The 576716-nt window shown below is 41.5% G+C and overlaps 5 protein-coding genes and 2 pseudogenes across 8 annotated transcripts; 4 read left to right on the forward strand and 3 right to left on the reverse strand.

Moving 5' to 3' along the window:
• Nucleotides 1-14461: 14461 nt before the first annotated feature.
• LOC143723784 (uncharacterized) lies at nt 14462-15737 on the forward strand. The gene is made up of 4 exons (XM_077216564.1): nt 14462-14593; nt 15095-15292; nt 15451-15547; nt 15643-15737. The coding sequence occupies exons 1-4, from the start codon at nt 14588-14590 to the stop codon at nt 15735-15737; spliced, it is 396 nt and encodes a 131-aa protein (XP_077072679.1). The 5' UTR covers nt 14462-14587.
• Nucleotides 15738-62354: 46617 nt separating this feature from the next.
• Nucleotides 62355-340511, forward strand: LOC143723384 (coiled-coil domain-containing protein 148-like). The gene is made up of 15 exons (XM_077215748.1): nt 62355-62395; nt 79281-79335; nt 85739-85860; nt 121461-121564; nt 158612-158706; nt 158997-159142; nt 175780-175875; nt 176549-176736; nt 184926-185064; nt 213439-213645; nt 296773-296913; nt 301943-302061; nt 305829-305946; nt 306083-306217; nt 339047-340511. Exons 2-15 carry the CDS (start codon nt 79281-79283, stop codon nt 339191-339193), a joined length of 1812 nt encoding a protein of 603 aa, XP_077071863.1. The 5' UTR covers nt 62355-62395; the 3' UTR covers nt 339194-340511.
• A 3432-nt stretch (nt 340512-343943) lies between these two features.
• LOC143723386 (uncharacterized) lies at nt 343944-353231 on the forward strand (annotated as a pseudogene).
• Nucleotides 353232-360805: 7574 nt separating this feature from the next.
• On the reverse strand, nt 360806-371154 carry upp2 (uridine phosphorylase 2). 2 transcript variants are annotated; one of them, XM_077215757.1, is made up of 8 exons: nt 371026-371154; nt 370600-370671; nt 369307-369421; nt 367901-368059; nt 367277-367391; nt 366854-367063; nt 363439-363585; nt 360806-361073 (listed from the first exon to the last, which is right to left on the reverse strand). In XM_077215757.1, exons 2-8 carry the CDS (start codon nt 370650-370652, stop codon nt 360931-360933), a joined length of 942 nt encoding a protein of 313 aa, XP_077071872.1. In that variant the 5' UTR covers nt 370653-370671; nt 371026-371154; the 3' UTR covers nt 360806-360930. The 2 variants fall into 2 exon arrangements, with proteins under 2 accessions (XP_077071872.1, XP_077071873.1); XM_077215758.1 differs by having other exon boundaries at nt 369307-369453; nt 371026-371088.
• Nucleotides 371155-408148: 36994 nt separating this feature from the next.
• On the reverse strand, nt 408149-524817 carry myo1b (myosin IB). 3 transcript variants are annotated; one of them, XM_077215737.1, is made up of 32 exons: nt 524579-524747; nt 506140-506280; nt 501536-501651; nt 465518-465612; nt 462997-463101; nt 461306-461352; nt 457218-457281; nt 455049-455147; nt 454554-454657; nt 452399-452546; nt 450897-451015; nt 446111-446197; nt 444251-444316; nt 441793-441897; nt 440060-440122; nt 439494-439694; nt 431987-432213; nt 430295-430495; nt 429399-429492; nt 419328-419477; nt 419130-419198; nt 418275-418361; nt 417967-418053; nt 417090-417176; nt 415692-415778; nt 414115-414189; nt 413422-413556; nt 412819-412925; nt 412578-412710; nt 410457-410609; nt 410258-410388; nt 408155-410182 (listed from the first exon to the last, which is right to left on the reverse strand). In XM_077215737.1, exons 2-32 carry the CDS (start codon nt 506263-506265, stop codon nt 410053-410055), a joined length of 3498 nt encoding a protein of 1165 aa, XP_077071852.1. In that variant the 5' UTR covers nt 506266-506280; nt 524579-524747; the 3' UTR covers nt 408155-410052. The 3 variants fall into 3 exon arrangements, with proteins under 3 accessions (XP_077071850.1, XP_077071851.1, XP_077071852.1); XM_077215735.1 differs by lacking the exons at nt 417090-417176; nt 417967-418053 and having other exon boundaries at nt 408149-410182; nt 524579-524817; XM_077215736.1 differs by lacking the exons at nt 415692-415778; nt 417090-417176; nt 417967-418053 and having other exon boundaries at nt 408149-410182.
• LOC143724091 (5S ribosomal RNA) lies at nt 428911-429027 on the reverse strand (annotated as a pseudogene).
• A 3217-nt stretch (nt 524818-528034) lies between the features above and the next one.
• cunh3orf38 (chromosome unknown C3orf38 homolog) lies at nt 528035-532394 on the forward strand. Its single transcript, XM_077215759.1, has 3 exons — nt 528035-528224; nt 528397-528572; nt 531186-532394. The coding sequence occupies exons 1-3, from the start codon at nt 528098-528100 to the stop codon at nt 531738-531740; spliced, it is 858 nt and encodes a 285-aa protein (XP_077071874.1). The 5' UTR covers nt 528035-528097; the 3' UTR covers nt 531741-532394.
• Nucleotides 532395-576716: the final 44322 nt, after the last annotated feature.

Consider the following 576716-nt stretch of genomic DNA (forward strand, 5'->3'; position numbering starts at 1 on the left):
GCCTAATAAAGTAATTAAAATAAATGTTTTGTTTTATTTGCACTACAAATTTGTATAGGCTATATTTGTTATTTATTTTTTGTATAGTTGTGGCCTGTTGAGGGGCAATAAATATCATAAGTTCCAAAACATCCATTGTGTTATTTGGGCTATCTTAAGCTTTTTCCTCTATTGTGTTATTTGGGCTATCTTAAGCTTTTTCCTCCGCTATCGTCCTGTCAATCATCTCGCTGTCTCACTCTCGCGGCTATGATTAGTTACATTTAATTTACCATCATCAGTAGGCTACCCACCACCATCAGCAGTTTTGCATTACAGTATTTGCAATGACCACCCCTTGTCCAAAACTGAGCGTATTGTCAATAAGAGTTATTATGACTGTTGCGTATTTACACTTGACAGAACATTGGTCTGTGCTTCACGCGCTCTGCGCGGTCTGTGCAGCACTACACAGATTTAACTCTGCACAGCTAAATAAAACCGTCTGGGTGCAGATTAATATTTAATATTTCTGAAATAAATATTTCTGTGAAACGCGTTAAGTTGCACAGCCCTGTACAGTTTAAGAAGCGGTACGCAGAGCCATAGGACTATTATTTTGTTTGAAAGACCTTGGGAATTACTGATGACGTCACATGCTCAGATTTGCTTGACCAATCGGCTGAAAGGGGCGTCTCATGACCGCCGCCCACGTGTGCAAAACAGATTTTGAAGTCATTTATCCGTTTTTTGACCTTTTAATGTAGATCTTCAAACGGAGAAATGAAAAAAGGAATTTCAAAAAAACAAAATCGGACCGTTATTTGAATTTGGTTTAGTCGTTTTTCGATTCAGAAACCAAAAAACGGGAAAACGGCTCTTTTTTAAACCCTCTGGGGTCCTTCATTTCAGGGTCACACTCAGGGTCTTCGGGACCAAATGGTCCTGAAGGGTTTGATTCATATTTATTAAAAGAAAATCATATATTTTTTTAACTTGTTTTTTATAATATTTTTTCTTTTCTTTTTTGGTGTTTTGAGATAATTTAAGATTTATAATTAATATTTATGCAATAAATATGACCCATTTCCCCCCCATTGAATATAATAGAAAATAAAAAAATAAAAAAATATTTTTTTTAATTTTTTTTAAAGCTGTATTTCATTTTAGAGTCAAGCCTAGACCTCATAAAAGCAATTTTTGAAATTAGATGGATGCCATCTGGTGGACAAACTGAGCATTTTAAAAATGCAAAACCCATATGTAATCTGAATTTATTCGTTTGTTTATGTTTAAAAGTGTGTGTGTGTGTGTGTGTTTGTGTGTGTGTTTGTGTGTGTGTGTGTGTGTGTGTGGATGTGTCTGTTTTGCACTCTTGATGTTTTATAGATTCACTTTGACTAGTAATAAATTACTTAAAGATATCTACATATGTATTTTTGGATATCTTTAAAAACGATGAATTAATGATATCTCCAATTTGATTATGACTAGGAAGAACCCAGTTAGAGATATCTCAAATTATAATTTGCACTAGTGACGATTAAATTAGAGATATCTCTAATTGAATTGCCACTAGTGCAAATTATAATTTGAGATATCTCTAATTAGAAATCCAGCGTAAATAAATTTTTTACAGATAGGCCTGTGTCTATTTACAATTTCTACTAGTCAAAACTCATTTGTAGATATCTGAAAATATTTTCCAACTGAAGTCAATGGAAGAATATGACTAGTCATAAAAGCATTGTAGATATCTGTAATGCATATTAACATTGCAGATATCTTCAATGCATATTCTGACTAGTCACAATCACATTGTAGATATCTTAATTGCAATTACAACGAGTCAAAATTGCAGAAGAGATATCTGGAACTGGAATTATGACTAGTCAAAACTGATTTATGACTAGTACGGGAAGGAGTATTTAATGTTAAAACGGCTTGCCATACGCACCACAGACGCGTGACACTAACGTGTGACAGCACAGATGCAACTTCATTAAACTATATGCGACGTTGCCACCAGCCATTTTGTAGTATACAGTTTTTGTATCCATTTAAAAAAAAACAACAACGACTATTTGCCACCACAATAAATTAATATCTCACCCTTGTGTTTTTTCTTATCTTTCTTATCAATCATTGTTAACTTTTTTCTTTCATTTTCTTGTGTTCTGATGACATTGAATATATCATTGATACAAATTGTGTATTGTATACAAAGTTGTGTATATCATTAATGTCATCTCTGAATTGTTTACAAACATAATAAAACATTTAAAAAAACATCAAAGTCACAATTTTATGTAGGATTATTAACAACAACAACTTATAAGTAGAACAGATAAATTAATGAATTATAATCTATAAACATAATATTCTGGAATGTGTCATTCTGAGTTTTAACTTTTGATGGTGGTAAGAATGCGAATACACAACATGAAACTATTCACAATGTTGTTTTCAGGAGAAGGTGACAAGAAATTATTTTAATAGCCTATTATTTTCAAGAAATTAACAATGACAAAATATAAGACAGGAAAATAGTCTTTTAATCACAAAATGCAAAACAATGTAGGCTCATTTTCAAATATTTTAACTAGGGCTGTCAGTACTGATTTTTTTATTTATATATATTTTTGGTAACTAAGATCGATCTAAGTGAACAATATACTTTAGTATGACTTAAATGCATATAACAAATAAGGGACTTAAATAATTGGTTCAAATAAAGTTTATTTTTATACACTAAAACTACATCACACTCAATCTCACAAACCAAACACACTGCCATGCCCACATACACATCAAATGCTCTAACTTCAAAAATATAACTGGTAATATTTGTAATTTATTAGTAGTAGCCTATAGGCCATGAAATTATGCTATATTGTTGAATTATAGATATCAGGGACAACTTGAAGTTCTAGCCTCCCATCTTTAATTTTTTAACTGGCATGATGTTTATTTTTGGGTCTATTCTGTAGATTAAAATTGTGCTTTTATCATTTACTTTGTGTACCCAACTGTCATTTATCAATTTAAAAAAATTGACCAACACCAAGCTACCTGTTTTATTTACATCAATGTTTTCCCCATATTTGATGCTGCCATAAATGTTTTGTTTTTCAACGGTTAACCATTTTAAAAACACAGCTTGAGAGGCAGTTTAATTGAGTGGTGGTGCTGCAAATTCAAGAACCAATCAAAAGCATCAGAACAGCAACAACTTTACTAAAAAACTGTGGCTGGAAACGCCAAAGGAAGACAATGTGCACATGAAATACACACAAAGGGAGCTTTATATTATGAGCATTAACAATAAGCTATGCAGAGTGGGAAATTACGTTTGTATCATTTTATAATACTATGCTGGTTTCTCTTTGTGTAGCATCCCGTTGGAAAATGAAGAACTTCACTGAGGGTCTTAAGATATTTAATTTGCTGTCTTGTACTTGAACAACAATGTAATTGCTAAAAAAATGTGCAGACATAAGGCAACATAGTATGTAATAACTCCTTTAGGATTACATTGAGTAGTAACGCATTAGCATGATCAAAATAATCCAAATCATTGTGCAGAAATATACATTTAAGTACATTGTTGCCAATACAATAACCAAATAAAGGCATAGCCTTAACAAATAGCCTACAGTTAACATAATATCTCATTATTTCGACATAATACAGTATGTCCGCGTATTTAAAAGATTTGCATTTGTAAATCCGGTGACACGTGTGCATTAATTTTTATTAATAAGTCAGTGTCGGCTGCAAAGATGAAGTTGACGATCTCCATCTCCGTAGTCGCGTATAGAGAGAAACACACATAATGGATTACATAATCAGAGAGTAGCCTATTTCTTTTTGTTTTGAATTGTTTCGTTTAAAGACATTTCAAGCACTCTATAGATATATTTCTCATGTCTGTGAGACATACGCTGAGTTTCGGTTAATTTATATTGAGATGCGCAACAGTTTACGTGCAATGCAAGTGACCGCACCCGCGCCTCCATGCCATTATTTATATTGTCTGCTATATTTGCTTCTTATTTATTAAATACAGGCAATTGGTTGATGGAAAAATGTATTAAAATTAAGATACAATTTATACATAACGAAATTCACTTTAAAGAAAAGCTTTCTAAAAAACAAAATTAATGAAGTGGTCAAAACAATGTCTGACCCACTTCATGTCTCCCGCTATATTTCGAATCCTATTTTACTCATGCTGTTCACTTTTCATAATCAACATATATGGGGGAAAAAATAACATTATAATATTTTAACAAATATGAAACTAAATGCGCTTATTTAATGGCGACAACACGTATAGTATATGGGCATTGTCACAAATCAGAATGACACAAACAGGTAAAGTTAACAAGAGGTTTATTTGCATGCACTCGGGGACAGATACGGCAGGTGAGTAGCAGGTTTGAAGTCAGATGAATATGTGGATGGTAGCGTTATGGTTGATTAAGTCTCTTCTCGGATGCAGGTAGTAGACGATCTGGTCGAAGGGTGATGGAGGACTTGCTGAAGAAGGACCGGACTGGAGAAGAGTACTGGATCGAGGTAGCAGACGGGTAAGTATCACAGCAGGTAGGTAAACAGCAGGTTAGAGGGGATTCTTGGTAGAGAGTCAGGTTTGTCGTGTGGATAGACGAGACCAGACAACTGGGAAGGTGAACTGGTGTGCCTTTTGAGCAGTGGGTGAAGTGAATGTGGATTGCAGACAGGTGGTGATGACAGGTGCGGATGATTAGAATTCGGGTGAGGCTGAACGAGTGGGCGTAGTGTAGAAGTCTGGTGCTGAAACTGATGTATCCGTGACAGTACCCCCCCCTCCACGGCCAGCTCCTGATGGCGGAAGGGTCCGACGTCGGGGACGACCACGACCTCTAGGCGCAGGACGATTGGGATGTTCAGAGTGGAACTCCTTTAGGAGAGTGCGGTCCAGAATATCCTCTCGGTGAACCCAGCACCTTTCTTCAGGACCGAATCCCTCCCAATCAACAAGGTATTCCAGGTGGCCGCCCCACGTCGGGAGTCTAGGATGTCGTGGCCCCGGTAGATGTTTTCGTCCTCAGGGTCCACGGGAGGAGGAGGAGGTACGTTCTCAGAACCAGACCCTGGGGAAGAAGGAGTGAGAGGATTAGTGTAGGGTTTGAGTAGGGACAAGTGAAATGAAGGTGAGATACGGTAGTGAGCAGGGAGTGACAACCGGTAGGTGACCTCGTTGATCTGCCTCTGTATGGCGAACGGACAGATATAGCTGGGACTCAGCTTACGACAGGGCTGTCGGAGACGGATGTCCCTGGTGGAGAGCCAGACCATTTGTCCCGGTTGGTATAGGGGCGTAGCAGATCGTCTTGCGCTGGCCTGGCGCTTGTGTCTCTGAACAGCCCTTTGCAGATGGACATGTGCTGAGTCCCAGACCCTCTCGCTCACCTGGAACCAGTGGTGGACTGCTGGAACGTCGGAAGGCTCTCCTGACCAGGGAAACAGGGGCGGCTGGAAGCCGAGTATGCACTGGAAGGACGTGAGTCCTGTGGTGGATTGCTGGAGAGAGTTTTGTGCATACTCGGCCCAGGGAAGGTAACGGCTCCAGCAGTCCTGATGATCGTGACAATATGACCGCAGGTATCTCCCGATATCCTGTATTTTCCGCTCAGTCTGGCCGTTGGACTGTGGATGGTAACCAGAGGTTAAACTGACTGAAACCCCCAAGAGGTTGAAGAAGGCCTTCCAGACACGGGAAATGAACTGAGGTCCACGGTCGGACACAATGTCTTCAGGTATGCCGAAGTGACAGAGTATTTGATTTGTAGAGTGACTCAGCGGTTTCGAAGGCAGTGGGTAGACCAGGCAGAGAGATGAGTTTACAGGCTTTGGAGAATCGATCAATTACAACCAGGATCCATGTATAGGAATCTGAAGAAGGTAAGTCGGTTACGAAGTCCACACCGAGATGAGACAAAGGCCTTGTGGGCACTGGAAGTGGTACTAGTTTTCCCTCCGGTAGGTGACGAGGAGCCTTGGCCATGGCACAGACTGAGCAGCCCCTTACGTACCGGGAGACATCCTGGGTCATATCGGGCCACAAGTAGCGTTGTTGGATGAGCGAGAGGGTTTGTTGGCTGCCTGGGTGTCCAGAGCCCGGAGATGTATGGACTGAGTCCATGAGGGGGAACGTAGGTCCGTCCCTCAGGACCTCCCGGCGGAGCAGGTTCTGATCGTGTAGCATCGGCGATGTGGTCATCAAGGCTCCACTGTATGGGACTGACAACCAAGGCTGGAGGGAGAATGGGTTCCGGGTTGAAGGTGATGGTATCAGGTTGGTATAGGCGGGAAAGAGAGTCGGCCTTGATGTTCTTGTCTCCTGGGCGGTAGGTAACCTTGAAATTGAATCGGGTGAAGAATAGTGACCAGCGGGCTTGACGGGTGTTGAGTCTCTTTGCATTTCGGAGGTATTCTAGACTGCGGTGATCAGTGATGACGTCGAATGGATGTTTTGCTACCTCCAGCCAGTGTCTCCACTCCTCCAGGGCGAGTTTAATAGCCAGCAGTTCTCGGTTGCCGATGTCATAGTTCTGCTCCGCCGGGGACAGCTTTTTGGAGAAGAAGGCACATGGATGGAGTCGGAGTGGTGTCCCCTGCCGCTGTGAGAGAACCGCTCCTACCCCGGTGGTGGAGGCGTCCACATCGACGAGAAACGGTAGATCAGGATTAGGATGGACTAGGGTAGGAGCAGAACTGAAAGAGGCTTTGAGCTTCTCGAAGGCGAGGGTGGCTTCAGTGGTCCAGGACAGGGACTTGGCCCCTTTCTTTAGAAGTGAAGTGATAGGTGCACTGACTTGACTTAATCCTTTGATGAAACGGCGATAAAAGTTGAAGCCCAGGAATCGTTGTAACCCTTTAATGTTGGTGGGTTGTGGCCAGTTGGAGACAGCTTCCACCTTTCTCTGGTCCATGGTGATGCCGTGTGGAGTGATCACATAACCAAGGAAGTGGATGGTTTCCTGATGAAACTCACACTTCTCTTACTTCAGGTAGAGTTGATGATCTCATAGACGCTGGAGAACAGACTGGAAATGGTGGTGGTGCTCGGATAGGTTGGCTGAGTATATGAGAATATCATCGATGTAGATGATGACGAATTGATGTAGGTAGTCACGGAATATCTCGGTCATGCACCCTTGGAAGACCGCGGGAGCGTTGGACAGTCCGAAGGGCATAACCCTATATTCATAGTGGCCTGCTGGGGTTATGAACGCCATCTTCCGCTCACAACCTTTTCTGATTCAAATTAAATTGTAGGCACTGCGAAGGTCAAGTTTTGTGAAGACCCGAGCACCACGGAGTTGTTCCAAAGCGGCTGGGACCAGAGGAAGGGGATAACGGAATTTGACCGTGGAATTGTTGAGTGTCCGGTAATCAATACAGGGGTGCAAGCCTCCGTCCTTTTTCCCAACGGAGAAGAAGCTGGATGCGGCAGGGGACGTGGATGGCCGGATGTAATCTTGACGGAGTGCCTCCTCGATGTACTCCTCCATGGCCTTCTGCTCCGGGATGGACAGTGGATAAATTTTACCACGCGGGAGCACCACCCCAGGCAGCAGGTCGATCGCACAGTCCCATGGCCGATGAGGTGGAAGCTTGGTCGCCAGTTGTTTGTCGAAGAAATCCTGGAACGCCCGGTAAGGGACTGGTACCTCAGGGAGTTTGTCGGTAGGCGGACTTTCGATAGAAGTGGAGCCAATGGAGATATCAGGAGCCGAAGTGGATGATGAACGAGGAAACTTCTTGACGGAGTGCAGGCAGCGATTGAAGCAGTCATCTCCCCATTGCAATATCTCACCTGAGGACCAGTGGATGTTGGGAGAGTTAAGTTCCAGCCATGGGCGTCCCAGGATGATCTCTGCAGTAGAGCCCTCCAGCACCAGAAACTGAATGTCCTCCTCATGTAGACAGCCGATCTTCATGGAAACGAGGGGACTGCTATGACTGATCCGCCCACGACCGAGTGGTTTCCCCAGGATGGATTGTACATGGAGAGTTTGAGGAATGGGTTTCTTACAGGTCTGAAGTCTTTGCAGAGTTGATAGGGAAATGAAGTTGGCCTACGGAACCGGAATCAACTAGCGCTTGCGCTGGAAGAGATCGTTGTTGGTAAGTGAGGATAACTGGAGTGTATTTCATTGGTGAAATGGAACAGTGGAGACGGACTGTAATCACCGCCGGTCGTGGGGGACGAACAGGGCAGGAAATGAGTTGATGACCGGAGGATCCACAGTACAGACACAAACTGCTGGTGATGCGACGTTGGCATTCAGCGACAGACAGATGGGTGGAACTGACGTCCATGGGTTCTGGTGCTGAAGGGCTGAGCGTAGACGCAGGACGAGGAGGAGGCAGTGCAGGGCTGTCGAGCTGGCAGGCAGTGCGGCGTTGATCCACGCGAATGGAGCGCTGGATGAGACTCTCAAGCCCGATGACATCGTCATAAATGGCCAGCTGTAAATGAATCTCCGGATTTAATCCATGGCGGTAAGCTGTTACAAGCGCCGACTCATTCCATCCGCTTGCGGCCGCCAGGCTGCAAAACTGTAAGGCATATGATGAAACAACAGATTTACCTTGTCTTAACCGGAACAGTTGATCCTGCACTGAGAGAGTGTTGGTGGCTTGGGAAAACACTTCCCGGAAGTGTCCTGTGAAGGTGGAGAAAGATCGCGTAACGGGGCCGTAATCCTCCCATAGAGCATGTGGCCAGGGAAGGGCTCGACCAGTGAGGAGGGAAATGACAAACGCCACTTTAGCTCTTTCGGTGGGGAATTGAGATGGATTCATTTCCATAAACAGCTCGCTTGGTATTGTAGTGTTACAAATGTATTAAATAGTTCTGGGTTCCAATACAATAGTATATACACTGAGAAAGCTTAGTAGACAGAATTTAGCATTTGAAGTATAAATGATGATATCAGAATTATCAGTAAGAGATTCATTGCCAGTCCTGATCTCTCTATTGTAAGTCAAGCAATTCAGGTGTCGGACATTAGCTTTTGTCTGTATGCACTTCCTGGCCATTAAGATGGGTGATACAGTCGGGCAGATTACTGAAACTCTCACCTTTTGTTCTAATGGCTCTCGGAGCCACTGTCCCAGTCGGTGAAGAGTCTGGCTGATTGGATTACATTACATTTACATTTACATTTATTCATTTAGCAGACGCTTTTATCCAAAGCGACTTACAAATGAGAAACAATAAAAGCAGTTAAACTAACAGTAGGGCAACAATACGCAAGTGCTATAACCCCTCTCAGTTTAACTTTAGTGCAATTTTTTTTTTTTATAGAATAGAAGAGAAGAGAAGAGAAAGTGTTAGTACTACTGAATCAAGTGCTGTCGAAAAAGATACGTCTTCAGCAGTTTCTTGAAAGTGGCTACTGACTCAGAAGCTCTGGTTGAGTTAGGCAGATCATTCCACCAACAGGGAACAGTCATGGTAAAGGTCCGAGAAAGAGATTTTGTGCCTCTTTGAGATGGTACCACAAGACGACATTCGCTAGCATAGCGCAAGTTTCTGGATGGCACGTAAAGTTTCTGGATGGCACGTAAAGATGGCACGGATTAGGATATTTACATTTGAATCACCCTGTTATGCTGACGAGATTAGGGCTGTGGAACTTCCGGTAAAGTGCTGATTCCTGTACTTCACATTTACATGCTTTGTTCAGATATTCCCCCCTTTTATGTAAATCCCTCCCCCTTTGGAAGGATAAAACACTGTGTTTTTAGATATTGAGTTAGTCTTGGGTAAGATTTTGGACGAAGCAGACTACAGAAAATAAACAATCCTGCTTAAAAGATCCAAATGTCTCCTGGTCTTCGCTTCTGAGTTTTCTACACTTAAAGATGAACAAGGTTTACAACAGTATGGAGTCAGGTTTGTCGTGTGTATAGACGAGACCAGACAACTGGGAAGGTGAACTGGTGTGCCTTTTGAGCAGTGGGTGAAGTGAATGTGGATTGCAGACAGGTGGTGATGACAGGTGCGGATGATTAGAATTCGGGTGAGGCTGAACGAGTGGGCTGAGTGTAGAAGTCTGGCGCTGAAACTGGTGTATCCATGACAGGCATACAGACTCTTTACTTGTACAAATTGCTGCACATTCATTGAATTCTGAATTTTGCACACATAAGTTGAAAGGCATTTGTTTGTGAATAGTAAAACATATCTGCAACATTTATCAAGTTCACGGATAGTTGTGCGTGCATTTATTAATCATTATGATACTAAAATCATAATAAGTATAGGCTATTATATAAACACACACAAAAAAAAAAAATCAGATGAGCCCAGAATGTTTAATTAAACGTTAAGGATTTTCCTCCCATAGAAAACTGTTATAAGGCTTAATGTATAGAATGTCCCCTTATTATGTCAAAATAACAATTTACTATGTCGAAATAACGAGATATTGTGTAGAAATAACAGATATTATGTCGAAATAACGAATTATTATGCCGAAATAACAGGTATTTTGTCGAATAACGAGATGATATTTCGAAATAACGGCTTATTATGCTGAAATAACAGATATTATGTTGAATAACGACTTATTATGTCGAAATAATGAGATATAATGTTGAAATAACGAATCATTCTGTTGAAATAACGAGATATTATTTTGAAATAATCCAGAAATTATTTTTGGGGCTGCTATCGGTGTGCGTTGGTCTTTCTTGGGGGTGCTGAAGCACTCCGAGTCCCTCCCTAGCGCCGCCCATATCAAACATTGAATACACTTATAGTTATTAGCACCAGTGGCCCTTTTTGGGAAATAAGTTAACTAATTACTGTAAAAGCATAGCTTATAACAAGTACATCTACTAATGCAAACTTTGAAATGTTTTAACCCTTTATGACCTGCCATAGAACAATTCCACCAGAGTATATCTTTGTATTTTTACATGCTGTGCTGTCATTCTTTTGAGCATTTTCATATGCCATACATCAAAATAATCCTTACTCTCCCAATTTGAAGGATATGTTTGTAATAAATCAATAGTAACTAGATAAATATCTCAAAAGTGCAATAAACAAAAAGAAAAACTATTTTAAAAATGTTTTCAACATATTTTATTCAATACAAAAAATGGAGAAATGTCAACCTCAAACTTGTCGATGTGAAAAACGTGAATAAAACAATTTAAAACTATACAGAATTGATTTGAACTGTTTACATAAATTAGTTTTTAAGATACACTCATTTTTACACTCATTCAAAAAAAAGGGGGGAAAAATGCCATGTAAAATATTCAATTACATTTGTGGTCAAACAGATAACATTTTGCTTTTGAATATTGATTGAACATTGAATTGGTTAAAATATAAAATAAATAGACCCTGTCAGAACAATTAATAATAAAATAATTATAAAATAAATAAATAAACTGTACTTTATCAGACCTAAACAACATACAGATAGGCACCCCTACATAAACACAGGCAACTCTAGCTGTGATAATTCTTGTGACAGTTCCTGTCTAGAATAACGCAGAGGGGCACTTGGGATGCCTCACACATGAACAGAGTGCATTTCCCACACAGCCTGCATTTATTGCGCCCCTGTGTGGCTTTTTTTGAGCCAACTGTACCAGAAATGGCAACAGGTAAGTGCTGGTATCTCTCCCGTGCTGGTTGTAAGGACACCCCACACAGCTCCGCTGACAACTGTTCTTGGAAGGCCTGGTGTGTCATTGGCTGCTCCTCCTTGCTGCTACACAGTAGCTTGTGCAGCAAGTAGCTGTTAGTGACAGCAATGTCAATGAAATGGTGCAGTACAGTGATGTACCACTTCCTGCTTTTCTTCCACGAGGAATAGTAGCCAATCAACTGATCTGACAGGTCAACTCCCCCCATGAAGCGATTGTAGTCTTTCACAGCCTGAGGAATTGGAACATCCAACTTCCTGTACTCACTGCTTGATTTGCACACTCTTTTCACTGTGTCTCCCAAGTATGCAGTGTTTAGAGTAGTGCACACACTCACCTCTCGTGTGTCCATCCACTTTGTGAAAAGAAGCGATCCCTGTCTGATCCACCTTATTGATCCCCGTGGAGATTTCTTTGACAGTGCATTCACTTTGGTGTATGGGACACCAATTCTTGTCCCTGATGGTTCCACAGGCTCCAAATCCCAGGTCGTAAAGGTGCTGAAAGAGAACTGGGCTGGTATAAAAATTATCACAGTAAATGTGATATCCAGATCCCAAGAACTCCTTCCTGACCAGCGACATCACAGCATCAAATGAAAGTCCCTTCCACTTGCAACATTGGACTTCCCTGTGTAGATATTGAAATCCACTGTGTAGCCTACAATCACACAAAACAAAAAGTTTTATTCCCCACTTTGTTGGCTTATTTTTGATGTACTGTTTCAGGCTGATTCTGGCTTTGGTGGCTACCATGCGCTCATCCACGGAAAGGTTTCTGTCAGGGTGGTAGACAGCTTTGCAGGCGACGCGCAAACTGTCATATAGAGGCCGTATTACCACGGGACCTTTGGCTCCGACTTCTGTAGCCTCTGGTGTTAGCCCTCCGACCATAACCTCTCCCTCTGCAAACTGGCACGGATGGCTCAGAGGTGCAGGGTGGCTCCAATGGCTCTCCAACATTTTCAACACTACAACAAAAAAGGTAAGTAAAACGGTAAGTAAGTTAGATGTTTTTGTATAGAAATGTAATATAGAATATAGCAATATAGAACTGACTAAATGAGTAAATGGTGCGTCATAAGCTCAAGTTCATTCTATGTTTGTTTTGTTTATTCTCTAACTCAAAAGCAAAGTATATTTCGTAAATATATACTTATATGTCCTGGGACGGATCTATTCCGTCACGAAAGTCGGCTTCGTCCCCACTTGAAACGGAATCTGGAGCCGATGAGCAGATGGAGAGTTCATCGTCATCGGACGCAAATAGTATTTCCAAAACCTCCGCGTCCGTGCACTTTCGTTTAGACATAACGACATAACGTTGCGTGCGCGAGCGTTTGTGTGTGTATGTGTGTGTGTGTGAATGTGCTTGTATTTGTGAGTGTCTAAAGGAGAAAGAAATGCTAAAATGAATCAATGGTAAAAAGAAATAACGATAAGAAGGAACATATGGCAAATGGGAGTCGCCGGCGCTCCCGTCGGTCTTAGAGGGTTAAAGGCGACATAAATGGGGACGATGTGTGTATCAGGCGTCTTGTGTGTATCAGGTGTCTTATTAGGCGACGTACAGAGGGACAGCATTATGGAACGCCTAAAGTGTCAAATTTCGCCACTAACCAAACGCATTTCATTCACAAAACGCCGGTGTTTACGGCGTTTAAGACGAAAAGACGCCGCAAAATACGGCGTTCTGTTGTACAAACGTCGCAAATTACGGCGTTAACAAAGCAAAATCGCTGTCATTATCGCGTTTTTTTTTATCCAGCCAATGATGCCGTTTCTGACGCCGCAGGCTATCCATAGTGCGCCGTTATCTGCGGCTTTCTGTCTGACAAAGACGGCGTAGAAAGCGGCGTTTTGTATAATATTATAATCAGCCCCACCCTTTTCATTAAAGTTCAGCCCATCTAATGAAGTAGATGGAAAGACATATAGTAGATTGTCAATCTGAATGGCGATCGTCTTAAGGCTTCTGTTTTTCTAATGTTGTTAGGACTAGTGTTTGGACTGTAATCGTGTCATATTTTTATTTCTTCATTGAAAATATCCCCAGTGTATCCCCTCTTTTCCTTTGTCATATATTGGTATATAGTATGATTTTATACATTAGATTACATTAGATACATTAGATTACCGAGCAATCTTACTACCTTCAGTAGGGCATTGGTCTGCGTGCATGGAGAGCAGTGTCGTTTTGCTCTTAGTGAAAGGGGTTCGACTCCAAGGTCCGACCGTATTTTTATCTCCGCTTCGTTTCTTTTGTATTGGTCTGTTGGTGTATGTCTTTTCAATTTTGGAAGACTACCCAATAGCTGACAACTGATTGAGTAGCAGGCTGTAGGCTACTTATTACGGAAATGACAGCAGCAACTGTTTTGAGTCCGCGTACAGTGGCTGCTGTGGGTCCCTTTATTGCTGATTATAATGATTTAGATGGGCCTAGGTAGATGCTTCACGATATAGTCCATTTCGCTTTTTAAGATCTTTTAGCAGTTCACAGGTACACAGGTAGAGCCTTCCTAAACGATCTAATTATTAAAACAAGAGATGACGCCAGCCCAAGCGAGGACCACCGCTGCTCTTGACCATCATACAAGACTGTAATATATTTCACATATAAATTATTTATTATCACACTGCCATTGCCTTAAAATAGGCCTTTATCACAGTGCTCGTGTCGTCACTTCCAATGGCGGATGGTAGCGTAAAGCGACTTCCGGTTTAGTCTGTAGCAATGGCGGCGCGAAGGTTTTCAATATCACTACGGGATCTTCCCCATATCACCGACGTTTACGCAATTGTGGAAAATCATTCACAAACGAAAATATCCAAACTTGAGAAGGGATATAAATTCTTCTACGAACACTACATCTTCAATTATGAAGGTAAGTTTAATTTGAACGTTTGTTTATTCGCTCGAAGTAGCTAACATGCTACCTAACTTAGCTGGCTGAACCATTAAGTTATTGTCTTTTATTAAATCCGTAACGTATTAAACTTACAAATACGAAATGATAAAACAATTAAAAAATGATTTTTATTTTGATGTGTTATGGTGTTGTGATTATAATGCTGTTTTTGTGCAATAGTATCTGATGTTGTAGATAGTGAGGTGATTATCAGGGCACAGTGTTACCGGTCCATGAAGAAAAGTGCCACACTCTCTTCAGGTTACCTGTTCAGGATGAACTATAGTTAGGTCCAGTTCGAGGACACAAATTTGTTTGTGTTTATAGTTGCTACGGTTGTAGCGTGTTAGACTGCGGTTGCAGTTTGTTTGAAAAGGTGTTCAAATGAAAAATGTTAGACTGCTGTTGCAGTCAATTTATGTTAATGTTTCATTTGTATTCTAATTTTAAACCTTATATAATGTTATATTTATTTAGATTTCATTTAAAGTCGACGAGAATCCTCCTGTCATCAGTACTTTCTGCTGTTCCTGTGTGGCTGGGAAAGAGCTATGCAACCATTTGGTTGGCTTGCTGTTTCAGAGTGCACACTACAGCATGATGAAACTTAAGACGGTACCACCCACTATACCCAGCACAAGCACTCTACAGACTTGGCACAGGCCCAGGACTCGGGTATAGTAAACAGCTATTAACTATTTAATGCATGAATTATGACAACCTCATACAATATTTTTTTCCTATGTGTTTTCAATGCTCCAAGGACATGAAGAAAACAGTTTTGACTTTCTGACAGCAGAAACATAATTTACATAATTTTTTACTTTTTACAGGGAATCCATCCTAAAGCAGTGGATCGATTACTTGTGAGGAAGCCAAAAACCTCTAGCAGAAGTGGTATTAAGTCCACTCTTTACAGGGCCTACACAGGTGATTACATTTATATAATTTTATGTCTAGCAAAAAGATGTACAAATTAAAGTGCTTTGAAAAGTATTTCAAATTTTTTTTTGCTTTGTTTTTAGGTCCTATGCCCAATAATTTGGTGCTCTCTTCTGTGGAGTCTTTAAAAAGTGTCAGGCCTCAGCCACTTATCTGCAAGGTTCGGCATGGCTTGTAAGAGATGAATCTTGTGGAGTCTAAGTTTGGCCTGGTACCCAAAGGTTCTTTGCTGTCCTATCAGTGCCCTGCTCAGTCATCAAGGGATGCTGTCAAACATGCAGAAGCCCCTCCTTTCCCTAAGCTTCCTCTGGATGGGTACAAATTTGAAGGAAGATTTCAATTTGTCCCGTATTTCCATGATATGTTGTTCTTAGAAAGCTTGGCAGTCACTCAAGAATTAAGCACAATAATTGAAAAAGACACACGGGATAAGTCACAGTCTGCTCTATGGAACCAAATGCGTACACAACGCATCACATCGAGTAGATTCCATGAGGTGTGTCATGTCATAGGAGAGTCGACCAGCCAGGCACTAGCTGCCCGAATCATCAAAGGGGTTCGTCAGACTTCTGTAATGAAGCGTGGACTGGATCTTGAGCCTGAAGTTCTATTTCAGTACTCTGGTACGATGAATGTGAATGTTCCCTTTCAGTCGATAACGTCAGACGTAGTCGACGTCGACTGAATTGGGATCTCGCTAGAGAGCCTATCCTCTTCGAGTACTATTGAACGAGCCAATGTAATTGGCGTGCGTGATTCGCATCACACACTCCGCCCCCGCGGCGCGGGTATAAATACGGAAGTGGATGCACGCACTAGTTGCCTTTCGCTTCGGAGCCGATCGTTTGATGTCTCTGAGAGTGCTGTTGTCTACAACGAGCGAGTGTGTCGGTGTTCTTCAGGAAGACTCTCCCAGTGCTGGTGTTCTACAGCGCGAGTGCAGCGGTGATCGCGAGCTTTGAGCTCTCAACTGCTGTTTTAACAGCAACAAATTTCTAAATGTTTGTGTGTGTTGATGGCTGGTTAGAGGGCGGAAAAGTGAGTGCTTCACTGTTTCAGTTCTCTGTTCAGTGTTGCCGCGGTCATTCCCCTGTGTGCTCCGGCACTGGTGACGGTCCTATTTTCTGAAAGAGCAACACGGGTAGGTTTGTGTCTTTTTCAAGATGTCATTCCGCCCGTGCGTTTCTGGGTGCGGTCGTTCCCTGTCTCTCTCTGATGGTCACAACTGTTGTGTCAAGTGTTTGGGCTTACAGCACGCTGAGACAGCTTTTGTGTACAGCTCATGTTTTCACTGTGGGAACATGACTGTCGCAGTGGACTGGAGGATAGTGTTGGATGTCCCGCCCGGTAACCATTCCCTGTGGGCTCCTCGCTCCTCCCTTCCACTGCAACCACTGGAGCCTCCCGTGTTGTCTGCTGGTCCATCTGTAATGGGTGGGCCAGCGGTTTCACTCTGGGCTCCCCTGGAGGACAGGACGCCGATTGCAGCATCGGAGGGTGAGCTGACTTCTAGAGATGATGACTCGGCTGCATTGTCTCCCTCCGGGAGTTCAATGTTGCCCGAGCCGGATCCAGAATTATCAGCTATGCTGAAACGGGCCGCCGAGGCTGCCGGGCTCGAGTGGAACCTCCACCGTGTCTCGTTCAGTCTCGGTTGGAATCTGGAGTTTGGTGTCTTCCAAACCAGCGCGGCCCGCCCCAGTGCCTTTCTTTCCCGAAATGCATGGAGAGCTTATCAGGTGGTGAACAGCATCTTTCTCTGCCAGAAACTGCCTGAATAGCTTTTCCCCCTCATTACCCTTGATGGAGGAACGGTGAAGGGTTGCGAGGTGTCCCTCCATTGGAGCGGTCTGTCGACACAGGTGCACCTGTGTCCGGCGGCCGCTGCCTTTTGGGGGGATCCTCGTCTCCCCCTAAGACCTGTGAGTTTTCGTCCGTTCCGACGGGCAGAGCTTACAAAGCCTGTGGGCAAGCCGCTTCCTCTTGCGTGCCATGGCGTTGCTGCAGGCTAGGTCACCCATGGCATGCACGAGGGTAATCCAGACCGTGCGCTCATAGGTGAGACCCGCAACGCATCCGACCTCACCCTCCGGGGCACGAGTGTCGTAGCGTGCGTGATAGGTCTGGCGGTGTCCACCTTGGTGGTCCAGTAGCGCCTTCGTTGGCTCAGCCTGGTTGGTATTGCGGATGCGGACAAGGTTCGGTTCCTGGTCTCCCCAATTTCCCAGGTTGGGCTTGTCGGCGACGCAGTGGAGAACTGCATCCAACAGTTCTCTGCCGCTCAAGCGCAGACGGACGTCATCCGGCACATCCTGCCCCGGTGGCCAGCTGCTGCCTCCACCCGCCGCCGGTGGCAGCTCCTCCGCCTGCTCGTCGGCGTGGGCTTTCCCCGGCCGCCGCTCCTGCCGGCCCTGCGCAGCAGCCTCCACCCAGGCCTCAGCATGGAGCCGGCCGCAGTAGAGACGCCCAGCCCGCTCCAGGCGCTGCCAAGCCAGGTGGCAAGCGACAGCGAAAGCATTCCGGAGCGGGCTGCCCAGGAATGGATGAGATGCTCTTGGAGTGGCACGATCACTCCCTCCCCCCGGGTGAGGGCCGGGTGGAGCCTTTGTTTGTGTGTGTGTCTGTTCCGCCGCTGGCTCCCAAAAAAAAAAAAGAAAAGCGGAGCAAGCGGCAGCCACACTTCAAAGAGAGAGCAATTTAATCTGTTCCTGGGTCCCAAGAGGGCCAGTCTGACGGGTGTGACCCTTTATAGCCTTACACCCCTCAGCTCCCCCTTGGTCGCCAGCAGGCAGCTTGGTGCGTTCGAGGACCCGGTCATCCGCCTTCTCACGTGCCCCCTGCCGCTAGTGGAGACAGGTAAGTGTTGCACAGCACACTAACACCACTCTCTCTACTTTGTTGCCCCACCTCAGGCTCGGCTACCCCGCTCAAGTCAGTGATGATCATCACATTAGGTGTTGAGCAGACGTGCTCCTGAAAATTCTGTGATATTCATCACACCGAGTGTTGAGCAGTGCTCCTGACTTGTGCGTGCTTATCTTATCCTGCTGGCGAAGGATTTGATATAGCCGCTCCTCCAGCTGGTACGAGGGCCAGTTGTAAACTCGTTCTTCGTGCTACTAGGTGGTGGGTCGTGACCATCTTGGCCCAAGATTGGTCTGCAGCTCCGACCTGAAAGACATGTGCTTCAGATCTCTACCTTCCGCACCACAGGCCATCCTGTGTGTTGCGTGTAAGGGTAGAGTATCAGTACAGTGTCCTTCTCTTCGAGTGCTCCAGAGCCCGTTGGGTCTTCAGGTCAACTGGAAGAGAGTAATCTCGCCCACGGGCTGAGTATGTCTTTTTCAGTTTTGGAGATGGACTCGGTCTAACACGTCTCTCCAATGAGAATGTGTTCAGCTGGTGTTTGAAGTGAGAAAGGGTCCCACTGAAAGAACTTTCAGAGGCTCCTGGGGTATATGGTAGTTGCAGCCATTGGCTTCCTCCATATGTGACCGCTTCAGCGCTAGCTTCATGATCGAGTCCCGAGGTGACCGTGGAAGAGCAGCTCACCCTGTATGACGATAGTTCATCCCGGTCTGCTGCCAAACCCTCTTCAACAGAGGGGCCATGTACAAAGGGCGTGTTTTAACGGGGGCCTGGGCGACCCTCGACTACACGGGCATTCGTGCCTCGAGTTGTTAGACACTGCGACCGTTGCGCAAGCTTCCCCTGCATGTCACAACTCACCCGTCACCTCCTCCTTGGACTCAGAAGCTTCTGAGGACGCTTTGTTCCACTCTTCCCGCTCTACTCAATCGTGTCCGCCATCGGGCCTCACGACAGTTATAGCCAGGGCAAGTGGAGACTCCATCCCCTGGGTCCAGCTGGGTCATGACCATTCCGGGGCCGCTCAGTTGCCCCTCCGGTTTCGTCTTCCTGCCAGTGTTTGTATAAACCGAGCGGACTACCCTTGGACAAACACTGGCTCTCAGCTGCCCCAGGGGCCCGCAGAAATGCGTTTAACCCCAGTGAGCCTACTAAAAGCGACTGCGACTCATGGTCGCCTTGCGCCTGCTCAAGTCAGTGAATTCATCACTCTTCATGTTGAGCAGAAATGCTCCTGAAACTCAGTGAAGTTCTTCACACTCAGGTGTTGAGCAGCAAGGCTCCTGTAGCTCAGTGAGTTCATCACACTCAGGTGTTGAGCAGAAATGCTCCTGTAGCTCAGTGAATTCATCACACGCAGTGCTGAGCAGAAATGCTCCTGTTGCTCAGTGAAGTTCTTCGCACTCAAGCGTTGAGCAGAAATGCTCCTGTAGCTCAGTGAGTTTATCACACTCAGGTGTTGAGCAGGAATGCTCCTGAAGCTCAGTGAACTTATCACACTCAAGTGCTGAGCAGAAAATGCTCCTGAAGCCCAGTGATCTTCACATGTTGTGTTGAGCAATGCTCCTGTCTTTTTGCGCCAATCGCTTGCACCTACGTGCCAAGCCAGGAGAGGAACAGGTCTTCATAGTTGCCCCTTATTGGCCCAACTAGACCTGGTTCCCATCGACAGCCTTCTTGACTTCCCCTGAAAACTCTTTCAGGGACTGGGCACGATGGCACCCGCGTTCTTCCCCCGGAGATTCCGGGCGGTCTTACATCTGAACGCGGAGGTTCAGGTGGCTATCACAGGGACATGTGATAGTTACCATCACTTCTGCGAGCACCCCCTAGAAATGGGTAGCGAGCTTACGCCTTTAGAAGTGGAACCTAGTCGTTGAGTGCGTCTTCTCTCCAGAGGAGATCCTGAAAGCTTTCGATCACTTCAGTGCTCTCTTTCCTGCAAAATGGGTTGGAGTAGGCTGTTTTCCTTCACCCTCAAAATGATGTTGCCTCGGTGTTAAAACGACGCTCATCGTGTTGCAGAAGTGTGCAGAAGCACGTTCTGATCGTCAGGTTCCTGAGGAGCAAGGTCTTGTAAATCCTTGCGTCCCTCTTTATCCTCTTGGGCCTTGTCCCTGGTGCGACTGCACTGCAGAGACCGCCCCTGAACCACTGCAGGCAGTGAGTTAAAAATTCTGTTATATCAGTTCTCCTGCTCGCGTGGTCTCTACTAGAGGGTAGGGACTTGCTGTCTTTCGGTCAACGTATTGTGCCTGGAGTCTAGGCCAGCTAACTCTCACAAGCTGAGACCCCGGCTCGGATTGTGCCCAAGGTTCCTACCTCTCCCGTAATAGGAGCAGGTGGTGAGTCTGCAAGCGCTGCCCTGGAGGAGGCAGATCCAGCCCTGGCTTCTCTGTCCGTTCGCTTGGACGTGTACAGAACGCAAGCCATAGACCTCAGACCAGCTCTACAAATATCTGTTGGAATTCAGCAGAGAGGGAAGGCTGTTTCCATGCAAAGTTGCACTTAGTGCTTGCCTTCATTTTGGTAAAAATCCGAGATGCAACATGTCCACTTAGGTGTTGAGCTCCTCTATGATGAGTGTAAAGTGCTCCGCCTGGGCGTTGACGATATGCTTTGCTAAACAGATTCTAGAGTTGGGGGCTGGACGACACTTAGTTGAACCGCTGCTTCCCGTGGGCTCCCTTCTCATGAAGCCAGTTTCACCGTGAGCCTGGTTCAAGTGTCGGCTTGCTGCGCCATTCCCCTCCTAAGGACTGGATACGTGCGCCTTTCTACTCCAGTTGAGTTCCCTTAAAATTGAACCCTGTGAGTTCCTCCACACCCCTCCGACGTCGGACGTGCGGAACGTCTGGTGTTAGGCCTACCACTCGTAAGCAGTGTGGAACCTCTGTTAGGCTGGGTCCATATGTTGCGGTCCCTACGGCGACCCCATATGTGTATTCTTCCACGATAAGCCACCCCAGTGACATTCCATATGTTAGACTGCCTGGTTTCCGCCCAGTTCATATGTGTATTCTCCACGTTACCTCCCTCTGGGTTGGATGTGGCTCCGCAGCGTCCCTTCCTTCCAATGTACGGGAACGCTTTCCCAGTGGTCTTGTAGGAACAGCAGTGACTTCCCAGGCCTAAGCCCTGTCCTTCCCCGCCTTAAATTTGCGGGGGCATCAGGAGGCTTTTGTTTAGGCACTGGAAGGTGGCAGCTTTAGTGGCGTTTTCAAAGGTTATCCCAATTCAGTCGACGTCGACTACGTCTGACGTTATCGACTGAAAGTGAACGTCCTGGTTGCGTATGCAACCCACCGTTCCCTGAAGGAGGGAACAGAGGACGTAGTCCCCTTGCCACTACCGCTGGACCACCGCTGACCCCGGGTTACTCTCGGCTCCTCAGCGAAAAAGCAACTAGTGTGTGCATCCACTTCCGTATTTATACCCGCGCCGCGGGGGGGGGGCGGAGTGTGTGATGCGAATCACGCACGCCAATTACATTGGCTCGTTCAATAGTACTCGAAGAGGATAGGCTCTCTAGCGAGATCCCAATTCAGTCGACGTCGACTACGTCCTCCGTTCCCTCCTTCAGGGAACGGTGGGTTGCATACTCAACCAGGACGTTTTACAGTGTGGGTTTGTTGTACATCCTGATGCGCCACACCTTGGCACAAGCCCTGATGGCACAGTCTATGACCCTACTGAGAACCCACCCTTTGGACTTGCAGAGGTAAAATGCCCTGACGTTGATGACATTTCTCAGGTGACACACACAAAATTTGTCAACGGTCAAGCAAAGCTAAAGGAAAGCCAAAAATACTACTGGCAAGTTCAGGGACAGCTTGCAGTAGCAGGACTGAGTTGGTGTGATTTTATAACAAATACCAAAACAGATATAACCATTCAGCGCATCTGGAGAGATGAGAGTTTAATTGTCTTGATGAGGGACAAAGTACACATTTTTTTCTTTAATGCATACATAAATGCGTTTTCTAACTCTAGGAGTTGTTAAACTAATACTGGTGTTGATTAATTGTTTGTTTGTTTTTTGTTAAAGGAATAGGTCAACCAAAAATGAAATGTATGCAATTTACTCACCCTAGCGCCATCCTAGATGTACATAATGCACTTTCTCTCCTTCTCTCATATATCTGCGTATGTACATATGTGTGTGTATATATATATATATATATATATATATATACTATATATACATACTAACTCTTAAGAGTGCTGATGTGCTTAAACTAGTGCTGATGTTGATTTTGTTTTCTGTTACGTGAATAGTTTACCCAAAAATTATATGTATGCAACAAATTATGGCATACATTCCATTTTTGGGTAAACAACTATTAAAGATTCTTCAAATGTCTATTTTGGTTAAGTATCTTTTTGTCTTAAATTTTTTATATTGCCTATTCATAAGTTCACTGTAAATTGTCAATGAAAAAATGAGAAATTGTAACTTAACTTTTTAATTGTCACAATGCAGTCAATACTTGTAAATATCACTGTAGTCAATACTTGTACATATCAATGCAATTTTTAAGTTTGCAACTTTTAGGCTAATTTACTAAAAAAAATGTTGCAACATTAAATGCAAGTTTTCACAATTCAATATTTTTGTACAAATTAAACACTAAACTTAAAGTTATGAAATAACAGACATTTGATTGATGTCAACTTAAATCATGTTTCTTTTCTGTATATACATTTTATACAACAGCATCATTTACATCAAGTGGGCCTTGGTAATTAGCCATTAAACAGCAGTTTGCCCATATTTGGTTCACTGTGCCTGTCAGTGTGAGCGGAATGGTAGAGTCCCAGATGTGGTTTTCTTTAATTCGTCGAATTACTCTTTCCACCACAATCCTTAGACGGGCTATTGATTGTGTACGTTTCGTCTCCTCTTTTGTAAATTGGACTGCTCTTTTGAATGGAGGGATAACAAGTCTGGCTCCCACATTTTCAAGCAGTGGCTCTATGGTAAAGCCTTTATCTGCCATACAACAGTCTCCAGGCTCGAGCAGTTCTAAAAGTCCAGACTGTTTTGTTATCTACATGTCTGAGATGGATCCAGTGAACAGCTGTGACACAAAGGTTACGGCCCCACATGGAGCAACACCAACCAAACCTTTGAAGGTAGCGTAGTTTTTGTAATGTGAAAACATCTCTGACTGTAGTGTAAGTGCTGTAGGATTTTCACATCTGATATCAGTACAGTCCAAAATAACACGGACATCTGGGCAGTACTCCTTAAATCTTGTTGGCATGGTTGCTCTGACTTGCTCTTTGGTCATCCAAATATGCAAAGACCCCAAAACAAGGTACAGAAAATTTGCCCAAGTTATGATAACTCGACTGACCGTTGTCGTACTCACATTAAATATATCTGCCAAGACCTTCTCTCGTAGACCTGCAGACACGCGACAGCAATAAAGAAAAAACTCATCAATAAGCTGAAGCCTTCTGTTAGGACTTGGTCCTGGAACCGTCTCTAGACCATGTCTCTGTGCCTTAGACCAATACACAAGGTTCGATGCTGATGGTTCTATTGATGCCCAGAAAATCCGGAAAATCTTCTCTGAGGGAAAGCGCGTGTAAAAACGGAAGTCGTCATCCGAGAGACATAGTCTATTTATTTGAATGCGGGAGACAGTCAAAGCTCGCACTTCAGCCTCCAGCTCTCTAATTCTCTCTGCTGCGGCATCCAAAAGACCTGGGGCCTCATTTATAAACGTTGCGTACGCACAAAAGAAGGCGTACGCCGCTCTCTACGCAATAATTGGTATTTATGAAAAGCAAACTTGACGGGAAAATGTGCGTCCTTCACGCAAGCTCTGACCCAGGCGTACGCACAGAAACAGGTGAAATGAGAAATGGCGACACCGTCGGCAGATGGAAGAAACACGTGAAAGTGTGTGAAACTGTAGACCGTTGTGTAAAATAAATGGCAATACTGCCTCTCATAAATAACACGAAGACTTCACAAAGCAAGTCTTACAATTAACAGCCTACACGAACACCCGTTTGATCGATCTGCAACAGAAATGCAAATTAACACATATTTGCAAAAAGAAAAGTGAAATATGTTCTGCAATAATATTGGCATGTTATACAATTCATCCTCATAAATAAGATGGTAAACAGAACAAAATAATGTACAAAACTGATATTCTCGCCAATGTGTCCGTCTGGCGGAGCAGAGATAGATGCAATCAGATAGTCAGTCAGATAGATAGATAATTATGGATGGATGGATGGATGGATGGATGGATTATTTGTCCACTGGGGAAAGTTGTTTTCATAGTAAAAATTTCTTCATCAGCTACGGAATCATGGTATTCATGCATATGCCTTTAGTTTGTTTTATTTGAGATAAAATAACTTATGACGTATGTCTCAACCATTCAGAAAGCTGCTAGAAATTACATTTGCGCTGAACTATTTCCAATTTCCAAGTAGATTATAACCCACGTCTGTAGCTTGTCAGACGCAATTAAATGGATTGAAATAAAATGCCCCATCACAATGCGTAACGACGCACAATGGCTGATCTTGCGCTCTTAGAAGATGTGGAAAATGGAAGGATTCGGAGTGAACGCATCTTCAGACAGCAAGAAGACTTGCTGGCAAATGAGGCAAATATCCGACCATTTCTTTTTTATTTCGGCCACAGTGCGAGGTTGTGAGGCTACAGAATTTACGGCGTCTGCAACCTTTTGCCACTCAAAGTGCCTTTTTGGCATTAGTAATGCCCACTCTGTGCCCTCCAAACAACATTTTTCTCCTCTTTTCCACCTCGCCAACGATAACTTCTACTTCACATTGAGTGAAGTTACGTTTTTTTGATTTCCTCTCTGTGTTTGCCATGATTTCGCAATCGATGAATATTAACTTGTGGGCGTTTCACGGACTATTTATGGGCAACTATGGGCGTGACATGAAGCCGCAAAAGCTGCGCTACATTTAGAATTGATTGGGATTTATTAAGGAAAAAATGCGTAGGATGTGCGTGCGCACGGTTTTATAAATCCGAATATTTCTGTGCGTACGCACGTCCTATGTTTCATCCGTACGCCACTTCTGACGCAAAACCTACGCAAAGTTTTATAAATGAGGCCCCTGGACACGGAGGTGTTGAGTAGTCATGGTCTGTGGGTGCGACCGGACCATAATAGACTACAGGCTGTTCGTCACTGATCTCTGGTTCACTGCAATGTTGGCGCTTTAACGTTACCTTATCTAGCACATCGGATCGTTTTTGGCGAACACTCCCCCAGTTGTTCCATTCGAACCTGGACGGCATAACTCCACGTTTCAAGCGTTTACGATCGGCTGTTGACGAGTAGTCAGATTCTGTGAAGTGTTTCCCGCATACGTACGTACTCCCCTTTAAAACTGCAAAACTTTTGCCTTCATCCCGACGAATAGCATGAATCCACAATATCTTCGCTTTTTCGTCGTTTGGAAAAGAATGGAAACTGAGATACGGCTGTTTAGTAGAACTATTAGAACATTTAGGAACGCAACAACAATTCCTCGCTGTGCTCGCCGCCATTGCTACAGACTAAACCGGAAGTCGCTTTACGCTACTATCCGCCATTGGAAGTGACGACACGAGCACTGTGATAAAGGCCTATCGACATTAATATTTATTAACAGTGAATAATGTATTTTCTACTACCCTGTTCATTCTGATGACATATAATATAACGATTATTTATGTAATTAACGATTAACGATTTTCTGTCTGATTATTCTTTTCTGTATGATCAGAAATTAGGGAGTAAGTCGCCGGCGCCTCCATGTCATGCAGTAAGCGCACTCCACAATGGTGGAATATGTTGGAATAGATGATTTAATATGAATGATGTGCGTCAAAATCGTGTGGTTATTTGTGATAATCCTAGCCCTTTATTATTATTAAATAATAAATTATTAAACGGACATTGTGACTTACTGACTGTGACTGTATTATGACTGACATTTGATGAATTGCTTTGTTCCTTTTTTCTACGTTTTGGACAAAAGTGTCTTCTAAATATGTAGCCTAAAATGTAATAATAATAATAATAATTATTATTATTATTGTTATTATTATTTTTTGTGTGTATAACTATAAACGAGTTCACTTAAGACATTAATATGTTTATCATAAAATAATTTATGAATCCTTTATTTTTTAAGCAAAAATTATGCAAAAAATGTAGGCCTATTTTATCCAAAACTGTAAAAGGTTAGGTTATAGCCTATAAAAATAATGCATTGATAAATAATTTAATGACAAACATATATATTTGTAAATATTAGTGTCTTAAAAGAGCAAAATTTAGGCTACAGATCTGTGGATGTTCAGGGTTAGTTAACTAAAACTAAAACTATTAAAAAACATTTATGCTAATGACGTAAACCGGAAATAAAGGAAAATATAAGTATTAGTTGAAAAACTTAAACTAAACGAAAATTAGAAATGTTTACTTTCATCAACAAATTGGATTCATTTAGGTTTTTTTCCCCTGCGACCTTCAACCGACGCAATCATCTCCATTCATTAACCGACAATATTATGTTAAATTAAAATTTACAAGTGTCTGTGACCCATTAAAAACACACAAACATTTTTTCCCCAGGGGTTTAGTTTTAGCCTGCATGCACAAATATCTGCATAAAGAACAAAATCATCATCGTATGCACTGTAGCACTTCTGTGAACAAGAAAAAAACAGGATAAAATCATATAAAAGGAATAAATAGCCTATCTATACACAACATTTATTTTGGTTCATGGTGAAAATGATCGCTTTTGAGAAGCAAGTTCATGGAAAGGAAAGCTGTTTGTTGTGAGTGTAGGCTATACACAAAAAATAATAAACCATTCACAGATTCCCATGATCCTTGGCTATAATGATCTGTGCTGAATTGGTCTGGTCTGACTCAGTTCATCATTGATTGGGAGAGAACAGTTCAAACTCACTGGCTGTGTAAAACAGTGGGCGTGGCTCATTATACTATTAGCAAAACTTAAAGGAGCGCTTTGCATGCACAAAAAAAAAACGCTGTGGAATACAGCATAATTGACGTACAACGGCGTAAGAAACGCGCGAAATACGGTTTAAAACGCTGTATTTGACGGCGTTTGGCTGTAAACGCGATTAATCTATAGCGTAATTCTTACCCTCTTGGCTTGCCATAATCAGACGCCTGACCAGGCGTTTATGAACACTTTGGCTTGCCATAGTCACCGGCCTTACGCCCGTTTCACACATACTCCGTTTGCAGTGCGTATGCGGTGCGTGTTGCGGTGCGTATGCGGTACAGGAGCAGCACACGCTATAGTGCTTTCACATATGCTGTGTTTGCAGTGCGCATCCGCTGTTTCCTTTCATACACAGATCCGCCGGTTCTGTGTGGCACACAATCAAAAATGGGTAAGTAATTTTGATTTTAAATCCAACCGTTAACTTTGACATTGTTTAAGACATTGAAACAGTATGAAAATTCATTTTAATCATTGTGATTCTTTGTTTTACGTGTAGTTCGAGTTGTTGACAGAAGAAAAGCTATCGCGCTATATCTGTTGCTAAGAAGGAGAAGAACGAGACGCATTTGGGTTCACTCAGTCAACAGAGGCAGGAGACAGTTTGGTGCTTATTACCATCTTGTCTCAGAACGTTCCGGGTTACTTGACTGTAACCCTGTTCCCTGAAAAAGCGGAACGAGATGCTGCGCTGCTTAGCGCATTGGGAACGTCTTTAATCGTGACCCGCTGTGAATATAGTGTGTAAACACGTCGATAGAATCGACCGGAAGTAATATAGCCTCGGTCGGTGACGTCATCGTCGGGCGCCCGCGTGCACTCGCGCACACTCGCGTGCACCCGCGAGGCTATAAATAGATGAGCCGCAGGTGCATCGTCAGGATATTTTGTCTGAAGAGCAGTCCTGGGACATCATCAGCACGGCAAAGTAGCGCAGCATCTCGTTCCGCTTTTTCAGGGAACAGGGTTACAGTCAAGTAACCCGGAACGTTCCCTTTCAAAGCTACAATCAATGCTGCGCTGCTTAGCGCATTGGGAACGAGAATACCCACGCCACCGTGCTTGAAGGTGTCTGGACTCCTTACGGTTGTGTAGGTGTGCTCACAAGAACGCAAGAAAGCCCTAGACATTAGCTTGTGATGTCGACTCAAGGACATGAGAGCCCGGAGTGGCATGAACATCTAAACTATAAAACCTTATGAATGTGTGCGGAGAGGACCAGCCTGCCGCATCACAAACATGCTGTAAGGGGGCACCCCTTGCCAAAGCAGTAGAGGAGGCGACTCCTCTGGTGGAGTGAGCCCTTAGACCCGTTGGCGAAGCTTGGCCGCGCGCCTCATAGGCAAGAGCAATAGCATCCCTGACCCAATGTGACATGGTCTGTTTAGTAGCGGCAGCACCCCTGTTACTGCCCCCATAACAAACAAATAGTTGCTCTGACTTACGCCACTGGCTAGTACGGTGAACATAGGCCTGAAGAGCACGGACTGGACACAGTCTGTGAGATCTCTCCTGCTCCAGCGTTGTGAACGGTGGAGGGCAGAAGGCCTCAAGAGTGACCGGACGTACAGCTGAAAACGGTACTTTAGGCAGGTAATCAGGATGAGGATGCAAAATCACTTTCACCATTCCTGGGGCAAAGTCTAAGCAGGATGGCGATATTGACAGAGCCTGCATATCCCCGATTCTTTTTAGAGAGGTTATAGCCATAAGAAAAAACATCTTTAGGGTCAGAAGTTTGTCAGACGCTGACTCTAGAGGTTCGAAGGGGGTCTCAACCAGACCCTCTAGGACTATAGCTAAGTCCCATGAAGGGATCTTGGTTCTTACGGGAGGCCTCAGTCGTCTGGCCCCACGAATGAAGCGAGCGAGCAAAGGATGTCTCCCAAGTGGCACCCCGTCAACCAAGGCGTGGCAAGCCGAAAGAGCGGCCACATAAACCCTGAGAGTGGTGGGGCATGTGCCTGTTGATAATTTTTCCTGCAGGAAATCCAGAACTGAAGCAATCTGGCAGTTGACCGGATCTGCATTATGTAAAACACACCACCTTTCAAAAACACCCCATTTGTTGGCATAACTCTTTCTAGTGGAGGAAGCCCTAGCACTTAGAATAGTCTCAATAACGGCAGGCGAAAGCCCAGTGTCCCTCAGTTGGTACCCATCAGGGGCCAAACATGAAGGTTCCACAGGTCGGGCCTGGGATGGAATATTGTGCCCTCTGCCTGGGACAGAAGGTCCCTCCTCTCCGGAATCGCCCATGGCGAGCCGTTGAGGAGAGATATTATCTCCGAGAACCACATTCTGTTCGGCCAACGCGGCGCTATCAATAAGAGGCAAGACCCTTGCTGGCGAACTCTGGCTAGAACTCCCGGGAGCAGAGCCACTGGAGGAAACGCATACAGGCGCATTTTGGGCCATGTGTGCGCCATCGCATCCAGACCCAGGGGGGCTGGGTGACTCAGAGAGAAGTAGAGGGGACATTGCGCTGTCTGATGGGAGGCGAAGAGGTCCACTTCCGCTTTGTAAAATCTGGTCCAGATCTGATCGACTACTTCTGGGTGGAGTTTCCATTCCCCCGTCAGCAGTTTCTGTCTGGACAGTAAATCTGCTCCCACATTCTGGTGCCCAGGGATGTACACTGCCCTGAGTGACAAAAACTTCTCCTGGGCAAGAGGAAAATCTGCGTCGCTATTTTGTTCAGATTGCGTGAGCGCAGACCTCCCTGGTGATTTACATAAGAAACTGCAGCTGTGTTGTCCACCCGCACTAGGCCATGAAAGCCTCTCAACTGAGGGAGAAAGTATTTCAGGGCCAGAAATACAGCCATCAGCTCGAGGTAGTTGATATGCCAATCGAGCTGATGACCCTCCCATTCCCCTTGAGCTGGACGACCACTTAAGACCGCTCCCCAGCCCAACAGGGAGGCGTCTGTCGTTAGCAATCTGCGACGACAAGGCGCCCCTAGAGTGGGACCCAAGGCGAGGAACCGGGGTCTGAGCCACAGAGATAGTGTACGAAGCCCGCGGCGCGTCATTTTTATTTGCCTTTGAGGATTGGCCCTTGGATGAAATCCCCTGGCTTTTAGCCACAACTGAAAGGGTCTCATGTGCAATAGTCCCAAAGGAATCACCGTGGATGCTGAAGCCATGTAACCTAACATCTTTTGGTACTGACGAACAGTACGATCTTGACCTAGCCTGACTTTGCTCATAGTTAACCGAATGGTCTCGATTCGAGCGGGGGACAATTGTGCCCGCATCGTAATCGAATCCCAAACAATTCGAGATAAGTCGTTCTCTGGGCAGGACAAATAACACTTTTCTTGGTGTTGAGTCTCAACCCTAGAGAAACTAGATGAGCCAACACGATGTCTCTGTGTTGAAGCACCATCTCTTGCGATTGTGCTAGTATTAACCAATCGTCGATGTAATTCAAAATGCGAATACCCTGGAGTCGCAATAGAGCCAGTGCTGCATCCATGCATTTTGTGTACGTGCGGGGTGATAAGGCTAGGCCGAATGGAAGAACCCGAAATTGGTATGCTTCGCCCTGAAAGCGAACCTCAGGAACTTCCTGTGTTGTGGCAATATTTGTATGTGAAAATATGCGTCCTTCAGATCGATCGTGACGAACCAATCGTGATGTTGAATTTGCGACACGACCGTCTTGACGGTTAACATCTTGAACTTGAGCGCTTTGACTGTACGGTTTAAGCCTCGAAGATCTAAGATTGGACGCAAACCCCCGTCCTTTTTGGGGACCAGGAAGTATCTGCTGTAATAGCCTGACTCCCTCTCTGGCAGAGGAACATGTTCTATGGCCTCTTTGCTCAGAAGAGTTTGTAGCTCTTGTGATAGTACATGCATCAGCTCCGGTCTTACGGAAGTGGAGACCACGCCGTTGAAACGCGGAGGACGATGAATAAATTGGATTCTGTATCCTATTTGTACTATGCTTAATACCCAAGCAGAAATGCCTGGCAGAAGTTGCCACGCTGCCAGATTCTCTGATAGTGGTATCAGTTTTAATACTTCCTCTTGAGGGGATGTTAGATGTTCCGTGCCCTGGATGAAAGCAGGGAGCAACGGAACATCTAACATTTCGCTGGAAACCGCTGCCCCCCGAAGCACCAAAGGTGGCGGGGATGGAGAGGTTTTGTGAGGGTAACGAGAAGGGGCGGTCAGATATAATACGCGCCCCGTCCCGCGGGGGGCTACCCCCACCAGACTGGGCGCCAGACCATCAGGACTTCTTCTTTCTGTTGATGATAGTCCTGAGGTCTGGCTTGGGAGGTTGCTGAGCCTGACGAGCCTGTCTCCAGTTCTTACTAGGAGGAGCACGGCTCGCCACGCTCTGCTTTTTAACCTCCCTAGGTTTTGAAGGACCAGGGAGAGGTTGGGTGGCCGATGGCCCCTCCCCTTGAGTGCGGCGAGGAAGGAACTGAAAAAACGCCTCCTCATGCTTCTTGACCTCCCTGAACCTGGTTACTACTGAGTTGACCGAGTCGCCAAAGAGGCCAGAGGGAGAAACTGGAGAGTCAAGAAGAAAGACACGATCTTTATCTTTGATGCCTGTGAGGTTGAGCCACAGATGCCTCTCCGTGCTTACTAAAGCGGACATAGAACGGCCGATGGCACGGGCCGTTTGCTTAGTGGCACGAAGAGACAGATCTGTGGCTCGGCGCAGTTCAGAAAACGCTTCCTCGTCTATCGTTGTACCCGCACTCAAGTCCTTCAAGAGGTCAGCCTGGTATGCCTGTAACACAGCCATTGTGTGCAGCGCAGCACCAGCCTGACCTGCAGCTTGGTAAGCTTTACCCACAAGCGAAGATGTTATTCTACACGGCTTTGAGGGGAGGGTAGGTTTTTTAAGCGAAGATGCAGACCCAGGCGAGAGATAGCTGGCGAGCGTCTCTTCAACCTGGGGCATCTCCGCATACCCTCGCGCCTTTGCACCCACGATAGTCGAAAAAGTCAACGTCGAAGGCACGAAGACACGAGAGGTATTTGGTTTTCTCCATGATTTAGATAGCTCATCATGGAGGTCCTCGAAGAAGGGGAGAGACTGATGTTGAGGTCCCTCCCCCCTGCCACCGGACAAAAACCTATCCTCAAGCTTACTGCGTTTGGGGGTCTCTTGTTCACGAGGCCAGTCAAGCTGCAATCTGGCCACCGCGCGAGTAACCACCTCGAGAAGCTCCTCGACAGATTTATCGTCGTGCGAGGAACGCTCAGAAGTTGGCTGCTCGAAGTCCGTAGACCCAAGAGATTCATTATCGTCCCCCGCGTGAGCCGAAGAAGCACCGGGATGCGCTTCGGGATCACGCGAGGGAACGAGTGGATCTGGTGAACAAGCAAGCGAAAGGGACGGACCCGTCTCTTGCTCGTCAGCCAAATCCATTCGGGAGCCCTATGATGATATGCGGTTGCGGACTGAAAGTAGCCAAGACGAGCGCGAAGCATTTTAACAGTGAACAGCTCACAATGCTCGCACTCCCCTGACTCCAATGCAGCGGCTGCATGCTCCTCCCCCAAACACACAAAGCAGTAAGCGTGTGTATCCAGTTCTGACATGGGTCGAGAACATGGAGGGACACAGCGCTTAGCTTGCTGACTCATTTCTCTTTTTGCTTTTTAAACTCTTTAAATGACGTTAAGAGATGAGAAAGAGTGAAAATTCTGCACACTGTCAGGTATAAAGCTAAATAACTCCTAACAAAGATCTGTAGCAGAGAGAAAATAGATGCTTGCACACCAACACAGAGAGGTCTCTGAAGACAAAAGACCTGACAATGCACCTGCGGCTCATCTATTTATAGCCTCGCGGGTGCACGCGAGTGTGCGCGAGTGCACGCGGGCGCGCGACGATGACGTCACCGACCGAGGCTATATTACTTCCGGTCGATTCTATCGACGTGTTTACACACTATATTCACAGCGGGTCACGATTAAAGACGTTCCCAATGCGCTAAGAAGCGCAGCATCGATTGTAGCTTTTGAAAGGGAACTTCGACTTTACAGTGACCGGCACCTAAAGTACTTTCGGATGAGTGCAGAACAGATGGATAATGTTCTTTCTCTGGTTGGAGCAGACATCACAAGGCAAACCACAACTTATCGTGCGTCCATCGAACCCAAGCAGAGGCTTGCTGTTACACTGAGGTCAGGACAGAAAGTACACATTAATTACATGTATAATTATTTTTTAAATTATTTTATTATTCACATTTACAAAATACAACAAAAGTGAAAATTTCTATAGTGTACTTATTAAAAAAAGTATTTTCAAATATATAATATATATTATATAAAGAAAAACATATTCAAATATTTCGATTAAGTACAACATACAGACATTACAACTCAGGCATGCATATGGGGAAACTTTGTACATATTAGTAAAAGAACTTAAACACTTTAGACCTTAAAAAGAACATTCAAGTAATAACTTATTGGCATAATTTAAATGAACAAATATTGCAAACCTAATAATAATTAACAATAAACATATAAGTCTAGTGTACAACTAAAAACTTTAAACAACTAAGGGAACTGATGATAATCAGGAGATGAGTCCTGTTCTGATCCATGCTGATGGTAGGATGTAGTTGGGGGAGGTGTCATATGGTGGGGGTGATGGGTCTGGACTTCATGGCAGGAGGTGTTGGGGTGGATTGGCTGAAATCCTGTTGTTTGTGGGGGCTGGGTACGTGAGAACACGGGGCCGGCTTGTGTGGCTTGATGTCGTTGATTTTCGTCTTCTAATTCCACATTTGCAAGGTAGTTGAGGATATGGATTTGTGCCCTATTTTGGTTTCTTGGATGAAGCCTGTTTAGTTTAGGCACTAAACTGAGGGCAAAATAGTACATCTCATCCTCCTGTCTTGGTACATGAGGTGGAGCTGTAGTTGTAGGTTGAGTGATGATATCAAGAAGCTGTTCTGTTGGACTTGGTGATGCAACTCTTCTCCTTTTTTGTCTCTGTCGACCTTCATTCATTATTGCCTGCACTCTGGGATGGGCAGGGGTGTCAGCTATTTGTGTTGATAATGGAGGAGTAGAGGTGGCTGGGGGTGGTGTGGGGGTTGAAGATATTTGATTTTCCAACGCAGGTGTTGCAGGCCGTTGTAAAACTGTAAGGGGACTGTATGGTCTGCTTAGCTGGCATATCTCTGGATCCACATCCTCCTCAGCCAAACTCATATCCACTGGTTCATCCTCTAGCTGCAAAGTTGTTTTTGAACTGAAATAATAGCAGATGCTATTAATGTACATTTACAATGTAATATAATTACATCAAATTAGTTATGTATTTTGAAAACATACAGTATAACAGTATTAAAAAAATAGTAATACAGATTTCTTTAGACAATTGTTGTTTCCCCTAATTCATTGAGTTATTTTGTCAACATTACGAACATACTAACCTTCTGGCCTGCATATGTGGCAATAGGAAAGACATCACTCGTTCATATTTCCAATCCTTGACAGTGCCACCAGCAGAACCACTAGGCATTTTCTTTTGCTTTTTACTCCTTACAAAGGCATCTCTCAGTAGTCTCCATCTCCGCTTGCATTCAGTCACTGAAAAAAAGTGCATATATATTTTAATACATTATTGTTTCTTTTGTTCACAGATTCCTTGGCACAGGGGAGAGTTTCAGCAGCCTAGCCTTCCAATATAGGCTTGGGATAAGTACCGTGGCTGAATCGGTCCACATGACATGCAGAGCTATTGAGAGGCAAATTATGGCGTCCCAGTTCCCTAAACCAACTGAGGAAATGTGGAAAAATATTGCCACCAAATTTTGGGAGAAATGGAATTTTCCAAATCGTTTAGGTGCAATTGATGGAAAACATGTCACCTTAGTGTCACCAGCAAATTCTGGGAGCTTGTATTTTAATTACAAGGGTACATTCTCTATTGTTCTCTTAGCGCTGGCTGATGCTGAATACCGATTTACTTTTCTACAAGTGGGTGACTTTGGTAGAACAAGTGATGGAGGAGTATATAGTGGTTCAGCACTTGGAAGAGCGATGGAGGCTAGAAAGCTGTCTGTGCCTGCAGACTGCCCTTTGCCAGGGTCTGGGGCACAAGGTCCGATGCCATACACCATGGTGGGAGATGCTGCATTTCCCCTGAAAACATATATGATGAGGCCATTTCCTGGGAAACAAATTCCACAATGGCGCAGAATGTTTAATTACAGATTGTCTCGGGCACGGATGGTTATTGAGTGTGCCTTTGGCATTCTGTCATCCAGATGGAGAGTGCTCCACACAAAGATGAATGTGAAGCCGTCAAATGCTGATTCTGTGGTCACTGCAGCCTGCATCCTCCACAACTACCTCCTGAATCCTTCAGAGAACCAAAGGTGGCTGGAGGAGTCAGAAGAAAGAGGGGAAGTGCTACCATGTGTGAGAAATATGGGTGGCAACAGGGGATGCAGGGAAGCCTATGACGTACGTGAGAGGCTTTGCACATTTTTCAACTCCCCAGAAGGCCGAGTGTCCTGGCAAGAACAGATGATCTAAGATCTTTATTAACCTTCTCCAAGGACCTGAAAACACCACTGTTTTAAATTGTTAAGTAGTTTTTGAGTTGTAAATAGTTTTTTTTGTTGAGAAAATAAAACCTGTCGTAAATTGGATAAAGTAAAAAGCGAATAAATATAATTTAACCACTTCTTACCTCAGTTTTTCTGTAATGAAAGAAGATCCAGGTTTAATTAAAAAATATATAATAAAGGTATAATTTGTATTCGATATCTTTAAATTAGAATGTAAATTTATAAATACAGAATATATAAAAGCATATCTAAATATATATTATCAGACATGTCAATAAACAGCTGTTCTTGCAATTTGCCTTTGTAATTAAAAGATTAAGCTTGTTAACATGTATCAATGCAGATATTATAATAGCCTATATTAATTATTGTTAGTACATGTCACTTATCTACACCAAAACAAGTGTTTTTCCAAAGGCTGGCTGTAGCACCAAAAGTTTTTACATTTTGATTTATAATTACATACTTAAAATTATAACTATATAATTATAACAAACTTAAATTACACTGCTTAACTTCTGTATATTAAAAAATTTAAATATATAATAAGATTTACTTAGGAATTCAGGCATAGGCTACAACTACATATTCAGATGTTCATTTATATATTCAGACTTTCTATATTTCCTGTTCAGACCTTCATACATTAAATTTAATAATTCAATAAATTCGCATGACATGAAGATGAAAGGTAACGACCAACAAAATAGATAAAAAGGGCAACAAAGTACAGTATTCAGTTTAAATATACAACATACAGCAATAATATCTTTGTATTCTCAGTCAACTAAAGCAAGTTTAAATAGCCTACATAGGCCTATGTAAACATCGCACTTGAAACAAACATTTTAAAACTTACCATCGACACCAATAGCCGAGGAAATTGCTTCCCATGGCTTTTCCTTGGCATTCAAATCTTTGTACAGCATATTCTGCGGGTCATAAAGAATGATGTGTTTTTCCACCTCCACGATGAGACGAGTGTCATCCATGTCACCTTTTTGAGTAGGCTACTTTTCTGTCCACCAGCCTATCACGTGATTGCCTGCTGTGATGCGAGTGTTCCCCCCTCCCCCTCCCCAAAATATATATCATGTATTTTTTTGAGGGGAAAAAAATCATATATGATGGCATTTTGCAACTTTTGGGACTATAATCATACTTTTTTGTTTTTCTTGACCCTGTAATTTAGTAACTGTAGAACACATTAACTGTAATTATGCGTATATGATTAAATTAATACAGATTCTTGTCAATCTATGTCTATTTTAATGTGAACAATGCGCTGCCACTTTAATTGAGTGCGGTGCAGCACAGCAAAAATAGACTCGGTGCGGAAACGATCTCTGCACTGCTGTATACGCACCGCACCTGCAACGGCGTGCAGTGTGAAAGCTCTAACCTGTTAACATGGGTGCGTAAAAAAATATGCACCGCATACACACTGCAAACGGAGTATGTGTGAAACGGGCATTACCCGGTAGAACGGACCATAGACATCATATAGATAGACGCCCTATCGACCGCTAATGCCTATTGGCGCGGACGAGCCGTGGGGCCGCCATCTTAAACCGGTCAACCGCTCCGCTCAGTGTAATCTGTTTGGCAGGTGCAATGAGCTGTCAGCGCATTTAATTAATCATATCTCACTGAATACCGAACAGATTTTCACGCGGGTTTTTTTGCTGCAAAGGTCATACAACCAATAGTACGGTAATGTTAAATGTTAAATATTACTTGTGAAACGTAATCCCCTAGTGATGGTCCGCCGATTTGAGCAGGAATATGCTGCACAGTGCACTGGCATCTACTGCTGCTATGCAACGCAAATTAGTCCGGTGGCGTAGTGAAAATACCGTTACCGAGATGATAAAAGCACCAAATTTTGCATGGTGTTTCCTTAGGGTCTATAGTGTAATTTTGGCCTAGGAGCCCTCGGATTTTTTTTTTGGTAACATGTCATATTAGAAGTATATCATTATCAATGAAATATGCTTAAAAACACAGCGATTTTCAAGTTCCTGCACAAGATAAAGTATTCAAATGAATCCCAAAGTTAACATTTTATATGTTTATTTATGTTTATGAACTTTTACATAACAAAAGCTTCAATACATGTTAAAGTATTATCAATATGGTCTTTATTGGCCTTGTAATTGATAATTATGAATCATTACAGTTGCATTTGCAAAGAGGTGAGCAGTCTAGACTTGCTTTGCCACATTTGCAGGTGGAACAATCCCCCTTACAGCAACATTTGATAAGTTCTCTGCAGGCTGTGGGGACTTCTGGAAGTGTCTTCCAAATTGGTTCCCAAGACCCTGATTCCTTGGTCCATCCATAGTCCCTTGGAGAAGGAATACCTTGCTGTGAGAGTGTGCTGGTCGCCCAGATTCCAGTCTGATAAACTGCCCGTCTGATGTGCTGCAGTAGAGTATCTTGGGTGGGTGGCAGTTTCTCCATTGTCCTACTCCCATGGCAGAAGAGTTCTTTCCTCTTCTGGACAATGGAGCTTGAAGAACTGGACTTGTCATACAAGATGACAGTCAGTCTCTCAAGCTTTTGGAACTGCCATGAAGCAGCATCTAATTTTTGGAATGGATTTCTGGCAAGGGAAGCAAATACTTCAGTGGCTTCATCATAGGCATGCCAGGCCTGCCAAACTGACTTCTTACCCTTCCCAGTGAAAGCAGATGTTGTATCACACCCTGAATAGGCATGGAACATCAACAGTGCTTGAGACTTGTCCTTACCCAGACTTTCACATATGCTATTGACATGGTAAAATCTGTACTTTTTGCCCATGCCAAAAGCCACCCAGATGTCAGTCAAAGGTTGAATCACCAGTAAATCATGGAATAAACCTGCAAGAATCACAATGACATCAGTGTCCACAGTACGCACATGGACAGTTTTTGCTCCTTGCTCCAGGGCATGCTGTATATGAACCACAATCCGGGTGTCTGCCTCTTCATGATTGCAACTGCTCATGGTACTGCTGGAACCAAATGAAGATACAGCTTGCCCTGATGTGATATACAGAGATTTGTCTGGGGGCCAGTTGAACTCTTCAGTCTTAGACCACACCTTGACCCCTCTTTTGACGCGTGGACTCCTTCAAACTGTCCGAGATGTATGCATCCCATACAATATCCAACATTTGTGTATCCTGTAGCTGCCTCTGCAGGTAAGGGATGAAAACGTTACTTGCATATTCATTAAATGTGTTCACTGTATTAGTAGACAGACTGTGGACAATGACCGCTCCATCCAAGATTTTGCAGTCAAAGCATGAGGGTGGCTGTGATTGCCCAGGGAGCTCAAGGCATTGAAGTAAGTCAGACTTTGTGCCTGGCAGGTGAATCTTTCCAAAGTCAGAGAGGGAAGGAGGGAAGGACTGTACTTCATGTGCAAAGAATTCATCCAAAAATCACTCTCACGACTTTGCATTGCAATATACAGCTGACCAAATAGTGTCACGTTGTTCTGGAGCATTTTAATCTTCTTCCCATGTGTAGATAATGTCTTGCGTCGAGTTTGCTTGAAGAGTTGCAACGAATTCCTTTTGATTGGATCATGGATGGATTGGCTGCGATCAGTAAGCACCTTTGTGACAAACTGTTGATATTGTTTCTTGCCTGTGTCTTCTAAGATGAACACTGTTTTAGCCACAGATTCATCTGCACAGTTACGGCTGTCAAGAGTGACTAGATCTTTAAAATCATCCAAGAAAGGGTTGCCCATTCTTTTAATAGTTTCAGACAGGTTGGCTACATGTCTCTGAAATGTCTTCTGTGTGGAAAGACACTGTTCATGATGCTGGAAGTTCTTAGGATTATCTATGTCATTTTCAGGAAGAAAGTCCTCTTCAAATTCTTTCAGCAATCTTCCCAACTCTGGTCCACAGATCATCCATCGTCTGAAAGCATTTGGGTTTTCTGTGAGACCAACTGCACCACCGCAACCTTTCACAATCTTATTCTCTTGTTCATGAGCTTGGTCGAAAGGTATTGCAGAGAACTTGTTGTATGTCTTTGAGAGAACCCAGTGTGAATGCTTTTCAAACTCATCCTTGATGGTACTGGGCAAAGACTTCATATCCCTGATGTGGACAGACACCCATCTTGCATATTTTGTATGGTCCAAGGCAAAAAATAGAGGGATGAGTTCTTCTAAAACTTCTACATATAGAAGGAAGTTCTTCTCTCTGTGAGCTCTGACAAAAATGAGAATGAGGGTTTCATATCTTAGTATTGGATCCCAATACATGAAAGTTGGACTCTTCTTCAGCATGTCATATCTCCAAGTGATAAAGGTATCTTCATCTTTGGAGCCAGCAATAAGCCTAAAAGCTTCCTGCTGCAGATTGTGAAGTGACAGTAGAGTGACTTGGTGGGCATGCCTGGTGCGAGTTAGGTGTGCTGCTTTCAGAAATGAGTCAGCCTTTCCAGAAGATGCTACTTCTGCTTCAGTGAGTGCTGTTGTCCAACCAGAGCAATCTAAGAGGTCGCCAAGTGTATTCCAGAGGGGCCATTTCTGTGTGCAATCCACCTAGCATAACTACATGAACTCTTTCACCATGTGTGTCTGGCCATTTCCATTGCACTAACTTTGCCAGAGCGAAAAGAGGCTGGTCAAATGTAGTAACTGGGATTTGTCCAGGATTAAGAAATTCAATAGCTTGTCTAAGAACATTCATGCCATGTTTAATCATGGCTGGAGTGGCAGATTTATCATAAAACAGAGGAAGGAGTGCACATTTTGCTGGGGGGTCTTCCACCAATGGTTGCATAGAAGCATGATATGCAGACCATGCAACTGCATCATCACTGTCTAGTTCTCTCTTCTCTAGAACTGGCAGTGCATGATTGACCCACCTGTTTTCCTCTTCTCTAGCATTATCCAATAAACCCATAGCTGTAACTACATTACACTCTGGCACTGAAACAGAAGTATTTTTCAGAGCTACAGCGGGGACAGTGGCAAAAGTGTCAGGAAGAGCTTTATTTATATTTTCAAAAGGTGGTATCATAATGGGTGGTCTCTGTACACCACAGTCATCCTTAGTTGGAAACTGAAACATGCTGATTCCAGTACCATGAAAGGAGCCTACAGAAGTGGTTGAACTTGGGTCAAGGTTATTAAGGGCACCAACTGTGAAGAGCCCTTTCCGGAGACAAGCTGGAACCACAACACCATCAACTTCAAAGCGTTCACATGTGGCTTTAGCAAGCCAGTCTTCAATTTGAATAACTCTGTCATATGAAATGCTAATACCCATTTGGTTTAATTGCTGGACCAGTTGCTTGCTTCTGGTTTGTACATGTACATTAAGGCCTATGTAAATAGGGAGTGGTGGTTCACGTTCAAGGCTGTGTCTGGTCATCCTAGCAGTGGGTGTTGCCCTTGTTGTGGAAATTTTAATAGTCATTGATCCCAAACAGGTATCATAAGAGAAAGAACCTATTCAATGTATAAAAGTATATGTGTGTACGTGCTTGTGCGTGACTTTTCAGGAACATATGGGACAGGACCTCTGACCTTAGGGACGGTCAGTTTTGGCCAGTTTATTTCAGTACCACTGTCTTTAAGTAGAAACTGAACAGCAGTAAGGACCTTATCTGAGTGGGTGAAAGGTACAGCGGGTGAGGAGGAACCTTGAAAACAGTATAAAGGCTGTCTCATATCTTCCTGTTGTGTGTCACTCTCTTGCACAGCGTACCTTCTGTGTACTAGACTGAACCTATTCTTGCAAGAATAAATACTTTTCTTTTTATTAATTTGACTCTGAGTGTCTCTTACGCAGTGAAGATGTTTAACAGAATTATTGCCACAACAATTTTGGTGTCAGAGTGGGGTTCCTTGGAAGTGCCTTCTGGATCTGAGAGCGGACGGTGTTTGGCCACCTGGACTGAGCAGTTCCAGCTCTACCTCGTAAGCTTGAGAGAGAGGGGCCGACCGCTATCGGGTCCGGGAGGGGCTCCACTGGAATCAAAAGAAAGCGAACCCGTGGCAACCAACATATCTCTGGTAAGAGACGTCTAAAATATTTTCTTTTGGGGAAAAGTATTTTGTTTCAGGGTATGAAATGTGAGTGAACCATATTGGCTGAGGGCTGTTTCTGTGGTACGTAATCTGAGATTAATTGAGATCTATATATAGATCAAGAGGTTTCAAACAGATACGAGAGAAAATTATCTGAGATTAATTGAGGTCTGTAACAGATCAAGAGATTTCAAACAGATAGGTAACCTGAAAATTAGTTGTTCCACGACGGAGCAAATTGTTTTTAGGTACTGAGGCTAATTAGGGGGAACCAGAACAGTTTTTGGTAAACCTTAATTAGGAGGGCACTAATAGTGCAACCCGACCGATTTGGGTTAAAAGAAAAAATCGGGTCTGTTGGGGATGCCTAACAGATCAGGAAAACGCGCGTTGAAGAGAAATCCACAGAGAACAGAGAAGCAGCCAATATGGGGAAGTCCCAAGGTAAGCATGCAAATTTGATACACCGGTTTTTCTATCAAATGAGAAAATTATGGGGGAAAATTTATGTTTTAGATATTGAAAAAACTGAGAAAATACCATTATTTCCCAAGGGAGGGAACACTGAGCACAACTAGACTGAAAGTAGTGCGAGAATCAGTTGAACAGGGCAGTGAGAAACAAAAAAGGTTGTTATGGCTGTGTTCAACATGTGTAAGCAATGTGGACAAACAATGGATTGTTGTCTTAAAGGGGCAGATAAAAAAAGTTGAACTGCCAGGAGAAATAAAGTTTTTACTTCTTCATCCAGTAAATGGAAGCATGACATTAGATGTCTGAGAACTTAAATTTACATGATAAGGATTGAAGTAGCAAGCAGCTATAAGGCTGTCTGTGTGAAATAGAGGGAACTGTAAGTGAGAGACTTGATGGAAGAGGGAAGTGAAAAACAAAAAGGTTGGTGTGTGAGATATGTGTGTGGGGATTGTTAGCAAACAATCATGTACTGGTTAGATAATGAAGGAACTGGCATGTAGAGAAAAGAAAGAATTAGCATGTAGAACAGAGGATAGAGAAGGAACTGGACATGTAGGGAAAGATTGAGAAGGAATATAGTAGAAAACTATATGTGATGAAAATAAAATGTCTGACAGAATTTATGGAAGTCAAATTAACTGTTTAAATGGTATGAAAAATGAGTTTCAGAATAAAAATAGGCATTGAGTATGATTAACGGGGATTAATGTGATATAAAGATAAGGAATGTTTCATTAAGCAAAATGGGGAAAAATTCTATATTTTAATGGTAAAATAATGATTGAAATTAGGTTTAGTTTTAGTTTGATAACCATTGTGTTTTGAACCTAGGGTCCAGCTATGCTGGGGGTACAGCAACAGGGTTTGATTATTCAGCCCGGTTCCCGGATGTTAGATATGTACTTGTTCTGTAATTAGGGTTGTTGATGATAATACCAAATTAGTAAAATGTAAAGACTACTTTGACCAAAAAATCTGGAAATCAATAATGTATAATGTTGGATATTTGTTGATATTAAGTAATTGAAGCAAAAGATATTGTCTGTTTTATAAATGAAATTATGGGTCGGGGATAATTTCCCTGGACAAGTATGACTAAAGTTAAACGAAAACTTTGTGAAAACAACTTAGAATATTTTGAGCATTTCGATGCAGCTTATTAAAATTAATGTGCGCCCAATGATAATGATGAAGATTATGATTTGTCTATTGTGATTAAATCCGCCACTGGTGGACTGTAAAAGAATACAGAGAACTGCTTAATCAGTGGCTCTGTTTACATTCCTGAATGGGACACACACTGCTTCAAGGGTGTGCAGTAAGTTGGAGCCGTTTGCAAGCTCACAGTGATCAAACTATAGTCAAGGACAGGTGTCTGATGCTGTAGTTGAGGCTGACACATGAACCCACTAGATGACAGAAAGTGTTTTAATTGTGGTCAGCAGGACCATCTAACATGTAACTGTAAATGCCCACCGAGAAGGTGTAATAAACAAAGTGTAATTAAGTTATATAAATTTCTGGTGTTAATGTGGGCTTGAAAGTAGATCAGTGTTTAATATGATGATATTAACATTTTCGTCTGAGAAGGAACAAGAGATAAAAACAAGGTCAAAGGATTGAACTCTTAAAGTGAATCCTTTTGAAGAAAAGATCTATAATAGTAATTTTTATAAGTGAATTGATGAATAAAGGTTGAGGTAAAATTACAGATAATGACTCCAACAAATGTGATAAAATATATAAAAGTAACTAAAAGGATGATTGTGTGTTAGTTAAACATTTTAAAAAAGGGTTTAGGTTATATAGAGAGACTAATCTCATGGAAAATGATAACTGCAAAAGATGTATGTGTATCAAAATGTATCATAAGCAGAGTGTGATAGCCTCGTAAAGGTTAGTGTGAATCCCGATTGGAGATTGATAAACTCCTAGGAAAAATTTAAGTCAAATATTAAGCTATGGTAATTGAGATTGAGAAATGTGAAAAGTTATTGAGAACTAGAATAATTATTTTTATGTAAGAACAAATAAGCAGAAGTAGTAGGCTACTGAATTAACAGTTGCTAAATGTAAAATGTGTTGAAAGGCATCTGAGTAAACAAACAGCTTGAAAAGTTGACCATGAAAGAGCTAGAAGCTGATGTTTTGCTTTCAAAAGATAAGTCTGCTATTGGCTGTAATGAAACAGTTCGCTTATCTAAATCTGATGTGTGCTGTGGCTGAAACAGCCAGTGCGACAGAGACTCAATCTGAGTGGAAATTTGTAATGTCTAGATTCCCTGACGTGGGCAAAGGACAACTGTAAAACTATGTTTATTTGAAAACTCATGTAATTTCTGGCAAAGATTACTTAAGCTGGGATAGAGTTAAAAGATGGTAGATAAAGTCTGATGTTAAAAGTTGACGAAAATGCAGTGTACCAGTCTTGAATGCCTCAGAGTCTCTCTCATTCAATGTCAGCTAAAAGCTGTTATCTGAGCCTGTGTCATAAGTGATAATAAGCTATTTATAGTAAAGCACAGTGTTTCAGTTGAAAACCATAGACACAGAGATGTTAAAATAAATCATTACCATTCAGAGGGCAATTTGTATTTAAATGTTAAAAATGTTAAAAGTAAAACTGAATGACTTTAAAGAAGTCTTTAAAATAATGCAGACCTTAAACGATAGAGGTGACATTTTGATTAGCGTATTTCAGGACCAGTAACAACTTTGTCTCATTTAGTCTCCACCATTCAGGACCGATGGCTCCGGCTACAGATGAAGTACACTGAATGTACGGTTGTGATCTAAATTCACTGAGTATAGTCTAAGTAGCTAAGTTGGTGCTTTTAAGATAGTTAATGGATTTAAGTGATTAAATACTGTTGTTATTAACCTGTCTCCCTGTGAACACTAGGCAATCGGAATGGCTCTGGTGACTCTTGAACGTGCCTTTCCTAAGCTCCAGAAAACAGCTGAGTTCTGTTGAAGAAAACTGATTGTATTGGGAAAGAGCGGTCACCAGTGTGTACGTGTGTACGAGTGGCTACTCAATGACGGGATGATCTTCCTGGCCAGGGGACAGCCCAACGCAGGGGGTCACGAACATTGGGCACCTCCGGATGGAGGTGTTATTTGTGAGAAAGGTATGAGAGTTGAGCGCTGATTACTGGAGGCCACCGGGGTCAGCAGAGCATTGAGAGGTGAGATGGGCTGTGAGAAGTTACGGCAGTCTGACCCAGAAATGTGAGTTCCTCTATACCACTCACCAGAAACCGCATTGATTGTATGGCTTGTTTTTCATTGTGACAAGTGTCTGCAACTATGCCAGGGGACGACACCCTGAAGAGAAGAAAATTAAAGATAAATGATTAACGGGAGTGGGCTTTCAAAAGCCAGCTGATTCCATGAGGTGATTGCCATTATTTGCTGCGGAGACAGTAACAAAACTTAATTATATGAGGGACATGATGTTGGTTGCCATATGGGCAAGTAAAATGTATAGAAGAGTTAATTTTGAGCTAATATGTTTATAACATAGTTTTAACTCCTGAAGGTCGTTAGGCATGGTGGTGGCTAAAGATGAAGACAGGCTTTTGTAGATTTGAGAAGAGTCTGGATAACAAAGGTGAATGGTAAAAGGTTAATGTAATAAATTTAATATTATATTTTGTCTAAATTACAGTCTAAGGAGGCTGTTGAAAATATTATTTGTTTAGAGAGAGAGAGACTGTCTGAGTGGAGGCAGGGATGGTAACTGTGTCTGTCTTTCTGTTATCGGCCTGCTAGAGCAAGCTGAAGCAAAATAGTGATAATGAACCAAAATCCAGCTGACTTTTCTAAAATCAAATGAATAATGAACAGACATGCTTTGAAACTGATTAAGAGACCATGTAAAATTAGGTAAAAGCTACAGTAAAATGTGAAGTTTAAAATCTTAATTAAAATGTAAATCTTTTTAGAGATGATATAATGAAAAGCGAACATTAAAAATGAACAGTTAAAATATGTGTCTAATATGAGTGTGTGTGATGGTGACTGCACTCTATGTCTTGTATGTGTCTGAATAGTGTGTATATTGTGTCATTAACCTCTGGAATGAGGGTTTTATCATTACAGATGGGTTAAGGCAAATGACAAGTTTTAAGGAAGCTAATAGTTTTGAGTCAATCTGATGACAAGATGATGCAGAAAATGGGACGAGCTTTAAATGGATTAGTTATCCAGCTCTGTCTGCTACTGGTAATTATGAATCAATCTATGGATTAAAAGCATTTATGTAAATTGGATTTGTGAAGTTGTAGAGAGATGTCCATCATGGGTTGAGATAAACTAAAATGTTATAGATTTGCAGGCAATAACAAAGTGACATATTGGCTAAGTCAATATCAAATTATCCAGAGAGTCCTTCACATTTATGAATATTGTGAACAAAAGGGGGAAAATGTTGTTTGACTGACATTGACCAAGTCTGTACAGCACGACCTGACCTGACAGAAACAATTGAAACAGAATTTTCAGAAACAATGTTTGTAGATGACGGGATTAAGAGACCAAACAACAGGCCTGAAAAGCAGGATACACTGTAAGACTGAGGGCCGTTGCCCTCCAAATACTCTGATAAGAAGATGTGTTTGTGGCTTTAAGTCATATTTTTGTGTTGGGTATGGACCAATCAGACACATACTATTTATTCATTATATACAAAGGTTTATGAAACTCCTCACACAGCCCAAATGAACAAACACAAGTGAAAGAAACAGTGTCATGTTACAGGGCATGATAAGGAGATTTTACGACCTCCGAGGAATGTGGCCACATACTCAAGAGAGAGACTATGAAACAGAAACCCTCTTTAAAACAGACTTTGCTGCGTTAATCATAGACTAACTGATCTATAAATGAACATGCATAAAACTGTGAAAGAAACAGTGTAAATGGTTTACTGTCTCGTGTACTATTAGGTATATATTATGGTATGTATCCTGGTATACAACCAACTAACGATCAATGTAACCTCACCTGTATAATGCCTCCTACCTAAATAATCCTCATTTAATGACTCACACTTTGATGTACATCACCTTCTTCTAGAATGCAGTGTGGATGTGTTATAGCTATTTTAGCATTAATGAAGGTATAATCATATTATGGGACAAAGATCCGTAAATCAACTAAGAGCCACTTTCCCTCTCAGACATGTCCCCTTTCTGATTGGTCGAGTTCAACCCTTAGGGGAGGATCTTCTCCAGGCCTTATTAGAGACAGTCCACATGTGACCTCCCTCTCTTAGTTTTTTCATCCAGCCGCAACACTGTTCTGGTGAGACTGGGGAGCCCCCTCCCCCTCCACGGGGGCCCCAGGGCCCAGCAGGCCTCGATTCCAACCAGATCCGGCCTCATGGAAAAGAGAGAAGACTCTCTCACAAAGAACCAAGGACAATCTCAGGAGTTTCGGAACAAAGACTCCAATCAACAAAGACTCCAACCAACAACGACTCCAATCACCCATCCTTCCGACTTCCTCACTTCTCCTGGGTGCTCGGCGTGGCCTCAACAGAGTCCCAGGCCTTCACCAAACCAGTCATGCGTTCCTGGAGAAAGAGAACGCTCAACCAACTTCCACTTGACACTGCCGGAACCATCAACGACTCCAATTTTCAACAACTTCAAGTATTGTTCCCATTACAAATGCAAGTACTCAATTCAATGAAATGTGAAAATGAAATTCTGATGGTTCTTCTCATAGACCCTCTTCCGGTTTCCAATTTCATCCTATCACTAACCTATTTATGTATTCATGTGTGTATGTTGTTTAGTTTATTTATATTCATATAAATATCTATATTTAGTTAATAAAACTTGTACATAATATGTATTTGGTTCTGTTTTGTTTGCAATACAAGTCACTTTACGATCACGGTTTTTGCTACTGGCTCAAAGTACTGTACAGGCGAAGAAATAATTATTCTTCGGTGGCCATGGAAGATAGCCTTTATTAGAATAAATTAATAATCAAAATAGTTCGTTGGAAGAACTGATTAATTGATTGTAATATTAATTCAGCCACATCAAGTTAATCCAATTAACTGACCCAAATATTTATAATTAATAATAACAAGATATTATTGATTATTAATATTTCCAAAAAGCTGAGTTCCTTACATAATGGTGGAGAATTTTAAGGCATCGTATTAAACATTGTATGCAAGCAGACAGTAATCAATCATATGTTGTCCCATAAGTTTTATTAACATCTCATACATGCACGTACAAGTTTCTGAGTAAATCAGCAAAACTATAGCTTGAATATGCCTTCCTACGAATGGCAGAAAGTTCACAAATGCTATAATGCATATTTAAATCGTACGATAAGAAACTCCTGATATTAGCGAAGAAAGCCTAATTTCAGATATAAATCGAGCATAAGCCTACTCTGACAAAGAAATCTCAGATTAGCCGCGCGCATAAATGGTACCAGAACTAATTAACCTGATATGGACGAAGAAATCTCCATTTTCAGCATTTTTGAATGTGATCTGAGCGATGTTCCTCAATCACCGATTAAGGCCTTATTATGCGTTACGTCATTGTATTCATATTAAACCGCTGAAGCGCTCATATGAAACAATCGCGTCGAATTAGTGGTAAAAATTCTAGCTTAGCTAACTAGTAATTTGCCATTGTCTGTGAAAGAACGGTGCTGTTTTGATTTGTTAAAAAGAGTCACTCACACGCAACGTCGTGTCTAAGCGAGAGACTCAGTGCAAACTGTCAGCACAGCTCGATCGCTGCTCCGAACGATCTGTGTTGTTGGTTGGCATTGCGTCCGGAACGCGAGCAGGCGCTCCTATCTAGTTTTTCTGACAACAGCACCAATCTCACAGACCCTCGTGTAAACAAGCGACGGTTGTAGCCAATAGCTCCCTCAATCCTAACTTACACGCATGACTTACAAGTAAAACCCTCTACCTCGAGTGATAGTTTTAGCACCGCCTAAAAACTTAGACACGTTAGAGCGTAAAGTGTAACCTTAAACCAAAGACTATAGATTTTGCGTGATTTGAACTGAGTGATTTGAACACGAGTAATGAGAGTCAAAACTGAGTCACAAATGACTCTTTGTTTGAAGCGCCCTCGCTGGCGACCCCTGCTGGTCAAAACAGTGGAAGTGTAGCGGAAACTCAAATCAACGGAACACCTTTTACAAACCAACCTTTTGCAAAGGTTTTATCAAAAGGTGTAATCAGGTAATGGCAATCCGAGAGCTACATAATATCGTTTAATATGAGGTGTCTTTCAAGGCATAATATCTTAGTAAACCGTAGGGCTCGTTTTATGAAAGCTTGACTTGAAAGTCAATCAGACCCTTTATCAAATGCGTCATTAAATGTGTACGAATCTATAAAGTGATACGAGATCACATAGAGACCAGATACACAATGGTTCACGAACCGTTGAAATTTAAAACAATTTCGAAACAGCTATGACGCGTAACGAAGCCCAGTTTAATAAAATCACGTGACCTTAGCAGTGATACACTCCGAATGATTTGAGACGAATGATTCACCCTGGTGTCAGAGCTTCACGAAGCACGTCTCATAAGAGGGTTAAACCACCCTCTTCTCTCTCTCTTTCTCTCTCTCGACCCCTTCCTCTTGGTTTCACTTTCAGATTGAGACCCAGATACTTTGGGTTTTTATTTGTGTTTCTTTTATTTTTACTTAAATCTACCCCTATTTTATTTTGTGTATTTACACCTGTTGAGCCTGAATAGTCCTATTCAGTTAAATTGAATTTAATTAAATTGGGAATTTAATTAAATCAATTTGCTTAGTCAAGTTCCCCTCTAGTTACCAGAGCTATGAGAACACACAATGTTTACATACATTTTTTTATTTTTTTTTATTTTATTTCAATTTAGTTATTTACGTTTGTTTCAGCCTGAATTCTTATATTCAGCTAAAGAAAAAAAGAAGGGCTTAACTAAATTTGAAATTTAATTAAATTACTTGATACGCTTCCCTTTCCTTTTAGTTTTCTTAGAGCTATAAGGACGTTCTAACTTTACCTTTACCTTATTTTAGATCACTAGTCACTATCCTCATCTTCTCTCTCTCTATAGGATTACAATATCTAGCGACTGTTGTGTCCATAGCGAGTTACACAGGTCATTAATATCCTACTTCCTGTCTGTGTTTTACCCATCCTCACTCCTTAGCACCAAGCTAAGTACATGAAGTACGGCTAAACACAAACGCACAGTAGGCCCCAGACAGAACTGGAAACACTTCCCATTGTTTCTTCTTCTTTTGGACCTTGAGATGTCTGATGTGTCCCTGGTAGCTTAGTCTAACAGCAGCATAACCCATAAGTGACTCCTGTTTACCTATGTCTCCTAGCTAAACCTAAATAGGTAAAACACTCCTTTCTTCCTCTTCTTTTCTGGTTTCATCCCATTGTTTTATTTTGGTTTTGCTCTATCTGTTACTCTCGTAGCACAACATGTGAGAAGAACCATCAGCATTTTTGAGTAATAGGTTATGACATGTAAGAGCCCAGTCATCAGTCGATGCTGCTTAAAGCACGTCAACTAAGATACTCAAAACTTTTTTTTTTGTTGTTGTGTGTGCTCACCAACACTAAATTTTAGCTGCTCCACATAGCCATTCTCCCACACATATAGCTCACCACCTCTGTAGAAACTTGCATTTGCCTTTGCCATTTCTCTCTCGTGTTCCCACAAGTGTTCCAGTAGGCCTCAGACACCCAGCCCTGCCACCAGGACCACCTGAAGACCCGGCAGAGCAGTGTCATGGACATCCTTCAGCCTGAAGCAGGCAACGACCTGCCACGGCAGAGGAAGGAACAGTTAGGCAACAATGAAAGCAGACGTCTGACACCCAGCCTGAGCCACCAACAGCTGACCAGCATTATCTTCTCCTTGGCCATGCTCCCGCAGGCCTCAAACAGGAGGTAAATGAACTAACGCTGCCAGCCACAGGACTCCACAGAGAACGAACCCTGCTCAACGGGAGAAGGCACAGGACAGATGCAAGGACCCTGACAGAGCAGAGCAACTGAAAGAGATCATCAGTTTTCAGGCGGACGACAGCTCTGAGCACCTGCAAACCGACGGGTAAAGAACCGTTTCACTCAAAGAACTTAAAGAAATGGTTGAACTCAAAGAGAGCTAAAGCCATCAATGTGCAGCGGAAGTCCGAACACTGACTTAGCGATGCTGTAACATTATTGACGCACTCCATGTGGTCCAAAGAGAGCTGCAACAGTCCAACCCACTGCAAATGGACCACACAAGAAAGATGGACCCTGCTGACCTTCACATGAGCAGCGTAAGCTTCCCCAGCCCTGCACAAAGGGGGGGGAGGAGCCAAAGCCCTCGGCTTAACACTTCACCAGACAGTGTCCTGAGAGCCCCTGCAGCTGCAGGAGGAAAAGGTAACTCAGACAATCCCTGAAATGGCACATGAAGTGACACTCAACAATCTCAAGTGAAAGGTCAGAGACATCCCTGCCAATCCACGAGACATTGATTTTCACCTGCAGTCTGCACCTGCAGCCGGTGTGGCACACCGAGACAGACTCCATCTGATCTAGACACATCCAGCCCAGCTGGGCCCTGCCCAAACACCAAGCAGGACAGACCTAGAAGGGCCTGTGCTACCACCACCGACTCCGAACGAGTTTTCTGTGGAACTTACAACGAACCTGTGACGGAGGAGGACACCAGCTTCAAGAAACTTTTCCTCCAAAACCAGTTAGTCACCATATTTTCACCTGCCCCCACGCAATGCCCACTCAACGATGCGTGACCTGATGCAGAAGGCCTCTAACACAGAAGGCCTCCCCAGAAAAGGTTCCTAAGACCCCATTGATTCTGAACTGCAAAGCCAGAAGGCACACAGCATGAAAACAATGCAAGACTCTAATAAAAAGTCCCTGGTCAACATAGGACATAAAACTTTAAAGTAGATGAAAATGTGTGCTCAAAGAGCAGCAAGACTCTGCATTAGTAAAAGTAGAATTTTACTGATATAAAGAAAATCTTGAATGGACGTGTAAGCCTCACCTGCCAACAGACTATGCACGACTCTTTTGAAACAAACATTTGCTACATGCTGGTTGAATTGGCACTGCTACACATTAGTTTCCATGACAATGAAGGGTTACAGGAAACACTAGCTCCAAATAGGGCATACCTTGACGCCATAGTGTAGGAAAACCAACTGAGTTTTAAACTACTGTTAACCTACAGGCGTGCATTTGACCATTGCGGTCCAACTGGAACACAACATGCGATACGCATTTTGATCACTGGTTGCTGGCTTGTCTAAATGCAGATAAAACGATAGCGGGAATTGACATCTCTACTGTAAGTGAAAGAGTCTTAGATTTCCAACTGGTATCAGTAAGTTCAGCATTAAAGCGTAAGTCTGTTTGACAAAGGAATCTCATCTCAGCAGCTTGTAAACTGTACCGCTTTCTATCCTGCTTTGGTTAAAGAAATCCAAATTGCAGTATTGCTAAACCTGTTTCTGACAAAGAAAGCTCAGGACAGTGTTATATATACGTAGACCTGGGTGATGCTCCCCTTTCTACAATGTAAAGGCCTTACAAATTATTGTTAGATTGATGTAATTCACCTACATTTTTAGCTGCATCCACAAGCAGAGAGCTACCTAGTGATCAAAACTGTTCACTCGCTGAAAAGTCAGCATTTATGCATGAGAGGGACGTAACTATATAGGCTTAGACAAGCTTTGACTTACAGCAAATCTATTTCCTTACTCTGTAAACAAATAGAATAAGTTGTGTAAAGTAAAGAGAAGAGTTCCATGCGTAAAATTAGCAAATGCCAAAACACATTAGCATTTTACTGAATGTAACATCAAGTTCTTGAAATACTTATAGTATAGGCGCCCCCTTTTAAACCGTTTAAACATTTATAACTCAGAAAAATGTGTAGACATTCTTCAGGTACTGTTGAATTGTTCTGACATGCACTGGTTCCCATGACAACGGCTTGTCACAGGAAGTGCTAACTCGTGACGTCATTTTGTAAACAAACCAGCCTAGGTGGCTAAGCTAACTTAACCTAGCGTCCATCCAGCTTAGGCTAAGCTAAGCTAACCTAGCATCCATTCCAGCTTAGGCTAAGCTACATAATAACTTCTACAGTTAGCGGTTAGCATCATTTACTTGAAGCCTTAATTACAGCTTTTATGTATACAGCGCAAAGTATTCTAAAATACTTTCTTTAACCCCATTTAGGGTTTCTAATTTTTCTCTTTCCTTACTTTCAATTCTTCTCAGCTGAATTTCACCTTCACTAGTTTAGGCATAGTCCTTGCTGAGCGCTGTAGGCTAAATTTGCAGATGCCCTGTCAATTAAACCCAAGTTTAATTACATGTAAGCTGTGTAGCTAGAGAAGAATTCTTATAGTTATGAGAATTTTCATCAGCATGTTGACTAAACCTTTGGAGGGACACACACGGTGTGGTCTTAAACACGCAACAGCTGTGACCCACTATGGAGTGTTGGTCCAGGCAAATCTAAAGGTTAGTCACTAGTGCTATTGATTACTCTCAATTTCAGATCATTCCGGCTGTTTTGATCACTTACTTAAGTCCTTTTTATTTTTATTTTACTTCGATAATAATAGCAGTCAGCTATTCACTTGTCTATACTGTCATGTATATGATTTATTTCCATTTCTTCTCTTGTTCAAATGTGGTTCCATTTCCCATAGGGCCCAGAAAGGAACCAGAGACACCTTTATTTGTGATTTTGTTTATTTTCAACAAGTGCACTAATTTTTATGACCCTGCAACACAAGTAACTTCAACGATTACTAGGGCATAACTATAGTCCTGAGGATTGATAATAAGCATAATTTGAATAGGAAAGCTGTCCTTTTTCCTCCTATTCTTCACTTCGTCAAGCCGTAGTGAACCACCAGTTAAGTCCAGAGAAATATTTTAGTCATAAGAACCATCTTAAGTCATTTATTTCATCTCGGCTATGCCCTTTCCAGGAAATACTCTCAGAACCACACAAGTCTTAGCCTCCTAACATTCACAGCTAAGATGATAAGGATACAATACACACTTCACTAGCTAGCTACACATGAAATACCTAGCTTTATGCTACATATCTAGCGAACCCATTAAACCGTGGCTCTGAACTTTCTAGGGTCATGCATTAGTCTCTCACCACAGGTGTGCCAAAATGTTGCAGATCCTCTGCTTAACCTGACCTTAACCGGTTAGGAGAACGAAAAGACTGACAAGCCATCGCGAGGAACACTGTTCCACCCATGGCTGCTGACATCCGACGGCACCGGAGCCAACGGAACTGCACCATGAGAGAAGAGGACAAACGACCCATGACCCAAGCCAGAGTTACAGCCACACCGGGGTGATCAAGATTCTCATCTCCTTACCCCACCTTATGGGTATAAAACAGAAGGTAAACAACCTCACATAATAGATCACAGCGTCCCACAAGGAGCGGACCTGTGCCCAAAGCCTTACAGACCAGCTAGACACTGAGGTTCGAACCAGATTCAATGCAGCTGGACTGAGCATGCACAGGACCAGCACAGAACTGTCACCATGGCAACAACCCAGGTACCAGCCAAGCCCCTTGGAGAAGCCATGGAGGACAGCACCCTCAACCTGCAAACACCACAGGAAGACCACGGCTGTCAACGACAGCATCCTCTTCCATACCCTTCACACAGCTGTCAATCTGAGGCTCCGCAAGGACAGCTGGACGCACCTGCCTCAGAGTTACTGGAGCCGCTGACACACGCAAAATAGCTCCCTGCACAGGACTCACCCGAGGAGTCCTGTAAGGTACAAGCTTCCGACTCCTTGCCCACCCCAGCTTAGGCAAGCTTGCGTCGGCACCACCATAAGGACAGAACAACACTTCAATCCTTCAGACCTCTCGTGACTGAGAGGCTAACAACCACCTTCTGACCTCCGGCCACCAGCACCATGTCAGCTTGAAAACCTCTCTATGCTACATAGAGGCCTAACCACTTCCTGCAACCACAAGGAAACACCTGCTGCAGAGACCTGGACTTGGCTACTGTCCACATCACCAGCCGTGGAACGACCACCGCTCCAGAAGACACGAGCAACCAGAGGCCACCATGGCCTTCCAGCCTTCTATGACAAGTGTGTGTCCGATCTCTCTGCACTTCCAACTTCGCTCGTGGTTGTCCTTGAGGGGGGACAACAACGATCGAGAGGGGGGATCTGTAGGGTATGGACCAATCAGACACATACTATTTATTCATTATATACAAAGGTTTATGAAACTCCTCACACAGCCCAAATGAACAAACACAAGTGAAAGAAACAGTGTCATGTTACAGGGCATGATAAGGAGATTTTACGACCTCCGAGGAATGTGGCCACATACTCAAGAGAGAGACTATGAAACAGAAACCCTCTTTAAAACAGACTTTGCTGCGTTAATCATAGACTAACTGATCTATAAATGAACATGCATAAAACTGTGAAAGAAACAGTGTAAATGGTTTACTGTCTCGTGTACTATTAGGTATATATTATGGTATGTATCCTGGTATACAACCAACTAACGATCAATGTAACCTCACCTGTATAATGCCTCCTACCTAAATAATCCTCATTTAATGACTCACACTTTGATGTACATCACCTTCTTCTAGAATGCAGTGTGGATGTGTTATAGCTATTTTAGCATTAATGAAGGTATAATCATATTATGGGACAAAGATCCATAAATCAACTAAGAGCCACTTTCCCTCTCAGACATGTCCCCTTTCTGATTGGTCGAGTTCAACCCTTAGGGGAGGATCTTCTCCAGGCCTTATTAGAGACAGTCCACATGTGACCTCCCTCTCTTAGTTTTTTCATCCAGCCGCAACACTGTTCTGGTGAGACTGGGGAGCCCCCTCCCCCTCCACGGGGGCCCCAGGGCCCAGCAGGCCTCGATTCCAACCAGATCCGGCCTCATGGAAAAGAGAGAAGACTCTCTCACAAAGAACCAAGGACAATCTCAGGAGTTTTGGAACAAAGACTCCAACCAACATAGACTCCAACCAACAACGACTCCAATCACCCATCCTTCCGACTTCCTCACTTCTCCTGGGTGCTCGGCGTGGCCTCAACAGAGTCCCAGGCCTTCACCAAACCAGTCATGCGTTCCTGGAGAAAGAGAACGCTCAACCAACTTCCACTTGACACTGCCGGAACCATCAACGACTCCAATTTTCAACAACTTCAAGAATTGTTCCCATTACAAATGCAAGTATTCAATTCAATGAAATGTGAAAATGAAATTCTGATGGTTCTTCTCATAGACCCTCTTCCGGTTTCCAATTTCATCCTATCACTAACCTATTTATGTATTCATGTGTGTATGTTGTTTAGTTTATTTATATTCATATAAATATCTATATTTAGTTAATAAAACTTGTACATAATATGTATTTGGTTCTGTTTTGTTTGCAATACAAGTCACTTTACGATCACGGTTTTTGCTACTGGCTCAAAGTACTGTACAGGCAAAGAAATAATTATTCTTCGGTGGCCATGGAAGATACCCTTTATTAGAATAAATTAATAATCAAAATAGTTCGTTGGAAGAACTGATTAATTGATTGTAATATTAATTCAGCCACATCAAGTTAATCCAATTAACTGACCCAAATATTTATAATTAATAATAACAAGATATTATTGATTATTAATATTTCCAAAAAGCTGAGTTCCTTACATAAGTTTCAGAGGCAGAGAAAGATGTCTGGAGGAATTTTGGCTTTGGGACAACATTTGGGTTAGTGTTGATGGCAAACTTTATCCAAACACCATTATGTTAGATTGATGCACGAGATGATTCATGCATCAAAAGGGGGGATGGTAACAATTTTGATAACAATTGACAAAATTTGGTTTATTAAGGGACGGTATATGTTGGGAGGACAAGGGGCTTAATAGGGTAAAAGCCTGGCAAGAAGCCATTCTTCTCCCTAACAAAATTGCTGTCTGTAAGTGTGCCGCACACGCTGATAACAAAATTGCAGGACTGTTTCAACAGGAGACGCCAGGGCAGATGCAGCAGCGAAGGCCGTGGCAGCACAGCAGACAAAAGAAACTACGTGTACTTTACTATCTGAAAATAACCTCGACATTTGTTTTTCTTTACAGAGCATGCAGACTTTTGATGCAGGGCAGAATGTGCCCAATAAAATAATGGTTATGGATGAATTTGACAAACTATCCTGGCCTAGATTGTTATTGTGGCAGAAAGAAACAAGGCCACACCTGCGCAGCGCATAACTTAAGATTTTCCTTTTGCAGAATGTCAGGAAGGATTGCAGAAAACAGAACTAATTCTGTTCCAAATGTATAAATATTGTGTTGTGGACATGAGCAAAGTGGGTTGAATGTTTTTCAGGGTAAAAGGACCCCGAGTGCTATTAAGTGAGGAAGAAATTATTTAGTGATAAGATGATTTGTAAAATGAGAAGAAACAGAGTTGAATTGGACAAGTGTTGAGAATAAACTTGAAATTCTTAATGCATATCATCAGCAAGGTGAACAAATGGTGAAAATTCCACAGGTCACACCAATAGGCACGAGCGGCAAGACAAGCGGTCACTAACAAAATACTTAAGGTCTCCATTCACAGGTGAAAGCAGGCAAGAAATGGTTCCCTCCAGTGGGGGTGCGGTCGTGATTTAAGGGAAAACCTTATAAGGATCAGAAAATGGTTGGAGAGTGTGACACCTGGGTCCAAGCCTCTCACCTTAGACAACACCAACAGGCCTCAACCATCATATAGAGCACAAAGTGAGGGGTCAAAGGCTCATGCTAGTAACAGCCTCCCTCACCGGCGATGGAAGACTACGGCAACGACTCGCAAAGAGTCACGCTGGTGAAGACGGAATGTCCATGGGGCAAACGAGATGACCAACACACCTGGAGGAAGATGCACCAACTAATGGTTTGAGTTTAGCAAAAGAATCTGGTTTTGTGATGATTTTGATGATTTTATTTGATTGAATCAAAATATGGCTAGATCAAATGATTTGATTGGTTAAAGATTCATTAGAAAATATTTCAGGTAAATTATAGGGATTATTATTGAAGAAACTTGATGATTAGGCTTTCCATTAAGGGTAAGAAAGGCCGATCATGGGAGAATATGTATGGTAATAAGCTAAAAGATGGTCCGTATTTGAAATATTAGAGTTAATTTTGAACAACTACATTGGTTAAAAGAATGGATAAAAAATATAAAACCTTTTCTGGATAGATTTTATTAAATATGGTGTTAAATAGAGCTTACTAAGTAAAACCATTGGCTGAATCGAGTTAAAAGTTAAGAAAACATGGTTAGGAAAATGGAGGTGATGTATGGAAATGGGCGTGGACTGATGATAAATGGATAAGATTGGTTAATCTTTGGGGGGTTGGGGGTACTGTACAACCAATTTCAGCGATAGGATTATCAATATTGTTATGTTTACCATGCATTATAATGTGTTTCCAGCTCAGTACAGAGACTGGTTAAAGCTGGGAGTCTGTTCAATTGGATGAACAAAATATGATGATACAAGTAGTGGGAGCTACTGTGACATGTGTTAAAGTGTATGTTTCCTTTTCTTTTTCTTTCTTTCTATGAATGTTTTTGATATGAACAGAAGGTTAAAAGCTGTGGTTATCCGCTATGTGATGACGTACAAGGAGAGGGGTCGAAATGAGGGATTTTATTCTACTTTTATTTCTTCGTATTTCTTAGCCTGTTGAAATGCCATGTGGGTTTCAAGATGTGTAATGATAACCAGGGTGTTAAATTGATGTGTTTCCTACTTAAACTATACACTATTTCTTGTTTATACTGAGGTGACTGAGGGTCCGACCTAGGTCGGGAGTGCAATAACAGTGCTTATTCATTCAGCCCGGCCGCAGATAAAGTCTTTACTTGCTTGCTAATACTTAAGGGACTATCCCCACAAAAACAGCCTAAGCTTTTTACTTTTCCAAATGTTATTTCACAAATGTTTAAGAGAGTGGTCAGTTATGTGAAAACCAGAGATGAAGAGTATAAGTGTGATGAAATGACTTAAAATTTTTTCTATTATTTTTATTATTATGATTGGGTAATCTGAATGATAAAAAGGGGGGAATCGTTGTGGAAATTTTAATAGTCATTGATCCCAAACAGGTATTATAAGAGAAAGAACCTATTCAATGTATAAAAGTATATGTGTGTACGTGCTTGTGCGTGACTTTTCAGGAACATATGGGACAGGACCTCTGACCTTAGGGACGGTCAGTTTTGGCCAGTTTATTTCAGTACCAGTTTGTGTCTTTAAGTAGAAACTGAACAGCAGTAAGGACCTTATCTGAGTGGGTGAAAGGTACAGCGGGTGAGGAGGAACCTTGAAAACAGTATAAAGGCTGTCTCATATCTTCCTGTTGTGTGTCACTCTCTTGCACAGCGTAACTTCTGTGTACTAGACTGAACCTATTCTTGCAAGAATAAATACTTTTCTTTTTATTAATTTGACTCTGAGTGTCTCTTACGCAGTGATGATGTTTAACAGAATTTTTGCCACCACACCCTTTTCTTTGTGTTATAAAGAATGCCTTGTCCCATTGTGAGGCAAGCCTGAGACTCACATTTCTCTTGATCTTTCAAGTTGGAGCCATTCATTATCATCGAGATAAGAGACTTTAAGCTTGAAGGAAGTGAGGTTTCTTGACATCTTTCTGGGAAGGAGCCAGTGAATTTGAAGCCTGTATGGTTGAATATGTCTATTCTAATAATCGTCGCAGCTTTTGCCAGGATGAGAGCGTCTTCATCAAAATCTCTCTTCCTCAGAGATGATTTGATGATTCCTTCATCAAATTGTTCTTGTGCATCTGGAAAGCATTGAAGCAAATGATTTTTCAATCTGGTTTTGTTGACTTGCTTACTGACACCCAGTTCCTGAAGTTGATTTACATACAAAGAGTGGAGCTCAGATAGCATAAAGAGAAGGACTTGGCTTTCCCCGTCCAGATTCAACAGCATTCCGCATGTTCTTCTTTTTCGCTTTCATAAGCTTTGAATTGTTAAACTTTAGGTGGCAAGATTTGTGCCAAGAAGCAGAAGGTGAAGCAAAATTGGTAGCAGTTTCATCATTCCCAAAATAGAGTTTAGTTGGAAGATTGTCAATCGCTCTGAATTGCTCGACATTAGCAAGAAATTATCTATAGGCATGAGATTTATCACCACTTGTCCCAGGTGTCTGCAAAGTACATCTCAGGGGTTCAGATGTGTCTTTCTGGCAAATAATACATAGAGCCCAGTTCATCTCCATTTTGAAGTTTCAGAAACTAATGTTATGTAAGCATAAAAGTTATTATTATACCGTTATTTAGAATGTGTCACTTTATGGTTTCCATGGTGACGCTCCATTGCTTGTCACGTGACACACCGCAGCAACAACAGAGAATGAATGATGATCTGCTTTTATGTCATTTTTCCTTTTTTATTCAAAATATTCACACATTTGTTAGATATGGCATGAAATATCTGATATTCCTATTGTCAAATATATGCAAGTGGAAGTGTTTTGTTGTTTAAACACCTTTATAACGATCGCGTTAGTTGAGCTGTATGCGCGATGGGCGTCGTCATCTGGTTTGTGCCACAGACGCAGCTCAGAGAATCGGATCTGTTGGATTTTACAACACGTGAATTCATCCACTTCACCCGAAATACATAAAAGTAAGTGGCTGGTGAACTGGGAGACGAATAGAGTAAACTTTAAAGTCACTTACACAATGTGTATCTGATATGAATAAAACATTTCTAATTATGGGAAGGATTATTATTGCCTCTTCCTTTGACATCAGTGTTTATTTTACAAACTCTAAATGTATTGTTTTTTTTAGTACTTAAATGTCTGAAACCTAAAATAAACATTATGTGGTTGAAAACACTGAAAAGTTGTGATATATGACAGCTCTGAGCGCGCCTGTCTCTGGCTCAGCGCCAGCCAACGCTCGAAAGCACATTTGAATTTAGCAGTGCATGCACTGACCGTTCTAATCACACCGGTGCAGTACGTGCGAAAGGGTTAATGTGATGTGATGCAGTCTAACATAAAACTAATGACCAAACTATGAACTTAGTAGAATAGCTATGAATGACCTAGTTGAATTGAAAAATAAAAGAGAAAACCAAGATCTCTTAACATTTAAGCATTTTTGGTGCCTTTTTTAATAATTCTGCCTATATTATACAGGGCTTTTTGATTTTTTTTTTAGGTATAAGGTGTCTTGGCACTCTTTTTTTACATTTATAATTTGGAAGATCTACTGGCCTGAGCAAAAATTAACAAAAGGAAGCTTATTCAGTGGTCTTAAAAGGCCATCCTGAAAGTTTTACTTGAGATGAAAAAAAAAAAAAAAAAAAACGTTTTTCATGAATAATGTTTTTTAAGTGATTTGACACTAAATTTCAATATTTCAGCTGGGCTCCTAGGCTGAAATCATTCAGGAGGTCCTAAAGAATCTTCATGTAAAATTTGGTGCTTTTATCACCTCGGTAACGGTATTATTTAATATGTGCACTACCCAACTGGACTAAATAGGAGTATGACCGGTTTAAGATGGCGGCCGCATTTCTTGCGCCACAGCGGCCAATAGGGCATCTATGATATCTATGGAACGGACGCTTGGTTGGGTGGTTCTGTTGTGGAATTGGCCAATAGGAAAGAGGAAACCAGTTTCCGTGGTTACACTGAATACACAAGTAACAGTTTTTGCAACAGAACCATTATTAAGGTAATTAATGTTTTAATATGCCTTTATTCTGTGTTAGGGATTTTAGAGGTTTGCTGTTTGAAGATATTGTCTTCTTTTGATTAGTTTTGAAGTATCTCTGCGAAGGTCTGCAAATATTTTAAGATGTTTAATTAGATCTAAGTTACGTAATTTATATGTAGGATATGTCTAACCTGAGTGACTTTACACCGTAGACCTTCATAAGATTAACGTTAACTGTACATTACGGTTAGACTGTATGTATAAAGCTCCCCAAAGAAAACATTTCGCCATTGTAAATTATATTTAGCAAAAGTCACACATTTTGAACCGCTTTCTTACGCTAATCCCATGCCTCCGTTGCTAATTCCAAAACGTAATTTTACAGTTATTAACGGAGGTTTGAGCCACTGACAGCAGACTAATGCAGGGGACACACACTTACGACTTGCTGAAATCTGACGGTTTCCATCGACTGCAGCAGATTTTAAACACAGACTGAACGCGCTGAACACGCGTTTGGGCATGATCAGTCATCAAATTACATTCATAATCGGCCTTAGAGTAAGTGTGTCCCCGCCCGGCTTTATGCCGTTATTAATGCAGTTATTAGAGAGAGAGAGAGAGAGAGAGAGAGAGAGAGAGAGAGAGAGAGAGAGAGAGAGAGAGCGAGAGAGAGAGAGAGAGAGAAATGTTGCAATAATGAGATAGAAAAGCATTTGCGTCAATATTTATTTATTTATTCAATTCGTATCAATTAATTCGTTCATTATTTTTTTCTATTGACATTAGATTAGCTTAAATGAAACACAAAGCTGTTTTAACAAGTAGGCCAATCAATAATTATTTATTTGTTATATTATCTGCAATAATTACGAAAATCTGTGCAGCTATGGCAAGCAGTTTTAACTTTTTCTTTTACTTTCATTTTCAGGATATGAATTCTTTATATCAACAATTCAATTTTCACTAGTTTAAATTTTAGTTATTGATATCAGGAATTAGATTTCTACTAGTAACAATGACAATTTTTGATATCAGAAATTACATTTCCACTAGTAACTGACTATTTCAACTATAAAAATTATAATTCTTGATATCTGTAATTGTATTTTCACTAGTGAAATGTCACCATAGGCTGCCATTCAAAATCAATTGTTGATATAAAGAATTGATTTCTTACTAGTTGAAATTCCAATTTCACATATCAGAAATACAATTCTTACTAGTAAAAACCTTTATTTTTGATATCAAGACTTCAATTGTCACTAGTTGAAATGTCTATTCTTGATATCAACAATTGAATTGCTACTAGAAACAATGTTCATTTTTGATATCAATAATTTCATTTTCACTAGTGACAATGTTAATTTCAGATATCATGAATGTAATTGTTACTAGTAAGAAAGCTATTTTAGATATCTGAAATTATATTGATATCAGAAATACATTTTCAGATATAAAAAATTAACATTTTTACTGGTAGCAATTCAATTGTTGATATCAAGAATATACATTTCAACAAGTGACAATTGAATTATTGATATCAGGAATTCAAATTTTTAGTAGTAACAATGTAATTATTGATATCAAAAATTATATTTCTACTAGTAAGAAATCAATTCTTGATATCAACAATTGATTTTGAATGGCCTATGGAAAGCCCTTCGAGCATTTATTCGATATCCTACTAGTACGCATTTATTTCATCTCACTAGTAAGACTTTTGTTCAAACTTGTTCGACAAAATGGCGAACTAGTAGACCAAAAGTCTCAACTAGTTGGCTTTTTGACGAACTAGTGGCCATCTGGACCGAACTAGTAAAGCACAAAGGCGTACTAGTTAACTAGTGAGCAGCAAAACCTTTAACATGTTAACTAGTCAAACATAAATTTGGCTTACTAGTTAGTGGACGGCAATTTTCTGCACTAGTTAACTAGGGAGCATTTTTGCTCTCACTAGTTAACTAGTAAAGCCCAAAATGTCCACTAGATAACTAGTTGACACGTGTTGGAACTTACTAGTTAACTAGTAAGACAAAAATGGTCATGCTAGTTAACTAGTACGAGCTAAAATGTCTACTAGTTAACTAGTTGACGCTTTTTTAGACCTTACTAGTTAACTAGTAAAAACATTTTAAACCTTACTAGTTAACTAGTGAAAGCCAAAATGCCCACTAGTTAACTAGTGACACTCAAAATGTCTACTAGTAGTACTAGTGAAAGCAAAAATGCTGACTAGTTAACTAGTTGCACAAAATGCTAATAAGGGGGTGGTTAGCGTGCATATTTTAAACCTTCCTATTGGCTGTCCAGCAAGAATTCCCTCCTGCCAAAATTTAACCCTTTAAAGCCTGATTAACTTTTAAGTTTGTTAACTGCCAGCTCATTGATTAATATCTATGCAGAAAAAAGTGTGAAACCCGTGTACTGTCAGATGAATCTTTAATCTTGCTTGATTTATTTTACTTTTTTGCCTTTTTAACAATGAAACACCAAGGGTTCTCTTACGAGAGGTTCTCTCGTATTGCGTGAGTTTAGCTTACGCTACGGGAAAGATTCATCTTCTCGAGATACTGAAGCCAAAAAATTATCCTTAATTTTGTATACCTTGTCAACGCAGTGCCGCAGCTAGCAGACCTAGAGCAGGCCATCTCGCGTGCTCATTGGCTGCCCTGCGGGCAACTGCTGCAGCCTACCAGTGAGCCCGGCGTGACGTCACGCCCAATGAAGGGCGCCCGCGCCTTTATAGCGTCACAGCCCGCCAGATAGGTGTGGCTTAGCGTATAAAATAGGGGCTGTAGGCTGAATTCCCAGATTTTTCGACTCTTCAGCGAGCTCTTCGCACCGCTGGATTTGAGAGAAGCCACCGCCGCCGTCGAACAGCGAACAGCCAGCCTAGGACAGCGCTGAGGAAGCCGGCCGTCTTCGCCACCTTCAGCCATCCGTGCGAGCTACGCTATCCGGCGACGTATCCTTTTTTGCTTATTATTCTAAAAGAGCAGCGAGCGTCCTTTTAAAGATGCCTCGCACTTCCTGTGGCTCGTGTAAAGCCCCGCTCAGCGCCGAAGACCGCCACCTGATCTGCGCTCTCTGCCTGGGCCTGGAACACGCAGAGCTCGCCCTCGCGTCCGGGGGCTGCGAGCTCTGTGAGGAGCTTCCGCTGTCGACCCTGCGGGCTCGACTCGAAGCTTTCAACACCACAGCAGTCACTCCGCCCCCTGTGGGACCACGCAGAAAGAAGCGCCGTTCCCTGAGACAGCCGGAACCGGTGGCCACAGCGACGCGCTCGCCGGAGAACCTCCCTCGAGCCTCGCTCTTGCCTTCCCCACCTCTCCTCACCGACGCGCAGCTGCCGCTTGCGAGCCTCACTGCCGTCGCTTCGGAGGATGAGTCCGAGGGACACGTCACAAGAGACTGCTGCTCTATCCTGGCATCAGGCAGCGAGGAATGGTCGCTTCACTCCGCCTCCTCGTCAAATCAGGAATCCACACGTACCCGCGCTGGACCTGATGCGGAACTTATGCGCCTGCTGACGCAAGCTGTTGACCGTCTCGGGCTCGAGTGGTCACTGCCGAAGGAACCCGCGCCGAACAGGCTCGACGGCTGCTTCCTTCAAAGTCGCCGCCGCGCAGTTTCAGAAACTAGGCCCGCTCCATTCCTGCCGGAACATCATGCGGAGCTGCCGAAGTCATGGAATACACCGTTTTCTGCTAGACTTCAGTCACAGGCCTCCGCGTCGCTCTCCCGAGTGGACGGCGCCGCCAAGAAAGGGTACACAGCGATTCCCCCTGTGGAAGAGGCGGTCGCAGCGCACCTTTGCCCGCCCTCCGCGAGATGGCGGTCACGGTCAGCCCTCCCGTCTAAAGCCTGCAGAGCCACTTCCGCCTTGGTCGGCCGCGCTTATGCCGCCTCCGGCCAGGCCGCGTCTGCTCTACACTCGATGGCTGTGCTTCAGATCCTGCAAGCCGACCTCCTCTGTGAATGGGATGAGAAGGGCCGGGACCCAGCTGCGGTTACGGATTTGAGAAGCGCGACGGATCTCTCTCTCCGCGCCACCAAAGCCGCAGCCCAAGCCATCGGACGAGCCATGGCCGCGTTGACCGTGACGGAGAGGCACCTCTGGTTAACGCTTGCGGATATGAGGGAAACTGAGCGAGCCACCTTTCTGAACGCGCCGCTTTCCCCCACTGGTCTTTTCGGCCCAGCGGTGAACGGGATTGTTGACCGCTTCTCTGTGGTACAAAAGACCACGCAGGCCATGAACCTCTTCCTGCCGCGACGCTCGAGTTCTGCCACAGGCCGCTCTCGCGAGAGACAAAGCCAGCCTCCTGTGCAAACCAGCACCCAGCGTCCAGCACAGCCTCAGCCTCAGCCTTCGCAGCGACGTCAGGGCGGCCGCCCTAGATCGCGCTCAGACAGCCGTCACAGACCGCCGCCCCCCAGAGGGCCTCGGCAAAGAATCACGCTGAAGTCCGAGCACGCGAAGCCCTCCTAACAGCGAGAGAGAAAAGACGCGCGTGTCCCGCTGCGGCCGGACCGCCGTCAAAGTTCATTTCCCTGTCAGTCCCCTTCGAACAGGCTACTGCAGTGGTTCAACTAGCAGCCAACGAGCCGGTTTATTCACCCTCTCGCCTACACACAAACGCCGTTTTCACGGCGACCCAGAGAAATCTCAAAAAGAGTATAATGTCTGGTCCGGCTCACGCCGTCAGTGTTTTAAGTGTAGTGAATGTGCCCACGCCCCAGTGTTCACCCCTACACATAAGCACCCCAAATCCCGTGTCACTCACAGAGCACACTCTCATAAAGCGCAGAAAAGCCGCTCGAGTGTTGAATGTAAGAAATGTGTCCACAGGTCTGTGCCCACTATCTGCCCGCTCTGTTACACGATCAAAGAAGCAGGTTATGAACGTAAGTCTCGTGCCCGCCAGAGAGCGCTCACGCTTGCTAACACAAACCTCCCCCCGGGCCCCGCCTGCGCGTTTAAGTGTTATCACAAAACACAGGGCGTTAATAAAGCGCTCCCCATCTATTATGATCGAGGCGTCAGATACAGTTGTAAGTCTCGTGCCCGCGTGCGCGCGCTCACGCTTACAGAGAGCTCTTCCGCCCAGAGCGCTGCTCGCGCGTCAAAGTGTGGTAAAAGTATGTTCCCCATCCCTTATGATCGGGACATCTCACATAAGTCAGCCGGTTTCGGCTGTCAGCGAGCGGCCATTGCCCAGAACCGAGAGCGCGCGCGCCACGCTCTCGGCTCCGGTTCAGTTTCACAAGCCCGCAAATGGCGGCGGTCTGAATCCGGAGGCCATTCGCCCCCTAGCGGCTCACATAGCTGCGTGGGAAACTATCCCAGGGATTTCAGAATGGGTGTTGAGCACAATAAAGCAGGGCTATACACTTCAATTCATTCGCCGTCCCCCGCGCTTTCAAGCCCGGACCGCGGCGATAGTGAATGCGGAAGTAGCACACCTACTTCACGCAGAAATAGCAAAGCTGCTGTGCAAAGGGGCTATAGAAAAGGTACCGCCTTCTCTGAGCGAGTCAGGCTTTTACAGCCGATATTTTCTCGTACCCAAAAAGGACAGAGCCTTCAGACCTATCCTATATCTGAGATATTTGAACAAAGTGCTTGCAAAAAGACCGTTCAAAATGCTTACGACCAGGAAAATCCTCGCGCATGTTCGCCCGAGGGACTGGTTTATTTCTCTAGATCTGAAGGATGCCTATTTTCAGATTCAGATAGTACCCCGTCACAGGCAATTTTTGAGATTCGCCTTCGACGGTCATGCATATCAATACACCGTCCTGCCGTTCGGCCTGTCCCTGGCACCCCGTACATTTACAAAGTGCATGGACGCGGCGCTCGCCCCCCTGAGAAGTCAGGGGCTGCGCATAATGAACTATCTGGACGATTGGCTGATATTGGCACAGTCAGAGACAGAACTACTATCTCACAGAACAGTGCTTCTCAGTCATCTGGAAAGCTTGGGTCTCACGGTCAACTGGACCAAGAGCTCATTACTGCCCAGCCAGTCAATTTCCTTTTTAGGAATAGAACTGGACTCGGTGACCATGACGGCTCGTTTATCGACACAGCGTGCGCGCCGTGTTCGCCACCTAGCCAGCTTTCTCCCTTTGAAAACATTTCAAAGGATGTTGGGCTGTATGGCATCAGCTGCAGCGGTGCTCCAGCTGGGCCTACTGCGCATGCGCCCGCTCCAACGCTGGTTGAACGCTCGCGCGCCTCGCCGAGCCTGGGTGTCTGGCGGCCACAAAATCAGAGTGACTCAGACCTGCATAACAGCTCTGCAGCCCTGGTTAGTGGCCGACTGGTACCAGCAGGGAGTAATGATGGGAACCATCTCTTATCGGAAGGTCATCTCGACAGACGCGTCCAACTCGGGTTGGGGCGCGCTGTTCGAGGGCAGACCGGCCTTTGGCCAGTGGTCAGACCAGGAGAAGGGTTTTCACATAAACTGTCTGGAAATGATAGCGGTCGAGAACGCGCTGAAGTGCTTCCTCCCGTTCATACAGGATCAGCATTTTCTTGTCCGCTCGGACAACACATCTGTGGTATCCTATGTAAACCGTCAGGGCGGGGTCAGATCCAGAAATCTCTGCAATCTGACGGAACGCCTCCTTATTTGGTCACAGATGAACCTGCGCTCGCTGAGGGCGGCGCATGTGCCTGGCCATTTGAACGACGGCCCAGACAAACTGTCCAGGGATAATGTTCCCCCAGGGGAATGGTCCCTGCACCCCCAAAGGGTCCAGAAACTGTGGCGCCTATTCGGCAGAGCGGAAGTCGACCTGTTTGCGTCAAAAGACAACGCTCAATGCCCGACGTTCTTCTCGAAGGACGAGGACGCGCTGGCCCAGGTTTGGCCCAGCCTCCCGCTATATGCTTTCCCTCCGGTCTCTCTGTTGCCACAGGTGATCAAGAGGATCAGGGAAACGCGCCACTCGGTGCTCCTCATAGCCTCACGTTGGGAGAATCAGACTTGGTTCCCGGAACTGGCACGGCTGTCACATACAGCTCCGTGGCCGATTCCGGTGAGGGCAGATCTCCTCTCTCAGGCTCGCGGCACGATCTGGCATCCCCATCCAGAGCGCTGGTCTCTGCATGCATGGTTGATCAACGGGTACTCGTTGCCCTGCCAGAAGGAGTGATGAACACGATCACGCAGTCTAGAGCCCCTTCCACGAGAAGGCTCTACGCGTCTAAATGGTCGGTGTTCTCTAGATGGTGCACCGACAGAGGTCTGGACCCGCGGACATGCGGGGTGGCGCAGCTGCTCACCTTCCTACAAGAGCTGTTGGATAAGGGAAGGTCCCCATCCACGCTCAAAGTATACGTGGCGGCCGTGGCAGCGTTCGCGGAATCGACGCACGGCCAGTCACTGGGAAGACATGAGTTGGTCATCCGCTTCCTTAGAGGAGCTAGAAGGATGAATCCGCCGCGCCCGCCGTCGGTTCCCATGTGGGATCTTTCATTGGTCCTCGAGGCCCTGAAAGCTTTTCCATTTGAACCACTAGACTCCGTGGGGTTGAAATATCTATCACTAAAAACCGTTTTTCTGACTGCACTGTCGTCAGTAAAACGTGTAGGGGATCTGCACGCGCTGTCTATGAGCGCGTCATGTCTTGAGTTCGGACCAAATGACTCTAAAGTCATCCTCAGACCTAGACATGGTTATGTCCCTAAAGTGATGGGCATTCCATTCAGAGCGCAAGTTATTTCGCTGTCAGCTCTCCCAGCATCTGACAGCGAAAGTGATGTGAATCTCCTCTGCCCTGTCAGAGCGCTGAGATTTTACATTACGCGCTCCGCCTCCTTCAGGCGTTCGGAACAGCTTTTCGTTTCGTTTGGTGGGCGCGCCAAGGGGCTCGCCTCCTCGAAACAGAGCCTGTCCAGATGGATAGTGGACGCTATAGCGGCAGCTTACGCGTCAAAAGGTCTGCAATGCCCTCTGGGCATCAGGGCTCATTCCACGAGAGGCGTGGCCTCGTCGTGGGCATGGTCCAGTGGAATTTCTATCCATGACATATGTGTAGCGGCGGGCTGGAGCTCCCCGTCTACCTTTGTCAGGTTTTATAACCTAGAAGTTCCTGCCTTGCAGGCTAAACTGTTGTCAGTCTGAAAAAGAGGTGTATTCTGCCCAGATCTCCTGCTCAGATCACTTTCATGACTCAGCTCTCCTGGTTGAGCTGCACTAAGTAGGGTATGTGCCATATGACTATACAGACCGGCGCGCTGCTCTGTATTCCCTATGTGTGCTTATGTACAAGTGATGGCCCGCGTGGCTGGCCACCTTATTTTTTCCACTTATGGGGTTCCCCTCAAGCTCGGGGTCTCATGTGGATGCTTGGCGCGCACGGCGTTGACAAAGTGTTCCCGTAGCGTAAGCTAAACTTACGCAATACGAGAGAACCTCTCGTAAGAGAACGATACTCGGTTACTAACGTAACCTCGGTTCTCTCTAGAGAGGGAACGAGTATTGCGTAACCGGCCGTGCTCGCGCCACGAGCGACTTCGCTTCAGTCGTCGAAAAACCAGAGAATTCAGCCTACAGCCCCTATTTTATACGCTAAGCCACGCCTATCTGGCGGGCTGTGACGCTATAAAGGCGCGGGTGCCCTTCATTGGGCGTGACGTCACGCAGGGCTCACTGGTAGGCTGCAGCAGTTGCCCGCAGGGCAGCCAATGAGCATGTGAGATGGCCTGCTCTAGGTCTGCTAGCTGCTGCACTGCGTTGACAAGGTATACAAAATTAAGTATAATTTTTTGGCTTCAGTATCTCGAGAAGATGAATCTTTCCCGTAGCGTAAGCTAAACTTACGCAATACTCGTTCCCTCTCTAGAGAGAACCGTTAGTAACCGTTAGTAACCGAGTTACGTTAGTAACCGAGTATCGTTTTCTATGTTTTTTTCCCTTTTGTATTGTTGGTGAGTAAAACAGAGACGCAGGTTCTCTGCTCCATGGAGTAGGCTATACTGTATATATAGGCTACTGTAAATATTCTCTCTCTCTCTCTCTCTCTCTCTCTCTCTCTACATATATATATATACACAAAAATTTTCCCTGCACGCCTGACAGCAGTGAAGGTAACGCTCCAGTCCTCAGCTGTGTGGGATCACTTTAAACTGAGTGATGACAGCAGTAGTGTGGAAGTTATGGTGTTTATTAAATACGACCACATTACCCCTGTTTTATCTTCATTACACTGGCTCCCAGTATGTTTTAGAATTTACATTAAATTTTTATTGATCACTTTTAAAGCTCTTCAAAGCCTCTCACCTTGTTATATTTCTGACCTTTTACTCCCATACACACCACATACCTTGAGATCCTCGGGCAGAGGTGTGCTGTCTGTTCCAGAGTCTCGACTAAAAACTAAAGAGGACAAAGCGATTGCAGTCGGGGCCCTAAGGCTCTGGAATAGCCTGCCCGAGGAAATCAGGTTGGCTGAGTCAGTGAACTCTTTTAAGTCCCTTCTGAAAAAATACTTTTATAGGAGAGCCTTTCCCGATTTTGTCTGACTTTATTTTATCCCATTTTATTTTATTCTATTTTATATATTTTATATTTATCTTAAACGTGTCTCTTACGTGTTTTTTTGCTTTTATCATGGTCTATTGTTTTTGTTTTTTATAGTTTTTTTACACTTGTTAAAGTACTTTGTTTGTGTCTTTGTTTAGTGACTTGTTTTTGAAAAGTGCTCTACAAAAAAAGATTATTATTATTATTATTATTTCTATTAATATTATTAATAATTTTGCAATTGCTTCATTTCATTACAGATCAAAACAGTCAAATTTCCTACATTTTAAAATTAACAATTAGGCCTAGGCCTAAACTGCAGGCTACCACAAACAAACAATAACATAAACACATTTAAATAATTATATTATATATAAACGTTCTGCAGTATTGAGTGTGGGATCATCTACCTGAATAATGAAGTCGAGGTTAAAGTGCTGCATCATGGTTGATAATTGAATGTGGTACTCAACATCCATCTATCTATTTATTTAGTTTTTAATTAAATTTCAGTGACATGCTATTCCTTTATTTCCCCAAAATGTAGATTATTTGTAATGTATATGATTTGTACTATATTAATGAAAAATATCAATAAAATAGGAATGCAAATGTAAACTGTTTTGCAAATGCAAGTCTTCTATACAAAGATTAATGTCACATTCACTTTAGTTTTTCAGTATGTGTGCATTGAGTTGCTGTACATGTAATATACCAAAGTGCATTCAATCAATTGCTATTTCATAATAATACAAAACAAAATAGCTTAACACACCTTCTGTTACAATTCATAGCTGGCCCCTTAAAGGGTTAGTTCACCCAAAAATGAAAATTATGTCATTAATGACTCACCCTCATGTCGTTCCAAGCCCGTAAGACCTCCGTTCATCTTCGGAACACAGTTTAAGATATTTTAGATTCAGTCCGAGAGCTTTTTGTCCCTCCATTGAAAATCTATGTACGGTATACTGTCCTTGTCCAGAAAGGCAATAAAGACATCATCAAAGCAGTCCATGTGACCTCAGTGGGTTAGTTAGAATTTTTTGAAGCATCGAAAATACATTTTGTTCCAAAAATAACAAAAACGACGACTTTATTCAGCATTGTATTCTCTTCCGGTTCTGTTGTCAATCCGCGTTCATGAGTCCGCTGACGTAAGACGAGCTGACGTGTTATCTGGTGCGCCCGAGCTTCGTTTACAGTCTGAGGGAGACAAAACAATCTTTGCAAACATGTCTAAGGATTTCGACACTGGGGAAGACTTGCATTTTTTTTTAACCAGACATATTTATTTGAACCCGAATACACGGACGCACCAGATAACACGTCAGCAGCGTCTTACGTCAGCAGCGTCACTGGCCTCGTGAACGCGGATAAACCTTTAAGTAACCCTTTAAGGCTCTCCAGCACACAGTTTGAACATTGACCAATCAAAATCCTTGTCCCGCCTTCTCCATTTGCATGCGGCCCACTAGTAGTACTAGTAGTACTAGCGGACCGCATGAAGCACTTTACATGTTAACTAGTAGAGCTAATATGTCCACTAGTTAACAAGTTGATGCATTTTGGACCTTACTAGTCAACTAGTAAGGCGAGAAACGTTGCACTAGTAGCACTAGTTGACGCATGTTTTTTAACCTTACTAGTTAACTAGTAAGGCCAAAAATGTTTTACAAGTTAACTAGTAAGAGCTAAAACATCCACTAGTTAACTAGTGGAGGCCCTTTTAGCCTTACTAGTTAACTAGATACACACATATTGTAGTACTAGTTAACTCATGTGGTCCCAAAAGCGTAACTAGTTAACTAGTAAGGCTGATTTTGTTCTTACTAGTTAACAAGTAGAAGGAATTTTGTCTTACTAGTTCAGTGCAAAGCCGAACTAGTAAGGACTTTGACCGAACTAGTTCAAAATTTTTAACTAGTTAACTAGTGAAGTGCTGTAACTGTCATACATGTTGACTAGTAAAATTGTATTGCTTCACTAGTTAACTAGTCGTGCGCAGTCGTCGACTAGTGCGTATTTTTGTCGAACTAGTTCGGTCAAGTCGTCCACTAGTTCGAAAAATTTCATTTTATTGATATTTTTCATTAATATAATACTAATCATATACATTCCAAATAATCTACATTTTGGGGAAATAAAGGAATAGCATGTCACTGAAATTTAATTAAAAACTAAATAAATAGATAGATGGATGTTGAGTACCACATTAAATTATCAACCATGATGCAGCACTTTAACCTCGACTTCATTATTCAGGTAGATGATCCCACACTCAATACTGCACAACGTTTATATATAATTATTTAAATGTGTTCATTATGTTATTGTTTGTTTGTGGTAGCCTGCAGTTTAGGCCTAGGCCTAATTGTTAATTTTAAAATGTAGAAAATTTGACTGTTTTGATCTGTAATGAAATGAAGCAATTGCTAAATTATTAATAATATTAATAGAATAATAATAATAATAATAATAATAATAATAATAATAATAATAATAATAATCTTTATTCGTAGAGCACTTTTCAAAAACAAGTCACTAAACAAAGACACAAAAACAAAGTACTTTAACAAGTGTAAAAAAACAAACAATAAAACACAAAAACAATAGACCTTACATGATAAAAGCAAGAAAACACGTAAGAGACACGTTTAATATAAATATAAAATATATAAAATAGAATAAAATAAAATGGGATAAAATAAAGTCAGACAAAATCGGGAAAGGCTCTCCTATAAAAGCAGGCTATTCCAGAGCCTTAGGGCCCCGACTGCAAACGCCTTGTCCTCTTTGGTTTTTAGTCGACAATCAGGAACAGACAGCACACCTCTGCCCGAGGATCTCAAGGTATGTGGTGTGTATGGGAGTAAAAGGTCAGAAATATAACAAGGTGAGAGGCTATGAAGAGCTTTAAAAGTGATCAATACAATTTTAAAGTAAATTCTAAAACATACTGGGAGCCAGTGTAATGAAGCTAAAACAGGGGTTATGTGGTCGTATTTAATAAACACCATAACTTCCACACTACTGCTGTCATCACTCAGTTTAAAGTGATCCCACAGAGCTGAGGACTGGAGCGTTACCTTCACTGTTGTCAGGCGTGCAGGGAAAATGTTTGTGTATATATATATATATATATATGTAGAGAGAGAGAGAGAGAGAGAGAGAGAGAGAGAGAGAGAGAGAGAGAGAGAGAGAGAGAGAATATTTACAGTAGCCTTATATATACAGTATAGCCTACTCCATGGAGCAGAGAATCTGCGTCTCTGTTTTACTCACCAACAATACAAAAGGGAAAAAAACATAGAAAACCCTTGGTGTTTCATTGTTAAAAAGGCAAAAAAGTAAAATAAATCAAGCAAGATTAAAGATTCGTCGGACAGGACACGGGTTTCACACTTTTTTCTGCATAGATATTAATCAATGAGCCGGCAGTTAACAAAATTAAAAGTTAATCAGGCTTTAAAGGGTTAAATTTTGGCAGGAGGGAATTCTTGCTGGAAAGCCAATAGGAAGGTTTAAAATATGCACGCTACCACCCCCTTATTAGCATTTTGCTTTCACTAGTACTACTAGTAGACATTTTGAGTGTCACTAGTTAACTAGTGGGCATTTTGGCTTTCACTAGTTAACTAGTAAGGTTTAAAATGTTTTTACTAGTTAACTAGTAAGGTCTAAAAAAGCGTCAACTAGTTAACTAGTAGACATTTTAGCTCGTACTAGTTAACTAGCATGACCATTTTTGTCTTACTAGTTAACTAGTAAGTTCCAACACGTGTCAACTAGTTATCTAGTGGACATTTTGGGCTTTACTAGTTAACTAGTGAGAGCCAAAATGCTCCCTAGTTAACTAGTGCAGAAAATTGCCGTCCACTAACTAGTAAGCCGAATTTATGTTTGACTAGTTAACATGTTAAAGGTTTTGCTGCTCACTAGTTAACTAGTACGCCTTTGTGCTTTACTAGTTCGGTCCAGATGGCCACTAGTTCGTCAAAAAGCCAACTAGTTGAGACTTTTGGTCTACTAGTTCGCCATTTTGTCGAACAAGTTTGAACAAAAGTCTTACTAGTGAGATGAAATAAATGCGTACTTGTAGGATATCGAATAAATGCTCGAAGGGCTTTCCATAGGCCATTCAAAATCAATTGTTGATATCAAGAATTGATTTCTTACTAGTAGAAATATAATTTTTGATATCAATAATTACATTGTTACTACTAAAAATTTGAATTCCTGATATTCCTGGTATTTACAGTAGCCTATATATATACAGTATAGCCTACTCCATGGAGCAGAGAACCTGCGTTTCTGTTTTACTCACCAACAATACAAAAGGAAAAAAAAATTTTGAAAAACCTTGGTGTTTCATTGTTAAAAAGACAAAAAGTAAAATAAATCAAGCAAGACTAAAGATTAATCTGACAGTACACAGGTTTCACACTTTTTTCTGCATAGATATTAATCAATGAGCTGGCAGTTAACAAAATTAAAAGTTAATCTGGCTTTAAAGGGTTCAATTTTGGCAAGAGGGAATTCTTGCTGGACAGCCAATAGGAAGGTTTAAAATATGCCCGCTACCACCCCCTTATTAGCATTTTGTGCAACTAGTTAACTAGTCAGCATTTTTGCTTTCACTAGTACTACTAGTAGACATTTTGAGTGTCACTAGTTAACTAGTAAGGTTTAAAATGTTTTTACTAGTTAACTAGTAAGGTCTAAAAAAAGCATCAACTAGTTAACTAGTAGACATTTTAGCTCGTACTAGTTAACTAGTATGACAATTTTTGTCTTACTAGTTAAATATTAAGTTCCAACGCGTGTCAACTAGTTATCTAGTGGACATTTTGGGCTTTACTAGTTAACTAGTGAGAGCCAAAATGCTCACTAGTTAACTAGTGCAGAAAATTGCCGTCCACTAGTTAACTAGTAAGCCGAATTTATGTTTGACTAGTTAACATGTTAAAGGTTTTGCTGCTCACTAGTTAACTAGTACGCCTTTGTGCTTTAATAGTTCGGTCCAGATGGCCACTAGTTCGTCAAAAAGCCAACTAGTTGAGACTTTTGGTCTACTAGTTCGCCATTTTGTCGAACTAGTTTGAACAAAAGTCTTACTAGTAAGATGAAATAAATGCGTACTAGTAGGATATCAAATAAACGCTCAAAGGGCTTTCCATAAATGGCAGCCTATGGTGACATTTCACTAGTGAAAATACAATTACAGATATCAAGAATTCAATTGTTGATATCAAGAATCCAATTGTTGATATCAATAATTCAATTGTTGATATCAACAATTCAATTGTTGATACCAAAAATGTAATTGTTGATATCAAGAATTCATATCCTGGAAGGAAATTAATAAAAGTTAAAACGGCATGCCATAGTATATGTGTAAATCCACCGCTAGGTGTGGCCGTAAATTTGCCAGCATTGACAATTTAAAGGTGTTGTTGATGTTTGCAGTGCAATATCTGTCATTGTTTTAGGCTCAGTTTAGTTAAATGTTGTTACAATTCAGTTCAATTACTGTATGAATGCTGTAAAGTCCATCAATTGACCCTTCGCAGGGAGCTTGATTGACAGGTGATCTGACCAATCATACTTCGCCATCCGCCATTTTGTCCGACAAAGCAGTCAGGAGAGTTATGCCTGGCTCACACTACAGGAGTTTTAAAATCCTAACCGATTTTGAAATCTGGTTGCACCACACACTTAAGGAGAATCTTTGCAGATTTTCTTCCCTCAAATCTTAAACATGCTCACACTACAAGATTTGAAAATCATGGCGCATCACACACTACAAAATGTTAATAAGATTATCATGCCAGATATGATTCCACCATGATCACGTGATCTCACGCAACAGATCGGAAGCGGAAAAGTGGATGTAAACTAAATATCTGTCCTTCAGATCAAGTCATATTTGAAAAATATGCCGTGACCAACGAAAGCGAAATCTTTAAAAAAAAAAAAAATCATCCTTTTAACATTTAAGGATATTTCTAATGAATGGCGTCATCTCTATGAGGTGACGTGTCAGCTTCAGCGTTGCCTTGCCCATATATAACTAACTGTTATATAACAATGATCTAACAAGCTTGTGTCAGGTTTATGTTCTGTTATACTATGTGGACCCTTATTTTGACACTGTATCTTCTGTTTACTCCACTTTCTTTTGTTTCGGTTTCATTACATGTACTAGTCTTCGTGCCTGCCGACAACAGTGTAACACTTTTATTTAGCAATAAATAAATAAATAAAGATAATAAATAAAGATAATACCGCATATCCTTTTTTACAGTCTATGTGCATATCACGCTGAGTCACTCACAATTACCTCATTCCTTCACCACGACAGCCCTACTTGTTTCTTATTGGCTATTGTGACAGTACTGACGTAATCACAATCTTGCTAATCCCGATAAATATCAAACATGTTTGATATGATCGGGGTGAGCCCGATTTGTGTGAGAGCAGATCGGGAGGTGCAAGATTCGATCTGTGAACGCCTCACATTACCAGATAATCTGCGCCGAACATCGGAACCGATCGAGGTCCTCGACAAGATATTTTCTCCGATTCTCGGGAGGGGGAAATCGGGCATAAATCGGCCTAAAACTCCTGTAGTGTGAGTCAGGCATTAGTAGATTAACATGGGAGGATTTTAACTTGAAAAACTGAATATACTGACGCCTTTCCGCGGTTAAAACAACATTCCTTCTTATGTTCATTCATGTTTATTTGATGCTCTAAATGAACTAGAAGGAAGAGATGATCGGTTCACGAGCAGCTTTAACTGAGGCTCTACAGCGATCTGTCACGACACATTAAAGAGCCACAAAACGGTATTTATTGTTTAAATTTCTTTTTAAAAATGAGCAAATTTGAAAGGTGAGTCTCTGTTTAATATGTTTTAATATCAAAAGTAACCGAAAAGTAACCTGGTCTGCCCTGTCTGTCAGCGTATTGTCAGTTTCCTCTCTGATCCGCGATGCATTTTTCACTGCGTGAGAACATGGTGTGTGCGTGAGAGCGACGTAGCTTGTCGGACATAGCGACAGTAACTAAGGGGGGCGGGTCTTTGCGAAGGGTCAATTATGAAACAATTTACATTCAGCTATAAGCAGCTCTACAGAATTGTCATTATTCAGCTATTCAGTGTTGATTTAATGCAGAAAAACTAAATCGGTTCAATTGCATGATAATATAAATACTATTAATATACGATAATATTACTGAATATTAATTGTCTTTTAAGCCTGTTATATTTATATGCATCACATTTTTTACATTTATACAAAGTTCAACATTTGGTATCATATTTAATGTTAAATCTTTTTCTCCTGAATTATTCACAGATGTGTAGCAGAGATTGTTGTACTTTCTTCACAAACCACTGCTCTGAAGACACAGGTAGGGCAGATGTGATCAGACTTTCAAGGTGCATTGTGTAATATTTCTGAGGATCTATTGACAGAAATGCAATATAAGATCCATAACTATGTTTTCAGTGGTGTATAAACACCTTGCATAATGAACCGTTATTTTTTTATTACCTTAGAATGAGACATTTATATGTACATACACCGCGGGTTCCCTTACATTGAAATGCGCCGACATGTTTCTACAGTAGCCCTAAACGGACAAATGCGTTTCGTGCAAGGAAGCAAGCTTAGTTCAGCGAATAAAACACTGACACAATGATGAACAAGTAACAATAATATTCGCAATAACATAGTTTTACTGAATAATTAAGTAAACATAATTTCTTAATTGATCCTTGTAAAGAAACCTCATTGCTGAACTGGCTACTCTCTGCTGTCTCAGACGATGACATATTTTCCTATTGGCCATTGTAACTTTTGTTTGTTGCAATACGTAACCTCACCACTAGATGTCGCTAAAAATCAAACACTGCACCATTAAAGGGTACATTCACCAAAAAATGTCATTCTTTCATTAATTACTCACCCTCATGTTGGCCAGGTTAGCAGTTTGAGCATGTCAAGTGTACATGCTTGAGCTTCCATTTGCCACAACTTATGTGTGAGTTGATGAATAAAATTTTTTATATGTGAATAAAAGCCTAAATTCAATCAAAAAGATCTTTATTTGTCATCAGATAATGAACACAATTGAAGATCTTACGTGTTTGGAACAACATGAGGGGGAGTAATTAATGACAGAATTTTTCATTTTTGAGTGAACTATCCCTTTAAAGTCGCAATCAAAATTGATGGATTTTTTATAAATGATTTTTCCATCATTGTTTATTTTTAATGTATGTGCCCTCATAATCAAAATACCCCTCCCGGCGTGTTCCTCACAATTTTAATAAAACGTCTATTTGTCCCAGTTTTTGGGGCAAGTGTGTTCACATAGAGCTTTTCATGGGCCAATGTAAATAAATCTAGGTTTAAATTCAAAGAGACAACATAGACGTCATGAGCTGACGTTTTATTGTTATCCAAATTGAGGCGATGTGAACATTATTCAGTGCTAAACGCTCTCATGTAATGTATGTTTCATTCATATTCGTAGCCGGAGAACACCCTTACACAGAACACCCTTACAGTGGCCTCGTCGTGGGCATGGTCCATCGGAATTTCCATTCAAGACATTTGTGAGGCGGCAGGCTGGGCTTCTCCGTCCACATTTGTTAGGTTTCATAACCTGGAAGTTCCCGCCTTGCAGGCTAGACTTCTGTCAGTGTGAGCGGTGTGTATATCCTGCCCAGATTATCATGCGCAGACTACTTTCACGCGATGTTAGCTCTCCTGGTTGAGCTGCACTATACGGTGATTAGTTATATGGACCGGCGACGCCGCTCTGTATACCCTGTCTGTGCTTATAACATGTGCCGGCCCGCATTGCTGGCCACCCGTTTCCCACTTATCTATGTTCCCTGGGAATCCCTGGGACTCATGAAGTGGATGCTGGGCGTGCACGGCATTGACAATGGGTTCCCGTAGCGTAAGCAACTTACGTAATATGAGAGAACCTCTCGTAAGAGAACGTACTCGGTTACATACGTAACCTCGGTTCTCTCTAGAAGAGGGAACGAGTATTGGTTAACCTGACCGTGCAGGCGCCACGAGCGATTTTCGCTTCAGCTGATGAAACCAGTGATGCAACCTTCGAGTCTGACTTCTATACGCTAAACCACCCCCCCCATTCTGGCGGGCTGTGACGCGTAGAGGGCGCGATGTCATGCGCGAGGCTCAGTGGTAGGCTGCAGCAGTTGCCGCAAGGCAGCCTATGAGCACGCTAGATAGCCTGCTCTAGGTCTGCTGGCTTCTGCACTGCGTTGACAATAAATGCAAAATTAAGGATAATTTTTGGCTTCAATATCTCGAGAAAAGATGACTTTACCCATAGCGTAACCAACTTACACAATACTCGTTCCCTCTTCTAGAGAGAACCGAGGTTACATATGTAACCGAGTACGTTTTAAAGCATTGGAATGTACAAAGGAAAAGCACAACGAAATGAACGTGTTGAAGTTTGCTGTACTTTATATAGGCCTACACGAAGTGAATGCCTGCAATCATTCAGTCATTAACGAAATAACCAAAAAAAAACGTTCAAAAAACTTTAAGAAATGCACAATTTTATTTGAAGTTTGGTCTGAAAATATATTTACCTTGAAATAACCCATTAAACCTGCTGAGAAACGAGGAGTGAACCTCTCAGTGAACTAAAATAAGCTGAGCAGTTCCACGCGCATGCCCGGGAAACTCATGAATATTTATGTTGGCTCCGCCCACTGCCTCTACAGATGCACAAGTCTCTTTTGCTCCACATTTAATGAGATATATGGTGCAAAAGGGAGAGCGCGTGAAACTTGTCACTAGAAAGCGAAAAACAGTGTTTGAGACTCGTCGCAGCAGATTCAAGCAGCTGTAGTTATGTACTTGTGTTTGTGCTAGAAAAATATACAAGATATTTGTGAGAAAATATTCTACAAGTGTGCAACTCTCATTGCATGAATTCACAAACTGATTTGCGGATGAGCAAAATTTCTCTGTGACCACATTTTTTGCTGCGGGTGTTTAAATGCGTTTTGCACCATATTCACTGCAGCAACTGTAGCAAGAATGCGAGCGCACGAGTTTATTAATTTGTGATTTGTAGAATAGGATTTGTGCACCTGCAATGAAAAATTTGAGAAGGTGTAACTGTTGTGTTGTGTTTGTGGGAGAGAAAAAAAGTCTACAAGTTTGCAACTCTTAAAACATTTCTCTATGTAACTTCAAATTTACTGATACACATGTGTGGTTATTCTCTACAACTACAAATTTCACTGTCACAGGCGTTCAGTTGTTTTGCACCAAAAATACCTTCATATAGTAAGTTGCACAATCACTATCGTATTCAGATCCTAGTGCTCACAGGTGACCCAGGTTCAAATGTGACCCGCGGTCATTTCCCGATCCATATCTTTCTCCTGTCCCTCTTCACTGTCCTTTCTGAATAAAGGTAAAAGGCTCAAAATATTCAAAAAAAAATTGTGTAATGACAGCACACTTTATTGGATAACAACAACCAACAAAAGACAAATAGAAGATGTTATACAATAACCATATACCAGAGGTGGAAAGTAACAAATTACATTTACTCGCATTACGTAATTGAGTCGTTTTTTTTGTGTACTTCTGCTTTAAGTAGTTTTTAAAAGCTGTAATTTTACTTTTACTTAAGTATGTTTTGTTTGAAGAATTGTACTTTGCTACATTTGAAATCATATCCGTTACTGAGTACAAAATAATAATTAAAGGGAGAAAAAAAAATTCACACTCCGGAAACTAGGCCTACTGCATTGATTGAAGGGCGGGAGAACAAATGCGCAAAAAAGGTGACGCAGACCCAGCTGAAGCTGTAAGTGAAGCGCCCTTGAATTCTTAAGCGAATTATGGCCAGTATGGAAATACTTTGCATGAAGAAAAAAGTGTGGTTTTCCTCGAGGATAGATATACAATTTGCAAAAAATGTGGACACAAAGTGGCTGCAAAAAGATTATATAATCTAAATGACTATAATATAATATATATTTAAAATATAATAACCTATATACAATATTAAATATATATTTTAAAAAAAATTATGCATACATAAAAAAGTGTACTGTTAAGTAAGTTAGTTAGTTCTCCCAAAAATTCTGTCATAATTTACTCACCCTCATGTCGTTTCCAACCTGTCAGACCTTCGTTCATCTTCGGAACACAAATTAAGAAATTTTTGATGAAATCCAAGAGCTTTCTGAGTTCTGACCCCCCTACCATAGACAGCAATGCATTTCAAGGCCCAGAAAGGCAGTAAAGACATGGTTAAAATAGTTCATGTGACTACAGTGGTCCAAACTTAGTGTTATGAAGTGACGAGAATACAATGTGTGCAAACCCCTTCTTCTCTTCCGTGTCAGTCTCCAAAGCTGTTCACGTGAGCACCAAGGAATCAAACTCATAGAGGTCAAATGGATTCAAACTCATAGAGGTCTTTAGAATTGTGTGGAAAAACAGTATGTCCCGCTTTAAATATCTCAGCAAACTCATAGAAAACAAACAAAACAATCCAATGTTTTTATTTAGTACAAGTCAAGTCACCTTTGTTTATACAGGTATAGTGTTTTTTTACAATACAGATTGTTTCAAAGCAGCATTACAGTGATAACAGGAAAATAATGCAACAAGTGGCTAGATTAACAAATAAACACACATCACCTGAACTGAATATTCCAACACAGTTTAGTAGTATTGATTTTATGCAAGTTACGAGCTGCAAGTGTTTTTTTAACAATTTCTTCTTTTCTGTGTCACTCTCTAACACTGTTCACGTTGTAAACACAGTGCAGCACTTCCAGGTTCTAGGTCAGAATGCCAGCTCTGTAGGCCGCTTCCTGCGTCAGCACCACACGCACACACATTTGATTGTTTTGTTTGTTTTCTATGAGTTTGCTGAGATATTTAAAGCAGGTCATACTGTTTTTCCACACAATTCTAAAGACCTCTACGAGTTTGATTCCATTTGCGCTCTAGGTTAGGAGTTTCTCACTCAAGAGTGAGAGTAATACTTTTCTCTCTAACCTTTTTTAATCTGATGGGTACAACAGTTTCTAATGTACTAGAAGATGTGCCCATACTGCTAGTCTTTTCATCAAGTTAATTTGTGTGATTAGGTACACTGAGCAGCTGAGACAGATCAGCTTATTTGTGAATCTATCTTTAGTGGTTGGGATAACTGTGCTACCTGGCCGATAACGCAGAGTGATATGGCAAATGTCAGCAGTAGCCTACTTAGAATACACATTATGATCAGTGACATCCACTGGTCATCACTTTGTGGTAGAATATCTATATCATATATAAGAAAAATTAAAACGTGTTAATTAGACAAAGGTCAGAAAAAAACCTGGTATTACACTTGAATTTTTTTTTGGCTATGGCTATGGCTATATAATTATGGCTAAGCCCCTGCCTGTCACTCACATGAGGCTGCAGCAATAGCAAACGACAACAATCCAATCAATTCCCGCCCCAACATTTTTTCTTGTTAAAGAAGCGTTGCACTCAAATATACATCACGATAGAGAGGAAAAGACTAGAGCAACATCCGTTTCATGCTGATTTTAACATTTTATTCAGAAAATGATCTGTAAGCCTTACCATCTGTCATTCATTCCCCATAGCAACTATGAGGTGTAGGGTTGGGTATCGGATGGGTTTTATCCGATACCAGTACCTACTCGGTATTTTTTAAACGGTTCCGGTGCTTAAACGGTTCTTGAAACGGTACTTAAGAAAACGAAACCGCACACACTTTGTCAAAAAATAATACCCTTTTATTTACAGGGCCAAACTGGACACAAATTTAACTTAAATCTTTAAACAATATAAATACAAGTAACATATGGTGATAATAAATAAACCAATATAAAATAAAAATTCACATTTACATGATATCAAATAAAACAATATTGTATCAAACAATGTAATAATACTGGAGATTAATAGAGATTACTACCAGGGTAATCTAATCTCGACATGGCTACAGGTTCCCATGTTTTGTCTGCTTGAACCAGTCATGTAAGTTATCTGGTCATTGTACTAGTTACGGCAGCGCTTAGCTTGGCGAGTTTGGTATTTCGTTCCCACTGCGTCATAGCTACGCAGCGTTGAGTGAACCTTTGAAAGAGAACATCTCTGGTTACTGGTGTAACCTATGTTCTCTGAAAAGGGAACGAGACGCTGCGTTCGCTGCCAAGCTCCTCGAGCTGCCGACAAGCTTCCTTTTTCGCCTGAGAAATCTGAGGAGCAGATGGTGTGCGCGCTACTATAATATGAGGCGGCGCCCGCACCATGAGCCAATGGATTGGCGTGATTCTTTATGGGCTTCAGACAATCGGCACACCCAGAGGGCGTTCTGACGCGTAATTTTACACGTGAAATGCAGCCAAACCTTGGAGCATTTTGTCTTCGGCATCTTCATTAATCCCCTCGCTATCAGCAGACGTTCCAGGAGTCTCCCGCATATTGATAACGGCTCCCTGATGCTCGCAAATTAGTTAAAATCTCCCGGAATCTAGAGTGAGCGAGCAAGAGGTGCAAATAAGTGTGTCAATTATGAGACTGATTACACCTCTGCTGCCTGCAAAATCACTTCTCTACAGACATTCATGAATCCTACAGTTTAGTTTTGTTCTGTGCACAGACTATAAATATAAATTCAGATATAAACTATGAGCTGATTAATTGATTACAATTTACTAATTAATTACATATGCAATATTTTGTTTATTGTATGTTTTTGAATCACCTAGAAAAGTTGGCTCGAAGAATACAAGTGGGACTGGGAGACTCACAATGCAAACTGATCCAATATGAGCAAATGCAGGCCATGCTAGAGGCAAAACGCCTCTCCTCTCAGCTCTCTCAACAGAAGGTATTGAATGTGTTTTGCTTTTTTGATTGCATACCTGTGTTAATTTCTATGATCCCAAATAGATCAATAATAGAAATGCAATTATAAATGAATGATAAAGCTTTCATGGATTGTGATGTTTCATCATCCTTTATGAGAGTTGTTAAAGTTTCAAGGGGTTTCAAAGACCAGGGGCCGTATGTATAAAGCTACTCAGGGTAAAATTTTAGTCTTAAGTGTCAAATATCTAAGAATGATGTAATTTTACCCTTATTCCTACACTTAAGAATAAGTTTGATTCATAAAGGTTCCTAAGTGTTAAAGGGACATTGTGTAGGAATTTCTCCCATCTAGGGGTGAAATTGTATTTTGCATTCAAACGAATTGTGCTCTCCAGCGCCTCGCTTTTTCAAATGCGTGTTGCATCTATGGTAGCTGTTACAGTATGTGCCAAAAAGCTACGACAGGATGTCTTCTAATAGCACTTTGTCGAGTTTTCCTTCGGGTGAACAGGTTTGTTATTTCAAACAAACTGCAACTTGACACAACGATCAAACGAATGTTACAGTATGAATAATAACAGTGCAATGCAGCCTTTTAAACTTGCCGGCGGCAATGACAAGCGCCTATCACTGCTCTGCTCCTCCGTTTCTGCTGCTTTCAGTTACGTGCCGCTGGCTCTAAACGAAAACGCGTTGTGGAAACGCGTTGGCCTAGTACTTTTTGACCCTCTCTTCTATTATAGTTCCCTTTAAGGAACGTCGAGCTGCGTGAAACGCTGCGGGAACGCCTCTTGCGTTGTGCGTCATGAAGCACGTATGGAATCAGCCCAATGGCGAGACGGAACGTCACGAGTGACGTCATCTACCAGGAAACTATAAAACACACCCCTGAACACAATGGCGACAGCTTCTGTTGTCTTCAGCAAGCGCTCTGTGTGTGAATCTGTCCCTGTGTTTTTGTCTGTTCTTAGTGATTGCTAGGCAGGAGTTTTTCACTTAAAAAACTATATATATATATTCACATATATCAGTATGACGAGCGAGCAGCAATACAGAAAGTGTGTTCCCCCCTGTACTCGTTTTCTCACGGGTGGGGATACACACGATCTGTGTGTTGTTTGTTTGGGAGTGCAGCATGCCCAGTCAGCTCTCGAGGGGGCTGATTGTGAGCATTGCGAGCGTTTTCCATTAAGAACGCTCCGCTCTCGCCGATCACTCTTCGAGGAGAGTTATTCGGTTCGCGCTCCCCACGGCTCGGGTCCCGCTTCTGTCGAGGCAGAGCGGCGGCGCCTGTCGTGGGGATCGCAAATGGATCTGTCAGCGGGGTTTGAGACGGGCTCTGCCTTATCTCAGCCTTTACCTGCCAGTTCCAGTGCCTCAGTTCCGGGTGTGGAAGCACGCATTGCGGTTTCTTCCCCCCAGGCTGAGGCACCAATACTGCAGCTGTCCAGTTCTGAGGAGCTGGATGTTGTCAGTATTGAGACAGGGGATGTTGAGGACTCATCACCTCATTCCCCTGAACACGAGGAGCTTATGGAGGTGCTCACTCGTGCTGTGTCAAAACTAAGCATTGAGTGGCCAGCTGTTAGGCAGGAATATGTTTCTAAAAGCAAGCTTGACAAACGATTTTTGCCTTCCCGCGTTCAGCCTCCATGGCGGTGCCTTCCGTTTCTTCCCGATCTCCACACCGAGGTGTCGAGGTCGTGGAAGAGACCCGCCTCTTATCGTGTGTTTAGCCCCCAGACTTCCTCATATTCTAATATATCGGGGGCTAAGTTATATGGTTATGGGGCGATGCCCAAGGCGGAGGAGACTCTAGCTAGCCATCTTCCTGCTGAGTCTTCCTCATCTCTTAAGGCACCAGCTTTACCCACCAAGCCTCTCAGAAATACTTCGGCTCTGGTGGATAAGGCTTATTCGGCGGCTGGTCAGGCTTCGGGGTGTCTGCACACGATGTCAATATTGCAGGCATACCAAGCCGATCTTTTAAAAGATATGAGTGAGAGTGAGGAGGTCAGCACTGACGTGGTTCGAGAACTGCGTCAGGCTGCAGATTTATCTCTGCGTGCCACCAGGGAATCGGCTAAACTAATGGGCCGTTCTATGGCAGCCCTGGTGGCCGCAGAGAGACACTTGTGGCTTAATCTGTCTGATATGAAGGATAAAGAGAAAGCTTTTCTTTTGGATGCTCCACTTTCTCCATCTGGTTTATTCGGTGACGCGGTAAACACAGTCATAGATAAATTTCAGGAAGAAAAGAAACAAGCTGCAGCTTTTCAAAAATTCCTCCCACTTAAAGTTCATGTCCCAGGGTCTGCTGGGCGAGGGCAGACCAAGCCGTCGACTAGCTCCTCACATAGGGCGCAACAAAGGCAGAGTGTCGCGTCTCGTGGCCCCCCCTTATAAACAGTGGGAACAGACGCGACAGTCTCAGGCGAAGCCTTCTAGTGGTAAGACTGATCTGAGGACAGTCATTATGGCTAGGAAGGCTTCGTCTAATGGTGCGTTCACACCGGACGCAAATAGCGCGTCAGGCACGAGTGATTTCAATGTTAAGTCAATGCAAAGACGCGTTACGCGCGTAAAAAATTCCTGCGGCGCGAATGAGGCGTAGAGCGCGGCGCGGTAGACGCGAATTCGCCTCATTCGCGCGTCAAGTTCGCGCGAATGGCGCGAATTAAGCGTCTGGCGCGTTAAGCGCGTTACGCGCGAATGATTTAGTTAGTGCTATTTGTGCATTCACGCGTTTGACGCGATTTCGCGTCTGCCGCCCGAGTTGAAAAATCTGAACTTCTGCGTCAATTCGCGCCGCGTTAACCAATCAGGAGCCTAGCTGCTTGCTGCTGTCACGTGGTGAAGTATCTGGATGCTTCAATAAATTATTTTGTAATATGACTGTGGTTCTAATGCACAACAAAGCAAATATTTTATCACATAAAACTTGGTTTCAATATATGAGACATTCATTTTGTATTGAATGCTATTTATTCCATATCTAGATTATATGAAATATTATTATAATGTAAAGACAACCAACATACTGCATAAGTTCGTGTCTGGACAGTGTTGTGTGAGAGAGAGAGAAAAATCACAGGACAGATTAATCACTTTTGGAGGCTGGCTCCATTTATCATCAAAACAAAAATAAATGACAGATTAGGTGGATGAGGGCGAGGGTGATCCTCGCTCCAATGCGGGACAACAGGTCATCAAGCTGGGCGCGGGACAGGCGGAAGTACCGCTGAAAGCCGCCGTCATCCAGGCGCAGCTCCTGGAGCGAGCCAATGGTGAAACTCGCCACACTGGGTTCGCCTTCGAAGGGTCTGGTGGACACAAATACGGCGACGATTACCCCTACGCCGCCGTTCTGCTCTCTAGAGCAAATACAGAGCGGTGACTCTCTCGATGAATGCTCGATCAACATAAAAAAGATGGCCGCCAACGGGTTTCGATTCTGACGTAAATTTCGCTTCAAACTTTTGTTTTTACGCGCGTCAGTTTCACTCTTGACACGCGAATTAACACAAAGTGGTCAAGCGTCAAACTAGACGCGGTAGACGCGAATTTGACGCGCTATTCGCATCCGGTGTGAACGCACAGTAAGAAGTCCTGACGCCACTGGTGTCAGGATGCTGAGGGTGGTCCCCACCGTGAGAGGGAGGTGTTCACCGCTTCAGACGGTGCCCGTTCTCTCACGGTGCCCTCAGGGGTCCCTTCTGCCAACCCCGCCTTCGTGTCGGGGCGCAGACGGGCCCAGCGAGCGCTTTCCCGAGGGACGCTCGCCCCCTCTGAGGAGGGGTTTAGAGCAGTCAGACCAGTTGTCCCCTGCTGGTGCGCCGTTACAGGACGCTGTGTCTGCTGCTCAAAATATTCCAGAGGCCAGCCTCGAGAGGCTGGTACCCTTAGTAGATTTTCTGGCAGAGTGGAAAAGTCTTCCAAAAATATCTCAGTGGGTTCTGCATTCGATAGAAAGGGGTTATGCCATTCAGTTCAGATCTCCTCCTCCTCGATTCAACGGGGTGAACAACAAGAGATGACCTTTTCACCTTTCAACAAGAGGTGAAAACGCTCCTTCAAAAGGAGGCTATAGAACGGGTTCCTCCTCCCAGCGAGGAGTCAGGTTATTACAGCCGATATTTCATCGTTCCAAAGAAGGATGGGGGGTTGCGTCCAATTTTAGATCTGCGCCTATTAAATCGTGCTGTAGCCAAGCTCAAATTCAAGATGCTTCTGCTAAAGCAAATCATGTCACAAATCAGGTCCGAGTTCTGGTTTGTCACGATAGATCTGAAGGACGCATACTTCCACATCTCCATCCTTCCGCAACACAGGAAGTTCCTGAGGTTCGCTTTCGGGGGCGAAGCGTACCAATATCGTGTTCTTCCGTTTGGCCTAGCGCTCAATCGCAGAAGCAAGCGGCACGGCATCGAGATGTCGTCCTCGCACACATATCTCCATCACAGATAACATCTTTTCTGGGGGTACTATGGGATTCTGTGGCAATGCGGGCTCGCCTGTCGCCTGCCCGCATCGCTTCGATTCTCTCAGCTGTAAAAAGAGTAAAGCTAGGCCAGTTGCTCAATGTAAAGCAGTTCCAGAGACTGCTGGGTCTGATGGCAGCAGCGTCCAGGGTTATACCCTGCGGCCTGCTGTACATGAGACCATTACAGTTGTGGCTCAGGACCAAGGGGTTCTCCCCGAGGGGAAACCCCCTCCGCGTGATCAAAGTTACACGGAGTTGTCTCCGTGCTCTGATCATGTGGAGGGATCCTTGGTTTCTGTCCCAGGGACCTGTGTTGGGAGCTCTTTGTCGTCGTGTAACGCTAACGACAGATGCTTCCCTCACAGGCTGGGGGGCGATCATGAGTGGTCGCTCAGCCCAGGGTCTGTGGCAGGACCATCATCGATTTTGGCATATAAATTGTCTAGAGATGTTGGCAGGGTTTCAGGCTCTGAAGCACTTCCTGCCAGACCTGAGAGGTCATCATGTTCTTGTCCGGTCCGACAACACATCGGTGGTCTCTTACATAAACCATCAGGGGGGTCTGCGCTCTCGCCCGTTATACAATCTGGCTCGCCGGATCCTTCTATGGTCCCAGGGGAAGCTTCTCTCATTGAGGGCGATTTATCTCCCGGGGTATTTAAATCAGGGAGCGGACATCCTGTCGAGGCAGGAGCCGAGGCCCGGGGAATGGAGACTCCACCCCGAGGTGGTGGAGCTCCTTTGGATGCAGTATGGTCGTGCCGAGGTAGACCTATTTGCGTCCAGGGAGACATCACACTGTCCACTGTGGTTTTCTCTCAGTCATCCAGCCCTGCTGGGGTTGGACGCTATGGTGCAGGCGTGGCCGAGGTCACGCCTGTACGCCTTTCCCCCGATTGCTCTGCTCCCAGGAGTTCTGGAGAGGGTTCGCCGGGACGGGGTCAGTCTATTATTGGTAGCCCCATTTTGGCCGGCCCGAGTATGGTTCACGGACCTAGTGTCTCTTCTAGACGGCTCTCCTCTGGAGATTCCGATCAGGAGGGACCTTCTCTCTCAGGCGAGCGGGTTGATACTTGATACGATTTTCCAGAGTTGTGGAAGCTATGGGCTTGGCCTCTGAGGGGGCCCAGCTCGTAGGGGCTGGTCTCTCAACCGAGGTTGTTGAGACCATCCTTCATTCCAGAGCTCCTTCCACGAGGAGGTTATATGCCTTGAAGTGGAGGCTCTTCACTTCTTGGTGTGGAGAACACCTGTTGGACCCAGTTAACTGCCCAGTGGGTGCAGTGCTTGAGTTCCTGCAGGAGCGTTTCTCCTCAGGGCTATCCCCCTCCACACTAAAGGTGTATGTGGCGGCACTGGCTGCTTACCATGTCCCTTTCAGTGGAGTCTCTCTGGGGAGACACCCATTTATAACTCGCTTTCTTCGTGGTACTTTGAGGCTGAGGCCTGTAGTCCGCATGAGGGTGCCAGCATGGGACTTAGCTATCGCCCTAGAAGGTCTTTCCCTAGCTCCCTTTGAGCCTATTGAAGAAGTTGCTGATAAGTTTATTACTTTGAAGACTATTTTTCTCCTTGCCATTTCTTCTCTTAAGAGAATCGGAGATATTCAGGCTCTCTCGGTTGGTCCTTCGTGTTTGGAGTTTTCACCTGGGATGGTGAAGGCTTTTCTCCACCCCAGGCCAGGTTATGTCCCTAAGGTTCCTACCAATGTGGCCAGACCTATAGTTCTGCAGGCCTTCTGTCCTCCTCCTTTTACATAATCTGATCAGGAAAAACTTAATCTGCTCTGCCCTGTTCGGGCTTTAGATGCTTACGTCCACAGAGCTGCTCTGTGGAGAAAATCAGAACAGCTGTTCGTTTGTTTTGGACCACCTAAGAAGGGGTCCCCAGTGTCTAAGCAGAGGATGAGCAAGTGGGTGGTTGAGGCCATCTCACTTGCCTATGAGTCGGTTGGTCAGCCTTCACCTTTGGCTGTCCGAGCTCACTCTACCAGGAGTATGGCGGCTTCCAAAGCCTTATTGTCAGGAGTCTCCCTCCAGGACGTTTGTGATGCGGCAGGCTGGTCCTCACCGGATACTTTCGTCAGGTTTTATGACCTAGACCTCAGCTCCACCCCTGGGGCGCAGGTGCTTTCGGCTGAATTTAATCTTTGATTCACACAGTCGGTCACTTGCTCTTATGGCGACGTGGGTATTAGCGTTCCCGCAGCGTTTCACGCAGCTACGTATGTAACCCTAGTTCCCTGAAGGAACGAGACGCTGCGTGTCGTTGCCATATTCCTGGCATTCCCTTGATCGACTTGCTTCAGAATTTTTCCAGAAGCTGTCGCCATTGTGTTCAGGGGTGTGCTTTATAGTTTCCTGGTCGATGACGTCCCTCGTGACGTTCCGTCTCACCATTGGGCTGATTCCATACGTGCTTCATGACGCACAACTCAAGAGGCGTTCCCGCAGCGTCTCACGCAGCGTCTCGTTCCTTCAGGGAACTAGTGTTACATACGTAACCCGGTACGTTTTTCAAGATGGCGGAACGAAGCCTCCGTGGACCTACCCGTCACATGTATATAAAAATGGGAAAGAGAATCTGTTTCAAAATTCAAAGTTCAGTTGAAAGATCAACCTGTTACTCAACGTGGCATCTTGTCTACTGTTGCTTCTGTTTATGATCCTCTTGGACTTATTGCACCAGTGGTGTTGAGTGGAAAAGGAATATTGCAGGATGTGTGTAAACGTGGTAGTGGATGGGATGACCCTCTATCGAAGGATCTTGATCTAAGGTGGGAGCGATAGAGACAAGATTTAAACCATCTGCAGAAAAAAGATGTACCGCAAACATATGCACCATCTAGTTTCGGAAAGGGTATTCAAGTTGAATTGAATCACTTCTCTGATGCTAGTGTATGCAGTATGCTTAAGAGAGAACTGGACTATGCTGTTTTCAAGGAGATGTTTTGGACAGATTCGAAAGTAGTATTGGGATATATAATTAATGAGGCACGCCGATTTCATACTTTTGTTGCTAATTGAGTACAAAGAATACACCTCAGTACAACTCCCTAGCAGTGGAAGTATGTTCCAATGGAGGAAAACCCTGCTGATCATGCATCCAGAGGTTTGCCAGCAAAGGTGATACTCACCTCAAACTGGTTCACTGGCCCTAAGTTTTTGTGGGACAAAGAAATGTCTGGACCAGAGGAACATGTTCCTGAACTTCTGCTTGGAGATCCAGAGGTAAAAACATGTTGTACTTTGAATATTGATTGCACAAAAAATCTGAGCTTGATAGATCTTCTGTAAAAGTTTTCTTCTTGGTCAAAAGCAATCAGAGCTGTAGCTCGTCTTTTAAGGAGAGCTAACAAAGACAAATCTAATCATCTCAGTACCGTGTCTGAGCGACAAAAGGCAGAACTTCATATAATCAAATGTCTGCAAGATAGTTCCTACAAGGAATCTGAGAGGGATAAAGAGTGGAAGAAGTATCTCATCTCGCAGTGCATTGTACTCTCTTGACCCCTTTCATGGATAAAGATGGTGTACTCAGGGTAGGAGGTAGACTTTGCTGTTCAACCTTTCCAGACTCCGTAAAACATCCTATAATAATCCCAAGAAATCATCAGATCACAAAAATGGTTGTTGCTCACTTTCACAACGAAGTTGCGCAGCAAGGGAAAGGATTTACTAGAAACTAGATAATATCTAATGGGTTTGGATACTAGGGATCAACAGAATTGTGACATCCTGTATTAGGAGTTGTATTATTTGTAGAAAGCACAGGCTACCTGTTGAAGGACATAGAATGGCTGAACTTCCCAAAGAGAGAGCGGTTCCATCACCTCCGTTTACATACGGGCATGGATTCCTTTGGCCCATTCCTTATCAAGCAGGGCAGAAGTGTTCATAAACGATATGGTTTTCTTTTTACTTGTTTCAGTTCCCGTGCTGTACACATTGAGATGCTTACTCATATGACAGCAGATTCTTTCATCAATGCTCTGCATTGTTTTATTGCCATGAGAGGCACTGTGCAACAGATAAGGTCCGATCAAGGAAGCAATTTCGTGGGAGCAAAAAATGAGTTGAGAGATGCACTTAAAGAAATGGATGTGGAAAGAGTAAAAACCTTCCTATCAGAGAAGCAATGTGACTTCATCATGAATGCACTGCATGCAAGTCATGCTGGCGGTGTGTGGGAACATCAAATTAGGACAGTAAGATCTGTGCTAAACGTTACTCTTGCACTTCATCCGGAAAGGTTAAATGACTCCTCTTTACAAGCTTTTTTGTATGAAGCGATGGCCATTGTGAATAATAGGCCGCTTACTGTTGATTGCCTGACTGATCCTCAAAGTCTAGCACCAATCACTCCAAATCATCTGCTTACGTTAATATCGACTACTGCTTTGCCTCCATCAGAAAATTTCGTCAGGGAGGATGTATTCGCATGGAAAAGATGGAGACATGTAAAGTATTTAGCGGAACAATTTTGGAGTCGCTGGCACAAAGAGTATCTTGTGAATATAGCCGCCCGACAAAAGTGGAACGCGTCAAAGAAAAATCTTCAAGTTGATGATCTTGTTATAGTCAAAGAAGAGGAAATGCCTAGAAACGAATGGAGGCTTGGCAGAATAATGGAAAAATGATTTTTAGCGACGACGGGCTTGTAAGAAGAGCCAAGATTTCTCTAGGCGACCCAAAGATTGATGCAAAAGGTAAGCGTGTTAACAAACCTTCCATAATTGAAAGACCAGTGCAAAAACTCATTTTATTAATGGAGGGATATTAGTTTGTCTTTTTTTTCTCTCATTTGAAAGTTTCTCAATGAGATAAGGAAAGGTTGAGTATCATTTTTAATATTTGTAAACTCATGGTTTAGAATTTTAAAGTTGGTTTAAAGTCAAATTGTATAAAATAAAAAAACAAACATAAAAATAAAAAAGATAAACCCCCCAAAAAATGTGTAAAGATAAAAGGAGAAATAAAGGGAAATTATTAGTGCTTGTATATTTGGTGTGAGATTTGCACTCATAATTTGGTGGGAGTGTTAATAACTTTGTTGTTTGCCTTGAAATATACAAATAATATATTCCTCAAACGATTTATTTATTGTTTATTTTTGTATGGTATTTAATTTTTTATTTTGTTTCATTTGTGTTGTGGTAACAGAGGTCTTTTATTTTGAAATTCACTCACATGAGCGGATATAATGCGCATATGGTCAGAACATTTCAGTATGGAACGAGACCCAGGCATACATGGTTATGGTATCAAAGGTTTACGGTTTGCAAGGAGTTTAAAAGGATTTAGCTCCTGGTTTGAATGGAGAACCAAGGTATGATTAACTTATAGACTTCCTGTTATCTTTATGTCTTTGTTTTGATTTATATTATTTGTATCAAGATTACTTATTGGTTGTTGCTTTGTATAATGTTTAAGTCATTAATTTTACTTTTTTTTTGATGGATGTTTATTTCAAGGTTTATTCATTTTGGTATTTTGTTTTGCTTATGTACAAGCTTTTACGTTGATTCTCAACGAACATGGTGTCCAACGGTGCTATTATCTGTGATAACGGACATTCGAATAAAGTGTGGGAATCATCAGTCAAAGAGTCCAATCTTTCTTGAACCAGGCAGCTACAAACATAAGGTACTGAGAAATATGAGAGAAGTGCAGAGAAACTGTTAAATAGTTTGAGTGTATCCATGGTTCAGCAGAAAACAGAGAGTCAAGAAGTCAGCGAAAGTGCCTTGTTCCAGAGTGGCTTGCACTTACCGATGCAATGTACTGTCAATTATCCATTTTCCGATTTCCCACAGAAACGTGCCGCGAATGTCAGAATCCGAGTGGCGGATGATTTTCACCCGCGGAATCCTGCCGCAAATCCCGCTTATAGCCGAAGTGGAGATCGATGGATCAGTTTGTATGCAGAGCCGAGCCTGCTTGCAGAGCGCCAAGCCGTCAGTTTCAAATAACAAAACTGGCTATTACCACATGCTTCAATGTGTGCTGGAAACAAGCCACAATGCAGCTAGAGATGGATCTCTGTGTTATCCTGATTCGAAAACCGTTGCCACAGATCTAGGCTGAAGACAAGCCACACTGCAGCAGGTCAATTTAGGCTGAAGACCAGGTGGAGTAGACCGAGATCCTCGCGAAAACAAGCAGGTAGGCCTCAGACCAGGTGGAGTAGGCCGAGATCCTCTCGAAAACAAGTAGGTAGGCCTCAGACCAGGTGGAGTAGGCCGAGATCCTCTTGAAAACAAGTAAGTAAGTCTCAGACCAGGTGGGGTAGGCCGAGATCCCTTTCGAAAACAAGTAGGTAGGCCTCAGACCAGTTGGAGTAGGCTGAGATCCTCTTTAAAACAAGCAGGTAGGCCTCAGACCAGGTGGAGTAGGCTGAGATCCTCTCAGAATAGCTGTAGCCAGATAGCATAGGGTTTAGTGTGCGCTGGAAGCAAACCACGATGCAGCTGGAGATAGATGTTGTTGTCTTGCTGTAAATCCTGTTTCAAGAACCCCTGTCACAGATCTAGGCTGAAGACAAGCCACACTGCAGCAGGTCCCTGGGCTGCAGCATGAAGATAGGCCTCAAACCACATAATAGGCCAAGATCTTTTCTTCCTGAAGGAAATGGACCCATCCCCTCTTCCCCCACATTGCCATATTTGACAAAAAACACAACACTTTGTTTTTATTGTGAGTATACACAAAAAAAATAGACACTTAACAGGATCGAATGATGTATAACACTTATATGTAAGATCAAAATCAATAGAGTATTTTGATTCTCTTTTGCACTGATAAGAAAAAAAGTGAGCTGGTATCGCCGCCGATATCGCCGACCCCAGAGGGTTAATTCTGAAAAAACAGAGATTCTAATTATTGGACAAAAAACGTCCTCACATACTAGCCTAGAAAACTGTCTAACCCTTGATAGCTGCACTGTCAAGTCTTCGTCGTCGGTTAGGAACCTAGGTGTGCTCTTTTGATTTCAATCTTTCATTTTAAAGTCACATGTCTAGTATTTATAAAACCGCATCTTTATGCTCTCAATGACAAATGCGGAACAGTTAGATAATATTTTCATGACATCAAGGTTAGATTATTGTAATGCTATTATAGGTGGTTGCCCTGCACGCTTAATAAACAAACTTCAGCTGGTCCAAAACGCAGAAGTATGACCATATTAGTCCGGTTCTGTCAACACTGCATTGGCTCCCTATTAAACATCATATACATTTTTAAATATTGCTGATTACTTGCAAAGCACTAAATGGTTTAGCTCCCCAGTACTTGAGCGAGCTCTTAACGCATTATAGTCCGTCACGTCTATTGTAATCTCAAAATTCCAGTCAGTTGATAATACCTAGAATATCAAAATCAACTTTCTGGCGGTAGATCCTTTTCCTATTTAGCACCAAAACTTTGGAACAGTCTTCCTAACATTGTCCCGGAAGCAGACACACTCTGTCAGTTCAAATCTAGACAAAAAACACATCTCTTTGACCTAGCATACACATAACACATTATAGACTACTATAATTCAATGATAGGCTGCATAGATTAGGTCAACCGGAACCGGGAACACTTCCCATAAATCCATAAACCCCTTGCAACCAGGTGTTTAATCCAATTTAGAGCGGCAAAGCGATTATGCGCATCCCATGCACAGAATGATGCACTTGAAGCAACGCGAAGTCACAGCGTGCAGCACTTCGCATTGAAAAGTTCAAAGCACAAAGCTAAGAGATATTTGATGCTTAGTGTATTATAATCTATGCAACAGTTTATTGAGCCTTTTCTTTTAACAGTTTTAAATTTCATTTACAGTCCGCATGAAGAACAATTCATAGAGCTTTCTTCTCCAGTGCTGTAAACTAACAGACACCTGAGAGAAAGGAATATGATTTAGAAAACGCAACAAACTCCAGCAAGATTAAGTCATTTTATACAAACCATAGACCTTTATCTACAAATATGTATATTAATGGAAAGTAATAATGGGAACATTGAACTTGAAGAGAGTGTCATCGTTCTAATGTCATAACCGAACGCAACGCGCTGTTTGAATGCTGAATGGAGAATGACTGAGGAGATGAGTTTCCATTAACTTTAACTTAACGACTCAAATATAAATTTTAACCTCACATTATGCTATCGAATGACTTTAGAAGTCTTGGAATATAGTGCATGAAAATTTTATGGTGCTTTACAATGTTTTTTATGCCTTTAGTGGGGCTTAACATTAACAGAATAGTATTTGTTTGTATTTATTTATATAGCACATTTAAAAACAGCAAACAGGGCTGACCAAAGTGCTGAACAATACACAAGATAAAGAACAAAGACAAACCACACAATCATGACAGAAGCTCACAATGAATTAAAAGCTAAAGAAAAAAAATAGGTTTTAAGAGAGGATTTAAAAACAGTTACAGATTGAGCAGCTCTGATGTAAACCGGAAGGCTGGTCCACAGCCTAGGGCCAGCAACAGCAAAGGCTCTGTCCCCTCTATTTTTTAACCTAGATCTGGGGACAGACAGAAGTCTCTGATCACCAGACCTCAGGTTTCGTGTGGGGTTGTGTGGACAGAGTAGCTCAGACAAATAGCTCGGTGCCAGATTATTTACGGATTTAAAAACAAATAAAAGAATTTTAAACTCGATTCTAAAATGCACAGGTAGCCAATGCAGAGATTTTAAGATAGGTGAAACATGATCAAATTTGCGTTTTCTTTTGAGGAACTTTGCAGCAGCGTTCTGTACTAATTGGAGACGCGCAATAGACTGTTTGGGTATGCCGAAGTAGAGAGAGTTGCAATAGTCCAACCGCGATGTAATGAGCGCATGGATTGCAATCTCTAGTGTTTTCTCAGAAAGGGAGGATTTAATTTTAGAGAGAAGACGTAACTGAAAAAAGCAAGAACTAATCACCGCATTGATTTGTTTTTCAAATTTCAGGTTTTGATCCCAGAGAACACCTAGGTTCTTAATGCAAGATGACTTTGGATCAAGATAGTCCAGATCAATGTTGCTGCTATTATAGTTGTCATGGGTGCCAAAGACTATAACCTCGGTCTTGGATTCATTCATAAATAAGAAGTTTTGAGAAAACCACATTTTTACTTCCTCTATGCATGCAAAAATACATTTTAGTGCAGTATCTTTGTTGCGTTTCAGAGGGAAATAAATTTGTGTATCATCTGCATAGCAGTGAAATGATACGCCATGCTTTCTGAAAATGGAGCCCTGAAATAGTGGAGTTCTGAAATAGTATGCACAATATCGGACCTCACTGAGAAGCTGCAGCCCTGGCGGGAGGTTTTTTGGTGTGGCGGACCACCACGGCAGAATGAATGTAGCAGAAACACTGTAGTCTCTCTGTTTATCTCGAGGTTAACCCTCTGAGGTCTAGGGTGTTTTTGGGGTCCTTGAGATGTTTTAACATGCCCTGACATTTGTGCTTTTTTCAGTTGCTTATAAACATATTAATTGCAAAGGTGTAATTATACTCTATTTAGCACAAACAGGGCTACCATAATATGTGAGCAAGATGTATGTACATGTTTGTATTTTTGAGAGAATATTGTTTTTGCATGGTTATTGAAAAAACTAAAACTTAAAGTGTCTGAAATAAGGCCACACAACACATACTAAATATGTCCACAAGACTTTTGACTAAATGGGTGTTGTTGCCTAGAATTTTTGCTTCAAAATGATCTGAAAATCATCCTGCCTAATCATTTACACAAAACAATACATTGATTTAAATTTTATAAGACACCTTTTGTTTGGAAAGGCAATGTGCGCTGAGGCGTGTTCACACCTGAGAAGACAAAGGCCGGATAATGTGCCAGCTGCATATTAATGAGCCTTTCACACAGCTGTGTCACTGGGTATCAAAGAATGCGACCTCGGACAAAAGAATATATATATATATATATATATATATATATATATATATATATATATATATATATTACAATTAGAAATTGTAACCAATTACTAATAGGTTACAATTACAACAACAGTTACAATTTTTACAATATTTCAAGTATATTCTTTCTTTGTAAAAAGGTATACATTTTATCATAAGTATTAAAAAAGGTAAGGATTCATTGGTTTGAATATTGGAACAAACACTAACATCTTAGTTGATAATTCAATATACCTACTTTATTTTTGACAAAACATCCCATACTATAGTATATTTAACATATGAGCAGAAATTGGCGAACAAAAGCCTATTTAATGTGACAGTAGTCTTTTTCTTACAGTCAAAACTTTATAATCTATGCAAAACAAATCACGAAATCTTGTCTAAACATTCATATTTAGTCTGTAACATCGTGTTTATGATATTATATTAGCATGTTAATTTGCAGTTTGTTGCTTATACAGACATTTTTTTTCAACATATTTCAGTCTATTTTTACTCATCTTAGTAGGATAGCAATATAGTTTGGATGTGTTCATGTACGTTTACTAATGTAGGTGCGAGAGTGAATGAACGGCACAGAAACACGCGCTGTATAACTAGTAAACAACGCGCTCGCGCCTGTGTCGTTCATTCATCATTTAGCCTACACACAGACACGCAATTCATATTTAAACAGTCTTTTTGCAGTTTACAGACATCGCGATTAGAACAAAGAACTTAAAGGAGAACTCCGGGCAATTTTTAAGTTAATCTTGATCGTTAGACCTTTGTGAGTACTGACTATAGAAAAAAAAACGAACCGGATTGGTGCTTGCTACGCGGAGCTGCAACCGCGAATGCCCAGAGCTCCCACCCAGCTAAAACGGCAGCTATGGGGGCATCGACATAAAGAGCGTTTTTGAGCCTCTTAACAGACACAAAATGCAATTAAAATGTCTGTCCAACATGAACAGGGACCCTACATGTGAACAAGATGCGTTTAGCAACTTAGCCATTGTTTCAACTCACCTAAATAGTCTTTTAGACGGCAAGCTGTAGTCTCGCGCTGCAGTCCCGTGCTGTAGCCGGAAAAGGTAAACAATGTCCAGGTGGGAGGAGCGTTGATCATGTGCGACGAGTCTTCGTACATGGAATGGCATTTTTCTTCAAACGGCCCCGCTGTGTTGAGTGTGTGTAGTCATCCTTGTCAAAGTGTTCACTGCAAATGCGGTAATCTTTAGCGCGTAGTACTTCTATGGGAGTTTGCACATCAAGTTGAAATACAACTAGCCACAAACTGCAGAATCTCAAGGTCATGGAAAGGAAGACGATGAAAATTTAAGCTCTTATATTTTCGCATTCTGTTGTCACAATTCGGAAAGGCACAAACACGAACCATTTCTTCTTCACTTGTAAGCAACTCTGATCATAACTCGTCGCACATGATCAACGCTCCTCCCACCTGGACATTGTTTACCTTTTCCGGCTACAGCAAGGGACTGCAGCGCGAGACTACAGCTTGCCGTCTAAAAGACTATTTAGGTGAGTTGAAACAATGGCTAAGTTGCTAAACGCATATTGTTCACATGTAGGGTCCCTGTTCATGTTGGACAGACATTTTAATTGCATTTTGTGTCTGTTAAGAGGTTCAAAAACGCTCTTTATGTCGATGCCCCCATAGCTGCCGTTTTAGCTGGGTGGGAGCTCTGGGCATTCGCGGTCGCAGCTCCGCGTAGCAAGCACCAATCCGGTTCGTTTTTTTTTTTCTATAGTCAGTACTCACAAAGGTCTAACGATCAAGATTAACTTAAAAATTGCCCGGAGTTCTCCTTTAAGAATAAATGACTTACTACATCAGCTGGATCCGTTGCTCCTCGAAATGAAACTACCAGCACTTCTGGTACATTTTCCAGGGTTATTAGTATTATTCCTCACAGTGCAGGGATACGCTGTGTACACAGCGGTAGTAAGATACTTACTAAACTTGATCTGTTTTATAATCCAGCTGGTGGGCGTTGGCATGTTTGAATGGCTTGCCTTAGCTGGAAAGAAAAAGACTGACATCTCTCTTTTCATACAGATTACATAAACTGAGAATATTTGTTTTTTATATAAATTAATCCATTTAAAAGAAGAGAGTTCAAGCTTCATTATGGAAAAACACTCTTGCCTGTATGACAAGTATTCGCGGAATTACAGTTAATTTTCGTACGCGTTTCAGAAGGGACTCACTGACAGAGAGAAGGCAAAACTAGCATCATGTTTATTTTTCTTTATTTGACTAAAAGCACAATACTTTGTTTATATTGTGAGTATACACAAAAAATACACACTTAACAGGATCGAATGATGTATAACACTAACACATAAGATTAAAATCAACAAAGTATTTTGAGTCTCTTTTGCACTGATAAGAAAAAAAGCGAGACTATCGCGCCGGTGCGATAGCAGACCTCAGAGGGTTAACCGCATTCCGCCGGATCCAGGCAGTATCCGGATCTGATGAAGAACCTGCGCCTGGACACGATGACAACGCAGTCCTGAAGTGTCAACTAGTCTCTCCACTGTGAAGGCCTCCTTCCCTCCCTCCTTCCAAACATAAATACGTCATCAACTAGGCTTTATCGTTATTATCGCGGGAAGATTTATTCTTATCGTGAGAAGAATTTTTACCGGTATATCGCAAACGATAATATATTGCCCATCCCTGACACACAAGCAATATAAACATCACAGACACATGCTATTACAGTTGGCTATTACAGCAGGCAAGTTTCCGAATGCCCTAAGTAAAGTTCTGTCATGAAAACTCTCTGGAGATTGGTATGGTAACAGATTGGCATGGTAATGAATATGACAATGTTAATGTATTTGGTCTAGGTGAAATAGATCTGCTACGCTGCAGAGCAAGTAAAGAGACTTGCTAGTGCCAATCCTTTTTTACAGACATTGCTGTGAGCATGTAAGACATGCTGCTGCTGCACATATAACATACATGATTTAACCCCGCAGCAGATCTATACAGGTGGAGCTGAGCAAGCACTAGCATGACGTGAACTGGTTCTGGCATGGCAGGCATAATGGGAACGGGAACAGGCTCTGGCGTAGAGGGTCAGGCATAGTTCGAATTACAGGGGGTACTGGGGGGTACTATACCCCCCAATGAAGACCCAGTACCTCCCAAAGGGACAGAAATATCAGTTTTTGGGGGGTCAGATACTTTTTCTGATATTGTGAAAAAATATAATTAGAGTTACAATGGGCTACAAGTCAACTCCTATTTTCACTGTTGGAACATTTTAATGTAAAGCGATTTCAGACACCTCTATTGTGGACCGTACCATTTTTAACCACGTGACTAGAAGCAACGGAGATAGAGAACGGTTTGCTGCTGACGTGCATGGATAAATGTAAGTTGCTAGCTGACGTCTAGCTTGTTGATTTTACAACCTTCATTTATTAACGTGTTTTGTTCTTTCATTGCTCATGTCACGTCTTCATACATTGAATTACCGGCTACTTACCTGCTACTTACCCATTGAGGCTAGTTAAGTGGACCTTAGTTACCAAGGTTAGTTAGCAAGGTTGGGTAGCAAGATAATTCTCAATTTAAATTAAGCTTTACATTGTGGTGAGGTAAAATCAGGGGCGGAGCTACAAACAACATTATTAGTGTATTAGAGGCGTGGGCGCGATCGAACTGTGTGTGTGTGTGTCAGAGAGAGAGAGAGAGAGAGAGAGAGAGAGAGAGAGAGAGAGAGGCGCGGGCGCGATCGAACTGTGTGTGTGTGAGAGAGAGAGAGAGAGAGAGAGAGAGAGAGAGAGAGAGAGAGAGAGAGAGAGAGAGAGAGAGAGAGAGAGAGAGAGAGAGAGAGAGAGAGAGAGAGAGAGAGAGAGAGAGGCGCGGGCGCGATCGAACTGTGTGTGTGTGTGTGTGTGTGAGAGAGAGAGAGAGAGAGAGAGAGAGAGAGAGGCGCGGTCGCGATCGAACTGTGTGTGTGTGTTTGTCCTATGACTAAATCTGTTCATATTTCCTCAAAACTCACTAGAAGACATCATTTGAGGGGTCTTTTTTTTTTAAAAATCTCCTGGGGTGCAAACCCCCAAGAATTGCTTTTTCACAAAGTACAATTTAATTATAGACAACACCGATTGTTGATAGTGATTACACAGAGAAAGGGTCCACAATTCACAAATTAAGACCCTCACCATCCAAAAACCCAGCTACATCTCTGATTTGACTCCCCCTCCGTGTAATGTAGTATAGAGAACAAAACACATTCAATGAAAACCGTAGCATTTTAAATTATGAATAATGTCCATGGCCCCCTTCCTGAAACCTCATGCCACCCCTTTACCACCCCAGGTGGTAGTATGGTTTTTCATAGTATGCTCCTTAATCACATTAAAGATTGTGTTGATTTGACACTGACTACCATAGACTACAATGGAAAATTGGTTTCTGTTTATACAGTATATGAGAGGGTTGGGTCTTACCTCCAGGTCTTATGAAATCTAAAAATAAACCAAATCAATATTTCATGAAATAGGCAATAGGCTTCTTGAAAAGGTATTACTTTTACTAGTAATTAGAATGGTATTTCAGTGCACTTAACTTCTAACTTTTGGGAGTTGATCAAAACAGTTATTTTTTGGATATATAATAACAATGAGATATTCTGTAGCCTACTGATTATCAGTTTGTCGCATGTTTAGACCTTGTATGTGTGTTGCACAACACATGTTGCACTTGGTGATCACGGTGGGGATTGATATGGTAGTGGACCATGATGGTTATATAAGAAGTGAAGGGGCAGAACACCCCAGTTATGGTGGGGTAATTCGCACTCTGGGGTCAGGGTACTGTGGGATTGCGGGGCCCTTCGTCCGCAAAACCCACAGTAAAAAATGAGCCGCTTGTTTTTCTTAAAATGAAGAAAAAAAACATGATGCACGTTCTGTCTTCTCTCTCAATGTGAAGTTCATTCTGAAACGTGACAGAAAATTATCTGTAACTCAGCCAATACTTGCCACCCACACATGAAAGTAATGTCTTTACAAAGCTTGAAGTCTCCTTTTTTAAATGAAGTAAATCATATAAAAAACAAATATTCTCGGTTTAAGAAATCCGTATGAAAGCAACGACATGTACAGTTTCTCCAGTCCGAGCTCATTAACTTTAATTTGACCACACCCCCACAAGCGCGAGCTGTTCTCATTCAAATGATCCACGTGAAGGAACGCAGAGCTGTTAACGCCCTCATCAGCTCGAAACAAAGAATCACCGACTCCAGTATTTCTCTACTTTTCATCATTTTGGAAGACTGTTTGTGCTGTGGATTTACCTTGGATTTACCTCAGAAGAAGACGTTTTGTCTATGAGAACAATTTCTAAGGTAAGAGACATAATAGTAAGTGTTTTATTGTTGCATAAACTTTACATTGTAGCTACTAAACTGGTGCCAGTTTAAAATGTTATGAAATGAGATACAAGTATCCTAGTATGAGTGTTTATTCAAATATAGTGAATATTTTAATGTTTAGACCTGTGTTTACTGTTAAATACTGTGTTTGTGGATATCTGCTCAAACGTAGATGTATAATGTAACAATAATGTTTCATAGTTTGGAGCGGCTTGATCGCTGCACGCGCTGAGTTTGGGTCTGAGTCACGCTGTGTGTTTGAAAAGCAAAACCACTGTTGCCAACTAATTTTCAGGGAAAGTTACTGAAGGCAGATCGATTTGTTGCTAAAAGTTGCTAAATGGTGTCATTACGTAATCGCAACGCAAAACTACGCCATTATGAAATACGCAGATATTATTTGAAATGCTAATTTAGATTTGTTTGTAAAATATATATATATATATACACATACATACCGCATATGTAAAAGTAATACAAACAATATTTTGTTTTATGATCAGATTTTTTTATTTTTAAATACAGCATTGATATTGAACAATTACATTTTATGTAGGCTATTTTCTTATTAACCAGTGAAACTACACATGAAATGTGTTTAAATTATTTTACCAAAAATGTGAAATGCATGCTACTGCTGCCTGCAGCCTCTGTGCCTGTCTATATAGACCTTATGTAGCCCCGCCCCTGCGTTCATTGTATTTTGTCTTCCGGTTCTCTTACGAGAGTATCTCTTGTACTGCGTAATATCTTACGCTATGGTGAAATCCTCTTTTACGCGAGATATTGAAGCCAAAAATTATCCTTAATTTTGAATCAATGTAAAACGCGTTGCGACAGCATGCAGATATAGGCAAGGCGGCTCGCGTGCCTATTGGCTGACCTGTGGCAACAGCAGCAGCCTATCGAGAGAGGCCCTGCGTGACGTGATACCCATTGGGGGCGTTTCGCGCCCATTTACGTCACGTCCCGCCAGAATAGGCGTGGCCTTGGCCTATAAATACAGCTCAACAGGCTGATACAAACTGATTTTCATCTCTTCAGCGAAGCAATACTGCATCGCTGGATCCGGAGTGAGAAGCCACACCGTCCGAGAAAAAGCCTTCTGCGGGACGAGCCTTCGAGCCTGAAGCCCTGGCATTCACCTCGCCGCCTTCAGCTACCCTTTCCGGCGTTTATATCCTTTCATTGATAAGTGTGTGTGTTTGCCGCTGCGACTCACAGTCTCTCTCTGTCTATATCGCTCTCCTAAAAGCGCGGCGTCTTTTTAAAGATGCAAAGATCCTGCGGCTCGTGCCGAGCCACACTCAGCGACGGGGACTGCCATTTCATATGCGCTTCCTGTCTGGGTGAGGATAACGTGGCTTTCGTGCTCGCTGACGGCGGATGCCCATGGTGACTCTGAGGAATTCGCCTGGCATCCTTCTCAGAGCTTGCTCTTCCGCCCGCTGTAGTGACGCGCCGTAAAAGCGCCGTACTCAGCGGGTCCCCGAGCCTTCTCCAGCCAGTGAAAGCTCGCCGGTTCGCCCGCCAGCTTCACCAGCTTTACTCGAGTCGCTCACGCCGCTTCCACCGTTAATGACGACAAGATAGCTGCATCTGTAGAGAAGGCCAACTGCTCTATCCTGGTGTCGGACAGTGAGGATTGGGTGAGCTCTGTGGACCTCCCCCCTTCTGCCCGCGAGTCGTCAGGAAAACGGGCCAGCATCAAAACCGCGGCTAGCTTTCTTTACATTATAATAATATAATAATATAATATAATTTCTCAGCTCCTCGTAGTCTGAGTGGCTGAAAATGTCAATATTGCAGCAATGAGCCTGTTGTATAACACGCACGCCTGCAAACAAACGCCGACACACACAAAACTGTGATGACGCTCTCTTAAACCGTGGGCATTCGTCACCGGCGAAATGAGGAAAGATTGTGTTTTTAGTCCCGCCGAGGGGCTGTGATCAGCGCGCCCCCCGCCTCGTACACTGCAACACAGTGTTTGTTTCTCAGCACACCGGAGCTCTCCGGCCGCCGCTATGCCGCGGCCAGAGCCCAGAATTCATTCTACCTCTAGCTATTCATGCAGATGCGTGGGCAAAGCTTCCCGGGGTATCAGAATGGGTACTGAACACTATAAATAGAGGCTATTCGCTGCAGTTCGCTCGACGTCCCCACCGTTACACGGCGCGAGTCGAAACTACCGTGAAAAACGAAGTAACTCATTTACTTTGAGCCGAAATAGCGAAACTACTGAGTAAAGGGGTCATAGAACCTTTATCTCAGGCTCTGAGCGAAGGGGTTGTATACAGCAGATATTTTCTGGTACCGAAAAAAGACGGGGGTCTGAGACCCATTCTAGATCTGTGACAGCTGAACAGAGTGCTTGTGAAGTGCCAGTTCAGAATGCTTACAACCAGGAAAATCCTCGCGCAAGTTCGCCAGGAGGACTGGTTTATGTCAATAGATGTGAAAGACGCCTATTTCCAAATACAAATAGAGTCACGTCACAGGTGATTCTTGAGATTCGCCTTCGAGGGCCAGCAATATCAATACACAGTCCTGCCGTTCGGCCTGTCCCTGGCACCCCGTACGTTTACGATGTGCATGGACGCGGCTCTCGCACCCCTGAGACTTCGGGGCATGCGAGTTTTGAACTACTTGGACGATTGGCTCGAGCATCTTGAGAATCTGGGTCTCACAGTCAATTGGGCGAAGAGTTCGCTGTCTCCCAGTCTGAAAATTTATTTTCTGGGAACAGTGCTGGACTCGCTGTCCATGACAGCACGTCTGTCGCAGTGTTAATTTTGTCAGCAAATTTTGATTTAGTTTTAGTCTTAGTCTTTTGACTAAAATGCCATTTAGTTTTAGTCATATTTTAGTCATCTGAATTGTTTTAGTTTTAGTCTAGTTTTAGTCGACGAAATACAATAACATTTTAGTCGACTAAATCTACAGTAGATTTAGTCGACTAAAATATAATGGGTTTAGTTCAATTGTAATGCATTAATTTAGAATTTCTCTAAAATTTCCAAACCCATATACTCCCGGAGAAAACATCTATTAACCTATTAATATGAATGATTTTTAAGTTTGAACATGCAATACAGATACAGATTTAACTGCTGTTACTTAAAAAATATCTTAAAATGAAATAAAACCCATTTTCCTAAAGTACAACACAGTCTTCTTTACAATGAATGATATATTCATTCCTTATAACTACTTACACATCATTCTTTATTCTTTCAAGCAGACATATTTATTTGTATGAATTAAATATAATTAATCCTTATTAAAGCTATTAACAAACAGTGAATGCTTTTCTCTTTTTCTTTTGTTGCTTGATCAAAATTAAGGACACGGACCGCATTAGGTTTATTGCCACTGTCACTTTAAGACGTCGGATCATGTCCAATGACATGCGGATACAATTGCACTGATACACATCCGACACACTCACAGTTTAAGACATAACCAGCATAGTTTACATGAATACTCTCCAAAAAGGAAATTTAGACATACTGTTGTGTATTTCTCCATTCAGACACGAAAGAGAGCTCAATTCAGTAGCCTACTCACGCGCTGTAGGTGTATAGTGCATGACTGCATGCTTCGGGTTAGGTGTGTGCGCAAAGAAAACCGCACCGAATAGAGCTCTTTTTTGCATCGTCACTCTTATTCAGAGATCTATATGTCTGCTCTACTCATTCTCCCAGACGTTCACATTTTTTAACGTTTTATGACCGCGGGGTAGATCACGTTACAGTAGCCTACAAATGTGCGCATCTACCACACACGCAGGACATCAGTTCTGACGGATCGCTTCCCAAATCGTCACTATCTAACATTTTCGTCTAGTTTTTATTCGTTGACGAAAATGTCAATAGATTTTCGTCATAGTCTTTGTCATTCAAAACTAGGTTTTATTTAGTTATCGTCTCGTTTTCGTCTGTGAAAAAATGTCGTTGACGAATAATTTTCGTCGTTATTTTCGTCAACGAAATTAACACTGGTCTGTCGCCGGAGCGCGGACTAGACATTCAGCGCACAGCAAGATCCTTCCGCCGAGGCTCTATAGTCCCGCTCAAAAGGTTTCAGAAAATGCTGGGCCTCATGGCCTCAGCGTCTTCGGTACTCCAGCTGGGTCTGCTTCGCATGCGCCCACTGCAGTTGTGGCTGAAAGCGCGAGTTCCACTCCGGGCATGGACCTCTGGTCTGTTTTCGCCTCAAGGTCGATCTAAATTGCGTCTCAGCTCTGGAATCTTGGAAAGCAACCGACTGGTATCAGTCAGGTGTGAGTCTGGGGACTTCCTCGAGTGTGAAGGTGGTGTCCACGGACGCATCCACCCTGGGATGGGGAGCGCTGTTCGAGGGCAGACTGTTCTTTGGCCAGTTGTCAGAACGGGAAAAGCTTCTACATATAAACTATCCAGAAACGATGGCAGTCAACAACGTGCTACGGCGCTTCTGTCCCCAGATAAAAGGTCACCACGTCTTGGTCAGGTCGGACAACATGTCAGTGGTGGCATACATAAATCACCAGGAGCCAGTTGCACCAACAGGGCTTTACTAAGCCTGGTCCTAACTGCTAAGTAGGTCTTAGTTAAGACCAGTCTTTAGAGTTGACCTAACGTCGGTTGCACCAACCAAACTTAAGCCTAGGCTTAACTACGCCTGGTTTTAGCAATGCGCGTTCCTGTGAATGGCCACGGTTGCCTAGCAGCATGCGTTGCTGGGGTTACGTTGTAAACTATCTTCCGCTGTTTGGTTAACTTGTAGCCATATCAATGGAGGATCAAGAAAAAGGAAAGGACTTTCAGTTAATAATTGAAACTTTCATTTTTAATGTGACAGTTAAGGGGTTAAAATAGTATTCAGTTAATAGAGCTGTACATTCAGCACGTGACAATTCGCTTCATTCGCGGCAGCATTACGTCTGTCTCCTGCACGCGAGAGGTGAGGTAGAAGAACGTTGGTAATAAATGTAAGTTCATTCTTTATGTGCTTAGGAGTGTGCGTAATGTATCGTCTATGATGATATTGTCATCATTGTTTTAACTATGGACGAGGCACTGCGAGCTGACATCACATTTGTCTCTCGTGCTTGTTTTCACTGCGTGATGTGTCACTGCAGTTATAGGTATGTCCCAAAATAAGTTTTTTTGTCTTATATTTATATCATATGTTATTAAAAGGGCCGTTTTCATGTGCACAATTGCAAATGTGATATTTATTTTATACAACAGTTAAATTAACAATGAGTTAACATTGTGAGTTACTTTTTAGACACAATTGTGAATATTGTTTTTTTCCCCTTTATTTTGCTGACGAGAATTTCAAAATGAAACTGTAGCAGAGTCTCCATGCAACAGACAGGAAGATTTTTTGACCGTTTTTAACAAATCATTTTAACGATTCAATGAACAATCACTTGCTTTTAGTGGTTACTATAGAAACATTATCTGTTGGAAAACGGATAGGCCTATTAACGCTAGTATATGCCTAGATTTTGACTTTACGCCTGCTACTAACTAGGCGTAAGATTTACGCCCGGTCTTAGCGAGAAGAGGACTTAAGCCTGGATGGTGCAACAGTCGTAACTATTAGGTCGGACTTAGAATGCTGAGTTAAGACCTACTTACCTTAAGACCAGGCGTAAACCCTGTTGGTGCAACTGGCCCCAGGGCGGCATCAGGTCCCGAAACCTTTACAGGCTGACGGAACGCCTCCTGGGCTCAGCACAACCTGCTTTCACTGAAAGCATCGCATGTGCCTGGTCGCCTGAATCTGGGACCAGACAGACTGCTGTCCAGAAACAATGTTCCAGCAGGAGAATGGTCGCTGCACCCGCAGACGATCCGACTGCTGTGGGAGACATTCGGCAGAAGCGTCCCAAGAAAACGCTAACTGTCCGAACTTTTTCTCCAAGATCAGGGATGCGCTGGCGCACGTATGGCCCCGCTGCCCCCTCTATGCTTTTCCCCCCGTCTCGCTCCTGCCTCAAGTGTTGGAACGAATCAGGGAAAACGGATGCCCAGTGCTGCTCGTGACTCCGCTCTGGATGAACCAGATTTGGTTCCCAGTCCTGATGCGGCTGACCAGCACTGCCCCGTGGCCTATACCGGTGAGGAGAGACCTTCTCTCTCAGGCAAAGGGCTCGATTTGGCATCCTCGTCCGGATGTATGGTCCGTACATGCATGGGCCATCAACGGGTACCCGCTAACCTCCCGGAGGGAGTGTTAAACACGATCACGCAGGCTAGATCCCCGTCTACTAGACGGCTCTATTCCTTGAAATGGTCGGTGTTCTCTGCCTGGTGTCAAGCTCAGGGCTTTTCACCCGTAGACCGCGGGGGTTACGGAAGTGCTCTCCTTCCTTCAGGAGCTGCTGGATAAGGGCAGAACCGCATCCACACTCAAAGTATACGTGGGGGCCATAGCGGCGTTTGCAAAACCGACGTCTGGCCAGTCACTGGGGAAAAACGACCTGGTCGTGCGATTCCTTAGGGGAGCTCGGAGGCTGAATCCTCCCAGACCCCCCCTCAGTCCCTGTGTGGGACCTTTCTACGGTTTTGGAAGCCATGAAAGGTGCCCCATGAATATTATGTCAATGTAAAACAGCTGTTTTCTATGTGAATATATATAGTAAAAAGCGTAATTTATTCCTGTGATCAAAGCTGAATTTTCAGCATCATTACTCCAGTCTTCAGTGTCACATGATCCTTCAGAAGTCAGTATAATATGATGATGTGATGCTCAAGAAACATTTATGATTATTATCAATGTTGAAAACGTCCCGGGTTACGCATGTAACCCTAGTTCCCTGAAGGAACGAGACGCTGCGTGAAACGCTGCAGGAACACCTCTTGTGTTGTGCGTCATGAAGCACGTATGGAATCAGCCCAATGGCGAGACGGAACGTCACGAGTGACGTCATCGACCAGGAAACTATAAAGCACACCCCTGAACACAATGGCGACAGCTTCTGGAAAAAGTCTGAAGCAAGTCGATCAAGGGAATGCAGGGAGTATGGTAACGACACGCAGCGTCTCGTTCCTTCAGGGAACTAGGGTTACATACGTAACCCGGGACGTTCCCATTCAGGAACGTCGAGTCGCGTGAAACGCTGCGGGAACGCTAATACCCACGTCGCCATAAGAGCAAGTGACCGACTGTGTGAATCAAAGATTAAATTCAGCCGAAAGCACCTGCGCCCCAGGGGTGGAGCTGAGGTCTAGGTCATACAACCTGACGAAAGTATGCGGTGAGGACCTGCCTGCCGCATCACAAACGTCCTGGAGGGAGACTTCTGACAATAATGCTTTGGAAGCCGCCATACTCCTGGTAGAGTGAGCTCGGACAGCCAAAGGTGAAGGCTGACCAACCGACTCATAGACAAGTGAGATGGCCTCAACCACCCACTTGCTCATCCTCTGCTTAGACACTGGGGACCCCTTCTTAGGTGGTCCAAAACAAACGAACAGTTGTTCTGATTTTCTCCACAGGGCAGCTCTGTTGACGTAAGCATCTAAAGCCCGAACAGGGCAGAGCAGATTAAGTTTTTCCTGATCAGATGATGTAAAAGGAGGAGGACAGAAGGCCTGCAGAACTATAGGTCTGGCCACATTGGTAGGAACCTTACGGACATAACCTGGCCTGGGGTGGAGAAAAGCCTTCACCATCACAGGTGAAAACTCCAAACACGAAGGAGCAACCGAGAGAGCCTGAATATCTCCGATTCTCTTAAGAGAAGAAATGGCAAGGAGAAAAATAGTCTTCAAAGTAATAAACTTATCAGCAACTTCTTCAATAGGCTCAAAGGGAGCTAGGGAAAGACCTTCTAGGGCGATAGCTAAGTCCCATGCTGGCACCCTCGTGCGGACTAAAGGCCTCAGCCTCAAAGTACCACGAAGAAAGCGAGTTATAAATGGGTGTCTCCCCAGAGAGACTCCACTGAAAGGGACATGGTAAGCAGCAAGTGCCGCCACATACACCTTTAGTGTGGAGGGGGATAGCCCTGAGGAGAAACGCTCCTGCAGGAACTCCAGCACTGCACCCACTGGGCAGTTAACTGGGTCCAACAGGTGTTCTCCACACCAAGAAGTGAAGAGCCTCCACTTCAAGGCATATAACCTCCTCGTGGAAGGAGCTCTGGAATGAAGGATGGTCTCAATAACCTCGGTTGAGAGACCAGCCCCTACGAGCTGGGCCCCCTCAGAGGCCAAGCCCATAGCTTCCACAACTCTGGGCGGGGGTGAAGTATCAACCCGCTCGCCAGAGAAGCAGCACTGGACTGTTGCTCAGTGATCCAAAGTACTTTTTTCAGATGAAAGCAATTTTTGCATGTCATTCGGATATCAAGGTGCCAGAGTCTGGAGGAAGACTGGGGAGAAGGAAATGCCAAAATGCCTGAAGTCCAGTGCTGCTTCTCTGTAGCCCAGGTCAGGCGTGATTGCGCCATGATTGCGGTTTTGAGTAATGAAACAGGCTGGGAATTTTTAAAAGACTCAGGAATCTTTTGCAGGTGTTTAGAGTTAATTAGTTGATTCAGATGATTAGGTTAATAGCTCGTTTAGAGACCCTTATCATGATATGCTAATTTTTTGAGATTTTTGGGTTTTCATGAGCTGTATGCCAAAATCATCAGTATTAAAACAATAAAAGACCTGAAATATTTCAGTTGGTGTGCAATGAATCTAAAATATATGGAAGTTTAATTTTTATCATTACATTATGGAAAATAATGAACTTTATCACAATATGCTAATTTTTTGAGAATGACCTGTATATATGTATATCTATCTATATATATATATATATATGTGTGTGTGTGTGTGTGTCTGTGTGTGTGTGTGTGTGTGTGTGTGTGTGTGTGAGTGAAAAATCTAAAATGTATTCCCAGAATCGTGCAGCCCTACAGTTTGTCTTGATATCAACATGTTTACAGGTGTTTATTTATTTATTTTTTAGAAAGGGACCAGATGCCACTGGATGAGTCCTGCTGACTTCAACATTCACATGAGTCTCTGTACATGAACATGGTAAAATTAAAAGTCAAACACCTTGGACATGACAGGTATGTAGGCTACTATGTTTCAGGAATGGCACAAGGGTGTGTAACTGTTTAAGTCTTTTTCTTTAGATCAGTATGTTTACTAATGTGCTTTCTGTCCTTTGTTGTGAATCTTTGGATTATGTTGTGTTGTAAATAAATCCAGACAATCTAAAAGCCATTCTTTTTTTAATTTCTCCTCATTCTTTGTGCAAGGCTCCTCATAATGATCAGGCCTGATAGCACCTGATAGGGCCATAAGGGGGGGGGGGTCTTTGTCTTTCTCAGGTGTAAAATGCATTCATATTAATGAGAGATCACGCCCCTTCGCATAAAGCTTTCTTACACAAAACACGTCATACAAATTTTAAATCAATATATTGTCTGATCTAAATGAGTATGCAGGATGATTTTCACATAGTTTTGGAGCAAATATTCTTGGCTATGTGATACAATTTTCAAAAGTCTTGTGAAGAAATAATCACTATGGTTTTTATGACCTTATTTCAGTGACATTTGTTTTTTGTTTTTTCACAAACCACGCATAAACATTATTATCTTAAAACTCCAAACTTTTACATACATGCTGCTGACATATTACTGTAGCAGAGTTTGTGCTGAATACAACGTAATAAGACTTTAGCCATGAAAATGTCACAAGTAACAGAAATAAGCACAAATGTCAGAGCATGTCAGAACACCTCCAGGACCCAGAAAACACCTCAGAGGGTTAATTTAACCCGTTACGAAAAATGTCCTTAAGAGCAAAATCATTGAAAATCACCAGTTGAGAAAGTTCACAAAAGACTGCCACATAATCTCTACACATCGATCACCTTGACGGAGGCGAAGCAAAGAAACTTTGGGGTTAATGATTGGTTGTCTAGTATTCTGTAACAGTCCAGTGAAGGTGAGTTGAACTGAACCCATGTTTCTTGAAAACGTGAACAGATAGAAACTAAATAAAAGACTTTACAAAGCATGACTTGGCTTGACTTGAAATTACATGAACATAAAATTACCCTAATTACCCACCCTCATGTCATTTCAAACCCGTAGGACCTTCGTTCATCTTCGGAAGACAAATTAATATATTTTTGATGAAATCTGATGGCTCAGTGGGGGCTCCGTTGACAGCTATTTAATTAACATTTTGAAGGCCCAGAAAGGTAGGAAAGACATAGTTAAAATAGTCCATGTGACTACAGTGGTTAAACCTTAATTTTATGAAGCGACTAGAATGCATTTTGTGTGCCAAAAAAACTAAATAAAAGACTTTATTCAACAATTTCTTCTTTTCTGTATCAGTCTCCGACGTGTGTCCACAAGAGCAGTACGACGCATGCGTGATACATGTCGTCTTATCGTCTGATTAACCAAACTTTCAAGATGTGGCATGACAATATCGAAATCGACGAAGCACACACTCTCCTATTCAGTAGGCATCGCTTGGCACTGATGACATCTACACCACCAGCTCTCCATTGCTCTGTCTTTCAGAAGCTTGTGGTTATGTTGTAGCCTCTTCTATCTCTTTTATTTTGTTCTTTGTATATTCTGGTTTGAATAAGTAAGGTTGTGCAAAAAAATGCAATTTATCCTTTGTGTTGAAAATCTGCAGACATAGTTATTATATGAACTGTTTTATGTTGAGCGTGCTTCTTCCTCTGCTTGTAAACACAGCCCTGCATTTCCAGGTCATAAGTCAGAACGCCAGCTCCTGCATCATCACCACATGCATGTGAGATACAATGGGAACATGAGGGCTAAGTTTAAACACATGGACTAATCAATAAACAAGGAACACCTGAACAGAACAGGTGTGTCCGACATCGGCTGGATGTAACCGATCGGCGAGAGTTGCCACGTTCAGGCAGGGAGGAGCTCAAAAACGGAGACGTGGAGTGAGACACTTTCTGCTTCCCGTAGTGACCGCTCACGTGGTGCATAAACAGTAAATACAATATTTGTCAAATACACAGATGTTTCAGATATGTTTCCATTTAATAATTTATGTAGCTACTGCTTAATACAGCGTCTTTTTGTACAAGAATAAAGTTCAACATAAGCCTAAGCTATTTAAATACCAATGTAATGGGGTCTACGTTTTTATCAGTTTTATTTTGATAAACATGACAATATAATATTGCGACTACACGAACAGAGATTTTACTGTTATAAAAAGGCTGATTTGTGAGCATTAATAGAACTGAAGGCGTTCGAATAAACACGAAACAGTCGTAATCATTGCCATGCGCTGGATTCGGCCAATCGTGTAAGAGCTGTGTCGTCATCAGAGCTCGTGCAGCCGCTTTGGAGAAGCTGTGCAGAATGAATCAGCTGGCTGCTCTTAAATCGCAGAATGGTACTTTGATGCCATTACGTCATAGTCTTGTGGCGTCGTCACTGTCTCAAGTCGGACAAAAGTTCTAACCGGCATGCACTGCTTCAAGTCAGCCGCAGATTGGACTGCTCAACTCTGCATGAAGTCGAACACGCTAATGATAAAAACAAACCAATGACAACATAGGACTCATGACAAGGGCAGGATCGCATGGGACACATGGCAGGATCAAAAGGGGACAAAACCAAGAACATGACAGCAAGTTAGATAAGCAGGTGAGTGTTTAGCAGATGGATCGTTTGGTAGACTTAACTTGGAGAGAATACAGTCTGTGTGTATCTTGCAGGTGCTGTGACGATGATGATGAAGAGAAGGATTCGTAGCAGGTAGTGTTGTCAAAAGACCCGGTACTTCGGTACCAAGTTGGTACTAAAAAACCACCAGCTTTTAAAAAACGTACCAGCTTTTCTTAAGTACTGGTGGTACTGAAGTACCAGGTTAATCCGGTTCTTGATGCGCTGTCCGAAAGATGCACAGTTGCGTCCTCTTCATAAAAACACTCACATGGCGACCGGTGGCGCTACTACTGTGGTGGCTCTGAATCCACTTGTTGACAAGATAGGAGGAAAGAGCCACATATGGAAATATTTTGGATTAGGCTAATGTCATGTTGCCATAAGAGGCCGTTCACATGCAAATTCATGATTTCAAATGTAGGCGTGCGGCAAGTGTGCTCATAATAGAAGCGACGCGGCGCTGCACGCTCGTTTTTCCAGGCACGCCTCTGTTCATGGTTGCATAGCAACGACAGTCGCCACGACAGAGCTTGTGGAAAGAAGGAGAAAGCGGTGCGAACTGCGATCTCTATGATGTCTAGGAAGTATCAGCAAAGAATTAATTGATTTCTAGCCATTGCATTAGTTTTATTACTAGATATATTTATGGAGATAAGAAATAAAAAGCCGCCCTATACAGCTATAATCAGCTGTTCGGCCGAGCTTTTGATGTTGTTACTATAAGGCTGAAGCTGATCAGTTGGCAAAAAACGCGATATGTAAACGGCCTCTAAAGTGGTATCGGGTGCGGTTGTATCAGGGTAGTTTTACGAGAACGAGCACAGTATTGGACCGACACCCGAGCACTGGTATCAGTATCGGTGCATCCCTATTTATGTCCTTAATATCAGTCCGTCAAAAGCAGTTCTTAAATTAACCCCAAGGAGAATAATAGCTACAATATATAACTATTGTTTATTGTTAGGTCATTTCATCTAATGTTATCTAACAAATGGAATCTTATTGTAAAGTGTTTTTAATACTACAGTTTCCATCTTTGTAACCATGATATACACTTTAATATATGTAAATTTAATCTAAATAAGCATTGGTACCGAAATTGGTACCGAGAACCTTGGATTTTTACTGGTATTGGTACCGAATACTGAAATTTTGGCACTGTGACAACACTAGTAGCAGGTAAGTAGTACAGATTGGAGCCAGGTAAGTTGGTAGGTTGGTAACAACAAGAACAGACGATTTGGGGCGTGAAAGGTGACTGCTTAAGTACTGTGTGTGCGTTGCGTTGCCTTGCGTGCAGGTGCGTTGGATTAATTCTCAGGTAAAGCTGATCGAGTGGGTGGATTTGAAGGGTCTGGTGTTGACAAGGGTGTTGCATCCGTGACAGTGATGATGTACGCTAGAAAATCGATGGTGTTGCGGTGGAACTTTTCTCCAGTTTGAGGTAGAGATGGTGTTCTGTCAGCTTCTGGATGACCTTCATCTCGTGGTGGCGATGTTCGGCCAGGTTCCGAAAGTAGATGAGTATATCATCGATGTAGATGATGGCAAAGCGATGGAGGAACTCTCGGAACACCTCATTCATGAACACCTGAAATACGGAGGGTGAGTTGGACAGGCCATACGGCATGGCAAAATATTCATAGTGGCCCACAGGTGTTAAGAAGGAGGTCTTCCACTAATCACCAGGGGCGTGTCTAGAAGGGTGGTACTGGCCCCCCCTGGAATATGACTGGCCTCCCCTGATGCCCCCCTCCAACATCATTGGGCTAGATTTACTGTCAACCTAAAAAATGCCCAACGCCTTTGGCTCAGAGTGCTGTCAATCACTGCTTGACTTGCGATTCGCAAAGCGGAATCACAGGTCCGCAGTAAGAGAGAGAAACACCTTGACACGTCACTGTTTATGGTGTATATACACACTCATTTACAGTATATATTTTGAAATATCGCACCATAATATCGCACCATACGTTAGTCTGATTACTTTCATGTGTGACTGATCAAGCTATTGTATGTCGCCAATAACGTTAGATTAGCTAACGTAACTTCCGCAGACTGAATAGAGAAGACTTGTCAGTGTTATTCCGCGGCAGCGCACACGACCACATAAATATAAAATATATAAATATTATTTTATCTCTTGTTTTAAAGACTAAAGGCACTCATCTTTTTCCAAAAAAGCCATGGCATGGTAAACAATAAACTTTGAAAACGTTTACACACTCACACAGAAACACACACACACACACACACACACACACACACACACACACACACACACACACACACACACACACACACACACACACACACACACACACACACACACACACACACACACTCAATGTTTGTGTTGAGAAAAACGCATGTTAAATGATTAATAATAATCATTAATCATTAATAAATCATCATAATTAATGCCTAGGTGATGATTTTTATTTATTAGAACAAAACTGTGTGGTCCAATCCATGTAAAATACAAAGTGATTTTAAGGCTCTTGTTCAGTGCCACATTTAATACCATCTATATTAGGGCACTGGGCATTGCAAATCTTTTTTAAAGCCTCTCTTCTGATTAGCCTGGTGTTTTCTTAGTGACACATGGCCAGGCCAACCACAGGTAACTAGGGTCATTCATACTGTTGCCTGCTGTGGCTTGGTGTTGTTCACAAGTAAGGCAAATAAAACACCTGTAATGATGAACATTGCTGAGGGAAATGTTATCCAGCTTTATATGTTCGAGCCGAACTCGGACCCCGAATTGGCGACGACAGGAGACAAACAACCACCTCCTCAAACGTGGATGTTTCCGAATATTTTGTCTTTTTTATTTGGGTCTCCAACAGATATTCCATCAAAGCTTGAGGCATTTAGTTAACCTTCATCCACCTGTGTCTAGTTAGTTCTCATACTTCCTGGTTATAGTAAGAACTCTAGCTGCTGCTTTTTGGTCCAGCTGTAGTTTGTTTATTATGCATAAAGGGCAACCACCCAGTAGAGCATTACAATAATTCAGCCTTGAAGTCATGAACACATGAGCTAACTCTTCCCCATTTTTCATTTAGCCCTTTCACACAGAAATCCCGGTAAATTACCGTAAAAATGCCTGAACGACTTAAAATTCAAACGTGCTGTTCACACACCATTCACACATCAGTTCCAAAATACCCGTAAACTTTGTAATGATGTCATTAACCACAAGTGACCTCTAAAGTTGTTGACAAATCTCTTTATCCGCCCGGACGAGGAGAAGCGCTTTAATTTCGGAATCACTCCAATTTGAAGTCATAATTTTATGAATGGCTCAGAGCAGTTGCTCTTTCAATGGCTTCTGATTGGCCCAAATCACTTCTTACATCAGCGCTTTCTGACCTCGTACGTGCAAAATATGGTATGTACTATTCATTGCGCGTTCACATAGCGCATATAAATCGGTAATTTATTGTTAATGTTACAACTTCCCTTACTGGTAAATTGCCAAAACCAATTTACCAGTATATTTGAAAAGGTCCTGTTCACACATATGTTACCAGTAATCTACCAGTAAAGATGGTATGTGTGAAAGGAGCATATGTTATAATTTTGATATATTTTTAAGATGGAAGCGGATTTACAGATGCTAGAAACGTGGCTTTCAAATGAAAGATTGGTATCAAAGAGCACACCCAGGTTGTAACTGACGACGAAGACTTGACAGGACATTCATCAAGATAGTGTTAGATAGTATTCTACGTTATTACGTCCAGAGGTTTTTGGTCCAATAATTAGAATCTCAGTTTTTTTTTCTGAATTAAGTAGTAGGAAATTACTAGTCATCCCATTTTTTTTTATCTCAGCTATGCATTGCGTTAATTTTGTGAATTGGTTAGTTTTGTCGGGGCGCGAAGAAATATAGAGCTGAGTATCATCAACAGTGAAAGCTAATGCCATACTTCCTCTAGATATCTCCCTAGGGTAGCATGTACAGGGTGAAAAGGGTGAAACTCACATTCATGTCTGCCCCATTAGTCACTATATGCTCACTATCAACTCACCCTTTGCAAATACCATTGAATATCTTGTTTGACATTGAATATCTTGTATGAAATATAAGTTTGTGTGTATCTCAGGTGCAGAAGGTATTGGATGCAGCTCAGGTGAACAAGGAAAGGAGTGTTCTGAGACTGCATAGACAAGTGTGGCTCCAAGAGCATCACAGACTCAACAAAGCCAGGTAGCGTACCTGCGAATTCTAAAACTGTATTTTCAAATCTTTGTTTAAAAACACTAGAAGGGGTTTTTGCCTTTAAAACATTTGTTTGTAAAATAAATAACTGGTTCCAGTATCTTAGTCAGTATCCAACCTTGTTCCTGGAGGCACACATTTTGGATGTCTCTCTTATTTGACCCATTCATCCTCTAATAAAGAGCTGTTGAATCAGGTGGGTTTGATCAAGAAGAATGGGAAATGTGCACTCTTGAGGGCTGTTTACACAGTAACGTTTTAAACTAAAAGCGTTTTGGTCAACAACTGTGTTTTGGAAGCCTGAAAATGAAAACTTTTGAAAACTTAAAAATTGTAAAGGTATATTATTATAATATTTGTAATGACCCACCTTGGCTGGGCCCAACTCCATTTCCCTACTTGTTGTCATGCAAGGTACGGTAATCCCTTAGCATAGATAGACGAAGTATTACTATTGTACCCTAGTTCCTTGGAGCACAACATACACTTCACCTTTCAATAAAAGATAGTGAATTATGAAATTTAATTTTTTTTTTTTAACAAATATAATTCATTGCTAATTATTTATGTATGCCTACCTTATTAGGAGAAATCAGATCAAAGTATTCCCATACAGGGGAAGTCTTTCTATTTCTCTCTGGCTCCATTGAAACCACAATCAAAACTATAAAATAACCAAAACTCACCTCTATCACAACCACATATTTTAAGGGTTCAAGGGTTTATATATTTGTCAGAATGTTACACCAAGATTCAAACCGCTTCCTGAACCAGTCAGGTGGAAGCGAGGCTTCGGACGTCATCAATGATGTAATTGATTTAAAGCAGGGGTAGGCAAGTTCGGTCCTAGAGAGCCGCTGTCCTGCAGAGTTTGGTTCCAACACTGAAAAAAACTCACCTGCCTATAGCCTTAGTAATCCTGAAGACATTGATTAGCTTGTTCAGGTGTGTTTGATTAGGGTTTAAACTAAATTCTGCAGGACAGCGGCTCTCTAGGACCGAACTTGCCTACCCCTGATTTAAAGTGATACAAGCCTCGATACGCGCTTCACTGAAAGCTTCCGTGATTTCTCGACACACGCTCCGAAGCCTCGGCATAGAACGTAACATCACTACTGTTCAAAGTGTGCTTGTGTCTACTCCCCATTCATCATTCATTTTTTATATATGATTTATTTATTGGATTTTTCACAACAACAGAGACAAACACTCAATACCAAAAAAAAAAAAAAGTAATTCGCAGACTATCAGAGGCCAAGGGGTAACATGTGAAAAAGGTGTTATATATCGTGGAGATGGCCCCTCTTTGATAAGGATTAATATTTGATATGGTATCTACAATGGTGGAGGGTTCGGATCAAGGGTAACCCCGGAAAATGCTTACGGACAAAGTCCGGGACTTGCAAATATCTGAAAAAGTGAAACCTTGGTAAGTTAAAAACTTGAGTCAATTGTTCAAAAGAAGCAAATGTTCCGTCAATGTAAAAATGTTTAATGGAACTGATCCCGTGGTCCACCCAGGCCACAAAAGCCTTATCAATGCAAGAGGGGGGAAAGAGGGGGTTAAAGTGCACTGGACATAAAAGAGGTGTTGACTGTAAAGTAAAATGGCGTCTGAGTTGACACCAGATCTTAAGACAATTTTTAACAATAACATTACTGGAGTAGGTTAAAGGTGACAATGAGAGAGGAAGACACAGAAGAGACAAAAGCGAAGAGCTGCCACATGCAGCCTCCTCAATCCTCAACCAGGGTGGAGGCTGATCACTGGAACAGCACCAGAATAACATGTTACGAACATTTGCAGCCCAGCAATAAAACAAGAAGTTAGATAGTGCTAAACCCCCCAGCTCCTTAGTTTTTTGTAAAATGCTTTTCCGTATTCTTGGAGTTTTTCCATTCCAAATAAATTGAGAAATACAGCTATCTAAAGAGTGGAAGAAACGCTTTGTAATAAAAACTGGTATGCATTGAAAAAGAGATCGAAATTTAGGCAGAACATTCATTTTAATAAAAATTTTCCTACCCGCAAGAGAAAGAGGCAATAGAGACCAACGATGAAGATCTTCAGTCAGTCGACCCAACAGAGGAGAGAGATTACATTTAAACAGGTCAGAGTAATTCTTGGTTACACAGATGCCCAAATAATTAAATTGATCTAATGATGTCTTAAATGACAATTTTGAAAGAGGCTAAGCTCTGGCTGCAGAATTTATAGGCATGAGTTCACTCTTATGAAGATTCCATTTATACCCTGAAACTGGCCCAAATTCCTTCAGTAAAGCTAAAACTTGGGGTATAGATCTGTCTGGCTCAGAGACGAAAAGTAAAAGGTCGTCAGCATATAAAGACAGTTTGTGCGCAGAGCCCTCTCTTATAATGCCCATCATCTGACTAGACCTTAGGGCCACTGCCAATGGTTCAATAGCGATGGCGAACAATAAGGGGGAAAGTGGAAAGCCCTGCCGAGTACCACGTCCAAGGGGAAAATAATCAGAATAATCATTGTTTGTGCGGACACGAGCCAAAGGAGAAGCATAAAGAAGTTTAATCCACGAGATCAATTTACAGCCAAATCCGAACCTTTTTAATGTATGGAACAAATAAGGCCACTCCACACAGTCAAATGCCTTCTCTGCGTCCATCGAAATAAACAAATCAGGGGTGGAAGATGTTGAGGGAGAGTACAATATATCAAATAGACGCCTGACATTGTGAAAAGAGTGCCTACCCTTGACAAACCCAGTTTGGTCAGTAGAAATGATTGAAGGCAAAACAGCCTCTGGACGCCTTGCCAGCATCTTAGCTAATAATTTAACATCCGCACATAACAAAGAAATAGGCCGATAGTTACTACAGAAAAGGGGATCCTTGCCTTTCTTCAATAAAAGTGAAATGGTGGCCTGTCTTAGAGTAGGAGGGAGTATGCCGCATTGTAAAGATTCGTTAAACATATTTAGCAGTAGTGGGGAAAGTTTATATGAAAACGCCATCAGGCCCTGGACATATCCCACTCTGCATCAAGTATAACACATCTTTAATTTCATTTACTGTAAAAAGCTCATCCATCCTAGATGATGTCTCGGGGTCAATGGAAGGAATGTTTAGGGGCCTAAGAAAACTGTCCAACTGACCCTTTTTCAGATGAACATTCAGAAGTGTATAACAAAGCATAAAAATTCCTGAATTGGTCATTAATAGTTTGAGGGTCAATAGCTCTGCCATTGACAGTATTAATTTGTAAGATATGTTGAGCCGAGGCAGCTTGTCGGATTTGGTGAACCAATGTCTTGCCTGGCTTATCTCCAGACCCATAATAACTATGACGAGACTTAAGTAATGCTTCTATTGCCCCGTCGGCAGCCAAAATATCAAATTCAGACTTTTTAGTAAGCAATTCTTTGATAAGTCCAGGTTCAGGTGCGTCTTCACATCTGGATTGCAGGTCAGCCAATTCCCTAGAGATAGAGATACTCCTTTCAACAGTGAAATTTTTCCGAAAGGCAGAGTAAGAAATAATCTCTCCAAGTAAATAAGCTTTGCATGCCTCCCAAATTTTTGACGCTGACACTTCTGAATTAACATTAGTGGAAATGAAAAGATCAATGCGACTATCAATGGTTTTTTTAAAGTCCGGGTCAGTAAGTAGAAACGAGTTAAAGGGCCATGGGGATCGCGTAAAGGACACACCAGGAAATGAAATATCCACTGTGTTAGTAGCATGGTCTGAAATAACTATAGGACTGTAGAAACAGTTGTTAACAGAGGAGAGCAGCTTGTTGTCAATGAGAAAGAGGTCGATTCAAGTAAAAGTACCATGTACGGGAGAGAAAAAAAGAAAACTGCTTATCACTGTGATTGAAGAAGCGCCATACATCAGAGACTGCATACTGCTCCATAAACAGCTGAATAACTTTGATGATTTAGATGGAGAGAGGGGCTTATTGGATGAGCAATCGAGTGAGGGATCAAGACAGCAATTAAAGTCTCCACCAAGAATAAGGTGACTAGACATTATATCAGGAATTGAAAAAATAATATTTTATAGAAATCCTCATTATCCCAGTTTGGGCCATACACATTAGCTAACGTCAGAGTAGTGCCAAAAAATTTCTCCGTAACAATAATAAAGCGACCATTGGGATCTGATATGACTTTAGAGACAGACAGAGGTACTGACTTATGCACTAAGATTGCAGTCCCACGGGCCTTACTTGAAAATTAAGAATGGTAGAGTTGGCCTACCCACCCTCTACGAAGTTTAAGATGATCAGATGGTTTAAGGTGGGTTTCCTGCAAAAAAGCAATTTTAGTGTTTAAATGTTTCAAGTGATCAATCACTTTATTGCGTTTCACAGGTGAATTTAGCCCCTTCACATTCCAGCTGGTAAACCTCAAACCACCACTAAATGCCAACTTGCCGTTATAATTTAACATGGAAAGGATATGTTAGAGGTGATATAATCCAACAACTCTGCACCCATGACAGATTCCCAGCAGCACAAGAGAGGGTGAAGGAGGTAGCACACAAAATTAAACAAACATACAAATAAATAAATACAAAATAAGTTGCCGTAAAGAACAAAAACAGCAACGAATACAACTCTGATACAACGATCAGCGAGTATTACTACTTCCCTATAGCAATCGCACTGCCCCCACATATAAGTGCAATTAAAGCTAAAGAGTACAAGTCAAACCTTATCAAACATCATGAGTAAAGCACATTGAAAAAAAACAAAGGCCTGGACTTATAAGACCCGGGAGGCCCATGTGAATAGTCAACAGAAAAGATAACAAAACATCATTCACCTTACAGCAGGTGTACGGTGCACGGATGCATGTTGTAAAAAAAAAATATATACAGGACTTAAAAAAAAAAAAAGTGGGTACCGTAACAAAAGACGAAGAATGCGATGAAAGACAGGAAAAAGGTCTGCACCGCCATAGCAGCCTCGGCCGCAGAGATTCTTATAGTGACATCAGAAAGTGTCAATTGGCTTGCTTACGAGTTCGTGTGGGAGTCCTGGTCAATTTGACCAACGAATTTGACAGCATCTGAAGCGGATTGAAGCCACGTTTTATCCCCATTGGGTAGAGTGATGCGCAGTTGGCCGGGTAGAGGAGCGCTGGCTTGTATCCACGCTTTTATAGTCAAGTCAAGTCAAGTCACCTTTATATATATATCGGTTTTTACAATACAAATTGTTTCAAAGCAGCTTTACAGATATAACAGGAAAGTAAAGTTGTAATAGTATTGTTAAATTCAAAATTAAATGTTAAATGTCCCCAACTAAGCAAGCCAAAAGCCAATGGCAAAAAAAAGGAAAAAAGGCGACAGTAGCAAGGAAACAAAACTCCCATCAGGTGACAGAATGGAGAAAAAACCTTGGGAGAACCCAGGCTCAGTCAGGGGGCCAGTCCTCCTTTGGCCAACAAATGAACAGTGTATGATTATGATTTAGGCGGCATAATAGGTCAGAAATCAGATTGGATCAGAACTTTCACAATATTTATCAAGTTCATCTGGTTAGGGGTCGGAGTCATCACGCCGATATGGAGATGAGTTTGTTGTGATGTCAGTGAGGCCTTCACAGTGTTGATGAGGCTGGCACTTGAGGGATGCGTTGTCGTCGTGTCCATGTGATGGTCCTTCCTCAGATCTGGATATGGCCTGGATCCGGCGGTTTGCGGTAAACCTCGGGATAAACAGAGAGACTAATATTAGCGTAGACGCCATCCTTCTTATGATGTACAAAGTACATCAGGATTTATGGGAAGTGTTCCCGGTTCCGGCTGATCTAAACTATGCAGCTTAACATTGTATTATAGCAATCTATAATGTGTTGTGTATGCTAAGCCAAAGAGATGTGTTTTTAGTCTAGATTTGAACTGACAGACTGTGTCTGCTTCCCGGACCATGTTAGGAAGATTGTTCCATGGCTCGGCCATAGGACCTCTGTACTTGGCACGCTGCTTCAAAACGTTGGGGCTGTAGTCGTCAGACAGACGAATCGTATGGCCTTTATAAAACAGGGCACCCCGTTAGCGAACTTGGAATAGGTGGAAACGCAGAATAACAGGCCGCTGCCTTCCTCCCAGAGCCGGCTTAGGAGCGAGGCTCTGGTGCGCGCAATCTAGCTCAGGGGGTGAAGTGAGGACCTCCATGCCAAGAACATCAAAAAATAGTTGAGAAAAGAACGTGGATGGGCGAGGACCTTCAATCGATTCGGGTAAGCCTATAATCCGAATGTTTTGGTGTCTGCTGCGACCCTCCAAATCAGCTACTTTGAGTTTAAGCAGCTCATTATCTTTCTGCAAATCGGAGTAAGCGCCCTCCAGATGCTGAAGTCGTTGGTCAACAGAAGTGGCGTTAACTTCCAGAGAATCAATGCGTTGCCCGTGATCAGTAATGGTGGAATGAATGCTGTCCAGTGTAGATGCAAGAGACTGGAATGAGGATTTAAAATCAACCGAAAGGGCTTCTCTGTGTTCGTCCAGGAATGAGCTATGTACTAATGTCGGCCAAGGAAATGCTAGCCGTTGAAGAGCATTCCTTATCTTTTAGCCTTAGACATGATAGAGTGGACCAGGCACTTACAACCAGTTTATTAAACTTTTTTGACACTATAAATAAAAATATAACGGTTTGACAAGAAAATTAAAAATGAAACGACAGGAGCAGGCTGAGCGCGTGACTACTCTGCACACCTCATAACCGGAAGTCCCATTCATCATTCATCATCATCATCATCTTTACTGCTGTGCTGCCTGCTATTTCACTCCGTTTCCTCATTTATGAAAATAAAGTGTTTTGGATTTTGAATAGGCTACTTACCGGTCTGTCTAGTGTGTGTGTGTGTGTGTGTGTGTGTGTGTGTGTTCCCTGTCAACCCAGTATTGAGCTTCCAGGCCCCTGCATGTCTATATGATTTTTGGGGGAAGGAGAGGTCTAAAATGTGTGGGGCATGGTCTGAGATAATAATTGCTGAATATTCTGTGTATTTAACTAGAGATAAAAATAAGTGTATTTTAAAAAAAGAATCAATATACGAATAAACATGATTAAAAAAGAAAGCTCTTTTACAGTTGGATTGAGGAAGTGCCAGGGGTATATGCACCTCAACTGATCCATTAGAGATGAAAAGGACTTGGACTTTGTATGAGCTGATGACTTGGGCTGTGGACGGTCTAAATTTGAGCTGATCGTGCAATTAAGATCCCCGCCTAATATAAGGTGGTGAGTGTCCAAATTTGAAAGGTGGAAAAAGAGTGTAGTCAAAAGCAGGGTTATCATAATTAGGAGCATAAATGCTAGCTAATATGACGGGTATTTGATACAGAATTCTAGGTAACAATACATAACATCCACCAGAGTTAGAGATTACATTGTGAGACAAACTTTTTCCGTTTGTGTATTAAAATAGAAATGCCTCTAGATTTGCTGTTAAAATTTGAATGAAAACCTTGACCAATCTACGTAGTCTAACCAGATCAATAAAAAAAAAAAAAAACACAAATCTGATGCTCGTCTTTTTGAACATGACGAGAAGCCAGAACATCAATTTAAACTGATCAAACGCATAGAACTGTCAACTCCTAAAACTTAAATATACACCCAAAACAGCTGGCACAACTTGTACAATGTACAGAAAAGCAATGAGATGAAAAAATAAGTAGATAAAGCAAAAAATTACAAATTTGGTAAATTATATGAGTCGCAGAGAACGTACTCGGTTACTAACGTAACCTTGGTTCTCTCTAGAAGAGGGAACGAGTACTGCGTTATATCTTACGCTTTGTGGAAAACCTCTTTTCCACGAGATATTGAAGCCAAAAATGATCCTTAATTTTGAATCAATGTAAAACGCGTTGCAGCAGCATGCAGACATAGGCAAGACGGCTTGCGTGCCTATTGGCTGACCTGCGGCAACAGCAGCAGCCTATCGAGAGAGGCCCTGCGTGACGCCATATCCAATGGGGGTGCTTCGCGCCCACTACGTCACGTCCCGCCGAAATATGCGTGGCCTTGACCTATAAATATAGCTCGCCAGGCTGATACAAACTGGTTTTCATCGCAGAAGCGAACCAGAGCGTGTTGCAGGCACAGCAAGATACGCAGTAATCGTTCTCTATTCTAGAGAGAACCGAGGTTACGTTAGTAACCGAGTACGTTCTCTTACGAGAGGTTCTCTCACACTGCGTAATATCTTATGCTAGGGGAACACAGTGTAAAACGCCATGCATGCTGGGATCCAACACCAAAGTTCCAAGGGCGGGAACCCGGGGCTCATATAGTGCATAATCACCAGGGACTCACAGAGAGTCTGAGAAGAGAGGCTAGAAGCGCATTGCCAATAAGTAGCATCCTACGGGAGCTAACCGCATCAACAGTGTTCCACACAGTCAGGATGAAAATGCTCGGCCTGAACGGGGTAACAGTATGGGTCTTACTCAATGCCCATGGAGTTGTTATATCGATCAGCGAGCGGTGCTCAAACGGTTTCAGCATTCTGAGCCGGAGCAACGGGGCAGACAGTACTGATTTTTAGACTGACAGTAGTTTAGCCTGTAAGGCGGGAACCTCTAGGTTATAAAACCTTATAAATGGGTAATCCCGCTAGACCAAGCCCACGACGAGGCCACGCCTCTTGTTGAGTGCGCTCTGACACCTAAAGGACACTGCAGGTCTTTGGAAGTGTAGGCCAGTGCTATGGCATCGACTATCCACCTGGATAGGCTCTGTTATGATGCGGCTAGTCCCTTAGAACGTCCGCTGAACAAAACAAAGAGCTGCTCAGTCTGTCTGAAAACAGACGAGCGGGATACATAAGCTCTTAATGCCCTGACAGGGCAAAGGAAGCTCGCGTCCTTCTCCTCGTTGTAAACCGGAAGGGCAGACAGGGAAATAACCTGAGCCCTGAACGGTGTGTTGAGGGATTTAGGCACGTATCCATGTCTTGGTTTGAGTGTGACTTTCGAGTCATTTGGCCCAAATACCATACACGTCGCGCTCACTGAGAGCGCTTGTAAATCCCCTATGCGCTTTCACTGAAGCGAGAGCCATAAGAAACACTGACTTGAACGACAAATGTTTCATGTTTGACAAATGGATTGGCTCGAACGGGGCACCTTTCATGGCTTTCAAAACCGTAGAAAGGTCCCACATGGGGACTGAAGGGGTCTGGGAAGATTCAGCCTCTTAGCTCCCATAAGGAAGCGAATGACCAGATCGTTCTTCCCCAGTGACTGGCAGACGCTGGTTTAATAAACGCAGCTATGGCCGCCAAATAAACCTTGAGCGTGGATGGGGTTCTGCCCTTATCCAGTAGCTCTTGAAGGAAGGAGAGAACTTCCGTGTTCAAAAGACCTTGAAATCGTTTCGACTTCTACGTCGCCCGAAGTATTTGCACAGAGGGTCGCGGCAGAATGTTCACACTACTGGGACTGGGAGTGGCATTAAAGTTGTAAACTCGGTCTATGGACTCAGAAACAAAAAAGCATTTTCTATGCGGTGTTTGTCATAGAAACTTGCGTTATCCACAAATGACTCGTTAGAAAATGCGACTCGACACTGCGCGATTTGCACATCTAAATGTTCGTTCCTTGAACAATAAGACTGCTCTACTCTACGACACTATATTGAACAATTCACTGGATTTATTTTGTATCTATGAGACTTGGCACCAACCAAATGACTTCATAAACTTAAATTTGAGTACTCCACCGGGATATACATATATCCAGAGGCCACGACTAAGTGGTAAAGGTGGCGGTTTTGCTGTTATATACAGAGATTAATTATCTCTTATTGAAATTACTATTCCCTGTGTATCATCATTTGAGTGTGTTGCATTTAAATTGAATGGTACTTCTCCTGTTCTTATTGTATTCATTTATCGACCTCCAAAGCCTAATTCCTTGTTTTTTAATGAGCTCTCAGAGCTACTTACATCTGTTAGCTCTGTCTGTCCATCAATGATTCTTATTGGAGACATTAATATCCATGTGGATAATGTTAATAGTAGTCTAACTGTGGAATACATGGAGGTACATGATTGTTTTAACATGACTCAGCATGTAAAATTTCCCACTCACAACAAGGGTCACACACTTGATCTAGTGTGTTCTGTATGGGTGGACAGCAACCAGCTAGACAGCAGTGACCTGTGTATTAGCGATCATAAGCTTCTTACTTTTAACTTAAATGTCCCATCTTTAAGAAATGCTCAAAAGAGGGTCATTAGTTTTAGAAATATCAAGAATATTAATTTTGACAGTCTTTCTTCCATGATATCAGAGTATTTAACAGTTGAAACCGTTGATCACTACAATTTTATTTTGTCATCTGCTTTTGACATGTTAGCCCCTCGCAGAGAACGTGTTGTTTCATTTGTCAAATCATCCCCTTGGTATACCACTGAGCTCAGGGCTCTTAAGGTAAAAAGCAGACAGCTTGAACGGCAATATAAAAAATCAGGTCTAACTGTCCATAAGCTAATGTATGATGATTTTTTACTTCAATATGCTGAACCACTTAAAACAGCAAGAACAGAGTATTATTCGTCTGTCATTGGGGATGGTGCTGCTAATCCAAACAAGATTTTTAAGACGATTAACAAACTTCTTGCACCAAGTAAGCCATCAATTTGTTCTTCTGTGCAGGAGTGTCACAAATTTCTCACGTTTTTTACGGAAATTTTTTTAACCATCTACAAGTCCATCAGTCTGCTACCTTGCTCTGCAATCCCGAGACATATCCAGTCACTCTTCCTAAATCTGCATTCTCCAATTTTACCATAGTCACTATTGATTGTATTTCAAAATTGGTGATGGCTATGAATACTACTACAAGTACCCTTGACCCTATCCCAACATCTGTTCTTAAGGGGTGTCTTTCTTCAATTAGTCCCTTCATCTCTAGCATTGTGAACACCTCTCTTACAACTGGCATTGTTCCAAAAGCCCTAAAGGTTGCAGCTATTACACCAGTCCTTAAAAAGCCTGGATGTGATAAGTCAGACCTATCAAATGTAAGGAACTTAGCTCAGGTTTGGGGAACAAATATTCAACAATTATTAATTTGGAATCAACAGTGATTGAATACGGGCCTGAACTAGATCATCATACATGAAATTCACCCAAATAGGGATTATATAGCTCACGCGTCTGCTTCAGAGATATATAGTTAATTAACACAACGAATTGTAATTAATTAAGTATATAATTCATATGCAGGAGGGCTATATTAATTTTCAGAATACCTTAATAGAGTTACTGCAACTGTTATCCCAACTAATCAGTTCGTCCACCGAGCTGCTTGTTCGATATTCGTTACCAATTCTCAAAAAGGTTTATCCTTAGTATCAGTTTACTAATCAAATTAGTTAACTTTATCAGTATCAGCTCGTAGCTTTAGATCGTACATTAAAGAGGCTTTGTTCCGTGACCAACAAACAGAGACAATCAAGAGTATAATGGGTTTAATAAAAATGAACTAGACAATATAACTACATTTAAAAATGAATATATCGAACAATAAAAACAAAAACAGTAAGAAAGAAAAGTAGAAGACAGGAAAACAAAGATTGTTACCACAGTTGAACCTTAAGAACCAACAAGGAAAATACACACTTTAACGCGCTGGAATCTGGATTGAATTATACTTGCACTGGACCTTTATGTCGCTGGACAAGCCGGCGTGTGTGGGTGTGGATGTCCTCGTAGTTGGTGAGCTGGAAGCGTCCTTTCGGTGTTTCGAGGGCGTGTTTTGCTCGCGGGAAATTCGAAAGTCTTAAAGGTATGCTGTGGAGGAGTCCTTTCACCCGGAGGATATAGGACTTCTATCAAAACGTAAAATGCTGTGTTCGGTCTGCCGACAAGAACTGAGCATCAAATAAAAGACTGAGTTAAACGTAAAATAAAACCGAAGATAAAATAAGGCGACTAGGTCGCAGGACATACACAGGAAGAGTAGCACAAAGAAGAGAGCGAGTTGAGCCGTGTCGCGGTCTTTTAAAATGAAACTAAACGCCCCTTTCTGTGTAAGCACAGTCCAATAGCAACTCACAGATTTTTGGCGCCCGATATTCCCTTTGTCTTAATCTGATGACCTCATTCGCGTGTTTTATGAGGACGAGCGTTTGGCCTTTCACTTACAAAGATGGGAAAAACATAGTAGAATAATATATTTGGCTCGAGCAAGTTGAGCGATTTCGTTTAATACCAATCACTCTGTGTTTGTTACGCCTACAAGGATATATATAAACTCTTAGACCTTTATAGAAGTCCGCAAGGTTCAACTACATAACTAACAGTCCTAGATAGACAGGATACAGTATAAACTTCAAACATACAGGAATACATCATGTTTACATTTCATAATCACTCATTTCTGGGTTTTAATGTTATAGATGCATATATATGTGTGTGTGTGTGTGTGTGTGTGTGTGTTGTCCATTTGCGCATCTGGCATTCCTTCCTCGCTGGGGGGGGGGGGGGGGGGGGGGTTTGGAGATAACGGTCTTCTTGGATGTTGGCTTGCGAACAAATCAGGATCGCGCGAGGATCTCTGTGGGGACTCATTACGCTGTAAAGGTGTCACAAACTAATCTACCCTCCAGACTGGCTGGCGCTAACGGAAGATTTAGAATTGGAAGAGTCATAGGTTGGGGCTTTAGAAACCCTTGTTAACGTGTGTTTATTGTGTTAAGGAATGCTGACTTCATGATTCTGCGCGCATACTTTACACAAACTACAGGCCTATCTCAAATCTCCCCTTTCTCGTCTTGGGTCCTATACTGTTTAGTGTTTATATGCTTCCTTTGGGGCAAATAATTAGGAAATATGGTCTGGGGTATCATTTTTACGCTGATGATACTCTAATTTACATCAGCTCTTAATCTGATCCTACTGTCACCTCCAAAATTCTTTCGGAATGTGTGCAGGAAATGGAAACGTGGATGCATCATCATTTTTTAAAGCTGAATTCCTCTAAGACAGAGATTCTGCTCACTGGCACACTCGCAGCTACTCACAAAGGGAGACATTTTAATTTGACCATGGACTATAGTGCCTTATCTCCATCTTCTTGTCCTCGTAACCTTGGTGTGATTTTTGACGCCCACCTAACACTAGACTCTCAAGGAAAAAAAAATATTACGAAATCTGCATTCCATCACCTAAGAAACATTGCAAGAATTAGGCCCTAATTTACTCTACCAGATGCTGAAAGGCTTATTCATGCATTTGTTACTTCTAGGATTGATTACTGTAATGCACTTTTTGTTGGTTTACCTGTTAAATCAATAAAACGCCTGCAGTACATCCAGAATTCAGCAGCACGGGTGCTGACATACACTTCACCACGTCAGCACATAACAGGTGTGCTTTATAGTTTGCATTGGCTACCTGTTCGGTCACGTATTGCTTTTAAAACAATCACACTAACGTACAAAGCTATGCACGAAATAGCTCCTTCTTATATCTGTGACTTAGTCAGCCTGTACTCGCTTTCTCGTTCCCTTCGGTTTTCTCTGTCGCTTTCTCTGTCGCGGCACCCAGGTTATGGAATGCACTTCCTCTTACTGTTAGAGATGCTCCTACATTAGCTGGTTTCAAGAAGTTGATGACATGGTGATCCCCGTCGCTGAGTGGGGCTCGGCACGAGCCATAGGAACGAGGCATCTTTAAAAAGACGCTTGCTCTTTTAGATAAGAGAGAAAGAGTGTGATTCGCGGCGGCGAACACACACACGGCAGAGTAAAAGGATATATACGCCAGAAAGCGTAGCAGGTACGGCGGCAAGATGAAGGCCAGCGGATTCAGATGCAAAGGCTCGTCCCGCAGAAGCTTTTTCTCAGAGGGCGCGGCTTCTTCTCAGACGGCGCGGCTTCTTCACTCCGGATCCAGCGATGCATGAGCTTCGCCGAATAGATGAAAAATCACTTTGTATCAGCCTATCGAGCTGTATTTATAGGCCCAGGCGTTTTATATTAATTCAAAATTAAGGATAATTTTTTGGCTTCAATATCTCGTGGAAAATAGTTTTTCCCCAACGTAAGATATTACGCAGTACGAGAGAACCTCTCGTAAGAGTACTACTAATTATTCTTGACTAAAGTACGCTTGTAGTTTTAATAAGGATGAATCAATATTTCATTTATAATTTATGCAGTGTGGACTGTTTTATTATCCTATTCAATTTCTTTATATGTCATACCTGTTAGACAGGACAGGTACAGGTAAATATGATATTTATTATGGGTATAAGTGAGGATTGTTTTAAGTTCACTTAAATTAAAAGTTGTTATATTTTTTTTAAGCCTAACAAATTGATGATTCAAGCTTCCCAATCAACACTTTTTGTTGGGCCAGCACTGCCTTAGCCAGATCTTTACCAGCTGGGTTCAATGGCCAGATTGTAATGTCAGAAATGTGCAAGGAGCCAAGGACCAAAGAGCAAAGAGGAAGTTACATTAACAAACTTTACTAATGGATAAAGGGAGAGCAGTAAAAATAGAACCAAACTGGACCTGTTTGGGAATCAACCGGCAGGAGCCTCTGAACATAGCTGACAGGAACTAACTGAGTAAAATAGAGCAGAGCCTGGCGAACAGGACTGTAACAAAGAGAGAATCAGTGACTGAAAAGCTGACCGGACCAGGCAACCAACAGGAAGCAGACTACATAGAAAATCAGCCTCTGAGATTGGCCCTTCAGGGCACTGTCATCACATAAAAAAACAAAACAATAACAAACACAAGACTGGACAAACAACATGATAAAATCGAGGCTGATCAGATGTAACCGGTGGCTCGCAATGCCATGCGTGATGCGAGGCCTGCGACATCAGTTATGAAACACTTTATTCTGCATTGTTTAGATTTGTGGAGTTAGACACGGGACAGCAGGCAGCAGTTTTGCTGGATCTTTTATTCCTGATGTATAAAAGAATGAATAAACAACATCTTTGAGTGAATATGAGTGAGGTGAGCTGTGAGCTGTGTAGGATTTGAGCTGTGTAGGATTTGAGCTGTGTAGGATTTGAGGGCGAACCAAACACAAATTAATCTTCCAGGTGATTTGTTCAAACATAATTCCACACAAAACTCAACATTCAAGACCCCCAAAACATCAGTCTAATCTAGGGCCATAAATGGAGTGGGCTCCAGCCAAGAACTTTATGACCATGAAAGCCCAACTAAAGGAATAACGTTGTCAGTGTTAGATAGTTTGGAAAAGACTGATTGGTTCAGAGATGGCACGGCTCGGAACCCACCAAGATAACGGCAGAGGTTGTGTGAACCCATGACAAATGATTTAAAACAGACCTCCTCCTTTTTAAGGACCTTGGAACGACCCCAGGGTTGAAATCTCTTAAAACCACAGAGACTGAGACTTTACATATAAAATACATAAAATCATCCCAAAACAACTATTGACGGACTTCTAATCAAACATTGTTCAACTACATAATCCTATATTGTATCTACAACCTCTGTAAGTGTCTATTGTGCTTAGATCACATACAAGTCATTTAATTGTTATAACTATTAGATGTTTCAATGAAAGTGTCTTGTTTCCTATCAGAACGATCATATGTTCTTAATTCAGAAGATGGCTTGATTGAAATCTGTGTAAAATGTTTTGTGTTCTTATAATAGGAATCATGTCTAAACTGTACACTTTTGTACTCTGAGCTGGAGAGTAAAGAGATCACAGATAACGCATGATTTACGATGACAGTAAAAAACAGTGCCTAATTGATAAGAGGCTGGACAAACAGCTGAGTTTAAAATCTTAGGATCCGAACAAAGCCAGAGTTTTAGTTGGGTTGAAAGAGTTTGGTTGAGTTGAATTTGTTCGCTAGAGCAGATTTACAGAAGTCATGGAGAAGCCATGACTGGTAACCGGACAGACGAGTAACCATGTAGACGAGCAGACAAAAGAACCCAGATCAAGATCAGAAGAACATGAGTTAAACAGCTTCATTCAAGCCATCTAACTTCTCTTGTTTCACTTTTCTTTCTGTTTCTTAGCTTTATTTTCTTTTCCGTTGAGAGTCTCGATTCTAAGTTAAGTTTTGCTGCAAAGTTTCGTTTAAACGATTCCACTGCGAAGCCCGCTATCCAACTTAAAAAACGTTCCATCCATCCGCCAACACACCACGTGATTGGCCGCCCAAGACATCTATCCAGGCACGAGGAGACCGCCAGCCAATCAACGAACCCGGGAAACACCTTTTTACGCTGACAAAGGAATCCCCAAAGGAACGCAAAGACAAGCAAGTAGCCTCCAGACTCTTAACTGAACTGGTGCTTTGATATAACATTTAATAACCCCGCTTAAGAAACGATAGAAGGGTTAAAGATAATTGTTATGTGCTTACGAATTTATGTCTTAAACTGCTGATCTAAGTTACCTTGCTTATAGTGTTTCACTATAGTTATTTATATCCGTTTTAGAGCTGATAGTTACGGCCCGTTCAAATGTATGGTCCTCCATTAAAAATAACAGTGCATTATGCAGCCTTTTAAACTTGCCGGGGCAGTGACAAGCACCTCTCACTGCTCTGCTCCTCCGTTTCTGCTGCTTTCAGTTACGTGACGCTGGCTCTGAACAAAAACGCATTGTGGAAACGCGTTGGCCTAGTACTTTTTGACCCTCTCTGCTAAGTCAGATAATTGGCAGAGGTATTTGTACACCATTTAGGACATATTTATGAATAAAAATATTGATTTTAGATAATAAAATATCTAAAAAACTACACATAGTCCCTTTAAGATTCCCTATAAATGAATAAAAAAAATGTATTGAGCTAAATTGACCTGTCTGACATTTACTACAGCTGTGCAATTTTTGTTTGGTAGAAGGGCACGCACGGGCAGTTCTCGACGGAGCTGCCTGTGCAAACTGTGAGCGTTTTTCCTTGAGAACGCTCTGCTGGGCGCATGCGCACGCAGCAACCGGCAGGGAAAAGTTTGGCGTTCTCTGTTTTATGTTTCTATTTTTTATTTTTACTTTTTTGAGTCTTCTTTACGGGAATTATATATCTGTTGAGGAGCCTGTGCAAGGATGGATTTATTCTACTTATTTTTCTTCATTTTCCTGTGGACTTTATGGCATGTTTGTGACTCTAATGACTTCGATGGGCAAAGTCACAAAAAGCGAAGGTGGTGTAAAGTTACGCCTGAGGAAACAGCGTCTGTCCCGGATTCCTCTGCCCTCGGTGATCATGGGGAATGTTCAGTCCTTGAGGAATAAAACGGATGAACTTCAGGGGTATGTTCGATTCCAGAAGGATTTTAAAAATTGTGGTATCTTGGCTTTTACTGAGACATGGCTCAATGACCAGGACCCAGACACAGACCTGTACATGTATGGATTCGGAGCACCGTTTCGTTTGGATTGTGATGCTGAGGTGACGGGGGAAAAACAAGGTGGCGGGGTATGTCTGTATATTAACAAACAATACTGCAGTGCTGTGACTGTTCGAGAGCGGATTTACACTTCGAATATCGAACTTTTAACAGTGTCACTTCGTCCGTTTTATCTGCCTCGTGAGTTTTCCACAGGTTTTTATGACTGTGCATATCCATCCAAAGGCAGATGCTGTTTCTGCCGTTAGTACCATTTTTGAGGTGGTACCAAAACTACAGTCGATATCACCGGAAGCGCAGAGTTTGTTATTGGGTGATTTTAATCATGTGTCACTGAAAAAAGCACTTCCACATTATTATCAATTTGTCACCTGCCCAACCAGACGGAGTAAAAAAGATTTGTGCTACGGAACAGTACAAGATGCCTTTAAATCACTTCCGTTGCCTCCTTTGCGTTCTGCTGATCACAATTGCGTGTTTCTATTGCCCACCTACAAGATTGTTTTAAGGAAGGAGAAGGTGCAAACAAAGGATGTAAAGGCTTGGACTGAGGAATCTGTGCTCTGTTTACAAGAGTGTTATGATTGCACGGACTGGAATATGTTTAGAGAAAGCTGTGGTAATGATTTGGATGAACTCACTGATGTGACCTGTTCCTATGCTTTTTGTAGAGATATGATAATTCCTAGTAAGACAGTCAAAATTTACTCAAACAATAAGCCATGGATGACTAAATCTGTTAAATCCAGTATAGAATATAAGAGACGGGTCTTTAAACTAGATGAATCTACTGATTTACATAAACAGGCTGCCACTAGGGGGATGAAAGTAGAAATCCTAAAGGCAAAAAATAATTATAAAGTATGGTTAGAAAATCTGATGGCTGATAATAAATTGGGTTCGGCCTGGTCCAGTATGAAAGCTATATTAGGGTATGGTAGTTCAAAGCACAATAATCATATCATCTTAGATGGATACAATTCGAAATTGGAATGTGCAAATGCCTTGAATAGTTTTTATAATCGTTTTAATACATCTGCTTTTAGTGAGGAACGACAGGACTTGCATCACAAGCTTGAGGATAACCAGCATTTTTGTTTAGATCAAAAGCAGGTGGAAAGAGCCTTTTCTTCAGTTAGAGTAAATAAGAGTTATGGGCCTGATACTATCTGTGGCCGGATACTCAAGTTTTGTGCAAAAGAGTTGAGCCCTGGATTTCACTTTATTTTTAATGAGTCTTTGAGAGTACAGCATGTCCCAAAGGTGTGGAAGGATGCAATGATTGTCCCAGTTCTGAAAGTTAGTTGTCCAAAGGTATTAAATGACTTAAGACCAGTGGCTCTTACATCTATTTTAATGAAAATTTTTGAAAGATCTGTGAGATCTGAAATATTAAAGACGACTGAGTGTTTATTAGATCCAATGCAGTTTGCGTATAGATCAAAAAGAGGTGTGGATGATGCAACAGTCACCCTTATACATCTGCTTTTGAAACATTTGGAGGGGAAGGGGTCTCATGCAAGGTTTCAATTTGTAGATGTTTCCTCTACGTTTAATACGATTCAACCTCACATCCTAGTAAGTATACTTTTAGAACAGTTCAAACTGAGTAATAATTTAGTCGAATGGATTTCAGATTTTTTAACTGAGAGAACACAAAGATGAAAATAAAGAACACAATCGCTGCACAGGTTACTTCCTCCACTGGTTCACCACAAGGATGTGTACTTTCTCCACTACTGTTTATTCTCTACACAAATGTGCTGTAGTCATTGGGATAATCGTGTTGTGCTGAAGTACGCAGACGTCACTGTAATCGTCAGTCTGCTTCAGAATAATGAGAATAGTCATGGACCTATTATTAATGAGTTTGTTGAGTGGTATGAGGAGTCTCACCTTCATTTAAATGTACTGAAGACTAAGGATATGGTTATTGATTTTAGAAAGAATGCCTAAATGCATGAAGTCACATCCACTAAGGGTGAAACAGTGGAATGTGTGCAGTCTTACAAATACCTTGGGACAATCATTGATTCAAAGTTGAGTTTCGAAGCAAACTGTGAAACGGTGTGTAAAAAGGGGCATCAATGCCTGTTCTTTTTAAGGAAACTGTGTCGATTTCAAATTGAGAAACCACTGTTGAGTATGTTTTATCGTGCTTTTATTGAATCTGTACTTTCTTTTTCTCTGGTATCTTGGTACGGGAATCTAACTTTAAAGAGTCAGAATTCTATCAACCAGATTGTGAAATGGTCCAGGAGGTTAATTGGAGAAACCCCTATTGAATCCAGCCTCGCTTTATACTAGGCAGGTACAGCGCATGGGTATTTCAATTTTGAGTGACCAGTTGCATCCGCTGTATTATGAGTTCCAGTACTTGCAACCCAATCGACGGTTTAGAGTACTGCGGTGTACAACAAAACTATACAAAAATAGCTTTGTTCCAGTAGTGATTATTCACATGAATAGTATTAAGACACATGAAATGTGTTTTTAGTATTTTGTTGTCTGTTTTTTGTATGATGTAATTGTTTATATGTTTGAAAAATAGCCTAAACTTGTTCTCTGGAACTTAATTTACCTACGGGTATAAATAAAGGAACCTGAACCTCTCGTCTGGCCCACTTCAGTCTGGACTCGTGGTTCGGGTCCTGCTCGTGCTGAGGCAGAGCGGCGATGCACATCATGGGGTTCCCAGATGGAGCTCGCCGATCACCTTGAGAGGGCTCTCAGATGGCTGCGGTTACCTTGGCAGCGCGTTAGTGTTGAGGTCCCTCGCGGAAGGTTTGCTAACAGTATTAAAAAAAATTAAATCATGTAATCATGCACAAACTGTTGACTTGACTTTAAGCACATTATTGAGACCATCTCTGAGGAAAGCTAGGGGACATTTTGATACAGCAAGAGAGAAGACATTGATGAAATGCTTTTGTTTATTTGGCAAAAAAGGAGAATGTGTATTGCTATCTCTACAGGGACTTAAGTGCATTTTTAGCACACAAAGATTAAAATTAACTTGCATTTATCAAACTGTCAACGTCAGTAGCTCTTACAAAATGTTTATCTTTTAAAAGAAAAAGAGAGAAACTCTTAAAGCACTATCTTTTAAATAAATCAAAATATGTTACACATAATTGCCTATAATGAGGCTATAACAATAGCAAAGGCATAACCATAAAGTGAAACATAAGTTCAACCTCAACACAAAAACAGTATCAACAATCCTTCTATTCCCTGAGAGTGAGGATACATTTTTTTTTAACTTGAAAATAAAGTGCAGTATTTGGAAACATATGACTGGAGTTCTTGTCTAAACTTGGTGTCACTGTATTTAAATATCATAGGTAACATGAAATCCAAAATGTTCCCACACACCGGACTTATACGACGCTGGCGCATCCTCCAACTCCGGTTAGCCTTTCTATATACTATATGAGCCATTGAGACTCATTTAAACTAATAAACTCATCTATCTTTGACACTTATCTATCTACACTTAAACTCTTAAACTCATAATAAATCAATAAACTCTAAACTTGAACTCTTAGACTCATTTAAACGTATAAACTCTAAACTCATAAACTCATACACTTATAAACTGATACACTTATAAACTCATGAATTCATACACTTATAGACTCTTAAACTCATAAATTAATAAACTCTGAACTATTACTCATTTAAACTTATAAACTCTAAACTCATAAACTTTGACATTATGAACTCATGAATTCATACACTTATGAACTCTTAAACTCATAAATTAATAGACTCTGAACTCGTACTCTTTTAAACTTATAAACTCTAAGCTCATAAACTCGTACACTTATAAACTCATGAATTCATACACTTATGAACTCATGAATTCATACTCTTATGAACTCTTAAAATCATAAATTAATAAACTCTGAACTCTTACTCATTTAAACTTATAAACTCTAAACTCATAAACTTTGACACTTATGAACTCATGAAATCATACACTTATAAACTCATAAACTTATAAACTCATGAATTCATACACTTATGATTTTTCATGAATTCATACAATTATGAACTTTTAAACTCATAAATAGTTCACCATAGCAACCACACAGAAAACCCTAAAATACCCTAGCAACATCATAGCAACCACCCAGAAAACCCTAGCAACTGCCTAGCAACCACCCAAAATAGCCTAGAACATCCTAGCAACACCATAGCAACCACCCAGAACACCCTAGCAACTTCCTAGCAACCACCCAGAACACCCTAGCAACCACCCAACATACCTTAAAACACCATAGCAACCACCCAGAACACCCTAGCAACTGCCTAGCAACCACCCAAAATACCTTAAAACACCCAAGCAACACCATAGCAACCACCCAAAATAGCATAGAACACCCTAGCAACACCATAGTAACCACCCAGAACACCCTAGCAACTTCCTAGCAACCACCCAGAACACCCTTGCAACCACCCAAAATACCTTAAAACACCATATCAACACCATAGCAACCACCCAGAACACCATAGCAACTGCCTAGCAACCACATAGAACACCCTAGCAACCACCCAAAATACCTTAAAACACCCAAGCAACACCATAGCAACCACCCAAAATACCCTAGAACACCCTAGCAACTGCCTAGCAACCACCCAGAACACCCTGGCAACTGCCTAGCAACCACCCAAAATACCTTAAAAAACCCTAGCAACACCCTAGCAACCACCCAAAATAGCATAGAACACACAAGCAACACCATAGCAACCACCCAGAACACCCTAGCAACCACCCAAAATACCTTAAAACACCCTAGCAACACCATAACAGCCACCCAAAATAGCCTAGAACACCCTAACAACACCATAGCAACCATCCAGAACACCCTAGCAACTGCCTAGCAACCACCTAGAAGTCAAGTCAAGTCATCGTCATTTATATAGCGCTTTCAACAACGTAGATTTTTTCAAAGCAGCTTTACAGAGATAAACATATAATTTAAGGTAACAGTGTCATGATCGGTAAAGGAGAACAGGAAGCAAATGCAGTATTCAACAATTTAATAAGGAACAGTAAACAGGCTCAGGATAGACACGGGTGTGGACAGGTAACGCAGGGACTTCGATGGTCAGAGTGCGGTGAATCCTCGTGCAGTGAAGTGCCAAGACAAGACGAAACGATCCAACACCAAGACGACAATCCACAGGAACACGATGACGGGAAAACCAGGAACAAGACTCAACACCGACACCCAGGACATCAAACAACGATCTGACAAAGGGAATGAGATGACGGTGAGTATTTAAACAGTGAGGGAGATTAACAGCAGCTGGTGATGAATGATGATGATCAGCTGGAGCGGATCAAGGAATGACAACACAATCATCTTGGAAACCTGAAATACGGGGTGAATTCTCCTGTACGCAGGAGGTAAACTAATGCGGACTGCCACCGGACTAATGATCTTGGTGACAGTGAACGGGCCAATAAATTTAGGAGCCAGCTTATTAGATACGGAGCGGAGAGGAATGTTCTTGGTAGAAAGCCACATTTTTTGACCGACGACGTATACGGGAGGCTTCGACCGGTGGCGATCGGCCTTAGCCTTGGTGCGCGCCCCCACTTGGAGTAAAGTCTCACGGGCTTTAGTCCAAGTGTGGTGACACCTCTGGATGAAGGCGTGAGCAGAGGGGGCCGCGACCTCCGATTCCAGACTGGGAAAAATTGGTGGCTGGTAACCTACACTACACTCAAACGGAGAGAGGCCCGTGGCCGACACTGGTAAGGTATTGTGGGCGTACTCCACCATGGACAGTTGTTGGCTCCATGAGGAAGGATTCTTGGATACCAAACATCGTAACACTCTCTCCAGATCTTGGTTGGCTCTCTCGGTCTGACCATTGCTCTGAGGGTGAAACCCTGAAGACAGACTAACCGTCGCCCCCAGTAATTTACAAAATTCTTGCCAAAATTTGGACACAAATTGGGGTCCTCTGTCAGAGACAACGTCCATCGGGAGGCCATGTATGCGAAAGACGTGGTCAACGACTGTCAACACTGTCTCCTTAGCTGAGGGTAATTTGGGTAAGGGAATAAAGTGAGCCGCCTTCGAGAACCGGTCCACCACTGTCAAAACGACAGTGTTACCCTGGGAGGGTGGGAGGGCGGTGATAAAATCTAGAGCGATATGGGACCAGGGTCTCGAAGGGACTGGCAGCGGTTGGAGGAGCCCATCTGGGGGTCGATTGGAAGTCTTACCAGTGGCACAAACCGAGCAAGCCAAAACAAAACTGTGAATGTCACGAGCCATAAGTGGCCACCAGAATCATTGCTTAACTAAAAACTTAGTACGATTAACTCCTGGATGACAAGCTATGTAGGAACAATGGCCCCACCGGATAACGTCTGACCTTAATCTCTCCGGCACAAATAACCGACTCAGTGGACATTCGGGCGGAGGCGTTACCCCTTCTAAGGCCTTCTTGACATTCGATTCGATCTCCCATACAAGTGTGGAAACAAATAGGGTCTCCGGTAAAATGCACTCGGGAGTAGACAGGCGTTCGGAGCGATCAAAAATACGAGACAAAGAATCGGGTTTGATGTTTTTAGAACCCGGGCGGTACGAGAGAGAAAAATCAAAACGACCGAAAAAAAGTGCCCACCGAGCCTGCCTGGAGTTCAATCTTTTGGCGGTTCTGATGTACTCTAAGTTCTTGTGGTCGGTCCAGACGATAAAAGGTACCCGAACCCTCTAACCAATGTCGCTATTCTTCCAACGCTAACTTGACTGCCAACAACTCCCTGTTACCAATGTCGTAATTGCGTTCGGCTGGGGATAAACGGTGAGAAAAAAACGCGCAAGGATGCATCTTATCGTCTGTGGGAGAGCGCTGGGACAGAACTGCTCCTACCCCCACCTCTGACGCATCGACGTCCACCACGAACTGCCGTGAATAGTCAGGGGCAACTAGGATGGGAGCTGAAACAAAGCGGCTCTTGAGGTTAGCAAACACAGCCTTGGCTATGTCTGACCACCTGAACGGAGTTCCGGGGGAGGTCAAGGCAGTCAGAGGCGCCGCTAGCTGGCTGAAGTTGCGAATGAACCGCCGATAGAAATTGGCGAATCCCAGAAACCTCTGTAGGGCCTCACGGGAATCGGGACTTGGCCATTCTACCACAGCCTTAACCTTGTCAGGGTCCACACGCATTCCCTCAGACGAGATGATGTGTCCTAGAAAAGGAACAGACTGTGCATGAAATTCGCATTTCACCGCCTTGACAAAAAGCCCATTCTCTAACAACCTCTGAAGCACTTGTCGTACGTGTTGCACGTGTTCCTGGAGAGACGAGGAAAATATCAATATGTCGTCCAGGTAAACATATATGAATTGATCCATCATGTCTCGCAACACGTCATTGACAAGTGCCTGGAAGACTGCTGGGGAGTTGGACAGCCCGAACGGCATGACCAAATATTCAAAGTGACCCCTGGGGGTATTGAACGCAGTCTTCCATTCATCCCCCTCCCTGATGCGGACCAAATGATAAGCATTACGTAAGTCCAATTTCGTGAAGATGGATGCTCCCTGCAACCTCTCGAAGGCTGAAGACATCAACGGCAAAGGATAAGTATTCTTTACCGTGATGTTATTCAACCCTCGGTAATCAATACAAGGTCGCAGAGATCCATCCTTCTTCCCCACAAAAAAGAACCCCGCCCCCGCTGGTGAAGAGGAAGGCCGGATGAATTTGGTTGCCAGAGAATCAGAAATATATTTCTCCATAGGCTCCCTTTCTGGAATAGAAAGCGAGTATAACTTGCCTTTAGGCGGAGACTTACCTGGCATTAACTCTATAGCACAGTCATAGGGACGATGAGGAGGGAGAGAAGCAGCCCTAGACTTACTGAACACTTCCTTCAGGTCATGATACTCCTCAGGCATGTTAGACAGATCCCCTGCTTCCTCCTGAAACACAAAAACAGGCACAGACGGACACGCAGACACAAGACAAGACTTATGACATTCCTTGCTCCACTCCAGTATAGCCTTGTGCTGCCAGTCCACTCGGGGGTTGTGACGGATGAGCCAGGGGTGACCAAGAACGACAGGTGCCAACGGTGAATCCAGAATATAAAAAAGTCTCGGTGTGATTGCCAGAAGTGATGAGGGTGATATCTTCAGTGGTGAATGAGATGGTGGGAAGTTCTTGGCCATTTAGTGCGTGTACAGCAATCTTCTGAGTGAGTGGTCTGAGTGGAATTTGAAACTTGTGTGCAAACATACTGTCCATGAAATTACCTTCAGCCCCAGAGTCCAGAAGTGCCTGACAATCGTGCTGGTGAGTTGACCATCTTAGTCTTACCGGGAGGAGTGTAGATGTGGATGAGGTCTTCTCGGCGGAGATCCCACCTGATAGTAGCCTCATACTTACTATCGGGCTTGGCCTTTTACCGGGCAGCTGTACGCGAAATGTCCCGAACCTCCACAATATTGGCAAAGGCCCTGGGACCTCCGCCTCTCCCTCTCCTCCCGGGAAAGCCGAGCTCGACCCACCTGCATGGGTTCGTGATCGGAGACGGGGCTGACCACGTCCCTGCCGCTGGACGGTTGTCCCTCAATCCCTCCAGGAGGACGGTCAGATTCCACTCTGCCTCCGACTCGGGAAAGTTGCGCATCCACCCGTAGTGCCAGCTCGATGAGACCGTTTAACGACGTGGGTAGGTCCAGGGCGTAGATCTCTCGTTGGACGCGGTCAGCCAACCCATGCAGGAACATGTCCCACTGCGCCTCCTCGTTCCAATGACATTCGGCCGCCAGGGTTCGGAACTCGATGGAAAAGTCAGAGACTGACCTCTCCCCCTGACGAAGGTTGGCCAGCACCCTGGCGGCCTCTCTCCCCGCGACGGCTCTGTCAAAAACTCGTCTCATCTCTGCGGAGAGAGTTTGGAACGAGGCGCAGCAAGGGTCTTGATTCTCCCACACCGCCGTTCCCCATAACGCCGCCTTTCCGGTCAGTAACGTGATGACAAAAGCCACCTTGGCTTGTTCGCTATGGAACGTTCTGGGCTGTAGAGCGAAATGCATGGAACATCTTGTCAGAAATGCACGACAGTAAGTTGACTCACCCGCATAGGGTTCCGAAACCGGTAGGCGTGGCTCAGATGGCGCGGGGAAATCCGGTGATGTGGGGAGAACGGCTGGTGTGGGCGGCGCAGTGGGAGCACGAAGAAGTTGGACCTGCTGGGTGAGCTCGGACACCTGCGTTACCAAAGCTTGAATCGCACGACCCGTGTCGTTGATGTTCCTCTCGTGAGAGTCCAATCTTATGACGCTGTGGTGGACGAACTCATCCAGCGAGGTAGGTCTCTCTCCTGCTGCTTCCCTGGAACGGTCAGATCGTTCTGTCATGATCGGTAAAGGAGAACAGGAAGCAAATGCAGTATTCAACAATTTAATAAGGAACTGTAAACAGGCTCAGGATAGACACGGGTGTGGACAGGTAACGCAGGGACTTCGATGGTCAGAGTGCGGTGAATCCTCGTGCAGTGAAGTGCCAAGACGAGACGAAACGATCCAACACCAAGACGACAATCCATAGGAACACGATGACGGGAAAACCAGGAACAAGACTCAACACCGACACCCAGGACATCAAACAACGATCTGACAAAGGGAATGAGATGATGGTGAGTATTTAAGCAGTGAGGGAGATTAACAGCAGCTGGTGATGAATGATGATGATCAGCTGGAGCGGATCAAGGAATGACAACACAATCACGCCCACTACACACGTGCTTTCATACCACAACATAAACACGAGACGAGAAGGAAACATTGGATCAGTATACCGTGACAAACAGAGATTGGTTTGGTTTTAAAGTGGTTCTTGAAAAATGTTTTTTCCAGCTAAAGTTAGTTTTGATTGATTCACTTCCGTCTAAATGATTATTTGTTATTAAATTAGGGGCCGCTAAGACGACACCGTTCTCTCTAAACAGACTTTAAACCTGAACCTGTGATAGACGCTGATGGCGTTCACATGCGCATTAAGAATTGATTATATAGTTATATCGTTTTAATATATGTGCGCAGGTTTGTAATTCCTTACAAACCATGCCTAAACAAACTACTTGTCTATAAATTTTGATGCAGAATTTTTATTTTATCTTATCACTTTGGGTAGGTACGCGAACCGAAAAATTCCACAACGCTTTATCTGTAGAGTGGTATAGGGATCCTCCATAGGGAGAGGCTAGTTGGCACTTCAGCACTGCATTGTCATCAGGTCCAGGCGAAAGTCCTTCGTCAGATCTGGAAACGGCCTGGATCAGGCAGGCTGCGGGAAAACCTCGGGATAAACAAAGACACTAAAATTAGCGTAGATGCCATTCTTCTTATGATGTAACGAGTACATCAGGATATGAGGGAAGTGTTCCCAGTTCCGGCTGACCTAATCTAAGCAGCCTAACATTGAATTATAGAAGTCTATAGAGTGTTATGTGAATGCTAGGTCAAAGAGATGTGTTTTTAGTCTAGCTTTGAACTGACAGACTGTGTCTGCTTCCCGGACAATGTTAGGAAGATTGTTCCAAAGTTTTGGTGCTAAATAGGAAAAGGATCTACCACCAGCAGTCGATTTATATATTCTAGGTATAATCAACTGGCCGGAGTTTTGAGATCGCAATAGACGTGAAGGACTATAATGCGTTAAGAGCTCGCTCAAGTACTGGGGAGCTACACCATTTAAGTTCAAGTTCAAGTTCATTTATTTGTATAGCACATTTAAACAGCCGCTTAGACAGACCAAAGTGCTTTACAGAACACACAAATAAGAAAAGTAAAAACAGCAAAAACAACCCCTAAAACACATAAAAAGCAGCAGAGCTACGAAAAGCCTTATCAGAGATTCAAATATAAAATCGTAGAGAAAAAAAAAAAAAAAAAAAAAAAAAAAAGATCAATAAGCTAAAGAAAACAGGTAGGTTTTTACCAAAGACTTAAAGATAGAAAGGGTGGGGGCCGTTCGGATCTCTAGAGGCAGGGTGTTCCACAGACGAGGCCCTGCCACTGCAAAGGCACGCTCCCCTCTACGCTTAAGTCTGACCCGAGGGACAACCAGCAGAGCCTGGTCGTGTGACCTTAGGCTTCTGGACGGAGTATAGGGATGAATGAGTTCGGATAGATAGGCTGGAGCTAAGTTGTGTAAAGATTTAAAAACAAATAGGAGGATTTTAAAATCTATTCTCTGCCGGACTGGCAGCCAGTGCAACGATTTAAGAATCGGAGAGATATGGTCGTATTTGCGACAGTTAAGGATAAGTCTGGCCGCTGCAAGCACATTTAGTGCTTTGTAAGTAATCAGCAATATTTTAAAATTTATACGATGTTTAATAGGGAGCCAATGCAGTGTTGACAGAACCGGGCTAATATGGTCGTACTTCCTTGTTCTGGTAAGAACTCTAGCGGCTGCGTTTTGAACTAGCTGTAGTTTGTTTATTAAGCGTGCAGGGCAACCACCCAGTAGAGCATTACAATAATCTAGCCTTGATGTCATGAACGCATGAACTAGTTGTTCAGCATTTGTCAATGAGAGCATATGACGTAATTTAGATATATTTTTAAGATGGAAAAATGTGGTTTTACAGACACTGGACACGTGACTTTCAAATGAAAGATTGGTATCAAAGAGCACACCCAGGTTCCTAACTGACGACGAAGACTTAACAGAGCAGCCATCAAGTGTTAGACGGTATTCTAGGTTATTACGTGTGGAAGTTTTTTGTCCAATAATTAGAATCTCTGTTTTTTCAGAATTTAGTAGTAGGAAATTACTAGTCATCCAATTTTTGATATCAACTATGCATTCTGATAATTTTGTGAATTGGTGAGTTTCGTTAGGTTTGGAAGAAATATAGAGCTGAGTATCATCAGCATAACAGTGAAAGCTAATTCCATGTTTCCTAATGATATGTCCTAAAGGTAGCATGTACACCCTAGCAACCACCCAAAATAGCCTAGAACACCCTAGCAACCACCCAAAATAGCCTAGAACACCCTAGCAACCACCCAGAACACCCTAGCAACTGTCTAGCAACCACCCAGAACACCCTAGCAACACCATAGCAACATCCCAAAATAGCCTAGAACACCCTAGCAACACCATAGCAACCACCCAGAAAACCTTAGCATCCTCCTATCAACCACCCAGAACACCCTAGCAACCACCCAAAATACCTTAGCATCCACCCAGAACACCTTTGCAACTTACTAGAAACACCCTAGCAACTTTAAAATACTTCAAACTATACTTTAAACTTTAAACTACTTTAAACTTCAAACTAATTCAAACTTTACACTAATTTAAACTTTAAACTAATTTATACTTCAAACTACTTTAAAATTCAAACTAATTTAAACTTTAAACTATTTTAAGCTTTAAACTACTTTAAACTTCAAACTACTTTAAACTAATTTAAACTTTCTGGTCAAAACTTTCACGAGCCAACTTAAAGTTTGTCTCGACAAACTTTTTCTTATATCTCCCACTTGACATTTCTATACGTGACGAGACCTGCAGCACTCCATACTCCACTTTTACTGTAGGCTTGTTCGACATGAACCGGCGCTGCACAGATTGATCGGTTTATGACATCAAAGTACCCCGAGAGTGATTGAAAAGCATACAGAGCCGTTGCTCTCGCGGTACTTTGATGTTATTCATCGATCGGTCTGTGCAGCGCCGGGTTAAGTCGAACAAGCCTCATATGTATGTCCATTGTCCACACATCTCTTATTTCGTGTGAAAAGTAAACACACTGTCTGAGGTCACGGGTACGAGGTTACATTGCGCATGCGTCGAACCGTGCGACGCACACACGCACCGAACCAAGACAAGCGAAGCGAACAGTTCGGATGTTTTTTCATGCACCGTGCCACCGCTATTTGCTATATAAGACATTATAATAATCCTCTTCCTGCATGTGGTGTCCAGTGTCTTGTTCAATTCCGTACCGAAGAGGTACCGTGTTGGTGTAATGTCCAGCAGGGTTTTCACAATCCTAACAGTTAGATCATGTACCGCCTTCCAGAAATGTTATAATTTCCTGCATTCCCAGAAAACATGCATAATTGACCCTTTACATGTTTTACAACGATGACATCTGGGGGATGAGTTAGGAAACATTTTACTTAAGCAGAGCGGAGTAAGGTACATCCTGTGCATGAATTTATAATTTTGCAGTGAGGAAAAAACATTCTGGCATATCGTTTCCCACTGGTCTTTATCAAAAGCACGTCCCATATCCTTCTGCCATATGTTCCTAAGTGGGGTCATGGAAGAGCTATAATGGTCCAACAAAGCACTATAAATTACAGAGATTGCTCCTTTTAATGATGTTGATTTTACCAAAATCTCCTCAAGATTTGTTAGCCCCAAAGACAGGCGTTTTTCCCCTTTTAGGGTGTTTAATAGATGGCGAATTTGTAAGTATGTATAAAAGTCCTGTTTCGGAATTTCATACTCTGACATTAAAACAGCAAAGGACTTGAGTGTATCCCTGTCAAACAATTGTTGGAATTGATGTACACCATTTCCTCTCCACTTTGCGAACAAGGAACCACCAATAGATGGTGGCGGTTTAAGGATAAGGGGGAAAGCCTGGAGATTTTGCCAAAATTCCCACAGAACTTATTTATATCTTGCCAAGCCCGAAGAGTGTTGTAAACTAAATGTGTTTTTTTTATTTGATGTAGTGCATTTATGTTGTTAATAAATGGTAGCAAGGTTGTAGAAATAGGAGTACAAAGTTCTTCTTCTATGTCTATCCAGTGTGCATTATTACGTCGTTGCACCCAGCTAATCAGGCCCTTTGTCTGGGCTGCCCAATAGTACATCTGTAAGTCTGGTAAAGCCAGTCCCCCTTTCTCTTTAGATTTTGTTAAAGTTTTAAAAGCTATTCTCAATCCCTTAAGAAGCCTATGGAGGAGTGATCCAGCTCTCAGATTTAATAAAAAATATCATAATTCGTGTTCCGAAGATGAACGAAGGTCTTACGAGGTTGGAACAACATGAGGGTGAGTAAATACGGACAGAATTTTCGTTTTTGGGTGAACTATCCCTTTAAGTGGTTCAATTCAAACCTGGTCATGTGTAGGCTATTTGGCAGAGATTTTGCGGTAGAATTCCTCAGCCTCTTGTGGGGAGGAAAACATCTGGATCTTCCCATTGTGTAGCACTCTCAGCCTGCACGGTTGGAAGTGAAATCCTCGGAAGGTCCCCATGTCAACAAACAGCTTTTTTACAGCGTTGAACTCACCGTCTTCGTTGGATCGTCTCTGCTGTGAAATCCTGGACGAATGCGAGTTTGGATCCGTCGTGTGTAATGTCCCGTTGTCTTGTGGAGCGTAGGACGAATTCTTTATCCTGATAGTTGAGAAAGCGAAGGAGGACGGCTCGGCTCAAATATTTGAATGTTTAGGCTAATGTTATCTTGACCTTGAAATACATTATTAGTAAAAAAGAGAGACATGTCCAATACTATTGCTAGCTTGCTGTTGACATATTCAAAATAGGTCAACAAAATAAAAGTTGAAATTAGAGATGCACCGATTACAATTGTCTAGGCCGATTCTGATTTCCGATTTTTTGGCCTGCCGTTACCGATTTTTGCCGATTCCGATTTCATATTTCTAACCACTTTACAGCAAACACAAATATTTATTTTCTATATTTTCTATAATAGGACATAGAACATTTTTTGAACAAATTAAATAAAATAGAACTATATAAATTATTACTCCTGTTGTGGGAAATTCACATATCTAAGTGCAGTGTTAGGTATGGAAGAACCATTTTCACTTCCAATATTCAACTAAAAAAAATGTGATATAGGCCTATTTACTTATTTAGGAAGCCAAACTTCTGTATGAAAACAGGTTATAAGTCACACACACACACACACACACACACACACACACACACACACACACACACACACACACACACACACACACACACACACACACACACACACACACACACACACACACACACACAAGCACGCACGCGCGCACACACAGGCCTATTGCAATCACAAGTTTAAATGCATACATTTTCTATAAATATTTTCTATAAATAGTCTTCATTTTCTTTTCTGACATATCCTACTCCAGTTCTTGTTAAAACACACCAGACATGCAAATTCTGTGCATTTTGGGCACTTTTTGGGTGAAATCATATTTATTTTTTCCAACAAAAGTGTGCTTTCCCTTTAATTGAGCGTCAGCAGCGCAGCAAAAATAGACTCTGCGCTTCACTGCTGATCACTCGACGCTCCTGCTCGACGCTCACGTGCTGCTCCTGCTCTCGGTGTGAATGCACTCATTGATTAACATGCACGCCGGAAAAAAAAACGGCGCTGGTCACGCTTGCGGTGTGAAACCGCCGTAATTCACAAGGTTTCAAACATGTGCGTTCCGTGTGCACGTGTGATGCTGCGCGATGTTAATCATGCGGCGCCAGAGTGCATTTGACCAGCATAAAATCGGAATATGTCAGACTGACCGGCTGGTCGCCGATCATGGCCGATCACGTGAAAATCGGCCGATTCCGATCACCAGCCGATCAATCGGTGCATCTCTAGTTGAAATAGAACGTTATTATATATACAAGTATATATGGTCGCTGTCGGGCGGAAACCTTGTATCTCCATATTTCGTCATTTTAAATAAATCAATGCTATCGGTCACCCTTTATATCTGTCAGTGGACTCTTCCCCAGAACAAGCCAGACATACTGCCTACACCAATGCCTACACCAACTTTACTCCACAACACCCTGATTACATGGGTGGTGTGACCAATGCACGACGGCTATTCATCAAGGAGCTGCATGGTCGAGGAGCCTCTCCACCAATAAGCCGGTGTGTGGTGGGCGTTTTGGTGCACTATGGCTGCTGTCGCATCATCCAGGTGGATGCTGCACATTGGTGGTGGATGAGGAGATTCCCCCCTTCCATGTAAAGCACTTTGAGTTCAGACAAAAGTGCTATATAAATGCAACGATAAAAAAAAAGAAAAGAAAAAAACCGCAGCCACCACCTGGCCACAGGAGGACATCAGAAGTAGGGCCAATCGAAGAGTGCACCAGGCCCGCGTGCAAGGAGCACAAACTTGTAGTTGTCATTTTTGAGAAATGTAGGCACTGAGATGGCAATTTAAAATGACGCTGTACCCGTGTGATTTTTTTTGTCAGTTTTTTTTTATTCAGTCCCATTCACCACAGTTTCACTACACTACAGTTTAATTTCAGTGTTATAGGTTATATGTGTATTATGTGTGACAAAGTGGCCAATAAACATATTTCAAGTGTTACAGTAAATGTGTTGATCTAAATACCTGCAAAATTGGTTATTTTAACAAAAAGTTTTCTTTATTCTTTTATCACGCTTGCATAGATGGGTCATTTTTGACCCATGTGTGTAAAATTGATGTATTAACACAAAACCTAGGAAATATTAAAATATGAATTTGTGATCACTGAAAACAAGATATTTTGAATATTCATAAATCATAAATAAATAGATCATAGAATATTAAATGCTGTAATAAAATGATTTAAAAAAAAATGCCAAGCCATGCCTGAAATAACATAGGAAATGAATACGGGTCTTTTTAGAACCATGTTGTGCATTAGAGGGGGTTTGCATAGCTTGTGCATCAAAGGGTTAATCCATACAAAGTCCTAGAAAAAAGTGCCACAGACCCTACCAAATGTAACATCCATGGACATTTATACATAATATGTATATTTAATACACAATCTCTTACCGAAGAGAGATCTTGTTTAGTCCTTGTTATCTTAACAAGATAATTGTTATCTTTGTGTTTGTTTGTGTGTGTGTGTGTGTGTGTGTGTGTGTGTGTGTGTGTGTATGTGTGTGTGTGTGTGTGTGTGTGTGTATATATATATGAACCAGCAGTAATATTATCCAATATTACTCTTGATTTCCATGATCTCAGTGCTGACTAATTACTTGATTAGACTGATTGGAAATATAAATATCAAACACCAGGGTCACCAAGAAAACAGCCCAATCAGGCAACCAAATCCAAAACACAATATATCAAAGCAGAAAACCTCAGGCTACAATTGTGGCCTACTACTATTTAAAAATGCTTATTGTTGCAAACTGTTTCCCATATAGTATCTTTAACTCAGGTGCTCTTCGTTTCCGAGTCACACTTGTTCTCTTCCCGGTCAGAAGTGACCGGACACCTAAAAATGAAACTTTCTCCATCCCAGTAAAACCAATGCAATTTATTTTTGTTCAATAATATTTTTTCTTTTTAATTTTGTATTTTGAGAGAATTTGATGTTACTTATTAATATTTATGCAATATTTATGGCCCATGTTTTGCCATTGAAAAAAATAAAATAATTTTATATATATATATATATATATATATATATATATTTTTTTTTTTTTTTTTTAAAGCAGTATTTTAGGTTAAAATAGAGACTTTGCCTTCAAAAAATGTTTTTTGAAGGCAGATTAGCGCCATCTGGTAAGAGTGTGGAGAGAAAGCATAGAACCATGTCGTTACCACTAGATGGCTCTCTATGGAGAGGCATGTGAATTCCCCAGCTGTTTATGGACACATTTACTTATTATTTGTATAGGTGGATTTGAATATACATTTAAACAATCTCAAAGACTATTTCTTATCAAGTTTTAGATTTTTTTTTTTTTTAAATAGTGATTTAATTCAGGTGCTCTTCGTTTCGGAGTCACACGTGTTATCTTCCCGGTCAGATGTGACCGGACATCTAAAAATGAAACTTTCTCCATCCCAGTGAAACCAATGCAATTTATTTTTGTTCAATAATAGGTTTTCTTTTTAATTTTGTATTTTGAGAGAATTTGATGTTACTTATTATTATTTATGCAATATTTATGGTCCATTTTTGCCATTGAAAATAATACAAAAATATTTTTTCCTAATTTTTTCCTAATATTTTTCCTAATATTTTTACATATTTTTTCAATTATAATATTGTCAATATAAAATTGCAGTATTTCAGATTAACACAGAGACCAGACCTTTTAAATCCAATTTTTGAAGTCAGATTAGCGCCCTCTGTTGAGAGAAAATAACATTAAACATGTCATTTCATGGTGTAACCACTAGATGCCTGTATAGCTCTCTATGGACAGGCATGTGAATTCTCTAGTTGTTTTTGGACACAATTACTTACTTTTAAGATGTGGATTTGAATGTATTTTTTTGAAATTCTCAAATAATACTTTTTGCCATGGTTTATAGAAGAAAGAAAAATTGATGTGAAGTGTACATGTTTTTGCATTATTACTACAGTCAAACCTGAATACAGTGAAAGCATTTTGTTACAGGTAACATTACAATTCAATAATTTTTTTTTAAAAAATAAACAGTAATGCTTTTTCACAGCTTATTATTATTATTATTATTTATATTATTATATGTTATTATTATTATTAAACATTAATTTATTATTATTTTTAAACATTATATTAATTATTATTTTAATACTTTTAATAATAATTATACTATATATTATATTATATATATATTAGTTATAATAATTAATTATCTTATGTTTTTCACTATTGATGTTTTTTTCTGCATTGTGGCCCATTTGTAGAGAATTTGTGTTTGTCAGTTTCCCATTCATTTCCTATGGTCGGTCACAATTCATTGGTGTGTATGTGTATAAAAAGTGTGTTTGTGTGTGTGGGTGAGTGTGTCTGTTTTGTACTCTTGGTGTTTTAGAGTGTCACCCCTTCATTCTTGAACACTTTTTTTCTGCATTGTGGCCGATTTGTAGATTGTACACACAAAAATTCTCAGACTTTTTGTGTTTTTGTCAATTTCTCATTCATTTCCTATGGTCGGTCATTTTTGATCGAAGAGTACAAGTGTGAGTATTTTTTTACTACAACTTAGCCTGATCGGATCATGACCTCAATTTTCTTGTGTGATCACATACCTATTGCCATAAAAGTTACCAAGTTTCGTAACATTCCGATGAAGCTGTGATTTTTAAAAATTCAAAACGAAAAATGTTTAGGTCAGAAATGACCGAAGAGCACCTGAGGCTAAGTCACTTTTCAGAACCTGCTTCGACCATCATGTTAAGATGAAGACACATCTCTTCTGCAAAACAGGCATATTCTAATCTTGCTTAGTGCATGTCTACTGGTCTGGAGTAAATGAAGCCAAACAGATATTTTCAATTCATTCCTATGGGAGCCAAGGTACATGCTCAGTGGGGGAAATGTGGGATTGACAGGATTAATTGGGCAACGGAGCTGAGTCCAAAAGTTGAGAATTGCTTAACTTTATGCAAATGTTAAGCAAAAAACACTGGGTGACATGGAATGACTGTACCGAAATCCATGATTTTTAAATACTTTCTACAGACACATGGTAAAGCAAGTTAGCTCCACCAATTTGAGCAGCACTGAGTGGATTTCTCCCACTGCAGTGGACATGCACTGTGACTCTTGCAACTCGTAATTGGTAACTTCATATCTGGCACTTGAAAATCTCATATAAATTGTAATATTGAAAATCTCATATAAATTGTAATCTCTATAACTGTAATGTTTATTGAATGTTTCAGGCACAAGACTGAGAAAGAATTTCAACATTTTCTTCGTGGAGTTGAACTTGAAGAGGAAGCAGACTTAGATATCCTTTCTCAGTTACAGGAATATGGTAAAGTTCCCTTTGGTTTTGTTGGTATATTGAAACACGTGAAATACTGTTACCTACTTATTCATATTGAAATCACCAGATAAATTTGATAAAAAAGATAAATTACCATATTTATTGCCACATCAGATTGGGTTCACATTGGCTAATGTCCTAGCTAGCCAAACTGGTTTTATCAAACTAGACCAGCCTGACCAGACCTAGGACCAGCATTTTACTTTTCTTATTCAGGATATTTGATATTATTTAACTTGCATTATATTACTTGAAGTGCATGTTTTGTGTGTGTCTAGAATTGGAGCTGGAAAAGGAACGTGAAAAGTTTAGATTAACCACAGCAGAACCTGTTTATCACCTAAAAGATGATCTGCAGTACAGACTGACATCACGCTGCTCTACAGCTAATCACATCAGTGAGCTAGAGGAAGTCTTACCACAGGTACCGAATCACAATTAGCAATACACACATTTTTTATTGAGCATACACATCCATTTTGGACAATGGTCTTAATTAACTGTGTGTGTGTGTGTGTGTGTGTGTGTGTGTGTGTGTGTGTGTGTGTGTGTGTGTGTGTGTGTGTGTGTGTGTGTGTGTGTGTGCTGCACCCAATTTCCTCATAATGTTGTGTGTATTCAGGTTTCTGGCCACTTCCCCTAGATTATGAGTACATCCAGCTGTCCCCAAAATTCAAAAGACTAAATACACATACTAAACATTGTTTTTTTCAATAATGTAAAAAACTGGAACCTTTTTGGTGAGGGTTATGTTTAGGTGTGGGGTTAGGGTTAGGTCAGCATAAAAACCATTACGCCTACGGAAAGTCCTCATAATGATATGTTATCATTGTGTTTGTGTGTGGTCCTGGTAAACCCTACGTTATTTGTCCACGAAGATAGTACTACCAGTAATTTTTGACCTTATGGAAATTATTATTTTATTGTCTCCATGAGGAAAACGCTTATAATTTATAAAGAATTCTGTTTTTTTAAAATGTAAAAATGCTGAAAGTTTTCTGTGATGGATATGTTTACGGGTAGAGTTAGGGTTTATAATATACAGTTTGTACAGTATAAATATCATTATACCTATGGAAAGTATAGCCACCACACGCTCTCCACACTCATCCAGCAAACGCTCACGCATGCGCACGAGAGAGAGAGAGAGAGAGAGAGAGAGAGAGAGACAGAGAGAGAGAGAGAGGTGTGAGAGAGAGAGGAGAGAGATTTTTTTTTAGAATTTAAATGCTCTTTATTACAAATCTACATAAAACAATTCACAAGGTATAAATTAAACGCAGAGGATAAAATTACAGAAAATGTGTAAAAAATAATTAATCTTCAATCATAGAACACAATGCTCCTTTACTACACCATTTTAGTTCAAATGAAATCTTTTCTGCACATACTTTGCATCCAAAACAAATATTTCCTTGGAAAAGGTTTCATTAAAAGCATCAAAAAGATTCCCTAACACATCAAATACGGGCTTTAATCTAGAGCACTCCATAAATGCATGAAAAACAGTCTCTCTTTTAAAACAAAAAGGACCTCAGGATTTAAAACAGAAATAGAAGCATTGACAGCTATTGCTCCATGGAGAACTCTCCATTGTATATCTCCTACCCTCTTTGTTAACGGTGGCTTATACAAAACTCTCCATTCAGGCTTAACATTATCATCCAATTTTAAGAAAGAACGCCATGGTGTATCCATTTTGTCATCTAAAATCTTCTTGTTAAAAACCAAAACACAAGCTTTGTACAAAACTTTCCCTGTAACCAAAATTAAATCCAAACACAAAGACTTTCCAGTTTTTAAAAACAAACCCATACATTCATCTAGTTTGGGAGACAAATATATAGTGGGAAAAGGGTCTTCAGTGTTAGGAGTTTCTACTCCTGTACAATAGTCTGTTAATAGTTGTCTCTCTTCCTTTGAAAGAGCAGACTGCCACTTTGCCATCAGTTGAGCAACTATTCGAGTTGAAACAATTCACAGATGAGATGCTGTTTGCTCAATGTTAGTGAAATTTGGTCCAGCCACATTTAGCAAAAGTCTTAAGGTAGTGATCCTGGATTTGCAAAGGATATTATTTAGTCCAGGAAAACTGCTTCCAACAGCAGAAATATCCAATTGAGCTCCATGTATTATGGGTTCGTTTAGCAACCAGAAAAGTGATTTCGTGCCTGGTGTCCTTTGTTGATTAAAAAAAACTCCATACTTTAAAAAGAAGAGAGACAACTATTAACAGACTATTGTACAGGAGTAGAAACTCATAACACTGAAGACCCTGGCCCCAACCATGTCCTATAAAGGGCGTACTTTAATTATTAATAATTTAATTGCATCCTCTCTCTGGCATAAGTTGGCATGTATAGATCCACCTGTGAAAATGTTGACTGAAATTCAAGCCTTACTGGTGGATTTTTTCTGGGATAAATTAAATTATTAATAATTAAAGTACGCCCTTTATAGGACATGGTTGGGGCCAGCCATTTCCATTTGGCTAATCGACTTTTAATTTTTTCAACAATCCCTTCCCAATTTTTCTGGACAGTATCCTCATCTCCTAAAAAGACTCCCAAGTATTTTAAACCTCCTTTACTCCAAAATAAACCATCAGGAATGCTTAGTTCCTCTCAAGTCCATTTTCCACATATTAAAGCTTCACTTTTGTTCCAGTTTATTTTAGCAGAAGATAAAGCTCTAAAATCTTCAAGTAATTTCTTTAACATCTCTATATCTTTTCGACTATTGATTAATACAATCACATCATCAGCATAAGCGGATAAATGAATGTTAGTTAAAACCAGGTATATTTAAACCAGTCAAATTTGCTCTTATCTGCTGCAATAAGGTTCAATGGCTAATAAATAAAGCATTCCTGATAGCGAACATCCTTGCCTGATACCTCTACCAATCTTAAAAGGAGTGCATAAGCCACCTTTCACTTTCAGCACACTCTCAACATCAGTATACAGAATCTTAACCATTTCCACATAATCTTGGCAGAAACCAAAAGCTGCCAAGGTTTTCCATAGGTAATTATGTTCAACTCTATCAAACGCTTTCTCTTGATCCAGAGAAAGCAACGCACAATCTAAATTAAACAACTTGGAGACCTCTAGAATATCCCGCACTAAAGAAATATTATCAAAAATGGACCTACCAGGTATGCAGTAGCTCTGGTCCGGATGAATAACTTGCTCCATTATCTCTGCCATTCTACTTGCCAAACTTTTTGAGAGCCGTTTGTAATCTGTGCAAAGCAGCGACACAGGGCGCCAGTTCTTAATCTCCGTCAGGTCTCCTTTTTTCGGGAGGAGTGTAAGAACTGCTCTACGGCAGCTCAACGGCAGCCGACCTTCCGACAAGCTTTCATTAAGCACCGTGAGCAAATCCTCCCCCAACACTGCCCAGAAAGACTTATAAAAGTCTACTGGAAGACCATCGATGCCAGGAGCCTTCCCGGACTCCATGCCCAGAAGTGCCTTGTACAACTCCTCTAGGCTCATGGCCTTACGGAGTTTCGCATTGGCATCCTCAGACACCTGTGCCAAGTTTTCAAAGAAAAAACATTGTCAGTGTCAGGCTCCGCAACACATTCACAGCTGTACAGCTTTTCATAAAAACAAACTGCTCTCTTTCTAATATCAATGGGGTCAGATGTTAACATACCAGATTCGGAGCGCAGTGTGCGAATTAATCTTTTCTGTCCATTCTTTTTTTCCAAATTAAAGAAAAATTTTGATGGAGCATCCATGGTTAACATTCTGAAAACGAGACCGAACCAGAGCTCCTTACACCTTAACTGCTTAAAGATCCCCAAGTTGAGTTTTTTTCATTGTAAGAGCTTCCAAAACACCCCCCCCCCCCCAGTTGATTCAGCTAACTCCTGTAATTTGACAATTGATGTCTCCAAATTCTTCATAGATTTAGATAACTGTACAGTAATATTTCGAGTATGCTGTTGACAAAATTGTTTCATTTGAACTTTACCAAAATCCCACCACTGCCTCAATGACTGGAATGTATTCTTAGTAGCTCTAAACGTTTCCCAAAAATATTTGAAAATTTCCTTAAAATTTTATAATTTGGCAAAGAACTGTTAAAATGCTATTAAGCACTATTTGGTCTAATGGAGTTCTAAATAAAGGGACAACACACCATGCTTTGATCAGAAAAACTAACAGGGACAATAAAACATTTGCTAAAAATAACACATTGATGTTTAAAACCATAAAATCTATCCAACTTAGCAAAAGAAAAAAACATTGTCACGGGTATGAGACCAAGTATATTGTCTTAGATAACCAATAACATGTCTCCATATATCGCACAACTCATTTGTTTTAATTACTTGAATAAGTCTATTCCGAGATGGCTCATGGGGCTCTATGTGATTCCTATCAATAGTTTGTTCAGTGCAATTAAAATCTCCTCCCAGAAACAAAAACTCTTCACTGTCACAATTTTGCAAAGTTAAATTAAGAGTATTTAAAAACTGCATTCTCTCAACTCCTGAGGTTATGACATAAACACAAATAAAAACAAAAACATTATTTTCAAATAAAGCTCTAACTTTTACAAGTCTGCCCTTTTATAGAAAATAAAACGTCTCGTTTACGTATGTAACCCTAGTTCCCTGATAGGGAACGAGACGCTGCGTCAAGCTGTGGGAACGCCTCTGCGTGTGTGCGTCATGAAGCACGTATGGAATCAGTCCAATGGAGAAACGGAACGTCATAGGCGGGTGACGTCATCGACCAGGAAACTATAAAGCATCCCCAAAACACAAGCGCGACAGCTTCTGATAGGCCTGAAGGAAGCGCTAACGGGCATGCTGGGAGATTGGCAAAACGGCGCAGCGTCTCGTTCCCTATCAGGGAACTAGGGTTACATACGTAACCGAGACGTTCCCTTTCAAGGGAACTCGAGCTGCGTCAAGCTGTGGGAACGCCAATACCCACGTCGCCATAGGAGCAAATGACCGTCATGTGGGAACTAGCGCACAGAGGACGAGAGCACCTGCGCCCCAGGAGTGGAACTTAAGTCCAATTCATACAACCTTAACAAATGTATGCGGTTAGGTCCACCCAGCCGCAGCACAAACATCACTTAGCGATACTCCTGACAACAATGCTTTAGAAGCAGCCATACTCCTAGTAGAGTGGGCTCGTACAGCCAAAGGTGAAGGCTGACCAGCCGACTCATAAGCAAGTGAGATGGCCTCAACCACCCACTTGCTCATTCTCTGTTTAGACAAGGGACACCCTTTCCTGGGTGGTCCAAAGCACACAAATAACTGTTCTGATTTCCTCCACAGGGCAGCTCTGTGGACGTAAGCGTCTAACGCCCTAACCGGGCAGAGAAGGTTAAGTTTCTCCTGATCTGATGACACATAAGGAGGAGGATAGAAAGCCTGCAGCACTGTAGGTCTGACAGCATTACTAGGGACCTTAGGGACATAACCTGGTCTAGGGTATAGAAAAGCCTTAACCATACCAGGCGAAAACTCCAGGCACGAGGGTGCAACGGACAGGGCATGCAAATCTCCGATTGTCTTAAGTGAAGAGATTGCAAGCAGAAAAAGAGTTTTATACATGAGAAATTTCTCAGAAACTTCCTCAATAGGTTCAAGGAAAGGCCCTCTAGTACAATGGCCAAATTCCAAGTTGGCACCCTCGTACGAACTGCAGGCCTCAGCCTCAAAGTGCCACGAAGGAAGCGAGTTATAAGTGGGTGTCTCCCAAGAGAAACTCCACTGAAAGGGACATGGTAAGCAGCTAGTGCCGCCACATACACCTTTAGTGTGGAGGGGGATAACCCTGCAGAGAAACGCTCCTGCAGAAACTCCAGCACTGCACCCACTGGGCCGTTAACTGGGTCCTGCCGGTGTTCTGCACACCAAGAAGTGAAAAGTTTCCACTTCAGGGCATATAACTTCCTCGTGGACGGAGCTCTGGAGTGAAGGATGGTCTCAACAACCTCAGTTGAGAGACCAGATTCTATGAGCTGGGCCCCCTCAGAGGCCAAGCCCACAGTTTCCACAACTCTGGATGGGGGTGAAATATCGTACCGCCCTCCTGGGAGAGTAGATCCCTCCTGATCGGAATCTCCAAGGGAGAGCCGTCCAGAAGAGATATTAGGTCCGCGAACCTTACTCGGGCCGGCCAGAACGGGGCTACTAGAAGTAGGCTGACCCCGTCCCGGCGAACCCTCTCCAGAACTCCTGGTAGCAGAGCAACCGGGGGAAAGGCATACAGACGTGACCTCGGCCACGGCTGTACCAGAGCGTCCAACCCCAGAGGGGCTGGCTGACTGATGGAGAACCACAGATGACAGTGCGTTGTCTCCTTGGAAGCGAATAGGTCCACCTCGGCGCGACCGAAACTCAACCAAAGGAGCTCCACCACCTCGGGGTGGAGCCTCCATTCCCCCGGCCTCGGCCCCTGCCTCGACAGGGACTCTGCTACCACATTCAAACAACCAGGAAGATACATAGCTCTCAGAGACCGTAACTTCCCCTGGGACCACAGGTGGATCTGACGGGCCAACTTGTAGAGTGGACGCGACCGCAGGCCCCCCTGATGATTTATATACGAGACCACCGACATGTTGTCTGACTGAACTAACACATGATGACCTCTGAGGTCTGCTAGGAAGTGTTTCAAAGCTTGGAACACCGCCAACATCTCTAGACAATTTATATGCCATGATAGATGATGGTCCTGCCACAGACCTTGGGCTGGACGACCACTCATGAGGGAGGGAAGCATCCTGTGAGGGAAGCATCCGTCGTTAGCGTTACGCGACGACAAAGAGCCCCCAACACAGGCCCTTTGGATAGGAACCAGGTTTCTTTCCAAATGACCAGAGCACGAAGGCAGCGCCGCGTGACTTTGATCGTGCGGAGGGGATTTCCCCTCGGGAAGAATCCCTTGGTCCGGAGCCACCACTGCAGTGGTCTCATGTACAACAGGCCGCAAGGTATAACGTTGGACGCTGCTGCCATCAGACCCAACAGTCTCTGAAACTGTTTTACAGTGAGTAGCTGGCCTAGCTTTACTTGTTTCATAGCTGAAAGAATCGAACCGATGCGGGTCGGAGAAAGTCACGCCCGCATCGAGATCGAATCCCAAACGACACCCAGAAAAGTGGTCTTCTGAGAAGGAGATAATACACTTTTCTTTGCGTTCAGCCTCAACTCCAACTTTCTCATATGAGCGAGAACAATATCTCGATGCTGAACCGCCATCTGCTCTGTCTGAGCTAAAATCAACCAATCGTCGATGTAATTGAGGATACGAATGCCCTGAAACCTCAGGGGCGCTAAAGCTGCATCCATGCATTTCGTGAAAGTGTGGGGAGATAAAGCTAGGCCAAATGGAAGAACCTTGTACTGGTACGCCTCGCCCCCGAAGGCGAACCTCAGGAACTTCCTGTGCTGTGGAAGGATGGAAATATGGAAGTACGCGTCCTTAAGATCTATCATGACAAACCAGTCCTCGGATCTGATTTGTGACACGATCTGCTTGATAGTGAGCATCTTGAATTTTAGCTTCCCTACCGAGCGATTCAACAGGCGCAGATCTAAAATTGGACGCAACCCCCCATCCTTCTTTGGAACGATGAAATATCGGCGGTAAAAATCTGACTCCAACCTGGGAGGAGGAACCCGTTCTATAGCCCCCTTTTGAAGGAGCGCTTTCACCTCTTGTTCCATTACCAGAGCCTGCTCGGGGCCCACCACTGTGGGCAGAACCCCTCTGAATTTTGGTGGACGACACCTGAATTGGATAGTATAACCCTTTTTTACTGTGTTGCAGAACCCACTGAGATATTTTTGGAAGGCTTTTCCACTCTGCCAGAAATACTACTAAGGGTACCAGTCTCTCGAGACTGGCCTCTGGTGTAACATGAGCAGCAAACACAGCGCCCTGTAACGGCGCACCGGCAGGGAACGACTGGCTTAACTGACTTCCTGAAATCTATCTATGACATTATTTACAGAATCACCAAAAAGACCATGAGGAGAGAGCGGAGCGTCCAAAAGAAAAGCTTTGTCTTTTTCTTTCATACCAGAGAGATTTAACCATTGATGCCTCTCTGCGGCCACCAGGGCTGCCATAGTTCGGCCCATTAGCTTGGTCGACTCCTTGGTGGCGCGCAGAGATAAATCTGCAGCCTGATGCAGTTCGCGAACTACATCAGTGCTGACCTCTTGAGTGTCACTCACATCCTTTAATAAGTCAGCCTGGTATGCCTGCAAGATGGATATCGTGTGCAGGCACGCCGAGGCTTGACCGGCCGCTGAATACGCCTTACCCACTAAAGCTGACATACTTCTAAGAGGCTTAGAGGGTAAAAGTGGTGCTTTAAAAGAAGATGCAGCTTCAGCAGAAAGATGACTAGCAAGCGCCTCTTCTGCTTTGGGCATCGCCCCATAACCATGAGATTTAGCCCCCACAATGTTTGAATAAGTGGAAGTTTGAGGCCTAAAACACGATAAGAGACCGGCTTTTTCCACAATCTCGAAACCTCTGTGTGGAGATCAGGGAAGAAGGGCAAGCACCGGCGTGGAGGTTGAGAACGGGAAGGCAAAAATCTTTCATCTAATTTAGATTTTTCTCTAGACTCCTGCCTAACAGCTGGCCACTCGATGCTAAATTTAGAAACAGCACGAGTGAGCATCTCAATAAGCTCCTCACTTTCGGGAGAGCGAGATGGCGAATCATCGACATCTCCCGCATCCAGACTAACAACATCCAGATCCTCAGAACTGGATAGTTGCAGTACTGGGGCCTCAGTTTGGGGGGAAGAAACCGCAGAGCGTGCTTCCGAACCCGAGACTGTGGCACTGGATCTAACAGGTAAGGGCTGAGATAGGGCAGAGCCCGTCTCAAGCCCCGCTGTTAGATCCATCTGCGATCCCCACGAATGACGTCGCCGCTCAGCCTCGGCATAAGCGGGACCCGATCCGCGGGGATTGCGAACCGAACCACTCTCCTCAAAGAGTGATTGGCGGGAGCGGAGCGTTCTAAGAGGCAAACGCTCGCAATGCTCACAATCAGCCCCCTCGAGAGCTGACTGGGCATGCTGCACTCCCAAACAAACAACACATAAGCTGTGTGTATCCCCGCTCGTTAAATAGCGCGAGCAGGGAGGAACACACATCTTAAATTGTTGTTCGCTCGCCATTGTCTCTCAATATAATATATATATATATATATATTTATAGTTTTTTGAAATAGTGAAACTCCTGCTTAGTGACAGACAAAAACACTTGAGACAGATCCACATATAGCGCTTACTGAAGGCAAAGAAGCTGTCGCGTTTGTGTTTTGGGGGTGCTTTATAGTTTCCTGGTCGATGACGTCACCCGCCTATGACGTTCCGTCTCTCCATTGGACTGATTCCATACGTGCTTCATGACGCACACACGCAGAGGCGTTCCCACAGCTTGACGCAGCTCGAGTTCCCTTGAAAGGGAACAGCACTCCTCCGCTGCTAGCAGTGTTGTGACTTAAAATAGAGATGGCATCCCATTCTCTTTCCCAATCTGCAGTATTCTTGGAATCACTATGAGTTTCTTGAAGAAAAATAATGTCTATTTTTTTCTTTTTAGACATTTCATATAACATTACTCTTTTTTTCACACCTCTTGCTCCATTTACATTGACTGAAGCAACACTAACTTCACCCATTGAAAATAAATAACAAAACAGCAAAACCAAACCACTGATTATCATTAAATTAGCTTTTTGCACCAGCATCATTGTTTATTTCAGTATTGAGTTTTCGCACCAGCTTCTTTAATCTGTAAATTTCTTTGTTGGTAAAAAAACCTTCAGGCATCAGACACCTTGTTTTTTCAATAAACTGTTTAAGGTCAGGAAAATATTCGTTCATTGGTACCCCTCTTCTATTTTTTGTTGCTTTAAGAAACAGTTTTATATCTTCCACATCATAATTGCGTCTCACGCATTCACTCTGTGAAAGAGAGACTACAGTCTGATTCACTGCCACTCTCTGTATCTGCCTGGTCTTCGCCTTCACCTATATCTGTTTTCTTTGCAGGTCTCAAGTCACAAGTATTATCACTTTTCCTTCGTTTTAACGGTACCTTAAACAGTGTATGTTCTGCCTCTATGCCAATGCCATCATTCTCGCATAATTGCTCAATCAAAGGCTGTTTTTCTCCTTCGCACTGTGAGATCTCTGACATCTCTGACAAGGTGTTACTGTCCGAACAAGTGACTATTCGAATTTTCAAGTTGAGTCCGTTCTCAAAAGACCCAGTGGACTCCTCATCATCTACCGTTTTGTTCAACGACCCTTTCGTTAAAATTGTCTCAGGATTAATCTGATTTATCCCTTGCAGCTCTGTTGCGCTCGCCTCGGGTTCAGCTCGTTCTGTCGCGATTGCGTCTGGCTCTGTACTGTCAGTTTCAATGGATTGATTTGTCGCAGGTGGCGGGACAGTTACATTTATATTTTGCTCTGTTACTAATGTTTCTCTTTTATCAGGGCAATCACGAATCAAATGTCCCACTTTACTGCAACCAAAACATTTCATTTTCCCTGTTGTTGCAAACACAACATAGTCAAAGTCGTCTATTCGGAATTTAAACGCAAGGTCTAATTCAACGTTGTCTTTCACGATCATGTAGGCGAAACGCCTAAATGATACTATATGTTTTAACAATGGAGATCCACTGCCGATCGGTATTTTGTTTATTGGAGACACCAATTTTCCATGCCGAGAAAGAGATTGTGTTAATAGCTGGTCACTAATAAACGGAGGAACATTCGATAATGTCACCTTTTTAGATGGCATTGATAAAGGGAGAACAGGTGTAAACAAACCATCAATAATGATCCCCCGCTCAACTAACTCATTTGCTTTGTCTACATTATTTAAAAATATAACATAAGCATTGTTCATTTTTGAGGCTGACAAAATGCACTCATGGCCCACAACTTCACCTATCGCTAAACAACAATCCTCCACACTCACAGCAGCCGCCACCTTCACTGCATGACGCCGCGTGAGTGTGTTCAAAACTCGCGAATCCGGGACCGCCATGCTTCCTCAAGTGCAGGTAGCACACGGCCTGGTTCTCTCGTATTGCGTAAGTTTAGCTTACGCTACGGGAAAGATTCATCTTCTCGAGATATTGAAGCCAAAATATTATCCTTAATTTTGTATTCATTGTCAACGCAGTGCAGCAGCTAGCAGACCTAGAGCAGGCCATCTCGCGTGCTCATTGGCTGCCCTGCGGGCAACTGCTGCAGCCTACCAGTGAGCCCGGCGTGACGTCACACCCAATGAAGGGCGCCTGCAGGATCTAATAGAAGCCACCGCCGCCGTCGAACAGCGAACATCCAGCTTAGGACAGCGCTGAGGAAGCCGGCCGTCTTCGCCACCTTCAGCCATCCGTGCGAGCTACGCTATCCGGCGACGTATCCTTTACCTTGCTAACCTATTCTAAAAGAGCAGCGAGTGTCTTTTTAAAGATGCCTCGCGCTTCCTGCGGCTCGTGTAGAGCCCCGCTCAGCGCCGGAGACCGCCACTTGATCTGCGCTCTCTGCCTGGGCCTGGAACATTTTCGTCCGGGGGCTGCGAGCTCTGTGAAGCGCTTCCGCTGTCGACCCTGCCGGCTCGACTCGAAGTCTTCAACACCGCAGCAATCACTCCGCCCTCTGTGGGACCGCGCAGGAAGAAGCGCCGTTCCCTGAGACAGCCGGAACCTGTGGCCACAGCGACACTCTCACCGGAGAACCTCCCTCGAGCCTCGCTTTCGCCTTCCCCGCCCCTCATCACCGACGCGCAGCTGCCGCTCACGAGCCTCACTGCCGTCGCATCTGATGATGAGGCCGAGGGATACGCCACGAGAGACCGCTGCTCCATCCTGGCATCAGACAGCGAGGAAAGGTCGCTCCACTCCGCCTCCTCGTCGATCCAGGAATCCACCCGTACCCGCACTGGAGCTGATACGGAACTGATGCGCCTGCTCACGCAGGCTGTTGACCGTCTCGGGCTCGAGTGGTCGCTGCCGAAGGAACCCGCGCCGTACAGGCTCGACGGCTGTTTCCTTCAAAGTCGCCGCCGTGCAGCTTCAGCAAGCAGGCCCGCTCCATTCCTGCCGGAACTTCACTCGGAGCTGACGAAGTCATGGAATGCACCATTCTCCTCGAAACTTCAGTCCCAGGCCTCCGTGTCGCTCTCCCAAGTGGACGGCGCCGCCGAGAAAGGGTACACGGCTATTCCCTTTGTGGAAGAGGCGGTCGCAGCGCACCTTTGCCCGCCCTCCGCGAGATGGCGGTCACGGTCAGCCCTCCCTTCAAAAGCCTGCAGAGCCACGTCCGCCTTGGTCGGTCGCGCATATGCCGCCTCCGGCCAGGCCGCGTCTGCTCTCCACTCCATGGCTGTGCTACAGATCCTGCAAGCCGACCTCCTCCATGAATGGGATGAGAAGGGCCGGGATCCAGCTGCGGTTACAGACCTGAGAAGTGCAACGGATCTCTCTCTCCGCGCCACTAAAACCGCAGCTAAAACCATTGGACGAGCCATGGCCGCGTTGACTGTAAAAGAGAGGCACCTCTGGTTGACGCTCGCGGATATGAGGGAAACTGAGCGAGCCACCTTCCTGAACGCGCCGCTCTCCCCCACTGGTCTCTTCGGGCCAGCGGTGAACGGGATCGTTGACCGTTTTTCTGAGGTACAGAAGACCACGCAGGCCATGAACCTCTTCCTGCCGCGACGCTCGAGCTACGCTACAGGCCGCTCTCGCTAGAGACAAAGCCAGCCTCCTGTGCGAGCCAGCGTCCAGCACAGCCTCAGCCTTTGCAGCGACGTCAGGGCGGCCGCCCTAGGTCGTGCTCAGACAGCCGTCACAGACCGCCGCCCCCCAGAGGGCCTCGGCAGAAGATCACGCTGAAGTCTGAGCACGCGAAGCCCTCCTAACAAAGAGAGAGAAAAGACGCACGTGTCCCGCTGCGGCCGGACCACCGTCTAAGTTTATTTCCCTGCCAGTCCCCTTCAAACACGCTACTGCAGTGGTTCATTTAGCAGCCAACGAGCCGGTTTGTTCACCCTCTCGCCTGCACACAAACGCCGTTTTCATGGTGAACCAGAGAAATCTAAAAAAGAGCATTATGTCTGGTCCGGCTCACGCCGTCGGTGTTTTAAGTGTAGTGAAAGTGCCCACGCCCCAGTGTTCACCCCTACACACAAGCACTTCGAATCTCGTGTCACTCACAGAGCACACTCTCATAAAGCGCAGAAAAGCCGCTCGAGTGTTGAATGTAAGAAATGTGTCCACAGGTCTGTGCCCACTATCTGCCTGCCCTGTTACACGATCAAAAAAGCAGGTTATTAATGTAAGTCTCGTGCCCGCCAGAGAGCGTTCACGCTTGCTAACACAAACCTCCCCCCAGGCTCCGCCTGCATGTTAAGTGTTATCACAAAACACAGGGCATTAATAAGACGCTCCCCATCCGTTATGATACACTTGTCAAATACACTTGTAAGTCTCGTTCCCGCGCACACGCCCTCACGCTTGCAGGAAGCTTTTCCGCCCGGAGCGCTGCTCGAGCGTCAAAAAGTGAAAAAAGAATGTTCCCCATCCCTTATGATTGGGACATCTCACATAAATCAGCCAGTTTCAGCTTTCAGCGAGCAGCCATTGCCCAGAACCGAGAGCGCACGCTGCGCTTTCGGCTCCGGTTCAGTTTCACAAGCCCGCAAATGGCGGCGATCTGAACCCGGAGCCCATTCGCCCCCTAGCGGCTCACATAGCTGCGTGGGAAACTATCCCAGGGATTTCAGAATGGGTGCTGAGCACAATAAAGCAGGGCTATACACTTCAATTCATTCGCCGTCCCCCGAGCTTTCAAGCCCGGACCGCGACGATAGTGAATGCGAATTTACGAAGTGCATGGACGCCGCGCTCGCCCCCCTGAGAAGTCAGGGGCTGCGAATAATGAACTATCTGGACGATTGGCTGATATCGGCACAGTCAGAGACAGAACTGCTATCTCACCGAACAGTGCTTCTCAGTCACCTGGAAAGCTAGGGTCTCACGGTCAACTGGACCAAGAGCTCATTTCCTTTTTAGGAATAGAACTGGACTCGGTGACCATGAAAGCTCGTTTATCGACACAGCGCGCGCGCCGTGTTCGCCACCTAGCCGCATCTTTCCAGAAGGGCAGCTTTCTGCGTAGAAAACATTTCAAAGGATGTCGGGCTGTATGGCATCAGCTGCAGCAGTGCTTCAGCTGGGCCTACTGCGCATACGCCCGCTCCAACGCTGGTTGAATGTTCGCGCGTCCCGCCGAGCCTGGGTTTCTGGCGGCCAGAAAATCAGAGTGACTCAGACCTGCATAGCAGCTCTGCAGCCCTGGTTAGTAACCAACTGGTACCAGCAGGAAGTGATGATGGGAACCATCTCTTATCGGAAAGTCATTTCGACAGACGCGTCCAACTCGGGTTGGGGCACGCTGTTCGAGGGCAGATCGGTCTTCGGCCAGTGGTGTTTTCACATAAACAAAAAGAGAAGTGTTTTCACATAAACTGTCTGGAAATGATAGCGGTCGAGAACAAGCTGAAACGCTTCCTCCCGTTCATACAGGACCAACATGTTCTTGTCCGCTCGGACAACATGTCTGTGGTATCCTATGTAAACAGTCAGGGCGGTGTCAGATCCAGAAATCTCTGCAATCTGACGGAATGCCTCCTTATTTGGTCTCAGATGCACCTGCGTTCGCTGAGGGCGGCACAGGTGCCTGGCCATTTGAACGACGGCCCAGACAAACTGTCCAGGGACAATGTTCCCCCAGGGGAATGGTCCCTGCACCCCCAAACGGTCCAGAAGCTTTGGCGCCTATTCGGCAGAGCAGAAGTCAACCTATTTGCGTCAAAAGACAACGCTCAATGCCCGACGTTCTTCTCGAAGGACGAGGACGCGCTGGCCCAGGTTTGGCCCAGCCTCCCGCTATATGCTTTCCCTCCGGTCTCTCTGTTACCACAGGTGATCAGGAGAATCAGGGAAACGCGCCACTCGGTGCTCCTCATAGCCCCGCGTTGGGAGAATCAGATTTGGTTCCCGGAACTAGCACGGCTGTCACTTACAGCTCCGTGGCCGATTCCGGTTAGGGCAGATCTCCTCTATCAGGCTCGCGGCGCGATCTGGCATCCCCATCCAGAGCGCTGGTCTCTGCACGCATGGTTGATCAACGGGTAGTCGTTGCCCTGCCAGAAGGAATGATGAACACGATAACGCAGTCTAGAGCTCCTTCCACGAGAAGGCTCTACGCGTCTAAATGGTTGGTGTTCTCCGGATGGTGCACCGACAGATGTCTGGACCCACAGACATGCGGGAGGCGCATCTGCTCACCTTCCTACAAGAGCTGTTGGATAAGGGGAGGTCCCCATCCACACTCAAAGTATACGTGGCGGCCGTGGCAGCGTTCGCAGAATCGACGCACGGCCAGTCACTGGGAAGACATGAGTTGGTCATCCGCTTCCTTAGAGGAGCTAGAAGGATGAACCCGCCGCGCCCCCCGTCGGTTCCTATGTGGGATCTTTCATTGGTCCTCGAGGCCCTGAAAGCCTTTCCATTTGAACCACTAGACTCCGTTGGGTTGAAATATCTATCACTGAAAACCGTCTTTCTGACTGCACTGTCGTCAGTAAAATTTGTGGGGGACCTGCATGCGCTGTCTGTCAGCGCGTCGTGTCTTGTGTTCTGGCCATATGACTCTAAAGTCATCCTCAGACCTACACATGGCTATGTTCCTAAAGTGATGGGCACTCCATTCAGAGCGCAAGTTATTTCGCTGTCAGCTCTGCCAGCATCTGCCAGCGAAAGTGAGGTTAATCTCCTCTGCCCTGTCAGGGCGCTGAGATTTTACATTACGCGCTCCGCCTCCTTCAGGCGTTCAGAACAGCTTTTTGTTTCGTTTGGTGGGCGCACCAAGGGTCTCGCCTCCTCGAAACAGAGCCTGTCCAGATGGATAGTGGACGCTATAGCAGCTGCTTACGCGTCAAAATGTCTGCAATACCCTCTGGGCATCAGGGCTCATTCCACGAGAGGCGTGGCCTCGTCGTGGGCGTGGTCCAGTGGGATTTCTATCCATGACATATGTGTAGCGGCGGGCTGGAGCTCTCCGTCTACCTTTGTCAGGCTTAATAACCTAGAAGTTCCTGCCTTGCAGGCTAAACTTTTGTCAGTTTGAAGGAGAGGTGTATTCTGCCCAGATCTTCCTGCTCAGATCACTCTCACGTGACTCAGCTCTCCTGATTGAGCTGCACTAGTAGGGTATGTGCCATGTGCCTATACAGACCGGCGCGCTGCTCTGTATTCCCTATGTGTGCTTATGTACAAGTGATGGCCCGCGTGGCTGGCCACCTTATTTTTTCCACTTATGGGGTTCCCCTGAAAGTTCGGGGTCTCATGGTGGATGCTTTGCGCGCACGGCATTGACAAAGTGTTCCCGTAGCGTAAGCTAAACTTACGCAATACGAGAGAACCTCTCTTAAGAGAACGATACTCGGTTACTAAACGTAACCTCGGTTCTCTCTAGAGAGGGAACGAGTATTGCGTAACCAGCCGTGCTTGCGCCACGAGCGACTTCGCTTCAGTCGACGAAAAACCAGGGAAGTCAGCCTACAGCGCCCACTTTTATACGCTAAGCCATGCCCATTCCGGCGGGCTGTGACGCTAATGAAGGCGCGGGCGCCCTTCATTGGGCATGACGTCACGCCGGGCTCACTGGTAGGCTGCAGCAGTTGCCCGCAGGGCAACCAATGAGCACGCGAGATGGCCTGCTCTAGGTCTGCTAGCTGCTGCACTGCGTTGACAATGAATACAAAATTAAGGATAATTTTTTGGCTTCAATATCTCGAGAAGATGAATCTTTCCCGTAGCATAAGCTAAACTTACGCAATACTCGTTCCCTCTCTAGAGAGAACCGAGGTTACGTTTAGTAACCGAGTATCGTTTGTATACATTTCATATATAATATACATCATTTGCTAACTTTGATTAACCCTAACTCGTTGCGTTTTAGGTTCTGTCTGTCAGACAGCAGCAACAGGAGGTGATGAACAGACTGCAATGTGAATGTGAATCTCTACAGCAGGACATCTGTGTTAATGAACTCAAGGTCACTTTAGATTTCTCTTATACTATAGGCCTACACACTTTGCACTGATCATTAAAATGTTGGTAACCTGTAATGTTTTTATGTCAGTCTTAGTATTTTACGGTAGCTTTCCACATCTGTTGTCATTTTCTATGTGGCCTCTAAAAAGCTGATTTTAATGTATATATATATATATATATATGAATATATACATGTGTGTGTGTGTGTATATATATATATATATATATATATATATATACTTCAATTTTGAATTTATATACATTAAATTAATTGCCATTAGTAACATGACTACAATTGACTACTTGCTATTTCTAGACGTGTGGCAAAAGGTCAGGGGGAGGGACATTCTTGAGTCCAACAAGATGTCATCAATATTTTTGGTCCGTTTTCCTGAGACAGACAGACTAATTTTTATACACATATATGCTTATATTTCAGGAATGAGCTAGCATATAGAGATATTATTTCAATATTATTTCAAATATTCGATATTATTTCAAAAAAGACATGGACAACTACAAAGTTTTAATTTGGATTTAACTGTGTCTTCAATGATACATCAATCAGTGAGTTTTGTTGTGGAAATGTATACAAAAATGTGTTCAAGTTGTAATTAAATTGTAGTAAAACATTTTATTAGCCTTGTTGGAAGATAAAACTGTTTGTCCTATAGGAGCAGCTACAGTCTGCAGCAATGAGAAGCCATGTAGCATATTTGGAAAAGGTTCCAGAGAAGATCTTCACTGCAGACTGCCTGTACCCTGATGTCAGATCAGATCTTATTCACAGCTTCCACTCTCTCACTGAAAAATATAAACTTAGACTAGCAATAGTGGAGAGCAGACTGCAAGGCCTGGACAGGTAACATTCTTAATTATCATCTCTTTTATAATCTATATGTAGTGGACATGTTAAAATATATGTACAATATGTAAGGAATAATTGACGACAGGCCGTTGAATTATGTAAGGAATAATTGACGACTTACACTACAGTTACCACACCTCGAAACATTGTTCAGATGATGCATTTAAAGACTTTTTGTCAAGTTTTTTGTCATTAACATGCTCATGTACGTAGGACTAATTTCTAGAGTATTTCTAGAGACTATTTTTAGAGTTAGTAACGGAGGTTTGAGCCACTGACAGCAGACTAATGCTGGGAACACACTTACGACTTGCTGAAACATTCTAAGACTGACTGTTTCCATCGACTGCAGCAGATTTTAAACACCGACTGTGAACAGACTGAACGCGCTGAATGCGTTTGGGCATGATTAGGAGCATAAGTTCAAATTACATTCATAACTGGCCTTAAGTGTGACTGGCCATAACTGGCCTTAAGTGTGACCCTGGCTTTATGCAGTTATTAATAAAGTTATTAGAGAGAGAGAGAGAGAGAGAGAGAGAGAGAGAGAGAGAGAGAGAGAGAGAGAGAGAGAGAGAGAGAGATGTGTTGCAATAATAAGACAAAAAAGCATGTGCGCCAATATTATTATTTATTTATTAATTCAATTTGTTTTAATTAATTTGTTCATTCTTTTTTTCTATTAACGACAGTAGACTAGCCTGATAAATTAAACACAAAGCCCTTTTAACAAGTATCTGTCATGACTGAAGACAGGAAGCAACAGCAAGTAAACTCTTGGCGGGGGACTGGCGGATTAATACAAGAATGAAACACAGCCTTAACTTTAGACACGTGAAAGACGGGATGAATCCTCCTGTACGCTGGAGGCGGGTTGAGGCGGACTGCCACCGGACTAATGATCTTGGTGACAGTGAACTGGCCAATGAATTTGGGAGCAAGTTTATTAGAAACGGAGTGGAGAGGAATGTTCTTGGTTGAAAGCCACACTTTTTGACCAGCGATGTATACAGGAGGCTTAGACTGGTGGCGATTGGCTTTAGCCTTGGTACGCGCCCCCACCTGGAGTAGAGTCTCACTGGCTCTAGTCCAAGTGCGGTAACACCTCTGGACGAAGGCGCGAGCGGAGGGGGCCGCGACCTCGGATTCCAGACTGGGAACAATTGGTGGCTGGTAACCCAAACTACACTCAAACGGAGATAGACCCGTGGACGACACTGGTAACGCGTTGTGGGCGTACTCCACCATAGACAGTTGTTGGCTCCATGAGGAAGGATTCTTGGAAACCAAACATCGCAACACCCTCTCCAAATCTTGGTTGGTTCTCTCGGTTTGGCCATTGCTCTGCGGATGAAACCCTGAGGACAGACTGACAGTCGCTCCCAGCCACTTACAAAATTCTCGCCAAAATTTGGACACAAACTGGGGTCCCCCGTCGGAGATCACGTCTACCAGCAGGCCATGTAAGCGAAAGATGCCCAACCGCACACTTCTTTGGGTTGGCTGTCAGCCCAGCCAGTCTCAGCGCTCTCAGCGTGATCTACGACTGTCAACGCTGTCTCCTTAGCTGAGGGTAATTTGGGCTAGGGAATGAAATGGGCCGCCTTCGAGAACCGGTCCACCACAGTCAAAACAACCGTGTTAGGATCGTGAAGGATCAGGGGCTATAAGGATGGGGACTGAAACAAAGCGGCCTTTCAGTTTGGTAAACACAGCCTCGGCTGTGTCCGACCACCTGAACGTAGTCTTGGGGGAGGTCAAGGCAGTCAGAGTTGCGGCTAGTTGGCTGAAGTTGCGAATAAAATGCCGGTAGAAGTTGGCGAACCCCAGAAACCTCTGTAGGGCCTTATGGGAATCTGGACTTGGCCACTCTACCACAGCCTTAACTTTCTCAGGATCCATACGCACTCCCTCAGATGAAATGATGTTCCCTAGGAAAGGAACAGACTGTGCATGAAAAGCGCATTTTTCCGCCTTGACAAAAAGCCCATTCTCTAGCAACCTCTGAAGCACTCGCCGAACATGCTGCACATGCTGCACTACGCCCTGAGAGACCCTGGGATCTCCGCCTTTCCTTCTCCTCCCAGGAAAGCCGAGGTCGCCCTATCTGCATGGGTTAGTGATCGTAGATGGGGCTGACCGCGTCCCCGCCGCTGAATCGTGGACCTTCAGCTCCTCCAGGAATGCGGTTGGGCAAGACTCATCGCTCCATTCGGGACAGTCAAGCGTCGACTCTCAGGGCTAGCTCAATCAATCCATTGAGCGACGTCGGAAGGTCCAGGGCGTAGTTCTCTCTCTGGACGCGGTCAGCCAGCCCATGCAGGAACATGTCTCACTGCGCCTCCTCATTCCATTGACACTCTGCCGCTAAGGTTCTGAACTCAATGGAAAAGTCAGAAACCGATCTCTCTCCCTGACGAAGGTCCGCAAGTATTCTGGGGGGGCCTCTCTGGTGGTGTGGGGGGAACGGCCGGCGTGGGCGGCGCAGTGGAAGCTCGCAGGAGTTGGAATTGCTGGGTGAGGTCAGACACCTGCACCACCAAAGCCTGGACTGCGTGACCCGTATCGTTAAGATTCTGCTCCTGAGAATGCATTCGACGGATTCTGCCGTGGATAAAATCCTCCAGCGATGCAGACGGATTACTCGCTGCTTCCATCACTGGGTCAGATCGTTCTGTCATGACTGAAGATAGGAAGCAATAGCAAGTAAACTCTTTTATTGAAAGGCAAATGTGGAAGTCCCGAAATAAAGGCAGGTGAGCAAGGGATTTTGTTGGTCAACACAGAACAGACGAGATGAAATGCGTAGGTGAAAAGTGGTGACGGATCCAGACACAGAACATAATCCACAGGAAACAACGACCAGGAACAAGAAGCACGAGGCCGAACAGGAACAGGACCAGACACACTGCACGGAAGACTTCAAACAACGATCTGACAAAGGAGATGAGAAAATGGTGAGTATTTAAAGGTGAGGAGATTAACTCCAGCTGGCATCGTGAGTGAGATCAGCTGTGTCGCTGATCAGGCAATGATGGTCAGTCACACCCACTTTATACACCCACACCCACATAACAACATAAACAGGAGACGAGAAGGAAACAATGCATTCATGAACCGTGACAGTATCAAGTATCAATAATTATTTATTTATTATATTATCTGGAATAATTACGAAAACCCGTGCAGCAGGACTATCAATTTATTTATATATTCAGTTTAATTTTCTATTGATTATAGATAGGTAACCATTCTTATTATGAATTGTATCCTGTATTTTCCGTTATTACAGTTAACTACGCGCAGTGATATGGAACGGTAATGCGGTCAAACCTGCCTGGAACCACTTTAGTTTCCCTGAAAATAATTGCACACCTTAGAACGTTCTCAACCAATCAGAATCAAGCATTCAACAGCCCTGTAGTATAATAGTGTTTTTTTTAACCCCACGAGGGGCAATCCATAAGGTGCGTTGTCATACCGTAATGACAAGATTCCAACTTGTAAAAAGCGTTCACGTCCTTGTGAAAAGTTGGTAAGCTCCCAAAAGGACAAAACAGTGGTGCATGCATTTTTCAAGTCAACAGACTGACTTTTAAATAGTTAATCATTGATAATCTTCTCCTCTGCCACACGTCAAATCTTATTTGTTGTTGTGTATATATAATTATGCCACATTAAGATTTGACACCAAGTTTGACATCAAATGCCATTGATTCTCATGTATACAATGACCAATCACGGCATTAGATTAGCTATGGTCGTGGGAAATGACAAATAATCAAAGGGCCCCTATTATGCTATTTTAAAGTTTCCTAATGTTGATGTGGAGTCTCCTACAACATGTTTATGTGCATCAAATGTAAAAAAAACTTTAATTTCCTCATAATATACATTTGCACATCATCACATTTTCAATGACTCTTAAACGACTAGTCAAATGAATCAATCCCTCTAAATCTCTCCTTTCCGCAAGCTACTCTGTTCTGATTGGCCAGACAGCTCAGTCTGTTGTGATTGGTTTACCGTGTACAGCGCGTCGAAAACAAAAACGCCCATAGCAACGTCAGCTCTGCATGTCCTGAGGCTTCCTACACTGTAAACTAAACACAGTAACGAACAATGACGACGATTTGACCATATTAATGCGAGCACAAGTCCGATGATGAAACATTGGAAGAACTAGTTATTCAACCCAAACCTCCATCGCAAGGACGACTTGAGGAGGATGTTTCTCAGTGATACGCTACTCAGTTTGAGGCACATTATAAGATGCAACTGTAATTCCTCACCATCAGCATTAACAAGTGCATGTCCGTCAGTATTTTTCTAATAAATTGTGGTGAATAGGTGGAAACTGTATCAATAACAGTGCATGTATGCAATGTACATTAGCCAAGCTCTAGAGTGAATGATCTGACATAAACGTTGGTAAAACAAATATTTCCTCAAAGTAGTGAGAAAGACAGACAATCTGCATTAATAGAAAGAGTTTTTGGTAATAGTGGCCCACAGCTGATTAGCCGAAGTATTTCAGTAAGACAGTGATAACATGAGTTAGCCAGTTAGCAGGAGACCTACACAATATAAAACTCAAAAATAAGTATTTTGAACACCATCTTCAAGAGCAAGCAGTTTGCAAATCCTGCATTGAACTCTGAGACATGCCGTCTTCTCGACGTGATGCTATCCAGTTTCCACAGTAATCGGCTGCCGGTTCGAGGTTCAAGTTTTCCCTGGTGTCTGTGCGTGCAATACGTGGGCGGGCAATATACTAATGTTTCATCTTGATGTCACAACAAAACGGCTTATGACTCGTTTGAAAAACGATTCATTTAATTGACTCAGAGTCGACTCTTACTTTTGAAAGACAATAACTTAATATACGGTGCACTTTCAGATTTAAAACTTTGCAGGATGTTTTCATTCACTTAGAGCTATATTACACACTACATGAAAGGTCATTTTCAAAAATCCACAATAGGGGCCCTTTAAATTAATGCCTGTTACTCACAAAACCCTCTCAGAAGAATTTGTATATAGTACACCAGTCATATGATATAACGTACTCGGTTACTAACGTAACCTCGGTTCTCTCTAGAAGAGGGAACGAGTACTGCGTAATATCTTATGCTATGGGCAAATCCTCTTTTCCACGAGATATTGAAGCCAAAAAATAATCCTTAATTTTGAATTAATGTAAAACGCGTTGCAGCAGCATGCAGACATAGACAAGACGGCTTGCGTGCCTATTGTCTGACCTGCGGCAACAGCAGCAGCCTATCAAGAGAGGCCCTGCATGACGCCATATCCAATGGGGGCGCCTCGCGCCCACTACGTCACGTCCCGCCGAAATAGGCGTGGCCTTGACCTATAAACATAGCTCGACAAGCTGATACAAACTGTTTTTTCATCGCCGAAGCGAACCAGAGCATGTTGTAAGCACGGCAAGATACGCAGTACTTGTTCCCTCTTCTAGAGAGAACCGAGGTTACGTTAGTAACCGAGTACGTTCTCTTACGAGAGGTTCTCTCGTACTGCGTAATATCTTAAGCTATGGGGAACACAGTGTAAAACGCCGTGCGTACTGGGATCCAACCCCAAAGTCCCAAGGGCAGTAGCCCGGGGCTCATATAGTGCATAATCACCAAGGACTCACAGAGAGTCAGAGAAGAGAGGTTAGAAGCGTCATTCCTTCAAAAAGCATCCTACGGGAGCTAACCATATTAACAGTGTACCACGCAGTCAGGGTGAAAACGTTCAGCCTGAACTGGGTAGCAGTACGGGTGTTTCAATACCCATGGAGTTGTTCTATCGATCAGTGACCGATGCACAAGCAAACTCAGCATTCTGAGCCGGCGCAGCGGGGCAGACAGTGCTGATTTCTAGACCGACAGAAGCTTAGCCTGTAAGGCGGGAACCTCTAGGTTATAAAACCTTATAAATGTAGACGGCAAGGTCCAGCCTGCCGCCGTACAGATATCCTGCAAGGTAATCCCGCTAGACCATGCCCACGACGAGGCCACGCCTCACGTGGAGTGCGCTCTGACACCCAAATGACACTGCAGGCCCTTAGAAGTGTAAGCCAGCGCTATGGCATCGACTATCCACCTGGATAGGCTCTGTTTCGATGCGGCTAGTCCCTTAGACTTGGTCAAACAGACAGAATCGTCACTACCAGCGTCATTGTATTTGCTAGACATCAAACCCGCTAGATTTAAATAGCCAGTAACAGCCACCGCTGTAGCACCTGTTTTAAAACTACTTGCTTGACTTGCTTGAAGAAAAAAAACGTCAAAAAAAGAAATTGCTGAATCATGGTCAGTGGACGAGAAGAGCAGACGTTCCCCGTTGGTTGCCGAGGAGCGGATACTATAACGATCAGTCATAACCCCACCCACTTAGAAGCGGTACTAACTGCAGTGGAAAAGCAACCGAGCTAAAGCGAACCGATCCGTGCTGCGCCGAGCCGAACCGTACTGAGCCGCACCGAGCCGTACCATGCAGTCGAAAAGCGCCAAAAGACCCCCTTCCTTTTTTTGGTACCAGAAAAGATCTGGGATCTGGCCGCAACTTAGTGGCGGCCGGAGAGCTCCGGTGTGCTGTAAAGTAAACACTGTGCTTGCAGCATCTGAGGCGGGGGGCGCGCTGATCACAGTGGGCGGTCTGGCCGCGCTCGGTTTCTCTATGGCAGTTTGCGAAGATAAAATGAGCGGGGTGAACCCCGTGGGTTTTAACATGTCTGTGAGTGAATGTGTGCGCGGGACAGCGGGCACATTTACTGCACTCAAAACGTCTGCCTGAGCTGACTGAATGTGTGTTGGTTTCGTTTATACAGAAACCGCGGGACATGCATAGTGTAGTGTTTGTGGGCACTGGGTTGTGCGCACATTCACTACATGTAATGCACAATCGAAACATGAGTCGCTGGCCGCGCTCGATTTCTCTAAGGCAGTTTGTGGAGAGAGAGCGAGCGGGACAAAACCCTTGGGGTTCAACATGTCTGTGAGAGAATGTGGGCGCGGTACAGCGGGCACATTTACTGCACTGAAAACACCGTCGGCCTGAGCTGACTAAATGTGTTTGTTGGTTTCGTTTACACAGAAAACGTGGGACATGCATTATGTAGTGTTTGTGGGCACTGAGATGTGGGCACATACACTACATGTAATGCACAATCGACATGAGTCGCTGGCCGTGCTCGATTTCTCTATGGCAGTTTGCGTAGAGAGAGCGAGCGGGACAAAACCCCGTGGGGTTCAACCTGTCTGTGAGAGAACGTGGGTGCGGGACAGCTGGCACATTTACTATACAGAAACACTGTCAGCCTGAGCTGACTAAATGTGTGTTGGTTTCGTTTTTACAGAAACCGTGGGACATGCATTGTGTAGCGTTTGTGGGCACTGAGTTGTGGGCACATTCACTAATTGTAATGCACAATTGACATCATCGGCCGTGGCCGGAATACAGAAAATACACTTCATGTGATTTATCTGGGTCGCTGTGAAAACGGCTTTTGTGTGCAGGCAAGCGGGCCGTGGTACCGGCTTGTTTACTTCAGAATACACTGGAACAGTCGCATTTTCTGGAACTGAACGAGCGAAAATGTTTCGGTGCATTTTTTTATTAGACTCATAACACCATCGGCCATTGTCGGTATACCAGAAATTACATTCTTCATGTGATTTATCTTGGTCGCCGTAAAACGGCTTTTGTGTGCAGGCAAGCGGGCCGTGGTACTGGCTTGTTTACTGCAGAATACACTGGAACAGTCGCATTTTCTGGAACTGAACGAGCGAACATTTACGGTGCGACATTGGGACACATTGGTGTCTCACAGTGGATTCGAACCCGGGTCTCTCACACCAGAGGCATGTGTCTTATCCACTGCGCCACCCTGTTAAAATAACATTGGTTTTTTGGTTCATTGGTTTAAAATAACATTAACAATGTTATTTTAAAGTTAAAATAACATTGGTAAATATGAAGTTAAATTGTGAGTAATATTTTAAAATTGAAATTCACAATTACAAAAATAAAAATAATAAACATTATTCTGGTATTATTATTATTATTTATTTCATTGTATTTATTTATTTTACTCTGAGGCAGAAGTAAGCATCCATAATATGGAAGTATTATCTGGGAAGGTTAATTTTTTTCTTTGTGTCTTTTTGTCTCAGGAATTGTGGCTGGAATCCAGCAGATCATGAGTGTTTCCAGCACATAATGAGCCAGTATTCCCCCAGTCTGAGGAACCAACACTCATTTTACATTGACATGCTGCATAGACTGCTTCCACATATAACCCAACAGGAAATGGTCAGTACTCATACATACTGTAAAATAATAATAGTAATGATAAATATTAGTGTTTCTTTTATTTTAGATAAGAATATAGCATTTAAGCAAAAGGTGGGTTTTTAGTTCTCTTTTGAAATCATAAATAGGTGTCCCAGAGGGAGTGGGGAAGATAATTACATACAGTGGAGAAAATAATTATTTGATCCCCTGATGATTTTGTAAGTTTGCCCAAATAACAAAAAAATTAAGGGTCTATCATTTTTATGGTAGATTTATTTTAACGGATAGAGACAGAATATATATATATATATATAAAAAAAACATAATATAAAGGTTATAAATTGATTAGCATTTGATCAAGTAAAATAAGTATTTGAACCCCTACCAACCAGCAAGAATCCTATATAGCGACAATGAGTATTACATTAAATTAGCTCAAATTATATATATATATATAGGGCATTTAATAATTAATCATGAATGATTAATATATTGCACATTACAGTTAAATTATCGAAGCTGAAAATAGATCGATTGTACAGTATATATGAATGATCACCATAATGGGTTATGGTTCGTCATTAATATATCAATAGTCTTATTACAGATCGATTATATGAGATAACCTTAAATGGAATTAATTTAGTTATCGAACAATCTGTTTGTCCAGCAAACGGCCGTAAGATTAACTCATCAACTTCCCAACAAAAGTTATCAGTTCCTATAAACTCCAAGAAATATTAATTTTCTGGCCGTGAACAATAATTTCCCTGTGTTTATAAAATTAAACTACTCAACGTAGTAAATAATAAAGCTTTTTGTAGCTAAAGGATCGAACATTTCATTGACTTTGTAAAAATGAGCATTTTAGACAGAAAGCAATCAAGAATATGGTTTTAATAAAATGAAACTACGGATACAGAATTCTACATTTAAACCCGGGATACATGAATGTACAGTAAACAGTAAAACTAACGAGACAAACGAATAACAACGGGAGTGAGAGAGAGAGAGATTGAGTGAGAGAGAGAGAGAGAGTGAGAGAGAGCGAGGGAGAGAGAGAGAGAGTAAGAGGATGAGGATGAGGATGAGAAAGTGAAACTAACGGTCAGGATGAGAGAGATCACCGGGGTGATCGCAGCATGGCAAAAATCACAGACAACGTCACAAGAAATCACATCAATCAAATCAAATCAATAACCTATACTTGCGTATGGTTCTCTTTGTGTTGCTGAGGAACGCAGAGTCGTATGCGTGTTTGTCCTTCGGCGCTATAGGCTCGTTCTCTCGTGTCTTCCGGGGCGATTAGACTCGCGGGAAGTTTTAAAGGTTCACCGAACGTGAAGTCACCAAGGAAATAGTTCAGAGTTCATCTCCCTCGGGAGGGAGGGGTGAAAATGAGACTGAAACTTAGTAAAGACAGGAAAAACGGAGATGAGAGCTCACACTCCCATCTTCTTCCGTTGAGCGCAGCTTGCGTGTTTCCTTTAAGAGCCGCAGGGATTTCAAGGAGTCCTTTTAAAGTTGAAGTTGCAGGCTGTTCATTTCACTGACCGTAGGAAAGGTCCGAAGACGAAAATAAAGAAAAGACTTAAAGAAAAGAAAATGGAAACGGAGGAAAACTCCCTAACGGGAGTCATGGGTCTTCTCTCTGGAAACGTAAGTGCTCTCTAGTGCTCAGTGAGAAACTTCTGTGTCAGTCTTTTATGGAGAGGAGGGGTTCACGCCTGTTTCGCATATGTGAACCAATTATCTTAGAGTATCTCGAGCGGGAAAAGTTCTTATTTGTCCTGTCAGGATAGTTTATGATGGTATGAAATTTTGTCATTTCTACCCAGAAAGATTGTACACACAGAACAATACATTTTACTGTAATATCCTATGTATGACTTGTTTGGTCAAAACAAGGCGGTCAAACAGGGACCAAGAATGGCCGGAAAGAGTAGAAGAAACATAAAGTTACATTCATATGCAGAATTACACACATTTAATGTTCACTCACATGACTATAAAGCCATAATACCGGCTACCATGACCTAGGAAAGATCAAATTAATGTTTATACATTTCTTAAGTGGGTATACTTATAGAAAATATAAGATTTCAGAGTCTTCCTCTTTCTTTATCAGAATTCAAGTGGGAGCTGTGATTCCCTTGGAATTTCTTTTGGGGGTCATAAAGTTTTATGACCTAGCAAGAGGGAGAGTTACAGAAGATGATCCTGTTAGGTAATCTTTCTTTAGAAATACACTTAAGATTCGAAGTTACAGACCAGTCTCCAATTACATCTATAGAATAAGACAAAACTAATTACATATGCATGCATACAGGAAGGTCAGATACAATTCTGTGTTATATACATTAAGGACATTTCTATCCTCAGTTGCACACAAAGGACGTTTGTGTGCGGGTATGTGTGGCGTGTGTGTGTGGTTATCCTTAGGGTATACTGTTCATCCGTGGTGTGCCCCATGAGGGTTTAGTTCGCAAATGGTTGTCTTCAAGACAAACGGTAGTTTTGTGTGTAAATCCACTTATAAGTCTACGGAGACATAATAATTGATGAGGGGGGGGAAAACTAGCTCGAGACCCTGAATGGATCAGTTCTTATTCTTTGTGACTGAACACAAATTGCAAGCAGTGTAAGGATTTGAGAACAACGGGGATCTTTTCTTGATTTCGCAATGGGTCATAAATGAAGTTAATCAATGACCTGCTGGGCACCATATCACATGATTCGAGGTTTTATGAATTAAACATATATGTGTTCATATTTGTTCAGTAGTGAAAGGAGAACAATCAGGATTCGGTCAGTCGCTACACCTACCTCCCACAGATTGGTTATGTGCCCATGTGAAACACAGATTAGTCCTGTCACTTTAAGAAAGTACTCCTAATGTCAGATCGTAATGTTTATAAAAGACACCTGTCCACAGATCTTCCATTCCAACCTCTCCACCACCATGGACCAAGACAGAGCTGTCAAAGGACATCAGGGACAAGATTGTAGACTTGCACAAGGCTGGAATAGGCTACAAGACCATCAGCAAGTAGCTTGGTGAGGAGGAGACAACTGTTGGTTTAATTGGTTCCATTATTCTGAAATGGAAGAAATACAAAATATCCATCAAGCGCCCTCGGTCTGGAGCTCCATGCAAGATCTCACCTCATGGAGTAAGGATGATCATGAGAAAGGTTAGGGATCAGCCCAGAACTACACGGGAGGAGCTTGTTAATGATCTCAAGGCAGTTGGGACACCAGTAACCAAGCAAACCATTGGTAACACACTACTAATGGATTGAAATTTTGCAGCACCCGCACATGTACAAGCCCATCTGAAGTTTACTAATGAACATATAATGATTCAGAGAAGGCTCGGGAAAAAGTGCTGTGGTCAGATGAGACCAAAATTCAGCTCTTTGGCATCAACTCAACTCGTCGTGTTTGGAGGAAGAGAAATGCTGACTACGACCCCAAGAACACCATCCCTACAGTCAAGCACGGAAGTGGAAACATTATGCTCTGGGGCTGTTTGTCCCCGAGAGACAGCCAAAACATTCCCGACAAGTCACCACCTCCGAACCACTCTCGCTTATCCAACACCTCTCTTTTAAAGTCCCTTTTGTGTCCTCCTTCCGCAGGTGAATGCTATCAAAGCAGTCATGTGATCCCCATGATGACACACTACACTATTCCCCCTCTACGACACACTACACTATCCCCCTCTTATCCAGAAGAACTCGTCCTCGAGTCAAGGTGATAATCCTTAGTCCAAACCGGTAACTTCCTCTGTCGTGGCGGGCGAGCAGTCTCTGCTGAAGGAGTTGTGATGTTCTGCGCAGAGCCTCCCCATCATACAATGGCTCAACTGCTAGCTCCGGGCTATACTCCAACCTTGCCCTCGCTAAAGGCACTGATGAACCATGTTGAAGATTTCCCTCCTTTGTTCCCACCGAGCAGGATTGTCCCTCTGCTGATGGTGGTCTCTCAAACATGACAGGGGGTACCCGTTGAGGGGTTGATGGGTCAACTAATCGCTGCAATGGTGGTTGTAACGACTCATCGTTTCCTTCCCGCCTCTCTGAAACAGATCGACAAGCATATGGTTTTAAACGATTGTAATGGACGACCATAGTAGCCCCGCCATCAACTGCCTGTAACTGGTACAACACATCAGACAATCGCTCAATTATTTTAAAGGGGCACTTATAACTTCTCTGCAATTTGAAGCATGCCCCTTTTTTCCGAGCCTTATTTTGAACCCAGACTAGTTCCCCCACTGAATAATACTGTACCTGGGCCCGAAAATCAAAATACTTTTTCTGCTGGGCAGAAGCCTGTAACTGATGTTGCTGTACTGCCCCAACAACAGTGGTCAAAATCCCTGCCATACGTTGCACATATTAACTTGGAGACTCGAAAGCCTCTTCCAAGTTCACATTCAACATAATATCCAGCGGTAACACCATCTCCAACTTTATGAGGGGTAAAGCCAGTAGTGGCATGGACGCGACTACGATACGCCATCATCACATAAGGTCACGCATCCCAATTCTGTTGATTCTTATCCACAAAAATTGATAGCATGGACAGCAAGGTCCTATTAAAACGCTCAATGAGCCCATCTGACCGAGGATGGTAGGGAGAAGTACGCATTTTATTTATCTCCAATAATCTGCACAGTTCCTGAAACAGATTCAAAATTTCTGCCTTGATCAAAATGAAGGCTGCGAGGGACACCATAACGGCAAACCCACTCCTCAACTAAAATCTTAGCAACTGATCGTGCTTCCTGATTTGGCAAAGCAAAAGCTTCTGTCCACTTCGAAAAATAGTCTCCCACTAGGGCTGGGACGGTTACCGCATTACCGCAATACCACGGTCACGTGACTCCAACCGCGGGTCTGAGCTTGTCACTGTCATCACCGCAAAAAATAAAAAAAATAAAATAACCTTGGCCTGCACATGTGTGGACGTTGTGTCTAATGACATGGATTCATTGATTCTAATGACATGGATTATGTCTAATGATATAGTGGCTTACATGGATTCAAGGTTTTCTAAACAAAACTTATCATCAAAAGATGGAGCAAATCCGATCTTTCACGAGTTGAGGAGCGCAATGTTCCATGACGCATAATAACATTCCATTCGTCTTAGAGATGCGCGGATGGGCTATTATTATTTTATCCGCAACCGCATCACAAAACTCATCATCTGTCCACCATCCACCCGCACCAACGTTTTTTGAGCAATTTTCGAAACCGAATCCGTGGCTCTGACTGTTTTAAGGTCTATGAGCAATGCGAGGCGCTGCTGTCGCGAGGCTAGAAAGCTCTTGGCTGTTCTAGAAAGATCCAATGCAGCAAAGATATTTAAAGGCTAAAGTCCCTAGTATATTGGCTATGTTGTATCCCCAGAATATCAGCAGTTCATCAGCAGTGAACTCCATCTCCGATCGGCGCACAGGGATAAATATATATAAGTAAATAGCCTATGACGCACATCGGTAAACCTGACCTTACCTGACTAGGCTACTGTAGACTAAAATGTTATCATTTCGTTTTGAATTTTGATTAAAAGTAGACATTTAGGCCCAGCCTACGCCGAGTTTCGGTTCATTTGAGACGAGCTCCAGTTCACCCGCAAGAGATCGCACCCACGCTTCCACGTCCTCCTTATTATATGTCTGCTATTTGCTTCTTATTTCTTAATTCCAGGCAATTAATTAATGAAACAGTGATTAACATTAAGGTACAATTTATACAAAACGAAATTCAATTTAAAGAAAGGCTTTCTACAAAACAAAACTTAATAAAGTGGTCAAAATCATGTCTGACCCATCTTATGATCCTATCTTACTCATGCTGTTGACTCTTCATATTATCGACATAGATTAAATAAAAAAATAACACTATATTATGTAAACATAAATATGGAGTATAATATTTGTAATTAAGACATGTTGCAATAGGTGTTCTTTCATTTCCAATGTGAACATCATAATGTATTCTCCTGAAAATGATGAATTCAATGCGAATGTATCTGAGAATATTCTTAAATAAGGAAATCTATTCAGTGATTGGTTCATGCCAAATTACTGGCTATTTAAAGCGGTTTACCGCCATACCGCGGAAAAATCTTGCTTTTCAACCGCGGTTAGAAAAAATACCGCCCCAATCCTATCTCCCACAACCAAAATATAACGATTCTCATGGGGAGGTGGCCCCAAATATCCAGAGCCACATGCTCATAAGGATGAGATGTGACAGAAGGATGCATCGGGGCCTGTGGGGTTCGAACTAAAAGTTTCCGTGAACCGCAGTCCAAGCACTCACTACACCACCTCCTCACATCAGCAAACCACCCCGGCCAATAAAACCGATCTTTAGTAGTTTCTTACTTCCCCACGCTCCTCTAATGGCTTACTTAGCAGCTGAAACAATTGTCCCAACTAACCATCCTCCCTCTGCAACTTAACCATATCATCCTCCAGCTCTCCAGGTGGTGGCCCTACACTCGATTTAGCCACTTGTACTAGTTTCACCGGAAAGGTTTCCTCAATCACCAACCCCCCAACCTGGTCTGACACCTGACCCAAAATTACAATCAGGCCCGGCACTCTCAATAAAGCATCCACATAAGCATGTTGTTTACCTGCCCTATGCACGATCTTATATTGGAAACTTGCTAACTGTTCTAGCCAACGGGCCAACTGTTCTTCAATCCCTTGAAAATGATGCAACCACCGCTGGGAATTGTGATCTGTACGCAGCACAAACTCTGCCCCCAAAAGATAATGCTTAAAATGTTTGGTAAATATCACCATACTCAACAATTCCATTTTGGTGGTGGCATACTTGCGTTCTTGTTTTGTCAGGGATTGACTTGCATAGGCCACAACACGTTCCATCCCCCCCTCCGCCTGGGATAGTACAGCACCTATCCCAACATCTGAAGCATCGGTATCCAAGATAAATTGTTTCAAGGGGTCCGGATAAGCCAAAACTGGGGCTGATATAAGACACGACTTAAGTGTTAAAAAAGCTTTTTGACAATCTTCACCCGAGTGAAATCTCTTAACTTTTTCCGTCAATTGCCTAGCAAAAATTTTAGCAAAACTCTTCGTTAAGGGTAGACGTGACTGAATTGTCGTGAGCAGATGAAAGCACTCAGGAGAGGTTGGATGAGTTTGTTCAGACGGGATCTTTTTATTTGTCCCAGTTAAGGTCAATGAAAGGCAATACAGAAAAAAAAGAAAAGAAATACTGTTTAGTAAATAAAGTACATTGACATGAGAGTCAAAAAACAAACAAACAAAAAAATATTCAACAATCAAACTTTTACAGCTGTTGGAAAATTGACCTTAACACAAGTCACTATAATTAGAGCAAAGACAGACTTATGTCCTCTCACCCCCGCTCTTTCTCCTTACAGAATGACAATACTAGACTTTATAGGCCTGAGCTCACCCCTGGAATTGGAACATACCAACACATGATTATGGTGCAGGGGTGGCTTAGATGACAAAGACATAAATGCTTAAAAACAGCTGAAATACTACCTCTATAAAACTAGAAAATTACAGAATATTATTTCTACAGTTTCGGCTAACAGTTGACAAACAACAAGTCATATTTAACAGCTACAAATTAATAACTCAAACTCCGGGTTATTTGCTATTGACCTGGAAGACATAGCGTCATTTAAACCCCACAATCGCGGCAAATTTTCCTTTACACAAACAAACCGGAGACGCCAGTATGACAAAGATGGTATGTCACAGCTATGCTTCTCTTAAACTAAATAAACGGATACATACTGAAAACATGTGTTGCGTGATTATTGTAACTGATTATGACTGTAACGTAAATGACATGATTTTCTTTAAAACAGCAAGATATGTATTGATAGAAGTAGCTATAGCATATAAATCACCGCAGTATTAGCTGTTAAAAGTGTGCACACAAAAGCTACGGGATATATGGGATTTTGTAGTGAAAGGCTAGATTAACCGCTGATTTTTAACAGTATAAAGATTAACATAAGACATTAATGTGTTGACAAACACATACAGGTCACATTTGCACTCAAGTCTTTGTGTACTAGAATAGGCAGCATATCGCTGCCGTGACGATAGCTATGCGCCCCGTCACACTCTTCACAAAACGACGGTAGTAAGAGGCCAGTCCCAAAAAACTACAAACCTCTGTCTGATTCCTAGGAACCGGCCACCCCCTCACCGCCTCCACTTTAGAAGGATCAGCCTTAACACCCTCCGCTGAAATTATATGACCCAAATAGGATACCTGTTTTGAAAATAAATTGCATTTGGAGGGTTTCACCTTCAAATTGGCCTCTTATAAATTCATAAAGACTTGCTCCAAGCAACCCAGATGTTCCTGAAATGTTTTACCAAAAACAATAATATCATCAAGGTATACTGAGCACGTAGTCCACTGAAGGTCTGCCAGAACCAAATCCATCAACCTTTGGAAAGTAGAAGGGGAGTTACACAGGCCATAACTAAGAACGTCCTGGTTGCGTTTGCAACCCACCGTTCCCTGAAGGAGGGAACGGAGGACGTAGTCGACGTCGACTGATTTGGGATCATGCCAGGGAGCCTATCATCTTCGAGTACTATTGAACAAGCCAATGCAATTGGTGTGCGTGATTCGGATCACACACTCCGCCCCCGTGGCGCGGGTATAAATACGGAAGTGGATGCACGCACTAGTTGCTTTTTCGCTGAGGAGCCGAGCGTAACCCGGAGTCAGCGGTGGTCCAGCGGTAGTGGCAAGGGGACTACGTCCTCCGTTCCCTCCTTCAGGGAACGGTGGGTTGCACATGCAACCAGGACGCTCCCTTTCAGTCAATAACTTCGGACGTAGTTGACGTTGACTGAATGGGAATAACCTTTGAAAACGCCACTAAAGCTGCCACCTTCCAGTGCCTAGACAAAAGTCTCCTGATGCCCCCGCAATTTTTAAGGCTTAGGCTTAGGGAAGTCACTGCTGTTCCTACAGGACCACTGGGAAAGCGTTCCCGTACATTGGAACGAAGGGACGCTGCGGAAGCCACATGCTATTCTAATCTAAGCCGGTATCTCAGATTGTGCGAGTTAATTGGGCCGAACTCCAGGCACAATACGTTGAGACCATGCGAGCAGGAGAACTGATATAACAGAATTTTTAACTCACTACCTGCAGTGGCTCAGGGGCGGTCTCTGCAGTGCAGTTGCACCAGAGATAAGGCCCAAGAGGTTAAAGAGGGACGCAAGGATTTACATTACCTTGTTCCTCAGGAACCTGACGATCAGGACGTGCTTCTCCATGCTTCTGCATCATGATGAGCGTCGTTTAACACCGAGGCAACATCATTTTGAGGGTGAAGGAAAACAGCCTACTCCAACCCATCTCGCAGGATAGAGAGCACTGATATGATCGAAAGCTTTCAGGATCTCCTCTGGAGAGAAGACGCACTCAACGACTAGGTACTATTTCTAAAGGTGCAAGCACGCTACCCATTTCTAGGGGGTGCTCGCAGAAGTGATGGTAACTATCACATGTCCCTGTGATAGCCACCTGAACCTCCGCGTTCAGACGTAAGCCCGCCTGGAATCTTCAGGGGTAGAACGCGGGTGCCATCGTGCTCCTTCCCTGAAAAAGTGTTCAGGGGAAGTCAGGAAGGCTGTCGATGGGAACCAGGTATGGTTGGGCCAATAAGGGGCAACTATGAAGACCTGTGCCCGGTTGCATAAAGCACCTTAAGTTTTTCCCTTAAGTATGATGCTTAAGGGGCGATTTCCCCTTACCTAAGAGAATAACTTAAGGGTGTTGCATATAATGTCATAAACCGTTCTCTTAGGAAAGGGAAACATTTAAGTGTTTCACGACAGCGATCCTGGATTCACGTTATAAAAGTCTGTTGTTGCCATAGATACGCAAAACACTAACAATAGCAATTTCACAGTTTCATCAAATAAAGTAAGCTAGGATATCGGAGTGGATAAAGAAAAGAGAAAAAGAAAGCCTAATTGGACAGAGGAGGAGAAATGCATTCTTCTTGACAAATATGATAAAAGAAAAACAATTTTGAAAAGCAAACTGAATCCCAATGTAACTGCTGCAAAAAAACAGAAACAATGGGAAGAAATAACGGAAAAAATCATTGCAAGGAATCTTGATGTGAAGAGGACGGTTCAGGAAGTCCTTAAAAACTACGAAAACATCTCTGTGGTCGCAAAAAAGAGCTGAGCGCTTATAAAAGCTTCTTTGCCAACAAAACAGGTAAGATTTGGCAAGACTACGCTTTTAAGATTGTAACAGTTATGCACCGCACCGTGGTGAAGAGTTTGCTTTATTGCTGTACATTGCGCGTCGATCAAATCGGCATTCTTGCAACAATTTTTCATCGTTAAGATGGTCCAAAGGGTTCTCCCTATCCCTAAAAAATCTTCTTTGCATATAATGATCTTCAGCTGGTAAGCCATAAATTCAGCCATGTCGTCTTATTTTTGTCCGCGTTACTCTTAAGGTTACGATTTCCAAACCTTAAATTATACTTAGGGAAATGACCGTTAAGGGGTTTTATGCAACACTTAACCCTTTTTAAGGGATTATTTAAGTGAAAAAACAGCATTTAAGAGAAATTCTAAGTGTTTATGACGTTACACTTAAAGAAACCCTTAAGTAGCACTTAACGTTTTTTTTCTGCAACACCCTTAGGTTTAAGGGAAACATAAGGGTGAACTTAAGAGGAAATACACTTAAGGTGTTTTATGCAACCGGGCACTGCTCCCTCCTGACTTGGCACCATAGGTGCAAGCGACGGGCGCAAAAAGACAGGAGCACTGCTCAACACAACATGTGAAGATCACTGAGCTTCAGGAGTATTTCTGCTCAGCACTTGAGTGTGATAAATTCACTGAACTTCAGGAGCATTTCTGCTCAACACTTGCGTGTGATAAATTCACTGAGTTACAGGAGCATTTCTGCTCAACATTTAAGTGCAAAGAACTTCGCTGAGCTACAGGAGCCTTTCTGCTCAACACTGGGTGTGAAAGAATTCACTGAGCTTCAGGACCACTGCTGCTCAACACCTGAGTGTGATGAATTCACTGAGCTACAGGAGCATTGGTGCTCAACACCTGAGTGCAAAGAACTTCACTGATTTTCAGGAGTATTTCTGCTCAACATGAAGTGTGATGAATTCACTGACTTCAGCAGGCGCCAAGCGACCATGAGTCGTAGTCGCTTTTAGGAGGCTCACTGGGGAAACGCATTTCTGCAGGCCCCCGGGGCAGCTGAGAGCCAAACAAAGCGTCCTCGGAGGCTTCTGACTCCAAGGAGGAGGTGACGGGTGAGTTGTGACATGCAAGGGATGAATGCACATGTAGTCGAGGGTCGCCCAGGCCCCCGTTAAAAAACGCCCAGGCCCCCTTTATGCATGGCCTCTCAGTTGAAGAGGGTTTGGCAGCAGACCGGGATGACTATAGTCACACAGGGTGAGCTGCTCTGCCACGGTCACCTCGGGACTCAATCATGAAGCTAGTGCTGAAGCGGTCATATATGGAGGAAGCCAATGGCTGCATCTACCATATACCCCAGCAGCCTCTGAAATTTCTTTCAGTGGGACCCTTTCTCACTTCAACACCAGCTGAACACACTCTCATTCCGTGGGCGAGATTACTCTCTCCCAGTTGACCTGAAGACCCAACGAGCTCTGGAGCACTCGAAAGGGAAGGACTCTGTACTGATTCTTCAACCCTCACACGCCAGTGGCGGAACAGACACACACACTCACAAACAAAGACTCCACCCAGCCCTCACCCGGGGGGAGGGAGTGATCGTGCCAACTCCAAGAGCATCTCATCCATCCCTGGGCGGCCTGCTCCGGAATCCTTTTGCTGTCGCTTGCCACCCGGCAAGTTGGGCGTCTCTACTGCGGCTGGCTCCATGGTAAACCCTGGGTTGAGGCTGCTGCGAGCAGGCGGAGGAGCTGCCACCGGCAGCGGGTGGAGGCAGCAGCTGGCCACCAGGACAGGATGTGCTGGATGACCTCCGTCTGCGCTTTGAGCGGCAGAGAACTGTTGGATGCAGTTCTCCGCCGCGTCGCCGACCAGCCCAACCTGGGAAATTGGGGAGACCAGGAAGCGAACCTTGTCCGCATCCACCATATCAACCAGGCTGAGCCAAAGATGGCGCTCCTGCACCACTAAGGTGGACATCGCCAGACCGATCACACACACTACGACACTCATGCCCCGGAGGGCGAGGTCGGATGCAGTGCGGTGCTCACCTATGAGCGCACGGTCTGAATTACCCTCGTGCATGAGTGCCCTGGCCTGACAGACTTGAAGCAACGCCATGGCACGCAAGAGGAAGCGGCTTGCCCACAGGCTTTCTAAGCTCTGCCCGTCGGAACAGACGAAAACTCACAGGCCTTAGGGGGAGACGAGGATACCCCCAAAAGGCAGCGGCCGCTGGACACAGGTGCACCTGTGTCGACAGACCGCTCCATTGGAGGAGCCTTGCAACCCTTCACTGCTCCTCCATCAGGGGTAGTGAGGGGGAAAAATTATTCAGGCAGTTTCTGGCAGGGAAAGGTGCCATCCACAACCTGGTAAGCTCTCCATGCATTTCGGGAAAGAAAGGCATTGGGGCGGCGAGCTGAGGACCAGCGCGGCCCACCCCGAGATACCAAACTCCAGATTCCAACCGAGACTGAACGGGACACGGTGGAGGTTCCACTCGAACCTGGCAGCCTCGGCGGCCCGTTTCAGCATGGCTGACATTTCTGGATCAGGCTTGGGCAATGTTACACTCCCAGAGGGAGATAACAAAGCTATGTCGTCATTTCCAGAGGCCAGCTCCCCCTCCGATGCTGCTATCGACATCTTATCCTCAGGGGGAACCCCCATTGAAACAGCTGATCAGCCCATTACAGAGGGACCAGCATGCTCAACAGGAATTCCATCGGCTGCGGTGTGATGGAGGAGGGAGGAGCCCACAGGGAATGGTTACCGGGCGAGACATCCATCACTATCCTCCGATCACCCATCCCACACGGCACCGGGGGGGTGGGGCATGGTAATGGGGACTTGCGCTTCGCGGACAAAGGCAAGTCTTGATCTCAACACCGCGACAGTCATATTCCCGCAATGAGAACATGAGATGTCCACAAAAGCTGCCCCAGCATGCCTAACACATATATATATATATATATATATATATATATATATATATAAATACATAGCTAAAACACATGATGCAACAATTGTGACCGTCAGAGAGGAAAAGGGAACGACCGCATCCAGAAGCGCACAGGTGGAATGACATCTTGAAAAAAATGCAAACCCACCCGTGTTGCTCTTTCAGAAAATAGGAACCTCACCAGTGCCGGAGCACACAGGGGGATGACCGCGGCAACACTGAACAGAGAACTGAAACAGTGAAGCACTCACTTTTCCACCCTCTAACCAGCCGTTAACACACACAAACATTTAGAATTTGTTGCTGTTAAAACAGCAGTTGAGAGCTCAAAGCTCGCGATCACCACTGCACTCGCGCTGTAGAACACCAGCACTGGGAGAGTCTTCCTGAAGAACACTGACACACTCGCTCGTTGTAAACAACAGCACTCTCAAACGACATCAAACGATCGGCTCCGAAGTGAAAGGCAACCAGTGCGTGTATCTAATTCCGTATTTATATATTTTATGTTTCCTATAATCAATACAGAATCGGAGACTGCCATCTTTTTTCCTAACTGGTACTACTGGAGCTGCCCAAGGGCTACAAGAAGGCTGAATGATGCCATTGTCCAAGATTTGCTTTATATGATCCCTCACTTCTTGTTGTAAATGAAGCGGAACCCGACGAGGGGCCATTTTAAGAGGTTTAGCAGCCCCTGTATCAATCTGATGGCAAATAAGATGTGTCCTACCCAAATCGGTGTCCCCCATACTGAACAGTTGGTTGTAACGCTCTAACACTCGACGAATAGCCTGCATTTGTTCTACATTAAACCCTCTAGAGTCTAACCCAAAATAAGAAATCAAAGCATCAGCAGACCAAAAGCTCTTACCCTCACACCCCTCATCTACTTCCTCTGCACCCTCCCCCACTTCTACATTCGTAGACAATACCCCAATTTGCACATAAAGTGTGAGCTTCCTTGGTTACATTAATAACACAAACTGGCATAACGCCCGCGGTGACTACACACACCACATGTGCCACTAACACATCACAATAGCGAGATAGAGAAGAACCAGACTCCAGCATACCTACTATTTTTCCTGGTGGTGCTCCCTCCACTGACCCCAAAATTATCAATTCACTGCGTTGTGGTATCCTAGTATCACCGCGGACTACAACTGGCATGGAAGGGGCTAAAAAATCAGTTTGCAATTGTACAGATTTTTTTACCCCCTTCAAATAGCAGCATAGTTCCTTCAAATCCAGTTTTGCACTGAATTTGACTAAAAAATCCCTCCCCAATAACACTTCACCGGGGCTAATATCTGCCACTACAAAATCAACCACTACTGTCAGAGAATCAAATTGACAAGTGGTTTTCCATAGGCCTATAACTTCCATTCGATCTCTATTAGCAACCTTCAATTTACCCTTATACTCTACTAAATCAACCCCTCCACTTGTTGCCTCTAGCCAAAACTGTTTGGGTACAATCGATACTTGTGCCTCTGTATCCACCAATAAGCGGGTCTACACCCCCCCAACTTTGCCAAGCACATAAACTCCAACTGTTTATGGCTGGGACTGACTTGTTCCCCCAAACCTAGACGCAACAGAGAGAGGGGCGGGCTCCTGGTCTACCGGGCCCGCCCCCTCCCGTTTCCCGACACATATGGGCAATCCCTCTTAAAGTGACGGGTACACTCACATTCCCAACAAGCTTCAGTATTACCTCGGTTTTGCGGGTCCACTCGCTCAATATCAGTTTTTAACGTCCTTGCATCTCGTCTACTTATAGCCTGATCAACCTGATGACTAGGCAGAGAAAACGAATTCATGGTCACTTGATCTTGTAATATTTTCACAGTACTCTGCAACGTCTTCTTGACGAAGCCCTTCCACCATACCCATTAAAGCTTGAATTTGCCCATCTCTTATTGGCCCAACACTATCATTTACCACAAACTTTTGCATTTGGGAGGGCAGTATTACGTTCCAAACTCCTAATTAATTCAGGTTCGGATTTCAGATTAATAGTCCCCTCCAAAGTGGCTGGTTTCACACTAAGCAGATGAATACGTGTATCAGCACAACCTATATATGCAACGAAATGATCTCGAGCCAGTTAATCCCTCGTGGTATTATCTACTGACGGATATGCCATTGAAATTAAACGCCTCAAAGGATTTCCAAACTCGCGCACGGTTTCATTTGGCTGCCTCTTACGCGAGAAGCTCACCCGATTCCAATCGGTGTTTTCAGAAGGCTCTAAACATCTAACCATTGCTGCCTTCAATTGCCCAAAATTTCGCCGAGCCTCATCTGGCAAGCCACAATAAATATCCCGTGCACGACCTGAAAATAACAAGGACATACATTTTAGCTTTAATACATCATCCCAACCATTAATCTCCGCAGCCATTTCGAACACGTAAAGGTTTCAGGCATAAAAACAGGACAAGGTGCAGCATTTATCTCCCCGGAAGCTTCAGCACCTATCACCGGCATGGCATTACTACCGCTGGCTGCCTCCTGTGGCTCTAACATTTTGACGAACCGTAGGCTATCAAAAAAAGAGTTCAATGATATTTAATAAATTGCCGCAATCAACGCTGATCCCACTGCATGCCACCAGTGTAATAAACCTCATAAACAGCCCTACGGTGGTCAAAAACTTATAGCAGCCAGTCGGTTTGACTTAAAGGGGTTTACACTTTATTTGAAATACAAGATACACTCAGAATCACGGGCACAGGTATGATACGCAGAAAGGGAGAGAGAAACACGGGCAGACCCGCCACCCACATCACTCCATATACACACAGTGAGTTTCACGCTTAACCATCACGCAGTATTTCATACTCAATGTAACATTTAACCTGCACAGCACACGGTGACCAAAAGTAGGGCGTGTTTCTCCAGTCCCCGTTCCCCGAACTCCCTCCCTGTCCCGCTGTCCATTACACAATCAAAACAATCCATACATGCATGAATAAATTAAAAGCACTTCCCTCTCTCCGGGCCAAGAAGACCCATCCATGTGGGGTGAACGGTGCAAGCAACAACCAGTATCTGCAGCCGAGGACGCAAATCCACAGGTCTGGGGCGGCGTTAAAGGTGCCTTGTGTAATATCCGCAAAAAAAATCAATTCATACTCCACATTCCATACCAGATGGGGGCAGTCTACCTCCAGAAAGATAATCGATCTACTCTAGAGTAACAAACGAGAAACGGCATAGTCTCTATGCTCCGCCCCTACCTTCACAACGACCCTAGAGCCATAGCTGAAGCCGAGCCAACTCCTAATAGAGGACGTTTGGAGTCCAGAGGAACGTTGGTTGATGTCAAGTGATTTTTAAATGACATCTTCAAGCTACTCCCCTTCACCAGTGAAGGTCCAATAATTTTTTTAATCAGCGTGCAGAGGTCAATAACATAGCTGGAGAACAAATATGTCAGATTTTCCTCAGGAAAGCAATTTAGTAAAAATAATATAGCTCACGTAGTTCTCATTACACCTTTCAATGTAGCCATCGCTAACTTTAGAACTTATATCGAACAGCCTTCGATACATTTCTATGTTATAACTTCCCGAAAAAACTAAACAAACATATAAAACAAACTTCTAGCGAAATACTAACAGCATCTTACTTACCAATCCAAAAGAAATGTTGCAAGTTCGGAGTCAAACCTCATTTCTTTAATTTCCATTAGCTGTCTCCAACGATGGAAAGCAGTGCCAATGTTAACTCTGGTTCTGCTCCTTTTTTTATCCGATTTTATTTGTGATTCTGAGCGTGTTTTTTTTCCCTGCAGCGGGTAGTGATGGTAAGGGTCTCTTGCCAAGGGCTTCAGCCATTCTTCCGCTCTCTTCCCTGAACTGAACTGTAGTAGTGGGGTGTACTTTCCACACGATTGACATCAGGTTCAAATACGCCCACAAGCCGTGCGACTTATTCGTGTATTGCAGTTTGGCTGGTGTTGCCCGCATACCGCCTCCCATGGCCGAAACTGGTATTATGACATCTGTCGGGCCGGGGCTAGTAATTTAGCATGCTAATTCAGGTTGATATCTCTGCAACACTATAACTTTAATTTTTTTAATGACATCATCGCCCTTATTTCTTCTCATTCTTTTGATCCGTGTAACTCATTTTTTGTATATTTTTAACTCAATTCTGACACATGGCACCTTTAAAGGATAATCAAGTCCGTTCTTCGTCCGCGTCATAGAGTTCTCATGCTCGGAGTCTCAGTAGTAGGTGGACGGTAATCGAGCAGAATTCTGAGGTAATTGGTGACACTACGATAATTCTCCTCCCACTAACTCTCCTTTCTCCATCACAGGCAACTAACTAACTAGCTATCTTCATCTCCGGAGGACCTATTGTCCCAGAGAGACAGCCAAAACATTCCCCACAAGTCACCACCTCCGAACCACTCTCGCTTATCCCACACCTCTGTTTTAAAGTCCCTTTTGTGTCCTCCTTCCGCAGGTGAATGCCATCAAAGCAGTCATGTGATCACCCCATGATGACACACTACAGTAACTTTAATTACTGCAATCTTGGTGCAATGTAGGGGTCAAACCCCAAAAAAATGTTGTTTGTAGCAAGATGAGTATCAGGGATATGTTTAATTTTGTTGTTTTTGTTCATGTGATATGGCTTCAATAAAAATGTGTCCCAAATCCGTTTTTTTAGCTCAAAAAGCTAAAAAAAAGCTAGCTTTTTTAGCTTACTAAATCCGATACAGTTCGGATTTTTTGCAATGCGACCGCAATCTGAACAGTCATATCGTAATTCATGTGACTTTTACGTCACTTCAGAGCAAAAGTTATCACAAATCTGCGCTCATGGGAGTCACTTCAAAAATTGTACATACCCAAAGTTATCAAGACAGTTGCGAAAGGTAGTCAGTAAAGGACAGTTATGTGTCAGAGCTCACAAATATTACAGTGACAGCTCTATATACAAGCAAAATACTAGGGCTCGTATAATAAATGTTAAATTCCGCGGCAGATCACACTAGAAATGAACGCATAATAATTTACAATAATGTTCTCTGTGTTTACTTTCGTATGATAGCGTGCAGCGTGGTGGCTTTTTATCGTTCTTCTGCGCATGTGTCTAAGTTCAGAACCATGATCTGTTTGCACTGGAATCTGAAATTGGTCACATTTAGAAAAAAAAATGTGAACAGCTATACAAAAATTTTTATCTGAGCAATAAATCGGAATTGAGCACTTAGCCTTTGTTTCATGTACATATCCTTTCAGTTTAGCATTATTTGTGACCTTAATTACTCCCTGTCAGTTTCCTTAGTTACCGATTAATCGTTAGCCTTAATACTGCAATATGCTTCTACTGCAGTGGCATATAGCCAACAACATTACAGGGTCTGCAAATGCTGCTCAGAATGCCATGTTCCTCACCAAATGAATGAGAGGGGGTTTTAATCTAAATAAATGGATAGTTGGATTGTAAAATGAGTCAATGTGATTGATCATTTATTAAATTACTTATTTAATCAAATATATTGATTGTCACTATGTCACTAATGCCGCCTCAGATGCGTGCTTGTCAGAATGTGTACTCCTGTTGTGGATGCACTTAAAGAACAGCCGGACAGTGAAAGAGTATGTGGAGGGCTTCCTGGATTTATACAACGATGAGCGCTGGGATGATGTGTAAGGGTCCTCCAATTGAATGGGTGTTGATTGTTATCAGCCGATAATCATTTTATAAAGTTTGATTGGTGGCCTCTATAAAGGGGCGATCAGAAGAGCCAATTAGATGACGCAAAATTACATTTTACATTTTCTATGTACAGCTAAAATTGTTTCACTACATTCACTGGTCTGAAAAAAATATATTGTTCCGTCATTAATGAATAATTAGATAGGAACAAATGAGTAATGCACTATCAACATTCTAGTAACTACTAGTAACTTAAAATAAACTTTTAGTTAGATTAACAAATTAGTAAGTAATAGTGCTTAGTAGAATGTGGTAGTTTACTATTAGCTAATGTGATAGATTTTGACCTGTGCACCTGACTTAGGTTGAACCGGTTGTCCTTGTCACCTGAAAATATTATACTCAGTTGAGTTACCTCTGAACACGCGGGATTGACGCCTAAGCGTAGCTATTCTTCCCGCATTAATAAAAATGCCCAAGAATTAAAGTTACCTGACCATAATCTAAACCCGCCTAAGAGTCTAACAAAGAGTCGAATGACGTCTCGCCCCCTATTGACACTATCACCTGGAAAATAAGGTATTTAGTGTCTAACCTGTAACTTGTTCCCATAACTAACTTGCTGCGCAGCAATACATAACCGACAGACTTCAGACAATGTCTTCAAATGTGCTTTAATCACGGCCCGGAAGAGTTCTCGAAGAGAATCCCACCAGCAAAAGGAATACATCAGGTTTTATAGGATAAAGACAGACACAACAAATAAGATCATTGTGACTGACATTTCACCTTCTATCAATATGATTGGTTCACTTTGTAAAGGATGCCCCCACCTTTTTACCCTCTGTTACTGGCATAAGCAAAATGATCTTGAATCATCAAAAAAATTGAAAGGCTTAAGAGTTCAGTTGAATACTCTATATCATGACATAATACAGAAAGTATATTTTTGATTTTGTGAAATATACAGGTAGGTGGAACACCTGCTAGGCATTGCTGCCGGTCACCCACAGGTCAGCTGCAGGGTCATCAGCCAGGAACCACCATTCACCAAAGTTTCACTCCTTTAAACCTGGAACGTCTCCTGGTGGCGGAGCAGTGACAAGGACGTCTCCCTGTCACCCCCTGCAGCTGATAGGTGTTACCCTCTGCGGCTGTTGTCGGGGTTAGTTGTTCATGCCTTGGTAGACCACACCACTATGTCGGGGCGGAGAGATGTAGCAGTAATCTCAACCGGGAAACAGAGCTGCCTGTCGAGATCAACTCTCATATTCCACTCCTGGTCAGGGGAAAACGGCCTAGATGCTTCTCTTGGCCTGAGGTTTCTTCTACCCCCATCTTCCGTGACAAAGCTGATGTGATTGTGGTTCTCTGCTAGTGGTACCCCTTTGCTGCCCTGTCGACGCCCCTCTATCACCTCGGCTAGCTTTTTCAGAACCTGTTTATGGCGCCATCTGTAGCGTCCCTGGGAGAGTGCGATCTTACAGCCTGACAAGATGTGGTGAAGGTTTCGTGGACAGGGAAGTGTGTCGTATATTGCACGGATGATGAAGCTGAGCCTTGCCTGCAGGATTTTCCACACGTCTGCCCAGGTGATGTTTCGGTTGACAACTCCCTCCCAGGTTGTCCACCTTCCCTGTCGGCCCTGTGACACGGCCTTGATCTTGTAGCGCTCTTCCTCCATGCTTGTCACCTCTGCCACCACCATCTCCTTCCTCTCTTTGTGGTTGGCCTTGGACCAGAACCGTGGTGCTTCTCCCCACCCTAGCCCCTAGCCCCTAGCCCCTAGCCCTTGTCATGATCAGCACTTCAGATTTTTCCATAGACACAATTTTCAAAGAACAGAATGTTTTAGTACATTTTGTTTCAAAGTGTTATAATGTTATAATGTAAAAAAAAATTCTTCTGAAGGATTTGGTAATACTTGAGTCATTACTATTGGGCAACTATTTCCTTTACTTTAAAATTAATTATAAATTATTCATTATTCATGTTAATTATGAACCTGGATATAGTAGTTCTTAGTAGTCCTCTTGGAGGTAGGAAAAAAAATAGTAGTTATTGGTTTGCAAATAGTGATCTACCAAATTCAACTAGCACTTTACTTACTAATTCGTAATCAGAGTTTCTTGTAAGTTAATAGTAGTTACTAGAGTGTTAACTTTGTGTTACTCATTTGTTCCTGTGTAGTTATTAATTTATGATGGAACCAATGCTTAATTTGTAAATTAATAATTGCTGGATCAAAAACAGCAATTAAAAGGCGCTGTGACCGACACTGACCATACAACTTAAGTTTTCCCAGAACATATAATGATGTCACTAAACAGTGACGGCACAACTGTAAGAGCATCGTTGACAAGTTTCTGGACGGCCCTAACTTCATCCAAGTGTCTGTCACGTATAGGTATGTTGAGACCAAACATCATTCAGTTAATCAGAGAAATTCTCTCACCGACGACGTTGTTACATTTTCCTTTACAACGATTTCTGATAATGACTGATCTTAAATATTCTATCTTAGTTATTTTGATCTTTTCCCTCTTTTGATCAGAAACAGCATCAGCTTTACTCGTGGATATGGGGGAAAAAAATTGATAGCCTGTCTTTTTGACATTTTGCCAATATTAACTTTTTAACATCAGGTGTGTCGCCAAACTTTATGCTACTCTCCAAACTTTACACTAGCAGCAGTAAGCACCATCCAATGAGAGTGATTTAGAACTTAAGAAAGCTGATCAAAAATATATTTGCTGAGGGCCAAAAGCAAAATATAACCTCCAAATACATCTACATTAACCTGCACTTTCACTGTCTCGCTCGCTCTTTCTTTCACAGTGCGTGCACACAAGCGTTTTCAATTAATTCCCTATGGAAGTTAAACTTGAGTTGAACTGAAAACTGCAGGATCTGTTTCAAATTAAGCACTGGGATGGAACAGTATTCTAGATGCAGTCTACTGTTTCTAAACTGCCGGATGTGCTTGCTAATTTAAAGAGTTAATAAAACTGCATTAAGCCATGAAAGAGATCCTGTTCTCCAAATGCTTTCTGGGCAAAACAAGCAAAGTATACTTTGGGCTTCTCGTTTGCACCTAAATGGTCAAATACACAGAAATGTCTCAAAATTCCCGGCTTAGTGAGTATTCGCTTCAACATAGTTGTTTATGTCTTAAGTGAACATAAACAGTTGGGAAGTAAATTGCATGTAAAACAATATAGTGGATCCATGCATTCAGTCTTAAAGTGACAGTAACCTTAAAAACCTGCTGCCGCCTGTGTCATTAATGTTAATTTGAAACTGTTACTAAAGCAAAACGGTGAACAATTTGCACCCCCTTGCTCTCATCGAATGATTTAGGGCTGCGTTTTAGCTTCATTTTTTATTTATTTTGGCTTCCAACGATTATGAAAACAAGATGCTGCTTTCCGGTCCTTTCCTTCAAAGTGGTCAACAATTACTCTTTCAGCAATTGTTAAAAGTGCATGCTATCACTATTATCTACACTATTTGATGCTCTTGACTGCAAATGACTGCAATGGATTTTACTATGTGCACTTTTTTGAATCAGTGACTGACAGCTGGAGTTTGACATGAGTTCCAAAATGAGTATGAAAGTCTTTCATATCTCTAAATGTTTTTGGTTCCCCTTCAGGGACTACCGCTGCGTGAAATCGCAGTGGGAACGCCCTCAGCGTGACGCGTCTGAAGCATGAATGAAATCAGTCAATGGAGAGAATGAGCGTACGGCGAGTGACGTCATCGACCAGGAAGCTATAAATATCCCCTGAGTACACAACACGCCAGCTTTTAGTTACTTCAGCAGCTCTGTGTGTGTCTGAATCTGTCGATTGTGTTTGTCTGTTTTGTCAGGAGTTTTCACTATATATATTTTATATAAAAAAACCAATATGAGCGAGCAGTATAAGAAGTGTGTTCCCCCCTGTACTCGAAAAAAAGAAAACACATCACGGGTGGGGATTCACACGAGCTAAGTGTGGCTTGTTTGGGAGTGCAGCAATGCCCAGTCGGCTCTCGAGGGAGTCGATTGTCAGCATTGCGAGCGTTTTCCCTTGAGAACTCTGCGCTCGCGGCGATCGCTCTTCGAGGAGAGTGATTTGCTGCGAGCTCCCCGAGGCTCGGGTCCCGCTTCTGTTGAGGCAGAGCGGCGGCGCTTGTCTTGGGGCTCGCAGATGGATCTCGCTGGCGACGTTGAGACGGGCTCCGCCCTATCTCAGCTATCTCCGACGAGATCTAGTGCCTCTCACCCGGCTCTGGAAGCACGCGCTGCGGCGGTTACTTCTGCCCGGGTGGAGGCACATGATGATGTTGAATTGAGATTTTCCAGTTCTGAAGAGCTGGATGTCGAAAGTTTATTATCAGAGAAAACTAGTTTATCACATTATACTGCAAATGAAGAAGGTTTGATGGATGTATTATCTCGGGCTGTTGAAAAGCTAAAAAAAATAAAAAAAATAACAGTATCGAGTGGCCAGCTGATAGACAGGTTTCTAGAATTAAAAGCAATCTAGATGATAGATTTCTGTCTGCACGACCTCAACCTTCTAGCCGGTGCTTACCGTTCTTCCCAGATCTTCATGCTGAGGTTTCAAAGACCTGGGTTAGACCGGTTTCAAGCAGAATTTACACAAATCAGTCCAACGCTTATGGTAACATTGTTGGTGCTAAATCTGCTGGTTATGTGACGATACTGTAGGCGGAGGAGACGCTTGCGAGCTATCTCTCTCCTGCTTCATCGTCTTCACTTAAAGCACCGGCTCTTCCACCAAAAAATAATTAAATAAATAAATATATATACCTCTGTGCTGGTGGGGAAGGCTTACTCGGTGGCTCGGCAGGCGGCTGCATGTTTGCATACGATGACTTTTATGCAGGCTTTTCAGGCCGACCTGCTCAAAGGAAATCTGAGGGGGGTCCCCGCCGAGAGAGACTTGCGTTCACCTCCCTTAAGGGTGCCCTGTCTCTCCCGGCGCCCTCAGGGGCCCGTCCTACTAACCCTGCCGAAACAGGGCGTAGAAGGGTCTGGCGAGTGCTTTCCCGAGGGACGCTCGCCGCCTCTAAGGAGGGTTCTAGTGTGTTCAGACCAGTCGTTCCCTGCCGGTGCGCCGTTACAGGGCACTGTGTCTGTCACGCAGAATGTTCAACCAGAGCAAAGTCTTTCGTCGAGTTCGTCTTCAAAAAGAGCACAGCAGAAGCGGAGTGTCACGTCTCGTGCCCCCCTGCAGAGAAACTGGAGGGACGAGGCGGGGTGCTCTCCGGCGCGGCCTTCTCGGGGCAGGACTGATCTGAGGACAGTCATTGTCGCCAGAAAGGCCGCGTCGAAAAAGTCCTGACGGGCTGAACGTCAGGACTCTGAGGGTGGTCCCCATCGGGAAAAACTTGAGTTCACCGCACAAAAACACGGTGCCCTGTCTTTCTCGATGCCCTCAGGGGTCTGTTCTACTAACCCTGCCTATACAGGGCGTAGAGAGACTCGGCGAGCGATTTCCCGAGGGACGCTCGCCCCCTCCAAGGAGGGTTGTGGAGTGCTCAGACCAGCTGTTTCCTGCCAGTATGTTACAGGGCGCTGTGTCTGTCACTCGGGATGTTCATCCGGAGGCCAGCCTCGAGAGGCTGGTTCCCTTAGTAGAGTTCCTGGCGGAATGGGTCCCCCACCCAGCAGGGAGTTAGGATACTACTTCATCGAAAAAAAAAAATCCTGACGTGCTGAACGTCAGGGTTCTGAGGGTGGTCCCTATCGTGAAAGACCTGAGTTCACTGCACAAGAACACGGTGCCCTGTCTTTTCCGATGCCCTCAGTGGTCTGCTCTACTAACCCTGCCTTCACAGGGCGTAGAGAGACTCGGCGAGCGATTTCCCGAGGGACGCTCGCCCCCTCCGAGGAGGGTTGTGGAGTGCCCAGACCAGCTGTTCCCTGCCAGTACGTTACAGGGTGCTGTGTCTGTCACTGGGGATGTTCAAATCAGATCCGAGGACTGGTTTGTCATGATAGATCTAAAGGACGTTTACTTCCATGTATCTATCCTCCCTCAACACAGGAAGTTCCTGAGGTTCGCTTTCGGGGGCGAAGCGTACCAATATCGGGTTCTTCCGTTCCGCCTAGCACGGCCTATCACCCCGAACATTCACGAAGTGTACGGATGCTGCTATAGCCCCGCTGAGGTTACAGGGCATCCGCTTTCTGTACTATATAGACAATTGCTTGATTCTAGCTCAATCGGAACAACAGGCGGTTCGGCACCGAGATGTCGTTCTTGCTAATATCAAGTGACTGGGGCTGAGGCTCAACGCCAAAAAGAGTGTTCTTTCTCCATTACAGAGAACCACTTTTCTAGGTGTAGTGTGGGATTCAACGACGATGCAGGCACGATTGTCACCTGCTCGTATTGCTTTGATTCTCGCTGCAGTAGATCAGGTCAAGCTAGGCCAGTCATCCACTGTAAAACAGTTCCAGAGACTGCTAGGTCTCATGGCAGCTGCGTCCAACGTGATACCTCTTGGCCTCTTGCACATGAGACTGTTACAGTGGTGGCTCAGGACCAAGGGATTCTCCCCGAGGGGAAATCCGCTTCGCATGATCGTGAGTTTGCGACGGTGTCATCACGCCCTGATCATGTGGAAAGATCCTTGGTTTCTGTCCCAAGGCCCTGTGTTAGGAGCTCCTTGTCGTCGCGTTATGCTAATGACAGATGCCTCTCTCACGGGTGGGCTCAGGGTCTGTGGGAGGACCATCATCGTCTGTGGCACTTAAACTGCCTAGAGATGTTGGCGGTGTTTCAGGCTCTGAAACACTTCCCCCCAGACCTAAGGGGCCACCATGTTCTTGTCCAGACAGACAACACATCGGTGGTTTCTTATATCAACCATCAGTGGGGTTTGCGTTCTTGCCCGCTTTACAAACTGGCACGTCAGATCCTTCTATGGTCCCAGGGGAAAATTCTTTCTCTGAGAGCTTTTATCTCCCGGGGTATTTAAATCAGGGGGCAGACATCCTGTTAAGACAGGGGCCGAGGCCCGGGGAATGGAGTCTTCACCCCGAGGTGGTGGAACTCCTATGGAAACATTTCGGTCTTGCCGAGGTAGACCTATTTGCTTCTCGAGAAACATCACACTGCCCGCTGTGGTTCTCTCTCAGCCATCCAGCCCCGCTGGGGTTGGATGCGATGGTACATCCGTGGCCGAGGTCACGCTTGTACGCTTTTCCCCCGATCGCTCTGCTCCCAGGAGTTCTGGAGAGGGTTCGCCGGGACGGGCTCAGTCTCCTGCTAATAGCCCCGTTCTGGTCGGCCCGGGTATGGTTTGCGGACCTAGTGTCTCTCCTCAACGGCTCTCCCCTAGAGATACCGATCAGGAGAGATCTGCTCTCTCAGGCGAGTGGGTCGATCCTTCACCCCCGTCTAGAGCTATGGAGGCTGTGGGCTTGGCCTCTGAGGGGGCCCAGCTCATAGATTCTGGTCTCTCGGCTGAGGTCGTTGAGACCATCCTCCGATCCAGAGCTCCCTCCACGAGGAAGTTATATGCCGCGAGGTGGAAACTTTTCACCTCTTGGTGTGGAGAGCGCCAGCAGGACCCAGTTAACTGCCCGGTTGGTACAGTCCTGGATTTCCTGCAGGACCGTCTCTCCACAGGGTTATCCCACTCCACACTGAAGGTGTATGTGGCGGCCTTAGCTGCTTACCACACCCCTTCAAGTGGAGGTTCCCTCGGGAAACACCCGCTTATGTCTCGCTTCCTTCGTGTCACCTTGAGGCTGAGGCCTGCAGTTCGCACAAGGGTACCAGCTTGGGATCTGGCCGTCATCTTAGAAGGTCTCTCCCTTGCTCCTTTCGAGCCCATCGAGGAAGTTTCGGAAAAGTTTCTTACTCTAAAGACTATCCTTCTTCTCGCTATCTCATCTCTAAAAAGAATTGGAGATATTCAAGCACTTTCGGTGGCTCCCTCGTGCCTGGAATTTGCTCCTGGTTGGTTAAGGCCTTTCTCTTTCCGAGACCAGGTTATGTTCCTAAGGTTCCAACTGTTTCAGTTAGACCTATAGTTCTGCAGGTTTTCTGTCCTCTGCCTTTTCTGACGTCAGACCAGGAGAAAATTAATTTGCTGTGCCCAGTTTGGGTTTTGATGCTTACGTCCACAGAGCTGCCCTGTGGAGGAGATCGGAACAAATGTTCGTCTGTTTGGGTCACCTAAGAAAGGGTGTCCTGCATCTAGAAAAAGGATGAGCAAGTGGGTGGTCGAGGCCATCCCACTTGCTTATGGTTCGGCCCATCAGCCTTCACTTTGGCTGTAAGGGCTCATTCCACCCGGAGTATGGCTGCTTCTACAGCTCTTCTTTCAGGAGCTTCTCTTCAGGACGTTTGTGATGCGGCAGGCTGGTCCTCACCGCACACTTTCGTTAGATTTTATTCCCTCGATCTTAGCTCCACTCCCGGGGCTCAGGTTCTCTCGTCGGTTTGTGTCTCCTAATGACACACGACGGGGATTTGGTCGTATGGGGATGTGGGTATTGCGTTCCCACTGCGATTTCACGCAGCGGTAGTCCCTGAAGGGGAATGTCCCGGGTTACGTATGTAACCCTAGTTCCCCGAAGGGACGGACGTTGCGTGTCCTGCCATACTCTCGGCATCCCCTTGGGTCGCTGCTTCAGTAACTTTTAAGCTGGCGTGTTGTGTACTCAGTGGATATTTATAGCTTCCTGGTCGATGACGTCACTCGCCGTACGCTCATTCTCTCCATTCACTGATTTCATTCATGCTTCAGACGCGTCACGCTGAGGGCGTTCCCACTGCGATTTCACGCAGCGTCCGTCCCTTCGGGGAACTAGGGTTACATACGTAACCCGGGACGTTTTCAATGTACACAAGCTCATTTTAATTTGTTTTAACTGATTTGTGTACAGACCTTTTGAAACAGGAGACAATTCCTTTGATCCTTTGAAACATTTTACCAGTTTACCAGTTTACCAGTGACATTGATTATGTAATCATAACTAAAACAATTAACATTTTCTGTTCTCATTTCAGCAGAGGGAGCAAAAGAAATTACAAAGTTAACACATAATTCAATACATCATATGTTTTAACCTTATATTGTTTTTCCTTTGCATCATTAATGTTTTAAATATAGAAATATGCAAGCATGAACAATGCTTTTCTCCAAAACACGGCATGCATACAGACAGCTGGCCTATTCACACTCAACCCCACAAGATCATGCTGATGAACCAGCTTCACCAGCTCCGTTTTGCTTTTGAACAGCACGAATATGCTGGTCCACCAGTTAGACCAGCACTATACTAGCATAAACCAGCCTGGACCAGCAGGGAAGCTTTTTCCATCAAAGTCAAAGACTTATAGTTGCAATCACTGCCAAATGTTTTTTAACTAAGCTGCGGTCTGAATACTTATGTCACAGTGTTTCTTGGATATGCTTGTCAAACAGTTATTGTGATCTGTGGCTGTGTGTTATATTGCAGAGTGCACATGAGCGTTGGAGTGACTGGTATCATTTCAGCATGACACAGAAAAGTCTGCTACTGCGGGGCTGGCAGCGGGATCACTCAGAACTGCTCCTGAGGGCGCTAAGCGTGTTAGAGGACTGCAGGATTTCTCGCATACAGCAGCAAGAACTTCAGAACCAGCGTTCACACCAGCAGAACATCTGCCTCAAGCTCAGAGAAAAGGTTTTTACATTTACCTACATCTTAAGACACTGCCACACTAGGTCTTCTGTTTTTAATAAGTAATACATCACAAATAATACATTTAGAATGTGAAATTATAACATAACTCCACTTCTGTGCAACACTTCAAACCTTCAACCTTTGAGGTTTGTGATCTTTGAAATTCAGTCAAGAGGTCAATCTTTGAAGTTTAGATGAGTCACATGTCTTTTTGTCAGAAATTTGGAGGTCACAATTCACCAAACTCAATGGAATGTGAATCTTCACATGAGCTTATGTTTCCTGTCTTCTGTAAATGGAAGTCAGTGGAGCGCGAAGTTTAGTGTGGCTCTGGCTTTAGTCTTCATGACCTATGAGGAGTGTTTAAGAATCATGTTTGGAAATCATTATTTTTGCAATTCCATTTAGTGGATTAGGAACACACAGAGCATGATTACAGTCTACAGTCTCTTTATAGCTGCCCAACATGTCTACACTTCACTAGTCTGTCTCTCTCTTTGACTCTGTCTCGCTCTTGTCCTCTTTATATCTCAGAACTCTGTGCTTTTACCTAATGAGTAATTTTCAGTCAATACTACAGTGAAGTGTATTGTTGTGTGAGACCACCTTGTATTTTAACCCCCGGTTTCATGTTTGAGCTGTTAGCTCTGAAAGCAACATGCACTGACATATCTTAAAATATGTCACAGCCATTGTTTTGTCTCAAGATGCCCATAAGTAATGTTCTTTTCTAGGGCACATTTATTAAAGCTACTTAAATGTCCTAATGGAGCTAAGACATAATTCCTGGTTTAATCTAAGCCCTGTCTGTGAAACAGGTAAAAAAAAAAAAAAAAAAACAGTTTAAAGGGACACTTCACCCATTTGCTGTATCTTTAGAAACTCAGTCATATTTTTGAATGGTCATGATTTATTCCCTTATTTTCCCCAGAGATGGGAGAAATAAGTATTTAAGTGTTCCACTTCCTGCTTTTTATGATGTAAAAATTGTCATTTTGCGTCATAAAAAGCAGGAAGTCCCATTTCTTTGTATAAGGGTTAAGACTACAAACACTAGCTCATCATTTATTCAGGGGGAGGGGCCCACTCACGCTACAGACCTATTACAGATCAGTGGGTGGGACTTCACTTGCCGAAACTAATAGCAATATCCGCCATCTTGTTTGGAAGCTAAGCTAACAAGCGCTGTGGAGCCAGATGGGAAGTTACGACAATGTTGGAAGGAAATAAACATGACTACTAACACGGTAGCCTAATGAGGGTCTCTACATACAAACCGAAGCACTGAGAACTTTGTAAGTGTACAGACAGTTTGATAATAAAATACTTTATAAAGACAGTACCATCGCGGAGCCATCTTTGGAAAACAGTCTCGACCAGTCGAACCACGAACGCCGTGCTACAAGCTGAACTGTAATCTCACAGTTCAGCTCACTTAGCACGGCGTTAGTGGTTCGACTGGTCGAGGCTGTTTCCCAAAGATGGCTCCTGCCTGTATACGCGATAGTACTGTCTTTATAAAGTATATTATTATTAAACTGTCTGTACACTTACAAAGTTCTCAGTGCTTCGGTTTGTATGTAGAGACCCTCATTAAGCTACCGTGTTAGTGTGGGGCTATTTTGAGCCTTGTTAGTGGTATTAACTAGCGATCTCTTTTTACTTATTAAATGCCCCATATAATAGAGATATTATTTGCCCCATATTATATGCCCCATACTAGCGTTATAAGCTAAACAGTTTTTAGAGATAAAACTCTTTACACTCGATTATCATGAAAACAAATCCCAGAGAACAGTCGACTCTGTACCGATGTGTTATTACACCCCAGGTTCATTTTGCGCCGGAGTTCTCCTTTAAAGGTGTCATGAACTTTATTAAAAAAAATAACAAAAAATTCTCTGAGGTCCACATATAATGTTATCAAGATTTTTACATAAAAAACATCCTAATTTAGAGGTAATAAACTATTTTCTATCATGTTTTGACTTTCTCTTTCGAACAGTCTAAACAATTTTAATGGGCGTGCCACATTCAAGACTTGGAAATAAATGCCCACTGCTATGATTGCGAAACAGTTTTGCATATTAAAATAATTTTCAACATCCCGGCCGTTACACGTGTGAATTGTTTTGAAAATTTCTGATGTTGAAAAATAATTGAGGAATTCAGCCTCAGAATGATTAACACATAAATGCACAATTATCGATGAACTTGATACATGTTGCAGATATGTTTTACTATCCACAACAAAATGCCTTTTTAACTTGTGTATGCAAAATTCAGAATTAAATGAATGTGTAGCAATTTGTCCAAATAGAGAAATTTTTGTGAATGCAAATGTTTTCTTTTGTATTTGTGTATCATAATTTGCGCCTGCAACAAAGAGGTGCATTTGTGGACCAGGTGACGCATGTGCATTCATTGACTCTTTTCTGAGTCGATCTCATTTGATTTATTTGGATTTTGAGACTTTCTTTTCGCGGTTTTCAAGCATTAAACAACCCACACACTAACAACTACAAATGAATAGGCCTGGTTGTAATTTGCACAACTACCCATCGATTTTACAAATTCACAAATGTGCGTTACTACATTTAAACTAATACTTTACAACTTGTGTCTGCAAAATCCAGAATTTCATGAATGTGCAGCATTTACAAATAGAGACATAGTTGTAATTACAAAACCTCGATTTTGGATAATTTGTGCTTGCAACAAGTAAGATGTGCATTTGTGGATCAGGTGACAGGCGTGTATTCATTGACTCGTTTCTCGAGTCGATCATATTTGATTGACTTGAATTTTGAGACTTTCATTTTGCCGGTTTAGCGAATCCACACACAGCTGTCTAAGAAAACCTGCAATAACTAGAAGGCAGTAGCCTGCTAAAACAGACAACAGCACTGTAAACAAGCATTCTTCCCCATATAAAAAGCTTAACGTGCCTTAAGAAAGTGATATTGAAGCACCAAATTTAGCACACAATTTATTAATAAAACTTAGCTTACCTTGTACAGAGAAGCAGAAAAATATGTACTTAAAACACGCAAAGTTTCACATTGAATGTTTCGTTGTTATAAAGAGAACGCTTAACGTAACGTATTAAGACAGTAGGCTAACATTAAAAGACCAAACTTGGCAAGACTATAGGCCTACCTTATTAATAAAGCATACTTTGTACAGGCAAACAGATTAAATCAGATTATGAACACAACACGCGAGGTTAGGCATTTTTCTCCCAAAGAAAACCATCATAACACGCATAACGTGGAATAGTGACATCCCTGGGTGATGAAAATGTGAGTCCGGGCAGGAACAAAGAATTTAAGCATCATTGGTTCCATCCGGACATATTTGCTGAGTGTGATAGAGACCCGAGCAGTCACAAGAGGAATTCACATGAGGCATCTGTTTAAAGGTTTGAAATTTAATACATTAAAGGCAAGGAAGTGCAAAAGGTCCCTACAGTGGATAAGAGCAAAAAATAAAAACAAAGGTTACAATAATAGTCTAAAAACTAGCACTGTTGAGGTACTAAAACTAGCACCAACCTCTGTCACTAAATGTTGGAGACCGAAGTTTCTCATGCTCAAGCAGCATTAACACCTTTGCATTAAGCTCCAAACCACTCTGTTTCCTCTGCCTCACTTCTGATCACCCTTAAATGCATAATCTTCCAGCCTTTAGTTAATTGGAACATACCATTTTCTGTAAAATGAACTCTTGTCTCTCTATACATTTCAGCAAGTTCCCTTAATGATAGTTAAAGTTCCAAAAATGCCCATGATTTAATCACCCTGAAGCCATCCTAGGTGTATATATCCGAAGTTGTATAGAAAATGTCCTGGCTCTTCCAAGCTTTATAATGGGAGTCAATGGGTATATTTTTTTGGAAGTCCATCAAAGCGCATATATCCATGATAAAAGTGCTCGACACAGCTCTGCTGGGTTAATAAAGGCCTTCTGAAGTGAAGCGATTCGTTCTTGTAAGAGAAATATCCATATTTAAACTTTATCGACTAAAATAACTGGCTTCCGGCAGACGGCCGTACGCAAGTTGACACTTGACGATGTATGACGTAGGATGTACGAGTACCGTAAGCTTTGACACCTCTTGCGGCTCAAACAAACAAGCCTGGGCAACCGCTTTAGTCATTAAGTCAAGTTCAAGGGTTCACTTCAGGTCAAGTCACCTTCATTTATATAGCGCTTTTAACAATATGGACTGTTTCAATGTAGTTTTAAAGTGATAATAGGAAATTAAAGTAATAGAGATTGTTTTGGCTTTACAGCAGCTCTAGAGTAAAGTTATTGTACAGCTGAAGTTAGTTTTGATCGATACACTTCCGTTGCAAAGATCATTAGTTCCCTTTCAGTCGATAACGTCAGACGTAGTCGACGTCGACTGAATTGGGACTACGTCCTCCGTTCCCTCCTTCAGGGAACGGTGGGTTGCATACGCAACCAGGACGTTCCCTTTCAGTCGATAACTTCGGACGTAGTCGACGTCGACTGAATTGGGATCACGCTAGGGAGCCTATCATCTTCGATTACTATTGAACGAGCCAATGGAATTTGGCGTGCGTGATTTGCATCACACACTCCGCCCCCGCGGCGCGGGTATAAATACGGAAGTGGATGCACGCACTAGTTGCCTTTCGCTTCGGAGCCGTTCGTCTTTGATGTCTCTGAAGAGTGCTGTTGTGTTCAACGAGCGAGTGTGTCGGTGTTCTTACGGGAAGACCTCTCCAGTGTTGGTGTTCTACAGCGTGGTGCAGCGGTGATCGCGAGCTTCTCAGCTCTCAACTGCTGTTTTAAAATTTCTATTGTTTGTTTGTGTGTTGACGGTTGGTTAGAGGGCGAGAAGTGAGTGCTTCACTGTTAGTTGAAAGACTATTCAGTGTTTGCCGCGGTCATTCCCTGTGTGCTCCGGCACTGGTGACGGTCCCATTTCCTAAAAGAGCAACACGGGTGTGAGTGCGTCTTTTTCAAGATGCCATTCCATCCGTGCGTTTCTGGGTGCGGTCTGGCACTATCCCCCTCTGACGGTCACAAAAGTTGTGTCGCATGTTTGGGCTTACAGCATGCTGAGGCAGCTTTCGTGGATGAGTCATGTTCTCACTGCGGGAACATGACCATCTCGGTGTTGAGATCTAGACTCGCCTTCGTCAAAAGCGTTGGTGCAGTCCCCACCTCTGGGCCCCGCCCTTGTTCTTCCTCTGGGTTACCTTCCCAGAGGAGGACTGGGGCGCCGTCCAAGCTGGGTGATCTGAGGATCACAGTGAGGGGTAATCCGCCCGGCCAGGCCCCGTGGGTCCCTCACTCCTCTTTCACACCGCAACCGGTGGAGCTCCCCATTGGTCCCGCTGGTCCCTCTGTAATGGACAGGCCAGCCGTGTCATTTGGGGCCCCTCCAGGGGATAGGATGTCAATCGCAGCATCGGAGGGGGAGCTGAACTCTGGAGATGATGACTCGGCTACACTGCCTCCCTCCGGAAGACCAGTGTTGCCCGAGCCAGATCCAGAGATGTCAGTTATGCTGAAAAAGGCCGCCGAGGTGGAACCCTCCACCGTGTCCCGAGCCGTCTCGGTTGGATGATTGGTATATCGGGGCGGGCCGTACTGGTTCTCAGTCCGCCGCCCCGGTTCCTTTCTTTCCTGAAGTGCATGAGGAGCTGACGAGGGCATGGATGGCACCTTTCTCTGCCAGAAACCGCCTGAGTAGCTCCTCCCCCCTCACTACCCTTGATGGGGGAGCGGTGAAGGGTTATGAGGCTATCCCTCCAGTGGAGCGGGCCGTTGCGATGCAGTTATGCCCAACGGCGGCCGCTTCCTGGAGGGGTGATCCTCGTCACCCCTCTAAAGCCTGTAAGTTCTCGTCCGCTCTTACGGGCAAGGCTTACAAAGCTTGTGGGCAAGCCGCTTCCTCCTTGCATGCCATGGCGTTGCTCCAGGTCCACCAGGCCCAGGCACTCATGAACATGCACGAGGGTAGTTCGGACCGTGAGCTCATGGGTGAGCTCCGCACTGCAACTGACCTCGCCCTCCGGGCGGCGAAGGTTGCAGCTCGCGCGGTCGGTTTCGGCGATGTCCACACTGGTGGTCCAGGAGCGCCATCTCTGGCTCAACCTGGCCGATATGAGAGAAGCGGACAAGGTTCGGTTCCTGGACTCTCCCATTTCCCAGGTTGGGTTATTCGGCGACGCTGTGGAGAACTTTGCCCAACAGTTCTCTACAGCTCAGAAACAGACGGAGGCCATCCGGCACATCCTGCCTCGGAGGGACGCTGCTGCCTACACCCGCCCACCGAGGTCAAATCCTCCGCCTGCTCGTCGCCGAGGGCGTCCGCCCGCAGCCGCCTCAGCTCCCGCCGGACCATCGCAGCAGCCTTCACCCAGGTTCCGGCGTGGAGCCGGCCGCGGAAGGGGCGCCCAGCCTGCTCCAGGCGCTGCCAAGCCAGGTGGTAAGCATCAGCGCAAAAGAAAACGCTGAACCTGGACGGGCTCTCAGGGATGGAGAAGTTGCTCGTGGAGTTGTCGCCGATCCACTCCCTCCGGCTGGTTGGAGGGCCGGCTGGAGTTTTTTGTTATGTGTGTGTCTGTTCCGCCCCTGGCCCCTATAAAAATGGGGTCAGCGGTACCCACATGTTCAGAAAAAGAGCAAATTTTCTATTCCTGAGTCCCAAGTGGACTAGTCTGGCGGGTGTGACCCTGTATTAGCCTTACATTCCCCAGCTTCCCTTGGTCGCCAGCAGGCAGCTTGGGGCGTTCGAGGACCCGGTCATCCGCCTTCTCACGTCCCCTGCCGCTAGTGGAGACAGGTAAGTGTTGCACTGCACACTAACACCACTATCTCTACTTTGCTGCCCCACCTCAGGCTCGGCTACCCCGCTCAAGTCAGTGATAATCTACCTCCCGCACCGCAGGCCATCCTGTGGGTTGCGTCTAAGGGTGGAGTATCAGTACAGTGTCCTTCCCCTCGAGTGCTCCAGAGCCCGTTGGGTCTTCAGGTCATCTGGAAGAGAGTAATCTCGCCCACGGGCTGAGTATCTCTTTTTCAGTTTTGGGGAGGTACTCGGTCTAACACGTCTCTCCAGTGAGAATGTGTTCAGCTGGTGTTGAAGTGAGAAAGGGTCCCACTGAAAGAACTTTCAGAGGCTCCTGGGGTATATGGTAGTCGCAGCCTTTGGCTTCCTCCATATGTGACCGCTTCAGCGCTAGCTTCACGATCGAGTCCCGAGGTGACCGTGGCAGAGCAGCTCACCCTGTGTGACTATAGTTCATCCCGGTCTGCTGCCAAACCCTCTTCAACAGAGGGGCCATGTACAAAGGGCGTGTTTTAACGGGGGCCTGGGCGACCCCCGACTACATGGGCATTCGTGCCTCGAGTTGTTAGACATTGCGACCGTTGCGCAAGCTTCCCCTGCATGTCACAACTCACCCGTCACCTCCTCCTTGGAGTCAGACGCTTCTGAGGGCGCCTCGTTCCACTCCTCCCGCTTACTCAATCGTGCCGCCATCGAGCCTCACGACAGTTATAGCCAGGGCAAGTGGAGACTCCATCCCCTGGGTCCGGTGGGTCATGACCATTCCGGGGCCGCTCAGTCGCCCCCGGTTTAATTTTTCCGCCAGTGTTTGTGTAAACCGAGCGGACTACCCTTGGACAAACACTGGGTCTCAGCGGCCCCAGGGGCCCGCAGAAATGCATTTAACCCCAGTGAGCCTTCTAAAAGTGACTGCGACTCAGGGTCGCCTTGCGCCTGCTCAAGTCAGTGAAATCATCACTCTTCATGTTGAGCAGAATTGCTCCTGAAACTCAGTCAAGTTCATCGCACTCAGGTGTTGAGCAGCAATGCTCCTGTAGCTCAGTGAGTTCATCACATGTAGCTCAGTGAATTCGTCACACGCAGTGCTGAGCAGAAATGCTGCTGGTGCTCAGTGAAGTGCTTCGCACTCAAGTGTTGAGCAGAGATGCTCCTGAAGCTCAGTGAGTTTATCACACTCAGGTGTTGAGCAGGAATGCTCCTGAAGCTCAGTGAACCTGTCACACTCAAGTGCTGAAAAGAAATGCTCCTGTCGCTCAGTGAAGTTCTTCGCACTCAAGTGTTGAGCAGAAATGCTCCTGAAGCTCGGTGAGTTTATCACACTCAGGTGTTGAGCAGGAATGCTCCTGAAGCTCAGTGAACCTGTCACACCCAAGTGCTGAGCAGAAAATGCTCCAGAAGCCCAGTGATCTTCACATGTTGTGTTGAGCAATGCTCCTGTCTTTTGCGCCCGTCGCTTGCACCTACGTGCCAAGTCAGGAGAGGAACAGGTCTTCATAGTTGCCCCTTATTGGCCAAACTAGACCTGGTTCCCATCAACAGCCTTCCTGACTTCCCCTGAAAACTTTTTCGGGGACGGGGCACGAGGGCACCCGCGTTCTTCCCCCGGAGATTCCGGGCGGTCTTACATCTGAACGCGGAGGTTCAGGTGGCTATCACAAGAACATGTGATAGTTACCATCACTTCGGCGAGCACCCCCTAGAATTGGGTAGCGTGCTTACACCGTTAGAAGTGGAACCTAGTCGTTGAGTGCGTCTTCTCTCCAGAGGAGATCCTAAAAGCTTTCGATCACTTCAGTGCTCTCTTTCCTGCAAAATGGGTTGCAGTAGGCTTTTTTCCTTCACCCTCAAAATGATGTTGCCTCGGTGTTTAAACGACGCTCATCGTGTTGCAGAAGTATGCAGAAGCACGTTCTGATCGTCAGGTTCCTGAGGAGCAAGGTCTTGTAATCCTTGTGTCCCTCTTTATCCTCTTGGGCCTTGTCCCTGGTGCAACTGCACTGCAGAGACCGCCCCTGAGCCACTGCAGGCAGTGAGTTAAAAAATCTGTTATATCAGTTCTCCTGCTCGTGTGGTCTCTACTAGAGGGTAGGGACTTGCTCGCTTTCGGTCAACGTATTGTGCCTGGAGTCTGGGTCGGCTAACTCTCACAAGCTGAGACCCCGGCTCGGATTGTGCCCAAGGTTCCTACCTCTCCCGTAATAGGAGCAGGTGGTGAGCCTGCAAGCGCTGCCCTGGAGGAGGCAGATCCAGCCCTGGCTTCTCTGTCCCTTCGCTTGGATGTGTACAGAATGCAAGTCATAGACCTCAGACCAGCTCTACAAATATCTGTTGGAATTCAGCAGAGAGGGAAGGCTGTTTCCATGCAAAGTTGCACTTAGTGCTTGCCTTCATTTCGGTAAAGATCCGAGATGCAACACGTCCACTTAGGTGTTGAGCTCCTCTGTGATGAGTGTAAAGTGCTCCGCCTGGGCGTTGACGATATGCTTTGCTAAAACAGATTCTAGAGTTGGGGGCTGGAGGACACCTAGTTGAACCGCTGCTTCCTGTGGGCTCCCTTCTCATGAAGCCAGTTTCACCGTGAGCCCGGTTCAAGTGTCGCCTTGCTGCGCCATTTCCCTCCTATGGACTGGATACGTGCGCCTTTCTACTCCAGTTGAGTTCCCTTAAAATTGAACCCTGTTGAGTTCCTCCACACCCCTCCGACGTCGGACGTGCGGAACGTCTGGTGTTAGGCCTACCACTCGTAAGCAGTGTGGAACCTGTGTTAGGCTGGGTCCATATGTTGCGGTCCCTTCGGCGACCCCATATGTGTATTCTTCCACGATACGGCTCCCTGCTGTGAGCCCGTGTCTTCCCTCGGCAGAGTCTCTCTGCCGTCACTGTCCGGTGTGTCTCCCCCCGTCTTAGGCAGGAGCCACCCCAGTGTCATTCCATATGTTAGACTGCCCGGTTTCCGCCCAGTTCATATGTGTATTTTCCACGCTACCTCCCTCTGGGTTGGACGTGGCTTCCGCAGCGTCCCTTCCTTCCAATGTACGGGGAACGCTTTCCCAGTGGTCCTGTAGGAACAGCAGTGACTTCCCTGGCCTAACCCCTGTCCTTCCCTGCCTGGCAGCGTTAGTGGCGTGTTCAAAGGGTGATCCCAATTCAGTCGACGTCGACTACGTCCGACGTTATCGACTGAAAGGGAACGTCCTGGTTGCGTATGCAACCCACCGTTCCCTGAAGGAGGGAACGGAGGACGTAGTCCCCTTGCCACTACCGCTGGACCACCGCTGACCCCGGGTTACTCTCGGCTCCTCAGCGAAAAGCAACTAGTGCGTGCATCCACTTCCGTATTTATACCCGCACCGCGGGGCCGGAGTGTGTGATGCAAATCACGCACGTCAAATTCCATTGGCTCGTTCAATAGTAATCGAAGATGATAGGCTCCCTAGCGTGATCCCAATTCAGTCGACGTCGACTACGTCCGACGTTATCGACTGAAAGGGAACGTCCTGGTTGCGTATGCAACCCACCGTTCCCTGAAGGAGGGAACGGAGGACGTAGTCCCAATTCAGTCGACCTCGACTACGTCCTCCGTTCCCTCCTTCAGGGAACGGTGGGTTGCATACGCAACCAGGACGTTATTAACTTAGGGGCTTGCACGACACCGAAACAGAACAGAAAACCCCTAACGTGCTCCAGCCCGCCCATTCACACAACACACTACCGTGCCTGGTGGCTCGAGAACGCAAACCTTTAAATAGGTTCCAAGATGCAAGCCTTGAAGAAAAAAAAAAAAATTATATATATATATGAACCTGTGCAAACCTGTGAAACCGCAGATGCCGTGCACATGCGTATTACATGTTTAGTCTATAGGTATGCGTGTTTGAATATATATGTGCACAGGCGTGTAGTCTTTCTTTACAAATTGACCTAAACAAATGACTTGTCTGGCCTTAAAAATTTATAATACGGAATTATTTATTGCTTCCCAGTAGCCATGTGAACCGGAACTATTTTGACAGCGTTTTATCTGTACAGAGGTAAAGGGACGGAGAAGAGGGCCTTCACAGGGGAGAGACTAGTTGACACTTTGGGACTGCGTTGTCGTCATGTCCAGGCGCAGGTCCTTTATCAGATCTGTGATCTGTTAACTTCAGAAGGCCTTTATTAACCCGCCAGAGCTGTGTTGAGCACTTTTATCATGGATGGATGCGCTTTGATGGACTTCAAATATATACCCATTGGCTTCCATTATAAAGCTTGGAAGAGCCAGGACATTTTTTAATATGACTCTGATTGTATTCATCTGAAAGAAGAATGTCATATACACCTAGGATGGCTTCAGGGTGAGTAAATCATGGGCTAATTTTCATTTCTGGGTAAATCTCTTCATTTCTGGGTTTTAAACTCTTTGTCAACTATCAATTTAAGACAAAGAGTTTAAAAACAATCAATAAATACAACATGCAGGCAAAAAATTACAAATTTTGTCATTTGCACAACTAATATTTCCTAAATTAGTTTTTGGATCCTCCTCAAAGGTGACAAAGGTTTATATATAATTTTGTCATGTGATGTTACCATGATGGTGATCAGTGTTTGCTTTAGTTGGGCTCTTGCCCCTTGACATTTGAACATTAGTTTTTCTATGGTTGCTGTAGCTGTGTCTTTAAAATACATTTGTTATGGAAAAAAAAGCTGAAAGAAAACGGTATCAGATGACAATGGCCTTTTGTTAATGGTCACAATCATCATCTAGTGGCCTGATTCACTGATCTCATTTATTTTCTAATGTATTTGTATAGGGTGATATTGTATATTGATTATGGTATAACTGTGATTCTACAGTTTTGACAACCAGAAAATATCAAGGATTTTGAAAACAGTTTGTGCTTGAAACATTGCAAACTTCTGTATCAGTCAGTCACACACACAGGCATCAAGAATCAGCATATGAATCTCAACAATGGAGACAATCAAAAGTTGATTGGTACCATTATAGTACAAAAGACCTTCCATGACTCCCAGCACGCATTGCGGCATGAATAAATTATACAGCAGAATTGTCTGGTTATTTTCTTTATTTTTTACTATTTGTTTTTATTTTTACTCTTGGTTTTGTGTTGACTTTTAGTAGCGTGTTTTGTGATGTTCAGATTTGATGTTATCCTTTTTATTGATTGTCACCATTCTTGAGATTCATTTGTTGATTCTTGATGTCTGTGTGTGTCTAAATGATGTCGTAGTTCAAAACGTTTTTGTGAATGATGAGTTTAAAAATCCTTCATAACTTATATAAGGTAATATAAAATTAAGGTGTATTAAAACAACACTTTTTTAAAGTGTTTTAAGTGTATATAAATGAGATCAGTGAATCAGGGCACTAGATGATGATTGTGACCATTATTAGACCACACTTGATCTAATTTTTGTTGGCTTTGTTTTTGCCACAACAAATGTGTCTTAACTTAGTTACTGCAGCCAAAAACAATAAAACATCAAGGGTCATTAGCCCAACTAAAGCAAATACTGATCTCCATAATGGTAACGTCAAATGAAACAAAACAACATATAAACCTCTGTTAATTCTCAATTGGATTTTCTGTAGACGTATCTCTCTCTCTCTTTCTCTTTGGGGTATGTTGTTAGACCTTCAGTTCTGTTGAAGCGAGCCAGTCCAGCATCCTATGATCAAGGTCACTTAAACAACGTTCGCCGTTAGGGGGCCGATATATGGGGCAGCTAGTTAAAATGTGTTCCAGTTGTAGTGGGTCTCCACACTCGCATTGAGGACTATCCCCGATGCCCCACTTTATCATTACTGCCCCGAAGTGTCCCACACCTATCCTCAGGCGGTTGAGGCTTGTCCACTGCTTTCTGGGCAGGTGCTGGCCAAGAACGTCCATAGGAGTCGCTGACTTCCACTGGTCCCTCCATTTCGCCTTGACCCAGGCAACCTTGCAGATGTCGGCTGGTGTAGTGAGGAATAATTGTTGGGGGTGTGTGGCGCATACGCTGTAGTGTCTCCGTGGCGATTTTGTGAAGGAGGTAGGATTCCCAGAAGAACCCGGTAAGAACCCTGTAAGAACCCGCGGCCATCAGGGCCGGGCTGAAGCTGGTACCCGGGCGTGGCACGGGGGCTCGACAGCACCCCCTGGAATGGGATTTGAACTCTTGTTCATATATCAAACATGCTTGCATATAATAATCTGAAACTCGGTACACATATAGATCTCATCGGGCCAAACAACTTTCGTGCTCTATGTTTTACGTCAGCCCAACAGGAAGTCGGCTATTTAGGGTTGTTTGGAAACACACGCTCAGGAATTTGAAACACTTCTCCTAGGGATTGCATCTGATCGTCAGCAAACTTGGTGTACATGAAGTCAAGACATTGAGGATGTAAATTGCGGACGGATTTTTGATATCTCGAACGGTTTGGCCGTGGCAAAGAAACGAATTTATGGCGAGAAAAGAGAAACACAAAGTCTTATAACTTCTGGATACATTAACTGATCTTGATGAAACTTCAGCAGTGAGTTCGTGTTAAGAGGCCGATCAGATGGATGTAACTATTGTGAGTCAAAGTTATAGCGCCACCAACTGGCAGTAGGAAGTGTGTTACTTTCTAAATGCTTTTGACAAAAGTGGGGGGTACAAAACTACAGTAATAAAACTCGGTACGTATATTTCTCTCATCAAGCCGGACAACTTTCTAATTTACAGACATTAGCTCCGACCAACAGGAAGTCAGATATGTTGGTTTGAATATGGTCACTTTCTCTTTCTCTCTGTGTCTATGTCTCTGTGCCTGTGTGAGGGGCGAGGGGGAGGGGGGAGGAGGGGGTGCTAGATAAACCATTTCACTGCTGTGTGATTTGCCCTGCATTAAAAAGGAAAGTACATGTCTTAAGCCTTGAAAATATATATATTATTTAATTTTATTTTTTCATTGTTCTAATCAGGTCAGGCAAGTAAAATTCTCTGTCCCCATTGTCCCCATGAATGACCGTGCAGCCGTGCACTTAGTTTGAGTTTAAAATTAGTCCTGCATTAAAAGGATAAAGAAATCTCTAAGGCCTTGTCTTTTTGCATAGCAATTTAAGGATATTTTTAAAATGACAAAATATTCATAGAACATATTTTTTTAAATGTATTGTTTGCTTTAAATAAAATTAATATTGTATGTTTGGTGATTCAAGCTGAATGAATTTAAAATTAATGTGCTATATATATTAGATCAATATATATGTTTTCTTTAAAATTTTAATCAACACTAACTTTATTCTCATCAGAATTATACATATTTGTATAAAATGATACACAAATTAAAAACACACATTTGATTTCTATTTTAATCAATGTAGAATGTGTAACTTAAAAATAAACAAATTAGTGCTCTGTTTGAGGACAAGAAATGAAAACCTATGCAATATGATGAATGTCCTAAAGATGGCACTCACAGACTGTTTTTAAATGGAGTCGGATAAATATTTTTTTGCTTTTAAACTGTGTGTGTGTGTGTGTGTGTGTGTGTGTGTGTGTGCCTTGGTGTCTGTTACAGTGACAAGAGTTTAACCCTGGTTCAAGTTTAAGTGGAAGGCCTTGTCTTTTTGGATATATATATATATATATATATATATATATATATATATATATATATATATATATATATATACATATATATATATATATATATATATATATATATATATATATATATGATATCTTTTTCCAAAATATTCCTATAACCAATATCTTTTAGTTTGCTTTAAATTAAATTATCCTATGACATTAAAAATTATTCTAAATTTAAATTAACTCATATACGTGGCTATTGTGGTTCACAATCATAGGCCATGTCCCAAATGGCACACTTCATATGAATTTTCAGTCTTGTGTAGTTATTTCATGTGTCCGTTAAATCCATGAGACTGTAGGGTGTCTCATTTTTCATTTTAGGTTTTAGAAGGTTTGTCACGCATACTTTATAGTTGATATATGCCCTCGATGCACACTTTTGCAGAGCCCACACGGATGCAAGCTGTACAGCACACAACAGTCAAAGCGGGGTTATGTTTCTGCACGTCGTGCACAATAACCCTAAAGGCACCGGCATGGCGGCTTGTATATATATATATATATATATATATATATATATATATATATATATAACTGCGGGCAGCGATGAAGGGCCAAAGCCGACGGCACCGGGGTTGCGGTGCCACCGGCTTGGGCCCGTAATCGCTGCTCGCAGCTATATTTATTCTTCTTGTTATCATTATTAAGTTGGCTTGTAAGAGCCAACTTACTGAAATCCTATTTAAACTTATTAAGTTGGCTTGTGAAAGCCAACTTACTGAAATCCTATTTAAACTTATTATTCTTCTTCTTTTTCTTAACCAAAATTTTCTGACTCTAACTCCTCCTAGAGTTTTAACTCTACAAACTCCAAACTCGGGTCAGACCTTCAGACTGTTCTGACTCGAGTTGCTATATCTTTTCAGACTTGATTTGACTTTCAGTTTTCTTAAAAATTAATATTAAAAACCATAAAAATCCCATTGACTTTCATTGCAACAGTTCAAATTGAGCCAAGGCTACGGTGGCCCAGTAGAGTACAACACAAAAACACTAAATCTAAACTCCCTGAAGCCCTAGATTCAATTAAACAACCATTCTATATGTACTAATGAACTTATCTATCTATCTATCTATCTATCTATCTATCTATCTATCTATCTATCTATCTATCTATCTATCTATCTATCTAATAATTTTTCTTTCGTTCTAACTAATCTTTTTTCTTTCTAAATAATCTATCTTTCTTTCTTTCTAACTAAACTTTCTTTCTTTCTTTCTTTCTTTCTTTCTTTCTTTCTTTCTTTCTTTCTTTCTTTCTTTCTTTCTTCTTTCTTTCTTTCTTTCTTTCTTTCTTCTCTCTTTCTTTCTTTCTTTCTTTCTTTCTTTCTACTTAATCTATCTTTCTTTCTAACTAAGCTATCTTTCTTTCTCTTTCTTTCTTTCTAACTAATCTTTCTTTCCCTTTCAAGGGAACTTCGAGCTGCGTCAAACGCTGCGGGAACGCCCCTGCGTTGTGCGTCATGAAGCACGTATGGAATCAGCCCAATGGAGAGATGAAACGTCATAGGCGGGTGACGTCATCGACCAGGAAACTATAAAGCACCCCAAAAACACAAGCGCATTAGCTTCTGTGCTTTCAGTCGCGCTACATGTGAATCTGTCCCTGTGTGATATTGTCTGTCTTACATACCCTGCACCACACAAACAATTTATCCCTATATATATATATATTGAGAGATTATGGCGGACGAACAGCAGTTTAGAAAGTGTGTTCCTCCCTGCTCGCGTTATTTAACGAGCGGGGATACATATGATCTTTGTGTTGTTTGTTTGGGAGTTCAGCATGCCCAGTTTGCTCTCGAGGGAGCAGACTGTGAGCATTGCGAGCGTTTGCCGTTAAGGACGCTCCGCTCCCGCCGATCGCTCTTTGAGGAGAGCGGTTCGGTGCGCGCTCCCCGCGGTTCGGGTCCCGCTTCTGCCGAGGCAGAGCGGCGGCGCTTATCGTGGGGATCGCAGATGGATCTCACAGCGGGGTTTGAGACGGGCTCTGCCTTATCTCTCCCTTCACCTGTGAGATCCAGTGCCTCAGTCCCGGGTTCGGAAGCACGCGCTGCGGTTTCTTCCGCTCGGGCTGAGGCACCAATGCTGCAGCTATCCAGTTCTGAGGAACTTGATGTTGTTAGTGTTGAGGGAGATGTGGAGGATTCGCCACCCCACACTCCTGAGAGTGATGAGCTTATGGAGGTGTTAACAAGAGCTGTTGAAAAACTTAATATTGAATGGCCAGTGACTAGACAGGAGTCTGTTTCTAAATCAAAGTTGGATGAGAGATTTTTGCCGTCACGTGTGCAGCCTCCACGCCGGTGCCTGCCGTTTTTCCATGATCTCCACACCGAGGTGTCGAAATCATGGAGAAAACCGGTGTCATATAGAGTGTTTAGTCCCCAGACTTCAACATACGCTAATATTATGGGAGCCAAGGCTCATGGTTATGGTGCTTTGCCTCGTGTGGAAGAGACGCTTGCGAGCCATCTCTCCCCCGAAGCAGCATCATCTTTTAAGGCACCGGCATTACCCACCAAGCCTTTAAGAAACACTTCGGCTTTGGTGGGTAAAGCATATTCGGCAGCAGGTCAGGCTGTGTCATGTCTGCATACTATGTCAATCTTGCAGGCATACCAGGCTGATCTGCTAAGGGACATGAGTGAGAGTGAGGAGGTCAGTACTGACGTAGTTCGCGAACTGCGTCAGGCTGCTGATTTATCCCTGCGTGCCACCAGAGAATCGGCCAAATTAATGGGTCGTTCTATGGCAGCTCTGGTGGCCGCAGAAAGACATTTGTGGTTAAATCAGACTAATATTAAAGAGAGAGAAAAAGCTTTTCTTTTAGATGCTCCTCTTTCTCCCATGGGGTTGTTTGGTGATGCTGTGAATTCAGTTATCGATAAATTCCAAGAAGAAAAGAAACAAACTGCAGCTTTTAAAAAGTTTCTTCCCCTTAAAGTTCATGTCCCTGGGGCTGCTGGGCGGGAGCAGCCCCGGCCGTCTTCGAGCTCATCACATAGAGCGCAGCAGAGGCAGAGTGTCGCGTCTCGTGCTCCCCCTGCTGGACAGTGGGCTCAGCCGCGACACTCTCAGCCGAAGCCTTCTCCCAGTAGAACTGATCTGAGGACAGTTATATTGGCTAAGAAGGCTTCGGCTAAGAAGAAGTCCTGACGCCAAGCCGTTCAGGATGCTGAGGGTGGTCCCCACCGAGGCGGAAAGGTGTCCACCTCTTTTTACGGTGCCCATTCCTCCTCGGTGCCCTCAGGGGCTCGTTCTGCCAACCCCGCCTTTATGCCGGGGCACAGACGATCCCAGCGAGCGCTTTCCCGAGGGACGCTCGCTCCCTCTGAGGAGGGTCTCAGAGCGGTCAGACCAGTTGTTCCCTGCCGGTGCGCCGTTACAGGGCGCTGCGTCTGCTGCTCAAGTTACACCAGAGGCCAGTCTCGAGAGGCTGGTACCCTTAGTAGAATTTCTGGCAGAGTGGAAAAGCCTTCCAAAAATATCTCATTGGGTCCTGCAGACAGTAGAAAAGGGTTATGCTATCCAGTTCAGGTGTCGTCCACCAAAATTCAGAGGGGTTCTGCACACAGTGGTGGGCCCCGAGCAGGCTCTGGTATTGGAACAAGAGGTGAAAACGCTCCTTCAAAAAGAGGCTATAGAACGGGTTCCTCCTCCCAGTTTGGAGTCAGGTTATTACAGCCGATATTTCATCATTCCAAAGAAGGATGGGGGGTTGCGTCCAATTTTAGACCTGCGCATATTGAATCGCTCGGTAGGGAAGCTAAAATTCAAGATGCTCACTATCAAGCAGATCGTGTCTCAAATCAGGTCCGAGGACTGGTTTGTCACGATAGATCTGAAGGACGCATACTTCCATGTGTCCATCCTTCCACAACACAGGAAGTTCCTGAGGTTCGCCTTCGGGGGCGAGGCGTACCAGTACAGGGTTCTTCCGTTTGGCCTAGCTTTATCTCCCCGCACTTTCACGAAATGCATGGATGCAGCACTAGTGCCTCTGAGGCTTCAGGGCATTCGTATTCTCAATTACATCGACGATTGGTTGATTTTAGCTCAGACCGAGCAGATGGCGGTTCGGCATCGAGATGTCGTCCTCGCTCATATCAGAAAGTTGGGGTTGAGGCTGAACGCAAAGAAAAGTGTATTATCTCCTTCCCAGAAGACCACTTTTCTGGGTGTCGTTTGGGATTCGGTATCGATGCGGGCGCGACTCTCTCCGACCCGCATCGCTTCGATTCTCTCAGCTGTGAAACAAGTGAAGCTAGGCCAGCTACTCACTGTCAAGCAGTTTCAGAGACTGTTGGGTCTGATGGCAGCAGCGTCCAACGTTATACCTTGCGGCCTGTTGTACATGAGACCGCTACAGTGGTGGCTCAGGACCAAGGGATTCTCCCCGAGGGGAAATCCGCTCCGCACGTTCAAAGTCACGCGGCGCTGCCTTCGTGCTCTGGTCATGTGGAGAGAAACTTGGTTCCTATCCAAAGGTCCTGTGCTGGGGGCTCTTTGTCGTCGCATAACGCTAACGACGGATGCTTCCCTCACAGGGTGGGGGGCGGTCATGAGTGGTCGCCCAGCCCAAGGTCTGTGGCAGGATCATCATCTTTCGTGGCACATAAATTGTCTAGAGATGTTGGCTGTGTTTCAGGCTCTGAAACACTTCCTAACAGACCTGAGAGGCCATCATGTGTTAGTTCAATCAGACAACACGTCGGTGGTCTCTTATATAAATCATCAGGAGGGCCTGCGGTCTCGCCGGCTTTACAAGTTGGCCCGTCAGATCCTCCTGTGGTCCCAAGGGAAGCTACTATCTCTGAGAGCAATGTATCTCCCTGGGTATTTGAATGTGGTAGCAGACTCCCTGTCGAGGCAGGGGCCGAGGCCAGGGGAATGGAGACTCCACCCCGAGGTGGTGGAGCTCCTTTGGTTGAGTTTCGGTCGCGCCGAGGTGGACCTATTCGCTTCCAAGGAGACCACTCATTGTCATCGGTGGTTCTCCATCACTCTTCCAGCCCCCCTGGGGTTGGATGCTATGGTGCAGCCGTGGCCGAGGTCACGTCTGTACGCCTTTCCCCCGATTGCTCTGTTACCAGGAGTTCTGGAGAGGGTCCGCCGGGACGGGGTCAGTCTACTACTAGTAGCCCCGTTCTGGCCGGCCCGAGTATGGTTTGCGGACCTGATTTCTCTCCTGGACGGTTCTCCTTTGGAGCTCCCGGTCAGGAGGGATCTACTCTCCCAGGCGGGGGGCACGATACTTCACCCCCGCCCAGAATTGTGGAAACTGTGGGCTTGGCCTCTGAGGGGGCCCAGCTCATAGACTCCGGTCTCTCAACCGAGGTTGTTGAGACCATTCTGAACTCCAGAGCTCCATCCATGAGGAAGCTTTATGCCTTGAAGTGGAAACTTTTCACTTCTTGGTGTGGAGAACACCTGCAGGACCCAGTTAACTGCCCAGTGGGTGCAGTGCTGGAATTCCTGCAGGAGCGCTTCTCCACAGGGTTATCCCCCTCCACACTAAAGGTGTATGTGGCGGCACTAGCTGCTTACCACGTCCCTTTCAGTGGAGTTTCTCTTGGGAGACACCCGCTTATAACTCGTTTCCTCCGTGGCACTTTGAGGCTGAGGCCAGCAGTTCGTACGAGGGTGCCGACTTGGGATCTGGCCATTGTATTAGAAGGTCTTTCCCTAGCTCCTTTTGAACCTATCGAAGAAGTTCCCGAGAAGTTTCTCACTTTTAAGACTATCTTTTTGCTTGCTATCTCTTCACTAAAAAGAATCGGAGATTTGCAGGCTCTGTCGGTTTCACCCTCGTGCCTGGAATTTGCACCTGGCATGGTTAAAGCTTTTCAGCATCCTAGACCAGGTTACGTTCCTAAGGTTCCTACTAATATTGTTAGACCTACGGTTCTGCAGGCTTTCTGTCCTCCTCCATTTATGTCATCGGACCAGGAGAAACTTAATTCACTCTGCCCTGTTAGGGCATTAGACGCTTATGTCCACAGAGCTGCCCTGTGGAGGAAATCAGAACAACTTTTTGTATGTTTCGGGCCACCCAGGAAAGGGTGTCCGGCGTCTAAACAGAGAATGAGCAAGTGGGTGGTTGAGGCTATCTCACTTGCTTATGAGTCGGCTGGCCAGCCTTCACCTTTGGTTGTCCGAGCTCACTCTACCAGGAGTATGGCTGCTTCTAAAGCTCTTTTGTCGGGGGTTTCCCTGAGTGATGTTTGTGATGCGGCTGGATGGTCTTCACCGCATACTTTTATTAAGTTCTATGACCTAGACTTAAGCTCTACCCCTGGGGCACAGGTGCTCTCGTCCTCTGTGCGCTAGTCTCACATGACGGTCATTTGGTCCTATGGCGACGTGGGTATTCGCGTTCCCGCAGCGTTTGACGCAGCTCGAAGTTCCCTTGAAAGGGAACGTCTCGGTTAAGTATGTAACCCTAGTTCCCTGATAGGGAACGAGACGCTGCGTCGCTCCGCCATACTCCCGGCACTCCCGTTAGCGCTTCCTTCAAGCCTATCAGAAGCTAATGCGCTTGTGTTTTTGAGGTGCTTTATAGTTTCCTGGTCGATGACGTCACCCGCCTATGACGTTTCATCTCTCCATTGGGCTGATTCCATACGTGCTTCATGACGCACAACGCAGGGGCGTTCCCGCAGCGTTTGACGCAGCGTCTCGTTCCCTATCAGGGAACTAGGTTTACATACGTAACCGAGACGTTTTTCTAACAAATCCATCTTTCTTTCTAACTAATCTTTATTTTTTTCTAACTAATCCATCTTTCTTTCTAACTAATCTATCTATCTTTCTTTCTAACTAATATTTCTTTTTTCTAACAAATCCATCTTTCTTTCTAACTAATCTTTATTTTTTTCTAACTAATCTTTCTATCTTTTTAACTAATCTATCTATCTTTCTTTCTAACTAATCTATCTATCTTTCTTTCTAACTAATCTTTCTTTATTTCTAATCAATCTATCTTTCTTTCTAATTAATCTATCTATCTTTCTAACTAATCCATCTTTCTTTCTTTCTTTCTTTCTTTCTTTCTTTCTTTCTTTTTAACTAATCAATCTTTCTTTCTAACTAATCTATCTATCTTTCTTTCTAACTAATATTTCTTTTTTTCTAACAAATCCATCTTTCTTTCTAACTAATCTTTATTTCTTTCTAACTAATCTTTATTTCTTTCTAACTAATCTATCTTTCTTTGTTTCTAACTAATCTATCTTTCTTTCTTTCTAACTAATCTATCTATCTTTCTTTGTTTCTAACTAATCTATCTATCTTTCTTTCGAACTAATCTTTCTTCCTTTCTAACCAATCTATCTTTCTTTCTTTCTTTCGAACTAATCTATCTTTCTTTCTAACTAATCTATCTTTCGTTCTAACTAATATATCTTTCTTTCTTTCTAACTAATCTATCTTTCTTACTAATCTCTTTCTTTCTTTCTAACTAATCTTTCTTTCTTTCTTTCTTTCTTTCTTTCTTTCTAACTAATCTATCTATCTTTCTTTCTAACTTGTCTATCTTCCTTTATTTCTAACTAACATTTCTTTCTAAATAATCCATCTTTCTTTCTTTCTTTCTTTCTTTCTTTCTTTCTTTCTTTCTTTCTTTCTTTCTTTCTTTCTTTTAACTAATCCATCTTTCTTTCTATCTAATCTATCTATCTTTCTTTCTAACTAATCTTTCTTTTTTCTAACAAATCCATCTTTCTTTCTAACTAATCTTTATTTCTTTCTAACAAATCTTTCTTTCTTTTTAACTAATCTATCTATCTTTCTTTCTAACTAATATATCTTTCTTTCTAACTAATCTTTCTTTCTTTCTTTCTACTTAATCTATCTATCTTTCTTTCTAACTAATCTATCTATCTTTCTTTCTAACTAATCTATCTTTCTTTCTTTCTTTCTTTCTTTCTTTCTTTCTACTTAATCTGTCTTTCTTTCTAACTAAGCTATCTTTCTTTCCTTTCTAACTAATCCATCTTTCTTTCTAACTAATCTATCTATCTTTCTTTCTAACTAATATTTCTTTTTTCTAACAAATCCATCTTTCTTTCTAACTAATCTTTCTTTCTTTCTAACTAATCTTTCTGTCTTTTTAACTAATCTATCTATCTATCTTTCTTTCTTTCTAACTAATCTATCTATCTATCTTTCTTTCTTTCTAACTAATCTTTCTTTGTTTCTAACTAATCTATCTATCTTTCTTTGTTTCTAACTAATCTTTCTTTTTTTCTAACTAATCTATCTTTCTTTCTTTCTAACTAATCTATCTATCTTTCTTTCTAACTAATCTATCTATCTTTCTAACTAATCTATCTATCTTTCTTTCTTTCTAACTAATCTATCTTTCTAACTAATATATCTTTCTTTCTTTCTAACTAATCTATCTTTCTTCCTTTCTAACTAATCTATCTATCTTTCTTTCTAACTAATCTTTCTTTCTTTCTTTCTAACTAATCCATCTTTCTTTCTAACTAATCCATCTTTCTTTCTTTCTAACTAATCTATCTATCTTTCTTTCTAATTAATCTTTCTTTTTTTCTAACAAATCCATCTTTCTTTCTAACTAATCTATCTATCTTTCTTTCTAAATAATCTATCTATCTATCTTTCTTTCTAACTAATCTATCTATCTTTCTTTCTCACTAATCTATCTATCTTTCTTTCTAACTAATCTATCTATCTATCTTTCTTTCTATCTAATCTATCAATCTTTCTTTCTAACTAATCTATCTTTCTTTCTTTCTTTCTAACTAATCTATCTTTCTTTCTAACTAATCTATCTTTTTTTCTTTCTTTCTTTCTTTCTTTCTTTCTAACTAATCTTTCTTTTTTTCTAACAAATCAATCTTTCTTTCTAACTAATCTTTCTTTCTTTCTAACTAATCTTTCTTTCTTTCTAACTAATCTCTCTATCTTTCTTTGTTTCTAACTAATCTTTCTTTCTTTCTTTCTAACTAATCCATCTTTCTAACTAACTAATCTATCTTTCTTTCTTTCTAACTAATCTATCTTTCTTTCTTTCTAACTAATCCATCTTTCTTTCTAACAAATCCATCTTTCTTTCTAACTAATCTTTCTTTCTTTCTAACTAATCTATCTATCTTTCTTTGTTTCTAACTAATCTTTCTTTCTTTCTAACTAATCTTTCTTTCTTTCTAAATAATCTATCTTTCTTTCTAACTAATCTATCTTTCTTTCTAACTAATCTATCTCTCTTTCTTTCTAACTAATCTATCTATCTTTCTTTCTAACTAATCTATGTTTCTTTCTTTCTAACTAATCCATCTTTCTTTCTAACAAATCCATCTTTCTTTCTAACTAATCTTTCTTTCTTTCTAACTAATCTATCTATCTTTCTTTGTTTCTAACTAATCTTTCTTTCTTTCTAACTAATCTTTCTTTCTTTCTAAATAATCTATCTTTCTTTCTAACTAATCTATCTTTCTTTCTAACTAATCTATCTCTCTTTCTTTCTAACTAATCTATCTATCTTTCTTTCTAACTAATCTATGTTTCTTTCTTTCTAACTAATCTATCTATCTATCTTTCTTTCTAACTAATCTTTCTTTCTTTCTAACTAATATTTCTTTCTTTCTAACTAATCTATCTTTCTTTGTAACTAATCTATCTTTCTTTCTTTGTAACTAATCTATCTTTCTTTGTAACTAATCTATCTATCTTTCTTTCTAACTAATCTATATATCTTTCTTTCTAACTAATTTATCTATCTTTCTTTCTTTGTATCTAGTCTATCTATCTTTCTTTCTAACTAATCTATCTTTCTTTCTTTCTAACTAATCTATCTTTCTTTCTAACTAATCTATCTATCTTTCTTTCTTTCTAACTAATCTTTCTTTTTTTCTAACAAATCAATCTATCTTTCTAAATAATCTTTATTTCTTTCTAACTAATCTTTCTTTCTTTCTAACTAATCTATCTATCTTTCTTTGTTTCTAACTAATCTTTCTTTCCATCTTTCTTTCTAATCCATCTTTCTTTCTTTCTTTCTTTCTTTCTTTCTTTCTTTCTTTCTAACTAATCCATCTTTCTTTCTAACTAATCCATTTTTCTTTCTAACTAATCCATCTTTCTTTCTTTCTAACTAATCTTTCTTTCTTTCTAACTAATCTTTCTTTCTTTCTAACTAGTCTATCTTTCTTTCTAACTAATCTATCTTTCTTTCTTTCTTTCTTTCTAACTAATCTTTCTTTCTAACTAATCTTTCTTTTATTGAAACCAATCTTTCTATCTATCTATCTAACTAATCTTTCTTTTCTGTCTAACGTATCATTTTCTTTCTAAGTATTCTTTCTTTCTAACTAATCCATCAATCAAACTTCAAACTATGTTAAACTTCTTCAAACTCTCTGGTCTGGCTTTCTCAAGCCAACTTAAAGTTTGTCTCATCAAACTTTTTTTTCTTCTTCTTCTTCTTCTTCTTCTTCTTCTTCTTCTTCTTCTTCTTCTTCTTCTTCTTCTTCTTCTTCTTCTTCTTCTTCTTCTTCTTCTTCCTCTTCTTCTTCTTCTTCTTCTTCTTCTTTTTCTTAACCAAAATTTTCTGACTCTAACTTCTCCTAGAGTTTTAACTCTACAAACTCCAAACTCGGGTCAGACCTTCAGACTGTTCTGACTCGAGTTGCTATATCTTTTCAGACTGATTTGACTTTCAGTTTTCTTAAAAAATAATATTAAATAACATAAAAATCCCATTGACTTTCATTGCAACAGTTCAAATTGAGCCAAGGCTACGGTGGCCCAGTAGTGTACAACACAAAAACTCAAATCTAAACTCCCTGAAGCCATAGATTCAATTAAACAACCATTCTATATGTACTAATGAACTTATCTATCTATCTATCTATCTATCTATCTATCTATCTATCTATCTATCTATCTATCTATCTATCTATCTATCTATCTATCTATCTATCTATCTATCTATCTATCTATCTATCTATCTATCTATCTATCTAATAATCTTTCTTTCTTTCTAACTAATCTATCTATCTTTCTTTCTTTCTAACTAATTTTTCTTTCTTTCTTTCTTTCTTTCTTTCTTTCTTTCTTTCTTTCTTTCTTTCTTTCTTTCTTTCTTTCTTTCTTTCTTTCTACTTAATCGATCTTTCTTTCTAACTAATCTTTATTTCTTCCTAACTAATCTTTCTTTCTTTGTAACTAATCTATCTATCTTTCTTTCTCACTAATCTATCTATCTTTCTTTCTAACTAACTAATCTTTCTTTCTTTTTTCTTTCTTTCCAACTAATACATCTTTCTTTCTAACTAATCTTTCTTTCTTTCGAACTAATCTTTCTTTCTTTTTAACTAATCTATCTATCTTTCTTTCTAACTAATCTATCTATCTTTCTTTCTAACTAACTAATCTTTATTTCTTTCTAACTAATCTTTCTTTCTTTCTAACTAATCTATCTATCTTTCTTTTTAACTAATCTTTCTTTCTTTCTAACCAATCTATCTTTCTTTCTTTCTAACTAATCTATCTTTCTTTCTAACTAATCTATCTTTCTTTCTTTCAAACTAATCTATCTTTCTTACTAATCTCTTTTTTTCTTTCTAACTAATCTTCCTTTCTTTCTTTCTTTCTTTCTTTCTACTTAATCTATCTATCTTTCTTTCTAACGAATCTATCTATCTTTCTTTCTAACTAATCTATCTTTCTTTCTCTTTCTTTCTTTCTAACTTATCTATCTTCCTTTCTTTCTAACTAATCTTTCTTTCTAACTAATCCAACATTCTTTCTTTCTTTCTGTCATGATCCTGATTCTTTCCTTCTGTTTTCTTTCCTTTGTCTCCCTCTGCTGGTAATACTACATCTCCTCTCTCTCCTTTCTCACGCACTCACCCATCATCTCTTCCCCTCATTACCATCAGCTGTCTCATGATCATCTCACCTACACACCTGTTCTCTATCTTCCCCTTATCTCCACGCTACTTCTAGCTCTCTCTTTCTTGTCTCTTTTGTCGGATTATTGTTTGACCTTTATGCACGCTAGATCGCTGTATATGCAACATCTCAGAAGCTGTATCTCCTCTCCTCTCCTCTCCTCTCCTCTCCTCTCCTCTCCTCTCCTCTCCTCTCCTCTCCTCTCCTCTCCTCTCCTCTCCTCTCCTCTCCTCTCCTCTCCTCTCCTCTCCTCTCCTCTCCTCTCCTCTCCTCTCCTCTCCTCTCCTCTCCTCTCCTCTCCTCTCCTCTCCTCTCCTCTCCTCTCCTCTCCTCTCCTCTCCTGTCCTGTCCTGTCCTGTCTAGTCCTGATTGTAAGAACGACAGTTATCTACTGCTGTGTTTTACCACTTCTGTGCCGTACCCAGCCATCTCCGAGGAGTGTAGCAGAGGGTCCTTCTTCAAGCCCGCTGTCCCGTCTACTGTACTCACGAACCTTCAGGTTCTCCGGCTGAGGTCGTCGATCCTCGTCTGAACAAGCAGCTGTGCGCTGCACAGTTTCTTCAGGGAAAGAGACTGTTTCTGTTTATTCAGCCTGTGAGGCGTTGTCTTATTTTTCATTGACTTTTTCTGTTTATTCAGCCAGTGAGGCGTTGTCTTATTTTTCAGTAAAAGATTTACCTACAATCACTTCTGGACTCCTCTGATCCGTGACACTTTCTTTCTAACTAATCCATCTTTCTTTCTAACTCATCTATCTATCTTTCTTTTTAATTAATCTATCTAGCTTTCTTTTTAATTAATCTATCTATCTTTCTTTCTAACTAATCTATCTATTTTTCTTTCTAACTAATCTATCTATCTTTCTTTCTTTCTAACTAATCTTTCTTTCTTTCTAACTAATCTTTCTTTCTTTCTAACCAATCTATATTTCTTTCTAACTAATCTTTCTTTCTTTCTAACTAGTCTATCTTTCTTTCTAACTAATCTATCTTTCTTTCTTTCTTTCTTTCTTTCTAACTAATCTTTCTTTTATTGAAACCAATCTTTCTATCTATCTAACTAATCTTTATTTTCTGTCTAACGTATCGTTTTCTTTCTAACTATTCGTTTTCTTTCTAACTATTCTTTCTTTCTAACTAATCCATCAATCAAACTTCAAACTATTTAAAACTTCTTCAAACTCTCTGGTCTGGCTTTCTCAAGCCAACTTAAAGTTTGTCTCATCAAACTTTTTTTCTAGCTCTTCTTCCTCTTCTTCTTCTTCTTTTTCTTTTTCTTTTTCTTCTTTTTCTTAACCAAAATTTTCTGACTCTAACTCCTCCTAGAGTTTTAACTCTACAAACTCCAAACTCGGGTCAGACCTTCAGACTGTTCTGACTCGAGTTGCTATATCTTTTCAGACTGATTTGACTTTCAGTTTTCTTAAAAAAAAATATTAAAAAATATAAAAATCCCATTGACTTTCATTGCAACAGTTCAAATTGAGCCAAGGTTACGGTGGCCCAGTAGTGTACAACACAAAAACTCAAATCTAAACTCCCTGAAGCCATAGATTCAATTAAACAACCATTCTATATGTACTAATGAACTTATCTATCAATCTATCTATCTAATAATCTTTCTTTCTTTCTAACTAATCCATCATTCTTTCTTTCTTTCTTACTAATCTATCTTTCTTTCTTTATTTCTAACTAATCTATCATTCTTTCTAACTAATCTATCTTTCTTTCTAACTAATCTATCTATCTTTCTTTCTAACTAATCTATCTTTCTTTCTTTTTAACTAATCTATCTATCTTTCTTTCTAACTAATCTATCTATCTTTCGTTCTAACTAATCAATCTATCTATCTTTCTAACTAATCTATCTATCTTTCTAACTAATCTATCGTTCTTTCTTTCTAACTAATCTATCATTCTTTCTTTCTATCTAATCTATCGTTCTTTCTTTCTAACTAATCTATCGTTCTTTCTTTCTAACTAATCTATCTATCTTTCTTTCTAACTAATATATCTATCTTTCTTTCTAACTAATCTATCTTTCTTTCTTAAGCTTCATTATTTTGTTATAATCCTCAGATGATTTTGACTCCTGATATGCCAATTCAAGGATAGGAAGAACAGTTTGTATCTCTAAAAGTCGCTTCTCTCTTTCCTTTTTGGAAGCAGATTCATTAGAAATAATATGCCCACGTATAACCACTTTTAAAGTCTCCCAGAGAGTAGAATCTGACACCTCCCTGTTATCGTTAAACTCTATAAACTCTTTCAGCTTGGTAGTAATGTATTCTACAAATTTACTATCAGTAAGCAGAGATGGATTAAAACGCCAGGAATAAGACCGCTTAGGAAGAGAGAAGTCAACAGACATGGTCAGGGGACTGTGATCAGATATCAATATACTGTGGTACTTGCTATCAGTAACCTGTGAAATTAACTGAGAATCAACCAAAAAATAATCTATTCTACTATACGATTTGTGGACATGGGAGTAATAAGAATAATCCCTATCAGTAGGGTGTTGAACTCTCCAAATGTCTACCAAATTTCTGCATTTCAGCAGGTTGTTTAAGGCCTGTACAGACGCAATTCCGGGGGGAGGACGAGTGGATAGTCTATCCATGTAAGGGTCTAAATAACAATTCAAATCTCCCCCGATTATTATTTTGGAATTACTCTCATCAGGGAGTAGGTCAAAAACCTTCTTGAAAAAATTAGGGTCGTCAGTGTTTGGACCATAGATGTTTAAGAAAGTCAGCGGGAACGAGTTTATGGTTCCAGATACAATAATATATCTGCCATAAGGATCAGTGGTCATAGAGGAAAGTTTAAATGGAAAGTTTTTCCGAAAAAGAATGGCCACCCCACGAGCGTGGGAAGTGAACGGAGATTGATAGACCTGCGATATCCAACTGCACCTCAATCTACGCTGCTCAGTCGCTTTAATATGGGTCTCCTGTAGAAAAATCACATCTGATGATAATGATTTAAGGTGTCTAAATACTTTTTCTCTTTTTATAGCATGTCCAAGCCCCTTAACGTTCCAAGAGACCAATGTCACGTTTTCCCCCTCAGTCAATGCCCTATCAGAAGACCTTGGCATGTAGGAAAAAAAAAAAGAGTTAAATCCTAGAATGGGCATCCACCTTTGATAACATAACATGACTAGCAGCATCAGAAGAATACATTGTAAAGGACTAAACAAAAAAGTAAAAGACACAGAAGAATAAAGAGACAGCAAATAAAAATATAATAAACAAGTCCAAGCCAAAAAGGATAACAACCCAGAACTTATCCCACCCGCCTTCATGTCAACCCGAACCAGACACAAAATTCCCAGTTCCATCCAGAAAGGAGCTGCCGGGCAGTTATCAAAAAACACCTCAAGGGGGAAAAAAAGAACACCTCACCAAGGCCTCAGATATGTGGATACAGAGAATATATTGCCATAAAAAAATAATAATAATAAAAATAAATAAATAATAAGAAATAAAAATTTTTTTAATTAAATAAAAATAATAATAAAATAATAATAATAATAATAAAAAGGAAAACAAATAAATAAATGGATAAATATAAATAAATAAAATGAATAAGTAAAATTAATTAATTTAAAATAAAAAGGGGGTCAGAATTTCTTCCTTTTTTAAGAAAAAAGAGAAACTAATAGTAATAATTAACTGAAAATGTACACTGAAACTGAGATTGGGCATTCATAAAACCGATACGTGAACAACCCAAATGACAGATAAGGCACGCAATATAACGTTAATCGTAATTGTTACAGTTCAGTACATTGTGCGGTCAATAGCGACTAGCCACCCGCCGTGGGAGCGAACACCACAAGAAAATTGTAATCGACCATTATTAAGTCTACTCTCCGGATTTCTCACCGCACTTTTCCACGAATCGCGCTGCCTTTACCGGATCTTCAAAGACTGTAGGCGGCCTCTCTCCATGCTGGTGAATTTGCAGCCTAGCTGGGTACCGCAATGTAAACTTAATTCCCTTTTTGTGCAGGGCTTGCATTGTGTCCCGAAAGGCGTTCCGTTGAGACATCACCTCGGCGGTATAATCGGGAAAGATCAGCACCCGTCTCCCCTTGTATTCCAGTGGTTGCATTCTCCCACGGCGCAGATTCATCTCATTCTCTTGGAAATGGTGGATGCGCGCCAAGATAGTACGCGGCTTCTCACCAACTGCAGGTTTAGGCTGGAGAGAACGATGCGCTCGATCCACTTTAACTGGGCAAGGGAAATGCTCTTCCCCGAGCAGTTGAGGAATCAGCCTGGAGACAAATTCAGTGGGTTTACCCTCCTCTTCGTCCTCTTGTATCCCCACGATCTTAATATTGTGCCTCCGAGACCGAGCCTCAAGATCCAGAACTTTAGCGCGGAGCTGACTGTTTTGTTTGGACAGCTCTGAATACTTGGTTTCCAACTCGGTTATTCGCGCCTCAAAGTCACTAGTAGCCAACTCTTGGTTAGCCACCCGGGCCTGCAGCTCAGCCTGCGACGTCACAAGCTTCTGGAAATTAAGCTCAAACGCATCAAAACGGGCATTTACTCCACGCAAAATGGACTCGGACATCTCTTTGCAGATCTCCTTACACATAGCGTAAGCAGTGTCCGGTAGTTTCTCAGATTTGCCGGGCGAGTTGCTAGCTTTAGCAGTAGCTGCGGTGACTTGGTCATCAGCGTTCTTAACTTTATTAGAGGCACTCGGCTTCGGCATTTTTAAGTTATAACACGGGTTTACTTTGAAAAAAAAAAGAGTACACACTCTGTAACAGTTCAAAACAAAATAAAACACGGCAAAATAATAACTTTATCGAGGCCTCGGAGAGGAGCCCTGACTAAATGCGTCTATACCTCAAGCATGCCCACTAGCGCCCCCCCCTATCTTTCTTTCTTTCTTTCTAACTAATCTATCTATCTTTCTTTCTAGCTAATCTATCTTTTTTCTTACTAACTAATCTCTTTCTAACTAATCTCTTTTTTCTAACAAATCTGTCTTTCTTTCTTTCTTTCTCACTAATCTATCTTTCTTTCATTCTAACAAATCTATCTTTCTTTCTTTCTAAGTAATCTTTCTTTCTTTCTAACTAATCTGTCTTTCTTTCATTCTAACAAATCTATCTATCTTTCTTTCTAACTAATCTATCTTTTTTCTTTGTAACTAATCTGTCTTTCTTTCATTCTAACAAATCTATCTATCTTTCTTTCTTACTAATCTATCTTTCTTTCTAATTAATCTTTCTTTCTTTCTTTCTAACTAATCTATATTTTTTCTTTCTAACTAATCTATATTTTTTCTTTCTAACTAATCTATCTATCTTTCTAACTAATCTATCTTTTTTCATTCTAACTAATCTATCTATCTTTCTTTCTAACTAATCTATCGTTCTTTCTAACTAATCTATTTTTTTCTTTCTAACTAATCTGTCTTTCTTTCATTCTAACAAATCTATCTGTCTTTCTTTCTAACTAATCTATCTTTCTTTCTTTCTAATTAATCTATCGTTCTTTCTAACTAATCTATCTTTTTTCTTTCTAACTAATCTGTATTTCTTTCATTCTAACAAATCTATCCATCTTTCTTTCTAACTAATCTATCTTTCTTTCTTTCATGCTAATTAATCTTTCTTTCTTTCTAACTAATCTATCTTTTTTCTTTCTAACTAATCTATCCATCTTTCTAACTAATCTATATTTTTTCTTTCTAACTAATCTATATTTTTTCTTTCTAACTAATCTATCTATCTTTCTAACTAATCTATATATATTTTCTTTCTAACTAATCTATCTATCTTTCTTTCTTTCTTACTAATTTTCCTTTCTTTCTAACTAATCTTTCTTTCTTTTAATCTTTCTTTCTTTTTTTCTGACTAATCTATCTTTCTTTCTAACTAATCTATCTTTCTTTCTTTCTTTCTAACCAATCTTTCTTTCTTTCTAACTAATATTTCTTTCTTTCTAACTAATCTATATATCTTTCTTTCTTTCTAACTAATCTATCTATCTTTCTTTCTAACAAATTCATCTTTCTTTCTAAATAATCCTTTCTTTCTTTCTAACTAATCCTTTCTTTCTTTCTTTCTAACAAATCCATCTTTCTTTCTAACTAATCCTTTCTTTCTTTCTAACTAATCTATTTTTCTTTCTATCTAACTAATCTATCTTTCTTTATTTCTAACTAATCTATCTTTTTTCTTTCTAACTAATCTTTCTAACTAATCTATCTTTCCCTTACGAAGGGAACTCAACGATGCGTCCATCGACGCCATGGGAACGCCCCCAGCGTGACTGCGTCTGAAGCATCTATGTCAACTAGTCCAATGGAAAGAATGAGCGTCACGGGCGGGTGACGTCATGACCAGGATATGATAAAATCACATCCGGTGCAAACCGGCATTAGCTTCTGTTGCCTCAGCAAGCGATCTGTGTCAAACTGTCTGTTATATTTACTGTTGTCTGTCTGATATATATATTTATGGAAACTAAACAATTGCACAACTCTGTGTTCTCCCTGCTCGCGCTATTTAACGAGTAGGGACACACACGAGCTTTGTGTGATGTGTTTGGGAGTAGAGCATGCGGTATCAGCCTCCGAGGGGGCTGATTGCCAACATTGTGAGAAGCTTTCGCTTCGCATGCTCCGCTCCCGCCTGTCACTTTTCGAGGAAAGTGGCCGGGCTCGCAATTCTCAGGGTGACAGGTGCCGCGTCTGCCGAGGCAGCGCGGAGAATGCATTCCTGTGGATCGCGAATAGGATCTCTTTACGGGGTTGGAGACGGGTCCGCGGATCTTATCTCCTCCCTTTCCACGAGGGATCCAGTGCTCTCTCGCCGGTCTCGGAAGCCCGCGCTGTGGTCTCTTCCGCCCGGGGAGAGAGAGAAATCAATGCTTCAGTGCTCTACCTCCGAGGAGGTAGATGTGCTGGGCATTGAAAGTGACACAATCATGGGGGAAGTGAATTTGCCATCTCTTTCCCCAGCGTATGAGAAATATATATAGCCTATATATATATATATATGATAGTTTATATATTATATATAAAATAAAGTGAATATATATAAGAAATATATATAAAAAATAATAAGCTGGTGGAAGTGTTTACTAAGGCTGTAGATAAATTAAATATTTATGGCCAGCAGAAATAAGGGGGCACTCGTCCTAAAAATAAAATAAATTAAACGAGTTTTCTTCCCTCTATTTTTCCACCTCCATCACGGGGCCTTCCATTTTTCCCGATCTGCACAGCGAGCTGTCTAGATCATGGAAAAAGCCTTACTCCTCTTGTCTTTTAGCCCCCACATTCATGTATATTCAGATATTTGGGGGTTAAGAGGGTATGGCTATGGGGCAATACCCCGGGTAGAACAGACGCTTGCGAGCTATCTGTCTCCCGGTTCAGTATCGTACCTGAAGGCGTCGGCTTCTCTCACTAAACCATTAAAGAAAACTATTTTTTAATCTAGTGGGAAAAGCATATATGGCAGTGGGTCTAGCATGGGCCTGGTTGCACACCATAGCAGTGCTACAAGCATATCAGGCTGACCTGCTGCGGTATTTGGACAGAAGTGAGGGAGTTTGGCCCGATGGGGTTTGAGAACTCCGTCGGGCCACAGATTTATCTCTCAGGGATGGCAGCCCTTGTGGTCACTGAGAGACACCTCTGGCTCAATTTGATGGGAATCATAGAGAAAGATACAAGATAATCTCTCCCTCGCTATGTCCTACCCCCTGGGGCTGCTGGGCGTGAGCAGCTCCAGCCGTCTAGTTTCTCATACACAACACAGCAGCCAAAGCCTTCAAAGCAGAAGCCGGATCCGAGGACCGTTCTTCACGCTGAGAAGGCTGCGGCTCAAAAGAAAAGGTCTGGCGCCACCGGCGTCAGACCGGTGAGGGCAGCCCCAACCGGGGTGGAATGGTGTACACCTCATTATACGGTGCCCTTTCCATCTCGGTGCCCTCAGGGGACCGTTCTGCCAACCCCGCCACCCTTGGTGCTTCGGGGCGCAGCGGTCTCCAGCGAGCTTCTGGCGCAGCGTCAACTCGACATTGCGTCGGAATGCGCCCTCTGAGGGGGGTTCGAAAACAGTCAGTTCGGGTGGTTCCTGCCAGTATGCTTCAGGTCCCCGAACTGGCTGTCTTTATTACACCAGAGGCCAGCCTCGAGGGGCTGGTTCCCTTGGTAGATTTTCTGGCAGCGCGGAAGCTACTGCCAAATATATCTCTATGGGTCCTGCAGTTAGTAGTAAGAGGCAGATTTGGTTCTCGTCCTCCAGGCTACAACGGGGTGTTGCTCACGTTAGTGCATTCCGAGCAGGCTCTGGTAATGGAGCAAGAGGTAAAGGCCTTGTTAGCAAAGAAAGCTATAGAGCAGGTGTACTCACCCGACATTGCGTCGGGTCTTTACAATCGTTATCTCATTGTTCCAAAAAAGGATGGAGAGCTGCGTCTAGATCACATACTAGATCTTCGTCTGTTGGAGTGTTTGGTGCTGGAACTCAAGTCCAAAATGCTGACACTCAAACAGATCGTGACTCAAATCAGATCCGAGGACTGGTTTGTCACGATAGATCTAAAAGACGCATACTTCCATATCTCCATCCTCCCTCAGCACAGGAGGTTCCTGAGGGTTTCTTTGGGGCAAAGAACACCAGTATCAGGCACTTCCTTTCGGTCTAGCTCTATCACCCCGCACATTCACGAAGCGTGTAGACGCAGCTCTGGCCCCGCCAGGCTGCAGTGCATATGCATTCTGAATTGCATAGATGACTGGCTGATTCTAGCGGAATCAGAACAGTTAGCGGTTCGGCACCGAGGTGTCGTTCTCGCTCCTATGCAGATGTTGGGGTTGAGGCTCAATGCCAAGAAGAGTGTGCTTTCTCCAGTACAGAGAACCACTTTCCTTGGTGTGGTATGGGATTCAGTGACGATGCGGGCCACTCTGTCGCCCGTTCGTGTAGCTGCTCTCCTAACAGCCACAAAAGAGCTGAGGCTAGGCCAGTCACGCACTGTAAAACAGTTAGGGAGACTGTTGGGTCTTGTGACAGCAGCGTCCAACGGGATAACTTTTGGCCTGCTGTACATGAGACCTTTACAGTGGTGGCTCAGGACCAGAGGGTTCTCCCCGAGGGGAAACCCACTTCGTATGATCAAGATCACGCGGCGGTGTCTCCGCACCTTGGTTATATGGAGGAAACACTGGTTCTTAACCCAGGGTCCGGTGTTGGGAGCTCTTTGCCATCGAGTTGTGATCTCGACAGATGCTTCCCTCACCGGCTGGGGAGCGGTATTGGAAGGCCGCTCAGCTCAGGGCTTGTGGAGGAGTCATCATCTCTCTTGGCACATGAATTGCCTAGAGATGGTGGTCGTCTTCAATGCGTTGAGACATCTCCTCCCAGACCTGAGGGGCCATCATGTGTTGTTCTGGAACAGTGACTGTTAGGCCTCAGGGCAGCAGCGTCCAATGTGATACCCTTTGACCTGCTGTACGTGAGACCTTTACAGAGGTGGCTCAGGACCAGAGGGTTCTCCCTGAGGGGAAACCCACTCCTTATGATCAAGATCACGCGGCAGTATCCCCGCGCCTTGGTTATATGGAGGAAACTCTGGTTCTTGACCCACAGACAACACGTTGGTGGCCTCTTATTTTGGTCCCTCAAGAAATTACGCTGTCTGAGGGCAGTGTATATTCCAGGGGGGGCCAGAATATTGGAGCAGACACCCTGTCGAGGCAGGGGCTGAGGCCAGGGGACTCCACCCCGAGGCGGTGGAGCAAATATGGGAGTTTTACGGCCAGGCAGAAGTGGATTTGTTCTCGTCTCAGCATACGACGCACTGTCCACTCTGGTTATCCCTCACTCAACCAGTCCCCTCGGGGCTGGATGCTATGGTGCAGACGTGGCCGAGGCTACGTCTGTACGCATTTCCTTCCGTTGCTCTGCTCCCAGGAGTTCTGGAGTGAATCCGCCAGGATGGAATAAGCCTATTTAGTAGCACCACCCTGGCCGAGCTGAATTTGGTTTGCGGACCTAATTTTTCTCCTCGACGGACCTCCCTTGGAGGTCCCGATCAGGAGAGACCTTCTGTCTCAGGCAGGGGATGCAATATTGCACCCCCGGCAGGGGATTTGGGAACTGTGGGTTTGGCCTCTGAGGGGGCCCAACTCATAGAGAGTGGTCTCTCAACCGAGGTTGTTTAGACCATTCTAAGCTCCAGAGCTCACGCTACGAGGAAACTATATTCACTATTTCGAGAGTTTTTCACTTCTTGGTGTTACCAGCGTCAGTGGGATCCGGTTAACTGTTCAGTAAACACAGTATTCGAGTTTCTGCAAGAACGCTTTGTATCAGGTCTATGTCCTTCCACGCTTAAGGTATAATATGTGTGGCGGCCATTGCGGCTTTCCACGCCCTGGTGGGTAGTACATTTTTGGGTCGAGACCCCCTGATCACTCGTTTCCTTCGTGGCACTTTGAGGCTGAGGCATGCAACTTGCACTAAGGTGCTGGCTTGGGACCTTGCAATAGTTCTAGAAGGCCTATCTGGGGCTCCCTTCGAGCCCTTAGATTTGGTCTCAGAGAAGTTCCTTTCTTTTAAGACTATTTTCTGCTAGCTATTTCGTCCCTATAAGAGTCAGACCTTCAGGCCCTTTCGGTCCCCACCTGCCTTGAGTGCACCGGGATGGCCAAGGCAATCTTACCCGAAACATGGATATGTTCCAAAGGTGCCTACCATTATTCCGAGGCCTATTGTGCTGCAGGTTTCTGTCCTCCCCCATTTTTCGGACCAGGAAAAGCTGAACCTCTTGTGCCAGTGCGAGCACTGGACACTTATGTTCATCGGACTTCTGTGTCGAGAAAATCCAACCTATTGAGCATATAGATAGTCGAGACTATTCTTCTTGCTTGTGAGTCTTCTGGCCAACCATTTGGTGGTCAGGGCTCATTCCACTAGGAGTATGGCTTCTAAGCGTATTATCTGGAGTTCTCTCCAAGACGTTTGTGATGCGGCGGGCTGGTCCTCACCGCTCACATTCATGAGGTTTTACAGCTTGGACCTGGATGCTGCCCCAGGTTCTCAGGTGCTTAGTGCTTAGTTACAACAGACTGACACTCAGGTACTTGGAATTCTGGCGCTTTGGGTATTCTCGTTCCCATGGCGTCGATGGACGCATCGTTGAGTTCCCTTCGTAAGGGAACGTCTCAGGTTACTATTGTAACCATAGTTCCCTGAGAACAGGGAACGAGACGATGCGTCACCCTGCCATACTTCCTGCATCCCTGTGATCGGCTTGCTTCGGCAATTTTCGAAGCTAATGCCGGTTTGCACCGGATGTGCTTTTATCATATCCTGGTCATGACGTCACCCGCCCGTGACGCTCATTCTTTCCATTGGACTAGTTGACATAGATGCTTCAGACGCAGTCACGCTGGGGGCGTTCCCATGGCGTCGATGGACGCATCGTCTCGTTCCCTGTTCTCAGGGAACTATGGTTACAATAGTAACCTGAGACGTTCTTTCTTAACTACTCTATCTTTCTTTCTTTCTTTCTTACTGATCTTTCTTTCAAATTGATCTTTCTGTCTTGCTAACTAATCTTTCTTTCTATCTATCTTTCTTTCTAACTAATCTTTCTTTCTATCTATCTTTCTAACCAATCGTTTTCTTTCTTTCTAACTATTCTTTCTTTCTAACTAATCCATCTATCAAACTTCAAACTACTTTAAACTTATTCAAACTCTCTGGTCCGGCTTTCTCAAGCCAACTTAAAGTTTGTCTCATCAAACTTTTTTTTCTAGTTATTCTTCATCTTATTTTTCTTACCCAAAATTTTCCAACTCTAACTCCTCCTAGAGCTTTAACTCTACAAACTCCAAACTCGGGTCAGACTTTCAGACTGTTCTGACTCGGTGTGCTATATCTTTTCAAACTGATTTGACTTTAGATTTCTTAAAAATTAATATGAAAAATCATAAAAATCCCATTGACTTTCATTGCAACAGTTCAAATTGAGCCAAGATGATGGCCCAGTAGTGCACAACAAATAAACTCAAATCTAAACTCCCTGAAACCCTAGACTCAATTAAACTACCATTCTATATGTACTAATGAACTTATCTATCTATCTATCTATCTATCTATCTATCTATCTATCTATCTATCTATCTATCTATCTATCTATCTATCTATCTATCTATCTATCTATCTATCTATCTATCTATCTATCTATCTGTCTGTCTGTCTATCTGTTACTAAATCTTTCTTTCTAACTAATCTTTTTTCTTTCTTTCTGTCTAATCTTTCTTTCTAACTAATCTTTCTTTCTTTCTTTCTAACTAATATTTTTTCTTTCTTAATAATCTTTCTTTCTTTCTAACTAATCTTTCTTTCTAACTTACCTTTCTTTCTTTCTAACTAATCTTTCTTTCTAACTTACCTTTCTTTCTTTCTAACTAATCTTTCTTTCTTAGTAATCTATCCTTTCTTTGTAACTAATCTTTCTTTCGTTCTCTCTAACTAATCTTTCTTTCTAACTAATCTATATTCTTTCTTTCTAACTAATCTATCCTTTCTTTCTAACTAATGTTTCTTTCTTTCTTTCTTTCTTTCTTTCTTTCTTTCTTTCTAACTAATCTATCCTTTCTTTCTACCTAATCTTTCTTTCTTTCTAACTAATCCATCTTTCTTTCTTTATTTATTTCTTACTTATCTATCTTTCTTTCTTTATTTCTAACTAATCTATCTTTCTTTCTAACTAATCTTTCTTTCTTTCTAACTAATCTATCTATCTTTCTTTGTTTCTAACTAATCTGTCTTTGTTTCTAACTAATCTATCTTTCTTTCTAACTAATCAATCTTTCCTTCTTTCTAACTAATCTATCTTTCTTTCTTTCTAACTAATCCATCTTTCTTTCTAACAAATCCATCTTTCTTTCTAACTAATCTTTCTTTCTTTCTAACTAATCTATCTTTCTTTTTAACTAATCTATCTTTCTTTCTTTCTAACTAATCTATCTATGTTTCTTTCGAACTAATCTATCTATCTTTCTTTCTTTCTAACTAATCTTTCTTTCTTTTTTTCTAACTAATCTTTCTTTTTTTCTAACAAATCAAGCTTTCTTTCTAACTAATCTTTATTTCTTTGCCAACTAATCTATCTTTCTTTATTTCTAACTAATCTATCTTTTTTCTTTCTAACTAATCTTTCTAACTAATCTATCTTTCTTTCTTAACTACTCTATCTTTCTTTCTTTCTTTCTTACTGATCTTTCTTTCAAATCGATCTTTCTGTCTTGCTAACTAATCTTTCTTTCTATCTATCTTTCTTTCTAACTAATCTTTCTTTCTATCTATATTTCTAACCAATCGTTTTCTTTCTTTCTAACTATTCTTTCTTTCTAACTAATCCATCTATCAAACTTCAAACTACTTTAAACTTCAAACTACTTCAAACTTATTCAAACTCTCTGTTCCGGCTTTCTCAAGCCAACTTAAAGTTTGTCTCATCAAACTTTTTTTTCTAGTTATTCTTCTTCTTATTTTTCTTACCCAAAATTTTCCAACTCTAACTCCTCCTAGAGCTTTAACTATACAAACTCCAAACTCGGGTCAGACTTTCAGACTGTTCTGACTCGGTGTGCTATATCTTTTCAAACTGATTTGACTTTAAGATTTCTTAAAAATTAATATGAAAAATCATAAAAATCCCATTGACTTTCATTGCAACAGTTCAAATTGAGCCAAGACTACGGTGGCCCAGTAGTGCACAACAAATAAACTCAAATCTAAACTCCCTGAAACCCTAGACTCAATTAAACTACCATTCTATATGTACTAATGAACTAGATAATGATCTATCTATCTATCTATCTATCTATCTATCTATCTATCTATCTATCTATCTATCTATCTATCTATCTATCTGTTACTAAATCTTTCTTTCTAACTAATCTTTTTTCTTTCTTTCTGTCTAATCTTTCTTTCTAACTAATCTTTCTTTCTTTCTAACTAATCTTTTTTCTTTCTTAATAATCTTTCTTTCTTTCTAACTAATCTTTCTTTCTAACTTACCTTTCTTTCTTTCTAATTTACCTTTCTTTCTAACTAATCTTTCTTTCTTAGTAATCTATCCTTTCTTTGTAACTAATCTTTCTTTCGTTCTTTCTAACTAATCTTTCTTTCTAACTAATCTATTTCTTTCTTTCTAACTAATCTATCCTTTCTTTCTAACTAATGATTTTCTTTCTTTCTTTCTAACTAATCCATCTTTCTTTCTTTCTTTCTTACTAATCTATCTTTCTTTCTTTCTTTATAACTAATCTATCATTCTTTCTAACTAATCTATCTTATTTTCTTTCTTTCTTTCTTTCTGTCTATCTACCTAATCTTTCTTTTCTTAACCAATCTTTCTTTCTAACTAATCTTTCTTTCTTTCTTTCTATTTAATCTTTCTTTCTTTCTTTCTTTCTTTCTATCTAACTAATCTTTCTTTCTTTCTTTCTAACTAATCTATCATTCTTTCTAACATATCTATCTTTATTTTTTTCTAAATAATCCATCTTTCTTTCTTGCTAACTAATCCATATTTCTTTCTTTCTTACAAATCAATCTTTCTTTCTTACTGATCCATCTTTCTTTCTTTCTTTCTTTCTTTCTTTCTTTCTTTCTTTCTTTCTTTCTTTCTTTCTTTCTTTCTTTCTTTCTTTCTTTCTTTCTTTCTTTCTTTCTAACTAATCTAACTTTCTTTCTTTCTAACTAATCTTTCTTTCTTTCTTTCTTTCTTTCTTTCTTTCTTTCTTTCTTTCTTTCTTTCTTTCTTTCTTTCTTTCTTACAAATCCATTTTTCTTTCTACCTTATCCATCTTTCTTTCTTTCTTTCTATCTAATCCTTTCTTTCTTTCTAACTAATCTTTCTTTCTTTCCAACTAATATTTTTCTTCTTTCTTTCTTTCTTTCTTTCTTTCTAACTAATCTTTCTTTCTTTCTTTCTAACTAATCTTTCATACTTGCTAACTAATCTTTCTTTCTTTCTTTCTTTCTTTCTTTCTTTCTTTCTTTCTTTCTTTCTTTCTTTCTTTCTTTCTTTCTTTCTTTCTTTCTAACTAATCTTCTTTCTTTCTAACTAAAATTTCTTTCTTTCTTTCTAAATAATATTTCTATCTTTCTAACTAAACTTTTTTCTTTCTAACTAATCTATCTTTCTTTCTTTCTAATCTATCTCTCTTTCTTTTTAACTAATCTATCTTTTTTCTTTCTAACTAATCTATCTTTCTGTCTTTCTAACTAATCTTTCTTTCTTTCTATTTAATCTTTCTTTCTTTCTTTCAAACCAATCTTTCTTTCTTTCTTTCTTTCTTTCTAACAAATCTTTCTAACTAATCCATCATTCTTTCTTTCTAACTAATCCACCTTTATTTCTTTCTAACTAATCCATCTTTCTTTTTTTCTAAATAATCCATCTTTCTTTCTTTCTTTCTTTCTTTCTAACAAATCCATCTGTCTTTCTTTCTAATCCATCTTTCTTTCTTTATAACTAATATTTCTTTCTTTCTTTCTTTCTTTCTTTCTTTCTTTCTTTCTTTCTTTCTACCTAATCTTTCTTTCTTTCTACCTAATCTTTCTTTCTTTCTACCTAATCTTTCTTTCTTTCTAACCTATCTATCTTTCTTTCTAACCTATGTATCTTTCTTTCTAACTACTCTTTTTTCTTTCTTTCTGACCAATCTTTCTTTCATTCTTTCTTTCTGTCTTTTTCTTTCTAACTAATCTTTTTTTCTTTCTAACCAATCTTTCTTTCTTTCTAACTAATCTTTTTTCTTTCTTTCTGATTAATCTTTTTTGTTTCTAACTAATCTTTCTTTCTTTCTAACGAATCTTTCTTTTCTTTCTTTCTAACTAATCTATCCTTTCTTTCTAACGAATCTTTCTTTTCTTTTTTACTAACTAATCTATCCTTACTTTCTAACTAATCTTTCTTTCGTTCTTTCTAACTAATCTTTCTTTCTAAATAATCTTTCTTTCTTCTTTCTAACTAATCTATCCTTTCTATCTAACTAATCTTTCTTTCTTTCTAACTAATCTATCCTTTCTAACTAATCTTTCTTTCTTTCTTTCTAACTAATCTATCCTTTCTTTCTAACTAATCTTTCTTTCTTTCTAACTAATCTTTCTTTCTAACTAATCTATCTTTCTTTCTTACTAATCTGTCTTTCTATCTAATCAATCTTTCTTTCTTTTAACTAATCTTTCTTTCTTTTTTCTAACTAATGCTTATTTCTTTCTTTCTAATCTTTTTTCTTTTTCTAACTAATCTTTCTTTCTTTCTAACTGATCTTTCTTTCTTTCTAACTGATCTATCTTTTTTCTAACTGATCTTTCTTTCTAACTGATTGTTTTCTTCTTTCTTTCTTTCTTTCTAACCTATCTTTCTTTCTAACTAATCTTTCTTTTTTCTTTCTAACTAATCTTTTTCTTTCTTTCTTTCTTTCTTTCTTTCTTTCTTTCTTTCTTTCTTTCTTTCTTTCTTTCTTTCTTTCTTTCTTTCTTTCTTTCTAACAAATCCATCTGTCTTTCTTTCTAATCCATCTTTCTTTCTTTATAACTAATATTTCTTTCTTTCTTTCTTTCTTTCTTTCTTTCTTTCTTTCTTTCTTTCTACCTAATCTTTCTTTCTTTCTAACCTATCTATCTTTCTTTCTAACCTATCTATCTTTCTTTCTAACTACTCTTTTTTCTTTCTTTCTGACCAATCTTTCTTTCGTTCTTTCTTTCTTTCTTTTTCTTTCTAACTAATCTTTTTTTTCTTTCTAACCAATCTTTTTTCTTTCTAACTAATCTTTTTTCTTTCTTTCTGATTAATCTTTTTTCTTTCTTTCTGATTAATCTTTTTTGTTTCTAACTAATCTTTCTTTCTTTCTAACGAATCTTTCTTTTCTTTCTTTCTAACTAATCTATCCTTTCTTTCTAACGAATCTTTCTTTTCTTTCTTACTAACTAATCTATCCTTTCTTTCTAACTAATCTTTCTTTCGTTCTTTCTAACTAATCTTTCTTTCTAAATAATCTTTCTTTCTTTCTTTCTAACTAATCTATCCTTTCTATCTAACTAATCTTTCTTTCTTTCTTTCTAACTTATCTATCCTTTCTAACTAATCTTTCTTTCTTTCTTTCTAACTGGTCTATCCTTTCTTTCTAACTAATCTTTCTTTCTTTCTAACTAATCTTTCTTTCTAACTAATCTATCTTTCTTTCTTACTAATCTGTCTTTCTATCTAATCAATCTTTCTTTCTTTTAACTAATCTTTCTTTCTTTCTAACTGGTCTATCCTTTCTTTCTAACTAATCTTTCTTTCTTTCTAACTAATCTTTCTTTCTAACTAATCTATCTTTCTTTCTTACTAATCTGTCTTTCTATCTAATCAATCTTTCTTTCTTTTAACTAATCTTTCTTTCTTTTTTCTAACTAATGCTTATTTCTTTCTTTCTAATCTTTTTTCTTTTTCTAACTAATCTTTCTTTCTTTCTAACTGATCTTTCTTTCTAACTGATCTATCTTTTTTCTAACTGATCTTTCTTTCTTTCTAACTGATCTTTTTCTTCTTTCTTTCTTTCTTTCTTTCTTTCTTTCTTTCTTTCTTTCTTTCTTTCTTTCTTTCTTTCTTTCTTTCTTTCTTTCTTTCTTTCTTTCTTTCTTTCTAACCTATCTTTCTTTCTAACTAATCTTTCTTTTTTCTTTCTAACTAATCTTTCTTTTTTCTTTCTAAGTAATCTTTTTCTTTCTTTCTTTCTTTCTTTCTTTCTTTCTTTCTTTCTTTCTAACTAATCTTTTTCTTCTTTCTTTCTTTCTTTCTTTCTTTCTTTCTTTCTTTCTAACTAATCTTTATTTCTTTCTTTCTAACTAATCTTTCATACTTTCTAACTAATCTTTCTTTCTTTCTTTGTTTCTTTTATTCTAACTAATCTTCTTTCTTTCTAACTAAAATTTCTTTCTTTCTTTCTTTCTTTCTTTCTAAATAATCTTTCTTTCTTTCTAACTAAACTTTTTTCTTTCTAAATAATCTTCTTTCTTTCTTTCTAATCTATCTTTCTTTCTTTTTAACTAATCTATCTTTTTTCTTTCTAACTAATCTATCTTTCTGTCTTTCTGACTAATCTTTCTTTCTAACTAATCTATCTTTCTGTCTTTCTAACTAATATTTCTTTCTTTCTATTTAATCTTTCTTTCTTTCTTTCTTTCAAACCAATCTTTCTTTCTTTCTTTCTAACAAATCTTTCTTTCTAACTAATCCATCATTCTTTCTTTCTAACTAATCCACCTTTATTTCTTTCTAACTAATCCATCTTTCTTTCTTTCTAAATAATCCATCTTTCTTTCTTTCTTTCTTTCTTTCTAACAAATCCATCTGTCTTTCTTTCTAATCCATCTTTCTTTCTTTATAACTAATATTTCTTTCTTTCTTTCTTTCTTTCTTTCTTTCTTTCTTTCTTTCTTTCTTTCTTTCTTTCTTTCTTTCTTTCTTTCTTTCTTTCTACCTAATCTTTCTTTCTTTCTACCTAATCTTTCTTTCTTTCTAACCTATCTATCTTTCTTTCTAACCTATCTATCTTTCTTTCTAACTACTCTTTTTTCTTTCTTTCTTTCTTTCTTTCTTTCTTTCTTTCTTTCTTTCATTCTTTCTTTCTTTCTGTCTTTCTTTCTACCCAATCTTTCAATCGGTCTTTCTTACTTTCTAACTAATCTTTCTTTTCTTCTTTCTTTCTTTATAACTAATTGTCTTTCTTTCTGACCAATCTTTCTTTCTTTCTTTCTGACCAATCTTTCTTTCTTTCTTTCTTTCTTTCTTTCTTTCTTTCTTTCTTTCTTTCTTTCTTTCTTTCTTTCTTTCTTTCTTTCTTTCTTTCTTTCTTTCTTTCTTTCTTTCTTTCTTTCTTTCTTTCTTTCTTTCTTTCTTTCTTTCTGTTACATGCAGCTGAAGCAGAGCCAAAAGCAGGATCCACGTGCAACAGTGTTTTATTTAAATAAACTCAAAACTAAACAGACTTGGTAACCAGACTCAGGAACAGGACAGCGTGCATACAGCATTACAACAATACAAGAACTCACAAAGACTGGACTGAAACACAGGGCTAAATACAGGGGCAAACGATCTAAACAGGATAACAAGGGGGCGTGGTTAACGGGAAACACCTGGGAAGACTTAAACAATCAACCAATGACACAACAGACAGGGGAACACAAGGCAAGATCACATGACTAGAACAGGGGATCACATGACAGACAAGAACCAGGGACAAGAAACAAAACCCAAACCGTGACACTTTCTTTCTTTCTTTGTATTTAATCTTTATTTCTTTCTAACTAACTAATCTTTATTTATTTCTAACTAATCTATCTTTCTTTCTTTCTAACTAATCTATCTTTCTTTCTAACTAATATATTTTTCTTTTTCTTACTGATCTATCTTTCTTTCTAACTAATCTATTTTTCTTTCTTTCTTTCTTACTAATCTATCTTTCTTTCTAACTAATATTTCTTTCTAACTAATCTTTCTTTCTAACTGATCCATCTTCCTTTCTTTCTAATTAATCCATCTTTCTTTCTAACTAATTTTCTTTCTTTCTTTCTTTCTTTCTTTCTTTCTTTCTTTCTTTCTTTCTTTCTTTCTTTCTTTCTTTCTTTCTTTCTTTCTTTCTTTCTTTCTTTCTTTCTTTCTTTCTTTCCAACTAATCTCTTTCTTTCTTTCTCTCTTTCTTTCTTACTGATCTATCTTTCTTTCTAACTAATCTTTCTTTCTTTCTTTCTTACTAATCTATCTTTCTTTCTAAATAATCCATCCTTCTTTCTTTCTGACTAATCCATCTTTCTTTCTTTCTTTCTTTCTTTCTTTCTTTCTTTCTTTCTTTCTTTCTTTCTTTCTTTCTTTCTTTCTTTCTTTCTTTCTTTCTTTCTTTCTTTCTTTCTTTCTGACTAATCCATATTTCTTTTTAACTAATCTTTGTTTCTTTCTAACTAATCTATCTTTCTTTCTAACTAATCTTTCTTTCTTACTGATCTTTCTTTCTAACTAATCTTTCTTTCTTTCTTACTGATCTTTCTTTCTTTCTAACTAATCTATCTTTCTTTCTAACTAATCTTTCTTTCTTTCTTACTAATCGATCTATCTATCTATCTATCTATCTTTCTTTCTAACTGATCCATCTTCCTTTCTTTCTAATTAATCCATCTTTCTTTCTAACTAATTATCTTTCTTTCTTTCTTTCTTTCTTTCTTTCTTTCTTTCTAATCTATCTTTCTTTCTAAATAATCCATCCTTCTTTCTTTCTGACTAATCTTTCTTTCTTTCTTTCTTTCTTTCTTTCTTTCTTTCTTTCTTTCTTTCTTTCTTTCTTTCTTTCTTTCTTTCTTTCTTTCTTTCTTTCTTTCTTTCTTTCTGACTAATCCATATTTCTTTTTAACTAATCTTTGTTTCTTTCTAACTAATCTATCTTTCTTTCTAACTAATCTTTCTTTCTTACTGATCTTTCTTTCTAACTAATCTTTCTTTCTTTCTTGCTGATCTTTCTTTCTTTCTAACTAATCTATCTTTCTTTCTAACTAATCTTTCTTTCTTTCTTACTAATCGATCTATCTATCTATCTATCTTTCTTTCTTTATTTCTTACTGATCTATCTTTCTTTCTAACTAATCTTTCTTTCTTTCTTTCTAACTAATCTATCTTTCTTTCTTTCTAACTAATCTTTCTTTCTTTCTTTCTTTCTTTCTTTCTTTCTTATGTTTCTTTCTTTCTTTCTAACTAACTAATCTTTCTTTCTAACCGATCCATCTTTCTTTCTTTCTTTCTTTCTTTCTTTCTTTCTTTCTTTCTTTCTTTCTTTCTTTCTTTCTAACTAATCCATCTTTCTTTCTAACTAATCCATCTTTCTTTCTAACTAATTATCTTTCTTTCTTTCTTTCTAACTAATCTTTCTTTCTTTCTTTCTTACTAATCTTTCTTTCTTTCTACCTAATCTTTCTTTCTTTTTTCTTTCTTTCTTTCCAACTAATCTCTTTCTTTCTTTCTCTCTTTCTTTCTTTCTAACTAATCTTTCTTTCTTTCTTTCTTTCTTTCTTACTAATCTATCATTCTTTCTAAATAATCCATCCTTCTTTCTTTCTGACTAATCCATCTTTCTTTCTTTCTTTCTTTCTTTCTTTCTTTCTTTCTTTCTTTCTTTCTTTCTTTCTTTCTTTCTTTCTTTCTTTCTTTCTTTCTTTCTTTCTTTCTGACTAATCCATATTTCTTTTTAACTAATCTTTGTTTCTTTCTAACTAATCTATCTTTCTTTCTAACTAATCTATCTTTCTTTCTAACTAATCTATCTTTCTTTCTAACTAATCTTTCTTTCTTTCTTTCTTACTGATCTTTCTTTCTAACTAATCTTTCTTTCTTTCTTACTTATCTTTCTTTCTTTCTAACTAATCTATCTTTCTTTCTAACTAATCTTTCTTTCTTTCTTACTAATCGATCTATCTAACTATCTATCTTTCTTTCTTTCTTTCTTTATTTATTTCTTACTGATCTATCTTTCTTTCTAACCAATCTTTCTTTCTTTCTAACTAATCTATCTTTCTTTCTTTCAAACTAATCTTTCTTTCTTTCTTATGTTTCTTTCTTTCTTTCTTTCTAACTAACTAATCTTTCTTTCTAACTGATGAATCTTTCTTTCTTTCTTTCTTTCTTTCTTTCTTTCTTTCTTTCTTTCTAACTAATCCATCTTTCTTTCTTTCTAACTAATTATCTTTCTTTCTTTCTAACTAATCTTTCTTTCTTTCTAACTAATCTTTCTTTCTTTCTAACTAATGTTTCTTTCTTTCTATCTATCTTTCTTTCTTTCTAACTAATCCATATTTCTTTCTTTCTTATGTTTCTTTCTTTCTATCTCTTTCTTTCATTCTTTCTTTCTAACTAATCTTTCTGTCTTTCTATCTTCCTTTCTAACTAATATTTCTTTCTTTCTAGCTAACTCTCCTTCTTTCTACCTAATCTTTCTATTGTTTTCTACCTCATCTTTGTTTCTTTCATCCTTACTAATCTTTTTTCTACTTCATTTCTTCTTTCTAGTCTTTCTCTCTTTCTAACTAATTTTTCTTTTTTTCTTTCTAATTAATCTTTCTTATCTTTCTTCTTTATCTAATCTTTCTTTCATTCTAACTAATCTTTCTTTCTTTCATTCTTTCTAACTAATATTTCTTTTTTTCTAACTAATCTTTCTATCTGTCTAACTAATCTTTCTTTTCTTTCTAACTTATCATTTTCCTTCTTTCTAACTATTCTTTCTTTTTTTCTAACTAATCCATCTATCAAACTTTAAACTACTTTAAACTTCAAACTATTTTAAACTTCATCAAACTCTCTGGTCTCAAACTTTTTTTTCTAGTTATTATTTTACTACCTTTTGGGCACTTTTGGGGCCCTTAACATGCTTGAAAACTCTTGAAACTTTGCACACGGGTCAGAGCCCGCGCCCATCAGGGCCGGGCTGAAGCTGGTACCCGGGCGTGGCAGGGGGGCTCGACAGCGCCCCCTGGAATGGGGTTTGAACACTTGTCCATATATCAAACACGCTTGCATTCTAAGTTTTACGTCAGCCCAACAGGAAGTTGGCTATTTAGGGTTGTTTGGAAACGCACGCTCAGGAATTTGAAACACTTCTCCTAGGGAATTCACCCGATCATCACCAAACTTGGTGTGCATGAACTCAAGACATTGAGGATGAAAAATTGCCAGGGGATTTTTGATATCTCAAACGGTTTGGCCGTGGCGAGGAAACGAATATATTGTGAATAATGGAAACAGAAAGTGTGTTATAACTTCTTTATAGATTAATTGATCTTGATGAAACTTCAGTAGTGTGTTCATTGTTAGAGGCGGATCACATGGATGTGTCTATTGTGAGTCAAAGTTATAGCGCTACCAACTGGCAGCAGGAAGTGTCACTTTCAAAATGCTTTTAAATCACCCTCTTATTTTTACCCGATTTGCGTCAAACTTTATGTGTATAATGTAAACACACGCCAGATGTAGACCTGTGAAAGGATTATTGATATCTTAAATACTGTTGCCATGGCAACGCATCAAACTTTAATATTCTTTTTGGATGCTTTTGAGACTCTTAACATTCTTCAAATTGCATGAAACTCGACAGACACATCTCATTTATTACCTAGTAGACATGTGCAAAGTTTCATAAACGGGCGTGGTACAGGGGCTCAGTAGCGCCACCTTTTGACAAAAGTGGGGGGTTAGTTTTATCTACAGTAACAAAACTCGGTATGTATATTGTACTCTTCAAGCCGGACAACTTTCTAATTTAAAGTCATTAGCTACGGCCGCCTAGCTCCGATAGGCGTGGCGACGAGACGCAGTGTCTCGCTCCCTTCTCGGGGAACAAGGGTTACAGTCGTAACCCGAGACGTTCCCCTTCGAGGGAACTCGCACTGTGTCGTCGTTGTGACGACACTTTGAGGAACGTAATGGCCACTATGCCACACCGAAATCACGCCCGCCCTAGTGTGAGGTTGTGGCCTGGCTTCACTCTGGAGACCTTTGCCAGTATGGACTTCACGCGCGCAGGTGACATCTGTGCCCGCATCGTCGTGGAGTCTCATACAACTCCCAGGAACGTAGTCCTCTGGGAGGGCGTCAACACACTCTTCTTTGTGTTGAGTCTCAACCCCAGGCTCTGGATGTGGGCGTGGACGACATCTAAATGCCGAATCGCCAGCTCTCGTGACTGGGCCAGTATCAGCCAGTCGTCGATGTAGTTGGGCACCCTGACGCCCTCGAGCCTCAGGGGTGCTAGAGCTGCATCCATGCATTTTGTAAAAGTGCAAGGGGAGAGAGCTAGGCCGAACGGAAGAACACTATATTGGTACGCTTCGCCCCCGAAAGCGAACCTCAGGAACTTCCGGTGACATGAAAGGATGGATATATGGAATTATGCCTCCTTCAGATCTATGATGACGAACCAGTCCTCGAACTGGATCTGACTCACGATGGCTGGAATTGTGAGCATCTTGAACCTGAATCTCCGAAGAGAACGATTCAAGTGCCTGAGGTCTATTATTGCAACCCCCCATCCTTCTTGGGAACTATGAAGTACCGGCTGTAGAGCCCGGACTCCCTGTCTGGCAGAGGAACACATTCTATGGCCTCCTTGATCAACAGGGATTGTACTTCCTGTTCCATAACACGAACCTGCTCTGGGCCGACCACAGTCCAGACCACCCCATTGAACTTCGGGGGAGGGGAGCTGAACTGCAGCCTGTAACCCAGCTCTACAGTACGCAGGGCCCACGCAGATATATTCGGAAGGCATGACTATGCGCAGAGATAATCTACCAAGGGAACCAGCCTCTCGAGGCTGGCCTCGGGTGTTAACCGAGACTCGTTCCTGACCCCCTGAAGCGGCTGACCGGCAGGGAGCAGTCAAGAACGATTTTCGGTGTGCGGACCCGTTCGCTGCCCAGCCACAAGTCTTAGTAGAGGTGGCTGGAGCGGTGCGCGTACGCAGGAAAACAGTGAGGCCCGAAGCGTACTGGACGGCGGGAACACAGCACTGATTTCCCGCGAGCTCCGGGATGGAGGCGACCTCGATAGCTCCACCCCGGGGGGGGTCAGCTCTCAGCGGTACAGCCGCGACTAGGACCGCTTGGAGGAAGCCTTCTTTGCCTGAAGGACGGTTCTCAGGTCGACATTAGGCTCAGAAGGCTTACCTCGAGAGCGGCGCCTCCGTTGACAAGCTCCCTCGGGAGGGGCGCTGGCGGCGACACTCTCTCTTTGCACTTGACGGTGCGAGGAGCTGGCAGGCGGCTGAGGCTGCCCTTTTGAGGCAGCCTTTCCCGAGGAGCCAGAGCGGCGAGGGAGGTACTAACGGAAAGCCTCCGACTGCCTTTTCACTTCCTGAAACCTCTCGAACGGGGAATCGAGAAGAAAATGCTTCTCTTTCTGCTTCATCCCCGACAAATTTAACCAAAGATGTCTCGCCACACACACCATACCAGCCATGGAGCGGCCAATGGCACGGGCCGTCTCCTTGGTGATGTGGAGAGACAGGTCGGTGGCTTTCCTCAGCTCCAAGATATCATTAGGAGAGGGACCCTCGCCCTCACCCAGCTCCTTAAGGAGGTCAGCTTGATAGGCCTTCAAGACCGCCATAGTGTGCAGGCAGCTACCAGCCCTCCCAGCCGCGAAATAAGCTCTGCCCACCAGTGAGGATGTAATGCGGCATGGCTTGGTGGGCAGTACCGGGGCCTTAAGGGAGGATACAGCCTCGGGGGAAAGATAGCTCGCGAGAGCCTCCTCCACCCGAGGCATTTTCCCATAGCCGCCGCCCCCAGCACGCTCAGCCGCCCCCAGCACATTAGAGAAATCGAGCACTGGGGGGGTTGGAGAGCCTGGCTGAAAATGGTTTTTCCCATGACTTGCACACCTCATTGTGCAAGTCAGGAAAAAATGGAAGGCCCCGGCGTGGAGGTTGAGACCGGCGCCTATAAAACCGTTCATCCAGCTTACTAGGCGGCTGAATTTCTGGTTCTTCTTGTGGCCAGTCTAAATTTAATTTGGCCACAGCGCGGGTCAAAACATCCACCAGCTCCTCTTGAGCGGGTGCGTGAAGCGGTGGATTAAGCTCAACATCACCCACCCCGATGCTTAACACATCTGATTCATCAGAACCGGATAAATGAAGCATCTGTTCATCCACCTCGCGGGTAGAAACTGCATCGCGGGCTTACACACGGGGCGGGAGAACATCTGAATCTTCAGCCGAGGATCGGGAAGATGCCGAAGCAGTCCTGTGTCCCGCTGAAAGATCCATCTGTGAGCCCCACGATCTGCGGCGTCGCGCTGCCTCGGCAACCACGGGCCCAGAACCGCGAGGCTCGCGAGCCTGGCCGCTTGACTCATCAAACATGGCTAGCCACGAGCGCAAAGCCCTTGGCGTGCAGCACGCTAGAGCGGCTCTCGAGGGAGCCGCTTGTAGCGAGTGTGAGAAGCTGCTGCTCAGGGCTTTGTGCTCGCGGCTGGCCGTCTTTGATGAGTCACGACAACGACGAGTTCCCTCGAAGGGGAACTGGTTCCAAAGCGGCACCAACTCTTTGCTGGACTAGAACCGTTCTTTTACCACGTCATGCTTAGGTCGGGGGCTGGGGGCGGGTTTAGATGTGTTCTAAACATCTTTTCTACTAACCATAATATAGGATCGCAAAGCCAGGAGAAACATTTGCAGAAACACGATGAAGTCCGCCATTGTAATTGTTATGCTCGAAGTTGGCGCAAGCGTTTCTAGTTTTTTTTATTTTTTTATTTTATTGAAAACATTATGTAAGCAAAGAAGAAAACAGTTACAATATAGAACAAATAAATGGAAAGAAAAAAGACACAAGACAGGGGTATATAACTAATCAGAAAAGATTCCATATCAAAGGAAAAGATTAAAAGACTTACATATTTCAATTGTTTTTAAAGCCTTCTTGGTACAGAGATAATCCTAAAGTAATGTTGTACTTGCAAGCGTTTCTAGCTAAGATGTATGGCGACGTACACAGTGACGTAACGACGTCGTTCGCTGGGCGCTCTAGTCAGTGGAAAAACAAACAGGTTCCGAGAAGGTTCGCAAGTTGAACCAACTCCGAACCAACTTTGAACCAGCACCAGTTCCGATCCAGTTCTTTTTTGGTGGAAAAGGGGTATCAGTGGGGAGCGGGGAGGGGCTCTTCGAGTGATAGTTTAGTTTAAACACAAAATCATACATAGGGCCATACTGCCCTCTTGTGTCCAAAATTATATTTATATATACATATATTTGGTATGTGACTGAGGATATTTTCCCGCCGGTAAATCGACGTGTGACACCAGCCAGAGCTTTTAAATACAGATGTCCACATGGACATTGATAATGATGGCGTGTGCAGAGCACGAGGGAATATCTATAGAAGTAGGAATGAACAAAAAAAACGTTCGCTCTGTTCTGCCCGCTCATCGCAGTGGACGGCACCGTTATAAATGCCCGTGCAGCCGTTAGTTTTATTTCAAAATTAGTGCCTTTTCTGGGGCTGATTGCTTGAATTGTGAGTTCAATAGCCTATTATTCTTCATGGAAAACACAACAACAAAAGAGTATAATGACAGATTCGCTTAAATAGGCGCTTTTACACAAAATATCCCTTCATCATCTATTCAGTTTAAATAGCGATAAATTTCGCTCTATTCACGTTTGGTGTAAACACAGCATAATGAGCAGGCTGCGATGTCAAAATTGCAAAGCTGTAGTGTGTGTGTGTGCGCGAGAGAGGCGAGCGGGCGCGATCGAACTGTGTGTCTGTGTGTGTGTGTGTGTGTGTGTGAGTGTGAGTGTGTGTGTGTGAGAGAGAGAGAGAGAGAGAGAGAGATAGAGAGAGAGAGAGAGTGTGTGTGTGTGTGTGTGTGTGTGTGTGTGTGAGAGAGAGAGAGAGAGAGAGAGAGAGGCACGATCAAACTGTGTGTGTGTGTGTGTGTGTGTGTGTGTGTGTGTGTGTGTGTGTGTGTATGTGTGTGTGTGTTTGAGAGAGAGAGAGAGAGAGAGAGAGAGGCGCGGGTGTCGAACTGTTTGTGAGAGAGAGAGAGAGAGAGAGAGAGGCGCAGGCGCGATCGAACGTCCTGGTTGCCCCCCTGAAGGAGGGAACGGAGGACATAGTCGACGGTCGACTGAATGGGGATCTCGCTAGAGAGCCTATCCTCTTCGAGTACTATTAAACAGGCCAATGTAATTGGCGTGCGTGATTCGCATCACATACTCCGCCCCCGCGGTGCGGGTATAAATACGGAAGTGGATGCACGCACTAGTTGCTTTTCGCTGAGGAGCCGAGAGTAACCCGGGGTCAGCGGTGGTCCAGCGGTAGTGGCAATGGGACTGCGTCCTCCGTTCCCTCCTTCAGGGAACGGTGGGTTGCATACGCAACCAGGACGTTCCCTTTCAGTCGATAACGTCAGACGTAGTCAACGGTCGACTGAATGGGGATAACCTTTGAAAACGCCACAAACGCTGCCACCTTCCAGTGCCTAAACCTAAGCCTCATGATGCCCCCGCAAATTTAAGGCGGGGAAGGACAGGGCTTAGGCCAGGGAAGTCACTGCTGTTCCTACAGGACCACTGGGAAAGCGGTCCCCGTACATTGGAAGGAGGGGACGCTGCGGAAGCCATATCCAACCCAGAGGGAGGTAACGTGGAAAATACACATATGAACTGGGCGGAAACCGGGCAGTCTAACATATGGAATTTCACTGGGGTGGCTCCAGCCTAAGACGGGGGTAGACACACCGGACAGTGACGGCAGAGAGACTCTGCCGAGGGAAGACACTGGCTCACCGCAGGGAGCCGTATCGTGGAAGATTACACATATGGGGTCGCCGTAGGGACCGCAACATATGGACCCAGCCTAACACAGGTTCCACACTGCTTACGAGTGGTAGGCCTAACACCAGACGTTCCGCACGTCCGACGTCGGAGGTGTGTGGAGGATCTCAACAGGGTTCAATTTTAAGGGAACTCAACTGGAGTAGAAAGGCGCACGTATCCAGTCCATAGGAGGGGAATGGCGCAGCAAGCCGACACTTGAACCGGGCTCACGTTGAAACTGGCTTCATGAGAAGGGAGCCCACGGGAAGCAGCTGTTCAACTAGGTGTCGTCCAGCCCCCAACTCTAGAATCTGTTTTAGCAAAGCATATCGTCAACGCCCAGGCGGAGCACTTTACACTCATCATAGAGGAGCTCAACACCTAAGTGGACATGTTGCATCTCGGATTTTTACCGAAATGAAGGCAAGCACTAGTGCGACTTTGCATGGAAACAGCCTTCCCTCTCTGCTGAATTCCAACAGATATTTGTAGAGCTGGTCTGAGGTCTATGGCTTGCGTTCTGTACACGTCCAAGCGAACGGACAGAGAAGCCAGGGCTGGATCTGCCTCCTCCAGGGCAGCGCTTGCAGGCTCATCCACCGGCAGCCTCGGCTGCCCGTTTCAGCATAGCTGATAATTCTGGATCCGGCTCGGACAACATTGAACTCCCGGTGGGAGACAATGCAGCCGAGTCATCATCTCTAGAAGCATCTCCGATGCTGCAATCGACGTCCTGTCCTCCAGGGGAGCCCCGAGTGAAACCGCTGGCCCACCCATTACAGATGGACCAGCAGACAACACAGGAGGCTCCAGTGGTTGCAGTGGAAGGGAGGAGTGAGGAGCCCACAGGGAATGGTTACCGGGCGGGACATCCAACACTATCCTCCGGTCACCCATCCCACACAGCACCCGTGCAGGGTGGGGCATGGTAATGGGGACTCGCTCTCCGTGTTTAACGAAGGCGAGTCTCGCCCTCAACACTGCAACAGTCATGTTCCCACAGTGAAAACATGAGCTGTCCACAAAAGCTGTCTCAGCGTGCTGTAAGCCCAAACACGTGACACAACAGTTGTGACCATCAGAGAGAGACAGGGAACGACCGCACCCAGAAACGCACGGACGGAATGACATCTTGAAAAAGACGCAAACGCACCCGTGTTGCTCTTTCAGAAAATAGGACCGTCACCAGTGCCGGAGCACACAGGGGAATGACCGCGGCAACACTGAACAGAGAACTGAAACAGTGAAGCACTCACTTTTCCGCCCTCTAACCAGCCATCAACACACACAAACATTTAGAAATTTGTTGCTGTTAAAACAGCAGTTGAGAGCTCAAAGCTCGCGATCACTGCTGCACTCGCGCTGTAGAACACCAGCACTGGGAGAGTCTTCCTGAAGAACACCGACACACTCGCTCGTTGTAGACAACAGCACTCTCAGAGACATCAAACGATCAGCTCCGATGCGAATCACGCACGTCAATTACATTGGCTCGTTCAATAGTACTCGAAGAGGATAGGCTCTCTAGCGAGATCCCCATTCAGTTGACCGTCGACTACGTCTGACGTTATCGACTGAAAGGGAACTGTGTGTGTGTGAGTGAGAGAGAGACGCGGGCGCGATTGAACAGTGGAAGCATAAAAACATACTCCGTCATTTTGTTCATACAGGACATCATTCAAACTGCAAATTGTTTACTTATATTTGTGTACACTCGCAATGAAACACAAAATGCATTTGTCACACTCTAAACTCTTGTCAAACTGTAACCTATAACTGTCACCCAAACAAACACACACACAAACACACACAAACACACACACACACACACACACACAGGGCCGGCCCGAGGCATAAGCGAACTAAGCGGCTGGGCCCCCCAATCGAGTTTAAATTTTTGTTTTTTTTAGATGACTTAAACCACAAGTGACATAAATGAATGAATGAATATGAATGAATGAATAATTCAAGACAAGAAAATTCTGATTTCATGATCAATATACCTGCCAACAATTGTGTCTGCCAGCGTTTAAGTCATGCGCATAATCTAGACCCCGATGAGTGCATAGACAATTCGTGCGCAACTGCGCATAGTCACGGTATCGGTTTAAGTTGGAGAAAATAGCCGCAGGGGAACTTAAAGGTGCAATGTGTAAAAAATTTGAGTATCTATTAACAGAAATGCAATATGACATCCATAACTATGTTGTCAGTGGTGTATAAAGAACTTACTTAATAAACCGTAATGTTTTTATTACCTTAGAATGAGACATTTATATCTACATAACCGCGGGAATCCCCTTCTATGAAGGTCGACATATTGTGACGTCATGTTTCTACCGTAGCCGACAGCGAACAAACAGCGCTACAGAGCGCGTTTCGTCAGAACCTTGAAAGAGAAGCAGCAGAAAGCTAGAAGCTAGCCATAAACACCGTGAGTAGTGACTTTTCCCTTGTCAGTGGTGTAAAATATGTAGTTGGATTGTTTCATGTAACTTAGTTCTTCTCCCTCGCTGTGTTATGGCTTTTCTATGTGGGGATAAATGTGCTGCACATTCGTGAGACAGCTGATTAGTACTCTTGTCATTGACCGTAAAACAGTAACGTTACAGGAATCACCAACCCGTCGATCTTGGAAGCATTTTAAGTCGATTGCGAAGAGTTTTCAAAATCAGAGAAAAAAACCCTATTGTGTGTAGTAAATGGTGTCTAGGGGATGCGGAGGCGCGTGCGCTGTTACAATCATGCCATTTTTGCCGCACGCACCTTTGGGCTCATGCGGACGCGTCGAGTTTAAACAAGGCTTTACGCTTTAACCAGCTCAGCCACAGTAACAGTTCATATTGAGCCAGCTAAACGTTTACTTTCCTGTTAGAAACAATATATAGTTGCATAGTTTCATGTGGTTCTTCTCCCTCGCTGTATTATGGGTTTGCTATGTGGGGGGAAATGTAAAGCCTGTTCCCTTTCGTTGTCACTCCGAGTTACGTCGGATGACGACGAATGGGGTTTCGCTTAGAACACCTATCGACTTCGAGTATTACAAAACGAGCCGATGCCAAAGAAATGCCATGGGTCTGCAGAATTTGCATAGCGTAACTCCGCCCCACCTCGTGGGTATAAAAGGAGGAAGCCAGCAACATGCAGATATGTTTTCGCTTCGGAGCCAAGAGTATTTCTTCACTCCACAGTCATCTCTGACTTCGCTCTACGAGACAAGCTTCTCTCTCCGGTGTTGGTGTGACGGCGATCTGCAGCGAGCTCACAGTGCCTGCTGATCTGTGGAGTGATCTGCCAGTGTGTGTGTGTATCTCCCTGTGCGCTTCAACATCGCGGAGTTTTTTTCTCCTCTCATAAAAGAGCTCGCACGTGGCACGTCTTTTTAAAGACGGCTCGCCCGTGCATTTCTGGTTGCAGCGGACTGGTATCGGACTCTGATGGGCACGAGAGCTGTCTAGTGTGTTTGGGCTTTGATCATGCTTGAACAGCGCTCGTGGGTGACTCATGTTCTCGCTGGGAAGGTGATCATCGCGTCATATATAGGTCGAGACTCGGTGAACTCGCAAGAGTGAGAGTCCCCTCATCCACCCCCTGATCTTCGGCTGGTGGCCAGGGTGACCTGAGGGTTACCGTCTGGAACAAGGCGCCGACTATGTGTCCGCGACCCCAGCCCCCCTCTTCAATGACGGTGCCCGCTAGTGAACTGTTGATTCCCGTGAGTCTACCTTCTGGTGGCCCGCGTGTTTCAGTTGAAGCTACAGAGGAAGATGCCATGTCTGTTGCAGCATCACTAGGTGGGTTTGAGTCTCACCTAGGTGGTCATTCTGTTGGTTCACCTGACCCAGATGCTCATGGACCTGCACGAGGGCGGGACTGACCCAGGGCTCTTCACTGAGCTGCGCGCCGTCACTGACCTTGCTCTCCGAGCGACGAAAGTGGCCGTACGCTCCCTGGGTCAGGTTATGCTCACCATTCTGTGGCTGAACCTGTCTGATGTGCTGGATGTCGCGCGGACCCGTCTTTCCGACATTCCCATATCCCAGGTCGGCCTCTCCGGCGGTACGGTTGAGGGCTTGCCCAACAGCTCTCAGCCGCCCATGAGCAGACTGACGTTGATTCTGTCCCGACGGCCCCGCCGTCCGCTCAGATCCCTCGGTCTGCCCACCGCCGAAGGCGTCCTCCCGCGGCTCCCACCCCGCCCGTTCACCCGGGCCGGCTCTGGGGGCCGCGGGCGGACGCCACAGCCCTCTCCAGCCCCGCCCCCCGCTACACGCCGGGTTAAGCGGCGCTCTTGAGACAGGCTCCTCGGGGATGGAGCAGACTGAGGTTGACTCTGTCCCGACGGCCCCGCCGTCCGCTCAGATCCCTCGGTCTGCCCACCGCTGAGGGCGCCCCCCGCGGCTCCCACCCCGCCCGTTCACCCGGGCCGGCTCTGGAGGCCGCGATCGGATGCCACAGTCCTCTCCAGCCCCGCCCCCCGCTACACGCTGGGTTAAGCGGCGCTCTTGAGATGGGCTCCTCAGAGATGGGACTCAGTTCTTTCCAGGAGTTGGTAGCAGGACCACTCCTTTCCCCGGGCGAGGGCCGGGGAAGAATCCTTATTCTCCAAAGAACTGACTCTCCCGTCTCTGAGCACAGAGAGTTCTCGGACGTCACAGAGCGCCGCCCACAAGCCGTACTCTCCTCGTCCCCCTCTGTCCCAGAGGTGGTTGCCACGGCGTGCCGTCCACGGACCATCTGTCGCCAGACCCCTGGCAGAGCAGGCCCTCGCGGGACGACCAGCCTGGTCCTCCCCTGGCCCCCTCTGCCAGGGCGCGGTTGCTAACTGTGCCCCCACATCGGGCCGCTATGCCGTCCACGTCTGGGCCAGTTACTCCGCTTCGCTGCCCCTCCGGTGGGACGTCTGTGGTTCACATGATCGCGCTGGTTCAGTTCCTGGGAGCCTGGTTAGAGCTTCCCCGTCTGTCCCGCTGGGTCGTGCGAACCATCAGGCTCGGCTATGCAATTCAGTTCGCACGGTCTCCTCCCCGCTTGGGGAGTCTGCTCCACTTTGGTCGGTGGCTATGCCCCCATCATGAGAGCAGAGATTGCCACCCTGCTGGCGAAGGGTGCAATCGAGACTGTCCCTCCAGCCGAGATGAGGTCCGGCTTCTACAGCCCCTACTTCATTGTCCCCAAGAAAACCGGTGGGTTACGGCCAATCCTGGACTTGCGCGTGCTGAACCGCTCCCTTCACAGGATGCCGTTCAAGATGCTCACCGCCAAACGCGTTTTCGAATGCATACGGCCCCAGGATTGGTTTGCAGCGATCGACCTGAAGGACGCCTACTTTCATGTCTCCATTCTTCCTTGACACAGACCGTTCCTTCGGTTTGCTTTCGAGGGGCAGGCATACCAGTACGCGGTTCTCCCTTTCGGGCTAGCCCTGTCTCCTCGCATCTTCACGAAGGTCGTCGAGGCTGCCCTTGTTCCCCTTCGGGAACACGGGGTTCGCATCCTGAGTTATATCGACAACTGGCTGATCCTAGCTCACTCTCGAGTTCAGGTTTGCGAACACAGGGACCTAGTGCTTCGGCACCTAGCGCGTCTGGGCCTTAGGGTCCACTGGGAGAAGAGCAACCTTTGCCCCGTGCAGAGGATCTCTTTTCACGGTATGGACATCGACTCTGTCGCCATGTCCGCGCAGCTTACGAGCGAGCGCGAGCCACTGCTGACTTGCCTGAGACAATTCGAGGGCAGGAGTGCGGTTCCACCGAAACTCTTTCAGAGGCTCCTGGGGCATATGGCATCTGCAGCCGTGGTCACGCCGCTCGGATTGTTTCATATGAGACCGCTTCAGCTTTGGCTTCGCGACCGAGTCCCGAGGTGGGCATGGCAACACGGCACGCTCCGAGTACCAGTTACTCCCACCTGTCGTTAGTTCTTCACCCCGTGGTCGAACCTCAGTTTTCTCAGGGCGGGTGTCCCCCTGGAATGAGCTTCCCGGCATGTTGTTGTCTCAACAGATGCCTCCACCACGGCTCCATCCCCAGTCGGTCCAGCTGATTTGGGACCAGTTCGGGGACGCACAGATAGATCTGTTTGCCTCCCACGACTCGACCCATTGCGCCCAGTTTTATTCCCTGACCGAGGGCACGCTCGGCACGGATGCTCTGGCGCACAGCTGGCCGCAGGGCCGCAAGTATGTGTTTCCCCCAGTGAGCCTTCTTGCGTAGACCTTGCGCAAGGTCAGGGAGGACGAGGAGCAGGTCATTCTGGTCGCGCCGTACTGGCCCGCCCGGACCTGGTTCTCCAAACTAGCCCCCCCCCCCCGACAGCACCTCCCTGGCCGATCCCTCTGAGGAAGAACCTTCTTTCTCAGGGACGGGGCACCCTATGGCACCCTCGTCCCGATCTCTGGAACCTCCACGTGTGGCTCCTCGATGGGACGAGGCAGGTTTGAGTACCCTACCACCAGCGGTGGTGGCTACCATCACTTCCGCTAGGGCGTCGTCCACGAGACACGTCTATGCGTTGAAGTGGAACCTCTTCGGGGTAATTCAGGGTAACACTTGTAAGGGGTGTACAGTTAAAGACCCAGAACCAGATATGAAGAATGAAGACCCAGAGTCAGAATTATAAAAAATTAAAGAAAATATTTACTGAAGATAGTTTGCAGTTTCATCAGCAGAAGTCAGCTTCAATACTCGCACAGGAGTTCGTAGGCCGCCCCGCTTACAGTTACAAAGATCACAGCAGTTATACGATTTCCAAGGTCTAAGCTACGTCATTGCTTACAGGATGAATGATTCTCAATGGCTATGAAATAGATAAACACAGTAATTTTCCACACATATACAGATAGACTGAAGCATATCTCCATCGATTATGCAGCTGAAGTTAGGCACGTCATGACCTTCCAGGTCGCAGACAGTGGCGGTTTTAGGCACGGGCGAACCGGGCAGTTGCCCGGGGCGGCATTTTTTCATGTCACATGGGGGGCGGCACGAGCAGTTAAAAAAAAATCCTCTGCGCCGCGAAGTGGTTTTCTATTATATCATTTCACTGTGTGGGGAATTGGCAAATTGGCGCCCCTACTTGAAGTTGCCGTGTGTGACGCCGGTTTCACACTGCACGCGTTAGCAGTGCGTATTTTTTTCGGCGCCCATGTTAACAGATTAGAGCATTCACACACCGCACGCAGAGGCGGTGCAGCAGCGCGTAGCAGGAGCACTGTATCAGCAATACTCTAATGGAATTAGTGGGCTAAAGTCAGTCACACCACTTCGACTTTCTTCCTAAATAACGCACATTTCATTCATAATATTATAAATACAGGCCTATAGTTATAGCAAATTTTTGTTTTTATGAATTCTGAAAATGGCTTATAAAAAGAAGTAATACAAAACGATTATGTGGGTCACCTCACCAAGGTGAATTGGTTTAGTCTTGACTTCTGGTCGTGACTCGTTACGTGAGTGACAGTGTTGGGGGCGGGGGATGGGAAATCTGTTGATTGTCGAGTGCCAAATAAACAGAGATGGACAGGAAGAGGTCAAAGCCATCAGGTGCACAATTTAGAAAAAAAAAGAAAAGAAGAAGAGGAGAAACGAGCAAAAACTATGTTCTCTCTGTGGTATGATTACGGTAGGCTATCCATGTTGTCATGAATGAAGGGCTAATGTTAATTGTGGGTAACTCGTCTCTTACATTTCTTAGCCTTTTTGCTATGATGATTGTTATGCTTACAACAATAATTAGGTTTTAAGTCAACAAACACGAGATCTAATTTCACCATAATATTGTGCTTTTCAACAAAACTGTTACAAGTTCAGTTATTATTTATTTCCATCAGTTGGGTTAACGTTAGGCCCTGTAATTAGCCAACGGAATTTTCAAATCTGTAGGTAGTTTCAAGTATACTTTTCTTGACCTCATCTACAGTGGTACAATAACATTTTAATGACTAATTCAATTTGTACCTCTGTAGTTGAGGTCAAGAAAAATATTCATGACACAGTTATAATGGCCTCATGATGACAGCCAATGTTCTGTTCTTAGTGCAATAGTGTAATGATTCTCTTTAGTGTTTTCACATTTGTGTGATAAAGTATTTGTGCTATAGAATATGTATTCTATATTTTATTTGTATATTATTCTTAATGTTTTATATTATTGTTGCTCTCTGCTCTTGTTAATGTTTTTATATATCTGATTGTATATATTTTTTGGCACATTTATGTATATAGTGTATATTAAAGTTCTGATAACTTACACTGTCATAGTTTGTGCAGAATTGTGTCCACTGTCCTTTGGCAATGATGGATGTAATGAAGGATTTGTGCAATTGAGAAATATAATGTTCTCTTTAACTTTAGTTGTTATGATAAAATATGACTGTTTGTGGATAATTTTGTGTTTTATTTTTATTTTTTTATTTATTTTTTGTAAGGGGGGTGCTCGAAGGTGGTCTCGCCCAGGGTGTAATTCAATGTAGAACCGCCACTGGTCGCAGATTTGGGTTGCTGGGCGCCAGCATGTCCAGAACAACAACTCAGTCAATCTCCAATAACGCCAGTGGTTCCTTAACCTGTAACCAAGAAGACTAACACACACACCGACACACAGCTTTTCCAAGGTTGGATTTGGCCAGGCTCTCACTATAAACAGGAGAGTCCTCTCAAAACATCAAGATAATGCGTTCTTTCTCTCAAGGATAGCTAAACTTTAGTCTAACTGGAAAGAAAGGCTTTAACAAAGAAATGGCCCCTTAAACTATTGGCTTCAATGACCCCTATATGTTTAAACACATTGAAGACCTTTCTCAAACACAAAACAAGTCCCTATTTCATTTCTGGAGGCTGGGTTAAATAAGCAAGCACTGCATTCAGATATCAAATACAGACATTAAAGAATACATGAAAAGAACATTTCAGTAATCACAATGGTAACTTATATAAATAAAGTAAAATCTCCAGAGAAGTCATTCAACTCATTTGATATTTAGAAGGAAAAATATTGATTAATACCTTAATTATAATCAATCATTACATATACATTGAAGCAGCAGTGGATTCCAATCCACCCCCTTCACACTTTATTTCGATAGTCCACTATCGAATGACTATCGAAATGACTATCGAAATAAAGTGTAACCAAATTCGGTTGTCAGTTAAAATAAGAAAATAACTTTTCTTCAAATTACGAATAAATTACATGGAAAGCTAGCAATTAACGAGCGCTCCCTTAATCACTGAAGCTGTTGGTTAGCACACTTCCAAAAGCTCCCATTTTAATCAATGATTCTGACTAAAATGCACAATAAATCTTTAAATTACAATGTGCCTACTACGCTTTGTTTTTTATGAGAGGATTTGTGAGCATGTAGGACTTATTAAACTGGCACTAAACCGAAATTTTTTCAGTATTTTGAGGGATATTGAGCTGAGTCTCGCAATCAAACGGTAACTTAAACACCTCTGATAGGCCATTATTTTCAACATTATAGCCTGTGCTTGGCTACAATACTCAATGCTGCAAAATCACATTGTAAACAGACACATTTTCAGCAATTAGCACCAGGTTGGGGTGAAGCTGGGGTGATTGACTGCGGCCCTAGCGAGCTTCCCTTATGGAACAAAAATATATTTCCATATATATATGATCAAAATATTATATGGTGTAAATACTGAAAAATATTTGAAATAATATATTGCATTAATATATTGTGTTATATAATACAAAATAATGAATAATACATAATGCCCGTTTTTCATATACATTTTTCATTGAAAAATATATTTGCAATATATTTACTCTGTAAAATGTCACTGGATGAGTGTACTTCGAAAACGTGGAAAAGGAGGTTTTACTCAAAGTTGTAAGCAGCTACACAAAGACACAAGAGAAACCCTTTAAATCCCCACAGAACATTAAACATTAACAGATCTCTCAAGATCTCAGCAGCATTACCAGCTTCACTTATTACTAACCAGATTGAATTTATTTCTGTGATGCGTCTACAGAGTGTGCCGATGAAATTTAACAGAGGTTTATATGTTGATGATTTATTGAAAATAATATAATTTTTCAGTCAGCATGATTGAGATCAGTGTTTGCTTTAGTTGGGCAGTTTGACACTTGAGTTTATAATATTAGTTTTTCTCTGACTGCTCTAACTGTGTTTTAAGAGACTTTCGTTATGGCTAAAAATATCCAAGAAAAATGCTGGGTATGATCTGATATGTATTTATTGATGATGTCATAATCATCATTCGATATAGGCTTGTTCGACTTCATGCAACTCTGCGCAGACCGATCGGCGACCGACTTGAAGCAGTGCATGCCGGTTAGAAATTTTGATTTGAGACAGCGTCGATGCCGCTTGACTGTGACGTATGGCATCAATGTACCGCGAGAGCTATTTGAGAGTAGTGATGGGCGATACTGCAAATTTCTGTATCGATCCGATACCAAGTAAATACAGGGCCAGTATCGCCGATATCGATATCGATACCGATACCGATACTTTTTCATTTTAAAAGCATGCATTTGAACTTGTATGCACTTACAGCAGTGTTTCATGATTTATGAGGTGAATGCATCATTAATATGCTAAATCTGAACACGTTTTCATGACTACTAGGCCTAAATATTTTGTGATCTGTGCTCTCAACTCCCCTTTAATTAGTCAGTGACTTTTACAAAACTACCCAAATTATAGTACTAGCCTACTGTTCAAAAGTTTGGGGTCTGTAAGATTTTAATTTCTCTTAGTAAAAACTGTAATATTACAATTTAACAATTTAACATAGGCTATCTGTTTTCTATGCCATAGTAAACTGTAATTTATTCATGTGATCAAAGCTAAATTTTCGGCATCATTACTCCAGTCATGATGATAATTCATTTTAATATGCTGATTTGCTGCTCAGGAAACATTTCTTATTATTATCAATGTTGAAAACAGTTTCATATTTTGTTGGAAACCATGATACATTTTATGCAGAATTATTTGATGAACAAAGTTGAAAGAACAGCATTTATATGAAGTAGATTTTTTTTTACAGTGTAAAACCCTTGACTGTCACTTTTGATCAATTTAATGTATCGATCCTTGTTGAATAAAAATATTAATTTCATTAAAAAGATCTTACTGACGTCAACATTTTAAACCATTATGTACAGTTTTGGTTTGTTTATTGCGAAATAACTCCCGATTGTTTCTCTGTCATCTAAGCAAGGCTTCGTTTCCCAAACGCACTGGGCCTGTGAGCTCAGCGAAGCACGAGCATCGAACGCTCTCTGTGATTGATTGGTTTCGTCTTGTATACAGATGACTAGGAGAAAAGGTTCTATCCTACACAATTACCCGCTAACATTCCCTTATTTTTCCACTTAGAAGCTTATTTTACGCACTGAATTGCATGCTAAATTAACAAAAAATTACTGGTAAAAAAAACACACATTTGGATCGATATTTTTGTGTGAGGATCGATCCTTTTCGATACCACGTCAGTATCGATACTTCAGGATCGATCCGCCCATCACTATTTGAGAGCATAGACATCATATCTATGTTTGAGAGCAGCCGACCGATTCATTCTGCGGAGCTTATCCAAAGCGGCTCGGCTGCACGAGTTCTGATGACGATACAGCTCTTAAGGCTGATTTATACTTCTGCATCGGACCTACACCGGAGCCTCTACGCTATACACTACGCGTTGGTTTTCATTTATACTTCTGCGTCGTTGTCCGCGTTGACGCACGCAGAGGAAGCATGTGAAACCCGAGGGAGTGGTTTGAGCAGACCAATCACAGCGCTTGCGTCCGCGTAGAATTGATGCGTTGTTAAATTTTTGGAGAGGTGCACGTCAGGGTACGCCGAAGGGTACGGGCGCTACGCGTAGCTACGGCGTAAGTTCGACGCAGAAGTATAAATTGGGCTTTAAGCCTGTTTTTATGCTTCTGCGTCGAATCGACGGCGTACCCCCGCAGACCGCCCTGCGTCGCAGCGAACCCCTCTCCGACCTCTCCGCCGTAGCTCGACGTGCACCTTCAAAAAATTTTAACTACGCGTCGAGGCGACACATACCCCGAAGGCTGTGATTGGTCAGATGCAACGCGATGCAAGCAACCTGACGCAGAACCATAAAACAGCCACGACGCCGTAGGAGTGACGGCGTAACTACGCCGTGGAGTTGACGCAGAAGCATAATGAGGCCTTTACACGGTTGGCCAAATCCAGCGCATAGCAACGATCATGTGTTTCGTGTTTATTCTCACACCTTCAGTTCCACTAATGCTCACAAATCTGTTTTATTTTTTTATAAAAAGTAAAATCTCTTTTCATGTAGTCATGATGTTATATTGTGTCATGTTTATCAAAATAAAACTGATTAAAAAAACGTAGACCCCACTTCATTTATAGTAAAGGCTTATGTTGAACTTTATTCTTGTACAAACAGAAGCTTCCTGTATTAAGCAATAGATAAAGTAGTGAATGAAAATGTCTCTGAAAAATCTGTGTATTTGACAAATATTGCATTTATATTACTTCAGCTGTGATAAAATATGCAAACACAGTGTGAGCATCACTACAGGAAGCAGAAAGTGTCCCACTTCACGTCTCCGTTTTCAGTTCCTCCCCGCGGCAACTCTCGCTGATCTCTTCATCCAACCGCAGCCGAACACACCTTATCTCGGATCACAGATCTCATCCTAAGGTGTATTACAGAAGTTTTGTCAGATCATACAACTTAAAACCCTGTGAAATTAAAAAAGAGATCAAACATTCTTTTAACTTTATGTTAATGTTTTTATTTTTATTTGTTCAATTAAGTTTCTGTTTAATGAATACAATTTAATGCACACCGTCTATCATTGTCCTGACACTTTTTTGTATGCTTTTATAGTAGACACAACTTTGAGTGAAACATCCAATTTAAGGCAATCATTTTCCACGTTTTGTAAGTAGCCTAAAACACTCATTTTACAGTGTAAATATATTGTAAATAATTTTCAATATATGAAGAGCGGCAGTTCCTTATGTATTATTCAATATATTGTAATATCACATTATATTAACGCAATATATTATTTCACATATTTACACCATATAATATATAGATAATAAATATATGGAAATATATTTTTGTTCCGTAAGAGTTATTATGCCTATGCGACAGCCCTGAACAAACCAAGCGAAATCTTTTCACGTACCCCGTAGAACCTGCACAAGTACCCCCTATTGGGAATCATTGATCTTTTGTAACATTTGTAAAATACATCAAACAACAACAACTGGTATGACGTTTTCCTTTATTTTCGATACAGTTCTTAGTTTTTCTGAATTGCTCAAACACATTTCTTGAAACCATCACTCACTTTCTCAAAACCTTAAACACAAAACCAAATTTTCTCTGACTCTTCCAGCAAAATCAAATAATTGCCTCAAAACCATTTTATTTGTGCTCAACATTAAACAATGCTTTCAGATCATACACACAGCGAGTTAATATTTCACTACATAAACACTACAGATCATTCTGTAAACACTACATCAAGAAATGGAGAATGCAGAATCCAAAGCATGCAGTTACAGAAAAAAAATATATTGTAACAAAGTAAACACATTTTGCAATTACGTTAAAAAGTATAGTAATGACAACTTTACTGTAACATGCTTTTCATTTATAGTTTTTTACTGTAACCTTTTTGGCTTAGTGACCCAACTGCAAAAGCTAAAAAGGTTACAGTAAACAATCTCTAAATTAAAAGAATGTTACAGTCACTCAGAAGAGTTGTGCAACTGCAAAATCAAGGTCAGTGAGAGAGATTTTATTTCTGTCAGGACCACTATCGTCAAATACGATTGACAATTAGCATACAGTTAGGATTGGCAGTATGGTTCTGTTCTGGGCAAGAACACCCTGCGCATCCATGCAGCCTAGCAGCAATAAACCCCCCTTAGGGTAAACAGAACAGAACCAACATAAAAGTATTGCACTTATCAGTAATTCAAGATTTTAAAGTACAACATAATTCGAGAATTTATTCTGATTCAAGGGGAATCAGATTACCAAATACTGACTGGATGAGAGGAGGAACTGGGGATGGAGGTCAATGAGCTCCTGAGAAACGCGATAGCTGCTGATAATACTGAAGAAGCTTAAATATGTATTTATTGATAGGCATCGTATTCCTATAGGTAGACGTGGATCAGCTGAGAGTAGGTTGATGCGAGTTTGACTAATGTGACCTGCCAGAACTGACACTATGCTTAATTCTGATTCGGGATCATGTCTTTGTGTTGGGTGCCGAAGGACTCACAATGCCATCTCTGCCGGCAAAGGAAAAAACCCTAAAGCCAGATCCAGCCTTGACCACATTCTCGTCCTCCTCCTCTTCCTCCTCGTCCACCTCCTCTTCCTCATACTCTTCCTCCTCTCCCTCTTAAATTGTTTCCATCCATTGTTGGTATCAACATTCAGGTTTAGGCTATTTAAAATTTGGTTCAGAGAATGGGGTTTTAGTGTTTTAGCAATTCAGAAAAACTGTAATACAGCTTATTTTATACTGTTTTTAACAATTCTTAAAATATTACCTACATTAATATTCGTTGAACAAACATTCATGCCTTTAAATAAACAAAGAAAAAAACGCTTTCAAAGTTTGCGTTCTCAGGCCACCAATACGCCATTGTCATGTAAATGAATGGCCAGAACCAATGTTCCCTCCAAGCTGCGCGCGTGCGCGGCCGCGCACTTCTGATGCTGAGGCCGCGCACTTCCGAAGCCGCGGCCGCGCAGAAAAGATTAAAATGCCACGCAGAGGACTGACGCGAAATGTGTGGGGAAATCCATTTGATTGTAGTTAATGGAGAAATAATTTCAGTGCTCTGGTCAACCGCTATAGAGTGAAAACTGGTGAATGCAGTTTACAGGTTTCATAGAAAGAGAATGATGTGAGCATAGGCGCCGATTTATGTTTTCCTCCGTGTGTGCTCATGGGCGCACGCCCTTTATAAAAAATAAAATAAAAAAAAAAGTAACGTTAGGCCTAGTCAAAAAATGTTTGCATTTCAGAACCCAACGAGAAGCGCAGCGCCGCGTCTACAGTGGCGCCACCAGGGGGTGGCCAGGGGTGGCCGTGGCCACCCCACTGGCCACCCCAATGACCAGTATAAATTTTAGTAGCATCAGTTAGGCTATGCATTTCATAAATAAGTCAAAAATATTCTTTAGTAAAAGAAGACGGGGAATTATGTGTCGTGACGTGCTTTTTAAGTGCCAAATGGTTACAGTATACTGTTACAGCAGCTTTTCGATGTGTCTTTGCCACGTTTTGACAAGCAGGGATGCAAACAGCGCGCTTTTCGGCGCCTCCCGCTTTTTTCACGTCAGTTTGGGTGACAAAGTCATCTGAAGTCATTCCACGGATTAATGTGAGGGACAGAAGTCTACTTTACATCATTAAAGTATACGGAAACTCGTTTTCCCTCCTCTGCGGCTGTCAGTCATTCTCAATTCATATTCAAACAGCGCGCGCGCCTCTTGGATGCACGGTAAAACTCTCTCCAATATGATATATTCACATTATAATGCATGATCTGTAGATAAAAGGCTGTAGATTTGCATAAAATTACTTTATTTTGGTGGAGTTTGTTGCTGCTGTTTTTAAACGACTCACTACCGTGTGCTTGTTGGACTATGAATTGGCATCAAACGCACAATAACTGGAATTTAAAACTTTGAAACAAAGGAACAAATCGCACTAGGATTTGTGCGCTCGACATTTCTTCGCTTTCTGACGTGAACTTTTAAATGCGCACTTATGCAGCGCAGCGCTGAAGTAATGTAGCCTACTATTATTATAAAGTGTTACCCATCATTTCTGCCCCCGCGAATCCCGCGATGCGCATACACGCTGTGTGCGCTCTGTTTTTTCATGTTATCATGGGTTTGCGCACTGGAATATTATTAAAAGCCAATATATTTCGTTATAGCTAGCCTGCTCAATACATTTAAAATAAGCATAATTTAATTGTATATTATTTCTTTGTAGTGTAGGGTATATATGCAACCCTAACCCTTCTTGACATTAATAGCCTATATAAATATAAAATTGCTAAATGTATGATTGCCTGATTGTATTTTATAAGATAACTAATAGTAATTTGTTTTTATTAACATATTTAGATTTTATAAAATCACTGTGCAGATTTTTTCAAGAATTACTTTTTGATGCTAATTTATACACTCATTAAGTTTATTAAAAATTCATAATACATGTATGTAATATTTAAAGGTGTTAACTGTAATCTTACACTGCAAAATAATAACTTAAAAAGGATTAAATTCATCACAATTATGTAAGTATCTGGAAATTTGCCATGGGGCGAGGGCCCTTATATATATCATATCTATATAATATATATCATTATATATAATATAATATATATTAGTAGGGCCCTACTGATATCATTAGTAACATTAAATATAACACAATAAACCAAAGTATATCAGGAGGAGTTTCCTTAAGTCTTTCTGATAGTTTTCTACAGGCCGGTTTACTACAACAGTAGAATAAAATTCTGAAATTATGGTTTATAGTTTTGGTGTGCCACCCCAAGATTTTAAGTGGCCCCATCTGGCCACCCCTATGAAAAATTTCTGGAGGCGCCTCTGCGCGTCTATGACAACTCGAGGCAGCCTATCGCACACCGGACACGCACTTGGCAGTTTATGGCCAGCAATATTGTAATGTTATGTTAAGGACATTATGGAATTAAGATAATGTCTGTAGGCTACCATGTTACGATTGTAGGCTACTGTATAATTAAATACAACCGGGGGTCCGTTAACTGAATGAATTGAGAATATCACCTGAAAATCCGATAACATCAGCAATTTTCATTCAAGCAGCTGATTTCTGTAAATGAATGTAAAATAAATGTATATTGCAGCACAGGTTGAAGTCAGTACATTAACGACGATTTGAGACAAATAATGTAAATTTAATATAAAACTATGTAAATCGCGCTCTCTGGCACGGCAGGATTGTGAACAACAAGGTCCTATATGTTGTGTTCGAATTTTAAAAGACATGGCACTACGCGGCGCTGCGCTGCGCTTCTCGTCCGGTGTGCGACCCCTTTTAGGAAATGGACAGCCGCCGACCGGAACGCACACACCTATTTACTTGATAATAAAGCCGTAAAGTAGGCTATATTTCAACTCAGGACCATAGCTCAGGACAGCGCCACTTCTCACAAATACAGACAGGATTGGAGATCAAAAGTTTAACTGACAAGTAACCGCGATCAGAGGCGTTTTCATCCGAGAAACGCTGTGATTGGTGGATATGATATGGAGCAGGCGACTGACAGCGACATAACCAATCACAGTGTGACAGACGCTTCACATAGCACCAACTGCAATGTTTAATTTTAAATGAATGTAGCCTACTGGCAGTCTGGCACACACGTGGGTGCTCGGTATTTTCCGTGGGTGCTCGAGCCCCGGAGCACCCACGGTATCGGCGCCTATGGATGTGAGCACGTGTGATTGGCAGTGAGTCTTGCGTGCGGACCAAATAGCTCAATTCGAGAGGCAACGAGAAACGCAGACATGTGAAATAAAATCACATAGCGTTTTAAAGAAGAGTGGTTTGATTAAAGTGGTAGAAAAAACTGTTAATGGACACAGAACGATAACAATTACACACCCACCCGCGTGCAAATTCAAAATACATAATTAGTTTAAATCTATGTTTTTGTGTGTTGGGGTTTCAGGCATGGTTAGATTACTATAAAAGAGTTCACATATTCACTTTTTTTGAAAATATTTAGCTATTCTATCTATTTAAATGCTTCAGTTTGTTTTCATATTATAATAATATAATATGTAAACAAATTGAAGCATTTAAACTGATATATTATATCACGTCAAATACTTCAATTCGTTTTGTAATATTATATTATATTAGGCCTATATTTTATTATATTATAAGCCTAAATAAAGAATCTCACGGGCTCATTGCCATTAAAAACTTTGAAACCCCCTGCTAAAGAAAATATTGGAAATTCATAAGAAATAAACAATCATTTAACTTTGATGGTTTAATGCTTCCTGTACACAATTAATTGACTGTACAAAAACACTTTGTTTTTCCCAAACCATCTCAGTGTAACAGCTTACTTTTCTTTCATACTATATTCTATTATTGTAAAGAATTGAACTGTCCTGCAGAAGATTTTGTAAATTATTTTTCATAGGATTTCTTGGTAAAGACTGTGCAGTTAACAGCACTGTGAAAAAAATATCAGGTAACCTAAAATGTGCTTCATTTAGTGACTTCTTAATTAACTGCTTGTTTTTCAAAAATATGATTTAATACCAATAAGTTACATCAAGGGTCAAATAAAATAGAAATGGCACATTCAAGTTAAAAGTTACAACTGAATGTTGAAACCATTGTGTTTCTACGTATCCTGTACAGGTCAGGTATAAAGAATATTTTTGCTCAGGTGGCGAAATATGTACGCCCAATAGAAAAAAGTTTTGCTCAGCAAGAAAAAAAATTAGAGGGAACATTGGCCAGAATGCATTAAAAGTTTATGTTTTCACTTGAAAATGGTGTTGTGTAAACGGTCCCTAAGTTAATAACTAATGATTTTTACAACAAAAATTAATCAATCATAAACTTACTTAAGCTGGACAATGACTTTTTTTTTTTAGAGCTGGTGTACAGCCTAAACAAACTTATTTGCATTAATTTCCTATTATCACAGTAAAGCTGCTTTGAAACATTCTGTAATGTAAAAAGTACTATATAAATGAATGTGATTTGACTAGATGCATCATTTTGTCTGTTGGAAATACATGCTTAGTTTTAATGTTATTTTAAGGTGGGGTAGAATTAAATTATTGAAAATACTCCGCATTTTGTTCGCAGACCCCCTCTGTCACCTCCATGTACCCCCACTTCGGTAACCACTGTCTTAGGATTTGTTGTCAATCAGGGAATCTCATCTCTGGCCCTCAAGGTCCACTTTCCTAAAGTCTTTAGTTCCAACCCTAATGAAATACACCTGAACAAACAAATCAAAGTCTTCAGGATTACTAGAAAGTTGCGTGTAGGTGAGTTTAATTAAGTTTGAAAGTACACTCTGCAGGAAAGTGGATGATGTGAGTGGGCCAGAGTTCAGAACCCCTGCTGAAGATGATAGTCCTCCTCATTTATATAGCGCTTTTAACAATATAGATCAAAGCAGCTTTTTACAGAGATAAACATGTAATTTAAGATAACAGAGATTGGTTTTGTTTTATAGTGGTTCTTGAATAATGTTATTTTCTGCTAAAGTTAATTTTGAATGATTCACTTCCGGCGAAATTGTCATTTGTTATTAAATTAGGGGCCGACAACGTTCTCTCTAAACAGACTTTAAACGCCAACCTGTGATAGACTCTTATGGCGTTCACATGCGCATTAAGAATTGATTCTATAGTGCCTTTGAATATATGTGCGCAGGTTTGTAATTCCCTACAAACCATGCCTAAACAAACTACTTGTATGCCTATAAATTTTGATGCAGAATTTTATTTTACCACTTCAGGTAGGTACGTGAACCGAAAATTCCACAACGCTTTATCTGTAGAGTGGTATAGGGAGCCTCCATAGGGAGAGGTTAGTTGGCACTTCAGCACTGCTTTGTCATCGGGTCCAGGTGAAGGTCCTTCGTCAGATCTGGAAACGGCCTGGATCCGGCAGGCTGCGGGAAAACCTTGGGATAAACAAAGACACTAAAATTAGTGTAGATGCCATTCTTCTTATGATGTAACGGGTACATCAGGATTTAAGGGAGGTGTTCCCAGTTCCGGCTGACCTAATATATGCAGCCTAATATTGAATTATAGAAGTCGATAATGTATTATGTGAATGCTAGGTCAGGAGAGATGTGTTTTTAGTCTAGCTTTGAATTGACAGACTGTGTCTGCTTCCCGGACAATGTTAGGAAGACTGTTCCAAAGTTGTGGTGTTAAATAGGAAAAGGATCTACCGCCAGCAATTGATTTTAATATTCTAGGTACTATCAACTGGCCGAAACTAAACTTAACAGTAATCAAACCAAACTAAACAAAAAACATGACCTCTCAAATGACACACATGTGGAATTTATATGCACAAAGGACTAGTCCATTACACATACACAGGGGATAATACAAACATCACTTAACACAATTTAAATCAATAAAGTAATTCATTTCAGAAATATGAAGAACTGGGTCATAAAAGGAATATACCTAAAGAATTATAATCATCAGAATATACATAAAATTATAATAAACAAACATAGAATTACTCCTGCAACCCCCAGCTAATTAGCAGAATGGATTCGCCCAACCGAACAAAATGGCGGCAACTGACGCCAGCCGATACTTTATTGGAACGGACCTCCACCGGAGCGCAGCATCCCAGACAGCACCAAACCTCCGCTCTTCCCATGCAAGTAACTTAAACTCAAAAGAAATAGACATTAACAATATACCAATAATAACTAGAAAGTGTGCACCCAAACTAGTAATTTATGGTATAAAACAAATTGAAAATAAAACCGTGAAAACAAAACCGTGAAAACAAACCAAATACATGTCCGTCATTATTATGAAATGGGTATGATCTGTAACCAAGGTATCTGAACAAAACACTACAAAAAAAAAAACGTATACACAACCCAGAAAGGAGGCATGTATGCATGTATGTACTCCGTTACCATCCTTTTTGTGTGGCCCCGTCATCGGCCATCACATTCCCCTCCCCTTTTAACAGCAGCATCACCTTTCAACACAATCTCATGTTCAATCAATGTTGTGGCTCCTGGATACTCTGAAAAAAGGTCAGGGGCGCAAAGAGCTCTCACATGTGATTGGCGATCCTTTGGCAAATGATCCAAATGAACATGTTCTGCAACCGTGTTCTCCTCCAGTTCCTCTTCCTCCATCACATGTCGAATCATCAGCACTTGTGAATCTTTCTCAGAACGAGGAATCCACTCCTTCAGCAAATTAATATGCAATACTTTACTAGGCCGGTCCATACCTGATGTGACAATTTCGTACGTGGTGGGTCCAAGTTTCCTTATGAATTCAAACGGGCCTTACCATTTAGCCAACCGTTTACTTTCATTACTGGGGAGCATCACCAGTACCTTCTGACCTGGTTGAAAACTGCGCTCACGAGCAGACCGATCATACCAGGTTTTCTGGCGTGTTTGCGCCTCAGCCAAATGAGATTGGGCCAATGCCGACATCTTCTCCGAACGCTCTCGCATCTACACTACATAGGACACAACATTCATTGGCTCATCCCTTCTCTGGTCCCCTTACCATATCTCCCGAAGAAGAGCCAGAGGGCCTCTTACCTCATGTCCATACACAAGTTCAAAGGGGGGGAAACCAGTAGATGATTGTGGCACCTCTCTATAGGCGAACAGAAGGTAGGGAAGCCATAGGTCCCAGTCTGTTCCCGAGTCACAGACAAACTTGCAAAGCATCTGTTTAAGGGTTTGGTTGAATCTTTCGGTAAGCCCATCAGTTTGGGGGTGATAAGGAGTTGTTCTTAGACTCTTGATGCCAGGCAGTTTGTAAAACTGTTTCACCAGGGTAGACATGAAGTTAGTTCCTTGATCTGTCAAGATCTCACATGGAAACCCAACTCTGGAGAACAATTGCACAAGACAAGTTGCCACATACTTTGCTTTGATAGACTTCAGAGGGAACACTTCTGGATGCCTTGTAGCATAGTCCGTTACAACAATTACAACATAGTCCATCCCATCTGTTACCTGTGCGACTCCTTTCAACAGGTCCGACAACATCCATTCCCAGTCTTTCAATGGGAGTGCCTGCAGTTGGAGAGGAACCCGACAACGGGCCATATGCAGAGACATTTTGACATTCCGGACAACTTCTACAATACTGTGTTACATCTGCCTTCAAGCCGGGCCAATGAAATTGTCTTCTAATCCTAGCGAGGGTTTTACTTTTCCCCAGATGGCCAGCCAAGGGAATTGAATGGCCCAGGACAAGGATAACTTTGCGGACACACTGTGGCACCACCAACTGTGTCACAGACCCAAGCCGACGATAGAGTATCCCCTGCTGAAGATGATAGCTTTCTTTTGTGACGTCACCGTCAATCTCATTCTCTACATCCTCTGGCTTTGCCCTTTCCAGGTAAGGGACAAGACTAGCATCCTCTTGTTTTAACTGAGCAATGTTAGTAGGCAGCTCAAAATCCGGGGGAAAATTCTGAGAAAGAGTCACCTGGCATGTTAGAAGCATTATATGGAATTCTTTCCAACCTTTTCTGTTGACTGTTTTTTTCTGGGCTTTGTAGAGCCCACAGTTTCTACATCATTTTCAAAGAAAGGTTGGGCTCTAAGCATCTGTTCCCCTTCTTCCCCTTTGCTTGCTTTAGCTCGGGTGACGACCATAGTACATGAGTGTACCGGTTGCAACAAGTCCCAGAGCACTGGCAGATCATGACCCAAAACCACAGGAAATGGTAGGTTGTCCGCTACGCCCATATCCAGAATATAAGTTTGTCCTTTCACCTTGATGTACACATCTGCCGTAGAAGCAGCTTTTCATCCCCGTGAACACAGCGAATGGATGTCTTGTCACAAGGATTGATCAAGGCAGGTGCAACAAACTGTCTATGCACCAAAGTCTGGTCGCTGCCAGTGTCAACTAGAGCATGGAGTTCTTTACCGTTTACTTCTACAGTGGTCATGTTTAAGGAAGGACCAGGCTTTACAGGATCTGAATTAGCTCTAGGCACATAACACACTTGGGAGAGCTTGCCAACATTCTTTGGACAAACAGGTTTGGTATGACCCTCTTGGCCACACAAGTAACAAATAGGCACCTTCTTAGGTGATTTAAATTATGTTACTGATTCACATTTTCTTCCTACGGGAGGTTTACCAGAGGAGTGGTACTGGGACGGAGGATAAACATGGGGTTTGCGGAAGTCCCTGCCAACTCCATGGCTGGTTCCTTCCCCGGGCAGCAACGAACACGTCTGCTAATGACGCAGCTTCGGCAGCAGTTTCAGGGCCCTGCTCATGAATCCATACCTGGAGCTCAGGAGAGAGCATTCGGAGATACTGCTCAAGAATAATTATCTCTCCAATTTCCTCAACTGTTTTACCTTTTGGTCGAATCCACTTCCCATACAACTGCTTCAGCCTGGCATACAGCTCTTTGGGACTCTCAGATGATTCAACTTCTAGAAAACGAAACCTTTGTCGATAAGTTTCTGAATTAATGTCGTACTTTCTCAGACAGAACTTGCTCTTTAATCGAGGACTGACCTCTATCATGGTCCACTTGAAGTGCCCTTTCACTCCCTTTAGAAAGTGGCCGGCTAGTGTCAAGGTCACCATCCTGCATATCTCCAGGACCTAAATTCACAGAAAGTGGATCAGGAGTGTTTGAAGTACGAGCTTGCACCTCCATCTGAAGCAGGCCAAATTGATGCTGCAGTGCTTTAAATCGTCGTTCTTGCTCCTTTTGCTCTTGGGCCCTCACAGTCTCTCGAGCATCCATTTGCGCCATGTGTGCTCGGAACAAACTTGTCAGATCTGTAAGCGTTGGCTCCCGACCTCCTGACTCCTTTGCACCAATTTCCTCATCCTCCATGATCTCCACCTCTTCTCCATGTGGTTCCATTAGCACCACTTTGATGGCCCTTTCCTTCCAGGCCGACTCATAGCTCAAAAATAGCTCATAGCTCAATCTATAATAGCACTCTCATCATTGTTTGTTTGTTTCATTTGTAAAGCGTCTTTGAGTTCCTTGAAAAGCGCTATATAAGACTTATTATTATTATTATTATTATTATAAAAAAGGCAGGGAGGGACAAAAGGAAAAAAATAGGAAACCTGCACCCTCTGCTGATCCCACTTCTGACACCATATGTGAGGGACCAAGCAGTCAAGGGCAAAGAATGCAGGATTTCCAAGCATAGGAAATGATTTATTAAATACCAAACAAAGTTACAAATTAAATTACTTGAAAACTGAATGAAATAAAGTCAGGGTCTGGGCCCATAAAAAGGATCAACAGAACCAAACTTAACAGTAATCAAACCAAACTAAACAAAAACATGACCTCTCAAATGACACACATGGGGAACTTATATACACAAAGGACTAGTCTATTACACTTACACAGGGAATAATACAAACATCACTTAACACAATTTAAATAAATAAAGAAATTATTTTCAGAAATATGAAGAAATGGGTCATAAAAGGAATATACCTAAAGAATTATAATCAACAAAATATACATAAAATTATGATAAACAAACATAGAATTGCTCCTGCACCCCCCAGCTAATTAGCAGCATGGATTCGCCTAACCGAACAAAATGGCACCAACTGACGCCAGCCGGTCCTTTATTGGAACGGACCTCCACCGGAGCGCAGAATCCTAGACAGCACCAAACCTCCGCTCTTCCCACGCAAGTAACTTAAACTCAAAAGAAATACACATTAACAATATACCAATAATAACTAGAAAGTGTGCACCCAAACTGGTAATTTATGGTATAAAACAAATTGAAAATAAAACCGTGAAAACAAACCAAATACGTGTCTGTCATTATTATGAAATGGGTATGATCTGTAACCAAGGTATATGCAACAAAACACTACAAAAAAAAATGTGTAAACAACCCAGAAAGGAGGTTGCATTTATGTTTTCCGTTACCGTCCTTTTTGTGTGGCCCCGTCATCAGCCATCATAGACGTGAAGGACTATAATGCGTTAAGAGCTCCATCAAGTACTGCGGAGCTAAACCATTTAGTGCTTTGTAAGTAATCAGCAATATTTTAAAATTTATACGATGTTTAATTGGCAGCCAATGCAGTGTTGACAGAACCGGGCTAATATGGTCATACTTACTGGTTCTGGTAAGAACCCGAGCTGTTGCGTTTTGAACTAGCTGTAGTTTGTTTATTAAGCGTGCAGGGCAACCACCCAGTAGAGCATTACAATAATCTAGCCTTGAGGTCATGAACGCATGAACTAGTTGTTCCGCATTTGTCAATGAGAGCATATGACGTAATTTAGATATATTTTTAAGATGGAAAAATTTGGTTTTACAGATACTAGACACGTGACTTTCAAATGAAAGATTGGTATCAAAGAGCACAACCCGGTTCCTAACCAACGACGAAGATTTAACAGAACAGCCATCAAGTGTTAGACAGTATTATAGGTTATAACGTGTGGAAGTTTTTTGTCAAATAATTAGAATCTCTGTTTTTTCAGAATTTAGTAATAGGAAATTACTATTCATCCAATTTTTTTATATCAACTATGCATTCCGTTAATTTTGTGTTTTTCCGTTAAAAAAAACACCTCTTTAATATTAATTTTGGTGATCTCTGACTGGTGAAGTCGAACATCATTAGTGCCGTCGTGAATAACAATCTTAGAGAATTTAAGATTAGCATTAGCCAGCACTTTTAAATTTGCTTTGATGCCAGGCCTCTGGCTCCCGGCAAACATGTGACTATGGTGGCTGGTGTCTCTGTTTTCACATTCCATGTGATCGAATCACCAATGACCAGGGCACAATCAACAGGAATTCTCAGTGGTTGTCTCACTTAGCGGGGCAAATCAATTTGTTATGGTAATCGGAACGGAAGAGTGGTTTTTTGATCCGTGACTAGAGCGATCCCTCACTGTCACCCATTTGCCTTGTTGCACAGGCAAATAATTCAGCCGGAACCGAATCATGTAAAGAGTTCACTATGCACTATAACCAGAATACCACTCAGTGTTAACACTGTAACACACTACTCTTCATTGTTTTACCATTTTGCACACTCTTTCATATACTATTTTATACATAAATAGATAGGCTATAGTATGCAGTGACCAGTGATCCATGCAAATATTCCATCCATGTGCATATGTGAGTGTTTACAGTTTTTCTTGATTGCTTAAACACTATAACTATTCTTTTGAACTAAAATTTCAAAACCATAATGCCATTTATCAAAAAGCATACCCAGATCCCTAAACTATAAACACTATTCCCCTGTTTTGACATGAGTCAGATTTATTGAACGGTCACTGCTAAACTCTACACACAAATCCCTTCATTTCTCATGGCCTACACCATGTTGTCATTTAGAAAGCAGTAGCATTCAATATTGTTTACTCAAGTCAGCACAGCTTCTGCTCAGTTAGTACACAATTACCCAAATGGAAACACTAAGAGTCAAAATTGATCAAACACCAATCAGAACCTTCAATAGATAGATAAAAGGGCCAGTTCATTCAGTTTTGGAACAATGGATCCAGAAATATATGAAGAAAGAGGTCGAGGACACTGGAGTGGAGGAGGAGGAGGAGGAAGGTCAAGGGCAAGGAGACAAGTCTCGGATGAAATTTGTGCCACTCTAGTTGCCATGGTATGAGGGAGGCTGGGCTACGAGTTAGGCAAAATTTGAGTCACTTCAACGTCGCCTCGATCATAAGAACCTTCCGGGAGGAAAACAGGTAGATGTACTTCAGACTGCTCTGTAACTTTTGAGTGCAGTACACTGTGCTGTTACAACACATACATGTACTGCAGCTGTTGCATTACTGTAATACAAGAAATGCATCAAATTGCCTCACATACAGATAGAGTTTTCTGAATGCTTCCATTTTGTAAAAATGTTGTGTTACAGTTACAGTAATCAGTACTATTTGATTACTGTTCTATTTTTCTAGGACACAGAGACGATGAAATGGAAGAAGCCAGAAATATTTCAGTTGATGCGTGCCAATATAGCCTGTGATGTGGACGAGATTCTCTGGCCTGACCCAGACCAAAGACGGGATGCTGAGGCGAAATAATTTTTAGTGTGTGTGTGTGTGTGTGTGTGTGTTGTACTGTGTGGTACATGAATGAATAAAAATATGCCAATGTATCCATTGGTTGTGTCTTTTGTGTTCATCATGTGAAAAGGTTTGTGAGACGGGGAAACACAAGCAACATAACTTACCAGTTTTGGAAATGTTGTTTTAAAGGGGTCATATAATGCCATTTTTGTACAAGCTAATATGATACTTTAGGGTCTAAATTAAAAGTTTGTAATAATACTTTAATTAAAAATTCTCATTAGTATTGTAAGAAAACACTTATTTTACCTGGTCAAAAACAGCTCTGTTGTCAGCACGCCGTTTAAGTGTATGTGTCTTTAGATGATAATGAGCTTTGCTCACCCCGCCCCTCTGTTCTGTGCGTACACCGCTTGTAACCATAGACTGTAAAAAAATAGCTTGTAACACAATAACGATAACGCGTTGTTCATTATAAACGTGGGATTATGTATTATATTGAGAACGTCGTACATAGAAAACATGCCGTAATTTACCCTGAGTGTAAACCTTAGCCGCATTCATCGTGAAGCTAGCGATTTGCAAAGATTAATATAAATATTAATATAAGGGTTAATAAAAAGTTACACTCACTTCAGTTCTTCTGGAGGTGCAGCAGGAACACGAATAGTTGGTTGGTACTGATCCTTTTTTCAGGAGCAGCTTCTTAGCAAAACCAGCTTTATACTGACCCTCCTCGTTTATAAAGCAGTATGGTGTGTGAAATGATTCGCCCAAACATAAAAGCATTTACGTTGATCGTGGGGAATAGTCCCTTCGAAAACAAACTTAACCACTTCATCTTCAGCGGTTCGGATTTAGGAACATTAAAATGACTGCTGTGTTCCTTTTTGTACCCAAGAATAGAACACCACTTCACTTAGATGCCATTCTGCTCATAGACAGTGCTCCAGCGTACTTTTTGGCACGACACCGGTCCGTGCAGACTATACACAAGCCTACATATAAAGAGATTAGAACAAAATCACTGGATGGATTTTTATCATTATATGATGGTTGTGTACAGGCACTGCCAACACACATTTCAGTACAATCAACTTGTAAAGGTGCATGTACGCATGTACGCATATATGACCCTTTTAAATTTATTGCACCAGTGTGTAAGACTATGTTGTAGTGTGTGTGTTTGTGAGGGCTTGTGTGTGATGTCTGAGGGCAAAGTTTGGTTTTGCAGCAAGAGTGAATGGTTTTGAGTGTAGAGCTTCATTTTGACCTGAAAATGGGATGTTTGGGGAATTGGGTGAGGCATTGTGGACTTGTGTCAAGAAATGTGTTTAAGCAATCGAGAAAAACTGTAAGACTCAGATTTTCTAATTTGAGTGTGTAATTATATTTAAATACCTGTTTCTCTGTGTGAGTTTAGCTCCAGCAGTGGCGCATTCAGCAGGAAGAGGCTGCGGAGTTGGACACTGCTCTTGCTGCTTATTGGCACAAAGAGGAAGAGGAGACATTGAGGAAAGAACAACAGAGAGAAAAAACTAGAAGAGCTCAACTGACACAGCAGGTAGATTTTAATGAAAACTTTAATGACAGTATAATGATATCATCAGTATTTAAAGTCAGCATGAAAACCAAACTATTTCCATAATGTGATTTAATGTGTAGCGAATTAGCTCTATGAAATATTAATGTAAGGAACCTAGCTATATGAAATATTAATAATCAATAATAACTTGTTATGATTAATTATGAATATTTGGGTCAGTTAATTGGATTAACTTGACATGGCTAAATTAATATTACAATCAATTAATCAGTTCGTCCAACAAACTCTTTTGATTATTAATTTATTCTAAGAAAAGGGTATCTTCCCTGGACACAGATGAATAATTATTTCTTAGTATGTACAGCGTTTTGAGCCTGTAGCTAGAACAAAAACTGTAAAGGGACTTCGTATTGCAAGCAAATCAGAACCAAATACATTAAGTGCATAAGTTTTATTAACTAAATCATAAACATAAATAAACTAAACACACATAAATACAGAAATAGGTTAGTGATAGGATTAAATTGGAAACCGGAAAAAGGGACTATGAGAAGAACCATCAGAATTTCATTTTCACATTTCATTGAATTGAATACTTGCATTTGTAGTGGAAACAATTCTTGAAGTTGTTGAAAATTAAGTCGTTGATGGTTCCGGCAGTGTCAAGTGGAAGTTGGTTGAGAGTTCTCTTTCTCCAGGAACGCATGGCTGGTTTGTTCAAGGCCTGAGGCCCTGTTGAGGCCACGCCGAGCACCCAGGAGAAGTGAGGAAGTCGGAAGAGTGGGTGATTGGAGTCGTTGTTGGTTGGAGTCTTTGTTCCAAAACTCCTGAGATTGTCCTTTGTTCTTTGTGAGAGAGTCTTCTCTCTCCTGCCTAAGCCCATATCTGGTTGGATTGAGGCCTGCTGGGCCCTGGGGCCCCCATGGAGGGGGAGGGGGTTCCCAAGTATCACCAGAACAGCGTTGCGGCTGGATGAAAGAACTAAGAGAGGGTGGTCACATGTGGACTGTCTATAATAAAGGCTGGAAAGGATCCACCCCCAAGGGTTGACTCGACCAATAAGAACGGTGACATGTAGAATAAGAATAAGAAGAATAAAGGAAAGCATGAAGTTATATCATTGTTTGAAATTCAGCAGATCAACAGCCTTGAGCAAATCATCAGTTTAGTTCTAACACGTCCTTTAAAAGGTTTAAGGACACTTAATGTATCAAGTAATGAGACTAAGTTTGATACTTGCATGTCTCGCCCATTTGAATTAAACTGTCCTGAAGCAATTTGTTGAGGCTCCAGTTGATCTTTGCTGATGTTGTTTTGATGAGAGAGAGAAACCAGTTGAAGTCAGAGGATCTTTAATGAATTGAAAGACAAGGCCGCAGCCTGGCACAAGCTTGGGGTCCTTAGAAAACCTCTAGTTTAGCATCTTCACATCAGGACTAAGAGACTCAAGGGAGTCAAAAAACAAGAGCTTCCAGGGAGACGAGAGAGTCCAGAGAGATAAGAAAGAGAGAGAGAGCTGATCTTGATCAGTGATTTTTAAAAAGGTCACCTCTGGGGGTGTGTGAGCCAATGAGAAGTTGTTCCTTTGGAGGGAGATTTTACGACTCTTTGTGTTCAGGCAGCACATTTGAAATTGTAATTTCATTGGGTGTTTAAGAAAAGAATCTTCAAGATTCTTATACTACCCATGCGTCACAAAGTTAGCAAAGTGAAATGTAAATTAACAAATGGGGAACGAAGATTGGAGTTTATAGAGACCAAATATGCCACACATATGTGTATGCAAAGTCTGAAACATTAACCCATTAGAGTTTAAAAGAAAACATAGGCCAAAACAACATCAGAAGGAAAATCATGAGATGTGAAAATTAGATACATGTTTATAAATTTCTCAAGTGGTTATATATATAGAATTAAAAGGGTTTATTTCTCCTTCTCAGGATAATTCAGAGGACAGGTGAAACTGACTAGACAATAATGACAAGACGAGGATAACAAGGGGGCGGGGTTACGTAACGAGACACACAAGCACATGGCCCAAGCAAAAGGCCATGTGCTTGTACACAAAACATGGGTCTGTCATGATTCTGCCACAGGACCAGAGAAATCAAAAGACATGATGGCAGAATCATGACAGAACCCCCACCTTAAGGAGAGGCTCCCAGACGCTTCTCAAAGGGAAACTAAACACAAGACAGACCGTGACATGGAAAAAAACCAACAAAACATGGAAAACACTAATTGGTTGGGATGGAACAAAAGAAACAAACATGGCAGGGGAGGTGGAGGAATAACAGAGTTCATGGGGGGTGGTCCAGGGTGGATGGGTGTGCTGGGGTCTTATGTCCACGGGATGAGGGCGGGGGACGAAGAATCCGGGCAGGCTTGGAGGGAGACACACGAGGACGAGACTTGGGCAAAACAGTCCGGGGTTTCGTGGTGACAGGGGGAACAGTCCGGGACTAGTGGCGACAGGGGAAACAGTACGGGGACTAGTGGCGACAGGGACGAACGGGGAAACAGTCTGGGGATGAGACATGACAGAGGAGACAGGGGAAACAAACGAATGACCGGAGACAGCGGGGACTGCTGCAGCAGGTAGTGGAACGGAGACAAGGGGATTATCAATCGGTAGGGGGGCGGGAACAAGAACAGAGCTCCCAGAGGTAGAACCAGAATCAACGCTTTAGAACTCCGATTCGGTGACCGCCATAGGCTCTGAAACTGCGCCCTCGGCGGCAGGCTCGGGTGCAGCGCTCTCGGCGGCAGGCTTGGGGACTGAGGGCAAGACAGGACGGACAGGGACTTCGAGGATCTTGACTAGACATGACAAATAATCAGACAGGGTCCTGGCAGCTATGATGACAGGCATTTCATGTTGTGACGAAACAGACGGCAAAACTGCATCAGCCGCTCGATCGGCCGCGGCTCTCACAGCAGGCTTCACTGCATCAGATCTCGCCCTCTCAACCGCGGGCTCAGGAATCACGCTTCCAGCAGCAGATTCAGGACAAGCGATCACAGATTCCGCCTCAGGAACAGCGGTCACAGCTGCAGACTCAGGAGCAGCGCTTAGCGCTGCAGCCTCCGGAACAGCGCGCTCAGCCGCAGACTCTGAAACAACGCTTATAGTTGTAGCCTCAGGAACAGCTGTCGTGGCTGCAGACTCTAGAACAGCGCTTATTGTTGCAGCCTCAGGAACAGCGGTCGCGGCTGCAGACTCTGGAACAGCGCTTACAGTCGCAGCTTCATTAACAGCACTCGCGGCAGCAGACTCAGGAGAAGATGGCGATGGGAAACAGGAAGCTCCCTTCTTTCTCCTCTTTCTCTTTGGCCGCGGGGCAATGGTCACAGCAGGGCTCGTGATCGGCTGGCCGGGCTCAGCGGAAGACGAAACGGGAACAGGGAAGACCACTTCAGGTTGGGTGAGGTCAGATGACGATGACTCCGAGGGGGAATCCCAAGAAACCCGTCTCCCTCGTTTACCACGGAGGTCAGCGGGTGTGGAAGACGCCTCTGGTGTCGAAACGAGGTAAGCCTGGCTCTCTGGCGTGACCACCGCTAATACGCGACCCTCCGGGATCACGGGCAGCGTGCCGGGTGAAGACGACATGGTGGGAGCCTGCGAATCCTTCCTTGACAAGCAGGCCACCATATCCGGGAACGGGCGGCGAACCAGACTCTCCCGTTCAGCCAGAGAAGGCAGAACGTTTAGGCCCGCGATGAGGTAGCGATTTACTAGAGACTCAGGCAAGAAGAACCGCCTCTCCTCCACGACCTGGGCGTATTTCCTGAGGGTCAACTTACCCTGAGGAGGGAAAGGAAGCTTGCCTTCCAGGCTGTCAGCGATGGCCGACTGCCACCATCGTTCGGGGTCAGACGGCTGCAGAGTAGGGAAAATAGGCGCGCTGTCTGCTGGGTTCTTTCTTGGTCGGTTCATTCTGTTATGTGGATGCAGGAGGTGAACCCAAATGCAGACAGAGTGCGATGAACACAAGGTTTATTGGTAACAAACAAGAAAACAAAACCCACAAGGGGGCAAAATACGGACAGGACAGGGAAACTTAGACTGACAAGACTAGACTATGACTGTACGAAAACAAACTATACTACTACTAAAATGTTTACAACGACACAACCTTCCACAAAGTACTCACAGATAAGATAAGCACGGAGAATGATACACACATTGTTTGACACAATGAACCGACACAGGACAGCAAACACAAGGGGATAAAATAGGGAACACTAATGACGAGGACAGGTGAAACTGACTAGACAATAATGACAAGACGAGGATAACAAGGGGGCGGGGTTACGTAATGAGACAACACAAGCACATGGCCCAAGCAAAAGGCCATGTGCTTGTACACAAAACATGGGTCTGTCATGATTCTGCCACAAGACCAGAGAAATCAAAAGACATGATGTCAAAATCATGACAGTTACACTGATCTTTGTTGGGAGAGTGAGTTTGCCGGACTATTCATTAGATAAAATGAATAATTTGTGTGTGTGTGATTGGTCCAGATGCTACAAATGTAAATAAAAACAGAATTATTGAATACAATTTTTATGAGCCATTTTCTTTCTTTTTTATTAACACTTGTAAATCATTATTACATTATCATTTATCAGAGCACTCTGAAAAACTCAGTGTAGTCCAGTGTGTGCATTAGTAAACTACTTGGGGGAACCCCAAGCCTCTGTCCTCAGCCCATTAGCTTGATAAATGTAATGGGAAAGTAACTTAAGGCCGCGCGACTGTGTTGGGAACCTTAAATGTGTATGGCTTTGCCTTGTTCCTGCTTCCCTTCACTACCTGCAGAGCTATATTTTGTCCCTGATTAATGACGTTTATGAGAAAGAAATAGATTATACCGATCTTCGTACTTTCTCCATTCACACAACACATAAATTCGTCTCTAAATGTCTACATAATTTTAAATCTAAAACTATACAAATGTCTGAAGTCTGTAAAAATTATGGTTCAGCCAAAAATGTTTCTAGTTTAAAACAAATCACATGGCTTTTCCTTCTCTCTCAGATAAATAGGTTCCAGGCAGAAAAGCAGAGGAGAAGAGATGAGCAGAGAAAGAGGGATGTGAAGAGGCTTGCAGAACTGAGGAGAGAGGTAGAAGAACAGATGCAGAGAGATAAAGAAAGGTAAAGTACTTCGGTTGGAGAAACAATTTGACAAAAAAGGCCAAAAAACCAGCAAACCTTTATTACCAGCCTTGCAAACTATACAGCTACAAATACTGTAGACCAGACAAACTATTATCATGGATCATATTATAAGAACAAAGATTTCATACATTTCCACCAAATATACTAACGCATTCTCATCCTTTGGCGTCATATGTGACGCCATATGACAAAACGGCGAAATACTACGCACATGGCACCCTTTATCGTCAATATAACACGCACTGTGATGGGTAGGTTTAGGTGTGAGGTAGGGTCTGCGTCTCATATTCACGCTAAAGGATGCCAGTCAACTTTATGACGCCTTGGGTTCGCGTGTTATATTCACGCTAAAGGGTGCCATGTGCGTAGTATTTCGCCGTTTTGTCATATGGCGTCACATATGCTGCCAAAGGATGAGAACGGGCTCAATATACTATAGGCCTACCTTTCATAATCTTGCCATTAAACAGTACAATTAATGTATGTTTTAACATTTGTTTTAACCATTGTTAGAGCTGAATTCAGTTTATAATTTTCATCACCCAAAAATGTTCATGAAAGCCTCTGCATGGCATGTTTCATATATTAGGTAAATAATACTGTTTATTATTATGTAATTATACTGTTTATAGTATTATGTCAAATAAAAATAAAATTGCATTCTTCATTATGAATATACATGTAAAGAGTTAGCTCAAAGGGAAATATTAATAATTAACTTGTAATGATTAATTATGGATATTTATTAAGGCCGCCTGGTGCGGCCCCGCAGGACAGCAACCTGAAAGTACGAGAGAAGGCCAAGAGAGGGAAGGGGTTGTGGAGGTGCAATTTAAAGCCTTGGAAAGGTCCCACCTCTCCCAATAAGAAGTGGAGTTTCCAAGTGGGAGAATTTGATTTATGGATCTTTTGTTTCAAGCGTGCTCATTTGCATGTGCAGCTGGATTGGTTGCTGATAAAGAAACTATGAAAGATTCTTGTAATACTAATCTGTTGTTATCGACATATCATGTATACAGTCATTTCAATCTTTAAAGTAACAATTTATAGAGACCAAACATGAAATAGGTGAGGTTACATTGACCGTTGGTTCTATCATAAAATACACAGTATCACAATTAAAAATTAATAGAATTAAAAGACACTACACAAAACAGTAAATCATTCACACTTTTTACGGGGTGCAGAAAAAACTTTAATACAGCAAAGTTTGTTTTAAAGTCTGTTTCTGTCTTCTCTGTCTGGACCACGCGATCAGATTTTTAACAGCAATAAAACCAACTTTTCCGATTGTAGTCATGGTAACCAAAGACCCTTCTTGCCCTTGTTGGGGGATGGGACCACAGATCCCAGAGTGAGTTTTAAATATTATTTGTTAACTAAAACAAATATTTGTGTCTGATTTGTCTGTCGTTACATACATATATATTAGGGGTGCTCCGATCAGGATTTTTGGGGCCGATCACCGATCCCCGATTACTGGAAGCTGTATCACCCTATACTGCTACCGATCACCGATTACAGGGTCTATTTGAAGCCTTCTATTTATCATGTAGCATTATTTATTAAACTATATTTAACAACAATGTACATTAAGTATTACAATTAAGAGAAGACAATGTAGCATGAATTGACACCTCTGTATTTATTTGCAAGCAACATGTCCAGCATATTAACTTAGCAGCCTGTGCTTGGTTATTGGGAGCAGCTTAGGGCTTGACAAATACAACTTTCCTGTAGAATATAAAATAAAATAAAAGATGAAAGTCTTTAAATTTAGCTTTAGACTACTTTAAACTAAAAACTGCAACAAAAAAGGCTATACCCAAAATAATGTTTTGAGTCAGTCAGCCAACAGTTTTTCTAATACACTTAAAGGTAGTAAAGTGCAAAGCAACTAAAAATACAAATAACTAACAACGTCGATATCTGTATCTATCTATAACTTTGCTCTTTTCTGGGATGCTTAGTCAGATTTTGTGGGCATTTAGAGAGGAAGAGAGAGGGAGAGTGTGGTAGAGAAAGGGAGAGTGGGGATAGAGATTATTAGAATAATTTCTCTCCCAAAGCTTACCTCTTAAGCATCAATATTTTGGTAAATATATATATTTTTTTGCAAGAACCCTTGCTAAATTATTTTAAACAGATTAAGAAAGCCACCACTACTGGTCAAATGGTCAATTAGTTTGTTTAGATCCAGTGAAGTCGTGTCCTACCACTTTAAGGATCGATATTGTCCCCCACCAATTTTTGTAACATTGAGGCACGGATGTACCTAATACAAATAAATAAAACATCTCCAGTTAACTAGCAGAGCATTCATTTAGGTCGCTATTAAAAGGGTGGTAAAAACACAAAGCTCTGTTTGTGGGGTGCACTGTAACATGTTCATGCTTCGTTTTTTTAAAAATTGCATTATTTTTCATATTTTTTACCTTTATTCTCAGCAGAGCCAAACAGTGTTGTCATTTATTTACTTCCTTGCAGCCATCCAAACAGCTTCCAAACAGCAATATAAAATGGCCTCGCCCCGCTTATTAAGTATTCTCGGAGGAGTGGTTTATGTAAATAATGGGATTTGCTGACGTCAGCAACCCTGGAGGAATGTTGTGTAGTCCAAAACTTGCTGTTTGCTGTAGTCCTTAGAAATTGAATTTTTAAAAACAAAATATCTCCCTTTGCTTTGAACTTTGAGCGCTGTAACTTTGCAGATGTTGTTTATGCTCCAACAGCAACATTACACACTAGCTAAAGTTAAAAAAGTGAAATCGTGTTTTACCACCACTTTAAATAAGAAATCTAGCGCTAAAATGTGTTTGTTTGTTTTTTAACTCAAGTTTGTTACCACTGCTATCAGTGTCATGGATACAGTGTTCTCTTTAGCTCACGCAGTCTTCACTCGGTTCACAGCGCTTCAATCTATCGGCGTTGCGGACTCTAATCATTCCGGTGAAAACGCAAAATAAAATGCACACAAACGTGTCCCTGCTTGATAGACTGTAACCACTGATGAACAAATTCAGTTTTGATGAGAGAAAAAAAACTATACAAGTGCGGATTAGAACCCGTAACCTCTGACACGCTTGGGTCTACCACTAGACCATTTAAGAACTCAAACGTTGTTTGCGGATCGATGGATTTATTTACGGGTTGAGGAGAGAGGCTGCACAGTTTGATAAGCGGGCAGCGGCATGGTACACACATTGCAGATTGATTGCTAATGAATTGTCTTTTTCACACACCTTGTAGAATTGCCAGACAGGTGAATCCATTTTTACCAGGGCATAAAAAATTGTCTCGCGAGTTTTGCGTCATCTGATCACCTTTTCTGGATCGGCCGATAATTGCTTTGGGATGTGAGATCGGCCGATCCAGAAAAGGTTATTTATTATAAAGGTTATTTAGATTATGATCGCCGACCGATCCATCGGAGCACCCTTAATATATATGAATATACATTATTATTAAATATACATATATTCTGTTTTAAACTGTATTTTACTTTTTGCTTTCAATATTTTGAATCTACTAGGAAACTTTGTTGCTTAAATTATGATTATGATTCCTCTAATAACCCCCCCCCCCCCCCCCCCCCCCCAAAAAAAAACTTTTCAAGCCCTTTCAGAGCAAACACAATATTAAGAAATACTGTACGCAGAAAATTGTCAAAATGGTGACAAATGTAATCAGAATATTATCATATAATTGTTTCAGCTGTATCATTGATTGGATATGTTGTACAGGGTGAAGTTCAGGAAAGAACTGTTACAGCAGAAGCTGCAGATGTATGAAATTAAAGAAAAACAAAAACAGAAGGATGATAAGGAGAGAGAGGAGAGACTACAAGCTTTATGCAAGCAGGTACAAGCACATGCATTTTGCACATGTATTTTGCACATGCCCAGAAACTCTTAAAACTCTAATCTAATCTAATGATTTGTATCATCATGTTTGTGAAGCAGTGACAGCTCGTTGTGCGTATTTGTTTGGTTTATAGGTCTCTAAAGTAGCTGAGGCCAATCCAGAGAGGATGATGGGAAACACAGAGGCATGGAGAGTACGTCAACTTCCAGAAGAAGTCTTTGCTTTGCAAAAACCACTGTACCAGCTAAATACATACACAGATAAACAGGTAGCACATGCACACAACACACACAGCACATACTGTACATACCTATCGCACACACACATTCACCTCCCACATACAAACATGAAGCCTTTTATTACACTGAGACCAATAATTCAACCAACGTTTGTGTTGAACCACAAAAAGAATCATGCACATGAAATATAGGCTATTTCCAGAAACATTCGGTGTTTACCTATAATTTATATTTCATATGTTAAATAAATAAAAAAAATCATATATTAAATAAATTATTTTTATTCACTTTTTTCCCAACAAGCCTACTGCGTTTTAGATTATAGGTGGCACTTCCGGTTTGGGGAAGTTGAACTAGTTGAACTTCAGGCCGTTCCAGTGGTACAGCGGTTGTGGCAGAGGGATGTAACGTCTCCATCAGAGCCATAGAGAGAAAGAGTTGCGACACGCTTTGATGTCGCCGCTATGGCTGTCACGTGGTTCATGTAAGCCCCAATAGTTCCAAAACATACGCTGGCTGTCATGTTCTTCTATGGGACAGACAGCAGCGATTACATTATTGAACGGTAAATATAAAATAAAACACACACGCAAGTACTTTTTCAGCTGTTACTGCATTATTGCATTTAGTTAATGTCAGTTTTGCATTTAGATAGGCAGGGTGACAACGAAATACTGTATTAGATAATTTTTAGGGTTTTTTTGGAGGGAAAAGCTTAGTGTTCATGTTCGCATGGGTAGTACCACTGGCTTTAGCGGCTTTCATCTGATGATGGACGTCTCATGATATTTATTTTAGCACAACTGGGCTGTATTAGGCTATTGATCCGTGATCTTGCTTATAAATTCCGATTCAGCCATTAGCCTACCTTCGTGATCACGCAAAGAGGTCTGCAGTGGCGGTCCGTTTAGAATTCCAACCATCATAAAATATAAATAATTACGCTGTGCATGTGCAAATGAATGATTTAGGAGGGAAATGGACTGCTCCCATAACGTAGAAAGCAACGACTATATTTGCAGCAATGTTCGGTAAATATTAACTTCATAAAATGAAACCGGAGAGATAGTTAATGAGTGAATTAACTATGTTCCTAAATACGTAGCTAAATAACTGTTAACGGGATTCATTTCAGTATGGCTAATGCACCCCTTCATCCTACCCTAATCATAGACTAGACCATTCATCAGAAAACAGTACACATGTATATATATTTCAATCACACATAGCTAACTAAGTGTGACAGCGATGTTTGACCAAGGTTGATTCGGTATGCGGTGGAACCCTGTACGTACCGTGAGACATCCTGAGACATCCTGGGCCACCAGTAACGTTCTTGGAGGGGAGTCAAGGTCTGATGGCTACCTGGGTGTCCGGATCCCGGAGAAGTATGCACGGAATCCATGAGGGGTATCCGGAGTCGAGATGGAACGAAGATCTTCCCCTCGGGACCCCCCGGTGGAGCAGGTTCCGACAAGGTGGCCTCAGCGATGAGATCGTTGAGATTCCAGAGAATGGGACTCATTATCAGGGTTGATGGGAGGACTGTTTCGGTGCTTTTCTGAGAGGTTTCCGGTTGGAACATACGAGGCAGTGCGTCGGCTTTGAGGTTCTTGGTTCCAGGGTGATAGGTTACAGAGAAGTTGAAACGAGTGAAGAACAATGCCCACCGGGCCTGGCGTGGATTCAACCTTTTGCCGTCTCGAAGGTATTCTAGGTTACGATGGTCTGTGATTACTTGGAATGGATGGTTTGCTCCTTCCAGCCAACATCTCCACTCCTCCAATGCCAGTTTGATGGCCAATAACTCCCGATTGCCCACATCATAGTTTTGTTCCGCCGGTGTTAACTTGCGTGAGAAGAAGGCGCACGGTCGGAGTTGAAGAGGAGTCCCCTGCCGTTGGGACAGTACAGCTCCAACACCATTGGAAGGAGCGTCGACTTCCACGACGAATGACTTATCTGGGTTCGGATGGCAGAGCATGGGGGCTGAACAGAAGGCTTTCTTTAGGTTCTCGAAGGCTGCAGTGGCTTCTGGAGACCAGGTGAGACGTTTGACCTCCTTCCTTACCATGGATGTGACAGGAGCACAGGTCTTGCTGTAGTCCTTGATAAAGCGACGATAAAAGTTCGCAAAGCCAAGGAATCTCTGTAGTTCTTTCAGAGTCTGAGGTTTGGGCCAGTTGAGGACAGCTTTCACGTTGTTTTGATCCATGGAGATACCCTCTGGCCGAATGACATAACCCAGGAAGTGAATGGTGGTTTCGTGGAATTCGCACTTCTCGAGTTTTAAATATAACTGGTACTCACGAAGACGTGTCAAGACTTGATGTACATGGTTTACGAACTCCTCAAGACTGGTGGAGTAGATGAGGATGTCGTCGATGTAGATTATGACGAATCGGTTGAGGAAGTCACGGAAGATTTCATTCATGAACCCCTGGAAAACTGAAGGTGAGTTGGACAGACCGAAGGGCATGACCCGGTATTCATAGTGGCCTGCAGGGATAATGAAAGCCATCTTCCACTCGTCTCCCTTGCGTACGCGTACCAGGTTATAGGCGCTCCGTAAGTCGAGCTTTGTGAAGATTACCGCAGATCGTAGTTGTTCGAGAGCAGCAGGTACCACCTTTGAGGTTCTTGGTTCCAGGGCGATAGGTTACCGAGAAGTTGAAACGAGTGAAGAACAATGCCCACCGGGCCTGCCGTGGATTCAACCTTTTGGCGTCTCGAAGGTATTCTAGGTTACCTTCAATGGGTTCCCTATTGAACCTATTACCTAGGTTCCCTAGGTAACCTAGGTATTCTAGGTTACCTTCCGATATTACAAATACAAATAATATCGGTATATGATTGTAGATGCATTCAGGACCCGGTAGTCGATACACGGACGAAGACCACCATCCTTCTTTCCGACGAAGAAGAAGCTAGATGCGGCTGTGGACGTAGAGGATTGAATATATCCCTGTCGTAACGCCTCCTCCACATGGCCTTATGCTCAGGAATGGACAAGGGATAAACCTTCCCTAGAGTGGCCCCAGGCAGCAACTCAATGGCGCTATCCCAAGGTCGGTGAGGTGGAAGGGTGGTGGCTCTTTGTTTACTGAACACGTCCTGAAATGCCTGGTATTCCGAGGGAATATTCGGGACCGAATCAGTGACTCCACTCTCAACAGAGGTGGATCCCAGGAAGACTGGAGTGGGGGGCTTAGACGGATTCCTTTTAATGGCTAGAAGGCAGTTTACTTTACAATGTTTGCTCCATTGACATACCTCACCGGTGCCCCAACAGATGACTGGTGAAAGCTGATCAAGCCATGGACGTCCCAGAACGAGGTCTACTGTCGAGTCTTCCAAGACATAAAACGAACACTCCTCACCATGCAAATAGCCCACTGACATATATACCACTGGACTGTAATACTGGATGTTTCCTCTCCCCAAGGGTTTGCCCAGAATAGAGAGGATGCTCAATGGACGAGTTAAACGCCGACGGCGTGCTTGCAGGCGGTTGAGCAGCGATGCGGAAATGAAATTCCCCGCTGCGCTAGAGCCTATAAGGGCTTTTGCTGGAACAGAGTGTTCACGATATTTAAGAATTACAGGAGTTAGTGCCAGATTAGAAACTGAACAGGGTAGATCAATGGTACTCACCGGCGAGCGCGTGGGGCGGACAGGACAGTCCAGGCGATAGTGATTAGCAGCTCCACAGTAGAGACACAGATTATTGTTCCGACGACGATTACACTCGGTGGTGGTAAGATGACCTGCACTGATCTCCATAGGCTCAGGTACGGGGAAGTTCACTGACGGGGAGTGTGGAGTTGGTAATTCAGTGATCTGTAAAGACTCAGGGGCGGATCTAATCCATGGGGAATTTGCATATCATAATTAATAATTGGTAATTAATAATTATTCATACATGTTTGGATCAGATCAGTCTTACATGTTAATAAAACTCCCGATAAGGGATGATATGTCATTTTACCTGCATGCACCTCTGTGTATCCTTGCACTTAACCACAAGTTGATTGCAATTAACTACACGGACCACGTCTTACAAAACAGGCTAAATTAATTAGCTCAATTGTCAGACTAATATTTGTGGGAATCCACAATATCATCTTACTTTATAGGATTTCAGGAAAAGCAATTCTGTGGCCACAAGAATTGGGTTTCCTGCCCTATAAACACATACTCTTTAAAGTATCTTTAATTTGTAAGCTTGTTGCTATAAGATCTTTTGACACTTAAGGGACTTGAAAATGAGCAAAAAGGCAGTACATCAATCAAATGAATATAATGAATTTAATAAGGCAGAACTACTTATGTATTTACTATGGTTACATGGGATATATGTATTTACAAACATAATAAACAACAAAACACGATAAGGCATCGATGAACGAGAAATGCATAGAGACAGAGAGAGAGAGGAAATGTAGAGAGTTGCAGGAATGCAAGAGGGAGTTTAGAAAGACCCGAGGATCTTTCTAAATAGCAAATTCACATAGACAACGGACTTTGAGAGACAACAAGACTTCAACAAATCTTAAAGCGTGATAAAACACGGATACTTGCACAGGTAACTCTTTGCATGGCTTGTGAAGAAGCGTGTGTGTCTCTCGGTCCGGCGCGTCACGTGGTCACGTGCGCGTGTTTCTCCTTCAAAGCGAGCGCGCGCTCGTTTAAAGGTCCCTTGTAGATGGATTTGCTGAAGAGATATGTCACGCGGTTTTCTTTTCACTCGTCGATTGGAATTAAACACGGAGACTTATCTAAGACTGAAAAACACAAACTAGACTAGAAACAAATAAAAGAAAGGCGAAGAGCTCGCCCGGAGGCGAGACGTTACATTATGACACGAGGACAAGAGGGTTTGTTTGTAAGAGAGGGATAAACTGGTATTCAGTCCTTTTGAAGACCTGACGTTTCCGCCTTCTTTTGGAAGAGGGTCCAATCAGGAGCTGTCCCTTTGGAGCGAGATTTTATGACCCTTTGTGTTATAACCAGGCATTAAATCTCTAGTTTCATTGGGTGTTTAAGAGAAGAATCTTCACAATTCTTCTAATACTAATGTGTCACAACGTTTAGCAAAATGTAATGTCAATTAACAAATGGGGAATGAAGATTGGAGTTTATCGAGACCAAACTTGCCACAAATGGATTTGGTTAAACATTAGTTGGCAAAGTTTAAAACATTATCGCATTAGAGTTGTCGAGAACTATAGACCAAACCACAAAAAGGCAACCCATGAAATAGGGAACTTAGATACATTGTTCATACAATTCTCAAGTGGATATATAATAGCATATATATATATGAATACAGGATTCATTTCTCCTCCTTGGTTAGAATTCAGAGAGAGCCACAGTTCTGTGAACATTCCTTTAGGTCGTAAACGCTGTTATCTAAGAACACCAGTGATGTTAGTTTTGGTCTCTTTTCACTCCAAAGATGGGAAACATTGTAAATTATATTTTAGTGGATATTACTGTACGTATTCTGATTGATCACACCGAAAGCATTCTGGAGGTGTCCAGAACTATGTGTACAAGTTATGGGAATAGACAGTTATATTTAAAATGCATAATGAAGGTATTTATAATTCACTTTAAGCTACGATAAAATCATAGTCCTTCCAATGTGACATGGGCAAATGGACACACATAAAAACACATCGAATATATCTGGTTAAATGTCTAAAAAGAGAAGTTTCTTTCTCTTTAGAATCACCTTCTTTGGGACATTCCAGTCGGTCATAAAAATGTCTCGTAACTGGACACCACGCTCTGTCCTGAGCGGGCTTCACTTGTGGGGGATGCGTGTGTGGTTGTGTGTGTGTGTGTATATGTTAATTTACATCCAGGCTTTTTGGGCCTGAAGGCTTTGGGATTTTAGCTAGGATGTATTTAATTATTCAGATTCACCCCTCGCCCAGTCCTTACAGATCGATCTCGGGTTACTGGCCGAAGCGGATCATGGAGGAAAAGTTGTGGTTGACCGGAGACAAGCAGCGCGATGTTGAGCAATAAGGATTGATCGCTGAAATAGTTTCTCAATCTCAATTGAGTCTTCATAAATGGCGAGCTGCAGACAGATGTCGGGATTCAAACCATGTTGATAAGCGGTCATTAGAGCAACTTCATTCCATCCACTGTTTGCGGCGATAGTGCGGAACTGCAGGGCATAGCCTGCCACAGTAGAACGGCCCTGACGTAAACGTAGCAGCAGATCGTGGATGGAAACCGCATTCGAGGTTTGTGCGAAGACAACTTGAAAGTGTTCCAGAAAGCAACTCAACGATTGTAGAGCAGGTGCATTAGAATCCCATAACGCTTGTGCCCAACTCAAAGCGCCACCTGTGAGTAGTGAGATAACAAAGATTATGAATTGAATTGGTGGGCGTGGATCTCCATGTAAAGTCGACACTGCAAAAGGAATCCACTGCATGCCGCGTCTCCCGAATATGAAGAGGGTCGGGCCATGGGGCTACTGGATGCAGGTCGGAGACTCTGTAGTGTGCGACTAAGTTCACCAAGGGTTTCTTGAAGAGTAGTAGGTGGAATGGATGATGCAGCGTCCGCTGCGGAGAGAGGCGAATGTACCGTGGCAGTCGATGCGGTGGCGCCCTGAGTGGTCTCAGCACCGGAATGTAGGACATTATGAGCCGATGAAGCTTGCATAGTGTGGTCCGGTCTTCTGCCACGCTTGTACCGAGGGACGAAGACACAAAGATAGAGTGACAATGTTTATTTAAACAAGCATAAGCAACTTCATAATACTTGAAGGCTTGATATATCCCAGGGAATTCCCAAGTCCCAGAGGATTCCGTGAACAGGAGTGATACAGAAAGAGCTCGACTGGATCAGCTGGATCTTACTGAAGGACACTTGAACTGTCGTAGATCAGTGCAGGAGAAACACAGGAAGCAGATCGTGAGTATCAGGAAACCCAATTCACGGACTCTGCAGAGGAGATATAAACAGGACGTTAGCATGGAGTGAAAACCACTTGAAGTCAGGCAATAACTGGAACCAGGCAACGAACACAAGGAACCAGTGAGTCACAGGCAACGGATAGACGAGACCGGACGCTGAGTGAGAGGAGACTGAAGCTTATGAATGGTGTGCATCAAGGTGAGTAATGATGATGAGCAAGTGGGAGCGATTAGAATTCCGGGGATGATGAGCCAGATGATGAGCGCGCTGAGTTGCGATTGATGGAGTGGTGTCATTGATGATTGAATCCGTGACAACTCTGAGTTACGTAAGTGACTGATGAAATGGGGGTCCCAATTTAATCACTCCACAGCGGTTGTCTTCCAGTACCCTGCGCAAGACTGAGCTCCCTGTCGTGAGACTAGGATGGACGAAGTCAAGTCAAGTCATCCTCATTTATATAGTGCTTTTAACAATGTAGATTGTTTCAAAGCAGCTTTACAGAGATAAACATATAATTTAAGGTAACAGAGATTGGTTTGGTTTTATGGTTCTTGAAAAATGTTTTTTCCAGCTAAAGTTAGTTTTGATTGATTCACTTCTGTCGAAATGATCATTTGTTATTAAATTAGGGGCCGCTAAGACAACACCGTTCTCTCTAAACAGACTCTAAACGTGGACCTGTGATAGACGCTGATGGCGTTCACATGCACATTAAGAATTGATTCTATAGTTATGTGCGTTTGAATATATGTGCGCAGGTTTGTAATTCCTTACAAACCATGCCTAAACAAACTACTTGTCTTGTCTATAAATTTTGATGCAGAATTTTATTTTATCTTATCACTTTGGGTAGGTACGCGAACCGAAAAATTCCACAACGCTTTATCTGTAGAGTGGTATAGGGATCCTCCATAGGGAGAGGCTAGCTGGCACTTCAGCACTGCATTGTCATCAGGTCCAGGCGAAAGTCCTTCGTCAGATCTGGAAACGGCCTGGATCCGGCAGGCTGCGGGAAAACCTTGGGATAAAAAAAGACACTAAAATTAGCGTAGATGCCATTTTTCTTATGATGTAACGAGTACATCAGGATTTAAGGGAAGTGTTCCCAGTTCCGGCTGACCTAATTTAAGCAGCCTAATATTGAATTATAGAAGTCTATAGAGTGTTATGTGAATGCTAGGTCAAAGAGCTGTGTTTTTAGTCTAGCTTTGAACTGACAGACTGTGTCTGCTTCCCGGACAATGTTAGGAAGATTGTTCCAAAGTTTTGGTGCTAAATAGGAAAAGGATCTACCGCCAGCAGTCGATTTAGATATTCTAGGTATTATCAACTGGCCAGAACTTTGAGATCGCAATAGACGTGAAGGACTATAATGCGTTAAGAGCTCGCTCAAGTACTGGGGAGCTAAACCATTTAGTGCTTTGTAAGTAATCAGCAATATTTTAAAATGTATACGATGTTTAATAGGGAACCAATGCAGTGTGTTGACAGAACCGGGCTAATATGGTCGTACTTCCTGGTTCTGGTAAGAACTCTAGCGGCTGCATTTTGAACTAGCTGTAGATTGTTTATTATGCGTGCAGGGCAACCACCCAGTAGAGCATTACAATAATCTAGCCTTGATGTCATGAACGCATGAACTAGTTGTTCCGCATTTGTCAATGAGAGCATATGACGCAATTTATATATATTTTTAAGATGGAAAAATGCGGTTTTACAGACACTAGACACGTGCCTTTCAAATGAAAGATTGGTATCAAAGAGCACACCCAGGTTCCTAACTGACGACGAAGACTTAACAGAGCAGCCATCAAGTGTTAGACGGTATTCTAGGTTATTACGTGTGGAAGTTTTTTGTCCAATAATTAGAATCTCTGTTTTTTCAGAATTTAGTAGTAGGAAATTACTAGTCATCCAATTTTTGATATCAACTATGCATTCCGATAATTTTGTGAATTGGTGAGTTTCGTTAGGTTTGGAAGAAATATAGAGCTGATTATCATCAGCATAACAGTGAAAGCTAATTCCATGTTTCCTAATGATATCTCCTAAAGGTAGCATGTACAGAGTGAACAGCAGCGGTCCTAGTACTGAGCCTTGTGGTACGCCATACTGAACTTGTGATCGATAAGACATCTCTTCATTTACTGCTACAAACTGATAGCGGTCAGATAAATATGATTTAAACCATGCTAATGCAATTCCACTAATGCCAACATACTTTTCTAGTCTATTTAAGAGACTGTTGTGGTCAATGGTGTCAAATGCAGCACTAAGATCAAGTAACACTAATAGAGAGATACAACCACGATCGGATGATAAGAGTAAATCATTTGTGACTCTAATGAGAGCTGTCTCAGTGCTATGGTGCGGTCTAAATTCTGACTGGAAATCCTCGCAGATACCATTTCTTTCAAGAAATTTGAGATCGGCCTGTAATTGACTAATTCTGTAGGATCAAGTTGCATTTTTTTAACAAGCGGTTTAATCATAGCCAGCTTAAAGGTTTTTGGTACGTATCCTAGAGACAAAGACGAATTAATGATGTTAAGAAGAGGATCTATGACTTCTGGAAGCATCTCTTTCAGTAGTTTAGTCGGTATAGGGTCTAACATACATGTTGTCGATTTAGATGAATTAACGAGTTTGCATAATTCTTCCTATCCTATGGCAACAAATGAATCAAATTTTACCTCAGGGAGACTATAATGCACTCCCTGATGTGATGCTGTAGTAGACGGTTGCATAGTTATAATTTTGTCCCTAATATTATCAATCTTATAAGTGAAAAAGTTCATAAAGTCATTACTGCTGTGTCTTGGAAACTTCGGGGCTTGAAGCTTTCTTTTTCGTTAGTGTAGCCACTTTTTCAAATAAATACCTTGGATTATGTTTATTTTCTTTTAATAGGGTTGAAAAATAAGCAGATCTAGCAGCTTTTAAAGCCTCTCTGTAAGCAATCGAGCTCTCCTTCCATGAAATCCGAAATACCTCTAGTTTTGTTTTCTTCCAGTTGCGCTCCATTTTTCTGGCTGCTCTCTTAAGGGCCCGGGTGTGCTCGGTGTACCACGGCGTTGGACTATTTTCTTTAATCTTCTTTAAGCGCAACGGAGCAACTGTGTATAAAGTGCTGGAAAGGAGAGAGTTAAAAGTTTATGTTGCAATATCAAGTTCTTCTAAGCTATCTGGGATGCTGAGACAATGAAACTGATTAGGAAGATTATTGATAAAGCAATCTTTAGTGCCTAGGTCTAACATATTTATAACATGGAGTTGGCTTTGCAGCCTCGGCTAAATGTAATTTACATGAGACTAGATAATGATCTGAGATGTCGTCGCTCTGCTGCAGAACTTCAACAGCATCAACATTGATTCCATGTGATAATATTAGATCTAGAGTATGATTACGAAAATGAGTAGGTCCTAACACGTGTTGTCTAACTCCAATAGAGTTAAGAATGTCTTTAAATGCCAATCCCATTGCATCTTTTCCATTATCTACATGTATATTAAAATCACCAACAGTTAGGACTTTATCTGCAGTCACTACTAATTCTGATAGAAAGTCAGCAAATTCTTTGATAAAATCTTTATGGTGCCCTGGTGGCCTGTATACAGTTGCCAGCAGAATTCTCAAACTTGATTTATTGTTTACATTATATATTTTTACATTAAGCACCAACACTTCAAAAGAAGTATATTCAAAACTAGATTTTTTAGTGGTTTTGAAAATATTACTATAAATTACAGCAACACCTCCTCCTTTGCCTTTCAGGAGAGGTTCATGTTTATAACAGTAATCATGGGGGGTGGACTCATTTAAAGTAATGCAATCGTCTGGTTTTAGCCAGGTTTCTGTCATACACAGCACATCTAGGTTATAATCTGAAATCATATCATTAACTATGATCGCTTTTGAAGTAAGGGATCGAATATTCAGCAACCCAAGCTTTATCGTTTGCTCATCTGTATTATATCTATTTTTTTATTTGTTGAATATCAATTACATTTTTAACCTTAGATCGGTTTGGACGTTTTTTGGATTTCAAAATTCGGGGAACAGACACAGTCTCTATATGATGATATCTAGGTGAAAGAGGCCCAATGTGATGGGATTTATCTGACCTTGGTGACGCGAGGCCGCTAGCAGACGGTCGGTTTAGCCAGTTTGTCTGCTTCCTGACTTGAGCCCCAGATTGTCATGTTTTGTCTCTAAGACTATGAGCCAAATTACTAGAGAGAAGAGCAGCACCATCCCAGGAGGGATGAATACCATATGGTTGAATACCATCTTTTCAACAGGTCAGGTTTGCCCCAAAAACCTTTCCAATTGTCTATGAATTCTATATTATTTTGCGGACACAACTTAGACAGCCAGCCATTGAGTGATGACAATCTGCTAACTATCTCATCACTCCTTCGAACAGGAAGGGGGCCAGAGCAAATTACAGTGCCTGACATCGTACTTGCGAGTTCAAACACCTCTTTAATATTAATTTAATATTAAGTTTGTGGTAAGTTTGATTTGTTGTGGTAATCGGAACGGAAGAGTGCTTTTTTGATCCACGACTAGAGCAATCCCTCACTGTCACCCATCTGCCTGGCTGCACAGGCAATAATTCAGCCGGAACCGAATCATGTAAAGAGTTCACTATGCTAGGCGCATCCAAAATAGTATCTAAAGCTCTAGCACACTTACTATCCTCAATTAAAGTTTGGATGCGTGTTTCTAATTCTGAAATCTTCTCCGTCAGCCTGACTGTTTCCTTGCATTTATCACATATAAACACAGGGCTCTCAAGTTTTATCAAAAGTTTAGAGTGAGATTTAGGGGAGGAGCCACCCAAATATTTGCAGCAGCGGTCCCTCGACCCAACCAAATTCGCTTCAATTTTTGCTAGCAGTTCAATTTTGCCTATTGTTCATAATTGACCAGCACAAATGGAAATTATAACAATTGTTAAATCTGATAAAAAGAAAAATTCATCCAAATAAAATAAAGTTATATTTAAAAAATACAAATTTATTGAAAAATAAAAATAAATTTGACCCCAAACAAGCCAGCTGAACATCAGTGCTCAATGTACATAACATTGTGTCATAACAACTTGCCCTGAGCATGTATGTCAAGACCCAAACCGGTCACCTTTACAGGGGTCATCGGATGCCCATTTTCAACAAGTTGGAATGATTCTTTTGGGTCTTCATGTAAAGTTTGTAACATACTTTGGTTAAAATTTCTCAATGGTTGTGTAAAACAACACCCTTTTTACCTCTTAAAAAACAGCTCTGTTCACAGTGACCCGTTTCGGTGCATGTCTCTTTAAATGATAATGAGCAACAACTTTTTGGCTTTTTGAGGACAAAAAAAAGGTGAATGGATTTTTTTCATTGCATGGTGATTGTGTCCACACACTGCAAAGACACATTTATTTGCAAATTCCATATAAAAGTGTATTTTGCATCCGATGACCCCTTTAAAAGCAGTTGGAGAGTTTTTGAATGCATCAATAATTTAGCACGAATTTGGCTATACTCCTCAACATCAGCTCTCACTGTCTTTGATCACAGGCAAGAGATATCGTCCAGGAGTCGTAAAATCAAAATGCAAAAAAAAATAAAAAAATAAATGAAGATGTCCGCAAACCGCATTCATCAGATCTTGCTCTTTCAACTTCCACTCCGTGTGTGCGCGTGTCTAGTAACGAACGAGCTTGCAGCGGGAACACATAATTTACCCGGAAACAACTAATTCTAATTTCTGATTGGCTGGTAGCTAGCATTTAACTCTGTATAACTCGAGACAGATGCTATGAACTCTGCAGAGAACTTCCCTCCGTTTGCCTTCCGTCCATTAATTGTATAGCGAGACAAGTTCCCTTACTCCTCAGCGTGAGAAATACACGGTGTGGCGTGTGAGCGTGTGAACGGGTTGAAATGCGTGTGTCTCACGCCCAATGCGTGAGACTTGAGAGCCCTGCCTATATTGCCGACGGGGAAGGCTATGCTAAACATGTAACATGAAGTGCAGGTGACAATAACAGGACAAGAGATTACTCACCGTGTTTGTAGACTGATTCTTACTCACCTGGGCTTTTTATGCACTCAGAGGCGCGGGCGCGCGAGAGAAAAATAAATAAATAACTGAGCGCACGGGTGGCGCGTTAACAGGCTAGCGAGTTACTAGCGTGTTGTGCTAACAATAACGGAAGCTAGCGATGTCAGGTTAATCTGAGATGTTGTCTAAGCTGTATTCAGTAGTATAAACAACTAGAAATGGTAGTAAATGATGGTTCAAAACAGAAAGAAATACAAAGCTAATACAAGGCTTAGACGGAGCTTACAGCCTCGAAGCAAACAAAACACAGCAGGCAGCTAGGCAGACAGGAGCAATCGATCAGGATCAGGAACGAAGGACTAGGCTTAACACAGGAATACCAAGGTACACTGGGTGGCATATCACAGGAGGAATATGTTACACAGCGCCTACCCGCAGGGAGGACTTAGAATACACATATTGGCCAAAGGAGAACTGGCCCCCTGACTGAGCCTGGGTTCTCCCAAGGTTGTTTCTCCATTCTGTCACCTGATGGAGTTTTGGTTCCTTGCCATTGTTGCCTTTCTTCGCCTTTTTCGCCATTGGCTTTTGGCTTGCTTAGTTGGGGAATTTTAATTTTATATTTTGACAATATTATTTCAACATTATTTTCCTATTATCTCTATAAAGAGGCTTTGAAAATATCTGTATTGTAAAAGGCGCTATAAAAATAAAGGTGACTTGACTTGACTTGACCCGAGTGCGGGATGCATATATGGAAACTCAGAGGTATCCAGCCCGCAGGATGGAATGGTTTCATGGATGGTTTCAACCTTGAGGCAAGGGAAACCACATGCTCGGACTTAATATGGAAATACACGTGGGGGTTGCCCAACGGGTGAACCATGCACACGGATGCACCTAGCTAATCACGAGGGCTGACCAACCGGGCATCCACTCTGGTGACTGGAGGAACTCGGGGTCTAAGAAGGACTCATCTGAATGAAATAGCGCACATATCCAGTCTGTGGAGTGGAATGGCTCAGCAAGCGATGACACCGAACAGGTCCTACTTACTGGCTTAGTGGAAGCAAGTACATGAGAGGACACTGGCTCTACCCGGAGATTATAGAATCTCGCGAATGTGTTGGGTGTCGGCCCGCCTGCAGCTCTTCCTTTCACACCCACGCGGTGGGGTGGAGTTGCCCTATGCAAATTCCGCAGACCCATGGCATTTCCTTTCCATTGGCTTGTTTTGTAGAACTCGAAGGTCATAGGCTTCTAAGCGAAACCCCCATTTCGTCAGTCACTGACGTAACTCGGAGTGACTGAACGAAAGGGAACATGCACAATATTGTTATCGTGGGCACTTTAAAATACAGTAAATTCCTTATTATGAATTATTATTTTTTTTTAGAATGCATTATTAAGTGTATCTTTTGGTAGCGTGTAATACAGAATGGTAGCATAAGACACAGCTCTGATATCGGCCAAATATAATACCCGAAATCCAAGTACATTAGAAATTGAAAAGGTCAGAGAGACCACGCTAGCGAAGTCGGCTCAAGGGAAGAGGGTGACGTTAAGGAAGATGGGGGTTCGACGGCTGCGCTCAGCTCTATTCGCAAAGTGGTGAGCGAAGCCATGGGCATTATTTTAACAATCTAAGTGCATGGTCTAAAATCTATCATACAACCTGCGCAATGGAGCGCCAAGCGCCCTGCGCCACATCCTGTGCCACGTTGTTTAAATAGCAAATGCACTTGCGCCAATTTGTGCACCCATGAGCGTCCTGGTCTGAAAACAAGGTGTGTTCAGGCGCATTGTTTTCGCATTGCTATTTTGAGGCAACTGAAATAGACTGCTTTTTAAATAAAAAATAAAAAAACTGCGCAGTATTTTTTTTTGTTATTTAAAAAGCGCGTTAGTAATGTGCGCCTATAGGCGGGTGCACAACACACGTACAATCTGCTTATTACACACACAGTTACACAGTTAAAATATGGTGGAATCCGGCAATTTTTTCCGCTTGCAAATTCCGTCATGTAAATAGCGAATCCACCATGGTGCGAGCGCAGTACGGGACAAGATCTTTATGCACACAATATTAATCTTTTACATTTTAATCCTTTTATTTTTAATATTTGTCCAGTTTGTGTGCTGTTGTGCATCCCTGTGTGTGTAACAAGCAGAGTGTACGTGCATTGTGTACCTGCCTATAGGCTCATATTACTAATGCGCCCTTTAAATAACCAAAAAAATACTGCGTCATTGACTTTAGACCGCTTGTACTGCCGTAGCAACATGACGACATACGTTGACAACTGGGTTATGCTCGTTATGCCTAGCAGGAAGCTCACGCTGTTGTTGTTTTGTTCAAACATTATGGACCATGGCAAGCAGACTTTGAGACAAAAAGAGGACTAAAACGAAGATCAGCATCTTTCGAGATGCCGAGAGCTCCACGTCCGCGACTAACTTCGACTTGACAGAGACGCGAGTGCTGCATTTACTTTATAAGACAGACATTCAAAATGATGAAATGTTAGAATTTGATCTGTATGTTATTCTAATGTTGATCTAGCTTAACGTACTTAGTCTCATACAGCCAACACACAACCTAACTAACATCATTCAACACACTCAAATGCCGTTTAGTGTGTGTGGCGAGGGGGGCGTGGTTCAGCGAAGTCTGTAGTGCGAGAGCAACGACAGAGCCGAGCGGTGAGTAAGTAGGTCAAGTGCAAAATGACAAACACCTGTCTCTGATTGCAGTAATTGGCGTAGGAAGACCGCATAAAAGCCGGCTGGTGCAAGAGAGCAGAGAGAGAAGGACTGGGTACTCGTGCACGAGACGTGAGCTGGACGCTGAAAGTGGAAAGAGTGTTACCTGATATAGTGGAAAGAGTGATATTTTAAATAGTGGAAAGAGTAATATATTTATAGTGGAAAGAGTGTTGGTGGGCCGTGTTGCGGGGACCCTGGACATTTTATTGACCGGTGCCCCGTGATGGAGGTGGGGACACTGGTCAGGGTCCCTGACACACCACAGGCTGCCCCCGATCAAGATGGGTTGTACCAAATACCAGTGATTATTGAGGGGGGTACCTATCAGGCTTTAGTGGATTCAGGCTGTAACCTCTATCCATCAAAATCTAATACAACCAGAGGCATTGGATAAGAGCCGCACGGTTAGGGTTTGGTGTGTGCACGGGGAGGTGATGGATTACCCTTTAATGCGAGTCATTATCCAATTTCGGGGCCAAAAGCATAGGGTGGAGGTGGCCGTTTGCCAATACCTCCGGCACCCGTTAATTTTGGGGACCAATTGGCCGGGGTTTAAAACACTATTGGGTTATTTCTGTGCGGGTGCTTCTGGGACAAAAAGGAAGCAGGAGAGGGGAGCGGTCGCTCAGGTTGGAGAGGCTGTGCCGGGGCCCTCGGTACCTGTCCCAGAGGTTCGGAACGGGGTTGAAAGAAGGATTCTTTCAGAGGGTGATGACTTTCCTCTGGAACAGTCCCGAGATGAGACGCTTAAAAATGCGTTTGACCAGGTCCGTACGATCGACGGGCAGCCCCTCCACCCCGACCGACCGCCCTCATATCCTTATTTTGCTATCATAAAAGATAAGTTGTATCGGGTGACCCAAGACACCCAGTCAAAGCAAGATACAACTAAGTTATTAGTTCCAAAGAGCCGTCGGGAAATGCTTTTCCAGGCGGCTCACTGTAATCCGATGGCTGGACATTTAGGGCAGGCAGCTACACTAAATCGTTTAATGACCCGATTTTTCTGGCCGGGCATTCACGAGAACGTGCGCAAGTGGTGCGAGTCTTGTCGTGAATGTCAGTTGGTGAATCCACCGGCCAACCCAAAAGCACCTTTGTGCCCTCTTCCCTTAATGGAGGTCCCCTTCGAAAGAATTGGAATGGACCTCATTGGGCCATTAGAACGATCTGCACGGGGGCATCGCTTTGCATTAGTCCTGGTGGATTATGCAACGCGATACCCAGAAGCAGTGCCGCTTCGCAATATTTCCGCTAAAAGCGTGGCGAGCGCACTGTTTCAATTAATCTCCCGGGTGGGAATCCCGAAAGAGATTCTCACCGATCAAGGCACGGCGTTTATGTCACGCACTATTCGCGAACTGTACGAATTATTGGGCATTAAATCGATTCACACCAGCGTCTATCACCCACAAACAGACGGCTTGGTGGAACGTTTTAATCGCACGTTAAAATCCATGATTCGTAAGTTTGTACGGGAAGACGCCAAAAATTGGGATAAGTGGCTAGAACCCCTCTTGTTCGCTGTACGCGAGGTCCCCCAAGCCTCCACGGGGTTTTCCCCCTTCGAGCTTATCTATGGGCGTCAGCCCCGCGGGGTGCTGGGTGTGCTTAGAGAGGCTTGGAAGGACGGACCTTCGAATAGAAAAAACGAAATTCAGTATGTCTTGGACCTGAGAACAAAACTCCACACTTTGGGGCGGCTCTCTATGGAGAATTTGTTACAGGCTCAGGACAAGCAAAGTCGGCTGTACAACAGGGGGGCTAGACTACGCAAATTTGCACTGGGAGTACTTGTATTGCTCCCCACATCCATCTCTAAATTGCTCGCGAAGTGGCAAGGGCCGTTTGTGGTCACACGGCGAGTCGGGGACCTCGACTATGAGGTTGTCCGATCAGATAGGGACGGGGCACATCAAATTTACCACCTTAACCTCCTTAAAAAATGGAATGAGGCGGAGTCAGTGATGCTGGCGACGGTGGTAAGTGGGGAGGAGGATCTCGGCCCAGAAGCGAGTTCAAAACCCCAATCTCTCGCTCTGGCATTTGCTGGAGACCACCTCTCGCCGTCCCAGATCACTGACATACGTAATTTACAAGCAGAGTTTGCTGATGTGTTCTCGCCCCTACCTGGTCGGACAAATCTCATTCAGCACCACGTTGAGACCGAACCGGGCGTAATAGTACGCAGCCGGCCGTATCGTTTAACTGAACATAAAAAGAAAATAGTTCAGGATGAATTAGAAGCTATGCTGGACATGGGGGTAATAGAAGAATCCAACAGTGACTGGGCAAGCCCGATAGTTTTAGTGCCTAAAACCGACGGCTCCGTCCGGTTCTGTGTGGATTATCGCAAGGTGAATGCTGTGTCGAAATTCGATGCATATCCAATGCCACGGGTTGACGAATTGCTTGATCGGCTCGGTACCGCTCGATTTTATTCGACACTGGATTTGACAAAAGGGTATTGGCAGATCCCCTTATCTCCAATATCTAAAGAAAAAACTGCTTTCACGACGCCGTTTGGATTACACCAATTTGTTACTCTTCCTTTCGGCTTGTTCGGGGCTCCCGCAACCTTCCAGCGCCTGATGGACAGAATTCTCCGGCCGCATACTGCAAATGCTGCTGCTTACTTGGATGATATTATCATCTATAGTAACGACTGGCAGCGGCATATGCAGCATTTGCGAGCTGTCCTCAGGACGCTGCGAGGGGCGGGGCTCACCGCCAACCCAAAGAAGTATGCAATTGGGCGCGTGGAAGTTAGGTATCTGGGCTTCCACTTGGGTCATGGACAGGTGCGTCCCCAAATTGATAAGACCGCAGCAGTTGCGACCTGTCCGAGACCTAAGACCAAAAAGGAGGTTAGACAGTTCCTGGGGCTAGCTGGATATTACAGAAGGTTTGTGCCTAATTATTCGGACCTTGCTAGCCTGCTGATTGATCTGACTAAAAAGGAAGCACCAGATACTGTCCAGTGGGCGGAGCGGTGTCAGCAGGCCTTTACTCAGATAATAGCTGCTCTATGTGGCGGACCGCTCTTACAGGCTCCTAACTTTTCTCTCCCTTTTTCCCTACAGACTGACGCGTCGGACAGGGGGCTGGGCGCAGTCTTGTCCCAGGAGATAGAGGGTGAAGAACGGCCGGTGCTGTACATTAGTCGGAAGCTCTCGAAGAGAGAGACTATGTACAGCACCATTGAAAAGGAAGGTTAAGCCATCAAGTGGGCCGTTCTCACCTTCCGCTACTACCTCCTGGGTCGAGAGTTCACCCTCTGTTCGGACCACGCTCCCCTGCAGTGGCTCCACCGCATGAAGGATACCAGCGCGCGGATCACCCGTTGGTATCTGGCCTTACAGCCTTTTAAGTTCAAGGTGATCCACAGGCCGGGTGCACAGATGGTTGTGGCTGACTTCCTCTCCAGGAGGAGGGGGGAGAGGGGGGAGGCTGCAGGCCGGACGGCTCCCCGGCCTGAGTCGGGCGGTGGGGGTATGTGGCGAGGGGGGCGTGGTTCAGCGAAGTCTGTAGTGCGAGAGCAACGACGGAGCCGAGCGGTGAGTAAGTAGGTCAAGTGCAGAATGCAAACACCTGTCTCTGATTGCAGTAATTGGCGTGGGGAGACCGCATAAAAGCCGGCTGGTGCAAGAGAGCAGAGAGAGAAGGACTGGGTACTCGTGCACGAGACGTGAGCTGGACGCTGAAAGTGGAAAGAGTGTTACCTGATATAGTGGAAAGAGTGATATTTTAAATAGTGGAATGAGTAATATATTTATAGTGGAAAGAGTGTTCTCTGAACTTGAACGTGGTTTATGTTAGAGCGCGCACAGCGCATTTCTTCTGTTTCTCAGCCAAATAAAAGTGTACGAGTCCCAGTCACGCCGACCCCTGTCTTCTTCCATCACACCAACACTGAACCTTCACTACAGTGTGATAGTGTAACTGTTTGAGCAAGTGAAACAGCGCTGCGTTGACTCAAGTTTAATTCGTCTAATAAACTGACCTGTGTGAGTATTAATTCAGCTCTTGCGTGTAGTTCGGGAGAATGAAATGTCCTTATTCTTTTATATCCATGGGTCTCGCGTTGCGTGTGGCGCTGGTACGTGTAGCAATCGCGCCCTGCTTAACACCACAGTAATGATAAAAACATCAATGTATTCATTCATCCATAAAAGATCCATCAGCTTGGTGACAAGATCCATAATTCAGTTTAATGTGTAATATACGTCATCAATATATGCCTTTGTTATTGTGAGAGGTTAGCGACCCCTGGTGGCAAAAAATCCTGCATATTGTTCCTTTAAATATTGATAATTTATTGAAAATAATATATTTTTTCAGTCACCAGATGGAGATCACTATTTGCTTTAGTTGGGCAGTTTGACTCTTGTTTTATAACTCTTATAACATTAGTTTTTCTCTGGCTGCTTTAACTGTGTTTTTAGACACTGTCGTTATGGCCAAAAAGAGCCAAGAGAAATGCTGTATCTGATTTAAAGGGTTTATGTTGTCTGAGTTTTATGGGTCACCATTGTGCTGAAGACAGGCATACTCTTTTGTATGCCTGTGGTTCAGTCCAGGAGAAGACCAAGAAACACTGATGATATGAGGATGTTGCTTTTTATAAAATTCTATTGCAGTCCTCTTGATGTTTTTTATTTTTTTCAGTTGAGTTTCTGTTTAATAAATACAGTTAATGTATGCCATCAGTCATTGTTCTGACACTCTTTTGTAAGTTTTTATTGTAGAAACTTACGACTTTGAGTAAAACATCCAATTTAAGGCAATCATTTTCCATGTTTTCGAAGTATACTCAACTAATTACATTTTACAGTGTAAATATATTGTAAATAAAATTTTCAATACATGAAAAGCGGCAATTCTTTATGTATTATTAAATATATTGTAATATATAACATTATATTAACGTAATATATTATTTCATTTATTTTCAGGAAAGCTTATATCTTTGTAATACTAAAGGAGGGCAAGGATAAGCTAGGCTGCAAATCATATAGGCCAATAAGTGTCCTGAATTCGGATTATAAATTGTTTGCATCAGTTTTAGCGAGAAGTTTGGAAAAGATGATGCTCATAATAAACATAGACCAAACAGGGTTTGTTAGGAATAGGCAAACACATGATAACATTCGGAGATCGCTGTACATGATTTTATAAATAAAAGAAAAAGCAAAGCAATTCTTCTTAGTTTAGATGCCCTGAAGGCTTTTGATTCTGTTGGTTGGGAATTTCTTTATCAAGTTATGGATAGATTTGGGTTTAGTAGAGGATTTATACAATGCATAAAGACATTATACTCCTCTCCGACAGCTAGGATAAAAATCAACGGCAGTCTCTCAATAGTGTTACAACGAGGATACAGACCCATCAGCCTCTCTCTCTTTTTAACTCTCTATTTTTAACCTCTTTATTGAACCATTGGCCAAAACAGTTAGACAGAATAATGGTTTAGATGGAATAATTATAGGGGGAGTAGAATACAAAATCTGTTTGTATGCAGACTGGCGACATTACAAAACCCAGGCTCGGGAGTACCCTTGTTGATGGACGTCTTAAAGATGTCATGTAGCTACTCTGGATATTCACTTAACATTCATAAGACTCAGGCTTTGACACTAAACTTTGTTCCCACACAAGAACGTCCTGATTGCGTATGCAACCTACTGTTCCCTGAAGGAGGGAATGGAGGACGTAGTCGACGTCGACTGAATGGGTATCGCGTCAGAGAGCCAATGTTCTTCGAGTACTATTGAACGAGCCAATGGAATTGGCGTTCGTGATTCGCATCACACACTCCGCCCTGGATGCATGCACAAGTTGCTTTTCCACTGAGGAGCCAAGCGTAACCCGGAGTCAGCAGTGGTCCAGCGATAGTGGCAAGGGGACTACGTCCTCCGTTCCCTCCTTCAGGGAACGGTGGGTTGCATACGCAACCAGGATGTTCCCTTTCAGTCGAGTGGTAGGCCTAACACCAGACATTACGCACGTCCGACGTCGGAGGGATGTAGAGGAACTCAACAGGGTTCAATTTCAGGGAACTCAACTGGAGAAGAAAGGCGCACGTATCCAGTCCATAGGAGGGGAATGACACAGCAAGCCGACCCTTGAATCGGGCTCACGGTGAAACTGGCTTCATGAGAAGGGAGCCCACGGGAAGCAGCGGTTCAACTAGATGTCGCCCAGCCCCCAACTCTAAATCTGTCAGCAAAGCACTCTGTCAACGCCCAGGCGGAGCAAAACACTCATTATAGAGGAGCTCAACACCTAAGTGGACATGAGCATCTCAGAATCTTTCACTGAAATAAAGGCAACCACATTTAGTGGGCCAACTTTGCTTGGAAAAGCCTTCCCTCTGTGCTGAATTCCTAACAGACAAGAGCTGGTCTGTGGATGGACAGAGAAGCCAGGGCTGGGTCTGCCTCCTCTTGGGCAGCGCTTGCAGGCTCACCACCTGATCTTATTACGGGAGGGGTAGAAACCTTGGGCACAATCCAGGCCGGGGTCACAGCTCGTGAGAGTTAGCCGTCCCGAACTCCAGGCATAATACGTTGACCGAAAGCGAGCAAGTCTCTACCCTCTAGTAGAGACCATGCGAGCAGGAGAACTGATTTAACTGAAAACTCACTGCCTACAGTGGCTCAGGGGTGGTCTCTGCAGTGCAGTTGCACCACATATAAGGCCCAAGAGGATAAAGAGGGGCGCAAGGATTTACATTACCTTACTCCCTCAGGAACCTGACGATCAGGACGTGATTCCCACGCTTCTGCATCATAATGAGTGTCAAGAACACCAAGGCAACATCATTTTGAGGGTGAAGGAAAACAGCCTACTCCAACCCATCTTGCAGGAAAGAGACCACTGAAATGATCGAAAGCTTTCAGGATCTCCTCACGAAGAGAAGAGGCACTCAACGACTAGGTTACACTTCTAATGCGTAGGCACACTAACTTTTTCCAGGGGGTGCTTGCAGAAGTGATGGTAACCATCACATGTTCCTGTGATAGACACCTGAACCTCCGCGTTCAGTGTAATACCACCCGGAATCTCCAGGACTAGAAGGCGGGTGCCATCGTGCCCCGTCCCTGAAAAAGTGTTCAGGGGAAGTCAGGAAGGCTGTCGATGGGAACCAGGTCTGGTTGGGCCAATAAGGGGCAACTATGAAGACATGCTCCCTCCTGACTTGGCACCATAGGTGCAAGCGATGGGCGCAAAAAGACAGGAGCACTGCTCAACACTACATGTGTAGAGCACTGAGCTTCAGGAGCATTTCTGCTCAGCACTTGAGTGTGATAAGTTCACTGAGCTTCAGGAGTATTTCTGCTCAACACTTGAGTGTGAAGAACTTCACTGAGCTACAGGATCATTTCTGCTCAACACTGAGTGTGAAAGGATTCACTGACTTGAGCAGGCGCCAGGCAACCATGAGTCGCAGTCACTTTTTAGGAGGCTCACTGGGAAAACGCATTTCTGCGGGCCCCGGGGCAGCTGAGAGCCAGTGTCTGTCCAAGGGTTATCCGCTCAGACAGAAACAATACAACTGGCAGGGAGACAAAACTGGAGAAGCAACTGAGCGGCCCCGGAGTGGTCATGACCCAGCTGGAACCCAGGGGATAGAGTCTCCACTCAGGCTGGCTATAACTGTCATGAGGCTCGTCGACGGCACGATTGAGTTGAGCGGGAAGAGTGGAACAAAGTGTCCTCAGAAGCTTCTGACTCAAAGGAGGAGGTAACGGGTGAGTTGTGCCATGCGAGGGAAGTTCACTTAACGGTCGCCATGTCTAACAACTCGAGAAACAAATGCACGTGCAGTCGGAGGTCGCCCAGGCCCCCGTTAACGCACGCCATTTGTACTCGGCCCCTCAGTCGGTGAGGGTTTGGCAGCAGACTCGGGTGAACTGTAGTCACACAGGTTGAGCTGCTCTGCCACGGTCACCTCGGGTCTTGATCGTGAAGCTAGCGCTGAAGCGGTCTTCATATGGAGGAAGCCAAGTGGCTGCATCTAACCCAGGAGCCTCTGAAAGTTCTTTCAGTGGGACCCTTTCTCACTTCTATACGCACCAGCTGAACACATTCTCATTGGAGAGACGTGTCGGACCGAGTCCACCTCCAAAGCTGAAAAAGAGATGTTCAATCCGTGGGCGAGATTACTCTCTCCCAGTTGACCTGAAGACCCAACGGGCTCAGGAGCACTCTGTAGGGAAGGGAAGGGAAGTCCTTCTGAAGGGAAGGACTCTGTACTGATACTTCAACCCTCACGCGCAACACACAGGATGGCCTGCGGCGCGGAAGTTAGAGATCTGAAGCACGTCATTCAGGTCGGAGATGCAGACCAATCTTGGGCCAAGATGGTCGTGACCCACCACCTAGTAGCACGAAGAATGAGTTTGCAACTGGCCTTCATACCGGCTGGAGGAGCAGCTATATCAAATCCTTCACCAGCAGGATAAGATAAGCGCGCACAAGTCAGGAGCACTGCTCAACACTATGTGTGTTGAATATTACTGGATTTTCAGGAGCACGTCTGCTCAACACCTAATGTGATGATTATCACTAACTTAAGCGGGAAAGCCGAGCCTGAGGTAGGGTAGGAAAGTGGAGAGTGTGGTGTTAGTGTGCTGTACAACACTTACCTCCAGCAGTCTCCACTAGCGGCAGGGGGCGCGTGAGAAGGCGTATGACCGGGTCCTCGAACAGACCAAGCTGCCTGCTGGCGACCAAGGGGGGGCTGAGGGGTGTAAGGCTATACAGGGTCACACCCGCCAGACTGGCCCTCTTGGAACCCAGGAACAGATGAATTTGATCTTTCTTTGAAGTGTGGGTATCGGTTGCTCCGCTTTTTTGGGGGAGCCAGTGGCGGAACAGACACACACACAAACAAAGACTCCACCCGGCCCTCACCCAGGGGGAGGGAGTGACCAACTCCAAGATCATCCTCATCCATCCCTGGGAGCCCGCTCTGGAATGCTTTCGCTGTCGCTTGCCACCTGGCTTGGCAGCGCCTGGAGCGGGCTGGGTGTCCCTACTGCGGCCGGCTCCATGCTGAGGCCTGTAGAAAGGTGCCGTCCACAACCTGATAAGCTCTCCATGCATTTTGGGAAAAAGGCACTGGGACGGCGAGCTGAGAACCAGCACGGCCCGCCCCGAGATACCAAACCTCCAACCGAGACTGAACGGGACACGATGGAGGTTTCACTCGAGTCCGGCAGCCTCAGCGGCCCGTTTCAGCATAGCTGACATTTCTGGATCTGGCTCGGGCAATCTTACACTCCCAGAGGGAGATAACACAGCCGAGTCGTCATTTCCAGAGGCCAGCTCACCCTCCGATGCTGCTATAGACATCTTATCCTCAGGGGAACCCCCATTGAAATAGCTGATCGGTCCATTACAGAGGGACCAGCATGCTTAACAGGAATTCCATCGGCTGTGGTGTGATGGAGTGAGGAGCCCACAGGGAATGGTTACCGGGTGAGACATCCATCACTATCCTCCGATCACCCATTCCACATGGCACCCGGGGGTGGGTCATGTCAATGGGGAGTCACGCTTTGCGGACAAAGGCGATTCTCGATCTCAACACCGCGACAGTCATATTCCCGCAATGAGAACATGAGCCGTCCACAAAGCTGCCTCAGCGTGCTGAACATATAAATATATATATATACATATTTATATACACATAAATATATAGCTCAAACCCGTGATGCAACTATTGTGACAATCAGAAAGGAAAAGGGAACGACCGCATCCAGAAACGCACAGGTGGAATGACATCTTGAAAAAGACGCAAACGCACCCGTGTTGTTCTTTCAGGAAATAGGACCCCTCACCAGTGCCGGACCCCTCACCAGTGCCACACAGGGGAATGACCACGGCAACACTGAACAGTGAACTGAAACAGTGAAGCACTCACTTTTCCGCCCTCTAACCAGCATAAACATTTAGAATTTGTTGCTGTTAAAACAGCGGTTGAGAGCTCAAAGCTCGCGATCACCGCTGCACTCGCACTGTAGAAACCACCAGCACTGGGAGAGTCTTCCCGAAGAACAACAGCACTCTTCAGAGACATCAAATGATCGGCTCCGAAGCGAAAGGCAACTAGTGCGGGCATCCACTTCCGTATTTATACCTGCGCCACGGGGGTGGAGTGTGTGATGCGAATCACGCACGCCAATTCCATTGGCTCGTTCAGTAGTACTCGAAGAACATTGGCTCTCTGAAGCGATCCCCATTCAGTCGACGTTGACTACGTCCGACGTTATCGACTGAAAGGGAACTGGCAAATAGGTATAATTTTAATTGGAATTTATCATATTCAGTATTTTTGGATATATTTAGCAAAGGATTTGTCCTCTTTACATAGTTTAAATTATAACCTATTAAATAGGAAAATCTATAAAGAATTGTACAGATGGGCTTTGCTTCCTCTAGATATGGGCAGCTGGGTAAAATCTATTAGGAGGAATATTTTACCCAAATTAATGTATTTATTTATATGCAAATTATAGCACTGCCAATTTAGATCTCTTGTAAACAGTTTAGAGAATGAGACAAACATATCTCTAGATTTATATGGAACGATAGAAGACCCTAGACCCTGCAGCCTGCAACTACCGACAGTGCTCTCCAAACTATGCAGCAAAGGATATAGGAAGGATATAGAATTTGTATTTTTTTTTTTTTTTTTGATGGATACTCCAATACAGTCTGTCCTGGGCTGTGTAGATTGAATGACCGCAGATTGGTTGAGTCTGAAAGTTATCACCAGTTATTTTTATCCACTCTTTCATAAAGCCACAATAATGAAGTGCCAGACTTTAAGTACAATCAAAAAAAGTACAATCAAATCACCTTGATAGTCTTATATCATATGAGAAAAGGCAGCCTTATAAATCAGGTGCACATCGTCAGTCCATTGTAAACGATCTGTAAAAGTACTGGGTTGGCCGGCCTATGATCCACAATTTAATCCAGCTCGTTATGATCACAGGTATAAGACCTGAATCTCTCACGGCATTACTGTCATTTGCAAAATTATATGTAATGGGGATTTGGATAACTTTAAGAACCATGAACTTTGATATCAATCGACAGGACTTTTATAGGTATCTAAAAGTACGGCATTTTTTTGGACGGAGATCAAAAGCTGTAGGCTTAGTAGTAGGCTACTTTTTCTAAACTGACCCAGATTTTTATAGAAGCATGTACAGGTGAAAATAAAAGGAGTAATAGGTAAATTATACAATGCTATCTTCTTAATGAACCGCATACCACAGCGTTAGCAGGCATTAAGCTTTTTTCGGCTAAGGTTGCAGGCTTGCACATTCACTCTCTGACAGTAGATGGCGCTGATGGAACAGCAGAAATGCAGTCGTTTCTGGTAACCCTGTAAACAAAGCAGCTGCGATACTTTGCTTCTGAACAATATTTAAATGTTTCTAACAAGTCAAGTCACCTTTATTTTTATAGCGCTTTTGACAATATAGATTGTTTAAATGCTGCTTTACAGAGATAACAGGAAAATAATTCTGTTATCACTGTAAAGTTTGTTTCTGCTGAACAAAGAAAATGTAGATCTAGAAGTAAAATTAACCATCATCACAGTCCAGCTTAAAGGTGCTATATGTAGCTTTTCTTGTAAAATGAATCCTTTTTTTATTGCCTGTGTGTGAAGGGGTTGTAATCACAAATTACAATGATCCACTTGTCGGGTTTTGCTATTACCTCTGAAGGCCAGTATTCCTATTTCTATGTGAAGGAGTTGGCTTTCATCCCTATTGTGATGCTTTCTCCGGTGTGTTGAAAGTCTCAGTGCGGCCGGTACCATGCGTGTTTGCTCTTGAGTTCGAGCACGCGCACGAGCGCTCTTGTAAAAATTGGTTGCAATCTGAAACATCACTGCTAGAGGCCGCTAAAAACTACACATAGCCCCTTTAACCCTCCTATTATCTTTGGGGTCTATTTGACCCCATTCAATGTTTAATGTCTGTACAAAAAAAAAAAAAAAATTTTTTGCTTCAGATTTAATGACTTTTCCTAATTTAATGGGACAACTCTGTAAACATAAAACTAACCTGCTGATATTTTTTCAATGTCCTGTATACAATTTGTAGCATCGGTGTTCCTTGGGGTCAATTTGACCCCCGGCACTTTTAGCTGTATCAGAATCAGAATCAGAATCAGAATCAGAAAGAGCTTTATTGCCAAGTGTGCTTGCATGCACAAGGAATTTGTTTTGGTACTGAGGCTTCCAGTGGACATATACAAATACAACATGAAACATAATACTACAAATTATAAGAATAAAAAATAAAAATATAAATATATGAGAATAAAACTATCACAGTTGGGTTTAGTCAGAATAGACATTTTCAGATTTACAGATTATGAACCTATTTACAGTGTTTTGAATATTATAAATAAATAAATCTACATATAAGTATCACCTGAGTTGTGGGATATTGCACTAAACAGTGGGAGTATTGCACTTACAGGCATATGCCTTGGGAGGAGTGTTAACTGTTCAGGAGGGAAATGGCCTGTGGGAAGAAACTGTTCCTGTGCCGAGATGTTCTTGTGGCCAGTGATCTGAGTCTCCGTCTTGACGGTAACAGTTCAAACAGGTGGTGTCCAGGGTGAGTGGAGTCTGTGATGATTTTACCTGCTCTCTTCCTCACTCTGGAAGAGTACAGGTCCTGGAGGTTTGGCAGGGGGGCACCAATAATCCTCTCCGCAGTCCGGACTGTCCGTTGTAGTCTCCTGATGTCTGATTTGGTAGCTGAACCAAACCAGACAGTGATGGAAGCGCACAAGACAGACTCAATGACGGCTGAGTAGAACTGAATCAGCAGATCCTGTGGCAGGTTGAACTTCCTCAGCTGGCGAAGGAAGTACAGTCTCTGCTGGGCCTTTTTCACAGTGGAGTCAATGTGATTGTCCCACTTCAGGTCCTGAGAGATGATAGTGCCCAGGAACCTGAATGACTCCAGTGCTTCCACAGTGCTGTTCATGATGGTGAGTGGGGGGAGTGCTGAGCTGTTCCTCCTGAAGTCCACGATCATCTCCACTGTTTTGAGCGTGTTCAGCTCAAGGTTGTTATAACTGCACCAGGCAGCCAGCTGTTCAACCTCCAGTCTGTAAGCAGACTCGCCACCGTTTCGGATGAGACCGATGACAGTGGTGTCGTCTGCAAATTTCAGAAGCTTGACAGTGGGGTCTTTAGAAGTGCAGTCATTAGTGTACAGGGAGAAGAGCAGTGGGGAGAGAACGCACCCTTGGGGAGCGCCAGTGCTGATTGTGAGTGGTAGAAAAGGTTTCTGGTGTGTGTTTCCTAATGTCCAGTAGTTCGTCTTTGGTGAAACTGATAGGAAAAGAATGACTAAACGCAGAACAAACGAACAAAAACAACACAATAGCTGGAGAGCTCCACACCGAGGCAGCCATCCGCGGCGCCATCTTGGATCTTTTAAAACATAAGAAATATTAAAATTTCACACACATTTGTTTTGGTTGTTTTATTGAGGTCACTATAACATGTTATAATTGTATAATGTTCATTATAATTTTACATAAATGTATTCCCCCCGTGCCGTGGGGGAGGGGAAAACATAATTCTCATGGTTTACCAAACAAATGGGAGGAACAAACATTATAAAAGCATGAACAGAAGCCTTCTAAACCATTTCTCTTTGTGCTCTGTGTGCTCTCTATGTTCTCCATCTCTCTCATTTGAAAATGACATCTAAATACCCTTGACACCCTCGTCCTGATCTTTGGAACCCCCACGTGTGGCTCCTTGACGGGATGAGGCAGGTTGAGTATCCTAATACCAGCGGTGGTTATTACCATCACTTCCGCTTAGCATCGTCCACGAGACATGTCTACGCGTTGAACCTGTGGAAGTGGAACCTCTTCATCAACTGGGCTCTTCTCACCAAGAAGACCCCCGGAGATGTTCGATCAGTGTTGTGCTTTCCTTCCTTCAAGAAGGGTTGGAGCGAAGGCTGTGTCCCTCCACCCTGAAAATATACATTGCAGCTATTGCCCCACACCATGTTACAGTGGAAGGTAAGCCCGTAGGAAAGCACAACCTGATCGTCAGGTTCCTGAGGGGAGCAAGGAGACTGAATCCTCCTCGCCCTCCTCTCGTTCCCTCTTGGGACCTCTCAGTGGTTCTAACTGCCCTGCAGAGTGCTCCCTTTGAGCCTTTGCAATCAGTGGAGCTTAAGTTCCTGTCAATGAAGACAGCACTCCTGGTTGCATTGGCCTCCATCAAGAGGGTAGGGGACCTGCACACATTCTCCATTGACGAAGCGTGCCTGGAATTCAGGCCGGCTTACTCTCACGTGATCCTGAGACCCCGGCCTGGATATGTGCCCAAGGTTCCTACCACTCCCTTCTGGGACCAGGTGGTGATCCTGCAAGCGCTGCCCCTGGAGGAGGCAGAGCCAGCCTTGGCACTGCTCTGTCCAGTACGTGCTCTCCGTTCTGTCCAGTACGTGCTCTCTGCGCCTATGTAGACAGAACGCAGTGTTTCAGGACCTCAGACCAGCTCTTTGTCTATTATGGTGGGAAGCTGAAGGGAAAGGCTTTCTCCAAGCAAAGGTTGTCTCACTGGAAAAGATAGTGGACGCCTTTGCTTTGGCATACCAGCAGCAAGGTCGACCTTTCCCCCTTGGTATGACTGCCCACTCCCCTCAGTGTGGCGTCCTCTTGGGCTCTAGCGCATGCCGCCTCGCTAACAGACATCTGCAGAGCTGCAGGCTGGGCGACACCTAACACATTCGCCAGATTCTACTATCTCCGAGTAGAGCCTGTGTCCTCTCGTGTACTCGCTTCAACCAGCTAGTACTGGACCCGCTCAGGTGTCTTCGCTTGCTCCCCATTCCACTCCACGGACTGGAAACGTGCTATATTCTCCTCAGGTGAGCTTCCCCGAAAGCCCCGAGTTCCTCCAGTACGCCGGCGCCAGTGTCTATTGCCTGCACGTCGGCTAGGTGCCTCCCGTGTGCATGGTCCCTCCTCTGAGCAACCCCCACATGTGTATTTCCACTGTAAGCCTCTCTGAGCGTGTGTTTTTGCCTTGGCCAGCCACCTTGCCACCCCTGGGGTTGAAATATTACACCTGCGGCTGGACACCCCAGTGTTCTCCATATGCATCCCTCTGGGTCATATGTGTATTCTCTAACGGAGACGTTACGTCTTCCTGCCACTTCCTGCCACCTGACGTTACGTCTTCCTGCCACTTCCGCTGTACCGCGGCGATCGCCTGAGTTCAGTTTCGGCTCCTCAGCAAAGAAACATATCTGCATGTTGCAGGTGTCCTCCTTTTATACCCACGAGGTAAGGCGGAGATACGCAATGCAAATTCCGGAGACCCATGGCATTTCTTTGGCTCGTTTTGTAATACTCGAAGTCGATAGGCTTTCTAAGCTAAACCCCATTCGTCGTCATCCGACGCAACGTCTCCGTTCCCTACATGCGTTTTTACGTTCTCTTAAAATGTAACTGATCATGTTTACCTAAGTACTCGCCAAGACCAGCATTTTGTCATTATTGTGTGTGTTTAAGCATAAAGCAGCGAAAAATAACTAAATTTAGTATGAGCCCATATATGCGTGCACACTTTTGGTGTGAGCACAAAATCTGCAGGAATGAGTAAAATGATGCAGATGGAGGTCTGCCTATGTCCACCGGGCAAGTCGCCACCCTGGCTCCTCCCTCCTTCGACTCGTGGGACATCGTCCTGGATGTGGTCTTGGTCCTCCTGCTCGCCTCTACTCCCTCCATCTTCTCCGCCTTAGTTTCTCCTGTTGGCATTTTTTTTTTGGTGTTTTCTTTTTTTTTATAAATAAGTATTCTTTGTGTGTGCTTGTCTCACAATAACTCCTATAATTCGCACAAAGCATCATGAGGTGTAGGAAAAATGTGGATAGTGGAATGGTGGACTATTTTACTTTTTTCACTTTAATTTCACAATTTAACTTTTTATTATATAGTCAACAAATTAAAACTTTGATGTCTGTGTCTAATCAGTTAAGAACAAATGTGCTGAAAAGTTAGATACGTGTCTAGTTCAGTCTTGTAACTCCAGAGGGCACAGGCTGAAAGGTTCTTCACATGCAATCTGCAAGCAGTCACATCATTACCGCATGGCACAAGATGATTGGCCTCTGCTGATCTCGCAGCCAGTCATTTATTTACTGCTCAACATTTACAGTAAATAGTCTGGTTCAGTGTTTGTTGCTCAGGGGGAGCAACACCCTGCAGCGCAGTACCCAACCCAACCACACACACACACACACACACACACACACACACACACACACACACACACACACACACACACACACACACACACACACACACACACACACACACACACACACACACACACACACACACACACACACACACACACACACACACACCAAGGCTATACCTGCCATAATCTAATGGTTTGTTTTGTCTCTGTCTCTGTTGGACTAATCAAATCTTCTATTATGTGATTTTGTTTAAAATTCTGTGCATTGTAATTTCATCAGTTTTCACTTCCTGTCATTTTAGTCTAAAGTCCACTTAAATATCCTGTGGAGAGTAGCTAATTTCAATTATAACATTCTTGATTTGAAAGAGCCTATTCTTAAATTCTGTTTGCCCAACCCTGCTTCTGACTTTCAGAACATGGGACATTTTGTTTCTGCCAATAATAATGGTTAACCTGTGATGACATTTTGGGACTCTGGCCTTTACAAAGTTATTGCCCAAGGCCAAACTGTGAAACAGCTTTTTTCAGACTTTTGTTTCATAACATCACATCCTGTAAACATAAAACTGAGATAAGTTACTGACTTTAACCTTGGTCATGTCAAAGCAGATCAACCGGTCAACAGCCACTCCTGTTACAAGAAACATTTAACTATTATAAGAATTATATTTATATTACTTCCCTGACTTTTGCTTGAGCATCTCACTTTGAAGGCTTGATCATGGTGACTTGTATGGATTTGCATTGAATCAACAATTCTATGAATAATTGCCTTTTTTTCTTCTTATTTTGTCTGTCTTTCAGATTGTGTCTGATCCCAGAGTTCGTATTGAACAGGCGCTCAGAACTGCAGGTCTCCATAACACCCCTTATGCAAAACAGATTCTGTCTGAGATACAACCTCCAAAACCACCCAGACGAGACATGGAATCCACTGCCTTCAGAACCTGAACATTAAATAAATCACATATATGTCTACCTAAAACTAATAATTTTAAAATACTAATAAAAACAATAATTCCTAATAATTATGAAAGGTTTTGTTCCACATGTTGGTGACTTTTTGAGCTATGTCATATTTAAATTTTTAATGATTCTCAGCCCCCAAAATTAGATATTCCATTGACAGTCATCCACAATTGGAGAAATTGTGGCACAACAGTGGCACTATCGAAAACAGGGCATCCCTCCAAAATTGATGAGAAGACAAAGAGAAAACTGGTTAAGTTGGTTGTCCAGAGGTCTGCAGCAACATTAAAAAAAAAGTTGCTCCCTGCATGTGAAGATAGTTGTCATTCTATTCTCCATCTGTCTGGACTAAGTAAATATATTGGAATTTTACAATGACATCGACTTTTAAAAAAGGTATTGCCTGTATCACTGCAATTTAAATGTAGCTAGTCTAGTCTGCCTTTCTTTGTCTAATCTTTGGTATCGCTATATGTGTAAAGTATTTTTTAAATGTGAAAATTAATTAGTTAATTAGTTTAATTGATTATAGGGAAAATAGAATAGAATTAGCCGTAGATGCAATACTTGAATTATTATACAATATATATGCTGTATTGTATTGTATTGTATATTTAGAGGTCAAACTGCTTTATTTGATGAACATATTGAATTTAGGCTTTCTTCACATTTATATGTGAATAAAACATAACACATTCATCAACTCACACATCAGTTGTGGCAAACTGAAGCTCAAGCATGTTTGCTTGACATGTGAGAACCAGTGAGGTTCATTCTCGTGTTACACAGCAACATTTGAGCTTCAGCAAGAACTAATGAGGTTCATTCTCGAGCTTCTGCCAGAACCAATGAGGTTTGGTTTTGCACGTCAAGCAGGTTCGTTTAAGCTTCTGTTTATATTTGCTGATCAATGTTTAAATGTGAATAAAAACCTAAATTCGATCGAGTCTCTTCAGATAATTTGGATTAAACAGTTCAATTCATATGAATTTACGATCTCTTTATGAACGTTTTAAAGCATCAAAGTGGAGGTTTCGTAGCTGTCTCTAAAGCTCTCGGATTCTATTACAAAGATCTTCATTTGTGTTCCGAAGATGAAAAAAAATCTTATATTTGGAACAACATGAGGGATGTTCTAATCAAAGAATTTTCATTTTTTGGTAAACTAACCCTTGAAGATAAAATTATTTGTAAATACTACCCCTGTAATGCTTCTGAAAAGGAGAATGCAAAGAAAATATTTGTCAAGGTGTGCCAAGCTCCTGAGTGCTGTAATAAAAATCCAAGGGTGCTTCAACTTTAGTTTAGGCTTATGCAGATTATTATTTTTCTTCTTTTCTGAAAAGTGATTTTGGTGTTCAGTGGCATTGCATTTTTTTACATCACAAAATCCAGCTGTTTACAGTTTTTCTCAATTGCTTAGTCACAATTCTTGGAACAACTCACTATTTTCTCAAATCCTCACACACAATTTTAAAAACACACCCAGCAGTACAAACAGCTAACTTCTGAATCCCAATTCAAACTTTTCCCTCAGACCATACACACAAAATGTCACAAGGTGTGCCAAGCTCCATTTCATGACATATGAAATATATCTAATTAAAATGTCTTTAATGGGAAAATTCGTTAAAAGTTATTGTGTGTGTGTGTGTGTGTGTGTGTGTGTGTGTGTGTGTGTGTGTGTGTGTGTGTGTGTGTGTGTGTGTGTGTGTGTGTGTGTGTGTGTGTGTGTGTGTGTGTGTGTGTGTGTGTGTGTGTGTGTGGACGGGGAGGCCACCTGGGTTTGTCTACAGTGGGAGAAGTTTGTGAGTTGTTCCGGGACACATCACAGAGTCGTAAATGTTTCAGAAACAGTCTCATCTAGGCATTCTCATGCCAATGTCCATAATTTACATTCATTCTAAAAGACTTTGGGTTTTAGGAAGAATGTGCTTCATTTGTGTTCAGAGGGACTGAGTCAATGATTCACCCAGATACCCTACAATTACTTGTAAGGGTGCTTGGTATTCATATTTGTAATTTAGTTGCTAAATAGAAAGTACATTGAAATTTGCTGTGCACGTGCTTTATTGCTGTGCATTTATTAGCTTGTGAAGTTTAGATTTTTGCAGTTGAACATGTTTATCTGTCACTTCTGTAATAATGAGAGCAGTACAATCCTGAGTTTTGTGAGGCATGTGAAATTGCATAGAAATGAGCCTAAATCAGGATTTAGATGTGGTGTACCTGATTGCCCACATATTTTCACTAAAGTCCCACATATACAGAAATCACAGTGAACATCACCGGTCTGCTAAAGAGCATCAGGCACAGATGTGTGATGATAAAACATTTAAATGCCATGTAGACTTTTGTGATGTTCAATGTGGGACCCTAAAACAGCTTTTGTCTCATTTAAAGAGCCATATTCAGTCAGGTCTTGAGAACCGGTGCCCATTTGGTTGCAGCAGGACATTTAAGGTGAGATCTACATTTGCATCACATGTATCACGGACACATAAAATGTGCTCTGTAAACCATCTGTTAGAGCCTGCTATGACCATGGAAACTCCAGTTTCAGATGTCGTGTCTGAGAGCGAGAGCTCAGAGGTTGTAGAGCAAAATTTTCCTGAAGTTGTGGATGAATCTCTTTTTCTAAGAAATGTAACCCTCTTTTATCTTAAACTGCAAGCTAAATTGCTATTACCTGAGTCTACCATTCAAGGCATTTTTGAAGAATTTCAAAACATCCATGACATTGGGCAGTCATATTTCCTTAGCAAACTGAGAGAAAAGCTTGCTTTGCTTGAATTACCAGAGGAAAGGATTGATGATGTGATTGATCAGTTGTCTAGGTAGGATTTGCTGACAGCTTGTAATAGTTGAGTTCTAAGTACAGCACAGAGGAGAAAGGCTACTTTCAAATAAAGATTTCCACTATGTTGAGCCAGTCCCTATTTTGTTAGGAGTCAGTGAAAGAAATGGGAAAGAGTGCTTTGCTCAATATGTCCCAGTTAAGCAGACCATCAGCGCTCTGTTTCAGTGCCAGTCTGTCAGGGATCAATATGAACTGATGCACTCACAAACAGCTGAAACTGATCTGTTTCGGGATGTAAAGGATGGTAAGAATTTTTCTGAAAATTCTCTCTTTCAAACTGATCCATCATCTCTGGGTTTGATCATTTACCAGGATTCATTTGAGGTGGTAAATCCTTTAGGCTCAGCTAGAAAGAAACACAAATTACTGGCAGTTTATCTTACCTTGTCTGATATTTTACCTCACAACAGGTCAAACATAGACCACATGCAACTTGTTCTTTTGTGTATTGAGCAAGATTTTAAGCACTTTGGACCAGCTCATGTTTTTAGATCACTAATTGAAGATCTCAAAGATTTTGAGGAGAATGGTGTTGTTGTGAATGATGGCAAAACTTTGAAAGCTTCTTTGTGCTCCATCGTAGGTGACAACCTGGGATCCCACATGATTGGTGGTTTTGTTGAGAACTTCAGCCGAAGCATACATTTCTGCAGGTATTGCACCATTGAGAGAGACTCATTCCATGCCACACCTTTAGAACCTGCTATGAGGCGAACTGTGCGAGTCTTTTGAGAGAAACATTCAAGAACTTGCTACCATTGGCGATAATGTAGTTGATGGAGTCAAATTTAACTCTCCTTTTAATCAGCTGAATTATGTTCATGTTTGGAAGCCTGGCTTGCCCCCCTGCCTCGCACATGACCTCTTTGAGGGTGTTGTGGCATCTGATCTTAAGTTGTTCATTGATTACTTGGTAAATCAAGAGAAATGCTTTACTTTCACAGAGCTTAATCGCTATATTAAACAGTTTAAGTACACAGGAAATTATGCTGCCAATAAACCAGCTGAGGTTAACTCAGGGAATGAGAAGCTTTGTGGTCAGACTGTTCAGAACTGGTGTTTTCTTAGAGTTTTACCAGTTATTGTTGGACACCGAATTAAGGATCCAGAATCAGAAGTGTCGCAGCTCATTCTACTCCTGAGACAAGTTGTAGACCTAATTTGTGCACCAGCAATACTGGCAGATCAGGTTGCTTATCTGAAAGTGCTCATTGATGAGTACATTAATTCTAGGTGTGTTACTTTCCCTTCTAAGCCTCTCAAGCCTAAACATCACTACTTGTGTCATTACCCAGAGCTTATAAAACAATTTGGACCACTCATTCGCTTATGGACTATGCGGTTTGAGAGCAAACATACCTATTTCAAACAATGTGCTAGAAAATTGCACAACTTCAAAAATGTATGCGCAACACTTGCAGAAAGGCACCAGCTTCTCCAAGCCTATTTAAGTCTTTCTGTGCAAGTTAGGGCTCTGAATTTTATTCTTATGATTTTAACGAAGCAATCAGGGAGTCAGTTGATCATTTTGATTTTCAGCCAGGCAATACATTAGTAGCTACTGAATCACTTTGAAAGGAACAAAGTACAGGAAAGGCATGGTTGTTCTTTTGGCCAGTAATGATGATGGTTTGGAGGTTGGCAGAATTAAACTAATTCTTGTTCACCAGAATTCAGTGGTTTACTTTGTGTCTGAGAAACGACATGCTGTGCAGTTGGTGGATTTGGGTGTATACTGCATAACAGATGAGGACCCAAGAAATGTCTTTGTACTTCAAGATGATCTATTAGATTATTACCCTCTTCCAGGGGTATAACACATGTGGCTTGTCTGTGATTGTGTTACACCACTCTTTTCCATCTTTTTAAGGTATGTCTTATTTAGAGGAAATAAAACTTGCCATCTCCTCTTCGTTACCTGGTCTCTCTGATGAAACGCTTCAAAAGTTTATCCATGGGCTTTCTGCTATTGGTGTTGAGACAAAAGATGACCTCCAGTATGTTAAAGAAGACCACCTCATGGAATTCCTCAGGCCTATACAATGCCGCAAACTACTGAATGCATGAAAAAACGAAGGCATTTATAATTTTATTTAAAATTCATACTAGTTACTTATGTCCATTTGATAAATATTGTAAAATTTTTCATGTTCAAATTTCATTTAATTGGTTATTTGTGTTAGAACAATCCAGCTGCTCGACTCCCCAACACTCATCGCGTCAAGTTCTTTCTGATATATCAAGCCCAGGATCAGAGAGTTCAAGTTCTACACAATCTCGTTCTACTGCTTGCTTTTCAGCATCTTGCGCCTGGGCTGAATCATTTAAGGTGCCTTGGGAAGTCATGCCTTCTGCAATTAAACTTGCCATTGCAAATAAAAAAAGACCATCACCAGCTGACCGAAGGAAGCTAGTTAGAATGTTAGTGGATAACATGCAAAAACATGTGTCAAAAACATGTAAACACATAAAAGACACAGTGTCAGATTATAGTGCAGAATATTGTTAAGCAGTACCCGGAATGCTTTGCTGATGTTCTGTCTGATGGAACAAAAATAGGTAGTGTGTATGCCTCTTTGCTCTTGCAAGTTAAAACCCGTGTTGAACATGTAAACAGAAACAACACATTAGCTCGTCGGAGAAAAGAACGACTACGATCATCTTGTAGAACGATAAGCCAGAGCTCAAGAAGGCTGGCTGGTGGTCAATATGGTTGTGTCAGTTGGCAGCCAGAGGAGTTTCCTGCAGGAGAAAATGATGACACTCTAGAAGAGAAGCGCGAGCAAATGGTACTGCTTCATTCTACTGAAGAATGCTTGGAGGCGATAGAGGAGAACTTCACAAGTTGATGGAGGTCACATATTACCGTCAGCGCCGTGATATAAACACCATTCCACCTCCACCACTGTCTGGACTAAAGAACTCATGGCCTTACCTGTTTTGTCTGAAGGGGATCTTTTTACATTTCCAATTGCTTACTGACATCTCACTTCTACAAAAAATCATGGAGAGCATTGAAGGGAAAGGAAAGAGGATTCTAAGATTTTTTCAAGAAAAGCCAACAAACAATGAGGTGTGTGCTGTTCTGTCAAAGTATCAAGAGGTAAATTCTCTGGTCCTGTGCATCTTGCGACTCTTAATGGCCCATTTTAAAGAGAGAACAGAATCCATTCTAATTGAAACTTATGTAAGTATAACATGTAGATTTTTAATGTCTTAAAGGTTTAATTGTAATGCAAAATTAATTTTTGTTTTTCTTAGGCAGCAGCAACTGCAGCCGACATGGAAAGAGAGGGATTACCGGATTCACCCGCACTGATCATCCAAGGTTTTTTGCTTTACTTTGTGTCTGTGTCTCCATCATACACACTATTCCTTGCTTTCTAGCTCTTGTACATGGATACCTCTTTGTTCTGTACTGTTTTTTTTCTTATCACTTTAATGGCCATTTTAAAAATGCAATTTTGCCACCTCTGTTCCTATATTCTATTTCACAATTCTATTCTCACTCCTATATTCCTTCCATAGTTAGCTCTCTCTGTGCCCTGTTTTTTGTTGTTGTTGTCTCTGAACCATTATCTCTCCTTAGTAACAAAAATCCTTATTAGTAACATTAATCTTAATTATTAATCCATAGTATAGTGTCTTTATTATCTAAAAATAAAAAATTACATCATGATTTACTCACCCACAAGCCATCCTAGGTGAATATAAACTACTTCTTTCAGACAAATACAGTCAGTTATTTAAAGAATGTCCTGGCTCTTCCAAGCTTTATAATGGCTGTGAATGGAGGATAAGATTTTGAAGCCCTAAAAAGGGCATCATCCATCATAAAAGTAATCCAGTAAAAAGTAACTCCAGGGGGTAAATAAAGGCCCTCCGAAGCAATGCGTTTGTGTAAGAAAAATAAACATTGTTAAAGTCGATTTATGCCAAAAGAAAGTAACTCCTGACATGATGTATGACGTAGGAGTAGTGTAAGTTTTAACGCCTCTCGTGGTTCAAACAAATAGAACTCTGTAACAAACTCAAGGTCTTGTCTTATATCGAAATCCTCAAATTTCTCTTTAAAAAAATCTTGTTTTAGACTTCTAATTCGTGTCTGTTTTTTTTTTTTTCTTTATGCTCTATCCTCTGCTCTTCCGTGTTCTTCGTTGCGTCAGGTCAGAGTTCACTCTTTCGCCATAAATATGTTGAAAGCTAGATATTTTAATTTATATGGTTTTAAATATGGATATTTTTCTCACACAAATGCATCGCTTCACTTCAGAAGGCCCGAGCCATGTGGAGTAATTTTATATGCTGCAAATCATGGTAATCTTCACTTTATTTCATTCTTTTCAGACTATCCCTTTAACATGAGCTACCATGAACCATACTTTTACAATACTTATTAATCTATGCCCTGCCGTATTTCTTTTTTTTTTATATATAGGTGAATCCATGACCCCAAGCAACTGGATGTTGTCAGTCGAAAGGGAATTTGTCCTGGGCCCATATTCAGAGGCATTTGTTGAGGGCCTGGCAGCATTGTTTACGACCTATTACAACCCCCTGGAGTCAGCTATCGCGCGGGCGCGATAGTTTTGCTTTTTTTATTATCAGTGCAAAAGAAACTCAAAATACTTTGTTATTTTTATCTTACATATTAAGTGTTGTACATCATTAGATCCTGATAAGTGTCTATTTTTTTGTGGATACTCACAATAAAAACAAAGTGTTGTGCTTTTCGCCAAATAAAGAAAAATAAACATGATGCGTGTTTTGCTTTTACTCTCTGAGTGAAGTCCATTCTGAAACGCGTCCGAAAATTAACTGTAACTTAGGGGTTACTTGTCATACAGGCACGAGTGTTTTTCCATAATGAAGCATGAATTCTCTTCTTTTAAAGGAATTAATTTATAGAAAAAAACAAATATTCTCAGTTAATGTAATCTGTATGAAAAGAGAGAGATGTCAGTATTTTTCTTTCCAGCTCATTATACCTCATTACGCGTTAATGTGCCACGCCCACGGAGAGCGCGGTATTCAAACGCAAATGATCTAAGGCAAGCCATGCAAACATGCCAACGCCCACCAGCTGGATTATAAAACACATCGTGTTTAGTAAGTATCTTACTACAGCTGTGTACACAGCGTATCCTTTCACTGTGAGGAATAATACTATCTAATAGTAATAACCCTAGAAAATGTATCAAAAGTGCTGGTAGTTTCATTTCGAGGAGCAACGGATCCTGCTGATGTAGTAAGTCATTTATTCTTAAGTGCTTTGTTCTAATCGCGATATTGAATAGTGTCTGACTGTAAACCGCAAAAAAAAACTGTTTAAATATGAATTGCTGTCTGTGTGTAGGCTAAATGATGAATGAACAGCACAGACGCGCGCGCTTTGTTTACTACAGTTATACAGAGCGTGTCTGTGCTGTTCATTCACTCTCGCACCTACATTAGTAAACGTTATGTTTACATGAACACATCCAAACTATATTGCTATAGCCTACTAAGATGAGTAAAAATAGACTGAAATATGTTGAAATAAAATGTCTGTATAAGCAACAAACTGCAAATTCACATATCATACATACTATGTTACAGACTAAATATGAATGTTTAGAAAAGATTTTGTGATTAGTTTTGGATGGATTATAAAGTTTTGAGTTAGCCTACTTTATTTATCTCTACAAACTTGTATTTTGGTGGGTTGTAAATTAAAGACATTTGAGCTTCTGTGTGTTTTAATAAACTATTATTATTATTATTAGGCCTACTTGAAGAATACTCTACTGTGCAATAGTAATATATTTCTGTTATATTTTCTTCAAGTTATACGAAACTTTGATTTTGACAGGTTGTAATGAAGACTTTAAAGTTTGTGAGTGTGTATATGATACGAATGAATGACGATAGTTTTATCAAATGAAATGGAAAAATTCTTGTGAAGTGACTCTCATAAAAGCTCTGCAATGAAGTTCAAATGTGTGCATGTCCTCCTCATAGACGCTGAAAACACCACGATTGTCACGCGCGCATCAGTGTGTAGCCTAGTAGAGCACACATTGAGCGCTCATTCACAGAAACACGCAGAACATTCAGAGTTTATTTCAATAGCGGTCTTTTTGAGCTTTAATATTCATGGTCACTTAGTACATATTGAGATTTGATTCATTGTATCATTACTTTTGATTTATTCATTCAAAAATGGCCAAATTGCGTGACGTTCCGCTTTACAGTAGGCTAATTTACATTTGTTGCTGGATTCCACGATTCGATCCGTGTCGCTGCGCAAACACAGACGTCACGGCGGGGTGAATTTATGAATGAAAGTTCTTTCACAAAACGATGTTGATCTTTGACATTTCCTAGTGGGCATACGGAAATCCTTGACATTTTCTAGTTGGTATACGGCGTATACCTGCGTATCACGTAGACTACACCACTGCATGTAGCCGGTACTCGACCACTGACAGAAAAGGCGCCAGTGTCACGCCCGTTGATATACTTCGTTTGCAGTGCGTATGCAGTGCGTATTTTTTCCGCACCCATGTTAACAGGTTCGAGCTTTCACACACCACGCGCATGCGGTCCGTCAATGCACTCCTGGTGCTGTGCGTAGGCCTATACAGCAGTGCAGAGATCGTTCCGAGTCTATTTTTTCTGTGCTGCACGCGGTGAATTAGAGTGACAGCTCATGGATCGTGGTCAAAACACAGATTGACATGAAAATATAATAATCTCACCATAAATGTATTTAATTAAATAAAATGTAGTAATCTAAATGTTTTTTTGGACTTGCAGGCTTGGAGGAGTTCCGTTTTCGCACGCACGCACATACACACACGCATGACTTGTTTTGTTAACAACATTTGTGTTGTTAATAAATAACAATAAGTTTTGTTATAAGTTTTGTTTTTCACTGTAGAAATCTCAAATGTCATGATTTGCCAATGCAAACCGGCACCTTTCTTTTCCCACTTCAAGCACTGGTTTGTTCTAACATTCAAACTAATGAATCCTTACCTTTTTTAATAAGTATGATAAAATGTATACTTTTTACAAAGAAATACACTTGAAATATTGTTAAAATTGTAATTGTTGTTGTGATTGTAACCTATTTGTAATTGGTTACAATTTCTAATTGTAAATTATGTATATATAGATAATTTCTTTTGTCCTTGCATTCTTTGGGATCCTGTGACAAGCCTGTGTGAAAGGCTACCTAATATGCAGCTCATTATGTGGCACATTATCCGGCCTTTGTCTTCTCAGGTGTGAACACGCCTCTACGCATATTGCCTTTCCAAACAAAAGGTGTCTTATAAAATTTAAATCAATGTACTTTTTTGTGTAAATGATTAGGCAGGATGATTTTCAGATCATTTTGAAGCAAAAATTCTAGGCAACAACACTCATTAGTCAAGTCTTGTGGACACATATTTAGTATGTGTTTTGTTGCCTAATTTCAGAAGCTTTAAGTTTTAGTTTTTTCAATAACCACGCATAAACATTATTCTCTAAAAAATACAAACATGTACATACATGTTGCTCAAATATTACGGTAGCCCCGTTTGTGCTATATAGAGTGAATTTACACCTTTGCCATTAACATGTTTATAAATAACTGAAAAAAGCATGTCAGAGCATGTCAGAACACCTCAAGGACCTCAAAAATCCCTTAGACCTCAGAGGGTTAAATCTTGCTTATCCGCTGCTTGCACGCTGAAATTTATTCAGAAGTATTTCAGAGCATAAAATCTTGCTCAGATTTTCTTGACTTTTTTTAGGTTTTCAATTTAGGATTGGACTTCCATTCCAGCAAACATTCACTCTTTTTTCGTTTTAGACTAGTTAAGAATAATCAATTAGCATTCTGGATTCAGTTAGCAAGAGTAGAATGTCAAGAGAGTATCAGTTAAGTATAGCAAAAAACATTACAAATATACAACTACAGCAAATAATCTATTACAAATATACAAATAATTAAAATACTACAATCAATGCAAAACCATATAAACAATAAAAATAAAAGAAATTATAATAACTAAAATAACAGAAAAAATAAATCCATGAAAGATAAATAAAAATAATAATAATAGAATAATAATTTGAATGTCCCAACTTTTTTGGAGCGTGTTGCAGCCATCAAAATCTAAGCTTGTTTATTTATTAAATACAATTAAGTTGGTCAGTGAAAATATTGGAATACTGAAAAAAATTATGAAAAATATTGTACTTCTTTTTTTTCCAGTTAAATAAAGTTGAAAGAGAATTGAAATCAAAGATTCTTGATTTTATTGCATTTTACAAAATGTGGTTGCACTCCAATACAATACAACTCTACCTTATCTTAAATATCTTGAGATCATTTAACAGCTCCATAATCACGGCAGGCTCCCTGTAGACAATGCAGTAGATTCCAGTGCACAATGATTTACATGTTCTATAGGCAAATTTTTAGAAATGCACTTTTTAAAATGCTAAATCTATAAATTTTGCACATAATCCGTATAACAATGATATTGTCATGATGTGGGGTTTGGTGTCTTGTCTTTTCATGTTCAGTGATTCCCTGACCTGTCTTTTACTTCTCCCAGGTGTTTCTCGTTATTCCCGACGCCCCCTTGTTAGCTCGTTTGTCCTTGATTATTTAAGCCCTGTGTTCCTGCCATGTCTTTGTGAGTTGTTGAATGTTTGATGTCAACGTTGGTCGCTTCTGATTCTGAGTCCTGTATTCCAGTCTGAGTCTTCGTCTAAGTTTGTAGTTTGTCTAAATAAAGCCTGTACACTGCGTTTGGATCCAGCCTCCTTCCCGTCCTTCTACCGCACCACATTACCAGCGTTACAGAACAACTCACCATGAAATGGATCCAGCAGTTGTCAGCAACCGGGCTCTGGGAGAATACCTGTCGACGTTATTGCAAGAGGGCCAGTCCGGCCAAAGATACGCGAAGGATTTTCTGTCCATATGCCATCTGGGAGCGCTAGATGATATCCAGCTCATGGGCCTGTTTTGGAACGGGCTGGATTATGAGATCGCCCGATGGATGCCGCGGGACCTTACCAACTGGACTCTTGACCGGTATATCGCTCAGGCTTGTTCCTTGGAAGACCTCTTCTCAATTACAGGCTTGTTCTACTCGACACCTCCCGAGTTCACATTACCCGCGAAGCCCTCGTCGTCGTCTTCGCCGCTGGTCCGGTCCAGCCCTGCCGAGCCCGCTCTTCACTGCAGCGCCGACGAACTCACTCTTCACTGCAGCCCTGACGAACCCGAGCTCCTCGTCAGCCTCGACCAGCCGGTGCTTCACGTCAGCCTCGAAGAACCCGAGCTTCACGTTAGCCCCGACGAGCATGCATTTCACGTGAGCCCCAACGAGCATGCATTTCACGTGAGCCCCGACGAGCATGCATTTCACGTGAGCCCCGACAAGCATGCATTTCACGTGAGCCCCGACGAGCATGCATTTGCGTCAGCCATGACGGACCTGAGTTTAACATCTGCCTTGACGAACCTGAGCTTCACGTGAGCCCAGACGAGCCCGCACTTCCCGTCTGCCCCGCCTAGCCTGCGCCTCATGTGACCCCTGCCGAATCCAGTGAGTCATTTGCCGAGTCAAGTGAATCCAGTGAGTCGAGTGCATCGTTCAGTACATCAAGTGCATCGTCAAGTGCATTGTCCAGTGAGTCAAGTGCATTGTCCAGTGAGTCAAGTGCATCGTCAAGTGAGTCTACTGAGTCAAGTGAGTCTACTGAGTCAAGCCCAGTGAAGCGCCGTCGCAGAAGGAGAAGGAGGACTCGCTCGGCTACTCAGCCTCCAGTGAGCATACCCAGACTTCTCGCCTCGCCCTGCCGGCCCCGCCTGTGCGCCTCGCCCTGCCGGCCCCGCCGCTGCGCCTCGCCCTGCCTGCGCCCTTTAAGCTCCAGGAGGTCTTTCTTAAACCCGTGGATTTCCTCAAGTATTATTTTGGGGGGGGCCAAGGGTCCGGTGAGGAGACCATGAAGGCTGCGCCGCCATGGTCGTCTGCAGGGGCTTCACCACCCTGGCCTTCGCCTCATCCTGCTCCGCCCTGGCCTTCGCCTCATCCTGCTCCGCCCTGGCCTTCGTCTCGTCCTGCTCCGCCCTGGCCTTTGCCCCGTCCTGCTCCGCCCTGGCCTGCTCCGCCCTGGCCTCCGCTTCGTCTTGCTCCGCCCTGGCCTCTGCTTCGTTTTGCTCCGCCCTGGCCTCTGCTTCGTCTTGCTCCGCCCTGGCCTCCGCCTCGTCTTGCTCCGCCCTGGCCGTCTGTTCAGTCAGGTCCGCCCACGCTCCACGGCCCAGGCCCGCCTTGTCTATGCCCAGGGTCCGTTCCCCTGCATGGGCCTGGCCCTCCATCCCTCCCCCAAGACCGCCTGTGCTTCACCACCCTCCTGAACTTTATTGGTTTTTGTTTTTGTTTTGTTGGGCGTCAGGAGCCGCCCTTAAGGGGGGGGGTTATGTCATGATGTGGGGTATGGTGTCTTGTCTTTTCATGTTCAGTGATTCCCTGACCTGTCTTTTACTTCTCCGAGGTGTTTCTCGTTATTCCCGACGCCCCCTTGTTAGCTCGTTTGTCCTTGATTATTAAAGCCCTGTGTTCCTGCCCTGTCTTTGTGAGTGTTTGATGTCAACGTTGGTCGCTTCTGATTCTGAGTCCTGTATTCCAGTCTGAGTCTTTGTCTAAGTTTGTAGTTTGTCTAAATAAAGCCTGTACACTGCGTTTGGATCCAGCCTCCTTCCCGTGCTTCTACCGCACCACATTACCAGCGTTACAGATATAATCTGTACATTTTGTTTATTGTAAACATGGAAGGCTAAATATTTTTATATTTAAATCTCTGATAAAATTAAATATGACCCTAACTCTTCATTAATTGAAATGTAATTTATGAGTTGTCTGACAAATTTTGTATTTTATTGTTTAAGTGTATACTGTTTTTTTTTTGATAATTGGATGTTGTGTGTTTTTTTTCACAGAGGACTTGTGGGCATTAACCCGGAAACTGCATCAAAAGTTGCTGCTGGAAAGCGAGACAAGAAAATGCATGGAATGAACACACATGTATGCACACTGTTACGAAAGCTAATGGACTTTGAATGGCTTGCCATTTAAACATAAGTATTCCAATGGAATTTATACAAGAGACTCTGACCTGAAGTTCATGATTGAGGTTCAAGTATTCTTGCCATTTTTATGGATTTGGCAAATTAAAGGTAGGCACAGTTCAGACCATTTCTTTTGTTGATGACTGAAGTTCAGTCACACTTTAGGGCTATGTCCTCTGTATAGTTGATATTTAACAGATTAGTTCACCTCAAAATGAAAATTTCCTGATAAAAATATATTTTGGAATCTGGTGCTTATGTTAAACAGCCCTTATTGCACAATAATTTTTTTTATATTTATGAAAACCTGTTATTGTGTTTTATTTGACAAAAAGGCTGAAACTTACAGCAAACGTATGTTTACACTAACAGTTGAGATTTTTCACTGCTGTGAAAATGAATTGAATTCCACAGCAAATCCTCTACTGTAAAATGTATAGCAGTACATGTAAGTTCATAGTTGCTCTTGTAATTTCTCTTGCATTCATAAACTTGTAAATTATTTCGACTAATTTTAGAGTTACAGCTGTAAAGACAATTTTACAGGATATACATATATATATACAGCACTGTGCTGTGTTTTTACGGTACAATTGTAGTTAATGTTTTACAGTAATCGGGTAAACTTTTACAGTCTTACTGGCAATTTTGGATGCCAGTAAGGCTGTAAATTTAACAGTACAGTTGCAGTTAATGATTTACAGAACTCTTGTAAATTTTTACAGTCTTACTGGAAACCAAAGTTGCCAGTAAGTTATTGTAAATTTTACAGTAAATTTCTTACAGCAAAATCAAACAATTGCCTCAAAAACATTTTATCTGTGCTCAAAATCAAACAATGCTTTCAGATCATACACACATGTATTATAAACACTGTCTCTTATATCGCGCTTTATAAATGAAGGTGACTTGACTTGACTAGATTATTCTACATAAAAATGGAGAACACAGAATCCAAAGCAAGCAGTTACAGACAAAAAGTATAGTGTAACAAAGTAAACTCATTTTGCAATTACGTAGGCTACAAATATATTAGTAAGTAAGGTGAATAAATTGTAAACTGCACTACAAGTAATAGTATTGTACTGTATATTGTATAGTAGGCCTATCGAATGTGTGTATATTCAGAACTTGCATACTGTGAAAATACAGTGACCCAACTGCAAAGGCAAAAAGGTTACAGTAAAAAACTCTAAATGAAAAGCACGTAACTGTACACTCGGAAGAGTTTTGCAAAATCAAGATCAGTGAGAGATTTTATTCTGCTTTAGGATCATGTCTTCATGAATTTGTCCACATCGTGAGTCATCTCTGCAGGCCAAGGGAAAAACCTTAAAGGCAGATCCAGCCTTGACAACATTCTCCACACTTTGCTCCTTCTCGTTTTCCTCCTCGTCCACCTCCTCTTCCTCATACTCTTCCTCCTCTCCCTCTTGAATTGAATTGTTTCCATCCATTGTTGGTATCAACATTCAGTGCAACATTTTGAGCCAGTACTGAACTCTAAACTGACTTGTATTACAGTACAGGTGGTTTGGTCACATCATTAGAATAAGTGTGAACAATTTTGAGTCGTTGTGTGTAAACGATGTAAACGATGAGAACTATGTTGAAGTTGTTTAACTTTTGTCTGCCTGTGTTTAGTGTTTTGAAACATAAGTGTTAGATGCGTTTTAATGAGTGAGAATGTGTTTTAGAGTTTAGCAAAAAGAGTTAATGAGATTTGCCAACAGTGTTTTAACTACCTGAACTTGTTTAATATTTTACAGAAAGAGTGATTTATTTGACAAATTGGTTTAGGCAATTGAGAATTTGGTTGAGAGAATGGGGTTTAGTGTTTTAGCAATTCAGAAAAACTGTAAGAAATGTTTATTTTCACTACACTTCTGTAAAGAGACCTTGCAGTAGATAAAAAGCACTAGAAAAGAAAAGTTGAAATACCATAAAGACATTCTCTTCCTTACCTAAGCAGTCGTATCTCAGTTCTGCAAAAATACCAAATGTGAGAAGTACTTGGCTACAAATCAATTTGACAATTATGAGTTTGAGGGTGTACAACATGTGCCTACAGGTGAATAAATTGTATACAGCACTGCAAGTAATAGTGCACTGCACTTTTAGTAATATAGTAATAGTGCACTTTTTCATATTATCAGTGTCAAGTGTTACTAAATTACAAATCCACATGACTCATTTCATGAACTTCACATAATTTATGTACTGTATATTGCATATTAGGCCTATCGAATGTGTGTATATTAAGAACTTGCATTCTGTGAACTCTATGCAAAACCCAAAAAGGTTACAGTAAAAAACTCTGAATGAAAAGCATGTAACTGTACACTCAGAAGAGTTTTGCAAATTCAAAATCAAGATCAGTGAGAGATATTTTATTCTGCTTAGTAAAAGTTCTCCCAGTAGCACTGCTACTGTGTACTGTAATTATACTGTATTCTGTGTTTTTACACAGTAGTACAAACCATATACAGGTCCTTCTCAAAAAATTTGCATATTGTGATAAAGTTCATTATTTTCCATAATGTAATGATAAAAATTAAACTTTCATATATTTTAGATTCATTGCACACCAACTGAAATATTTCAGGTCTTTTATTGTTTTAATACTGATGATTTTGGCATACAGCTCATGAAAACCCAAAATTCCTATCTCAAAAAATTAGCATATCATGAAAAGGGTCTCTAAACGAGCTATTAACCTAATCATCTGTTAGTTCAACTAATTAACTCTAAACACCTGCAAAAGATTCCTGAGGCTTTTAAAAACTCCCAGCCTGTTTCATTACTCAAAACCGCAATCATGGATAAGACTGCCGACCTGACTGCTGTCCAGAAGGCCATCATTGACACCCTCAAGCAAGAGGGTAAGACACAGAAAGAAATTTCTGAACAAATAGGCTGTTCCCAGAGTGCTGTATCAAGGTACCTCAGTGGGAAGGAAAAAGTGTGGCAAAAAACGCTGCACAACGAGAAGAGGTGACCAGACCCTGAGGAAGATTGTGGAGAAAGACCTTGGGGGACCTGCGGAAGCAGTGGACTGAGTCTGGAGTAGAAACATCCAGAGCCACCGTTCACAGGCGTGTGCAGGAAATGGGCTACAGGTGCCGCATTCCCCAGGTCAAGCCACTTTTGAACCAGAAACAGCGGCAGAAGCGCCTGACCTGGGCTACAGAGAAGCAGCACTTGACTGTTGCTCAGTGGTCCAAAGTACTTTTTTCGGATGAAAGCAAATTTTGCATGTCATTCGGAAATCAAGGTGCCAGAGTCTGGAGGAAGACTGGGGAGAAGGAAATGCCAAAATGCCTGAAGTCCAGTGTCAAGTACCCACAGTCAGTGATCGTCTGGGGTGCCATGTCAGCTGCTGGTGTTGGTCCACTGTGTTTTATCAAGGGCAGGGTCAATGCAGCTAGCTATCAGGAGATTTTGAGCACTTCATGCTTCCATCTGCTGAAAAGCTTTATGGAGATGAAGATTTCATTTTTCAGCACGACCTGGCACCTGCTCACAGTGCCAAAATCACTGGTAAATGGTTTACTGACCATGGTATTACTGTGCTCAATTGGCCTGCCAACTCTCCTGACCTGAACCCCAGAGAGAATCTGTGGGATATTGTGAAGAGAAAGTTGAGAGACGCAAGACCCAACACTCTGGATGAGCTTAAGGCCGCTATCGAAGCATCCTGGGCCTCCATAACACCTCAGCAGTGCCACAGTCTGATTGCCTCCATGCCACGCCGCATTGAAGCAGTCATTTCTGCAAAAGGATTCCCGACCAAGTATTGAGTGCATATTGCATAACTGAACATAATTATTTAAAGGTTGACTTTTTTTGTATTAAAAACACTTCTTTTAATGGTCGAATAAATTATGCAAATTTTTGGGGAATTTTGGGTTTTCATGAGCTGTGTGCCAAAATCATCAGTATTAAAACAATAAAAGACCTGAAATATTTCAGTTGGTGTGCAATGAATCTAAAATATATGAAAGTTAAATTTTTATCATTACATTATGGAAAATAATGAACTTTATCACAATATGCAAATTTTTTGAGAAGGACCTGTATATGAGCCTGTAGACCTCTTTCTCTTTGTCTCCTACCACTAAGATTAATTTTTCAAAGCACGTTATTTATAATATCCTGAGATTCTGATTGGTGTGTCATTAGTTTTGCTACTTAATGTTTAGCTACTTAATGGATAAATGTGTGCTTTTGTGTGGGGGTTATGTAAATCTTAAGGTTAATGATGTCCCTAGCCTGGGAGAAATGTCATGTAGTCCCTACCAGACATTTGTTGTAGTCCTTAAAAAGCTATTTCTTTAAAAGAAAATATCTCCCTTTGCTTTGAACTTTAAGTGTTGTAAATTTGCAGATGTTGTTTATGCTCAAACAGCAACATGTAATTAAAGTATGTACATACCACTTACTAAAGTTAGAAAAGCGAAATCATAAACAACCACCCCTTTAATACTCGTCTAGAGTAGTTTCAGTGGTTTCATCATTTTCACCCTGGAGATTGAGCCTGTCAGTATGTCCAGGAGCCCGAGCCAGTTTACAAGTAGTCACCTTTATTTTTATAGCGCTTTATACAATAGAAAATGTTTCAAAGCAGCTTCACAATAATAAACAGGACAGGAACAGATTTAATGATATGAACTTCATCAAATATGAGACAACTTCGAATTCAGCTGTAAAGCAGCTGTAGCAAGAGAATAGTGTCATTATTCAACTCAGTACAGTTATACAGTGATAAATAATTCATTGATCCACCTCTCCTCGACCCCTTCATTAGAGAGAGACTATGACCCATAGCACTGGTTTAAAGCATAGCTGTCAACCCTCCCGTTTTTTCCGGGTTTCTCACGTATTTTAGCTCTTTTCCAGCTGTCTTCCCGTTTTAGTATTTTCCCGTAAAATATCCCGTATTTTTACGCTCTGATTGTGTGAGACGTACAAGCTCGGGCAGATTCGGCTTGAAGTTGTTCATTCTCGGATGCGGCGCCGCAATCGCTGTTACAAAAAAAGCCGTGCTGACACAGCAAAGCGAAATGTGGTCTTGCGCACCCAACTGGTCATTTTTGCCGCGCGCACCTTCGCGCTCATGCGGACGCGTCGAGTATAAACCATGGTATAAACAAAGCTTAACCCTAACTCCGTGTCAGCGTGCGCTCTGATCTGTAAAGGGGCACAGACCTCTACCAAATCATCTCCTGCAGCAGCCTCCGAACTTCCGAAGCACCACTAACTCCGCCTCCGTTTCCCTCGTAAGCTGATATTAGTATTTAAACATTCTCTATGATAAAAAATGTAACAAATATTTTAATAACACGATTTTGGCGGTTATAGAGTTCTAATGACGGTGTTCAACTCACTGGCGTAGCCACGGGTGTGCCAGGGTGTGCCGGTGCCACCCACAGCAGCAGCTGGCACACCTAAAATAGATGGAGAATTCTCTTTTAAAGTTTTAATAAAAATGTTTCATAAACTTGGACTATTGTTGTTTACCTAAAATATTTGTACATTTAAAATGTATTTTATTTTTTTAATTATCGTTAAAAAAATATCTGCCGACATTCGCACTGCCAACCAATCCGCAAACAGCCGCAGACTGGTAATACGGTTGTGCTGTTGAGTCTCGCGCCTCATGAGGAGAAATAGAAACAATGAGCGCAGTTCACACAAAGAAACTTAATGAACATAGAGCGGTTAAAAAATTAATGTGGAGTTTTCATATTTATAATATATGATATGATACAGTTAAGCACCACGACTGCTGAATACCATCACGATTGAAAATATGACACTGATTTCATATGACAGTTCAATAAACAAGTAATCAATATCAAGTCACTTAAATTTTAGACACAATATTGACTGTTTTTCTATTTGAGCAGCGAAAATAGTTCCAAACAAACATCCCAAGAACCACAGCGCAGCTCACCGGAACACATAACTGCATTAATGAATGATTCCGCGCTTTGAATGAATCGATTGAGTCAAAGATTCAATGATCCATTAAACAACTACCTCATTCCTTAACGATTCAGCCGTTTGAACGAATCATTTGAATAAATGACCGAATAACTCACTCATTAAGACAGTCACCTGACGCCCCCTACTGGTGGTTTAGTTTCGTGTTTACAAGTTGGCTATAATTCTTTCCAATATCTTTTTTGTATCTTCAAAAAATATTTAAAACAATCTCGTAACATTATTTAATGCAGTTGTAATTTTTCTGTGTAAATTAATTAATTTGATTGGTAACAGCATAGTGTCTAATTTTTTCAATTGAATTTATTGATCAAATCTAAGAATTTAAAATGAAAGATGAAGCATACGTTTAAACCGATTTCTGCATTTTTACTTGGACAAGAGAATGGCTGATTTACTTGTTCGAAGGACAAGCACAAGTAAAGCCTTAATGTTGAACCCTGAGTTATATTTTATATACTGTAGGCCTAGTATTAGGCCTATGTTTATGTGGCAAGCCAGTTTTACACATCAGCCCAGTCTATTCTGTAAAGTTAGTGATAAGCCGGGTCCGAGTTTTTTTTGCACATTAATTTGACAATAAATGTGGCACACCCAATTTTTCTTATGCACACCCAGAGACGCTTTTCTGGCTACGCTAGTGGTTCAACTATAACCGTCGGTCTCACGGTTACGGTCACACCCCTAACACACACACACACACACACACACACACACACACACATACACACACACACACACACACACACACACACACACACACACTGTCTCTCTCTACCTCTCTCTCTCTCTCTCACACACACACACCCACTGTCTCTTTCTCTCTCTCATACACACACACACACACACACACTGTCTCTTTCTCTCTCTCACATATGTAGGCCTATATGTAGTTATAAACTCTTTAGATTGTTAATGATTAGTGCTTTTTTTTTTAAAGTTTGTGGGTAAGAATCGTGTAAAAAAATCCCTTATTTTGGGGATGGATTCCGGGAAATCTCCCTTATTTTCAATGTTCAATGTTGACAGCTATGGTTTAAAGAGCCACATGAGGTTTATGAGCCATTAACCATTAGAAACTTCTAGAGACAAACAATTTTCTCTAGCAACAAGAAATATGCATTTCTAGCATAATCAGTTGCTTTGAGTTTTTCATATTATCAGTATCAAGTGTTACTAAATTACAAATCCACATGACTCATTTCATGAACTTCACATAATTTATTTTGCTTATTTTTACAATAAGCCGATAAGTTTACCACAAATATAATTTAAATCATATAGTAGATTTAATCAAGTCAAGTCATCCTCATTTATATAGCGCTTTTAACAATGTAGATTGTTTCAAAGCAGCTTTACAGAGATAAACATATAATTTAAGGTAACAGAGATTGGTTTGGTTTTATAGTGGTTCTTGAATAATGTTTTTTCCAGCTAAAGTTAGTTTTGATTGATTCACTTCCGTCTAAATGATCATTTGTTATTAAATTAGGGGCAGCTAAGACGACACCGTTCTCTCTAAACAGACTTTAAACGCGAACCTGTGATTTAACTTGTAATAATTTACAAGTTATAATACACACAAATTACTACAACATTAAAAGTGGTGTATTCATTGGTTTTAAATGTTAGGAAGTCAGCTGAGGATGGTTTGAGAATGTGAATGTCACCCTTAAATAACACAAACACACTATAAACAGTATTATTTACACTGTAGATATTAATAACATATTTTTATGAGATGAGTCCGAGACGTTTCTTGATGAAATGAACCACAAGGCGCTGTGGTCTCTGCTGATATTCCAGAAGAGCATCATGAGGTGAAGAAATCTGATCTCCCTCAAACCTGTTCAGCAGAGTCACACACACCACTGCAGCTGCAAAAAAATATCATGCCATTTACCACTTTGAAGTAGTTTTAAGGTAATTTAATGCTGCATATTCAGTGAGGCATACAAAGCAGTACTACAAAGCAGGACTATGTACTATACATAAGCACTATGTACTTAGTTGAAGCAAAGATAGAGAAGTTCTGTTATAAGATCTTAGGCAAAAAGACTGACATACAATAGCTTTGTGTGTGAGGAACACAATCACATGTGATTCACTTAAAAACTTTTCAAAAGCTCTCAAATCATACTTGCAAAGCTCAAAAATGTCTAAAGCTTTGCATGGTTTTCAAACTTGGTCAAAAAGCATTGATTCTAACCCGGGAGTGATGTGCCTAAAGCAGCAGTGTCCGATTCTGTGCCTGAGGGCCACCATCCTGAAAAGTTTAGCTCCAACTTCCAGATAATTCTGTTTTTATAATGTTATTTTTAGAGCTTGACAATACAAATAACCAACCACTTTATCCTAGTATGGAGAAAAGCAACTCGGACAATCTAATTAAAATCTAATTTTGTATTTCATTACATTTGATTTATTGAGTGTCTTTTAAAAGCATGCCAAAAAGGTAGCCAATGTTATTTTAAATAAAAAATTGTTTTGCATACAAGACCATATCTACAACAGAGGCAGCATTGTATGCATTCTATGGTGTTTCCCTCATATCGCATATTACTTCACTAGTCACAAGCAAGTACAACAATTTTAAAAATCTATTTGAATCCCTTTACAAACAGACATATAAAACGCTTGATCGTTAGTTTTCAACGTTGCAATATAGTAAAAAAATAAAATCTATATTAAACATTTTGCTGATGCTTGCTTGATTTGTAAGATTTTAAATGGACATTAAGCCAGTTTATAATGCAGAAGGATAACAGTGGTAGAGCAACTACTAAGAGACTGTGTTGAACTTTTTACATTGGGACGATCAGTCTTTTCAGTTAAACCCATTCTTTATTGGAATACTTTAACAACTGAGTTGAGGGATAGTAGAAATAATGCAACATTTACATATAAATTAAAGATATGGCTAAAAGCAAATAAAACTTGTAATTATGTGTAAATAAATCATCTTTTTATATATACTTCCATTATTATCTTTAGTAGTGTTAATGTATTTGATTTGATATACTGTTTTGAGGTTTGTTAAATTTTTGTGTTTTTTTATCATTACTTAATCATGGAGAAGTTTTTCTTGATTTTAATATATTAACGTATGTTTGATCAATTGTGGATGATTGTGATTGTGATTTTTAATTTTTTTTTAAATGTTAGGTTGCCATTTTAAAATTAGGCAAGGTGGAACGAATGAAAGTTAGCGTGTTGAGCTAAATCTGGCTTATTTAAAGTGTCTGACTGTTGATTGATGAGCACTGTCCCTATTAAAATAATTGATACGATTTGATTTGAGAGAGAAAAAAACAAATTCATACAAATTTAAATTATAAAAAAGATTGTAGCTTTTCAAGTCAAGTTTATTCATATAGTGCTTAATGCAATTTAAATATAGCCAAAAAACTTTTGTTTAGTTGACAATACAGTGTTTAGTGAATTAAGTGCTGCAGTAGTTTCAATTATTGTCCCTTCAATACTTTATAATGATGATTATTTTGTTTATCCCCCTAATAAGCAGCCCAAGGCAACAGACAAAGCGGGTTCTCTGATCCTACATTTTGTAAAAAAGAACAAAGAAACAACATGCAATTTTAACATGCAATGAGATAATCCAATACGTCAATTTATATATCAGCCTTTAGGGGCTTATGGTGGCCTGGTCCTACCAGACTCTCGTACATTTCATTTGTACAGAGAGTCTGCCCGCTCTCCATTGACAAGGCAGGTACTCTGTTGAAGTTTAAAACTATTGGATCTGCCCAGAGCCACTCTGGATCTGCCATAACCAATCGCTAACGTTTGGTCGCTAGCGCACAACCTCAACATCATCGTTCTCAGCCACTCCCTCTGTTCTCTGATGGACCGGTGTTGTGCCGAATTTCGACCCCCTGCCAAATTATTACGCCCCTCGTTGAAGTCAGTACCTGATTGCCTAATCCTAACCCCACCCATAATCCTAACCCCTCCCCCACAACTAATCCTAAACCTACCAATGCTAGGGGGGTAGTTATTTGGCGGGGGTCAAAATTCGGCACAACACCGGTAAAAAATTGACCTGAGAAAACCCACGAATATACCACAAACCCAGACATAGTACTGAAGGAAAATGAAAATTGAGCGGAAGTACTTAGGAGGGCGCGAGCCAGGCCCCTTTAAAAAATTAGCTGCATACCTGCCTACTCTGTTACTCTGTTTTATAGTAGTGATGATGACAACAGACAATGTAAACTTCTGTACCTTTAAGATTGCAAACACGACACATGGCAGCAAAGACAGTGGATTCCATCTCAATGTTCCTGACGCCTGCCTCGTTGGCTTTCCTTAGATATTCGAATTTTTCTTCAGTGGAAAATGAGCACAGGGCTCCATCCAGTCGCCCCTGACCTACAACAGGAAAATGATGTAATTTTATGAAAATAAATATCCTTTATGTGTCTTCAAAAGCACATTAAAGCCCTATTCGTGGGCCCTTTAATTTTTACTTTACAAATTACAGACATGGCCTATTCGCACGGGATTAAGATCTCAGACTGTTTTTAGTTTCTCGTATGTATGGGACTGACGATTAGTGTTGTTTAGCCTGTCTTTCCTCTCCGGTTTCCCTCGGCTTGTTGCGATGGGTGCATTCGCTGGCTGCTCGTCTTTCAGGTATGTGCGAACTGTTTGTGGAAAGCATATTGTTTGTTTTCATTCGGGGGTTTAGGATCGGCTGATTGTTTTGAGTTATGTGCAGTGTCCCTGTAGTCCAGCTGAACAGCGGATTGCATGATTTTTGAGTATACGTGCCTGTCAAAGGACAAACACATTATGTGAACGCATCATCCCCTTCCGGTAAGTGTTGTTGTGCATACAACTAGTTACGAGCTGAAAATGTAACAATTGAGGCATAAATCGTAGTGATGTTTTTCTCTGCATTGGCTTAGGATTTTCCCTCTCGTCCTGCCGATTTGTTTTGCCTGCTGGTGCTATAATCGTTTCTGGCTTTTGCATGTTCTGCTGTTGTTGCTACAGTTCATATTAACAACTTGTTGCTTCCTCGTGCCGTCTGTGAGAAGATCGTGTCACCCCACCGACGAAGGAGATTGTTGCTGTCTGGTTTTACTTCATATATTGAGCTAACGCTACTTTGTGTGCTGCACTTTGGAGGCGGACGCTTAACGTTATTAGTGCTCAAATCGGAGCACGGCCATCTGCTTGTGAGCCCATTGCGGGCATTGAGTTATCTATTTGTTTCCTTTTCGTTATCTGCACCTTTGTATGATATTTGTGATTGTCTGATTGATAGTATTACTATCTGCTCACTATTGTACCATAAATACCATCCAACTGTGGTTTATTGCAGTTAGTGTTTGTCACTAATTGTGTTTTTCTTTTCCTTTTGTGATCTCATTTCAGGTGCTGAGGTTCCATGGGTTGAGGATCTCTTTTGTACCCCTTTTCCACCAAAGCATTTTGAGAGCCGGTTCGGAGCCGGTGCCTACTCGCGAACCGGTTCTTTGTGTTTCGACAGCCAAAGAACCGGTTCTCGGCCAGGAAAACTGGTTCCAAAGCGGCACCAACTCTTTGCTGGACTAGAACCAGAGAACCGTTCTTTTACCACCGTGTCATGCTTACGGCGGGGCTGGAGGCCGGTTTAGATGCCTATCGTTTGACCACGGCGTATTCTTCCGAGTTGCCATAATAATAGTAGTAAGTTTAGTAACTATCTCTGGCTAAACTATTTAAAAAAGGCGGGGTTATTCTAAACATATTTTATGACCGCAAAGCCAGGAGAAACATTTGCAGAAACACGATGTAGTCCACCATTGTAATTATTATGCTTGAAGTTGGCGCGAGCGTTTCTAGCTTTTTTTAAATTTTATTTTTTTATTGAAAACATCATGTAAGCAAAGAAGAAAACAGTCAAAATATAGAACAAATAAACGGAAAGAAAAAAAGACACAAGACAGAGGTACATAACTAATCAGAAATTATTACATATCAAAGGAAAAGATTAAAAGACTTACTTATTTCAATTGTTTTTAAAGCCTTCATGGTACACAAGTTAGAGATAATCCCAAAATAATGTACTTGCTAGCGTTTCTGTATGGCGACGTACACAGTGACGTAACGACGTCGTTCGCTGGGCGCTCTAGTCAGTGGGAAAACAAACCGGTTCGCAAGTTGAACCAACTCCGAACTAACTTTGAACCAGCACCAGTTCCGAACCAGTTCTTTTTTGGTGGAAAAGGGGTATTGGTGGTGGTGTTTTCTCCGAATGTTTGCAGTGACACTTTTGAAATCTTTGGGGTGTTGTGAGTGTGCTTCCGGTGAATTACTTTATGGCGCTTTTCCATTACCAGTACCAGCTCGACTCGACTCGCCTTGGCTCGCCTCGACTCGGCTCGCTTTTCGTTCCGTTTTCCATTGCAGAAAGTATCGCCACAAATAGTACCCGGTCGTCATAGCGACGCCTTTCGTTCCTCGTTGCCCCATCAAGCTCTCGCTGGATCCTCTCTTCGGCAACCAAACAAAGGAATGTCTGCACCTCCTCGTTTGACCACGGCGTATTCTTCCGAGTTGCCATAATAATAGTAGTAAGTTTAGTAACTATCTCTGGCTAAACTATTTAAAAAAGGCGGGGTTATTCTGGATACTCCATCTGGCGCGTGCAATGATGATGCAGTGAATAGTGACGATTCTCTCTGACCAATCAGCAGTCGGCATTGTTTTCACGTCACATTTTAGTATCGCCTTAGCTCGCTTAGAACCTCGCCGGAGGTGGTACGAAAAAAAGTACCCGAAAGCAGGTACAGGTACAACTTTTACACAGTGGAAAACCAAACAAAGGCGAGTCGAGTCGAGCCGAGCCAAGGCGAGCTGGTACTGTGTAGTGGAAAAGCGCCATTAGTGATTCCTCTTCCTGTGGTCTACCTCAGCCCTGCCAGTTTGTGTGTCTTTTCATTTATTTCAATGTGTATGTCCTTGTTTATTTGAATGTGTGTTTGTTACTGAAAACCTTGCCAGTGATGCTCCAAGTCGCCTCTTTTTAAATGTGACTTATTCTGCTGCTTTAAATTTTGTATTAATAAAACTTTTGTACAGTTTACATATCCAAGTCTCTGCCTACCTTTTATTAGGGACATGAACCTGAGTGACCTAAGAATAATAATTCGAGTGTTGTCCATATTTCCAAATTTCTTTACCTGTAATACCAGACTTTCGCCACACTTGTGTGTGAGAGGCCATGCTGTACTGTAAATAGTCACTGTTAAAGCAGTTGTTAGGCAAGTCTGACATTTTAAACTATGGTTATGGGTGGGTTATGATACACTTTAGCTGGTGAACAGATTTGACATAACTACAGTATACTATATTTTAAGCAACTATATTGTATATTTTAGCATGGCTAGAACAATCAACATCCAGGACCGAAACATTCAGTTTTTTTTTTGTATCTGATTTTTACATTTATGCCTTTGGCAGACTCTTTTATCCAAAGCAACTTACATTGCATTCAGTACATTTGAGTTCATTAATTCACTGGGAATCAAACCTAGGATCATCATGTGATGTTAGTGGCATCACTAACAACATGCTCTACTGTTTAATCTACAGGACCAATCCCAGTATGGCTTACTAAATAAAACAAAGTACAAAAACATTGCCTTACCTTCGTAGAAGTCATGTGTGCACATTGTGTTTCCAATAACAGTAGGAATATCTGGAAGCTCTGAGGAATACTGCAGGAGCTCTTGGGCTACATCTTCGTCTAGCTCTGTGCTCCTGATGATAACCTTTCCCAAAACCACCTGCTCAAACTGTGGCCTGAAGAAAGAGTCCACAGCTTTATCTGTGATCACTACGGTCCCTGCAGCCAGACCTGTGTGTTCAAACAAACGGCAAAAATTTACTAGAAAGTAGAAAACCAATATACTTCATGTCCCCTTCCGTTCAGCAGTTTTAAATGTAATGTTCAGAATTGACTGATTCATTTTTGAGTCTTCACAATTGCCATTAAAGTTAAAACTGCTTCCACAGGGTGATGTATTTGTGCTTCATAACTCAATGATACAATAAAGCAGGAAGTGCTCACCAACTCCGCCTGACGTGCCAATTCTAACGATGATGACATCACGACAACGAGCATGATAGAGCATTTTAATGAGCTCATGCAGCATGATGGAGATGGAGGGAACGCCCATGCCATGCTGTCAGAGACAGGAGGAAAATACATCAATTATGATGCAAGTGAAAAAAAAGTGATGCCAGCCCACTACAGTTTATGATTAATGATGATTGATGCTAATGATTACACGTTTCATCCAATAATTAATTGTTGCAAATATATAGCGTATGCATATATCTATCAATAAGTCCGACCACAAGTTCTACACACACACACACGCACGCACGCACACACACACATACGAACACACACAGAGAGAGAGAGAGAGATCATTATTCACTGGCTTTGAGATAAAGGTCAACTACCACTTGATAATATTTATCCTGGATACAGTGAAATGCTCCCACAGTACATTAACCTACATCAAATGATCTTCATAAAAATTGTTCAAATCAATTTATAGGTATGTATATTCATACATACCTGTAAATTGATTTGAACCATTTTTATGAAGATCATGTGATGTAGGTTAATACAGAATTTATAAACTCTCATTCAAATACAAGCCTCATCAGGATTTCAGACACTCACGCTAATGGACAGCACAGGTCCCACTTTATACATGGAATATCGATCCGTTCCCTCACAGATATCTCTGATGTCTGCAGTGTTTCCAGGCAGCTCCAGCTGCTCATGGATGAACTGGGCAAAAGATCTCATCCGATTAGGACTTCCGCCAACACAAACAAACTACAGAAGAGATAACAGAGAGAAAAACATAGCAAAATGAATCACTTTCCAACCAAAAGTAACATTTTGCATTAAAATATCTGATGTTGCTTTTGTTTTCTTCTGTGGACTTTAAGGTTTTTTTCCCTTTCAAGAATTGCTCTTTAATGGTATTACATGTAGCTCAAGAAGTCTTAATCACAAAATTCAGATGCATTATTTCAGCTATTCTAAACTCTTGGTTTAATGGAGAAGAAGATAAGAGATCTAATTCATATTTTCGCCATGCATTTTTGGAATAAAAACCCTTCTGTTATATGCCAGTAATCCTTTATTATCCAATACAATTATCCTCCCTGGTCCTCAAAAGGTGTATTTAATTTCTGTACGTACTTTTCAGGACATTCTAGCAGGACTTTTTTTTTTTCTTACCCTATAATTTGTTCACAACTGTATTAATTGAATCCGGCCCATTGGATAATTGAAAAATAAGCCACACCCTGATAATTATGCTAAATGAAAGTAGTCTCAGGCAACTGATTTTCTGACATAACTGTCCTAACAATATAATTCTGGCTCAAATAAATAAATAAATATTTATTTATTATTTTATTATCCAAATAATAAATGAAAATAAAATCTTCTGGAGATTATCACAAAATCCCTTTGGGAGGGGAATTTACAAGAGGATTTTGATTTTGTGATAATGACAGGCTGAACATACTGTACATCAACCCTTGTAAATAGATCATAATTTTCATCAGTCATCCTTTATACAGTCCTAAAGACTATCTTTCTTCAAGATTATTGCATTTAATTTAACCATAAATCTGCTGTCTAAGGCTAAATTTGAAAATGCCATTATCATTTCAAAACTCTCTCCATCCATCCTAGAATTTTAATGCATTTTCCAAAAGTTGCTTGTCCACACTGAAACTTATGCAGTGAGTTTATCATGTGTAAAACTTAATAGAAGCTCACTTAGATGATACCGAAAACCAGACACAATAATGTTCTCATGCTATTCTCATATCACAATATATTTATTAGCAAAATATCCCACTACTAAATGTTGCTTCCAGGTCGCAATCAATCGCAATTCCATGTATGGTCTAAAACACAATTACCCTCATGTTTTAACGCAGGACGGCAATGTAAAGTTTTTTGTAGGAATTTAATATGAAGATTGAATGAAGTAACATTTATTTTTAACAACATTATGGAAGTAAAAAGCCTAACTAATGTCTGGTCAGGACTTCTGTACACACCTTCACATCCCCAAACATCTGGGGCAGGTCATGGGTCTTGGTGCCCAGGTTTAAGTGGTACAGGATGTCTTCTTCCATGCTGTCCAGGTGAGGGTTTTTCACATACTCCACCTGTCTGTGACACATCACATCTGTTATTGCTGTGGACTAAGAGAAGTTAGACTGTTAAACACAAATATTTCATATGTTTCATATGACATTCATGTGTGTAGATAGTGTAAAAAAAGGGCAAAAGTATGGGTACTGTGCTTTACTCAAAAAGTATAAATCTAATTAAAATTAAAGCTGCAAGCAGCATTTAGCGGTGTTCAAGCAGTTAAGGCATTTAAGATTTTTAACCACACAAGCATCAAAAGACATTAAGTTTTTATGTAGCAAGCATTTAACCACTGACATCATAGATGGAATAGACCATGTTTTAGCATGATTTACCATGTTCCAGTATGATTTACTATGAATCTAGCATGATTTACCATAGTTTACCATGATATACCAAGTTCCAATATGATTCACCATGATTTACCCTGTTATAGCATGGTTTACCACAATTGAACACATTCTGGTATGACTTAATATTATTCTAGCATGATTCACCATGTTATAGGATGATTTACCTTGATATACCACATTCTAGAATGATTTATGATGGTTTTGAACATTATGATTTGAACATTATATGATAATAGATGGAAAAGTCCATTTACAGCTAATACAGGCAATTTACCATAGGAAATACATGGTTTTGAAGCTTTTTAACAGTTATAGCGCAACCTATGGTTCTAGGACCAACGGTCTATGAGTTATAAGCAATTTAGTACTTTTGGTTGCTGTAGCGCCACCTATGGGCCAATCGGGGTCATACTCTGATAGGATCTCCCCAAAAGTGTGGCCTACCATCTGGCCGAGTTTCAAGTCTCTAGGCCTTACGGTTTGGGCTGCACGATGCGTTTTAGGGGATTTTTTTTTTTTCAAATAGCAATTACAATAGGTTTTCAGCACTTCGTGCTTGAACACCTAAATACTGAGAAAAATGATTATGAAAAAATTAGTTGGAAATAGAATGAAGTCAAGGACCAAGGAGATTTTCTCAATAAAATATATTTGCAAAGCCACAAGCACATTTTCTCAATATCCTGACTATTTACACATCAGAACTGAACCCAGTATATCCAAAGACCCAAACAAGCCCAAGTCTTTACACATTCATCAACCAGACATTGTCAAAGTTACTTAGCTCATCTTCTCTGATCTGTTAAAGATATGTGCTTTCTGAGTAAATGAAAGTTATCTTACTGAATGTAGCTGCTGTGTTCATTTCCAATGCTGTTCAGTAAAATAGGTGCCATGATTGCAGTTCTCAATAATCTGCAAGAGAGCGGTAAATATAAATTCATTATGTTCATCGATATACAGGTGAAACTCGAAAAATTTGAAAATCGTGCAAAAGTTATAATTTTGATGATTATTGCTTATGAAAACCCCCAAATATAAAATCTCAGAAAATTTGAATATTACATGAAATAAAAAAAAGTTTTTTAAATACAGAAATGTCGGCCCTCTGAAAAGTATAATCATACGTATACAGTTATATATACTAAATATAGTTTCACCTTTTCATTTGAATTACACAAACTTTTGCAGAATATTCCAATTTTTCGAGTTTCACCTGTAGGCTATAGGAAAAAGATTTTTAGATGCAGAATTTATTTCATTTTGTACCTGGCAGCAGTTGTATCTTTCAAGAAAATCCTTTAATCCTTTTGATTTGTTCTACTGCTAACGTTTGCCCTTTACTATGCAGACCTTTGTGTCATCATGACCTTTGTAGAATAAAAATGTGTCTCACTAAGACAGGCTCTTATAGAGAGCTCTGTATTCTCTGATTGGTTATAGAGGGAGGTGTAGCACCTGCTAAATGGTTACTGATCTCCCTTGATGTTAACAAATAGACTTGTGCTCTACAAAGAGATGCAGGACTGCGCCAACATCAACACAGTTTAATAAACAGTCAAATCAGCCAGACAGTCAAAATTTGAAGTGTGTACACGGTTTGATGTGCACGTGTATGTGTTTAGCTTATCTATCTTATATAACTGTAGACTTGGAATTAAGCCTTTTCCCCGTAATAACGAATAATAATCAAATAATAATTTGATTCACGGGACCGGACACCAGTTCACTTGGCAGTTTTCTTGCCAAGAAAAAATCTTTATTCATATATATCAGGAGAGAGAGTTGAGCAGATGTTATAGTCATGTCAGGTCTATGCGTTTCTGTGTTTCTCTTCTCTGCTGTAGTAGGCTACAGTAAGGATTGAGCTTTATACACAATGAGTGACTTTCAACTTCCTTGTAAGGTAGAAAAACACTTTGCATATGTTTAAGAATGGAATGTATACCTAATGCACATGGTACAATCCACTTTTCACATTAAGAAACATCTCAGTGCATACATTAGTGGTATACAAATGGTACATTTGCATCAGTTGAAAAGTTCCTTTTCTTGCAGAACATTTGAAGTATCATCATCATCATCTTTGCTAAGTGAACATTGCATTTTACTCATACCTTTAAGAAAAACACATAATCCTCCCAATCCTTGTGTCTAAAATATGCAATAGTCTACTCGTGCATTTTAAACTTCATAAGATAATACAACTGATTATGAATACTACATAAAGAATAATAATACAGATATAAGAGAAGTTAGACTGTTAAACACAAATATTTCATATGTTACATATAAAACTCATGTGACATTCATGTGTGTAGATAGTGTAAAAAAGGCAAATGTATTAGTACTGTGCTTTACTCAAAAAGTATCAATCTAATTAAAAATACTGAGAAAAATTATTATGAAAAAATTTGTTGGAAATAGAATGAAGTCAAGGACCAAGGAGATTTTCTCAATAAAATATCTTTGCAACAGTGGTGGGCCGTCAGGGCCAGCAAAGCCTTCTCTGCTGGCCTAAACACTATCAGAATCACTGACTTGCACTTTAATACTTCCATGAATGAGTATTTAATTATTCCCAATGGTCCATTCTCTTATAAGCTCATAGCTTTTCTCTTGGTTGCGCTGCTTTCAGTATTGTATATTTATTTTAGCGCTTTTATCCAATTATATTTCAACCATCATGTGTTGCCAGGGTAAACTAAATCTCCCTTGAGGCTTTCAGAATCGACATTGCGGGCGCCTGTAGCTTAAAATGAATGGAAATGAAACCGTTGCTTTAACCAATCAGATAATCAGTCAGATTTAACCAGCCAATCAGATTTCGATTTGACTGGGCTAAGAAAATACACTCAGCTGAAAATTGCATTTTTAAGTTCACTTATCTGTTCTAAAAATCCATTCAAAAATGTGATGACGTCACATAATAGCAGAATGCTAGCGTGTTCCCGCCAACCACGAACCTAACCTGTAAGAAATCGAAAGGACATAAGTACTCGTTCATTCGACTTTTGGTCTATAATCTATATTGAACTTGGGGAATCAACAATAACGTCTACATTGATTCAACGACAAGCCAGGAGAAGGGGATACATTTAGCCGTCTAGCTCCATAGACTCCCATTCATTCTGCACTCGCCCGCGATCACCTCCAGTGGAATTCTAATGGAACTGCAACCAAGATGATATACAACGGGGCTAATAGGAAGTGCCAAGACTCTCCATAGACGGACTCTGAAATACACTAAAACCTACCCTTCGTTTTTCAAATAACCAATCAGAGGAGAGCCCTTCTAGCCAATCAGAGGCGAAAAAGGTGGTACCTTCCCCTACCATCCTGGGGGAAAAAAATTTGCGCACCGGGGCCATCTAGCAGGCGTCGGCATTTTTACGTCCTTTGATTGGGTGGTCAGAGCGCATATAATTACTGGTGGTCAGAGGCTGAGCTAGCCGCATCTGTAGCGAACTGCAGAAACTAAAATAGATTCCTGTAGATTTAATAGTTTTTGAAGCTACAAAGTAATGTTTCTTTCCCTCAGCAGGTTCAATACTACCGGAAAAATCCCTTATTCAGCCTGAGCTTAACGCAGAGTCACGGAACTCTATCGGATAGGCTACAGATAACCTGTAGGCCTACACCAGAGTAGGCTAACTGAAGTCTTTTTGAGGAAAGAAATTAGGATGGATTTTGTGTAAAACATAATCAGTAGTTTTGGTGAGTAGGCTATAATGCTTTTTTGCCCCTGTTTTTTCAGTGTTGAATAGGATTTTCTTAAAAAATTTTCTTGTAAATTTATGATCTAATTTTTTTTCAAACATTCAAACTATTGTAACCCTTGAAGGACAAGACAAGGGAGGCTCCGTTTCTGAACTTATTATCAGAACGCAAGAACAACTGTAGGCTACACTAACGCACAGGCCGAACTCACTCGCTTGTTTAAAGGAAAAAAAAACTAAGTGAAAACACAAGATCACAAAACTTTGTTTACATGGTAAGTGTATATTTACCTCTATCTGCACACTGCACAGGGTTTTGCAACAGCTGTTCAATAGATTACACATCAAGTCAAAGCAAAACAACATAAAACAGTGAACATTTGAAAAGCACACTGTGTACTTTGTCACAATATCTCACTATTTGGACTTGTTTTCTGTTTTGCACCATTAGTCAAGTCAAGTCACCTTTATTTATATAGTGCTTTTTACAATACAGATTGTATCAAAGCAGCTTCACGGTGATAACATCAAAATAACACAACAAAGTTTGTTTCTAGAAGAAAATTGCATCATCGTCCACCTTAAGCAAATATCGTTGAATGTTAAATGTCCCCAACTAAGCAAGAAAAAGCCAAGGCAACAGTGGCAAGGAACCAAAACTCCATCAGGTGACAGAATGGAGAATAAAACCTGGGAAGAACCCAGGCTCAGTCAGGGGGCCAGTTCTCCTCTGGCCAACAAACGAATGGTTATGATTATGCAGCATTATAGGTCAGAAGTTAGTTTGGATTGGAACAATCAGAATATTATCCAGTTCCATCTGGTTGAAAGTCAGAGTCTCGCCGGTATGGAGACAGGTTTGTTGAGGATCAGTGCCGATGGCTGTCGTGTCGATGAGGCCTTCACAGGGCTGATGAGGCTGGTACTTCAGGGATGCTTTTTGGATGCTTTGCTTTCTTCTTATAATGTAATGTAATGAGTACATCGGGTGTTATAGGAAGTGTTCTCGGTTCCGGCTGACCTAATTTATGCAGCCTAATAATCATTTAACTGATTTGAATAATAGGAATGTATACTGTTCTATGTGTATGCCAGATTGAAGAGATGTGTTTTTAATCTAGATTTAAACTGACAGAGTGTGCCTGCTTCCCGGACAATGTTAAGAAGATTATTCCAAAGTTTAGGTGCCAGCATTATCAACTGGCCAGAATTTTGAGATCACAATAGATGTGAAGGACTATAATGCGTTAAGAGCTCGCTCAAGTACTGGGGAGCTAAACCATTTAGTGCTTTGTAAGTAGTCAACAATATTTTAAAATTGATATGATGGGAGGAATAGGAAAAATTTTGGAATAGGAACGGGGCTAATATGGTCATACTTTCTGGTTCTAGTGAGAACTCTAGCTGCTGCGTTTTGGACCAACTGGACTTTGTTTATTATGCGTGCAGGCCTACCACCCAGTAGAGGATTCCAATAATCTAGCCTTGAGGTCATGAACGCATGAACTAACTGTTCCACATTTTTCATTGAAAGCATATGTCGTAATTTAGATATATTTTTAAGATGGAAGAATGCAGTTTTACAGATGCTAGAAACGTGGCTTTCAAATGAAAGATTGGTATCAAACTATACAGATTTGATTTATCATCACTGTCAACTATGTATCAAAAGAAAGAACACAGCCTCTGCTTTAAAAAAAAAAGAAAAAGGAAAATTGTATTCTAGCTTCATACCCTTATGGTGTCCCTTAGTCGGAAGTTGTGCTCTCATTTCACCCATCCATGTGCACACACACAGCAGTGAGAACCAGCCCGTTCTCATCCCAAGGCGTCATATACTGACGCTTATGCCAAAGCGTCTATATCCAACGCAGATATATGGCGCCTGCTAGTGGTCTAACCCTAACACTACCCCAGACCTAAACCTACCCATAACTGAAGCGTGTTATATTGACGCTAAAGGATGCCATGTGCGTCGGATGTAGACGCTTTGGAAAAAGCGTCAGTATATGACGCCTTGGCATGAGAATGCGTTGCGAGAACGCACCCACACATACACACTCAGTTGTGTATAGTGAGAGTGGAAGAGATTACCCTTCTTCAGTAAAGCATTGATTTTATCTTGCTTTTTTGATGACTGATGGTGGAGTGTGCGGACACTCTTGAAATGTCTCGGTTTTATTTGAATGAAATAAAATAATGGGACTTTAAGTGATCAAATGTAACTGTAACAAAGTTCAAGTTCAAGGAAGGAGGCAGACATTAAACACAGCTTTAATCGTAAAATAAACATAAACAACAAAAACAAAAACAAAAGAAGCAGCATAAAAGCATAATAAAAACACTGCACTGTCAAACTTCGGCTACTCCAGATCCAGAATGCTGCAGGAAGAGTGGTCTTTAATGAGCCGAAGAGAGCGCACGTCACACACTCATAATATTGCACAGGTTGCCAATCGCCGCTCGCATCAAATTCAAGGCACTGATGTTTGCCTACAGAACAAGCACTGGCTCTACACCCCTATACATAACTCATTACTGCAGACGTATGTGCCATCCAGTAGCTTGCAATCTGCAAGTGAACTGCACCTTGTGGTACCATCCAAAAGAAGCACAAAATCTCTTTCACAGACCTTAATCCTGACTGCTCCCTGCTGGTGGAATGACCTCAACTCGAGCTGCTGAAGAGAAAGAAACTGCTGAAGACGCATCTTTTTTCGGCAATCCATTTGATCCTGAGACTTACTATTCTATCTATTAAAAAAACAAAAAACACTTGCATATTACTGTCCTTACTGTCCTAGTTTAACTGCTTCTATTGCTCTCCTCATTTGTAAGTCACTTTGGAAAAAGCGTGTGATTGTCTAATTTTAGTTATAAAGGTCAGTCATCCAACAATTTTCATTGAATAGATGTCTCTTTGTTGACATCTACAGTATAAGACATCCCAAACAATATATATATATTCCTCTTATTATTAACCACCTGGTTAGACAACAACTACAAATGTTTCAGTGCACAGTTGTGTAAACACCCTTATGGAACAAAAATATTTTTCATATATTTATGATCAATAAATGTGTAAATAAATTAATGAATAAACTTCTGTGTAAATATACTGAACAATATATTACATAATATATTGCGTTAATATAATGTGTTATATATTACAATATATTGAATAATACTCAAGGAGTTATGCATAAGGAAAAATACACTTTTTATATATTGAAAAATGTATTTACAATATATTTATACTGTAATATGTAATTGAGTGTTTTACTTAGAAAACATGTAAAATGATTGTCTTAAATTAAATGTTTTACTCAAAGTATGGTGTCAGGACAATGTTCGACGGTGTGCATTAAATTGTATTTATTAAACAGAAATTTAACAGAACAAATAAATAAAAAAACATCAACATAAAGTTAATATAAATGAACTTTTGTGACCCATAAAACTCAGACAACAGAAACCCTTTAAACCTCAACAAAACATCTCAGCACATCTCAACAAATCTCAACAAAACAAACAAAACAAAACAACAAAAAAATCTCAACAAAACATTAAACACAGATCTCTCAAGATCTCAGCAGAGGAGAGATAAACAACAGCATTACCAGCTGTCAATCGCAACCGTTGATTATGAACCAGATTGACTTTATTTCTATCATACTACAGAAGTTCTTGAGTATAAATAGAGGTTTAGATGTTGATGATTTATTGAATATAATAACATTTTACAGTCATCATTATGGAGATCAGCGTTTGCTTTATTTGGGCTTTTGACTTTTTAGCTTTTGTGTTTCTCTGTCGGCTGTGTGTTACGATATACGATACAGTCGTAAGACTTTATTTCACAATGGTGGGAACTAGCCAAAATAAATTATATAATAATCTGATAATCTGCTGAATATTTATTGATGATGTTATTGTCGCATTTCACATTCACAAAGCTTTACCACTGATTAAAAATGTGTTAGGTCATAAAATGCATTTAAATATTGTATTATAAACACTGCAAAACTATAACAAAAGACAAAACTTTGTTGTTGTTATAAGATTTTTTATTTAAACACATTGGGTCTCATTCATGAAACATTCGTAAATATACGAGTAAATATGCGAGTGATTTGCGCGTAAAGAGACCTTCCCGAAAACTCTTCTCCTGATTCACAAATACTTCGTAAACGTCAGATGTGATCGTGAAATGTGTGTGTTAATGAATTCCAATCAGTCGTAAATGGGATGCGCGTGCACGTTCATTCTCAATTACCATTAATCCCGCCCATTAAATCCGACTGACAACTATATATGGGCATCATATTATTACATGAATGCGAATGAAAAAGAAAAATTTCTCGGATGCAGAAATTGAAGTTTTATTATCAGAAGTTCATTCAAAACGCCACATTTTATTTTCAAGCGTATATGGTGGCCTATCGGGTCCTAAAAAAAAGGAAGCTTGGCCCCATTACAGATGCAGTCAATGGAGATTCATCTGTTAATCGAACATTCCCAGAAGTGAGAAGAAAATGGTTCGACATTAAGCTTGAGAGCAATAAACGAATTAGTTCACTTCGGAAAAATCGTATTAAAACTGGAGAAGGACCACCATCACAGATGCTATTACTGGCTATCATAATAAGAAAAACCGTATGTAATTACTATATATAATATTTTTTCAAAATGCTGTGTAAATATGTACCAGATTAAGGTGAATAAAAAATGCAGCCTTATTAATGAGCAAAACATTCGGGTATTGTGATGATCGGCAGCTGTAGTGCCCTCGAGAGCCACTGGAGGGCACTCTCTCATTGTGTTATGTTTTTCCCCATGGACTCATTATGTTATTATGTTCAGCTGTGTTTCATTATTGGTTATTGAGTTCCTGATTTAAACCTGTGTTTCTCCTCTGTCCTTTGCGAAGTCTTGTTACACTGTAAGCGTGCATTTCTGAGCGTTATTCCCAGTTCTGTTTCTCCGTGTTTCCCTGGACTCTCGACCTTAGCCTGTATCCTGGACTGTTTGCGAACCTGTGCTGCCTACCTCGACCGACGCCTGTTAACACCACGAGTTATTGGATTGCCCTTGATTATTTGTGTGCCTGGTTCATTTCTGCTTATGTTCCAGTTCTAATAAAGTTCTGCACATGGATCCGACCGCCTCTGTCCGTACGTTACAGAAGACTTCGCCAAACGTGGATCCAGCAGACTTACAGCATCTATCCACCGTGGTCAAGACCCGAGCTTCCATGCTAGCCTCTCATCGTTCTCAGCTGGCGAGACTAACTTCTCTCCTCGAGGAACTAGCAACCTCCGTGCAATCCTGGTCTACGCAGAGCTCAAGCACAACGGCTAATCAAGCCCAAACTACCGCTGCACTGTTCCACCGCAATCCAGTGTGAGTACCGCATCTAACTATCCCAGTCTGTCATTTCCCGAAAAGTTTGATGGCTCACCTGTGGCGTGTGAAGGATTCCGGAGAGAGAGCAAGTGCAAAATGCGGCATCGGCATCTCGAAGCGGCACTTCCGGCGGCATCTCCAGCGGCCATCAGTGTCGCGGCATCTCCAGCGGCCTTTTTAATAGTATAATTTATTAATGATTTAATAGCCTATTTATTTTTACAATACATTCTTAAATGATTATCAAGTGATATGCTAACATTTGTATGTATATGTTTTGTGAAATCCGTTACAAGTAATTTACAAGCGATTAGTATTGATTAGTTAATGATTTAGTTGATGAATTAGTTATGAAACATGACTATAAACAACAGGACAAAGGTGAGACCGATAATAAAACGCAAGGACAAACAGTATAAGTAAATGCTACTAGTAAATGATTTAATAGCCTATTTATTTTTACAATACATTCTTAAATGATTAACAAGTGATATGCTAACATTATGTATGTTTTGTGAATTCGGTTACAAGTAATTTACAAGCGATTAGTAATTGATTAGTTAATGATTTAATTATAAAACATTATTTATTATTTTGTTAATAAATAAACAACAGGACAAAGGTAAGAGAGAGAATAAAACACAAGGACAAACAGTAGATAAGTAAATGCTACATTTTAATGAGCAATTACAAGATGGGACCTTTGGGAACAGCACAATGAACAGGGCGCCATATGGTTAACGTTACATATACAAAATATAAAACATGAATTTGCTCTATGCACAGCTGCCAGCTGCTTCGTTTACTGTTTAGCAGGACTCACTGCTCCTCAAATCTCGCAAAGACTCTGAATTTTCTTTTATCAACAAGTTCAGTCATGAACTTTTCAAAGTCCTGTCTTTTTTTAAAGGCAAACGTAAAAATTTCGGCAGGAGAATTTTCGTTATATACACCCTTGAAATCACGCAGTTTCTGAAGGCTTTTAATTTGCATATCTTCTTGCATGTCAAGGACACTGGGAACCTTAACTGAATCTTCAAATGTTGTGTTGCGGCACCAATCAGCTGCAGCCACGAGGTCTCTCCAAAAAATGCTGTCCTGCAGTAAAAGATCAAACATGGTCAAAGTATTTAGTGAATTATAAAGTAATGCTTCAAAGTTGTATAGCATTTACATTACATCATTAAAAATTGCTCTTTGTAACAAAGAACAAAGTCTATACATAGTTCCCACAGGCCAATTAATGTCACGTGACCTTCCCGGAGACGCCATCTTTGAGGGCATAAGCTGCTCTGTTTACAAAGTTTTACAAGCAAATTTGGAATATTTCTTTCTGTTTATAATATTACGAAAATCATGAAGAGACAAAGTGACAGATTATAAAGAGACTCTATTAACACAAGACAGAGAGAGGTACAATGCGAAAATTTCAGTCATAAATGGTGTGGATTCGTATAACGAAGGAAGCACTGAGCACTGATTATGCAGCTGTGCCTCATACAGTATTATCATGTGTAACGTTAAGTTACCATTATCTGGTATTTTTTACACATGTGAGCAATTCCGAGCCTGGAAATCACTGGAGGCGTACAATCAGTTTGTCGAGGGTTGGGTTGGTGACGTTTGCTCAAGTGCAATCAATGGAAAAGTAGTCATCATAGCGAATGTATGTAGCGTGATGCTAGACTATCTGTCTATTAAAAAGCCATAGCCTGCACAACTTAATCCCTGTTCCCCTTAAAACAGTCATCGGTGCTTTCCGTAATATGCAACACTGTAGAATAGGGTTGGAACAGTAACTTACATGTATTCGTATTGAACCGAAACTGTATCGGCGTCACGGTTCAGTGCATGAATATACACACGGTATACAAATAAATAAAACTCGCGTGCAAATTAATGTAATGTGGAACTACTTTATACGCGGGTTCTTTAGGGACATAATCTGAGATTGGAATGTGTGAGTGTGAGTGAATAAGGCGCGGGCGCGATCGAACAGTGGAAACAATGTTGTTTTTAATACCTCGTCATTATGTTCATACAGGACATCATTCAAACTGCAAAGTGTTAACTTGTTTATCCTCGCCAGCCATAACCTCCGTCGTTGTTCTGACAAAAGCTTAGTCTTCTAACATTCATGAAGTCTAAAGACGGGTATACTGTAAAATCCAAATTTAACTGAACCTCCGGTACGATTTGAACATCCATTGACCCAGCAGGAGATGACCATTTTCACTGTTTATCACGAAATTAACTCGTTTCAGCTTCTTCTTCTAATATTCTGCCCACAACATGCCCACAGAAATGGCGCCGGGTCGGCAAATGCCCGTATGTTTTGACGTCATGTAGGAACTATGGTCGTTTCTCAATATGCGTTCTTGTCTGTACTTGTGTGCTTGTGGACTTGTGAAACGTCATCAGTCGCTGCCCAAGTACTGTCTCAATACACAAGTTTGCATTTTGGCAAGAACGGTTAAAAATCCCGGAAGTGTTCTTGACACGCCCATTTTACCGAGGATGCATCGGTTGGTAACTTGTGTGAACTTGACGGCAGAAATATCCCAGTATTCATTTCGGCATTCAAGGAAGGAGCGGGGAGCAGAAAGGCAGAACAACGAAGTCGTTTTTCTACAATTTCGTATGCTATTTCATCACTAAATTAACTTCTGAGAGCATTTGATGCGAGAAATCTACTGTGTAGATTTCAAATATTGCCATTTTTACGAAAAGTTATGGCGAATCGAAAATATGCTCAAACATTTTCGGTAGTGAAGAATCTCCATACGCGCACGCGGGTGTAGCTAGCGAGCCAACGGGCCAGTCATGCTAAAAACCTGGCTGTTATCATCAATAATTCTTGTTATGTTTGGGTACTGAAGACGACGCTGTGCGGTGGTATTGCGCAATACCAGCAAGAACACATCGCCTCAAACTGTCAGCAGCGTTCTGTGTGCTCGTCACCTCATAAGTTAATTCTTCCAAGAACAACTAGCAAGAGCGTTCTCCCCAAGAACAAAAGTCCGTTCTTTGCATTCTTGGTTTTGAGAAACGGCCTATGTATAACGGCCCTGTCCCAAATGGAACCCTAAGCACTCGCGGTCTTCCTCTGAGTCCGCACTTTTGCGACGTAACGCCGCTTTGAATGTCGGGAAGAAGTTTGCCGTGGAGTCCGCATCAGCGCACTGGCTGCTGTAGATGCCGCTACGAGGCATTGGCTGTTGGAGATGCCGCTATGAGGCACTGGCTGCTGTAGATGCCGCTACGAGGCACTGGCTGCTGGAGATGCCGCTACGAGGCACTGGCTGCTGGAGATGCCGCCAGAGCTACAGCTGGCTGTTGGAGATGCCGCCGCAATTTCAGCTTCTGTATTAACGGAATAACGGTTTATATTTAATAACATTTCAAATTAATATTTAATAAACAGCATTTTCTGAAACATTAAAGTGATAATGACACTTCTTGCTGGAATTCCTTTAGCTCTATCAATACTCAGAACAATTGCAGCTTTCTCTGATGTAATGGAGAATCAGAAACTCAAAACTTTATTTACAAAGGATATGCTTACACACGATATGCTACTTTGTGGTTGCTACATAATGTTATTTAGTTAAAATACAGTTAAAAATAATACTAAAATATTGATTGCTGGAGATGCCGCTGCATCGGAAAGTCCTGGCCGCTGGAAATGCTCCACATGATGGCTGCTGGAGATTTTTATTTATTTATTTTATTTTATTGAATTTTCAAAATCACAGAGTTTGATATCAAGTTCTTGACATTTCTTTTACACATTTTCGGATAAGTATAACATCTGATAAGTAGCCTAAAACATGAGACAAAAATAATTTGGAAAAAAGAGCACGAAAAAAAAGAAGAAAAAAAGATAAAGGGCATCCTTTAACAGAGATACAGATCTTTGGGCTTTTCGATTTTTTAAAACTTTACAGACTCAAAATACATTTTAAAGGCTGCTTTGAAGTTAGCAAAGTTGGGTTTTGAGTTACTCCATTTAGTTTGATGAATATGAAATTTTCCTAATAAAAGAAACAAATCGATAACATAAATATTTCTTGATGGCCGCTGGAGATGCCGCTCACTGATGGCCGCTGGAGATGCCGCTGGAGATGCCGCTGCACTGATGGCCGCTGGAGATGCCACCGGAAGTGCCGCTTCGAGATGCCGATGCCGCATTTTGCGCTAGCCCTTACTGGAGATTCCTTCAGCAGTGCAGCTTATTTATGGATCTTCATCCCCAGTTTTACACATCGGATTATCACCGCGTTTCCTTTATCTGCTCACTGCTCACTGGAAAGGCTCTGGAGTGGGCAGGCATATTCTGGGAACCAGGTCGGATGTCATTCCCTTCGTATGATGTGTTTATCGCCCTATTCAGAAGGGCTTTTGAAATCCCCGCAGAAGAGGATACCGAGGAACTGCTCTTGTCTCTGCGCCGGGGAGGTTTGTATGCGGGGGATTTCTCTCACTCATTCTGCACGCCGCTAAAGCCTCAGCTCGCCAAACCGTTTGATCCTCCCTTGAGGACCGTCAGAAGAGCTTTTAACCATATCGTTCCTGCCAAACCCACACATCGTGTCGGACCCCTGGAGCCCGTATTCCGTACTGGCCCTGTTAAACGTGCTATTCCAGAGACAGATGTGGTTTCGCCGGCCGAACTTGAGTTTGAGCGCGTGTCAGCCGACTCGAAAGAGTCAAGTGAGTCAAGAGCCGAGTCAAGTGAGTCAAGAGCCGAGTCAAGTGAGTCAAGAGCCGAGTCAAGTGAGTCAAGAGCCGAGTCAAGTGAGTCAAGAGCCGAGTCAAGTGCTGAATCAAACCAAGCGAGTGAATCTAGCCAAGTGAAGGTATCTAGCCCAGTGACTCGCCGTCGCAGGAAGAGGACTCGTTCGGCTCGCCAGGCTCCGGTGAGCGTAACCAGACTCCTCGCCCTGCCGGCCCCGCCTCTGCGCCTCGCCCTGCCTGCGCCCTTTAAGCTCCGGGAGGCCTTTCCTAAACCCGTGGATTTCCCCAAGTATTTTTTTGGGGGGGGGGCCAAGGGTCCGGTGAGGAGACCATGAGGGCTGCGCCGCCATGGTCGTCTGCAGGGGCTTCACCACCCTGGCCTTCGCCTCGTCTTGCTCCGCCCTGGCCTCCGCCTCGTCTTGCTCCGCCCTGGCCGCCTGTTCAGTCAGGTCCACCCACGCTCCACGGCCCAGGCCCGCCTTGTCTATGTCCAGGGTCCGTTCCCCTGCATGGGCCTGGCCCTCCATCCCAGCCCCCGTTGACCTCCCCCCGGAGCTCTTAGGAGCGTCTGGAAGCCGCTCATTAGAGGGGGGGTTATGTGACGATCGGCAGCTGTAGTGCCCTCGAGAGCCACTGGAGGGCACTCTCTCATTGTGTTATGTTTTTCCCAATGGACTCATTATGTTATGTTCAGCTGTGTTTCATTATTGGTTATTGAGTTCCTGATTTAAACCTGTGTTTCTCCTCTGTCCTTTGCGAAGTCTTGTTACACTGTAAGCGTGCATTTCTGAGCGTTATTCCCTGTTCTGTTTCTCCGTGTTTCCCTGGACTCTCGACCTTAGCCTGTATCCTGGACAGTTTGCGAACCTGTGCTGCCTACCTCGACCGACGCCTGCAACACCACTCGTTATTGACGAGGCTGAATCCAGCTTCTTATTCGCAGCTTCTTATTGACGCTATCCGTTCCACCTTAAATGACGCGAACTGCCGCGTTTGCTGGCTTCTTATTGACGCTCAACTTAGGGACCGTGTGGTTTTTCTCTTTTTCGCGTTTTTAAAGGGATCGTGTTGTGTCTATATTCAGAATAAAATAATAATACAAATGTTTAAATGCAAATAACACTGATATATCAGCGAAAATGTACTGTAAAAATATAAAGGCACATAAATATAATTAGGCTACATTATTCTTTAATTATTGTACATGTCATCAGCTCAATTTAGGGATCATGTGGTTTTTCACTTATTCACACTTATTAGAGATCCTGTTTGTATTTTTTATGTTTTCATAAAAGAATAATAAACTATTTTGAAAGGTAAATAACAAATAATAATAACACATAAATTACTGTAAAACTATAATTAGGCCAACATTATTCTTTAATGTTGGCAATTAACATCATTTGGATGTATTCAATGCATGTATTTAAAAATAAATAAATATTATTACAAATTATAATTACACAGGGTAACCAGAGATTATGCACCAGCTTGGATCCAGCCTCTTATGAAGACCCAGGTGACCCAGCAACTTTGAATAGATGACACCTACCCATGCAAGGACTCCAGAACATCAAACATGAATGATTATACAAAATTATCATTTTATAAATGCTTTAACATACACATTCATTTTGCTTGTATATATATATATATATATGATATTTTTTAAATACTACAATTTGTGGTATTTTTTAACTGTACTTTACATTTTACATCTCATTAAATCCTATTGTTTTGTAACACAGAAACCTGCATTTTATGTAAAGCTACCTTAAATGATTGTGAAAAGGGTTATACAAATGAATGTATGAATTAAATTGAATTGCATTAAATTGAAAGTGCCATTGCATGGTTACTGTACAATAGAAAGATATGGACCCAATCTGACAATACATAAGAGTTATCACATTGTTGACCTACTGGGTTTCACTGATGCTTTATACCCTGTATCTGTGCTTGAATATATGCATGCACAATTTCAGATGTTTTTACTGTATAAAAAGCCATTGCATTGTTGGCTCAATTGGGGGCTCTATATCTTAGGTGTATTGTGATGGTGCGTAAAAAGTTGCACTGGGGCCTTATACACATTGTCCTTGACTGTCACCATGCACAAAATGAGACATTTTTACTGTCGCATCTTGAAGTTATGCTCCCATGAAGTTGACAGATGTGACTAGTTATGGGGAAGTTGCAGTTTTGGTTTCAATTTCATTTTCTGCCCATTTCGCAGCGTTGTTTCTTGGCCGCCTCAGAGGGTGCGTTAAATTGGACATTGTCCCATTAGAGTAGAGCTACTACTCTGACGAAATCCTCAATTTGAGCAGTTTTTACTGTAGAATTTTTTTTAATGAATTTTTTTAATTTTGCACTTTAGACAGTGCACAATAATCCGCCTAATGCATTTTCTGCCCATTTCGTGGCGCTGTTTCTCGGCCACCTCAGAGGGTGCGTTAAATTTTACAGTGTCCCAATAGACTAGAGCTCCTACTCTGATGAAATCCACAATTTGAGCAGTTTTTACTGTAGAGTTGTTTTTTAATTATTATTTTTAATTTTGTACATTAGACAGTGCACAATAAGCCGCCTAATGCATTTTCTGCCCACTTCGTGGCGCTGTTTCTCGGCCGCCTCAGAGGGTGCGTTAAATTTGACATAGTCCCATTAGAGTAGAGCTACTACTCTAACGAAATCCAAATTTTGAGCAGTTTTTACTGTAGAGTTTTTTTAAATTAATTTTTAAATTTTGCTTTTTACATTGCACAGTAAGCCATACATTTTCTGCCCAGTTTGCGGCGCTGTTTCTCAGCCGCCTCAGAGGGTGCGTTAAATTTGACATTGTCCCATTAGACTAGAGCTCCTACTCTGACGAAATCCACAATTTGAGCAGTTTTTACTGTAGAATTTTTTTTTATGAATGTTTTAATTTTGCACTTTAGACAGTGCACAATAAGCCGCCTAATGCATTTTCTGCCCATTTCGTGGCGCTGTTTCTCGGCCGCCTCAGAGGGTGCGTTAAATTGGACATAGTCCCATTAGAGTAGAGCTACTACTCTAACGAAATCCACATTTTGAGCAGTTTTTACTTTAGAAGTTTTTTTTAATTAATTTTTGAATTTTGCACTTTAGACAGTGCACAATAAGCCGCCTAATGCATTTTCTGCCCATTTCGTGGCGCTGTTTCTCAGCCGCCTCAGAGGGTGCGTTAAATTTGACATTGTCCCATTAGACTAGAGCTCCTACTCTGACGAAATCCACAATTTGAGCAGTTTTTACTGTAGAATCTTTCTTTTATGAATGTTTTAATTTTGCACTTTAGACAGTGCACAATAAGCCGCCTAATGCATTTTCTGCCCATTTCGTGGCGCTGTTTCTCGGCCGCCTCAGAGGGTGCGTTAAATTTGACATAGTCCCATTAGAGTAGAGCTACTACTCTAACGAAATCCAAATTTTGAGCAGTTTTTACTGTAGAGTTTTTTTTTAAATTAATTTTTAAATTTTGCTTTTTACATTGCACAATAAGCCATACATTTTCTGCCCAGTTTGCGGCGCTGTTTCTCGGCCGCCTCAGAGGGTGCGTTAAATTAGACATTGTCCCATTAGACTAGAGCTGCTACTCTGACGAAATCCACAATTTGAGCAGTTTTTACTGTAGAATCTTTTTTTTCTGAATGTTTTAATTTTGCACTTTAGACAGTGCACAATAAGCCGCCTAATGCATTTTCTGCCCATTTCGTGGCGCTGTTTCTCGACCGCCTCAGAGGGTGCGTTAAATTCGTCATTGTCCCATTAGACTACAGCTCCTACTCTAACGAAATCCACAATTTGAGCAGTTTTTACTGTAGAAATTTGTTTTTATGAAGTTTTGAATTTTGTACTTTAGACAGTGCACAATAAGCCGCCTAATGCATTTTCTGCCCATTTCGTGGCGCTGTTTCTCGGCCGCCTCAGAGGGTGCGTTAAATTTGACATTGTCCCATTAGACTAGAGCTCCTACTCTGACGAAATCCACAATTTGAGCAGTTTTTACTGTAGAATGTTTTTTTTATGAATGTTTTAATTTTGCACTTTAGACAGTGCACAATAAGCCGCCTAATGCATTTTCTGCCCATTTCGTGGCGCTGTTTCTCGGCCGCCTCAGAGGGTGCGTTAAATTCGTCATTGTCGTATTAGACTACAGCTCCTACTCTAACGAAATCCACAATTTGAGCAGTTTTTACTGTAGAAATTTGTTTTTATGAAGTTTTGAATTTTGTACTTTAGACAGTGCACAATAAGCCGCCTAATGCATTTCTGCCCATTTCGTGGCGCTGTTTCTCGGCCGCCTCAGAGGGTGCGTTAAATTTGACATTGTCCCATTAGACTAGAGCTCCTACTCTGATGAAATCCTCAATTTGAGCAGTTTTTACTGTAGAAATTTGTTTTTATGAAGTTTTGAATTTTGCACTTTAGACAGTGCACAATAAGCCGCCTAATGCATTTTCTGCCCATTTCGTGGCGCTGTTTCTCGGCCGCCTCAGAGGGTGCGTTAAATTTGACATTGTCCCATTAGACTAGAGCTCCTACTCTGACGAAATCCACCATTTGAGCAGTTTTTACTGTAGAATCTTTTTTTTATGAATGTTTTAATTTTGCACTTTAGACAGTGCACAATAAGCCGCCTAATGCATTTTCTGCCCAGTTCGTGGCGCTGTTTCTCAGCCGCCTCAGAGGGTGCGTTAAATTTGATATTGTCCTATTAGAGTAGAGCTCCTACTCTGACGAAATCCACATTTTGAGCAGTTTTCACTGTAGAAATTTGTTTTTATGAAGTTTTGAATTTTGCACTTTAGACAGTGCACAATAAGCCGCCTAATGCATTTTCTGCCCATTTTACGGCGCTGTTTCTCAGCCGCCTCAGAGGGTGCGTTAAATTGGACATTGTCCCATTAGAGTAGAGCTCCTACTCTAACGAAGACAGTGCACAATAAGCCGCCTAATGCATTTTCTGCCCATTTTACGGCGCTGTTTCTCAGCCGCCTCAGAGGGTGCGTTAAATTGGACATTGTCCCATTAGAGTAGAGCTCCTACTCTAACGAAGACAGTGCACAATAAGCCGCCTAATGCATTTTCTGCCCATTTTGTGGCGCTGCACAATATCATACATTTCTACTGTAGCATTAGGAAGTTATGGACCTATGAAGTTGACAGAAATGACAATACAGTTGGAACAGTCGTTGCATTTATGGCCCAGTTGCCTTTGAGGGTTCATTAAAAGTATCACTGGGGCCTTATACCCAGTGTGCTTGACTGTAGCCGTGCACAATTTCAGACATTGTTACTGTAGAATTTTGAAGTTATAGACCCGTGAATTTAAATGTGTTTCTGTCGCTGTCCATGGTGCTAGAAAACTATAACAATTGGATTTGAAGAACTAAAAATACATTTTGTCCGGCGTTAAACAAAGTAATTAATTTATCTTCATCGATCACTAAGCTTTTTGTGCTTCTCTTTTCCTATATGACAACTACGAAATTTGTTACATGACAATTGAAAGAACCATTGCAGTGTTTCCCCATTCGGAGGCGCTATATATCAAATATATATTTCCTTTTTCCCGTGTCAGGATGATGACATTGAATAGCTTTTTGTAGTAAAGGTTTTTGCAAAATACGAAAATAAATACGGCGACAATTATTAAGTATAGTGTGGCATTTAGCCATGCTTGACGATTCAAAACATGTCTGAACAAGTTTACAGGTAAGCAAACAACTTCCTGCGTCACATTTCAGTGTAGCGAACGTTCCTGAAAGATTGATCAATCATTAAGAAATAAACATTGCCTAGTTATTTAATTAATTACGCTTGGTTATAGCTTTTACTATTGTAGCTTTCATAGTAGGCCTACTTGTTTTCTACACAACGTTTATTGCTTTATAAGTAGGCCTAATCTAAAGTGTTTTTAATCGATTGGCTAGTACAAGTCGATTAGCTAGTCTATGTAAGAAAGAAGATTTACCGCTTAAATAAGGTGTCTGTCAGTAGGTTCTGATGTAGGACTACAGACGTGATTTCACTTTTTGTGCCCATAATTTTTCTCCATAAGATGTTAATTTAAAGCATCACTTGATCATCCAAATAAGTAACAATTACAACAAATAAATAAAATAAAAAAAAACATACACACCCCGGAGGTTCATTCACGGAATACCTCCTTTCGTGATAATGGCAATAGATGCTACAGTCGTCTGTAATGCTCATCCAGAAATGCAACCACCAATGCTTCCTTCATCAGTACTACTGTAACACACACAGAAAATGCATTAGGCGGCCTATTGTGCACTGTCTAAAGTGCAAAATTCAAAACTTCATAAAAACAAATTTCTACAGTAAAAACTGCTCAAATTGTGGATTTCATCAGAGTAGGAGCTCTACTCTAATAGGACAATGTCAAATTTAACGCACCCTCTGAGGTGGCCGAGAAACAGCGCCCCGAAATGGGCAGAAAATGCATTAGGCGGCTTATTGTGCACTGTCTAAAGTGCAAAATTCAAAAATTAATTAAAAAAAACTTCTACAGTAAAAACTGCTCAAAATGTGGATTTCGTTAGAGTAGGAGCTCTACTCTAAATTTGACAATGTCAAATTTAACGCACCCTCTGAGGCAGCCGAGAAACAGCGCCACGAAATGGGCAGAAAATGCATTAGGCGGCTTATTGTGCACTGTCTAAAGTACAATATTAAAAAATTCATAAAAAAAAAACTCTACAGTAAAAACTGCTCAAATTGTGGATTTCATCAGAGTAGTAGTTCTAGTCTAATGGGACACTGTCAAATTTAACGCACCCTCTGAGGCGGCCGAGAAACAGCGCCACGAAATGGGCAGAAATGCATTAGGCGGCTTATTGTGCACTGTCTAAAGTACAAAATTCAAAACTTCATAAAAACAAATTTCTACAGTAAAAACTGCTCAAATTGTGGATTTCATCAGAGTAGGAGCTCTACTCTAATAGGACAATGTCAAATTTAACGCACCCTCTGAGGTGGCCGAGAAACAGCACAACGAAATGGGCAGAAAATGCATTAGGCGGCTTATTGTGCACTGTCTAAAGTGCAAAATTCAAAACTTCATAAAAACAAATTTCTACAGTGAAAACTTCTCAAAATGTGCATTTCGTCAGAGTAGGAGCTCTAGTCTAATGGGACAATGTCAAATTTAACGCACCCTCTGAGGCGGCCGAGAAACAGCGCCACGAAATGGGCAGAAAATGCATTAGGCGGCCTATTGTGCACTGTCTAAAGTGCAAAATTCAAAACTTCATAAAAACAAATTTCTACAGTAAAAACTGCTCAAATTGTGGATTTCGTTAGAGTAGGAGCTGTAGTCTAATGGGACAATGACGAATTTAACGCACCCTCAGAGGCGGCCGAGAAACAGCGCCACGAAATGGGCAGAAAATGCATTAGGCGGCTTATTGTGCACTGTCTAAAGTGCAAAATTCAAAACTTCATAAAAACAAATCTCTACAGTAAAAACTGCTCAAATTGTGGATTTCGTTAGAGTAGGAGCTGTAGTCTAATGGGACAATGACGAATTTAACGCACCCTCAGAGGCGGCCGAGAAACAGCGCCACGAAATGGGCAGAAAATGCATTAGGCGGCTTATTGTGCACTGTCTAAAGTGCAAAATTCAAAACTTCATAAAAACAAATCTCTACAGTAAAAACTGCTCAAATTGTGGATTTCATCAGAGTAGGAGCTCTACTCTAATAGGACAATGTCAAATTTAACGCACCCTCTGAGGTGGCCGAGAAACAGCGCCACGAAATGGGCAGAAAATGCATTAGGCGGCTTATTGTGCACTGTCTAAAGTGCAAAATTCAAAAATTAATTAAAAAAAACTTCTACAGTAAAACTGCTCAAAATGTGGATTTCGTTAGAGTAGGAGCTCTACTCTAATAGGACAATGTCAAATTTAACGCACCCTCTGAGGTGGCCGAGAAACAGCGCCACGAAATGGGCAGAAAATGCATTAGGCGGCTTATTGTGCACTGTCTAAAGTGCAAAATTCAAAAATTAATTAAAAAAAAAACTTCTACAGTAAAAACTGCTCAAAATGTGGATTTCGTTAGAGTAGGAGCTCTACTCTAATAGGACAATGTCAAATTTAACGCACCCTCTGAGGCAGCCGAGAAACAGCGCCACGAAATGGGCAGAAAATGCATTAGGCGGCTTATTGTGCACTGTCTAAAGTACAAAATTAAAAAATTCATAAAAAAAAAACTCTACAGTAAAAACTGCTCAAATTGTGGATTTCATCAGAGTAGTAGTTCTAGTCTAATGGGACACTGTCAAATTTAACGCACCCTCTGAGGCGGCCGAGAAACAGCGCCACGAAATGGGCATAAATGCATTAGGCGGCTTATTGTGCACTGTCTAAAGTACAAAATTCAAAACTTCATAAAAACAAATTTCTACAGTAAAAACTGCTCAAATTGTGGATTTCATCAGAGTAGGAGCTCTACTCTAATGGGACAATGTCAAATTTAACGCACCCTCTGAGGCGTCCGAGAAACAGCGCCACGAAATGGGCAGAAAATGCATTAGGCGCTTATTGTGCACTGTCTAAAGTGCAAAATTCAAAAATTAATTTAAAAAAACTTCTACAGTAAAAACTGCTCAAAATGTGGATTTCGTTAGAGTAGGAGCTCTACTCTAATATGACAATGTCAAATTTAACGCACCCTCTGAGGCAGCCGAGAAACAGCGCCACGAAATGGGCAGAAAATGCATTAGGCGGCTTATTGTGCACTGTCTAAAGTACAAAATTAAAAAATTCATAAAAAAAAAACTCTACAGTAAAAACTGCTCAAATTATGGATTTCATCAGAGTAGTAGTTCTAGTCTAATGGGACACTGTCAAATTTAACGCACCCTCTGAGGCGGCCGAGAAACAGCACAACGAAATGGGCAGAAAATGCATTAGGCGGCTTATTGTGCACTGTCTAAAGTGCAAAATTCAAAACTTCATAAAAACAAATTTCTACAGTAAAAACTGCTCAAATTGAGGATTTCATCAGAGTAGGAGCTCTAGTCTAATGGAACAATGTCAAATTTAACGCACCCTCTGAGGCGGCCGAGAAACAGCGCCACGAAATGGGCAGAAATGCATTAGGCGGCTTATTGTGCACTGTCTAAAGTACAAAATTCAAAACTTCATAAAAACAAATTTCTACAGTAAAAACTGCTCAAATTGTGGATTTCGTTAGAGTAGGAGCTGTAGTCTAATGGGACAATGACGAATTTAACGCACCCTCTGAGGCGGCCGAGAAACAGCGCCACGAAATCGGCAGAAAATGCATTAGGCGGCTTATTGTGCACTGTCTAAAGTGCAAAATTAAAACATTCATTAAAAAAAAGATTCTACAGTAAAAACTGCTCAAATTGTGGATTTCGTCAGAGTAGCAGCTCTAGTCTAATGGGACAATGTCAAATTTAACGCACCCTCTGAGGCGGCCGAGAAACAGCGCCGCAAACTGGGCAGAAAATGTATGGCTTACTGTGCAATGTAAAAAGCAAAATTTAAAAATTAATTTAAAAAAAACTCCACAGTAAAAACTGCTCAAATTTTGGATTTCGTTAGAGTAGTAGCTCTACTCTAATGGGACTATGTCAAATTTAACGCACCCTCTGAGATGGCCGAGAAACAGCGCCACGAAATGGGCAGAAAATGCATTAGGCGGCTTATTGTGCACTGTCTAAAGTGCAAAATTAAAACATTCATAAAAAAAAAAATTCTACAGTAAAAACTGCTCAAGTTGTGGATTTCGTCAGAGTAGGAGCTCTAGTCTAATGGGACAATGTCAAATTTAACGCACCCTCTGAGGCGGCTGAGAAACAGCGCCGCAAACTGGGCAGAAAATGTATGGCTTACTGTGCAATGTAAAAAGCAAAACTTAAAAATTAATTTAAAAAAAAACTCTACAGTAAAAACTGCTCAAAATTTGGATTTCGTTAGAGTAGTCGCTCTACTCTAATGGGACTATGTCAAATTTAACGCACTCTCTGAGGCGGCCGAGAAACAGCGCCACGAAATGGGCAGAAAATGCATTAGGCGGCTTATTGTGCACTGTCTAAAGTACAAAATTAAAAAAATAATAAAAAAAAACTCTACAGTAAAAACTGCTCAAATTGAGGATTTCATCAGAGTAGTAGCTCTAGTCTAATGGGACACTGTCAAATTTAACGCACCCTCTGAGGTGGCCGAGAAACAGCGCCACGAAATGGGCAGAAAATGCATTAGGCGGATTATTGTGCACTGTCTAAAGTGCAAATTTAAAAATATTAATTAAAAAACATTCTACAGTAAAAACTGCTCAAATTGAGGATTTCGTCAGAGTAGTAGCTCTACTCTAATGGGAAAATGTCCAATTTAACGCACCCTCTGAGGCTACCAGAAACAACGCTGCGAAATGGGCAGAAAATGAAATTGAAACCAAAACTGCAACTTCCCCATAACTAGTCACATCTGTCAAATTCATGGGAGCATAACTTCAAGATGCGACAGTAAAAATGTCTCATTTTGTGCATGGTGACAGTCAAGAACAATGTGTATAAGGCCCCAGTGCAACTTTTTACGCACCATCACAATACACCTAAGATATAGAGCCCCCAATTGAGCCAACAATGCACTGGCTTTTTATACAGTAAAACGTGAAATTGTGCATGCATATATTCAAGCAGATACAGGGTATAAAGCATCAGTGAAACCAAATAGGCCAACAATGTGATAACTCTTCTGTATTGTCAAATTAGGTCCATATCTTTCTAATGTACAGTAACCATGCAATGGCACTTTCAAGTCAATGCAATTTAATTCATACAGTCATTTGTAAAACCCTTTTCACAATACATATCATATCAAGGCAAATTTACAGAAAATGCAGGTTTCTGTATTACAAAACCACAATAGGATTTAATGAGATGTAAAATGTAAAGTACAGTTATAAGATAGCTACCACAAATTATAGTACACTCAAAAAATGCTGGGTGGTTTTAACCCATTTTTGGGTCAAATATGGACAAACCCATGCAGCCATTGGGTTACATTTTTAAATGACATTTTTAACCCAATGTTTGAGTTTGTCCATATTTGACCCAAAATAGGGTTAAAACAACCCAGCATTTTTTAGAGTATATTTAAAAAAATACCATATATATATACAAGCAAAATGAATGTGTATGTTAAAGCAATTATAAAATGATAATTTTGTATAATCATTCATGTTTGATGTTCTGGAGTCCTTGCAGGGTTAGGTGTCATCTATTCAAAGTTGCTGGGTCACCTGGGTCTTTATAAGAGGCTGGATCCAAGCTGGTGCATAATCTCTGGTTACCTTGTGAAATTATAATTTGTAATAATATTTATTTATTTTTAAATACATGCATTGAATACATCCAAATGATGTTAATTACAATCATTAAAGAATAATGTTGGCCTAATTATAGTTTTACAGTAATTTATGTGTTATCATTATTTGTTATTTACCTTTCAAAATAGTTTATTATTCTTTTATGAAAACATAAAAAATACAAACAGGATCTCTAATAAGTGTGAATAAGTGAAAAACCACATGATCCCTAAATTGAGCTGATGACATGTACAATAATTAAAGAATAATGTAGCCTAATTATATTTATGTACCTTTATATTTTTACAGACCATTTTCGCTGATATATCAGTGTTATTTGCATTTAAATATTTTTTATTATTATTTTAGTCTGAATATAGACACAAAAGTAACACGATCCCTTAAAAATCGCGAAAAAGAGAAAAACCGCACGGTCCCTAAGTTGAGCGTCAATAAGAAGCCAGCAAACGCGGCAGTTCGCGTCATTTAAGGTGGAACGGATAGCGTCAATAAGAAGCTGCGAATAAGAAACTGGATTCAGCCTCGTGAGTTATTGGATTGCCCTTGATTATTTGTGTGCCTGGTTCATTTCTGCTTATGTTCCAGTTCTAATAAAGTTCTGCACATGGATCCGACCGCCTCTGTCCGTACGTTACAGGTATTAAGCGCATTATTTAAGCATAGCTGGGAGCAGGTGTAGATTTCTTGCGTACCAACTAACATTTGGAAAACATTTTAATGAATCCGAAAATTTATGCCAGAACCACTTTACACACGATTTACACAAAAATTCGTTCTGCTCGTGTTTCATGTATGAGACCCACTATGTTTACAAAAAGTATCTGATTTCTGCAACGACATTTGATCTCTTGTTATAATTTTATGCTCTGTCAAAACTTTTGTGATACACTTTGGGATGATCTGGATATTCAATAATGATTATTAAATCAGCAATAAATACCCATCATATCAAGCATTTCTCTAATATAAGACAATACATTAATGCAATATATTATTTCATCCAAGCATTTCTCTAATATAAGACAATATATTAATGCAATATATTATTTCATATATTTTTCAGTATGTTTACACCGTATATTGATCACAAATATATGGAAATATATTTTTTCGTCCCGTAAGACCGTGATGTTCCTCAAAGTCATGACTGATTTTCCCAGCGCCACATATTCCACTGAGAATACTCATGTTCATGGAAAATATGCTTTTAAAAGAAGTCTAAACAAACTTTAAAAAATAAAATGTTTTTTAGGTTTGAATCAACAGTTGTGTAATTTGTCCACAAGATGGCGTCAGAGGCCTGCGCAGCTCATATTGATATAGTAGTTTAAGATTATGAAGCAGAGACACATGCTTTTTTTATTCACAATCATTTCAGTTGAATCTACCCAACATAGGTGGGATTAGTCATGTAAATAGTGCAATGACTATCAACAGTTGTTGTAGGTGGAATCAGGCCAGTGTATGTGGGTGGACCAAGAGAGCGGTTATGTGGTATAACAGTGCCAGTCTTCCTGGTTGTCCCCATCTGATGAACCGTGTGTTGTCCTGGCTGTAATGTGGACTTTTGGGGGCTACTCTTACCTGAAACATTGCTGACTACTAAAAAGAAAAAGACAATACTGCCCAGGTCTGTGTGTTGAATGAACATAATAGAGCACAATTCAATCGCAGGATTTTTAGGGGCTGAGCTAACAAATTCTTCTGGTTGTGTCTATTTCAGGGGGTTTCGCCTCAACTGTTCCCAGACTGCACAATGGTGGGAACCCTGTGAGGGCAGCTCTGCAGTTGGTTGCTATTTTTAAACACTACATCCACAATCTGTCAAGGCCTGCTCCACAGAGACCTGCCACCAGCAGTCTCTTCAAGCCACGGAATTCAACCCGGGACAACTCTTCAGATGTGATGGAAAACATCTGGGCTAAGCTGCAGACAGGCAAAAGGGATCTTTCTCTCGTTCGGTTATATGTACTTTTGTACTAAAAGAGGTGTCTATAGAAATTACATTTCTAGGGGTTTTAACCTCTGATATTGGTATAATGAGGTTTCTGATGGGTTAAATGGTTGAAAATCTATAGCCTACTCTTACATTGTTACTACAACCAAATCACAAGTTGGAAATCCAGTCCCAGATAGAAATGATCCAGTGATGTTAGTCAGTTTGGCAGGTTCTGGTACCTTTCAGTATTGCTTTGAGAATGCCTTGTAAACTAAACTGAATACCTGAGTTTGAATTGATTGGATTTGTATTAGTTTTTCTCGATTGCACATTTCTTGAAATTATGCATACTTTTCTCAAAACTCTAAACACAAATCCATAATTTCTCACTCATTTCCATAAACTTCCGATTTTCAGGTCAAAATGGCTTTCCACCCAAAACCATGCAATCTTGCTGAAAAAACAAACTTTGCCCACGGAAATGACACAGAAGCCCTCAAAAACACACTTAGTACAACATACTGTTGAGATAAATTCAAAACAATTCTACAAAAACCGTAAATTATGTTGCTTGTGGTTCTCCCCCTCAAAAACCTTTCACATGATGAACACAACAAAAGAGACAACAAATGTATGCATTTGCACATTTATTCTTAATGTACTGTACAGTAAAATTACAACAAAAATGATTTTGCCCCAGCGTCCCGTCTTTGGTCTGAGACAGGCCAGAGAATCTATCAACATTATATATATTATAACATTAACCCAACATTGGCCCTAGCCAGGCATCGGGGGTAAAATCCTCTAGCATGCCTGATCCACCCCTGACACGCATCCAACTGAAATGTCTAGCAGGCTTCTTCCATTCCTGTGTCCTAAAAAAATCAAGTACTGATCCTTAAGTAACACATTTTTTTTACAAAATGGAAGCATTCAGAAACTACATTTACATTTACATTTAATCATTCTTTTATCGAAAGCGACTTACCAAAGCGAGGAGAGCAATAGAAGCAGTTAAACTAACAATAGGACAACATGTAAGTGCTGTGACCCTTCCCAGTTTAGTCTAATGCAGTAAATGTAATAAAAAAAGAGATATAGTAGTGAAAGAGAATAGAAAAGAAAGTTTTCATATTAATGGATCAAGTATTGATGGAAAAGATGCATCTTTAGTTCGTTACTTGAAAATGGCTAAAGACTCAGTTGCTCGGGTTGAGTTAGGGAGGTCATTCCACCAGCAGGGAACAGTCAAGGCTAAGGTCTGTGAAAGTGTTTTTTTGCCTCTTTGAGATGGCACCACACGCAGAACACAAGTTTTTGGATGGCACGTAAGTCTGGAGTAATGAGTTTAGGTATAAGGGAGCAGAGCCAGTGGTTGTTCTGTAGGCAAGCATCAACATCTTAAATTTGATGCGAGCGGCAACTGGCAACTAGTGCAATTTTGTGAGGAGAGGAGAGATGTGTGCTCTCTTCGGTCATTAAAGACCACTCTTGCTGCAGCATTTGGTTGCAGTTGCAGAGATTTGACAGTGCAAGCTGGAAGGCCAGCCAGGAGAGCATTACAAAAATCCATTCTGGATATACAGTAGAACAAGTGCTTGGACTTGGACAAGGAGTTGTGTAGCATGCTCTGATAGGAAGGGCCTGATCAGTAGTTCCTAATGTTGTATAAGGGGGCTTTTACACTGGGCTCGTTTGCTGCGGTCCGAGCCCGGGCGCGATTGTACCCGGCGCCTCCCGCAGCGCTGGTCTGGTTTCACACTCAACCTGATTCTATCGAACTCTGGTGCGTTTGCGTGCATCTTACGTCATTGCAAACGTGCACGGCGCATGATAGAAAACACGACGCGGGTCGTGTTTTCTATTGTGTTTTTTTATTAATTTGGTGCTATTATGCATAGCGGAGTAAACAACGCAGGTTAACTGTGTGTGTGTCGCATAAGATGTCTTTCCGCTGCTTGCAACTGGACTCTTTTGCGGAGACAGTGGATTTCCATTAATTTGTTGCCTTGATTGCACGCACTATGCGCGAATACACTGCAGACTCACTCTTGCTCGTATCCAGGGTAAATCTTCATCCCTTACGTGTGTTTTATTTAACTTAATACATCATAATCAGCTAAAACGCATGCGCAGGATACTTTACTTCCTGAACAGGTGCGCACCCGAGTCCGTGTTGCTTTGACACACACGCGAACCGCAGCACGGTTCGGGAGCGACCAAACTCAGACCACCTCCTCCAGGTAGTCTCGGTTTCGGTACCCCAGTGCGCATCCGGGTCCCATGACAGCGTTCACATTAGCGATTTTGCATGCGAACCGTGCCCCGTTCCGAACTAAACTGCCAGTGTGAAAGCCCCCTAAGGCAAATCTGCAGGACCGGGCAGTTCTAGCAATGTGGTCTGTGAAGTTCAATTGATCATTGTAGTTAATTTGTAGTATGTGGGTGAAGGAAGAAGAAGACATGGTCGGCGAACTTGGGACTCGCACTTTATTTAGAACAATAAAAGAACAAAAGAAAGGTGCACTCGTGCGCTTTCACCGTAGTGTACCACTACAGCATTTAAATACGAAAACACTCTGCCCGCTGTACCAGCTCACGCTGTATGTCTCCAGCTCTCAAGGTTCAGTCAAACGACCACTCTTCCCGTTGCATAAATAACTCAGTCCATTCAGTCAAAAACTCTTTCCAATCCGTTTGTACACTGCGGGTTTCGACTGCGGGGCGCGTGCGAGTCCGAGGAGTCTCTTTCTCTCGCTCTCTCCTTCCTGGCAGCTTATATGAGGTCTCCACGCCAATCACTGCAATCAGACAGAGGTGTTCATTATCTGCGACTTGACCTACTTACTCACCGCACAGCTCGCTGACTCGTCTCTCGCTACAGACTTCGCGAGACCACGCCCCCCTCGCCACAATCGTCAATTACAACTCCATTGCTGCGTCCCAATTCGCCTACTTGTACTACGACCTAAAAGTATGTACTCTTTTTGTGAAGAAAAAGTACATACTTTTGATTGTGTAGCAAAAGAGTAGGCAAGCTTTGGGACATGCAAATGTCTATGGCTTCAACCGATCCAGTCTTAATAGTTGTCTCTTTACAGATTTAACCTCCAAATTAATTTCTTTAAAAACAAAATACCCATCTACATCACTAATTATGGGTGGGGACTTTAATGAGGCTCCTGATTTATGCTATGATAGATTTCCTCCAAAATATGGCATTACTACTGTCAACAAAATAATTAGTGATATGTGTTCCAGTCTCTCTTTGGTAGATATTCATAGATTCTTACATAATGACTCTTCCCCTTCCTTCACCTGGTTTAAATCTGATTTGACACAAAAATCACGTATTGATTTTTGGTTAATATCTGATAATCTGATTTCTTCGGTTAAATCATGTTCTATTTCCAATGCACCCTTAACTGATCATGCAGGTATCGAGTTAGAAATCTCTGACACTAATTCTAACTGTTTTAGGAAACCAGGGTATTGGAAATTGAATAGCTCTTTATTAAACAATTCTGATTATTGTTTGGGTATTAAAGGCATAATTGATTCTTTTAAAAAAAATAGTAATATTTCTAGTACCTTAAACTGGGAACTGTTTAAATATGAGTGTCGAAAGTTCTCCATAAAATTTAGTAAAGATCTTTTAAAGTCAAAAGGATTGCAATTTGAATTTATATTGAAAGAAATTAACCACATTACTTGTCTTCCCAACCCAAATGATGCAGAGAAAGAAAGTTTATACCTATTAAGAGAAAAATTAGACTCCTTTTATATAGAAAAGGCTAAAGGGGCCTTCATTAGATCTAGAGCCAAATGGCTAGAAGCCGGCGAAAAAAACTCTGCATACTTTTTCAATTTGGAAAAAAAACGAGCTGAACTAAAAAAAAATTCCTCTTTGTATATTGATAACACTCTTATATCAGATGATAAAATAATTTCAAAATTTGTTTCAGATTTTTACCAAAAATTATATACATCATCTTTTAATCCTGATTTAAGTGATTTATTTTTTAACAAGATACAGCCTTACATTCCTAGTATAAATATAAACAGCAAAAACCTTTGTGAAGAGGAGATGTCATTGAAAGAATTAGATGATATCATCAAAAAAACACCATTTAACAAAAGCCCAGGACCCGATGGTTTACCGTTTGAGTTTTACAGATGTTTTTGGGAAGAAATTAGAGAGTTTATTTTGAATGTGTTCAATGAATGTGCAGCAAATGGAGAACTTACAGAATCTATGAAACAGGGAGTAATAACACTAGTTCCAAAACCAAATAAAGACGTCTTGCATTTAGATAATTGCCGCCCAATCACACTGCTCAACTCGGACTACAAATTGTTAGCATCTCTATACGCCAATAGGTTAAAACCATTTTTGGAGGAAATCATATCTGTCACACAGTCTGGATTTATGAAAGGAAGAAGTATTTCAAACAATATAAGACTGATCTTAGACCACTTAGATTATTCAGATTTGGTCAATGAGGAAGCTCTTATTTTATTTTTAGATTTTTGTAAGGCTTTCGATACAGTAGAGCACAATTTCATGTATCAAGCTCTTCATTATTTTGGTTTTGGCCCAACTTTTACAAATATGATGCACACACTTTACAAAAATATTTAAAGTAGTGTTTCTTTATCCAATGGTACGTCTGCTCGTTTTGGTATCCAAAGAGGCATTAGACAGGGATGTCCTATTTCCCCATTTTTATTTTTATTAGTAGCCCAAACTTTGAATCTTAACACTCTGCATTGCTCTCAAATCAAAGGTATTGAGATAGGAGATTTCACTTTAACTATTAGTCAACTCGCTGATGACACTTGTTTATTTTTGAAAAACAAAGATCAGGTCCCTGTTATTTTGGAGGCACTTAAATTGTTCTCTGATGCCTCAGGTCTAACTGTGAATCAGGCTAAGAGTGAGATTATGGCTGTACACCAACTTGAAGACTCATATATATCTGGAATAAAGGTTAAACAATTAGTCAGATACTTGGGTATTGTAATTAGTAAATCAGATGCTGAGAGACTAACAGAATTTTTTTTGAAAAGATTACAAAAAACAAGAAAATTTTTTAACTGTTGGCTCCAAAGAAATTTATCTATTCAAGGTCGTGTGTTGATATCAAAGGCTGAAGGCATCTCCAGAATTGTATATCCAGCGTTATCTCTTTATGTAGATTCTAAAATGTGTTCTGCAGTTGATAAAATCTTATTTAAATTTATTTGGAGAGGTAAGACAGAATATATTAAAAGGGAAAACCATAATTAGAAGAAGGACTAAATGCTTTAGACTTTGACACTATCAATAATATATTTAAAATTAATTGGATCAAGCATTGTCTTTGTGATAATAGCCTTCCATGGTTTTTCATTCCCAATTTAATCTTCAAAAAATGTGGTGGTCTTAATTTTCTACTTGCTTGTGATTTTAAATGTACTAAACTCCCAATCAAGTTGTCCAACTTTCATAAACAAGCTTTGAATGCATGGAAATTAGTTTACAAACACAATTTCTCTCCCCATTCCTGTGTTATTTGGAATAATCAATATGTACTATTTAAAAACAAAACCATTTTTTGGAACGATTGGTTTAACAAAGGTTTAATTTTTGTTAAAGATTTGATAAATCAATCAGGTGACCTACTTAATTATAATGAATTTATTAATTATATTGGGACAAATGTATCTTCTAAAGAATACTTTAAACTTATTCGTTGTATCTCCCCGAAACTACTTTATCTTATAAAAAAAGAAAAGATCTATAATCCTGTAACTTCAAGTTTTCTTCCTAGTCTGACTGTTGGGGGCCTTTCTATTCGAGATAAAAAATTTAATAATATATATATCAGAAGAATTTTAACCAAAGAAAAAAGCTCTTCACCTAAGGCAATGGTGAAGTGGAAGCAGGATTACCCAGTGGCGGATGCAGAACGTGACAGATGGGTGGGCCTGGATTAAGTCGAGGTGGGCCTGAATCTAGTGTTTAGTATGCTATATTTATGGAGATGAGAAATAAAAACCGCACTGTACAGCTATGATCAGCTGTTCGGCCGAGCTTTCGAAGTTGTTAATACGGAAAGACCGATGCTGACCGGTTGTTTTTTGTCAAATGACCTTGCGGCACTCTCTGAAAAGTTGAGATGTTTTTCATCTCGCCGCGATATATAGGCGCGCCTGGAAAAACGAGCGCACTGCAGCCTGCACCAAATGCGTATGGCAACTGCAAGCAGTGTTGCCAGATTGGAAATGTCCAATTATCGTACCAGGAGTTCAAAATGACCTATTTGGAAGAACATTATCGTAAACGTGAAGAATACAGCTATTTATCCCAACATGTAGGATGGATTAGATGGAGCAGTGTTGACGTGCGGCCGGGCGACATGTGTGGTGCCTGTGTGTGTGTGTGTGTGTGTGTAGGCTATAGGCTACGTGCTTGCGTGCAGGCAGGTGAGCTTGCAAAATGATTCTGGGTCAGAAAGAGAAGCGGTAGGATGTGTGTTTGGACGAACGACTGAAAACTCTGAAATTATCTTACATTATGGGATTTTTTTCATTTTTGATCGTACATCGTACAGAGGTCAAAATTATCGTACAAATACGATAATTATCGTCCATCTGGCAACACTGATGGCAAGCTAAAGTATTCATAAAGCATGCGGGACGCGCGATTTGCCATAAAAGCGCGCGTTCTTAACGTGCACTTTGTGGTTACGGAAAACGCGCGCCAGAAATTTGAGGTTTTTGCATTAAAATAAATAAATAAATAATGTATGAAACTTTATTGTAAAGTGTTACCGGAATTACAACTGGAAAATTTGCGAGATGTGTCTCGAACGAAGGGATTAAGGGACTGTCCGAGGTGCTGAAATAAACAACAGTGAACTTGAAACCGAGAGTTGTTTTTCTTTTCTTGTTACAAAAACACTTCAGAGGCATAAAACACCTGCAGACAGAAACAATATCATTTAAATAGCAGATCACACGTCGATGACGCACGTTTTGATGCAAAAAACGCGCGTTTCTGACGCGCATTTTCCGTGACCACAAAGCACACGTTAACAACGCGCGCTTTTATGACAAATCGCGAGTCCCTTGGCAGTCGAAACGCATGCGTTTGACGAGTCAATCAGATGCCTGAACATGTCTTTCACGACCGCGTCGCTTCCATTATGAGCGCGTAGGCCTACATCTGAAATAACAAACTTGAGCGCGCAAAAGACGCGATATGTGAACGGGCCCGTCTTTGTCTTTCCAAGACACGGTGTTCATGTGAACAATGAGCCTCGTCCCCTCTCCTTGCAAGGGTGTCAAAGTCTGGACAAAATATGTACAGTGACATGACATAACTGCCAGATTCAAACTGTGCGTTCGCGCGTTGGCTGGCGCTGAGCCAGAGATGGACGCGCTCAGGCTTGTCATATATCATATAAAGTGTTCGTCGGGCCGTAAATGGCCAAACTTAATTCATTATTATTATTATTATTATTATTATTATTATTATTATGCAAATTAAAAATTTCGTTTTTATTAATCTGATTGGGTGGGCCACCTGTCAATCTGGGTGGGCACGTGCCCTGATATAAATAAATATGTAGGCTACTCCCTTATAAAGTTAAAGAAACTCACTTTAAAATAATAAACAGATACTATCCTTGTAATGACTTTATTAGTAAATTTAAAGAAGGGTTTTCACCACTATGCAGTTTCTGTAATGAAGAAAATGAAACTATAATACACTTATTTTTTAGTTGTAATTATACTAATTTACTTTGGTCCCAAGTTTCTTGGTTTCTTTTTGAGTTATTTTATACATTTTGTCACAATAACTGAGGTAATGGTCTTGTTTATAAATTGTAACTCTGATTTATTGGAAATGAATAATATAATTAAACTTCTCATTCTATCTGGAAAATATCATATACATAAAGCAAAATGTATATCCACTATACCAAATGTTAGACTATTTTCCACTGATTTGAAGATGTTTTATGACTCTCTAACTTCAATACAAAACAACCTCAAAGCTCTAAAGACATCAAAACTGTTGAAAAGGATACTCAATGTGTTAGAAAGATGATTGATGTGTGAAATAAGATGCAGAATTGTTTTTTTTTTGTGTGTGTGTGTGTTGTTTATTTGTTTGATTCAAAGATTCAAATGTCTCTGTATTTCCCTTTAACGTTTTCTCAATTAAAAAAAAAAAAAGCTTTGGGACATACTATTACGTCATCTTTAACGGACAGATCTGTCGCGTGCATCCAGTCACCGTAAACTGCCCTGTCAATCATCCTGTCACAGTTAAAATCCTCCATTCAATCGAACTTGATTTCCTACCGTTTCGGAGAGCACGTTCATCTACCAGTCGTGGGTCTTTCATGCGGAGACTCTCCTCATGTGTTTGCAATTTGAATATAATGATGCATTTAAAAGGTAATGGCTAAACATATCTTTACAAAAGTTCACAATGCTGCTGCAGATGCAATATAATGTAGACAACATTGAATAAATACATTTTCGTCAGGTTAGATACTGATAATTAATCACTCAAACCCCTTTATCTAAACCTCTCTACATAACCGCCGGACTCGCGCGCGTCCTCCATGTCTGTAGTTTTTTAACACTTTTCATTCGTGTTTGTAGTTCTAACCGAATCCTCGTCCAGCGCGCGATGGGTTGTGGGCAATATTGGCCGTTAGAGTCATAGATATCATATAGAGACTAGATGCCCTATTGGCCGCTGGGGCGCAAGAAATGCGGCCGCCATATTAAGCAGGTCATACTGCTATTTGCGTTGCATAGCAGCAGTAGATTTCAGAGCACTGTGCAGTATATTCCTGGTCAAATCGGCGGACCATCACTCGGGGATTACTTACACAAGTAAGATTTAACATTTAACATTACCGAACTATTAGTTGTATTTTGTGAACAAAATATTCAATGTGTCCTGTATCGTAGCTACGTGTATGACCTTTGCAGCAAAAAAACCCGCGTGAAAATCAGTTCGGTATTCAGTGAGATATGATTAATTAAATGCGCTGCCAGCTCATTGCACCTGCCAAACAGATTACACTGAGCGGAGCGGGTGACCGGTTTAAGATGGCGGCCCCACGGCTCGCCTGCGCCAATAGGCAGTAGCGGTCGATAGGGCGTCTATCTATATGATGTCTATGGTTAGAGTGCGCATCGATCTGCACTTCGGATTCTGAACGGAAATAGTAGACCATCCGGGTATCTTTGGAACACTCATTTCAACATACTACGATTTGGGATGTACTAATTCTATTTTCGAATACTATTTAGGACGGATAGTATGCAAATTGGGACGCAGCACATGGTTCCTGGCTGACCTTGATGGAGTTATGGATGACGAGTTGTGTTGAAGTGTTGGGTTGGCCGGGAACACAAGCAGCTTTGTCTTCACAAGGTTTAGTTGACGGTGGTAGTCCTTTGTCCAGCAAGAAATGTCTATCAGGCAAGCTGAGATATGAGCAGTTTCCGGCGTATCCTCTGGTTGGAATGAGAGGTAGAGTTGTGTGTCGTCAGCATAATGGAAAAAACATGTTTCTGAATGACAGATCCTAGTGATGACATGTAGATGGAGAAGAGAAGTGGTCCAAGCACTGAGCCCTGAGGAACCCCAGTAGCTAGATGTTGCGACTTAGACACCACACCCCTACATATCTTTTCATAACAGTAGTTTAGTGCAACAGTACATGTATGTGTTGTAACAGCACAGAGTACAGCACTCAAAAGTTAAAGTAGAGAGCAGTCTGAAATACAGCTACCAGTTTTCCTCCCTGAAGGTTCTTATGATCGAGGCGATAGTAAAGCGACTCAAGTTTGGCTGTACTTGTTGCCCAGCCTCCCTAATAGTCATACCATGCTAGGACATGGTCAACTAGAGTGGCACGAATTTCATCTGAGACTCAAGTCAAGTCAAGTCACATTTATTTATATAATGCTTTTTACAATACAGATTGTTTCAAAGCAGCTTTACAGAGATAACAGGAAAATAATGTTGTAATAATATTGTTAAATATAAAATTAAATGTCCCCATCTAAGCAAGCCAAAAGCCAATGGCGACAAAGGCAAAAAAGGCGACAATGTCAAGGAACCAAAATTCCATCGGGTGACACAATGGATCCACTCTCTGGATCCATTGTTCCAAAACTGAATGGTCTGACTCAAGCCCTTTTATTCCTATCTATTGAAGGTTCTGATTGGTGTGTGATTAGTTTTGACACTTAGTGTTTCCTCTTGGGTAATTGTGTGCTAACTGAGCTGAATCTGTGCTGATTTGAGTGTGAACAATAATGAATGCTAGAGCTTTCTGATGGTGTAGGCAATTAGAAATGAAGGGATTTGTGTGTAGGGTTTTGCAGTGACGGTTCAACAAATGTGAGTCATGTATCATGTGTTTATAGTTTTAGGGAAATGATAAACGGTGTTCATGGTTTTGGAAATTTAGTTCAAAAGCCTGGTTATAGAGTTAAAGTAATCGAGAAAAACAGTAAGATAAAGATAAGGCAAAATTGGTATTAGAGAAATAAAAAAGGAAATTGGTATATAAAAAAGGAAAAATTAAAGTTAAACGGCATTTAATGAAATTAAAAATGTAACTGGTAGACATTTAAAATGGCATCTTTCAATACAAATTTTCCATAAACATGGCATCTTTCAATACAAATTTTCCATAAACAATTAAACTAAACACTGTGGTGAATCATGGTCAAATTAAACCTTATGTAAATACTGACTGTACTGAACACAGAGAAATAGGTCCAATCAATTAATTGTGGGCATTTATGTCCATTTATTCCCCATGTAAATATTGTTGGGAGCCAACCTTCCATTTAAACTCATTTATTGAAATTAAATAAACAAATTTTCAAACTCTTGCCCAACCCATACAGTATATACTGTATTTTATGTTTACTATGTTACTATATATACTGCTAGTATGGGCCCAGGATGCATTCAGGTTTTGTAGTTGTTTTCTAATATAGATATTTTACATAAAATATATAAAAAAAATGTATGAATTGTATGAACAGCTGATAGGACTGATTTATAAAGAAAATAAAAATGTTTAACATCCAAAATTATGACTCAATCATCTAAGTTCACAATACTCAATTATCAAAACAAACCACACTGATTATCCAAAGTCATTTATTTATTGCTTTAATTTACACACACACACACAAAAAAGATTACTTGTCATTTATTACACTTAGTAATTAATGAAACACTTCCATATTTTGTTTCAGAACAGATTACATTTAGGCACACAAAAATGAATACAACAAATATTTTCCTCTTTCAGTTCAAACTTCTGACACTGAAGAGGAGGAAAAGAACCCAGAGCTTACTGCATGAAAGACAGACAAAATGCAGAATTTTACATCATAAAGTAATTCAGCTTCCACAATTGTCCTGTACTGAAGAGGAAGATAATGCCTTCCCCTAAACTCCATTAATGCTTTTACTGTAAAATGACAAAAACACCAAAAAGTATAACTGAAGCAGAAGCAGAGTTAGTTACATTGGTGGGCCTTGTCTTCAGAAGTTTAGGAGAACAAAAAGTCCACTAAAACTGTGAGAAAATATCACATTAAATACGACTGAAAAAAAAGTATCATCCACAATCTTGGTAAACGGCATATACTTTAAGGAGAGTGCACTGTTTGCTTTGCAGCCAAAGAATGCATTGATTCTTGCACTCAAAAAAAAACAACAAAAAAAAAAACATGTGGGTCAGAGCTTAAGAAAAACACTTTTTATTATTAGCAGATGTGATCAAGCCAAAAATAAAATGATGCAGCCCACATTCCAGTGGCAATACCACCAACTGTAATTAGCCTCCTTACAAGTTCTATTGCTCATGTAAATGCAGCTTTAAGTAAAGGGACACACTGAAGCGACTTAGCAAAGATCGTACCAGCCAGGGCTTTTTTAGCGCTCCGGTTATTAGCGTTCTTCTATGAGGCCTTCTGAAACAAGCACTCACAAACGGTCTTAACCGGTAATCCTAAATAATCCCAGATGTGAGAACCAAGTCTTCCTGCTGCATGGAGGCATTTCCACATGCATAATTGTTGTCTAGATTTTAGGGGAGATATTTCGAGCATTGGAGATTCCATTATAAATGCAGGCTGTGGACGGTCTTTAGGCCCTATGAAATCAAACGATGAACTGCATGAACAACGAACAACGCAGGAATAATACGCTGCATTACAGTGACACGTTAAAATTGTGGGGAAGTGGTTTTCATGATAACACCTTACTTTAATGTATGAAAAGAATGAAGTAAGCATTGATAAACATGTTTACATATTGATTTACATGTTAAAAAGCAGGATTCAAATGATATTGTTTGGCATTTATCATGAAAATGAATCATTATTTGGCTTATAAATAAGAAAGTGTCCACACTATTACGTCTACAAGGTACTTTCTTTCTCCTGGGGAGGAACAGCTAAATGGCACAAGATTTTAGATCACAAAATTCCTTATCATTGGCAAAAGTCAGATGAGTATTTTTCGAATAAATTACTGTTCAGCACTAGAGAAACAAAATTAGAATAGAACACATCAACCAACCATTCAGTCTTTCCTGACCACCACCCAGTGAAAAAGTGCAATCATACATTTTGTAGCTTTTCAGCCTCTTTCTAGGAGCTCAGCAAAAACCTTTCAGCATCTCCATTTACATAGTTTCACCCAGAGTATGACAATTAAAATGAGTTGAGCAAAGCATGAGGTGAGATTCTCCAAGCAAATCTTCAGCCAATGTCAGCCAGAAGCATCTAGTTGTAATCATAATGGTTTTTATTGTTTTTTTTAATTAAATGCTAATTCTTGTGAGTCCCAAGAATTAGGACGAGCGAACAACGGACTTCCACCCAACCATTAAAAACAGGGAAGCAGTAAAATCTTTAGAACTGCTGATTTGACTATAGAATCAGAAATGACAATGACAGGATCAACATAATTGCACAATGATTACAGGATTGGGGGAGGGTGAAGAATCTAAGAGATGACTGAGCTGATCCCTCCTTATGGTGACGGAACGGACACTTCCAGAAGACGGTTGTTTTTACGCTTGCAGGCGACACTGTTGCCGTTCTTTGGTGTACCATGGATGAATTTTACACACACTTTGTCCTGTTTGAACTGCACTAAGAACCTGAAAGAGAGAGAAAACTTATGCTAGAAGAACGATACTAAGGAAACAAGGTGCATAGAAATGTTGGACACTTACTCATCTGAAATATCGATCTTGATCTGGTTCCTGTCAGCTGAAGCTGCACCGGTGCGATGAAGTTTGGTAATGATCTCAATCAGTCGGTCGCTGCTCAGCAGGAAGTCACCTTTGGCTGCAGACACAGCACCCTAAAGAGAGAGCATGGTCAGTAGTATTCCTGACTGCCTTGTATGAGATGAGTTATTGTACGCAGTACCTCTTTGAGCTTAAGGGCGAAAAAGCCATCGTTCTGTGTGCTCACAGACACACTGCTGAGGTCTAACAAAGGAACGCTGGCCTTCACCTGGCCTGTCTTCTGATCCGCAAGAACCAAACTCTTCTTGGTCAGGAGGAATATTCTTGGAGCTCCCTAAAAAGTAAATCAATAGACTTTAAATGTCAAGTTTAGACAAAAAGAATGAAAATGAGCCCATGATAGCCTTTTAAGGGTTGGTACTTAAAGGTGCCTTGTGTCATGTCCGCCAAAAAATCAATTCATACTCCACATTCCATACCAGATGGGGCAGTATACCTCCAGAAAGTGAGTTGGTCTACTCTAGAGTAACAAACGAGAAACGGCATAGTCTCTATGCTCTGCCCCTACCTTCGCAACGACCCTAGAGCCATAGCCGAAGCCGAGCAAACTCCTAATAGAGGACATCAACCAACGTTCCTCTGGAGTCAAAACGTCAAATGATTTTTAAATATGACATCTTTAAGCTACTCCCCTTCACCTTTACCAGTGAATATGTTCATATTCGTTTTGTTCATATTACATTTTTATTGTTAGTTTGAATACATTAATTTGACAGACAGCATTCGCTGATGTTGACCAAGCTAGCGCCATTCAGAGCTGCCAACTCTCACTAATTCACCGTGAGACACACAATTGACACTTTTCACACGCTCTCAGTCTTGCCACACATCAATTTTGTCACGCAAAGAAAAATCGCAAAGGAAAGAGGACACGGAGACCGACAGACTAGACAGCAGGTTAGCTCTCAGATTCTGTCAATTTTATTACGCAATTCAAACAATAAATACCGTTCTGGCGCTTGTAAATGTTACACGACAGATCCCTAGCGCACGTGAACCGATCATCTCTACTAGCTAATAGTAAAAAAACACAAACACTGTTGAAAGATACAGTAGGCTACAACTTACCAAAATGTATTCCTCATACATAATATCAACCAATCATTTTTTTTTAATCAGTGTCTAGAGGTCAATAACATAGCTGGAGAACAAATATGTCAGATTTACCTCAGGAAAGCAATTTAACAAACATAATATAATTAGCTAATGTTACATTTTATCATCAGCTTGGTAGAGATGGGCTCTGGTAGGTAACAGGTGAAAACCGGATCGGATCTGTGGGTAGAGCTAACTATCAAACACATCAGGTTCAAGTACGCCCACAAGCCGTGCGAGTTATCCGTGTATTGCAGTTTGGCTGATGGTTATGTTGCCCGCATACCGCTTCCCATGGCCGAAACTGGTATTATGACATCTGTCGGGCCGTGGCTAGTAATTGAGCATGCTAATTCAAGTTAATATCTCTGGAGCACTATAACTTGTCATTTTTTTAAATGACATCATCGCCCTTATTTCTTCTCATTCTTTTGATGCGTGTAGCTAATTTTTTTTGGATATTTTTACCTCAATTCTTACATATGGCACCTTTTAATGTTGGTTGGTACAGATGTATCTGATGATTTTAGGGAATAAATTATTTCATAGTGAAATTAAGAGGGGAAAATGTACCCAAATTTGACAGTTGACAAGTTTTTAATATAGACATTTACACACACACAAAAAGTGTAACTGACACTTTCTGCAGATGAAAACAGGTAAAAATTATTTTTTTTGTGTGTGTTTTTCATGTAGTCTTTATATTTAATGGAGAAAACAAACCATGGAAGTGTAAAAGGAAAGTCAATGTCAAAGAACAAGTGATATTTTAAAACGTTTTTTAAAAAACACCATACAGTATTCTACAACTCCTTTCCTTTGTCTAAAGGCAAAACATTTCTACATTTGCACAATCATTGAAAATTTGTAGAGTTCATTTTTCAAGATTACTTACTGGTTTTGCGAACGGAACAAACTACACCATTCACTAGCCTCTCTGGATACCTAATATCTAAATTGCATGTACCATAACACCTTTTTACCTTTAATGACTGGTCAAAATTCCAGTCAAAAAAGGGTCTGTATGCCACAGACAGTAAAGTAAGTTTGACTGAAAAATGAAAGATAAAGCTTATCAGCACTGTGATTTGATTGATCAGTCCTGTTATAAGGTTAATTATATTGGCACAGGGCTACTTGTACTCACCTTGCCATTGGCACGGTTGATTTTACTGACAACATCTGCAAGAAGAACTTTATCCTCTGCCAAGCTGTTTAGCTTCTGGTACTTTGGGTTTTTGGTTATCTCCACATAATCTCCTTTGAAAGGCTGCCCCACACTGTAAAGCACAGGACATCTGTTATTGCAATAAATTGCAACACTGTGTAATTTACCTACAGAAAACCCATATCTGTAAAGGAACATAGGTGAACTGTTTTTTTCCTACCTGCTAGGATACAAGGCCTTCTTATCTTTGAAGAGTTCACTAGCTGCAAGCTTCTCCTCATAGGTAGCCTTCTTTTCCACTGTGAACTGGCTGCAGTATTTCTTACACTAATAGAAGGACACCATGAGGATAGATGGTTAGATTACAGGGGAAGTAGGGGTGCTGCAGCACCTGTTTTCACAGGATTGTAAATGCAATGCAAATTTTTGTTAATTTATTTTATTCATTTTTAGCATTTAGTAATTTATTTGTAATAAATTAGTGGGCTATAAAAAAAAAGTGTTATTTATATGGCGAATTATGTTTTTTTAAAATGTACAATCTGAGTCAGACATCATATTTTGACCGTTGCAGTGTGCAAAAATTTGATGTGCAGTCAAATGTCTTGGTGTGTATGCGGTTTAAAGGAATGTTCTCAAATGATACTTATATTGTGCTTTGTGGAGTTGATGCGTTTTATAGACTCTATGTTGTTTCTTATTCAAATGTGGCGAGGCACAGCACCCACAACATCAAACGCTTACCCCATCCCTCTTAGATTATTATTAATTTAAAGTCAGACATGAGTCAGTTCATTTTAGATATACAGAGTTGTACACAGACCCTCCACAGATGGAAAACCCTCCTGAGCTCCTTGTGTGTCCCGTCCAGGAAACCATAGGGCCGAGATGGCCAGCTCTTATCAATCGGGGACATGGAAGGCATCGTCTTCTTCAAGCCAAGGAAGTACTTCTGCATCTGTAGATAAAAACTTACATCAGTGTACCAGGGAGTATTTTCTTTCTTTGAAAAATGATTAAATGGAGAAAATGTAGGAAATCATTTCCTGGGGTGGCACCAACTAGTTTTAAAATGTATTTCTTGGACTGCGTTGGGTCACGTGAAGTCAACTAAATGTGAAAGACAAGACTTAATTTGCAATTGTTCAATACATGGACTCAACAGGCGAAGAATTCCTCTTTCTGCTGTTATTAGCTTGGTTACGGCCAAATATATACATGGAATGAAAGTGGAAGTAATCAGGCAGGAGCACTCCTATGTTCTATGAAAGACTATGTTCTCTATCAAAGAACCATTGGACTTGCCAGAAATAGTAAAGCTAGAGTTAGCTTTACTATTTCTGGCAAGTCCAATGGTTCTTTGATAGAGAACATAGTCTTTATAAAGACCTGATACTACACAGTTTGTGGCAAATCATAAGGCAAACATTGGCCCGCCAACAAGTAAGACTACTTTTGTGGATAACTAGGTGACTGACTAAAGTAGCTGATTTAACCAATACTTTTTGCTACTTACAATTCTCTGGATGGTGAAGTCATAGATCTTCCTGCCAGCATTAGCTCTGAAGAACTTTCTGTATTCCCGACGGACCTGTGAAAAGGTGGGTTTAAATAATCACTTCTTTGTATTGACAGTCTTGTGATGACAGCAGGGATGTCAGGACACTATTAGTTCAGATAAGTGGTGCGTGACAAGCAGGGTCTTAACACCTAAAGAACAGCACACTGGAAAGCAAAGATGAGAGAACGGATGCTGTGAAACCAAGAGAGATTCACAGTCATACTTTTGTACACAACAATCATTTCACAGAACTTGAAAAGTTTGATGTCACCCCTAAAACCCAGACACAAAACAAAACCGGTAATGACAGCAAGTTAAAAAAAACCACACACATAAAAAAACAACAAGTGGAGGCAAAACACAAGAAAGGCCTGTAATGTCTGCAAAAGCCAACAGTATATTAGGAGCAGCATGCAGACAGCAGACAGGACAGGCACACAGCAACAGACAGAAAACATGGCTGTCCTATGGTTGAGCAACTGGGGCAAAGTTTTCATGTCTACTCATTTCCGTCATTGATAAATTCATGCCTTTCTGCTCTGTTATTCAGTTGTCCTCTAACAAGTCCGACTATTGGGATAAAGCCGGCGTAACCAGTAGATATTTTACAAGTGACGGCATGTCAGCAGCTGTGTTTGTATGAAAAAAGTGAGAGCGAGTCCATGATACTGGATGGAATAAAATAAATAACTGTATACAAAATATTGATTTGACTGAGTTTTAATATTTTATTAGCTCACCAAATGCAAAACTTCCACAAAGAAAAAACGTTCCTAGCAAGCGTATAGCACTGCTGACTTCAGTGACCAGGATCTGCGTTATCTGTTTTCAGCGGTCATCACACGGCTCTGCTTTGAGTCGGGGTCCTCATCACTCTGTCGGGGGTTTATTCTGAGATAACAACCGGCTGGATCTACATTATCCCTTACATAACATACCGCTGGATGGCGTGATTGACCAATCAGAATCAATTCCACAGAGCCGTGTAATCACGGTTGCACAGGGATTTTACATCATAGCTGCTACTAAAACAATTATTTCAGCACAACTTAAACACTGTACTGACAAATTAGCATCCAGGACAAGAACTATCCGTTTGATCAATTCCAATATTTCAAAGGACAGCCCATAGACATCGGCAGATGTTTGCGGTACACCCCGAACACCCACTGACCTTGGAACAGCCCCTGACAGAGAATGCAGTATCATCAGGCAGCCTCCGCAGGACTCATGCTAACAGCTATTTTGCCCAGAGGAAGCTTTTCTAAAGCCATGGATTATGAAAACAGATTTGATTCTGCTTTCTGGAGACACATGCAGTATCTAAAGCCTCGTGACATGTTTTTTAGCACTTCATCCTCGCTTATGACATCAGTGACGTGTCACTGACTTAGTTCAGTTCCATAGGTCCATTAGCATCTATGAGGTTAGATTATATTGTTAGTACATAGCAGAGCAGCTGGTTAAGGACACTTAGAGGCTGGTTATGTGCACGCTTCCCACTCATTTCAACGCCTGGCAAGTACTAATACCTTTAGTCCCAACCAGTAGGCCCAAATGACAGCGATGGCGTGCTTACGCCTGGCTTCCTCCTTCAAGCGTTTCAGCTCTCTACGTGCCTGTGAAAGAGGGAGAGGGGCATGAATGCAGAAAGGAGGGAATCAATTGAAAAAAGCAGAGCGCAAAGAAGCAGCATAACACCAGGTCCACGCCACACAGAACTGCACCCCATTACCAGCTGGTAAACACATTCTGTGTTTGCTGTTGGTTAAGACAGATGGACATTGTTGAGGTTTTCCTGTGGAGAGCACATTTCTTTTCATGGGGTTAATTAAACATGAGCGAGAACATGGGGGAAAAAGAGCAATAAAAAAGAAAGCAAGAGTGCAACTGCTCTCTTAAGGCGCACAACCACACAAACACACAATAAAACAAGCCACATCAACCTCAAGAAGGCACTCAGATTAAGTGGGAGAACAGCAGGGTGACCATGCAAAGAGAAGTTCACATGGGATTGTGGATGGGTTGAGATTACTTTTCTCATCTATAAGATAAATTCCATGAGGTTACTCAGGCAATCAGAACATTCCTCTTATAACAAATGAATGACACTGCATGCAAGTACATCAATTGATGTATTAAAGCATTGCAGTTATGACACAACATAGCACTCGTGCACAGTGCAGATGGCTCTAAAACTTGCATATTATAGTTGTTACATTAAATTGATAATTACGGGTTTATCAAAGGTTTTGCAATTCATCAAGTCATATTTCTTTTTTAATAATGGGACGTTTTTGAATTTTTTATATAATATAATTTGGCAGAGTAACTTTCACAGCCCTAAAATATTAGTAAAGTTAGTAAAAAAGTATTGTATTTTCAAAAAACCATACATCTATTATAACAATTATAACTATAGTTAAAACCTGCTACAAAATTTACGGATCCCTGCTGCAGAAATTAAATATTGCGATATATGACCAAACATAAGGTGTCCAGACTCACTCTTAGGGACCGGTTAATAAAATGGTGCATTTGGTAAGGGCAGAGGTCATCCGCCTGCGATGCAAGCCTGCTGCGCGGGAAACAGCCCGCTCTGCAGGGTGACCGTCTGGATGAGCTTTAATCCATCGGCAGTCAGAGAAAAGAAGCTTAAAATATCGCTTTCGGTTCTGTCCCCAATGCAATAGCCGTTGACCATACTCTCTCTGCTCCCATCCTCTGCCATTCTATCTAATTTCTTACAATGAGCTACAATAAAGTACAAGTATGATTCATGCTGTGGGGTCCTGAAAGTATCGGCATGCACAACATATGGGATGGGCTCAGGGAAGATGGGTCATGATCCGGTCCACCTCATGAACACATGAAGGTGTGAGATGGGTTAAGTGGATGACGGGATGCCACACAGATATAGTGGTGAATACCTTAGTTCCTTGCCAGCAGGCCCAAATGACAGACACAGCCTTTTTACTGCAAGCTTCATGCTTTAAGCGCCGCAGTTCTCTTCGAGCCTAACCAGAGTGGTGTTTTTTTGTTTTTTTTAGAAAACGAAGGAAAAGAGGGTGGCAAAGTATTAAAAACAGAAGCTAAAGACACAAGTGTGTTTTAAATCACAAGTTTTGTAAATCAGTAAAATTTTCATTGTATTTGAACTGAAGTAATTTATTTGGACTTGTGATTCTTGCTTATCAGTTGTAAAATTGAAACATTGAAACTCAAATTATTGTAAATAGTTATTATTTATAATAGCGGATATCTGTATCAGCATATATGGCCCACGTCTTTTTTTTATTGCAACAAGTGAGAGACACTGAGAATAACCACATGGCCAGCCAGGACAGACATCACTCACTTTTGAAAAACATATTGCTTGATAACAGCTACTAGAAAGTGCAGAAAACCAAAGTTCTTAAGACCAAAATCAACTCGGAGTTTTCAGTACAGTTTTGAAATCTTCAAAACATGAAAGGAGAAACGCATCACAAGTTCCAAAATGCAAATAAATAAATGAGTGATAAAACATTTGAATATTGTTAAAGGGTTATTAAGGGTTATATTGAAGTTTAAAAAAAGGGTTAGTTTTACATGCAACTTGGATTCATCAGTTCTCATTTTCTGGGTAAAGATGTTTCAACTCAATGTCAGCAAATGAACAATATGTTAGTATTTCCCCATTTTTTCCCACAAGACGTTACCAACAAGATGATAAAACAGTTAGTCACACGCAAACAAAAGGTATGTCATTAACAGTGAGATGAGGCGTGAATGGACAAGACTTAATTTGGCAGGCTTGTTAAATACCTTAGTTCCAAGCCAAGCTACCCAAATGACAGACACGGCGTGTTTATTCCGTGCCTCTTCCTTAAGATGCCGCAGTTCCCAGCGAGCCTGCGGATGTTAGCCGAGGAGGACCACGAGGAAGCAGAGATAGGGTGGCAAAGGTTAAAGTCAGAAATATGACAAGGAAAGAGTGATTGAAAAGAGTAAGTCGCATCAAAAGCAAATTTGGGCTAGAGAGAAAAAAGAAGGCAAGAAGCTCCGGTGTTGAAAATCGAACCCCATAATTTAGCATTTCACCTCCTTATTCATAGAGAAACTGAGTTCAGTACCTGAGTTCCATGCCAGAAGGCTGAAATAGTCGTGACGGCCTGTTCGCACCGCTTCTTGTGTTTCAGTTCACGCAGAAGCTTCCGGGCCTATGAAAAAAGGGCCACCGTTACATAGTGTCACCCGTTGGCTAAATTCACACAGTGAGTATTTGGGATTGACAACCGCATTTATTCACAGGTGTTAATCTCGAAATGTCCCGATCAAAAAGCATCTTACAGTAGCATTTTGAATACTGACTGTTAGCTAGTTAACGTGCAACAGGAATCAAGATCGTCTCATGTTTACTGGTAAGATGACAAGTCTTTTACCAGGAAACAGTGAACAAAGTAATTTCAAAGATGGTGAAGTCCATACAACTGAAAAGGTCATCCATCAAATCTTCATTAACTGACAGCAGTTTTTTTATTTCGGTGGAGAGCGGAGCACTTGAGTTGTGCATAGAACATAAAACTTACGGTAGCAGCTCCAGTAACTGGATCTAAAACCTTCAGATGATACACAGCTCATATCTCCCATCGCTGTAAGTTAACGAAAGCGAAACCACAGACGAAAACCCGCAAAACATAGTAGACATGAGATTGTTCAGCGCAGAGCGTTTCTCTTTTACTGTATGACATGACAAACAACTTGTTGTCCAGTACGGTTTCATTCACACAGTGCAGGTTTTATGGAGAATGCAGTTGTGAGTCCTGAAAATGTATGGGTGTGAGCTTGGAATGCGGTTGTCACTCCCCTAAATAACTGTGTGTAAACTTAACCATATTAAGGACTCAAATACTAGACTGACAACCGTATTCTGCTGTAATGTGAATATTTGCTAAAGGAAAATTACATGCAGTGTACCAGAAACTTACCTTCCATCCACGGATGAATGACTGAACCACTAAGGCAGAGCACCTGATGTTCTGGTACTTCTTTTGTTGCTACAATCAAAAAAACAACCAACAGCAATCTTGAGATAAAAAAAAATCTGCTTCTGATCCCAGTGAAACAAAGAAAACATTGATTGTGTTCAATATGATTCAATGAAAGGTGTAGTAAATGAAGCTCACCGCAAATCTTCGGTACCAGGCGGAGACCACCACCTGGCTCTTCTTCATCAGGAGAAAGTGAGTGCGGCACTTCCAGCCACGGTAGATCTTCTGGATGAGTGCTGCCAAGTCCTCTAGGCACTGCCTTCTCTTTTCTTCCAAGAAGAAAAGCTGAAGAAAAAATATATCAGTATCAAAATAAAGAATAGATTAGAGGCATTTTAGGCAGGCAGGAAAAATCTGATATCTTTGGTATATGTGACTCAAAAGCTTAGTTGTTAATCAGGAAAACAAAATAAAAGACAAAATAAAAAGCAATCCAAAAAAAAAAACAAGAAAATAAAATTAAATCAGATTTTTACAAACCTGACAAAAACCACATAAATATTTTGGAAAAGCAAATGCAAATTTTTTTTTTTTTCCATTAGGGGTGCAATGTGACTAACACCACAGACAGGTGCAGTACTGTCATTTTCTCAAGATAAGCCACATGTTAGTGTGAACAAATTATGTATTCAGCAGTGAATGACAGAGGGGTCCTGAATGAGCAGTTTCAAACAGAACATACTGTATGCATGAACGTATAAAACTTCCTTCATTGCTGATGCATATCAGCACTGCACATGTGCCAAGGAAAAAAAAAAAAACATTCATCATCTTTCATACTCTCAGCTGTTGGCATTGCGCTGATGGCTAGGTCATTACTATAGCAACTGATGTAGATAAACACTGTCTGAATGAACGGATCAGATTTCATCCCTTGCAAAATGACAGCACAGACAGTCAGTCTCAGATTTGAACAAGATCGAAAAAACAGATTTGAAAAAACAAAACAGATTTATCCGCAATGCGAGCAAACCTAAGATATACAGTATATGATCAAATTCTCAAGGATAAGAGGTGATGAGAGAACATTTGTTAGACCACATGATGATCGCCAAGACCAGCATCCTCTAGTATTAAGTAATTATTAACAGTCGACCAAACCTTTCCCACCTTCACACGAAAAAGTAAAAAAAAAAAGATGACTGATTTTGCCATTAGTGGAATTAGAGTAGTTAAAATCACAATTATCTGTCTGTTATCAATTTGTAGCAGTAAATGAAGAGGTATATTAACCACAAGTTCAGTATGGTGTACTGCAAGGCTCAGTACTAGGACCGTTGCTTTTCACCATGTACATGCTACCCTGTTCAGTTTTCACTGTTACGCTAATGATACCCAGCTCCATATTTCTTTGTGGGCTGACGAAACATTCCAATTTACAAAACTAACAGAATGCATAGTTGATACAATTTTGTCATTTCCTACTATTAAATTATTAGGAAAAAAATAGAGGTTTTAATTATTGGATCAAAAACTTTCGCATGTAATAACCTAGAATACTCAAACACTTTGTAGATGTAACATGCTGCTCTGTTACATCTTTGTTGTCAGTTAGGATTGTTAGGATGTTGTCCATCTTTCATTTGAAAGCCACATTTCTAGTATTTGTAAAACATTTTTTCCATCTTTTACACACGCACAGAGAGTATATAAATAATGACATATGGTCTAAATGTCAGATGCAGAAAAGTTAGTTCATGACCTCAAGGCTAGATTATTGTAAAGCTTTACTGGGTGGTTTTCCTGCATGCTTAATAAAAAAAGATTCCAGCTGGTCCAAAATGCAGCAGCTAGTAGGTGGGGCGATATGGCAAAGATATCATATCACGATTGTTTTTCAGAAAAAAAAAAGATCACGATTCTATGATTTTTTTATGTTGGTTTTAGTATTTTGCATGTGACTGAGCAGCACAGCCAAATTAATTTCCCTGTTTTAAAAATGTAGCCTCAAAAGGTAACAAAATCTAAAAGAAAAAAGAATGAAAGACCATTTAGGCCAAAGTAGGGGTGGGGCGAAGATGAAAATATTTATTAAATTTTTTATCTTTATTATTAAAAATAAGGACAAAGATGCACATTACAAATACAATATAATATACAAAATAAATAGAGTGCTTTAATTTTTCACATCGCTTCGGGTGTACACGCTCAGAGAAGCGCATGTCAGAACAAGTGCATGAATAAATTGTTTAACCGGCAAGGCTTTAATACGTATGCAAATAATAAACTTTCGTGATTGTGAATAACTGCAATGTCACATGAGCATAACCCTACCTCTGCGTTAACATGATGTTACTGTTAACACTTCCCTTAAATCCTGATGTACTCGTTACATCATAAGAAGAATGGCATCTACGCTAATTTTAGTGTCTTTGTTTATCCCGAGGTTTTCCCGCAGCCTGCCGGATCCAGGCCGTTTCCAGATCTGACGAAGGACTTTCGCCTGGACCTGATGACAATGCAGTGCTGAAGTGCCAACTAGCCTCTCCCTATGGAGGATCCCTATACCACTCTACAGATAAAGCGTTGTGGATTTTTTTGGTTCGCGTACCTACCCGAAGTGATAAGATAAAATAAAATTCTTTATCAAAATTTATAGATAAGACAAGTAGTTTGTTTAGGCATGGTTTGTAAGGAATCACAAACCTGCGCACATATATTCAAACGCACATAACTATAGAATCAATTCTTAATGCGCATGTGAACGTCATCAGCGTGTATCACAGGTTCGCGTTTAAAGTCTGTTTAGAGAGAACGGTGTCGTCTCAGCGGCCCCTAATTTAATAAACTATCATTTAGACGGAAGTGAATCAATCAAAACTAACTTTAGCTGGAAAAAACATTTTTCAAGAACCACTATAAAACTAAACCAATCTCTGTTACCTTAAATTATATGTTTATCTCTGTAAAGCTGCTTTGAAACAATCTACATTTTTAAAAGCGCTATATAAATGAGGATGACTTGACTTGACTTGACTTAATGTACGTCGAGTTGTACTGTATGATGGGACAGAGGCGCAAGAACTGCAACTGATAGAATGTGCACTGTAACACAATATTTCTTTAAAAGCAGATAATGGAGACATTTTAATCATTCATGATCAAAAATCGTGATATCGCACACCCCTAAGCAAGAGTTCTTGCTAGAACCAGGAAGTATGACCATATTAGCCCAGTTCTGTCCACACTGCATTGGCTCCGTACTCCAATCATGCTAAATACTTATAAAGATCTAAATGGTTTAGCTCCTCAGTACTTGAGCGAGCTCTTAGCGGATTATAGTCCAAAATCTAAATAGACTGCGGACGGTAGATCCTCTTCCTATTTAGTGACCAAACTCTGGAACAGTCTTCCTAGCACTGTTTGAGAGGCAGAGAGACTCTGTCAGTCTAAACCTAGATTAAAACACATCTCATTAAAGGACAAGTTCGGTATTTTACACTTAAAGCCCTGTTTTAAGATCGTTTCTGATGAAATAGAACGGTTAAGATTGAAATTTGGACAAATGCTGCTGTCCCGAGAATTTTCTGTTTCTGTGTTAAAGGTGCCATGTGTCAGAATTGAGTTAAAAATATACAAAAAATGAGTTACACGGATCAAAAGAATGAGAAGAAATAAGGGCGATGATGTCATTAAAAAAATTAAAAGTTATAGTGTTGCAGAGATATCAACCTGAATTAGCATGCTAAATTACTAGCCCCGGCCCGACAGATGTCATAATACCAGTTTCGGCCATGGGAGGCGGTATGCGGGCAACATAACCACCAGCCAAACTGCAATACACGAATAAGTCGCACGGCTTGTGGGCGTACTTGAACCTGATGTCAATCGTGTGGAAAGTACACCCCACTACTACAGTTCAGTTCAGGGAAGAGAGCGGAAGAATGGCTGAAGCCCTTGGCAAGAGACCCTTACCACCACCACAACCACCCGCTGCAGGGAAAAAAACGCGCTCGGGATCTCAAATAAAATCAGATCGAAAAAGGAGCAGAACCAGAGTTAACATTGGCACGGCTTTCCATCGTTGAAAACAACTAAGGGAAATGAAAGAAATGAGGTTCGACTTCGAACTTGCAACATTTCTTTTGGACTGGTAAGCAAGATACTGTTAGTATTTCGCTAGAAGTTTGTTTTATAAGTTTGTTTAGTTTTTTCGGGAAGTTATAACATAGAAATGTATCGAAGACTGTTCTATATAAGTTCTAAAGTTAGCGATGGCTACATTGCAAGGTGTAATGAGAACTACGTGAGCTATATTATGTTTACTAAATTGCTTTCCTGAGGTAACTAAATCTGACATATTTGTTCTCCAGCTATGTTATTGACCTCTGCACGCTGATTAAAAAAATGATTGGTCGGTATTATGTATGAGGAATACATTTTGTTAAGTTGTAGCATACTGTATCTTTCAACAGTGTTCGTGTGTTTTTACTATAAGCTAGTAGAGATGATCGGTTCACGTGCGCTAGGGATCTGTCGTGTAACGTTAACATTTACAAGCGCCAAAACGGTATTTTTTGTTTGAATTGCGTAATAACATTGACAGAATTGGTGACGGTAAATATAAATGTTAACGTTACACGACAGATCCCTAGCGCACGTGAACCGATCATCTCTACTAGCTTATAGTAAAAACACACGAACACTGTTGAAAGATACAGTATGCTACAACTTAACAAAATGTATTCCTCATACATAATACCGACCAATAATCAGCGTGCAGAGGTAAACTTCTAGCGAAGTCCTAATTGTTGGTGATTTTAATATACATGTAGATAATGGAAAAGATGCAATGGGATTGGCATTTAAAGACATTCTTAACTCTATTGAAGTTAGACAACACGTGTCAAGACCTACTCATTGTCGTAATCATACTCTGATTCCATGTGATAATATTAAATCTAATGTTGATGCTGTTGAAATTCTGCAGCAGAGCGACGACATCTCAGATTATTATCTAGTCTCATGTAAATTACATTTAGCCAAGGCTGCAAAGCCAACTCCGTGTTACAAGTATGTTAGACCTATCACTTCTGCCACTAAAGACTGCTTTATCACTAATCTCCCTAATCAGTTTCATCGTCTCAGCATCCCAGATAGCTTAGAAGAAATTGATATTGCAACAGAAACTTTTAACTCTCTCCTTTCAAGGACTTTAGACACAGTTGCTCCGTTGCGCTTAAAGAAGATTAAAGAAAATAGTCCAACGCCGTGGTACAACGAGCACACCCGGGCCCTTAAGAGAGCAGCCAGAAAAATGGAGCACAACTGGAAGAAAACAAAACTAGAGGTATTTTGGATTTCATGGAAGGAGAGCTGGATTGCTTACAGAGAGGCTTTAAAAGCTGTTAGATCTGCTTATTTTTCAACCCTATTAAAAGAAAATAAACATAATCCAAGGTATTTATTTGAAAAAGTGGCTACACTAACAAAAAAGAAAGCTTCAAGCCCAGAAGTTTCCAAGAAACACAGCAGTAATGACTTTGTGAACTTCTTCACTTATAAGATTGATAATATTAGGGACAAAATTATAACTATGCAACCGTCTACTACAGCATCACATCAGGGAGTGCATTATAGTCTCCCTGAGGTAAAATTTGATTCATTTGTTGCCATTGGAGAGGAAGAATTTTGCAAACTCGTTAATTGATCTAAATCGACAACATGTATGTTAGACCCTATACCGACTAAACTACTGAAAGAGATGCTTCCAGAAGTCATTTGATCCTCTTCTTAACATCATTAATTTGTCTTTGTCTCTAGGATACGTACCAAAAACCTTTAAGCTGGCTATGATTAAACCGCTTGTTAAAAAAACGCATCTTGATCCTACAGAATTATTCAATTACAGGCCGATCTCAAATCTACCTTTTCTGTCAAAGATACTAGAAAAGGCAGTATCCTCACAACTGTGTTCCTTTCTTGAAAGAAATGGTATCTGCGAGGATTTCCCGTCAGGATTTAGACCGCACCATAGCACTGAGACAGCTCCCATTAGAGTCACAAATGATTTGCTCTTATCATCCGATCGTGGTTGTATCTCTCTATTAGTGTTACTTGATCTTAGTGCTGCATTTGACACCATTGACCACAACATTCTCTTAAATAGACTAGAAAACTATGTTGGCATTTGTGGAATTGCATTAGCATGGTTTAAATCATATTTATCTGACCGCCATCAGTTTGTAGCAGTAAATGAAGAGATGTCTTATCGATCACAAGTTCAGTATGGCGTACCACAAGGCTCAGTACTAGGACCGCTGCTGTTCACTCTGTACATGCTACCTTTAGGAGATATCATTAGGAAACATGGAATTAGCTTTCACTGTTATGCTGATGATACTCAGCTCTATATTTCTTCCAAACCTGACGAAACTCACCAATTCACAAAATTATCGGAATGCATAGTTGATATCAAAAATTGGATGACTAGTAATTTCCTACTACTACTAAATTCTGAAAAAACAGAGATTCTAATTATTGGACAAAAAACTTCCAAACGTAATAACCTAGAATACCGTCTAACACTTGATGGCTGCTCTGTTAAGTCTTCGTCGTCAGTTAGGAACCTGGGCGTGCTCTTTGATACCAATCTTTCATTTGAAAGTCACGTGTCTAGTGTCTGTAAAACCGCATTTTTCCATCTTAAAAATATATATAAATTACGCCATATGCTCTCATTGACAAATGCGGAACAACTAGTTCATGCGTTCATGACATCGAGGCTAGATTATTGTAATGCTCTACTGGGTGGTTTCCCTGCAAGCTTAATAAACAAACTACAGCTAGTTCAAAACGCAGCCGCTAGAGTTCTTACCAGAACCAGGAAGTACGACCATATTAGCCCGGTTCTGTCAACACTGCATTGGCTCCCTATTAAACATCGTATACATTTTAAAATATTGCAGAATACTTACGAAGCACTAAATGGTTTAGCTCCCCAGTACTTGAGCGAGCTCTTAACGCATTATAGTCCTTCACGTCTATTGCGATCTCAAAACTCCGGCCAGTTGATAATACCTAGAATATCTAAATCGACTGCTGGCGGTAGATCCTTTTCCTATTTAGCACCAAAACTCTGGAACAATCTTCCTAACATTGTCCGGGAAGCAGACACAGTCTGTCAGTTCAAAGCTAGACTAAAAACACATCTCTTTGACCTAGCATTCACATAACACTCTATAGACTTCTATAATTCAATATTAGGCTGCTTAGATTAGGTCAGCCGGAACTGGGAACACTTCCCTTAAATCCTGATGTACTCGTTACATCATAAGAAGAATGGCATCTACGCTAATTTTAGTGTCTTTGTTTATCCCAAGGTTTTCCCGCAGCCTGCCGGATCCAGGCCGTTTCCAGATCTGACGAAGGACTTTCACCTGGACCTGATGACAATGCAGTGCTGAAGTGCCAACTAGCCTCTCCCTATGGAGGATCCCTATACCACTCTACAGATAAAGCGTTGTGGAATTTTTCGGTTCGCGTAAATTAATCAAATTAATGTAATTCAAACTAACAATAAAAATGTAATATGAACAAAACGAATATGAACATTCACTGGTGAAGGGGAGTAGCTTGAAGATGTCATTTAAAAATCACTTGACCTCAACCAACGTTCCTTTGGAGTTAGTTGGCTCGGATTCAGCTATGGCTCTAGGGTCGTTGTGAAGGTAGTGGCGGAGCATAGAGACTATGCTTTCTTGTTTGTTACTCTAGAGTAGATCAATTCACTTTCTGGAGGTAGACTGCCCCCATCTGGTATGGAATGTGGAGTATGAATTTATTTTTTTTGCAGATATTACACAAGGCACCTTTAAAAGATGCTTTTCAACAGGTTTTATCATAGTTTTTGTCCAACTCCATTGACTTAAGTCAGGACAAAAACTACGATAAAACCTGTTGGAAAGCATCTTTTGCAGCGATTTTTGTGTGAGCATATCACTGAAAACCCCAGACCACTCGGTGAGTTTCATGTCTTTGTAAACTAAAGTTTAATGCGTTTTATGAATGATTGTTCCAGTGCCCCTATGAAACCATTGTGTAGGTGGGGGGGTGCTAATACAGAAACCGAAAATTCTCGGGACAGCAGCATTTGTCCAAATTTCAATCTTACCGTTCTATTTCATCAGAAAGGATCTTAAAACAGGGCTTTAAGTGTAAAATACCGAACTATTCCTTTAACCTAGCATACACATAACACGTCCTTTAACCTAGCATACACATAACACACCATCACATTTCTATAAATTCAAATCCATTAAAGGATTATTAGGCTCCATAAAGTAGGTCAAACGAAACCGGGAACACTTCTCACAACATCCAATGCACTTGTTACATCATATGATGAATGGCATCTATGCTAATATTAGTCTACCCGTCTCATCCAGCTCCCAAGGTTACATAGTCAGCCGGATCCAGATGGTGGACCTGCACCTAGACACGACGACAATGCAGCTCTATATGTCAGCAGACGCCAAGCCAACTAGCCAATCCCCTGTGAAGACCTTGTCTAAGTGGAAGCCATCGGCAATGATCCTCAGCCAAGACCACGATAACCAGAAAAGTCCTCTGGACAAACCCTGATGGCCAGCTTCATCTCCATAACGGCGTGATGAATCCGATCTTCAGGCAGAAGGAACTGGATGAAATATTTTGAATGATACTAATCCACATTCTGATCCACGACTAGTGATGCAGCCTGGAATTAAACCAGACCATGTTGCTTTGTTTGGGCAGCGGAGAACTGGTCCCCTGACTGAGCCTGGATTCTCCTAATGTTTTTTCTTCACCATTCAATCACCTGATGGAGATTGAGATCCTTGCCACTGTTGCCTCTGGCTTGCTTAGTTGGGGAAACTTAATATTCAACAATATTATTGATCTGACTGTACTGACACTATTGGATGAGATCTAAACTGAGCTGGACAATAACATCAATGTCATTCTGCAGAACTGCTTCATAGATTAAATTAATTTAATAATGGATGGTCTTTACAAGCAGAACTGAATCAACACTGAACTTGACTTCAACTAAACAAGACACTGTTTTCTTGTAAAGATGCCATACAGCCAAAATGAACTGTTTGCATCATTTAATTATTTTCCTGTTATCACTGCTTTGAAACAATTTGTATTGTATAAAGCGCTATATAAATAAAGGTGACTTGACTTAATTTAAAGCTGCTGGGTTTTTTGAAACAGAAACTGTTGATGTCAGAGCTTAACAGTAAAAACACGAAACAAAACTAGATCGCTCCCATTGTAATCAAAAAATCTTGGTTAAAAAAATTCTCAAAACCAGGAGTAAAGGTGCACCTTTTGACTAGATTTTGTGAGCAAAACAGGTCATTTGTCTGTCAATTGTGTATAATATATATAAAAGCACAGCTCACGCAGAAGCTACTTTCAAATCAAGCAGCTTTATGTTGGTCAACAAAGTAAATTCACTTGAAAATCTTGAACATGAGCTAAATCTGAATGGGGAACCTTTTACCCTAACGTGGAACTCCCGATCATGCAAATTCCTATTGAAATGACCGGATTTGGAAATACAAGTGAGTTTGAGTTTGCAGGTCACTTCATTTTCAAGACCTCGATTTAATGTCTCATCCGAAGGACGGTGCTCTTTGACAGTATAGTGTTCCCTTCACTATACAGGGGCGTTAGGACCCACAAAGCCCACAGGGTGAGCACCCCCTGCTGGCCTCACTAACACCTCTTCCAGCAGCAACCTGGTTTTCTCAGGAGGTCTCCCATCCAGGTACTAACCAGGCTCAACCCTGTTTAGCTTAAGTGGGCAACCAGTCTTGAGCTACAGGGTGATATGGCTGCTGGATAGACTAGACTATTGTCTATATGGCTTCAGTACAGGGTTTTCATTGGCTCCTCTGGAATTTCTCAGCTGAAGTCTCATTTTCCAAACTGCCAAACAGTGGAGGGGGGGCGGGGGGGGGGGGATAAGTGAAACCATGTGTGCGACTGCCTGTTTGCGTTTCTTTCATGAGGGCGATTGCTACTAATTATATGAGAGAAGCCTGAAGGAACATGACTTCCTGTTTGAGAAGCTTTAAAAAACCTTGAGAGATCACACGTATCAATTGTACAAATCCAAGCCTTTTGCCATGTTGGAATTGAGCCAAATTATATATTCTCCTGGCTAGAGCCATCTTCTGTGTAACTGCATCAAAAGAGTAGTAATTCACTCACCGTTCTGGGGTTCCTGATGAAGATCTTCGAACGACCATAGGCAAACTCCTCTGCATGAAGCTGCAGACTTGTCAGGAGAACCTTGACACCCTCCCTGTTAATAAATAGGCCACCAACTGTCAGTCAACCAATCTATTCACAAAAAGCATATACGTGTGGGATCCAAATGTCTGAAACTAAATTGCATCTAAATTCTAACAATTTGAGTAAAAATTTTCCAGAATTTCTTGTATTTGGTATATCTTTTATACTTTTGGAAGATCATTTTTATTTATATTTCAATATAGTTTCAGACTTTGGGACCCCACTATATATTCTGGCACATCACTGAACAGTTTCTGTTAAACAAAAAAAAAAGTCAAATAATGAAGCAAGGAGACAATAAAACAAAGTAAAGGTGCACAGTATGATTTAGCACAGAAACATGCACCATGTTAGAGATAACAAACAGTGTCTGAGTGATCTGAATGAAAAGTAAAACATAGTCTAGCCACAGTCGGTATAGAGATGATGATAACATTCCAATGAAAGATAACATGATAAGATGTGCAAGACCAAATCTCCATGAACACTAGATTCTCCCAACAGACAATTCAGTGAAATGACTCATGCCAGGACAGAATTGGCCCTCATATCTGTCACTTCTGGACACTGTTTGCCATCAGATACAAGTACATTTGAAAGAGGAGATTTAAAACAAGAGACAGCATGTTTACAAATGAATACAAAGGTCATGCAAGTCATGCATGCATCTTCTTAAATCTTAAATGTGATGACAATGTAATGACATCAGCTGAACAGCATGTTCAGAAAAACACCACACACAAAAAAACAAAAACAAAAAAAAACACACCACACAAGACCTATATGACATTCTTGATCAGTGGGGGTCTAACCTGGCAGGGCCCTTCCACTGGGGCCAGGTCTGCTTACAGAGCATCTTGTAGCGCTCCAGGCAAGACTCATAGGCCTGGCGGAAAGCATAACCAGCCCTTCTTACACGTACATTTTCCATCAGACCCAAGTAGCGCACCTGGTGACACACTAGTGAGTCTGTGAAAATGTGGGCTGCTTTCTTGTCATTGGGTTTGATGCACCTAAACAACACAGACATAAATAAACATTCTCAACTTTGAATAGAAAAGCACCAACTATTGGGTGAATCTTCAGAAACCCTTTATTTAACCATATCAGCAAAAACAAAAAAAGATATTTTTGCAGGCTTATTATAGTTAACTAAAAATAAAAACAAATAAATGTTACTGGAAGAAAATAACGTTAACTGAAAGAAATCTAAAATACAAACTTACTTTGAAAAATGTTTTGCAAATAGCACATTTATTTAATTACATTTTTGTTGTACTACCGATAATGCAGTTTAAAAACGTTAATCCTAAAATATGCTTCCCTTTTACACAAAATTGATTCTTGGTTTTGGGATGAAATGTGATCTACATTATATTTTGTGAGATTCACTATACTAGGTGCATATTACCATACTAGGCAAGCAATTTTGGAAAGTGAAAATATATTAGTTCAATTGATCAGGTTCGGATCAATTTACGGTTTTAGAGTCGAGGATCATGGACAGATAATTTTTTGGATCAGCAAGAAAACATTTTTTTTGGGGGGTGGGGGGTAACTTTGCATTTTTTTTTACTTAAAAGCACACCAAGTACTCCGATACCACAGCAAAAATGACTTGCCTAACTAATAAAGTTCAAACATTATTAAAAGCAAAAAAAAAAAAAAAGAACAAATGCACGAATTACAATCATAGATAAATACAATATAACAAAGCTACATATATATTAAGGTCCAACTGTAGTATTCATTTTAGGTACAGAAATGTAATAATTAAATGTATAATAATAGTATAGTGTTCACTGTATACATTTAATATAAATTAATCTCTGTTAAAGCTGTTTTGCTGTTTGATTAACATTAATGACAGACAACAGCAGGTATTTATATTTATAAGACCGAATGCACGGATCCAAAATAATGATACAATTCCGATTCATTTAAGACATAACTGACTGTGCTTACAAGAATACTTGCAGAGATGGTGTTTTGACAAAATTTTGTGTGTATGTGTCCATCCAAGTGCAAGCAGATGCGAAAGATGAAACAATTCGGAGTTTGCGCGCTATCTGAAACACGCCTCTCTCTGTGTGTGCAACCTTCGGGTGTGTGTGGCTGTGCGCACAGATAACAGCGTGCGAGTATGGAATTAAATTCTCTTTTTCCTCTTTTAGCGCTGGAATGGTTTAAAATCTATTGAATGTGTACACTGGTATGACAAAACATGCAAATGTTAAACATTCACAAATGGTGGTTAAACTTGTGAATCACATACATGCCGAACCCTGGAGCCTTGTCTGTACAGATCACGGATCAACTATGATCTGTTTAATCCCTTAAATTAAATGTTTCTAAATAAACTAGATTTTTTTTTATTATTATTTGTTTTAAGCTTACATTGCTGTTTAATTAAAATGATAATCTATAAAAAAGACAATGAAATTTAATGTTCCATTGTGGTTATGTCATAATAACGTCAGTGTCAGAAAGTTTATGATTGTTACCTGATATAGTTGGGGTTCTTGGTCAGCAGGTTCTTCATGAGTGTTCCCACTGAGGCTTTGAACTGGAATCCAGCAGTGGGGGGCCGCTTAAGGTTCACTTTAGCAGGATTTCCCTCAGGAAAGAGAAGCTTCATCAGGCTGTGATTGGCTTTGTACATGGCCTGGGATAAATCTCTGTAGAGGAGGTCATTGTTTTTATCCACAAATCCCTCCGCCCGATACAGCACCTGTGTATACAGAATACTATATTAAATAACTCTTCTTTATACACTTCTCAGTTCTTTACAATGTGCTTTTTTCTAAAAACACACAATGTGGGTTACAATTTTTTTTATCCAAGTAAACTCAGATTTGTGCATGCTGGAACCCTCTGGCTCCTCCCATCTTCATTACTAGTTTTCCTGACTTTGAACAGCAAAAACGTTTTATCTCTATGGTGAACACTCACCAAACTTTGCATGTATAAAGGGCATATTTTAAACTGTGGGCAATATTGGGATGGATGGGATATATGATTGCTTTTGTAGATCTAGATATTAAAATTTAAAACTATCATTGCAACTGTTGTATGTTGGTTTTGACTGTTGTATGTGGGTTATACCAAACAGCTGTTACTTTGGGTGCTTTCACACCTGTAGTTCGGTTCATTTGGTCCGGACTAAGGGCGAAAAATTATACTTTGTATCATTTTCAGGCGTTTTGGTTCCTTTTCACACCACACTGATTGCTCTGGTCCGAATCAGATGATGAGTTGATGAAACAAACCAAAATGCAGTCACATGACATCATTCACATCACTTGTTGGCCAGATGTGTCTTGAACATATTTCCACAACCGCACTTAGATTGAATCAACGTGCGAGAAAATTCCATCAGAACTCCCGTAAAGTAAACAAATAGGAAAATCCGGCAGATATGCGGAGAATTCGTTCACAATGTATGTTCAGAATCAGCACGAGCTTTCGCAAATCCCCCCATAAACAACAAAGTCTAGACGCGATATAAATTCACTGTGCAGTGCGGACAACTTCATTGTTAATGATGAGATTTTAGTGAGAGTGCAGAACGTGGTAAGTGTCATGGCTGAAAGGGAGCGCTATTGACAATCTAAATAATAATTTAGTTTGACTACGGCAACTGGTTTAGTCCAAAAATGAGCAGTTCTTTGGAAGTTGGGTCTGTTCGAGGTCGGATCACGTTCTTACCACAAACAAACCGCTCCAGAGTTCGCTTGAAAGCGTACCGAGACCACCTCTTCGAGGAGGTCTCGGTAGGCTATGCTTGTTTGGTCCGCTTTTGGTGCGCACCCGAGTGTGATTGCTGCTTTCACACCTGCCCAAACGAACCGCACCAAGGGGGAAAACGTACTCGGTTACTAGCGTAACCTCGGTTCTCTCTAGAGAGGGAACGAGTACTGCGTAATATCTTACGCTATGGGGAAAACCTCTTTTCCACAAGATATTGAAGCCAAAAATTATCCTTAATTTTGAATAAATGTAAAACGCTGTGCGGCAGCATGCAGACATAGGCAAGACGGCTCGCGCGCCTATTGGCTGCCCTGCGGCAACAGCAGCAGCCTATCGAGAGAGGCCCTGCGTGACGTGATACCCAATGGGGGCGCTTCGGGGATACCCGAATGGGGATACCCTATGGGGAACACAATGCAATACGCCGTGCGTACTGGGATCTGACACCAAAGTCCCAAGGGCAGTAGCCCGGGGCTCATATAGTGCATAATCACCGTAGACTCACAGAGAGTCAGAGAAGAGAGGCTACAAGCATCATTCCCCATGAAATAGCATCCCACAGGAGCTAGTTATGTTAACAGTGTTTCACGCAGACAAGGGTGTTCAGCCTGAACTGGGTTTAAGTATGGGTTGTTCAACACCAATGGAGCTGTTCTATCGATCAGTGAGCGATGCACAAGCAAAACTCAGTATTCTGCGCCGGCGCAGCGGGGCAGATAGTACTGAATTGTAGACCGACAGCAGCTTGGCCTGTAAGGCGGGAACAGGTTATAAAACCTTATAAATGTAGACGGCGAGGCCCAGCCTGCTGCCATAAAGATATCTTGCAAGGAAATCCAGCTAGACCACGCCCACGACGAGGCCACAATCCACGTGGAGTGCGCTCTGACACCCAAAGGACACTGCAGGCCCTTAGAAGTGTAAGCCAGCGCTATGGCATCGACTATTCATCTGGATAGGCTCTGTTTTGATGCGGCCAGTCCCTTGGAGCGTCCGCCAAACAAAACTAAGAGCTGCTCAGTCTGTCTGAAGACAGACGAGCGGAACACATGCATGTAGGCCAACATGGCCCATGCATGTAGGGACCAATATTTTAAACTGTGGGCAATATTGGGATGGATGGGATATATGATTGCTTTTGTAGATCTAGATATTAAAATTTAAAACTATCATTGCAACTGTTGTATGTTGGTTTTGACTGTTGTATGTGGGTTATACCAAACAGCTGTTACTTTGGGTGCTTTCACACCTGTAGTTCGGTTCATTTGGTCCGGACTAAGGGCGAAAAATTATACTTTGTATCATTTTCAGGCGTTTTGGTTCCTTTTCACACCACACTGATTGCTCTGGTCCGAATCAGATGATGAGTTGATGAAACAAACCAAAATGCAGTCACATGACATCATTCACATCACTTGTTGGCCAGATGTGTCTTGAACATATTTCCACAACCGCACTTAGATTGAATCAACGTGCGAGAAAATTCCATCAGAACTCCCGTAAAGTAAACAAATAGGAAAATCCGGCAGATATGCGGAGAATTCGTTCACAATGTATGTTCAGAATCAGCACGAGCTTTCGCAAATCCCCCCATAAACAACAAAGTCTAGACGCGATATAAATTCACTGTGCAGTGCGGACAACTTCATTGTTAATGATGAGATTTTAGTGAGAGTGCAGAACGTGGTAAGTGTCATGGCTGAAAGGGAGCGCTATTGACAATCTAAATAATAATTTAGTTTGACTACGGCAACTGGTTTAGTCCAAAAATGCGCAGTTCTTTGGAAGTTGGGTCTGTTCGAGGTCGGATCACGTTCTTACCACAAACAAACCGCTCCAGAGTTCGCTTGAAAGCGTACCGAGACCACCTCTTCGAGGAGGTCTCGGTAGGCTATGCTTGTTTGGTCCGCTTTTGGTGCGCACCCGAGTGTGATTGCTGCTTTCACACCTGCCCAAACGAACCGCACCAAGGGGGAAAACGTACTCGGTTACTAGCGTAACCTCGGTTCTCTCTAGAGAGGGAACGAGTACTGCGTAATATCTTACGCTATGGGGAAAACCTCTTTTCCACAAGATATTGAAGCCAAAAATTATCCTTAATTTTGAATAAATGTAAAACGCTGTGCGGCAGCATGCAGACATAGGCAAGACGGCTCGCGCGCCTATTGGCTGTATAGGCGGCTCGCAGTAGCGCGTTGTCGACCGCCAGCATTTCCACACAGTTTATGTGTAGGAGATTTCCCGTTCTGACCACTGGCCAAAGAACGGTCTGCCCTCGAGCAGCACTCCCCATCCCGAGGTGGAAGCGTCCGTGGACACCACCGTCACACTCGAGGGAGTCCCCAGATTCACGCCTGACTGATACCAGTCGGCTATTTTCCAAGGTTCCAGAGCCAAAACGCATTTCATGTCGACCCTGCCTGGTCGCGCTCGAATTCTCTATGACAGATTGTGGAGAGAGCGCGAGTGGGACAAACCCCATGGGGTTGAGCGTGTCTGTGAGGGAATGTGGGCGCGGGACAGCGGGCACACTCACTGCACTGAAAATACCGTTGGCTTGTGCTGACTGAATGGGTTTCGGTTTCGTTTTTACAGAAACCGAGGGACACGTATCGTGTAGTGTTTGTGGGCACTGTGTCGTGGGCACATTCACTACATTTGTTTTAAAATTTTTTTTTTGCACAATCGACATTTCGATTTTATTTGTGCTAGCCCTGAACTGTGGCGAGCTGTGTCTGTGTGTGGGAATGGGCACTGAGACGTGGGCATTCTTACAACACTCATAACACCATCGGCCGTGGCCGGAATACCAGAAAATACACTCTTTTATACAGGTCTTAGCTGACTGTATGTGCGTTGGTTTCATTTTACAGAAAACATGGCACATGCAGTGTGTAGTGTTTGTGGGCACTGGGTTGTGGGCACATTCTCCACATTTAAGGCGAGACACTACAGGTGAATAGGGTAAAAAATTTAACTTACAGATATCACCATGAAACTTTACCAGTTGATTACTTGCATGAATAGGAGAAAAAAAGTATTGCAAGTTTTCTGTAATTTTATGTTTAAATATGCTAATCAGGCTATATCTAATTAAATATGCACTAATTTGCATATATTTTGAAGTGACGTTTTTTGAAGATGAAAAAAACAAGGTTCAAAATTATTTTTGCATTTTTTTGATATATTCAATGAAAAGACATTTACAGAAGGGATTATGAATATCTCATTTTGTTGCCCTGTAAATCAGAAAATACTGCCAATAGCCTGAAAAAAATGATTTCCGCCCTATTTTTAGGCATAAAATGTCATATAAATCAGGCCAAGAATGATATATCAACAAAACCCTCTGAACAAACCTTCACAATATAGTTAGGAATAGGACTGTAAAGTTCGGTGTATGTAGGTGCTACAGAAGTGGAAAATCGTCACTAGGAGTGTAGGAAAAGAGAAAACGGCCTTTAAAGATTTTTATGGCAAAATTCCACTAATTTCTATTGAAAGCCATGAATTACAGACAAAATATGCTTTAGGTCCATGTAAAATCAATGTATCACACTGTTTAACATCCAAAACTCATCATTGCTTCATCCATCACTGATCATAACATCCAAAACAACACTCAAAACATCAAAACCACACATCAACAGTCCATCACATATGTGAATATGATCTGATTGAGGGACTCACAACCACTTTAGGATCCCACAATTACAGATTTGTTTAGTATTATATAGTAATTATATTATACAAAAACTGAAATGTGTTGTGTAATATAATTGTTTTGTTTAAATAGTGTGTAAAGTATTGTATATATGTGACGCATGTATATAATATCAGAGCGCCTCACGTGACGATTCTGAACGAATCACGTTGTCAGAAATTGGCATCAGCCAATGAGATGCGCATTTCAAGTTAAATCGCCCGTTTTACTTTCACGATTGGTTGCTGATAAACAGGAAATGACCATATTTGGACCATATTTGGACAAAGTTTAGTAAAATAAAGACCTAAATGTGTATTTTGGACTTTTTTTCAGCACAAGTCTGAAAGAAGACATGTTATTAAAGACAAACAGCCCAAAATCTCAAAATTGACCAGTGAAAAAAAAACGATGTTTTTGCCTGCCGTGTCTCGGCTTAATGCACAATTGACATGGGTCGATCTCATATGTGGCGGGCTGTGTTTGTGTGTAGAAATGAACACTGGGCTGTGGGCATTTTTATTACACTCATAACACCATCGGCTGTGGCCGGAATACCAGAAAATACACTGCTTATATGATTTTTCTGGGTCGCCGTGGAAACGGCATTTGTGTGCAGGCAAGCGGGCCATGGTACCGGCTTGTTTACTGCAAAATACACTGGAACAGTCGCATTTTCTTTCAACTGAACGAGCGAAAAGTTTCGGTGCAAGTCTGGCCGCGGCGAGACTAAATTTTATCTGCTGCGAGAGCTGGGATCAAACACGGGTCTCCCGTGCGAAAGCTTTGAGTTTCGCCACTGAGCCACAGGGGGAAACGACAAAAGCTTAAAATAGCTCGAGCAGATAAGAGAGCGTCATCACAGTTTTGTGTGTGTTGGCGTTTGTTTGCAGGCGTGTGTGTTATACAACAGGCTCATTGCTGCAATATTGACATTTTCAGCCGCTCAAACTAAGAGGAGCTGAGAAATGTTTGAGAAATGGAGAATGGTCCGGCCTCGGCTGGACTAAAAATACACTCTTTCCTCATTTCGCCGGTGACGCATGCCCACGGGGGCAGGGTAGCTTTCTTATAACGTAAAGAAAGCTAGCAGCGGTTTTGATGCTGTCCCGTTTCCCTGACGACTCGCGGGCAGAAGGGGGGAGGTCCACAGAGCTCGCCCAATCCTCACTGTCCGACGCCAGGATAGAGCAGCTGGCCTTCTCTACAGATGCAGCTATCTCGTCGTCATTAATGGCGGAAGCGGCGGCGCGCGGCGGCCGGTTTCCGTCAGTGAGCGACTCGATTGAAGCTGGTGAAGCTGGCGGGGGAACCGGAGAGCTTCCACGGCTGGAGAAGGCTCGGGGACCCGCTGAGTACGGCGCTTTGCGGCGCGGCACTACAGCGGGCGGTAGTCTCAGTCACCATGGCAATAGCTGGCCTTCTCTACAGATGCAGCTATCTTGTCGACACTAATGGCAGAAGCGGTGGCGCGCGGCGGCCGCTGTCCGTCAGTGAGCGACTCGATTGAAGCTGGTGAAGCTGGCGGGCGAACCCGCGAGCTTTCACGGGCTGGAGAAGGCTCGGGGACCCGCTGAGTACGGCGCTTTGTGGTGCTGCACTACAGCGGGCGGGAGTGCAGACTCGGAGAAAAAATGCCAGGCAAGTCACCATGGCAATAGTTACACAGGAACGAAGCGTTAGAAAGAGATAAAGAGAGAGAGAGAGTTGTGAGTCGCGACAGCGAACATATTAATATAGAATATTAACGCCGGAAAGCGTAGCAGGTACGGCGGCTTCAGGCGGCGAGGTGCAGGTACGGCGGCTTCAGGCGGCGAGGTGAAGGCCAGCGGCTTCAGGCTCGAAGGCTCGTCCCGCAGAAGGCTTACTATCAGACGGCGTGGATTCTCACTCCGGATCCAGCGATGCAGTAGTGCTTCGCTGAAGAGATGACAATCAGTTTGTATCAGCCTGTCGAGCATATTTATAGGCCAAGGCCACGCCTATTCTGGCGGGACGTGACGAAATGGGCGCAAAGCGCAGGGCCTCTCTCGGTAGGCTGCTGCTGTTGCCACAGGGCAGCCAATAGGTGCGCGAGCCGTCTTGCCTATGTCTGCATGCTGTCGCACAGCGTTTTACATTAATTCAAAATTAAGGATAATTTTTGGCTTTAACATCTCGTGGAAAAGAGGTTTTCCTCATAGCGTAAGATATTACGCAGTACGAGAGATACTCTCGTAAGAGAACGAACTCTAGTGCGATTAAGCCGAACTAAACGAGGCAGGTGTGAAAGCACCCTAAGAAAACCATTTAACCTGCAATGAGTTATGTCAACATTGTCAAATCAGAGATCTTCTCCACAATTTAGCAGAAGAATGCTAAAAAGGTTCAAAATTCATTATATTCACGTCATAAATCATAGGTGGGTCACACAGCATGTGGCAATCATGTCTTCGTTTCAAATACAACATTTTATGTAAAAAGGTATTGTGAGCATGTGATGTATGTTTTCCATGGCCTTGCATGTAAAACTATAAAAAAAAGAGAGTGAGAAATAGGGAAGCTGTTTATGACCTCACCTTTCCAGCATAGTGCTGGATGCGGAAGCAGTTGTGAGGCAGGCTGTGGTCTGTGAGGAATTTGGAGTTTTTGCTCTGTCTGCTCTCAAAATGCTGGTGTTCAGCGCACACCGTGTTCAGCTTGTCCAGGAATGTCTCATCTGTCACTGTGCCTGGCCTCAAACACTCCTCATCCAACATGGCCAAAATCCCAGTCTTGTTCTGAAAACAAATTATGGTTATCACATTAAATAAATCCATACTTTGTAAATTTGTGGGATTTAAACCATGTCTGTAAGCTTTGAGACCATCTTTATGCTAGTCTCCTACTTAAAACTGACAAAAATGAACATTTTATAAACTGTAAATACACGGCAAGTTATTTACCCATTGCGGCTAATACATCGGGTTTCTCATACATTCACAGAAAATGGCTTAATTCCGTGTTGCAAAATAAGGTGTATGCAGTTTCTGCAAGTATTTTTCATGAAGTCTATAATAAAAATATACTTAGGATTACAGTAACAAAGACACATTTGTCTCAGATGGTGGTTTGCAATATTTGTAAAACTGTCAGAAACACTCACATTCTCGATGAGGTCACATATGATGGCGTTGTTGAAATACTCAATGTTGGTCCACTCAATACCCTGTAGGTAAAAATAGTCATCAGTTTTAACTTTCTAAAGAGAAATATTCCTAGAACGCCAACTTAAGCTAAATCCTGTAGTCAACCGTCAAACCTGATTGGTTTAGGAAAGATACAGAGAAGCTTAACTATACTTGAACAGGTAAACAACACATATCCAATAACACAAAGGAGTAACCCTGTCACAAATATTTCTCAACTGTCTAAAAGCAATGATTTGATCTAATTTCAAATTAATGAATGTCTAATTTAAGATAACTAAATGAATAGGTTATTAAAGTGAATGACATTACAACAACAACAATATTACCATTAAGAATTATTAACATTAACATGAATAATAAAATTATTAATATTAATAATAATAATAATAATAATAATAATAATAAATGGCGTTGACATTAAACAAATAAATAAGTACCATGAATTATATGTAAACTATAATTCGGGTATTCTATTATACATTTGGAATGTTTGTTTACAAAGCTTGAAAATAAAATAATGTAGTTCATTGTAGATAAATGACTGAATGAAATGATAAATGAAAAAAAAAAAGCTAAATCAAAAGTTAACTATGCCAATTAATTGCCAACGAAACTGTCATAAACACAACAATGATTTCTATGATGGTATGCAGTTCAGCCATACATTTAAGCCAATACATTGGCTTGATGTCCATGTTGTTATATTTCATGACTCTTTCTTTCTGTTGTTAGAAATGTTTGATAGTCTGGCCAGAGGACTGGTCCCCCGCCTTAGATTTAAACATAAACTCAGAGCCAATCAAGGCCACACTGGATAAACAAACTGGAAAAAAGCTGTGGGCTAATTGGACTGTGTGAAAGCTCCTCAAAATAGGAGGTAGATGCAAGCGGGAGGAGGGTTCAAGAATGGGGAATGTGGAATGTGGATTGGGGCAGACTGGTCCCTAGACCCCTGCATCCCTCCTCAGTCTCCAGAGCAGTGGTATTTTCCCATGCACTCTACTGGAGTGAAGCCAGAGAGTGTAATATCACAGTGCAGGGGTCACAGCAGCGTCAGGGCACATACTCAAGAGTTCTGAAAGCAAACAGAGCTCCAAGCTCTTCAGGGACAATTGTGTTTACCCTGACTAGAGTGAGGGATTGTTTCCGTCCCCACAATCACAGCGCAAAAGGAGAAGGATTGTTGGAAGAAAACAGTAGACAAGCTCTGTTTGGAATAAGACACTAGCTTACGGCATTAATTACTGTGCAATAAACACTGTATACCACCTATTTTATAAAATATTAAGTAAACAGTATGGATGTATCGGGAATTCTGCCTTTGCAAGCAGTATAGGGAAGTAGGAGACGTTCAGGGAACATTCAAACTCAATGTTAACGTAACATTTCATTTCATTATCAGGTTTGTCTGGATGCACCGTAGATTGCCTACAATAACCCACAATCCTACAGTATGTTTTCAGTTCAGCCATTTTAATAAGAGCACTCTGCTCGCTTTGTTTATAACCCATTCAAAATTTGATTTATTTTTCATGGTGCTAGCAGCACACTGCAAAGTTCTGGATTGACTGCCATATTTAAATGCAGGATTGAATCCGGAAATGTGATGTTTGAGAATGATAACCATAGAAACACATATTGATAAGCCCTATTTCCTACAAGTCTTAATGGAAAGATTGTAGCATACCTCACGGACATACTCTTCCTGCTCTTCGCGGAGAGTTAACTCGATGAAGATTTGCTGGAGTTTCTCATTGCAGTAGTTGATAATGAACTGTTCAAAACTGTTGTCCTGCATGAACAGAAGGATAAATGAGAACCAATACAACAAATCATAATTGTGATAATTAAAATACACTGCAATCTACAACACTCTGCAAACCAGCACACCAATACAGCAACATTCACTCAACATTATTTACTAAGCCCCTTCCTCTAGGAACCTCTATAAGCTGAACACAAGCTGGAAAGTTTGATTTTGGATTTTTTATTTTTATGGAGGGGAATGCCGCAAAAATCAAACAACAAAAAAACATCTACCTAAAAAAATCTTTAATTTCCAAAAATCCCTCAAAAAGTTGGCCTCCCAGTGTAGCTGAGCAATAACATTTTAACTATTATTATTACAGCAAACTTAACATTGGTTTGCTACCAAAATGGTACCCTACAATTATTAAACCATTCTTAATTGGCTCTGTGATGGATGGTTTTCGGAAAAAAACGTTCTTAAAGAATTCATAGGAAATTAGTTGTATACCACATCAAAAATAACCCTGAGCAAAGTTTGCTCTTACAAAACAGGTCTTTATAGCTAAGATTAAGCAAAGTACAAGGAGTGACATGGTACAATACATATCAAGGCTGCATAATCTTATCTGCATCTTTTCATTGAGTTGAAGTCTTTAACCTTTTCACCCACAGTAAATATGTAAAAAATGCATTTAGGGTTACAAACACAGGGTTACAAAAACTAACCATTTCCCTTTCTCATGCTAAACCCTTAATCAGTGAATCAACACCACTGTTAAATTAAATAATACATTTGTATGCTCATTTGCTTATGATAAAAGGTTAGGATTGTCCTATTTATCCATGATGCTGGGGCTCAGGAATTAGCAATACTCTTCTTTAGTCAGTTTTTTTTTTTTATCTTCAGAGCAATCCTAGGGCATGTTAGTCTCTGCAACTAAAGCCACTGCAATTATCAGTACCATGGGCCTGGCATTAGGAAAAGCCAAAAAAAAAAAAAATCACTTCCAAAAAGCAGCATATGGCACATATAAAAGCACCAGCTCATTGTTTCACTTGGCAATGCCAGTTTAATCCTGGCACTAGCACATCAGCCTGGAGCTGCAGTGTTCTCAGAGAAACGAGAATTGAAGAAGTAAATCTGTTCAAAGAATAACCTCCACAACTCTTGCATTTTCTGTAGCCCAAAAAGCTCAAAACACTGCAGTTCTCTAGCTGGCTTCAGTGAAGCTTAAAACAATATTTCTCCAAAAAATTGTAATTGTGTCATTATCAAATCACGCTCAAGCTCCAAAAACCCCCCCAAAAAAACCAATATGGGATTGGTACAACTTGATGATAATAAATAATGACAGAATTGTAATTTTTTTTAGCTGAACTGTTCCAATAAGGTCTTCTAAATACACTATAAATTATGCTAATGTTGTAATATCAAGTGTACAGGGTATACAATACTAATAGGAAACACTGTGCTTCAGGGTTCTGCTCTAACAGTGGCTTATGCTGCTGAGGTAAAAGAGCTGAATTAAGACTAGGATTAAGTGCTAAAAATTGCAGCATGCACACTGCCACAGGATTTCCTCCATAGGTCTACTTACTCCATCCTGTCGCCATGGCCACAACAACATAAACAACATTCAGGAGAGAGTGATACAGTCAGACATCAAACACATGGACAATGGACAAATAAAAACCATTGGCTGAAAGATACATTAGAAGGCCCAGACTGAATGTGCAGACATTTTTCACACTCTTTTGGGTGGAAAATTAAGTGCATTTAAACATGGCAATGTATGCTGCTAAAAGTATTAAACAGACTTAATAAAAAATATGGAGTTCAGATTCAGTGTGGGCCAGAATAGTAGTTCTCTGTATTATGTTAAACACTTGTTTGATTTAGTATGACAACAACTAGGGATGCACCGATACTGCACTCATACTCATTAAAATGATCCAATACCAACAACTGATACTCCGCAGTGTGTACAGTACAGTGCTTGTAAACACCTACAACGAAAATAACTGAAGGAAATATCTATTTGTAAGCCAACTAATTTGATTAATATTCTTTTGATTTCTCTGATCAATATTTTTTTAAAATTAAAAATGCAATGAAAATACAGGTATCGGAACTTTGTATAGGTGCATATAGGTAACTGGTATAGGTGCATGCCTAGCAACAACAATAAAGTAATTATAGCCATATTATTAACATAAAAAATAAATTAGGACAATAGCATGGGATGGTGGAGGTGCGCAGTAAGTGTGTCAGCCCAGAAATGCAGCACACTTTTTTAAAATCAACATCCAAAAATTGTGTTTGGTGTATGCGTGTGTTCAAAATGCGTGTGTCTCTTAAAAATTCATGTGTCAAAATCCCAGACCAAATCTCTCACCTCAAAGATTTCAAAACCATAAATATCCAGGACTCCCATAACTTTCTTCGGTTTCTTGGTTTGAGCCTGATCAAAAAAATAAGACAGTGAATTATTAATCATAATTCTAAGGCAAACCCGACTTGGCCATGCACGACATGACCAGGATCTCGTTGTACATACAATACTCTTGTGTCACTAGCTATAAACATATCATATCAAACAGTTCCATGAGCTAACTAACTTGCTCAGCAAACTCTTTCTCACCATGACAGTAGTCCAATAGAAATAGGTCCAATAGGTCACTCAAATTTCCTACGCTGACCAGCTTTCTGTTGCTTGGTTTAAAAGTAACTTCTGTATTAGTTGTATTTAATACTTAACTACAATTTTGACATTAGACAATGGACTGTCTTTTGGGATTAGTTTTCACTGTTATGCCAATGATACTCAGCTCTATATCTCTTCGCGCCCCGACAAAACTTGCCATTTCAAGAAATAAACGGAATACATAACTGATATAAAAATTTGGATGACTGTTTTTTCAGAATTAAGTTGTAGGAAATCACTAGAGTAATAATTGGACCAAAAACCTCTGCACATACTAACAATTAGTTAATGCGTTCATGACATCAAGGCTAGATTATTGTAATGCTCTTATGGGTGGTTGCCCTGCACGTTTATTAAATAAACTAAAGCTGGTAACAGAACCAGGAAGTCTGACCATATTAGCCCGGTTCTGTCAACACTAAATTGGCTCCCTATTAAACATCGTATACATTTTAAAATATTACTGATTACGTACAAAGCATAAATGGTTTACCTCCCCAGTACTTGAGTGAGCTCTTAACGCATTATAGTCCTTCACGTCTATTGCAATCTCAAAATTCTGGCCAGTTGATAATACCTAGAATACCAAAGTCGACTGCTGGGGGTAGATCCTTTTCCTATTTAGCACCTAAACATTGGAACGATCTTCCTAACATTGTCCGGGAAGCAGACACAGTCTGTCAGTTTAAATCTAGACTAAAAACACATCTCTTCAACCTGGCATACACATAGAACACCATACATTCCTATTATTCATATCAGTTAAATGATTATTAGGCTGCATAAATTAGGTCAGCCGGAACCGGGAACACTTCCTATAACACCCGATGTACTCGCTACATCATAAGAAGAATGGCATCTACGCTAATATTAGTCTTCTGCTTATTCCGAAGTTTACTGTAATCACTCGGATCCGGGCCATATCCAGACCAGATGAAGGACCACAAGACACGATCACAACGCATCCCTGAAGTGTCAAAAGAGATTGTGTCAACTAGACTCTCCCCTGTGAAGGCCTCAGACACGACAGCCATCGGCACTGATCCTCAACAAACTCGTCTTCATGCGTGACTCCGATCTTCAACCAGATGGAACTGGATAATATTCTGATTGTTCCAATCCAATCTGACTTCTGACCTGTAATGTTGCCTGAATCATAATCATACACTGTTCGTTCGTTGGCAAGAGGAGAATTATTGCTCTGCCTGAATTGACATCATTATATGAGAACTGAACTGAGCTGGACGATGACATCATGGTTTTCTCCAGAGCGGCTATTTATATATATATATATATATATATAAATTAACTAAATTAATAACTTTTTTACAACAAAAATTAAACATTACTGAACTTACTTAAGCTGGACTGTGACGCTATTTTCTTCAGGAAACAAACTTTGTTGCATTATTTTCCTGTTATCTCTGTAATGCTGCTTTGAAACAATCTGTATTGTAAATGCGCTATAAAAATAAATGTGACTTGACTTTAAACATGACTGCACCTTTACAAGGAACATCAAAGATTCAATGAAAATCCAGAACAACATACCTTAATGCTTTCATTGATTCGGTTCACAAGCCAGCTGAATAGTCGGCTGTAGAGGTTTTTGGCAAGAGCATCACGGGCATAATAGGCCTGAAATGGAGAAGTCTCAAATTATAATCAATGTTCAAAAAGATATTGTTTAATCTTTAGCTCCAACTCGCTCAATGTCTCATGGCTGCATCATGTAACAACACCATTACCACAGTTGAAAAGACGAAAAAAGATCCATGGTCTCATCTTCAGGCTCGGATCCAAATATGCAGAGGTCTATGGTAGTAAAATAATGTCAAATGTTTTTGAAATAAAAAGCCTGTTGAATTGCACTACTTGAAAAACAATAGGCATTGCATTAACCATGCTTGCATTTTAATGCATTGTATTTTTAGGGCTTGCATTTTTAATGGGCTGAAATTCAACATGGTTGAATATTTAAGCTGTGAATATTTCAATTAAAAACATTTCAAACACATTTTCATTATTAAATTCAAAGATCCATTTTCACCCTTCATATTTCATTTCCAACATATTCTAACTGTTTAAAAATACAACCTATAATATTCAACAGGCAATTTTCGGTCCATTTTATTTCGCTTTGCAAATTCGCTTCCACAAATTCAGTGGTTCAAATTCGACAGTAAATTCAACATTGGAACATTCAACATTCAACAGGAACTGCAGGAAAAGCAGTAGATTGCCGAGCATACTCTCCATCTGCTGTTAGTCGACCTCACCAGCAGGGGGTGCAAAAGCGCTTGTTGTTGACGAAGACATTCATTCATAAAATGGAAATGATTATATCTGACAGTATATGCGGAAAAGATGATAAACACACAAAAGCTGTGTTTATGTTTCATTCAATAACTTCATTGTTACTTTCCCTATCTATTCTGCATGTCATCAGCTTTCTCTACCGTGAACAGGATTATAATCGGTTTCCCTCAATACCTCATACTCAAGGATTCCCTTTCCGTTGGGACAAAACGCTTAAAGGGTCACTCCACCCATTTCAACATTAATCTTTATTGAAAGTGGGTTATATATGTAGTCAAATTGTAAAAGAAATTTTGAATTTGGTGCCCTCTTGACCGAGAAAAGACAGAAAATAACTTTGGGGCGCATTTGTATGTAAGACAACAACTCCCACAATGCAGCTCCGCAAGCCACAGCTCCGCAAGCCACTCCCACTAATCCAGAACAGCGCAAACATCAGAGAAATCACTCTTCCGTCTACAAGAAGGCTAGCTGCCAAATGAGTTTGAAATTCATTTCACAAAAAATGTCTAGTTAGTTGGCTGTGGCGAGCAGGACGAGGGCGAGGGACGTGAGAGGACGACGCGAGTGATAATGAATGACACCTGTGCAGCGGTCTCATATCTCTCACGGAGGAGCGGAAGCACAAAAGGAACAGGCCTGATTTTATGTTTTGTTTCTGTTGTGTGTGGCCAGCTCAGCTGGCTTATACTTTTGTTTTGTATTTGTTTATTTTACTATTAAAACGTTCAAATGTTCGCCGGTTCCAGCCTCCTTCTTCCCACAACAACGAACCCCGTTACATTGGCAAACTCATTAGTGAATTACTCGTTTGTATTTCTTTCTATATGGTGAATTATTGCATGATACCTGGATGTTCAGTCAGGCGAAACTAGGATGGTTCACATCACAACACAAACGTCCGTGTGGTCGTCTGATTCAGAGATTTCGTCCAGGAGAAATTGCGATCGTTGAAATTCTCTGCAGCAGACGGACTCTATCTGTGTCCGTAGCGCACAGCGAGAGCACACGCACCAGCAGCCCGCCTCAGCTCGACCCAGTCCGGGCTCCTCGTCCGCGACAGGCAGCCGCCTCCTGATCCTCCATCAGCCTCAGCTGCTCTTCACTATATTGCGGCTCGTAAAGATAGCCACGAACAGCGGATTCGAGCAGCAGAATTTCAAAATCCTCTATTCCATATCATGTTTAGTTTCTTCCGTCATTGTCGTAACTTCCTATATCCACAGCGCTTGTTAGCTTAGCTTATAAACAAGATGGCTGATATTGCTTTCAGTATCTGCAAGTGAAGTCCCACCCACTGATCTGTGATAGCTCTGTTAGCGCATTAGGCACAACCCCCTATGGGCGGGTTTGAAAGGGTGGGAATTTGTGCTTGTAGTCTATACAGAAATCCCCCCTTTTTACACTTCCTCCTACAATGACGTCAAATGACGATTTTAGCGTCATTGTAGGAGGAAGTGAAAAAGGTAAATAGTAGATTTCTCTCGTCTCAGGGGAAAATGAAAGAATGTTGCACGACCATTCAATAGTATGACTGGTTGTCTAACAATGGACCTCTTAATGCAAATGGGTGGAGTGGCCCTTTAAGACATACAGTGATATGAAAGACCAACCTTGCACCTTATTGGGGATGTAGGCTGTAGCCTACTATATAGGCTACAGGCAAGAAGATGGACTCAGATTATAAACTTTACGCGCAAAGTTTCATGCTGAGCGTTTCGTGATATACTGGCATAAAATCAACACTTGATCAATTAATACTAACACTTTCTATTCTATTCCCTCTCTCTCTTTCTCTCTCTCTCTCTCTCTCTCTCTCTCTCTCTCTCTCTCTCTCTCTATATATATATATATATATATATATATATATATATATATATATTGCTTGACATTGGACATTCGCACATTTAGGGACCGTCTCTAAAGTTGCATACAACATTGGCATGCACGTTTCTAACTTCAATAGCAAACTTAAATTTATTTGAATAAATATCAAAAATCCAAAGGGTTCACATTATGCCTGACACTACATGAACACTTTACAGTTGGTTTTATGACTGTAAGTCGTTCTATTCAAATGCTATTGAACTTAGAAACGTGTATACCAAAGTCGTATAATTTTTAGAGACGGTCCCTAAATGTGCGAATGTCCAACATCAAGCCAACTTTATGCCAGTCTATCACTGGGAAACGCTCAGCTGTGCGCGTTATTCTGAGTCCATCTGCTTGCCTGTGAGTTTGGACTTTTACATCAATACTCCATTAAGCTACGTTAAGCGTTGTATATGTCCAGCAGGGGAATCCTGAAGTATTGAGGGAAACCCTAATAGCCTGCATGCAGCACATCGCCACAATATAAAGTTAAGGCAACTAAACAACCAAGAGAAATATCTGTCAACCTCAAAAATTTAACATTGGATCTGTATATCCGCATCGGGGAATAACATTATGATCTCGTTCACGGTAGAGAAATATGCATGTAGGCTACACAGGAAAAGTAACGGTGAAGGCACCGAATTTAACAAAAACAGCCGTCATAATAATCACAAATAAACTTACATTGCTGTAAATGAGTTTTATGAATGAATGACTTGCTCTAATTTTGCTGGTCTTCGTCAACAACAAGAGCTTTTGCACCATCTGATGGTGAGGTCGAAAACAGCACATGGAGAGTATGCTCGGCAATCTTCTGCTTTTCCTGCAGTTCCTGGACGTCAATGTTGATTTTACTGTCGAATTTGAACCACTGAATTTGTAGAAGCGAATTTGCAAAGCGAAATAAAATGGACCGAAAATTGCCTGTTGAATATTATAGGTTGTATTTTTAAACAGTTAGAATATGTTGGAAGTGAAATATGAAGGGTGAATATGGATTATTGAATTTTTAATAATGAAAATGTGTTTGAAATGTTTTTAATTGAAATATTCACAGCTTAAATTTGAATTGAATTTCAGCCCATAAAAATGCAAGCCCTAAAAATACAATGCATTAAAATGCAAGCATGGTTAATGCAATGCCTATTTTTTTTTCAAGTAGTGCAATGCAACAGGCTTTTTATTTCAAAAACATTTGACATTATTTTACTTCCATAGAGGTCTGTCATCTATCAAGTTAACTTTGACCAGAAATGCATTTTAAGTTCATGGATAAACTCTTAACAGCATGATGCTATGCCAAGGACACATCACAAGATGCTAACGGGACCCTCACTCAGATGTAATTACTGCAGTAATCAAGCTTTTGGATTTACATGGATTCCAGCAGCCTTTACTGAGGTTTGGCCGGTAATATTTGTCGACCTCTATTGTGTTGTTGGCTCGACAACATAGTGTTATTGTACAAGGTTAGGTTAAGAGTTTTTGATTTGTTACTGCTTTTTTTCTTCTTCAAATATTTAAATCTATAAAATGTTTGTCCCTCCTAGACAGCTCAATCTGCATCACTCTGTGCTGCTTTGTTATAGCTTACATAGCTTACAGTCAAAAATTGTACATCGGTGGAATTTGATTGTATGTCCATGCAAATCTTTCAAACTATGTTGACCAAACTTGGCACAGACCCACAGGCTATTTGACATAGCATTTTATCTTACTTGTTACTTGTTTTTCCTGTAGTGGACAATCAATCATTCAAACCAAATGAATATGAATATAAATACTTTATTTATTTGTTGTTATTATTATTATTAATTACAATAATAATAATGATAATAATAATAATAATATGTGCTCAAGTATTTAAACTACGCAAGGATAGTGAACGGTTGTGATAGTGATAGTTACTATGTGCCAGGTCAATAAGATGACCTTTCATTCATAAGTGATATAATTTAATGCTAGGTTTAAAAAAATGTTAGTTTGTCGTCATATTTTAGGCTTTCCAATATCTTTTGATCAATGAATTTCTATTACTTTCAGTCATTCAAAATTACAAACATTTCAAGACACTGAGAATATATATAGAATCAACCATTTAAAAGGAGCTCAACCTACAGACAAGGAGTGTGCATGTGCTGACCTGAGCCACGTTGAGCGTGGTGGACACCTTCTCCATCTTGGCCTCCACCGTCCGGAAGCTGAATGCTCTCTCTAGCACAAACTGTTCAATGCCTAGCAGCTCACACATCTCCTTGAGGTCTGGGACAGGAAATGCAAAAGAAACCCAGGCAGATCAGATTAAAGAACTATTTATGGATAGACTAGACAGTGCTTCATTTCATTTAAACAAATTAGGCAATTTTAACCTACGCGTCTTTAATACAGAAAAAAAAAACTCAATTTAGTGTAATAATGTCTTTAAAATGTAAAGCTACAGTCATTCTTATCAAAGGCTTCTCCTAGAGTCTAGAGGTCAAGGTTTAGACTGATACATGTTAAGACCCTTTCAAGCAGTTTAAGCTATAGAGTATTTTAAAAGTGTTTCTTTTTTGATAGGATCTGAACATCAGGTACACCCACCCCACACCCGCTCAATCTGCGTCATTTCAGCCCATTGCTATCAGGTCAAAAGGACAGAGGAAAGCACATTACTGCTAAAGGGTTTAAGCACAGCAGACAAACCAGACGCTGTAGTATGTACCATTTACATACTGGTGTTGACATAAGACTGTGACGTTTAGTCTGGGACGGCCACTGCCCTGGCCATAGGAAACTACAGTACTAGAACAACCAGTGACAAACAACCCTCATATGCAGTGCATTTACAGTATTAGAGTAGTTGACAAATTTGTTTCCCATGTAAATTATATTTAGACTTAAGTATTTAAGTCACACTTAAAAAAGCATGAATGTCACAGCTTTGTATGAAAAATGCTGCTAGAGTTTTTCTTAAAACTAATTTCTAAGAAACTGGTTCCAAAGTCATTTTAGTGACACTTTTATTTGCACTGTTTCCGGGAAAGTAAATATTTTAGGCCAGTAAAAGTGTTAGGATTATTTTAAATGACCTTTTTTGCCTTCATTTGTCCATTTAACAGAGGTAAACGGAATGTTTAATAATTAAAGAGGAATTGTAAAATGGTTTAAGATTAATTCCGGCATATAACAGGACACCTCTGTCACTGATTTAAATATAATATCTACCCTCATCTGACTTTACAATTTTTTTTAATCGTTAGCTTATGCATGCATGCTAAAAGCTGCAAGGGTTATTTGGTTAAGTACCCATGTGGTTGGTGTTGATTAACTATACTATCAACTGCAAGCTATTACTGTAAATATCTCCTAACAGATCAGTAGATGGCAGTAGTGAAGGCCTGTTATATGCAGTACAAGACAACAGTAAATGCTGTTTCACAATTAATACTAATATGATTTTCCATGCAAGCAAATTTTTAAATCATTATGTCTAATACTGATTGTGATGTTTGATCATCCACATATAAAAGTTTCTTGGAAAGTGTACTTTCTTTTACAAATCAGAGTTTAAAAAAAGGTGGGCTTTTAGTTGTACAATATCTAACCAGGTCTCCTAAAAAGCTTTTGGATAGGCAATGCTTTCTGACAGAGCCCAGAACTCACCGTTCTTATCCTTCACTCGACTCTCATCGAACTCGTTGACGCGAGACTCTGGTTTGAACTCTATATTTCCCAGCTTGAGAACGGCAGCCACCAGCTCAAGTATTGACTGAACCTCATCCTCCATGAAGCCCACAATTTGCATTGCATTCTGGGAACACAGAAGAGAAAATAATTTTAATCAATAGTGGTCTGCTGATGGACATTTAACATGGCAGTACATAGTGGTTTCTGTTAAGTGATTGACTGGCCCATGATCACACCACTAATGGACAGCCTGAGGGTGTTGAACAATCTAGAGGAAAAACTAATGACAGAGATTTCCATCACACCACCGGCTGTCAAAGAGAAAAGATTGAGCATTGGAGGTGGTCTTAATAATAAATTGTTTACATTCGACACCTTAAAGGGAAAGAAATAAGAAATTATATTTGAAAGAAAATGAATAATTTTAGGACTAATAATTTCCTTGACAATAAGCAACCCAAACTTCTCATTACTCAATAAATATATATATTTTTTAAATGTAATGCATGTGGATGTTTCACTCATTTATGTGTAATTCATTATTGATTTGATGTTGGGATAAAATATGACCTGAGATTTATCCTAGTATTGTTATACTTTATTGACATTTTACAGTATATTTAGTATTTCACCAACAGAATCATAAGCAGCTTATGATTTCTCATGCTGCTTGTGCTTCAATAGATTGTGTCAATATTTGTTCTTGTGATGCCATAAATTACATTTGAAATGAAATGGAATCGCTGATAATGAACGTGCAAAAGCAGTTCATTAGCAAAGTCAATGGTCTAAAGGCCAGAGATAACAGTGAGTGAGCTGTAAAGGCCTCAAACCTGACGCAGCTCAAAGGGAATGAAAATCTAAATACATTATCCTTACAGAGTGGAGAAACTCTTCATTAATGTTTTCATGTTAATAAGACAGGCATGCCATGTCTCTAAGAATGAAAGTTCTGCTGAGTTTTGTATATTATTTACAGCCTAGCATAAATAGCAACCATCCTCCCTTGTGGAAGTGTTTACTGTCTCCTACACACAAAGCCTTATTTATGCTTAACCTTATAAACTGCAACTGTCTACACTGCAAAAAGCATGTTTCCAATTAATTGGATTTGACTCCCCAGGCAAGGGGTTAAAAGACAAAGCCAGAGGCCCAGCACATGCTGAGTTAGGGTGTTCTGATGTCAGCATTGGAGCTTGGCTTAGACATATTGTTCATCAGAACTGCACTGCATTGTCTGATACAGTGCTGGATTCTGAACAGTTTAATGTGGGCTGCATTGTTTGCTGGGACACAAACACTACAGTGATTCAAATGTAATGTTATGAAACGATGAGAATAATTTTTGTACGCAAAAAAACAAACAAAAATTAAGACTTTATTCAACAATTTCTTCTCTTCTGCGTTCTGACGTGGAACCCGGGAAGCGCTGTACTGTGTTTACAATGCGAATAGTGTAGGCGATCTGACACAGAAGAGAAGAAATAGTTGAATAAAGTCGTTTTATTAATTTTTTTTGTGCACAAAATGTATTCTTGTTGCTAAATCAAACTAAATAACTTGTAGCTATTACTAATCTTTTAAAAATGCACATCATTTGTTATAAATTTGTCTGGGAAATACATTTTTAAATGTTAATAAAACCATGTTTTGTATGTCAGAAACCGAGTATATGTTTAAAAAATAATAATACCATAATAATTTCTGTCCCAGGCCAGCCGAAAATAATCTTATTGTCAAGCCCTACATGACCATCTTCACAAAAAATAAATATGCATGAGAGATGGAAAGAAAAACAGAAGCACTGATTTCTATTTGCAAAAGTCAGCTAAGAGCAGGTGGAATTCCCCCTTAAATGAACCTCCCAGTCTTTAAGTAGTAGAGGCTTGAACGAAGCTCAAATTACATAATGCCACAAGGCAAAGTGTCTTGCTCGGATCAAACTCCACCTCAGTGGGGTAAAGGACGATATTATCCAGTTAAGCTGAGGAGATAAGGTGCTTTGCTAACCTCTCATCATACAGGGTGCCATGGATCATAGTTAATCCAAAGACAGTCTGAACCAATCTCTCACATGCTATAATGTGTTTAGGAACCAGCTACTGTATGATAGACTTGAAAGCAAACTCACTCTGACTGTTCTGAAACTGGCAGCATCGTCCAATCCATTGACTGTTGCCGAATCCAAGCTAAGGTAGTTGTATTTGCTGAAGTCTCTGTCCAGCTTCAGTTTTTCTGAAAGAAAAAATGCAATTATAGTGCCCTTTAAGGCAATTCAGTTCACTTGACAACAATCTTCGATAACTGAGCACTGTTATTTCTCCCAGTTGTTTTCCTATGAGTGGTCCATCTTTCCGTTTTACTGTCTTTGGTTTTGTCAAAGATTTCTGTCTATGTATTAGTCATTTCATAAGACCCAGTTAAAATCAGATTATGTTACATCTATGTGGTTTTCTGTCCAGCTCACCCCTTTGATGCCTGAAATCAAAAGTCTGTTATTGTGTTCTCTTTTATTAAAAATGTCAGACAATGGCATGGTCCAACGTGGTGTGAACCCCAACCCCCGCCCCATATAGTGCATCCAGAACACACATGTAATCAAAATAAAATGCAAGTAGTCTCTTACTAAGCAAGTCATCTGATGCTCCAGAAAGCAGCTGGTAGAAGATGTGGAAATTCCTCTCGCCCCTGGTCTGCTTTACCACACGGGATTTCTCCAAGAGATCTGTGAAAGGGAAATATCAAAACGCAAAACAGTTCATGTGCAACCAGAGATGACAACAGCTGGGGGTGTTATCCCCAAGTAAAACTTAGCTATTGGCAACAGACAATTCTCCAGTAGTTTTAGAGGAAAACAAAGGTGTTTTCCTGTTTACATTAGAATGAATATTTAGGTATCCACGGCGAAGCTTTCATTGTTCATTGTATTTAGATTGAGACAGGAAGTCTCACAGGAGATATTCATCTGTAGGAGGAGGGACATGTCACACCACCCACGCTCCATCCAGATGTTTGTCAAGTAGAAAACAGCAGCATCAGCCCAAAGCCTTGATTATCTTATCAACCACATTTATTAGGTTGATATGAGAGAAGACAAGACATGGAGCATTGTTTATCTGCAACTACAAAACCGGGGCTGAAGGCGTAACTGTTAGTAAGTCAGACCTTTTGTTTCAAACATCAGAAACATCATTAGATTGTCATTTAGGTCTAGTGACACGACACCCCTGTATGTGATGGAGTGAAGTAGAGAAATCACAACAGCCACAATAAGAGAATAGATTGATTCTCTCACATGGATGGTGACGCACTAACCGATCGACTAGTCACTCAAACTGCTGTACTATATACTGTAGGTCACAAACTCTCCTCAAATCAATTAGCTAATTGTGTCAATGGACCGTGTCAACAGTTACAGGAAGTTGCTGTGGTATAACAAACTTTGGTTGATTAATTATCACTCAATGCCAAGTGGTAGCACTTTTGTTTCCATTTAAAGATTTTAAGGTCACTTGTCACAGTGGAAAAATTTGATTTTTGACCAGATAAACGTAGCTATAGTTTAGAAATGAACTGTTATGCCAGCAATTATTTATTAGGTTAGTTTACATAAAAGAAAGGCTAATGATTTCATGTTAAAATCTATATTAATGTATTAGACAAATTACAAATTTTAGGTCCTGCAACTGGTCACCATTCCTCATCATTTCAACAACCCATTAATTTGAGACTATAAATGAACCAATTGCATGAGAAAACCTTGAGCTAAATGAACCACTGGCTTCAACAGTCAAGAGTATGTGTGCCAAACCAACTAGACTGCTGGTCTGGATTTGGATTTGCAGAGAGACAGGCTCAAGGGGATATTACAGTAACCGTTTGCTTGCTATGCTACTACAAAATAAGGACACACTCTGGATGGTTTGTGTGTGTGTGTATGTATAAAATGCACCTCTCTGTGAGCACACTGCTAAAAGCAAGAGTAAAGACAGGGCCACTTGTATACAATACTTAAAGAAACAGATGCCCAGAAATGAAACATCTGTCATCATTTATTCTCCCTCAGACTTTCTTCCAGAAAACAGAGAAATTCTCAAGAATGTTAATGCAGTTCTTTTCCATAAAGCAACAGTTCATGGTAACCACAGCAACCATAAAAGTAGTTTACATTCCATATGTACTACTGTTCAAATGTCTTTTATGCTCACCAAGTATGCATTAACTTGATTAAAAGTACATGAACAAAAACAATTGGTTCTAGTTGTATTTTCACTTCAGCCTGGTACGGCACGATTACAAGCCATTATAGTCCTATGATTTTCAGCATGGTTGGCTACAGTTTGTAATGTGCTATTTGAGCAAAGTAAACAAGTTAATGATAAAATTAAAAGAAATATCTGATCATCCTCCATAACACCGTCACCATTTACATCTCATACAATCTGTAAACTCTTGTGATACCAAGGCAATGCATTTTTTATTACATTCCAAAAAGCTCTGTTATCAGTCCCATGGTGGAAAAACAAACCATATCCGTGTCTGGCCTGATCGGCATGGAGTGGAATGGTTAAGCAACGAGGACGGTGGAAAAGTGGTTATAGTCACAAACTGTCGCTGCTCAAACATTTTTCCAGCTTTCTTCCTTTTGTATTTAAAAAAAACAAAACAGCATAAAGGCTTGGAACAACATGAGGGTGACTAAATAATGACAGATTTGGGGTGAACTATTCATTTATTCCTCCTTGGGAACGATTACAGGGACACACTACGGTCTCTGCCTTATAATTATACTCACAATTACTGATGACTCCACCAATGGGGTCTCCTTTGAAGTCAAACTCGATATCCATGTACTTCCCCTGTAGAAATAGAAGAAATTGTTAGCACATCCCATAAAATGTGCATGGTGTGTTGATGACATGGTTCTTTTATGTTGTTTAACAGGGCCTTCTAGTGCAGTCAAAATAAGATATGATCAAGTTGTTAAGGTCTAAGAAGTGTGTCCCTCCCCTATGGTGACACTTCAAGGCCTTTAGGACTAATGGAAGGCTTGCTGTGGAGAACCACGTGGCTCTTCAGTGGTTTCTGATGGTAGGAAAAGACGCATGACAACGAGGGCAGTGATCACTGCAAATAGGGCTGAAATTTGAGCCTTCCGTGAGGCAGATGGGAAAAAAAAGACTTTCCCTCTAAGCGTAGTTAATTCTCCAAGCACAGGCCTGTTCAGAACACACGCTGCCAATCATACATAGATTTGCAATGGAGTAATGGACTACTGTGAGAGAAAAGGCTTTTTTTTCTCCGCTGCTGTAATGGTAAAATCAACTTTTTTTTTTGTCTTTCTGTCCCTGTACACGATTTGGGAAAGGAACAGTAAGCCCAGTGTCTCTGGAGCCAGTAAAAATGTTCCCTCTTTATTTATATCCAACAGCACTTCTAAAGGAAACTGGGTTAGAGGCTAATGGATAAACCTGAAAATCCTCTGCCAACACAGGAAGTAAAAGCTGAAAATTACTTTGAGAAAAGTTATAACACAGAGATTGTTGTTGAAGACTGTTGAGACTGTTGAAAAATGATATGATAAAATGGTGCTTGAGATAAATGTTAACATGGCATCTATAGGGCAGCATCCTAACCAGTCCACAACTGTTTGTGCCACATATATAGACTTCCAAAAGAGCTTGGTGATTAGATGTTGCTAAGTATATATAACCTCTGTTAAAAAAAGCGGACTTAATTGTATTGAATGTGTACATGTAGTTTACTTCAAAACTTAAATATTTGAAATTGCACTTGCCATTAATATAATAATGAAATAAAATGCCACTTAAGTGTACTCTGTATACTTTTTGTTAACACTTAAAAACACTTTTAAAAAAGTACACTTTGGAATAATTTCAAAAAAAGTTTTACTTTTTAAATCATTCAAGTTTCAAGTTTAATTTATTTATGAAGCACATTTAAAACAACCTTGGTTGACCATTGGTTGAAATGCTGTACAACATTGCCTACGTGTAATACCAAAATTAAAATAAACATTCACAAAACATTAAAAGATGTTTTCAAAAGACTTTTAAACTCAGACACTTTAGTTGCTGTTCTGATAGAGAGTGGCAGTTTGTTCCATAGCTTGGGGCCAGCTACTGCAAAGGCTCTTTGCATTTTAGTCTGGATCTGGGTACTCGTAGTAGATGACTGGTCTGTAATCTAAGCAATCTGACTGGATTGTGTTCAGTAAACTACTCTGAGAGGTACTGAGGAGCGAGATTGTTTAACGATTTGTATACGAACAACAAAATTTTGAATTCAATACGAAAATGAATAGGTAGCCAGTGCAATGAACATAAAATGGGCATAATGGGGTCCCGTTTGTGCCTGCCCGTGTGCAAACGGGCACCAGCGTTTTGGACCAGTTGAAGTCTATGAATAGATGAGACAGGCAGCCCATGATACAGCGAATTGCAGTAATCAAGCCGTGATGAAATAAAAGCATGAATTACAATCTCAAAACTCTTCCTACTTAGGATGGGTTTGACTTTCGCTAATCTTCTAAAGTGGTAAACGCTGGAACTGACAACATTGACAAATCATTGTTTTAATAATCCTTTGTTGTTCTTTAAAGTACACTTATATTGATGCGTTATGATTATTTTAATTTAGATAACACAATTACAAAATTGTAATGATGTTGCAATTTAGTACAATTATATTTAAATGCATAACATACAAATTTTAATATAAATTTCATTAACCCTTAAACAAGCAATGCACACCACAGAATACATACTCTAATCTCTTGTAACAGGCATGAGAAATACTTTTTCATCCAATTATGTTATCATTATCATATTGGTGTCTGTTTGGAGTATGCGGGTCAAATGATTGGTTCGAATTTTCAGTGGACATTTTGACAGTTTGACCTAAAGCCGTTCATGTCCACCAATGGAGCTGGAAATTCTGACTTTGTAAAAAGTAGGCATATATTAATCGTACCTTTATACAGCAAAAAGTTTAAAAAGTAGGCATATATTAATCTACCTTTATTCAGCAAAAAATGCAAAACAACTGCTGATTTTAAATTTTGAACACTTTACGATGTTGAAAAAGAAAAGTCATATGTTGCTCATGCTGTTATTTACCTGATCCCCTGAGATACGTTGCTAGATTAGGGTAAGAAAATGGAATTATCCACAGCACTCACAACAATGAGTGGTGTCTTAATGTAAACTGGCACCCCTGTACAGGTCATTGCATTGTTACGCATTCTGGGGTGACAGGTGAGGGTGGGAGCAGTCGAAATCTCGTTCCAGGACCAGGGCCCTTAGGGAAGATCCTTATTGGCCGTAGAATCGTGTATGCTTCAATTCTAGGAAAATGTCATACATGCAGTATATTTTGAATATAAAAAAGATTTTGTTGCATAAAATAAATCAGAAATATTGCTGACTTTGTCTTTTTTATGCGGTAATAGGGCAACGCATCCTTGGAAATCCAAACAATATTAAATATTTTAAGAATTAAGTTTCACTTAAATCTAGATATGAAACGTGACAAATGATTTTTTGCTGATCATTTTCCACTCTTGCCTGTTTAAGGTTAAAGTATATTTAAGTTTACAGAAAACTATAATGAAATTATATAAAGATTAACTTAAGTTCTACTTAAGGGGATCCAAAAAATATTCAGCTAAATGCATTTAATATACATTTAAACTAAAGTAAATTTTAACTAAAATGCAATTAACATGCAATTTAGTGTCCGAAAACATTACATTCAGTTCACACTCACTGTATATTCTTAAATATATTTTATTTTATTTTATATCTTGTATATTATTTCGGTAGTAAATGGTGAAACTACCATAGACTGTAACCGACATTTCCCACACCTGAGCAAACATCTTGGATCTATTGTTTGCCGCTATGCATTATGGAATAGCCTTTGACAAAGGATGCACTGCTGCCTTTAAAATCCAAAATGAAACCATTTAGGAGGCATCATAATCATGTAACTGTATTTGTGTTGGGATTTGGGAGTGTGCCTATGATGCCTCAAACTCACTAGGTTTTGAAACAAAGCCACAAAAATAAATGGTTATGTAACACTGATGGTTTCATGTGGGTGATGCAAGAGCCAGTAAGTGTGCTCAAACTAATTTTTGTGCATTTTGACCCATGATCAACAACAACAACAACATTATTGACTCAACACTGGTTTGTTTACCCTGTTATGTATATTAAACAGCACCTCTGTTGAACCACTGAAAGCACACGCTGGACAATTCTGTGTGGTCTGACCTCTGTAAGTACACACTCTATAGCTCAGTGTATGTTTATTTAGTGTGGTCAGGCCGTGATAGACAGCTAAAAAAATGCCAACTGTCAAAGAGCCACAACATCAAACATATTTGCATAAATGGTTGTGTTGAGTGGCATTGTTGAGTGGCATTTCTCTCTTCAGGAAAGAAAATCATAGTAAAACAAGCAGAACAGAGTCAAAGGCATCTGGAGTTGGTTGCCAGAGAGGTTACACAGGGTTCTGTTTGAATCCCGCTGTATGAACAAGCACGAACACCAATCACTCTACTGTTTTTGTGTGTCAGAATAGACATATAGGTCAATAAGAAGAGGAACACAAAGCAAAGTGGTACTGCAAAAGGAGACCGGCGGAAAAACAAAGCAAAACCAAACTCCCAAGAAAAGAATTGATAAGAGAGAACACTTTAGGGGTGGGCTGACAAAGCAATAGAATAATTTGCCCATTGTTTAGATCAATGATCTAAAGTCCATGTTGATCTAATCTAAAGCAAACATGCGCTAAAGGGAGGAGCAGAATCAAAACAGTCGTAAAATATTCTTCCTGGTAGAAGAAATAGATACTCACAAATCGAGACGAGTTGTCATTCCTCACGGTTTTGGCGTTACCAAAAGCTGCAGTGGAAAAAACATGCTATGAGTTAGTCATGCCATATTCATTCAGCACTAAATTTCTACTTTGACTGATGTCATCTGGTGGAAAAATTATCCTGAATCCTCTCAGCTATCTTTCATCATATTCATGAAACATAAAATAATTAGAAGGCTAATAACAGGAACAATTCCACATGTCCATCATCAATTTTGTCCATTATAGAACAGTATGAGTGTATGTGTATTGTAGTTAACTGTGATGGACACTGAATGGAATTTACATTTGGCAGACACTTTAATCTGAAGTGAATTTCATTGCGTTTACGGTTTACATTTTATCAGTTCATGCATTCCCTGGGATTTGAACCCATGGCCTTGGCATTGGCATGCCTGTTTAAGCTTCAAGATGGCACCCCAACAAATTAAAGTATTTTGTGTATTCAGATTAAAAAAACAATGGCTACATTTAGAAAAGCATACTAATATATTACTGCAGTACTGCGTTCAGTATGCAAACGTTCTGCATGCAAGGAACATTCAGATTACCTACAGCAATACCTTTGCAGTATACAAAACAGCACATTGCACAGAATACTGTATCCCACAATGCATCCTTCCATTTCAGTGACAAATAAACTTTGAAATAATTCTCAAATTAGATTAAGTTGATAACTTTGAAAATGGCACAGTGGGACAGTTGGTCCCTGGTCTAGTTGATGAAATATAGATAAGTAGGCCTATAGCAAGAACAAGTGTCTATAACAACAACTTTATAAACTGTACAGAGTCTTTTTAGATTTTGTTTATTTTCTGTGACTTTCTTAGGCCTGGTAAACTTTAAAATTCCCTGAAAGTTATCCATGACCATGGGACTTCTGCATACAAGAACTGCCTCATTTCTTTCAAATCTATTTTGTTTTCCAATGAACCACTATTTGTTTTGCTGCTTTGCAAATAAGTAAACAGTTTCTTTTATTTCAGTTTTTTCTTTTATTTAAGAACATTTTCGAAATTTAAATAACATTTTACCACTATAAAGAACCTTTTGTGCAATGAAAGGGTTCCATGGATGTTAAAGGTTCTTCATAGAACCATAGATCCTAATAACGTTCATTTATTTTTAAGTGTAACATGTCCCTCATTAAATATAATGAATTTTTTTATTTTCCTTCTGAACGCCATCTCCTCATAGTATAACCTACATACACAGAAAGTCTATGGTAGAGAAACATGCAGCAGGAAATGTGCAGGACCCCCAGTGTGGGGCTCATTACTTCCAGCAGCTAAACTCTCCCAGATGTGGGGCTTCACTCTGCTCGGCGTCCTGCTGCCAAGAAGCACTGGGCATTCCTGCTCCATCTCCATCTCATTGCTTATGGGCATTTCCTGTTCATGGCCCCACATAAAAACACAGCTGTCTGATTGCCAACAGGGACCAGGGAGCTTTTGGCCCATTAGTAGGGGTAGGATTATGGGAAAATCCAAATGATATACGTCTCAAATTATCTTGCTTTCAAACTCGCCTTCAAGAATCTGAAAGATCTGCCACTCAGCTTGCCTTTAACTGACCTCCAGAACATCTGATGTATGTTTAAAAGGACAAGGGACCTAAACATCCTAAAGGTGTGACAATTGGTACAAAATCAAAAGAAACGGAAAACTCACCCTCAAGCACAGGATTGGACTGAAGCAGCTGCTCCTTCACTTTGTTCACCTCCTGGCCCTTCCCACACACTGCCGCCACATATGACATCACAAACTTACTGGCCTCTGAAAAACAGACCACAGGAGAATGAGGTCAGAATCAGGGGTCATCTTCGAGACAAGACCTCACCTTCAAAAATCCCCTTTACATCAACTCTGCCCATCCTACAGGGATAAAACGCCTTTCCCATTCAAACTCCCCCATTCCTTTAAAGCAAACCATGAGATCAACTGTTTAAAGAGTCTTCAACATTCCATTGAGCTGGTGCTATTATTTATAAAGAGATGACAGAACAACTCAAATTTAGGGGAATGCTTGGGCATCAATGTCCAGTATGCCTAAAAAACAAAAATAAAATAATATATGGAAGATATAAAAATTATTTAAGTTTGTTAGATATTAAGTCAGATTTATTTCCGTAAATCAGTTGAAAATATCGGTTTAAAACTTATTCACTGATTTGTTTGCATCCTCATTCGAAAATGTCAACGGAAGTCCCAGTGTGCCTTTACAAATATAATAAAATATATGTTGTCAAATATTGCTGCATATTATTAAATTGGTGAATATAAATGAAAATGGTTAAATTTTACTTCCTTTAGTTCATTTCATAAAAAAACAAAAAAAACATGTGAAAATTATTTTCAACTATTTGTTTAAAATTGTTTTAGTTTTTACATGAAATGATTTAAATCTACTTGGCACAATTGGCTGTTTAAGATTTATCTTGTTCAACACTTAATGACTTTCCCATGTCTGGACCTATGAGAGCAGTGACTTACACACAGAAGTGCTGATATGAAATGTTTTCTGAAGGGAAGGACGCCCACTTATGTTTTAGAGATGTACAGTTTTTTTTGGACTCTGCTCAATTCACAGGACTTAGACTATGAAACATTTTGATCAAATCAAATACATAGGAGATAGAGTGATAATCAAGCAGACAGAAAATAACACCATAACTCCTCATTTCATATAGCTTAAGCATGGATCCTGAATATGGAATAGGAGGGTCCAATTTAATTTATTTCTGAGCTGTGGTAGATTTTCATTAGTACAGAAGAACATTTCGAAATTAACAGTCACCTTGACTAACAGTCAATGTTTTTCATCAGCCCTTGCTCTGTAGTATGTAGTGCGTGGATTACCACAATCCCCATTTATCTCATTGCCTTGACTGTTGGACATCCTGGATTTGAATGGTTGGCACAGTAAGATGGTCATTTTAAAACAAGTCCAGTTATGCACTGCTAAACAGCTGTGGTTTTGTAAAATTACAAGATAACTTCTTTCAAACGAACATGACAGAGTTGAGCTGACATTAAAAGAACTCAAGCAAAAGTACAGTCAAAAGAGCACTATACTACACCTGCTAGCCAGATGAACACTTGAAAAAAAACTACAATAAAAGTGTGTATTTTATTTTCCCAATATTATTATTTTCCTCTATATAATATGCATGTTGAGCAAGTCATTAATTCCTCGATCATCTCTATTTTCTGTAATGCAAATTATACTTATTTTAAAGATGGATAGGCAGGCACAACTTTATTTTCAACAATTTTCCATTCTAAACACAAAGAAAAATTATGTGATGTCTCAAAAGGGAGAATATGAGATGGTATCCATATGTAAACACTGAATGGGAGCCAAATTAAGGCGTCAAATACATTTATGATTGGACCATAAATTATAAGGAACACAGCACCTGTTACCCATTTGTAGATCTTGATCCATTTCCCAACACAGGATGAACAGTTTGACACAAGAAGAGTTAGTCCTCTAAACTAATTTAATCCAAGATATTACTTTAGATTGCAGATTAGTCCAACTTGCATAACAATTTTACTGTTGATCTATCCAGAATCTATGACATACAGTTTTCTCTCTACTTATCCCACAAAGACAATGCAATGGAACTACTGTAAAATGTAATAGAAGCAAGCTAGCAACAGTGCATTATGGGTGAATCATCCTTTGACGGCATTGTTAAAGATGAATTGGAGAGAATTTAGGAATGAGTGGATTAAAAGAATGAGCATGAGGGAACAGGAAATGACATCACATGGTTATAAAATCCTATATTAAGAAAGTAATTAGTATCACAATACTGAAAATAATGTAAAGTTAGCAGCATCACTACTGTTATAAAGCTCCAACTCCTCCTAGACTTTTCAAGCTAAAACTACCAAACTCAGACTAGACCTTTAGACTGTTCTTACTTATTGTGTTATGTCTTTTCTAACTGATTTTATCCATCCATCCATCCATCTGACAGTATTGCCTTTAAACCCATTAAATTTTAAGCTATAAAACCACTTCAAACTTAACAAAAATGAAAACCTTTCAAAGCTTTTAAAGCTTCAAGCATTCTGGTCAGGCTTTCTCAAGCCAACTTTAAAGTTTGTCTCAACAAACTTTTTTTATCTAGTTTGTTACTGATTAGCTTGATTCGAGTGTAAGTATTTTCAGTGGTCTTACCCGTCTTTCCTGCCCCGCTCTCTCCAGTGATGAGAATGCACTGGTCTTTATCTTGATCCCGCAGGGACCGGTAGGCCTCATCTGCCAGAGCATAACTGAAAAGAGAGAGAATATTCAGGCTTTAAGAGTAAATTGAAAAGCAAAGCAAAGCTTGCATTTGCAATTAGGCACCTGTCTTCAGTCTTCTGCTGAATCTGTACCATATCAGCAATTACGTCAACCATCAAGACCTATTATTAACATACCAATCCTAAATCGAGAACACTTTTTGATATGCTCCAATAAGAGGACATGCAGTACAAGGTTTAGAGGTGGAAATTGCCAATGATGGCCACACACAAGGGATTCAATATGTTTAAAACCTGGACAACACTAGGACACATTTATTTTCAAATGGATTAGGGTAGTGGATTTTAAGACCCAGATTTTACATCGGACAACAAGTGGCGACACAAGACAGTACCAAAATTGCTATTCAAACATAAGTACACAAAAAATCTTTGCAATTACACTTTGAAATGTATTCATCTTGATAATGTTGCATGCAAATTATAAATTAAATGGCTAAAAATAGTAATCACTGCATCCAATAATTAACTGCACAACACACATTGTGCTCAAGCCATATTAAAAAGTTATTGCATTCATGATTTGGTTAAAGAAATAGTTCACTTAAAAATGAAAATTCTGTCATCATTTTCTCACCCTCAAGTTGTTTCAAACCAGTATGAATTTATTTCTTCTGCTGAACACAAAATATATTTTGATTTTTGAAGAATGTCGATAACTAAACAGTTGATGGAGCCCATTGACTTCCATCGGATTTTCTTTCCTACTATGGAAGTCAATGGGGTGCATCAACTGTCTGACATCCGACATTCTTCAAAAATATCTTCTTTTATGTTTAGCAAAAGAAAGAAATTCATACAGGTTTGAAACTAATTGAGGATGAGTAAATGATGACAGGATTTTAATTTTGGGGTGAACTATTCCCCAAATTTTTATTCTGCTGTGCACAACAACTCTACCACAACAGACCTGTGATCCATGTTTGGTCACAACCCTCCAGCAGTCTGTTGAATGATTTTGCTTTGCATCAAATTTTCTTTTTAATAATGGATGCATCAACAGTTGACAGCACTTGAGAAAATTCCTCAGACCAATTGCATTTGTTTTGTATGATTTCCTGATAGAAAAACAAACAGAAATATATCTTCTTAATTAATATATGCAGTTCGATTAATTCTACATAAATTCCAGGATGGTAAACAAAAGAAAAGTGGGTCATATTCTCCTAAAACCCAGTGAGCTCTGTAGCAGTGACGTAATTGTAGTTTGATAAGGGGAAAAGACAACAGCAGCAGTCTGTCAGTTCACATTTGTATGAGTGGGTTTTTGGCTGCTGTAGACACTAGGCGTAAACACATCCATTACTGACTGACACTCTCCAGACGGATGACCAGCTCTAAATAAATTGGCCTAAAAACAGTGCTAATTTCAACCCATTTTATTCTACCTCCCAGTTTCCTTCCAGACTGTACTTCTCAACAATCATTACTCAGGAATTTTCCAAAACCACCAGTAATAATAGGTCTTATTGTGAGGGAAATGCTGCATGTATTTCCCCTCCTCTAAAGGCTGATTTATACTTCTGCGTCGGACATACGCCGGAGCCTCTACGCCGTAGACTACGCATTGGTTTTAATTTATACTTCTGCGTCGTTGTCCGCGTTGACGCACGCAGAGGGAGCATGTGAAACCCGAGGGAGCGGTTTGAGCAGACCAATCACAGCGCTTGCGTCCGCGTAGAATTGACGCGTAAGTTCGACGCAGAAGTATAAATTGGGCTTAAGTCTAGATTTGTCAGGTTCACAAGTAGCTATAGTGGTATATCATAGTGTACAAAAGCTACAGAGCATTGATAAGGATTTCCAAGTTTGAATGGAATTGATGAAATACTATGCATGTTCTTAATGACCATGACAAAACTGCCTTATCTGATGTGGCATGCCATACATTAAAACATTTGAGAATTTCACTGGATTGCCCTAAAATATCAGGACGTACTCAACTCACAAAAAATGGTAAATAATGCAAGTAAATTAAATGTTAAGATACCATACAAACAACAACCATATTGCAATGCTTTGGCTTCAAAATCTTTCAAGTTGCCCAAATAGACAGCATTTTTAGGCATCGTAGGCTGTTCCAAAAGTGTCCAGGATGATTATGCTGCCTTCTACGATGCTTTAATATAGTCAAATCCAAAAGGCACTGTCATATTAGCAAATTTTGAGGGAAAAGAAGGTACATTTCCTTTATCAATAGTGTAATGATGCATGAAGCACCACTTACTCAGAGGTCGCTTCCAAACAAAGCAGCTTTATATTGGTCATCGCTGCGAATTCATACATTCAAAGCTTAAACATGAATCTGATGCGAAATATAATTGGGGAAACATCTCGTCTCGTGTGAAATTGTGTGGATCCACCTATTGTTTCACTGAATTTTATCTGCATAATTTTGTCGTACAAAGGCAAAAGTGACCACACTATAAGACGGCATGGCATGTAACCTTTGTTGCAGTCTTCAACAAACTCAATAATGAAAAAAAAAAATCAAATATGGTGGGAAAAGCAGGAGATTATAAGCAGGCTCCATTATAAACAATTCAATATCAAAAGTATAGATAACAAATAGTTCTATCGATTATTTTACCCAAGTATTTTTATTCTCGGAAGAACTGCATTGTTAGATTAGCAGCATGGTAAAGCTAAACTCTACTGCAATCAATTGAGAGTCTCCTTTAGGTTTCACATCAATAGTGATATTTGTATGGCACACAAAGTTGCTGCATATGTAGAGTGTTCCAAATCAGTAATGTATAAATTAGAAGTGTTTTTACTTGACTGCAATAACTAACTATTTCATACAAACTCCTATTGGTAGTCACTAGAGGTGTAAATCTTCACTAGCTTCACGATTATATTAGAGTATAAAATTATTCTCAATGCATCCCAATGAATCTTTTCCTAAAATTATTTTATTGATAATATTGACTAAATGAATAATCACAACATAGTTATTTTATCATTGTTGTTAAAAATAAGAACGATGCAAATAACAAACAGTAGAACAAATATAATATAAGAAACAAAATAAATTAAAGCGCTTTCTGGGTCGACATCTCATTCAGTAACATCAGGCAGTTTTGATTTAAATGCTGTTTAATGTTAGATGATCGCATCATTTTACATGTGCATAAACAATGCTTCGATTGATTGTTTATGCTGCTTCTTCGCCTGTTTTGATCCCGACATTCTCTATTCTTGCAGAAGATGCGTAATAGCGCACCATCTACCATCTAACAGTGAAAGCATGGATTACCAGTGAGGTCTTCTGCCGATTTTTGACTCCCTGCCAAATTATTACCCCCACTCCTTGTTGAAACCGCTACCTGAAAACGAAAGTAAAGACGGCAGTCCCTCACGGTCGACTGCCGCCACACATAATAAAACAAAACATTAAATTAAATAGTCCAGGCCTGGCATCACTCGATCTCCACTGTCGTCGCTCCTCCTTTATGCTGCCGCTTCTCCGTGAGCGATGAGAGACCAGTGCACGCCACATCAGCATACATACATATATCAGGTGCATACATCAGATACCCCCCCAACTGTTAAAGTTCACTTAAGAGATAACCAACCGTGTTTACATGAATACTCGCCAAGACAGATATTTTTAAATAATTCGGTGTGCAGGGTTTTTCCTGGCTCAAAATGAGGCGGAGGTGGTAAATTTGTAACACTAGGGGGGTCCGGGGAGAAAATTGTGCACATTTTAAAGTAAATTACGTGCCTGCTAAGTTACTTGTGATAGCTTATTTTATAAAAACGCCAGAAAAATGTTGGACTATTGCCTAAGTCAGGCTGGCTCTATGGATATATTTTAAGTAACTAAGCGTTTTAATTTCACAACAAAGCCAAAGCTTAAGAAAAACACTATCGGTACCTGGCTGTGACAAGTGAAGGCACTTCGATGCTGCGGAAGGAAGGTGCTTCTTGACTTGCGTGCGTCTGTGGTGGTTGTGATGACTGACAGGAGATGTTGAAAAGGGGGAGGGGCAGCGGCTCGTGCGGTTTCGCAGGAATTTACCTTGCTCCGTTGGAGACCAGCAAGTTTAAATGCTTTTTCTGATGCCGTCGAAATTCGCAGAACGGTTTGAGATTGGACACAGGCCGTGAACCCGCAGCGGAACCGTGTCGGTTGAAAAGAGGTATCTAATCATGTGATTCCCTGACTTGAGTTTTGACGGAGTTTTCCCTGAAATTTGACGGAGGCGGCCGCCTCATAATTGTCTATGCAGGAAAAACCCTGTATCTGACCATTTTAGCATGCTGTCTGAGGTGTCTGTGCAGGCGTTTCGGGTGTGTAAGTCAGTGAAAGTAATGCATTGGGATCTTTTTTATGGGTTATTGTGCTTGACATAACCTGCACTTTATTTTCCCTTTTTGTAAAAGCCGAAACAGAAACATCAGACGGAAATACTTTTCTTCCTAAAGGACTTTAATATATAATGAGTAGCCTACTTTATTTACAATAAAAAGCACATTAATATGCATTAAGCCTATTTAATTGCATAAAAAACCCCAGATCTTTTGCTTTTATGCATTGATGCAGAACCGTTCACAACAGCATCGTTATGCATCGTAAAATTATTATATTCCACAGCTTTAGTAGCCAATATCATGTCACTTCTAATTTGGAAACTTCATACAGAACAGACAGAATAGATAAATTACTCCAAATAAATATGAAACTCGTTCACAATGTTCCAACTTCAGTCCACTATCGCTGCAAATGTCGGCCAGCCAAAAAAGCAGCTCACAAGTTTTTGGAATAGAGCCTTCATTTAAATATTATTAAGATAATAAACCAACTCTTAAGTATTAATACTCCAAGCAAAATCTTGAATGGAACAGACTGACACTCCAAAAAATTGCACCGAGAACTAAACCCAAAAATATGGAGTCCATCTCATGCTGGTTTGGGCTCTGGGCGAAGGTCTGGGAGTAGAAAAGTGAAGAGTAGGAGAGCCAGAAATGCCACGGGGCATTACATCAATCCAGAAACGTGCACAGCCTAGAGAGCAGATGTTTAAGCATTGTGAGGTGGCCAAAACGCTCGACATGGCCCAAACATAAGAGAAGCATAATACAATTACCCAAACCCTGACAGAGGAACATGGGAGGGGTCAGGGTCCCATTGAAGGAAATTTGCCAAAGAGGCAGATCTGGACCAACGGGACGCTTTAGGCACTGAAAAACTCTTTAAGTCGAGGCGGGTCAATGTGAACATGAATACCTTAAATCTGAATATGAATGGACCCTTTAGGCTTCCTCAGTCAATCTACCAAGAGCAACAAAAAAAGACAAGCTCTCTTCCAATGACAAAAGGGAGGAGACGTGTGTGCGGTATTTGTCCTGATCCAACTTTGAGCTAAAATTGAGTTTTGGTTTGAATTCAAAGCCCAAGGATCAAGATGTTTCTAAATGTCTTCACACCCCGCCTGGGGCCACACCGTGTGTGGAAAGAGAGGAAATTAAGAGTAAAGTGAGAACATCTGCAGTTAAATTTCTCTGTGTGATTATCACAAGGTTAGGATAGAGGGGTCAGTTTGCTAAGTCTACCCTACAAGAGAGAGATATTTCTAGAGTATACATGCATCACTCTGACTGATATGAGACTTGGTGAGATGCAATCTGTGGGCTTGGAGTATCCACATCCGACCAGGAGATGAATGAGAGCTTCGGGATGAATGAAGGAGGGATGTCCTTTAGCACATGGGCTACAGGAGATTGAACAGTAATTTCAGCTTGGCTTAAGGCCGTGGTAAGGCCCAAATCTGCAACATGAGGCACATGGCAGAAAATAGTAGGTTCCTACCACCGTAGTCCTACATAAAAGGGAAAACTGATCACAAGGACAGGAACACCCAAAATACAGCCGGCATCAATGCAGTTAATGTAAAGAGCTTATCTGTAGAAGTGATTCATTTACACTGTATGATACTGTTAAATCGAAATAACATATTGGTTCTGAATGAAACCACTTAATTCTTTAATATTGAGAAAACTATATTTTTGGTAACAATTGTTTTTTTATTGAAAAATTATTTATTCTAATTATTAAAAAAATTATTCTAATTATTCTGAATGTGCCTCAACCACGTTACAGTTCTTAGTTTATTTTGAGCTTTATTTTGCCAAGTGGACAGACTAATTCAGTTAGTAAGGGAGTCGTTAGATTCAAACCAATAACTATTTAAAATCAAGTTAAAGTCTGATTGTCTGATCTTTTTGACCAATTCACTTCAAAATAACTGACTTATAAAGAGCCATTCATCTACAGAAAGATAGAAAGAAGAATACAGACATTCAAGAAACTTCTTTCAAAAGCGCAAGAAAATAATTTAGTTCTAGTATAAACTTTCTCTGTACAAATAAATCAAACTATTAAACTTATGGTAAAACAAGAAAAAAAGAAAACAAAAATCAGCGGGTTGCCTGAAAATAGCCGTAAAAATATGGTAATTTTTCCATATTTGTGCCTGTATATTTTACAACTTATAATTGATTATATGATTTTATTAGAAATCTTGGAATTGCTCCGTTTATTATTATTATTATTATTATTCTCCGAAATGAATCGCATTTTTGAGGGCCTAAACATGCACGAAAACTCACGAAAATTTGCACACGCGTCAGAACTGGCGAAAATTTACATCTGCTAAATATATGCTAGCAAACACTTAGCTAAGTGCTAAAGCATGCTATTACTAAAATTAAATAGGAATTTGCTGTAACTCAGGCATGGAATGTCAAATCTGCCCCAAACTTCACACGTTTGATAAGAGTCCTGCCCTGAACACATCTATATGAGAATATTCAGTTATAGTAATAGCGCCACATACTGGCAACAGGAAGTGACATGTTTAACACTGTGATGCAGTACTAGCAACATATTAAATATGCCATTGAGTTATAAACATGTTAGAAACATGTTAAAACATGCTAGCAATTCTTAGCTAAGTGCAAAACCATGCTAATGCAATGAAACAGGAAGTTGTTGTTACTCAAGAAGGCAATGTCCAATCTGCCCCAAACTTCACACGTTTGATTAAAGTTATCTCCTAAACACATGTCCATGCTCATATTCAGTTATAGTCATAGCGCCGCCTGCTGGCAACAGGAAGTGACGTTTAAAACTGTTCTGGACTCCTAATAGGTACATGCGAAGATCTTGTTTTTTCGTTGAAGGGCGTGTCCTCGGCGGCCTGACAAATTTCGATGTTTCGCCATGAAACAGGAAGTTGCTGTAACTCAGGCAAACAATGTCCAATCTGCTCCAAACTTCACACGTTTGATAAGAGTTCTGTCCTGAACACATGTCCATGCTCATATTCAGTTACAATCATAGCACCACCTGCTGGCAACAGGATGTGACATGTTTAACACTGTTGTGGACTCCTAATAATATATAAAAAAGTGCCAGCAAGTGTTAAACATGCTAGCAACATACTAGAAACATGCTAGCAAACACTTAGCTAAGTGCTAAAGCATGCTATTACTGCAATTAAATAGGAATTTGCTGTAACTCAAGCATGGAATGTCAAATTTGCCCCAAACTTCACACATTTGATAATAGTATGTCCAATCTGTTCCAAACTTCACACGTTTGATAATAGTATGTCCAATCTGTCCCAAACTTCACACGTTTGATTAGATTCCTGCCCTGAACAAATCTACATGAAAATCTACATGTTTTACAGTGTGATGCAGTACTAGCAACATAGTAAATATGCCATTGAGTTGTAAACATGTTAGAAACATCTTAAAACATGCTATCAATTCTTAGCTAAGTGCTAACGCATACTAATGCAATGAAACAGGAAGTTGTTTTTACTGAAGAAGTGCAATGTCCAATCTGCCCTAAACTTCACACGTTTGACAAGAGTCCTGCCCTGAACATATCTACATGACAATTTTAAGTTAAAGTAATAGTGCCACCTACTGTCAAAAGGAAGTGACATATTTTACACTGTGATGCAGTACTAGCACATATTAAATATGCCATTGAGTTCTAAACATGCTAGAAACATGCTAAAGGATGCTAGCAACACTTATCTGAGTGATAACGCATGCTATTATCCCCATAATAAAGGACATTTTTGTAACTGACTTTGACATACTCCTCCTATATTTACCTACTTAAATGCACATTGCCCACCGTGCTCTGTCTTCCTAAAGCCACCGGGTGGCGGTGGCACGGGTGCGAGGGCCCTTTCAATGCTGTTTGCAGTTTTGATTTTATATGAATTTTTATATATGTGATGTCACAGCGCTTTTTTGGAAAGTTCTTTGACCATTTTTGAAATTTTAATTTACAACTGAATTGTTTTTACTTGCAAAAGCTATAAATTTGACAGTATTTTACAGCAAAACTGCATACAATGCGATATAAGGTAAGGTAAAAAACTCAACTATTTTATAACATGCATACATGCATACAAATAATTAAATAAAACGCCAAATACTCAAGAAATGCCACACAACAACTGGACCATTAAATACATGTTTTTTGTTTTGTTTTTTGGGAAGGATAAAACACTGTAGCCAAATAATGAATTGTGGCTGAGCATGCTGGACACCTCGCTACACTAGAATAGGATATCCATATCTGCTTCTGAATGAGCCACAACGGAAGTAATGTTTTCCAACTTGAGGTGGAATGATCACAGACTACACTGAAACAAACAATGGAGCACAGAAGCCCCGGAGAAGGAAAAGCCCAAACCCCCCCCCCCTCCCCCCCCCCCCCCCTCTTGTTTTATATGGTTGGTCCGGCTCTACATACACATGGAGAAGCTATTGCACAGCCAGAGAGAGTAAACAGCTACAGGACGCTATGCTTTTCCATGAGAGATATGAAATAAGACAATGTGACTTTCAACAGTTCAATAAAAGCATTTTTGTTCTCCAGCCAAAGTCTGAATTTAAAACAATGACAGATATTGGGAATAAGATGGGAGGAGGTCTACTATACATTGAAGACTTTAACCTAACAGTAAAATTGACTTTACAAAATGGATAGTTCAGACTCCTCCAATGTAATATTTCTTTTGGGAAAAAAAAAAAAACTCTAATCTTGCATTTGCTGAGTGTTTTTAACACAAAAGGTACTTGCACATGTTGTGTTGAAACAATAGAGTCCTACACTTGGGATCCTCCTTCAATCATCCCCTTCACACGCTCAGGAAGTAGCAAGTCGATCTTTTTTTAGTCACCCAAAACCGGATGACTTTACTGCTTCCCTCTACTGCACTGACTCAGCCTTCCTGACGTCTGTGCACTGTATGTTCTGTCATGTGTCCTACATCTGTCCTTTGAGAAGATCTATGTATACTTACATTTAGGCCAACCAAGAAAACTGTCTGTGGGAAGTATTTTAAGGGAACATATATACCTTCTTTTGGGAAACAGAAGGCAGCATTACATTCATCCTCAGGCAGATGAATAATCCAGAATGCATTGCAATGAACTCATTGGAAAATAAACTTGACATCTGAATATGCCAACTTCCCTAAAATATAGTATGAAAAGAAAAGTATGTGAAGAGATCAACATGTCCGAATTATTCGTTAAGAATTCATTAAACAGTAGGCGAGAAGTACCTGGACTACATACCACTTCTGAGATTCTGAAGAGAGCATCCGATGGACACCTTACCATCTCATGAGGCCATAGGGGAGAAGTTGTAAATGGCAATGAAGTGGCGCAAGATGACAATGACAAATTGTTAGATGTATTACAACCAAATACTACAAAAATGTATACTATAGAGTAGAGAGGCACTGGGCCCGATACTGCGCTCGTGTAATCGTACTCATTAAAATGCTCCGATACCAACAACCGATACCACACAGTGTATCCGAGTGCTTGAGACAAGGAAACACCGACAACAGAGCAAACAGAGGGCAGAATGGATATATCAGAGAAGGATGTTTATGAAACAAATGTATGGAATTACTAGAATGTTAAACAAATGAAATAATTACGCCTGTTGGAATCAAATGCATGTTGTGGTTTTAATATAATTATAATGGATTATTTTTTCCACAAAAAGTTTAGCAATGAAGGCTAAATAAGTATAGTTGACATTTCTCTGGCTTCTCTGCAATCTTGCTCACAATGCATTCTGGGATTGGTTTCGCAGTAAAGGATGCACGTTTCTGCCATGGATTTTGGCCAAAGCAAACTATCTTGGATGCATTTTGGAACAGCCTTCAAATTGGGAACACATCTATGGTGCCTTAAAATGTTGTCAAGGCAGTAATAAGAAGGCTTTTGTCGATGCACAGGAAACCGATGAACTAAAATGTATTCCATGCAGAATAACAGCGTGCTTTAAAGGCCCAGCACAAACCTTTGTCTGTTCTGATGTCCTGATGCCCCAGAGAGAGAACATCCTCTCTCATTTATTCACCCATACTTGCCAGAGAGAAAATATGGCTTTCCAATATTCAAGGTCGACTACAACCCAAACTAGAAATGGCATTTGCCAATGTATTGGGTGACATGCACACACGTGGTGGACAGGTTGTACAAAGAAAGAATAGTTGAACATGTCACAAAAAAAACAAAAAAAAAACATCACTTGACATGTCTCCATGGGAGGGGAGGGGGATGTGACCCAAGCGTGACCCTGAATGGATGTAGTGCTGTTGGGGAGGCAAACGGTCTCCAACTAGACGACAAACGATGCCATTGAGGCACGAGCTAGCTATGGCCAAGGGGAGGCTGATCCACACGAGCCAAAGCTTGTTTATCCAACCCCGTGGCAGGAAATGAGGGAGAGGGATTGTGAACATGCTGGGAGAGGGGTCACCTTCACATTTTGAGAGCCAAAATAAATAAAATGATATGGTGCAATAGGGCGATTATATAATGATCATAACTTAGCACAGTATAACGTGGCTGACTACCTCAAAGTCTGCTTGCTAAAAATACATTTAAAAAGATGGCTTTTTTTTTGAGTATCATATTTGATACGTCAGGCTTTCATGGCTCGTTTAAGGAATATGTTCAGAGAGCACATTCTCAAGGAAGAAAAAAACCCACCTCAATTTAATTGCAAAAATATGATATTTATATGCCCAAAAAGTAAGATGAAATTCCGATAATATAGATCAATAAGATATTCATAATAGCAGCATATCTACATATAATGCATATAGATATATTAGTTGTCACTCCCAATAATATGTCTTAAGATGTGTTAAAGCGGCACTATGCAGGATTTCTGTTTTTGTCAAACAGCGATCCCTAGAGTCGCTGTAGAGTACTTGTATTTAACGTTACTGTCGTAAACACCACTCACACAGAGCGTATCTGCACTCACGGCCATTGCACTTCATAATAATAAAGTAGCCTACCGCGTTAGGCTTACCTGAGCCTAAATGCCAGATGACACCAATAAAGTGTATCATGTACGTCGCATTATTTCGCAGGGCTCTCAAGTTTTGAAGACAGGCAAGAGTGACATCCAGCCGACAGATAAATTTTTGTCATTGGTTGTTGTGTTAAATCTTACCCAGATACAATAGTGCTATTTTCTGATTGGCTATTGTGTAGCTCTACGAACAACACCAGAGGAGACGCGGCCAGAGTTTTGGCATATTAAATATATTACAAATAGTTTTTCAGCGTGAGAAATACAATGTGTGGTGGGAGAGCGTGACAAAAGACCGAAATGAGTGACTGTCACGCTCAATGCGTGACACTTGAGAGCCCAGATTTCGTAACAATGTCCGTTATGATGTTGATTATTGCAATTTATCATAATAGTTTGCAAATTACGCTCATTTACACTATTTACAACATGTAGGCTTATTTATGTCCTGATAATTATGTGATTATCATGATAATCGCAGGAATCAACTTTAACAGTGAAAGACTGAGCGAGTGGGACTCTTGTCCGGTTCCTCGTGCTGTCAGATTCTCGTTACCTTTTTCTAGACTCTTCCGATCACGCTTTCTTCGTTTTTTTTCGCCATTCTGAAAACGCAGGTCCAATGTTTACTCGTGTCTGACTCCTCGCTCGGTCAGTCTGCCATTTCCTCTTTCTCGGTTCCTCCGACAATGCTTTTCTAGCTTTCTGCTTCTTATATGCCAGCTTTGCCATGGGACGATAGTTGTTCTTATAGCTAGCCGTATCCTGGATGGGGGCGTGTATGCGTGCAGTGCCGTAAAGCAATTTGTTACCTCGCGAGACCTGATATCACACGATACTTCCTAACACTGAGGCCGTCAGCCCGTCGGCCCAAAGTTGCAAGGGTGGTTTTGCGGCTCACAGGCACCAGGGGGGTGCGAGACGACCACCATTCAACACGAAATCAGTAATATAAACATTAGAATGACTCAAAAGCTGTTTGGTTAAGGTAAAAAAGTTACTTAGTTCTGCTTTAAAAAATTACAAACTATCAATCAGATGACAGAAGGCATGTAGTAGATGGTGTTCAACAGGTTTTTCAGCAAAGTTTTGGTTGTTAATAATTTAGAAGCTTTAGAAATTTGTGTATCAAATCTGAGAAAATAAAAATGTTCTTAACCCTTCGGAGTCTTGGGCTATTTTGGCCGTTTTTGAGTACTTTTATTTTTTTAAAATTTTGCAACATAAAAAAATGTTTACCATACCAATGTTTGGTATAATTTTTTTCAGCACAACATCACCTATATGATCAGACAATTAGTTTTTCACTTTGATGTACTCTATCAACATACTGGACCCAAAATCACACAAAAAACACAAAATCCGAATAGAAAAATTATAGCTTTTCTACTACAAAAAACACAAACATGCTCAATGAAGCATTTTAAAAGGTTTAAAATGTAAACACAAGTTGTAAATGTCAACATATACAGGTACAATTCAGATATAATCAACCTATATACAAAAAAAATATGATTTACAAAAAAAAGCGTGTGTAGCCATAGGCTTTTTTTCTTTCTTTTTAGCTCAGCCCCTTTTTAAAAAATGTTGTGCACACAATTATTCAGAGAGCTATATTTAAGGCCTTGCATTCCCAGAGTATGAGGGTTACCAAATAGTGCAAATACAACATAAAAAAATTAAAATTGAGATAAAATTAAACTATATGCAGCAAAAAGCAGGTGTGGCAATAGGCGTTTTTTTATTTTCTTTTTTGCTTAGAAACTCTACAAAACAATTCATGTACAATTACACAGATATCTACATTACAGGGATTTCATTCCTTGAGTAAGAGGGGTTCCTCAATAGTGCAAATATACCATACAATAGCTAAAATGAACACAAAATCAAATTATACATACAACTATTTACAGCAAATATCAGGTGTTTTTTATTTTTATTTTTTATCTGTGCCTCTCCTCAAAACAGTTTAGCTAAATCTACTCCTAAACTACCTAAACTACTCCTAAACTACCTAAACTATCTACACTACTCCTAAACTACTCTCAAAATCTACTCAAACTCTTCCAAAAACTAGCAATAATCTCTCTCTATATATATAACGTATGTCTATCTTTATCAACTCCGTAAATCCTCTGCCTTTCAATTTTGCGTCTTAGCTCAGTTGGCTCCTCCTCCATTCCCTAAAATGTGCAGCCTGAATAGCAGAGTCAGCAGATTCACACATTTTTCTCCGTTTTGTTTTATGACAAAAACCGACGAAGTTATTAGAATAAATGCAACGCCTGTCGCATCCCATCTTGCGTTCTTTTACGAACGCGTCAGTATTTTTTTATATAAAGTTTAAATGATCATATCTCCGTTTCTACTTGGTCTATCAACACAAAACAAAAAGTAAAATAGAATTTCAAGCCAGCACTTTCGACAGAAGTGGACGGCAGCGCTCAACGTGACTTTGTTTTTATGCTTCGACGTCTTAAACTGGTCATGTAACTTGATCACGCCGGTGTGATCGGCGACCCCGAAGAGTTAAAGTTGTTATTGTCATGAAGATTGAAATAAGGTTTGACATTGCAAAACCTAGGTTTTACTTTAAAGAAATTGTTACATTACACAGAAGATGTTGAGATTGTAAATCAAGCAATTGCTTCTCAATGATATGACAGATGGCAACAATTGGCAAGGTACAATTGGTAACAGTAACAGTAATATTTTAAAAGCCATGGCTTAGCGAAGGGGCAATTACTCAATTAAAACAGTAAGCAATTTAACACATGGCTACAGTTTAAAGCTCATTTCAAAAAAGTGCCTGATTCCATGGCTGAAAAAAATAATTAAGGTCAAGTGAAGAGTCAAGATGTGAAGTCGTTGCTACAACCCTGAGAAACCAAGGAAAGTCAAAGCAAGAATGTAAACGATGAGAAAAGCAAACACTGGCTGAAGCCAAGTTCATGACATACCACAGTTCTCGACATGGGACAATTAAAAATTATAAATCCACACAGGGCAAAAGAATGATACTTTAATATTTGGAAAACCGGCACACAGATAAAGTCCTCAATGCAGTAAATGATTAAAATATTTATCTGTTTCATATATTTACATATTAAAAACGGACAACAGCGAATATGAATGCAAAAGCCCATCAAACTCCTTTATGGATTTATATTTTACAATAATTAAATGACTAAACCGGCTGACAAAAGAAATGTACACACTTGTGTGCATTCAGATGCATATCTAGGCCTATTGATGACGGAGGGGGGGCGATTTAGTTATTACACAACCTGAGCCAGAACAAACAGTGTGGAGCCGATATATTCAAACTCTCATACAACTCTCATAAAATCCCATAGAAGGGACTTTCCAGTTGGGAAGTGAGCATTTCCCCTCACTTTATTCCTATGGCCCCATAATTGTCCAAACATTTATTCTTTTTACACTTATACAGCTTTGTATTGTAGGCAGTGAATACTGCTGGGACAGAGGCGGTTAGCTTTGTGTTTCACTGCCAAAGGATGAGGGTGGGTGGCCACAATTACATGAGAAGAGAAGCTTCACACTCTACCAAAGAGCACGTCTGCCAACGCAAAGTCCAGAGTTCATCTCTCTCTGTGCTAAAAGCCACCACTGATAACGACAACCAGGATGACACACTCACTTAAATGTCCATGTGAATGTTGAAAACTATTATCAACACTTGTTATACAATATTACCTGGAAGCATGTGTGGGATGAACAACAATGAACAAGAGTCACTTGCAGCTTATAAAACTGTTCTGAAGTGATAGAGTATAAAACAAATGTGAATAAAACGCAGAAACAGCCTTAAGTCAATTTTCTTTTTCTGTCCTTTGCATTTACCTAAGATCTTACCAAGGTCACATTTTACAATCTAATAAGCAATAATTGTAAAGGCAGATTTTGTGACATCACCTATCATTGATGCAAGATATACAACTTAGAACTTTGCTCATGATTGACTGGGCAATCAATAATCGTTCTGATATCTTCACTGCCGCAACAAACTGAAATGGTACCGTACAAACCCAAGCAATTTACATTTCACAGTGTAGGAAGAAAGTAATGGGCTATTTTCTGTCAAACCCTGGATGGTTAAGGGATTCTGGGAAAGCAAACAACTGTAGCGGCTCTGTAAACAGCAAAGGTAGCTGAACATTTCCTTATTGCCTAATGCCTACATCCGTACATAAGCCGCTGAAGAGACAAATTGTGGTACTGTAGGTTGCATTGCACTCCACATGCATTGTCATGCAGACACTATGATAATTGTACCGTATCCATTTTGTGTAAAATAAAATAATCTTAAAACACCTCATTATATATTTTTTAATGCTGCTATGAATCTAATGCACTTTGACTAATGTCTGTTATATGGCCTGAAAAGCAGATTGCACATCTTTTGAACAGTAAATAACTTTTTGCATCATAGTTTCTCTATCTGGTCTGGCAATGGAAAAAAGCTCCAGGTCTTGGCTTGTCAAACACAGCTTAAAGGTGTAAATAACAAATGGGGTTTGATTAGGCTTAACACAGATACCCACTTTTTAAATTATTTTTTTTATAAATGAAAAATTTTCTCCCTTAGGTCAACTTAATTATTTTTTTCCACCAAAGAGTCAACTTAGTCAACAATTTTTCTCAGACTCTTTTACAATTACAAAAAAGCTTTTTGGTTTTTGGTTACTTTTGGTTTACTCTTGTGTTTTACGGGCTCCATCCTTCTGTGCAAAGCTGCATTTCACTGCAACAAATTCATAAAACAATCCACAATTAAATGTGATCAGACTGGAATGATCAGAGATCTTGTAATATATTTCAGTTGCTCATGTCTGCCACTGCGATACTGGGATCTGCATAGTAGTAGGTGCTACACACAGAAAAAGCACAAGGCTTGGTGAACGTTCTAAACTAGAATCTCTCATTAGTTCTTCTCGATTCCTCATATATATACGACCCCTTTAGGCGGCAGTTTCAGCAAGTTTGTGCCAGTCTGGAGTTTAGGCGTGATGAGAGAAGCAGACATCTGGCCCACACCCTGGATGAAACCTGCCTCCTGCTTCCCATATGTGTGTGAGATGTGGCAGTGAGAGACAAAGTCAAATAAAAGAGTCTCCTGCACACACAGCACTCACCAAATTCACACTCCTGCAATTTGTGGGAATGGGGTGATCATGATCTGCTATTGATGATGATGATGATGATGATGACCCCTGATTCCGGGTTGACAATGATGAATCCATCCTGTAATTTCTACATCTCTTTCTCTGCTTGTAAAGATAGTCATGCACAGAGACACACCCTACACTACAGTAGTAAAGGCTAATGTTTTAGTAAACAGGTAATCAACAACATCAAAAATACACAAATTACATGTACACCCTGCCCTGGGCTACAAGTAGGAGTAAAATGCCGAGATAATATTAGCCTAAATTGCGGTTTTCAACCTCAAGGAGGACCAGACCGCCTTAACCAAAAGGTGCAACATGGCACAACCCAAATATGATTCATTCTCAAGGAAACAAGTATTCTAAAATGGACTTTAAAAGCACTAGAAGGAAGAATAGTTCACTAGAAGGAAGAATAGTTCACTAGAAGGAAGAATAGTTCAGCTAAATGGTTCCAAGACAAGAATGTCAATATAAAATTACATTTTCTTTGATATGGCAGTAAGCTTCATTATCCAAACATTTGCTTTTTTCATGATACAGTACTATCACAAGCTGCATTTAAAGTAATTTATTCCAAAATCATCAGGTACACATTCTTGGCGGGTGTGGTTAAGTAATCCCAGTCGTAATTTCAATTGTCTATCCATTCATCTACTTTGGAAATTGCTTGTCTAGGTAGGGGTCCTACGCTTGAATAATGGAGCCAATCCCAGAATCTTGGGGTTGTAGGCACTAGACAGGGAAACACCCTTGATGTAAGGCCAGTCCATTGCAGTGCTTCACCCCCACGATACATTCTCCCTGCAAACAATGCCCTGGTGCTGCTCAATAGGAGAGTGCTGAGAGGTCCCATTACATCATTACACAAAATGTAATACAACCCTTCCCCTGAGACACAGCGGCTCAAATCTGGGCATGACACACTGACCAAAGCCCCCATCTGCAACACCATCTAAGACCCCCATCTTCCAGAAATGAGACGAGGATAACACCTGCCACCAAATTTGTCATGCAGATTACTTAAACAACATTCAAAGCCACACGTGGACACTGATTGGCTTATAGGATTTTTAACGTCAATGTTTAATGTGATGAATACTGGCTAGTGCATCCAGCGCTGTACGACAGTGTGGCTTTGTCCTAAAACCTTTCCCAAATCCAACCTAACTGAAATGGACCTAATAAGCAGGACCAAGACAGAATAATCAGACGTTCGCCCCTTGTTTTCAGTGCAGATTTTCAGGGAAAACTGTGAAATTCACAATTCAGCAAAACTGATTTAAACCTGGTAAAATGTGCCCTGCAGGTGCATGTTCAGTGTAGACTAATACATATGCAAGTGATTTGGAAGGTACTACACAGGCAACAACAAGTGTACATTTACATTTATTCATTTAGCTGACGCTTTTATCAAAAGCGACTTACAATTGCTAGATATGTCAGAGGTCGCACGCCTCTGGAGCAACTAGGGGTTAAGTGTCTTGCTCAGGGACACATTGGTGTCTCACAGTTGATTCGAACCCGGGTCTCTCACACCAAAGGCATGTCTTATCCATTGCGCCATCACCACCCCAAGTGTATCATTCAACAAGCGCAAATTTTCAATATACTTTGTTGTTAGCATGATGCTAAGCTAAATGCCTTAACACATATAAATACACACAAATATTAGGTAAAACTGTCATTAATATTTAGTCAATACTTTGCTTTTCTCCAAACCTACTGTGCATTCATTAACACATGAATATCACTGTAATGCTAGTTATTTTCTCCTCTAATCAAACAAAATTAGGCCTAATGGACTGGAACACAGCTGCAAACTCTCACTGCAGAGAGATGATCAGTATTGGGTAGCAGGTGCAAGCAGAAACACAGGAAACAGAAGACCCCAGAGGGAAGACGAGTGCCACCTAGTCATTACACATGGACAATGACAGTGTTTCAAAGATGTCTGGACAGACAATTGCTTGCCTAAAGCACTTGGCAAATCTCATCCATTTAATTAAGAATGTGCGTGCTTTGGTTAAGGATCAGGTAATGGATCACAAAGCCTGCGGAAAGACTTTATGTCTAAACGTCTGTTCAAAAAAGAGGTCCTCATATCTTTTTTTTGAGGGGGGGGGGGGAGGGGGGGGGCACTAGAATAGGTTTTCATGCTTTATTAAAAAAAAAACCCAATTTTTTTTTAACATTTTATTATTGCAGCACCTCTCTTCCCAGTCTGTCTCAAACGCTCTGTTTAGTTCCTGTTTCAATTAAGCCCCTCCATCCGAAATATGAAATGTGCTCTAATTGGTTAGCTGTCCCAGCGTGTTGTGATAGGTGAACCACTTGATTCAGCATGATTCAGAAATGTCACGCCCCTTACCATAAGCGCAAGTTGTATCTGCTCAGGTGTAAATATTAACGATGATGTCAATTTTGCCATACCAATTCGAGCCTGATTCAAGCCCAGAAAATGTTTACGAACAAGAGGATTGAGCAGGACCTTTGCAAGCATGGATTTTACAGGACGTTTCAGAGTGGTAAGTTGCTACGGATAGGTGAACAGTCTTACAAAAGCAAGAGCCCCGTAGGTAAACACTTCATCAACACTGTAATTCATGCCAGCCCAGTAGTTGCCGATGCAACTTTGTAAAGAAAAACTACACACCTATAGGGTCATTCCGTGTCAACTCAACCAGAGCTCCCCGGCTCAAATGTTTTATTTTGTCAATGTTTTTTTCTGTAGAAAGACAAACATAAATAGTGATTAAAGCCAAAACATTAAATGTCACAGATGTATATTTACTGAGTAATCCACTAAGTCACAAAATGACAATTTGGACCTAAGGGAAGCAAATTAGAAGGGTGTAAAAATGACTTTAGAAAAATGGCAGCATCATTATTTTATTTTTACACAGAGATTGGTAGGTCAATTAGTAAAATCTGTTGACTTAAGCAATCTTTGTTTTATTATATGCCAATGGTGACAGCTCAAATCTGGCAAAAAGCACTTCTTGTGTAGTTTGCATGCTTGTAACTCAGGAAGTATTAAAGATATCTTAATATCCTTTTAGGGCCCTTTCACACCTACCTTGTTTGGTGCGGACTTTCGGACTTTTCAGTTTGGTCCGAATCAAAATTACAGGTGTGAAACCTACCCCGGACCACGGTCCGGACCAAACAGATGAAATTTGGTCTGACGAAAAGATATAGGCCCTGTCCGGATCAAACTGAACAAAGGTTTGGTTCGTTTCTAGTGTGAAAGCATTTCTGTATGGTTCGGACTTTCAGACCTTTTACAGGAAGTTCCGGTGGTTCCCGCATAGCCAAAAAAACAGAAGGTAGCAGGAAAAATGAGCCGTGGTAGCACATGGGGAGAGGAGGAGACGAGGTTATTAATTGAAGTATGGTCTGATGACATAAGAAGTCAACTGGAAAAAACGCACAAAAATTCAGACACTTTCCAAATATAGTTGCAACGATATGCGTCTGTTCATTCATCTTGTCAAAGTTACACGCCGAATTGACAACACGCTGACGTCAGACGCACGTCCATTTACAAACCAATCAATGTCAAGATGCAGCCCACATAGATGATGACGACAGGACGCAAGTATGTCACTTAAAGTTCTTTCTGAAAGTATAAAATGTATCAAAACGTGAACTTTGGTTCGGACCTTGGTCCGGACTTTCAGGTGTGAAAACGCCCATAGATTCTGGTTCTTAAACTTTCCTTTTGGTATCTTCATTTTAAAGGCCCTTGACGGTTAAGTCCCAGAGATATGGACATGTTAATGTGGCTCCATGACTAAACTGGTAAATTGTACACATTTTCAATGGTCAAAAACCAAATGTGGGTCACTTTGCATACAGCTGATACTTTTTTCTCTTAAAAATGAATATCTAAAGAGAAAATAATGCTAAAAATGTTAATTATTATTAATTATTTACTTTAATAAATCTGTTGGAATGAATGATTCAATGACTCCGTCAACAATTCCTTTCACATCACTTTTAGCCAAATATTGGTGTAACGGGGAGTTGCCGGATGCAGCGGAGGAGAGTAGACGTGCGTTCGTGAGCTCTCGGTGGTGGTACCTAGCATCTGCCTTTATCCTGATTTAACCTCTCATCACTTTAATTTGTTCGCAAGAGGCAAAGCCATTAAGAACACTTTTGTATGGCAAGCTACAATCTTCGACATAAAGAGCGAAAAAAAACTACAACTCAAACTTCGCGACAACTCCACTCGGTAATCACAAGAAACATGGCGGACGGGGGAAATGAAACATCCTTCAGCAAACTTCTCGACGCTATTCAAGAAACTAAAGACGACCTCACAAAGCATATTGACAAGAAAACAGCCGACATACAAACAACATTAACAAAAATCGAGTCCTCACTTTTCTCAGATACAGACACGAGTCAGTACAAATGAAGACAATATCAAAGATACGCGCGACCGTGTTGGCGAAATGGAGAAACTGATAACGCATCTCAATGACAAAACTGACGATTTAGAAAACCGCAGCAGGAGGTCTAACATTAGGATAATAAATGTGCCGGAACAAGCAGAGGGTCGTGATACTGTAGGATTTTTAGAAAAGTTTATACCGCAAATCCTGGGTAATGAAAACTTCCCCTCACATGTCACCCTGGAAAGAGCAAACCGCATCAGGAAGAAGTCTGACAGACCGCGGCCCCTCATCGCCAAATTCCTGAACTTCAGAGACAAAGAAAAAGCCCTTCGACTGGCCAGAAGTAAAGGAGAGATGACATACGAAAACAAAAGGATATCGTTTTATCCAGATTACAGCGCAGACCTGCAGCGTAGGAGAGACGAGTTCCGTGACGTGAAGCGGATACTGCGAGAGAAGGAGATGGAATACGCGCTGATTTTCCCAGCTCAGCTTCGCATTAAACATCTGGGAACAGTCAAGTTTTTTTCCACTCCAGCCGAAGTTCAACGCTTTTTGAAAGATCTCCCAAGTGAGTAGCATAAAGCTAACTAAAGTGTCTGCAGTTCATAGTCAACCGTTATAGACACTGATGAGAAGGGTTGTGATTCAAGTTACGACATGATAGCCTAATCCTGTTATATTCAAATGTTCAAAATAATTGGGACCATGGCTGATGAAAAACTGTTGACCCTGCGTGCAGGCTAATGAGCGTGAAATTGTGGTTTACAATATAATGGTAGAATGGGATCACACCTCATTTAACTAACTTATATTTCTGCCTTATATCTAATATTGTAAAATTGCGAACTTTCTCATATAAAAACTGTTATGAGTGGTTAGTTTTTGATTACAGCAGTTGCTGGAACCTCCTCTGTTGTTTAAGAGAGTTACCTACCTAATGTGTTTTTGTTACAGGGGTTTTACTAAGCAGGTTTTTACTTTAATGTTTTGGGGTTTTATATGGTTTCTCACCAAAACTCAAACTTACACACATCCAAATTACTCTCAGGTTCAGATTCAGTCTTTTACTACCTCTAAACTCAATGTAGGAATGTATCCAGACATCCGTAGAGCCGAATATAAAAATACTTATCTTTCTGAGACATCTATATGAAGAACTTATATTATGGGTAAATTAACATGTATATCTTGGAATATAAGAGGGATCAACTCACCAATTAAGAGGAAGAAAATGTTGTGTCAAAGCCGCAGCCCAAGCCATCGGACGAGCCATGGCCGCGTTAACCGTGACGGAGAGGCACCTCTGGTTAACGCTCGCGGATATGAGGGAAACTGAGCGAGCCACCTTTCTAAACGCGCCGCTTTCCCCCACTGGTCTCTTCGGCCCAGCGGTGAACGGGATCGTTGACCGCTTCTCTATGGTGCAAAAGACCAAGCAGGCCATGAACCTCTTCCTGCCGCGACGCTCGAGTTCCGCCACAGGCCGCTCTCGCGAGAGAAAAAGCCAGCCTCCTGTGCGAACCAGCACCCAGCGTCCAGCACAGCCTCAGCATCAGCCTTCGCAGCGACGTCAGGGCGGCCGCCCTAGATCCCGCTCAGACAGCCGTCGCAGACCGCCGCCCCCCAGAGGGCCTCTGCAGAGACTCACGCTGAAGTCTGAGCACGCGAAGCCCTCCTAACAGCGAGAGAGAAAAGACACGCGTGTCCCGCTGCGGCCGGACCGCCGTCAAAGTTCATTTCCCTGTCAGTCCCCATCGAACAGGCTACTGCAGTGGTTCAATTAGCAGCCAACGAGCCGGTTTATTCACCCTCTTGCCTGCACACAAACGCCGTTTTCACGGCGACCCAGAGAATTCTCAAAAAGAGTATAATGTCTGGTCCGGCTCACGCCGTCAGTGTTTTAAGTGTAGTGAATGTGCCCACGCCCCAGTGTTCACCCCTACACATAAGCACTCCAAACCCCGTGTCACTCACAGAGCACACTCTCATAAAGCGCAGAAAAGCCGCTCGAGTGTTGAATGTAAGAAATGTGTCCACAGGTCTGTGCCCACTATCTGCCCGCTCTGTTACACGATCAAAGAAGCAGGTTATGAACGTAAGTATCGTGCCCGCCAGAGAGCGCTCACGCTTGCTAACACAAACCTCCCCCCGGGCCCCGCCTGTGCGTTTAAGTGTTATCACAAAACACAGGGCGTTAATAAAGCGCTCCCCATCTACTATGATCGGGGCGTCAGATACAGTTGTAAGTCTCGTGCCCGCGTGCGCGCGCTCACGCTTACAGAGAGCTCTCCCGCCCAGAGCGCTGCTCGCGCGTCAAAGTGTGGTAAAAGTATGTTCCCCATCCCTTATGATCGGGACATCTCACATAAGTCAGCCGCGCTCTCGGCTCCGGTTCAGTTTCACAAGCCCGCAAATGGCGGCGGTCTGAACCCGGAGGCCATTCGCCCCCTGGCAGCTCACATAGCTGCGTGGGAAACTATCCCAGGGATTTCAGAATGGGTGTTGAGCACAATAAAGCAGGGCTATGCACTTCAATTCATTCGCCGTCCCCCGCGCTTTCAAGCCCGGACCGCGACGACAGTGAATGCGAAGTAGCACACCTACTTCACGCAGAAATAGCAAAGCTGCTGTGCAAAGGGGCTATAGAAAAGGTGCCGCCTTCTCTGAGCGAGTCAGGCTTTTACAGCCGATATTTTCTCGTACCCAAGAAGGACGGAGCCTTCAGACCTATCCTAGATCTGAGATATTTGAACTAAGTGCTTGCAAAAAAAACGTTCAAAATGCTTACGACCAGGAAAATCCTCGCGCACGTTCGCCCGATGGACTGGTTTATCTCTAGATCTGAAGGATGCCTATTTTCAGATTCAGATAGTACCCCGTCACAGGCAATTTTTGAGATTCGCCTTCGACGGTCAGGCATATCAATACACCGTCCTGCCGTTCGGCCTGTCCCTGGCACCCCGTACATTTACAAAGTGCATGGACGCGGCGCTCGCCCCCCTGAGAAGGCAGGGGCTGCGCATAATGAACTATCTGGACGATTGGCTGATATTGGCACAGTCAGAGACAGAACTACTATCTCACAGAACAATGCTTCTCAGTCATCTGGAAAGCTTGGGTCTCACGGTCAACTGGACCAAGAGCTCATTACTGCCCAGCCAGTCAATTTCCTTTTTAGGAATAGAACTGGACTCGGTGACCATGACGGCTCGTTTATCAACACAGCGCGCGCGCCGTGTTCGCCACATAGCCGCATCTTTCCAGAAGGGAAGCTTTCTCCCTTTGAAAACATTTCAAAGGATGTTGGGCTGTATGGCATCAGCTGCAGTGGTGCTCCAGCTGGGCCTACTGCGCATGCGCCCGCTCCAACGCTGGTTGAACGCTCGCTCGCGCGCCTCGCCGAGCCTGGGTGTCTGGCGGCCAGAAAATCAGAGTGACTCAGACCTGCATAACAGCTCTGCAGCCCTGGTTAGTGGCCGACTGGTACCAGCAGGGAGTAATGATGGGAACCATCTCTTATCGGAAGGTCATCTCGACAGACGCGTCCAACTCGGGTTGGGGCGCGCTGTTCGAGGGCAGACCGGCCTTTGGCCAGTGGTCAGACCAGGAGAAGGGTTTTCACATAAACTGTCTGGAAATGATAGCGGTCGAGAACGCGCTGAAGTGCTTCCTCCCGTTCATACAGGGCCAGCATGTTCTTGTCCGCTCGGACAACACATCTGTGGTATCCTATGTAAACCGTCAGGGCGGTGTCAGATCCAGAAATCTCTGCAATCTGGCGGAACGCCTCCTTATTTGGTCACAGACGAACCTGCGCTCGCTGAGGGCGGCGCATGTGCCTGGCCATTTGAACGACGGCCCAGACAGACTGTCCAGGGACAATGTTCCCCAGGGGAATGGTCCATGCACCCCCAAACGGTCCAGAAACTGTGGCGCCTATTCGGCAGAGCGGAAGTCGACCTGTTTCCGTCAAAAGACAACGCCCAGTGCCCGACGTTCTTCTCGAAGGACGAGGACGCGCTGGCCCAGGTTTGGCCCAGCCTCCCGCTATATGCTTTCCCTCCGGTCTCTCTGTTGCCACAGGTGATCAAGAGGATCAGGGAAACGCGCCACTCGGTGCTCCTCATAGCCCCGCGTTGGGAGAATCAGACTTGGTTCCCGGAACTGGCACGGCTGTCACATACAGCTCCGTGGCCGATTCCGGTGAGAGCAGATCTCCTCTCTCAAGCTCGCGGCACGATCTGGCATCCCCATCCAGAGCGCTGGTCTCTGCATGCATGGTTGATCAACGGGTACTCGTTGCCCTGCCAGAAGGAGTGATGAACACGATCACGCAGTCTAGAGCCCCTTCCACGAGAAGGCTCTACGCGTCTAAATGGTCGGTGTTCTCTGGATGGTGCACCGACAGAAGTCTGGACCTGCGGACATGCGGGGTGGCGCATCTGCTCACCTTCCTACAAGTGCTGTTGGATAAGGGAAGATCCCCATCCACGCTCAAAGTATACGTGGCGGCCGTAGCAGCATTCGCGGAATCGACGCACGGCCAGTCACTGGGAAGACATGAGTTGGTCATCCGCTTTCTTAGAGGAGCTAGAAGGATGAATCCGCCGCGCCCCCCGTCGGTTCCCATGTGGGATCTTTCACTGGTCCTCGAGGCCCTGAAAGCTTTTCCATTTGAACCACTAGACTCCGTGGAGTTGAAATATCTATCACTAAAAACCGTTTTTCTGACTGCACTGTCGTCAGTAAAACGTGTAGGGGATCTGCACGCGCTGTCTGTCAGCGCGTCGTGTCTTGAGTTCGGACCAAATGACTCTTAAGTCATCCTCAGACCTAGACATGGTTATGTCCCTAAAGTGATGGGCACTCCATTCAGAGCGCAAGTTATTTCACTGTCAGCTCTCCCAGCATCTGACAGCGAAAGTGATGTGAATCTCCTCTGCCCTGTCAGAGCGCTGAGGTTTTACATTACGCGCTCCGCCTCCTTCAGGCGTTCGGAACAGCTTTTCGTTTCGTTTGGTGGGCGCGCCAAGGGGCTTGCCTCCTCGAAACAGAGCCTGTCCAGATGGATAGTGGACGCTATAGTGGCAGCTTACGCGTCAAAAGGTCTGCAATGCCCTCTGGGCATCAGGGCTCATTCCACGAGAGGCGTGGCCTCGTCGTGGGCATGGTCCAGTGGAATTTCTATCCATGACATGTGTAGCGGCGGGCTGGGGCTCCCCGTCTACCTTTGTCAGGTTTTATAACCTAGAAGTTCCTGCCTTGCAGGCTAAACTATTGTCAGTTTGAAAAAGAGGTGTATTCTGCCCAGATCTCCTGCTCAGATCACGTTCATGACTCAGCTCTCCTGGTTGAGCTGCACTAGTAGGGTATGTGCCATATGACTATACAGACCGGCGCGCTGCTCTGTATTCCCTATGTGTGCTTATGTACAAGTGATGGCCCGCGTGGCTGGCCACCTTATTTTTTCCACTTATGGGGTTTCCCTCAAGCTCGGGGTTCTCATGTGGATGCTTGGCGCGCACGGCGTTGACAAAGTGTTCCCGTAGCGTAGGCTAAACATACGCAATACGAGAGAACCTCTCGTAAGAGAACGATACTCGGTTACTAACGTAACCTCGGTTCTCTCTAGAGAGGGAACGGAGTATTGCGTAACCGGCCGTGCTCGCGCCACGAGCGACTTCGCTTCAGTCGTCGAAAAAAACCAGAGAATTCAGCCTACAGCCCCTATTTTATATGCTAAGCCACGCCTATCTGGCGGGCTGTGACGCTATAAAGGCGCGGGCGCCCCTCATTGGGTGTGGCGTCACGCCGGGTGCAATGGTAGGCTCTAGCAGTTGCCCGCAGGGCAGCCAATGAGCACGCGAGATGGCCTGCTCTAGGTCTGCTAGCTGCTGCACTGCGTTGACAAGTTATACAAAATTAAGGATAATTTTTGGCTTCAGTATCTCGAGAAGATGAATCTTTCCCGTAGCGTAAGCTAAAGTTACGCAATACTCGTTCCCTCTCTAGAGAGAACCGAGGTTACGTTAGTAACCGAGTATCGTTTTTTAATGTTCATGAATGTTCCCAAGAGTTTCTTCAAAGAGCTTAACAAAATGTTAACCCCTTTTATATGGCAAAGAAAAAACCCTAGAGTCAAACTCGTTTCTCTACAGGCTCCATACTCAAGGGGAGGACTCAACTTACCAAGTTTTAGGAATTATTATCTTGCTAAGTACAGATCGATTTGGATCTGGCGGCATGCAGAGAACAATGAGGTTAGATGGGTCCCAATAGAACAACATGAGATGAAGTCTATGCCTTTAAAGGATATTCCATTCATAGGTACAAAAAAATGTTTAGCCACACTCACAAACAACTCAATAATACTGAACATTTGCTGCTTGGCAAGAATCTCACTCACTTATCGATACAAATATTTATTTTCTTAGAAGGGCACCTTTATGGGGTAATCCCAACCTCTCACGCCACATAGCTGACTCAGTGTTGAGGGGATGGAGGGAAAGAGAAATTCAAACAGTTGCTGACTTATACGTTGATGATACATTTGCTAACTTCCAACAACTAAATGAAAAATTTAGCCTTTCCAAAAATAGTTTCAAATTGGGAGACTGGGAGAAATCCAAAGAAACATTTCCATATACCCCAAAAGAAACTCCTCTTGAAACCCACCTATGTAACAAATTACACGGATCAGCAAAAGGAATAATATCTTCTATATACGGTATCATCAATGGAAAGTTACCGGTTTATGATAAAACATCTACTAAAGGGAAATGGGAAAAAGATCTAGACTGGATTTATGAGGAGGCAGATTGGCGTCACCTATTAGAACAAGCACAGACTGTTCTAACCTCCACAAAACACAGGCAAATTCAATTTAATATATTCCATAGGACATACTACACTACCTACAGGTTACATAAAATTGACAGCAGCATTTCCTCCAAATGTCAGAGATGTAAAGTGACTGATGGTGATCTTATACACATGCTATGGAGTTGCCCAATGATAGAAGAATTATGGAAACGTGTCATTGAATTAACCTCAAGGATAATAGGAAGTCAAATTGAACAGGACCCTAAACGATGGATCCTGGGGGACACAAGTTCTATTAATGCGAACTACTACAAGAAATACTTTATCTTACTTGCGAGCACTGCAGTAAAAGATTTTTTTCTGATTAACTGGAAATCTGAAAATTCACCATCAGTAAGACATTGGATTAATGAGCTTATATCTTACTGCACACCGGAAAAGATATTATATAATGTGAGAGGGAAGCATGCAGCCTTTAGAGAAATCTGGGGCCCCTTCATAGACATCCTGCCTTCTCTGGAAACTTCCTCATTGATGCATTTGTTGTGAGTAATGTGTAGATTTACATAGGTATATATGTATACAAATGGGGGTATGTATAAACTATACAGGTCCTTCTCAAAAAATTTGCATATTGTGATCAAGTTCATTATTTTACATAATATAATAATAAAAAATTAAACTTTCATATATTTTAGATTCATTGCACACCAACTGAAATATTTCAGGTCTTTTATTGTTCTAATACTGATGATCTTGGCATACAGCTCTTGAAAACCCAAAATTCCTATCTCAAAAAATTAGCATATTTCATCCGACCAATAAAAGAAGTGTTTTTAATACAAAAAAAGTAATCATCTCCATAAAGCTTTTCAGCGGATGGAAGCATGAAGTGCTCCAAAATCTCCTGATAGATAGCTGCATTGACCCTGCCCTTGATAAAACACAGTGGACCAACACCAGCAGCTGACATGGCACCCCAGACCATCACTGACTGTGGGTACTTGACACTGCACTTCAGGCATTTTGGCATTTCGTTCTCCCCAGTCTTCCTCCAGACTCTGGCACCTTGATTTCCGAATGACATGCAAAATTAGCTTTCATCCGAAAAAAGTACTTTGGACCACTGAGCAACAGTCCAGGTGCTTCTGTCGCTGTTTCTGGTTCAAAAGTGGCTTGACCTGGGGAATGCGGCACCTGTAGCCCATTTCCTGCACACGCCTGTGCACGGTGGCTCTGGATGTTTCTACTCCAGTCTCAGTCCACTGCTTCCGCAGGTCCCCCAAGGTCTGGAATCGGTCCTTCTCCACAATCTTCCTCAGGGTCCGGTCCCCTCTTCTCGTTGTGCAGCGTTTTTTGCCACACTTTTTCCTTCCCACAGGCTTCCCACTGAGGTGCCTTGATACAGCACTCTGGGAACAGCCTATTTGTTCAGAAATTTCTTTCTGTGTCTTACCCTCTTGCTTGAGGGTGTCAATGATGGCCTTCTGGACAGCAGTCAGGTCGGCAGTCTTACCCATGATTGCAGTTTTGAGTAATGAAACAGGCTGGGAGTTTTTAAAAGCCTCAGCAATCTTTTGCAGGTGTTTAGAGTTAATTAGGTGATTCAGATGATTAGATTAATAGCTCGTTTAGAGACCCTTTTCGTGATATGCTAATTTTTTGAGATAGGAATTTGGGATTTTCATGAGCTGTATGCCAAAATCATCCGTATTAAAACAATAAAAGACCTGAAATATTTCAGTTGCAGTGCAATGAATCTAAAATATATGAAAGTTTAATTTTTATCATTACATTATGGAAAATAATGAACTTTATCACAATATGCTAATTTTTTGAGAAGGACCTATATATAGACTGTTTAGATATATATAAATAAAAGCAAACTGAGAACCATATATGGGAAGAGGGTGGGGGGTGGGATGGGTAAAGTTTGTGCAATATTTGTGTTTTTTATTTTCTATTATTTATTTACTTAGCGGTTTTTTTATCTTCTGATGTTTAAAATTTAAAATCATCATCCTTGTAAGGTGTATTTGTAGGGTTATACATGTGTATATTCCTTTTGTTAAATACCACTTTCAATGCATCAATGTGGATCCTTTCTATACACAATTAACATCTGATAAGAGCTTCTGTTAAAAAAAAATATATATAAAAAAATTATTGGTGTAACAATGTAATTGATAAAATCTTTATTTGAAGTGTCAAGTTACTTGAAGGTGATTTACTCTATTTGGATCTCTGCCGTAGACATTAGTATTTATATCCGACCTATATATCCTAACTTTAAACTTCTGTGTACCAGTACTTCTGTGATAATGTGAATTATTGTAACAGAGAAATGATACTGTATGGTTGAGAAGACTGTCCCATACCTACAACGACAACTGCTCAGGACAACGGCAGTGGCAAATGCAGATCTCAATGTTCCACTGTGATCATACTTGTCAAAGGTTTAATAGACATTGAATAATTGTCATTTAAGAATAGGAATACGTGGGTGTCTGAATTGAGATGTTCCTGAGAACACTTTCAGTCCTGAATTATAAAAAAAGCTGTTTAGTAAAGCAATACAGCCAAATGTGCTGAACACATGGGACAACATTCTGCATAAACCTCAGACAGAGTTGTCATAAAGACCATTGAAGGGACAGTTCACCCTCAAAAAAGATGGGAATTCTGAACGCAGACAACCTCATTCACAGTCTGATTCCACTGAATTGCTCTTACCACACTCATATGGCCACTAAGCCAAAGACAGCAGAAAAGTCTTTGGGAGGGAGAGGGGACACCGGGGCTCTTGAACCATGTGTGGTTGCCAGAATGAAGCATTTCACATTCACACTGGGTCATTAACTAAAACTATCTCAACACCAAAGTTCAAGCTCACATTCCAGCGGTCAGATAAGATCCAATGCATAGCATTTCCAAATAAATGATAACACACTATTTATCTCTTCTACCAAACAGTGTATATTGTAATAATAATAATAATAATAAAACATTTATATTTATGCATTTAGCCCTCTTTTATCCAAAGCGACTTACAATAGAGGAGCATAACCAATTGGTCACAGAGTCAACAATATTCTTAGTTTACAATGCCATGTTTACAGGAAACAAGCTAGAGCAGAGGAGAAATGCAGAGAAATATTTCTTTTTTATTATTATTATTATTTTTTTGATTTATACAAAATATAGCACAAATTATGGGTGTAAGGGTTCGAATTACTCCACACATACTGAACCCTTACCCTAAAACCCTGACCCTAAAACCGTGATACAAATCGAACTGTTCAGAAAAAAACTACAGACTACAGACTAGGTCAAATGAAATAAAGAAAATAAGAACAAAAGTAATACCTGTACAAGAGTTGTCTTACGTTTACACATAACCGACTATATGTTTGCTAGGATACTCACCAAGACAGGCAACCTTTGGACATACTTTTATGTGAATGGGTCTGTTCAAGCAAAACACGACGAGAAGGAGAACTGAATTTAGTTTTCACATGCTGTCTGAGGCACATTTATTTCCAAAAAAACATTTGAGATTTGAGATTAACCACGGTGCAAGTGCCGTGGGTGGAGAACGATATGGCTCGCTTTTTTTTTAGAGAGAACAGTTAAAATGTTGGAACAATTATAAATACAGAGTTGGATTTCACAAACTAATTTCTTACCATTCTAAGTCCTGCATCAGTCTTCTCTCTGGGCTGTCAGATTGCCCTGTTATTTAGACCTCTTGTGAGGGCACATAGCTCTTGTTAAGATATAGTGGCAACCAACAGATGTTTGCCACCTCCATTGAGTGTCGTTAAACATGCTACCATCTGTGGTGAGCAAGGTGGTCTCAGACACTTTGTCTCCATGGCTCTGATCACCGGTGAAGCTCAGCTACCAGTTCCAACAAACCCCTAATGCTAAGAAAACCCTTAGAGATAAAACCACAATCAATTGATTGTGATTTACAATTAATTGGTTACCAATAGATTTATTGCAACTGGACACATCCTGTTAAATACAGGTGGGCATATGAGCCCTCAATGCCTCAGGCCCATCTGCACACTCTGTCCTCACACAGAAACCTCACACAATAAACACACTGTAGTTTTACATGATTCAAAATCAGCAATAATATGTGGTCTTAAAACAGCGGAGTCATCTAAACAGAGGCAGGACACAGTTAGAGTCTGTGTGTGCTCGACTTGTGTAAAAGAGATCCAACGAATTACTGCATTTAAAAGCCACATTTAAAAAAAGAAAGAAAAGAAAAACACAGTACTACATTAAACTACTATGTTTAATGTTGAATATAATATATAATGAAACAAAGGGGGACTATTTGTGGGATCCTATAATGCCAAATGTCTTGATTTAACCAGTAAAAAAGGAATGCATTATTTTATGTAGTCGTGACAGATTGCAAGTAGGTTTTATATATATATATACAGTAGATATATATATATATATACACAGTATATATATATATATATATATATATATATATATATATATATATATGGTTATATATTATATTTTCAGCTTCAGAATCATGTATTTTTTCTTTCTGGTGTCACCATTGCAAACTGCATTGGGGACCAGGAACAAGTCTAAGCCCATTCAAGTTCATCCCCCATGTCCATAATTTATTTTGCCTAAATTGTTTTTTAACTTGTTATAATATGTCTTAGATGTAATAATAATAATAATAATAATAATAATAAAACCCTCTTCTTTATTTTGGCTTAAAGTATCGCGATAGTATCGTATCGTAAGCACAGTATCAGAAATCGTATCGAATCATAACGTGTATCATTACACCCCTAACAGTGGATGAAGAGCATTGTATAAAGTATCACTATACCGCAAATACACTAAAAACTGACAATATAAACCACAATTGTCATGAACAGCTGTAAAAATCGATAAAGGTTGCGTGACCTCTTAATGGATAGGAAAAGATTATTAGGGAAGGACAACTTCCAAAGCCTGTCATAGTCTCATCTTACAAAAGATCTACCAAAATAACCCCAAGCAGATGGCCTGACTTAAAGATTAAAATCAAATTATGGAGTCTTTTACAAAGTCCTCACTTAAAGAAAAACCTCACAGTCTTTGAGTAGGACCTAATTAAAGAGACCTTAATCCAAGCCTCTCATCCAAGATAAGAATTATTCTTAGGTCTAAAACATACTGTACACTATGACCATGGTGTCCAGTCCTGCTCGTGGAGGGCCAATGTACTGAAGAGTTTAGCTCCAACTTGCCTGAAAGTTTCTAAGGTTGTATATAAAATTGCTCCCTATACCACTCTACGATATAGTCCACTAAATAAGGGTCCAGTCTGTCTTCTGGAAGGACAATGTCCTAAAGAGTTTAGCTCCATTTTTGCTCCAGCACACTTGCCTGGAAGTTCCACTAATAAGGTCCACTAAATTAGCGAATGAAAACCAGAAGAACTTTGTTGGGTAGTGCAAAAGTGCATGGGTATTCTAGCGGCTAGCCATTAAGTGTACATCGGTTGTATTGAATTATGGGATTGAATGAGAGCACTCGATAGTAGATAATTATAATCTATGCACTATGTGCTTATGCACTATGTACTATGCACTTATACACTATGTACTTAATATGCACTCAACACTTTATATAAACTTCATAAGTCATTCAACATCAGAGTCTGAATGGCCCTCCCGCTCCGCTATGTAATTATAGCTGCAACAGTTGAGTGCAAGAAGTGTCCAACATTCTACATATAATTTTTTCCGTTAATTAAGTGCATCATTCGGGTATTTAAAGTTCACTATTTTAGGGGGGAATTTCAGTGTGAACACACTACTCACTATTTATACTACAAAATGGTATAGAATAGTGTATGAGTACACAACTTGGAACACACCACTTTATTAGTTTGTTCAGGTGTGTATAATTAGGATTGAAGCTAAACTCTGCAGGACAGTGAAAAAAATATTGTGAAAGTTCTGATCCAATCTGACTTCTGACCTATAATGCTTCCAGAATAATAATCATACACTGTTTGTTCGTTGGCCAGAGGTGAACTGCCCCCCCGACTGAGCCTGGGTTCTCCCAAGCTTTTTTTCTCCATCCTGTCACCTGATTGGTTCCTTGCTACTGTCGCCTTTTTCGCCTTTCTTCGCCATTTGCTTTTGGCTTGCTTAGTTGGGGACATTTATATATTTTACATTTGACAATATTATTACAACATTATTTTCCTGTTATCTCTGTAAAGCTGCTTTGAAACAATCTATATTGTAAAAAGCACTATATAAATAAAGGTGACTTGACAGTGGTCCTCCAGGAGCAGGATTGGACACCCCTGCACATCTAATTATGTGTTTATGCCTGAATGATGTTCATGATGCAACTAAGCAGCATGCATTGCATTCATCGTGTTGTTAAACTATCTTCAGTTTTCAAGGTCATTGACTGCAAAAGTTCCCATGAGCAAAGAGGGCTGATTTCAAATTGTACACTTGCAGGGGGTCCTGCACCAGCTGAGCAACTGCCATTGAAATCAATGGGAAAGATAGAACATACCTTTGTTTAAGTATTATACACACCTTTATTCCACAAGTTAAAAGTCTGACTAAATGACACTAGGCTCTTCATAATATTTCTGAAAATTATAAAACAAGCACAGACTTGACAAAAACTCACCCAAAAGCTTGACAGCAGTTTGAGCGCAGGGGCTCTGGGCCATTTCACTACTTCCACTGCCTGACTGCTCTGTTTACAGAGGTGATGATCGAGCCCGGGAGGCCTGTAAACCCAGAGCCATCTAAAAGGTCCGTTTCTCAGGCATGATAGGAAAAGCAGCTGCCCTGGAATGAGCTCAGAGTCTGGCTTCAGATCAGAGGAGCATCGACCCTGACACCACTGTAACGGTGCTAAGACTAAAACATATGAATATGGAAGGAATTAAGACTGAAAGAGAACTCGCATACCATAGAAAATATTTACTTAAAGCAGATCAGATGAACATGATGATCCCAGAAACAGAAGAGAGATCAATTTAGAAACACGAGGAGAGCAAACTATGAACAAACAGGCGAAAGTATCAAAAGATCATAAAGGGAAAAAATATATTTTGGGAAAGAAAATACAGCTGTACACAGCTGTTTATTTGAACTTTCTTTTACAGGGGAGAGTGTATAGAATGGGTAGGAAACAGCCATTCCATTCTCAATGACTCTTGTTTTGAGAGTAAGATCGGGCTATGATGTTTTTCAGGGGGCAAGTGTGCATCTGCCTATCAAACAAAGCAGACTGCTGTGTTTTGATTTGGCAGTCTGGTCAGGCGGCTAGAAGCCCACTAGAGAGACAGATGGTCATTAGCTGGAGCAGGACAGTGAGCTGGAGTAGCCCCTCCCCCGGCAGCAGGGCATGTCTCAGGGGTCGAGTACACTCTGTTTATGCACAACTACTCTGCAAACGCACTTCTGCAAACATGACACCGCTGGGGGACTTTCACATTTTTATTGATAAAAGTGCTTTATAAAATCTGCATGGCTTTTCCAACCCTGTGTATTCATGTCTGAACCGATTTTCTCAAGTTTGTGCTCTACTGACCAGAAAGCCTAGAAGAAACGTTTAAGTGGGCCCTATCATACACCTGGCACAATGCGGCACCAGGCGCAGTGTTTTTTGCATTCGGACATACCCCAAGTGTACTTGCCCCTTGCACTTTAAACCATGCGCTTATATCGTTTAAATAGGACCAAGTGACTCTGATGGACAGTGCTCCCAAAAGATTAGAATCTTTGCTGTAATTTATTGCTAACTGTTCCTAACTTTAGTGCTAAAAACTAAATGTTAAAATAGGAAGAAACAATTGAATTCCCTGCCTACAGCCCGATATGCTGGTATAGGCTACCCTACATAGGACAAGCTGTTTGGAAAATGGATGGAAAAATAATATGAAATATAAACGATAAAATTAAATAAAATAAATTTTGCAAACATCAGTCAATAACCAAAATGGTACTGACATACTGTCTAACCCCAATTGTGTGTAACCTTGCGACACAGAGGTCAATGGATGAGAAGGATTCTGAACTCACATGTGTGGACTGAGCTCATAGAAGTTCCTGTTGCGATACTCCTCCACCTTTTCTGCTGTGTAGATGGGCAGGGACTTGTAGGGGTTCATTGAGATCACCACACTGCCAATGTATGTCTGTGGAGGAAAGTGAAAGAAGCAGTGAACGACTGATCAACAAACAAGAAGAATCAAGCATGAGCATTTTTGAAAATACCTGATATGAGAGTAGAGACAACATAACCAGTAATATATTCAATATACAGTATATAGACTAATTTTGGTACCCAAGTGTTGTCACTGCACAATGTTTATGCACGGGTCAAGCCAGTCGTAATGAAAAAAAAACAGTGCCTATTATGAAAATTATGGTAATGTGAATTTGTACTGTTATTGTTACAACTGTAAAAGTTCACTGTATTTATACTTGTCAAATCTAGTTCATCCCCTGCTGTGAGACACAGACATCAGCAAGCACATTTGCTGGCTCATTCTGTTGTAAGAACAGTGGCGGCAGCAGTGTAGGGGAGTAACGCTACAATATGCCTCCGTCTGCACGATCCAGATGGGAATTCCTGGGTATTGTTCAGACAGGCAGGGGGCCCGCAAGCAACTGAACAAGAGAACACAAACAAAAATGTTTGGAATCCCAGGAAGCATCAACATCACAGGGTGGTCAAAAGTGGCCAGTAATGACAACTGTGTCTGAAGTAGTCCATTTCAGAAGACTTATACAAACATTTAATAATTTATTCCAGCTTCTCTTTCTTTATGTCTTTCTTTCTGTATACACTACAACTAATTTTCAACTTATCACGTTAAAAGCAAATCTCAAATGTCTGAGGGACCTCAGAACAATGTTTATTTCTTTATTTCTTGCTCCGTCTTCAACCTTTCATTACAATGAGTATTGCATAAGGCTTGCAGGTGGAGGATCAGACCTCTCCCATGACAACACAGCCTATTGTCAAAATGTTCACAAGAGGCATAATGAATGCCTAAGATATAAAAAAACAATTGTAAATGGACAGATGAAGTGAAAGTTGAAGAGAAAAAATAAATCAACAAAAGCACAGGCATACACTACCCAATCAAAACAGTTTGGACACGTTGGGACAATTCCAACAACTGAATTTATCTTAAAAATCTTTTTGCAAAACAAAATGAATAGTTTATATTGAAATATACAAATAAAAAAGTAAAACCAATAAGTAACTAAATAAACAAATGGAAATTAGATTACCTACATAGAAGGAAAATCAGTTAACAAATAGTCTGAATACAGTTCAGTTCAAAAAAATCAACCATGACGCGAGAGGGAATCTAGACAGAAGTTGGCAACTTTGAGGAAATAACTAAAATCCAATAAATTAATTTATGTTATTTAATAGTTTTGGTGACATGGAACTTAGTGTATATATTTATATATACAGTATATAAATAAAAATCTTCCTCAGTATTATTAGCTTCAGAGTGATTCTTCTTTCACACAAACAGAAGAGGACTTCATCTCTCATTTCTATGAGGAATATGATAGCATCCTCCCATTCCCAGAGGTATTTAAACACTGACAACAATGGTGACATCGGGGACACTAGAGATGTGACAACTATCGGTGCATTAGAACAGGAGTAGGCCAGTCTAAATTCAATTGACCCTCAAATGCATCTAAATGAGACCTGGTGCACCTATATTTTGGCGGAACGAGCAACTGTGGATTAATAAAGAACATCACTAAAAGACTGAGCTACACAACCACATATCTTTTCCTTTACACTAAATGTGCAAATACCACAAAAAAATATCAATAAATACAAGGACCTTTGTTTCATAACTCCGCTCTTATTGCCTGCTGTATCTAAAACTGGACCCATCATAGCCTCTTTTTACAGGGTATTGATTAGATAAGGAGATAACTCTTTGTTAAGTTAGAATTGGTGAAATGTAAGTGATATGATGGACAGTGATGTAAGCTTCTTGGCATACATAGATGATACCGAGAGTGGAGACACTCCTAGAAACTTCATGAACCATACAATATAAGCTTAAAGGGATAGTTCACCCAAAAAAGAAAATGTCATTCATTACTCACTCTCATGTCGTTCCAAACCCGTAAGACTTTCGCTCATCTTCAGAACACAAATGAAGATCTTTTTGATGAAATCTAAGAGCTTTCGGTCCCTCTGTTGACAGCTACACAACTGACACTTCAATGCTTAAAAAAAGTTCCTAAAGAGATAGGAATGCTAATCCATATGAATTGAGCGGGTTAGCCCAAATTATGATCACTTTTTATGATGAACAGTATGAATTTAGGTTTTTATTCACATATAATTCATTCATCAACTCACACATCAGTTGTGGCAAACGGAAGCTCAAGCATGTCCGCTTGACCTGCGAGAACCAATGAGGTTCTTTCTCGTGTTACACAGCAGTGTTTGAGCTACCGCAAGAGGTTCGTTCTTGCGTATCAAGCAGATTCAGTTGAGCTTCGGTTTCTTCGCTGATCAATGTTTATATGCAAATAAAAGTTCAATCTAAATTAAATCTGTTCATCATATAAAGCAGTTGAGTCTCTTTAGAAAATTTGGACTAAACTGCTCAATTCATATGGATTAGTTTTCTGATCTCTTTATTAACTTTTCGAAGCGTCAAAGTGGTAGATGTGTAGCTGTCCATGGAAAGCTCTCAGATTTCTTCAAAAAGATCTTCATTTGTGTTCCGAAGATGAAAGAAAGTCTTACGGGTTTGGAAAAGACATGAGGGTGAGTAATTAATGACAATATTTTTTGGGTGAACTATCTCTTTAAAGGGAAAAATTCACCCAATTATTCATTAGTATTTACACACCTTCATGTCATTCCAAATTTGTAAGCTGTTATTTTGTCCTGATGAACACAAAAGGAGAGGATTTGATGAATCTTTACCCAGTTCTTTTCCATAGAAAGAGTTAGTAACAAATTGAAAAATAGTGCACAAGTTGTGTGGACCACTTTTATGACACGGTTTTGTCCTTTCTGGAGTTCAGTGAAATGTTGAGCTATACATTCAGCTTGAGAGTGAATAAATAAATGACAGACTTTTAATTTATGGTTGATTTGACTATAACTTGCTAACAAGACAAATAAATTGCACAAAGAACAAATATATTGTGGTGATGATCACGTGACATTGCAGTTCTAAGTCATCATGAAAGTTTTTTTATTTGCATGCATTTTAAAGCCATATCAGATTAAACGTCTGATATAAGCTTTTCTGAGCACTCTTTTGCATCTTATTGAACTTAAACTGTCAAATACACACAAGGTTGTCAAAAACACACACACAAGGTTGTCAAAAACACACAAAGTTCTCAAACACACTCAGTTATGTGTGTGAACGTAAACAGTAGTATATATTAGATTGGTGTATTAAAGGACAAGTTTGGTATGTTACACTTAAAGCCCTGTTTTAAGATCGTTTCTGATGAAATAGAACGGTTAAGATTGAAATTTGGACAAATGCTGCTGTCCCAAGAATTTTCTGTTTCTGTATTAGCACCCCCACACCTACACAACGGTTTCATAGGGGCACTGGAACAATCATTCATAAAATGCATTAAACTTTAGTTTACAAAGACGTGAAACTCACCGAGTGGTCTGGGGTGTTCACTGATTGAACTGATAGGGTACTAACACAGAAACCGACAATTCTCGGGACAGCAGCATTTGTCCAAATTTCAATCTTAACCGTTCTATTTCATCAGAAACGATCTTAAAACAGGGCTTTAAGTTTAAAATACCGAACTTGTCCTTTAAAGTGACAGCAGCTTAATGTACAGTACCTGCTGTTAATGTGAATCAAACAACAAGAGAGGAGATAAACGAGTACAACTCACTCAGAGGAGGAGCTAAAAGCTAATATGGCAAACTCGCGTCACAATGGAGTGCATTCCTAAACAACTAATTTTGAGACACTGTTTCTGATTTATGGAGAATATAACAAATGGATTGGATGGATTTTTGCCATAATATGGTTGTTGCGTACACACACTGAGGACACAATTATGTTAAAAAAACAAAGTAAATTTTGCATAAAAGGTTCCCTTTAAGAATGAAGTGTGCGAGTTACGCTAAAATAATATTGAATGTTAACTAACAGGTTTCCTTAACACTCACAGTATCTGCCACTGGTCAAATAAGAGATAGGCAATTGACTTGAGCCAATACAGAGCAATGCTTTAATAGTGAAACAGAGCATCAGAGCTTGATCATGCCCTAGGAAAAGTAGAAAATCCTCAATTCTTCTTGATATCCATTCACATTGCATATTCTGATTCATTAAACAACTATTTACTTATTTATATTAATTATTACATTTCCCTACCTGAATACTATTCTTAGACCCAACTATTTCTAACTGTTCTATAGTATTTATCTATGTTTTAATTTGTGTATTGTTATTTTTACTGTCCGTTCATTTGTCTTTAATAATGTTTGAACTTTATTAGTTAGGAATTTTTGCTGTGGCATCAAAGTAATCAAGTAATAAATGGGAAGCAAAGTTATATTAGTCTCAGAACTTTTTATACTTTCGATATTAAATTAAAAAACAACTGAACGAATGATACACGGATTCATTACTTACATAGATCTCGTTGTGATCGAACCGCTTCTTTAGATTCTCAATGAAAGTGTCTTCTGACAGGGGCTCAAGGAGGACCATATCGCCCACCCCTATCATATTGTCGAGAAGTGATGTCTTCACCTCCATTTTGGACAGCACCCCCTAGAGAGAAAGTTAGACAATTAAATATCAGAAAACTGTAGGCCATGACTTATACATTACCTCCATTGACCTAGATACATGTCTGTATATAGATTATTTAAAAATACATTAAAAATTGTATTTATACTGAAAAATGGCTTGAATACAACTCTTCAATGATAAACGTTATACATTTTTGATAGCAAAATGCATTTTGATATTTTTGTGGATATTATTGTTCACTAAAACCAAAACCCTTATTACCATTAAACATTAAAAATGTACCTTAATTTAAAATTATTTTTCAAATTAAAAATATAAAAACTAAAAACTAAATGGTAGATCAATTGTTTTAAAATAATGTTGCGGACTGGAGGATTAATCTAAAAATGTAATTGTGGTATAACCAACTTTCTAATGAGGAGCCAACTAGCCATATTAAGTAAATGGAAAAAAAAAAATCTTATTACCAATTAATTCAAAGTTTTTGAATTACCAATTTTGATTGTGTTATTTTTTTAAACTTTTGTCTGACAAATTCTGTCTGGTGTAAAATTACTTGGTTACACCACTAAATTGTGCAAAGGATAAAACCATGTGAAAAAAACATGAATACCAAGACAACATTTAAAAAAATTTTTTGGCATATGCATTTTCAATTGAGTTCAAGATTTTATCCACTTTTTGGACACTATTATTTGTCACTGACCCATCTAACCCAGCATTCTATGCGCGGTCCTTCCACGGTGCATTAATGCTGATGTCTGTTCATATTGATAAAACGTCACCATCAGCTTCTTGCACTTCTAAACTAAAATAATGCTAATAAATTCTGTATTTGCAAAGCAGCATTTGACTGGACTGGCTTGTTCAGTTCAGGACACGAAAAACCCTTGTCCCAGCCAACACTTTATTTAAATTTTTACTTTAAGCAAACCCATCACCGAACATTAAATTGTGATTTCACAGTTAAACTGCAAAGTGCTGCAATTTTTCCCTTCTCTGGTCACTAATCCAGGTGCCAAATCGCATTCAGCACCTTGATACCAGGCTTTACTGAGCCCCTAAACCCCCTATGCACTGTTTAAACAAATGGGCAATGGCAAAGTGTAGTGCTCAGCATAAAGCTCCTCCAATAAGAGCCTACGTTTTCACTCCCAGCGAAAAAAAACAAACAAAGCACCCAGCATCGCCAGTCCTAATCAAACATCAGCAATGAAACAAGTCCAAAATAAAGGGCAGACAGTGTAATACATTGTGGTTTGTTGATAACATAAACAAGTGTCATTTGCATGCAATGTGAGCATGACTAAAAAAGTTTAATGTAAACGAAGGATTAAAAGGTGAAAGCCAACAGCAGATCTTGGACTGATAAGCTTGCCAGTATTTAGTGCAGAATTAGTCATCAAGTTTCAGACTTTGCTGCCCTGGTGTCAGAAATTAAAAAGAGCCCATTAAACTGAAATCAGACTTTGGCTTTTTATCCACTAGTGTACTCATAAATGTTGGCATTACATTTAGCAGATAATGTTAGGTAGAAAAAAAATATTGATCATCTTGCACATCATACAAAGTTTTGCCAAATCAAATGATCTCTCTAGAAAGAAAATGTCCCTCCCCAAATATTGTTTGCAAGAAATTAGCAATATACAGTAAAAAAAAAAAAGTCATGAGCACATTGATATGTGCCACTGCCACCTATCTTCCTATTTGAACATACAGAAATGAAAACTGTGAAATGAAAACTGCGGTTCTATTTTTTTAAATGGGCTTCTTTAAGGTAATTTTTTTCCCAATATAAAATAGTGTGGAGCACATTAATTAAAAAAAGTAATAATTTAGAATTTGAAAAATTACACCTATTAACTAACTAAAACAAATAAATACAAAAGTAACTGCACAGCTGCATAGCCTAAAGCACAAGATATAATATTTTTTCCCCTTAAATAACTCTAAACATTAGCTAAACAATTAACAACACTTGCTTTAGAGGCTGTAAAAAAAAAAAGACATATCTGACATATCTTAAAAATAAAACGCTACGTAGAGTTCAAGTTATGCATTAAATACACATTGATAACATATAATTAAAGCTAATGAAGTTATTCAGATCAGGAAGTGATTTTCTCTTTCTCTCTTGTTTTATTACCATTAATGACACAAGGTTCTCTTATGAGAGGTTCTCTCGTATTGCGTAAGTTTAGCTTACGCTACGGGAAAGATTAATCCTTATTTAATTTAATTTATCCTTAATTTTGTATTCCTTGTCAACGCAGTGCAGCAGCTAGCAGACCTAGAGCAGGCCATCTCGCGTGCTCATTGGCTGCCCTGCGGGAAACTGCTGCAGCCTACCAGTGAGCCCGGCGTGACGTCACGCCCAATGAAGGGCGCCCGCGCCTTCATAGCGTCACAGCCCGCCAGAATGGGCGTGGCTTAGCGTATAACACTAGGGGCTGTAGGCTGACTTCCCTGATTTTCGTCTCTTCAGCGAGCTCTTCGCATCGCTGGATCTGAGAGAAGCCACCACCGCCGTCGAACAGCGGACAGCCAGCTTAGGAGAGCGTTGAGGAAGCCGGCCGTCTTCGCCACCTTCAGCCATCCGTGCGAGCTACGCTATCCGGCGACGTATCCTTTAACTTGCTTAAACCTATTCTAAAAGAGCAGCGAGTGTCTTTTAAGACGCCTCGCACTTCCGGCTTTGAAGCGCTTCCGCTGTCGACCCTGCGGGCTCGACTCGAAGTCTTCAACACCCCCCGCCTCTCCTCACCGACGCTCAGCTGCCGCTCACGAGCCTCACAGCCGTCGCATCTGAGAATGAGGCCGAGGGACACGTACGAGCACGCGGCTAGCTCTCTTTACGTTACAAGAGAGCTACCCCGCCCTCGTGTCCCCGTTCGCGCGTCATGCAGAGCCCTCTCGAGCTCTCTGCATGACCCGGACGGGCATCATCTGTGTTACATGTAGGTCCCGTGCCCACTACTCGTGCGCGCGCCCTCGTACAAACACTGTTCCAGTTCTGCTCGACCACCGAGCACGCGGATAGCTCTCTTTACGTTACAAGAGAGCTACCCCGCCCTCGCGTCCCCGTTCGCGCGTCATGCAGAGCCCTCTCAAGCTCTCTGCATGACCCGGACGGGCTTGCGCGCCGCCGTCGAAATGTCTCGCCATGTCAGTCCCCTTAGATAAGGCTACTGCAGTGGTGTATTTGGCAGCCAACGAGCCGGTAATGCAACCCGCTCGCCTGCACACATCCGCCGTTCTCGCGGCGACCCAGAGAAATCTCAAGTGAGTATAATGTCAGATTAAGAATGTAAGTTACGTGCCCGCTCACGAGCGCTCACGCTTACTAACAGACACATCGCCTCCGAAAAGACGTGCGTGTTTAAGTTTATTCCCTGTCAGTCCCCTTCAAACAGGCTACTACAGTGGTTCAATTAGCAGCCAATGAGCCGGTTTGTTGACCCTCTCGCCTGCACACAAACGCCGTTTTCACTGCGACCCAGAAAAATCTCAAAAAGAGTAAAATGTCTGGTCCGGCTCATGCCGTCGGTGTTGTAAGTGTAATGAAAGTGCCCACACCCCAGTGTTCACCACTACACATAAGCACTCCGAACCTCGCAGAGCACACTCTCATGAAGCGCAGAAAAGCCGCTCGAATGTGGAATGTAAGAAATGTGTCCACAAGTCTGTGCCCACTCTGTTTCACGATCAAGAAAGCAGGTTATGAATGTAGGTCTCGTGCCCGCAAGAGTGCGTTCACGCTTGCTAACACAAACCTCCCCCCGGGCTCCGCCCGCGCATTTAAGTGTTATCACAAAACGCAAGGCATTAATAAAACGCTCCCCATCCATTATGATCGGGGCGTCAAATACACTTGTAAGTCTAGTGCCCGCGCTCACGCTTACAGGAAGCTTTTCCGTCCGGAGCGCTGCTCGCGCGTCAAAGAGTGAAAAAAGGATGTTCCCCATCCCTTATGATTGGGACATCTCACATAAATCAGCCGGTCTCGGCTTTCAGCGAGCAGCCATTGCCCAGAACCGAGAGCGCGCGGCGCGCTTTCGGCTCCGGGTCAGTTTCACAAAAGAAAGCAGGTTATGGATGTAAGTCTCGTGCCCGCCAGAGTGCGTTCACGCTTGCTAACACAAACCTCCCCCCGGGCTCCGACCGCGAGTTTTAAGTGTTATCACAAAACGCAGGGCATTAATAAAACGCTCCCCATTCATTATGATCAGGGCATCAAATACACTTGTAAGTCTCGTGCCCGCGCACACGCGCTCACGCTTACAGGAAGCTTTTCAGCCCGGAGCGCTGCTCGCGCGTCAAAAAAATGACAAGAGACTGTTCCCCATCCCTTATGATTGGGACATCTCACATAAATCAGCCGGTTTCGGCTTTTCAGCGAGCAGCCATTGCCCAGAACCGAGAGCGCGCGCACCGCGCTTTCGGCTCCGGTTCAGTTTCACAAGCCCGCAAATGGCGGCGGTCTGAACCCGGAGCCCATTCGCCCCCTAGCGGCTCACATAGCTGCGTGGGAAACTATCCCAGGGATTTCAGAATGGGTGTTGAGCACAATAAAGCAGGGCTATACACTTCAATTAATTCGCCGGCCCCCGCGCTTTCAAGCCCGGACAGCGACGATAGTGAATGCGGAAGTAGCACACCTACTTCACGCAGAAATAGCAAAGCTGCTGTGCAAAGGGGCTATAGAAAAGGTACCGCCTTCTCTGAGCGAGTCAGGCTTTTACAGCCGATATTTTCTCGTACCCAAGAAGGACGGAGCCTTCAGACCTATCCTAGATCGAAGACATTTGAACTAAGTGCTTGCGAAAAGACCGTTCAAAATGCTTACGACCAGGAAAATCCTCGCGCAAGTTCGCCCGAGGGACTGGTTTATTTCTCTAGATCTGAAGGATGCCTATTTTCAGATTCAGGTAGTACCCCTTCACAGGCAATTTTTGAGATTCACCTTCGACGGTCAGGTATATCATTACACCGTCCTGCCGTTCGGCCTGTCCCTGGCACCCTGTACATTTATAAAAGTGCATGGACGCGGCGCTCGCCCCCTGAAGGGGCTTTCACACAGGACGCGGAATGCGCTGCGCTGGCCGCTGGGTTCAGCGTTGCCCTTCAGATACAACGCGATTTGCGCTGCGCTATGCCAGAACAAGTAGGCGGAGTTTTCAAAAACATTTTAAGCGGGAGTTCTATAAGGTTAGTTATGATTGTTGTTCCTCCTTTCGGTCAGCAGTAAACTATGTATCTGTCCCGTGCTAAGAAGCGAGCGATAGCACTAGTCCTGCTAATGAGAAGAAGAGAGAGAGCAGCAAGGAAGAAGAGGTTGTGGGTGCATGAAACCCTCAGGTTCAGAGAACAGTTTGGGGAATTCAGGCTTGCAAAGGAGCTCCATTTCCACAGCGACCGGTTCCAGGTGTACTTTCGGCTCAGTAGGGAGCAGATTGACAGTTTGCTGGGCAGAGTCGGACCTAGAATCTCAAGGATCCATACAAGCTACAGAGAGCCAATTTCTTCAACAGAGCGTCTGGCAATTTGTCTGAGGTCGGTGATTTATATTAAAATAAAATTTCATTACATTAGTTTCTTAATTGGAGGTGGTTAAAAGTTTTGCTGTTTTAATTGTAGGCTACTGATAGTTATATTTTAATGAACATTATAATTAGGGCTGCAACAACTAATCGATAAAATCGATTATAATCGATTATGAAAATCGTTGTCAACGAATGTCATTATCGATTCGTTGGTCTGGTTACGTCACGGGGATCGTTTACTGGTACGCACACACACGCAAGGTCTCTCTCCCTCAGGCGCTCTGCCGAGCGCGCGCGCTACACGGTTTGGAGCAGTCTCTTCTGTCTTGCATGCGCGCTCTTGCTTGCGCGCTCTAGATTTCGGGAGTTTGAACTAATTCGCGGGCATCAGGGAGCCGCAATCAATATGCGGGAGACTCCCGGGACTTCCGGGATCTTGGGATGTCTGTATTTTGTCTCGAGCATCAGGTTGCGCAATCAGTTCGCTCGCAACGTAAGTGATGGATTAAAATAGCGCTACCGCAGAAATAGGTTAAATTAAAACGGTCTTTACAAAGCGAAGCACTAAATATAAAGGCAGTTAATAACAGCAGCAGTAAAATATTGTTTTTTAGTCACTGTACTCAGTGGTTTTCAGCGAATGCTTGTGCACTAATGCATAATTTCTCCTGTCCTTTACTCAAGCCTGTTAGCTTGCTGGGTAACGTTACCTCCATTCCGTTCTCTTTTTATAGCATTTGTCTACTAAGTTTTAATTGTTTTTCAAACGCGATCTACTGCGGCTCTACGTTCACACAATTGTTTTCAGTCTTTCTATATTTATTTAATCAATTTATCCTTATATTATTCTTTTATATATTATATATAATATATATTATATTCTTTATCCTTATATTCCTTATGTATAATTAATTTTAAATAAAAATTAAATGAATTATATATTTTAGATGTTTTTAGTTTGTTTTTAGTTCAGATATTCACATCTGAACAACATGTCTGTGTAAATTTGTTTTAACAAAAATTGTGTTATGTGCCATCAGCAATTATCATTAAAAACAATGCAAATATTGATATTAGTAAAACTCAATGTGTGGCTTTTGCACTTTTTAAAGTACACTTTTACACATAAATACCCTGATTTACGGTTTTATTTAGTTATAATAATAAAAAAATCTAATTTAATTTCTATCCGATTAATCGATTAATCGAAAAAATAATCGTCCGATTAATCGATTATCAAAATAATTGTTAGTTGCAGCCCTAATTATAATGTCATTAATTTCAGATACCTGGCAACTGGTGACTCCTACACCACCATTGCTTCTAGTTACAGAGTGGGCATCTCCACTGTGGCAGGCATTGTGCCAGAGGTGTCCAAGGCCATTTGGGATAGCCTGGTGGATGAGTTTCTGCCTGAACCAAAGACTGCTGATTGGCAGGAGATCGCCATTGGCTTCAAGGAGAGGTGGAACTTCCCCAACTGTGTGGGTGCAATGGAAGGGAAGCATGTGGTAATCCAGGCACCACATAATTCAGGCTCAGTTCTTTTTTAGAATAAAACATTTATTCAAACATTAAAGCTGACACAAAGGAACAAATTATATATATATTAAAACACACCTGACATGCCAACTTGAATGGAGATATGTCTCCATGACACAGCTTTTCTGCCGATGTCCCTATACGACCTCAAACATGTATCATAGAGCTCCGGAAATTCCGACACACACAGTACTAGCCGTTCATCCATTTTGATTTCCGTGTTTGTTTGGATGTCCCGTTTCTATTGGCCGCGCTGGTAATCGTCACAGAGCGCAGCGGCAAAAGTGAAACTATTTTTAACTTTGACCGCGGCGTGCGCGCGAGCAAGTCAATGGTGCGCACCGCTGCGCTTGGGCTTTGCTCGACGCAGCAACAAAACATCTTCGCGCGGCGCAAGCCATTGAAATGAATGGGTTTCATAGCGCAGCGCAGCGCATTCCGCGTCCTGTGTGAAAGGCCCAGGGCTGCGAATAATGAACTATCTGGACGATTGGCTGATATTGGCACAGTCAGAGACAGAACTGCTATCTCACAGAACAGTGCTTCTCAGTCATCTGGAAAGCTTGGGTCTCACGGTCAACTGGACCAAGAGCTCATTACTGCCCAACCAGTCAATTTCCTTTTTAGGAATAGCACTGGACTCGGTGACCATGACGGCTCGTTTATCGACACAGCGCGCGCGCCGTGGTCACCACCTAGCCGCATCTTTCCAGAAGGGCAGCTTTCTCCCTTTGAAAACATTTCAAAGGATGTTGGGCTGTATGGCATCAGCTGCAGCGGTGCTCCAGCTGGGCCTACTGCGCATGCGCCCGCTCCAACGCTGGTTGAATGCTCGCGTGTCCCGCCGGGTGTCTGGCGGCCAGAAAATCAGAGTGACTCAGGCCTGCATAGCAGCTCTGCAGCCCTGGTTAGTGGCCGACTGGTACCAGAGGGAGTAATGATGGGAACCATCTCTTATCGTAAAGTCATCTCGACAGACGCGTCCAACTCGGGTTGGGGCGCACTGTTCGAGGGCAGACCGGCCTTTGGCCAGTGGTCAGACCAGGAGAAGGGTTTTCACATAAACTGTCTGGAAATGATAGCGGTCGAGAACGCGCTGAAGTGCTTCCTCCCGTTCATACAGGACCAGCATGTTCTTGTCCGCTCGGACAACATGTCTGTGGTATCCTATGTAAACCGTCAGGGCGGTGTCAGATCCAGAAATCTCTGCAATCTGACGGAACGCCTCCTTATTTGGTCTCAGATGCACCTGCGCTCGCTGAGGGCGGCGCATGTGCCTGGCCATTTGAACGACGGCCCAGACAAACTGTCCAGGGACAATGTTCCCCCAGGGGAATGGTCCCTGCACCCTAAACGGTCCAGAAACTGTGGCGCCTATTCGGCAGAGCGGAAGTCGACCTATTTGCGTCAAAAGACAACGCTCAATGCCCGACGGTCTGTTCGAAGGACGAGGACGCGCTGGCCCAGGTTTGGCCCAGCCTCCCGCTATATGCTTTCCCTCCGGTCTCTCTGTTGCCACAGGTGATCAAGAGAATCAGGGAAACGCGCCACTCGGTGCTCCTCATAGCCCCGCGTTGGGAGAATCAGATTTGGTTCCCGGAACTAGCAGGGCTGTCACATACAGCTCCGTGGCCGAATCCGGTGAGGGCAGATCTCCTCTCTCAGGCTCACGGCACGATCTGGCATCCCAATCCAGAGCGCTGGTCTCTGCATGCATGGTTGATCAACGGGTACTCGTTGCCCTGCCAGAAGGAGTGATGAACACGATCCCGCAGTCTAGAGCCCCTTCCACGAGAAGGCTCTACGCGTCTAAATGGTCTGTTTTCTCTGGATGGTGCACCGACAGAGGTCTGGACCCGCGGACATGCGGGGTGGCGCATCTGCTCACCTTCCTACAAGAGCTGTTGGATAAGGGAAGGTCCCCATCCACGCTCAATGTATACATGGCGGCCGTGGCAGAGTTCGCAGAATCGACACACGGCCAGTCATTGGGAAGACACGAGTTGGCCATCCGCTTCCTTAGAGGAGCTAGAAGGATGAATCCGCCGCGCCCCCCGTCGGTTCCCATGTGGGATCTTTCATTGGTCCTCGAGGCCCTGAAAGCTTTTCCATTTAAACCACTAGACACCGTGGGGTTGAAATATCTATCACTGAAAACCGTCTTTCTGACTGCACTGTCGTCAGTAAAACGTGCAGGGGACCTGCATGTGCTGTCTGTCAGCGCGTCGTGTCTAGAGTTCGGACCGAATGACTCTAAAGTCATCCTCAGACCTAGACATGGCTATGTCCCTAAAGTGATGGGCACTCCATTCAGAGCGTAAGTTATTTTGTTGTCAGCTTTCCCAGCATCTGACAGCGAAGGTGATGTGAATCTCCTCTGCCCTGTCAGAGCGCTGAGGTTTTACATTACGCGCTCCGCCTCCTTCAGGCATTCGGAACAGCTTTTTGTTTCGTTTGGTGGGCGCACCAAGGGTCTCGCCTCCTCGAAACAGAGCCTGTCCAGATGGATAGTAGACGCTATAGCGGCCGCTTACGCGTCAAAAGGTCTGCAATGCCCTCTGGGCATCAGGGCTCAATCCACGAGAGGCGTGGCCTCTTCGTGGGCATGGTCCAGTGGAATTTCTATCCATGACATATGTATAGCGGCGGGCTGGAGCTCCCCGTCTACCTTTGTCAGGTTTTATAACCTAGAAGTTCCTGCTTTGCAGGCTAAACTGTTGTCAGTCTGAAGGTGAGGTGTATTTTGCCCAGATCTCCTGCTCAGATCACTCTCACATGACTCAGCTCTCCTGGTTGAGCTGCACTAAGTAGGGTACGTGCCATGTGCCTATACAGACCGGCGCGCTGCTCTGTATTCCCTATGTGTGCTTATGTACAAGTGATGGCCCACGTGGCTGGCCATCTTATTTTTTCCACTTATGGGGTTCCCCTGAAAGCTCGGGGTCTCATGTGGATGCTTGGCGCGCACGGCGTTGACAAAGTGTTCCCGTAGCGTAAGCTAAACTTACGCAATACGAGAGAACCTCTCGTAAGAGAACGATACTCGGTTACTAACGTAACCTCGGTTCTCTCTAGAGAGGGAAGGAGTATTGCGTAACCGGCCGTGCTCGCGACACGAGCGACTTCGCTTCAGTCGACGAAAACCAGGGAAGTCAGCCTACAGCCCCTAGTGTTATACGCTAAGCCACGCCCATTCTGGCGGGCTGTGACGCTATGAAGGCGCGGGCGCCCTTCATTGGGCGTGACGTCACGCCGGGCTCACTGGTAGGCTGCAGCAGTTGCCCGCAGGGCAGCCAATGAGCACGCGAGATGGCCTGCTCTAGGTCTGCTAGCTGCTGCACTGCGTTGACAAGGAATACAAAATTAAGGATAATTTTTTGGCTTCAGTATCTCGAGAAGATGAATCTTTCCCGTAGCGTAAGCTAAACTTACGCAATACTCGTTCCCTCTCTAGAGAGAACCGAGGTTACGTTAGTAACCGAGTATCGTTTATTAGGCTGTGGTCCAAATGCACGGATCTAATACACAGTCACAGACATGCATCCGATAAGAGTTTAGTAGTCATGCGCTGGTTGACAGGTTTTTAATGCACTTCAGGTGTACGCGCTCAGAAAAGCTTATATCAGAACAGTGCACATAAAAAGCCTAACTGGCAAGGCTTTAAAACACATGCAAGTAAAATTTAGTGATTGCAAAGAACTGCAATGTCACATGCGTGTAACCCTACCGCTGCGTTTCTACGTGAATTTATGAAGTGAATGCATGTCAGTTTGTAGATATGTTGGGACGCAGGCACCAGAACTGTAACTGATATAATGTGCACTGTAACACGATACTACGATATTTCTTAAAAAGCAGATCGTGGAGACATTTTAATCGTTCTAAATCTAAAATCGTGATATCGCACACCTCTACTTAGAATAAAATTTTATGAAATATTGTCAATTTTAAATAAGAGATATATAGATCTAAATACAAGAGATATCTTGTTAGATAACAAAAGTATTCTACAGATCATACTTTTCTACCACATTTATGCCATTTTTGCCCATATGGTTCATTTCTGCACTCTAAACACTGACAGAGATTATCAAAGTGCTAAAATCTTATGATGCATGTACTGTATGACCCTGACTGCTAATAAAGTCAGAGTTATCTCAGCCAACTGCTTAGGATAGAACAATGAACCTTTTTAGAATTGTTTTTCTGTTTTGCATTATCTTTGCTGTCAAATAATAGTGGGGGAAACCACTCTCTATGTCTTGCTCGATTTGTGTCTTGGCAACAGCTGTAACCAAGCAGCCGGGGATATAATCAGCTACCTGTGCAAAAGGATAGTGGAAAGGACCACAGACTAAAGGTCATGCACATGGAGAAACCCTGGATGTATCCAGCGGTTCCAGTGTAAAGAGAATAATTCCAGGGCTCGCTCTTGCCACTGCATAGCAACTCCTGGCAAAATCTACAAGTCTAAATGAATACCAACTGCTCTGGAAGGGCAAATTATTGGCCAAAAAACATTCTCCTCAGAAAACCAGTGTTTTTAATTCTTTAATCCATGATCATCAGTGCTTCAAATACTTATTGGTAAAGATTTGGTTTCACATAGACAGACTTTATATGAAAACTTGTTTAAGAATGGCATTAATTTTAATATCTGTTGGTTTATTTTATGTTGCCGGTTTGCCACATGGCACAAATGGACAATTTATACAGTGGACTTTATACAGGAAGAGCACAAAACAGGCCAGGAGGAAACCAGGTAATAAACAGGCACCACCAAATACGTGGTATTAAATCTGCCAGTGATGGGGTGGGTATGTCTCTGATCATAACATTTATTCTAGAAGGAAAGATTACAGTAGGGAGAAACACCAGAATTTAAGTCCCATCAAAAGTGGAAACTTGGAAACGGATGGTTGTTCTACAAAAATTTCCAAAAGTGTGGTGTGATCCTCAGTAAGCATGTGAATGTGTTTTGCCCAGATTCCCAGATTCAGATAGAGCCCTATTAGCCCAGATTCCCCCCAATGACATAACTACATTTAAACAGCACTGGAGTACATGGACCATATAATAAATCCTTCAGAATCAATCTACAGATCAAGAGAGGAAGGATTATATATTTTTTTCTGACAAGGACAGCACATCATGTGGTATTTATTAATTTATTTATTGTAATGGAATTGCTGCAAAGATTTTGGAAAACTATTTTAAAAAAAATGTTTTTTAAACTTTTAAAACACAAAAATTGTGTTTTGTGTTTAAAAACACAATTTTAATCGTTTGAGCCAAAGCATAAAAGCTGAATGAATGAACGAACAAACGAACGATTGATTCTAGGCAACAATGGCTATTTGGTTGAATATTGGTTCTCCTAAGATATATTGTCAAGACGATATTGTGAGAAATATATGTTGCCCGACCCTGATACAAACTACTTCATATTTTCGTTATTGCAAAGGAATTGCTGCTTTAAACAAATGGGCCATGCACTTTCCATACAGTGCATCAGGTCAGACATGTTTTTCTGCTCATAATTGGATGCAGTTGATGTGCATTAGCAAATAAAGGCATCATTGTTGAAGCCAGATTTCGTAATCATCGCATAGAGCTCCCCACAACTCTTTATAAATCCATCAGATTAAGCCGCATAGTATTTTTAGTTACATGACTGCCCTAAAAATGAAGCCACGATGTGCAGCATCAGCATTAGTATTTCACTGGATTGACCGGCTTTCACCTTTCTGAACTGGCCCACACCCAAGACTCTGCAGCTGCCCTAGATTTCTAAGTGCAACACCAATAATGTATAATTTAAAATTCCTGGAAGTGAGCCACGTGTGATTTTCCGTACACGGACAAGGCAGAAAGTCCCTCTTTTTAAGCTTTCACCTAAAACAACCACACATGCATACACTAAAACAACTGAGATCAAACAGACCCTCCATTTACATTTTAGAACACATTTAAGTAAAATAGGATGGGATTCAAGCTAAATAGGATTCAGCAATTTCAGTTCAGTTTCAAAACAATCCATGCCCTTTCTAAAGGTAAAAAAATCTGGAAATGCAGAACCAAAACGTTACCCTGACACTTAGTGATGCCAGTAGAACAAGTTAACAACATAATAGGGTTTAATCGAGAACAGGCCGCTGAATAAAGGGCCAGACACATGGCTGGTGATGGCAACTTCAGCTGGGATCCAAATGAAGCGATGGGGCAAAACCATTGTGGCTATTTGTGAGTACATGCAAGCATGCTCAGTGACCTGAAACACTGCAATGCGAGTCTGCACCGTTTCCAGGGTAAACCCTCGAATTGACTTTCCACAATCCCACGGGAGCCAGGCTTGGCAGTCTAGAATGAATCCCTGAATTGCATCTTTTGGACATTTATCATTTAAAATAATAATAGTACTAATAAAACAAAAATTGTGTGTGACAAGCTTATTGCTGGTTCATAACTCCAAGTCTTGCTTCAGCAACTAAAATATTATGAATTTCTGCTTAGCCACCATAAAAGCTCATGTCCAAAATAAGCCGATGAAGACACACGTTTGAAAGTCTCAATCATAAAGTATCATAAATAGGCATATATTTAAAAGCATCAGCATCCTATGAATATGCTTACAATATGAGTGCTTTAAAGGCTACTTTTACAATAGTTTCAATTGAGCATCACATGAAAACATGTCATTATAATTCTTCACGACAAATAACTAACTCCTGATACTATTATGCTTTTCATCCGTGTATCCTCCACTAACTGCTCCCAAAGAGGGATAACTTTGTCCTGTTTTCACATGAGGAAAAGAACCTTAGGTCTAAGTTACTTTCACCCAGTGACAATTAATCTCTCTACAGAGTAAAACCAGAGCTGTTAGCTATAAGACTGAGATAGTGAAGTGACAGAGGTCATTGGATCTCATTCACCAAGCATGCATACGCACAAATTTGTGCGTGAAATGTGCGTACAAACAATTAAGAACAAATCGCGATTCAACAAAAATTTCATAATAAAATTTATTCTAAATATAAGCAAAATTATAGGAACAAAAAACCACACACACACGCAAAAAGCACTTAATCTGTATGGCCTTATAGCTAATCTTATTATGAAGTTATACTATTTCATCCTAACACGAATATAATTATATTGAATTATGTTGCATCAATTGTATTATATAATCCATGTATAAAATTATATAATACATTTATTAAAAAATACAATTTAATTTAATCTTAAATACATAGGCTACCATCATGAAGTTAAAGAGTAAGCGTTATATGTTCGCAGATATAAGCGCATGTACAGCTGGCTAATAAAAGGTTAGAAATGTGGGTCTGTATAAAAGGTGTTTAATGTGAGAACTGTAGAGAATGGCACACTTGGCATTGCTCGATGATCGGCCAAGAGCGCGTCTGCAAACAGCGACAAGTTTTACTTTGAGGAGAACAACACTAACATCTGACTGCAAATTTCAAAATAGCCCAATTGTGCAGGACAACCGTGACCCTGGCAACACTGTCCATGAGGCATGCCTGAGATAGTAGAGCCACCTCAAGTCTGTTGCTCGTATCCTCTCTGCTGAGTGCTGATTCATGAGAAGCTGCTGAACACTTAGCAATATAATTGTGTTCTGGCTGAACTTCCCTTTCAGAGTGCCAATGGCACCAACCAATGGAGAAAAAAACAGACCTGACTTCACTGAAGTATGCTCCACATGGAATAACTTTATATTTTGTGCACACAAAGTTAGTTTTTCAACTGTTCAGACAGGAGAAGAGCTATGCTACGTCTAAATTGCATACCAATATCTTTTAAAAAATTCAATAAATTCCTCCTGGGTTAAAGGTGTCGGAAATGATGAAGAGCAGGGTTCTTCAAATCTGGCCCCTGAAGAGAGATCCTGCAGAGTTTGGATGTGTCTGAAATTGCATGCTATCGGAGTAGGTAGTACATTTGATTAGGAATGAACTTCATGAACATTAAAAAAAAGTGCATTCTATATATAGTATGAATGAAATTGACACTAACTAATTTGTCATGCTGGCTTTATCATGTAATAGTCACTCCACTGCTATTCACAACTTCTCTTCTGTGGCCTCACGGGATAGAAAAGAGTCCATCGAATGCGCACTTCAGAATCTCAGCAGCAGTAGTAGGTCATTTACTTTTCGCCAACTGTTCAGAAAATACTCTTTTCACATACTGTTTTTTGGCTATATAGTACGGGAGTAGGACTATTCATAAAGAGGTTAGCGCCAACCGCTAAAAGCTAATCAAGTCCAATGTGGGTACTCTGTATATGCCTACTTACCTACTAGTAGGTGAAAAACAGTTTGTCCAAATTCATATTCATAAAATATTAGGTGAAAAGTACTTTCACTGATTCTCAGAGTATTTTTCAGTATCTTTTTTCTCCAAAGGTTCTAAGCTAGCAAGCAGCTCCAGCATGAATCACAACATTCAAAGCAAAAATTAACTACTGAAAAATAAAATGACAAAAGGACCAAAAAAATGTACTCAAGTTACAAAGGAAAGAACTGCTTATGCCATGAAACATTGCAAACGATGCCAATCTAAACAATGGTATCCTATAAATCTATTATAAAAAAGTCCTTAATTAAAGAATAGCATATAAATTCTGCAAAATTTTGAGAGAGCAGTAAGACTGACTCGGTTGTAGTGGGCAGTGTTATAGGGGACAATGATTGTGAGCTTACTCATCTGTGAAGAGTTCTCAACCAAACATTTACTGTCCCTTTCTGTAAACTAAACTAAATGTAGAGATCTCGATAAAAAGGGCCATTCCATTAAAGAAAGTGACTCTACTGTATGAAGCCTGAGAGACCTAACCCTCTTGGAAAGTCAACACTCTCTTCAGTCTCTCACATTTGTTGATTGTGGTTTGCAAAGCACCTTTCCAGAGAAGAGCAATGTATTTGTAGGCGTCCAGTGGGTGGACTAATGCATAAGCTCCAAGTGAGGTGAGAGTAAGGTGCAAAGAAATTGCATTACATGCAGTAGGCTACTTGTCATTTCTACAAAGTTTAGTAATGCCAGAGAAAAGACTTTATGTGAACTTGTTTTATGACAAATAAATCTGATTTAGAGAAATACCTGCTGCATTTATCCTATTCACAAGTCAACATTGAGGGAATTACACCGAAAGTTATAAAAAACTAAGGTCAGCCAGAACGTAAAGCCAACGGTTTCCAGTTACACTGATTAAATACATTACACCAAACCCAATATGAGCAGTTTCTTGGCACCAACTCTTGGCCATGAGGGGTTTCCATAGACCATTAACTCAGTTCACCTAGAGTGTACGTTCTGCAGGCAGCAATATGGGGATCTAACATGACATTAGACCATTTAATTTTACAATAACAAATATGTTTTTACTTTTTGTGTGCTTTACATAAAGAAAAAAAACCTTCTCTTTCTCTATTTGATCATCTATCCCATCAATCCTTAAAATAACACTAACAATTACTCCAATAAGGAAGTTTCCACAGTACTAGGCTACTTATTAATGAATCAAACTAAAATCGAAATAGCTTTTAGTGTCAAAGTGCAAATCAAGTTAGATCAAAGGCAAAATAAATCACAACAATTATGTAAGTCTAATGGCTGTATTATCTCAGAAACATAGAAGTAATAGAAAAAACAACAAGAACACAGTGTAAACCTTTTCTGAAGAAAAAGCAAGTGCCTGTTGCTCACTGCCACCACACTAAGATGTTCCGTGGTTTCCAGGGTGTTGCTATGCAGTTGCTAAGATGTTCTGTGTTGCTATATGGTTACTTTGCTCTAAATGGTTGCCAAGATATTGCTATGCAGAATACCTTAGCATGTTGGTATATGGTTGTTAAAGTGCTCTGAGTAGTTGTTGCTTGGGTGTTCTGATTGGGGTTTAGACCATTACCATATGATTAAAATGTTCGGTATGATTGCCAGGGTGTTGCTATGGTGTTCTGAGTGTTTTTAGCATGTTGCTATGCAGTTGATCGGGTGTTCTGAGTGGTTGTTAAGTGATTTGAATTTTAGGGCATTGATGGTTACTACAATCTAGATGGTTTCTAGGGCATTGCTATGTGGTTCTGAGTGTGTTTAGCATGTTGTGACGATTGCTAGGGTGTTCTTGGTGGTTGCCAAGCAGTTGCTGTGTGGTTTCTGTGTCCTGAGTAATTGTTATGTTGATTTGTTTTCTAAGGTGTTCTGGGTGTTTGCTTAGTGATCCACACCACAAGTCTCTACAATATTCTGGTCCATTTAATGCAGGTTTATGGGATTTTATAGTTTGGTATCTGATAGAAAAGTAACATACACCTCTTCCCAGAAATTATTTGAGGTAGCCTATCCTGTAGTCTATCACTCAAGCCCATAACAAGTCCTGAGAAGAATGAGTTACGTTCTGAAGTTTAATACGTTTTTAGGGGTTGAACAAACCTTTAATCCAACATTATACGAGCAATAGTATAGTAATAGTGATGTTTGTCCTGCCACACACCACTAACAAGTGGGGGACATTGGGCTAAAAAGTGGTCTAAGTACAATGGGTTTTGATGAATCCAGCTCAAACTCAGCAGGCTTCAGGCTTCTTTGTCTCTGCCACTTAACTGTAAGACCATTGACTCTGTGTGTGTGTGTGTGTGTGTGTGTGTGTGTGTGTGTGTGTGTGTGTGTGTGTGTGTGTGTGTGTGTGTGTGTGTGTGTGTGTGTGTGTGTGTGCTGCCATATCTACCATCCATGCAAATACTGTTGCGCTCTTTATGGTTTATCATTTAAAAGTCTCAGGTTAAAGCGCAGTTGCTTGGCAATTGACCCAAACATGAAACTTTTTTTATTTTTTATTAATCGAGGCTCTTGTTCCTTCTTCCCTTAACCCCTTCAGATATGTTTTAAGTCTTCAGTTCAATTATCCGGTTTACACTCTGAATAAAACTTCAATCCTGTTTTCTTGAGCATGGATGCTCTGAGAGTTCATGCGGCACGCGGTTTTGTTTAACTTATGACCATGCATTTTGCAACAATAACTAAAGTAAGTTCACCGTGAAACCGTTCAAATTAAAATAAAAAGTATCACCGCTTGCGCCTCTTTCTTATAATTTGACTCAATTACTGAATTAGTAAACGTGCTGCGAATAGAAGCTCAATTAGCAACCCAAAAGATTCATTCGGAATGAAAAAGCAACTTTTAAATGAATGAAAACATAACTTGCCTCAGCTCTTGATTAAAATGTCCCTTTTAATCCACCTTTGAAGGCAAAGCGATATCCCGTTCTAAATAAATTGGGAAAGCTGATTCGCGTGTTGCCTTCCCGGCGCTTTTGTCTGGTGTCCCGTGAGCAGTGTGGGACGCGTCTCTCGTGCAGTGAAACTGACTGAGATAGGCTATTGCCGCTCCATGAGCACGGGGAGTGGTGACTGGAGTCCCACTGTGATAATCACCTTATCCCAGAAAAACGCCCATCTCCTCCAACCCCTTTGAATGAACTGCCACAACTTTCGGTAAGCAAAAAACTAACTGCAACACTGCCATCATGCGTCGTCTTGATTAAAATGCACTCACAATGAACCAGAAACTTGAACTCATTCAACACACACAACCAGTTAGTCAGTTAAAAGTTTGGGAACACCTACTCATTGTTTATTAATCTAATATTTTCTCCATTTTAATTTAACAGTAAATAGTAATAGTAAGCCATTAAATCTATAAAAAAAAGAACATAATGGAAGAACAAATGGAATTGTGCTGCTAATTAGTGATGTAAAATAAATAGATTTTTAAAATGAAAACAAACAAACAAACAACATGTATGCTAGCTGGACACGTGTTGCTGATTTTCCACCATAAAAATAAATACATGCATTTAGTTAATGCACAAATAATATTGAGTTGAGATTTGAGTCAGAAAGTTAACTTTCAGTTTTTCTCAGTCGCTTTGGTGCATTTCTCAGATCAGAAATGAAATTCTCAAAACCACTTGTTTAACCTCCACATCATCTAGTCAACTTGTGAACATCATAAAAGCAATTTCTCATTATTTTGAACAAGTTGCGATTGCTTTGGTACATTCATGCAATTGATTATGTGCAATTGTCTGTGGTTTCATACATTATCAGTTGCTAATACCATGTTGCTCAAAATTTATTAAATAGTTCTCTGTGCAATAGTCTTACCCCTCAAAACATCTAGTCATTAGTTCATCCTAAATGCAGAATGGTTGATCTAGTTGTCATAAACTGTCAAGCATATTTTCTACACATTTCTATTAGACTTTTTGTAAATGTGCCATGAATTGATGAATTGTGCAGGTGAATCTTGACTTTGACTAATGAAGAGAATGATCTCATTGATCAAACAATGAGAAATCAATTCTCTGAAATAGCTCAAACTTGAATCTCATGAACCTTCAATTGGCAAGCATATATACAGTGCTGCATGCAAAAGCAATGTTCTGCCGAAGGGGTCTTTCCTGTGTTTGCCTTTCTAATGTTGTATTTTCGCCTTTGTGCCCCTATTTCTTTTTCTTTTCTATATCACAATACAGTAACATTGTAATGTTTTTGTGTTTTTTGTTGTTGGTCAGACCACTAGTAAAAGTGTAACTGTGAATCCTATCCAGTCTCTTTCAATCAATAACTCACGTACAGTAGTGTGTAAATTAGTACTTTTGAAATGGATATATGACATACAAGAAGCGCAGCTTTGTACATTTCAATTCAGTAACTGTCATCCAAACTGTTGCCATAGTTTACATCAGGTAATACTAACAGAGTGCAGTGTTCTATTGACAACATGACAAGCATTTTGACTATCTCGTTTGTGAACAATGACACAAGGACTTCTCATTCAGATGTCACTGACATGTTCATTGACATAAATAATTATTTTTGAGAGATGAACTAAAGATTTTGAGTAAGTTATAGGCTTTTGCAGGTAATCCAATGTGTGGTGTTGTTTGTGCGAATTGTTTTGAGAATGCACATACTTTGCAAATATTAAGGATGATTTGAGAAATGCGCCAACACAACTGAGAAAAACTTAAGTGAGTCAGTTCAGTAACCGAATAATTCATAAAAGTTTTTATTCACCAATAACGTTGCTCTATGATTGCTGGATGGTTGCCAAGGCGTTGCTATGTGGTTTCTGTGTTCGGACTGAGTAAATGCATACTAGCTAATGACACTTGTTGCTGTTGCTGATTGGGACAATAGTATCCAACTGCAGAGCCGAAGAGCTAGAGGCAGTTTCAGGTCAGCCGCGCCAGGCCAGATCTCTCAGACCGGTAGTTTGTGCGGAGATTATACCCAGATCGCAAATTACATTTGGCTTAGTTGTGGCCCACATCTCCCATATTCTTCTGGCCCATTTACCACATGGAATGACGGCGATGACTCAACCTGATGTGTGGCTGACAATAGCATACATATTCGGGCCTCATCTGGGCCAACTATGTGGCTCAGTTGTGGCATTGGCAAAGGCCATATGTGCCATATCTGGCCCTACACCCATCAAGCCGGTTTTAGTGTGAGTTGTGGCTTGCTGTGTATTGGGCAGATACGGCCCATATGACCTTTGCCGCTGCCAGAACTGAGCCATATGTTCCATAGTTGGCCCAGATGAGGCCTGGATATGTGTGCTATCTGGGTAGCCTCTTTAAGGGTATGGTTAGTAGTGGAGGCGGGTTAGACACAGGGTGCAATCAACTCCCTAGCTTCCTTGGTAGTGAACCAGTATACCGTTTAGCCATGGTGTACACAAATTCGGGCACTGGTAAGGACGGTAAGGACCATGGCTCACTACACATCGGGACACTGATGGCCCTATTTCGGGTGGCATGACAGCGTCCTCATTGTAGGGATAGAGCCTTGTGAATCTCTGAGGCTTTCCCCTGCTTGTGAAAAGAAAGTCTCGGAGTATCGATTACAGGGCCATCTAGTGGTTAATAAAATGTACAAGAGCCGGTACTTGAGATGAAGCTTCACTGGATGATGCTCTCACCTCATCATTGATGTAATATAGTGCACAAATTAAAGCACAATTGTAAAATACAATTATAATTGTAATTAATAATAGTACAATATAATTGTAGGCTACTGCTTAACTCTGTTGTGGGGGCCCAGTAAGCAAGCAATTTATATTTATTTATAACTGAAAGAGTTGTAAATGGCATGTATTTGACATACAGTTATTTGTATAGTAATAGCATTTCATTTATTCAGTTTGAATAGCAGTATACAGGTATGGCATAATGTAACATCAAAGAAGTTTAGGGGGAAAAACACCCATTTGCTTTTTTTCACAAAGGTGGAAGAAAAATAAGAACATAACATTTGGTGAGACCAGGGGTCATGTGGTTATTAAATGTAGGCTACTTTTGTAAATGTGGGAAACTTTAACTTTTTAAAAGAGAAATAAAAGCGGTTAGAGTGTTTGGGTTTACATATTAGCCTACAATACTTCCTCACTGTCTCACTGTCTCTACAGATAAGGCTGGCGTACACAAAAACTGCAATGCCATCAGATTTAAACAGCTTTCCCAATATTCCGGTGGGCTGTTGGAATGTTTAGTCTCTTTTAGGTATCTTGAACTTTTATTTTGACGGGATGATTGGTGCACCATATGTGGGCTGTGAAGTCGCTGTAGCGTGCCACAACAACGGAAACAACTGCACATAGCGCAGATCCTAGTAGAAGTACGTGATATGAGTAGTTTGACATAATTGATGTAAGTATGTCACATTTGTCAATGAAAGAGCAAAGTGGCTGTCGAAAACTGTTAAAATTATTAGCCCCGGACGACTTGCTCGCCCTTAAAGATACAGTAACGAACCGACTGATTGCTGTAGAGAGCATAGAAGGTAAGACTGCTGTGAAGCTAACCATTTCCCAAACGGTTCTGTAAATATCGGCGATGTCTGGTGGCTAGAAAAGTGTTTAGGTAGGCGGCACACTAGATTTTGAGCAATTGTGACATGTTTATTGTGAGCTGTGTATCTGTCAGTCTGTCACAGTCTATTTCCTGATCAACAGAGGCTATTGAAGCCATCATAACTTACTCAAAAGATGCTGAGGAGCTCCTCAAGAGAAAGAAGGTACAGCGGGATGTCATTTTTAAGTATCTTGCCAATGAAGGAGTTCCCATGCCCCCTAATAGTGAGAAACATCAGCTGGTCAGGAGAACCCTTGAGTTTTGGTCGTCTGGTGAGGTAGGCATCGAGACAGATCTTTATACACTGGGTGAATCTCTAAACACAATTTGTCAAAAACATGTTTAGGTGATAGGCTTATGCATCGCAATCAACAGTTTTGTTACCCCTTGAAAAAAGTCTGATTTTTAGGACCTTTGAGGGTTGTTATAGTGTGTTCATATTATTTTTGAATGACGTTTAAGTACATTTTGCCCCAATAATCATTGATAATCTAATTTAAATGACTATTTAAAAAAGTGTTTTTACTTTATAATATAGTTAAAAGTATTTATACATCATGATAGAGCTTAAAATAAAAAAAGTATTATTGAATTACAGTGAAATAAATTATAATATGTTGTAATAATTTATTTATTTGCTTTAAATCATTTTTGGAGGTTGACATCCTGACATGATATGCTTTATTTTTAAAGTACTGTATTCAGCATTTTCTGATTCTATTATTATTAATAGTAGAAGTAGTAGTAGTAATATTTTGCATTTAGATTAAGAAACTATGTGAAATATTTGTACTTTTAAAAGTTTATTTGTTTCTCTGTGGGGCCATTTAAATTAACCAGTGAATGCAAGAAGGTTAAGGTGATTAAAAATGAAAGAATCACAAATGTGATGAAGCAAAGAAGTTATAAAACATTGAAATAATTGTCGATTTTTTTAATGTATATATTTAGGTTATGATTTTTAGCCTTAAATCATAAGGTTGAATAATGGATGCATTATGAGTCAACTACTCTAATACAGTTAAAAATATCTTTATATTACAGAAGGGGTTTATCATCATGAAAACAGCGTTATGCAAGAAATTGTAATCTTCCTTAAACCGATATCATTGCCTTTATACAATATTTGATTGATTGATTGATTGATTGATTGATTGATTGATTAATTGATTGATTTTAGTGTTGTAATGTGGCTTGGACATGTTTTCTTGAGATTCCCCCTACTGGAAATGCCATTGACATGGTTTGTACAAAGTTTGGAAAAAAGTTCACTTCAGAATTAACATTTCCTGATAATTTACTCACCCCCACGTCATCCAAGATGTCCATGTCTTTCTTTCTTCAGTCGAAAAAAATTAAGGTTTTTGAGGAAAACAATCCAGGATTTTTCTCCATATAGTGGACTTCAATGGGAACCAACGGGTTTGAAGGTCAAAATGGCAGTTTCAATGCAGCTTCAAAGGACTCTACACAATCCCAGCCAAGGAATAAGGGTCTTATCTAGCGAAACGATTGGTCATTTTCTAAAAAAATATAATATATATACTTTTTCACCACAGATGCTCGTCTTGCACTAGCTCTGTGATGTGCCATGCATTATGTAATCACGTTGAAAGGTCACGCCGTGACATAGGCGGAAGTACAGACCTAGTGTTTACAAAGAGAATGTGCAAAGTCAAACGCCATTTATAAAATAAATAAATAAAAGGTAAAAGAACGATGTCAGACAATGTTGGAGGAAATTTTCAGGCAAATTTTTTCAGTTATCAAGAAATTTTAATTCTGAAATGACCTAATCCTTTAAGAGATGAATAGTGCTTTAATTTGGGATATCATCCTTGAAAATGCTTGATACCTGTTATGTTACAAGAATAAGGATATTTTTGTGAATCTCTTTGTGTATTTCAGTATTTTTTTAATGAAAGTTCAATAACTCAGCCCAAAGAACACCACTAAAGCTGGGATTCAATAGAAGTTTATGAGCAAATGCTAAACCATAGCTTTCAAGAGGGCAAAGATCGATGTTTATTGAACATTTGGCTTTAAACACATCATTTTTGCTGTGATTGTGTGTCAAAATGATACGTGCAAAGGGCTGGCATCTGATTTAACATTAAACATTGAGCTTTCAAGCACTGTATTTTTTCCACCTGGAATCCCAGCTTATCTATTGATAATTGGATGAGGTCTTAAAAAGGCAGAACTTTGCCATGAGCGGCCAATACAATTAAACCTGTGACATACATAATTGACAGCACTTGCCATTTAAAAAATATTGCTGTACATGGAGTGTTGTAATACCTCTTTCTCTCTGTGTGTTTAGACTTCTCTTCTGAAGTGTTTAGAAGTAAACTTGTGTTCAGAGGTTTGGGGTCGGTAAGCTTTTGGAAGAAGTCTCTTATGCTCAGCAAGGCTGCATTTTTATGATCAAAAAAGCAGTAAAATGTAAATGTTTAAAAAAAAATTGCTTTTCATTTTAATATATTGCAAAAAATGTATTTATTCCTGTGATGACAAAGCTGACTTTCCAGCAGCCATTACTCCAGTCTTCAGTGTCGCATGATCCTTCTAAAATATGCCACATTATGATTTAATATTCCAGTAGCCTAAATCTTTTGTAATAAATCTTTTTGTCCTTGCCGCATAAAAGTATTAATTTCTTTAAAAAAAAAAAAAAATCTTACTGACCCCAAACATTTGTGTAATTAAGTAATTTCACTTAAAAAAAGTAATTTCCACAGCTTCCCAATTTCTTGAAAAGCACCGGCTGCCACTGCTTTAGAAGTGCTTGAATTTCTTTTTTTAAACCTGTATGAACGCTGCATTGAATATCACTTGTGAAGTTAAGGTTTTATAGATTGTATTTTGACCTGGTCCATATTTTAAACAGATCTCAAGGCGTGAGAAGAACACAGTGATTACAGATGAGGTTGGAGATGGTCTGTCAGACCTTGCAGCTTTGGGAAAACAGTTTTGCCAGTGGTTCTACGGCCTTCTGAACTCTCAGAACCCCAGTCAAGGGCCTCCGGTGCAGGACTGGGGTCCTCAGCATTTCTGGCAGGACGTGAGACTGCGACTTCTCTTATGTACGGGAGAGCAGCGTGTAGATGAGTTCAATGGGGCACAGATGGTCAGCCAGCGGCTACATGCTCTAGCAGGAGAGGAACGTCTTTTGTTCTGCCCAAACTTGGAGGGTTATGGGTTAAAGTGTATATCTTCAGCTCATGGACTGGTGGTAGTTGCCGTAGCAGGGACCATCCACCGTGACAATTCCTGCCTTGGGATTTTTGAGCAAGTGTTTGGGCTCATTCGCTCACCAATGGACAACAATCGCTGGAAAATAAAGTATGTATTTATAAAAGTAGAAGCACAAAGTGCCATCACAGAGACACAGTTACCACTTATTACATATGATTCAAAAGAGTTGCTGAGGTTTTGTGATTGAGAGTCAGAGATCCTTGTTAGGACTTTTTTTTTTCGAATAAAGGGATCTTAGTTTGTATTTTTTGTTGACTTAAAGGACAGTTTCCAGTCAGTTTGACCCCTAGCAAACCTCAACTCAATTTATACTAAGATTTCTGTAAAATGTAATATTTCAGTAATTTTATGAAGCTTATTGATCTTGGCCTTACACAATGTTTAATTTATAAACAAAATGTGTATAAAAGAAACAATAATTTTGACTTTTTATTTATAATAGATCATATGTGAAATAAACAAAAATACCACTTTAAGATCGCAGTCTTACTTTTATATCTTGATTTATTGTTTAATATAGAAATCCTAATTTAATTTATATAATAATTTTGTGTGAGGGCAATTTTTAAATTCACATTCAGAATTTCCTTGTTAAATTTGTATTAGGGCCAAAATCAAATATTCAAATTTTAATTGTTTCATGTCATTTTTTAAATTTAATTTAATTTTTATTATTATTATTATTAATTTGTGAATTCTGGTTGGCTAGAATTCAAACTGTCTGGAGTGTTAGAATTGTCTTAAGATTCCACTTAAAATACCTTAAAAAACATTACTGTATTTATAAGTACTTTTATCAATACTTGGATCACTTCCCAGTAAAATATTTGTTTAGAACATCTCTGTGCCTCATGGCTTTCATTTTATTTTATTTATCAAGTTGTGGCTCAAACACACGGACATCTTTATGGAACTTGGGAAGAACTTGTTTTTGTTTTATTACTGTATGTTTCTCCAAATCATTTCCACATAATATTAATATTTTTTTACAGCAGTGAAGTTACATTCACTCATTCCCATATAAAGGCCTCATGATCATCAGCTCTGTTGCTTTATTGCGGAAGAAGCAATAACACTTTTCACTCTTTACTGGAATAAAGTACCTTATGTGGGACTTGAGAGGCTAGAAGCGAGTTCTTTGACTCATCAGTCTCTAATTGGGCAGTAGATGAAGCTGCATTTCTCTCTGGAGGAATATGGAATTGAATATGAGCTGGGCTGGGAGGGGTGTTTACCACAGCAATGTGTGGTTTAAGTGGGGAATGTTATATGTGGGAAATTATTCTTGGCGTTCGCTTCAAAGACTGACGCTTCGATAATATAATTTCTTGAGCTGTTTTTTAATGCCACGGAGTGCCATAGCTGTGGCAAAAGACGGCACCACAACCGTTGATCTTTTTCCTGTTCACCTCCCCGAAAGAAAAATAACAAGCTCCTCGCCTTCTGTCTTTATAGCCGTGGCCTCTTTCTTTTTAATAAGTGGTTTGGCTGAGCTCACAGTTATGACGTGCAGGTTCAAAAATACAGCTCACTGGCGTCTGCGGATCATTGTGACTTCAGATTGTCTTGAACGGAGAAGTGTGTTTCTCATAAAGCCCATGTTAACGTCTTGATGGTAAATCTCTCAGATATGTTTTGGAGTGGTGAACAATGAACTTTTTAATTGGCAAGTCTATTTTTTTGGTTGTTATGTTTAAATTATTGCTTTAAAGGTTAGAAAATAGCACATAACCTCTTTAATGTGTTCAGTTGTTTATAGCCTTTATAGGCGTATTCAAACTGAATGGCTGTGCTATGATTAGAACGTTTCTCTAGACATTAATTCACTTATGAATCTGTTTCATAGTGGAACTAAAGAGAATTTAGAAGTTTGGGCTAAGCTCTTTTGGCATGCTGTATAGAAACCAACTGTTTAAACTTAAACAATAAGCTTTTTTAATTACTGGGACAATTTACGCAATCTAGTTTATCAAAGAGCGCCACAATAAATTGTTTGACCTCTGTAAGATTAACTCAAAGACTACACCTATGACTACACCTACAATCTTATTTGTGAATGACAAGCTATGTCCGTTAAACCGTTGACAAGTATGATTACAGCAAACATTCAGATCTTATTTAGAATTAGTTTACTTCATGACTGCTAAAAAAGTACATTCTATATAGTATAAATGTGTTTAGTGTGAATGTAATCTGGAACGTACTACATCTGCCATGTTGTTATTATCATGTGACCTACCAAACTTCACTAACATTCACAAATTCTCTCCCGTGGCCTTATGGGATAGTAAAGTGTCCATTATATGCACACTTCAGAATCCCAGAATCTCTTTTATGAGTACTGTGAATAGGGCATACTTCTTTAGTCACATATACTGTTTTTGCCTACTATATAGGCAAGTATATGATTTCAGATGCAGGCAGAGTTAATCACCATTTGAATGTAGCTTTACACTTCAATTGATTATATCAATTATTCCAGTAGGTGGCAACAAGTGACTGTTAAAAATGAATTTGCCATCGAGTCATTAGTTAGTTAGTATTAGAGATTCGATCAAAAACGCTGATTCATCCAGTAGGCTAATGAAACAAGTGAAATATACATGTAAAGTGTAACAAAGACACTGTAAAATAAAGTGTTCCCAAATATTGTTTCGTTCATTTAGCTGAAATTTGTATCCTACAGGGACAGTCCCTCTGGTATAGCTGAGCTCCAGAAAATCAGTAATGAGGTGGCTTTGACAGTTACAGATTTAAAAAACAAAAGGCGGGAATAAAGAACTCTAACACAAAGAACCATTTTAGCATATAAAGGGTTCTTCATGATGATAAGGTACACAATAGAACTGTTACTACATGTAAAGAACATAAAGAACCAACTTTTTTTAGAGTGTATTTTGAATCATTTCTTTAATACGATTTTTAATGACATTAATATTTTAATGTTATACATTAATAATAATAATTATCATAATAATAATAAATTACATGTTTTTTAAATAGACTGCAGCAATTAAAATTTTGTCATTGTTGTCTATTCAGAATCTTGAGAGAATCGTGATTTCTATGGAAAAAAAAGAAGAGAAGAGATTTTCAATTGATCCAGATTCGTGCAACTCTAGTATATCAACTCATTACAGTCTTTTCTGGTCTGCTATAGCCTATTTGTCACAAAATCATTGAAATGCCCACATGGGGGCACAATTGCCCCATTATTTGTGTAAAATTCAAGAGGTCAAGCAATTATTTTAGGAAATTAATTTGTTTTATGCAACTCGAATGTTTTATAGTGCTGTTCATGTACCAAAGTGTACATTTTGAACTTCATTGTTGATTGCTTGCTTGTAAATCAATCTCATCCTAAGTGTATTGCAAATACCTAAATTATTACTTTTGGAAACAATTGGATGAAGTATATGAAAAGTGAACATTATTTATTGATGTATTTGACAATGTCCTTAGTAAAAGATGGGTGGGGAAGAAATACAAAAACTCTTTTGAACCAAGTAATCCATCTATTAAACCTTTGACAGGCCAGACAAATCAATTGGTTAATTCAATGAGTTACTGTTTGAAGTGCGAGAGACCCTCATCCATAAGAATTAGAGCTGCAAAGCAAACAGACGGCATTTATAATGCATCAGTGTATTGTGGCGTTTATACATGTGGGAAGGACAGAACCCGAAGACGTGATCAACATTTATCATGACCTCCATTCACTTGTACATTAGTCTGTGGAATGTTGCCTTGAGCAGGGATCAAAACAAACTCCCTATGAAGTGCAGGCGGATTTATTTCAGTAAGAATGAGCTTGTTTTGCTTATGCCATAAAAGAGTAAAGAGACAATCCGAGGAGTTAAATGTCATTATTATATAATATTATTTTGTTATATTATATTAATTATTAGTTACCAAAATAGATTTTTTTGTAGTTATTGATAAACTATGTTTAAATTTCTCATAATTTTAAGAGAACATTTGTTTGATTCTTTAAAAAAATAACAGGTAGTCAACACTACATGCTTAGCAATGTATTTAAAAAAAGAAGAAAAAAGGAATGAGATTTATTTTGTTGTTTTCTCATCATGCTATTGAAAGGGTCCCAATAATATTTCTGTAATGGATAAACTATGCATTAGCATGTTGCATACAAAGCTAAACAAAGTTAATAATAATCAAAACAAAGTTTTACTACAATACACTTAAAATACAACAGATTACAATGTCATGATATTGTATAATTTTATTTGTTGGATATTTTAATTAACTGTTGGAAAGAAGGTTATAAAGTTGATGTTTGAAAAATGTTTTTACATCTTGGTATATTATTAACAAACATGTTTTAATGTTACATAATAGTTTTTCTAACATACGTAATCACTCACTAAAAAAGAAAAAGAAAATGGAATTTGTGTCTTATTTTTTAAAGCACTAATCTTTGTGGAGCGTGCTGTCGATTAACAGTTGATTTCATTGTGCTTTCAGAGAGTTCTCTAAGAGGCTATGCAGAATTTGGGTTCCTCTGGTAATCGATTAACAACGAATAAGTTCACCGAACCCAGTAAAACTGTTGACAAACTAAATGGAAATAATTTTCCATTACAACTCACTTTAATGTTTACAGCACAACACATCAATCCTCTCAGAGCTGAAGGTGGTCTGTCAGAATGTCCTTTTTGAAGTATTGGACAAACTGTAATATGTGTACGAGCAGCGAGCAGCGGGTGTTAAAAAGGCTTGAGCGTGTCTGCTGATGGGGAAATGATCATGTTATCTGGAGTGCCAGCAGACTGTCTGGTTGGCTTTGGCTGCTGTCCTCTGGCTCTTCAGGACATCTGCTGTATCTGTATCTAAACACTGATCTCAGGCCTGCTGCTAGCCTGTGTATATTAATTGCCCTTGCCTCCTTCGCTGTTTGCCACTGATTACTCTCATTAATTTCAATCCCCCCCCCCCCTCTATGGGGAAACTATGTTGTTTCCAGTATGTGTCTGTAGAATTCCTGTTTGAATTATATAAAGGCAAAAGATTTAGTGGTAACACTTTAAGGTTTCATGTTAACATTAGCTACTGTAGTAAACATGAATGAACAATACTTATAGAACAGTTGTTAATCTATTTTCAAAATGCACTTACATATTTTTTTAAATCAAAATTATATTTATATTAACTAACATTAACAAAGATTAATGTTAACACTCTACAGTAAGGTTCATTAGTTAAAATTAGTTAACTACCTTAGTTAACATAAACTAAGAATGAACAATACTTCTTTAGGGTTTCATACGCTATTATTAGTTAGCTACTGTAGTAAACATGAATGAAAATTACTTCTACAACATTTGTTAATCTAATTTCAAAATGTACTTATATATATTTTTTACAATAAAAATTATATTTATATCAACTTATATAACCAAAGATTAATGGTAACACTTTAAAATAAGGTTCATCAGTTAACTATCTTAGTTAACGTAAACTAAGAATGAACAATACTTCTTCAACATTTATTAATCTTAGTGCATATTAATTTCAAGTGTACTAGTACGTTACTAAAATCAAAGGTTGCAAATGTTAACATTAGTTAATGTACTGTGAACTAACATGAACAATCAATGAACAGCTGTATTTTTATTAACATTAACAAAGATGAATAAATTCTGAGACAAATGTATTTCTCATTGTTAGTTCATGTTAGTTAAATGTTAACTAATGAACTGTATTGTAAAGTGTTACCAGATTATTAAACGTTGTAAAAATATATATTGCTTATTGTCAGTTCATGTTAGCTAATGCATTAACTAATATTAACGAAAGGTGCTGAAAGTGTTGCATATTTAGTGCTGATTTTAATGACACACTACAGGTCAAACATTTGGATTTCTTTAAAGTCTCTTATGCTCAAAAGCTGCATTTATTTGATTAAAATACAATAAAGCAGTAATGTTGTGAAATATCATTACAATTTTTAAATCACCTTTTTTCTATTTTTAATAAATTTTATTCCTGTGATGGCAAAGCTGAATTTTCTATGCTGATTTGGTGCTGAATTGAAACATAGCTGCGAAGCTGCTGAAAATTCAGCTTTGCCACCACATGAATAAAATACATATTAAAATTTATTAGGATAGAAAACGGCTATTTTAAATGATATTAATATTTGACAAAATTGCTGTTTTAACTGTATTTCTGATTAAACAAATTCAGCCTTGGTGAGCATGAGACATGAGAAAAAATGAAATTATTCCAAACTTTTGACTGGTAGTGTATTTTCACTCTTATTCACCTCCAGGGATGAATAAACCTCGAAGAGCTTTCTTATTCACCCATTGATAATTGTGGTGATTTTAGTGGTTTAATCCTGCATACGTGTGGCTGTACAGGTCAGGCTATATTACGCTCTCTGAGGTGGTCATCATTAAGTCAAAGCTCATAAAACATTGTTTAAGTCCATGTTTTATGCCTTGCTCGTTGTTTTTCCTAGCAGGCTTTACGCAGCCCAGCTGTGCCGTTCTCCTGCTCTGTGTTTGTCAGCTCAGTCCATGGCCATTCTGGGAAAGTGAGTGTGAAGGAATGATTCATTTTACAGCAGTACTGTTACCGGCCTCATGAGGGTGACACTTCAGGGGTCAATGATTTTTTTTTTTGGCTCTCGGCGGAGAAAAACGCTCCCACCCACTGAAACTCCACTTCCGATCAAGGACCTAATCCAATTAGGGAACAGTATTTTCACGGTGGAATGAAAATGGCAAAAGTTAATTTGCCATCTGAGGTCCATTTTACTGCAGCGCCACTTTTTTCGCAGAAAAAGGAAGTTTTGCTATGATATCCTTTAGTAGTTTATTTACCCCTGGAGGTCTGTATAATTCCTAGGTGGAGGAATTATCCTTTGGCATTCCCATTCATCTCCATGGCAGTTTCTCAGCTGGCATGTGACCTGTCAGATTTACGCAACCTGCCTATTGCGTCTTTACTCACAAATTTCAGGCTTTTTTTTTCAGACAATTTCCTCCACCATAAATGTCATGTAACTAATCACTCTGGAGTTGCAGGAAATTACATCATGACAACACTGATCCACTGATGGCACCACAACAATGTACACAGACCCAAAACAGCAGCAGAGATGGAAAAAGTGTATACACTATTCAAAAGTTTAGGGACAGTAAGATTTTTTTTTAAAATGTTTAAAAACCATTTAATTTTTTAAAATGCTCACCGATGTTAATTTATTTGATCAAAATACAGCACATTGTGAGATATTAGTACAATTTAAAATAACTGTTTTCTGTTTGAATATACTTTAAAATGTAGTTTATTTCTGTGATCAAAGCTGAATTTTCAGGATTATTACTCCAGTCTTCAGTGTCACATGATCCTTCAGAAATCATTTTAATTTGTTGATTTGGTCCTCAAGAAATTTCTCATCACTATCCATGTTGAAAACAGTCATGCTAAATAATATTTTTGTTGAAACTGAGATTTTTTTTTTTTTATGATTAGAAAGTTCAAAACAACAGCCTTTATTTGTTGTAGCATTGTTGTATGGATGTCTCTGCTTTCGATTAATTTAATTCATCCTTGTTGAATAAAAGTATTAATTTCGTTTTTAAAAAGTCTTGTTGAACCCAAACTTTTGATTTATTTTTTATACATTTTTTTTTATAAATGTAATAATAAATATAGCTGCAAGCAGCAATTAAGTGACCAAGCACTATGTAAACATGGCTGGAAAGATCAGACCAACTGCAGCAATGAGCATATTAAGATGATTTTAGGCAAAATGGCTGAAAAATCATACAGTCTCTAGTAATGATTTAATTGTCTATCACTTTTGACCAATAGGTGGCGCTGTGACCAAATTGATGTAGTGTGGTCAGACTAAGGGGACAATAACACATGCAAAATGAGGTGTCAATATGCCAAAGCATTGCATAGATACAGCCAAGAGTCATTTTGGCATCATGCCTCAACTTTGTTTCTGCGGTATACGAAAACGGTTTTGTCTATTGACACGAAATCCATACATTTTTGCCGGCATGGTCTGAAGATGATACGATTAGAAATTTAATTTAATCAAAAGTAATTATAATATTTGGAAAGTCCATTATAACTTTTGACCACAAGATCACTCAAAACTTTTTGAGTCCTGTCAGGTGCCGAAGACACATACCGAGTTTCGTAACGATATGCCAATGTGTTCGTAAAATATAGCATTTTGCGACTAAATTAAAGATGACCGATATTGGAAAAATTGGGTAAATTCTAGTTGACATGCTGCACCGAATTTAAAGAGACCAGTTTTAAGCAAAAATTAAAAAAATTCATATCACCTTACCACTAGATGACACTGCACTTAGGAGGAGTTTGAAAAAGTAGCTTTTTCAAAAAATTCTAAATGGGGGAAAATTTTCCATGATGGAAAATTAAATCATAGGGTGCAACCGAATCGTATTGAGCCAAGGAATCAGAGGATTTGTTTTTGTTGTTTGTTTTGTTCCAATCCCTTACTGTTCAAAAGTTATCAACGGATACAATAGGTGCCTACCCACCTTCGGTGCTTGGCCCCTAATAATAATAATGTAAATGTAAGAGCCCTATCCCATAAAATAAGTATTGACAAAAAAATTAAAAATACTATAATATAAAATAGCCTATCTGCAAACTCCCTCACTGCTAACTAGTAAAATGTAGCGCTTTTTTATTTACCAAAAAAGTCTTCATAGAAATGGAAACTCTGGTCACTTTTGTTGAAGTCAAGCTGCCATTTAGCTTGTTTTGTTCCACTTCATTTAGAACTGAAGGGCAGCATTTCAGATCGCTTTGTGTTTTTGATGGAAGTAATTTGATAAAATCTCCCTGAAAAGATTCATATTGTTCTCATTCCTGAGTTAGGAAAACATGTTCTACTGCCTTTGATCATTTGAAAGGAATGCATGGAAAGTTATGGACACCGAGCTCAGTTTGTTTAGGTCCAGCTGTAAGGTGCGTGTCTCAGCTTGGTCCGGTACTGTCGTTGCTGACATTCAGGAATGTCTCCATTCATCCTCATCTAGCCAGGCCCCAGGTCATCCCCCTTTTTATTTCCCATGGTGCTGCTGTAAACCAAATTCTCAGGCCCAGAGAAGCACTGGAGAGAACTGCAACTGTCAATACATCATCATGAGAGCCAGTTGGCAGCACACACAGCAGAGATCAGCAAGTGTGTGTCAGCAGGTTTTTTTTTTTTCAGCTGATTCAGTCTAGGGTTCAGCAGCCCTCAATACTGTTATGCCATGTACCAAACACACAGAAAATAACTCATGGGTAAACCTTTTTTATTTTTCCCCAGATCACATGGTTATTTTGTGGTATTGAGTTATCTGTTTTTGTTTTTGTTGACACAGCAGTTCACCTGAAAAGGTATCTCATTCCTCAGATATAACTGCAATAGCATTATTATTTTGTGCAGAACAAACAAGGAAAAAGCCACCAACTGTGTTAGAACTTAAGTTTAAAACCCAAATATTTTTTTTTATAATATTTCAAAACACAGGTAACATGTTAAACAGCAATAAGGCACGATAAGCAACAACATGATAAAAGAAATGCCATTACAGTTTTTATTCAAGCGTTTCCATAAATTAGTTGTTAATACAATCCTTACATTCTTGCTAATAATTTTTGACAGTAAGTTTGTATAGATTGTCTCCACCAACAGGAAATAGTTTCAAAAGAAAGAGGGTTGCAAACCAACATACAAATTCGAACAAAGTAGTATATGAGTGAAGATTACTGCAAAAGTCTTTCATAATTCACTCCAGGTTGTCGTCTGAACTTTTTGTTCATCAAACTGTTGTATAAAGGCAGTGTGTGTGTTTGTGTGTGTGTGTGTGTGTGTGTGTGTGTGTGTGTGTGTGTGTGTGTGTGTGTGTGTGTGTGTGTGTGTGTGTGTGTGTGTGTGTGTGTGTGTGTGTGTGTGTGTGTGTGTGTGTGTGTGTGTGTGTGTGTGTGTGTTATGCCCCATCTAGAGTAAAGGATGCAACATGAAAGACTGAAAAATGAAGTGAATTTGGGACAATTGATTCAGGAGCTGAATTGGCCAAAATAACAAACAAAACGTCCTTATTTTTAAACCTCTTTCCTAAACTCTAACCACAAAAGGAAATAAAAATACAATATACAAACCAAACTCCGTTTACAAACAACAGTTTACAATATTTGTACAACCAGGCAAATAAAATTGAAAGGGCAATCCCAAATCAGCATCAGAAAACAGGCAAAGGGGTCAACTATAAATTTCTCAGCTACAAACAATATTTGATTCAAACAAGCAAGCAATACAGTCTCTAATAATCTTAACACATTCAAACTCTCCTAACTCACAAACAAACTCTCTCTGCTCAAAACACAAGATCTTTCACTCTGTAGAGGAAGTGATAATGTACTTTTAAAAGTAGGGCTACTTTGTGCACCTATCAGGACAGTCAGCAGTACGCAGGAACCAATCAGATGACATTCCTAGACAAACGCACACACTCACAAAACAACAGATATAAAAAAACACAAACCATAGGGTCGACTATTTTAAACTATTAAAATAGTTTTTGTTTATTGAAAATAAAATGACGTAAATAAACTGAAATGAAATAAACTGAAGTAAAGTAAAGTAAAGTAAAGTAAAGTGAAGTGAAGTGAAGTGAAGTGAACTGAAGTGAAGTGAAGTGAAAAGAGAATATTTCACGGAAACTTTTAACTTAAACAAAACTAATCCTTGTATTGGCCACTAAATAAAATAAAACAAGGGGTTGAAGTTTAAATGCTAAAATTGCTAAAACTAAAACTGAAATTAAAATAAATTAAAACTAAATAGAAATATTAAAAACTAAAACATAAAAATGACCAAAGCATATTATTTACTAAAATTAAAAGAAAAACTGAAAATATAAAAATGAAAGCTAATTCAAAGTATCAATCAATTCATTTCGCATTTATTTTTATAGCGATTTTCACAATACATATTGTTTCAAAGCAGCTTTACAGAAAATGCATGTTTCTACCTGACAAGAATGATCTGTCAGGTGACTGTGTCCAAGTTATGCATTTCAGAAATATACATATACAAATCAGTTAGCTAATAATGTATTAATTTAATCTAACCAATACTAATGTAATATATGCATTATACTAAAACTGTTTTCAGTTTAGCTCTTTTCTCCCCCTGCCACCAAACGTCTTGCTTCGTTTAAGAGAAAAGGCCCGCCTGTTCAATAATGATCTGATAAAATGAAAAGGCCATTTCTCTTAAATTACAGGAAATTGCAACTTAGCTACTATACTCCTGAATTACACTGTTTAAGAGGGAACCCAGATGAAGAAACACATGTTGCCAGACTTAATGTGTGGCAATGCACTTTTAATAGAGAAATGAGTAAATTTAAGCTTCGCAAAAATACACAATGATTAAAGAGTGAGACGATTAAGGAAATTAGATATTACTTTATCATAATGAAAATGTTTCCAAGGTTTACAGTGACTCGCCCAAGAACGATTTTCATGGTTATGGCTCCTCTCTCTTTTAATGTCAGACTGCATGATTAGAATTGAATGATAATTTAGAGGCAAAATGTTTTACATTAAGCAAATCAGATGATGGCATTGAACGCTGACTTTGGATGTAACCTACTGTATAATGAATCTGAAAGCTGAAGGCACTGCATTTATCTGTGAGAGTTGTACATCAGGGTGGATTACACTGTAATCATAGCTGTCATTTAAATAATCTTTTTTGTTATGGAACTTTTTTCCTCAGATGAAGGTAATTTATCTTCATTTCCCCCTCTCTTTGCTATAATTCCATTTCAAATAGCTTGGAGCGTTTTGTTAACTTTGTGAACTATTCTAGAAAACTGCCTGAAAAGTTGTCTATCAATCATACGTTCAAGTATGAGGACTTTGGCTGTTCGGACACCGTTAGTCAATTCCAGACAGAATTCTATCAGCCTCATTTAAGAAGAGGTTCAAAAACAGCATTGATTTTATTTCAGGAAATACAAACTGGGAACTGTAAAACATTGGTCCGATCTTTCAAGGAGTTTCAAGGTGGACACCGAATGAATCTGGGACTCATCCAGATCATGCTACTAAAACACATAGCCTACCTTTCAAATTTATGGATGTGGCGTTTAAATTTACAACCTGGTTGACAAAGTTATTTATAGCTACTTTAAATCATCATGATATAAAGTCATCTGTTAGTTGGACTATAAATCTAGAGACATTATTAAAGTGAGAGTAAATACAAAATTGGCTTTATTCTTGAATCAGTCTTTCAGGGCACGAGATACTCTTTTATGAAGCCACTGCAAAAAGACGTTTTAATTTGACAACAAACTAAAGTTGTGCATCTACCTGACGTCTCCTATAAGTGCTTTCAAAGAGTGTAAGTGATACAAGATATTTTCTGTAAGCACCTTGCTCTGTTTCCACTCCAAGAGCTCGTAATCTGAATACAAATGAGGTGAACAGTTTAAAGCGCGCCTCAGGTGATGCTTCCTTGAAGGTGGTGAATGATATCCAGACACTGATCCATTGCAGTCAGATCAGTGTACAAATCATTATTCATCCCCCAAAGAATCATATTGACTTTGTGTTTTTTCAGCACTTTTCCTCTACGTTCGTCTTCCCTGGTTATAAATCTTCATATGCCATCGGGCAGGTTGTATCTGGTATTGTTACAAGAGTCTGGCCATGATGTCAGTCACTGTTTGCAGTGTCGTGTTGCAATCACTTCAGTTTGCTGCGGTCAGCCGAGGCACAAACGGCATGTAGTCGGGTCAGTGGTCAAGGACGCAGACGTTCCTATAGGGCAGCTTCTCGGATGCAAAACAGTGTTGTCATGACAATGTTGTGGGAGTCAAATCCATTACAAAGCATGATTTATTAATCCATCCTCTCTCTTAAAAAGTAGGCCACTTGAATGGCCTCTTTATGCGTAGCTAAATTGTATTAACTCAACTTCCTGTTTCTTCCCCCCGCTGTTGCACTCATTACAAAGTGACCAAATTGATGTTTTAATTGCAATTTTTGAGAGGGAAATGAATTAGTACTTTCCCCCCTCCCCCCTTGAGATCGCTATTCCCAGGTGGTGAGTGTTGATTTTTTTTTTAAAACAGCTTTGACCTTCTTTTGGGTTTTGCTGTACTATTCTGGAATATGGTGGTTTGGTGACATGTGTCCAGCTCCTCTGGCAAGAGATTGGCAGTTGTGTTTGAAGCTGCAGTAAATCTGGACATGACTCCACTGTTTTGTCTGGCTGAGAGAAACCGTGCAAATGGCATTATCAAACTCTACTCGGTAGACTTTCGACCGCACACGGTGATGCTGGATCCGGTAAGAGAAGGTTGCCATCTGTTTGTGTGTACTTAAATGGGCGAAGAGAAATGCATATGGCACACATCCTGGCCACAGAGAGCCGAGAGAAATCCTTCATGGGTGAAGGAATTCCTTTGCGATTTTGCACACAGTGGATAAGAAATTACATGAAAAATAGAGCAGAAAATGGGGCTCAGATCCACAAAATGGAGTGTCCGTTTGCATATAATAAAATTACAATGACATTAAAGTAAATATCTCAGTTTATATGTACTTTAATCAATAGTTATCTTGTTTTCTAGTAAAATAGGCTATCTAAACATTGTTAAAACAAGATAAGTATACTTTATAAACGAAACTGTGTAAGATGTGTGAAGACTTAATAAATGTATGAATATAATAAATATTTCCTATTAAATACACTACCGTTAAAAAATTTGGGGTTGGTAAATTTTTGACAGTAAATGTTTTATTAAAAAAAATCCTCTTATACTCAACCAAGGCTGCATTTATTTGATTTAAAAATGCAGTAAAAAAAAGTAATGTTGTGAAATACAGTTTCAAAACAATTTATTCCTGTGATGCAAAGCTGAATTTTCAGTATCATTACTGATTATTTACTGTAATCATTCTAATATGTTGATTCGATGGTCAAGATGAAAACCATGAGAACTTTTTTCAAGATTCTTTGATTAATAGATTTGAAATAGAAATCTTTTTAACACTACTAATGTCTTTACTGTAATTTTTGATCAATTTAATGTATCCTTGCTGAAACTGTTAGGGGCAACGCATTAAAAGTACTGCAAGTTAAATAATCAGATCACTGAAAAAAATGATTCTGACCCCTTGTAAATGTTACGTTTTTATCTGGTTAATTTCACTGATTTTAATGTGTTATTTAATCCTACTTATTTTTTATTAGTAATTTTCAAATTCACTGCCCTTGTTTAAAACAAGTGAATTTTATTCAATTAAAAGTAATTAGAAAAAAATATGTTTAATTTAGAATTGTGGCAACAGATTACAGGCAATATTATTAATTAAATTTAACACATTAGAATTGAGTAATAATTAATCAAAATAATTCCTTAAAAGTTAACCATTTTCAAATGAGTAAACTGAGAGAGACTGATTAGTCGTCTGAGTAAAATGAGCCCGCCCCCTTGACACTGTGATCAGCGCTATGTTCAATACAAAATCCCTTTGCATTTTAAACAAAAATAACAGACAGACGTCAAAGAAGAAGTAATAAGTCTTTATTTTTGTTGCCAACATTGAAGATACCTGATGTTAACAAGCAGAATCACTGAAGGAGAAAACCGTAATTTGGTGTCACCATTATGGAGATTAGTGTTTGTTTTAGTTGGCCTCTGGACCCTTACTCTTTAAAGGTGGGGTATGTGATTTGCAAAACGGCTGGCAGATTTTGAAAATACACAACTCATAAGGTCCTACCTACTTCTCCTCCAACGTTGGCTCTGACTCCACCCATTCGAAAAACATGGATGCGCAATCAAGCACGAGCGAAAACTCAGATGCCCATACATAAATACAATCGCTCACATCAGCTTCCTCCCCAAACAGGTTGTTTAGCTAGCTAGTTCTACAAATGGCTGGGCTATAACGTTAGAACAGCTACAATTCTCGTGTGCATATCGTCAGTAAAGACAGTGCCCTGATTAGTAGTAAAAACTACAAGTTAATCGGCTTCTCACCTGTCAAGCACCTGGTAAGACGTTTGAGTGACGCATTCTCTGTCCAATGATTCTAGACGGTCTTGAAAATGATTGGCTGGAATTTTTCGAGTCCTGCCCGTTCCACAGATGATTAAATTGCTTAATTTTCATTTCAGTGCTTCTAATTTACAGCCAGCAAGTGTGTTAGGAATAGGATTTCAAGTGATTTTGAAAAAAATGGTCAAAAAAGAAAATCACATACCCCACCTTTAACTTTAGAATATTGATTGACTGCTGTAGCTGATTCATTATAGCCAGGTGAACAAATAGAAAAAATAAGCTAATGGTGTTGTTATTTAACAATCATTATTTCACAATCATTTGAACTCAATCACTGAATTATGTTTGAACTGCAGCATGCTTTATAATTATCACCATTGTTAAAAAGTCATAGGCTGATTCTTGAAAAAATTTAGTAAATTTAACTCATAATAATTTAGCTAAACATATGAATATAATTAATCTGAAATTACTTATAAAATATAAGTACAACCAATTTACAAAATATAATACATTCAACTTAAAAAATATATCTGGATTTAGATAATTTTATTTTGTGCAACCCCTTGACATAATAAAATTAAGTAAAGTCAACATAACATTTTTTTTCAGTGTAGTAAATTAATGCATTACTTTTAAATTTACTTTTGATGTTTTTTTTTTTTACTTTTGAGAACATGATGGTTATTGTAGTTCTAGACTAAATGTAAATATGCATTTACTTATTTCACTTGCACAAAAACAGTAAAGTATTCAGGATTCATTCCTCAAAATGAATATAAACAGTGAACTGCAAACTCAGAATATTACACAAACCTGCAATAATTAAATGTTAAATAACACAAATATACTTTAATCTCATGTTATTAACTAATGCCTTTGCTGCTTCGATGATCAGATTCAACCATACCAATAAGCAAAAATAAATTTAGATAAACATCACATTTGTGTTTCATTTTTTGTTTTATTTCTATTGCTGCAATGAGAGTGCTGCACTTTCTTCTCCTGCATCCTATAGGGTGGTGCAGGTATGACATCACTTTGTAGGCCAAAACGTTCCATCGTTACGAAGTCAATGGAGTTTTTTGAATGAGGTTTTGGTTATATGGCTGAAATTAGGGGAATCTTGGTGAAGACAAGCCCAAAACACTTTCTCGTCTTATTCTACGACAAAAAATACATCAATATTACCCCACATTTGTGATTTTTTGAAGCTTTTATGTGTCTTGAAAAAGGCGGTTGCTAATAAGTGGCTAAATGGGACTACAGATCTACTAAGGAGATTAAACGTCAACATGTCAAACAAGTAGGCTCAGTCCGCTTTTACAGCTTCGTTATGCTTATAATTCTGCTCTTATAAACTATACTAACTCAAACGTTCTGGAAAAATGTTTTTTGATAAAAAATGGAAGAGTTGTCTGAGGCTTAGTGATGGTGACGTTGAAATCATTTGGTGTTGTTCATTTATAGCCTGCCTTTTTTCTTCTGGCGACTGCATTTAGGTGTATCTCTCATTAGAGTGTTAGTAGACTATTAGTAGACTGGTAGGGTTAGGGTTAGAATAAGTTGACATGTACAGTAGTTGCAAAGTTACTTAGTAGTCAGTTAGTCAGTGTGTTGGAGGAGGATTACAATAAAGAGTTAGCAGATATTAAGCAGACAGTCTACTCTCTATTGAGAGTTGTTGACATGAAGTTGAAAAGTTACTTATAGTCAACAGAATGTTCAAAATGGACCATCAAAATAAAGTTTTCTAGGTGAGAAAAAGTTATGCAAAACACATTACTTTCCATAAAAAGTAAATAAGTAATGCAATTGGTTATTTTTTTATGGAGAAATGCAATATTGGAAAGCATTACTTTTAAAATAACTTTCCCCAACACTGCCTGCTGAATAAAAGTATCCATTTCTTCAGATTTATTCTTCAAATTATTATTATTATTGCGCATTCGCAAACAAGTTTTTAAAAGTTGAAAAAAAAAGTGAATTTTTTTTCATGTTATTGTTTTTAATGGGGCAGTATGTTGACTCTGTCACAGGCACTCATTGATTAGTTTTATTATCATGGACTTTTAGTTCCCTTTCGAGAGGTCTCTCCTATTGCGTAATGCTTACGCTATGGGAAAACTCCTTTTCTCGAGAAATATTGAAGTCTTTATGTAAAACGCATTGCAGCTGCACAGCATACAGTAATGAGCGAGGCAGCTCGGTCATTGGCTGTGCTGCGGCAACTTGCACGAACCAATGACGGGGCGACTCTGAACCCGCTTCCAATGAGCGTGCTTCGCGTCCACGCGCGTCAGAGCCCGCCAGGATGGGCGTGGCCAAAGGCTATATATTGGGCGCCCCGTCGTCTGAGTTCTTTAGATTTAATCTCCTTCAGCAAAGAACCTTCTCTTCGCTGATCCTCCGGATTGTTGGAGTCTTTCGCCGCCGCCGCCATCGACAAGCCTACAGCAGGACTGCTTCGAGGACGCCGGCGCCTTCAGCCGCCTTCGATCACCCTTCTGCTAAGCCATCCGGCGCGCATCGCTATATCCTTTTTGCAAAGCTAATCAGTGTTCGCCCCCGCGACACTTTTATTCTAAAAGAGCAATTTTCAAGGCGTCAAATGCCTTCCTGCGCTTCGTGTCGAGGCCCTCTCCAAGACTGGGATCGCCACATCATCTGCGCCCGCTGCCTGGGACCGGACCACGCAGAGGCTGCCCTTACTCGAGGCGGATGCCCCGAGTGTGACGCCCTGGGCCTCACCGAGCTGCGCGCTCGCTTCGCCGTCTTCACCGCGAAAGAGCCCACCTCTTCCGTGCTGCCATCTCCTCTGGTCGAGCCGCGAAAGAAAAAACGCCGCTCACAGAGGCTGCCTGAGCACGTGGTTTGCAGTGATGTCACGCCGGGTCAATCCCCGCGTGCTTCACCGCCACCCGAAGATTCCCCGCCGCCAGTCCAGTTCACACAGGCGGACCAACGCCCCTCCAGCGGAGCGATGGGGCTCGTCTCGTTTGGCGCGTCAGGGGATGACGATGACAAGGATGACAGCTTTTCCTGCGATGCTGCATCCGATGACTGGCCGGGCTCGTCTTTCGACCCCGCGCCGTCGACACTAGCGGGCACGAGCGCGGGCTCCAGCATGGACTCAGAGATCGTCCGCGTTCTCTCCAAGGGCGTGGAAGACCTCGGGCTCGATTGGTCTTCCCCGGAAGAACCCGCCCGCAGCCGACTGGACGAGTGGTTCCTGCAGGGGCGCCGACAGGCCCCTCGACAAAGACCCTCCCCCTTCTTCCCGGAAGTTCACGACAAACTCACGAAGTCGTGGAAAGCCCCGCACTCCGCTCGCCTGAAGCCCTCTTTTTCTTTGTCGCTCTCCTCCGTGGACGGCGCAAAAGAAAGAGGCTATGAGGGGACTCCACCCCTCGAGGAGCCCGTGGCCAACCACCTGTGTCCACCCTCCAACGCTGGATGGAAAGCTAAGGCTTCTCATCCCTCGAAGCCTTGCCGGTCCACGTCAGCTCTCGCCGGTCGCGCATACGCCGCCGCCGGCCAAGCTGCATCAGCGCTTCACTCTATGGCTGTCCTACAGGTGTTTCAAGCCAAACTTCTCCGCAGTATGGACGAGTCTGGACCCGAGCCTGAGGCATTTAAGGACCTGCGCAGCGCCACTGACATAGCGCTGCGAGCCACAAAAGCCACCGCCCAATCCATCGGCCGTGCTATGGCTAACCTGACTGTCCTTGAGCGCCATCTGTGGCTGACGCTAACTGATATGAAGGATGCAGATAAGGCGTCTTTCCTCGATGCGCCGATCTCCCAAGACGGCCTGTTTGGACCAGCGGTGAAGGAGTTCGCCGAGCGCTTCACCGAAGCCCGTAAGGACTCACAGGCTATGCGTCACTTCCTGCCTAAGCGATCTAGCTCATCGCAGAGCCGCCAACGGCCGCCTCAACAGCAGCGAGCTAAGACGGCGCCCCCCGTTTCTCAGCCCAAACCTGAAACGGATTTTCGACGCCGCTCGCGCACGGCCAACAGGAAGCAACCGCCCGAGCGACGGGGACCTCGGCCCAGGATTGTGCTGAGCCCAGAGCCTCGTAAGTCCTCCTAGCCACAGGGAGGAAAAGGGAGAGCGCGTGTCTCGCAAAAGCCGGACCGTTCTCTCCAAAACGCCTAAAGCATTACCCAGTTCCCTTACAGGCGGCTGGAAATGTCTATACAGTAGTCAATGTGCCAGCCACACAGCTCGCCCACCTGCAAACAAACGCCGTTTTTACGGCGACACACAGAAATCACATAAAGAGCTATTTTCTGCCTGTGTCATTAAAGGGTCACGTGTCCACACCAAAGTGCGCATTCCCACTTTTCAAAACTGTCAACGCAGTGCCAAATGTTGTCCCAGCTCAGGCTGGACGCCCCATAAATGTAGGTTGTGTGCCAACTGTTACGTATGCACCACTACACACAAGCACTGTTCCCAGAGTTATAAACACTTCCCCAGTAAAAGCGGGAAGTTGTATAAGAGTAGCGCGTGTGCCCGCTGTTATGCACGCACCCCAACTCACAAACACTGTTTATATGGCCAAAAACCCCCCGCCACGAGCAGGAAGTTTTATGAAAGTGGCGCGCGTGCCTACCACAGTATATGCACCCCCACCCATAAGCACTATGCACACAGTGTCAAACATTGCCCCATCTCACTCTGTGAGCATTACAGCGAGCGTGCCTGTAATCTCACACGCACCCCTGCACTCGGCATTCAGCAGAGCTGCTCAGCGCGCGTCCGCGCCGCTGAGAGCTGTAAGCTCGGTGTTAACACAGAACGATTCGCTGACGGGAGCCATACGTCACTACGACACGCCCCCAGCCAACAGTCAGCCCATATCTGTGCGAGCGAAAGCTTGGGAAAATATCCCCGACATGCCGAAGTGGGTTTTGAACATAATAAAACACAGTTACTCGCTTCAATTCGCTCGCAGACCGCCCCGCTTCACAGCGGTGGTAGAGACGAAAGTGAGAAAAGATGTTTCACATGTTCTACGCACCGAGATGCTCAAACTGATAGAAACAGTCCCCCCCTCTATGAGCGAGGCAGGTTTTTACAGCCGCTATTTTCTCGTCCTGAAAAAGGATGGCGGTCTCCGCCCCATTCTAGATCTCAGACATCTGAACAAAGCTTTAATGATTCGTTCGTTCAGAATGATAACTACCAAGCATATCCTCGCGCAAGTTCGCCCGAGGGATTGGTTTCTGTCAGTGGATCTGAAAGACGCTTACTTTCACATTCCAATAGCGCCTCATCACAGGCCGTTTCTGAGATTCGCTTTCGAGGGACAGTCATACCAGTACACAGTACTACCATTCGGCCTGTCACTGGCACCCCGTACATTTACGAAATGTATGGATGCAGCACTTTCCCCCCTGAGACAGCGGGGAGTGCGAATACTGAATTATCTCGACGATTGGCTAATACTAGCACAATCAGAGAGCCAGTTAGTGACACACAGGTCTTGGATTATCAGTCATCTAGAGTGCCTAGGTCTAAAAATCAATTTTGCAAAGAGCATGCTATCCCCCAGCCAGAATATTTCTTTTCTGGGAATAGTGCTAGACTCAGTGCAGATGACGGCGCGCCTCTCATCAGAGCGCGCGCTCACTATCCGGCGCCTTGCAACATCGTTCAGAGCGGGCGCGCGCGCCCCCGTCAAGCGGTTTCAGAGGATGCTCGGTCTCATGGCCTCAGCATCAGCTGTACTCCAACTAGGAATGTTGCACATGCGTCCTCTCCAACGCTGGCTCAAAAGCCGTGTCCCCACTCGTGCGTGGCGCTCGGGCCACTTTTTAATCAGGGCAAATCACGGCTGCATAAAAGCCCTGACGCCCTGGAAAGCTGTCGACTGGTATCAGTCCGGCGTGAGTTTGGGTGTAAACACAAGGAGAAAAATGATCACGACAGATGCCTCCAAAATAGGCTGGGGGGCCGTTTACGAGGGCAGGCCTGTCTCCGGCTTGTGGTCAAACCCGGAGAAGCGCCTACATATCAACTGTCTGGAATTGAAAGCGGTCGCTTTGGCTCTCAGAGCCCTGCTCCCGTACTTGAAGGACGAGCACGTCCTAGTCCGAACGGACAACATGAGGGTAGTCTCGCATATAAATCGTCAGGGTGGACTCAGATCGAGCTCCCTGCACTCGATGGCCAGGGAGCTCCTCCTATGGTCCCAGCGCAACCTGCGCTCGCTGAGAGCAGCGCATGTGCCAGGCGTTCTGAACCAGGGAGCGGACATGCTGTCCAGAGACAAAGTTCTCCCAGGAGAATGGTCTCTCCACCCCCTGACGGTTCAGTGGTTATGGCAAACCTTTGGCAGAGCAGAGGTCAACCTCTTTGCCTCCAAGAAGAATACGCACTGCCCCCTCTTCTTTTCAAAGAGCACGGACGCGCTCGCCCAAGTCTGGCCGAGCCGCCCGCTGTATGCCTTCCCTCCAGTTGCGATGCTACCCCAGGTCATCAGTCGGATCAGGGAGGAGAAATGTGCAGTGCTCCTGGTAGCCCCACTCTGGAAAAACCAGACGTGGTTTCCAGAACTGATGCAGGTGATACAATCTGCCCCATGGCCGATCCCACTGAGGCTAGATCTCCTCAGGCAGGCCAACGGGACGATCCTCCATCCCCGCCCCGATCTGTGGGCCCTCCATGCGTGGCCCCTCAACGGATTCCCGGGAACCTCCCCAGTGGAGTGTTGAGAACCATCACTGAGGCACGAGCGTCCTCTACGAGGCGCTTATATGCCCAGAAATGGAAGGTGTTCAGTGACTGGTGCAAGCCCAGGAACCTGAATCCTGACACATGCGAAGTACCGAGTGTGCTCGTTTTCTTACAAGAGCTGTTGGAGGCAGGCCGCACCCCCTCCACGCTCAAAGTATATGTGGCTGCCATAGCGGCATCACATGAGCCGGTCGAAGGACGCACACTAGGGAAAAACTACCTAGTTGTTCGTTTCCTGAGGGGCGCCAGGAGGATAAATCCCCCACGCCCCCCCTCGGTGCCGATTTGGGACCTGACCACGGTCCTGGACGCACTTAAGCGTGCCCCGTTCGAACCCCTCCGAACTGTGCACCTTAAACAGCTCTCGCTCAAAACTGCTCTCTTGCTGGCTCTCGCCTCGGTCAAGAGAGTGGGCGACCTGCACGCGCTGTCATCAAGCGCTTCCTGCCTGGAGTTTGGACCTAACGACAACAGGGTTGTCCTCAGGCCAAGGCACGGGTATATTCCTAAAGTGCTCTCTACTCCTTTCAGAGCACAGGTGATATCTTTGGCCGCGCTATCGTCCCCAGCAGACGAAAGTGACGCCAATTTACTCTGCCCGGTCAGGGCACTCAGAGTATATTTGGAACGTTCTGCCCCGTTCAGACAGACAGAGCAGTTGTTCGTATGCTTTGGCGGCCGCACTAAGGGTCTGGCTGTATCAAAGCAGAGAATATCGCGCTGGATAGTTGATGCTATAGCACTGGCTTATGAGGCCAAGGGCCTTCAGTGCCCCTTGGGCATCAGAGCTCACTCTACGAGAGGCATGGCCTCCTCGTGGGCGTGGTCGAGTGGGATACCCATTCAAGATATTTGTGCGGCTGCCTGCTGGGCCTCACCGTCCACATTTATCAGGTTTTATAACCTACAGGTCCCCTCATTGCACTCTAACATACTGTCGGTCTAACTATGCATAGGCTGAGGTGTGTACATGCTGAGCATTATCTCCTCCCTCATAAAATCACATCTTTGCATCTGATATGGAGGATTTTTCATACATAACAGTACATAGAAATGTGCTTGTGTGTATATTTGGACGCCCTTTGGGCCATTCCACGTTGTCCCTTTATAAAGCCCGCCTGCGGCTGGCTCGTTGGATAATTACTTCGCTAAAAAAAAAAAAAAAAAAAAAAAGCTCAGGCACCGGCCTCCGGCTTAATAGATGCGAAGTCAGCATGCACGGCGTTTTACATGGCGTTCCCATAGCGTAAGCATTACGCAATAGGAGAGACCTCTCGAAAGGGAACGACTCGGTTACTAACGTAACCTCGGTTCCCTGAGAGGAGGGAACGAGTATTGCGTAATCTGCCGTGCTTGTGCTTGGTCAATTTGCTTCAGTCGATTGAACCTAAAGAACTCAGACGACGGGGCGCCCAATATATAGCCTTTGGCCACGCCCATCCTGGCGGGCTCTGACGCGCGTGGACGCGAAGCACGCTCATTGGAAGCGGGTTCAGAGTCGCCCCGTCATTGGTTCGTGCAAGTTGCCGCAGCACAGCCAATGACCGAGCTGCCTCGCTCATTACTGTATGCTGTGCAGCTGCAATGCGTTTTACATAAAGACTTCAATATTTCTCGAGAAAAGGAGTTTTCCCATAGCGTAAGCATTACGCAATACTCGTTCCCTCCTCTCAGGGAACCGAGGTTACGTTAGTAACCGAGTCGTTTTTCACCAGTTTCCTTTCTTCCTTTTATCAGTTTCCCGCCACTCTTTAGTTGTCATGGTAACAGATGATTAGTTTTCTGTCCAGCTGTGTGTCATTAATTACATTCGTTTGCCTTGCTATTTAGTTGCTGTGTTTGTAACTCTCATTGTCCGGTTACGTTTCTGCATAGCGATTAGTTTTCCTTAATGCTAACATTGGAGGTTGGTTATGTAGCTGTCTTTTTACGTCAATCTTCTTCATTGTGCTCTTTCACACACTATGCTTAGCAAAGCATGACAGACTGATACAGGAATGCCTCCTTTTATATTTTTAAAACTTGTAATGCTAGTCTAATTTGATTAATGTGATATTTCAAGATGATTAAGTAGAACTATTTCTGATAAAGGCCAATGTAACACAGGTTAAATAAAGCTAAATTAATTCATACACAATTTAGTGATCTGTTCCCTTAATAAGAGTCGATAAGAGATGAAAAAAAAAGATTAATATAAATGAATAAATAAGCGAATTCATTCTAGACAAAAGCACGGTGATCAACCAATGAGAGCTCTTTGTCATTTGCGCCATGGGTGTCGACGAGCATGCGCAATGACTGAATTTACTTTCTTTTATTTGATAAATTTTCTATATTGTTTTCTTTCAAGTGAGACCAATTATATTTCTAAATGTAATCTTGTGTCTGTCTATTACTTCTCATGATAACCCGCTGTTTCCTTATCGATACCCAATTCTTCTGACGGAATTCAAATCTTATCTGTATTATAAAACTAAAGTAAAAAGAAAATCTACTAAATTACTGCTAATAATTCAGACAAGTGCTACACCAACATATTCTGATAAAAACAAAAATACAAAACAATATGCAAAACAATTTAACCCAAATCAAAACTCAACTCAGTAATTTACCCATGCACCCATGAAGTACTTTTTATAGATCGGATGCTTCAAGGGCCAAATGCACCATCCGGGCAACTGCCATTGAGATTAAATGTAACAATCACAGACAGCTTTCTCCGAGTGCTATGGATATTGGTTAAAACCAACAATTATTAAGCATATTGCACTTCTTTCAGTGAAAAATGGTAAATGGAGAGAAAGAGAGCGCAGGAGAGAGACAGGTATTGGACATTCGATGTGGAATATGTGTTTGGGAGCTAGCTGTACACTCGGGCAGAAAGGCTAAACACTATTGGCTGTGCTGTCTGACGGGGCATTAATCTACAGCAGGAATGCTGAAGCTCAGTGAAGTGGGAGCCTCTTAACGCCAGGCTCTTGTCACAATGAGAATTAGACTCTGACAACTTCCTCTGCTTGGTTAATTGAGGTGATAGATACTCTTGACATTTATCTAAGCACTGCTGAGCAGATTAAGACATATTTTGTTCTCATGCTTCCCTCATATTAGAAGAGGTCACTTGCTGGGGTCTGTTTAATACGCCTATGCAATTAATAATGCTTTAATTCTGCCCCGTATCGCAGACTGTTTTAAGTTCTCTCTTCAGAGCCAGATAACACCCGCACTCCCTCATCACTCTGTTTGCTTGAAATTAGTCTAATCTCTTTCAAGTTCACCCTCCGAGTGTACGCTCCCTTCGCATGCTTTTTTCGCCTTCGTTCTATGAAAAAGAACTGGCTGGAATAAATAAAAAGATTATTTTCCACAAGGTCTCAGCTGAGGTGCTCATCTATGTAGATTTAATTATTTATGCCATATTCTCACATGATATCTGTTTGATTTTCCCCCCCAATAGTGATCAAGATGGATGTAACCTGGTACTGGGTGAACTCTGTGGAAACCTATTGAGTTGCCTAGTGTGTCTTTTGCAGAGAAGGCAATCCCAAAATGCATTGTTACAAGCAGGGTTGAATAAACCATATGGGTGTCATGGTCACCAGCTAGTCACCACCTCCTCACTACATTTCCCATCATCCTCCCTAGCCCTCACCTGCATGCACTTCTCAATCACAGAGATCACTGTCACCTGCCACCAATCTTCACTGATCATCATCCAGCACTCTTCCCACTGCAGTTCACTATTGTCTGGTCTCATCATTCCCTCAAAAAACACTTACCTGACTCCTTACCTGTACTGTACCTTCCAGAACGACTTGTCTTCAGTTATCTGCTTCCTTCATCCGTCTTCAGTCATCTGCCTTGATCTCCATTTCAGAACCTGCAACAGAGAAGACCATTACTCTTCCAGATATCCATCCTGAACACTAGATCCATCAGCTTCCATCGTTGCGATCACATACTTCTGCAAATAAACCTGTTAATTACTTTACCTGTGTGAATCCTTCTGTTTCATGACAATGGGCATTTGGGCACATGCGCTAAGATTTGCACTTTTTTTTTTCAAATCGGGTGAGCTCACAAGAATTTTTAATTTGCTTGTTTTTAAAATTTCACAGTATAATTAATGTTAAGAGCATGGACAACTCTGGTCCTAGAGGGCCACTGTCCTGCAGAGTTTAGCTCAATCCTGTATCAAACACACCTGCTTGTAATTTTCAAGAAATCTTTTTGACTTTTGTTAGTTTTTTTTCCAGGACTGGAGTTGCACATCCCTGGTTTAGAGAGTTGATGAAGCAGCACTTTGGCTGTGTCCCAATTCTGAGGTTGCATCCTTCGAAGGACTCAGACTTCAAAAGGCTGAATCCTACAAAGGCCACAAAGGTCAGATTCAGTTTTATTAAATGGGACGGTCCAGCCTACAAAGGACTGTTCTTGTCGCCTAGCAAGTATGACAGCTGCGTGACTCACCTGTTATTCAACAAACACGAGGAGTGACTGTGTCAGCCTCAGCCGAATATTATTCAGCAGAATTATCCGTTATTCGTTTTGAAGCCATTAACAGTGCCTTTCCGAAAAAGGTATTTGGCTTCGGTCCGTTTTCTCAAAACATTTCCTGTCATCACTAGCACGCAATTGAATTCTGGGGGAGGCAAGACCGTGACCATCTGTTGCATCCGTTATTTCACGAGAAGTGAAGGACTCATTTGAAGGAGCCTTCGAATTGGGAAGTTGATCCTTCGTCACACGGCAGTGACACAATGGGTGGAGCTAAGGTGCCTGGTTGCTAAAACCAAGCCCGCCTATCTTGACGTCATGCTATATGCTACTGATAGGCAGTACCAAGTGTGTGACCGCACAGGGCCTCACGCTAAAGTGACGGCTGACTTGATGATGTTAAGCCAATAGTTCATGTTTTTGCCCTTCGAAATACTATAATAGTTAAAAGACACATATAAAAGTGTGACTGTGTGTCATGATGCTGTATTATTCTGCTCGTTAAAAATGTATTATGCAGTAACTTACAATAGTGCTCTGAGCATGTGTGTTTGTGACTGATTCATGCACATACATGTCTGTTAGCACGGCATCGCACGTTGAGTTCGTAGAGAGCTTTATTAAGTCCATTTTTAAATCTGATTCTGGCCGCCTCTCAAATGGGTCAAACCATAGATATTACCTAAGAAGTAAATGTGCTAGAAATCCGCGCTCATTCAAGGGTGTGCATGTATTTCATGGAAGGAAAAAGCACTGACACTTGCAGGATTTCATCTGGCGGTATTTTTTATTTAACACTTAAAAGTTAAATAAGCATATAGTCTATCTGTTCGGTGAGAGCAACGGTACCGCAGAACGAGTGTAGCCTCTATATCTATAGAAGTTTTTAAATCTGAAAACTCCAGACTCCAACGAAATTGTCAGACATCCATGATGAGTGCATGTTCACAGAGGAAATTAACTGGAAAACAGTGCTGGTTGTTCTCTCGATACTCGACGTGGGCGTTGGTATAATGGGTGTATTAAATTGTATGAAATAATCCAGAAAAAAGCTCAAACACGGCAGAGATGGTAAGTTCAGCAGCTGGAATTAGCTGAGGTGACCTTACGGCTAACAGCAGACAAACTGCTAATAGTGACAGCTGCGGGAATCCACCTGTCACTCAAGTGGCCACGCCCTTAATTATGCAAAACTTTAAGGCTTAATATAATTTAAACAGATGAGTTATACAAAAATTCCCCCCCTCACAGTTGTCATGAAGGGCAAAATTAGCTATAGACCTATAGTGTAAATTAGTCTATAGACCAAAATCAATTTTTGTACCAGGCTGTAAACGTTTTTTTTTCTGCTGTAAAGTTGGTTATTTTAACATGGGGGATATATGAAATTTGACTCCATTTTGCAGCCTGTCTCTAGTGGCCAGTTGATGAATTGCAGTTTAAGTCACTTCCGTGTTGGCTTCACTAGAGAGACTGGAAGGTTTCCGCTCGGTTTGGACTGATATTATGACTTTTGAAGCCTGACGGACACAGGATTTCACTAGAAATTAGTTTGGACCAGTGTTGTTGTTTTTTTAAATTATTATTTTATCTAAAACTTTATTAAAAATAATATTTTTTATTAATTGAAATAAAGCTGAAATAAACTATGAAGTGTACAGAATATAAATATTAAATCAATCAATCATTTTATTTCTAATGCACGTGTAAAAACACAAGTTGACCAAAGTGCTTTACAGACCATAGACTATAGATGAAAAGCTTGCTCTTAAAAAACTTCAACATTTCTTTTCTAATTGTTTAAGTGCTACAATTAATACAAATAAAATATACTGAAATAAAATGTACATTTAAAATAAATAAAATATTTTAAAAACTAATAACAAATAACAAAACGTTATCTAAAAAAGCCCAGATGAAATTACTAAAATGTAAAATAAATAAAATGAAAACTAAAAATATAAAACTAAATTCTAATTTAAAATATTAGTAAATATTACAATACCATATTAATAATTATAAATGAATACAGGCTTGGGCATTGTACTAAACATATCCCTTTGTGTTCATAGGAAAAGAAAATACTGGTTTGGAGTGACATAAATGGTTGCATAAATGATAAACATTTTGGTGTATTATGCCTGTTCACAGTCAATTTGTTCAGATTTATGTCTCTTCAGTTAAACAGATGGTTATACCTGTAACAGTTGGGTTCACTAATTTTATCATATATCAGAATAGATCAGGCTGATTATTCTCGTAAACCACCATGTTCAGGTTTTCATACTAATAATTATTGTACATTTGCGTTTACTTTTTGAGGTATATAGGCTCCTCACAACTATTATTATCAGGAGTGTTCATATGGCACAATGTGCAGTGTGCTTGGGTGGATTCTTCTGTAAATTGATGATAAAATTGTTTGTTATTGTGTGGTTGTCAGGATACAGGCACAGAGACAGAGGTAAGTGAATTCAAATGTGAGTTTATTTACAGTGAATCAAGTGCAAAGGTGAGTAAGCAAAGTTCAGGTGAAGATCGCTACGTTTAGGGCAGATTCCAGGTGAGCAGATCCTCCTTAAGTTAATTGAATTCAAGCAATCACAGTTCATTAATACTTGTCTTTGTCTTTATCTCTTTCAGATGCAACCACGGGCAAGTAGAACTCAGCGGGAATACCGGACACTCAGATGAATACCAGATCTCGGGAAACATCAGACAGGACTTCTGGAGACAGCGGGACAAGGACACAGAGGTTAGTATTTCACAGGTGAGTATACCTTACTTGGTGGTTTCTGGATGACTCAGAGACTTCGGGAGGCAATGGGTTATGGTCTATTCCTGTTGGAGGCTTGACCAAGACTGAGGCTGTGGTGAGTGTTTTTGTGGAGCTAATGAGTCTGCTGATTGTAAGCAGGTGCAGGTGATAATACTCAGGGGAGAGTAATTGAAGGTGCGCCAAAAAGGATTCTGGGGAATGTTGTGCAGAGATAGACGGTGAACCATGACAGTGGTCTTGTGTGCATGCTGTATTACTCTCTGCTCTGTTTATCCTCGTGTTTTTTTTTTGTCCCCACCCATAATGTTACAGGTGTGTCAGTATTCATTTGTTCATGTTCATAGAAGGCAGCCTGCATGTCATGTTCAGAGATCAAGGAATTCTTTTGGATGAAGTTCAAAGCTCAATGAAAATAAATAAAAGAGTACTTATTACAGAAATTATTCTTTATAGGATTATTTTTAATTGCAAACTGAATATAATGTTTTCAGACAGTTAATTGCATGTTAATTGCAATTAAATAAAAATGTATTATAGATTAAATTCATATAGCTGAACTTTACGGTGTTTTTTAAAACTCACTTAAATAAAACATCTTTATATGTAATTTCATAATTACTCCTATTGTCTGTGGTTAAAGTGTACAGCCGAATGTATTGACAAGAATTTATGTAAACTAATATATAGGCCTACTGTAATTTCTGTCCACCTTTATATTAAGTGGCTTTAAGTACTACTTACATCGAAAAATAAGTTCAACATATAATAAATTAATTACAGCTGTAATTACATGCAGGTATTTTCAAAATAGAAGTACAATACAAAAACATGTTTATACACAATAAGTCCATTGTATCAAATTATTAATGTCAATGTAAGTACAAGTAAGTACTTAAAGGCACTTAATATAAAGTGGGACCGTAATTTCTATTAAAGCACTATGTTTGTAATTACACGTTTGAATATTTTTAGTTTAAAAATATATTAAAGGTGCAATGTGTAATATTTCTGAGGATCTATTGACAGAAATGCAATATAAGATCCATAACTATGTTTTCAGTGATGTATAAAGACCTTGCATAATGAACCGTTATGTTTTTATTACCTTAGAATGAGACATTTATATCTCCATAACCCCGGGCGCCCCCTTCTATGGAGGTCGACATATTGTGTCGTCATGTTTCTACCTTAGCCGACAGCGAACAAACAGTGCTACAGAACGTGTTTCGTCACTACCTTGAAAAAGAAGTTTTCAGTGGTGTATAAAGACCTTACTTTATGAACCGTCATATTTGTATTACCTTAGAATGAGCAGTTTCTATTTACACACACCGCGGATCCCCTTACATTGAAATGCGCCGACATGTTTCCACAGTAGCCCTAAACGGACAAACGCGTTTCGTTACTATGTTGCTCTTCGTGCAAGGAAGCAAGCTTAGTTCAGTGAATAAAACACTGACACAATGATGAACAAGTAACAATAATATTCGCAATAAGGTATAGTTTTACTGAAAAATTAAGTAAACATAATTTCTTAATTTATCCTTGTAAAGAAACCTCATTGCTGAACTGGCTACTCTCTGCTGTCTCAGACGATGACATATTTTCCTGTCGGCCACCGTAACTGTAACGATCACCAGCTGGAGTGCCCTCCAGAGCCACCAGAGGGCGCTCCACAATAGACTATGATCACTTCCTCACAAACTACATTTCCCATACTCACTGCCTGGACTCATCATCACTGATCACATTCACCTGTACCTCTTTGTCACTGATTGTATTCACCTGTGTCTTGTCATCCTGCTAGTCTCAGTCTATTTATACCAGGTTCATTCATTCACTCACCGCGAAGTCTTGTTGTACTGTGTGTCTGCATTTCCGAGCGTTTTCCCGTGTTTGTTTTTCTGGTTTTGACTTTGGATTGCTCTTGGACTCTGATTATTGCTGCCTGCCCTGACCCTGGACTGTTTCACTGGACTCTGATTCTCTCTGCCTGCCTCGACCCTTTGCTTGTATCTGGTTTGTCTCTGCCTTGTCTCCGTTGCCCTGTTTTGCTGTTGTTGATCCCTGCCTGTTTGACTATTCTATAATAAAGCTGCATTTGGATCTTCACCTCCAAGTCTCGGAGCAGTTCATAACAGAAGACTTCGCCACACCAAGATCCAGCAGCGATGCCAACCATGGATACAGGTATACAAATCATGCGTCTCCGTCAGGGGAATCGGCCGATTGAGAAGTATGTTGAGGAGTTTATTGAACTGGCACATCTCACCTCAATGGACACAGTATGTCTTATGATCTTTTTTCGGGGAGGACTATCTGAACCGCTCAGTTCATTCATGCCCTTGCATGATCCTCACTGGACTTTAGAGCACTATATTAACCTGGCCCTTTTGTTGAGCGACTCATCGTTTACTGTGGGCGTGGTGGAGAAAGAGCTCCGTGAACCCACAGTATCTCCTCCTGCCGAGACCGGGTTCCTTCACATCTTCTCTACTGAACCTGAGGATCCTCGCGACACGCCAGTCAGCGGGTCTGACACTGGATCGGTCTATGGGCGTTCAGGGCTGATGTCCAGCTTGGCAGATTCCCCGCTAAGGTCTGTACGGTCTGCAAGGATCACCGTCCTGCCTGAATCTCGTCCCGCCGAACCAGTCCCAGAGCCTGTCCAGCCAGAGCCTGTCCAGCCAGAGCCTGTCCAGCCTCGCCACGTCTCAGCAGAGCTTCCAGAGCCCCGCCACGTCTCAGCAGAGCTTCCAGAGCCCAGCCACGTCCAGCCAGAGCTTCACGTCAGCCACGTCCAGCCAGAGCTTCACGTCAGCCACGTCCAGCCAGAGCTTCACGTCAGCCACGTCCAGCCAGAGCTTCACGTCAGCCACGTCCAGCCAGAGACGCTTCACATCACTTCTACAGAGCCAGTGTCTACGGACAAGATGGCCGATCCAGAGTCGGTTCACGTCACTTCCTCCGAGCCAGTGTCTACGGACAAGATGGCCGAGCCAGAGACCGTTCACGTCACTTCCTCCGAGCCAGTGTCTACGGACAAGATGGCCGATTCAGAGACCGTTCACGTCACTTCCTCCGAGCCAGTGTCTACGGACAAGATGGCCACCTTCGAGCCAGTGTCTACGGACAAGATGGCCGATCCAGAGTCTGTTCACGTCACTTCCTCCGAGCCAGTGTCTACGGACAAGATGGCCGAACCAGAGACTGTTCACGTCACTTCCTCCGAGCCAGTGTCTACGGACAAGATGGCCGCCTCCAAGCCAGTGTCTACGGACAAGATGGCCGCCTCCGAGCCAGTGTCTACGGACAAGATGGCCGCCTCCGAGCCAGTGTCTACGGACAAGATGGCCGATTCAGAGACTGTTCACGTTACTTCTGCCGAGCCGGAGTCTGTTCCTGTTCCTGAGCCAGAGCCAGAGTCTGTTCCTGTTCCTGAGCCAGAGCCAGAGTCTGTTCCTGTCCCAGTTCCTGAGCCGGTGCCTGTTCCTGCGCCGTGGCCGCCCGAAGGGTCTTCACCGCCGTGGCCGCCCGAGGGGTCTTCACCGCCGTGGCCGCCCGAAGGGTCTTCACCGCCATGGCCACCCGAAGGGTCTTCACCGCCATGGCCACCCGAAGGGTCTTCACCGCCCTGGCCGCCCGAGGGGTCTTCACCGCCCTGGCCGCCCGATGGACTGTCTGCTCCGCCCTGGCCACCCGATGGACTGTCTGCTCCGCCCTGGCCGCCCGATGGACTGTCTGCTCCGCCCTGGCCGCCCGATGGACTGTCTCCTCCGCCCTGGCCGCCCGATGGACTGTCTGCTCCGCCCTGGCTGCCCGATGGACTGTCTGCTCCGCCCTGGCCGCCCGATGGACTGTCTGCTCCGCCCTGGCCTTCCGTCCTGTCGCAGTCTCCAGGTCCTCTTCTGCTCCACGAGCCTGGCCCTCCATCCCGCCTCCGGATCCGCCTCCATGCCACCACCCACCTGGACAGTTTTGGAGCGTCTGGAAGCCGCTCATTGGGGGGGGGGGGCTATGTAACGATCACCAGCTGGAGTGCCCTCCAGAGCCACCAGAGGGCGCTCCACAATAGACTATGATCACTTCCTCACAAACTACATTTCCCATACTCACTGCCTGGACTCATCATCACTGATCACATTCACCTGTACCTCTTTGTCACTGATTGTATTCACCTGTGTCTTGTCATCCTGCTAGTCTCAGTCTATTTATACCAGGTTCATTCATTCACTCACCGCGAAGTCTTGTTGTACTGTGTGTCTGCATTTCCGAGCGTTTTCCCGTGTTTGTTTTTCTGGTTTTGACTTTGGATTGCTCTTGGACTCTGATTATTGCTGCCTGCCCTGACCCTGGACTGTTTCACTGGACTCTGATTCTCTCTGCCTGCCTCGACCCTTTGCTTGTATCTGGTTTGTCTCTGCCTTGTCTCCGTTGCCCTGTTTTGCTGTTGTTGATCCCTGCCTGTTTGACTATTCTATAATAAAGCTGCATTTGGATCTTCACCTCCAAGTCTCGGAGCAGTTCATAACAGTAACTTTTGTTGGTTGTAATTCGTAATCTCACCACTAGATGCCGCTAAAAATCACACACTGCACCTTTAACTTTAATTGTAATATGGGATAACACACTACAGTTAAACTTATAATCAAGTGCATTATATGAACTTAAGTATGTTGGTCAAGACATTAAAATAAGTGTAATTTTTTTTTAAACTCGACCAAAGATTATTAACAAATAATTATTTAAAATGTACTTTTAATTTGACATTATTACAAATTGTACTTTTTAAAAGTGTACTTAAGTGTTCTTAAACAAAATACACTTTTATTTAATTAATTTTATGTTATCTGCGAGTGTCAGCAAGGCTGGAACAAAGCCAGTGTTGACCCCTGTCTTCAGCTTTAGGTTTGGCTGAGCCATGTGGTTTCCTGCTGTTACAGGCTGGTTTCTTCTGGAAGGCAGGTCTGCTTTTAGCAGGGTGTTCTTAGACCTTGCGAGTCTTCACAGAAACCCAGTTGACTTTCATCTCTGCATGACCATTCCTTTACACGGTGGCTTTCTGAGACCGGTGTTTCTCTCCGGCTCCCGGGCTTTGCCACATTGACTTCCACCAAAAGAGTGTGGCTTCCTTTAAACGGCCAATCTGCCATATAATCACTCATTTAGTGATCTGTTTTGTTCTGTTGAAACACTCTTATTAGAGGTTAGAAGAAGAGATGGCTGGGTCAGATTGTTAATGTTGCCTGTCCATGTGCGTGCTGTGGTTCAGCTCTGTTAAATGATATCCTGGAGTGAATGTGCACAGTTATCAGAGTCTGGATCTGAGGGAAGATAATTCACTTATCAGATTGCCTGTGATGAGGGACTGTACACAGCTCATGACACACATCAAAGCACTGCTCTGATCTTGCTCGGGCTGAAGCTGTGGAGGTATATTTCAGTAAACAGACTGGGGTTGAAAGAATTTCTGGTCCCAATTCAGCCCTTGCTGTACTACGGGTGAACTGCAAGCCACCTAGTGTGCAACGTGGAGATAGACTGACTTATTAATCAATGAAGCGTTCAATTCATTATGAGGTCTAAAATCTATAACGCATAATTTTCCTTTTTAGAGATCTAAATGTAGACTGAGACAAGCTCCAAGACGACAAGCTCCAAAATTTACAAAAGTATAGCCCATGTGACTTGTGCACTATATTTCAAGTCTTCCGAATTCATACTGCAGCTTTATGTGAGGAACAGATTGAAAGTCATTATTCACTGAAAATTTTCATGAGAGAAAGAGCAATGTCTGATTCAGAAACTAATCGTTCCGTTTAGTCTGATATTTTCAATTTATTGGTAGATCCAGTTCACTAATCAGAATGAAATTGTTTTCAAGTTCAACTCACTGACTCAATGATCAAAAATTATCAGTGAATATTAGTTGACATTTTGGTCAGTTTCTTCCACAAAACTACCAGAAGACTTCTGAAGACTATCATGATTATATTTCTTATCCAAATAATAACCATGGGGGATTAAAAAAATAAGTATTTGGATACCCTGTATGTGTTATGTTCATTTTATGGTGAAGGATGCCAATAATTCTGGAGCTGATTTAATTTAATTGAATTGCCAGTACAGAAAAACCTTAAAAATAAAAAAATAAAAACAGGACAATTATGCATTTTACTGTTGATTCAGTTCCGATGTAAGATCATCAATTATTAAATTAGTTCATTTCATTTATAAATCAGTTCTCAGTTCAGTTCTCATAACAGTGTCAGATCAATATTATTGTTGAAGACTACAGTATTATCTCAATACATTTTATAATTGAGATAAAAAACATATTTTGTATGTCAATGTTTTTGAAGTGATCTGAAACCTTTGGGGTGGGTATTTTTGTGTTGCTTTATGGCAAAATTACAATCTGTTTTGATCTGTTAATTATTCTGAACTTATTTTAGAAGAATATGTCTAATCAGTAATTAGTCAAATTGAATCATCTAATTATGTTGTGCTGCAAAATCTGTGTTTGACTAATGAAATTCCTCTGTTGTCTGACTGTTTCTCTGAATTGCTGTTCAGGAAATGAGGCCAATGCGATTCAAATTCTAACTCATGAATTAAAAGGAAGCCAAATCAAAAATAAATTCAGATTTTCCCCCCAACCCTATGAGGGATGGAATCTGTAAGAAAGTCAAAATTTTGTTATTCAAACAAAATAAACAATAAATCAACATGACAGCACTGAGGCTACTTGGAAAAAGCGAATCTCGCCTCATCTGATCAGAGCTGAAAATTGTGTTGACTATCATGCAGCTGTCTGAAAACGCATATCCCTTAGCACACTCGCAACACCATGTTCTTATCTTTGATGTGCAATTACCTTCCAGTTGGGTGTTTTACTGTGATGAGTTGCTTGTCTTGCCTTTTTTTCACTGCTGCCATCATTTCCCCATCATGGCCTGCAGCTGCATCATCTACTATTGTCTCTCCCACCTGTGGGACAGTTTATCGAGCGAACCAAAATCCCATATTATTATAATTAACAAGTACCTTTCTCATCTCACCATGGCAAACGCAATGCTTGCATTCCCAAGCCAACTCTTCTGCCACTCATGCATGTCAAGTCATTAATTAAGCTGTCATTCTGTGCAATCGAGGTTCATTCATACCTTCAGAAATTACAGCTTTGGGAGCATGTGCAGAGCTTCTGCAGGTGACCCCACACTCTTGCCTGTTGTGTAGGGGTGGAGGAGACGCATAGGAACAATACCCTCAAGTGTCTGCTGTAAATGGCTCCTCACACTACCCAACAAAACTCATTATCACCATGGTGGGGTGTGAGAGTCTGCTGGATTCTCTGTGACCTGTCAAAACTCTTTATTTGCTGTTAATGACAGATGTGTCTTACATTCTTTGTGTTGGCAGTACCAATTTAGCCATCATTTGCATGTTTGCATTAATGTATATTGCCAGCATGTGTTGTCCCAGATAGCATGCATATCCGGGCCTCTTTTGGGCCAACTATGGCAACTATGGCTCAGTTCTGGCAGCGGCAAAGGTCATCTGGGCCGTATCTGGCCCATACACAGCAAGCCACAACTCACACTAAAATCGGCTTGTGGGCCAGATATGGCCCATATGACCTCAGCCGCTGCCAGAACTGAGCCATAGTTGGCCCAGATAAGGCCAGGATATGTTCAGTGTATGCTATTGCCAGCCACACATCAGCTTCGCCGTCATTCCATTCGGTAAATGGGCAAGAAGAATGTGGGAGATGTGGGCCACAACTGGGCTAGATGTAATTTGTTATTTGGGGTGTATAGTTGACCATTAGTATTAACAGTGTCAGCAGTTGATAACCATTCATCAAAAAATCATTCATCATATACTTTGTGAACAGAAAAAACAACATTCTTAACTGGTACCTACAGTCTTTCTGTATCCTATTTCATTTCAACCTTTGCATCTTTATTTAGTTTCCCTCATGGTAGATGTGGTTATGGTGTAGCATTTGAGAGTAAAACATTGGGTTACATTTACTAAAGAACACCACTGCGTATGAAATAAGTGCCATTCATTTTCAAAAAATGACTTTTATGACTTACTGTTAACACACAACATGGATGACAACCTTGTTTATTGTACTGGAGGTCATGGAATTCCAGCTTGAGCAGCATTGAATTGCATCAAATTTGTTTTGCTTTCAATGACATGTATGTTGACAAGACACTCACTCATTGATTCACACTTAACCATCGAATTTTTGCTTTGTCACTTTTCCCATAACTGAGCAGGAGGGAGGGAGGGTGTGAATGACTGTGTGAGAGAGAAAATGAGTCAGATGTTTATGAGCAGCGAACAGGAATAATCAGGTGAGCTGGAACAAACTTCCATAACAGGCCGATGCTAATTGTGACATTATGATGCTTTTTCATATTTTCAACTTACTTTAGTGTGTAATGTTGCTGTTTGGTCATTATAAAGCATCTGCAAAGTAACAAAGCACAAAGTCAACTCCAGAGGAAGTTATTCTCTATCAGCAAGCACTGTTTCTGAGCTCACTGAAACACCTTGAGTTTTCTTCCGGATGTCACAATATTCCTCACTTAAATATTTCCAGCCCACGGCATATTCAAAATAAAGGGGACACGGCCTGTTAAAGTCGCATTAGTAGTGTGTTGAAACTTGCGGTTATGGTAAGGGGCATGGCATTTCCGAAACATGCTGGAAACGGTTTCGGAAAGAGGAGCTTTAAAGAGACAGGAACTAAACCGGGCATTACTGGAAAGAGAGGTGCTGCAACAATGTCAAATATGTGAAAAAGAATCAGTTCGTTCAAGTTTTTCATTGAGAACCACCATACAAGCAGATACCACAACAAAACCCTTTTCTTCCAACGCCAGTTTCTTCTTAAGAAAAAACAAGATGTTCATAAGACAATATTAGAGAACATACATTTTACAAAAATTGCACCTATGAATTTCATAGAATTTATCTCACGAAATGTATTCTTTCTTTAGAAGATTTTGCGAATTCAGCCGTAAACAACTAATTCCTTACATTACATTTTGTTTTTACCAGCAATACATCCCATTTGTGAAGTTCCAAATTTTCAAAAACCAGTCCGTTGAGCCTGCCAGTAACATTAGGTCATAGGAACACCCACTGCAACCAATAACCAAGTCAAGTCATCACATTTTTTTTATAAAGTGGTTTCAAAGCAGTTTTACAGTGGTAAACAGGAAATTAATGATTCAATGATGCAAGCAGAATTCAATTCTGTAAAGCATCTCTAAAAAGACAATCGTAAACAGCCATTATTCCGTTGAAATTAGTCCAGTGTTGATTTAGTTTGGTTCAATAACTGTGTAAAATTCATCAATTCTGGAATGAGTTCAATTAATTTACAAAGCAGCTCTGTAGAAAATATTGTTGTCATCGTCCAGCTCAGTTCAGCTCTCATCCAGAAGTCGATAAAACTGCTATTAAGTGCCCCCAACTAAGCAAACCACAAGGCGACAGTGGCATTAAACAGAAACTTCATCAGTGACAGAGAATGGAGAAAAAATCCTTGGGAGATAGGCTTAGATGGAGATCCAGTTCTGCTCTGATGACTGAGGGATGGTGAGACTACTTTTTCTTAAGTTTAAATATTCATTAATTTTTTTGTGTTACAATGTGTGGTAAGGCCTGCGTGACTCTTCTAGAAATGTAGTAGGCTTGTCAGCAAAGCAATGTTTACCTCATGTAAATGACATGCCATGCCGCATCAGCAGTCTGACGGCCAGCTGGAGAGAGTGTGTGCGAAGCTGAAGCTCCTGTATCCTCATTGTTCAGTTGTCATGGTGAAAAATAGACACATCCCACTTGCTTCTTGTTTCTCCAAACGAATTCTGTTATTTTCAGGTGTTTCAGTAACCAAGAATTTTGTCTTTTATGTGAACACTCTGAACTTAGAGTATATAAGATGATTTATTAATGCAGTTTCATTTTATTTGGCTGCTACATGATACGGTGCAAAACAAATAGCATGCAAAAACACTTGGAAGCAGTTTGCGGACAGATTTCCCTCTAACTGACACCATAACATAAGTAAGTCATGTGATCGGGAGTCTTGCATAACCAATCTTTGGACTAATAGCACAAGGTCTGGTCCACATTGCAGCTAGCCCCCCCCCCCCCCCCCCCCCCCCAATAAAATATTGTCTGTTTGACATGTAAAGGGGCCAGTCACAGTTCACTTTGTCTTTACATGTTTATCTGTAATAGAGGGAATGCACGTGACGTCACTGTTGCAGTTACTGCAGTTACGCCCACAAGTGGCAAAAAGACTGAGCGGCAGCATTGGTTTTCAGTGTGAATGCTGCGGAAAAACACACAAAACGCGTCTAAAACGGGAAAGAGCTTTGAGACTGACTGTACAACTAGATTTGACAAGAAATATGAGGAATATTTTTACAGGCTACCTGAAGCTACAGAACAGAGAAGCAAATAGATCGCTGCAATTCATAGAAACAACTGGACTCCAGGCAGCAAAAGGTGGATTTGCAGTTATCATTTTTGTGTCAATATGCTGAATTTAGTGGTAAAATCATTCTCTATATATTGTATTGTTATATATTGCAGTGACAACTCATCAATCAAATATTTACCACTGTATATTCTGTATAATTTGACATTTTTAAATAAACACTGACAAAAAACTATACAAGTTTTAAGTCTCTAGAAGATATGATGATATATATAACATTGATAAGTGATCACCTGGATTTAGGCCTGCCTATTTTGTATTTATTTAAAGCATTCACAGGCAAATTTGCTGTATGTATTTCCCTGGTGTCGAAATCAGGCACATATAAATGTCAGGAAACACGATTCCTGGCTGCATTTTAATATCCATGGATCACTGGATCTTTAGTAAGTTGTAAGGAACACTATATTGAGTCCAATCTTTAGTTTAAACTGATAATCGTGTGTTTTACTTGCGTTTTCGCAGTTTCCTCTATTAAATCCAGTCACGCAGCAGCTCTTCTGCCACTCAGTCCGGCTGAGGGGACGTGTTCCGGCGGGAAAGTGACGTTAATGCATTCCCTCTATAGATTTCACCACAACAATAGATATCTTTGAAAAAATAAATCCAATGGTATAACATTCTATTTGAATGGGTTAAAAATGATAGATACTGTGCATAGACAATGTGATCAGGATTGGAAGAAGAGGAGAAGAAGAACAGATGTGAGTAAGTCATGTGTGTGGATTCTGTGAAGAGAGGAAGCAATCAGCACTTCCTCTCTTCCTTCCAGTGTTGAGGAATAACTCACAAAAGTAGTTCCCTTTCGTCCTGGGAACTCCGACGTGTCGTCGGGGGAGTTCCCTGACGAATTGGGATCACGCTAGGGAGACCAATTGCCTTCGAGTGAATTAAAACGAGCCAATGAAAATTGGCATGCAAGATTTGCATTCCGCGACCCGCCTACCAGCGCGGGTATAAAAGGCGGAAGTAAACATTGCGCAATGCTTTTAGCTTCGGAGCCGACCGATTGTGTCCTCTCTGAGTGAGTGAGCTTTAAGATTGTATTTTTCTTACTGCTACGAGTCTGCTGTTTCGGGAGGGGATCTCTCTGTGTTGGTGAGATGGCGTTTCAGCGACCGCGCGGTTCCTGTCTGCCGGCTGCGTCTATATGCTGTTAATTCAAAAGCTGTTTTCACAGCTGGTAAACGGTTGAGTGCACACAGCGGGCTTGCAGTTTCCCCGCTGTGTTGCCGCGTTGGGTCCCTGTGTGCTTCAGCACGATAGAGAGAGTACTTTCTTCCTGAAAGAGCAACACGAGTGAAGATCGCGTCCTTTTCAGGATGACGTTTCACTCGTGTGTTTCTGGATGCGACCGTTCCCTGTCCTTATTTGACGGCCACGTTCATTGTTTCACATGCCTAATCCGTGTGTGAGACTACGTTCGTGGGTGGTTCATGTTCTCTCAGGGGTGCATGACCACGTCGGCACGTTGTTCGTCTCCCCTTTCTCGTAAAGGCTTGAGCCGCTCAGCGTGCCGTGTGCCGTCGAGCGCCGGCTGACAGCGCGGGTTGTCACGGCAACCCAGCGCGCGTCATTCGGCGCTCAAGATGCGTGGTCAAGATCAAGACTCGCGTGCCTCTATGAGGTGAGTCCCTTTGCTTATTTCCCGATCTAGTTTCTCTTCTGGTGCACCAGAGGAGGGCTACTTTGGCGAATAACATTGGTGATCTGAGGGTTTCAGTGAGCACGAACCACTCACTCCTCTAGCGCATCGCAAACATGCTGAGACTGTGTTCGTGGGTGGTTTATGCTTTCTTATGAGAGCATGACCACGTCGGCACGTTGTTCGCCTTGCCTGAAGGCTTGAGCGCCCAGCGTGCCGTGTGTCATCGAAGCGATGGCCACGTTCACTATCTTGCATGCCTGGTTGACGGCCACGATCACTGTTTCACATGCCTAATCAGTGTGTTGAGACTGCGTTCGTGGGTGGTTCATGTTCTCTCAGGAGTGCATGACCACGTCGGCGTGCTGCTCGTCTCCCCTTTCTCGTAAAGGCTTGAGCCGCTCAGCGTGCCGTGTGCCGTCGAGGCTTTCGGATGGGATTCTGGTCCTTCTCATGAGGGACCAAGCATTTCATTCGGGGCCCCAGGGAGGACAGATGTCGATCGCTACATCGGAGAGAGGGCTGTTATACTCTGAAAATGATGCTGAGTTCCTACTATAATGTCGTGTTCTCATGCTGAAGATTCAGACTTAACAGCCACACTTTCCTGGGCTGTTCTAAAGCGCCTGGATGTGTGTGAAGAATTTTGGCAGTATGGAAGCGTTTTGGTGCCAATATGGCAAGCCAAACATGCCTAAATCTGCAGAAGTTTTTCCTCTCTCACTACCACTGCACGTGCGTAGTTCTAACTCGGGGTTGAGCTGTGCTCAGTGACTGACCGTGATTAGTCACAGCGCTGGCCCTCGGTTAGACGATGTCCACACTGGTGGTCCAGAAGCACCTCAAAACCAGCCCGCTCGGAGTTTGTTTTTCCCAAGGGAAGGGAAGCAACCCTGAGAGGAGCGACCCAGAGTATGTGACGATCTGCTCTTTGGGAGTGCGTGTCATCACCACTCCTTCCCCCGGGGGAGGGCCGGGTGGAGAATTTAGTTTCTGTTCCGCCGCTGGTTATCCAGTAATCAGCGGTACCCAAAGTTTGAGCAGTCCACTTCCTCTGAGTCGTTCACGGGCCCCAGCGCTCAGATGGCAGTGAGGGCTACGGCCTTGTCACTCTCGTCTCTCGCTGGGTGAGGGGAAACCAGGACTCGATGCCCCCGGGCCTCGTCCCTCGTTTCCCCTCACGGTCGAGACTGGCAGTATAATAAGACGAGTTTCCTCCGTCCGAGAGGGTCAGAATGGCAGTGCGTGCCGCCCCCGAGCTGCACCACTCCCGTTCCCCTCTCCCCAGCTTGCAGATAGCAGTGACGCAGCCTCAGCTGCGTCGCTCCGGTCTGCAGCTGGGCCCGGAGGCGCAGAGACCAGCATACGAGGAGTCAGGGCCTCGTTCCTCGTCTCTCCCCCTCCCCTCGCCACCGGGCAGTCCGCAGCAGAACGCCCACGAGCCTTCTCTGCCGCCTGCCCCTCGGTGGAAGCAGGTTGGTGTCAGGCGCACCCAGACCCCCGCTCTCGGTCGCTACAACGCCACCAGAGCCGGGTCCCTGTCTTCCACCTCGCTGCCCCTCCGCGGGTACGCGGGTGGTTCGGGTGGGTTCATTGGGACGGTATCTGGAAGCCTGGCTAGAAGCGCTTCCGGGTCCGTCCCGATGGCTCATCCGCACCATCCGGTTCGGCTATGCAATTCAGTTTGCACGCCGGCCTCCCAAGTTCAGGGGCGTACACTTTACCCGTGTGCGGTCGGTGGACGCCCCTGTCTTGCGGAAAGAGATCGATGTCCTGCTGGCGAAGGACGCGATCGAGCCGGTCCCTCCTGCCGAGATGAGGTCCGGGTTTTACAGCCCCTACTTCATTGTACCCAAGAAAGGCGGTGGGTTACGGCCAATCCTGGACCTGCGGGTCTTGAATCGGGCCCTGCACAAACTCCCGTTCAAGATGCTCACGCAGAAGCGCATTTTCGAATGCATCCGTCCCCAGCATTGGTTTGCAGCGATCGACCTGAAGGACGCGTACTTTCACGTCTCGATTCTCCTTCGACACAGACCGTTTCTTCGGTTTGCTTTCGAGGGTCGGGCGTATCAGTACAAAGTCCTACCCTTCGGGCTGGCCCTGTCACCCCGCGTCTTCACGAAAGTCGCGGAGGCGGCCTTTGTTCCCATGAGAGAACAAGGCGTTCGCATCCTCAACTACCTCGACGACTGGCTCATTTTAGCTCACTCGCGAGATGTGTTGTGCGATCACAGGGACATGGTGCTTCGGCACCTCAGCCGGTTGGGGCTTCAGGTCAACTGGGACAAGAGCAAACTCTGCCCCGTGCAGAGGATCTCTTATCTCGGTATGGAGCTGGACTCGGTCGCCCGGACTGCGCGCCTCACGGAGGAACGCATCCAGTCAGTGCTCACCTGCCTCAGGTCTTTTCGAGGCAGGACAGCGGTTCCACTGAAACAATTTCAGAGGCTCCTGGGGCATATGGCAGCCGCAGTAACGCCGCTCGGCCTGTTACATATGAGACCGCTTCAGCGCTGGCTTCACGATCGAGTCCCGAGGTGGGCGTGGCACAGCGGCACGTTCCGGGTCAAAGTGACCCCGCACTGTCGCCAAACCTTCTCCCCGTGGTCGGATCCTGCGTTTCTACGGGCCGGAGTGCCCTTAGTCCAGGTTTCCAGGCATGCTGTGGTTTTCACAGATGCCTCTGCCACCGGATGGGGGGCCACGTACAACGGGCATGCAGTTTCAGGTCTGTGGACGGGGCCTCAACTGCATTGGCATATCAACTGCCTAGAGTTGCAAGCAGTACGCTTAGCCTTGCGTCGCCTCAAAGGGGTTCTCAGACACAAGCACGTACTGGTCCGTACGGACAGCACTGCGACCGTTGCGTACATCAACCATCAAGGTGGTCTACGCTCCTGTCGTATGTCGCGACTCGCCTCCCACCTCCTCCTATGGAGTCAGAAGCATCTGAGGTCGCTTCGTGCCATTCACATTCCAGGGGAGCTCAACCGTGTGGCAGACGAGCTCTCACGGCTGCCTCCCCTGCCAGGAGAATGGCGACTCCATCCCCAGTCGGTCCAGCTGATTTGGAGTGTCTTCGGAGTCGCACAGGTAGACCTGTTTGCCTCTCCGGACACGACCCATTGCCAGTGGTTTTATTCCCTGTCCGTGGGGACCCTCGGCACGGACGCCCTGGCTCACAGCTGGCCCCGGGACCTGCGCAAGTATGCGTTTCCCCCAGTGAGCCTTCTTGCACAGACTCTGTGCAAGGTCAGGGAGGACGAGCAGCAGGTCCTTCTTGTGGCGCCGTATTGGCCCACCAGGACTTGGTTCACCGAATTCATGCTCCTCGCGACAGCCCCTCCTTGGCCGATTCCTCTGAGGAAGGACCTTCTTTCTCAGAGACGGGGCACTCTATGGCACCCGCGTCCAGACCTCTGGAAACTCCATGTCTGGTCCCTGGACGGGACGCGGAGGTTCTAGGTGGTCTGCCACAGGCAGTGGTAGACACCATCACTTCCGCTAGAGCCCCCTCTACGAGGCGCCTCTATGCGTTGAAGTGGAACCTGTTCGTCGATTGGTGTTTCTCCCGTCAGGAGGACCCCCGAACTTGCCCGATCGGAGTCGTGCTTTCCTTCATGCAAGATGGGTTGGAGCGAAGGCTGTCTCCCTCCACCCTCAAAGTGTATGTCGCCGCAATAGCCGCGCATCACGATGCACTGGAAGGTAAGTCATTGGGGAAGCACGACCTGGTCATCAGATTCCTTAAGGGTGCCAGGAGGTTAAATCCACCTCGTGTTTTGCACTCGGTACCCTCTTGGGACCTTGCTCTGGTACTTAGAGCTCTTCAAAGTCCTCCCTTTGAGCCTTTGCTGACGGTAGAGCTTAA

This window comes from Siphateles boraxobius, unplaced genomic scaffold, assembly GCF_051911475.1.
Source record: "Siphateles boraxobius isolate OS27281-9 unplaced genomic scaffold, OSU_SipBor_1 7, whole genome shotgun sequence".
Lineage (NCBI taxonomy): Eukaryota > Metazoa > Chordata > Actinopteri > Cypriniformes > Leuciscidae > Siphateles > Siphateles boraxobius.

Bases quoted from the DNA above. Each gene is read 5' to 3' on its own strand.
- upp2 (XM_077215757.1), bottom strand. From the start codon at position 370,652: ATGGCACCTATTTTACTGAACAGCATTGGAAATGAACACAGCAGCTAC. The intron at 368,060-369,306 runs GTGTGTACAGAA...TCTCTTCTGTAG, and splicing joins AGATGTTTGGGGATGTGAAG to TTTGTTTGTGTTGGCGGAAG. The intron at 363,586-366,853 runs GTAAGGCAATGT...TTCCTGTTGTAG, and splicing joins CACACATGACTTCTACGAAG to GTCAGGGGCGACTGGATGGA.
- cunh3orf38 (XM_077215759.1), top strand. From the start codon at position 528,098: ATGTCACATTTGTCAATGAAAGAGCAAAGTGGCTGTCGAAAACTGTTA. The intron at 528,225-528,396 runs GTAAGACTGCTG...CCTGATCAACAG, and splicing joins TGCTGTAGAGAGCATAGAAG to AGGCTATTGAAGCCATCATA. The intron at 528,573-531,185 runs GTAGGCATCGAG...TATTTTAAACAG, and splicing joins AGTTTTGGTCGTCTGGTGAG to ATCTCAAGGCGTGAGAAGAA.
- myo1b (XM_077215737.1), bottom strand. From the start codon at position 506,265: ATGGAGGTGAAGACATCACTTCTCGACAATATGATAGGGGTGGGCGAT. The intron at 444,317-446,110 runs GTATGTTGTTCT...TTTTTTGATCAG, and splicing joins GAATCAATGAAAGCATTAAG to GCTCAAACCAAGAAACCGAA. The intron at 441,898-444,250 runs GTGAGAGATTTG...CTGTTCATGCAG, and splicing joins ATGGTTTTGAAATCTTTGAG to GACAACAGTTTTGAACAGTT.
- LOC143723784 (XM_077216564.1), top strand. The intron at 15,293-15,450 runs GTATAGTAAACA...TACTTTTTACAG, and splicing joins GGCACAGGCCCAGGACTCGG to GGAATCCATCCTAAAGCAGT. The intron at 15,548-15,642 runs GTGATTACATTT...CTTTGTTTTTAG, and splicing joins TCTTTACAGGGCCTACACAG to GTCCTATGCCCAATAATTTG.
- LOC143723384 (XM_077215748.1), top strand. From the start codon at position 79,281: ATGTGTAGCAGAGATTGTTGTACTTTCTTCACAAACCACTGCTCTGAA. The intron at 158,707-158,996 runs GTAAAGTTCCCT...GTGTGTGTCTAG, and splicing joins TTCTCAGTTACAGGAATATG to AATTGGAGCTGGAAAAGGAA. The intron at 185,065-213,438 runs GTCAGTACTCAT...GTTATATTGCAG, and splicing joins ATATAACCCAACAGGAAATG to AGTGCACATGAGCGTTGGAG.